Genomic DNA, 576,716 nt, shown 5'->3' on the forward strand with positions numbered 1-576,716 from the left:
TATGGATCTCTCATTTGCTAAGCGCTGTGGTTTTACTCTTGAACCATTAGAAAATCCTATTCCTCTTAGGGGTATTGATGCTACGCCATTGGCAGAAAATAAACCGCAGTATTGGACACAGGTTACCATGTGCATGACTCCTGAACACCGCGAGGTGATACGTTTTCTCGTTCTACATAAAATGCATGATTTGGTTGTTTTGGGGCTGCCATGGTTACAGACCCATAATCCAGTCCTGGACTGGAAGGCTATGTCAGTCTCAAGTTGGGGCTGTCGTGGTATTCATGAGGATTCCCTGCCTGTGTCTATTGCTTCTTCTACGCCTTCGGAAGTTCCGGAGTATTTGTCTGATTATCAGGATGTCTTCAGTGAGTCTGAGTCCAGTGCACTGCCTCCTCATAGGGACTGTGACTGTGCTATAGATTTGATCCCAGGCAGTAAGTTTCCTAAGGGAAGACTGTTTAATCTGTCGGTACCTGAACATACCGCTATGCGTTCATATATCAAGGAGTCTCTGGAGAAAGGACACATCCGTCCGTCTTCTTCCCCTCTTGGTGCGGGATTCTTTTTTGTGGCTAAAAAGGACGGATCTTTGAGGCCTTGTATTGACTATCGGCTTTTAAATAAGATCACTGTCAAATTTCAGTATCCTTTGCCGCTGTTGTCTGACTTGTTTGCTCGGATTAAAGGTGCCAAGTGGTTTACCAAGATAGACCTTCGTGGTGCGTACAACCTTGTGCGCATTAAGCAAGGGGATGAATGGAAAACCGCATTCAATACGCCCGAAGGTCATTTTGAGTACTTGGTGATGCCTTTTGGGCTCTCTAATGCCCCTTCAGTTTTTCAGTCCTTTATGCATGACATTTTCCGGAACTATCTGGATAAATTTTTGATCGTTTATCTGGATGATATTCTGGTTTTTTCTGATAATTGGGACTCGCATGTGGAGCAGGTCAGGATGGTCTTTAAAATTTTGCGTGAAAATTCTTTGTTTGTCAAGGGCTCAAAGTGTCTTTTTGGTGTACAGAAGGTTCCCTTTTTGGGGTTCATTTTTTCCCCTTCTGCTGTGGAGATGGACCCAGTCAAGGTCCGAGCTATTCTTGATTGGACTCAGCCCTCGTCAGTTAAGAGTCTTCAGAAGTTCTTGGGTTTCGCTAACTTCTACCGTCGTTTTATCGCTAACTTTTCTAGCATTGTGAAACCTTTGACGGATATGACCAAGAAGGGCTCCGATGTGGTTAATTGGGCTCCTGCTGCCGTGGAGGCTTTCCAGGAGTTGAAACGTCGGTTTACTTCGGCGCCTGTTTTGTGCCAGCCTGATGTCTCGCTTCCCTTTCAGGTTGAGGTGGATGCTTCAGAGATTGGAGCAGGGGCCGTTTTGTCGCAGAGAGGCCCTGGTTGCTCTGTTATGAGACCTTGCGCCTTTTTCTCTAGGAAGTTTTCGCCTGCGGAGCGAAATTATGATGTGGGCAATCGGGAGTTGTTGGCCATGAAATGGGCATTTGAGGAGTGGCGTCATTGGCTCGAGGGTGCTAAGCATCGTGTGGTGGTCTTGACTGATCACAAAAATCTGATGTATCTCGAGTCTGCTAAACGCCTGAATCCTAGACAGGCCCGCTGGTCATTGTTTTTCTCCCGTTTTGACTTTGTTGTCTCGTATTTACCAGGTTCAAAAAATGTGAAGGCCGATGCTCTTTCCAGGAGCTTTGTGCCTGATGCTCCTGGAGTCGCTGAACCTGTGGGTATTCTTAAGGATGGTATTATCTTGTCAGCTATTTCTCCAGATCTGCAACGTGTGTTGCAGAGATTTCAGGCTGATAGGCCTGATTCTTGTCCACCTGACAGACTGTTTGTGCCTGATAAGTGGACCAGCAGAGTCATTTCCGAGGTTCATTCCTCGGTGTTGGCAGGTCACCCAGGAATTTTTGGCACCAGAGATCTGGTGGCCAGATCCTTTTGGTGGCCTTCCTTGTCTAGGGATGTGCGGTCATTTGTACAGTCCTGTGGGACTTGTGCTCGAGCTAAGCCTTGCTGTTCTCGTGCCAGCGGGTTGCTCTTGCCCTTGCCTGTCCCTAAGAGACCTTGGACACATATCTCCATGGATTTCATTTCTGATCTTCCGGTGTCTCAAGGCATGTCTGTTATCTGGGTGATATGTGATCGCTTCTCCAAGATGGTCCATTTGGTTCCTTTGCCTAAGCTGCCTTCCTCTTCCGATCTGGTTCCTGTGTTTTTCCAGAACGTGGTTCGTTTGCACGGCATCCCTGAGAATATTGTGTCAGACAGAGGATCCCAGTTCGTTTCCAGATTCTGGCGATCCTTTTGTAGTAGGATGGGCATTGACTTGTCGTTTTCGTCTGCTTTCCATCCTCAGACTAATGGACAGACGGAGCGAACTAATCAGACTTTGGAGGCTTATTTGAGGTGTTTTGTCTCTGCTGATCAGGACGATTGGGTGACCTTCTTGCCGTTAGCTGAGTTTGCCCTTAATAATCGGGCTAGTTCCGCCACCTTGGTTTCGCCGTTTTTCTGCAACTCTGGTTTCCACCCTCGTTTTTCTTCGGGTCATGTGGAACCTTCTGACTGCCCTGGGGTGGATTCTGTGGTGGATAGGTTGCAGCGGATCTGGAATCTTGTGGTGGACAACTTGAAGTTGTCACAGGAGAGGGCTCAGCGCTTTGCCAACCGCCGCCGCGGTGTGGGTCCCCGACTACGTGTTGGGGATTTGGTGTGGCTTTCTTCCCGCTTTGTTCCTATGAAGGTTTCCTCTCCCAAATTTAAACCTCGTTTTATTGGTCCTTACAAGATATTGGAAATCCTTAATCCTGTATCCTTTCGCCTGGATCTTCCTGTGTCGTTTGCTATCCACAACGTGTTTCATAGGTCCTTGTTGCAGCGGTACGTTGTGCCTGTGGTTCCTTCTGCTGAGCCTCCTGCTCCGGTGTTGGTTGAGGGCGAGTTGGAGTACGTGGTGGAGAAGATCTTGGATTCTCGTCTCTCCAGGCGGAGGCTTCAGTACCTGGTCAAGTGGAAGGGCTATGGTCAGGAAGATAATTCCTGGGTGGTCGCCTCTGATGTTCATGCGGCCGATTTAGTTCGTGCCTTTCACGCCGCTCGTCCTGATGATCCTGGTTCCTGTATTTCAAGCTAAGTCTGCTTCCTTGCTTTTTGCTTTTGTTTTGTTTGGTATTTTTGTCCAGCTTGTTCCAATCTGTATCCTGACCTTTGCTGGAAGCTCTAGGGGGCTGGTGTTCTCCCCCCGGACCGTTAGACGGTTCGGGGGTTCTTGAATCTCCAGCGTGGATTTTTATAGGGTTTTTGTTGACCAGATAAGTTATCTTGCTATATTCTGCTATTAGTAAGCTGGCCTCTCTTTGCTGAACCTGGTTCATTTCTGTGTTTGTCATTTCCTCTTACCTCACCGTTATTATTTGTGGGGGGCTTGTATCTTGCTTTGGGGTCCCTTTCTCTGGAGGCAAGAGAGGTCTTTGTTTTCTTCTCCTAGGGGTAGTTAGATTCTCCGGCTGGCGCGAGTCATCTAGCGATCACCGTAGGCATGATCCCCGGCTACTTCTAGTGTTGGCGTTAGGAGTAGCTATTTGGTCAACCCAGTTACCACAGCCCTATGAGCTGGATTTTTGAATCTCGCAGACTTACACGTTCCTCTGAGACCCTGTCCACTGGGGTCATAACACAGCACTATGGAATCAATGGTGCTATATAAATAAATAATAATAACTAGGGCAGATAAGGTGGCGAATGCACTGTTGGCCATCTTTTCATGGGTAGGATTTCCCAGGGAGATGCTTACCGATCAAGGGACCCAATTCATGTCTCGCCTAATGGAGGCTCTCTGTAAGAGAATGCAGTGAAGCGTCTGGTATCGAGTGCGTATCATCCACAGACCAATGGCTTGTGTGAGCACTTCAACGATACCCTCAAACAGATGCTACGCATGCTGGTTGAGACACAAGGACGCGACTGGGAGCGGTACCTCCTACACCTGTTATTCGCTTACCGAGAGGTTCCGCAGGCCTCAACGGGGTTCTCCCCCTTTGGGCTCCTGTACAGCAGGCGAGTCCAGGGACCCCTTGGGCTGGTAAGGGAATCCTGGGAAGAGGAGTCGAACCCTTCTGAAGTGTCCATAGTGGAGTATGTCGCATAGTGGCGCTTAAGTAACAAAATGCAGTTGGTGCATGACAACATGACGCAGGCTCAGGCTGATCAGAAGCACTGGTACAACCAGAACGCCCGGGAGCGGACCTACCAGGTGGGTCAAAAGGTGTGGGTGCTGGTCTCCGTACGAAAGGATAAGCTTCAGGCAGCCTGGGAAGACCCGTACGTCATCCACCAACAGCTCAAACCAGTCATCTATGTGGTCACATTTGACCACGCTCGGGGTACGCAAAAGGCCTTTCACGTCAATATGATGAAGGCTCATCATGAACGTGAAACCTACGTCCTACTGGTCTGCAGCATGCCCGAAGGTGGTGAGGAAGACCCCCTTCTGGACATGCTGGCCCAAGCCAAGGCCGGTGGGTCCATAGAGGAGATGGAGGTAAGCGCCTTGTTAACCGAACCCCAGCGGTCACAGTTGTGGACCATGCTGGAACCCTTCCGGGCCATGTTCTCCAACCGACCTGGAAGGACTGAGTTAGCGGTCCATGAGGTGGACACCGGGAATCATGCCACACTACGGCGAACACCCTATCGGATCTCCAACAAGGTGCAGCAGGTTATGCGCCAGTAGATCGATGAGATGTTACAGCTGGGGGTGATTTAATGGTCAAAGAGTGCATGGGCCTCACCTGTAGTTCTCGTGCCAAAGAAGGATCGGACCACCTGGTTCTGTGTGGACTACAGGGGGTTCAATGCCATCACAGCCTCTGACGTGCACCCAATGCCGCACATCGAGGAGCTGCTTGAGCGGTTAGCTGGCACAAAATATGTGATCATAATGGATCTGAGTGGAGGATACTGGCAGATTCCCCTGAGCCCCGAGGTGCAGGAGAAGTCCGCCTTTATCACACCCTTTGGACTGTACGAGTCCACGGTCATGCCCTTCGGCATGAAGAATGCCCCTGCCACTTTCCAGCAGATGGTCAACCACCTGCGTCAGGGACTGGAGAGTACACGGTGGCGTACTAGGATGACATTACCACTTTCAGTTCTTCCTGGGACGAACACCTGCAGCATCATGAGGAGGTGCTCAGGCGAATTTACCAAGCTGGTCTGACCATCAAGCCGGGAAAGTGCCAGATGGGCATGAGACGTCCACTCCCTGGGGCACCGGGTAGGTGGGAACTCCTTGAAGCCAGAGCATGGCAATACTGATGGGTTGTCCCATCGGTGCGAACCTGCCGAGGTGCACATTGAGGAGTACCGAGAGGTCCTGCCTCCATAGAGCAGTCCAAAAGGGGGAGGTGTCAGGAACATGAGGTATTTGCTTGTCTATGATCACACACACTGAGCTCTGCTACGTCCCTTAAAGTTGAGCACAAACACGCTGTGGGCTCTTCCGACACCCCTTCTTCTCTCTGCAGAAAGCACTCCTTCACTGTTTTGGCTTGCAGGCAACTCCCTCCCCCTGAATACAGCTGTAACTTGAACCTCCAGTGTGGGACTCTGTCCCCCTCCTCCCTCTGGAAGGCAGGAGTGTGTACAAATTATTTTGTCTGAAAACCATGTGCTGTCTTGTTCATGTACAACCTTAATAGTAAGGTATAACTGGACCCCACTTAGTGACAGAGATATGGAACATACATTTTTGGCCCCTGCGTCGGCCAGGCCATCACCCAGTGCGTTTCCCAATTTCCTGTTCCCTTGGTATTCGAGAAACGAATTACTGTTTACTCGCTGTGCCTAGCAAGGGCATGTTTGGTCTCAACAGAATGCTAGTCGCAAAACAAGATCAATAATAATTCCGTCCTCGCTATAAGAGGTTGCATCCTGAAGTTACGGTGGATATGAATGTTACATAACTCTGAGTCCCTCTGAGAAAGTAGGAGTACATTTCACAGTTCTGCCCACTCAGTGATGTCATGACCTAATGGTATAAGACCCTGAGAGCTCAGTTTTCACTATAGCCTTTGACCAGAAAGCTAGCTGAGAGTCTGTTATGCACTGGGATGTTTGCCCTTCCCCCGAGCCACATGGTCTGCCCTGAGCTGAAATGATATAAGGAACTGTGTTTTTTTCTTCTGTTAATCCCTTTTTATTTGTAATTGTTTGTACATGCGATATTTGTTTTCTTTTATAATACCTTTTCATACTTCTATAAACACTGCCTACCTTTTTGGGAGTAAAATATATAAAAAACTACTAGCTTGTCTCTCCTTGCTCTATAACGAACTCAAAAGAAAAAATCCAGCTCACCATAGTTGTAGTCCCTGGAGGCTCGGAGCACGGAAACACTGTGTCAAGGCGTGAGGAATGCAGGAAATAGAAAAAAATCCAGCTCGACGAGGTGGTGAAAAAGCAAAGTCTTGGTACTTTATTCACTTCATATCAAAAAATAGAGGATAAAACAACAGCACAATATAATTAAAAACACTATCTACGCGTTTCTGGTGACATAGCACCCTTAGTCATGATAACTTTAGTGCAGCCTGTTCTATGCTTTTATGCTATCAACCAGTAGGCACACCGGTGCTATAACTAATTACAAAAGGTAATCTAGTCAAAATGAAAAACACATGATAGTGTGTGCAAGCTGCAATTAGTTGCACAAGACAGATGGAAAAAAAGCACAGAAGAAAAAAAAAAACACAACAAACAGACTACATGTATACTTAGGCTATATAAAAGGAAATACAGAATACATATATGTCATTCCATAATAATTCGTTGTTTACAAATGAAGCATGTGGAGTTATGTGACATATAATAATAAATATCCAAAAAGTTTTTGATATATCAAATTCTTTATGAAGTAGCTGGAAGAAAATGATTGGAGCAATGTCATAATGAAAGACCTGTTGGGTGTTTCATTTATATGTTCCAAGATAATCATTCGAAGAGAATTTTTATTCAAAGAAGATTTTTACAGGATCTTGAGCGATCTCTAAATCGGAGACCTATAAAGATATATAAATAAATAAAGAATTCTAATTATTGGCATGATGATGGTTATAAGGATACAAAAAATGATTGAGGAGGCGGAAATTAATTTACTGGATAAGAAACCTATGGACTGCATTGGAGACATTCAGGGGCAAAAGTAAATGTGAAACAGTGGAGCAGCGGTCAGCTACACAGAGAGGAGGAGAACATCGCAAATCTGTAGATCTGACAGGTGAGTTCGAGCACCATAAAGGTGCTGAAGCCTGTCAATAAAAAAAAAAAAAAAATTATATATATTTTTTGTTAGTATACATACAGAATGAAACACCTCGATTATGTCTAAAGAATTCTAATTATTAGCATGGTGATGGTTATGAGGATACAAAAAATGATTAAAGAGGCAGGTATTAATTTACTGAATAAGAAACCTATGGACTGCATTGGAGACATTCGGGGGCAAAAGTAAACGTGAAACAATGGAGCAGCGGTCAGCCACACAGAGAGGAGGAGAACATCGCAAATCTGTAGATCTGACAGGTGAGTTCGAGCACCATAAAGGTGCTGATACCTGTCATTAAGAAAAAATATATATATTTTGTTAGTATACATACTTAATGAAACACCTCGATTGTATATGAAAACCTGTATCCGACAAAAGCTGCAGAAGAGAAAAATTTCATAAATAATAATATTACACACCAATAGGGAGTGATGTCGATACGAGCATTAGCTCGAACGCCCAAACCATGTCTGGAAACCGATGTCCGGCGAAAGCAGAAAAATGGAGATGGCACTACATGTTGCAATTTTCCCGAACTGAATCCATTATGGATGTTTGTTATATTTGCTTTACTGTTATTATGATAGGATATAAATCCCAAAGGGGAAAAAAAAAAAAAAAAAAAAAAAAAAAAATTATTAAAATTTAGTTATATACGTTTTAAGGAAAATGACACTAATAGAAAAGCATGATGTCCTTTCTCTTGTTGAGACCATGAGGTATTCTGGTCCCCAGTTTAAAGATCCACCAAGTCTCCCTGTTTCTAAGGGTAATCTCAGTATCTCCTCCTCTAAAGGGTCTATGTGTCCTCTCAATTGCGTAAACTTTTAATGAGTTGAGGTTCGATTGATGTTGGTTAATAAAATGTTGTGACACTTGTGACATATTTCTATGGGTGTTACCATTTTCCACATCATAAATATGCTCACGGATTCTTGTTTTAAGTGGACGTATCGTGCTCCCCACATACTTAAGATGGCAAATTGTACATTCCATAATGTAAACCACGTTGGTGGTGTTACAATTAAGGAATGTTTTAATTTGGTACGTTTTTTGGTTGTTTGCATCCGTGAAGTCGGAGCATTTCTGTGTAAATTTACAGATTTTACAGATTGAGGCACCACATTTGTGGAAGCCCTTAATGTTAAGCCAGTTGGAAGGCTGAGCATGGGATGTGTTTAAAGAGCTGGGTGATAAACTAAAGCCCAATGATGGTGCTTTTCTTGACACAATTCTGCATCCGTGTTTTAGAATGGACGCAATATCAGGATCTTCCCGTAAGATGGTTAGGTTGTTTCTCATCAGTTTGCTGATAGAAGCAAATTGGTTGCTATATTGAAAGACAACGGTAATAGGGTTAGTGGAACCTGTTTTTTTATTCTGTTTTGATTTAAACCGTGGTTTTTTCTCCACTATTTTTTCCGCCCTTTGTAAATACCCTTTGCTGTAACCTCTCTGTGTGAGTCTTGCTTTGATTTCCTCAACCTCTCTAGAATAATCTTCCTGTGTGCTGCAATTTCGTTTTGCCCTAACCATTTCCCCCACAGGTATGCTTTTGATTGTGTGCTTAGGATGATGGCTGTTTGCCCTCAATATTGTATTCCCCGCTGTATTTTTTCTAAAAGTTGATGTCACTACAGGAATGTTGTTTACACCTTTGAGTTTTAGGTCCAGGAACTCTATGCTTGTGTGTTCCTGGCGAGCGGTGAAACTTAAATTAAACAGATTACTATTGAAGTAGTCAATTAAGTTATGTACGGTAGATACATCGGAATTCCACACCATAATGATGTCATCGATGTATCTACCGTACCAAAATATGCAGTCCTTGAATGGATTCTCTACGTTGTAAATATATGACTCCTCCCACCAGCTCATCACCAAATTGGCGAGAGATGGTGAGTACTTGGCCCCCATTGAGACACCGCTGATTTGCATATAATAAATTTGATTAAAGCAGAAAAAATTGGTGGTCATGAGAAAATGGGTAACCTCTATTATGTAAAATTGAAGATCCGGGGGGAAATCACTATATTTTTCCATATGAAATTTTAATGCATACAATGCTATCTCGTGTGGTATGGACGTGTACAATGAAACGACGTCCGAAGTGATCCATGAATAGTTAGGTTGCCATGTCAAGTCTTTCATGATATTAAGGACATCTGTACTGTCCCTAAGATAACCAGGTGTCCTCTGGACGAGAGGCTGGAGGAGCAGATCTAACCACTCCCCCAGTCTCTCACCCAGGGACCCAATGCCTGAGACAATTGGTCTCATAGGTGGTGGATATAGATTTTTATGAGTTTTAGGCAAGGCATACATCACAGGGGTGACAGGATTCAAGACTTTGAGATGGTCGCTTTCTTTTTTGTTAAAGAAGCCCAAGCTAAGACCCTCTTCAATGAGCCCAAAAATCTGATCTTTTATCACTGAGGTGGGATTAGTGGGTAAACGTTTGTACACAGCAGAGTCTGATAGCATTTTATCAACCCAGGCAATATAATCATTTCTACTCATCACTACGACAGAGCCACCTTTGTCAGAATTTTTAATGACAAGGTCATCATTATCTCGTAGTTCTCGTAGTGCCTGTTGTAATTTGGGTTTGAGATTATTGTTATACAGGCGTGCATCATGGACACCTTCAGAAAGGAGTCTTAGCTGCGTTTCCATGACATTTTGAAACCTATCCATCACAGGTTTACGTGCTTGTACAGGGTAAAAATGAGGATTAGGTACCTTAATGTGGCTCATGGAAGAATTTGAATTCATATCTGAACTAGATCCCTCTTCCTGCAATTCCAATAAGCATATGAGTGACAGTTGGTCAGCAAAATTAAACGATTTAAAGACATTATTATGCTCATGTATGTTACCTTCAACCTCAGTCAGATCGTCCTTAAAGTGCAATTTTAGCGCAATATTTCTGATAAACCTGTTTACATCACATATAGTAGAAAAAAGATCGAAGTTACAACTGGGTACAAAATTAAGGCCATGAGATAGAAGTTCTTTTTGATCATTAGTAAGGAGAGAGGAGGAAAAATTAATTACATCAAAATGCCCTAACGTTGATGTCTGAGATGATATCTGGGAGGATTTCTGTTGGCATCGGTGTTTCCTTCCCTTTCTACGGTAAACCTTTTTTTGTTGTTGAATGGAGGCTTGCTTTTCTTGAAGTAGGAGTTTTTTGATGCCTGTAAGGGTTCTGAGTCTGAGTCTTCAGTAACTCCAGTGGACGTGTCCAATTCTGATGAACTAAAAGTAACCTGTCTTTGCATGCGATTTTTAGAAATGCGGCGTTTCTGGGGTTTAAGGATTGACTTTTGGGATTGAGTCATTTTATCCCACCTTCCCCATTCATAAACTTGTTCATGTGCATAGTCATATAAATCGCGGTCCAATTTGCGTTTTTTCATATCCATAATGTTTTCTTCTATTTTAACAATTTTGGAGTTGCTGGTATTCATGAACTCATCAAATTGAGCAGATGTCATCCTGTCTTTAGCGTCCTTGGTTGCAGTTTCAATGTCCTTTTGCAAATCTATTAACATCTCTTCCTCATGTTGAATAATCAGTGCAATAAGTTTCAAGGAACAATCAGATAGAATTGTATTCCATTCTTTGACAAACGTATCTGAGTAAACAGTGCTGGGGATTTTCTTTATTCTCAGCCCTCTTGGAATCACATTTTTATCTTTATAGTTTTTAAGTGAGCTGAGATCCCACCATACACGATTTTCTTTTAGCATTAATGATAATAAATTGTCCAGCAATGCATCTTTATTACCAGACATTGAAGTATCCTCTGTTGCCGTTTGTGCAAACAGTTTTTCAGCTTTGTTTTGTCTTCCAGACACATTCATAATGATAAGCCAAAGTCTATTGTGCTAGTTGTAAATATAATGTTAAATCCTCTTGACATAAATAGTAATGATAGAAGGGAAACTATGTGAGCACGGAGACACTGGTAAATGTGAAGACAAAAGAAAAAATCCAGCTCACCATAGTTGTAGTCCCTGGAGGCTCGGAGCACGGAAACACTGTGTCAAGGCGTGAGGAATGCAGGAAATAGAAAAAAATCCAGCTCGACGAGGTGGTGAAAAAGCAAAGTCTTGGTACTTTATTCACTTCATATCAAAAAATAGAGGATAAAACAACAGCACAATATAATTAAAAACACTATCTACGCGTTTCTGGTGACATAGCACCCTTAGTCATGATAACTTTAGTGCAGCCTGTTCTATGCTTTTATGCTATCAACCAGTAGGCACACCGATGCTATAACTAATTACAAAAGGTAATCTAGTCAAAATGAAAAACACATGATAGTGTGTGCAAGCTGCAATTAGTTGCACAAGACAGATGGAAAAAAAGCACAGAAGAAAAAAAAAAACACAACAAACAGACTACATGTTTGCTCCACTGTTTCACATTTACTTTTGCCCCTGAATGTCTCCAATGCAGTCCATAGGTTTCTTATCCAGTAAATTAATTTCCGCCTCCTCAATCATTTTTTGTATCCTTATAACCATCATCATGCCAATAATTAGAATTCTTTATTTATTTATATATCTTTATAGGTCTCCGATTTAGAGATCGCTCAAGATCCTGTAAAAATCTTCTTTGAATAAAAATTCTCTTCGAATGATTATCTTGGAACATATAAATGAAACACCCAACAGGTCTTTCATTATGACATTGCTCCAATCATTTTCTTCCAGCTACTTCATAAAGAATTTGATATATCAAAAACTTTTTGGATATTTATTATTATATGTCACATAACTCCACATGCTTCATTTGTAAACAATGAATTATTATGGAATGACATATATGTATTCTGTATTTCCTTTTATATAGCCAAAGTATACATGTAGTCTGTTTGTTGTGTTTTTTTTTTTCTTCTGCTTTTTTTCCATCTGTCTTGTGCAACTAATTGCAGCTTGCACACACTATCATGTGTTTTTCATTTTGACTAGATTACCTTTTGTAATTAGTTATAGCACCGGTGTGCCTACCGGTTGCTAGCATAAAAGCATAGAACAGGCTGCACTAAAGTTATCATGACTAAGGGTGCTATGTCACCAGAAACGCGTAGATAGTGTTTTTAATTATATTGTGCTGTTGTTTTATCCTCTATTTTTTGATATGAAGTGAATAAAGTACCAAGACTTTGCTTTTTCACCACCTCGTCGAGCTGGATTTTTTTCTATTTCCTCTATAACGAACTGCCACATCCTCTGAGGTGAATTACGCTAATAATTTGGGTTGGTTCCAGACCAGTTACTACATAGGAAATCGGAGTTGGTGGCAGCGGATTTGTTTGGGAGGCTTTGTAGCGATGGGCAGCGTTGATATTTATTGTTCCCGCCTGAGTGGGAGTAGTTATATCGCCCTTGCTGCTGTGTTCCCATTAGCCAGTACAAAGTATAAGGCAGCCTTCCTGGCGACTAATTTCTCAAGGTGCAGTACCCTGACTGACCTGAGGGTAAGGGGGCTGGTTCATGACAAATTGGTGTGAGTGGTGGGGATGATAAGGGTATCCTCCCCGTGACAGGGCCATCATTCTGTGTGGGGACATTATACTGTGTTTGCAGCAGTTAAGATACAAGGTCTGGATAATAGCAGCCTATGATTTATAAATGTGATAAATTGCAGTAATGACAGGTTATATAAGCTGTTACCCATTATTACATCCTGTGGTCACATGTATCAGTGGCACCGAGTCACCAGACTTACTCTGCTCAATATTAAGTGCTAAATATTAATATAAAAATCATAATAATGAGAATAAACTTATATTCCTCCTTGATGCCAGACAATAGATAACATAATTCCCTTGACTCTAGGTGGCGCTGTGTGTATGACCGCTCCAGGCTTGGAGGGCCCGGGGCCCCTGCTTGGCTTCGTAGTGCTGACGTATTTACATATCAATCAGGAATAATGATAGCAGACATCAATCTGGTGAAAAAGAATTTCATGTCTTTATTTCGGTCTCAGCACTGGCACCATCTCTGCTACATGACAATGAATGGATGCAGTCAGTGAATTCTGACACTTTCCGTCCGTGGAAGAAAAAAAAAACAAGAAAAACAAAATCAGGAAAATGATCCAGGAGGATTCCTTGCTCCACTCGTGGTTACATCCACAAAGACGGTTGAAGTGTGCAAGGTGCCACTCACAGGGGCCCGGGGAGCCACATTGTACCAATACTGAGGTTATGCTATTGCTTACATGGTTATCTGCTGTAGACGGTGGGCTTCTCCTGAAGCCGAGTGCTGGAGGAGCGCAGTCATGGTCGCCTTCATGTACAAAATAACCTGAGTTTAGGCATCTACATTTCTACATTGTGCAACATAAGTACAAGGACGAAGCTCTGTGACGGTTATTACAGTGATATTGCTCAGACCCCTCTATAGATTCCTTACATTATCTGTCCCCCCAAAACAGCCCTCCAGTCCGGCTGATAGTGGCTTCACTTCTACTATGACACAAGGCTGTGAGGCAACGGTGAGGACTGCTACACAGAGGTGAGGACTGCGAGGCAGAGGCGAGGCCTGCAAGGTAGAGGTAAGGACCACGAGGCAGAGGCGAGGACCGCGAGGCAGAGGCGATGACCGCGAGGCAGAGGAGAGGACCGCAAGGCAGAGGTGAGTACCACGAGGCAGAGGAGAGGACCGTGAGGCAGGGGCGAGTACCGCGAGGCAGAGGAGAGGACCGCAAGGCAGAGGTGAGTACCGCGAGGCAGAGGCGAGGACCACGAGGCAGAGGAGGGGACCGCAAGGCAAAGGTCAGTACCACGAGGCAGAGGGGAGTACCGCGAGGCAGAGGGAAGTACCGCGAGGCAGAGGAGAGGACCGCGAGGCAGGGGTGAGTACCGCGAGGCAGAGGTGAGGACCGCGAGGCAGAGGCGAGGACCACGAGACAGAGAGGACTGCAAGGCAGAGGTGAGGACCGGGAGACAAAGCTGAGTACCGTGTGGCAGAGGTGAGGACCGCGAGGCAGAGGCGAGGACCGCGAGGCAGAGGCGAGGACCACGCGGCAGAAGTGACTACCGCGAGGCAGAGGCGAGTACCGCGAGGCAGAGAAAAGGACCGCGAGGCAGGGGCGAGTACCACGAGGCAGAGGAGAGGACCGCGAGGCAGGGACGAGTACCGCGAGGCAGAGGAGAGGACCTCAGGGCAGAGGTGAGGACCGCGAGGCAGAGGCGAGGACCGCGAGGCAGAGGAGGGGACCGCGAGGCAGAGGTGAGTACCGCGAGGCAGAGGCGAGGACCGCGAGGCAGAGGCGAGGACCACGAGGCAGAGAGGACTGCGCGGCAGAGGTGAGGACCGAGAGACAAAGCTGAGTACCGTGTGGCAGAGGTGAGGACCGCGAGGCAGAGGCGAGGACCGCGAGGCAGAGGCGAGGACCGCGCGGCAGAAGTGACTACCGCGAGGCAGAGGCGAGTACCGCGAGGCAGAGAAAAGGACCGCGAGGCAGGGGCGAGTACCACGAGGCAGAGGAGAGGACTGCGAGGCAGGGACGAGTACCGCGAGGCAGAGGAGAGGACCGCAGGGCAGAGGTGAGGACCGCGAGGCAGAGGCGAGGACCGAGAGGCAGAGGAGGGGACCGCAAGGCAGAGGTGAGTACCGCGAGGCAGAGGCGAGGACCGCGAGGCAGGCCGAGGGCCACGAGGCAGAGGAGAGGACCGCAAGGCAGAGATGAGTACCGCGAGGCAGAGGAGAGGACCGCGAGGCAGAGGTGAGGACTGCAGGCAGAGGCGAGGACTGCACGGCAGAGGTGAGGACCGAGACAGAGCTGAGTACCGGGTGGCAGAGGTGAGGACTGCAAGGCAGAGGCAAGGACTGCGAGGCAGAGGAGAGGACAGTGATGCAGAGGCGAGCACCGCGAGGCAGAAGCGAGTACTGCGAAGCAGAGGCGAGTACTGCAAGGCAGAGGTGAGTACCGCTAGGCAGAGGTAAGGACCGCGAGGCAGAGGCGAGGACTGCAGGCAGAGGCGAGGACTGTGCGGCAGAGGTGAGGGCCGAGAGACAGAGCTGAGTATCATGTGGCGGAGGTGAGGACTGCGAGGACTGCACGGCAGAGGTGAGGACTGAGAGACAGAGCTGAGTACCGTGTGGTGGAGGTGAGGACTGCAAGGCAGAGGCGAGGACTGCGAGGCAGAAGTGAGGACTGCGAGGCAGAGGTGAGGATCACGAGGCAGAGGCGAGAAGGACTGTAAAGCAGCAGCGAGAAGGACTGCAAGGCAGAGGCGAGGTAGAGGCGAGAAGTATTGCGAAGCAGAAGCGAGAAGGACTGCAAGGCAGAGGTTAGAACCGTGAGGCAGAGGCAAGAACTGCAAAGCAGCAGTGAAAAAGACTGTGAGGCAGAAGCAAGAAGGACTACGGGGCAGCGGCGAGAAGGGCTGTGAGGCAGTGGTGAGGACTGCAAGAAGGACTACGAGGCAGAGGCGACAAGAACCTGCGAGGCAGCAGTGAGGACCGCGAGGCAGCAGCGAAACGGACTGCTAGAAGGCAGTGAAAAGACTGCGAGGCAGAGGCAAGAAGGACTGCGAACAGCAGCAATAAGGACTACAGGGCAGTGGTGAGAAGGGCTGTAAGGTAGTGGTAAGGACTGCGAGAAGGACTATGAGAAGTACTGGGAGGCAACGGCGAGGACTGTGAGTCAGCAGCAAGAAAGACTGCTTTGCAGGGGCGAGAAGGACTGCGAGGCGGAGGTGAGAAGGACTGGGAGGCAGAGGCAAGAAGCACTGCGAAGCAGCAACAAGAAGCACTGCGAGGCAGTGGCGAGGACTACGAAGCAGAGGCAAGAAAGACTGGGAGGCAGCGGCGAGGACTGCAGAGCAGCGGCGAGAAAGACTACGAAGCGCCGGTGAGTACTGCGAGACAGAGGCGAGAAGGAACTATGAGGCAGAGGCGAGAATTACATGGGGAATCAGTGCAAGAGCGCAGAAACACTAGTGCATAACTTGCATTAAAGATTTTGAACACCAGGTACCAAGCAGTGAGCTTCTGTGTGACACTAGGGGGCAGCAGTGAACTTCTATGTGACACCAGGGGGCAGCACTGAGCTTCTGTGTGACACCAGGGGGCAGCAGTGAGCTTCTGTGTGACACCAGGGGGCAAGAGTGAGCTTCTACATGACACCAGAGGGCAGTACTGAGCTTTTGTCTATGTGACACCAGGGGCAGCACTGAGCTTCTATGTGATACCAAGGGGCAGCAGTGAGCGTTTACGTGACACCAGAGGGCAGCACTGAGCCGCATCATGTGACAGTCTGCATGTACCATGATTCTCTGCAGCGCCAGCATTAAATCTGGTGCACTGGCCCTTTAACACTTCCTGTTCTCATGAAGCTGATTGGTTCCGTTCTCGCTGTGATACATTGTGTCGATCTCTGCAGATTATGGAAGGATCAGAATTTAATAATCTCAGCGGCGGACTCAGGAGAGAGACAAGATGGCGACATTCTCATCCATGTGATCAGACCACCGCCCTGATATTAGCCTCCCGGATGAAATTGATATGGCATTCCCCTGAGTAATCCGGAGGCCGCACAGGAGAACCGCATCACCCACCGCCTCCTGTGCGAGGACGAAATAAGGGTTAATAGTAAAAACGAATAAAAATCTTTACCAAAAAATCTCGTATAAAAGGCGGCGAAAAAGAAACGTAAAAGTATCAAACACTGAGAAACCTCCAGAAATAATCACAGACTGCGAAGGGGGGCTACACCGCCATCATTAGGGTCCGGCCTCAGCACCACAGGATCACAGCCCCAACTCCAGAGCTGCACTCACTATTCTGCTGTTACATCGTGTCTTAACCTCCAGTCACCTCCAGAGCTGCACTCACTATTCTGCTGTTACACCATGTCGTATCCTCCAGTCACCCCCAGAGCTGCACTCACTATTCTGCTGTTACATCAGGTCTTATCCTCCAGAGCTGCACTCACTATTCTGCTGTTACACCATGTCTTATCCTCCGATCACCTCCAGAGCTGCACTCACTATATTAAGACACGATGAAATAGCAGGATAGTGAATGCAGCTCTGCAGGTGACTGGAGTAGAGGGGCAGCACGGTGGCTCAGTGGTTAGCACTGCAGCCTTGCAGCGCTGGCGTCCTGGGTTCAAATCCCACCAAGGACGACATCTGCAAGGAGTTTGTATGTTCTCCCCGTGTGGTGTGGGTTTCCTCCGGGGTCTCCGGTTTCCTCCCACATTCCAGAGACTGATAGGGAATTTAGATTGTGAGCCCCATTGGGGACAGCGATAATGTGTGCAAACTGTAAAGCGCTGCGGAATATGTTAGCGCTATATAAAAATAAAGATTATGTCTGGAGGTGACTGGAGTAGAGGACTTGATGTCTGCAGCATTACTTGCAGTTATGTGTGATGATAATTCTATGGCTCATTAGAAGGTTGGCCCCACCCCTAACACAGGTCACCATGGAGACTTAATTTGAAAATAATTCCTTCTGGAGCCCCCTGTCCTCATCTCTATTGGAGCCCCGCCCCCATCTCCTCTGGTATCCCCGTCCATTCTAGAGCCCCCCAGTCCCATCTGGAGCCCTGTCTCCTTTGGAGCCCCCAGTCCCATCTGGAGCTCCATCTCCTCTGGAACCCCCCAGTCCCATCTGGAGCCCCGTCTCCTCTGGAATCCCCCATCCGCTCTGGAGCCCCCCAGTCCCATCTGGAGCCTCGTCTCCGCTGGAGCCCCCAGTCCCATCTGGAGCTCCATCTCCTCTGGAACCCCCCAGTCCCATCTGGAGCCCCATCTCCTCGTTAATCCCCCATCCGCTCTGGAGCCCCCCAGTTCCATCTGGAGCCCCGTCTCCTCTGGAGCCCCCCGTCCACTCTAGAGCCCCCCCCAGTCCCATCTGGAGCTCCGTCCGCTCTGGAGTCCCCCAGTCCCATCTGAAGCCCCGTCTCCTCTGGACTCCCCCATCCGCTCTGGAGCCCCCCAGTCTCATCTGGAGCCTCGTCTCCTCTGGAACCACCCCAGTTCCATCTGGAGCCCCGTCTTCTCTGGAGCCCCCTGTCCCATCTGGAGCTTCGTCTCTTCTGGAGCCCCCCATCCGCTCTGGAGCCCACCTATCCCATCTGGAGCGCCCTCAGTCCCATCTGGAGCGCCATCTACTCTGGAACCCCCCAGTCCCATCTGGAGCCCCGTGTTCTCTGGAATCCCCATCCGCTCTGGAGCCCCCAGTCCTATTTGGAGCCTCGTCTCCTCTGGAGCACCCCAGTCCCATCTGGAGCCCCATCTCCTCTGGAGCCCCAGTCCCATCTGGAGCCCCGTCTCCTCTGGAATCCCCCAGTCCCATCTGGAGCCCCCCAGTCCCATCTGGAGCCCCCAAGTCCCATCTGGAGCCCCCCAGTCCCATCTGGAGCCCCATCACCTCTGGAGCTCTGTCACCTCTGGAGCCCCCCAGTCTCATCTGGAGCCCCTTCTCCTCTGGAATCCCCCATCTGCTCTGGAGCCTCATCTCCTCTTGAGCCCCAGTCCCATCTGGAGCCCCATCTTTTTTGGAATCCCCCATCCACTCTGGAGCCCCCCAGTCCCATCTGGAGCCCTGTCTCCTCTGGAGCCCTCACATCCACTCTGGAGCCCTCCAGTCCCATCTGGAACCCCGTCTCCTCTGGAGCCTCCCCAGTTCCATCTGGAGCTCTGTCTCCTTTGGAGACCCCCAGTCCCATCTGGAGCCCCGTCTCCTCTGGAGCCCCCCATCCGCTCTGGAGCCCCCCAGTTCAATCTGGATCCTTGTCTTCTCTGGAGCTCCCATCCAATCTGGAGCCCCCAGTCCGATCTGGAGCCCCATCTCCTTTGGAGCCCCCCAGTCCCATCTGGAGCCCCCCATCCGCTCTGGAGCCCCCCAGTTCAATCTGGATCCTTGTCTCCTCTGGAGCTCCCATCCAATCTGGAGCCCCGTCTCCTCTGGAATCCCCTGTCCACTCTGGAGCCCCCCAGTCCCATCTGGAGCCCTGTCTCCTCTGGAATCCCGTCTGCTCTGGAGCCCCCCAGTCCCATCTGGAGCCCCGTCTCCTCTTGAGCACCCTGTCCCTAGATGATGCGTATGCCCCCAATCACTGCACACAGAAATGATGGGGGTCGGTACCATGTGGGTGACCACTAATGAGGCCGCCTTGACATTAACTAATGATCAGCAGCTCCTCCTGAATAGTGGGGAGTCGGGGGGGAGGCGCTGTCCTGGAGTCGGGGGGCACTTGGGTTTATGGAATAGACAGATCTGGACCTGGAGAGACAATAACCCCATCTTCCTCAGGCAGGGGGATAAAGCCAGCAGTGAGCGCCTCCTGGGCAATGTGCGCGGCGCGGTGCTGCGCGGACGTGTCCTTCACAGTGATCATTACATGTATATATATACGTGCCCCCGCACATACAGGCCTATAGCTATAAATATAGATTGTGCCGTTGCCCCCAGAGTCTCTCGTGGGGGAGGTGGCGCAGCAGTGTCCTTGAGCACCGGGGGGCCCCCAGGGGCTCGGCGGTATATAAGGGGTGAAGGCACGGCGTCGTCTACAGTGTTGTGTATAAGCTTTGTGCTGGCGGCGCAGTCTTCACTCCTCGCCTTCCGAGTCCTCCGCCTTCTGGGCGCTTTTCTCCTCTTCCTCCTCCCTGATGGCAGCGATTTGTTCGGACGCGGGGTGCAGCGGCGCCACCTCCTTCTCTGGCGCCTCCGATCTCTGCTCCTCCTCGATCACTTTCTTCCACATCTTGTGATTCTCCATCAGGTGCTGCGTGATCTGACAGAAAACCTTCTGCCGGCGCGACGTCTGCTCTGGAGGGAAAGACAGAGAAAGGTCATAGCGAGAGACCCCCGAAAGGACAGAATCCCTGTCACAGAAAAGCAGACGACAGGGAGACGTCTGCAGCACGTTACCCCCCAACCTCTCTGCAGCACGTTACCCCCAACCTCTCTGCCACACATTACCCCTCGTCCTCTCTTCAGCACGTGACACTGACCGCTCTGCAGCATGTTACCCCGACCTCTCTGCAGCACGATACCCCCGACCTCTCTGCAGCACGTTACCCCCCCACCTCTGTAGAACGATACCCCCGACCTCTCTGCAGCACGTTACCCCCGACCTCTCTGCAGGACGTTACCCCCTGACCTCTCTGCAGCACGATACCCCGACCTCTCTGCAGCACAGTCACGATAATGTATAAAATGGGAGTAGGATTTTTCATTTTCCCTGTTATCACGCATGCTGTGGTCTCTGACCCCCCTTCTTTATTTGCTTCTGCTGCTGTATGTGTGTGTTAATCCTAAACTTCTCATTCCCTCCCACAATAATTTTTACGACCTCTGTAGCTGCAATAGACAATTCTCCCATCTAGTACCAGCTGAAACTGGTCTAGTATCTCAAAAGACATGAGGGTCTTTGTTCTATTATAGTAAGGGATTGGACCACCAATTTGGGCTAGAAAACTACAGAGTACATATTGCGAATTCCAATCGGTAGATCTGTCAATCACTGTAAGCGCTCGTGGCTAAACACGAGCACAAAGTGCAGATTTCTACTGAACCGTTTGGACCAACTAGTCCTAGTGCGGTATGATTAGAAAGCAAATTTTAATATAAGATGAATGATGGGTGTGCTGTGACTCTGCCATGTTCCGAAGCCAAGATATGAGAATTATATGTATTGCTGGTACAATCTGTAACTTTGAGGAGAGGGGGGTGAAGGTAAACCAGCCCCATTAGTGATGTCACAAGCTTGCAGGTATAAGTGACTGCACTCCACCCAGCCTTCATTCTTGCCTGGGATGTCACTACAGAAAGACCTCCTGATGCACTGGGATATTTGGGCTCCACCTACCAGCATGGTTAGCTGACATGATCTAAGCAAATGTGAGTTATATCTTTCTTTAATCCCTGTTTTGTTTATAATTGCTGTACATTTGATGTACTGTAAATTGTCTCATAAAATTTTTATATACATTTTATAAACACTGCCTCTCTTTTCGGAGTAAAATATAAAACTACTATTTTCTTCTTCTCCATGCCCTGTGCAAATTTTCACGTGCCTGAAGTAATTACTCTACTAATTTGGGTTGGCTCGAACCCCTCTCTGTGAGAAATCTGAGCTGGTGGCAGCGAAGTTGTTCTGGGCTAGGTGGGTGCCGCTGGCAGCGACGGAACGGGGTTTTATAAGCTATTGTCTGGCTGCGGCCTGAGCATTTATAATTCCCTCGCTGCAGTGTGCCTGCTAGCCAGTCCACAGTGAAGCGGCCCATCCGGCGACTAATTATCCCAGGTGTAGTCCCCTGACTGACCTGAGGGTAAGGGGGGCGCCGAAGAGCTGCAAGATCCAAAGCGGAACTGGAAAGCGGGATATACATAAATGCCTGCAGTTCGTGATATTGTAGCAGCAGTGGGATAACTAAAATAAGCCCCTGCGGTAAATTGATAGGTCAGTAGCCTTGTTTGTGCTTTCATCACATTGTAGCAGTGGAGGGATAACTAAGATAAGCCCCCTGCACATGTGATAGCCGTGTGCTGGCCAAAGGTCACCCACGATCCGTGACCCATTGGTGTCGGCACGGTGGGAATCGTTACAATCACATTACCCCCCGACTTCTCTGAAGCACGACACCCCCGACCTCTGCAGTATGTTACCCCCGACCTCTCCAGTATGTTACCCCCGACCTCTCTGCAGCACGTTACCCTCTACCTCTCCGCAGAACATTACCCGGTGATCTCTGCAGCATGTTACCCCCGACTTCTCTGCAGCAAGTTACCCCCCGACCTCTCTGCAGCACGTTACCCCCCCGACCTCTCTGTAACACGTTACCCCCGACCTCTCTGCAGCACGTTACCCCCGACTTCTCTGCAGCACATTACCCCCCGACGTCTCTGCAGTACTTTACCCCGACCTCTCTGCAGCACGTTACTCCCCCCCCCCAACGCCTCTGCAGCACAACTCTTGTCAGCAGGGACTGTCACCTCCTTTGGCACTCATTAGCAGTGACGCAGGTCATGTGATCCACAGTATCCACTCCATTATTCTCTGTCCTGCGACATTTACTGGCAGACACGATGAGGTCAGCGCCTTCCCTGCACACAAAGCCCGGTCTCCCGCCAAGCGTCCTCATTAGCACACAGATGCCCGGATCCCAGCACTGCGGCCAGCACGGAACCAAAACACTCAGCGGATCACAAGGATCTGACGAATTTGTCAGCTATGATGAAAAATAATGAAGAAGAGTCTACAGCATGGAAATGCCACCAGAATCCACCTCTCTCCAGCGGCCCTGAATCAGCGGAAGGAGCAGATCCTCTCCTTTACTTCCCTGGAAATTTACAAGGACTGGAGAAAAAACTGGGGAAGGGGAGCAGCACGTACTGGGGAGGGGGCGCTGCACGTACTGGGGAGGGGGCGCTGCACATACTGGGGAGGGGGCGCTGCACATACTGGGGAGGGGGCGCTGCACGTACTGGGGAAGGGGGAGCTGCACATACTGGGGAGGGGGCGCTGCACATACTGGGGAGGGGGCGCTGCACATACTGGGGAGGGGGCGCTGCACATACTGGGGAGGGGGCGCTGCACCTACTGGGGAAGGGGAGCAGCACGTACTGGGGAGGGGGCGCTGCACCTACTGGGGAAGGGGAGCAGCACGTACTGGGGAAGGGGAGCAGCACGTACTGGGGAAGGGGAGCAGCACGTACTGGGGAAGGGGAGCTGCACTTACTGGGGAAGGGGAGCAGCACGTACTGGGGAGGTGGCGCTTCACGTACTGGGGAGGGGGCGCTGCACCTACTGGGGAAGGGGAGCAGCACGTACTGGGGAGGGGGCGCTGCACCTACTGGGGAGGGGGCGCTGCACATACTGGGGAAGGGGGAGCTGCACATACTGGGGAAGGGGGAGCTGCACATACTGGGGAAGGGGGAGCTGCACATACTGGGGAAGGGGCGCTGCACCTACTGGGGAGGGGGCGCTGCACCTACTGGGGAGGGGGCGCTGCACATACTGGGGAAGGGGGAGCTGCACATACTGGGGAAGGGGGAGCTGCACATACTGGGGAGGGGGCGCTGCACATACTGGGGAGGGGGCGCTGCACCTACTGGGGAAGGGGAGCAGCACGTACTGGGGAGGGGGCGCTGCACATACTGGGGAAGGGGAGCAGCACGTACTGGGGAGGGGGCGCTGCACCTACTGGGGAAGGGGAGCAGCACGTACTGGGGAGGTGGCGCTTCACATACTGGGGAAGGGGGAGCTGCACATACTGGGAAGGGGGCGGTGCACATACTGGGGAGGGGGCGGTGCACATACTGGGGAGGGGGCGGTGCACATACTGGGGAAGGGGGAGCTGCACATACTGGGGAGGGGGCGCTGCACATACTGGGGAAGGGGGAGCTGCACATACTGGGGAGGGGGCGCTGCACATACTGGGAAGGGGGCGGTGCACATACTGGGGAGGGGGCGGTGCACATACTGGGGAGGGGGCGGTGCACATACTGGGGAAGGGGGAGCTGCACATACTGGGGAGGGGGCGCTGCACATACTGGGGAAGGGGGAGCTACACATACTGGGGAGGGGGCGCTGCACATACTGGGGAGGGGGCGCTGCACATACTGGGGAGGGGGCGGTGCACGTACTGGGGAGGGGGCGCTGCACCTACTGGGGAAGGGGAGTTGCACGTACTGGGGAGGGGGCGCTGCACGTACTGGGGAGGGGGCGCTGCACGTACTGGGGAGGGGGCGCTGCACGTACTGGGGAGGGGGCGCTGCACGTACTGGGGAGGGGGCGCTGCACATACTGGGGAGGGGGCGCTGCACATACTGGGGAGGGGGCGCTGCACGTACTGGGGAAGGGGGCGCTGCACATACTGGGGAGGGGGCGCTGCACATACTGGGGAGGGGGCGCTGCACATACTGGGGAGGGGGCGCTGCACATACTGGGGAGGGGGCGCTGCACCTACTGGGGAAGGGGAGCAGCACACAGTAGGGAAAGGGAGCTGCATTCAATGGGGAAGGGGAGCTGCACACAATGGGGAAGGGGAACTACAAGTACTGGGGAAGGGGAACTACAAGTACTGGGTAGGGGGAGCTGAATGTACTTGGAGGAGGGGAGCTACAAGTACTGGGGAAGGGGAGCTGAGTCAGCGGAAGGAGCAGATCCTCTCCTTTACTTCCCTGGAAATTTACAAGGACTGGAGAAAAAACTAAGGAAGGGGAGCAGCACGTACTGAGGAAGAGGAATTGCACGTACAAGGGAGGTGGCGCTGCACACACTGGGGTGAGGGCCCTGCACATACTGGGGAAGGGGAGCTGCACTTACTAGGGAAGAGGAGCTGCACTTACTGGGAACGGGGAGCTGCACTTACTGGGAAAAGGGGAGCTGCACTCACTGGGGAAGGCGAGCTGCACTTACTGGGGAAGGCGAGCTGCACTTACTGGGGAAGGGGAGCTGCACTTACTGGGGAAGGGGAGCTGCACTTACTGGGGAAGGCGAGCTGCACTTACTGGGGAAGGCGAGCTGCACTTACTGGGGAAGGCGAGCTGCACTTACTGGGGAAGGGGAGCTGCACTTACTGGGGAAGGGGAGCTGCACTTACTGGGGAAGGGGAGCTGCACTTACTGGGGAAGGGGAGCTGCACTTACTGGGGAAGGGGAGCTGCACTTACTGGGGAAGGGGAGCTGCACTTACTGGGGAAGGGGAGCTGCACTTACTGGGGAAGGAGAGCTGCACTTACTGGGGAAGGGGAGCTGCACTTACTGGGGAAGGAGAGCTGCACTTACTGGGGAAGAGGATCTGCACACACTGGAGAAGGGGATCTGCACACAGTGGGGAAGGGGAGCTACAAGTACTGGGGAAGATGAGCTACATGTAATGGGGAGGGGGCTCTGCACGTACCGGGGGAGGGGCGCTGCACGTACTGGAGAAGAGGCACTGCACGTACTGGGGAAGGGGATCTGCACTTACTGGGGAATTGGAGCTGCACTTACTGGGGAAGGGGAGCTGCACTTACTGGGGAAGGGGATCTGCACTTACTGGGAACAGGGAGCTGCACACACTGGAGAAGGGGAGCTGCACTTACTGGGAACGGGGATCTGCACTTACTGGGGAAGGGGATCTGCACTTACTGGGGAAGGGGAGCTGCACACAATGGAGAAGGGGATCTGCACACAGTGGGGAAGGGGAGCTGCACTTACTAGGAAAGGGGAGCTGCACTTACTAGGAAAGGGGATCTGCACTTACTAGGAAAGGGGAGCTGCACTTACTAGGAAAGGGGAGCTGCACTTACTAGGAAAGGGGAGCTGCACTTACTAGGAAAGGGGAGCTGCACTTACTGGGAACGGGGAGCTGCACTTACTGGGAAAAGGGGAGCTGCACTCACTGGGAACGGGGAGCTGCACTTACTGGGGAAGGGGAGCTGCACTTACTGGGCAAGGGGAGCTGCACTTACTGGGGAAGGGGAGCTGCACTTACTAGGAAAGGGGAGCTGCACTTACTGGGGAAGGGGAGCTGCACTTACTGGGGAAGGGGAGCTGCACACAGTGGAGAAGGGGATCTACACACAGTGGGGAAGGGGAGCTGCACTTACTAGGAAAGGGGAGCTGCACTTACCAGGAAAGGGGATCTGCACTTACTGGGGAAGGGGATCTGCACTTACTGGGAACGGGGAGCTGCACTTACTGGGAACGGGGAGCTGCACTTACTGGGAAAAGGGGAGCTGCACTTACTGGGAAAAGGGGAGCTGCACTTACTGGGGAAGGGGAGCTGCACTTACTGGGGAAGGGGAGCTGCACACAGTGGAGAAGGGGATCTACACACAGTGGGGAAGGGGAGCTGCACTTACTGGGGAAGGGGAGCTGCACTTACTGGGGAAGGAGAGCTGCTCTTACTGGGGAAGGGGAGCTGCACTTACTGGGGAAGGAGAGCTGCACTTACTGGGGAAGGGGATCTGCACACACTGGAGAAGGGGATCTGCACACACTGGAGAAGGGGATCTGCACACAGTGGGGAAGGGGAGCTACAAGTACTGGGGAAGATGAGCTACATGTAATGGGGAGGGGGCTCTGCACGTACCGGGGGAGGGGCGCTGCACGTACTGGAGAAGAGGCACTGCACGTACTGGGGAAGGGGATCTGCACTTACTGGGGAATTGGAGCTGCACTTACTGGGGAAGGGGAGCTGCACTTACTGGGGAAGGGGATCTGCACTTACTGGGAACAGGGAGCTGCACACACTGGAGAAGGGGAGCTGCACTTACTGGGAACGGGGATCTGCACTTACTGGGGAAGGGGATCTGCACTTACTGGGGAAGGGGAGCTGCACACAATGGAGAAGGGGATCTGCACACAGTGGGGAAGGGGAGCTGCACTTACTAGGAAAGGGGATCTGCACTTACTAGGAAAGGGGAGCTGCACTTACTAGGAAAGGGGAGCTGCACTTACTAGGAAAGGGGAGCTGCACTTACTGGGAACGGGGAGCTGCACTTACTGGGAAAAGGGGAGCTGCACTCACTGGGAACGGGGAGCTGCACTTACTGGGGAAGGGGAGCTGCACTTACTGGGGAAGGGGAGCTGCACTTACTGGGGAAGGGGAGCTGCACTTACTAGGAAAGGGGAGCTGCACTTACTGGGGAAGGGGAGCTGCACTTACTGGGGAAGGGGAGCTGCACACAGTGGAGAAGGGGATCTACACACAGTGGGGAAGGGGAGCTGCACTTACTAGGAAAGGGGAGCTGCACTTACTAGGAAAGGGGATCTGCACTTACTGGGGAAGGGGATCTGCACTTACTGGGAACGGGGAGCTGCACTTACTGGGAACGGGGAGCTGCACTTACTGGGAAAAGGGGAGCTGCACTTACTGGGAAAAGGGGAGCTGCACTTACTGGGGAAGGGGAGCTGCACTTACTGGGGAAGGGGAGCTGCACTTACTGGGGAAGGGGAGCTGCACTTACTGGGGAAGGGGATCTACAAGTACTGGGGAAGGGGAGCTGCACGTACTGGGGAAGGGGAGCTGCACGTACTGGGGAAGGGGAGCTGCACACACTGGAGAAGGGGATCTGCACACAGTGGGGAAGGGGAGCTGCACTTACTAGGAAAGGGGAGCTGCACTTACTGGGAAAGGGGATCTACAAGTACTGGGGAAGGGGAGCTGCACGTACTGGGGAAGGGGAGCTGCACACACTGGAGAAGGGGATCTGCACACAGTGGGGAAGGGGAGCTGCACTTACTAGGAAAGGGGATCTGCACTTACTGGGGAAGGGGAGCTGCACTTACTGGGAAAGGGGATCTGCACTTACTGGGAAAGGGGATCTGCACTCACTGGGAAAAGGGGAGCTGCACTCACTGGGAAAAGGGGAGCTGCACTTACTGGGGAAGGGGAGCTGCACACACTGGAGAAGGGGATCTGCACACAGTGGGGGAAGGGGAGCTGCACTTACTAGGAAAGGGGAGCTTCACTTACTGGGGAAGGTGAGCTGCACATACTGGGGAAGGGGAGCTGCACTTACTGGGGAAGGGGAGCTGCACTTACTGGGGAAGGGGAGCTGCACTTACTGGGGAAGGGGAGCTGCACTTACTGGGGAAGGGGAGCTGCACTTACTGGGGAAGGGGAGCTGCACTTACTGGGGAAGGGGAGCTGCACTTACTGGGGAAGGGGAGCTGCACTTACTGGGGAAGGGGAGCTGCACTTACTGGGGAAGGGGAGCTGCACTTACTGGGGAAGGAGAGCTGCACTTACTGGGGAAGGGGAGCTGCACTTACTGGGGAAGGGGATCTGCACACACTGGAGAAGGGGATCTGCACACACTGGAGAAGGGGATCTGCACACAGTGGGGAAGGGGAGCTACAAGTACTGGGGAAGATGAGCTACATGTAATGGGGAGGGGGCTCTGCACGTACCGGGGGAGGGGCGCTGCACGTACTGGAGAAGAGGCACTGCACGTACTGGGGAAGGGGATCTGCACTTACTGGGGAATTGGAGCTGCACTTACTGGGGAAGGGGAGCTGCACTTACTGGGGAAGGGGATCTGCACTTACTGGGAACAGGGAGCTGCACACACTGGAGAAGGGGAGCTGCACTTACTGGGAACGGGGATCTGCACTTACTGGGGAAGGGGAGCTGCACACAATGGAGAAGGGGATCTGCACACAGTGGGGAAGGGGAGCTGCACTTACTAGGAAAGGGGAGCTGCACTTACTAGGAAAGGGGATCTGCACTTACTGGGGAAGGGGAGCTGCACTTACTGGGAACGGGGAGCTGCACTTACTGGGAAAAGGGGAGCTGCACTCACTGGGAACGGGGAGCTGCACTTACTGGGGAAGGGGAGCTGCACTTACTGGGGAAGGGGAGCTGCACTTACTGGGGAAGGGGAGCTGCACTTACTAGGAAAGGGGAGCTGCACTTACTGGGGAAGGGGAGCTGCACTTACTGGGGAAGGGGAGCTGCACTTACTGGGGAAGGGGAGCTGCACTTACTGGGAACGGGGAGCTGCACTTACTGGGAAAAGGGGAGCTGCACTCACTGGGAACGGGGAGCTGCACTTACTGGGGAAGGGGAGCTGCACTTACTGGGGAAGGGGAGCTGCACTTACTGGGGAAGGGGAGCTGCACTTACTAGGAAAGGGGAGCTGCACTTACTGGGGAAGGGGAGCTGCACTTACTGGGGAAGGGGAGCTGCACACAGTGGAGAAGGGGATCTACACACAGTGGGGAAGGGGAGCTGCACTTACTAGGAAAGGGGAGCTGCACTTACCAGGAAAGGGGATCTGCACTTACTGGGGAAGGGGATCTGCACTTACTGGGAACGGGGAGCTGCACTTACTGGGAACGGGGAGCTGCACTTACTGGGAAAAGGGGAGCTGCACTTACTGGGAAAAGGGGAGCTGCACTTACTGGGGAAGGGGAGCTGCACTTACTGGGGAAGGGGAGCTGCACACAGTGGAGAAGGGGATCTACACACAGTGGGGAAGGGGAGCTGCACTTACTGGGGAAGGGGAGCTGCACTTACTGGGGAAGGAGAGCTGCTCTTACTGGGGAAGGGGAGCTGCACTTACTGGGGAAGGAGAGCTGCACTTACTGGGGAAGGGGATCTGCACACACTGGAGAAGGGGATCTGCACACACTGGAGAAGGGGATCTGCACACAGTGGGGAAGGGGAGCTACAAGTACTGGGGAAGATGAGCTACATGTAATGGGGAGGGGGCTCTGCACGTACCGGGGGAGGGGCGCTGCACGTACTGGAGAAGAGGCACTGCACGTACTGGGGAAGGGGATCTTACTGGGGAATTGGAGCTGCACTTACTGGGGAAGGGGAGCTGCACTTACTGGGGAAGGGGATCTGCACTTACTGGGAACAGGGAGCTGCACACACTGGAGAAGGGGAGCTGCACTTACTGGGAACGGGGATCTGCACTTACTGGGGAAGGGGATCTGCACGTACTGGGGAAGGGGAGCTGCACACAATGGAGAAGGGGATCTGCACACAGTGGGGAAGGGGAGCTGCACTTACTAGGAAAGGGGATCTGCACTTACTAGGAAAGGGGAGCTGCACTTACTAGGAAAGGGGAGCTGCACTTACTAGGAAAGGGGAGCTGCACTTACTAGGAAAGGGGAGCTGCACTTACTGGGAACGGGGAGCTGCACTTACTGGGAAAAGGGGAGCTGCACTCACTGGGAACGGGGAGCTGCACTTACTGGGGAAGGGGAGCTGCACTTACTGGGGAAGGGGAGCTGCACTTACTGGGGAAGGGGAGCTGCACTTACTAGGAAAGGGGAGCTGCACTTACTGGGGAAGGGGAGCTGCACTTACTGGGGAAGGGGAGCTGCACACAGTGGAGAAGGGGATCTACACACAGTGGGGAAGGGGAGCTGCACTTACTAGGAAAGGGGAGCTGCACTTACTAGGAAAGGGGATCTGCACTTACTGGGGAAGGGGATCTGCACTTACTGGGAACGGGGAGCTGCACTTACTGGGAACGGGGAGCTGCACTTACTGGGAAAAGGGGAGCTGCACTTACTGGGAAAAGGGGAGCTGCACTTACTGGGGAAGGGGAGCTGCACTTACTGGGGAAGGGGAGCTGCACTTACTGGGGAAGGGGAGCTGCACTTACTGGGGAAGGGGATCTACAAGTACTGGGGAAGGGGAGCTGCACGTACTGGGGAAGGGGAGCTGCACGTACTGGGGAAGGGGAGCTGCACACACTGGAGAAGGGGATCTGCACACAGTGGGGAAGGGGAGCTGCACTTACTATGAAAGGGGAGCTGCACTTACTGGGAAAGGGGATCTACAAGTACTGGGGAAGGGGAGCTGCACGTACTGGGGAAGGGGAGCTGCACGTACTGGGGAAGGGGAGCTGCACACACTGGAGAAGGGGATCTGCACACAGTGGGGAAGGGGAGCTGCACTTACTAGGAAAGGGGATCTGCACTTACTGGGGAAGGGGAGCTGCACTTACTGGGAAAGGGGATCTGCACTTACTGGGAAAGGGGATCTGCACTCACTGGGAAAAGGGGAGCTGCACTCACTGGGAAAAGGGGAGCTGCACTTACTGGGGAAGGGGAGCTGCACACACTGGAGAAGGGGATCTGCACACAGTGGGGGAAGGGGAGCTGCACTTACTAGGAAAGGGGAGCTTCACTTACTGGGGAAGGTGAGCTGCACTTACTGGGGAAGGGGAGCTGCACTTACTGGGGAAGGGGAGCTGCACTTACTGGGGAAGGGGAGCTGCACTTACTGGGGAAGGGGAGCTGCACTTACTGGGGAAGGGGAGCTGCACTTACTGGGGAAGGGGAGCTGCACTTACTGGGGAAGGGGAGCTGCACTTACTGGGGAAGGGGAGCTGCACTTACTGGGGAAGGGGAGCTGCACTTACTGGGGAAGGGGATCTGCACTTACTGGGAACAGGGAGCTGCACACACTGGAGAAGGGGAGCTGCACTTACTGGGAACGGGGATCTGCACTTACTGGGGAAGGGGAGCTGCACACAATGGAGAAGGGGATCTGCACACAGTGGGGAAGGGGAGCTGCACTTACTAGGAAAGGGGAGCTGCACTTACTAGGAAAGGGGATCTGCACTTACTGGGGAAGGGGAGCTGCACTTACTGGGAACGGGGAGCTGCACTTACTGGGAAAAGGGGAGCTGCACTCACTGGGAACGGGGAGCTGCACTTACTGGGGAAGGGGAGCTGCACTTACTGGGGAAGGGGAGCTGCACTTACTGGGGAAGGGGAGCTGCACTTACTAGGAAAGGGGAGCTGCACTTACTGGGGAAGGGTAGCTGCACTTACTGGGGAAGGGGAGCTGCACACAGTGGAGAAGGGGATCTACACACAGTGGGGAAGGGGAGCTGCACTTACTAGGAAAGGGGAGCTGCACTTACTAGGAAAGGGGATCTGCACTTACTGGGGAAGGGGATCTGCACTTACTGGGAACGGGGAGCTGCACTTACTGGGAACGGGGAGCTGCACTTACTGGGAACGGGGAGCTGCACTTACTGGGAAAAGGGGAGCTGCACTCACTGGGGAAGGGGAGCTGCACTCACTGGGGAAGGGGAGCTGCACTTACTGGGGAAGGGGAGCTGCACTTACTGGGGAAGGGGAGCTGCACTTACTAGGAAAGGGGAGCTGCACTTACTGGGGAAGGGGAGCTGCACTTACTGGGGAAGGGGAGCTGCACACACTGGAGAAGGGGATCTGCACACAGTGGGGGAAGGGGAGCTGCACTTACTAGGAAAGGGGAGCTTCACTTACTGGGGAAGGGGAGCTGCACTTACTGGGGAAGGGGAGCTGCACTTACTGGGGAAGGCGAGCTGCACTTACTGGGGAAGGGGAGCTGCACTTACTGGGGAAGGGGAGCTGCACTTACTGGGGAAGGGGAGCTGCACTTACTGGGGAAGGGGAGCTGCACTTACTGGGGAAGGGGAGCTGCACTTACTGGGGAAGGGGAGCTGCACTTACTGGGGAAGGAGAGCTGCACTTACTGGGGAAGGAGAGCTGCACTTACTGGGGAAGGGGAGCTGCACTTACTGGGGAAGGCGAGCTGCACTTACTGGGGAAGGGGAGCTGCACTTACTGGGGAAGGGGAGCTGCACTTACTGGGGAAGGGGAGCTGCACTTACTGGGGAAGGGGAGCTGCACTTACTGGGGAAGGGGAGCTGCACTTACTGGGGAAGTTGAGCTGCACTTACTGGGGAAGGGGAGCTGCACTTACTGGGGAAGGGGAGCTGCACTTACTGGGGAAGGGGAGCTGCACTTACTGGGGAAGGGGATCTGCACACACTGGAGAAGGGGATCTGCACACACTGGAGAAGGGGATCTGCACACAGTGGGGAAGGGGAGCTACAAGTACTGGGGAAGATGAGCTACATGTAATGGGGAGGGGGCTCTGCACGTACCGGGGGAGGGGCGCTGCACGTACTGGAGAAGAGGCACTGCACGTACTGGGGAAGGGGATCTGCACTTACTGGGGAATTGGAGCTGCACTTACTGGGGAAGGGGAGCTGCACTTACTGGGGAAGGGGATCTGCACTTACTGGGAACAGGGAGCTGCACACACTGGAGAAGGGGAGCTGCACTTACTGGGAACGGGGATCTGCACTTACTGGGGAAGGGGATCTGCACTTACTGGGGAAGGGGAGCTGCACACAATGGAGAAGGGGATCTGCACACAGTGGGGAAGGGGAGCTGCACTTACTAGGAAAGGGGAGCTGCACTTACTAGGAAAGGGGATCTGCACTTACTAGGAAAGGGGAGCTGCACTTACTAGGAAAAGGGAGCTGCACTTACTGGGAACGGGGAGCTGCACTTACTGGGAAAAGGGGAGCTGCACTCACTGGGAACGGGGAGCTGCACTTACTGGGGAAGGGGAGCTGCACTTACTGGGGAAGGGGAGCTGCACTTACTGGGGAAGGGGAGCTGCACTTACTGGGGAAGGGGAGCTGCACTTACTGGGGAAGGGGAGCTGCACGCAGTGGGGAAGGGGATCTGCACACAGTGGGGAAGGGGAGCTGCACTTACTAGGAAAGGGGAGCTGCACTTACTAGGAAAGGGGATCTGCACTTACTGGGGAAGGGGATCTGCACTTACTGGGAACGGGGAGCTGCACTTACTGGGAACGGGGAGCTGCACTTACTGGGGAAGGGGAGCTGCACACAGTGGAGAAGGGGATCTACACACAGTGGGAAAGGGGAGCTGCACTTACTAGGAAAGGGGAGCTGCACTTACTAGGAAAGGGGAGCTGCACTTACTGGGGAAGGGGAGCTGCACTTACTGGGGAAGGGGAGCTGCACACAGTGGAGAAGGGGATCTACACACAGTGGGAAAGGGGAGCTGCACTTACTAGGAAAGGGGAGCTGCACTTACTAGGAAAGGGGATCTGCACTTACTGGGGAAGGGGATCTGCACTTACTGGGAACGGGGAGCTGCACTTACTGGGAACGGGGAGCTGCACTTACTGGGAACGGGGAGCTGCACTTACTGGGAAAAGGGGAGCTGCACTTACTGGGAAAAGGGGAGCTGCACTCACTGGGAACGGGGAGCTGCACTTACTGGGGAAGGGGAGCTGCACTTACTGGGGAAGGGGAGCTGCACTTACTGGGGAAGGGGAGCTGCACACAGTGGAGAAGGGGATCTACACACACAGTGGGGAAGGGGAGCTGCACTTACTAGGAAAGGGGAGCTGCACTTACTGGGAAAGGGGATCTACAAGTACTGGGGAAGGGGAGCTGCACGTACTGGGGAAGGGGAGCTGCACTTACTGGGGAAGGGGAGCTGCACACACTGGAGAAGGGGATCTGCACACAGTGGGGAAGGGGAGCTGCACTTACTAGGAAAGGGGATCTGCACTTACTGGGGAAGGGGAGCTGCACTTACTGGGAAAGGGGATCTGCACTTACTGGGAAAGGGGATCTGCACTCACTGGGAAAAGGGGAGCTGCACTCACTGGGAAAAGGGGAGCTGCACTCACTGGGAAAAGGGGAGCTGCACTTACTGGGGAAGGGGAGCTGCACACACTGGAGAAGGGGATCTGCACACAGTGGGGGAAGGGGAGCTGCACTTACTAGGAAAGGGGAGCTTCACTTACTGGGGAAGGTGAGCTGCACTTACTGGGGAAGGGGAGCTGCACTTACTGGGGAAGGCGAGCTGCACTTACTGGGGAAGGGGAGCTGCACTTACTGGGGAAGGGGAGCTGCACTTACTGGGGAAGGGGAGCTGCACTTACTGGGGAAGGGGAGCTGCACTTACTGGGGAAGGAGAGCTGCACTTACTGGGGAAGGGGAGCTGCACTTACTGGGGAAGGAGAGCTGCACTTACTGGGGAAGGGGAGCTGCACTTACTGGGGAAGGGGATCTGCACACACTGGAGAAGGGGATCTGCACACACTGGAGAAGGGGATCTGCACACAGTGGGGAAGGGGAGCTACAAGTACTGGGGAAGATGAGCTACATGTAATGGGGAGGGGGCTCTGCACGTACCGGGGGAGGGGCGCTGCACGTACTGGAGAAGAGGCACTGCACGTACTGGGGAAGGGGATCTGCACTTACTGGGGAATTGGAGCTGCACTTACTGGGGAAGGGGAGCTGCACTTACTGGGGAAGGGGATCTGCACTTACTGGGAACAGGGAGCTGCACACACTGGAGAAGGGGAGCTGCACTTACTGGGAACGGGGATCTGCACTTACTGGGGAAGGGGATCTGCACTTACTGGGGAAGGGGAGCTGCACACAATGGAGAAGGGGATCTGCACACAGTGGGGAAGGGGAGCTGCACTTACTAGGAAAGGGGAGCTGCACTTACTAGGAAAGGGGATCTGCACTTACTAGGAAAGGGGAGCTGCACTTACTAGGAAAGGGGAGCTGCACTTACTAGGAAAGGGGAGCTGCACTTACTAGGAAAGGGGAGCTGCACTTACTGGGAACGGGGAGCTGCACTTACTGGGAAAAGGGGAGCTGCACTCACTGGGAACGGGGAGCTGCACTTACTGGGGAAGGGGAGCTGCACTTACTGGGGAAGGGGAGCTGCACTTACTGGGGAAGGGGAGCTGCACTTACTAGGAAAGGGGAGCTGCACTTACTGGGGAAGGGGAGCTGCACTTACTGGGGAAGGGGAGCTGCACACAGTGGAGAAGGGGATCTACACACAGTGGGGAAGGGGAGCTGCACTTACTAGGAAAGGGGAGCTGCACTTACTAGGAAAGGGGATCTGCACTTACTGGGGAAGGGGATCTGCACTTACTGGGAACGGGGAGCTGCACTTACTGGGAACGGGGAGCTGCACTTACTGGGAAAAGGGGAGCTGCACTTACTGGGAAAAGGGGAGCTGCACTTACTGGGGAAGGGGAGCTGCACTTACTGGGGAAGGGGAGCTGCACTTACTGGGGAAGGGGAGCTGCACTTACTGGGGAAGGGGATCTACAAGTACTGGGGAAGGGGAGCTGCACGTACTGGGGAAGGGGAGCTGCACGTACTGGGGAAGGGGAGCTGCACACACTGGAGAAGGGGATCTGCACACAGTGGGGAAGGGGAGCTGCACTTACTAGGAAAGGGGAGCTGCACTTACTGGGAAAGGGGATCTACAAGTACTGGGGAAGGGGAGCTGCACGTACTGGGGAAGGGGAGCTGCACGTACTGGGGAAGGGGAGCTGCACACACTGGAGAAGGGGATCTGCACACAGTGGGGAAGGGGAGCTGCACTTACTAGGAAAGGGGATCTGCACTTACTGGGGAAGGGGAGCTGCACTTACTGGGAAAGGGGATCTGCACTTACTGGGAAAGGGGATCTGCACTCACTGGGAAAAGGGGAGCTGCACTCACTGGGAAAAGGGGAGCTGCACTTACTGGGGAAGGGGAGCTGCACACACTGGAGAAGGGGATCTGCACACAGTGGGGGAAGGGGAGCTGCACTTACTAGGAAAGGGGAGCTTCACTTACTGGGGAAGGTGAGCTGCACTTACTGGGGAAGGGGAGCTGCACTTACTGGGGAAGGGGAGCTGCACTTACTGGGGAAGGGGAGCTGCACTTACTGGGGAAGGGGAGCTGCACTTACTGGGGAAGGGGAGCTGCACTTACTGGGGAAGGGGAGCTGCACTTACTGGGGAAGGGGAGCTGCACTTACTGGGGAAGGGGAGCTGCACTTACTGGGGAAGGGGAGCTGCACTTACTGGGGAAGGGGAGCTGCACTTACTGGGGAAGGGGAGCTGCACTTACTGGGGAAGGAGAGCTGCACTTACTGGGGAAGGGGAGCTGCACTTACTGGGGAAGGGGATCTGCACACACTGGAGAAGGGGATCTGCACACACTGGAGAAGGGGATCTGCACACAGTGGGGAAGGGGAGCTACAAGTACTGGGGAAGATGAGCTACATGTAATGGGGAGGGGGCTCTGCACGTACCGGGGGAGGGGCGCTGCACGTACTGGAGAAGAGGCACTGCACGTACTGGGGAAGGGGATCTGCACTTACTGGGGAATTGGAGCTGCACTTACTGGGGAAGGGGAGCTGCACTTACTGGGGAAGGGGATCTGCACTTACTGGGAACAGGGAGCTGCACACACTGGAGAAGGGGAGCTGCACTTACTGGGAACGGGGATCTGCACTTACTGGGGAAGGGGAGCTGCACACAATGGAGAAGGGGATCTGCACACAGTGGGGAAGGGGAGCTGCACTTACTAGGAAAGGGGAGCTGCACTTACTAGGAAAGGGGATCTGCACTTACTGGGGAAGGGGAGCTGCACTTACTGGGAACGGGGAGCTGCACTTACTGGGAAAAGGGGAGCTGCACTCACTGGGAACGGGGAGCTGCACTTACTGGGGAAGGGGAGCTGCACTTACTGGGGAAGGGGAGCTGCACTTACTAGGAAAGGGGAGCTGCACTTACTGGGGAAGGGTAGCTGCACTTACTGGGGAAGGGGAGCTGCACACAGTGGAGAAGGGGATCTACACACAGTGGGGAAGGGGAGCTGCACTTACTAGGAAAGGGGAGCTGCACTTACTAGGAAAGGGGATCTGCACTTACTGGGGAAGGGGATCTGCACTTACTGGGAACGGGGAGCTGCACTTACTGGGAACGGGGAGCTGCACTTACTGGGAAAGGGGAGCTGCACTTACTGGGAAAAGGGGAGCTGCACTTACTGGGAAAAGGGGAGCTGCACTCACTGGGGAAGGGGAGCTGCACTCACTGGGGAAGGGGAGCTGCACTTACTGGGGAAGGGGAGCTGCACTTACTGGGGAAGGGGAGCTGCACTTACTAGGAAAGGGGAGCTGCACTTACTGGGGAAGGGGAGCTGCACTTACTGGGGAAGGGGAGCTGCACACACTGGAGAAGGGGATCTGCACACAGTGGGGGAAGGGGAGCTGCACTTACTAGGAAAGGGGAGCTTCACTTACTGGGGAAGGGGAGCTGCACTTACTGGGGAAGGGGAGCTGCACTTACTGGGGAAGGCGAGCTGCACTTACTGGGGAAGGGGAGCTGCACTTACTGGGGAAGGGGAGCTGCACTTACTGGGGAAGGGGAGCTGCACTTACTGGGGAAGGGGAGCTGCACTTACTGGGGAAGGGGAGCTGCACTTACTGGGGAAGGGGAGCTGCACTTACTGGGGAAGGAGAGCTGCACTTACTGGGGAAGGAGAGCTGCACTTACTGGGGAAGGGGAGCTGCACTTACTGGGGAAGGCGAGCTGCACTTACTGGGGAAGGGGAGCTGCACTTACTGGGGAAGGGGAGCTGCACTTACTGGGGAAGGGGAGCTGCACTTACTGGGGAAGGGGAGCTGCACTTACTGGGGAAGGGGAGCTGCACTTACTGGGGAAGTTGAGCTGCACTTACTGGGGAAGGGGAGCTGCACTTACTGGGGAAGGGGAGCTGCACTTACGGGGGAAGGGGAGCTGCACTTACTGGGGAAGGGGATCTGCACACACTGGAGAAGGGGATCTGCACACACTGGAGAAGGGGATCTGCACACAGTGGGGAAGGGGAGCTACAAGTACTGGGGAAGATGAGCTACATGTAATGGGGAGGGGGCTCTGCACGTACCGGGGGAGGGGCGCTGCACGTACTGGAGAAGAGGCACTGCACGTACTGGGGAAGGGGATCTGCACTTACTGGGGAATTGGAGCTGCACTTACTGGGGAAGGGGAGCTGCACTTACTGGGGAAGGGGATCTGCACTTACTGGGAACAGGGAGCTGCACACACTGGAGAAGGGGAGCTGCACTTACTGGGAACGGGTATCTGCACTTACTGGGGAAGGGGATCTGCACTTACTGGGGAAGGGGAGCTGCACACAATGGAGAAGGGGATCTGCACACAGTGGGGAAGGGGAGCTGCACTTACTAGGAAAGGGGAGCTGCACTTACTAGGAAAGGGGATCTGCACTTACTAGGAAAGGGGAGCTGCACTTACTAGGAAAGGGGAGCTGCACTTACTGGGAACGGGGAGCTGCACTTACTGGGAAAAGGGGAGCTGCACTCACTGGGAACGGGGAGCTGCACTTACTGGGGAAGGGGAGCTGCACTTACTGGGGAAGGGGAGCTGCACTTACTGGGGAAGGGGAGCTGCACTTACTGGGGAAGGGGAGCTGCACGCAGTGGGGAAGGGGATCTGCACACAGTGGGGAAGGGGAGCTGCACTTACTAGGAAAGGGGAGCTGCACTTACTAGGAAAGGGGATCTGCACTTACTGGGGAAGGGGATCTGCACTTACTGGGAACGGGGAGCTGCACTTACTGGGAACGGGGAGCTGCACTTACTGGGGAAGGGGAGCTGCACACAGTGGAGAAGGGGATCTACACACAGTGGGGAAGGGGAGCTGCACTTACTAGGAAAGGGGAGCTGCACTTACTGGGGAAGGGGAGCTGCACTTACTGGGGAAGGGGAGCTGCACACAGTGGAGAAGGGGATCTACACACAGTGGGAAAGGGGAGCTGCACTTACTAGGAAAGGGGAGCTGCACTTACTAGGAAAGGGGATCTGCACTTACTGGGGAAGGGGATCTGCACTTACTGGGAACGGGGAGCTGCACTTACTGGGAACGGGGAGCTGCACTTACTGGGAACGGGGAGCTGCACTTACTGGGAAAAGGGGAGCTGCACTTACTGGGAAAAGGGGAGCTGCACTCACTGGGAACGGGGAGCTGCACTTACTGGGGAAGGGGAGCTGCACTTACTGGGGAAGGGGAGCTGCACTTACTGGGGAAGGGGAGCTGCACACAGTGGAGAAGGGGATCTACACACACAGTGGGGAAGGGGAGCTGCACTTACTAGGAAAGGGGAGCTGCACTTACTGGGAAAGGGGATCTACAAGTACTGGGGAAGGGGAGCTGCACGTACTGGGGAAGGGGAGCTGCACTTACTGGGGAAGGGGAGCTGCACACACTGGAGAAGGGGATCTGCACACAGTGGGGAAGGGGAGCTGCACTTACTAGGAAAGGGGATCTGCACTTACTGGGGAAGGGGAGCTGCACTTACTGGGAAAGGGGATCTGCACTTACTGGGAAAGGGGATCTGCACTCACTGGGAAAAGGGGAGCTGCACTCACTGGGAAAAGGGGAGCTGCACTCACTGGGAAAAGGGGAGCTGCACTTACTGGGGAAGGGGAGCTGCACACACTGGAGAAGGGGATCTGCACACAGTGGGGGAAGGGGAGCTGCACTTACTAGGAAAGGGGAGCTTCACTTACTGGGGAAGGTGAGCTGCACTTACTGGGGAAGGGGAGCTGCACTTACTGGGGAAGGCGAGCTGCACTTACTGGGGAAGGGGAGCTGCACTTACTGGGGAAGGGGAGCTGCACTTACTGGGGAAGGGGAGCTGCACTTACTGGGGAAGGAGAGCTGCACTTACTGGGGAAGGGGAGCTGCACTTACTGGGGAAGGAGAGCTGCACTTACTGGGGAAGGGGAGCTGCACTTACTGGGGAAGGGGATCTGCACACACTGGAGAAGGGGATCTGCACACACTGGAGAAGGGGATCTGCACACAGTGGGGAAGGGGAGCTACAAGTACTGGGGAAGATGAGCTACATGTAATGGGGAGGGGGCTCTGCACGTACCGGGGGAGGGGCGCTGCACGTACTGGAGAAGAGGCACTGCACGTACTGGGGAAGGGGATCTGCACTTACTGGGGAATTGGAGCTGCACTTACTGGGGAAGGGGAGCTGCACTTACTGGGGAAGGGGATCTGCACTTACTGGGAACAGGGAGCTGCACACACTGGAGAAGGGGAGCTGCACTTACTGGGAACGGGGATCTGCACTTACTGGGGAAGGGGAGCTGCACACAATGGAGAAGGGGATCTGCACACAGTGGGGAAGGGGAGCTGCACTTACTAGGAAAGGGGAGCTGCACTTACTAGGAAAGGGGATCTGCACTTACTGGGGAAGGGGAGCTGCACTTACTGGGAACGGGGAGCTGCACTTACTGGGAAAAGGGGAGCTGCACTCACTGGGAACGGGGAGCTGCACTTACTGTGGAAGGGGAGCTGCACTTACTGGGGAAGGGGAGCTGCACTTACTGGGGAAGGGGAGCTGCACTTACTGGGGAAGGGGAGCTGCACTTACTAGGAAAGGGGAGCTGCACTTACTGGGGAAGGGGAGCTGCACTTACTGGGGAAGGGGAGCTGCACACAGTGGAGAAGGGGATCTACACACACAGTGGGGAAGGGGAGCTGCACTTACTAGGAAAGGGGAGCTGCACTTACTGGGGAAGGGGATCTGCACACACTGGAGAAGGGGATCTGCACACACTGGAGAAGGGGATCTGCACACACTGGAGAAGGGGATCTGCACACAGTGGGGAAGGGGAGCTACAAGTACTGGGGAAGATGAGCTACATGTAATGGGGAGGGGGCTCTGCACGTACCGGGGGAGGGGCGCTGCACGTACTGGAGAAGAGGCACTGCACGTACTGGGGAAGGGGATCTGCACTTACTGGGGAAGGGGAGCTGCACTTACTGGGGAAGGGGATCTGCACTTACTGGGGAAGGGGATCTGCACTTACTGGGAACAGGGAGCTGCACACACTGGAGAAGGGGAGCTGCACTTACTGGGGAAGGGGAGCTGCACACACTGGGGAAGGGGATCTGCACTTACTGGGGAAGGGGAGCTGCACTTACTGGGGAAGGGGAGCTGCACTTACTGGGGAAGGGGAGCTGCACTTACTGGGGAAGGGGAGCTGCACTTACTGGGGAAGGGGAGCTGCACTTACTGGGGAAGGAGAGCTGCACTTACTGGGGAAGGAGAGCTGCACTTACTGGGGAAGGAGAGCTGCACTTACTGGGGAAGGGGAGCTGCACACAATGGAGAAGGGGATCTGCACACAGTGGGGAAGGGGAGCTGCACTTACTAGGAAAGGGGAGCTGCACTTACTAGGAAAGGGGATCTGCACTTACTAGGAAAGGGGAGCTGCACTTACTAGGAAAGGGGAGCTGCACTTACTGGGAACGGGGAGCTGCACTTACTGGGAACGGGGAGCTGCACTTACTGGGAACGGGGAGCTGCACTCACTGGGAACGGGGAGCTGCACTTACTGGGGAAGGGGAGCTGCACTTACTGGGGAAGGGGAGCTGCACTTACTGGGGAAGGGGAGCTGCACTCACTGGGGAAGGGGAGCTGCACACAGTGGAGAAGGGGATCTACACACAGTGGGGAAGGGGAGCTGCACTTACTAGGAAAGGGGAGCTGCACTTACTAGGAAAGGGGATCTGCACTTACTGGGAACGGGGAGCTGCACTTACTGGGAACGGGGAGCTGCACTTACTGGGAACGGGGAGCTGCACTTACTGGGAAAAGGGGAGCTGCACTTACTGGGGAAGGGGAGCTGCACTTACTGGGGAAGGGGAGCTGCACTTACTGGGGAAGGGGAGCTGCACTTACTGGGGAAGGGGAGCTGCACTTACTAGGAAAGGGGAGCTGCACTTACTGGGGAAGGGGAGCTGCACTTACTGGGGAAGGGGAGCTGCACACAGTGGAGAAGGGGATCTACACACACAGTGGGGAAGGGGAGCTGCACTTACTAGGAAAGGGGAGCTGCACTTACTGGGGAAGGGGATCTGCACACACTGGAGAAGGGGATCTGCACACACTGGAGAAGGGGATCTGCACACACTGGAGAAGGGGATCTGCACACAGTGGGGAAGGGGAGCTACAAGTACTGGGGAAGATGAGCTACATGTAATGGGGAGGGGGCTCTGCACGTACCGGGGGAGGGGCGCTGCAGGTACTGGAGAAGAGGCACTGCACGTACTGGGGAAGGGGATCTGCACTTACTGGGGAATTGGAGCTGCACTTACTGGGGAAGGGGAGCTGCACTTACTGGGGAAGGGGATCTGCACTTACTGGGGAAGGGGATCTGCACTTACTGGGAACAGGGAGCTGCACACACTGGAGAAGGGGAGCTGCACTTACTGGGAACGGGGATCTGCACTTACTGGGGAAGGGGATCTGCACTTACTGGGGAAGGGGAGCTGCACTTACTGGGGAAGGGGAGCTGCACTTACTGGGGAAGGGGAGCTGCACTTACTGGGGAAGGGGAGCTGCACTTACTGGGGAAGGGGAGCTGCACTTACTGGGGAAGGAGAGCTGCACTTACTGGGGAAGGAGAGCTGCACTTACTGGGGAAGGAGAGCTGCACTTACTGGGGAAGGGGAGCTGCACACAATGGAGAAGGGGATCTGCACACAGTGGGGAAGGGGAGCTGCACTTACTAGGAAAGGGGAGCTGCACTTACTAGGAAAGGGGATCTGCACTTACTAGGAAAGGGGAGCTGCACTTACTAGGAAAGGGGAGCTGCACTTACTGGGAACGGGGAGCTGCACTTACTGGGAACGGGGAGCTGCACTTACTGGGAACGGGGAGCTGCACTCACTGGGAACGGGGAGCTGCACTTACTGGGGAAGGGGAGCTGCACTTACTGGGGAAGGGGAGCTGCACTTACTGGGGAAGGGGAGCTGCACTTACTAGGAAAGGGGAGCTGCACTTACTGGGGAAGGGGAGCTGCACTTACTGGGGAAGGGGAGCTGCACACAGTGGAGAAGGGGATCTACACACAGTGGGGAAGGGGAGCTGCACTTACTAGGAAAGGGGAGCTGCACTTACTAGGAAAGGGGAGCTGCACTTACTAGGAAAGGAGAGCTGCACTTACTGGGGAAGGGGAGCTGCACTTACTGGGGAAGGGGATCTGCACACACTGGAGAAGGGGATCTGCACACACTGGAGAAGGGGATCTGCACACACTGGAGAAGGGGATCTGCACACAGTGGGGAAGGGGAGCTACAAGTACTGGGGAAGATGAGCTACATGTAATGGGGAGGGGGCTCTGCACGTACCGGGGGAGGGGCGCTGCACGTACTGGAGAAGAGGCACTGCACGTACTGGGGAAGGGGATCTGCACTTACTGGGGAATTGGAGCTGCACTTACTGGGGAAGGGGAGCTGCACTTACTGGGGAAGGGGATCTGCACTTACTGGGAACAGGGAGCTGCACACACTGGAGAAGGGGAGCTGCACTTACTGGGAACGGGGATCTGCACTTACTGGGGAAGGGGATCTGCACTTACTGGGGAAGGGGAGCTGCACACAATGGAGAAGGGGATCTGCACACAGTGGGGAAGGGGAGCTGCACTTACTAGGAAAGGGGAGCTGCACTTACTAGGAAAGGGGAGCTGCACTTACTAGGAAAGGGGAGCTGCACTTACTAGGAAAGGGGAGCTGCACTTACTGGGAAAAGGGGAGCTGCACTCACTGGGAACGGGGAGCTGCACTTACTGGGGAAGGGGAGCTGCACTTACTGGGGAAGGGGAGCTGCACTTACTGGGGAAGGGGAGCTGCACTTACTGGGGAAGGGGAGCTGCACTTACTGGGGAAGGGGAGCTGCACTTACTAGGAAAGGGGAGCTGCACTTACTGGGGAAGGGGAGCTGCACACAGTGGAGACGGGGATCTACACACACAGTGGGGAAGGGGAGCTGCACTTACTAGGAAAGGGGAGCTGCACTTACTGGGAAAGGGGATCTACAAGTACTGGGGAAGGGGAGCTGCACGTACTGGGGAAGGGGATCTGCACTTACTGGGGAAGGGGAGCTGCACACACTGGAGAAGGGGATCTGCACACAGTGGGGAAGGGGAGCTGCACTTACTAGGAAAGGGGATCTGCACTTACTGGGGAAGGGGAGCTGCACTTACTGGGAAAGGGGATCTGCACTTACTGGGAAAGGGGATCTGCACTCACTGGGAAAGGGGATCTGCACTCACTGGGAAAGGGGATCTGCACTCACTGGGAAAAGGGGAGCTGCACTTACTGGGGAAGGGGAGCTGCACACACTGGAGGAAGGGGATCTGCACACAGTGGGGGAAGGGGAGCTGCACTTACTAGGAAAGGGGAGCTTCACTTACTGGGGAAGGTGAGCTGCACTTACTGGGGAAGGGGAGATGCACTTACTGGGGAAGGGGAGCTGCACTTACTGGGGAAGGGGAGCTGCACTTACTGGGGAAGGGGAGCTGCACTTACTGGGGAAGGGGAGCTGCACTTACTGGGGAAGGGGAGCTGCACTTACTGGGGAAGGGGAGCTGCACTTACTGGGGAAGGGGAGCTGCACTTACTGGGGAAGGGGAGCTGCACTTACTGGGGAAGGAGAGCTGCACTTACTGGGGAAGGAGAGCTGCACTTACTGGGGAAGGAGAGCTGCACTTACTGGGGAAGGAGAGCTGCACTTACTGGGGAAGGGGAGCTGCACTTACTGGGGAAGGGGATCTGCACACACTGGAGAAGGGGATCTGCACACACTGGAGAAGGGGATCTGCACACACTGGAGAAGGGGATCTGCACACAGTGGGGAAGGGGAGCTACAAGTACTGGGGAAGATGAGCTACATGTAATGGGGAGGGGGCTCTGCACGTACCGGGGGAGGGGCGCTGCACGTACTGGAGAAGAGGCACTGCACGTACTGGGGAAGGGGATCTGCACTTACTGGGGAATTGGAGCTGCACTTACTGGGGAAGGGGAGCTGCACTTACTGGGGAAGGGGATCTGCACTTACTGGGAACAGGGACCTGCACTTACTGGGAACGGGGATCTGCACTTACTGGGGAAGGGGAGCTGCACACAATGGAGAAGGGGAGCTGCACTTACTAGGAAAGGGGAGCTGCACATACTAGGAAAGGGGATCTGCACTTACTGGGGAAGGGGAGCTGCACTTACTGGGGAAGGGGAGCTGCACTTACTGGGAAAAGGGGAGCTGCACTCACTGGGAACGGGGAGCTGCACTTACTGGGGAAGGGGAGCTGCACTTACTGGGGAAGGGGAGCTGCACTTACTGGGGAAGGGGAGCTGCACTTACTGGGGAAGGGGAGCTGCACTTACTAGGAAAGGGGAGCTGCACTTACTGGGGAAGGGGAGCTGCACACAGTGGAGAAGGGGATCTACACACAGTGGGGAAGGGGAGCTGCACTTACTAGGAAAGGGGAGCTGCACTTACTAGGAAAGGGGATCTGCACTTACTGGGGAAGGGGATCTGCACTTACTGGGAACGGGGAGCTGCACTTACTGGGAACGGGGAGCTGCACTTACTGGGAAAAGGGGAGCTGCACTCACTGGGAACGGGGAGCTGCACTTACTGGGGAAGGGGAGCTGCACTTACTGGGGAAGGGGAGCTGCACTTACTGGGGAAGGGGAGCTGCACTTACTAGGAAAGGGGAGCTGCACTTACTGGGGAAGGGGAGCTTCACTTACTGGGGAAGGGGAGCTGCACTTACTGGGGAAGGGGAGCTGCACACAGTGGAGAAGGGGATCTGCACTTACTAGGAAAGGGGAGCTGCACTTACTGGGAAAGGGGATCTACAAGTACTGAGGAAGGGGAGCTGCACGTACTGGGGAAGGGGATCTGCACTTACTGGGGAAGGGGAGCTGCACACACTGGAGAAGGGGATCTGCACACAGTGGGGAAGGGGAGCTGCACTTACTAGGAAAGGGGATCTGCACTTACTGGGGAAGGGGAGCTGCACTTACTGGGAAAGGGGATCTGCACTTACTGGGAAAGGGGATCTGCACTCACTGGGAAAAGGGGAGCTGCACTCACTGGGAAAAGGGGAGCTGCACTTACTGGGGAAGGGGAGCTGCACACACTGGAGAAGGGGATCTGCACACAGTGGGGGAAGGGGAGCTGCACTTACTAGGAAAGGGGAGCTTCACTTACTGGGGAAGGTGAGCTGCACTTACTGGGGAAGGTGAGCTGCACTTACTGGGGAAGGCGAGCTGCACTTACTGGGGAAGGCGAGCTGCACTTACTGGGGAAGGCGAGCTGCACTTACTGGGGAAGGCGAGCTGCACTTACTGGGGAAGGCGAGCTGCACTTACTGGGGAAGGCGAGCTGCACTTACTGGGGAAGGGGAGCTGCACTTACTGGGGAAGGGGAGCTGCACTTACTGGGGAAGGGGAGCTGCACTTACTGGGGAAGGGGAGCTGCACTTACTGGGGAAGGGGAGCTGCACTTACTGGGGAAGGGGAGCTGCACTTACTGGGGAAGGGGAGCTGCACTTACTGGGGAAGGGGAGCTGCACTTACTGGGGAATTGGAGCTGCACTTACTGGGGAAGGGGAGCTGCACTTACTGGGGAAGGGGATCTGCACTTACTGGGAACAGGGAGCTGCACACACTGGAGAAGGGGAGCTGCACTTACTGGGAACGGGGATCTGCACTTACTGGGGAAGGGGATCTGCACTTACTGGGGAAGGGGAGCTGCACACAATGGAGAAGGGGATCTGCACACAGTGGGGAAGGGGAGCTGCACTTACTAGGAAAGGGGAGCTGCACTTACTAGGAAAGGGGATCTGCACTTACTGGGGAAGGGGAGCTGCACTTACTGGGAACGGGGAGCTGCACTTACTGGGAAAAGGGGAGCTGCACTCACTGGGAACGGGGAGCTGCACTTACTGGGGAAGGGGAGCTGCACTTACTGGGGAAGGGGAGCTGCACTTACTAGGAAAGGGGAGCTGCACTTACTGGGGAAGGGGAGCTGCACTTACTGGGGAAGGGGAGCTGCACACAGTGGAGAAGGGGATCTACACACAGTGGGGAAGGGGAGCTGCACTTACTGGGGAAGGGGAGCTGCACTTACTGGGAAAGGGGATCTACAAGTACTGGGGAAGGGGAGCTGCACGTACTGGGGAAGGGGATCTGCACTTACTGGGGAAGGGGAGCTGCACACACTGGAGAAGGGGATCTGCACATAGTGGGGAAGGGGAGCTGCACTTACTAGGAAAGGGGATCTGCACTTACTGGGGAAGGGGAGCTGCACTTACTGGGAAAGGGGATCTGCACTTACTGGGAAAGGGGATCTGCACTCACTGGGAAAAGGGGAGCTGCACTCACTGGGAAAAGGGGAGCTGCACTTACTGGGGAAGGGGAGCTGCACACACTGGAGAAGCGGATCTGCACACAGTGGGGGAAGGGGAGCTGCACTTACTAGGAAAGGGGAGCTTCACTAACTGGGGAAGGTGAGCTGCACTTACTGGGGAAGGGGAGCTGCACGCAGTGGGGAAAGGGAGCTGCACTTACTGGGGAAGGGGAGCTGCACACAGTGGGGAAGGGGAACTGCACTTACTGGTGAAGGGGAGCTGCACACAGTGGGGAAGGGGACCTGCACACAGTGGGGAAAGGGAGCTGCACATAGTGTGGAAGGGGAGCTGCACACAATGGGGAAGTGGAGCTGCACACAATGGGGAAGGCGAGCTGCACACAATGGGGAAGGGAAGCTGCATGCACTGGGTAAGGGGAACTACAAGTACTGGGGAAGGGGAGCTGAGCGCACTGGGGAAGGGGAGCTACAAGTACTGGGGAGAGTGCCCTGCACGTACTGGGGAGGGGGTGCTGCACGTACTGGGAAAGGGGAGCAGCACTTACTGGGAAAGGGGAGCTACAAGTACTGGGGAAGGGGAGCTGCACTTACTGGGAAAGGGGAGCTGCACTTACTGGGAAAGGGGAGCTGCACTTACTGGGAAAGGGGAGCTGCACTTACTGGGAAAGGGGAGCTGCACATACTGGGGAGGGGGAGCTGCACTTACTGGGGAAGGGGAGCTGCACTTACTGGGGAAGGGGAGCAGCACTTACTGGGGAAGGGGAGCAGCACTTACTGGGGAAGGGGAGTAGCACTTACTGGGGAAGGGGAGTAGCACTTACTGGGGAAGGGGAGCTACAAGTACTGGGAAAGGGGAGCAGCACTTACTGAGGAAGGGAAGTTGCACTTACTGGGGAAGGGGAGCTGCACTTTCTGGGGAAAAGGAGCTGCATTTACTGGGGAGGGGGCGCTGCACATACTGGGGAGGGGGGCTGCATGCACTGGGGAGGAGGAGCTGCATGAACTTATTAGCATCCTGCTATTTCTGACTTCTATCATCCTGGCCAGGGAGTAGAGTGGCTCCTGCTTGTATGGCACTGTACATAGGAGCCCTCAGACAGTTCCTCCTCTAAATAGATCCAGTAGATAAGTTGTGTAACGGTGGGTGCAGACATTCAGCCCCTACACCTCGATGCAAATGGTGCAGTCCTTGAGAGCTGATAGTTATTGATTAATGGGAAAACTAATTTTGTGGATTTTGGGGGGGGGTTTAGATGCAGGGTCGGGAGTGAGAGACGAGGAGTTATTGAGCCTCTCTCTCACTTCCCAGGCTGATCCCCATAACAGCAGATGTGGGAGGACATACTTGTCAGTGTCTCGGTGGGCTCGGCCGTCTCCTCCTCTGTGGTGTCTGTGTCGTCATCCTGCTCATCGGTGTCCCCGGACTCGTCGCTGTCCTCTATCCAAGTCCCCGGCATCAGTCCGGCCGAGTCGTACGAGTTGCATAGTGGTCCCACAATGTGAGTGATGAAGGATTCTTGAAGTTTGGCCAGTTGAGGCGCTGATCGGTCCATGAAGGGGCTGATCGGGAGGCCAAGACCCACTTCCTCATCACCCTGCAAACAGACAGGTGACCTGTGACAACGGCTTCAGCCTCCGGGTCTGTGGCCCTCGCATGACTCGGGAGTGCCGTCTCAGGACTGGACGGAGCTGAGTGCTCAAAACTCCTCCCTCTCCTGCTTCAGAGGGGGCAGGGCTTAGTGTTCAAAACTCCTCCCTCTCCAGTCTCACAGGGGGCGGAGCTGAGTGCTCAAAACTCCTCCCTATCTCTGCCTCGCAGGGGGTGGAGCTGAGTGCTCAAAACTCCTCCCTCTCCTGCTTCACAGGGGGCAGGGCTTAGTGCTCAAAACTCCTCCCTCTCCTGCCTCACAGAGGGTGGAGCTGAGTGCTCAAAACACCTCCCTTTCCTGCTTCACAGGGGGCAGGGCTTAGTGCTCAAAACTCCTCCCTCTCCAGTCTCACAGGGGGCAGAACTTAGCGCTCAAAACTTCTCCCTCTCCTGCCTCACAGGGGGTGGAGCTGAGTGCTCAAAACACCTCCTTCTCCTGCCTCACAGGGGGCGGAGCTGAGTGCTCAAAACTCCTCCTTCTCCTGCCTCACAGGGGCGGAGCTAAGTGCTCAAAACTCCTCCCTTTCCTGCTTCACAGGGGGCAGGGCTTAGTGCTCAAAACTCCTCCCTCTCCTGCCTCACAGGGGGCAGAACTTAGCGCTCAAAACTTCTCCCTCTCCTGCCTCACAGGGGGTGGAGCTGAGTGCTCAAAACTCCTCCCTCTCCTGCCTCAAAGGGGGTGGAGCTGAGTGCTGAAAACTCCTCCTTCTCCTGCCTGACAGGGGGCAGAGCTGAGTGCTCAAAACTCCTCCCTCTCCTGCCTCAAAGGGGGTGGAGCTGAGTGCTGAAAACTTCTCCCTCTCCTGCCTCACAGGGGGTGGAGCTGAGTGCTGAAAACTTCTCCCTCTCCTGCCTCACAGGGGGTGGAGCTGAGTGCTCAAAACTCCTCCTTCTCCTGCCTGACAGGGGGCAGAGCTGAGTGCTCAAAACTCCTCCCTCTCCTGCCTCACAGGGGCGGAGCTGAGTGCTCAAAACTCCTCCCTCTCCTGTCTCACGGGGATGGAGCTGAGCGCTCAAAACTCCTCCTTCTCCTGCCTCTCAGGGGCGGAGCTGACCTCGTCCTGCTCACACAGCTGTAGGCCCGTTACCATGTATCAGTGCAGATATCACAGAGGTTGGTCCAGACCGGATACAACGCGTCCTCTGATGTGTAATCCCCAGTCACCTGCTCATAGAACTCATTGACGATGCCCTCCGTCCACTTCAGGTGCAGATCCTTGCACTTCGCGGGGCCATTGATATCCGCCAACTTTATGCACATCTGACAAACCAATAGTCGGTCGTTTTCATTTGACCAATCAATTCCTGGGCCGACATCTTCATTCACCTGAGAGGGAGAGAAGGAGAAAGTAATTGAGATGGAGGAATGCAAGGAAAAGGGAGGAAGAAAGAAAGTTGGAAGGAAAATAGAAAGATGCAAGGAATAAGGAAGGATGGAAGGAAGATGGAAGGGACAAGGAAGATAGAAGGAAAAAAGAAGGGAGGAAGACGGAAGGAAAGGAGGAAGTACAGAAAATGGAAGGAATAAAGAAGGATAGATGGAACAAGGAAGATGAAAGAGAGAAAGATGGATGGAGAAAAGAAGGAAGAATGGAAAGATGCAAGGAATAAGGAAGGATGGAAGGGAGAAGGAAGGAAGGAAAAAAGAAGGAAAGAGAAAGGAAGATGGAAGGAAAAAGGAAAGCTGGAAGATGGAAGGAAGAAGTAACAATGGAAGGAATATGTAAAGGTGACGGACGGATGGAAAGGAGAATTAAGAAAGAAGAGAGGAAAAGGAACTTGGAAGGAAGAAAGAAGCATAGAAAGATGGAAGAATGGACAGAGTATGGAAGGAAGAAGGAAGGAACAATGGAAGGAACTTTGTAAGGAAGATGGAAAGATAGAATCAATCAACAGGCAGCCCTGGCTGACCAGCCTGACCAAAGAACTGAGACGGGCTTCCAGGGTCTCAGCAGTCCCTCACCAGCTTCAAGTCCACGCTCACTGCCGCAAAACAAAGTTATTTCTTATCTGTCTTATCTGTCTCACAACCCTAAACAGCTTTTCAACACTTTCAATTCTCTACTCCATCCCCCACCATCTCCTCCCTCTCCTCTCATTTCTGCCGAAGACTTTGCCTCCTTCTTTAAGCAGGAGATCGATAACATCAGAGAAAACTTTGGCCCGCAGCCCCAAAGCCCCTCTTCGCTTCGCAGCCCTGTTCCTCCAAAACCAGCTTCTCCACCTTGACAGAAGATCAGCTCCCCACCCTCCTGTCAAGATCACATCTCACCACTTGCACGCTTGATCCGCTCCCGTCCCACCTCATCCCTAACCTTTCCACGGTCTTCATCCCAACCCTAACACAACTATTCAACCTCTCACTCACAACTGGTGTCTTCCCCTCATCCTTCAAGCATGCCAAGATCACACCCATCCTCAAAAAGCCCTGCCTCGAATCATCCTCTGTGTCCAGCTATCGCCCGATATCCTCTTCCTTATGCCTCAAAATCTACTGGAACAGCATGTCCATCTTGAACTGTCCTCTCACCTCTCCTCCTGCTCCTTCTTTGACAGGTTACAATCTGTCTTCCGACTGCATAACTCAACTGATACTGCCCTAACTAAAGTGAACAATGACATACAAACCGCCAAGTGCAAGCGACACTACTCTGTCCTCCTTCTCCTGGACTTGTCTTCTGCCTTCGACACTGTCGACCACTCCCTTCAGCTACAGATCCTCTCATCTCTCGGCATCACAGACTTGGCCCTATCCTGGATCTTGTCATATCTAACAGACCGAACATCCAGTGTCTCCCTCCCCCACACCACCTCCTCACCTCGCCCTTTGTCTGTCAGTGTTCCTCAAGGCTCAGTTCTAGGACCCCTACTCTTCTCCATCTACACCTTCAGCCTAGGACAGCTCATAGAATCCCACGGTTTGCAGTATCATCATCCATCTATGCGGACCTGACCTCACCTCTTACTCAACTCACCAAAATCCCACAATGTGTGTCTCTCTGCTATTTCAGCTTTCTTTTCTGCTCGCTTTCTAAAACTGAACATGGGCAAAACAGAATTCATCATATTTTCCCCATCTCACGCTACCCCTCCACCCGACCTATCCATCAATGTCAATGGCTGCTCACTTTCCCCAGTCCAACACTCCCGATGCCTCGGGGTGATCCTTGACTCTACCCTCTCTTTCAAGCCATATATCCAAGCCCTTACCTCCTCCTGCCGTCTCAAACTCAAAAATATTTCCCGGATCCATGCATTGCTTGACCATGAAAACACAAAAACACTAGTGCATGCCCTTATCTCCCACCTCGACTACTGCAATCTCCTACTCTCTGGCCTCCCCTCTAGCACTCTGGCACCCCTCCAATCCATTCTACACTCTGCTGCCCGATTAATCCACCAGTCTCCCCGCTATTCCCAAACCTCTCCCCTATGCCAAGCCCTTCACTGGCTTCCTATCGTCCAGAGGCTCCAGTTCAAAACCTCCATACATCTGTGACCTCGTCTCCTAGTACTTACCCACACGCAACCTTGGATCCTCTCAAGATCTACTTCTCTACTCCCCTCTTATCTCTTCTTCCCACAACCGCATACAAGACTTCTATTGTGCTTTCCCCTATACTCTGGAACTCTCTACCACAACACATCAGACTCTAGCCTACCTTGGAAACATTCAAAAAGAACCTGAAGACTCACCTCTTCCTACAAGCCTACAACCTGCAGTGACCCTCAACCTACTGAACCGCCGCACAACCAGCTCTACCCTCTCCTACTGTATCCTCACCCATCCCCTGAAGACTGTGAGGTCTTGCAGGCAGGGTCCTCTTTCCTAGTGTATCCCCACCCATTCCCTGTAGACTGTGAGGCCTTGCGGGCAGGGTCCTCTCTCCTACTGTATCCCCACCCATCCCCTGTAGACTGTGAGGCCTTGCGGGCAGGGTCCTCTCTCCTACTGTATCCTCACCCATCCCCTGTAGACTGTGAGGCCTCGCGGGCAGGGTCCTCTCTCCTACTGTATCCCCACCCATCCCCTGTAGACTGTGAGGCCTTGCGGGCAGGGTCCTCTCTCCTACTGTATCCTCACCCATTCCCTGTAGACTGTGAGGCCTTGCGGGCAGGATCCTCTCTCCTACTGTATCCTCACCCATCCCCTGTAGACTGTGAGGCCTCGCGGGCAGGGTCCTCTCTCCTACTGTATCCCCACCCATCCCCTGTAGACTGTGAGGCCTCGCGGGCAGGGTCCTCTCTCCTACTGTATCCCCACCCATCCCCTGTAGACTGTGAGGCCTTGCGGGCAGGGTCCTCTCTCCTACTGTATCCTCACCCATTCCCTGTAGACTGTGAGCCCTCGCGGGCAGGGTCCTCTCTCCTACTGTATCCTCACCCATTCCCTGTAGACTGTGAGGCCTTGCGGGCAGGGTCCTCTCTCCTACTGTATCCTCACCCATCCCCTGTAGACTGTGAGGCCTCGCGTGCAGGGTCCTCTCTCCTACTGTATCCCCACCCATCCCCTGTAGACTGTGAGGCCTTGCGGGCAGGGTCCTCTCTCCTACTGTATCCTCACCCATTCCCTGTAGACTGTGAGCCCTCGCGGGCAGGGTCCTCTCTCCTACTGTATCCTCACCCATTCCCTGTAGACTGTGAGCTCTCGCGGGCAGGGTCTTCTCTCCTATATCCTCACCCAGCCCTTGTAGATTGTGAGCTATCGTGGGCAGGGTCCTCTTTCCTACTGTATCCTCACCCATCCCCTGTAGACTGTGAGGCCTCGCGGGCAGGGTCCTCTCTCCTACTGTATCCTCACCCATCCCCTGTAGACTGTGAGGTCTTGCGGGCAGGATCCTCTCTCCTACTGTATCCTCACCCATCCCCTGTAGACTGTGAGCCCTCGCGGGCAGGGTCCTCTCTCCTAGTGTATCCCCACCCATCCCCTGTAGACTGTGAGGCCTCGCGGGCAGGGCCCTCTCTCCTACTGTATCCTCACCCATCCCCTGTAGACTGTGAGGCCTCGCGGGCAGGGTCCTCTCTCCTACTGTATCCTCACCCATCCCCTGTAGACTGTGAGCCCTCGCGGGCAGGGTCCTCTCTCTTACTGTATCCTCACCCATCCCCTGTAGACTGTGAGGCCTTGCGGGCAGGGTCCTCTCTCCTACTGTATCCTCACCCATCCCCTGTAGACTGTGAGCCCTCGCGGGCAGGGTCCTCTCTCCTACTGTATCCTCACCCATCCCCTGTAGACTGTGAGCCCTCGCGGGCAGGGTCCTCTCTCTTACTGTATCCTCACCCATCCCCTGTAGACTGTGAGGCCTTGCGGGCAGGGTCCTCTCTCCTACTGTATCCTCACCCATCCCCTGTAGACTGTGAGCCCTCGCGGGCAGGGCCCTCTCTCCTACTGTATCCTCACCCATCCCCTGTAGACTGTGAGGCCTCGCGGGCAGGGCCCTCTCTCCTACTGTATCCTCACCCATCCCCTGTAGACTGTGAGGCCTCGCGGGCAGGGTCCTCTCTCCTACTGTATCCTCACCCATCCCCTGTAGACTGTGAGCCCTCGCGGGCAGGGTCCTCTCTCTTACTGTATCCTCACCCATCCCCTGTAGACTGTGAGGCCTTGCGGGCAGGGTCCTCTCTCCTACTGTATCCTCACCCATCCCCTGTAGACTGTGAGCCCTCGCGGGCAGGGTCCTCTCTCTTACTTGTGTGTGCCTTGTTTTGCTCATGGGTATTGTACTTCTCTATATTTACCCCTTCCACGTGTAAAGCGCCATGGAATAAATGGCGCTATAAAAATGTATAATAATAATAATAATAGAAGAAATGAACAAAGAAGCATGGAAGGGAGACCAAGGGATGGAAGAAAGACAAAAAAAAAAAAGGAAGGATGGAATGAAGAAATAAGGAAGAAAGGAATACTGAAGGAAGATGAGGGATGGAAGGAAGACAGAATAAAGCTGGGAGCTGCGGCTGCTCCGGGGACGGCGGATCTCCTTACTGACCTTAGCATTGAACTCTGCCAGGAAATCAAAGTGTTTCTTGAGGTCTGTGGCCAGAATCGCCTCGATCACCAGGAAGCGAAACCTCTTAAACTCCATGTGGTCCAGGTTGACTAAGAAGTTATACTCCGGCCTGGAGAGAAAGAGGTTCCAGGCAGAGGCGGCGTGGTGATTCTCCAAGACGGACCGGTCATTATAGAGCACAGCCTAGAAAAGGAGGCCTCCGCTCATTTACTGCCCACACAGGGGGTAGAACACGCGCCACGCTATATACAGCCCTCCCAGATTACAGCACGTGTATAATATAAACCACATGTGTAACATTGCCCCGTCCGCATGATTTATAATGAAGCCGCTCTAATATTATAATTCATAGTTTAGCTAATCCCACATCATTTACTGTATACGTAAAGGGGTTCTGCCAACAACAAAAGTTCATTTTAATCAATAGATCTTGGAAGAATAATAATAATTTCCACAATTGGATGTGATAAATAAAATGTTCCAATGCGGAGATAATCTTATAAATGTGCCCCTGCTGTGCTGTGTAATGGTTGTGTCTGACCGTGCAGGGACATGGGCTGATCATACCACATCTCCTCGGCAGGGGAGAACGCAGGAGAGGATACAGACATTACAGCCGGGATCAGAAGTGATTCTTTCTGTGAGGTAAACCATTGTTTAAAAACATACAGGGAAATGTATTACCTCACAGAAAGAATCATTTCTGATCCCAGCTGTAATGTCTGTATCCTCTCCTGCGTAGCTTCACCCACATTATGCATAACGAGGCCCTTCCCACATTATTAATAATGAAACCCTCCCACATTATCATTTATAGTGCAGCTCCGCCCACATTACTTATAACGAGGCCTGTGATGGTGTGATATGTTATGTGGTATAATTTTGTGTATATTAATATTTTACTGATTTTCATAGTGTTCTCTTGTTGCCCTGTATCATTCCGTGTATTCCCCATATTGTCTAGAGTCTCAATTACCTTCCAAAAGGCTGATAATTGAATTAGCTCACTTACTGTCTGCAGCCTGACTGTATCTATGCCTCTTGATGACCCCCTGTAGTGCCTGAATCCCCGAGGCACCTTTGTCAGGTCTGGAAAACCACCCCAACCTATCTGACTACCCCTGGACATAAGGAGGGGGCTGGGGAGGACAGGAGCAGGGAAGTCAGTTCCTGTGTGGTGAGGATGGTGTGAACACAGCACGTCAGAGAGAAAGGGAAGCATATGGATTTTTTATCTTCTTTCTGCTGGATTATTGGACTCTCATCTCCTTGGACATTTTATCCTGTTACTGAACCGCATTCGTGTTCTGGACTATTGTATCCTCAGTGTGGTGGATTGTTTGTGGACCTTTTAGTTTTGCCTATAATAAAGGTCTTGGGATTGTTTGCACTTCCCTCGCTCTGTTGATTGTGTGGTATCGAAGAAGGACCCGTGACAAGGCCCCTCCCACATTATTAATAATGAAACCCTCCCATATTATCATAGTGTAGCTCCGCCCACATTACTTATAATGAGCCCCTCCCACATGATTAGTAATGAAACCCTCCCATATTATGATTTATAGTGTAGCTCCACCCATATTACTTATAATTAGGACACTCCCTCATTATTAATAATAAAACCCTCCCATATTATCATTTATAGTGTAGCTCCGCCCAAGTCACGTATAACAAGGCCCCTCCTACATTATTAATAATGAAACCTCCCATATAATTTTTAGTGTAGCTCTGCCCACATTACGCATAACAGGGCCCCCGCCTACAGTATTAGTAATGAAACCCTCCCATATTATAATTTATTGTGTAGCTCCGCCCACATTACTAATAATGAAACCTCCCATAATATAATTTATCGTGTAGCTCCGCCCACATGCCATATCACATAGCCCCACCCCCATTTCAGCAGCATGAGGCGCTGGCAGTACTTGGCGGCGTCCGTTACCTGGGGGGCATTAGTAGCCACGAGGAAGGCGTTGGTTCTGCCCGGATGGTCGTAGTCGTGCATGGCGGCCGCTACGTACAAGGCCATCAGCTCTAAGGACGGGATGTTCCCGGACAAGCAGCCGTACGTCTCCTCACAGGGGCTGTACGTCTTGGAGAACACATAGCCCATGTGTCCGTGTGTGATCCCGCTGTCAGAATCTGTGGGAACATGACAGGTGACACATGACATACAGCCCGTGTAATGTGGCGGAGTGGCCAGGAGGGGGCAGTACCGGAGTCGCTGGCGGAGCTGTGATCGGTCACCGTGGTCTGCAGTCCCGGGATCGCCTGCGTGCTCAGATACCAGACGGCGTGGAGGACGTCGGTGGCGTGGATCCGGTTATGATCTGCAGAATAGAAAGCAGCAGATCTTTGTGCCACCTACGGACGACCACAATGGAAATCGCAACTCATGGGAAATTGGCGACATTTCATCCTGTTTCCCAATCTCACAACCAAGGTGTAAAGTTCATTCTGCCACCCAGTGGTCACCCGCTGCAGTGCCCAGAATGTCACCTCCAATCATCCATCACCTGGATTATTATTCTCAAGCCATGTGTAAGGACACAGAAAGAGCGCAGCATAGAGAGTAAGGGCACAGTATAGAGAGTAAGGGCCCAGATCAGAGAGTAAGAGCACAGAATAGAGAGAAAGGGCCCAGAACAGAGGGAAAGTGCACAGTATAGAGAGTAAGGGCCCAGTATAGAGAGAAAGTGCCCAGCACAGAGAGAGTAAGGGCCCAGAACAGAGAGTAAGAGCACAGTATAGAGAGTAAGAGCCCAGTATAGAGAGAAACAGCCCAGCATAGAGAGTAAGGGCCCAGTATAGAGAGTAAGGGCCCAGAACAGAGAGTAAGGGCCCAGTATACAGAGAGTAAGGGCCCAGTATACAGAGAGTAAGGGCCCAGTATACAGAGAGTAAGGGCCCAGTATAGAGAGTAAGGGCCCAGATCAGAGAGTAAGAGCACAGAATAGAGAGAAAGGGCCCAGAACAGAGGGAAAGTGCACAGTATAGAGAGTAAGGGCCCAGTATAGAGAGAAAGTGCCCAGCACAGAGAGTAAGGGCCCAGAACAGAGAGTAAGAGCACAGTATAGAGAGTAAGAGCCCAGTATAGAGAGAAACAGCCCAGCATAGAGAGTAAGGGCCCAGTATAGAGAGAAAGGGCCCAGTATAGAGAGTAAGGGCCCAGAACAGAGAGTAAGGGCCCAGTATACAGAGAGTAAGGGCCCAGTATACAGAGAGTAAGGGCCCAGTATAGAGAGTAAGGGCCCAGATCAGAGAGTAAGAGCACAGAATAGAGAGAAACAGCCCAGCATAGAGTAAGCGCCCAGTATAGAGAGTAAGGGCCCAGAACAGAGAGTAAGAGCCCAGTATAGAGAGTAAGGGCCCAGTAAAGAGAGTAAGGGCCCAGTATAGAGAGTAAGGGCCCAGTATAGAGGGAAAGTGCACAGTATAGAGAGTAAGGGCCCAGAACAGAGAGTAAGAGCACAGAATAGAGAGAAACAGCCCAGCATAGAGAGTAAGGGCCCAGTATAGAGAGTAAGGGCCCAGTATAGAGAGTAAGGGCCCAGAACAGAGAGTAAGGGCCCAGTATACAGAGAGTAAGGGCCCAGTATACAGAGAGTAAGGGCCCAGTATAGAGAGTAAGGGCCCAGTATAGAGTAAGGGCCCAGAACAGAGAGTAAGAGCACAGAATAGAGAGAAACAGCCCAGCATAGAGAGTAAGGGCCCAGTATAGAGAGTAAGGGCCCAGTATAGAGAGTAAGGGCCCAGAACAGAGAGTAAGAGCACAGAATAGAGAGAAACAGCCCAGCATAGAGAGTAAGGGCCCAGTATAGAGAGTAAGGGCCCAGAACAGAGAGTAAGAGCCCAGTATAGAGAGTAAGGGCCCAGTAAAGAGAGTAAGGGCCCAGTATAGAGGGAAAGTGCACAGTATAGAGAGTAAGGGCCCAGAACGGAGAGTATGAGCGCAGCACAGAGAGAAAGAGCTCAGAACAGAGAGAAAGTGCACAGTATAGAGAGAAAGAGCCCAGCACAGAGAGAAAGTGCACAGTATAGAGAGAAAGAGAACAGCACAGAGAGAAAGTGCACAGTATAGAGAGTAAGAGCCCAGCACAGAGAGTAAGAGCACATTATAGAAAGAGCCCAGCACAGAGAGTAAGAGCGCAGCACAGAGAGTAAGTGCCCAGCACAGAGAGTAAGAGCCCAGCACAGAGAGTAAGAGCCCAGCACAGAGAGTAAGAGCCCAGCACAGAGAGTAAGAGCCCAGGACAGAGAGTAAGAGCCCAGCACAGAGAGTAAGAGCGCAGCACAGAGAGTAAGAGCCCAGAACAGAGAGTAAGAGCCCAGCACAGAGAGTAAGAGCCCAGCACAGAGAGTAAGAGCCCAGCGCAGAGAGTAAGAGCTCAGAACAGAGAGAAAGTGCACATTATAGAAAGAGTCCAGCACAGAGAGTAAGAGAGCAGCACAGAGAGTAAGTGCTCAGAACAGAGACAGAACAGCAGAGCACATAAAGAAAGCAAATAGAGAAAAAGAGCACAGCAGAAAGAAAACAGCACAGAGAGAGAGAAGAGCCCAGAACAGAGAGTAAGAGCCCAGAACAGAGAGTAAGAGCTCAGAACAGAGAGAAAGTGCACAGTATAGAGAGAAAGAGCCCAGCACAGAGAGTATGAGCGCAGCACAGAGAGTAAGAGCTCAGAACAGAGAGTAAGAGCCCAGAACAGAGAGTAAGAGCCCAGCACAGAGAGAAAGAGCAAAGAAGAGAGAGAAAAAACACTGAACAGAGAGAAAGACCCCAGAACAGAGAGAAAGTGCACAGTATAGAGAGAAAGAGCCCAGCACAGAGAGTAAGAGCGCAGCACAGAGAGTAAGAGCTCAGAACAGAGAGAAAGTGCACATTATAGAAAGAGTCCAGCACAGAGAGTAAGAGAGCAGCACAGAGAGTAAGTGCTCAGAACAGAAAGTGCCCAGCACAGAAAGAGAGCAAAAAAGTGTTCAATACGTTTATTACAGAAAAAGATTGCCATGCAGTGAACAGAAATACAATGATTTCAGATTCGACCAAACCCAACGTTTCGACCCACAAGGGTCTTATTCATGGGATTTACTATGGAGATAAAAAGACAGTATGAGTAACTGATCATAGCAAAATTTCAATGAGAACAAATACATAGTGGAAGACCTGAAGAAAATATATAATCACCAAAATCTAAGTCTAAATAATATACAAATAACAGACATAATCAAAGCTAAAATGTACAAGAAATAAAAAACGCTAAGGTTACTTAACTTGGTATTGCTAGATAGTAGGGAAAATAAATAGTATAAGGGAGACTGTGGGGAGCGAAGGATTACCTTGGTTTCCGAAGGTGCGCAAATAGATAAGAAAAGCAGGTAGGCAATTTTTTCAGTGTAAGTCCTGTCGCTGTGATAAACAGAGTCATGTTAGGATAAGACATATAGACAGTTAAGGGTCCTAGATGCTAGCTACTGTATAAAGAATGTATATTGGGTCCAGAGAATTGTATGGAAAATACTGTTATACTTGTACCTATTGTATCCAGGGGAGGCACATCCATGTGGATAAAGAACGAATCACTAGGGAGCCAGAGATAGCCTTTTAGCCCATATATTCTGCCTGGTAGTAAAATGATAACACCATAAGATGGCATAGGTGTGGTTTAAACTAATTTGAGTAAATGAGTGAAATACCTGTTAAGGCTCGGGGCAGTGGTGCTCCTGTATAGAGTTCAATGTGGTATATAGAGGAAATGGGAGAGCCCAGAATGGATGTGTTGTACCTAGGAACAACGGTTCAGGGGAAGGTCAGAGTGGTAACAGAGAAATAGTATGTGGTCCAAATAGTCACAGAATACCTGAGTAGTCCTGGAACCATATAGTAGGTATGATAGATGGTGTAGACTGACAAGGCTCCCGGTAAGCTGTGGAAGACATGCAGCTTCATGAGTGAGAATATGGAAAGCTATAGCTGCGCAGCGTCTAGTGGTGGGGACATACCTGAATGATCCGGTGCACTAGAATGTAGGAGCGGCACTCCCGTGCCTTGCCCGAGGTGATGTGCAGTGTGGGAACTCATAGCCGGAGTTAAATAATGTCCGCGGTATCGCCAGACCGGAAATGTGGCCGCGAAACCGGAAGTGATGTTATGCACCTGCGCAATGGCTGCTAGGGTAGCGCTGATGTATGGGCAGAGTCTGCCAGGAGGACGTTCAGTAGGGAGGGGGCCTGGAGTGTGACAGAGGCAGCTAGATCAGGGATAGAGCATCCCTGTGGTAGCGTGTATATAGCAGTAGCGGCGCTTGCTGGTTCCTCCTCCTCTCACCTTCCCCTTACTGTTGGGGTTCCTCAAGGATCAGTCCTAGGCCCCCTCCTCTTCTCTTTGTATACTGCCCCTATTGGACAAACAATCAGTAGATTTGGTTTCCAGTACCATCTCTATGCTGACGACACCCAATTATACACTTCTTCTCCTGATATCACGCCGACCTTTTTAGAAAACACCAGTGATTGTCTTACCGCTGTCTCTAACATCATGTCCTCCCTCTATCTGAAACTGAACCTGTCAAAAACTGAACTCCTCGTGTTCTCTCCCTCTACTAACCTACCTTTGCCTGACATTGCCATCTCCGTGTGCGGTTCCACCATTACTCCAAAGCAACATGCCCGCTGCCTTGGAGTCATCCTTGATTCCGAGCTTTCATTCACCCCCCACATCCGATCACTGGCTCGCTCTTCTTATTTGCATCTCAAAAACATTTCCAGAATTCGCCCTTTTCTTACTTTCGACTCTGCAAAAACTCTTACTGTCTCACTTATTCATTCTCGTCTGGACTATTGTAACTCTCTACTAATTGGCCTACCTTTTACCAGACTCTCCCCGCTCCAATCTGTCCTGAATGCTGCTGCCAGGATCATATTCCTCGTCAACCGTTACACCGATGCCTCTACCTTGTGCCAGTCATTACACTGGCTACCCATCCAATCCAGAATCCAGTACAAAACTACTACCCTCATCCACAAAGCACTCCATGGCTCAGCACCACCCTACATCTCCTCTCTGGTCTCAGTCTACCAACCTACCCGTGCCCTCCGCTCCGCTAATGACCTCAGGTTAGCATCCTCAATAATCAGAACCTCCCACTCCCGTCTCCAAGACTTTACACGTGCGGCGCCGATTCTTTGGAATGCACTACCTAGGTTAATACAATTAATCCCAAATCCCCACAGTTTTAAGCGTGCCCTAAAAACGCATTTGTTCAGACTGGCCTACCGCCTCAACGCATTGACCTAACTATCCCTGTGTGGCCTATTAATAAAAAACAACAACATAATCACGTTCCTCCATCATGTTCTCATACACTTCATGTAGTTAATAGCACTCTGTGTCTGTACTGCTACATACTTAGGCTGATAACTGGTTCATGCAGCTTTACATGAACACCCGAGCCTTACACTATGGCTGGTCCGAACAACGAAAGCAATTGTTACCATCCACCTCTCGTGTCTCCCCTTTTCCTCATAGATTGTAAGCTTGCGAGCAGCAGGGCCCTCATTCCTCCTGGTATCTGTTTTGAACTGTGATTTCTGTTATGCTGTAATGTCTATTGTCTGTATAAGTCCCCTCTATAAGTTGTAAAGCGCTGCGGAATATGTTGGCGCTATAGAAATAAAATTATTATTATTATTATTATTATTATTATTGGTAGAAATATAACCAAACAAGGGAAAGGGGCATAGTAATGTAGTAGAATGGATCGGTGGAGTAAATGTACGTATGGCTTACATAGACAGAGGGATGAGTAACCGGATATATGGGCAGAGTGGGTAATGAGCTCAGGAGTAATTAAACGAATGGGACATACTAAAGAGAACGGATGGTAATACTGAGTGGTATTGACATGTTGCTGTTGTATTGGTCGGTGATGTGGATGGAAACTCACCTAGAGGGAGGTGGGCTCAACGGGTCTGTAAGAGAAAGATAAGTTAATAGGGTATTTATAATAGGTTAACAAGGTATTATAGCAGCCAGTCAATTTCTCTGTTTAATCCCTTTGGAGTCAGTGTTTCCAGTTTATGGATCCAGAAAGCTTCTCTAAGTTTAAGAGATCTAATGTGGTCACCACCTCTTCTCGGTCTGGGTACCTGTTCAATGATCTGGTATTTTAATTGAGCTACCGTGTGTCTGGCTCTGGAAAAATGGTCAGGGATAGGGAGCCAAGTTTTCCCACAACGGATGGTGGACTTATGGCTAGCTATTCTATCCTTGATGTGCTGGGTGGTCTCTCCAACGTAAAGCAAACCGCAGGGGCATTTTATGACGTATACCACGAAATTAGAGTCACAAGTATAATAACCCTGTATGGGGTAGGATTTTCCTGTTCTTGGGTGTGTAACATTGTCGGATTTGATGATGTTGGAGCATGAAGCACAGTTAAGACAGGGGAATGTCCCGTGGCGGCGTGTGGAGAGTACCATTTGGCTGATAGTAGGGCGTGTACTGCCAATGTCGGCCCGAACAAGTCGGTCTCTAACGTTGGGTGCCCGTCTGTTGCACATGAGAGCCGGACGGGAGAAGCTGTCTATGTTGGGATAGGCTCTTGCTAGAAGAGGCCAGTGTTTTTTGATGACTGCTTCAACCTTTGGCATGAAAGGGTGAAAAGTATGGACGAAGGGTACCCTATCCGTGTTAGATTCTCTCAGAGGTGGAGGTTGAGGATTTAATGCCCTTCTTTTCTCCTGATCCAGTAAATGTTGGGGATAGTTCCGTTCGCGAAATTTGTTTGACATGGTTTCGAGGAGCATGGGAAGAATATCCGGGTCAGAAACGATTTTGGACACCCTGGTAAATTGGGAACGGGGGAGACTGTTGCGTGTCGACTTGGGGTGGCTGCTAGAGTAGTGGAGGAGGCTATTGCAGTCCATACTTTTCACCCTTTCATGCCAAAGGTTGAAGCAGTCATCAAAAAACACTGGCCTCTTCTAGCAAGAGCCTATCCCAACATAGACAGCTTCTCCCGTCCGGCTCTCATGTGCAACAGACGGGCACCCAACGTTAGAGACCGACTTGTTCGGGCCGACATTGGCAGTACACGCCCTACTATCAGCCAAATGGTACTCTCCACACGCCGCCACGGGACATTCCCCTGTCTTAACTGTGCTTCATGCTCCAACATCATCAAATCCGACAATGTTACACACCCAAGAACAGGAAAATCCTACCCCATACAGGGTTATTATACTTGTGACTCTAATTTCGTGGTATACGTCATAAAATGCCCCTGCGGTTTGCTTTACGTTGGAGAGACCACCCAGCACATCAAGGATAGAATAGCTAGCCATAAGTCCACTATCCGTTGTGGGAAAACTTGGCTCCCTATCCCTGACCATTTTTCCAGAGCCAGACACACGGTAGCTCAATTAAAATACCAGATCATTGAACAGGTACCCAGACCGAGAAGAGGTGGTGACCACATTAGATCTCTTAAACTTAGAGAAGCTTTCTGGATCCATAAACTGGAAACACTGACTCCAAAGGGATTAAACAGAGAAATTGACTGGCTGCTATAATACCTTGTTAACCTATTATAAATACCCTATTAACTTATCTTTCTCTTACAGACCCGTTGAGCCCACCTCCCTCTAGGTGAGTTTCCATCCACATCACCGACCAATACAACAGCAACATGTCAATACCACTCAGTATTACCATCCGTTCTCTTTAGTATGTCCCATTCGTTTAATTACTCCTGAGCTCATTACCCACTCTGCCCATATATCCGGTTACTCATCCCTCTGTCTATGTAAGCCATACGTACATTTACTCCACCGATCCATTCTACTACATTACTATGCCCCTTTCCCTTGTTTGGTTATATTTCTACCAAGCGCCGCTACTGCTATATACACGCTACCACAGGGATGCTCTATCCCTGATCTAGCTGCCTCTGTCACACTCCAGGCCCCCTCCCTACTGAACGTCCTCCTGGCAGACTCTGCCCATACATCAGCGCTACCCTAGCAGCCATTGCGCAGGTGCATAACATCACTTCCGGTTTCGCGGCCACATTTCCGGTCTGGCGATACCGCGGACATTATTTAACTCCAGCTATGAGTCCCCACACTGCACATCACCTCGGGCAAGGCACGGGAGTGCCGCTCCTACATTCTAGTGCACCGGATCATTCAGGTATGTCCCCACCACTAGACGCTGCGCAGCTATAGCTTTCCATATTCTCACTCATGAAGCTGCATGTCTTCCACAGCTTACCGGGAGCCTTGTCAGTCTACACCATCTATCATACCTACTATATGGTTCCAGGACTACTCAGGTATTCTGTGACTATTTGGACCACATACTATTTCTCTGTTACCACTCTGACCTTCCCCTGAACCGTTGTTCCTAGGTACAACACATCCATTCTGGGCTCTCCCATTTCCTCTATATACCACATTGAACTCTATACAGGAGCACCACTGCCCCGAGCCTTAACAGGTATTTCACTCATTTACTCAAATTAGTTTAAACCACACCTATGCCATCTTATGGTGTTATCATTTTACTACCAGGCAGAATATATGGGCTAAAAGGCTATCTCTGGCTCCCTAGTGATTCGTTCTTTATCCACATGGATGTGCCTCCCCTGGATACAATAGGTACAAGTATAACAGTATTTTCCATACAATTCTCTGGACCCAATATACATTCTTTATACAGTAGCTAGCATCTAGGACCCTTAACTGTCTATATGTCTTATCCTAACATGACTCTGTTTATCACAGCGACAGGACTTACACTGAAAAAATTGCCTACCTGCTTTTCTTATCTATTTGCGCACCTTCGGAAACCAAGGTAATCCTTCGCTCCCCACAGTCTCCCTTATACTATTTATTTTCCCTACTATCTAGCAATACCAAGTTAAGTAACCTTAGCGTTTTTTATTTCTTGTACATTTTAGCTTTGATTATGTCTGTTATTTGTATATTATTTAAGGTACCGTCACACTAAACGATATCGCTAGCGATCCGTGACGTTGCAGCGTCCTCGCTAGCGATATCGTTTAGTTTGACACGCAGCAGCGATCAGGATCCTGCTGTGATGTCGCTGGTCGCTGAATAAAGTCCAGAACTTTATTTGGTCGTCCGATCGCCGTGTATCGTTGTGTTTGACACCAAAAGCAACGATACCAGCGATGTTTTACACTGGTAACCAGGGTAAACATCGGGTTACCAAGCGCAGGGCCGCGCTTAGTAACCCGATGTTTACCCTGGTTACCAGCGTAAAAGTAAAAAAAACAAACAGTACATACTCACCCAGCGTCATACCTCCCCCAGCGTCTGCTTCCTGCTCTGACTGAGCGCCGGCCCTAAAGTGAAAGTGAAAGCCGCTGTGCTGTTAGGGCCGGAGCTCAGTCAGTGTCAGGAAGCAGAAGCTGGGGGAGGTATGACGCTGGGTGAGTATGTACTGTTTGTTTTTTTTACTTTTACGCTGGTAACCAGGGTAAACATCGGGTTACTAAGCGCGGCCCTGCGCTTAGCAACCCGATGTTTACCCTGGTTACCCGGGGACCTCGGCATCGTTGGTCGCTGGAGAGCGGTCTGTGTGACAGCTCTCCAGCGACCAAACAGCGACGCTGCAGCGATCGGCATCGTTGTCGCTATCGCTGCAGCGTCGCTTAATGTGACGGTACCTTTAGACTTAGATTTTGGTGATTATATATTTTCTTCAGGTCTTCCACTATGTATTTGTTCTCATTGAAATTTTGCTATGATCAGTTACTCATACTGTCTTTTTATCTCCATAGTAAATCCCATGAATAAGACCCTTGTGGGTCGAAATGTTGGGTTTGGTCGAATCTGAAATCATTGTATTTCTGTTCACTGCATGGCAATCTTTTTCTGTAATAAACGTATTGAACACTTTTTTGCATCATACCCAATCAGAGTGTGCGGTAATTTCCTGGCTACATGACCCTTTGGACCCTCGGGTCTGTCTTACCAGCACCTCGCACTACTTTTGATCAGAGTGCATACCATTATTTTCTCTACAGCACAGAAAGAGAACAGCAGAGAGTAAGAGCCCAGAACAGAGAGAAAGAGCAAAGAACAGAGAGAAAAAACACTGAACAGAGAGAAAGACCCCAGAACAGAGAGAAAGTGCACAGTATAGAGAGAAAGAGCCCAGCACAGAGAGTAAGAGCGCAGCACAGAGAGTAAGAGCTCAGAACAGAGAGAAAGTGCACATTATAGAAAGAGTCCAGCACAGAGAGTAAGAGAGCAGCACAGAGAGTAAGTGCTCAGAACAGAGACAGAACAGCAGAGCACATAAAGAAAGCAAATAGAGAAAAAGAGCACAGCAGAAAGAAAACAGAACAGAGAGAGAGAAAAGAAGAGCCCAGAACAGAGAGTAAGAGCCCAGCACAGAGATTAAGAGCCCAGCACAGAGAGTAAGAGCTCAGAACAGAGAGAAAGTGCACATTATAGAAAGAGCCCAGCACAGAGAGCAAGAGCGCAGCACAGAGAGTAAGTGCTCAGAACAGAGACAGAACAGCAGAGCACATAAAGAAAGCAAATAGAGAAAAAGAGCACAGCAGAAAGAAAACAGCACAGAGAGAGAGAAGAGCCCAGAACAGAGAGTAAGAGCCCAGAACAGAGAGTAAGCTCAGAACAGAGAGAAATTGCACAGTATAGAGAGAAAGAGCCCAGCACAGAGAGTAAGAGCTCAGAACAGAAAGTGCCCAGCACAGAAAGAGAACAGCAGAGAGAGTAAGAGCCCAGAACAGAGAGAAAGAGCAAAGAACAGAGAGAAAAAACACTGAACAGAGAGAAAGACCCCAGAACAGAGAGAAAGTGCACAGTATAGAGAGAAAGAGCCCAGCACAGAGAGTAAGAGCGCAGCACAGAGAGTAAGAGCTCAGAACAGAGAGAAAGTGCACATTATAGAAAGAGTCCAGCACAGAGAGTAAGAGAGCAGCACAGAGAGTAAGTGCTCAGAACAGAGACAGAACAGCAGAGCACATAAAGAAAGCAAATAGAGAAAAAGAGCACAGCAGAAAGAAAACAGCACAGAGAGAGAGAAGAGCCCAGAACAGAGAGTAAGAGCCCAGAACAGCACATCACAGCACAGAACATCACAGCACAGCACATCTCATCCATGGAGGGGATCACTGAAAATGAGTGGGGTCTTCTCATGCGATCAGTCACAATGTGTGGGGGCTTCTCATCCACGGAGGGGGATCACTTGCAGCACGGTGGCTCAGTGGTTAGCACTGTACCATATAAAGGGCAGAATGGTGGCACAGTGGTTAGCACTGTACTATATATGGGGCAGCACAGTGACTCAGTAGTTAGCACTGTACTATATATAAGAAAGCATGGTGGCTCAGTGGTTAGAACAGTACAATATATAGGGCAGTACGGTGGCTCAGTGGTTAGAACAGGACAATATATAGGGCAGTACGGTGGCTCAGTGGTTAGAACAGGACAATATATAGGGCAGTACGGTGGCTCAGTGGTTAGAACAGTACAATATATAGGGCAGTACGGTGGCTCAGTGGTTAGAACTGTACTAAATATAGGGCAGCATGGTGGCTCAGTGGTTAGCACTGCACTATATAAGGCAGAATGGTGAATCAGTGGTTAGCACTGTTGCTTTTCAGCACTGTGGTCACAGGTTCGAATCCCACCAAGGACAACATCTGCAAGGAGTTTGTATGTTCACCCCACGGGTTTCCTCTGGGTTACAGACATCCAAAAAGCATTAAGGAACTTCAAATCCAAAACTACAAGAACTGCGGCTCCTACAGAGAAAACTGACACTGACCTGAAACAATGGCCGACAGTGTGGGACAGCGATCAGATAGAGCCGAGGCAGATACAGTGATCAGATAGAGCCGAGGCAGATACAGCGATCAGATAGAGCCGAGGGAGATACAGCGATCAGATAGAGCCGAGGGAGATAGAGCGATCAGATAGAGCCGAGGCAGATACAGCGATCAGATAGAGCCGAGGGAGATACAGCAATCAGATAGAGCGGAGGCAGATACAGCGATCAGATAGAGCCGAGGGAGATACAGCGATCAGATAGAGCCGAGGGAGATAGAGCGATCAGATAGAGCCGAGGGAGATACAGCGATCAGATAGAGCCGAGGGAGATACAGCGATCAGACAGAGCCGAGGCAGATACAGCGATCAGATAGAGCCGAGGCAGATACAGCGATCAGATAGAGCCGAGGGAGATACAGCGATCAGATAGAGCCGAGGGAGATAGAGCGATCAGATAGAGCCGAGGCAGATACAGCGATCAGATAGAGCCGAGGGAGATACAGCGATCAGATAGAGCCGAGGGAGATAGAGCGATCAGATAGAGCCGAGGGAGATACAGCGATCAGATAGAGCCGAGGCAGATACAGCGATCAGATAGAGCCGAGGCAGATACAGCGATCAGATAGAGCCGAGGCAGATACAGCGATCAGATAGAGCCGAGGGAGATAGAGCGATCAGATAGAGCCGAGGGAGATACAGCGATCAGATAGAGCCGAGGGAGATACAGCGATCAGACAGAGCCGAGGCAGATACAGCGATCAGATAGAGCCGAGGCAGATACAGCAATCAGATAGAACCGAGGCAGATACAGCGATCAGATAGAACCGAGGCAGATACAGAGATCAGATAGAGCCGAGGCAGATACAGCGATCAGATAGAGCCGAGGCAGATACAGCGATCAGATAGAGCCGAGGCAGATACAGCGATCAGATAGAGCCGAGGCAGATACAGCGATCAGACAGAACCGAGGGAGATACAGCGATCAGATAGAGCTGAGGGAGATACAGCGATCAGATAGAGCCGAGGGAGATACAGCGATCAGATAGAGCCGAGGCAGATACAGCGATCAGATAGAGCCGAGGGAGATACAGCGATCAGATAGAGCCGAGGCAGATACAGCGATCAGATAGAGCCGAGGCAGATACAGTGATCAGATAGAGCCGAGGCAGATACAGCGATCAGATAGAGCCGAGGGAGATAGAGCGATCAGATAGAGCCGAGGGAGATACAGCGATCAGATAGAGCCGAGGCAGATACAGCGATCAGATAGAGCCGAGGCAGATACAGCGATCAGATAGAGCCGAGGCAGATACAGCAATCAGATAGAGCTGAGGCAGGTACAGCGATCAGATAGAGCCGAGGCAGATACAGCGATCAGATAGAGCCGAGGGAGATACAGCGATCAGATAGAGCCGAGGCAGATACAGCGGTCAGATAGAGCCGAGGCAGATACAGCGATCAGATAGAGCCGAGGCAGATACAGCGATCAGATAGAGCCGAGGCAGATACAGCGATCAGATAGAGCCGAGGCAGATACAGAGATCAGATAGAGCCGAGGGAGATACAGCGATCAGATAGAGCTGAGGCAGGTACAGCGATCAGATAGAGCCGAGGCAGATACAGAAATCAGATAGAGCCGAGGCAGATACAGAGATCAGATAGAGCCGAGGGAGATACAGCGATCAGATATAGCCGAGGCAGATACAGAGATCAGATATAGCTGAGGGAGATACAGAGATCAGATAGAGCCGAGGCAGATACAGCGATCAGATAGAGCCGAGGCAGATACAGCGATCAGATATAGCCGAGGGAGATACAGCGATCAGATATAGCCAAGGGAGATACAGCGATCAGATAGAGCCGAGGCAGACACAGCGATCAGATAGAGCCGAGGCAGATACAGCGATCAGATAGAGCCGAGGGAGATACAGCGATCAGATAGAGCCGAGGCAGATACAGCGATCAGATAGAGCCGAGGCAGATACAGCGATCAGATAGAGCCGAGGGAGATACAGCGATCAGATAGAGCCAAGGCAGATACAGCGATCAGATAGAGCCGAGGCAGATACAGCGATCAGATAGAGCCGAGGCAGATACAGCGATCAGATAGAGCCGAGGGAGATACAGCGATCAGATAGAGCCGAGGGAGATACAGCGATCAGATAGAGCCGAGGCAGATGCAGTGATCAGATAGAGCCGAGGCAGATACAGCAGGTGGACACTACAAAACAAATGTGAACCTCAGTGAGATGACCGGAGGTCTCAGTTCTGGTTTCTGGAGATCCAAGAATTTACAACTGACAGAGGGTTCAGGAGACCTACTAGGAGCCTCGTTGCGACTCCATAGTGGTAAGGAAACTGACTGGAGAGAGACTCTAGTTATGGCTTCCAGAGGGGGGAAAAGACTGACTGGAGAGAGACTCTAGTTATGGCTGCCAGAGGGGGGAAAAGACTGACTGGAGAGAGACTCTAGTTATGGCTGCCAGAGGTGGAGGAGACTGACTGGGGCCTCTAGTCATGGCTGCCAGAAGGGAGATGGAGACTAACAGCGAACGTAGTAGGGGCTGGTAGATTCTGTGTCCAGGAGTCCCATGGAGAAGCGGGCAGCTTGGTGCACGGTAACGGACAGTAGACGGACGGCGGACTCACAGGGGATGTCTCTGTATCCGTTCTCCAGCACGTGGAAGTAGTTCATGAATTCCTTCACTGGGATCTTAAACGTCTCCAGCAGATTCATGTCATCGAACAGCCGATACGACATCTAGGGCACAAAAAAGAGACAATCACACCCATCATCTCCCCTCCACCCCCGCGTCCGTACCGCGCTCACCTGGCTGAGGATTCTCCCGCTCTTCTGTCCCGTTATTTCCATCAGATCAAATATAGGAAAGTTCCAATTGTTCACCCCTCCCATCAGATCCTCGATGTTATCCATGATGAGGGGCTCCGGGGCCACGAGGGGCTTCTCCTAGAAAGAAGAAGGGCAGTCACATAGAGACCCACAGAGTCCAGGCTCAACCATCTCCCATGCTTTATACTGCATCACTGCTCCATCAGGACGCAGCTCGGCTGCACTGTCCACGTGAGCGGTGGGAGCACTGACCTCGGCGGGCAGCACGTGGCGGTCGGTGCTGTGGGATCGGTACTCCCGGGAGTGTGCGCGCTCTGCCTCCTCGTCGTTCTGTGCGATGTCGCTGCTGTCGCTGTTGTTGGTCTCGTGCGTGCTGTCGTAATCTGACGTGGCAGGAGCCGGATCGTCTGCAATAACCAGATCTATAATAACCACAATTCAGCACCACGATTATGACAGCGCCACGGCTATGACAGCGCCAGGGCTATGAGAGAGCCACGGTTATGAGAGCGCCATGGCTATGAGAGCACCATGGCTATGAGAGCACCACGGCTATGAGAGCACCACGGCTATGACAGCACCATGGCTATGAGAGAGCCACGGCTATGAGAGCACCATGGCTATGAGAGCACCACGGCTATGACAGCACCATGGCTATGAGAGAACCACGGTTATGAGAGCGCCATGGCTATGAGAGTGCCATGGCTATGAGATTGACACGTCTAGGACAACACCACGGCTATGACAGCACCATGGCTATGAGAGCGCCACGGCTCTGAGAGCGACAGGGCTATGAGAGCACTATGGCTATGATAGCGCCACGGCTATGAGAGCACCATGACTATGACAGCACCATGGCTATGAGAGCACCATGACTATGACAGCACCATGGCTATGAGAGCACCATGACTATGACAGCACCATGGCTATGACAGCACCACGGCTATGAGAGCACCATGACTATGACAGCACCATGGCTATGAGAGCACCATGACTATGACAGCGCCACGGCTATGAGAGCGCCACGGCTATGAGAGCACCACGGCTATGAGAGCACCATGGCTATGACAGCACCACGGCTATAAGAGCACCACGGCTATGAGAGCACCACGGCTATGAGAGCACCACGGCTATGACAGCACCATGGCTATGAGAGAGCCACGGCTATGAGAGCACCACGGCTATGAGAGCACCACGGCTATAAGAGCACCATGGCTATGAGAGCACCACGGCTATGACAGCACCATGGCTATGAGAGAACCACGGTTATGAGAGCGCCATGGCTATGAGAGCGCCATGGCTATGAGATTGACACGTCTAGGACAACACCACGGCTATGACAGCACCATGGCTATGAGAGCGCCACGGCTATGAGAGCACCATGACTATGACAGCACCATGGCTATGAGAGCACCATGACTATGACAGCACCATGGCTATGAGAGCGCCATGGCTATGACAGCGCCACGGCTATGAGAGCGCCACGGCTATGAGAGCGCCACGGCTATGAGAGCACCATGACTATGACAGCACCATAACTATGAGAGCACCACGGCTATGACTGCACCACGGCTATGAGAGTGACATCGCTATGAGAGCGCCACGGCTATGAGAGCACTACGGCTATGAGAGCGCCACGGCAATGAGAGTGACACGGCTGTGAGAGTGATATGGCTATGAGAGCGCCACGGCTATGAGAGCACCACGGCTATGAGAGCGTCACAGTTATGAGAGTACCACGGCTTTGAGACCACCACAGCTACGACATCGCCAAAGCTATGAAATTGAGAAAGCTACGACATCTCCACAACTATGAGAGCATCATGGCTATAACGCGTTTCAAGGTCACACAGGACCAAACCTGGGGAGAATGTATGGTACCGCTGTCTCATGGAAAAAAAACGCCAAACCGGGCACATGGCGTGTCAAAGTTCAATTGTGACACGAGGATGAGTGCGGATAACAGTCACTTCACCATTTCAATTATACTTGCAAGAGAAATTAATAAAAGAAACATGAAATAAAAATAATTGATGAGAAAACACCGATGAAATAAAAAATGTCTATAAGATTGGAGCTGATGAGCAAACTGAGCGTGCAGCCGGTGACATGTGAAGGATCACGCTGTGTGCACTGCTGCACGTCCAGACACAACGAGTAAAGCAGCTTGTGACGCGAGTCATAGCCCTGTACAGATTCAATTATAAAACTTCACTCTATAAATATAAAATATAGAGAGCGGCTGTGTGTGCGGGCTCAGGGCATGAGAGCTGCTGTGTGTGCGGGCTCAGTGTATGAGAGCGGCTGTGTGTGTGCGGGCTCAGTGCATGAGAGCTGCTGTGTGTGCGGGCTCAGGGCATGAGAGCGGCTGTGTGTGCGGGCTCAGTATATGAGAGCGGCTGTGTGTGTGCGGGCTCAGTGCATGAGAGCTGCTGTGTGTGCGGGCTCAGGGCATGAGAGCGGCTGTGTGTGCCGGCTCAGTGTATGAGAGCGGCTGTGTGTGCGGGCTCAGTGCATGAGAGCGGCTGTGTGTGCGGGCTCAGGGCATGAGAGCGGCTGTGTGTGCGGGCTCAGTATATGAGAGCGGCTGTGTGTGTGCGGGCTCAGTGCATGAGAGCTGCTGTGTGTGCGGGCTCAGGGCATGAGAGCGGCTGTGTGTGCGGGCTCAGTATATGAGAGCGGCTGTGTGTGTGCGGGCTCAGTGCATGAGAGCTGCTGTGTGTGCGGGCTCAGGGCATGAGAGCGGCTGTGTGTGCCGGCTCAGTGTATGAGAGCGGCTGTGTGTGCGGGCTCAGTGCATGAGAGCGGCTGTGTGTGCGGGCTCAGGGCATGAGAGCGGCTGTGTGTGCGGGCTCAGTATATGAGAGCGGCTGTGTGTGCGGGCTCAGTGCATGAGAGCGGCTGTGTGTGCGGGCTCAGGGCATGAGAGCGGCTGTGTGTGCCGGCTCAGTATATGAGAGCGGCTGTGTGTGCAGGCTCAGTGTATGAGAGCTGCTGTGTGTGCAGGCTCAGTATATGAGAGCGGCTGTGTGTGTGCGGGCTCAGTGCATGAGAGCTGCTGTGTGTGCGGGCTCAGGGCATGAGAGCGGCTGTGTGTGCGGGCTCAGTATATGAGAGCGGCTGTGTGTGCGGGCTCAGTGCATGAGAGCTGCTGTGTGTGCGGGCTCAGGGCATGAGAGCGGCTGTGTGTGCCGGCTCAGTATATGAGAGCGGCTGTGTGTGCAGGCTCAGTGTATGAGAGCTGCTGTGTGTGCAGGCTCAGTATATGAGAGCGGCTGTGTGTGTGCGGGCTCAGTGCATGAGAGCTGCTGTGTGTGCGGGCTCAGGGCATGAGAGCGGCTGTGTGTGCGGGCTCAGTATATGAGAGCGGCTGTGTGTGCGGGCTCAGTGCATGAGAGCGGCTGTGTGTGCAGGCTCAGGGCATGAGAGCGGCTGTGTGTGCAGGCTCAGTGCATGAGAGCGGCTGTGTGTGCAGGCTCAGTATATGAGAGCGGCTGTGTGTGTGCGGGCTCAGTGCATGAGAGCTGCTGTGTGTGCGGGCTCAGGGCATGAGAGCGGCTGTGTGTGCGGGCTCAGGGCATGAGAGCGGCTGTGTGTGCGGGCTCAGTGCATGAGAGCGGCTGTGTGTGCGGGCTCAGGGCATGAGAGCGGCTGTGTGTGCAGGCTCAGTATATGAGAGCGGCTGTGTGTGTGCGGGCTCAGTGCATGAGAGCTGCTGTGTGTGCGGGCTCAGGGCATGAGAGCGGCTGTGTGTGCGGGCTCAGTATATGAGAGCGGCTGTGTGTGCGGGCTCAGTGCATGAGAGCGGCTGTGTGTGCGGGCTCAGGGCATGAGAGCGGCTGTGTGTGCGGGCTCAGTATATGAGAGCGGCTGTGTGTGCGGGCTCAGTGCATGAGAGCGGCTGTGTGTGCGGGCTCAGGGCATGAGAGCGGCTGTGTGTGCAGGCTCAGTATATGAGAGCGGCTGTGTGTGTGCGGGCTCAGTGCATGAGAGCTGCTGTGTGTGCGGGCTCAGGGCATGAGAGCGGCTGTGTGTGCGGGCTCAGTATATGAGAGCGGCTGTGTGTGTGCGGGCTCAGTGCATGAGAGCGGCTGTGTGTGCGGGCTCAGGGCATGAGAGCGGCTGTGTGTGCGGGCTCAGTATATGAGAGCGGCTGTGTGTGCAGGCTCAGTGTATGAGAGCTGCTGTGTGTGCAGGCTCAGTGTATGAGAGCTGCTGTGTGTGCGGGATCAGTATATGAGAGCTGCTGTGTGTGCGGGCTCAGTGTATGAGAGCGGCTGTGTGTGCGGGCTCAGTATATGAGAGCGGCTGTGTGGGTGAGCTTAGTGTATGAGAGCGGCTGTGTGTGCGGGCTCAGTGTATGAGAGCGGCTGTGTGTGCGGGCTCAGTGCATGAGAACGGCTGTGTGTGCGGGCTCAGTATATGAGAGCGGCTGTGTGTGCGGGCTCAGTGTATGAGAGCGGCTGTGTGTGCGGGCTCAGTGTATGAGAGCGGCTGTGTGTGCGGGCTCAGTATATGAGAGCGGCTGTGTGTGCGGGCTCAGGGCATGAGAGCGGCTGTGTGTGCGGGCTCAGTGTATGAGAGCGGCTGTGTGTGCGGGCTCAGGGCATGAGAGCGGCTGTGTGTGCGGGCTCAGTATATGAGAGCGGCTGTGTGTGCGGGCTCAGTATATGAGAGCGGCTGTGTGTGCGGGCTCAGGGCATGAGAGCGGCTGTGTGTGCAGGCTCAGTATATGAGAGCGGCTGTGTGTGCGGGATCAGTATATGAGAGTGGCTGTGTGTGCGGACTCAGGGCATGAGAGCGGCTGTGTGTGCGGGCTCAGTATATGAGAGCGGCTGTGTGTGCGGGATCAGTATATGAGAGCGGCTGTGTGTGCGGGCTCAGGGCATGAGAGCAGCTGTGTGTGCGGGCTCAGTATATGAGAGCTGCTGTGTGTGCGGGCTCAGTATATGAGAGCTGCTGTGTGTGCGGGCTCAGTGTATGAGAGCGGCTGTGTGTGCGGGCTCAGGGCATGAGAGCGGCTGTGTGTGCGGGCTCAGGGCATGAGAGCGGCTGTGTGGGTGAGCTTAGGGCATGAGAGCGGCTGAGTGTGTGGGCTCAGGGCATGAGAGCGGCTGTGTGGGTGAGCTTAGGGCATGAGAGCTGCAGTGTGTGCGGGCTCAGGGCATGAGAGCGGCTGTGTGTGCGGGCTCAGTGTATGAGAGCGGCTGTGTGTGCGGGCTCAGGGCATGAGAGCGGCTGTGTGGGTGAGCTTAGGGCATGAGAGCGGCTGTGTGTGCGGGCTCAGTATATGAGAGCGGCTGTGTGTGCGGGCTCAGTATATGAGAGCGGCTGTGTGTGCGGGCTCAGTATATGGGAGCGGCTGTGTGTGCGGGCTCAGTATATGAGAGCGGCTGTGTGTGCGGGCTCAGTGTATGAGAGCGGCTGTGTGTGCGGGCTCAGTGTATGAGAGCTGCTGTGTGTGCGGGCTCAGGGCATGAGAGCGGCTGTGTGTGCGGGCTCAGTGTATGAGAGCGGCTGTGTGTGCGGGCTCAGTATATGAGAGCGGCTGTGTGTGCGGGCTCAGTGTATGAGAGCGGCTGTGTGTGCGGGCTCAGGGCATGAGAGCGGCTGTGTGTGCGGGCTCAGTGTATGAGAGCGGCTGTGTGTGCGGGCTCAGGGCATGAGAGCGGCTGTGTGTGCGGGCTCAGTGTATGAGAGCGGCTGTGTGTGCGGGCTCAGTATATGAGAGCTGCTGTGTGTGAGGGCTCAGTGTATGAGAGCAGCTGTGTGTGCGGGCTCAGTGTATGAGAGCGGCTGTGTGTGCGGGCTCAGGGCATGAGAGCGGCTGTGTGTGCGGGCTCAGTGTATGAGAGCTGCTGTGTGTGCGGGCTCAGGGCACGAGAGCGGCTGTGTGTGCGGGTTCAGTATATGAGAGCGGCTGTGTGTGCGGGCTCAGTATATGAGAGCGTCTGTGTGTGCGGGCTCAGGGCATGAGAGCTGCTGTGTGTGCGGGCTCAGTGTATGAGAGCGGCTGTGTGTGGGCTCAGGGCATGAGAGCGGCTGTGTGTGCGGGCTCAGTGTATGAGAGCGGCTGTGTGTGCGGGCTCAGTGTATGAGAGCGGCTGTGTGTGCGGGCTCAGTGTATGAGAGCGGCTGTGTGTGAGGGCTCAGTGTATGAGAGCGGCTGTGTGTGCGGGCTTAGTGTATGAGAGCGGCTGTGTGTGCGGGCTCAGGGCATGAGAGCTGCTGTGTGTGCGGGCTCAGGGCATGAGAGCGGCTGTGTGTGCGGGCTCAGTGTATGAGAGCTGCTGTGTGTGCGGGCTCAGTGTATGAGAGCGGCTGTGTATGCGGGCTCAGTGTATGAGAGCGGCTGTGTGTGCGGGCTCAGTGCATGAGAGCTGCTGTGTGTGCGGGCTCAGTGTATGAGAGCTCCTGTATGTGCGGGCTCAGGGCATGAGAGCGGCTGTGTGTGCGGGCTCAGTGTATGAGAGCTGCTGTGTGTGCGGGCTCAGTGTATGAGAGCGGCTGTGTGTGCGGGCTCAGTGTATGAGAGCGGCTGTGTGTGCGGGCTCAGTGTATGAGAGCTGCTGTGTGTGCGGGCTCAGTGTATGAGTGCTCCTGTGTGTGCGGGCTCAGTGTATGAGAGCGGCTGTGTGTGCGGGCTCAGTGTATGAGAGCTCCTGTGTGTGCGGGCTCAGGGCATGAGAGCGGCTGTGTGTGCGGGCTCAGTGTATGAGAGCGGCTGTGTGTGCGGGCTCAGTGTATGAGAGCTGCTGTGTGTGCGGGCTCAGTGTATGAGTGTTCCTGTGTGTGTGGGCTCAGTGTATGAGAGCGGCTGTGTGTGCGGGCTCAGTGTATGAGAGCGGCTGTGTGTGCGGGCTCAGTGTATGAGAGCGGCTGTGTGTGCGGGCTCAGTGTATGAGAGCTGCTGTGTGTGCGGGCTCAGTGTATGAGTGCTCCTGTGTGTGAGGGCTCAGTGTATGAGAGCTCCTGTGTGTGCGGGCTCAGGGCATGAGAGCGGCTGTGTGTGCGGGCTCAGTGTATGAGAGCTGCTGTGTGTGCGGGCTCAGTGTATGAGTGCTCCTGTGTGTACGGGCGCAGTGTATGAGAGCTGCTGTGTGTGCGGGCTCAGGGCATGAGAGTGGCTGTGTGTGCGGGCTCAGGGCATGAGAGCGGCTGTGTGTGCGGGCTCAGTGTATGAGTGCTCCTGTGTGTGCGGGCTCAGTGTATGAGTGCTCCTGTGTGTGCGGGCTCAGTGTATGAGTGCTCCTGTGTGTGCGGGCTCAGGGCATGAGAGCGGCTGTGTGAGCGGGCTCAGTGTATGAGATCTGCTGTGTGTGCGGGCTCAGGGCATGAGAGCGGCTGTGTGTGCGGGCTCAGTGTATGAGAGCGGCTGTGTGTGCGGGCTCAGTGTATGAGAGCTGCTGTGTGTGCGGGCTCAGTGTATGAGTGCTCCTGTGTGTGCGGGCTCAGTGTATGAGAGCTGCTGTGTGTGCGGGCTCAGTGTATGAGAGCGGCTGTCTGTGCGGGCTCAGTGCATGAGGGCGGCTGTGTGTGCGGGCTCAGTGTATGAGTGCTCCTGTGTGTGCGGCTCAGTGTATGAGTGCTCCTGTGTGTGCGGGCTCAGTGTATGAGAGCTGCTGTGTGTGCGGGCTCAGTATATGAGAGCTGCTTTTTGTGCGGGCTCAGTATATGAGAGCTGCTGTGTGTGCGGGCTCAGTGCATGAGGGCGGCTGTGTGTGCGGGCTCAGTGTATGAGTGCTCCTTTGTGTACGGGCTCAGTGTATGAGAGCTGCTGTGTGTGCGGGCTCAGGGCATGAGAGCGGCTGTGTGTGCGGGATCAGGGCATGAGAGCGGCTGTGTGTGCGGGCTCAGTGTATGAGTGCTCCTGTGTGTGCGGGCTCAGTGTATGAGTGCTCCTGTGTGTGCGGGCTCAGTGTATGAGTGCTCCTGTGTGTGCGGGCTCAGGGCATGAGAGCGGCTGTGTGTGCAGGCTCAGTGTATGAGAGCTGCTGTGTGTGCGGGCTCAGGGCATGAGAGCGGCTGTGTGTGCGGGCTCAGTGTATGAGAGCGGCTGTGTGTGCGGGCTCAGTGTATGAAAGCGGCTGTGTGTGCGGGCTCAGTGTATGAGAGCTGCTGTGTGTGCGGGCTCAGTGTATGAGAGCGGCTGTGTGTGCGGGCTCAGTGTATGAGGGCGGCTGTGTGTGCGGGCTCAGTGTATGAGAGCGGCTGTGTGTGCGGGCTCAGTGTATGAGAGCTGCTGTGTGTGCGGGCTCAGTGTATGAGTGCTCCTGTGTGTGTGGGCTCAGTGTATGAGTGCTCCTGTGTGTGCGGGCTCAGTGTATGAGAGCTGCTGTGTGTGCGGGCTCAGTGTATGAGAGCGGCTGTCTGTGCGGGCTCAGTGCATGAGGGCGGCTGTGTGTGCGGGCTCAGTGTATGAGTGCTCCTGTGTGTGCGGCTCAGTGTATGAGTGCTCCTGTGTGTGCGGGCTCAGTGTATGAGAGCTGCTGTGTGTGCGGGCTCAGTATATGAGAGCTGCTTTTTGTGCGGGCTCAGTATATGAGAGCTGCTGTGTGTGCGGGCTCAGTGCATGAGGGCGGCTGTGTGTGCGGGCTCAGTGTATGAGTGCTCCTGTGTGTGCGGGCTCAGTGTATGAGAGCTGCTGTGTGTGCGGGCTCAGTGTATGAGAGCGGCTGTGTGTACGGGCTCAGTGTATGAGAGCGGCTGTCTGTGCGGGCTCAGTGTATGAGAGCGGCTGTCTGTGCGGGCTCAGTATATGAGAGCGGCTGTGTGTGCGGGCTCAGTATATGAGAGCTGCTGTGTGTGCGGGCTCAGGGCATGAGAGCGGCTGTGGTGTGTGCGGGCTCAGTGTATGAGAGCGGCTGTGTGTGCGGACTCAGTGTATGAGAGCGGCTGTGTGTGCGGGCTCAGTGTATGAGTGCTCCTGTGTGTGCGGGCTCAGTGTATGAGTGCTCCTGTGTGTGCGGGCTCAGTGTATGAGTGCTCCTGTGTGTGCGGGCTCAGTGTATGAGTGCTCCTGTGTGTGCGGGCTCAGGGCATGAGAGCGGCTGTGTGTGCGGGCTCAGTATATGAGAGCTGCTTTTTGTGCGGGCTCAGTATATGAGAGCTGCTTTTTGTGCGGGCTCAGTATATGAGAGCGGCTGTGTGTGCGGGCTCAGTGCATGAGGGCGGCTGTGTGTGCGGGCTCAGTGCATGAGGGCGGCTGTGTGTGCGGGCTCAGTGTATGAGTGCTCCTGTGTGTGCGGGCTCAGTGTATGAGTGCTCCTGTGTGTGCGGGCTCAGTGTATGAGTGCTCCTGTGTGTGCGGGCTCAGTGTATGAGTGCTCCTGTGTGTGCGGGCTCAGGGCATGAGAGCGGCTGTGTGTGCGGGCTCAGTATATGAGAGCTGCTTTTTGTGCGGGCTCAGTATATGAGAGCTGCTTTTTGTGCGGGCTCAGTATATGAGAGCGGCTGTGTGTGCGGGCTCAGTGTATGAGAGCGGCTGTGTGTGCGGGCTCAGTGTATGAGAGCGGCTGTGTGTGCGGGCTCAGTGTATGAGAGCGGCTGTGTGTTCGGGCTCAGTATATGAGTGCTCCTGTGTGTGCGGGCTCAGTGTATGAGAGCGGCTGTGTGTGCGGGCTCAGTGTATGAGAGCGGCTGTGTGTACGGGCTCAGTGTATGAGAGCGGCTGTCTGTGCGGGCTCAGTGCATGAGGGCGGCTGTGTGTGCGGGCTCAGTGTATGAGAGCGGCTGTGTGTGCGGGCTCAGTGTATGAGAGCGGCTGTCTGTGCGGGCTCAGTGTATGAGAGCTGCTGTGTGTGCGGGTTCAGTGTATGAGAGCGGCTGTGTGTGCGGGCTCAGTGTATGAGAGCGGCTGTGTGTGCGGGCTCAGTGTATGAGTGCTCCTGTGTGTGCGGGCTCAGTGTATGAGTGCTCCTGTGTGTGCGGGCTCAGGGTATGAGAGCCGCTGTGTGTGTGGGCTCAGTATATGAGAGCTGCTTTTTGTGCGGGCTCAGGGCATGAGAGCGGCTGTGTGTGCGGGCTCAGTGTATGAGTGCTCCTGTGTGTGCGGGCTCAGTGCATGAGTGCGGCTGTGTGTGCGGGCTCAGTGTATGAGTGCTCCTGTGTGTGCGGGCTCAGTGCATGAGTGCGGCTGTGTGTGCGGGCTCAGTGTATGAGTGCTCCTGTGTGTGCGGGCTCAGTGTATGAGTGCTCCTGTGTGTGCGGGCTCAGTGTATGAGTGCTCCTGTGTGTGCGGGCTCAGTGCATGAGTGCGGCTGTGTGTGCGGGCTCAGTGTATGAGTGCTCCTGTGTGTGCGGGCTCAGTGTATGAGAGCCGCTGTGTGTGTGGGCTCAGTATATGAGAGCTGCTTTTTGTGCGGGCTTAGTGCATGAGGGCTGCATTATCCTTCATGTGTCGCCGGCTGCACGCTCAGTTTGCTCATCAGCTCCAATCTTATAGACATTTTTTATTTCATTGGTGTTTTCTCATCAGTTATTATTGGGGTAGCACGGTGGCTCAGTGGTTAGATCTGTACGGTGGCTCAGTGGTTAGCTCTGTACGGTGGCTCAGTGGTTAGCTCTGTACGGTGGCTCAGTGGTTAGCTCTGTACGGTGGCTCAGTGGTTAGCTCTGTACAGTGGCTCAGTGGTTAGCTCTGTACGGTGGCTCAGTAATTAGCTCTGTACGGTGGCTCAGTGGTTAGCTCTGTACGGTGGCTCAGTGGTTAGCTCTGTATGGTGGCTCAGTAATTAGCTCTGTACGGTGGCTCAGTGGTTAGCTCTGTACGGTGGCTCAGTAATTAGCTCTGTACGGTGGCTCAGTGGTTAGCTCTGTACGGTGGCTCAGTGGTTAGCTCTGTACGGTGGCTCAGTGGTTAGCTCTGTACGGTGGCTCAGTGGTTAGCTCTGTACAGTGGCTCAGTGGTTAGCTCTGTACGGTGGCTCAGTAATTAGCTCTGTACGGTGGCTCAGTGGTTAGCTCTGTACGGTGGCTCAGTGGTTAGCTCTGTATGGTGGCTCAGTAATTAGCTCTGTACGGTGGCTCAGTGGTTAGCTCTGTACGGTGGCTCAGTAATTAGCTCTGTACGGTGGCTCAGTGGTTAGCTCTGTACGGTGGCTCAGTGGTTAGCTCTGTACGGTGGCTCAGTGGTTAGCTCTGTACGGTGGCTCAGTAATTAGCTCTGTACGGTGGCTCAGTGGTTAGCTCTGTATAGTGGCTCAGTGGTTAGCTCTGTACGGTGGCTCAGTGGTTAGCTCTGTACGGTGGCTCAGTGGTTAGCCTTGCAGCGCTGGAGTCTTGGGTTCATATCTCACCAAGAAACAACATCTGCAAGGAGTCTGTATGTTCTCCCCGTGTTTCGTGGGTTTCCTCCGGGGTCTCCGGTTTCCTCCCACATTCCAGAGACTGATAGGGATTCTAGACTGTGAGCCCCATCAGGGACAGTGAAGATAATGTGCAAACTGTAAAGCGCTGCGGAATATGTTAGCGCTATATAAAAATAAAGTTTATTATATTATTATTATTTCATGTTGTTTTCATTAATTTCTCTTGCAAGTATAACTGGAATGTATAGGAGAACGCTGCTGTTCATTGATTTTTGCATTTGGAATGGTGAAGTGACTGTTATCCGCGCTCATCCTCGTGAACTTTGAGACGCCATGTGCCCGGTTTGGCGTTCTTTTCCATGAGACAGCGGTACCATACAGTCTCCCCCGGTCTGGACCTGCGAGACTTTTCTACTTGTCTACATAAATGTTTTCATTCCAGCGCTATTTGGATATGAGCAGCGCAGGAGTGACGCCTCCGCCTCCTCTCTGTATCTTTGGTCGGGCTCTTGACCGGTGTCTGTGCAGCAGTCGTTACATGCTCGTTATGTGCTGCCATTCGGCTATGACATCACCGCGGCTATGATAGTGACGTACCCGCTCTGTGCCCGGAGGGCGGTGCGTCCCCCTCTGCGTCCGGCATCCTCCTCGTTGTCCCGTACGGCCTCCCGCAGCTGTAACACAACATCTCTACACATCACACGGCGCCTCCATCCAGACCCTCCAGAAAACATGTGGACCCCAACATGAGGAGCCCCCCACACAGCAGGAGGTGAGACCACTGTACACCGTGTTCCAAGTTATTATGCAAATTGGATTTCAGTGTGATAAAGATTTAATTGTTTGGTTTTTCAAATAAACTCGTGGATGGTATTGTGTCTCAGGGCTCAATGGATCACTGAAATCAATCTTAAACACATGTGATAATTGGTTTTCCAGGTGATTATAATTAAAGGAAAACTACTTAAAAATGATGTTCCACATTATTAAGCAGGTCACAGTTTTCAAGTAACATGGGAAAGAAAAAGGATCTCTCTGCTGCTGAAAAGCATCAAATAGTGCAATGCCTTGGTGAAGGGATGAAAACATTCGAAATTTCCCGAAAACTTAAGAGTGATCATCGTACTGTTAGGAGAGTTGTGGCTGAATCTGAGCACAGATGTGTTTGTGCTGATAAAGGCAGAATGAGGAAGATTTCTGCCAGGCAAGTTCATCGGATTAAGAGAGCGGCTGCTAAAAAGCCATTACAAAGCAGCAAACAGATATTTGAAGCTGCTGGTGCCTCTGGAGTCCCTCGAACCTCAAGGTGTAGGATCCTTCAAAGGCTTGCTGTGGTGCATAAACCTACTATTCGGCCACCCTTAAACAGTGTTCACAAGCAGAAATGGTTGTATTGGGCCCAGACATACATGAAGACTAATTTCCAAACAGTCTTGTTTACTGATAAGTGTTGAGCAACCCTGGGTGGTCCAGATGGATGGAGTAGTGGATGATTGGTGGATGGCCACCATGTCCTAACAAGGCTGCGACGTCAGCAAGGAGGTGGAGGAGCCATGTTTTGGGCCGGAATCATGGAGAAACAGCTGGTAGGGCCCTTTAAGGTTCATGAAGGTGTGAAAATGACCTCTGCAAAGAATATAGAGTTTCTGACTGACAACTTTCTTCCATGGTCTAAAAAGCAGAAACGTGCCTTCAGGAGCAAAATCATCTTCATGCTGACAATGCCCCATCTCATGCTGCAAAGAAACCTCTGAGTCATTGGCTGCTATGGGCAGAAAAGGAGATAAACTCATGGTGTGGCCACCATCTTCCCCTGACCTCAACCCTATAGAGAACCTCTGGAGTGTCATCAAGCAAAAGATCTATAAGGGTGGGAGGCAGTTCACATCAAAACAGCAGCTCTGGGAGGCAAAGAGATACGAGCAGAAACTGTCCAGAATCTCACAAGTTCAATGGATGCAATCCGAGAGAAATATAATTTGCATAATAATTTGGAACATGGTGTACGTGGATGTGGTGAAGCACACGGCGTGATGTCACACCCGGGCCACACCGCCGGCACAGGACTGAGCGCTCACCTGCAGCACACGGACACAGCCTCCAGCAGCGGCTCCGGGAGGTCGGGGGCGCTCTGGCTACATGTGAGGGTCTTGTGCAGGTTCAGTCCCAGCCGTCCGCCATCACCGGTGTCTGTGAACTGTGGGGGGAAGGACTTTAGTGTCGGACTGGGGGCCGGCGACCCGGGAATGGGAGAGTGACACGGGGAGGAGAGCGGAGAGATGCTGGGAGGACCTGCGGAGAGAAGGCAGAGGGTCAGCAGAGACCACGCAGCAGAGAGACCACGGAGCAGAGACCACAGAGCAGAGACCACGGAGCAGCGACCACACAGACACCGCGGAGCAGCGACCACACAGACACCGCGGAGCAGCGACCATACAGACACTGCGGAGCAGCGACCACACAGACACCGCGGAGCAGCGACCACACAGACACCGCGGAGCAGCGACCATACAGACACCGCGGAGTCCAGTTGCTGTTGTTATCTGCGGCGTGGAGCTTAGCAGCGGTGTTCATAAGCTAAGTGAGGTGTTTTTGTTACCTTGTCCCTTTGGTGTTTGTCACTTCCCCCTGTGTGTATTTACTGCAGAGGTGAGGCTAGTTCTCCTTGCCGGCCAGTGCACTAGCCAGGGCAGTAATAGGTGACTACTAGGGACGAGGTATGCTGACAGCGGTGGGGGGGAAGGACCCACATAGGGCGTTAGGGGAGTGCAGGCTCAGGTGGTGACCACCCCCCATTCCCTATGGGTAGGGCCTTCCTCTCGCCTATACCATGCCCGTTGTATGTGTATTGTGCCATTAGCTGACCGACCATCCGTTGGGTCGAGTCACACTGTGACACCAAGTGTGTGACTGTACTGAAGAATGGTGGCAGCGGTCACTGTACCAGAGTATATATATATATACCTGTGTGCTGGGATCGGGGATGTATACACTATACGGTCACTGGGCAGCGCTCAATAACCTGAGAGCAGCCGCAGCCCCGTCCATCGATCGTCAGCCAAGTGTGTGACTGTACTGATGATTGGTGGCAGCGGTGGAAATCTTCCTGATCTCCCTGACGATTATCAGGACTGATACACTGACACACAGGACATGCAGAGGGGGATATGGCGCCTCACATGGAGGCAGTCGCCGGCGCTCAGGGTGGCTGACAACCTCTGTCGGTGTGATGGTGGCTGTCAGTTTTGTCACCCATGAGCAGTGTGATGGGAGCAGAGCTGCGCTGTCGTCACTTAGCCTCACCTTGTCTCCTCTTTGAGTTCAGGTGATTGATGGAGGACACGATGGAGAAGGACCGGCTCTTACCGATGCCCCCTGGGGGGCCGCTGGACCACGTCTCTGTGTTGGCGCTGCAGCAAATCACAAGACAATCACATGGGTCAGAAACTGTCACCTGCAGTAACAAACCCTCAGCTGTGAGCACGACATCAGCACAAGAGCCACAGTCAGGACAGACGGACACACGGTAACAAACCCTCAGCTGTGAGGACCCTCTGTGGGGGGTTGGGGTCAGACATACCTTGTGTCGGTGGGTTTGATGCTGCCGCTGCGTTCTCTCCGGCACGGCGCCGGCTCCAGGGTGGGCAAGCCGGTGGCAGAGGTGGTCGTGGTCCACGTGGAGGAGACTCTGCGCAAAAATCCTGAAGGAAGACTTCTCCGTAATCGCTGAAAGGCAACAAGAAGCACAATGACACCTGCGCCAAGCACTGTCTACTCTAGTCACACCCAGAGCTGCAGGCACTGTCCCGTCAGCAAGTACAGCTGAAAACGTAAGACGTAACAGCAGAATAGTGAGTGCAGCTCTGGAGGTGACTGCAGGGTAAGACACGGTGTAACAGCAGAACAGTGAGTGCAGCTCTGGGGGTGACTGCAGGATAAGACACGGTGTAACAGCAGAACAGTGAGTGCAGCTCTGGAGGTGACTGCAGGGTAAGACACGGTGTAACAGCAGAACAGTGAGTGCAGCTCTGGAGGTGACTGCAGGATAAGACACGGTGTAACAGCAGAACAGTGAGTGCAGCTCTGAAGGTGATGCTGGCTGGCTCCGCGCTCGCCGGTACCTTGGGGATGGTCATCTTGTCTCCCTTCTCGGACCCTTCTTCTGAATCGGAGCAGGCGTACGTATCGCAGACGTTCACTCTGGCCTTGTGGATTGGCTGGAAGTTCAGCTGCGTACTCAGGAGATTACTGACCGCCCGTAATGAAGTGCAGACATGGGGGGGCAACGAGGGGTCAGCGAGGAGGTCAGAAATGAGGCCATGGGCCTCTCCCATAACAGCGATATCTACATTGATGGTTGTACCTGAAGACTGGAAGAAGAAGAGACAGTGAGACCCAAAAAGGACAAAGCAGATCTGTGTGTGACACATCAGGTCATCAGTGCCGCAGAATACATCCCCAGACCTCCCAACTTTTAGGCCACGCCTCTGACCACACCCATTCATAATTAGTCACACCCATATCCACGTCCCAACCACACCCATTTAGCACTGCTGATCACACTGTTTCATATACAATAATTATAAACAAAAAAATATGGCCACACAGTGCTCCATACTGTATAATGACCACACATGATGCTTCATACTGTATAATGACCCCACATGATGCTCCATACTGTATAATGACCACACATGATGCTCCATACTGTATAATGACCACACATGATGCTCCATACTGTATAATGGCCACACATGATGCTCCATACTGTATAATGACCACACATGATGTTCCATACTGTATAATGGCCACACATGATGCTCCATACTGTATAATGACCACACATGATGTTCCATACTGTATAATGGCCACACATGATGCTCCATACTGTATAATGACCACACATGATGTTCCATACTGTATAATGGCCACACATGATGTTCCATACTGTATAATGGCCACACATGATGCTCCATACTGTATAATGGCCACAAATGATGTTCCATACTGTATAATGGCCACACATGATGCTCCATACTGTATAATGGCCACACATGATGTTCCATACTGTATAATGGCCACACATGATGCTCCATACTGTATAATGGCCACACATGATGCTCCATACTGTATAATGGCCTCACATGATGCTCCATACTGTATAATGGCCACACATGATGCTCCATACTGTATAATGGCCACACATGATGCTCCATACTGTATAATGGCCACACATGATGCTCCATACTGTATAATGGCCACACATGATGCTCCATACTGTATAATGACCACACAGTGCTCCATACTGTATAATGGCCACACATGATGCTCCATACTGTATAATGACCGCACATGATGCTCCATACTGTATAATGACCACACATGATGCTCCATACTGTATAATGACCACACAGTGCTCCATACTGTATAATGGCCACACATGATGCTCCATACTGTATAATGGCCACACATGATGCTCCATACTGTATATTGGCTGCACATGATGCTCCATACCGTATAATGGCACCACATGATGCTCCATACTGTATAATGGCCACACATGATGCTCCATACTGTATATTGGCTGCACATGATGCTCCATACTGTATAATGACTGCACATGATGCTCCATACTGTATAATGACCGCACATGATGCTCCATACTGTATATTGGCTGCACATGATGCTCCATACTGTAATATGGCCACACATGATTCTCCATACTGTATAATGACCGCACATGATGCTCCATACTGTATGACTGCACATGATGCTCCATACTGTATAATGGCCACACATGATGCTCCATACTGTATATTGGCTGCACATGATGCTCCATACTGTATAATGACTGCACATGATGCTCCATACTGTATAATGGCACCACATGAAGCTCCATTCTGTATAATGACCACACATGATGCTCCATACTGTATAATGACCCCACATGATGCTCCATACTGTATATTGGCCACACATGATGCTCCATACTGTAATGACCGCACATGATGCTCCATACTGTATAATGACCACACATGATGCTCCATACTGTATAATTACCGCACATGATGCTCCATACTGTATAATGGCCACACAGAGCTCCATACTGTATATTGGCCGCACATGATACTTCCTACCATATAATGGCCACACATAGCTACTCCTACACACGCGGCTGCGCTCCTTACACTTTGCACACACGGCTCCGCTCTACACACCTCATACACACACGGCTCTGCTCCATACACCTCGTACACATTTAGCTCCGCTCCATACACCTCGTACACACACGGCTCCACTCCATACACCTCATACACACACGGCTCCGCTCCATACACCTCGTACACACACGGCTCCGCTCCATACACCTCGTACACACACGGCTCCGCTCCATACACCTCGTACACACACGGCTCCGCTCCATACACCTCGTACACACACGGCTCCGCTCCATACACCTCATACACATTTAGCTCCGCTCCATACACCTCGTACACACACGGCTTCGCTCCGTACACCTCATACACACGGCTCCACTCCATACACCTCATGCACACACGGCTCCGCTCCATACACCTCATACACACACGGCTCTGCTCCATACACCTCGTACACATTTAGCTCCGCTCCATACACCTCGTACACACACGGCTTCGCTCCGTACACCTCATACACACGGCTCCACTCCATACACCTCATACACACACGCCTCTGCTCCATACACCTCGTACACACACGGCTCCACTCCATACACCTCATACACACACGGCTCTGCTCCATACACCTCGTACACACACGGCTTCGCTCCGTACACCTCATACACACGGCTCTGCTCCATACACCTCGTACACATTTAGCTCCGCTCCATACACCTCTTACACATACGGCTTCGCTCCGTACACCTCATACACACGGCTCCACTCCATACACCTCATGCACACACGGCTCCGCTCCATACACCTCATACACACACGGCTCTGCTCCATACACCTCGCACACACACAGCTCCGCTCCATACACCTCGTACACACACGGCTTCGCTCCGTACACCTCATACACACGGCTCCACTCCATACACCTCATACACACACGCCTCTGCTCCATACACCTCGTACACACACGGCTCCACTCCATACACCTCATACACACACGGCTCTGCTCCATACACCTCGTACACACACGGCTTCGCTCCGTACACCTCAAACACACGGCTCCACTCCATACACCTCATACACACATGGCTCCGCTCCATACACCTCGTACACACACGGCTCCGCTCCATACACCACGTACACACACGGCTCCGCTCCATACACCTCGTACACACACGGCTCTGCTCCATACACCTCATACACACACGGCTCTGCTCCATACACCTCGTACACATTTAGCTCCGCTCCATACACCTCGTACACACACGGCTTCGCTCCGTACACCTCATACACACGGCTCCACTCCATACACCTCATACACACACGGCTCCGCTCCATACACCTCGTACAGACATGGCTCCGCTCCATACCTCGTACACACACGGCTCCGCTCCATACACCTCGTACACACACGGCTCCGTTCCATGCACCTCGTACACACACGGCTCTGCTACATCCACACTGTACACCTCCTGACCCCACACAAGGCATTACTTACCTTATCCTGCGGCCGCAGCACCATCCATGTGGCAAGTTGGCAACCAGCACAGCCGAGTCCTGCAAGCCATGGAGGTCCCGATCATGTGACCCCTGACTCCTCCCCTCCTGTGACCTCATCACAGGTCCTGTGCACAGAAAGCAGGCAGCCATACAGAAGGGTAAGGGCCCGGAGGCATGGCTTAACACAAGGGGGCGTGTCGGTTGAATCTCCTGATGTCTGCGGGATCAGAGTGTCCCGTGCTGGACAGCAGGGCAAAGGCTCAAAACCGGGACAGTCCCGCACAATGAGGGACGGTTGGGAGCTATGCATCCCTGCAAACAGACATGCAACATGACATTCTACCTACAGCCACCACTGGGGGTAGCTCACAGCATAGTGTATACAGCTCCCATAGAGAAACATTATACATTCTACCTGCAGTCATCACTAGGGGGAGCTCACAGCACACAGTGTATACAGCTCCCATAGAGATACATTATACATTCTGCCTGCAGTCACCACTAGGGGGAGCTCACAGCACACAATGTATACAGCTTCCATAGAGATACATTATACATTCTACCTGCAGTAACCACTAGGAGGAGCTCACAGCACACAGAGTATACAGCTTCCATAGAGATACATTCTACATTCTACCTGCAGTCATCACTAGGGGGAGCTCACAGCACACAGTGTATACAGCTCCCATAGAGATATATTATACATTCCACCTGTAGTCACCACTAGGGGGACCTCACAGCACACAGTGTATACAGCTCCCACAGAGATACATTATACATTCTACCTGCAGTCACCACTAGGGGGAGCTCACAGCACACAGTGTATACAGCTCCCATAGAGATACATTATAAATTCTAACTGCAGACACCATTAGGAAAAGTTCACAGCTCACAGTGTATACAGCTCCCATAGAGATACATTATACATTCTACCTGCAGTCAACACTAGGAGGAGCTCACAGCTCACAGTGTATACAGCTCCCATAGAGATATATTATACATTCTACCTGCAGACACCACTAGGGGGAGCTCACAGCACACAGTGTATACAGCTTCCATAGAGATACATTATACATTCTACCTGCAGTCACCACTAGGGGGAGCTCACAGCACACAGTGTATACAGCTCCCATAGAGATACATTCTACCTGTAGTAACCACTAGGGGGAGCTCACAGCACACAGTGTATACAGCTCCCATAGAGATACATTCTACCTGCAGACACCACTAGGGGGAGCTCACAGCACACAGTGTATACAGCTTCCATAGAGATACATTATACATTCTACCTGCAGTCACCACTAGGGGGAGCTCACAGCACACAGTGTATACAGCTCCCATAGAGATACATTCTACCTGTAGTAACCACTAGGGGGAGCTCACAGCACACAGTGTATACAGCTCCCATAGAGATACATTCTACCTGCAGACACCACTAGGGGGAGCTCACAGCACACAGTGTATACAGCTTCCATAGAGATACATTATACATTCTACCTGCAGTCACCACTAGGGGGAGCTCACAGCACACAGTGTATACAGCTCCCATAGAGATACATTCTACCTGTAGTAACCACTAGGGGGAGCTCACAGCACACAGTGTGTACAGCTCCCAAAAAGATGCATGGGAGATACATGACAAAAAGAGACCACTGTAAAATGTTCAGTTTCTCTGATTTTCCTCTTTATATTTTTGAGTAAAATGTAAATTTTTTTTTTATTCTATAAACTACTGACAACATGTCTCCGAAGTTCTAAGCAATACATTTTGTATTATTTTTTGTGACAATGAGAAATGGTCAAAATAACAAAAAAATGCAGACCTCAAATAATGCAAAAAAAAAAAACACCACAATTTCCTAATCATTTAGAAACAACAATACTAATGTTTTACCTGAGGAAGAGTTCAGAAATCAGTATTGTGTGGAATAACCATGATTGTTAATCCCAGCTTTCCTGCGTCTCAGCAGCTTTCCCCCAGTCTCTCACATGGCTCCTGGTACAGTAATGTCAGCCGTTCTTCTGTGTGTGATGGCTTGTGACTCTCCATCTTCCTCCTGATTACATTCCAGAGGTTTTCAGTGGGGTTCAGGTCTGGAGATTGGGCGGCCATGACAGGAATCTGATGTGGTGGCCCTTCATCCACACCATGATTGACCTAGCTGTGTGGCATGGCGCATTGTCCTGCTGGAGAAACCAGTCCTCAGAGTTGGAGAACATTGCCTGAGCAGAAGGAATCCGTTGTTTCTCCAGGATCACCTTGTATGCGGCTTGATTCATACGTCCTTCACAAAGAACAACCTGCCCAATTCCAGCCTTGCTGAAGCTTCCCCAGATCATCACCGATCCTCCACCAGATCTCACACTGTGGCTTGTACGCCTCTCCAGGTCTCCGTCTAACCATTAGACGACCCGGTGATGATCTGTGGAGGCTTCAGCAAGGCTGGAATTGGGCAGGTTATACTGGGAGAAGGACGGATGACTCAGCGGCATACAACCCGATAAAAATGATGGAATCACCGGCCTTCGAGGATCTTCATTCAGTTGTTTTTTTTTATATAAAAGCGGATCACAGACATGGCACAAAACTAAAGTCAACTCAAATGGCAACTCTCTGGCCTTAAGAAACACTAAAAGAAATCAAGAACAAACAATGTGGCAGTCAGTAATGGTTACTTTTTAGAACAATTAGAGGGGAAAAATTATGGAATCCTGAAAAACAAACAACAAAAAACCCTCCAGCACATCCCTAGTATTTTGTTGCACACCTCTGGCTTTTCTAACAGCTTGCCGTCTCTGAGGCCTGGACTTAATGAGGGTCACACAGGACTCTTCATCAATCTGGCTCCATCATTCTCTGATTGCTGTGGCCAGATCAGCTTTGCAGGTTGGAGCCTTGTCATGGACCATTTTCTCCAACTTCCACCAAAGATTCTCATTTGGATTGAGATCTGGACTATTTGCGGCCAGGACATTGACCTTCTGTGTCTTTTTACAAGGAATGTTTGCACAGTTTTTGCTCTATGGCAGGATGCATTATCATATTGAAAAATGATTTCATCATCCCCAAACATCCTTTCAATTGATGGGATAAGAAAAATGTCCAAAATATCAACATAAACTTGTGCATTTATTGAAGATGTAATGACAGCCATCTCCCCAGTGCCTTTACCTGACATGCAGCCCCATATCATCAATGACTGTGGAAATTTGCATGTTCTCTTCAGGCAGTCATCTTTATAAATCTCAATGGAACGGCACCAAACAAGATTTCCAGCATCATCACCTTGCCCAATGCAGATTCGCGATTCATCACTGAATATGACTTTCATCCAGTCATCCACAGTCCACGATTGCTTTTCCTTAGCCCACTGTAACCTTGTTTTTTTCTGTTTAGGTGTTAATGATGGCTTTTGTTTAGCTTTAAGTTTCCGATCTTGACGCTTTGATGTCCTCCTTGGTCTACCAGTATGTTTGCCTTTAACAACCTTCCCATGTTGTTTGTATTTGGTCCAGATTTTAGACACAGCTGACTGTGAACAACCAACATCTTTTGTAACATTGCGTGCTGATTTACCCTCTTAAGAGTTTGATAATCCTCTCCTTTGTTTCAGTTGACATCTCTTGTGTTGGAGCCATGATTCATGTCCCTCCACTTGGTGCAGCAGCTCTCCAAGGTGTGATCACTCCTTTTTAGATGCAGACTAACAAGCAGATCTAATCTGATGCAGGTGTTAGTTTTGGGTAGGAAAATTTACAGGGTGATTCCATAATTTTTGCCAGGGGCTGTACAAGGTGATCCTGGAAAATCAGCGGATTCCTTCTGCTCAGGCAATGTTCTCCAACTCTGAGGACTGGTTTCTCCAGCAGGACAATGCGCCATGCCACACAGCTAGGTCAATCAAGGTGTGGATGAAGGACCACATCAGATTCCTGTCATGGCCGCCCAATCTCCAGACCTGAACCCCACTGAAAACCTCTGGAGTGTAATCAGGAGGATGATGGATAGTCACAAGCCATCAAACAGAGAAGAACGGCTGACATTACTGTACCAGGAGCCGTGTGAGAGACTGGAGGGAAGCTGCCGAGACGCAGGAAAGCTGGGATTAACAGTCATGGTTATTCCACACAATATTGATTTCTGAACTCTTCCTCAGGTAAAACATTAGTATTGTTGTTTCTAAATGATTAGGAACTTGTTTTCTGTGCATTATTTGAGGTCTGAAAGCACTGGGGTTTTTTATTTTGACCATTTTTCCTTGTCAGAAAAAAAAATAAAAAATGTATTGCTGGGAACTTCGGAGACATGTTGTCAGTAGTTTACAGAATAAAAGAACAATTAAACCTCCGGCCTCGTCCACACGGTGGCGCTGCAGCCATCAGGTCTCAGGAGGTAATGTAACATTCCACAAATACAGATGGGCGGAGCCTTGGGCAGAGACACGCCCCTCTGTACAAGTGGTATAGAGACCGGAGGAAACCCCGTAAGTATGAAAACTGCAAGGACCGCAGCTCTGGAGGTGACTGGAGGATAAGACACGATGTAACAGCAGAATAGTGACTGCAGCTCTGGAGGTGACTGGAGGATAAGACCTGATGTAACAGCAGAATAGTGAGTGCAGCTCTGGAGGTGACTGGAGGACAGGTGCCCAGAATCAGTCACACCCTGCTAGGAGCAGCACCTGCCTTGTGAGCTCCAGCACTTCCAGCAGGAGGCCCAGAGTCTGCCTCTCTTCTCCCCAGGGAGAGGCAGGCTTCCTGGGAGGCCGGCATGGCTTCCCAGGCTTCTGTTCCCCGGTCTGTGCCGGCGGGGGACAGAGAGCAGCAGCAGCAACCGGCCCAAGAAGGACTGAGGAGGTCGGGACGGGTGAGAAAAACCTTACCCACCAACTCCAACCCTGAGACGGCTCATCGTCCGCCCAGAGAGGGAGACAGGGGCACCCCAGGCCCCAGGAAGGAGAGCCCAGGAACATCCTGGGGGGAGAGGAGCTCCGGCGAGTCCACGAGTACCTTCTCCTCCCGAGTGGTCGCCATGCTACGTGAGTACGAGGACGCCGGCAAAGCACTGACCGGGCTGAAGGAGGAGATGCGGGTAGCTCGGATCCTGAACACCCGAGCCTCTAGCAAGGAGAAACCCGTGACCTCCCAGAGGTTCAGAGCCCTCAGAGATGAGGTGGCCCGGTTAGTGCTCCTCCGGGAGGGGATTGAGAAAAGCGCAGGTCCCTTCCTGGAGAGGTTTAAGAACCAGCGGCGGTTCTCAGAAATGTAGGGGTTAAATACCTCAGGAGAGCCGCCAGCCGGCGTCCTAAGCGACGAGGAGGAGGAGGACGACGATGTGGCTGTAACTGGAGTCCTACAAGCTGGAACCAGCCGGGAGAGGGAGTCGCAGAGCCGACAACAGGGAAGCGGCCTCCTGGCACGGCAGAGGACTCCGACAGCACAGGCTGCAGTGTCAGCGGAGGAAGAGGAGGAGGGCGGTCTGCTAGAGGAGATCCGACAGCTGGAGTCTCCAGTGAACCTGGACCGCTTCTCCTTTGGTGAGGACGAGCCAGCAGAGGAAACCCAGAAGAGGAAGAAGAAAACGAAGGAGACCGCACGGGAGGTGGTGAGTTACAGATATGTACTGATGGATGATGTTACACCTACCACCTCCTGTGTAAACCCCACCAAACCTAAAGGCACAGGCTCTGCAGTGGGTCCGGGGCACAGGCAAGGTGGGGAGAGGAGGAGGACGTCCGGCGGTGCTGCCGTCTGTGCGGGGAACAGTGCAGGGGGCGAGGCTGTGGAGGTACTCACGGCGCCGGACATAGGGGACCCCGAGGAGTTTCCCTCCCTGCCCTCTGCGGCTAAGCCGGTTATCACCGGGGCTGAGGGGGGCGAGGGGGATGTCCACGCCGTTGCGAAAGGGGGACGGTGTGGGCAGACTCCATCCCTGCTCACTACGGCTGAGCCGGCCGACGCCGGGGCTGTGGGGGGCAGGTCCGAGGAGCATGGTGCGGCGAAAGGGGGGCGCACTGTTGTGACAGGGGCGCAGTGCGCCTCAACAGAGAAGAGGCACGCGGCTGCGATAGGGGAGCAGCGAGTCCAAAAAGGAAAAAAAAAGCAGGAAACATCATCTGCAGGGAACACTGGGCGCCCTGCTGCGACGGGGGGACAAAGTGCTCCAGCACCCAAATGTGACACCGGGACCCCGAAGTCTGTGGGTACGGGGCAGGCGGCGCCCCCCAGCAAGCAGCGGGCCCAGAATAATAAAATACAAACTGCTGCAGTAGGGGGGCAAGGAGCTCCAGAGACACAACAAAGAGCCAGCACCAATCAAGGGAAAACAGGTGTGGTGCTGCACCCCTCCCCCGGTCCAGCAGGTGTGAGTGCAAAGAAGCCAGACACAAGTGAGGAGAAAATGGATGTTACTGTGGAAGGTGCAGAGAACAGTGGGACAAATGGTGGTGAGAATACTGGAAAAAAAGTGACGGGAAGTGGTGGCAATGGTAAGAAGAATGAAAGCAGCTGTGCAGGAAATGATGGGAGTAGTAGTGGAGTGAATGATGGGAGTAGTGGTGGAGTGAATGGTGGGAATAGTGGTGGAATGAATGATGGGAGCAGTGGTGGAGTAAATGGTGGGAGTAGTGATGTTGCAAATGATGGGAATAGTGGTGGTGGTGGAGTGAATGAGGAGAACATTACTGGTGTTGGTGGAGGGGAAGCAGGTAGTGGTCCCGCTGCCTCCCCAGCGGTGGCGGGGTCTTCAGCCCCAAGCTATTCAGGAGCTGTCACTGCTGGGGGTAGTAGTGCGCCCTTGTCTGGTGACCCTGAGGATGGTGACTTGCAGCAGCGCTTCCTGGACGCCCTGAGGAGAGGGGAGAGTTCCATCAATGTAGAGGGGAGGGAGGTTGATCTGTCTTTCTGGATAGAGAGACACGGTCTTTCCGCCTTCCGAGATAGAGGGGCAGAGACTGTCTGGTCTCTGCCGACACCGGGGCAGAGGAGTAACCGTAGGAATGTGGCCCGTCTCCAGTGGGTAAGCAAGGATGCCTGTCCTGATCGGTCAAAGGTTGCTGAGCTCCTGCTGGGGATGGGCTTCGTGGCATATGACATCTTTGCCTTGATCCATCCCTATGGGACCTCCTACTTCGATGTCAGCTTCGTGAGGCCGGAGGGCCTTGAGCTTTTCTGGTCTCGCCATGAGCTGGCTCGGGGTCGCCCCGAATGGCAGGGTTTCCTCGCTGAAGCAATATCCCGCCAGAACTCGGTCAGGAAGGTGACCGTTTTGACCAGTAACGAGTCACTTTCCTGTGTCGACATCTCCACCTGGGTTGGACGATATGGCGACATCATCGGTATTCCCGAGAAAACCCTCGATGAGCATGGTATCTGGTCAGGAGCCTGGACCTTCATGGTGAAATTGAAGGTTTCAGGAAACACCGTTACCCATATCCCTTCCTCAACATTTTTGGGGAGGGACAGGATCTTGATTTTCTACTGGGGGCAGCCTAAGGTCTGTCACAGGTGCGGCAGCCCCACACACTTCAGTGCGCAGTGTACCACCCAGAAATGCGCACTGTGTGGGGACCTCGGCCATCTCGCTGCTACCTGTGGCAGGATTAGGTGTAACCTGTGTGGTGACCTCGGTCACCCGTTCAGTCGCTGTCCGCGTTCCTTTGCCAATGCGGTCTTGAAAGCGGCGAGTGCGGGACAGGCGAAAGCCGGGACTAATCTCGCCGGTGAAGGGACAAGCAGAGGCGGAGGAGGCAGGGAACCGGTGAGGAGCAGGCTGCCGCCATCCAATATCAGGCGGCAGCAGCAGCGCCGTGAGAACAGGGGGCAGGGAGTAATGACCCTAAACTCTGACCCGGGTGCTTCACTTGCAGCTGAGGATCCTAAAGACGGCGAATTGAGCGAGGAAGTCAAGAGACTTGAAAGGGAGGAGCAAAAGGACGCCATGTCTGCCCAGGAACCTTCATCCGGTGACAGTCTGGATGAGGGAGATGGGGAGTGGTCACAGCAAAAGAAAAAGGGTAACAGGAAAACAACTAAGGAAAAGAGGGGGTCCGGGCCTCGAGCCTCCTCCTTGGAGTGCGACCCCTCTGACTCCGTAGCCCTGATCCAGGTGCCATTGGAAGGTCCAGCCGCCCCCCCTCTGGTGGATCTCTCTAACCGGTTCCGGGCCCTCCAGGACTCCCCTCCAGAGGGGGGCGATGGGGACCCGGGGCCGGAGGTTGCGGACAAGGTTGTTGGGGCTCAGGAGGTCGCTGGGTCTTCTTCTCAGGGGGCAAATACAAAGCCTTCTGGGGGGGGGGACTACCTCAGGACCACCAGACAAGGGCCAGAGTGTATGTAAGGAGAGAATGGATGAGTCTGTTTGTCTTAAGCGCACTAAAAACTCATCATTGTCAGAGGAAGAGGGTGAAACTGTTGGGGGTGGGAAGAAAAAGGCTATCTAATTCAATCAATCATGATGGCGGCACCCACCCCATTGACGCTGGCAACCATTAATGTTGCCAGCATAAAGTCAGATGTGGCAAGGTACACGGCCTTTCATTTTCTCGGCCAACTTGACGCCGACATTTTGTTTTTGCAGGAGACCAGGTTGACCGACCTATCAACCATGCATAAAGCAAGGCGGGAGTGGAGGCACGGGCCCTCCTACTGGTCTCTTGCGGCCGAGCCGTATAGTGGGGTGGCGGTCCTTTTTAAGACCGCAGCGGTTGAATGCAGACGATTGATCGAGTTAGAAATGGGGAGATGCTTGATCCTAGATGTCTCCATTGGGGGACAGGAGCTTCGGCTCATTAACATCTACGGTCCCCAGTCCAAGTGGGACCGCAAGTGTCTCTTCATGAAGATCAAACCTTTCTTATTTTCGAGTCGGCAGGTGGTCTTTGAAGGGGATTTCAACAACGTCACAAGACCCTGTGATAGAGGAGGTTCCGGAGACCGGCTGGCTTACGATTGCGTCGCGCTAAATAGGATAGTAAGTGAGGCACGCCTGGTGGATGTCCACATCCGGCACAACACAGGCCACGCGGGGTTCACTTTTTTTAGAGGTAGTCAGTGCAGGTCTAGGTTAGACAGGTTTTATTTGAAGGAGGAGGCCGTCTCCTCTCCGTTGTCGGTTGTGGAGGTGGAATTCTCCGATCACTGTTTGATTATGTTTTCTCTGAGCGTAACAGAGACTCCTCGGATGGGAAGAGGTTATTGGAAGCTGAATTCGTCACTCCTTGAGGAAGAAGCTGTAAGACGGTCCTTTGAGGAATTTCTTCAGAGCCAGGTACCGCTGCTGGGCCTAAGTAACACTAAGTCTGAGTGGTGGGAGATGTTCAAACATCGGGTGGCGAGATTCTTCCGGCAACTCTCGAACCTCAGAAGCCTGAACAGGGATCGCCTGTATCAGAGCCTGAGGAGGAAACTCGAGCAACTTGTCTCGACTGGGGGTAGCCGCGAGGCGATCTCCAGTGTGAAATCCTTGCTAAAGAGGTGTCAGTACGATAGGCACGCATCTTTGGTTTTTGAGAGGGATTACGGGAAGTACTACTCGCCCGACCCCTACAGAAGCTGCAAGATGTCAGTGAATAGTAAGATAGTGACTGGGCTGATGGACAGTACGGGATCCCTGAGAAGGTCCAGATCAGGGATCTTGGAGGTCGTCAGTTCATACTACTCGCACCTCTTGGGAAGGAAGGAACTGGATCGTGACAGGATGTCGGCTTTCCTGGCTGAAGCTGTTCCTGAGCCAGGGGCTGACCTCTCGCTGGGCGGTTTGGCAGAAGCGATCAAAGAAGAGGAAGTGAGACTGGCGATCGATGGGCTCCGGCCCAAAAAATCGCCAGGTCCGGATGGCTTAACATCCGAGTTCTTTAAGACCTTTAGGGACTCCTTGGTCCCCCTCTTGACTCAGGTGTTTAATGAGTGTCTCTCCTCGGGCACTCTGCCGAGATCATTAAGGAGGTCGGCTCTGATCATTTTGTCAAAGGGTAAGGACCCGTCACGCATTGAGAATTGGCGTCCCATATCACTTCTCAATGTGGACAGGAAGGTTTTGGCTAAGATACTCTTCAATAGGCTGGTGAAGTTTGCACCGCGGCTCCTTTCGGAGGCCCAGCACTGTTGCGTTCCTGGCCGTAGCACTTTCAGTGCTGTTCTGGGTGTCCGAGAGGCCGTGGAGCAGGGCAGGGCAGGCCTTTGGAAGGGGTTCTTGCTGACCCTGGATCAGGCAAAAGCCTTTGATCGGGTCGACCACGAGTACCTCTGGTCCACTCTTTTGAGGTATGGTCTGCCTGGAGGGTTTGTGGACTGGCTTAAGACCTTGTACGCAGGGGCTGAGACTTTCCCTCTGGTAAACGGGTGGATTGGACAACCTTTCGGGGTGGGATCTGGTGTCCGCCAGGGCTGCCCTCTTAGTCCTTTGCTTTACGCGTTTGCGATCGATCCCTTCCTCAGAAGGGTTGATTGTGGACCGTTGGCGGGGGTGAGGATGGGCGGGTTGGCGCCAGAGGCTATCCTGAGGGTAGTGGCCTACGCGGACGACGTTACTGTCTTTGTTTCTTCGCAAGAGGAGGCGATGGTGGTGATGTCAGAAGTGGAGAGCTACTCGGAGGCATCCGGGTCCAAGGTCAACCAAGACAAGTGTGAGAGTCTCTGGCTGGGAGGCGGGGATCCCACGTTTGATCTTCCGGACACCCGCCCCGAACCCCAAGAACATGCCAAAGTCCTAGGCATCGAATTTGGCCAGGGTGATTACCCCACGAAAAACTGGGAAGGCAGAATCAAGGGTGTCGCCCAAAAAGTGGACCAATGGAAGGGTTGGTCTTTGACCCTGAGGGAAAGGGTTGACCTGTGCAAAGCTTTCCTGCTCCCCTTGTTAATCTACCTGGGCAGCGTCTGTGTCTTACCAGAGCCTCTCTGGACACGGGTCTACAGTCTGTTCTTCCAGATGTTATGGGGGAATAGACTGAACCTAGTCAAACGGGAGGTCACTTACCGCACGAGGAGACTAGGGGGGTTGAATATGGTGAACCCCGTGGTGTTCCTAGTGAACACTTTTTTGAAAGTTAACGTGGCAAACCTCTGGAAAGAGAGGGCTCCTCCGTGGGTATTCTCCTGCAAGGGATGGTTTCAGCCTTTCTTCCAGGAATGGGAGACAGGGGGAAGATTGAAGGATCTCCGCACACCGCACGGGCATCTCCCGGCTTATGTTACCCCGGTTCTGAAAATGATGCGCCGGTGGGGTCTGGGAATGTGGGAAGTGAGGTCCCTCCCGAGGAAACTCCTCGACATGCGGGTCTTGCTTTCGCATTTTCAGAGACCATTGGTCCTCAAGGACTGCCCGAGTCGGGATCTAGAGGTTGGGTTAAGTTTGCTAAATTCTAGCAGGATCCCCAAGAAGTATTGGGACTTGACTTGGCGCTGCTTCCAAGGTAAGTTGTATGTGAAGGACAATTTGAAGTACAGGAGCTCCGAGGACAGGAATTGTCCCCGTGAGGCTTGTGCTACCATGCTGGAAAGCATGGAGCACTTCCTGCTTCATTGTCCTTTTAATACAGAGGTGTACAGCAGGGTGGGCGCTTCCATTGGTTGGCCGCGGCTGGCCACTCTGTCCTATGCCGAGTGGGCCTATGGAGCGTTCAGAGACCTCGGGAGAAGGGACCGAGCCACTTTATTCTTAGTCAGCGCAGTGGTTAGGTACTTCACGTGGAACGCACGAGTTTTAGTTACGACGCAGAGTAAAATCCTCCGTGTAGATGAAGTTTGTAGCAGCATCCTAGGTGCCCTGGTGAAGGTGCGTTCTCTGGAGTGCGAAAGACTGGGTGCCCGGAGGGCGGCCCATCTCTGGAGGGGTTTCTCCTTCGGGGTGCCTTAGTCCGTTAGCGCTCCTATATCCTGGTGGTGGGCTGATATCTTTACACCCTAGATTTTTGTTTTGTATTTCTGTTCCCTGAATAGAAGGTTTGCAGGCATCGAACTTGAGCCTTGGGTGGTGACTGAGTATGTAGGTTGTGAAGTTGGTTTATGTATATATTGTATATAGTGTATTGTATATATTGTATATAGTGTGTATAATAGAGGGTCTTAGTTAGGTTGGGTGGGGGGATTGGGGGGTTCAACGGCGGTGATAAGAGACTGATCTGGCCTGGCCCAGGCCCCGCCTGGGGAAAAACTTTGGGGCCTGATCCTAGCTCGGATAATTCCTGAACTTTGTGGCCAGAGCTGGATCAGGGGTGGCGGGATAGTTAGGGTAGGTGTGTGTATATATATTAAAAAAGGAAAAAAAAAAAAATAATAATAATAAAAAAAAAATTTTTGTACAGTGTATTGTATTTAGGTTTGTTGTGGGGTGAATGTGGTGGTGTAAGGGGGGGGGGCTGTAAGGTAAGGCAGTGGGACCAGTAGGGTTTTGTTGTGTTTGCGGTGTTGTATAATGTTCGGTTTAGTATAATGTGTTTATAGTGTATATATTGTATATAATATTGTATATAGGACGGTGTGAATGTAGTTGGGGTTGTATATAGTAGTATGAATGAAGCTGGGCCGGGGGTCTTATATGATTTTATACTATTTATTATGTAAAATTTTTTACAGGGGTATTCATGTAATTATGAGTATTTTGTTGTCTTTTAGCTTTGCTTTATTTTTATTGGAATTTTTGTTTCTCGGTCCTGATTTGTAGGTCATGAACTTTCTCCATTTTGGTTCCATTTCTGGTTTATTTCTTTGTGATTTTTGTCGTTTGTTGTCGTCTGATTGGAGCTTTGTTCTTATGTTTTGTTCTGTTGTGTTTTATTTGTAATGTATCTTGGTTATTGTCATGTAAAGTATTTTTATTTTATTTAATAAAAGACCTGGAGGATAAGAGAAGATGTAACAGCAGAATATTGAGTGCAGCTCTGGAGGTGACTGGAGGATAAGACACGATGTAACAGCAGAATATTGAGTGCAGCTCTGGGGGTGACTTCTGGTGCTCCAGTGGTTTATTATGTCTCTTTGTAGAGCTGACAACCAGTGAGCGTCACTTTCGGTTGTAGTCAGGCTGGCTGAACAATGGCCGCCCCTCAGGTCAGGCAGTGGGGGTCCGCATTCTCCTGATATTTGGGGTCTGTGAATATTCGGGTGATGTCCTGCTGTAACGTAATCTCTGATTTCCGGGCCTCAGACTGACTTCAGTACAACTATCTCCCCACTAGATGGCGACCTCCTGCCAGGAAAGCTCAGACCTCCCTCCTCCATGTTCTCCAGAAGTGAAGACGTAGCAAATCCGCAAAGCCAGAACGGGGTCACAGGAGACAAAACACAGAGAAGTCTGATCCTGTGGAGGTCTCAAGTCTGCGCCAAATGTCCGAATACCTGCCCCAACAGAGGCCCGAAGTCTGGTCCAAATGTCCGAATACCTGCCCCAACAGAGGCACCGAAGTCTGCGCCAAATGTCCGAATACCTGCCCCAACAGAGGCACCGAAGTCTGCGCCAAATGTCCGAATACCTGCCCCAACAGAGGCCCGAAGTCTGGTCCAAATGTCCGAATACCTGCCCCAACAGAGGCCCGAAGTCTGGTCCAAATGTCCGAATACCTGCCCCAACAGATGCACCAAAGTCTGCGCCAAATGTCCGAATACCTGCCCCAACAGAGGCACTGAAGTCTGCCCCAAATGTCCGAATACCTGCCCCAACAGATGCACCAAAGTCTGGGCCAAATGTCCGAATACCTGCCCCAACAGAGGCCCGAAGTCTGCCCCAAATATCCGAATACCTGCCCCAACAGAGGCCCGAAGTCTGGTCCAAATGTCCGAATACCTGCCCCAACAGAGGCCCGAAGTCTGGTCCAAATGTCCGAATACCTGCCCCAACAGAGGCCCCGAAGTCTGCCCCAAATGTCCGAATACCTGCCCCAACAGATGCACCAAAGTCTGCGCCAAATGTCCGAATACCTGCCCCAACAGAGGCACCGAAGTCTGCCCCAAATGTCCGAATACCTGCCCCAACGGAGGCACCGAAGTCTGCGCCAAATGTCCGAATACCTGCCCCAACAGAGGCACCGAAGTCTGCCCCAAATGTCCGAATACCTGCCCCAACAGAGGCCCGAAGTCTGGTCCAAATGTCCGAATACCTGCCCCAACAGAGGCCCCGAAGTCTGCACCAAATGTCCGAATACCTGCCCCAACAGAGGCACCGAAGTCTACCCCAAATGTCCGAATACCTGCCCCAACAGAGGCCCCGAAGTCTGCACCAAATGTCCGAATACCTGCCCCAACAGAGGCCCCGAAGTCTGCCCCAAATGTCCGAATACCTGCCCCAACAGATGCACCAAAGTCTGCCCCAAATGTCCGAATACCTGCCCCAACAGATACATCGAAGTCTGCCCCAAATGTCCGAATACCTGCCCCAACAGAGGCACCGAAGTCTGCCCCAAATGTCCGAATACCTGCCCCAACAGATACATCGAAGTCTGCCCCAAATGTCCGAATACCTGCCCCAACAGAGGCCTGAAGTCTGCGCCAAATGTCCGAATACCTGCCCCAACAGAGGCACCGAAGTCTGCCCCAAATATCCGAATACCTGCCCCAACAGAGGCCCGAAGTCTGGTCCAAATGTCCGAATACCTGCCCCAACAGAGGCACCGAAGTCTGCGCCAAATGTCCGAATACCTGCCCCAACAGAGGCCCGAAGTCTGGTCCAAATGTCCGAATACCTGCCCCAACAGAGGCCCCGAAGTCTGCCCCAAATGTCCGAATACCTGCCCCAACAGATGCACCAAAGTCTGCGCCAAATGTCCGAATACCTGCCCCAACAGAGGCACCGAAGTCTGCCCCAAATGTCCGAATACCTGCCCCAACGGAGGCACCGAAGTCTGCGCCAAATGTCCGAATACCTGCCCCAACAGAGGCACCGAAGTCTGCCCCAAATGTCCGAATACCTGCCCCAACAGAGGCTCGAAGTCTGGTCCAAATGTCCGAATACCTGCCCCAACAGAGGCTCGAAGTCTGGTCCAAATGTCCGAATACCTGCCCCAACAGAGGCCCCGAAGTCTGCCCCAAATGTCCGAATACCTGCCCCAACAGATGCACCAAAGTCTGCCCCAAATGTCCGAATACCTGCCCCAACAGATACATCGAAGTCTGCCCCAAATGTCCGAATACCTGCCCCAACAGAGGCACCGAAGTCTGCCCCAAATGTCCGAATACCTGCCCCAACAGATACATCGAAGTCTGCCCCAAATGTCCGAATACCTGCCCCAACAGAGGCCTGAAGTCTGCGCCAAATGTCCGAATACCTGCCCCAACAGAGGCACCGAAGTCTGGTCCAAATGTCCAAATACCTGCCCCAACAAAGGCCCCGAAGTCTGCCCCAAATGTCCGAATACCTGCCCCAACAAAGGCCCCGAAGTCTGCCCCAAATGTCCGAATACCTGCCCCAACAGAGGCCCGAAGTCTGCCCCAAATGTCCGAATACCTGCCCCAACAAAGGCCCCGAAGTCTGCCCCAAATGTCCGAATATCTGCCCCAACAGAGGCCCCGAAGTCTGCACCAAATGTCCGAATACCTGCACCAACAGAGGCACCGAAGTCTGCCCCAAATGTCCGAATACCTGCCCCAACAGACGCACCGAAGTCTGCCCCAAATGTCCGAATACCTGCCCCAACAGAGGCCCCGAAGTCTGCCCCAAATGTCCGAATACCTGCCCCAACAGAGGCACCGAAGTCTGCCCCAAATGTCCGAATACCTGCCCCAACAGACGCACCGAAGTCTGCGCCAAATGTCCGAATACCTGCCCCAACAGAGGCCCGAAGTCTGCCCCAAATGTCCGAATACCTGCCCCAACAGAGGCACCGAAGTCTGCCCCAAATGTCCGAATACCTGCCCCAACAGAGGCACCGAAGTCTGCCCCAAATGTCCGAATACCTGCCCTAACAGAGGCCCCGAAGTCTGCCCCAAATGTCCGAATACCTGCCCCAACAGAGGCACCGAAGTCTGCGCCAAATGTCCGAATACCTGCCCCAACAGAGGCACCGAAGTCTGCCCCAAATGTCCGAATACCTGCCCCAACAGAGGCCCCGAAGTCTGCCCCAAATGTCCGAATACCTGCCCCAACAGGTACATCGAAGTCTGCCCCAAATGTCCGAATACCTGCCCCAACAAAGGCCCCGAAGTCTGCCCCAAATGTCCGAATACCTGCCCCAACAGAGGCCCGAAGTCTGCCCCAAATGTCCGAATACCTGCCCCAACAGAGGCCCCGAAGTCTGCGCCAAATGTCCGAATACCTGCACCAACAGAGGCACCGAAGTCTGCCCCAAATGTCCGAATACCTGCCCCAACAGAGGCCCGAAGTCTGCGCCAAATGTCCGAATACCTGCCCCAACAGAGGCACTGAAGTCACCCCAAATGTCCGAATACCTGCCCCAACAGATGTATCGAAGTCTGCCCCAAATGTCCGAATACCTGCCCCAACAGGTACATCGAAGTCTGCCCCAAATGTCCGAATACCTGCCCCAACAAAGGCCCCGAAGTCTGCCCCAAATGTCCGAATACCTGCCCCAACAGAGGCCCGAAGTCTGCCCCAAATGTCCGAATACCTGCCCCAACAGAGGCCCCGAAGTCTGCGCCAAATGTCCGAATACCTGCACCAACAGAGGCACCGAAGTCTGCCCCAAATGTCCGAATACCTGCCCCAACAGAGGCCCGAAGTCTGCGCCAAATGTCCGAATACCTGCCCCAACAGAGGCACTGAAGTCACCCCAAATGTCCGAATACCTGCCCCAACAGATGTATCGAAGTCTGCCCCAAATGTCCGAATACCTGCCCCAACAGAGGCACCGAAGTCTGCCCCAAATGTCCGAATACCTGCCCCAACAGAGGCACGAAGTCTACCCCAAATGTCCAAATACCTGCCTCAACAGAGGCCCGAAGTCTGCGCCAAATATCCGAATACCTGCCCCAACAGAGGCACCGAAGTCTGCCCCAAATGTCCGAATACCTGCCCCAACAGAGGCACCGAAGTCTGCCCCAAATGTCCGAATACCTGCCCCAACAGATACATCGAAGTCTGCCCCAAATGTCCGAATACCTGCCCCAACAGAGGCCCGAAGTCTGGTCCAAATGTCCGAATACCTGCCCCAACAGAGGCCCCGAAGTCTGGTCCAAATGTCCGAATACCTGCTCCAACAGAGGCCCGAAGTCTGCCCCAAATGTCCGAATACCTGCCCCAACAAAGGCCCCGGAGTCTGCCCCAAATGTCCGAATATCTGCCCCAACAGAGGCCCCGAAGTCTGCACCAAATGTCCGAATACCTGCACCAACAGAGGCACCGAAGTCTGCCCCAAATGTCCGAATACCTGCCCCAACAGAGGCACCGAAGTCTGCGCCAAATGTCCGAATACCTGCCCCAACAGAGGCCCGAAGTCTGCCCCAAATGTCCGAATACCTGCCCCAACAGAGGCACCGAAGTCTGCCCCAAATGTCCGAATACCTGCCCCAACAGAGGCACCGAAGTCTGCCCCAAATGTCCGAATACCTGCCCTAACAGAGGCCCCGAAGTCTGCCCCAAATGTCCGAATACCTGCCCCAACAGAGGCACCGAAGTCTGCCCCAAATGTCCGAATACCTGCCCCAACAGGTACATCGAAGTCTGCCCCAAATGTCCGAATACCTGCCCCAACAAAGGCCCCGAAGTCTGCCCCAAATGTCCGAATACCTGCCCCAACAGAGGCCCGAAGTCTGCCCCAAATGTCCGAATACCTGCCCCAACAGAGGCCCCGAAGTCTGCGCCAAATGTCCGAATACCTGCACCAACAGAGGCACCGAAGTCTGCCCCAAATGTCCGAATACCTGCCCCAACAGAGGCCCGAAGTCTGCGCCAAATGTCCGAATACCTGCCCCAACAGAGGCACCGAAGTCTGCCCCAAATGTCCGAATACCTGCCCCAACAGAGGCACGAAGTCTACCCCAAATGTCCGAATACCTGCCTCAACAGAGGCCCGAAGTCTGCGCCAAATATCCGAATACCTGCCCCAACAGAGGCACCGAAGTCTGCCCCAAATGTCCGAATACCTGCCCCAACAGAGGCACCGAAGTCTGCCCCAAATGTCCGAATACCTGCCCCAACAGAGGCACCGAAGTCTGCGCCAAATGTCCGAATATCTGCCCCAACAGAGGCATCGAAGTCTGCGCCAAATGTCCGAATACCTGCCCCAACAGAGGCACCAAAGTCTGCGCCAAATGTCCGAATACCTGCCCCAACAGAGGCACTGAAGTCTGCCCCAAATGTCCGAATACCTGCCCCAACAGAGGCAACGAAGTCTGCCCCAAATGTCCGAATACCTGCCCCAACAGAGGCACCGAAGTCTGCCCAAAATGTCCGAATACCTGCCCCAACAGAGGCACCGAAGTCTGCCCCAATGTCCGAATACCTGCCTCAACAGAGGCACCGAAGTCTGCGCCAAACATCCGAATACCTGCCCCAACAGAGGCACCGAAGTCTGCCCCAAATGTCCGAATACCTGCCCCAACAGAGGCACTGAAGTCTGCCCCAAATATCTGAATACCTGCCCCAACAGAGGCCCGAAGCCTGCCCCAAATGTCCAAATACCTGCCCCAAAAGAGGCATCCAAATCTGCCCCAAATATCCGAATACCTGCCCCAACATAGGCCAGAAGTCTGCCCCAAATATCCGAATACCTGCCCCAACAGAGGCAACGAAGTCTGCCCCAAATATCCGAATACCTGCACCAACAGAGGCACCGAAGTCTGCCCCAAATATCCGAATACCTGCCCAACAGAGGCCCGAAGTCTGCGCCAAATGTCCGAATACCTGCCCCAACAGAGGCCCGAAGTCTGCGCCAAATGCCTGAATACCTGCCCCAACAGAGGCATCGAAGTCTGCGCCAAATGTCCGAATACCTGCCCCAACAGAGGCATCGAAATCTGCCCCAAATATCCGAATACCTGCACCAACAGAGGCCCGAAGTCTGCGCCAAATGTCCGAATACCTGCCCCAACAGAGGCATCGAAGTCTGCCCCAAATATCCGAATACCTGCCCCAACAGAGGCAACGAAGTCTGCGCCAAATGTCCGAATACCTGCCCCAACAGAGGCAACGAAGTCTGCCCCAAATGTCCGAATACCTGCCCCAACAGAGGCACTGAAGTCAGCCCCAAATGTCTGAATACCTGCCCCAACAGAGGCACCGAAGTCTGCCCCAAATGTCCGAATACCTGCCTCAACAGAGGCACCGAAGTCTGCACCAAATATCCGAATACCTGCCCCAACAGAGGCCCGAAGTCTGCCCCAAATGTCCGAATACCTGCCCCAACAGAGGCCCGAAGTCTGCCCCAAATGTCCGAATACCTGCCCCAACAGAGGCCCCGAAGTCTGCGCCAAATGTCCGAATACCTGCCCCAACAGAGGCCCGAAGTCTGCCCCAAATGTCCGAATACCTGCCCCAACAGAGGCCCCGAAGTCTGCGCCAAATGTCCGAATACCTGCACCAACAGAGGCACCGAAGTCTGCCCCAAATGTCCGAATACCTGCCCCAACAGAGGCCCGAAGTCTGCGCCAAATGTCCGAATACCTGCCCCAACAGAGGCACCGAAGTCTGCCCCAAATGTCCGAATACCTGCCCCAACAGAGGCACGAAGTCTACCCCAAATGTCCGAATACCTGCCTCAACAGAGGCCCGAAGTCTGCGCCAAATATCCGAATACCTGCCCCAACAGAGGCACCGAAGTCTGCCCCAAATGTCCGAATACCTGCCCCAACAGAGGCACCGAAGTCTGCCCCAAATGTCCGAATACCTGCCCCAACAGAGGCACCGAAGTCTGCGCCAAATGTCCGAATATCTGCCCCAACAGAGGCATCGAAGTCTGCGCCAAATGTCCGAATACCTGCCCCAACAGAGGCACCAAAGTCTGCGCCAAATGTCCGAATACCTGCCCCAACAGAGGCACTGAAGTCTGCCCCAAATGTCCGAATACCTGCCCCAACAGAGGCAACGAAGTCTGCCCCAAATGTCCGAATACCTGCCCCAACAGAGGCACCGAAGTCTGCCCAAAATGTCCGAATACCTGCCCCAACAGAGGCACCGAAGTCTGCCCCAATGTCCGAATACCTGCCTCAACAGAGGCACCGAAGTCTGCGCCAAACATCCGAATACCTGCCCCAACAGAGGCACCGAAGTCTGCCCCAAATGTCCGAATACCTGCCCCAACAGAGGCACTGAAGTCTGCCCCAAATATCTGAATACCTGCCCCAACAGAGGCCCGAAGCCTGCCCCAAATGTCCAAATACCTGCCCCAAAAGAGGCATCCAAATCTGCCCCAAATATCCGAATACCTGCCCCAACATAGGCCCGAAGTCTGCCCCAAATATCCGAATACCTGCCCCAACAGAGGCAACGAAGTCTGCCCCAAATATCCGAATACCTGCACCAACAGAGGCACCGAAGTCTGCCCCAAATATCCGAATACCTGCCCAACAGAGGCCCGAAGTCTGCGCCAAATGTCCGAATACCTGCCCCAACAGAGGCCCGAAGTCTGCGCCAAATGCCTGAATACCTGCCCCAACAGAGGCATCGAAGTCTGCGCCAAATGTCCGAATACCTGCCCCAACAGAGGCATCGAAATCTGCCCCAAATATCCGAATACCTGCACCAACAGAGGCCCGAAGTCTGCGCCAAATGTCCGAATACCTGCCCCAACAGAGGCATCGAAGTCTGCCCCAAATATCCGAATACCTGCCCCAACAGAGGCAACGAAGTCTGCGCCAAATGTCCGAATACCTGCCCCAACAGAGGCAACGAAGTCTGCCCCAAATGTCCGAATACCTGCCCCAACAGAGGCACTGAAGTCAGCCCCAAATGTCTGAATACCTGCCCCAACAGAGGCACCGAAGTCTGCCCCAAATGTCCGAATACCTGCCTCAACAGAGGCACCGAAGTCTGCACCAAATATCCGAATACCTGCCCCAACAGAGGCCCGAAGTCTGCGCCAAATGTCCGAATACCTGCCCCAACAGAGGCAACAAAGTCTGCCCCAAATATCTGAACACCTGCCCCAACAGAGGCACCGAAGTCTGCCCCAAATATCCGAATACCTGCCCCAACAGAGGCCCGAAGCCTGCCCCAAATGTCCGAATACCTGCCCCAAAAGAGGCATCGAAATCTGCCCCAAATATCCGAATACCTGCCCCAACAGAGGCCCGAAGTCTGCCCCAAATATCCGAATACCTGCCCCAACAGAGGCAACGAAGTCTGCCCCAAATATCCGAATACCTGCACCAACAGAGGCACCGAAGTCTGCCCCAAATATCCGAATACCTGCCCCAACAGAGGCCCGAAGTCTGCGCCAAATGTCTGAATACCTGCCCCAACAGAGGCATCGAAGTCTGCGCCAAATGTCCGAATACCTGCCCCAACAGAGGCATCGAAATCTGCCCCAAATATCCGAATACCTGCCCCAACAGAGGCCCGAAGTCTGCGCCAAATGTCCGAATACCTGCCCCAACAGAGGCATCGAAGTCTGCCCCAAATATCCGAATACCTGCCCCAACAGAGGCAACGAAGTCTGCGCCAAATGTCCGAATACCTGCCCCAACAGAGGCACCGAAGTCTGCCCCAAATGTCCGAATACCTGCCCCAACAGAGGCAACGAAGTCTGCCCCAAATGTCCGAATACCTGCCCCAACAGAGGCATTGAAGTCAGCCCCAAATGTCTGAATACCTGCCCCAACAGAGGCACCGAAGTCTTCCCCAAATGTCCGAATACCTGCCTCAACAGAGGCACCGAAGTCTGCGCCAAATATCCGAATACCTGCCCCAACAGAGGCCCGAAGTCTGCGCCAAATGTCCGAATACCTGCCCCAACAGAGGCACCGAAGTCGGCCCCAAATGTCTGAATACCTGCCCCAACAGATGTATCGAAGTCTGCCCCAAATGTCCGAATACCTGCCCCAACAGATGCACCAAAGTCTGCCCCAAATGTCCTAATACCTGTTCCAACAGATGTATCGAAGTCTGCCCCAAATGTCCAAATACCTGCTCCAACAGATATATCGAAGTCTGCCCCAAATGTTCGAATACCTGCCCTAACAGAGGCAACGAAGTCTGCCCCAAATGTCCGAATACCTGCCCCAACAGAGGCACCGAAGTCTGCCCCAAATGTCCGAATACCTGCCCCAACAGAGGCACCGAAGTCTGCCCCAAATGTTCGAATACCTGCCCTAACAGAGGCAACGAAGTCTGCCCCAAATGTCCGAATACCTGCCCCAACAGAGGCCCGAAGTCTGCCCCAAATGTCCGAATACCTGCCCCAACAGATGTATCGAAGTCTGCCCCAAATGTCCGAATACCTGCCCCAACAGGGGCACTGAAGTCTGCCCCAAATGTCCGAATACCTGCCCCAACAGATGCAACAAAGTCTGCCCCAAATATCTGAACACCTGCCCCAACAGAGGCACCGAAGTGTGCCCCAAATATCCGAATACCTGCCCCAACAGAGGCCCGAAGTCTGCCCCAAATGTCCGAATACCTGCCCCAAAAGAGGCACCGAAGTCGGCCCCAAATGTCTGAATACCTGCCCCAACAGATGTATCGAAGTCTGCCCCAAATGTCCTAATACCTGCTCCAACAGATGTATCGAAGTCTGCCCCAAATGTCCAAATACCTGCTCCAACAGATATATCGAAGTCTGCCCCAAATGTTCGAATACCTGCCCTAACAGAGGCAACGAAGTCTGCCCCAAATGTCCGAATACCTGCCCCAACAGATGTATCGAAGTCTGCCCCAAATGTCCGAATACCTGCCCCAACAGAGGCCCCGAAGTCTGTGCCAAATGTCCGAATACCTGCCCCAACAGAGGCCCCGAAGTCTGCCCCAAATGTCCGAATACCTGCCCCAACAGATGCACCAAAGTCTGCGCCAAATGTCCGAATACCTGCCCCAACAGAGGCCCCGAAGTCTGCCCCAAATGTCCGAATACCTGCCCCAACAGAGGCCCCGAAGTCTGCCCCAAATGTCCGAATACCTGCCCCAACAGAGGCCCGAAGTCTGCGCCAAATGTCCGAATACCTGCCCCAACAGAGGCACCGAAGTCTGCGCCAAATGTCCGAATACCTGCCCCAACAGAGGCATCGAAGTCTGCCCCAAATATCCGAATACCTGCCCCAACAGAGGCAATGAAGTCTGCGCCAAATGTCCGAATACCTGCCCCAACAGAGGCCTGAAGTCTGCGCCAAATGTCCGAATACCTGCCCCAACAGAGGCACCGAAGTCTGCCCCAAATGTCCGAATACCTGCCCCAACAGAGGCATCGAAGTCTGCGCCAAATGTCCGAATACCTGCCCTAACAGAGGCACCGAAGTCTGCCCCAAATGTCTGAATACCTGCCCCAACAGAGGCACTGAAGTCTGCCCCAAATGTCCGAATACCTGCCCCAACAGAGGCCCAAAGTCTGCGCCAAATGTCCGAATACCTGCCCCAACAGAGGCATCGAAGTCTGCCCCAAATATCCGAATACCTGCCCCAACAGAGGCAACGAAGTCTGTGCCAAATGTCCGAATACCTGCCCCAACAGAGGCACCGAAGTCTGCCCCAAATGTCTGAATACCTGCCCCAACAGAGGCAACGAAGTCTGCGCCAAATGTCCGAATACCTGCCCCAACAGAGGCCCGAAGTCTGCGCCAAATGTCCGAATACCTGCCCCAACAGAGGCACCGAAGTCTGCGCCAAATATCCGAATACCTGCCACAACAGAGGCAACGAAGTCTGCCCCAAATGTCCGAATACCTGCCCCAACAGAGGCACTGAAGTCGGCCCCAAATGTCTGAATACCTGCCCCAACAGAGGCACCAAAGTCTGCCCCAAATGTCCGAATACCTGCCCCAACAGATATATCGAAGTCTGCCCCAAATGTCCGAATACCTGCCTCAACAGAGGCACCAAAGTCTGCCCCAAATGTCCGAATACCTGCCCCAACAGATGTATCGAAGTCTGCCCAAATGTCCAAATACCTGCCCTAACAGAGGCAACGAAGTCTGCCCCAAATGTCCGAATACCTGCCCCAACAGAGGCCCCGAAGTCTGCCCCAAATGTCCAAATACCTGCCCCAACAGAGGCCCGAAGTCTGCCCCAAATGTCCGAATATCTGCCCCAACAGATGCACCAAAGTCTGCCCCAAATGTCCGAATACCTGCTCCAACAGATGCACCAAAGTCTGCCCCAAATGTCCGAATACCTGCCCCAACAGATGCACCAAAGTCTGCCCCAAATGTCCGAATACCTGCTCCAACAGATGTATCGAAGTCTGCCCCAAATGTCCAAATACCTGCCCCAACAGATATATCGAAGTCTGCCCCAAATGTCCGAATACCTGCCCCAACAGAGGCACCAAAGTCTGCCCCAAATGTCCGAATACCTGCCCCAACAGATGTATCGAAGTCTGCCCAAATGTCCAAATACCTGCCCTAACAGAGGCAACGAAGTCTGCCCCAAATGTCCGAATACCTGCCCCAACAGAGGCCCCGAAGTCTGCCCCAAATGTCCGAATACCTGCCCCAACAGAGGCACCGAAGTCGGCCCCAAATGTCCGAATACCTGCCCCAACAGATATATCGAAGTCTGCCCCAAATGTCCGAATACCTGCCCCAACAGAGGCTCCGAAGTCTGCCCCAAATGTCCGAATACCTGCCCCAACAGAGGCACCGAAGTCTGCCCCAAATGTCCGAATACCTGCCCCAACAGATATATCGAAGTCTGCCCCAAATGTCCGAATACCTGCCCCAACAGAGGCCCGAAGTCTGCCCCAAATGTCCGAATACCTGCCCCAACAGAGGCACCGAAGTCTGCCCCCAAATGTCCGAATACCTGCCCCAACAGAGGCCTGAAGTCTGCCCCAAATATCCGAATACCTGCCCCAACAGAGGCACCGAAGTCTGCCCCAAATGTCCGAATACCTGCTCCAACAGATATATCGAAGTCTGCCCCAAATGTCCGAATACCTTCCCCAACAGAGGCACCGAAGTCTGCCCCCAAATGTCCGAATACTTGCCCCAACAGAGGCACCGAAGTCTGCCCCAAATGTCCGAATACCTGCCCCAACAGATATATCGAAGTCTGCCCCAAATATCCGAATACCTGCCCCAACAGAGGCCCGAAGTCTGCCCCAAATGTCCGAATACCTGCCCCAACAGAGGCACCGAAGTCTGCCCCAAATGTCCGAATACCTGCTCCAACAGATATATCGAAGTCTGCCCCAAATGTCCGAATACCTGCCCCAACAGAGGCACCGAAGTCTGCCCCAAATGTCCGAATACCTGCCCCAACAGAGGACCCGAAGTCTGCCCCAAATGTCCGAATACCTGCTCTAACAGAGGCAACGAAGTCTGCCCCAAATATCCGAATACCTGCCCCAACAGAGGCACTGAAGTCTGCGCCAAATGTCTGAATACCTGCCCCAACAGAGGCACCAAAGTCTGCCCCAAATGTCTGAATACCTGCCCCAACAGATATATCGAAGTCTGCCCCAAATGTCCGAATACCTGCCCCAACAGAGGCCCCGAAGTCTGCCCCAAATGTCCGAATACCTGCCCCAACAGAGGCCCCGAAGTCTGCCCCAAATGTCCGAATACCTGCCCCAACAGAGGCACCGAAGTCTGCCCCCAAATGTCCGAATACCTGCCCCAACAGAGGCACCGAAGTCTGCCCCAAATGTCCGAATACCTGCCCCAACAGATGTATCGAAGTCTGCTCCAAATGTCCGAATACCTGCCCCAACAGAGGCCCGAAGTCTGGTCCAAATGTCCGAATACCTGCCCCAACAGAGGCACCGAAGTCTGCCCCAAATGTCCGAATACCTGCCCCAACAGATGTATCGAAGTCTGCTCCAAATGTCCGAATACCTGCCCCAACAGAGGCCCGAAGTCTGGTCCAAATGTCCGAATACCTGCCCCAACAGAGGCCCGAAGTCTGGTCCAAATGTCCGAATACCTGCCCCAACAGAGGCCCGAAGTCTGCCCCAAATGTCCGAATACCTGCCCCAACAGATGTATCGAAGTCTGCCCCAAATGTCCGAATACCTGCCCCAACAGAGGCACCGAAGTCTGCCCCAAATGTCCGAATACCTGCCCCAACAGATGTATCGAAGTCTGCCCCAAATGTCCGAATACCTGCCCCAACAGATGTATCGAAGTCTGCCCCCCAAAATATAAGCAGGCGCCATCTCCTGCTCAGTGAAAGCCCCCATCATTGTGCATATCTTGGTAGTGCAGATTACGGCAATGTTACAGGAGGATTTACCCTTTCACTTCCAACCTCATAACCTTCCTGGTCAAGAAGGGGTTAATATCCCAGTCTTTTTTCCTTGGGGCCCCCACATGACAACATGCTGGCTCTCCAGGGGCCCCACGCTGATGTATCGGGGTATCTGGACATAATGAATGAGGTCTCACCCTAATTCCGGGCCCCGGGGTCCCCGCAGCCTGGGCAGCGCAGGTCAGAGTGCCCATTGCCCGTCCATGTCCCAGGTGACGACTGTGGGAACCGGGCGCTGCAGTGTCGGGGCTGCCGCCGTCACACCCGCTTCCTCTTTTCTGCTTCGTCCTGACACTTTTATCGTCCTCCGTAGTTTATAAGGAGTCAAGGAAGGGAAGTAAATCAGGACACAGCAGAGGCCGGGGCCCCATAGGGGCTACTATAAGGTGTACACAGGGGTCCGGGGGGCCACCATGAGATATACACAGGGGTCCGGGGGGCCACCATGAGATGTACACAGGGGTCCGGGGGGCCACTATAAGATGTACACAGGGGTCCGGGGGCCACTATAAGATGTACACAGGGGTCCGGGGGACTACTATAAGATGTACACAGGGGTCCGGGGGGCCACTATAAGATGTACACAGGGGTCCGGGGGGCCACTATAAGATGTACACAGGGGTCCGGGGGCCACTATAAGATGTACACAGGGGTCCGGGGGCCACTATAAGATGTACACAGGGGTCCGGGGGGCCACTATCAGATGTACACAGGGGTCCGGGGGGTCACTATAAGGTGTACACAGGGGTCCGGGGGGCCACTATAAGATGTACACAGGGGTCCGGGGGGCCACTATAAGATGTACACAGGGGTCCGGGGGCCACTATAAGATGTACACAGGGGTCCGGGGGGCCACTATAAGATGTACACAGGGGTCCGGGGGGCCACTATAAGATGTACACAGGGGTCCGGGGGCCACTATAAGATGTACACAGGGGTCCGGGGGGCCACTATCAGATGTACACAGGGGTCCGGGGGGTCACTATAAGGTGTACACAGGGGTCCGGGGGGTCACTATAAGGTGTACACAGGGGTCCGGGGGGCCACTATAAGATGTACACAGGGGTCCGGGGGGCCACTATAAGATGTACACAGGGGTCCGGGGGGCCACTATCAGATGTACACAGGGGTCCGGGGGGTCACTATAAGGTGTACACAGGGGTCCGGGGGGTCACTATAAGATGTACACAGGGGTCCGGGGGGCTACTATAAGGTGTACACAGGGGTCCGGGGGGCCACTTTAAGATGTACATAGGGGTCCGGGGGCCACTATAAGATGTACACAGGGGTCCGGGGGGCTACTATAAGGTGTACACAGGGGTCCGGGGGGCCACTATAAGGTGTACACAGGGGTCCGGGGGGCTACTATAAGGTGTACACAGGGGTCCGGGGGGCTACTATAAGATGTACACAGGGGTCTGGGGGGCCACTATAAGATGTACACAGGGGTCCGGGGGCCACTATAAGATGTACACAGGGGTCCGGGGGCCACTATCAGACATACACAGGGGTCCGGGGGCCACTATAAGATGTACACAGGGGTCCGGGGGGCTACTATAAGATGTACACAGGGGTCCAGGGGGCTACTATAAGATGTACACAGGGGTCCGGGGGGCTACTATAAGATGTACACAGGGGTCCGGGGGCCACTATCAGACATACACAGGGGTCCGGGGGGCTACTATAAGATGTACACAGGAGTCCGGGGGGCTACTATAAGATGTACACAGGGGTCCGGGGGGTCACTATAAGATGTACACAGGGGTCCGGGGGGCTACTATAAGATGTACACAGGGGTCCGGGGGGCTACTATAAGATGTACACAGGGGTCCGGGGGGCTACTATAAGATGTACACAGGAGTCCGGGGGGCTACTATAAGATGTACACAGGGGTCCGGGGGGTCACTATAAGATGTACACAGGGGTCCGGGGGGCTACTATAAGATGTACACAGGGGTCCGGGGGGCTACTATAAGATGTACACAGGAGTCCGGGGGGCTACTATAAGATGTACACAGGGGTCCGGGGGCCACTATAAGATGTACACAGGGGTCCGGGGGGCTACTATAAGATGTACACAGGGGTCCGGGGGCCACTATAAGATGTACACAGGGGTCCGGGGGGCCACTATAAGATGTACACAGGGGTCCGGGGGGCTACTATAAGATGTACACAGGGGTCCGGGGGGCTACTATAAGATGTACACAGGGGTCCGTGGGCCACTATAAGATGTACACAGGGGTCCGGGGGGCCACTATAAGATGTACACAGGGGTCCGGGGGGCTACTATAAGTTGTACACAGGGGTCCGGGGGCCACTATAAGATGTACACAGGGGTCCGGGGGGCCACTATAAGATGTACACAGGGGTCCGGGGGTCTACTATAAGGTGTACACAGGGGTCCGGGGGGCCACTATAAGATGTACACAGGGGTCCGGGGGGCTACTATAAGATGTACACAGGGGTCCGGGGGGTCACTATCAGATGTACACAGGGGTCCGGGGGGCCACTATAAGATGTACACAGGGGTCCGGGGGGCCACTATAAGATGTACACAGGGGTCCGGGGGGCCACTATAAGATGTACACAGGGGTCCGGGGGGCCACTATAAGATGTACATAGGGGTCCGGGGGCTACTATAAGATGTACACAGGGGTCCGGGGGGCCACTATAAGATGTACACAGGGGTCCGGGGGGCCACTATAAGATGTACACAGGGGTCCGGGGGCTACTATAAGATGTACACAGGGGTCCGGGGGGCCACTATAAGATGTACACAGGGGTCCAGGGGGCCACTATAAGATGTACACAGGGGTCCGGGGGGCCACTATAAGATGTACACAGGGGTCCGGGGGCTACTATAAGATGTATACAGGGGTCCGGGGGGCCACTATAAGATGTACACAGGGGTCCAGGGGGCCACTATAAGATGTACACAGGGGTCCGGGGGGCCACTATAAGATGTACACAGGGGTCCGGGGGGCCACTATAAGATGTACACAGGGGTCCGGGGGGCCACTATAAGATGTACACAGGGGTCCGGGGGGTCACTATAAGATGTACACAGGGGTCCGGGGGGTCACTATAAGGTGTACACAGGGGTCCGGGGGGTCACTATAAGGTGTACACAGGGGTCCGGGGGGCCACTATCAGATGTACACAGGGGTCCGGGGGGCCACTATAAGATGTACACAGGGGTCCGGGGGCCACTATAAGATGTACACAGGGGTCCGGGGGGCCACTATAAGATGTACACAGGGGTCCGGGGGGCTACTATAAGATGTACACAGGGGTCCGGGGGGCCACTATAAGATGTACACAGGGGTCCGGGGGGCTACTATAAGATGTACACAGGGGTCCGGGGGCTACTATAAGATGTACACAGGGGTCCGGGAGGCCACTATCAGATGTACACAGGGGTCCGGGGGGCTACTATAAGATGTACACAGGGGTCCGGGGGGTCACTATAAGATGTACACAGGGGTCCGGGGGGCCACTATAAGATGTACACAGGGGTCCGGGGGGCTACTATAAGATGTACACAGGGGTCCGGGGGGTCACTATAAGATGTACATAGGGGTCCGGGGGGCTACTATAAGATGTACACAGGGGTCCGGGGGGTCACTATAAGATGTACACAGGGGTCTGGGGGGCCACTATAAGATGTACACAGGGGTCCGGGGGGCCACTATCAGATGTACACAGGGGTCCGGGGGGCCACTATAAGATGTACACAGGGGTCCGGGGGGTCACTATAAGATGTACACAGGGGTCCGGGGGGTCACTATAAGATGTACACAGGGGTCCGGGGGGCTACTATAAGATGTACACAGGGGTCCGGGGGGTCACTATAAGATGTACACAGGGGTCCGGGGGGCTACTATAAGATGTACACAGGGGTCCGGGGGCCACTATCAGACATACACAGGGGTCCGGGGGGCTACTATAAGATGTACACAGGGGTCCGGGGGGCTACTATAAGATGTACACAGGGGTCCGGGGGCTACTATAAGATGTACACAGGGGTCCGGGGGGCTACTATAAGATGTACACAGGGGTCCGGGGGGGGCACTATCAGACACACACAGGGGTCCGGGGGGCTACTATAAGATGTACACAGGGGTCCGGGGGGCTACTATAAGATGTACACAGGGGTCCGGGGGGCTACTATAAGATGTACACAGGGGTCCGGGGGGCCACTATAAGATGTACACAGGGCTCCGGGGGGCTACTATAAGGTGTACACAGGGGTCCGGGGGGCCACTATAAGGTGTACACAGGGGTCCGGGGGGCCACTATCAGACGTACACAGGGGTCCGGGGGGCCACTATCAGACATACACAGGGGTCCGAGGGGCCACTATCAGACATACACAGGGGTCCGAGGTGCCACTATCAGACATCCACAGGGGTCCGGGGGGGCCACTATCAGACATACACAGGGGTCCGAGGGGCCACTATCAGACACACACAGGGGTCCGGGGGGGCCACTATCAGACATACACAGGGGTCTGATGAGGCCACTATCAGACACACACAGGGGTCCGGGGGGCCACTATCAGACACACACAGGGGTCCGGGGGGCCACTATCAGACACACACAGGGGTCCGGGGGGCCACTATCAGACATACACAGGGGTCTGGGGGGCCACTATCAGACACACACAGGGGTCCAGGGGGCCACTATCAGACATACACAGGGGTCCGGGGGGCCACTATCAGACACACACAGGGGTCCGGGGGGGCCACTATCAGGCATACACAGGGGTCCGGGGGGCCACTATCACACTATCAGACACACACAGCGGTCCAGGGGGCCACTATCAGACATACACAGGGGTCCGGGGGGCCACTATCAGACATACACAGGGGTCTGGGGGGCCACTATCAGACATACACAGGGGTCCGGGGGGCCACTATCAGACATACACAGGGGTCCGGGGGGCCACTATCAGACACACACAGGGGTCCAGGGGGCCACTATCAGACATACACAGGGGTCCGGGGGGGCCACTATCAGACATACACAGGGGTCCGGGGGGGCCACTATCAGACATACACAGGGGTCCGGGGGGCCACTATCAGACATACACAGGGGTCTGGGGGGCCACTATCAGACATACACAGGGGTCCGGGGGCCACTATCAGACATACACAGGGGTCCGGGGGGCCACTATCAGACACACACAGGGGTCCAGGGGGCCACTATCAGACATACACAGGGGTCCGGGGGGGCCACTATCAGACATACACAGGGGTCCGGGGGGGCCACTATCAGACATACACAGGGGTCCGGGGGGCCACTATCAGACACACACAGGGGTCCAGGGGGCCACTATCAGACATACACAGGGGTCCGGGGGGGCCACTATCAGACATACACAGGGGTCCGGGGGGCCACTATCAGACATACACAGGGGTCCGGGGGGGCCACTATCAGACATACACAGGGGTCCGGGGGGCCACTATCAGACACACACAGGGGTCCAGGGGGCCACTATCAGACATACACAGGGGTCCGGGGGGGCCACTATCAGACATACACAGGGGTCCGGGGGGGCACTGTCAGACATACACAGGGGTCCGGGGGGCCACTATCAGACATACACAGGGGTCTGGGGGGGCCACTATCAGACATACACAGGGGTCCGGGGGGGCCCCTATCAGACATACACAGGGGTCCGGGGGGCCACTATCAGACATACACAGGGGTCCGGGGGGCCACTATCAGACATACACAGGGGTCCGGGGGGCCACTATCAGACATCCACAGGGGTCCGGGGGGCCACTATCAGGCATACATAGGGGTCCGGGGGGCCACTATCAGACATACACAGGGGTCCGGGGGGGCCACTATCAGACATGTACAGGGGTCCGGGGGGGCACTATCAGATATACATAGGGGTCCGGGGGGCCACTATCAGACATACATAGGGGTCCGGGGGACCACTATCAGATATACACAGGGGTCCGGGGGGCCACTATCAGACACACACAGGGGTCCGGGGGGCCACTATCAGATATACACAGGGGTCCGGGGGGCCACTATCAGACACACACAGGGGTCCGGGGGGCCACTATCAGATATACACAGGGGTCCGGGGGGCCACTATCAGACACACACAGGGGTCCGGGGGGCCACTATCAGACATACACAGGGGTCCGGGGGGCCACTATCAGACATACACAGGGGTCCGGGGGGCCACTATCAGACATACACAGGGGTCCGGGGGGCCACTATCAGACATACACAGGGGTCCAGGGGGGCCACTATCAGACATACACAGGGGTCCGGGGGGGCCACTATCAGACATACACAGGGGTCCGGGGGGCCACTATCAGACATACACAGGGGTCCGGGGGGCCACTATCAGACATACACAGGGGTCCGGGGGGCCACTATCAGACATACAAAGGGGTCCGGGGGGCCACTATCAGACATACACAGGGGTCCGGGGGGCCACTATCAGACATACACAGGGGTCCGGGGGACCACTATCAGACATACACAGGGGTCCGGGGGGCCACTATCAGACATACACAGGGGTCCGGGGGACCACTATCAGACATACACAGGGGTCCGGGGGGGCCACTATCAGACATACACAGGGGTCCGGGGGGACAACTATCAGACACACACAGGGGTCCGGGGGGCCACTATCAGACATACACAGGGGTCCGGGGGGACAACTATCAGACACACACAGGGGTCCGGGGGGCCACTATCAGACATACACAGGGGTCCGGGGGGCCACTATCAGACATACACAGGGGTCCGGGGGGCCACTATCAGACATACACAGGGGTCCGGGGGGCCACTATCAGACATACACAGGGGTCCGGGGGACCACTATCAGACATACACAGGGGTCCGGGGGGGCCACTATCAGACATACACAGGGGTCCGGGGGGCCACTATCAGACATACACAGGGGTCCGGGGGGCCACTATCAGACATACACAGGGGTCCGGGGGGCCACTATCAGACATACACAGGGGTCCGGGGGGCCACTATCAGACATATACAGGGGTACAGGGGGGCCACTATCAGACATACACAGGGGTCCGGGGGGCCACTATCAGACATACACAGGGGTCCGGGGGGGGGCACTATGAGACATATACAGGGGTACAGGGGGGCCACTATCAGACATACACAGGGGTCCGGGGGGCCACTATCAGACATACACAGGGGTTCGGGGGGCCACTATCAGACATACACAGGGGTCCGGGGGGCCACTATCAGACATACACAGGGGTCCGGGGGGCCACTATCAGACATACACAGGGGTCCGGGGGGGCCACTATCAGATATACACAGGGGTCCGGGGGGCCACTATCAGACATACACAGGGGTCCGGGGGACCACTATCAGACATACACAGGGGTCCGGGGGGCCACTATCAGACATACACAGGGGTCCGGGGGGCCACTATCAGATATACACAGGGGTCCGGAGGGGCCACTATCAGACATACACAGGGGTCCGGGGGGCCACTATCAGACATACACAGGGGTCCGGGGGGCCACTATCAGACATACACAGGGGTACAGGGGGGCCACTATCAGACATACACAGGGGTCCGGGGGGGCCCCTATCAGACATACACAGGGGTCCGGGGGGCCACTATCAGACATACACAGGGGTCCGGGGGGCCACTATCAGACATACACAGGGGTCCGGGGGGCCACTATCAGACATACACAGGGGTCCGGGGGGCCACTATCAGACATACACAGGGGTCCGGGGGGGCCACTATCAGACATACACAGGGGTCCGGGTGGCCACTATCAGATATACACAGGGGTCCGGAGGGGCCACTATCAGACATACACAGGGGTCCGGGGGGCCACTATCAGACATACACAGGGGTCCGGGGGGCCACTATCAGACATACACAGGGGTACAGGGGGACCACTATCAGACATACACAGGGGTCCGGGGGGCCACTATCAGACACACACAGGGGTCCGGGGGGCCACTATCAGACATACACAGGGGTCCGGGGGGCCACTATCAGACATACACAGGGGTCCGGGGGGGCCACTATCAGACATACACAGGGGTCCGGGGGGCCACTATCAGACATACACAGGGGTCCGGGGGGCCACTATCAGACATACACAGGGGTCCGGGGGGCCACTATCAGACATACACAGGGGTCCGGGGAGGCCACTATAAGACATACACAGGGGTCCGGGGGGACAACTATCAGACACACACAGGGGTCCGGGGGGCCACTATCAGACATACACAGGGGTCCGGGGGGCCACTATCAGACATACACAGGGGTCCGGGGGGCCACTATCAGACATACACAGGGGTCCGGGGGGCCACTATCAGACATACACAGGGGTCCGGGGGGCCACTATCAGACATACACAGGGGTCCGGGGGGCCACTATCAGACATATACAGGGGTACAGGGGGGCCACTATCAGACATACACAGGGGTCCGGGGGCCACTATCAGACATACACAGGGGTCCGGGGGGCCACTATCAGACACACACAGGGGTCCGGGGGGGCCACTATCAGACATACACAGGGGTCCGGGGGGGCCACTATCAGACATACACAGGGGTCCGGGGGGCCACTATCAGACACACACAGGGGTCCAGGGGGCCACTATCAGACATACACAGGGGTCCGGGGGGGCCACTATCAGACATACACAGGGGTCCGGGGGGCCACTATCAGACATACACAGGGGTCTGGGGGGCCACTATCAGACATACACAGGGGTCCGGGGGGCCACTATCAGATATACACAGGGGTCCGGGGGGCCACTATCAGACACACACAGGGGTCCAGGGGGCCACTATCAGACATACACAGGGGTCCGGGGGGGCCACTATCAGACATACACAGGGGTCCGGGGGGGCCACTATCAGACACACACAGGGGTCCGGGGGGCCACTATCAGACATACACAGGGGTCCGGGGGGCACTATCAGACATACACAGGGGTCCGGGGGGCCACTATCAGACATACACAGGGGTCCGGGGGGGCACTGTCAGACATACACAGGGGTCCGGGGGGCCACTATCAGACATACACAGGGGTCTGGGGGGGCCACTATCAGACATACACAGGGGTCCGGGGGGGCCCCTATCAGACATACACAGGGGTCCGGGGGGCCACTATCAGACATACACAGGGGTCCGGGGGGCCACTATCAGACATACACAGGGGTCCGGGGGGCCACTATCAGACATCCACAGGGGTCCGGGGGGCCACTATCAGGCATACATAGGGGTCCGGGGGGCCACTATCAGACATACACAGGGGTCCGGGGGGGCCACTATCAGACATGTACAGGGGTCCGGGGGGGCACTATCAGATATACATAGGGGTCCGGGGGGCCACTATCAGACATACATAGGGGTCCGGGGGACCACTATCAGATATACACAGGGGTCCGGGGGGCCACTATCAGACACACACAGGGGTCCGGGGGGCCACTATCAGATATACACAGGGGTCCGGGGGGCCACTATCAGACACACACAGGGGTCCGGGGGGCCACTATCAGATATACACAGGGGTCCGGGGGGCCACTATCAGACACACACAGGGGTCCGGGGGGCCACTATCAGACATACACAGGGGTCCGGGGGGCCACTATCAGACATACACAGGGGTCCGGGGGGCCACTATCAGACATACACAGGGGTCCGGGGGGCCACTATCAGACATACACAGGGGTCCAGGGGGGCCACTATCAGACATACACAGGGGTCCGGGGGGGCCACTATCAGACATACACAGGGGTCTGGGGGGCCACTATCAGACATACACAGGGGTCCGGGGGGCCACTATCAGACATACACAGGGGTCCGGGGGGCCACTATCAGACATACAAAGGGGTCCGGGGGGCCACTATCAGACATACACAGGGGTCCGGGGGGCCACTATCAGACATACACAGGGGTCCGGGGGACCACTATCAGACATACACAGGGGTCCGGGGGGCCACTATCAGACATACACAGGGGTCCGGGGGACCACTATCAGACATACACAGGGGTCCGGGGGGGCCACTATCAGACATACACAGGGGTCCGGGGGGACAACTATCAGACACACACAGGGGTCCGGGGGGCCACTATCAGACATACACAGGGGTCCGGGGGGACAACTATCAGACACACACAGGGGTCCGGGGGGCCACTATCAGACATACACAGGGGTCCGGGGGGCCACTATCAGACATACACAGGGGTCCGGGGGGCCACTATCAGACATACACAGGGGTCCGGGGGGCCACTATCAGACATACACAGGGGTCCGGGGGACCACTATCAGACATACACAGGGGTCCGGGGGGGCCACTATCAGACATACACAGGGGTCCGGGGGGCCACTATCAGACATACACAGGGGTCCGGGGGGCCACTATCAGACATACACAGGGGTCCGGGGGGCCACTATCAGACATACACAGGGGTCCGGGGGGCCACTATCAGACATATACAGGGGTACAGGGGGGCCACTATCAGACATACACAGGGGTCCGGGGGGCCACTATCAGACATACACAGGGGTCCGGGGGGGGGCACTATGAGACATATACAGGGGTACAGGGGGGCCACTATCAGACATACACAGGGGTCCGGGGGGCCACTATCAGACATACACAGGGGTTCGGGGGGCCACTATCAGACATACACAGGGGTCCGGGGGGCCACTATCAGACATACACAGGGGTCCGGGGGGCCACTATCAGACATACACAGGGGTCCGGGGGGGCCACTATCAGATATACACAGGGGTCCGGGGGGCCACTATCAGACATACACAGGGGTCCGGGGGACCACTATCAGACATACACAGGGGTCCGGGGGGCCACTATCAGACATACACAGGGGTCCGGGGGGCCACTATCAGATATACACAGGGGTCCGGAGGGGCCACTATCAGACATACACAGGGGTCCGGGGGGCCACTATCAGACATACACAGGGGTCCGGGGGGCCACTATCAGACATACACAGGGGTACAGGGGGGCCACTATCAGACATACACAGGGGTCCGGGGGGGCCCCTATCAGACATACACAGGGGTCCGGGGGGCCACTATCAGACATACACAGGGGTCCGGGGGGCCACTATCAGACATACACAGGGGTCCGGGGGGCCACTATCAGACATACACAGGGGTCCGGGGGGCCACTATCAGACATACACAGGGGTCCGGGGGGGCCACTATCAGACATACACAGGGGTCCGGGTGGCCACTATCAGATATACACAGGGGTCCGGAGGGGCCACTATCAGACATACACAGGGGTCCGGGGGGCCACTATCAGACATACACAGGGGTCCGGGGGGCCACTATCAGACATACACAGGGGTACAGGGGGACCACTATCAGACATACACAGGGGTCCGGGGGGCCACTATCAGACACACACAGGGGTCCGGGGGGCCACTATCAGACATACACAGGGGTCCGGGGGGCCACTATCAGACATACACAGGGGTCCGGGGGGGCCACTATCAGACATACACAGGGGTCCGGGGGGCCACTATCAGACATACACAGGGGTCCGGGGGGCCACTATCAGACATACACAGGGGTCCGGGGGGCCACTATCAGACATACACAGGGGTCCGGGGAGGCCACTATAAGACATACACAGGGGTCCGGGGGGACAACTATCAGACACACACAGGGGTCCGGGGGGCCACTATCAGACATACACAGGGGTCCGGGGGGCCACTATCAGACATACACAGGGGTCCGGGGGGCCACTATCAGACATACACAGGGGTCCGGGGGGCCACTATCAGACATACACAGGGGTCCGGGGGGCCACTATCAGACATACACAGGGGTCCGGGGGGCCACTATCAGACATATACAGGGGTACAGGGGGGCCACTATCAGACATACACAGGGGTCCGGGGGGCCACTATCAGACATACACAGGGGTCCGGGGGGGGGCCACTATCAGACATATACAGGGGTACAGGGGGGCCACTATCAGACATACACAGGGGTCCGGGGGGCCACTATCAGACATACACAGGGGTCCGGGGGGCCACTATCAGACATACACAGGGGTCCGGGGGGCCACTATCAGACATACACAGGGGTCCGGGTGGCCACTATCAGATATACACAGGGGTCCGGAGGGGCCACTATCAGACATACACAGGGGTCCGGGGGGCCACTATCAGACATACACAGGGGTCCGGGGGGCCACTATCAGACATACACAGGGGTACAGGGGGACCACTATCAGACATACACAGGGGTCCGGGGGGCCACTATCAGACATACACAGGGGTCCGGGGGGGCCACTATCAGATATACACAGGGGTCCGGGGGGCCACTATCAGACATACACAGGGGTCCGGGGGGCCACTATCAGACACACACAGGGGTCCGGGGGGCCACTATCAGACACACACAGGGGTCCGGGGGGCCACTATCAGACATACACAGGGGTCCGCGGGGCCACTATCAGACACACACAGGGGTACAGGGGGGCCACTATCAGACATACACAGGGGTCCGTACATATGCGGACCCCGCTCACCCTGGATACTACCACCCACCTTCTTTGGCAAATTATTCTTCATACGCCTATCTCTGCTCTGGAGGCGGAGTTGTCTCTCAGGCAGCGTCCCGCCCATAGCCTGGAAGAGGACATATCGCCGTCCTGGGCAGTCCGTCCCCCCCAGGCACACGCTCATACTTTACACAGGTCACATGTGGGGACACATTTCCATTGAATGTTTGTTATTGGAGTTTTCAGTGACACAAAGTAACAAGTATTAGTGACGAGTAAAGGAAATGATACGGGGTGTACTAATTATTGTACAGATGTAAATCTGAATATTGTGCATTAGTATTCAGCCCCCTGTAATCTGATGCCCCTAAATAACATCCTGAGTGACCGATTGCCCCCAGAAGTCACATCATTAGTACACTGCCTCCCCCTGGGCGTGATTCCTCCTCAGTATAATGACAGCTGTTCTGTGAAGGCCTCAGAGGTTTGTGTGAGAACATCAGGGATCAACCAGCATCATGAAAACTGAGCTTGTGTGTCCTCCAGCACTTTGCTCATTAGGTGGAGGTGGTTGAGCGTGTGTGTCTTGCAGCACTCAGCTGATTAGGTGGAGGCCACTGAGCGTGTGTCCTCCACTCAGCTCATTAGGTGGGGTTGGCTGAGCTTGTGTGTCCTTCATCACTCAGTTCATTAGGTGGAGGTGGCTGAGCGTGTGTGTCCTCCATCACTCAGTTCATTAGGTGGAGGTGGCTGAGCGTGTGTGTCCTCCATCACTCAGTTCATTAGGTGGAGGTGGCTGAGCGTGTGTGTCCTCCATCACTCAGTTCATTAGGTGGAGGTGGCTGAGCGTGTGTGTCCTCCATCACTCAGTTCATTAGGTGGAGGTGGCTGAGCGTGTGTCCTCCAGCACTCAGTCCATTAGGTGGAGGTGGTTGAGCGTGTGTCCTCCATCACTCAGCTCATTAGGTGGAGGTGGCTGAGCGTGTGTGTCCTCCATCACTCAGTTCATTAGGTGGAGGTGACTGACCGTGTGTCCTTCATCACTCAGTTCATTAGGTGGAGGTGGCTGAGCGCGTGTGTCCTCCATCACTCAGTTCATTAGGTGGAGGTGGCTGAGCGTGTGTGTCCTCCATCACTCAGTTCATTAGGTGGAGGTGGCTGAGCGTGTGTCCTCCATCACTCAGTTCATTAGGTGGAGGTGGCTGAGCGCGTGTGTCCTCCATCACTCAGTTCATTAGGTGGAGGTGACTGACCGTGTGTCCTTCATCACTCAGTTCATTAGGTGGAGGTGGCTGAGCGTGTGTGTCCTCCATCACTCAGTTCATTAGGTGGAGGTGGCTGAGCGTGTGTCCTCCATCACTCAGTTCATTAGGTGGAGGTGGCTGAGCGTGTGTCCTCCATCACTCAGTTCATTAGGTGGAGGTGGCTGAGCGTGTGTCCTTCATCACTCAGTTCATTAGGTGGAGGTGGCTGAGCGTGTGTGTCCTCCATCACTCAGTTCATTAGGTGGAGGTGGCTGAGCGTGTGTGTCCTCCATCACTCAGTCCATTAGGTGGAGGTGGTTGAGCGTGTGTCCTCCATCACTCAGCTCATTAGGTGGAGGTGGCTGAGCGTGTGTGTCCTCCATCACTCAGTTCATTAGGTGGAGGTGGTTGAGCGTGTGTCTTCCATCACTCAGTTCATTAGGTGGAGGTGGTTGAGCGTGTGTCCTCCATCACTCAGTTCATTAAGTGGAGGTGGTTGAGCGCGTGTGTCCTCCATCACTCAGTTCATTAGGTGGAGGTGGCTGAGCGTGTGTGTCCTCCAGCACTCAGTTCATTAGGTGGAGGTGGCTGAGCGTGTGTGTCCTCCAGCACTCAGTTCATTAGGTGGAGGTGGCTGAGCGTGTGTCCTTCATCACTCAGTTCATTAGGTGGAGGTGGCTGAGCGTGTGTGTCCTCCATCACTCAGTTCATTAGGTGGAGGTGGCTGAGCGTGTGTGTCCTCCATCACTCAGTTCATTAGGTGGAGGTGGCTGAGCGTGTGTCCTCCAGCACTCAGTCCATTAGGTGGAGGTGGTTGAGCGTGTGTCCTCCATCACTCAGCTCATTAGGTGGAGGTGGCTGAGCGTGTGTGTCCTCCATCACTCAGTTCATTAGGTGGAGGTGACTGACCGTGTGTCCTTCATCACTCAGTTTATTAGGTGGAGGTGGCTGAGCGCGTGTGTCCTCCATCACTCAGTTCATTAGGTGGAGGTGGCTGAGCGTGTGTGTCCTCCATCACTCAGTTCATTAGGTGGAGGTGGTTGAGCGTGTGTCTTCCATCACTCAGTTCATTAGGTGGAGGTGGTTGAGCGTGTGTCCTCCATCACTCAGTTCATTAGGTGGAGGTGGTTGAGCGCGTGTGTCCTCCATCACTCAGTTTATTAGGTGGAGGTGGCTGAGCGTGTGTGTCCTCCATCACTCAGTTCATTAGGTGGAGGTGGCTGAGCGTGTGTCCTTCATCACTCAGTTCATTAGGTGGAGGTGGCTGAGCGTGTGTGTCCTCCATCACTCAGTTCATTAGGTGGAGGTGGCTGAGCGTATGTCCCCCATCACTCAGTTCATTAGGTGGAGGTGGCTGAGCGTGTGTCCTCCATCACTCAGTTCATTAGGTGGAGGTGGCTGAGCGTGTGTCCTTCATCACTCAGTTCATTAGGTGGAGGTGGCTGAGCGTGTGTGTCCAACATCACTCAGTTCATTAGGTGGAGGTGGCTGAGCGTGTGTGTCCTCCATCACTCAGTTCATTAGGTGGAGGTGGCTGAGCGTGTGTCCTCCATCACTCAGTTCATTAGGTGGAGGTGGCTGAGCGTGTGTCCTCCATCACTCAGTTCATTAGGTGGAGGTGGCTGAGCGTGTGTCCTCCATCACTCAGTTCATTAGGTGGAGGTGGCTGAGCGTGTGTCCTTCATCACTCAGTTCATTAGGTGGAGGTGGCTGAGCGTGTGTGTCCTCCATCACTCAGTTCATTAGGTGGAGGTGGCTGAGCGTGTGTGTCCTCCATCACTCAGTTCATTAGGTGGAGGTGGCTGAGCGTGTGTGTCCTCCATTACTCAGTTCATTAGGTGGAGGTGGCTGAGCGTGTGTGTCCTCCATCACTCAGTTCATTAGGTGGAGGTGGCTGAGCGTGTGTGTCCTCCATCACTCAGTTCATTAGGTGGAGGTGGCTGAGCGTGTGTCCTCCAGCACTCAGTCCATTAGGTGGAGGTGGTTGAGCGTGTGTCCTCCATCACTCAGCTCATTAGGTGGAGGTGGCTGAGCGTGTGTGTCCTCCATCACTCAGTTCATTAGGTGGAGGTGGTTGAGCGTGTGTCTTCCATCACTCAGTTCATTAGGTGGAGGTGGTTGAGCGTGTGTCCTCCATCACTCAGTTCATTAAGTGGAGGTGGTTGAGCGCGTGTGTCCTCCATCACTCAGTTCATTAGGTGGAGGTGGCTGAGCGTGTGTGTCCTCCAGCACTCAGTTCATTAGGTGGAGGTGGCTGAGCGTGTGTGTCCTCCAGCACTCAGTTCATTAGGTGGAGGTGGCTGAGCGTGTGTCCTTCATCACTCAGTTCATTAGGTGGAGGTGGCTGAGCGTGTGTGTCCTCCATCACTCAGTTCATTAGGTGGAGGTGGCTGAGCGTATGTCCTCCATCACTCAGTTCATTAGGTGGAGGTGGCTGAGCGTGTGTCCTCCATCACTCAGTTCATTAGGTGGAGGTGGCTGAGCGTGTGTCCTTCATCACTCAGTTCATTAGGTGGAGGTGGCTGAGCGTGTGTGTCCTCCATCACTCAGTTCATTAGGTGGAGGTGGCTGAGCGTGTGTGTCCTCCATCACTCAGTTCATTAGGTGGAGGTGGCTGAGCGTGTGTCCTCCATCACTCAGTTCATTAGGTGGAGGTGGCTGAGCGCGTGTGTCCTCCATCACTCAGTTCATTAGGTGGAGGTGACTGACCGTGTGTCCTTCATCACTCAGTTCATTAGGTGGAGGTGGCTGAGCGTGTGTGTCCTCCATCACTCAGTTCATTAGGTGGAGGTGGCTGAGCGTGTGTCCTCCATCACTCAGTTCATTAGGTGGAGGTGGCTGAGCGTGTGTCCTCCATCACTCAGTTCATTAGGTGGAGGTGGCTGAGCGTGTGTCCTTCATCACTCAGTTCATTAGGTGGAGGTGGCTGAGCGTGTGTGTCCTCCATCACTCAGTTCATTAGGTGGAGGTGGCTGAGCGTGTGTGTCCTCCATCACTCAGTTCATTAGGTGGAGGTGGCTGAGCGTGTGTGTCCTCCATCACTCAGTTCATTAGGTGGAGGTGGCTGAGCGTGTGTCCTCCAGCACTCAGTTCATTAGGTGGAGGTGGTTGAGCGTGTGTCCTCCATCACTCAGTTCATTAGGTGGAGGTGGCTGAGCGTGTGTGTCCTCCATCACTCAGTTCATTAGGTGGAGGTGACTAACCGTGTGTCCTTCATCACTCAGTTCATTAGGTGGAGGTGGCTGAGCGCGTGTGTCCTCCATCACTCAGTTCATTAGGTGGAGGTGGCTGAGCGTGTGTCCTCCATCACTCAGTTCATTAGGTGGAGGTGGCTGAGCGTGTGTGTCCTCCATCACTCAGTTCATTAGGTGGAGGTGGTTGAGCGTGTGTCTTCCATCACTCAGTTCATTAGGTGGAGGTGGTTGAGCATGTGTCCTCCATCACTCAGTTCATTAGGTGGAGGTGGTTGAGCGCGTGTGTCCTCCATCACTCAGTTCATTAGGTGGAGGTGGCTGAGCGTGTGTGTCCTCCATTACTCAGTTCATTAGGTGGAGGTGGCTGAGCGTATGTCCTCCAGCACTCAGTTCATTAGGTGAAGGTGGCTGAGCGTGTGTCCTCCATCACTCAGTTCATTAGGTGGAGGTGGCTGAGCGTGTGTGTCCTCCATCACTCAGTTCATTAGGTGGAGGTGGCTGAGCGTGTGTCCTCCATCACTCAGTTCATTAGGTGGAGGTGGCTGAGCGTGTGTCCTCCATCACTCAGTTCATTAGGTGGAGGTGGCTGAGCGTGTGTCCTCCATCACTCAGTTCATAAGGTGGAGGTGGCTGAGCGTGTGTCCTTCATCACTCAGTTCATTAGGTGGAGGTGGCTGAGCGTGTGTGTCCTCCATCACTCAGTTCATTAGGTGGAGGTGGTTGAGCGTGTGTCTTCCATCACTCAGTTCATTAGGTGGAGGTGGTTGAGCATGTGTCCTCCATCACTCAGTTCATTAGGTGGAGGTGGTTGAGCGCGTGTGTCCTCCATCACTCAGTTCATTAGGTGGAGGTGGCTGAGCGTGTGTGTCCTCCATCACTCAGTTCATTAGGTGGAGGTGGTTGAGCGTGTGTCTTCCATCACTCAGTTCATTAGGTGGAGGTGGTTGAGCATGTGTCCTCCATCACTCAGTTCATTAGGTGGAGGTGGTTGAGCGCGTGTGTCCTCCATCACTCAGTTCATTAGGTGGAGGTGGCTGAGCGTGTGTCCTCCATCACTCAGTTCATTAGGTGGAGGTGGCTGAGCGTGTGTCCTTCATCACTCAGTTCATTAGGTGGAGGTGGCTGAGCGTGTGTGTCCTCCATCACTCAGTTCATTAGGTGGAGGTGGCTGAGCGTGTGTGTCCTCCATCACTCAGTTCATTAGGTGGAGGTGGCTGAGCGTGTGTGTCCTCCATCACTCAGTTCATTAGGTGGAGGTGGCTGAGCGTGTGTCCTCCAGCACTCAGTTCATTAGGTGGAGGTGGTTGAGCGTGTGTCCTCCATCACTCAGTTCATTAGGTGGAGGTGGCTGAGCGTGTGTGTCCTCCATCACTCAGTTCATTAGGTGGAGGTGACTAACCGTGTGTCCTTCATCACTCAGTTCATTAGGTGGAGGTGGCTGAGCGCGTGTGTCCTCCATCACTCAGTTCATTAGGTGGAGGTGGCTGAGCGTGTGTCCTCCATCACTCAGTTCATTAGGTGGAGGTGGCTGAGCGTGTGTGTCCTCCATCACTCAGTTCATTAGGTGGAGGTGGTTGAGCGTGTGTCTTCCATCACTCAGTTCATTAGGTGGAGGTGGTTGAGCATGTGTCCTCCATCACTCAGTTCATTAGGTGGAGGTGGTTGAGCGCGTGTGTCCTCCATCACTCAGTTCATTAGGTGGAGGTGGCTGAGCGTGTGTGTCCTCCATTACTCAGTTCATTAGGTGGATGTCATGATCTCCATGGCCAGAGAACTAGCATAAGCCTCAATAGGAACAAGCTCTTGGAAGATGTAACTATACTGACCATGAACTAAACCTACCGCATCATCTAGAAGTAGCCAGGTAGCATGTCCTACTTTTTATCCCTATATGCCCAGCGCCGGCCGGAGAACTAAATAATGCTAGCAGAGGGAAATATAAGACCTGACTCACCTCTAGAGAAATGCCCAAAAAGGAGACAGAGGCCCCCCACATATATTGGCGGTGATATGAGATGAAACAACAAACGCAGCAGGAAAATAGTTTTAGCAAATTTGAGGTCCGCTTTCTAGATAGCAGAAGACAGAAAGCATACTTTCATGGTCAGTAGAAAACCCTAACAAAACACATCCAGAAATTACTTTAGGACTCTGGCATTAACTCATAATACCAGAGTGGCAATTCCTGATCAACAAGAGCTTTCCAGACACAGTAACGAAACTGCAGCTGTGAACTGGAACCAAAATACAAAAACAAAACATGGACGAATGTCCAACTTATCTAGTAGATGTCTGGGAGCAGGAACAAGCACAGAGAGGCTTCTGATAACATTGTTGACCGGCAAGCATCTAACAAAGAAGCCAGGTTATATAGCGACACCCAGATCTAATCAGAACAGGTGAACAGGGAAGATGATGTCACAAGTTCAATTCCACCAGTAGCCACCGGGGGAGCCCAGAATCCAAATTCACAACAGTACCCCCCCCTCAAGGAGGGGGCACCGAACCCTCACCAGAACCACCAGGGCGATCAGGATGGGCTCTATGAAAGGCACGAACCAGATCAGAGGCATGAACATCAGATGCAGTGACCCAAGAATTATCCTCCTGGCCGTATCCCTTCCACTTGACCAGATACTGGAGTCTCCGTCTGGAAACACGGGAGTCTAGGATTTTTTCCACAACGTACTCCAACTCACCCTCAACCAACACCGGAGCAGGAGGCTCAACGGAAGGCACAACCGGTGCCTCATACCTGCGCAATAACGACCGATGAAAAACGTTATGAATAGAAAAGGATGCAGGGAGGTCCAAACGGAAGGAAACAGGGTTAAGAATCTCCAATATTTTATACGGACCGATGAACCGAGGCTTAAACTTAGGAGATGAGACCCTCATAGGGACAAAACGAGAAGACAACCACACCAAATCTCCAACACAAAGCCGAGGACCAACACGACGGTGACGGTTGGCAAAAAGCTGAGTCTTCTCCTGGGACAACTTTAAATTGTCCATCACCTGCCCCCAGATATGATGCAATCTCTCCACCACCGCATCCACTCCAGGACAATCCGAGGATTCCATCTGACCGGAGGAAAATCGAGGGTGGAACCCCGAATTACAGAAAAACGGGGACACCAAAGTGGCAGAGCTGGCCCGATTATTGAGGGCGAACTCCGCCAATGGCAAAAAAGCAACCCAATCATCCTGGTCAGCAGACACAAAACACCTCAGATATGTCTCCAGGGTCTGATTAGTCCGCTCGGTCTGGCCATTAGTCTGAGGGTGAAAAGCAGACGAAAAAGACAAATCTATGCCCATCCTAGCACAGAATGCCCGCCAAAATCTAGACACAAATTGGGTTCCTCTGTCAGAAACGATATTCTCAGGAATACCATGCAAACGAACAACATTTTGAAAAAACAGGGGCACCAACTCGGAAGAAGAAGGCAATTTGGGCAGGGGAACCAAATGGACCATCTTAGAAAAACGGTCACACACCACCCAGATGACAGACATCTTCTGAGAAACAGGCAGATCTGAAATAAAATCCATCGAGATGTGTGTCCAAGGCCTCTTAGGAATAGGCAAGGGCAACAATAATCCACTAGCCCGAGAACAACAAGGCTTGGCCCGAGCACAAACGTCACAAGACTGCACAAAGCCTCGCACATCTCGTGACAGGGAAGGCCACCAGAAGGATCTTGCCACCAAATCCCTGGTACCAAAAATTCCAGGATGACCTGCCAATGCAGAAGAATGTACCTCAGAGATGACTCTACTGGTCCAATCATCAGGAACAAACAACCTATCAGGCGGACAACGATCCGGTCTATCCGCCTGAAACTCCTGCAAGGCCCGCCGCAGGTCTGGAGAAACGGCTGACAAGATAACTCCCTCCTTAAGAATACCTGTGGGGTCAGAGTTGCCGGGTGAATCAGGCTCAAAACTCCTAGAAAGGGCATCCGCCTTAACATTCTTAGAACCCGGTAGGTACGATACCACAAAATTAAACCGAGAGAAAAATAATGACCAGCGCGCCTGTCTAGGATTCAGGCGCCTGGCGGTCTCAAGATAGATCAAATTTTTGTGGTCAGTCAATACCACCACCTGATGTCTGGCCCCCTCGAGCCAATGGCGCCACTCCTCAAACGCCCACTTCATGGCCAAAAGCTCCCGATTCCCAACATCATAATTCCGCTCAGCGGGCGAAAATTTACGGGAAAAGAAGGCACAAGGCCTCATCACGGAGCAGTCAGAACTTTTCTGCGACAACACTGCCCCAGCTCCGATCTCAGAAGCGTCGACCTCAACCTGAAAAGGAAGAGTCACATCAGGCTGACGCAACACAGGGGCAGAAGAAAAACGGCGCTTAAGCTCCTGAAAGGCCTCCACAGCATCAGGGGACCAATCAGCAACATCAGCACCCTGTCTAGTCAAATCGGTCAATGGCTTAACGACATCCGAAAAACCAGAAATAAATCGACGATAAAAGTTGGCAAAGCCCAAAAATTTCTGAAGACTTTTAAGAGAAGAGGGCTGCGTCCAATCACAAATAGCTTGAACCTTGACAGGATCCATCTCAATGGAAGAGGGAGAAAAAATATATCCCAAAAAGGAAATTCTCTGAACCCCAAAAACGCACTTAGAACCCTTGACACACAGAGAATTAGACCGCAAAACCTGAAAAACCCTCTTAACTTGCCGGACATGAGAGTCCCAATCATCCGAAAAAATCAGAATATCATCCAGATACACTATCATAAATTTATCCAAAAAATCGCGGAAAATATCATGCATAAAGGACTGGAAGACTGAAGGGGCATTAGAAAGACCAAAAGGCATCACCAAATACTCAAAGTGGCCCTCGGGCGTATTAAATGCGGTTTTCCACTCATCCCCCTGCCTGATCCGCACCAAATTATACGCCCCACGGAGATCAATCTTAGAGAACCACTTGGCCCCCTTTATACGAGCAAACAAATCAGTCAGCAACGGCAATGGGTATTGATATTTAACCGTGATTTTATTCAAAAGCCGATAATCAATACATGGTCTCAAAGAGCCGTCTTTTTTTGACACAAAGAAAAAACCGGCTCCTAAGGGAGATGACGATGGACGAATATGTCCCTTTTCCAAGGACTCCTTTATATATTCTCGCATAGCAGTATGTTCAGGCACAGACAGATTAAATAAACGACCCTTTGGGTATTTACTACCCGGAATTAAATCTATAGCACAATCGCACTCACGGTGCGGAGGTAGTGAACCCAGCTTGGGTTCTTCAAAGACGTCACGATAATCAGACAGGAACTCAGGGATTTCAGAGGGAATAGATGATGAAATGGACACCAAAGGTACGTCCCCATGAGTCCCCTTACATCCCCAGCTCAACACAGACATAGCTCTCCAGTCAAGGACTGGGTTGTGAGATTGCAGCCATGGCAATCCCAGCACCAAATCATCATGTAGATTATACAGCACCAGAAAACGAATAGTCTCCTGGTGATCCGGATTAATACACATAGTCACTTGTGTCCAGTATTGTGGTTTATTATTAGCCAATGGGGTGGAGTCAATCCCCTTCAGAGGAATAAGAGTCTCCAAAGGCTCTAAATCATACCCACAACGATTGGCAAAGGACCAATCCATAAGACTCAAAGCGGCGCCAGAGTCGATATAGGCGTCCGTAGTAATAGATGACAAAGAGCAAATCAGGGTCACAGACAAAATAAATTTAGACTGTAAAGTGCCAATGGAAACGGATTTATCAAGCTTTTTAGTACGCTTAGAGCACGCTGATATAACATGAGTAGAATCCCCACAATAGAAACACAACCCATTTTTCCGTCTAAAATTCTGCCGCTCGCTTCTGGACAGAATTCTATCACACTGCATGTTTTCTGGCGTCTTCTCAGTGGACACCGCCAGATGGTGCACTGGTTTGCGCTCCCGCAGACGCCTATCGATCTGAATGGCCATTGTCATGGACTCATTCAGACTTGCAGGCACAGGGAACCCCACCATAACATCCTTAATGGCATCAGAAAGACCCTCTCTGAAAGTAGCCGCCAAGGCGCACTCATTCCACTGAGTAAGCACAGACCATTTACGGAATTTTTGGCAGTAAATTTCAGCTTCATCTTGCCCCTGCGATAGGGACATCAAAGTTTTTTCTGCCTGAAGTTCCAAATGAGGTTCCTCATACAGCAAGCCCAAGGCCAGAAAAAACGCATCCACATTGCGCAACGCAGGATCCCCTGGTGCCAATGCAAAAGCCCAATCTTGAGGGTCGCCGCGGAGCAAGGAAATCACAATCCCAACCTGCTGTGCAGGGTCTCCAGCAGAACGAGATTTCAGGGACAAAAATAACTTACAATTATTTCTAAAATTCTGAAAGCTAGATCTATTCCCTGAGAAGAATTCCGGCAAAGGAATTCTCGGCTCTGATACCGGAGCATGAACAACAAAATCCTGCAAACTTTGCACTTTCGTGGCGAGATTATTCAAACCTGCAGTTACACTCTGTAGATCCATTATAGACAGGTGAACATAGAGCCATTCAAAGATTAGAAGGAGAGAGAAAAAAAAGAAAGACTGCAGCATAGACAGACTGGCAAGTGATCCAATTAAGAGCACACTAACTACTAGAGAAAAAAAAAAAAAAAAAAAAAAAATTTTCAGCAGACTTCTTATTTCTCTCCTTTCTCAGCCAAGGATTTTAACCCTTTAGTGGGCCGGTCAAACTGTCATGATCTCCATGGCCAGAGAACTAGCATAAGCCTCAATAGGAACAAGCTCTTGGAAGATGTAACTATACTGACCATGAACTAAACCTACCGCATCATCTAGAAGTAGCCAGGTAGCATGTCCTACTTTTTATCCCTATATGCCCAGCGCCGGCCGGAGAACTAAATAATGCTAGCAGAGGGAAATATAAGACCTGACTCACCTCTAGAGAAATGCCCAAAAGGAGACAGAAGCCCCCCACATATATTGGCGGTGATATGAGATGAAACAACAAACGCAGCAGGAAAATAGTTTTAGCAAATTTGAGGTCCGCTTTCTAGATAGCAGAAGACAGAAAGCATACTTTCATGGTCAGTAGAAAACCCTAACAAAACACATCCAGAAATTACTTTAGGACTCTGGCATTAACTCATAATACCAGAGTGGCAATTCCTGATCAACAAGAGCTTTCCAGACACAGTAACGAAACTGCAGCTGTGAACTGGAACCAAAATACAAAAACAAAACATGGACGAATGTCCAACTTATCTAGTAGATGTCTGGGAGCAGGAACAAGCACAGAGAGGCTTCTGATAACATTGTTGACCGGCAAGCATCTAACAAAGAAGCCAGGTTATATAGCGACACCCAGATCTAATCAGAACAGGTGAACAGGGAAGATGATGTCACAAGTTCAATTCCACCAGTAGCCACCGGGGGAGCCCAGAATCCAAATTCACAACAGGTGGAGGTGGCTGAGCGTATGTCCTCCATCACTCAGTTCATTAGGTGGAGGTGGCTGAGCGTGTGTGTCCTCCATCACTCAGTTCATTAGGTGGAGGTGGCTGAGCGTGTGTCCTCCATCACTCAGTTCATTAGGTGGAGGTGGCTGAGCGTGTGTCCTCCATCACTCAGTTCATTAGGTGGAGGTGGCTGAGCGTGTGTGTCCTCCATCACTCAGTTCATTAGGTGGAGGTGGCTGAGCGTGTGTCCTCCATCACTCAGTTCATTAGGTGGAGGTGGCTGAGCGTGTGTCCTCCATCACTCAGTTCATTAGGTGGAGGTGGCTGAGCGTGTGTCCTCCATCACTCAGTTCATTAGGTGGAGGTGGCTGAGCGTGTGTCCTTCATCACTCAGTTCATTAGGTGGAGGTGGCTGAGCGTGTGTGTCCTCCATCACTCAGTTCATTAGGTGGAGGTGGCTGAGCGTGTGTGTCCTCCATCACTCAGTTCATTAGGTGGAGGTGGCTGAGCGTGTATGTCCTCCATCACTCAGTTCATTAGGTGGAGGTGGCTGAGCGTGTGTCCTCCAGCACTCAGTTCATTAGGTGGAGGTGGTTGAGCGTGTGTCCTCCATCACTCAGTTCATTAGGTGGAGGTGGCTGAGCGTGTGTGTCCTCCATCACTCAGTTCATTAGGTGGAGGTGACTAACCGTGTGTCCTTCATCACTCAGTTCATTAGGTGGAGGTGGCTGAGCGCGTGTGTCCTCCATCACTCAGTTCATTAGGTGGAGGTGGCTGAGCGTGTGTCCTCCATCACTCAGTTCATTAGGTGGATGTGGCTGAGCGTGTGTGTCCTCCATCACTCAGTTCATTAGGTGGAGGTGGCTGAGCGTGTGTCCTCCATCACTCAGTTCATTAGGTGGAGGTGGCTGAGCGTGTGTGTCCTCCATCACTCAGTTCATTAGGTGGAGGTGGCTGAGCGTGTGTCCTCCATCACTCAGTTCATTAGGTGGAGGTGGCTGAGCGTGTGTCCTCCATCACTCAGTTCATTAGGTGGAGGTGGCTGAGCGTGTGTCCTCCATCACTCAGTTCATTAGGTGGAGGTGGCTGAGCGTGTGTCCTTCATCACTCAGTTCATTAGGTGGAGGTGGCTGAGCGTGTGTGTCCTCCATCACTCAGTTCATTAGGTGGAGGTGGCTGAGCGTGTATGTCCTCCATCACTCAGTTCATTAGGTGGAGGTGGCTGAGCGTGTGTCCTCCAGCACTCAGTTCATTAGGTGGAGGTGGTTGAGCGTGTGTCCTCCATCACTCAGTTCATTAGGTGGAGGTGGCTGAGCGTGTGTGTCCTCCATCACTCAGTTCATTAGGTGGAGGTGACTAACCGTGTGTCCTTCATCACTCAGTTCATTAGGTGGAGGTGGCTGAGCGTGTGTGTCCTCCATCACTCAGTTCATTAGGTGGAGGTGGCTGAGCGTGTGTCCTCCATCACTCAGTTCATTAGGTGGAGGTGGCTGAGCGTGTGTGTCCTCCATCACTCAGTTCATTAGGTGGAGGTGGCTGAGCGTGTGTCCTCCATCACTCAGTTCATTAGGTGGAGGTGGCTGAGCGTGTGTCCTCCATCACTCAGTTCATTAGGTGGAGGTGGCTGAGCGTGTGTCCTCCATCACTCAGTTCATTAGGTGGAGGTGGCTGAGCGTGTGTCCTTCATCACTCAGTTCATTAGGTGGAGGTGGCTGAGCGTGTGTGTCCTCCATCACTCAGTTCATTAGGTGGAGGTGGCTGAGCGTGTGTGTCCTCCATCACTCAGTTCATTAGGTGGAGGTGGCTGAGCGTGTATGTCCTCCATCACTCAGTTCATTAGGTGGAGGTGGCTGAGCGTGTGTCCTCCAGCACTCAGTTCATTAGGTGGAGGTGGTTGAGCGTGTGTCCTCCATCACTCAGTTCATTAGGTGGAGGTGGCTGAGCGTGTGTGTCCTCCATCACTCAGTTCATTAGGTGGAGGTGACTAACCGTGTGTCCTTCATCACTCAGTTCATTAGGTGGAGGTGGCTGAGCGCGTGTGTCCTCCATCACTCAGTTCATTAGGTGGAGGTGGCTGAGCGTGTGTCCTCCATCACTCAGTTCATTAGGTGGATGTGGCTGAGCGTGTGTGTCCTCCATCACTCAGTTCATTAGGTGGAGGTGGTTGAGCGTGTGTCTTCCATCACTCAGTTCATTAGGTGGAGGTGGTTGAGCGTGTGTGTCCTCCATCACTCAGTTCATTAGGTGGAGGTGGCTGAGCGTGTGTCCTCCATCACTCAGTTCATTAGGTGGAGGTGGCTGAGCGTGTGTCCTTCATCACTCAGTTCATTAGGTGGAGGTGGCTGAGCGTGTGTCCTCCATCACTCAGTTCATTAGGTGGAGGTGGTTGAGCGCGTGTGTCCTCCATCACTCAGTTCATTAGGTGGAGGTGGCTGAGCGTGTGTGTCCTCCAGCACTCAGTTCATTAGGTGGAGGTGGCTGAGCGTGTGTGTCCTCCAGCACTCAGTTCATTAGGTGAAGGTGGCTGAGCGTGTGTCCTTCATCACTCAGTTCATTAGGTGGAGGTGGCTGAGCGTGTTTCCTCCATCACTCAGTTCATTAGGTGGAGGTGGCTGAGCGTGTGTCCTTCATCACTCAGTTCATTAGGTGGAGGTGGCTGAGCGTGTGTGTCCTCCATCACTCAGTTCATTAGGTGGAGGTGGCTGAGCGTGTGTCCTCCATCACTCAGTTCATTAGGTGGAGGTGGCTGAGCGTGTGTCCTCCATCACTCAGTTCATTAGGTGGAGGTGGCTGAGCGTGTGTCCTCCATCACTCAGTTCATTAGGTGGAGGTGGCTGAGCGTTTGTGTCCTCCATCACTCAGTTCATTAGGTGGAGGTGGCTGAGCGTGTGTCCTCCATCACTCAGTTCATTAGGTGGAGGTGGCTGAGCGTGTGTCCTTCATCACTCAGTTCATTAGGTGGAGGTGGCTGAGCGTTTGTGTCCTCCATCACTCAGTTCATTAGGTGGAGGTAGCTGAGCGTGTGTCCTCCATCACTCAGTTTATTAGGTGGAGGTGGCTGAGCGTGTGTCCTTCATCACTCAGTTCATTAGGTGGAGGTGGCTGAGCGTGTGTCCTTCATCACTCAGTTCATTAGGTGGAGGTGGCTGAGCGTTTGTGTCCTCCACTCAGTTCATTAGGTGGAGGTGGCTGAGCGTGTGTCCTCCATCACTCAGTTCATTAGGTGGAGGTGGCTGAGCGTGTGTCCTCCATCACTCAGTTCATTAGGTGGAGGTGGCTGAGCGTGTGTGTCCTCCAGCACTCAGTTCATTAGGTGGAGGTGGCTGAGCGTGTGTGTCCTCCAGCACTCGGCTCAGTAGGTGGAGTTGCACATTGGTGGCACTGTACAATGTATGGGAATGTCATACATCTACATTGTACACTAATAGTGAAATTATGATAATCATATGGAGGGAGGAGCCATTGAATTCTCATTTGCATGAATCCGGAGATCTCTTTTAAAGTTTTTATTAAAATAATGTTACTTTTGTGTCTGCTGATGGTACGACCTGACCTCAATCTCCCATAATCCGTGGCTTTCCAAGGATGCGGCTGCTGAGCAGGGCGGCGGGGGTTAATCTCACATCAGTCTCTGCTGCTGATTTATCTACAAGAGGCTTAGCGTCCATTGATCACCTACGATGTCCCTCTCCCCCGTCCATTGATCACCCACGGTGTCCTCCTCCGTCCATTGATCACTCACGGTGTCCTTCTCCGTCCATTGATCACCCACGGTGTCCTTCTCCCCACCCATTGATCACCCACGGTGTCCTTCTCCCCACCCATTGATCACCCACGGTGTCCTTCTCCTCCGTCCATTGAACACCTACGATGTCCCTCTCCCCATCCATTGATCACCCACGGTGTCCTCCGTCCATTGATCACCCACGGTGTCCTTCTCCACCGTCCATTGATCACCCACGGTGTACTTGTCCTTTGTCCTATGATCACCCATGGTGTCCTTCTCCCCTGTCCATTGATCACCCACGGTGTCCTTCTCCCCCGTCCATTGATCACCCACGGTGTCCTTCTCCCCCATCCATTGATCACCCACGGTTTCGCCATGTCTATGATGCATCTGAAGCTATGGACATAACGTGGCACCAATAATATGCCTGTGTGTGCTCATAAGTGGCGTCCTCTGCTGGCCTTACGTGTCCTGCTGCACTGCATTATAGGAGAAGCAGAGCACTGCTCCATGTCTGTACAAATGAGGATGGCACCATCTGAGGCACGTAAGGCCAATTTGCCCTCCAGCCTTAATTGGCGCTGCAAGTGCAATGCGAGAGGTTCAGGACCCTACAGAGCTTGAGGCCCCCGAGCGAGCCTCCAGTGACCCCGATCAGGGTGATGCCACGGAGGGTACCACAACTCTCATCACCAGGAAAAGCTTCACTACCACCGTTATCTAGATCTTTGCTTCCTGTCAGTGGTACTCCTCACTATCTGGGGCCGGTACTCCTCACAGCTGACTATCTGGGGCCGGTACCCCTCACAGCCGACTATCTGGGGCTGGTACTCCTCCCAGCTGACTATCCGAGGCCGGTAATCCTCACAGCCAACTATCCTGGGCCAGTACTCCTCAAAGCCGACTATCTGGGGCCGTTACCCCTCAAAGCCGACTATCTGGGGCCGTTACCCCTCAAAGCCGACTATCCTGGGCCAGTACTCCTCACAGCCGACTATCTGGGGCCGTTACCCCTCAAAGCCGACTATCTGGGGCCGTTACCCCTCAAAGCCGACTATCCTGGGCCAGTACTCCTCACAGCCGACTATCTGGGGCCGTTACCCCTCAAAGCCGACTATCTGGGGCCGTTACCCCTCAAAGCCGACTATCCTGGGCCAGTACTCCTCACAGCCGACTATCTGGGGCCGTTACCCCTCAAAGCCGACTATCTGGGGCCGTTACCCCTCAAAGCCGACTATCCTGGGCCAGTACTCCTCACAGCCGACTATCTGGGGCCGTTACCCCTCAAAGCCGACTATCTGGGGCCGTTACCCCTCAAAGCCGACTATCCTGGGCCAGTACTCCTCACAGCCGACTATCTGGGGCCGTTACCCCTCAAAGCCGACTATCCTGGGCCAGTACTCCTCACAGCCGACTATCTGGGGCCGTTACCCCTCAAAGCCGACTATCTGGGGCCGGTACTCCTCACAGACGACTATCTGGGGCCGTTACCCCTCAAAGCCGACTATCTGGGGCCGTTACCACTCAAAGCCAACTATCCGGGGTCGGTACTCCTCACAGCCGACTATCCAGGGCCGTTACCCCTCACAGCCGACTATCTGGGGCCGGTACTCCTCTCAGCCGACTATCTGGGGCTGGTACTCCTCCCAGCTGACTAGCCGAGGCCGGTAATCCTCACAGCCAACTATCCTGGGCCAGTACTCCTCACAGCCGACTATCTGGGGCCGTTACCCCTCAAAGCCGACTATCTGGGGCCGCTACTCCTCACAGCCGACTATCTAGGGCCGTTACCCCTCACAGCCAACTATCTGGGGCCGTTAATCCTCACAGCCAACTATCCGGGGCCGTTACCCCTCACAGCCGACTATCCGGGGCCGTTACCCCTCACAGTCGACTATCTGGGGCCGGTACTCCTCTCAGCCGACTATCTGGGGCCGGTACTCCTCACAGCCAACTATCCGGGGCCGTTACCCCTCACAGCCAACTATCTGGGGCCGGTAATCCTCACAGCCAACTATCTGGGGCCGTTACCCCTCACAGCCGACTATCCAGGGCCGTTACCCCTCACAGCCGACTATCTGGGGCTGGTACTCCTCTCAGCCGACTATCTGGGGCCGGTACTCCTCACAGCCGACTATCTGGGGCCGTTACCCCTCACAGCCGACTATCCAGGGCCGTTACCCCTCACAGCCGACTATCTGGGGCCGGTACTCCTCTCAGCCGACTATCTGGGGCCGGTACTCCTCACAGCCGACTATCTGGGGCCGGTACTCCTCACAGCCGACTATCCGGGGCCGGTACCCCTCACAGCCGACTATCCGGGCCGGTAACCCTCACAGCCGACTATCTGGGGCCGTTACCCCTCACAGCCGACTATCCAGGGCCGTTACCCCTCACAGCCGACTATCTGGGCCCGGTACTCCTCACAGCCGACTATCTGGGGCCGGTACTCCTCACAGCCGACTATCTGGGGCCGGTACTCCTCTCAGCCGACTATCTGGGGCCGTTACCCCTCACAGCCGACTATCCGGGCCGGTAACCCTCACAGCCGACTATCTGGGGCCGTTACCCCTCACAGCCGACTATCCAGGGCCGTTACCCCTCACAGCCGACTATCTGGGCCCGGTACTCCTCACAGCCGACTATCTGGGGCCGGTACTCCTCACAGCCGACTATCTGGGGCCGGTACTCCTCACAGCCGACTATCCGGGGCCGGTACCCCTCACAGCCGACTATCCGGGCCGGTAACCCTCACAGCCGACTATCTGGAACCAGTACTCCTCACAGCTGACTACCCGGGCCCGGTACCCCTCACAGCCGACTATCCAGGGCCGTTACCCCTCACAGCCGACTATCTGGGCCCGGTACTCCTCACAGCCGACTATCTGGGGCCGGTACTCCTCACAGCCGACTATCTGGGGCCGGTACTCCTCACAGCCGACTATCCGGGGCCGGTACCCCTCACAGCCGACTATCTGGGCCGGTACCCCTCACAGCCGACTATCTGGGACCAGTACTCCTCACAGCCGACTATCCGGGGCCGGTACCCCTCACAGCCGACTATCCGGGCCGGTACCCCTCACAGCCGACTATCTGGGCCCGGTACTCCTCACAGCCGACTATCTGGGCCCGGTACTCCTCACAGCCGACTATCTGGGGCCGGTACTCCTCACAGCCGACTATCTGGGGCCGGTACTCCTCACAGCCGACTATCCGGGGCCGGTACCCCTCACAGCCGACTATCTGGGCCGGTACCCCTCACAGCCGACTATCTGGGACCAGTACTCCTCACAGCCGACTATCCGGGGCCGGTACCCCTCATAGCCGACTATCCGGGCCGGTACCCCTCACAGCCGACTATCTGGGACCAGTACTCCTCACAGCCGACTATCCGGGCCGGTACTCCTCACAGATGACTATCCTGCTCTTTGCCAAGATCTCTGCCTGCTGTTAATAAATGGGAAGTTTAGGAACAATGATAAAAGGAGACGCTGCATCATGAACCCCGGGCCCCCGCTGCACCGCTCCCAGCATGCACTGCACCCCCTCCGCGTACCTGAGCCCTGGACGGGACGACCTCCCTCCTCCGCTTCAGGCGGCGGAGGCTTCTCCAGCTCATGGCGGAGGTAGAGTCTGGCTGTGGGAGACCATGGACGCCGGTACGATCGCCGGCAAGTGTCCAGTGAACCTGTGCCGGAGGCGGATGGCTCAGGAAGTCTTTAATCTTAGAAGAAGGGTTGCTTAGGAACCAGAGGGTAAAGTGCGAAGCCGCGGTCCTGACGAGGAGCAGACGCCGCCGCGAGGAGCAGACGCCGCCGCGCTCCACATTCAATTATAGGGAATAGATTGATAAAGACAATGAGCAATTGTTCCCAATGCTGCTCGCTCATTATCCCGCTCGCTCATTATCCCGCTCGCTCATTATCCCGCTCGCACCAAGTGGTTTTATTCAGAATTCACTTCATTCAATGGAGATGCTTTATCATTAGACAATCACTGCAGAGGACACCAGGGTCTCTCATCCAGGACATAATCAATATAGATAAGGTACTGCTCAGGGTCAGAACTCCTCATAGACCAATGTCTCCTCCCACAGGACCCCCCATAGATCACACCCCCTTACACAAAGATTCCAAATAGATCACAGCCCCCTACACAAAGACCCCATAGATCAATGTCTCCTTCACAGATCACAGCCCCTCCCTGATGACACTTCATACATGACGGCCCCCTCCCTGAGGACTCTTCATAAATCACAGCCCCTCTCTGAGGACACTTCATAGATCACAGCCCCTCCCTGAGGGCTCTTCATAAATCACAGCCCCTCCCTGAGGACTCTTCATAAATCACAGCCCCTCCCTGATGACTCTTCATAGATTACAGCCTATCTCTAATGACTCTTTACAGATCTCAGTCCCCTCCCTGAGGAGTCTTCATAGATCACAGCCCCTCCCTGATGACACTTTATAAATCACAGCCCCTCCCTGAGGACTCTTCATAGATCACAGCCCCTCCCTGAGGACTCTTCATAGATCACAGCCCCTCCCTGAGGACTCTTCATAGATCAGAGACCCTCCCTGAGGACTCTTCAGAGATCACAGCCCCTCCCTAAGGACTCTTCAGAGATCACAGCCCCTCCCTGAGGACTCTTCATAGATCACAGCCCCTTCCTGAGGACTTTTCACAGATCACAGCCCCTCCCTGAGGACTCTTCACAAATCACAGCCCCTCCCTGAGGACTCTTCATAAATCACAGCCCCTCCCTGAGGACTCTTCATAGATCACAGCCCTCCCTGAGGACTCTTCATAGATCACAGCCCCTCCCTGAGGACTCTTCATAGATCAGAGACCCTCCCTGAGGACTCTTCAGGAGATCACAGCCCCTCTCTAATGACTCTTCATAGATCACAGCCCCTCCCTGAGGACTTTTCACAGATCAAAGACCCCTCCCTGAGGATGCCTCATAGATCACAGCCCCTCCCTGAGGACTCTTCATAGATCACAGCCCCTCCCTGAGGACTCTTCATAGATCACAGCCTCTCTCTAATGACTCTTTACAGATCTCAGTCCTCTCCCTGAGGACGCCTCATAGATCACAGCCCCTCCCTGAGGACTCTTCATAGATCACAGCCCCTCCCTGAGGACTCTTCATAGATCACAGCCTCTCTCTAATGACTCTTTACAGATCTCAGTCCTCTCCCTGAGGAGTTTTCATAGATCACAGCCCCTCCCTGATGACACTTTATAGATCACAGCCCCTCCCTAAGGACTCTTCATAAATCACAGCCCCTCCCTGAGGACTCTTCATAGATCACAGCCCCTTCCTGAGGACTTTTCACAGATCACAGCCCCTCCCTGAGGACTCTTCACAGATCACAGCCCCTCCCTGAGGACTCTTCACAGACCACAGACCCTCCCTGAGGACTCTTCACAGATCACAGTCTCCTCCCTGAGGACTCTTCACAGATCACAGCCCCTCCCTGAGGACTCTTCACACACCACAGCCCGTCACTGAGGACTCTTTACCGATCACACTCTCCTCCCTGAGGACTCTTCACAGATCACAGCCCCTCCCTGAGGACTCTTTACAGATCACAGTCTCCTCCCTGAGGACTCTTCATAGATCACAGTCTCCTCCCTGAGGACTCTTCACAGATCACAGCCCCTCCCTGAGGACTCTTCACACACCACAGCCCGTCACTGAGGACTCTTTACCGATCACACTCTCCTCCCTGAGGACTCTTCACAGATCACAGCCCCTCCCTGAGGACTCTTTACAGATCACAGTCTCCTCCCTGAGGACTCTTCATAGATCACAGTCTCCTCCCTGAGGACTCTTCACAGACCACAGACCCTCCCTGAGGACTCTTCACAGACCACAGCCCCTCCCTGAGGACTCTTCACAGATCACAGTCTCCTCCCTGAGGACTCTTCACAGATCACAGCCCCTCCCTGAGGACTCTTCACACACCACAGCCCGTCACTGAGGACTCTTTACCGATCACACTCTCCTCCCTGAGGACTCTTTACAGATCACAGTCTCCTCCCTGAGGACTCTTCATAGATCACAGTCTCCTCCCTGAGGACTCTTCACAGATCACAGCCCCTCCCTGAGGACTCTTCACACACCACAGCCCCTCCCTGAGGACACAGCGCGCTGCCTCTCCTGGGAGGAATGACCTATATAATAATGATTTCTGCAAACATCAGAAATCCACTGGTTGGAGGATCAGAACCACCATCTTTATGTAGCAGGTGGGCTTGGATTCTGATGGACCTGTAATTCCCAGAAGCCATCAGCGCCTCGCTCTGCACCTTTCATGGCCAGGCTGACTGTGGTAAACATCAGAGTGTCCGGGGGGATTCTGTCACACGGGGGTCCGGCACAATCTGGCCGCTGCGCTAATTGTCTGCCATCTGCGCAGTAACTTCATTACCTGACGTCACAGGAGACATTAACGAGCCGCTCCCGGGCCTGTAATCACATTCACGGATGACATTAGTGCGGTCATTACCTCCTGCAGACAAATGACCCCACACCAGGGACTGACAGGATGAGCCCCCCGGGCGACCTGTGCCCTCATGGGTCTGGGCCGCCATAGACGGTAATGGGAGACACATGACGTCACTGACTGCAATACACCGTCCCACAGGTTACACTGCATCCATGCTTCGCCTCAGGGTGACCCCATGACCTCGCCCCTGACACATCGTCCTGTGATGTCACCCCAGAGCGGAGGAGACCCCCAAATAACACAAGTACACATAAATATGTAGTGTATACCAGAGCGGAGGAGACCCCCAAATAACACATCTTCTATATATATATAATTGTCTTAGGGGTACTTCCGTCTGCTTGTCTGTAACTTCCGTAACGGAAATGCCGGCTCGCTGATTGGTCATGCCCGGCTGGCGTGGGCAGTGTTATATACTGCGTGGGCTGTGCTATATACTATTTGGGCTGTGTTATATACTACATGGCTGTGTTATATACCGCGTGGGCTGTGTTATATACTGCGTGGCCTGTGTTATATACTACGTGGCTATACTATATACTATGTGGGCTGTGTTATATACTACGTGGCTATGCTATATACTACGTGGGCTGTGTTATATACTACGTGGCTATGCTATATACTACGTGGGCTGTGTTATATACTACATGGGCTGTGTTATATACTACGTGGGCTGTGTTATATACTACGTGGCTATGCTATATACTACATGGGCTGTGTTATATACTGCGTGCCTGTGTTACATACTGTGTGGGCTGTGTTATATACTGCATGGGCTGTGTTATATACTACGTCACTGTGCTATATACTATGTGGGCTGTTGTATATACTGCGTGGGCTGTGTTATATACTACGTCGCTGTGCTATATTCTATGTGGGCTGTGTTATATACTACGTGGGCTGTGCTATATACTACATAGCTGTGCAATATACTATGTGGCTGTGTTATATACTATGTGGGCTGTGTTATATACTCCGTTGCTGTGCTATATACTACGTACGCTGTGCTATAAGCTACGTGGCTGTGCAATATACTACGTGGCTGTGCTATATACTATGTGGCTGTGCTGTGGGCTGTGTTATATACTGCATTGGCTGCGTTATATACTGCGTGGGCTGTGCAATATACTACATGGCTGTGCTATATACTGTGTGGGCTGTGCAATATACTATGTGGCTGTGTTATATACTGCGTGGCCTGTGTTATATACTATGTGGGCTGTGTTATAGACTATGTTGCTGTGCTATATACTACATACGCTGTGCTATATACTATGTGGCTGTGCTATAGACTACGTGGCTGTGCTGTGGGCTGTGTTATATACTGCGTGGGCTGCATTATATACTACGTGGCTGTGTTATATACTATGTGGGCTGTGCTATATACTGCGTGGCCTGTGTTATATACTGCATGGCCTGTGTTATATACTATGTGGCTATGCTATATACTACGTGGGCTGTGTTATATACTACGTGCCTGAGTTACATACTGTGTGGGCTGTGTTATATACTGCATGGACTGTGTTATATACTGTGTGGGCTGTTATATACTATGTTGCTATGCTATATACTACATGGGCTGTGTTATATACAACGTGGCTGTGCAATATACTACGTGGTAGTGTTATATACTGCATGGACTGTGTTATATACTGCGTGGGCTGTTATATACTATGTCGCTGTGCTATATACTACATGGGCTGTGTTATATACTACGTGGGCTGTGCTATATACTATGTGGCTGTGCAATATACTATGTGGCTGTGTTATATACTGCGTGGCCTGTGTTATATACATGGGCTGTGTTATATACTCTATTGCTAAGCTATATACTACGTATGCTGTGCTATATACTACGTGGCTGTGCTATAGACTACGAGGCTGTGCAATATACTATGTGGCTGTGTTATATACTGTGTGGCCTGTTATGATCCGGTGACCCTGGAGCCGCATGAGACTATCTCTGGAGTAGGTGGTACCTGTACTGACCGCAATCCTAATACTGACACCGCAACTAGAAGTAGCCGTGGGATGTACCTAACCAGGCCTAGACACCTCGACACAGCCGGAGGACTAAATACCCCTAAAGATGGAAATGGGAAATCCTATCTTGCCTCAGAGCAGAGCCCCAAAAGATAGGCAGCCCCCCACAAATATTGACTGTGAGTTTAAGAGGAAATACGTACACAGGCAGAAAAAACAGAGTTTAGCAAAAGAGGCCCTTCTAGCTAGATAGAAAGGATAGGACAGAGTTCTAAGCGGTCAGTATTAAAACACTAGAAAATTCCACAGCAGAAAATACTATATACTACATCTAACTAAAGACATAGGATGTATATCTGCATCTCCAGAGAAACCAGCATGACAGAAAAATCCAAACAAGTCAAGCTGGACAAAACACAATAGATTGCACTGCACATAAAAGCACACTGCATGCGTGCTACAGAGAACCAAAACAAGGCACTTATCTTAGCTGAAATGAAAGCAGGGCAGTGGAGCCAGACAGAGATGCAATCCCTCCAAGATACTATGGGCAACTGGCAGGGATCGATGGATCCTACACACCTAAATACCTAATAGAGCTGCAATAAGCAGAAACACCTGCCCTGGCCTATAATCCAGAGACCACTGCACTACCACTAACAACCACCGGAGGGAGCCCAAGAGCAGAATTCACAACAGTGGCCTGTGTTATATACTACGTGGGCTGTGTTATATACTATGTTGCTGTGCTATATACTACGTACGCTGTGCTATAAACTATGTGGCTGTGCTGTGGGCTGTGTTATACACTGCGTGGGCTGCGTTATATACCACATGGCTGTGTTATATACTACGTGGCTGTGCTATATTCTACGTGGCTGTGTTATATACTATGTGGGCTGCATTATATACTACGTGGGCTGTGTTATATACTGCCTGGGCTGTGCTATACACTATTATACATATTCTAGAATACCCGATGCGTTAGAATCGGGCCACCATCTAGTGTATACATAAATATGTAGTGCACACCAGAACGGAGGAGACCTCCAAATAACACATGTTTATATTCTGGATGTATAGTCTTGGCACCCTTTAGATAGTTCCAGAACATGAAGTGTTTCTTGCAGAATTTTTTCGCGGTTCCTCAGGTTTTGTTACACACAGGTTTATTTCCTTTCTGTCTATTTGGATAACACAAAACATAGAGAAAAAACACAAATTGCACATAACTTCACTGGGAAAGGTGCCAATAATGTTGTCCGGACCATTTTTATGGTTTTGTATAAAATCAAGTTCAATTTGGCCTTTTTTTAATTTGTTTTTGTTGTTCCAGAACACAAAAAGGAAATAGACCTGAGTATAAGAAACCATGTGACAGAAGACATTTATACTGGTGAAGTGATGGAGGGGAGATGTGTGTCTCTGCGCATGATGGCGTCATTAATGTGAAACCAGAGTAGTTTCCTCCAGCACTGCGTGTTGAGAGTTATGTTATGGGCTGGTTTTAGTGGACCTCCATAGAGCGGGTGGGAGGAGGTCCACAGTATCTCCACATGCAGAGTCCATACAGGACCTGTGTGATGTCGAGATCATGTGATCAGTCACATGGAGGAATCTCATGGTCTGGGCTTAAATGGCTGACTGGCAGAGCTTCCAGTGTTCAGTGGTTCCTGGAGAGGGAGCATTCCAGGTAAGTGTGTGCTAAACCTGAACCGTGGACATTGCTGTCTGTGAGCGGGCTGATTTCCGCTAGGAAAAGGACTGTGTTTCTTTTTGCTTCTTTGTTTTGCTGTTTTTCCCAGAGGGCCATGTTTTCTTTCATAGATTGGTTTATGCTGTCTTCAATAAAGCGTAGATGCCAGGCAAGATGGAAGACCTCCTCAAACATCTGCTACAAGCACAGCAGTAGCAGCAGCTACAACATCAGCAGCAATCACAGCAGCAACAGATGGCGCAGCAGGAGACCAGTAAGTTGCTTAAACAAAAAATGCAGCAGAAGCATCAGCAGCAGACTGACTTGCTTACTGAGGCGGTTCGTGGAAGGCCGGCAGCACCTCCCACAAGTTGAGGTGACGACACGTATGTCCGTAAGACGGTAAGACAAGACATGCAAAAAAATGACCCTGGGTGATGATGTGGAGGCATTTTTGACTGTGTTTGAGTGGGTAGCGGAGTGTGAGAAGCTACCTCCAGAGCAGTGGGCGGAGGTTCTGGCCCCCTATTTGACTGGTGAGCCCTAGAAGGCCTATTATGATCTAGCATTACAGGATGCACAGGAGTATGGCAAGTTAAAGACTGACATTTTGGAATGTGCAGGAGTGACTGTCAGAGAACAACGGGTTCACCACTGTGCCTATTGTGGAGACAACTGCCTCAATCCCAAATGTTTGACCTACTGCATCTGGTGCAAAAATGGCTGCAGCCAGAATCCTCCACTCCAGCCTAGATGGTTGAGCACGTTGTCATGGACAGGTTCGTGCACTCCCTTCATAAGTCGCTGCAGCCCTGGGTTGCCATGGAGATCCCCGAAATGCGGACGAACTGGTGGGCCTAGTGGAACGGTTCCAGGTGGTCGAGAAGTTCTTAAGAAAGCCAGAGGGTGGTACCTCCCCATAATGGGGTACCGAGAGAGAACCAGAGCCCCAAAAGAGGCGTAGTAATGCCATCACTGGGAGGAGTCCTAGATTCCAAGGGGTCACTGAGGGGTTCTCAAAGGCCACGGGTAAAGACTTGCTTTGCTGGAGATGTAGCGGTCCTGGACATTTAGCTGCCTGTTGTCCCTTGTTCTCCGAAGAAATGGACTGTAGCCTAGGGAGGCGCTGCTCCTACTATGTATATCCTGCCTTCAATGTGGGCTATCAGCCCGGTGAGGGGCCGCAGGCTTGTCCTGTGTCAATAAATGGGGTGCTGGTGACAGGACTCTAAGGCTACTTTCACATGCAATGCGTCGGGCCGACGTACCAACGGACGCTGTGAAATAACTGCAAGACGTGGGCAGCGGATGCAGTTTTACAACGCATCCGCTGCCCCATTCTGCAGTCTGGGGAGGAGGGGGCGGAGTTTCGGCCGCGCATGCACGGTCGAAAATGGTGGACGCGACACACAAAAAAAAGTTACATGGAACTTTTTTTGTGCCGACAGTCCGCCAAAACACGACGCATCCGTCGCACGACGGATGCGACGTGTGGCAATCCGCCGCAATGCATCGCTTATGCAAGTCTATGGAGAAAAAACGCATCCTGCGGGCAACTTTTCAGGAAGAGTTCTTTCTCCAAAACGACACATTGCGACGTACGTCACACGACGCAAATGTGAAAGAGGCCTTAGACTCAGGGAGTTTGGTGACCCTGATAAGGGCCTCACTTCCCTATCAGTTGATCCCAGGGAAACACGTGAGTGTACGTTGTAACCACGAGGACGCCAAAGACTATCCTGTCACCAGAGTGTTGGTTAAAACAAGCCAGGTTACAGAGTCTCAAGAGGTCGGGGTGGTCAAAGGTTTGCAGCATCCTGTGATAATCAGGAGAGACTTGTGGGGGAAGGCGGAGATATCAAAGGACGCAGACAGGAGCCAGCTCAACCCTGTAGAAAACCCATCACAGTCGCAGATAGATGAGTTCCCCTTGTGTGTCCTGGCTGGTGACCAGGACGAGATGGTGACCAGTGAGACTGAAACTCCAGAACCGCGGGTTTCTGGGGGGAATTTGGGGACTGCTCAAATGCAGGACTTGACCTTGAAAAATGTACGGGGAAAATATGACTGTGATATACCCGCATGCCGTTCGGACTATAAGGAGCCCCAGCTACCTTCCAGAGGGCTATGGACTGGACACTAGTCCCAGACAAGAAGTGCGCCGCCGCTTACTTGGACGACATCGAGATCTTTAGCCCAGATTGGGGAAGTCTCCTGCAGAAGGTCCAGGTGTTACTCGATGCATTAAGGGAAGAAGGGGTTGACCATAAACCCAAAGAAGTGTGCCGTCGGGAAAGAGGAGGCGAAGTACTTGGGCTATATTGTTGGAAGAGACAAGATAAAGCCGCCAGTAGACAAAGTGGAGGCAATCCAGAAGTGGCCAAAGCCGATCTCCAAAAAGCAGGTCAGGGCGCTCCTCAGAATTGTGGAATATTATCGGCGATTTATCCTGAACTTCTCCATGACTGATCTTTTCAAGGGCACAAAGTCGATGATGGCCAAATGGTTCTCTTAAGTGGAGATGGCATTCCAGGAGTTGAAGCTAGTCCTGTGCACACAGTTTTGGTCGCACCAGACTTCGCGAAGGAGTTTGTGCTCCAGACAGATGCCTCAGAAGTCAGTTTTGGAGCTGTGCTGTCCCAGGTTATAGATGGTGACGAACACCCAGTCCTATACCTATGTAGGAAACTCTCCTCTTGTGAGAAGAAGACTTATGTTATCAGCTGGTTTTAGTGGACTTCCATAGAGCGTGTGGGAGGGGGTCCACCTTATCACCACCATATCTCCACCCGCAGTGTCCTGACAGGACCCATGTGATGTCGAGATGATGTGATCAATCACATGATGGAGGAATCTAATGGTCTGGGCTTAAATGGCTGAAGATCTGAGTGTTCAGGAGGAGCCTGGAAAGGGAGCACTCCAGGAAGGTGTGTGCTCAATCTGAACCGTGGACATTGCTGCCTGTGAGCGGTCTGATCCCCGATAGGAAAAGCACTGTTTCTTTTTGTTACTTAGTTTTGCCCGGAGGGCCCTGTTTACTTTCATAGCTTAGTTCACAAAAATCACTGCACACGTACGAGTTGAAAATTATGCTTCAAGTGAGGATTTATTTATTGTGATTGTTGAAGCGACAGGCAAAATAACGTTTCGGCCAGTTAATAGCCCTGATCACATAGTTGCTTACTGGTAAAGACTGGACTTGTGGTAAGGTGACGTACACTGAGTAATGGGTTCTAAATTGGACAGGGATCTTTTCACAGGTGCTGACTAAAGAAGGTTCCACACAGTAGGTTCTGGTGTGGAGCAGTCGCTATCCGTTGGTGGCACAGTGGTAGAAGCTGACACTTCCATGTCTTTAGAAGCCATTACTCGGGGTACCTCACCTTAACACAAGTCCAGTCTTTACCAGTGAGCGACTGTGATCAGGGCTATTAACTGGCCGAAACGTCATTTGGCCTGTCGCTTCAGCAATCACTATTAATAAATCCTCACTTGAAGCATAATTTTCGTACATGTGCAGTGATTTTTTGGATCTATTCTTTATGGGACCACTGGCCCCTTTCACTAGCACCGTCATTCTAATCTTTGAGTGCTAGCCATCGTATCCTTTGAGTCTACTTTCATAGCTTGGTTTATGCTGCTACAATAATCCAAGCATTTTCTTAAAGAGACAGTGTTCCATTTATACCTCCTGTGTCCAGCCGAATGAGCCGCTCTACCACAATACATACAGTGGGGGAAATAAGTATTTGATCCCTTGCTGATTCTGTAAGTTTGCCCACTGACAAAGGCATGAACAGTCTATAATTTTAAGGGTCGGTTAATTTTAACATTGAGAGATAGAAAACCAAAAATAAAATCCAGAAAATCACATTGTATAAATGATATACATTTATTTGCATTTTACAGTGGGGGAAATAAGTATGTGATCCCCTACCGACCATTAAGTTCTGGCTCCTACAGACCAGTTAGACTCCTAATCAACTCGTTACCTGCTTTATAGACAGCTGTCTTACATAGTCACCTTTATAAAAGACTCCGGTCCACAGACTCCATTATCAGTCAGACTCTGACCTCTACAACATGGGCGAGACCAAAGAGCTGTATTAGGATGTCAGGGACAAGATCATAGACCTGCACAAAGCTGGAATGGGCTACAGAACCAGAAGTAAGAGAAAACACAGTAGTTTGACAATAAATGGCTTCTCCCAACCACGAGTGGAGACAAAGTTCTGGTGTTATCATTCATATTGTCTGAAAAAAGGCCAAGAAAGCAAAAATTCTGCCGGGGTGTGTAAACTTTTGAGCACAACTGTATATACGGTATACCGAAGTGGAGAAGACCCTGACAAGACACATCTGTATTTATATATGTGGGGAATACCGGAGCGGCACTGACCTGTGAACCCCGGGAGCTTCTCTTGTAATCCCATTCTGGGTGACCCATTATCTGCGAAGAAAAGAGAGGAGTATTAATGGAGAACATGTGTTACATGTACTAGAAACACGACACACAAGGAATACACGGACTGCACACGTGATACAGAGACCACAGACGTGATATGCACGGACTGTGAGGGGAGAGGGGGATGGAGCTGCAGCTTCTCTTTCTGGGTGCCTGAGACTGCAGGCTGTGAGGGGAGAGGAGGATGGAGCTGCAGCTTCTCTTTCTGGGTGCCTGAGACTGCAGGCTGTGAGGGGAGAGGAGGATGGAGCTGCAGCTTCTCTTTCTGGGTGCCTGAGACTGCAGGCTGTGAGGGGAGAGGGGGATGGAGCTGCAGCTTCTCTTTCTGGGTGCCTGAGACTGCAGGTTGTGAGAGGAGAGGGGGATGGAGCTGCAGCTTCTCTTTCTCAGTGGTTGAGAGACTGCAGGCTGTGAGGGGAGAGGGGGACGGAGCTGCAGCTTCTCTTTCTGGGTGCCTGAGACTGCAAGCTGTGAGGGGAGAAGGGGACGGAGATGCAGCTTCTCTTTCTGGGTGCCAGAGACTGCAGGCTGTGAGGGGAGAGGGGGATGGAGCTGCAGCTTCTCTTTCTGGGTGCCTGAGACTGCAGGCTGTGAGGGGAGAGGGGGATGGAGCTGCACTTCTATTTCTCAGTGGTTGAGAGACTGCAATTTGTGAGGGGAGAGGGGGATGGAGCTGCACTTCTATTTCTCAGTGATTGAGAGACTGCAGGCTGTGAGGGGAGAGGGGATGGAGCTGCAGCTTCTCTTTCTGGGTGCCTGAGACTGCAGGCTGTGAGGGGAGAGGAGGATGGAGCTGCAGCTTCTCTTTCTGGGTGCCTGAGACTGCAGGCTGTGAGGGGAGAGGGGGATGGAGCTGCAGCTTCTCTTTCTGGGTGCCTGAGACTGCAGGCTGTGAGGGGAGAGGGGGATGGAGCTGCAGCTTCTCTTTCTGGGTGCCTGAGACTGCAGGCTGTGAGGGGAGAGGGGGATGGAGCTGCAGCTTCTCTTTCTGGGTGCCTGAGACTGCAGGCTGTGAGGGGAGAGGGGGATGGAGCTGCAGCTTCTCTTTCTGGGTGCCTGAGACTGCAGGCTGTGAGGGGAGAGGGGGATGGAGCTGCAGCTTCTCTTTCTGGGTGCCTGAGACTGCAGGCTGTGAGGGGAGAGGGGGATGGAGCTGCAGCTTCTCTTTCTGGGTGCCTGAGACTGCAGGCTGTGAGGGGAGAGGGGGATGGAGCTGCAGCTTCTCTTTCTGGGTGCCTGAGACTGCAGGCTGTGAGGGGAGAGGGGGATGGAGCTGCAGCTTCTCTTTCTGGTTGCCTGAGACTGCAGGCTGTGAGGGGAGAGGGGGATGGAGCTGCAGCTTCTCTTTCTGGTTGCCTGAGACTGCAGGCTGTGAGGGGAGAGGGGGATGGAGCTGCAGCTTCTCTTTCTGGGTGCCTGAGACTGCAGGCTGTGAGGGGAGAGGGGGATGGAGCTGCAGCTTCTCTTTCTGGGTGCCTGAGACTGCAGGCTGTGAGGGGAGAGGGGGATGGAGCTGCAGCTTCTCTTTCTGGTTGCCTGAGACTGCAGGCTGTGAGGGGAGAGGGGGATGGAGCTGCAGCTTCTCTTTCTGGGTGCCTGAGACTGCAGGCTGTGAGGGGAGAGGGGGATGGAGCTGCAGTTTCTCTTTCTGGTTGCCTGAGACTGCAGGCTGTGAGGGGAGAGGGGGATGGAGCTGCAGCTTCTCTTTCTGGTTGCCTGAGACTGCAGGCTGTGAGGGGAGAGGGGGATGGAGCTGCAGCTTCTCTTTCTGGGTGCCTGAGACTGCAGGCTGTGAGGGGAGAGGGGGATGGAGCTGCAGCTTCTCTTTCTGGGTGCCTGAGACTGCAGGCTGTGAGGGGAGAGGGGGATGGAGCTGCAGCTTCTCTTTCTGGGTGCCTGAGACTGCAGACTGTGAGGGGAGAGGGGGATGGAGCTGCAGCTTCTCTTTCTGGGTGCCTGAGACTGCAGGCTGTGAGGGGAGAGGGGGATGGAGCTGCAGCTTCTCTTTCTGGGTGCCTGAGACTGCAGGCTGTGAGGGGAGAGGGGGATGGAGCTGCAGCTTCTCTTTCTGGTTGCCTGAGACTGCAGGCTGTGAGGGGAGAGGGGGATGGAGCTGCAGCTTCTCTTTCTGGGTGCCTGAGACTGCAGGCTGCGAGGGGAGAGGGGGATGGAGCTGCAGCTTCTCTTTCTGGTTGCCTGAGACTGCAGTCTGTGAGGGGAGAGGGGGATGGAGCTGCAGCTTCTCTTTCTGGTTGCCTGAGACTGCAGGCTGTGAGGGGAGAGGGGGATGGAGCTGCAGCTTCTCTTTCTGGGTGCCTGAGACTGCAGGCTGTGAGGGGAGAGGGGGATGGAGCTGCAGCTTCTCTTTCTGGTTGCCTGAGACTGCAGGCTGTGAGGGGAGAGGGGGATGGAGCTGCAGCTTCTCTTTCTGGGTGCCTGAGACTGCAGGCTGTGAGGGGAGAGGGGGATGGAGCTGCAGCTTCTCTTTCTGGTTGCCTGAGACTGCAGGCTGTGAGGGGAGAGGGGGATGGAGCTGCAGCTTCTCTTTCTGGTTGCCTGAGACTGCAGGCTGTGAGGGGAGAGGGGGATGGAGCTGCAGCTTCTCTTTCTGGGTGCCTGAGACTGCAGGCTGTGAGGGGAGAGGGGGATGGAGCTGCAGCTTCTCTTTCTGGATGCATGTGAGACTTGCAGGCTTTGGATGGTGAAGAGACCCCGAGGGACATGAGGATAGGTGACAGTGCTGCTCTGACATCACACCTGGAAGAACCCGTGTATGCAGAAGAAGCAGTGACCCATTGACCCACCACCATAGTAACGCTGGGGCATTTGCAGCACTCCTGGGACTGCCGCAACATTAACCCATGAATGACTATCAGGAACTGGGGGGATGTAGTCCATTGTGTTCAGGGCCCAAACAAGAGCTCCACAAGTTCTGCACAATCCTACAAACCACCGAGCTGCAGACATTCAGCCGGAGCAGTGATCATGGCGGCTCATGTGTGCAAAGTACAGAACATTCTGCGGATGAATGTCCCCCGAGAGCAGCAGCTGAAAATGATGGGGATGATGGGAGTGGTATTAGCGGAGCAGACATCTGGAGGGGGCACATGCTTTCCCACAACATTCCTGGTAGCTGAAGAGTTAATGAGCAGCAGTTCACATTTAATCAATTGCCATGTAATTAACTTCCTAGAGAGATGAGCCGCGATTTAATATCCGAAGGAAATCATTAACTAGATGACATCAAAGTGAACCGGAGATGAACTCCCAAGAGGAAGGAGTGATGGGAAAACAGGGTGGGGGTACAAGACTGCCCCCTAGAGCCCAGTGCGCTCCCTACAGGACAGTGCGCTCCCTACAGGACAGTGCCCCCTACAGGACAGTGCGCTCCCTACAGGACAGTGCCCCCTAGAGCCCAGTGCGCTCCCTACAGGACAGTGCCCCCTAGAGCACAGTGCGCTCCCTACAGGACAGTGCCCCCTAGAGCACAGTGCGCTCCCTACAGGACAGTGCCCCCTAGAGCACAGTGAACTCCCCACAGGACGGTGCGCTCCCTACAGGACAGTGCGCTCCCTACAGGACAGTGCCCCCTAGAGCACAGTGTGCTCCCTACAGGACAGTGCCCCCTAGAGCACAGTGCGCTCCCTACAGGACGGTGAGCTCCCTACAGGACAGTGCCCCCTAGAGCACAGTGCGCTCCCTACAGGACAGTGCCCCCTAGAGCACAGTGCGCTCCCTACAGGACGGTGCGCTCCCTACAGGACAGTGCCCCCTAGAGCACAGTGAACTCCCCACAGGACAGTGCCCCCTAGAGCACAGTGCGCTCCCTACAGGACAGTGCCCCCTAGAGCACAGTGTGCTCCCTACAGGACAGCGCACCCCGTACAGTACAGTGTGCAGGACAGTGAGCTCCTTACAGGACAGTGCGCGCCCTACAGGACAGTGCCCCCTAAAGCACAGTGCGCTCCCTACAGGACAGTACACCCCGTACAGTACAGTGTGCCACTACAGGGCAGTGCACTCCCTACAGGACAGTGCGCTCCCTACAGGACAGTGCACCCCGTACAGTACAGTGTGCCACTACAGTACAGTGCACTCTCTACAGGACAGTGCGCTCCCTACAGGACAGTGCACCCTGTACAGTACAGTGTGCCACTACAGGACAGTGCGCTCCATACAGGACAGTGTGCTCCTTACAGGACAGTGCCCCTCCTACAGTACAGTGAAGCCACTACAGGACCGTGCGCCCCACAGTACAGTGCGCTCGCTATAGGACAGTGCGCTCCCTACAGGACAGTGCACCCCATAGAGTTCAGTGCAGCCAATACAGGACAGAGCGCCCTACAGGACAGTGCACTCCTTACAGGACAGTGCCCCCTACAGGACAGTGCGCTCCCTACAGGACAGTGCACCCCCTACAGGACAGTGCAACCCATACAGTACAGTGTGCCACTACAGGACAGTGCGCTCCCTACAGGACAGTGCGCTCCCTACAGGACAGTGCCCCTCCTACAGGACAGTGCATCCACTACAGGACCGTGCGCTCCCTATAGGACAGTGCGCTCCCTACAGGACAGTGCGCTCCCTACAGGACAGTGCACCCCCTACAGTACAGTGCAGCCACTACAGGACAGTGCGCTCCCTATAGGACAGTGCCCCCTACAGGACAGTGCGCTCCCTATAGGACAGTGCGCTCCCTACAGGACAGTGCGCTCCCTACAGGACAGTGCACCCCCTACAGTACAGTGCAGCCACTACAGGACAGTGCGCTCCCTACAGGACAGTGCCCCCTACAGGACAGTGCGCTCCCTACAGGACAATGCACCCCCTACAGGACAGTGCGCTCCCTACAGGACAGTGCAATATGTACAGGACAGTGCGCCCCCTAGAGCACAGTGCCCCCTAGAGCAGAGAACCCCATAGAGTAGAGTGCACCCTACAGGACAGTTATCCCCTAGAGCACAGTGCCCTCTATAGGACAGTGCGCTCTCTACAGGACAGTGGGCCCCCTAGAGCACAGTGCCCCTTACAGGACAGAACCCCCAAAGGACAGCATCGTCTACAGGACAGCACCCTCTACAGGACAGCACCCACTACAGGACAGCACCCACTACAGGACAGCACTCCCTACAGGACAGCACCCTCTACAGGACAGCACTCTCTACAGGACAGCACCCTCTACAGGACAGCACCCTCTACAGGACAGCACCTTCTACAGGACAGCACCCTCTACAGGACAGCACTCTCTACAGGACAGCACTCTCTACAGGACAGAACTCTCTCTACAGGACAGCACCCTCTACAGGACAGCACCTTCTACAGGACAGCACCCTCTACAGGACAGCACTCTCTACAGGACAGCACCCTCTACAGGACAGCACCTTCTACAGGACAGCACCCTCTACAGGACAGCACTCTCTACAGGACAGCACTCTCTACAGGACAGCACTCTCTACAGGACAGAACTCTCTCTACAGGACAGCACCCTCTACAGGACAGCACCCTCTACAGGACAGCACCCTCTACAGGACAGCACTCCCTACAGGACAGCACCCTCTACAGGACAGCACTCTCTACAGGACAGAACTCTCTCTACAGGACAGCACCCTCTACAGGACAGCACCCTCTACAGGACAGCACACCCTCTACAGGCAGCACACCCTCTACAGGACAGCACCCTCTACAGGACAGCACCCTCTACAGGACAGCACTCTCTACAGGACAGCACCCTCTACAGGAAAGCACCCTCTACAGGAGAGCACCTCGCTACAGGACAGCACCTCGCTACAGGACAGCACCCTCTACAGGACAGCACTCTCTACAGGAAAGCACCCTCTACAGGACAGCAGCACCCTCTACAGGACAGCACTCTCTCTACAGGACAGCACTCTCTACAGGACAGCACCCTCTACAGGACAGCACTCTACAGGACAGCACTCTACAGGACAGCACTCTACAGGACAGCACTCCCTACAGGACAGCACTCTCTACAGGACAGCACCCTCTACAGGACAGCACTCTCTCTACGGGACAGCACTCTCTACAGGACAGCACTCTCTACAGGACAGCACTCTCTACAGGACAGCACCCTCATAATATTACAAAGTGATGAAATATAAGAAGGATACATAATAGAAGAATCATATAACCGTTGGCACATACAATAGCTGCAGGCTCATACTGAGCAGTGTGCTAGGCAGACAGCAGGTGGTGCTGTGCTCCCTGCTGCAGTGTGTGCAGCTCCTCTCCAGACTGTACTGTATGTCTGCTCTTCCTTATGTCACTTCTTTCCTGTCTAATCCATATTGTGTTGATGCAGATAACGATTACTGGACATCCAGAGGAAACATCTCATTCTCCCACAATGTCTGAGCTCTGCAAAATTCTACTGAGAATTGCAACAGCTCATGTGCCCAGTCACCGAGAGAAAGCACCCAGCACAGAGAGAGAGAGAGCAAAGAACAGAAAGAAAGAGCAAAGAACAGAAAGAAAGAGAACAGCGCAGAGAGAAAGAGCCCAGAACAGAGAGAAAGAGCAAACAACAGAGAGAAAGCACCCAGCGCAGAGAGAGAGCAAAGAACAGAGAGAAAGAGCAAAGAACAGAGAGAAAGAGCCCAGCGCAGAGAGAAAGAGCCCAGCGCAGAGAGAGAGAGAGAGCAAAGGACAGAGAGAAAGAGCAAAGAACAGAGAGAAAGAGCAAAGAACAGAGAGAAAGAGCCCAGCGCAGAGAGAAAGCACCCAGCACAGAGAGAGAGAGAGCAAAGAACAGAAAGAAAGAGCAAAGGACAGAGAGAAAGAGCAAAGAACAGAAAGAAAGAGAACAGCACAGAGAGTAAGAGCCCAGAACAGAGAGAAAGAGCAAACAACAGAGAGAAAGCACCCAGCGCAGAGAGAGAGAGCAAAGAACAGAGAGAAAGAGCAAAGAACAGAGAGAAAGAGCCCAGCGCAGAGAGAAAGAGCCCAGCGCAGAGAGAGAGAGAGAGCAAAGGACAGAGAGAAAGAGCAAAGAACAGAGAGAAAGAGCAAAGAACAGAGAGAAAGAGCCCAGCGCAGAGAGAAAGAGCCCAGCGCAGAGAGAAAGAGGACAGCGCAGAGAGAAAGAGCAAACAGAGAGAGAGAGCCCAGAGCAGAGAGAAAGAGGACAGCGCAGAGAGAAAGAGGACAGCACAGAGAGAAAGAGGACAGCGCAGAGAGATAGAGCAAAGAACAGAGAGAAAGAGGACAGCACAGAGAGATAGAGCAAAGAACAGAGAGAAAGAGCTCAGAGAGAGAGCACGGCGCAGAGAGAAAGAGAACAGCGCAGCGCAGAGAGAGCACAGAACAGAGAGCACAGAGAGAGAGCAGAGCAGAAAGAGAGCACGGCGCAGAAAAAGAGAACAGGGCAGAGAGAAATAGCCCAGCGCAGAGAGAAAGAGCAAAGATAAGAGAGCACGGCGCAGAGAGAGAGCACGGCGCAGAGAGAGAGTACGGCGCAGAGAGAAAGAGAACAGCACAAAGAGAAATAGCCCAGTTCAGAGAGATAGAGCAGAGCACAGAGAGAGAGCAGAGCGGAGGGAGAAAGAGCCCGGTGCAGAGAGAAAGAGCCCGGTGCAGAGAGAAAGAACAAAGAGTACAGAACAGAGAGAGCACAGCACAGAGAGAAAGAGCCCAGAACAAAGATAAGGAGCATAGCACAGACAGACCACAGCACAGAGAAAAGGCCAAGAATAAAGAGAAAGAGCCCAGCACATTACATCACAGCATAGCACATCACAGCAGAGTGCAGCATCATACCACATCAGAGCACATCACAGAAGAGTGCAGCATCACACCACATCAGAGTGCAGCATAACACATCAGAGCACATCGCAGCAGAGTGCAGCATCACACCACATCAGAGCACATCACAGCAGAGTGCAGCATCATACCACATCAGAGCACATCACAGCAGAGTGCAGCATCACACCACATCAGAGCACATCACAGCAGAGTGCAGCATAACCCCACATCAGAGCACATCACAGCAAAGTGCAGCATAACACCACATCAGAGCACATCACAGCAGAGTGCAGCATCACACCACATCAGAGCACATCACAGCAAAGTGCAGCATAACACCACATCAGAGCACATCACAGCAGAGTGCAGCATCACACCACATCAGAGCACATCACAGCAGAGTGCAGCATCATACCACATCAGAGCACATCACAGCAGAGTGCATCATCACACCACATCAGAGCACATCACAGCAGAGTGCAGCATAACCCCACATCAGAGCACATCACAGCAAAGTGCAGCATAACACCACATCAGAGCACATCACAGCAGAGTGCAACATCACACCACATCAGAGCACATCACAGCAGAGTGCAGCATAACACATCAGAGCACATCACAGCAGAGTGCAGCATCACACCACATCAGAGCACATCACAGCAGAGTGCAGCATCACACCACATCAGAGCACATCACAGCAGAGTGCAGCATCACACCACATCAGAGCACCACAGCAGAGTGCAGCATCACACCACATTAGAGCACATCACAGTAGAGTGCAGCATCACACCACATCAGAGCACATCACAGCAGAGTGCAGCATAACCCCACATCAGAGCACATCACAGCAAAGTGCAGCATAACACCACATCAGAGCACATCACAGCAGAGTGCAGCATCACACCACATCAGAGCACATCACAGCAAAGTGCAGCATAACACCACATCAGAGCACATCACAGCAGAGTGCAGCATCACACCACATCAGAGCACATCACAGCAGAGTGCAGCATCATACCACATCAGAGCACATCACAGCAGAGTGCAGCATCACACCACATCAGAGCACATCACAGCAGAGTGCAGCATAACCCCACATCAGAGCACATCACAGCAGAGTGCAGCATCACACCACATCAGAGCACATCACAGCAAAGTGCAGCATCACACCACATCAGAGCACATCACAGCAGAGTGCAGCATCACACCACATCAGAGCACATCACAGCAGAGTGCAGCATCATACCACATCAGAGCACATCACAGCAGAGTGCAGCATCACACCACATCAGAGCACATCACAGCAGAGTGCAGCATAACCCCACATCAGAGCACATCACAGCAAAGTGCAGCATAACCCCACATCAGAGCACATCACAGCAGAGTGCAGCATAACCCCACATCAGAGCACATCACAGCAGAGTGCAGCATAACCCCACATCAGAGCACATCACAGCAAAGTGCAGCATAACACCACATCAGAGCACATCACAGCAGAGTGCAGCATCACACCACATCAGAGCACATCACAGCAGAGTGCAGCATCACACCACATCAGAGCACATCACAGCAGAGTGCAGCATCACACCACATCAGAGCACATCACAGCAGAGTGCAGCATCACACCACATTAGAGCACATCACAGCAGAGTGCAGCATCACACCACATCAGAGCACATCACAGCAGAGTGCAGCATCACACCACATCAGAGCACATCACAGCAGAGTGCAGCATCACACATCAGAGCACATCACAGCAGAGTGCAGCATCACACCACATCAGAGCACATCACAGCACAGTGCAGCATCACACCACATCAGAGCACATCACAGCAGAGTGCAGCATAACCCCACATCAGAGCACATCATAGCAGAGTGCAGCATAACACATCAGAGCACATCACAGCAGAGTGCAGCATAACACATCAGAGCACATCACAGCAGAGTGCAGCATCATACCACATCAGAGCACATCACAGCAGAGTGCAGCATCACACCACATCAGAGCACATCACAGCAGAGTGCAGCATAACCCCACATCAGAGCACATCACAGCAAAGTGCAGCATAACACCACATCAGAGCACATCACAGCAGAGTGCAGCATCACACCACATCAGAGCACATCACAGCAGAGTGCAGCATAACCCCACATCAGAGCACATCACAGCAGAGTGCAGCATAACCCCACATCAGAGCACATCACATCAGAGTGCAGCATAACACCACATCAGAGCACATCACAGCAGAGTGCAGCATAACACATCAGAGCACATCACAGCAGAGTGCAGCATAACACATCAGATCAGAGGTGTCAAACTGCATTCCTCGAGGGCCGCCAACAGGTCATGTTTTCAGGATTTCCTTAGCATTCCACAAGGTGCTGGAATCATTCTGTGCAGGTGATTAAATTATCACCTGCCCAATACTAGGAAATCCTGAAAACATGACCTGTTGGCGGCCCTCGAGGAATGCAGTTTGACACCTCTGCATCAGAGCACATCACAGCAGAGTGCAGCATCACACCACATCAGAGCACATCGGTAATAATTATAGGGGATAACTCGGGAGACTCTTTGCGTGGAACAAGACAGCTACAGGACACAGTTTTATAAGTGGTAAAGTCTATATTATCACACGGTGATTCAAACAGGTGCAGAGAGAAACTTAAGTCCACAACACTTGGTGCAAATATCAAATGCAGCTCAGCAGTCTATAGGAAACTTCAGAGGAAAATGCAATCACGCAGAAAGTCTATGAAGCACAGTTATTCTTGAGGATACTTGACACAAATAAATCCTTGTCTTAGTCCAGACACAGATAGATATGCTTATAAGGCAGTTCAAATAATATCTTAGCTCAACCAGGGAGGCCTGGGTAATAGTCTCAGGTTATAGCAAAGCAGCAGCAGCTTACATGTCCAGCAAATGCAGATGAAGTAAACACGAGCAGCAGATGAAGGAGGATTACTGGAAACCGATGTATGCAGCAGGAACTCAGAGCAGAGTAGCAGGATCACCACACAGGTTCACAGGAGCAGGTGTATAGCCAGGGAGTAATCAGAGGTCAGGAGCTGGATGCAAGGCAGAATACTCTAGCACAGACTGAAGGCTGGGGTGGAGTTTCATAGCAGGAAGACACAGTGCACATGAGACCAAAGACGCCATCTTGGAAGAGGGCAGTAATGCACAAAAGGTAAAAAATGTTCAGAGTCCTGACAGCATCACATCAGAGTGCAGCATAACACCACATCAGAGCACATCACAGCAGAGTGCAGTATCACACCACATCAGAGCACATCACAGCAGAGTGCAGCATCACACCACATCAGAGCACATCACAGCAGAGTGCAGCATAACACCACAGCATAGTATAGCACATCACAGCAGAGTGCAGCATCACACCACATCAGAGCACATCACAGCAGAGTGCAGCATCACACCACATCAGAGCACATCACAGCAGAGTGCAGCATCACACCACATCACAGCACATCACAGCAGAGTGCAGCATAACACCACATCAGAGCACATCACAGCAGAGTGCAGCATAAAACCACATCAGAGCACATCACAGCAGAGTGCAGCATAAAACCACATTAGAGCACATCACAGCAGAGTGCAGCATCACACCACATCAGAGCACATCACAGCAGAGTGCAGCATAACCCCACATCAGAGCACATCACAGCAGAGTGCAGCATAACCCCACATCAGAGCACATCACATCAGAGTGCAGCATAACACCACATCAGAGCACATCACAGCAAAGTGCAGCATAACACATCAGAGCACATCACAGCAGAGTGCAGCCTAACACATCAGAGCACATCACAGCAGAGTGAAGCATAACACATCAGAGCACATCACAGCAGAGTGCAGCATCACACCACATCAGAGCACATCACAGCAGAGTGAAGCATCACACCACATCAGAGCACATCACAGCAGAGTGCAGCATCACACCACATCAGAGCACATCACAGCAGAGAGCAGCATAACACCACATCAGAGCACATCACAGCAGAGTGCAGCATAACCCCACATCAGAGCACATCATAGCAGAGTGCAGCATAACACATCAGAGCACATCACAGCAGAGTGCAGCATAACACATCAGAGCACATCACAGCAGAGTGCAGCATAACACCACATCAGAGCACATCACAGCAGAGTGCAGCATCATACCACATCAGAGCACATCACAGCAGAGTGCAGCATCACACCACATCAGAGCACATCACAGCAGAGTGCAGCATCACCCCACATCAGAGCACATCACAGCAAAGTGCAGCATAACACCACATCAGAGCACATCACAGCAGAGTGCAGCATCACACCACATCAGAGCACATCACAGCAGAGTGCAGCATAACCCCACATCAGAGCACATCACATCAGAGTGCAGCATAACACCACATCAGAGCACATCACAGCAGAGTGCAGCATAACACATCAGAGCACATCACAGCAGAGTGCAGTATAACACATCAGATCAGAGGTGTCAAACTGCATTCCTCGAGGGCCGCCAACAGGTCATGTTTTCAGGATTTCCTTAGCATTCCACAAGGTGCTGGAATCATTCTGTGCAGGTGATTAAATTATCACCTGCCCAATAGTAGGAAATCCTGAAAACATGACCTGTTGGCGGCCCTCGAGGAATGCAGTTTGACACCTCTGCATCAGAGCACATCACAGCAGAGTGCAGCATCACACCACATCAGAGCACATCGGTAATAATTATAGGGGATAACTCGGGAGACTCTTTGCGTGGAACAAGACAACAGGACACAGTTTTATAAGTGGTAAAGTCTATATTATCACACGGTGATTCAAACAGGTGCAGAGAGAAACTTAAGTCCACAACACTTGGTGCAAATATCAAATGCAGCTCAGCAGTCTATAGGAAACTTCAGAGGAAAATGCAATCACGCAGAAAGTCTATGAAGCACAGTTATTCTTGAGGATACTTGACACGAATAAATCCTTGTCTTAGTCCAGACACAGATAGATATGCTTATTAGGCAGTTCAAATCATATCTTAGCTCAACCAGGGAGGCCTGGGTAATAGTCTCAGGTTATTGCAGAGCAGCAACAGCTTACATGTCCAGCAAATGCAGATGAAGTAAACACGAGCAGCAGATGAAGGAGGATTACTGGAAACCGATGTATGCAGCAGGAACTCAGAGCAGAGTAGCAGGATCACCACACAGGTTCACAGGAGCAGGTGTATAGCCAGGGAGTAATCAGAGGTCAGGAGCTGGATGCAAGGCAGAATACTCTAGCACAGACTGAAGGCTGGGGTGGAGTTTTATAGCAGGAAGACACAGTGCACATGAGACCAAAGACGCCATCTTGGAAGAGGGCAGTAATGCACAAAAGGTAAAAAATGTTCAGAGTCCTGACAACATCACATCAGAGTGCAGTATCACACCACATCAGAGCACATCACAGCAGAGTGCAGCATCACACCACATCAGAGGACATCACAGCAGAGTGCAGCATAACACCACAGCATAGTATAGCACATCACAGCAGAGTGCAGCATCACACCACATCAGAGCACATCACAGCAGAGTGCAGCATCACACCACATCAGAGCACATCACAGCAGAGTGCAGCATCACACCACATCAGAGCACATCACAGCAGAGTGCAGCATAACACCACATCAGAGCACATCACAGCAGAGTGCAGCATAAAACCACATCAGAGCACATCACAGCAGAGTGCAGCATAAAACCACATCAGAGCACATCACAGCAGAGTGCAGCATCACACCACATCAGAGCACATCACAGCAGAGTGCAGCATCACACCACATCAGAGCACATCACAGCAGAGTGCAGCATCACACCACATCAGAGCACATCACAGCAGAGTGCAGCCTAACACATCAGAGCACATCACAGCAGAGTGAAGCATAACACATCAGAGCACATCACAGCAGAGTGCAGCATCACACCACATCAGAGCACATCACAGCAGAGTGAAGCATCACACCACATCAGAGCACATCACAGCAGAGTGAAGCATCACACCACATCAGAGCACATCACAGCAGAGTGCAGCATCACACCACATCAGAGCACATCACAGCAGAGTGCAGCATCACACATCAGAGCACCACAGCAGAGTGCAGCATCACACCACATTAGAGCACATCACAGCAGAGTGCAGCATCACACCACATCAGAGCACCACAGCAGAGTGCAGCATCACACCACATCAGAGCACATTACAGCAGAGTGCAGCATCACACCACATCAGAGCATATCACAGCAGAGTGCAGCATCACACCACATCAGAGCACATCACAGCAGAATGCAGCATCACACCACATCAGAGCACATCACAGGAGAGTGCAGCATCACACCACATCAGAGCACATCACAGCAGAGTGCAGCATAAAACCACAACATCAGAGCACATCACAGCAGAGTGCAGCATCACACCACATCAGAGCACATCACAGCAGAGTGCAGCATCACACCACATCAGAGCACATCACAGCAGAGTGCAGCATAACACCACAGCATAGTATAGCACATCACAGTAGAGTGCAGCATAACACCACATCAGAGCACATCACATCAGAGTGCAGCATAACACCACATCAGAGCACATCACAGCAGAGTGCAGCATCACACCACATCAGAGCACATCACAGCAGAGTGCAGCATAACACATCAGAGCACATCACAGCAGAGTGAAGCATAACACATCAGAGCACATCTAAGCCACGCTTTTTCCCCCTCTCTCAGGAATGTCTTTGTTTGCAACTGTGAAACCGAACGTAAAGAGTAGCAACGCATGGCAATCCCTTTGTGTAGCTACAGTGGTCCTTTAAGACCAAATATATCAAAACAGGATATTCATAGAAATAGGCTGTTCATATTTCCTTAAACCGCAGACACAGGGTTCCTAACTGGTGGGTTTAGGGAGCCCAGCGCTAAGTCCAAAGTGAGAAACGCATTACTGCTTAACTGGAGCTCCTAGCCACAACGTGTTTCCACTTAAATTAACCATCAGGACTTTCTAAGCATAGTGATAACGTTGTCTTTCTGCTACGAGGTTCATACGTGAAGATATGTGTAAAAATGGCTTTTCATAATGTTAAGAAAGGGGAGCATTCAGCCTCTGAGTGAGGTCACCACAGCAGGAGTGCCTTGGTTTTGGGGGAGATAAGTGAGGGAGACATCAGTCTTCACTAGTCTTTTGTTCCGAGTCTAGCTGAGAGTCGCATCTGTCATGCACTGGGATATATGCCCTTCCCCAGAGCCGCATGGTTAGCCATGATGTGAAAGAACCGTATGTCGATTTTTCTTCTGTTAATCCCTTTTTTAGTTGTAATTGTTTGTACATATAATACATGTCTACTTTTATAATATCTTTTTATACGTCTGTAAACACTGCCTACCTTTTTGGAGTAAAATATATAAAATTACTAGCTTCGCTTCTCCTTGCTCTATAACGTACTGTCACGTCCTCTGAAGGGAATTACGGTACTAATCTGGGTTGGCTCGGGACCCGTTATTAAGAAATCGGAGCTGGAGGCAGCTGATTTGTCCTGCGCATCTAGGAAACCTGGTAGCGACGGACGGCGTTGATAATTATTGTTCCCGCCTGAGTGGGAGTAGTTATATCACCCTCGCTGCAGCGTGCCCATTAGCCAGTACAAAGTAAGACAGCCGTTTTATCGACTAATTATCCTAGCTGCAGTACCCTGTCTGACCCGAGGGTAATGGGGGCACCAGAGAGCTGCAAGTTCCAAACCGGAAGTGGGATATAGATAAATCCCCTTCAGAAAAGAACTGGGCAACCAAACAACTCCAGTTCATGACATATTAGTGTGAGCGGTGGGGATGATAAAAATATCCTCCCGGTGATTCCTGACACCACTCCAGAACCTTCACTTTGTTCTGCTGTAGCCAATGACTGGTCGACTTTGCCTTGTGTTTTGGATCGTTGTCATGTTGGAACATCCAAGTTTGTCCTATGCGCAGCTTCCGGGCTGATGATTGCAAACTTGCCTCCAGTATTTGCTGATAACGTGCTGCATTCATCTTTCCTTCAACTTTGACCAAGTTTCCTGTGCCTTTGTAGCTCACACCTCCCCAATACATCAGCGATCCACCTCTATGCTTTACAGTAGGAATGGTGTTCCTTTCATCATAGGCAGTACCGGCATCAGCACCCGGGCAAGTGCCGGGGTCCTGAGCAGGCAGAGGGCCCACTCGCCATTGGGGACACTGGCGCGCTATAGTGCCGGCCCCCGCGAGTGGACCCCCCGCCTGCTCAGGGCCCGGCACTTGCGATACTTACCTCTCCCGGTTCCAGCGCTGCAGTGTCTTCCATCCTCTGGCTGTGACGTTCAGGTCAGAGGGCGCGACGTCACCAGTGCACACCCTCTGCCTGAGCAGTCGCAGCACAGAAAGCAGGAAGATGTCGACGGTGAGGAGTCCAGAGCAGCGTCAAGCAATGAGAGGTGAGTATTTCATTTTTTTTTAATATTTGGAGCAATATATGGGGACCATCAGAAGGGGCTCATATATGGAGCATTATATGGGGCTAATTCTATATGGAGTATCTTATGGGGCCAATAATATAGGGAGCATCTTATGAAGCCAATTCTATAGGGAGCATTATATGGGGCCAATTTAATATGGAGCAAATTTAATATGGAGCATCTTATGGGGCCAATTCAATATGGAGCAGTATATGGGGACTATTACATATGGAGCAGTATATGGGGCCAATAATATATGAAGCATCTTATGGGGCCAATTATTTTTGGAGCATTATATGGGACCCATTCTGTATGGAGCATTATATGGGGCACATTCTGTATGGAGCAATATATGGGACTCAGTATACTGTATGGGGCCAATCATATACTGTATGGAGCATTATATGGGGCCCATTCTGTAAGGAGCATTATATGGGGCCCATTCTGTATGGAGCATTATATGGGGCCCATTCTGTATGGAGCATTATATGGGACTCAGTATACTGTATGGGGCCGATCATATACTGTATGGAGCATTATATGAGGCTCATTATATATGGAGCAATAGATGGGGCCCATCATATACTATATGGAGCATTTTATGGGGTCAATTCCGTATGGAGCAATATATGCGGCTCACTCTGTATGGAGCACTCTGTGGTGCCCATTATACTGTATGGAGCATTATATGAGGCTCATTATTCTGTATGGAGCAATATATGGGGCTCATTGTTCTGTATAGAGGACTATACTGTCTGGTTTCTGAGCTAATGTAGAATGTACAATAGATATCACTCATGTGATGTAAGAAGTAAGTGAAATCTTTGGCATTGTACTATACCTATATTTCTCTGCCGTATCCGTGCATTATGAATTGTGGTATGTGTTAAAGGGGCCCACCGAGACTCTTTCGCCCAGGGCCCATGAACACCTGGAGCCGGCCCTGATCGTAGGCTTTGTTGACCTCTCTCCAAATGTAACGTTTATGGTTGTGGCCAAAAAGTTACATTTAGGTCTCATCACTCCAAATAACCCTGTTCTAGAAGTGTTGAGGCTTGTCTCTGTGCTGTTTTACGTATTGTAGGTGAGATACTTTGTGGCATTTGTGCAGTAATGGCTTTCTTCTGTCCCATTTTTCTTCTAGTGCCTCCTTATTGTGCATCTTGAAACAGCTACACAGCTAGTTTTCAGAGAGTCCTGTATTTCAGCTGATGTTATTTGTGGGTTTTTCTTTCCATCCCGAACAATTTTCCTGGCAGTTGTGGATGACATTCTTGTCGGTCTACCTGACCGTGGTTTTGTTGTTACAGAGCCCCTGATTTTCTATTTGTTAATCACAGTGTGAACGCTGCTGACTGACATTATCAATTCCTTGGATATCTTTTTGTATCCCTTTCCTGTTTTATACAGTTCAACTACCTTTTCCCGTAGATCCGTTGACAATTCTTTTGCTTTCCCCATGACTCACAATCCAGAATCGTCAGTGGCTGGATGAAAGATGCAAGAGTCTGTCTGGATCCCAGAAACTCACTCAGCTTTTATGCACACACACTGATTACAAGCAAACAGGTCACAGGTGAGGATGTTACCTTTAGTAGCCATTCACACCCATTGTGTCAACTTCTGTGCATGTTACCAGGCCACAATCACCAAGGAATGTGAACTTTTCATCAGGGTCATCTGGATGTTTTGTCTTTTCATTATGATTTAAAAAGAGAAAACACAGTAGTCTGACAATAAATGGCTTCATCCAACCACTGACCATGAGTGGAGAAAAAGTTTTAGCGTTATCATTCATATTGTCTGAAAAAAGGCCAAGAAATAAAAAATTGTCCTGCGGTGTGTAAACTTTTGAGCACAACTGTATTTTCGACATTGTAGCTAGCAGTCAAACATAATGCATTAACTCACATCACCGTAAGGCCAGCCGAGCACCTCCAATTTAATATCGGTCCAATAGTTGATGCTACTAAGTGATGAGCGAGTGTACTCGTGGCTCGGCTTTTCCCGACCACGCTCGGGTGATCGCCGATTATTTGTTATTTTTCAGAGATTTAGTTTTTGTTGACTCAGCTGCATGATTTACGGCTTCGAGCCTGGCTGAGTTCATGTGGTGGTTGCCTGGTTGCTAGGGAATCCCCACATGTATTCAGACTGTCTAGCAGCCATAAATCATGCAGCTGAGTCAATGAAAACTAAATCTCCGAGCACTAACAAATACACGGAGACCACCTGAGTGTGCTCAGGAAAACCCGAGCAACAAGTGTACTCGCTCATCACTAGATGCTACCCTTGCCATGTTTCATCTCTATGGAAAGGTCAAACCATGATAGTAAATAATATCTACCACCTGGGACCTCCAGGGGCGAAGATATCCTGAAAGATGGGGATCTCATAAACTTCCAAAAGACCTAGCCCATCATAGAACTAGCACCCCACATGCGCTCACCAAGGGGAGGTGTGTAGGTGTAACAATTATCTAATAAAAAGCAGAATTTGGGTTTGGTCATCTGTCAGTCTGGGAGGGTGCAGCTTGCTTTGGGTTCTGTCCATTTTCCTAAGAACTACATCTCTCTGCTAAGATCTGAGCCATTTGCATGACATCAGGTTTAGTACATTTCTTCTGCTTACCCTTTTTATTTCAAGTAATTGCATATATCACATTATTTGACCCATTTTGTATAACCTTATATATTTCTTATACACACTGCCTACCTTCTGGATTAAATATATAACATTTAATATCTCTGCTCCTCTTGCTCTGTAAACCGCACCCTGAAGCCATACGCCGCCTGTAACGGCGGTCCAATCAGCCTGTTCAAGCGATTTGTGGTGGTACCAAGTAGTTGTTCCTTTTTCTTGTTTATGTGAGGCTGGCAGTGATCGTACTGGTCTATATATATGTGTGTGTGTATATGTATGTATTCCTTGTGTTGGAATCGGAGGTGTATATACCATACACTCACTGTTTTGTCCCCCAGTACCTGGCCTATTAGTAGGAGCAGCCGCAGCCTCGTCCATCACCCGTCAGTCAGTTGCGTAATTGCCCTGGCAATTGGAGGCAGCGGAGTTGTATTCCTCTGACAAATTAGTGGCAGCGGTGGGATCTGCGTGATCTATACGGTGTTCTCCCTGACAAATTGGTGGCAGCGGTGGGATCTGCGTGATCTCTCCAGTCTTCTCTCTGACAATTGGTGGCAGCGGTGGGATCTGCGTGATCTCTCCATTGTCCTACCTAACAAACTGGTGTAAACACTTATGGGCCTCCCACACAAAAAATTAGGCCACATGAATGTGAAATTCAAAACAATTTTTATTGATATCAAAGATAAAACATCTCAAACTATTATACACAAACCAATCATATGGTAAAAAGTACCTCTGATCTAATAAAACAGGTCACATGTGAATATTCCGGTCACCTAAAACGTCTGTTGTGGACAAGCCACTAATAGTTACTAACAACGTAATGGTAGTGGTAAAAAATGATTCCAAGGATTGCGAGTGGAGACAACCTCTATCTAAAGTGCTTATGTGCATGCCAGCAAAATAACCACGCCTTTAAGGTTCCTGGGCTAAAAAGGCTAAACATAATGATACCTAAGAAAAACTCCTCATCATGGTACCATGTGCCCTACTAGAAATGCCTCAAACATCACCTAAAACTGGCGGGTGTCGAACAGTTATGAAAGAAACTTCAGAACATATTTACCACAAAAGGAATAGCACAGAACCTGCTAAATCCCCGACGCGCGTTTCGATAGAATTCTCCTTCCGGGGGCGTGTACACGTGTATCATTATGTTTAGCCTTTTTTAGCTAATGGAGGCCCATAGTGTTTATGATATTTTGAATGTGTTCTCTTCATTGTTCTATTGACTAATATGTATACTCACTAACAAACTGGTGGCAGTGGTGGGATTGGCACGTTTTTTCCGCTATGCTCCCTGACAAATTGGTGGCAGTGGTGGGATATGCATGATCCTGTAGAATGTAAGCCCGCAAGGGCAGGGTCCTCGCCCCTCTGTATCACTCCGCATTTGTTAGTTTTATGTAAATTATATCTATAACCCTGTATGTAACCCCTCCTCATGTACAGCACCATGGAATCAATGGTGCCATATAAATAAATAAAAATAATCTCTCCATTATTCTACCTGATACATTGGTGGCAGTGGTGGGATCTGTGTGATCTCTCCAGTGTTCTGACAAATTGGTAGCAGTGGTGGGATCTGTGTGATCTCTCCGGTGTTCTCTCTGACAAATTGGTGGCAGTGGTGGGATCTGCGAGATCCCTCCGGTGTTCTCTCTGACAAATTGGTTGCAGCAGTGGGATCTGCGTGATCTCTCCGGTGTTCTGCCAAATTGGTGGCAGCGGTGGGATTTGTGTGATCTCTCCGGTTTTCTCCCTGACAAATTGGTGGCAGTGGTGGGATCTGTGTGATCTCTCCGGTGTTCTCCCTGACAAATTGGTGGCAGTGGTGTGATCTGTGTGATCTCTCCAGTGTTCTGACAAATTGGTGGCAGTGGTGGGATCTGTGTGATCTCTCCAGTGTTCTGACAAATTGGTGGCAGTGGTGGGATCTGCGTGATTTCTCCGATAATTTGGTGGCGGCTGCATGATTTCCCCTGCTGCTTTCCCTGGCGGCCATGCTGATCTGCAGGGCAGCTGATACTTACAGTGCACCGATTACTGCACCGAGCCTGAGACAAACTGGACACGAGAATTAGCATAGATCAGGTTCACAGATGAGCAACAGAGAAGAAAGGATCTTGTGCTGGAATCCACAGGAAGTGACAGTGGAATCACTCGTAAGGCGACAGGTACAAGGTGGCAGATGCCACAAACAGGGACACAAAGAGAAACTCCCCACCATTGAAAGGGCAATAGCAAGAAGTCCAGGCGCGGTGGAATCACGGGACGGCGGCGACATGTTCCAGAGAACCTGTGATCATCTGATCCACACTGCGTACAGCATGAAGCGGATCCCGGCCGCCGCACGGCTCAGTCAGGCTTATACTTCTGTCATGTGCACTGACTTTTCAGAGAAAATATACTTTAAAGTTTCAGCCAGGGACCAAAGCTAGAGACCAGATGACTCCGTCTGCTCCCAGGTCGCTCCATCATGTGTGTGCCCAGTGAGGGACCTGTCAATCACCACAGGGGGCAGAGCCAGACTACAGGGGCTCCGCAGCGGGACCGCACCGGGCTTGTAGCCCAATGTTGAGGAAACACCCCCTTCTGGCTTGTGTAGAAGCTGCCGCCATCAGCTTTCTATGTGACATCCTGGACCAGCGGTGCCGCCATTACTCCAAGTGTCCAGGAGCCGTTTTTCCACATGACATCACCAGGCCACAAGTTCCTCACAATATTGTGACCCGCCTGCGTTCCCTAAACCATCGACCACATCGGGCACATCATTGGTCGGTGATTACACAGGAGCTGCCGGCAGAGTCTCCGGACTTGTCTCCACTGAGCATATCAGGGACGTCAATGGCCAACCACCCATGGCACAGACGCCCGGCTCAGACACACCAGTTACTGCCACCACCCTGGGCACCACAGGGAACCCATGCAAATGACCACTGTCAGGGACGCAGAGGCGTGATAACATGATTAGTGCGCTGACCTGCCTGGGAAAAAAACGTCCTCATGACTAGTCACCCACTACTTAGTATATCGCCGGAAAGTTCCTGCAATAAAAGAAATCAATTACTCAATAATACAGGGCTTGTTAGGGAGGAGATGAGCTCGGAGCAAACACACGGTGGGGCTGGAGGTCCTGATCGAGCCGTCAGTCTCACTGTAAGAAACGTAATAAATGGAGACTGGCAAGGATATTATAGGGGCCACTCATCCAGGTACGGTAGGGTGTGACTGCTGCATTACCTGCAAGACTACAAGAGCTGCGCTCCTACAGAGAAACTGACAGGGACCTGAAACAATGGCCGACAGTGTGGGACAGCGATCAGATAGAGCCGAGGCAGATACAGCGATCAGATAGAGCCGAGGCAGATACAGCGATCAGATAGAGCCGAGGCAGGTACAGCAATCAGATAGAGCCGAGGGAGATACAGCGATCAGATAGAGCCGAGGCAGGTACAGCAATCAGATAGAGCCGAGGGAGATACAGCAATCAGATAGAGCGGAGGGAGATACAGAGATCAGATAGAGCCGAGGCAGATACAGCGATCAGATAGAGCCGAGGGAGATACAGCGATCAGACAGAACCGAGGCAGATACAGCGATCAGATAGAGCCGAGGCAGATACAGCGATCAGATAGAGCCGAGGGAGATACAGCGATCAGATAGAGCCGAGGCAGATACAGCGATCAGATAGAGCCGAGGCAGATACAGCGATCAGATAGAGCCGAGGCAGATACAGCGATCAGATAGAGCCGAGGGAGATACAGCGATCAGACAGAACCGAGGCAGATACAGCGATCAGATAGAGCCGAGGCAGGTACAGCGATCAGATAGAGCCGAGGGAGATACAGCGATCAGACAGAACCGAGGCAGATACAGCGATCAGATAGAGCCGAGGCAGGTACAGCGATCAGACAGAGCCGAGGCAGGTACAGCAATCAGATAGAGCCGAGGGAGATACAGCGATCAGACAGAACCGAGGCAGATACAGCGATCAGATAGAGCCGAGGCAGGTACAGCGATCAGACAGAGCCGAGGCAGGTACAGCGATCAGATAGAGCCGAGGGAGATACAGCGATCAGATAGAGCCGAGGCAGATACAGCGATCAGATAGAGCCGAGGCAGATACAGCGATCAGATAGAGCCGAGGCAGATACAGCGATCAGATAGAGCCGAGGCAGATACAGCCATCAGATAGAGCCGAGGCAGATACAGCGATCAGATAGAGCCGAGGCAGATACAGCGATCAGATAGTGTCACGGGGAGACTAGGTGGGCGAGAGCTAATAACCCGGGCCCCTGCAATTTCCACTCAGACTAGGGAAATGCTGACTGACCCTCTACCTGAAGTTTACACTGATGGTGTGCATGTCCAGGCCTCGAACCTCACCCTGCCTCCTGTTACAACCCTAAGCTGAAAACCTCCGCCCTCCACCCAGTGAATGCAATACACCAATACCCACAGTTAGCACAGACAAGGATGAAGGAAAATATACACCACGCCGCAGTCACTCAGGAATACACTATAAATGTGCAGGGCAAAATAAACACAAATATAGGAAGGAGTAAATAAGACAAAGGAAAATACACCACCAGCAAAGAATCTCCAACAACCAGCTCTCCTCACCAGACCGAGATAACAACGCAAGACAGAAGCTATAATCGGCGACGCCCAATGATCAGGAAAGCTATTTAAAGGCAATGGGCATGGCCCAGCTTCCAATCCGAGGATCAGGTAAATTAACCCTGGAACAGCTGGACAAAACCTAGCAGACGCCAATGAGCAGAGAGTGGTCAAAAGCGGAACTACCGCTGTCTGTTGGACGACCTGGTCTGAACGGCGTCCGACATGACAGTACCCCGCCTTCTACGAGGGACCCCAGGGCCCTCACGGCTTATAGGACCCGGCTTGTCCGGATGGCGACGATGAAAAAACCTGACCAGCCGATCCGCATGAATGGTATGCAGATAAGGAAGTCAGCGACCCGCACCACAGATCCTGTATGTATGCGAGCCTGTGAGTTAATGGAATGTTGCTGTCCTGCTGGGTGTCGGGTGCCGTAGCCAAGGAAACCAAGTGAATATATACGATGAGAAGAAAAACGGCTGCACTCACCAACCTTCTTATGCAGGTCACTTTATTCAGTCCATTATAACACGGCACGGGGGTGTACACATAGGGTTATGCGGCAGCTGAACGACGATCGTTTCGCACCTGTCTGGTGCTTCAACGGATTCCCGTTGAAGCACCAGACAGGTGCGAAACGATCGTCGTTCAGCTGCCGCATAACCCTATGTGTACACCCCCGTGCCGTGTTATAATGGACTGAATAAAGTGACCTGCATAAGAAGGTTGGTGAGTGCAGCCGTTTTTCTTCTCATCGTATACGATCCGCATGAATGTCCAAGGCTGGTACCCAGGACTGTTATGTTGGGCTGGTGGTTAGGAACACTAGAAATGACCAGATGAGCAAACTAGCGATACAGGACGAGCTCTGGGAAGTGGGAGCTCTGCTGACCGCAACCCCTAATCCTATCACAACTAGAAATAGCCGTGGAGCGTTCCTGACTCTGCCTAAACGCCTCTTCACAGCCTAAGAGCTAACTACCCCTAAAGATAGAAAATACAGCCTACCTTGCCTCAGAGAAATTCCCCAAAGAAATAGGCAGCCCCCACATATATTGACTGTGAGTTAAGATGGAAGTTACAAACACAGGAATGAAATAGGTTACAGCATAGGAGGCCAGACTTGACTAAACAGACTGAGGATAGAAAAGGTATCTTTGCGGTCAGCATAAAAAACTAACAAAAAACCACGCAGAGTGTGCAAAAGAAACCACCGCACCGACTCACGGTGCAGTGGTGCCACTCTGCATCCCAGAGCTTCCAGCTAACAAGATAAATTCATTATAGCAAGCTGGACAAAAACACAGTGGTAACAAATAAGCTAGCAAGGACTTAGCTTTTGCAGAAGTAGACAGGTCATCTGAAAGATCCAAGTGAACTGAACCAGTACTAGGACATTGACAGCTGGCATCAAGTAATGATCTGAGTGGAGTTAAATAGAGCAGCCAGCCAAGACCTGAACGAGATCAGCTGGAGAAGGAATCTCAGAACCAGCAGCTCCACTCACAGCCACCAGAGGGAGTCCATGAACAGAACTCGCCGAAGTACCATTCATAACCACAGGAGGGAGCTCGAGAACAGAATTCACAATAGTACCCCCCCCTTGAGGAGGGGTCACCGAACCCTCACCAGAGCCCCCAGGCTGCCCCGGGCGAGCCAAATGAAAGGCACGAACAAGATCGGCAGCATGAACATCAGAGGCAACCACCCAGGAATTATCCTCCTGACCATAACCTTTCCACTTGACTAGATACTGAAGTTTCCGTCTTGAAATACGAGAATCCAAAATCTTCTCCACCACATACTCCAACTCCCCCTCAACCAACACCGGGGCAGGAGGATCAACGGAGGGAACCATAGGAGCCACATATCTCCGCAACAACGACCTATGGAACACATTATGGATGGCGAAAGAAGCTGGAAGGTCCAAACGTAATGACACAGGATTAATAATTTCAGAAATCTTATCATGACCAATGAAACGAGGCTTAAACTTAGGAGACGAAACCTTCATAGGAACAAAACGAGACAACAACCAAACCAAATCCCCAACACGAAGTCGGGGACCAACACAGCGACGGCGGTTAGCGAAACGTTGAGCCTTCTCCTGGGACAATGTCAAATTGTCCACTACGTGAGTCCAAATTTGCTGCAACCTGTCCACCACAGAATCCACACCAGGACAGTCCAAAGGCTCAACCTGCCCTGAAGAAAAACGAGGGTGGAAACCAGAATTACAGAAAAAAGGCGAAACCAAAGTAGCCGAGCTGGCCCGATTATTAAGGGCGAACTCAGCCAAAGGCAAGAAGGACACCCAATCATCCTGATCAGCAGAAACAAAACATCTCCGATATGTTTCCAAAGTCTGATTGGTTCGTTCGGTTTGGCCATTTGTCTGAGGATGGAAAGCTGAAGAAAAAGACAAATCAATGCCCATCTTAGCACAAAAGGACCGCCAAAATCTTGAAACAAACTGGGAACCTCTGTCCGACACGATGTTCTCCGGAATGCCATGTAAATGAACCACATGCTGGAAAAACAATGGAACCAAATCAGAGGAGGAAGGCAATTTAGGCAAAGGTACCAAATGGACCATCTTAGAGAAGCGATCACAAACCACCCAGATAACTGACATCCTCTGAGAGACAGGGAGATCTGAAATAAAATCCATGGAAATATGCGTCCAGGGCCTTTTCGGGACCAGCAAGGGCAAAAGCAACCCACTGGCATGAGAACAGCAGGGCTTAGCCCGAGCACAAGTCCCACAGGACTGCACAAAAGAACGCACATCTCATGACAAGGAAGGCCACCAAAAGGATCTAGCCACCAAATCTCTGGTACCAAAGATTCCAGAATGACCAGCCAACACCGAACAATGAACCTCAGAGATAACTCTACTAGTCCATCTATCAGGGACAAACAGCTTCTCCGCTGGGCAACGGTCAGGTCTATCAGCCTGAAACTCCTGCAGCACCCGCCGCAAATCAGGGGAGATGGCAGACAAAATTACCCCCTCTTTGAGAATACCAGCCGGCTCAGGAACTCCCGGAGAATCAGGCACAAAACTCCTAGAAAGGGCATCAGCCTTCACATTCTTAGAACCCGGAAGGTACGAAACCACAAAATTTAAGCGGGAGAAAAACAGCGACCATCGAGCCTGTCTAGGATTCAGTCTTGGCAGACTCGAGATAAGTCAGATTCTTGTGATCCGTCAAGACCACCACGCGATGTTTGGCTCCTTCAAGCCAATGTCGCCACTCCTCAAACGCCCACTTCATAGCCAACAACTCTCGATTACCCACATCATAATTGCGCTCAGCAGGCGAAAACTTTCTAGAAAAGAAAGCACATGGTTTCATTACAGAGCCATCAGAACCTCTTTGAGACAAAACAGCCCCTGCTCCAATCTCAGAAGCATCAACCTCGAGCTGAAACGGGAGCGAAACATCTGGCTGACACAACACAGGGGCAGAAGAAAAACGATGCTTCAGCTCCTGAAAAGCCTCAACTGCCGCAGAGGACCAATTGACCACATCAGCACCTTTCTTGGTTAAATCAGTCAATGGTTTAACAACACTAGAAAAATTAGCGATGAAGCGACGGTAAAAATTAGCAAAGCCCAGAAATTTCTGAAGGCTCTTCACAGAAGTAGGCTGAGTCCAATCATAAATGGCCTGAACTTTAACAGGGTCCATCTCGATAGTAGAAGGGGAAAAAATGAAGCCCAAAAATGAAACCTTCTGAACTCCAAAGAGACATTTAGACCCCTTCACAAACAAGGAATGAGCACGAAGGACTTGGAACACCATTCTGACCTGCTTCACATGAGACTCCCAATCGTCCGAAAAGACCAAAATATCATCCAAATATACAATCATGAATCTATCCAGGTACTTTCGGAAGATGTCATGCATAAAGGACTGAAACACAGATGGAGCATTAGAAAGCCCGAATGGCATCACCAGGTACTCAAAATGGCCCTCGGGCGTATTAAATGCTGTTTTCCATTCGTCGCCCCGTTTAATACGCACAAGATTATACGCCCCTCGAAGATCTATCTTGGTGAACCAGCTAGCTCCCTTAATCCGAGCAAACAAATCAGACAGTAGCGGCAATGGGTACTGAAATTTGACGGTGATTTTATTAAGAAGGCGGTAATCTATACAAGGTCTCAGAGAACCATCCTTCTTGGCCACAAAAAAGAACCCTGCTCCCAACGGTGACGACGACGGGCGAATATGCCCTTTCTCCAAGGACTCCTTTATATAACTCCGCATTGCAGCGTGTTCTGGCACAGATAAATTGAACAGTCGGCCCTTCGGAAACTTACTACCAGGAATCAAATTAATAGCACAATCGCAAACCCTATGAGGAGGTAGGGCAATGGATTTGGGCTCATCAAATACATCCCGGTAATCTGACAAGAACTCAGGGACTTCAGAAGGATGGGAAGACGAAATAGACAACAATGGGACATCCCCATGTACCCCTTGACAACCCCAACTGGATACAGACATTGATTTCCAATCCAATACAGGATTATGGACCTGTAGCCATGGCAAACCCAAAACGACCACATCATGCAGATTATGCAACACCAAAAAGCGAATATCCTCCTGATGTGCAGGAGCCATGCACATGGTCAATTGAGTCCAGTACTGAGGCTTATTCTTGGCCAAAGGTGTAGCATCAATTCCTCTCAATGGAATAGGATACTGCAAGGGCTCCAAGAAAAAACCACAGCGCCTGGCTAACTCCAAGTCCATCAAATTCAGGGCAGCGCCTGAATCCACAAATGCCATAACAGAATAGGACGACAAAGAGCAAATCAGAGTAACGGACAAAAGAAATTTTGGCTGTACCGTACCAATGGTGACAGACCTAGCGAACCGTTTAGTGCGCTTAGGACAATCAGAGATAGCATGAGTGGAGTCACCACAGTAAAAACACAGCCCATTCTGACGTCTGTATTCTTGCCGTTCAGCTCTGGTCAAGGTCCTATCACATTGCATAGGCTCAGGCTTCTGCTCAGGAAACACTGCCAAATGGTGCACATTTTTGTGCTCACGTAAGCGTCGATCGATCTGAATGGCCAAGGACATAGACTCATTCAGACCAGCAGGCGTGGGGAATCCCACCATAACATCCTTAAGGGCTTCAGAAAGACCCTTTCTGAAAATTGCCGTCAGGGCACACTCATTCCACTGAGTAAGCACAGACCACTTTCTGAACTTCTGACAATATACCTCCGCTTCATCCTGACCCTGACACAAAGCCAGCAAAATTTTCTCTGCCTGATCCACTGAATCTGGTTCATCATAAAGCAATCCAAGCGCCAGAAAAAACGCATCTACATTGCGCAATGCAGGATCTTCTGGCGCAAGGGAAAGTGCCTAGTCTTGAGGGTCGCCACGTAGCAGAGAAATAATGATTTTTACTTGCTGAATGGGGTCACCAGAGGAGCGGGGTTTCAAAGCAAAAAACAGTCTACAATTATTTTTGAAATTCAGGAACTTAGATCTATCCCCAGAAAACAAATCAGGAATTGGAATTCTGGGTTCTAACATCGGGTTCTGAACTACATAATCTTGAATGCTTTGTACCCTTGCAGTGAGTTGATCCACACAAGAGGACAGACCTTGAATGTCCATATCTACACCTGTGTCCTGAACCACCCAGAGGTTAAGGGGAAAAGAAATACAAAATACACTGCAGAGAAAAAAAAATGGTCTCAGAACTTCTCTTATCCCTCTATTGAGATGCATTAACACTTTGTGGGCCAGCTGTACTGTTATGTTGGGCTGGTGGTTAGGAACACTAGAAATGACCAGATGAGCAAACTAGCGATACAGGACGAGCTCTGGGAAGTGGGAGCTCTGCTGACCGCAACCCCTAATCCTATCACAACAACTAGAAATAGCCGTGGAGCGTTCCTGACTCTGCCTAGACGCCTCTTCACAGCCTAAGAGCTAACTACCCCTAAAGATAGAAAATACAGCCTACCTTGCCTCAGAGAAATTCCCCAAAGAAATAGGCAGCCTCCACATATATTGACTGTGAGTTAAGATGGAAGTTACAAACACAGGAATGAAATAGGTTACAGCATAGGAGGCCAGACTTGACTAAACAGACTGAGGATAGAAAAGGTATCTTTGCGGTAAGCATAAAAAACTAACAAAAAACCATGCAGAGTGTGCAAAAGAAACCACCGCACCGACTCACGGCGCGGTGGTGCCACTCTGCATCCCAGAGCTTCCAGCTAACAAGATAAATTCATTATAGCAAGCTGGACAAAAACACAGTGGTAACAAATAAGCTAGCAAGGACTTAGCTTTTGCTGAAGTAGACAGGTCATCTGAAAGATCCAAGTGAACTGAACCAGTACTAGGACATTGACAGCTGGCATCAAGTAACGATCTGAGTGGAGTTAAATAGAGCAGCCAGCCAAGACCTGAACGAGATCAGCTGGAGAAGGAATCTCAGAACCAGCAGCTCCACTCACATCCACCAGAGGGAGTCCATGAACAGAACTCGCCGAAGTACCATTCATAACCACAGGAGGGAGCTCGAGAACAGAATTCACAACACAGGACCTCTCCTCAGGCCCATAACCACGCCAGTGTACCAAGTACTGTAAAGTGCGATGCACTACACGAGAGTCAACCACCTTAGAGACTTCAAATTCCAGGTTACCATCCACCAAAACTGAAGGTGGCATAGGCGCCGCGTCCACAGAACCCACCACCTTCTTCAGAAGAGACCTGTGGAACACTGTTATGAACTATACTTTTGGGCTCCCTCTTGTGGTCACTTGCGGTATGGCTCTTGTATACTCTTTCCCCAGGTTGGTAGTCACCTGGTTCGTTAACACTCTGGGTGTTTCTATTTAAACTTCCTGGAGTCTTAGTCCATTGCCTGGCATCCATGTAATCAGTCCTGGTCTGGTTGCTCTTGTCTACTGGTCCTGATTTTTGCAACATAAGCTAAGTCCTGCTTTCTTGTTTTTTTTTTTTTTGTATTATTCTGTTTTTTGTCCAGTATGCCAGGCCACTGAATAGTTAATGCATTGCAGAAGTGGGATTAAAAGAAAAGAAGTTCTGAGTTTTTTTTTTTTCTTTCTCTTCCTTCCCCTTTATCTCTGAATGGCTTGAGACTCTGCTGCAGACATGAATGTGCAAACTCTGATTACTAGTGTGGATCAGCTTGCTGCTCGTGTGCAGGGCATTCAGGATTTTGTTACTAGCAGTCCTATGTCAGAACCTAAGATTCCTATTCCTGAGCTGTTCTCTGGAGATCGATTTAAATTTAGGAATATTAGGAATAATTGTAAATTGTTTCTGTCTTTGAGACCTCGTTCGTCTGGAGACTCAGCTCAGCAAGTTAAAATTGTTATCTCCTTCTTGCGGGGCGACCCTCAGGATTGGGCTTTCTCATTGGCGCCAGGAGATCCGGCATTGGCAAATATTGATGCGTTTTTTCTGGCGCTCGGATTGCTTTATGAGGAGCCCAATCTTGAAATTCAGGCAGAGAAGGCTTTGCTGGCTATTTCTCAGGGCCAGGATGAAGCCGAAGTGTATTGCCAAAAATTTCGGAAATGGTCCGTGCTTACTCAGTGGAATGAGTGTGCTCTGGCTGCAAATTTCAGAAATGGCCTTTCTGAAACCATTAAGAATGTGATGGTGGGCTTCCCCATTCCTACAAGTCTGAATGATTCTATGACGCTGGCCATTCAGATTGATCGGCGGTTGCGGGAGCGCAAATCCGCTAATCCTCTGGTGGTGTTGGCTGAACAGACGCCTGATTTAATGCAATGTGATAGAAGTCAGACTAGAACTGAACGGCAAAATCATAGACGTCAGAATGGGTTGTGTTTTTACTGTGGTGATTCTACACATGTTATATCAGCATGCTCTAAACGCCTAACAAAGGTTGTTAGTCCTGTCGCCGTTGGTAACTTGCAGCCTAAATTTATTTTGTCTGTGACTTTAATTTGCTCATTGTCTTCCTACCCTGTTATGGCGTTTGTGGATTCAGGCGCTGCCCTGAGTCTTATGGACTTGTCGTTTGCCAGGCGCTGTGGTTTTGTCCTGGAGCCTTTAGAAAATCCTATTCCTCTTAGAGGAATTGATGCTACGCCATTGGCGGAGAATAAACCGCAGTATTGGACACAAGTGACCATGTGCATGTCTCCTGAACATCGGGAGGTGATTCGTTTTCTTGTTCTGCATAAGATGCATGATTTGGTCGTTTTGGGTCTGCCATGGTTACAGACCCATAATCCAGTTCTGGATTGGAGGGCAATGTCTGTGTCAAGTTGGGGTTGTCAGGGAATTCATTGCGATTCCCCGTCGGTGTCTATTGCTTCCTCTACTCCTTCGGAAGTTCCTGAGTATTTGTCTGACTATCAGGATGTATTCAGTGAGTCCAGGTCCAGTGCTCTTCCTCCTCATAGGGACTGTGACTGCGCTATAGATTTGATTCCTGGTAGTAAGTTTCCTAAGGGACGATTATTTAATCTGTCTGTACCTGAGCATACCGCAATGCGTTCTTATATAAAGGAGTCTTTGGAGAAGGGGCATATCCTCTTCCCCTCTTGGTGCGGGATTCTTTTTTGTGGCCAAGAAGGACGGATCTTTGAGACCTTGTATAGACTATCGGCTTCTGAATAAAATCACGGTTAAATTTCAATACCCTCTGCCACTATTGTCGGACTTGTTTGCTCGGATTAAGGGTGCCTGTTGGTTCACCAAGATAGATCTTCGTGGTGCGTATAACCTTGTGCGCATTAGGCAGGGAGATGAATGGAAAACTGCATTTAATACGCCCGAAGGTCATTTTGAGTACTTGGTGATGCCTTTTGGGCTCTCTAATGCTCCTTCAGTGTTTCAATCCTTTATGCATGACATCTTCCGGAAGTATCTAGATAAATTTGTGATTGTTTATCTGGATGACATTTTAGTTTTTTCTGATGATTGGGATTCTCATGTAAAGCAGGTCAGGATGGTGTTTCAGGTTTTGCGTGATAATGCTTTGTTTGTGAAGGGCTCAAAGTGTCTCTTTGGAGTGCAGAAGGTTTCCTTTTTGGGTTTTATTTTTTCCCCTTCTGCTGTGGAGATGGACCCAGTCAAGGTCCGAGCTATTCATGATTGGACTCAACCCACGTCTGTTAAGAGTCTTCAGAAGTTTTTGGGTTTTGCTAATTTCTACCGTCGTTTTATTGCTAACTTTTCTAGCGTTGTTAAACCTCTGACGGATATGACCAAGAAAGGTTCTGATGTCGCTAATTGGGCTCCTGCGGCCATTGAGGCCTTCCGGGAGCTGAAGCGCCGGTTTACTTCGGCGCCTGTTTTGTGCCAGCCTGATGTCTCACTTCCCTTTCAGGTTGAAGTGGATGCTTCTGAGATCGGTGCAGGAGCTGTTTTGTCGCAGAGAGGCTCTGGTTGTTCTGTGATGAAACCATGTGCTTTCTTTTCCAGGAAGATTTCGCCGGCTGAGCGGAACTATGATGTTGGTAATCGGGAGTTGTTGGCCATGAAGTGGGCGTTTGAGGAGTGGCGTCATTGGCTCGAGGGAGCTAAGCATCGTGTGGTGGTCTTGACTGATCACAAAAATCTGATGTATCTCGAGTCTGCTAAACGCCTGAATCCTAGACAGGCTCGTTGGTCATTGTTTTTCTCCCGTTTTGACTTTGTGGTCTCATACCTGCCTGGTTCGAAAAATGTGAAGGCTGATGCTCTCTCTAGGAGCTTTGTGCCTGACTCTCCTGGAGTCTCGGAGCCAGCTGGTATTCTTAAAGAGGGAGTGATTTTGTCGGCCATTTCTCCTGATTTGCGACGTGTGTTGCAGAGATTTCAGGCTGGTAGACCTGACTCTTGTCCACCTGATAGACTGTTTGTTCCTGATAAATGGACCAGCAGAGTTATTTCCGAGGTTCATTCCTCGGTGTTGGCAGGGCATCCTGGGATTTTTGGTACCCCAGAGATTTGGTGGCTAGGTCCTTTTGGTGGCCTTCCTTGTCACGAGATGTGCGTTCTTTTGTGCAGTCCTGTGGGACTTGTGCTCGGGCTAAGCCTTGCTGTTCTCGTGCCAGCGGGTTGCTTTTGCCCTTGCCCGTCCCGAAGAGGCCTTGGACACACATTTCCATGGATTTCATTTCAGATCTTCCGGTGTCTCAGGGAATGTCTGTCATCTGGGTGGTGTGTGATCGTTTTTCCAAGATGGTCCATTTGGTGCCCTTGCCTAAGTTGCCTTCCTCTTCCGATCTGGTTCCTTTGTTTTTTCAGAATGTGGTTCGTTTACACGGCATTCCTGAGAATATCGTGTCTGACAGAGGATCCCAGTTTGTGTCCAGGTTCTGGCGATCTTTTTGTGCTAAGATGGGCATTGATCTGTCGTTCTCGTCTGCCTTTCATCCTCAGACTAATGGCAAAACGGTGCGAACTAATCAGACACTGGAGGCTTATTTGAGATGTTTTGTTTCTGCGGATCAGGATGATTGGGTGACCTTCTTGCCATTGGCTGAGTTTGCCCTCAATAATCGGGCTAGTTCCGCTACTTTGGTTTCGCCATTTTTCTGCAACTCTGGTTTTCATCCTCGTTTCTCCTCGGGTCATGTTGAGCCTTCTGACTGTCCTGGGGTGGATTCCGTGGTTGATAGGTTGCAGCGGACTTGGAATCATGTGGTGGACAACTTGAAGTTGTCACAGGAGAAGGCTCAGCGTTTTGCCAACCGCCGCCGCGGTGTGGGTCCCCGACTTCGTGTTGGGGATTTGGTTTGGTTGTCTTCTCGGTTTGTCCCTCTGAAGGTTTCCTCTCCTAAGTTTAAGCCTCGCTTTATTGGTCCTTATAGAATTTTGGAGGTCCTTAATCCGGTGTCTTTTCGTTTGGATCTTCCTGTGTCGTTTGCCATTCACAATGTGTTCCATAGGTCTTTGTTGCGGGGGTACATTGTGCCTGTGGTTCCTGCTGTTGACCCTCCTGCTCCGGTCTTGGTTGAGGGCGAGTTGGAGTATGTGGTGGAGAAGATCTTAGATTCTCGTCTCTCTAGACGGAGGCTTCAGTATCTGGTCAAATGGAAGGGCTATGGTCAGGAGGATAATTCCTGGGTGGTCGCCTCTGATGTTCATGTGGCCGATTTGGTTCGTGTCTTTCACGCTGCCCATCCTGATCGCCCTGGTGGTCGTAGTGAGGGTTCGGTGACCCCTCCTTAAAGGGGGGGTACTGTTATGAACTATACTTTTGGGCTCCCTCTTGTGGTCACTCACGGTATGGCTCTTGTATACTCTTTCCCCAGGTTGGTAGTCACCTGGTTCGTTAACACTCTGGGTGTTTCTATTTAAACTTCCTGGAGTCTTAGTCCATTGCCTGGCATCCATGTAATCAGTCCTGGTCTGTTTGCTCTTGTCTACTGGTCCTGATTTTTGCAACATAAGCTAAGTCCTGCTTTCTTGTTTTTTGTTTATTTGTATTATTCAGTTTTTTGTCCAGCTTGTCCTTAATGTGATTCCTGATTTTGCTGGAAGCTCTAAGGGGGCTGATATTCTCCCCCCATACCGTTAGTCGGTACGGGGGTTCTTGGATATTCAGCGTGGATATTTTTGTAGGGTTTTTCGCTGACCACATAAGTCCGCTTTCTATATTTCTGCTATTATTTAGTAGGCCTCTCTTTGCTGAATCTAGTTCATACTTACGTTTGTCCTTTCCTCTTACCTCACCGTTATTATTTGTTGGGGGCCTGTATCTACTTTGGGGTACCTTTCTCTGTAGGCAAGTGAGGTCTGTATTTTCTCTGAAAGGGTTAGTTAGATCTCCGGCTGGCGCGAGACGTCTAGAACCAACGTAGGTACGTTCCCCGGCTGCTATTAGTTGTGGGCTAGGATCAGGTATGTGGTCAGCTCAGTTACCACCTCCCTAAGAGCTAGTTTTTATGTTTGCAGACTTTGCTAAAGACCCTGAGATCCTCTGCCATTAGGATCACAACAGAACACGTTGTGTATCTTATACACTGTAGGGAGCTCCAATCGGTACGCTACTGGGTTAATGACGGCGGTGACCCTAAATGGACCAATAAACCGTGGACCCAATTTAAGGGATGGTATTTTGAGTCTTATGTTTTTTGTGGATAACCACACCCAGTCATCCACACTCAGGTCCGGACCTGGCACACGCCTACTGTCAGACACACGTTTGTACCTAGCACCCACACACAACAGGCGCTGTTTAACTCTCCTCCAGACTGATGACAATTGTGCTCCTAACTGATCCTCCTCCGGAACGCCGGAAGAGCCCCTCTGACTCAAGGTACAAAATTGAGGATGTAGCCCGTAAACACAAAAAAACGGAGACTCCCCAGATGACTCCTGGCGGTGATTATTGATTGTAAACTCAGCCAAAGGAAGAAAGGTAGACCACTCCTCCTGGTTATCAGAGACAAAGCAGCGTAGGTACTGGTCCAAATTTTGGTTCATACGCTCAGTCTGACCATTTGACTGAGGATGAAACGCCGAAGAATGGGACAACTTGATCCCCAGCCGTGAGCAAAATGCTTTCCAAAATTTTGCCACAAACTGAGACCCCCTATCAGACACGATGTCAGACGGAACCCCATGAAGTCTGACCACCTCCTGCACAAATACCTGAACCAGAGTCTTAGCGTTAGGCAACGAAGGCAAAGACACAAAGTGCGACATTTTTGAAAACCGATCAACAATCACCAAGATGACCGTGTACCCAGCTGATGAGGGCAAATCAGTGATGAAATCCATGGAGATTTCCGTCCATGGCTTACTAGGTACCTCAAGAGCAAGAGGAAGAAGTGTGCCAACAGGACGGGAGCGGGGCGTCTTAGCCCTAGCGCACGTGGTACAAGCTGACACGTATGAGACCACGTCCTGTCGGATCTTGGGCCACCAAAACCGACGAGACACCAACTCCAAGGTACCTCTAACCCCTGGGTGGCCAGCCAGGACAGCATCATGATGCTCCGCCAAAACCTTTAAGCGGAGATGAAGCGGTACAAAAGATTTGTTGATGGGAAGCTCAGATGGTACCTCCTCCTGAGCCTCGGCAATCTCAGCCTCAACCTCGGTAGTGAGAGCCGAAACCACAACACCCTTTTGGAGGATAGGTACTGGATCCTCCCGAGGTTCTCCCCCCGGAAAACACCTGGACAGAGCATCCGCCTTAGTGTTTTTAGACCCCGGTCTGTAAGTGACCACAAAATTGAACCGCGTGAAAAACAATGCCCAGCGAGCCTGCCTGGGGGACAGACGCTTGGCTGACTCCAAATACAGCAGATTCTTATGATCGGTAATAACAGTTACCTGATGTACCGACCCCTCCAAGAAGTGTCGCCATTCCTCAAAGGCCAACTTAATAGCCAACAACTCCCTGTTGCTGATATCGTAGTTAAGTTCGGCGGATGACAGTTTCTTGGAAAAATAGGCGCATGGACGCAAACCGCTCAAGGATGAGCCTTGTGACAGCACCGCCCCCACACCAACCTCAGACGCATCGACTTCTACAACAAAAGGTTTCGATACATCTGGCTGCACAAGAATGGGAGCCGAAACAAACCTGTTCTTAAGAGATTCAAATGCGCACACAGCAGCCTCAGGCCAAAGGGAGAAATTGGTACCCTTTTTAGTCATGTCAGTTAGCGGTTTAGCAATGATGGAAAAATCCTTGATAAATTTCCTATAGTAGTTAGAAAACCCAAGGAACCGCTGAAGTGCTTTCAGGTTATCAGGACGTTCCCAATGCAGCACCGCTTGCACCTTAGCGGCGTCCATTTTAAAACCAGAAGCAGACACAATATAACCCAAGAACGGCAACTCTTGAACAAAAAATACACATTTCTCAAGTTTAGCATACAGCTTATTCTCTCTGAGGAGCTTTAACACCTGCCTGACATGATCTAAATGAGCATCACGGTCGCAAGAATATATGAGGATGTCATCTAGGTACACGATAACGAACTTCCCCAAAACATGCGAGAACACATCATTGATGAAATGTTGGAACACTGCAGGTGCGTTAGTCAACCCAAAAGGCATCACCAAATTTTCAAAATGACCCTCAGGGGTATTAAAAGCCGTCTTCCACTCATCACCTTGACGGACTCTTATGAGGTTGTACGCCCCCCTGAGGTCAAGCTTGGTGAACCACTTAGCACCTGCCACCTGGTTGAACAAATCTGGTATCAGAGGCATAGGGTATGGATCACGAACCGTAATCTGGTTCAACTCCCTGAAATCCAGACACGGGCGTAATCCGCCATCTTTCTTCTTCACGAAGAAGAACCCTGCTGCCACCGGCGAGGATGACGGCCTGATGTGCCCTTTGCTCAAGCTTTCAGCAATATAATCTTTTAACGCTTGTCTCTCCGGACCGGAGATGTTAAACATCCTAGCTTTAGGCAATTTGGCCCCTGGTTTAAACCTGATAGAACAGTCATAAGGACGATGTGGCGGCAACTCTGAGCAACCCTTTTCAGACAACACATCCACAAAATCCTGAAGTGACTCCGGAACGCTTGAAGTCACTGCAGCCACACATGTGGCCAGGCAATTCTCCTGGCAGAACTCGCTCCACCGAATTATGTCCTGAGTTTTCCAGTCAATTACCGGGTTGTGCATAGACAACCAAGGAAAACCCAAAACCACCTGAGCAGGAAGATTCCTGAGCACCTTACATGTAACCCGCTCGGAATGTGGAACTCCAATGTGGAGTTTCACCTCAGCCACAAATTCAGTAATCTCCCCCTGAGAGAGAGGAGCAGCATTGATGGTGACCACGCGGATAGGATGAGACAGTTTTTCAATCCTAAAACCTGCTGTGCGCGCAAACCCCTCATCAATGAGATTTGTGGCTGAACCACTATCCACAAACACAGTAATTGGCAGCTCACTGCCAGCGATAAAAACCTTAGCAGGAAGCATGCATTGAGAAACCACCATGGAGGATATACATAAGCTCAGATTGGTCTCCTCCACACCCTCTGAGCTTAGAAGTGTTCCGCCGTTGCGTTTTTCTTAGACAGCAGAGGACAGATGTTAATAAAATGACCAGTTTTACCACAGTAAAAACTGGCGCCCTGCTTCCTGAGCTCAGGGACTCGACGTTTCACATGTGACACCCCTGCGATTTGCATAGACTCCGTGGGCTCACCTGCAGCAACCTCACGTGAACCTAAACCTTCACCCACAGGCGGTGTCTCATGCTCCCCCCTGACGCAGACGTCGATCAATGCGGACAACCAGACTCATAGCGGAATCTAGAGAAGCAGGAGTCTCGTACATCAGAAGGGCTTTTTTAACCCTTCCAGAAACCCCATGAATAAACTGACTCCGCAATGCTGGATCATTCCATTGGGTATCGATCGCCCAGCGGCGGAATTCAGAACAGTAATCCTCTGCTACTCGCTCCCCCTGGCGAATAGAGAGTATCTTAGATTCTGCCTGAGCCATTCTGTCAGGTTCATCGTAGATTTTCCCAAGAGAAGAAAAAAAACTCTCCACAGAGTCAAATGCAGCAGAACCAGATGGCAAAGAAAACGCCCATGCTTGGGGATCCCCGCTTAACAATGACAACACCAGGCCCACACGCTGAGCCTCATTACCCGAGGAGATCGGGCGCATACGGAAATATAGTTTGCAAGCTTCACGAAAAGAAACAAATTTACTGCGTTCCCCAGCAAATTTTTTAGGCAAAGGAAATTTAGGCTCAGCAACTCTTTCTGTCGCTCTAGCTTGCACATTAGATACTGCTAGTCCCTGTTGCTGTACTCCCCCCTCAACTCCGTGACCTGTAGGGACAGCGCCTCCAACTGGCGGGTTATGGAAGTCATGGGATCCATGACAAAACACAAAAAAAAAAGAAACCCCCTTTTTTTTTTTGTTGTTGTTGGGCCGATTATAATGTCACGGGGAGACTAGGTGGGCGAGAGCTAATAACCCGGGCCCCTGCAATTTCCCTCAGACTAGGGAAATGCTGACTGACCCTCTACCTGAAGTTTACACTGATGGTGTGCATGTCTAGGCCTCGAACCTCACCCTAACTCCTGTTACAACCCTAAGCTGAAAACCTACGCCCTCTACCCAGTGAATGCAATACACCAATTCCCACAGTTAGCACAGACAAGGATAATGGAAAATATACACCACGCCGCAGTCACTCAGGAATACACTATAAATGTGCAGGGAAAAATAACACAAATATAGGAAGGAGTAAATAAGACAAAGGAAAATACACCACCAGCAACGAATCTCCAACAACCAGCTCTCCACTCCAGACCGAGATAACAACGCAAGACAGAAGCTATAATCGGCGACGCCCAATGATCAGGAGAACTATTTAAAGGCAATGGGCATGGCCCAGCTTCCAATCCGAGGATCAGGTAAATTAACCCTGGAACAGCTGGACAAAACCTAGCCGACGTCAATGAGCAAATAGTGGTCAAAAGCGGAATTACCGCTGTCTGTCAGACGACCTGGTCTGAACGGCGTCCGACATGACAGATAGAGCCGAGGGAGATACAGCGATCAGATAGAGCCGAGGGAGATACAGCGATCAGATAGAGCCGAGGGAGATACAGCGATCAGATAGAGCCGAGGCAGATACAGCGATCAGATAGAGCCGAGGCAGATACAGTGATCAGATAGAGCCGAGGCAGATACAGCGATCAGATAGAGCCGAGAGAGATACAGCGATCAGATAGAGCCGAGGGAGATACAGTGATCAGATAGAGCCAAGGGAGATACAGCGATCAGATAGAGCCGAGGCAGATACAGCAATCAGATAGAGCCGAGGGAGATACAGCGATCAGATAGAGCCGAGACAGATACAGCGATCAGATAGAGCTGAGGCACATACAGCGATCAGATAGAGCTGAAGCAAATACAGCGATCAGATAGAGCCGAGGCAGATACAGCGATCAGACAGAACCGAGGCAGGTAGAGCGATCAGATAGAGCCGAGGGAGATTGTTGTGAAATTGGATTCTGGGCTCCCCCGGTGGCCACTTGTGGAATTTAACTTGTGTGCATCATCCCCTCTGTTCACCTGCTCCTATCAGGATGTGGGAGTCGCTATATAACCTTGCTCCTCTGTCAGTTTCATGCCGGTCAACAATGTAATCAGTAGCCTTTCTGTGCATGTTCCTGCTACTAGACAACTCCCAGCTAAGTTGGACTTTTGTCCTTGTGTGTTTTTGCATTTTGTTCCTGTTCACAGCTGCTGTTTCGTTACTGTGTCTGGAAAGCTCTTGTGAGCGGAAATTGCCACTCTGGTGTTATGAGTTAATGCTAGAGTCTTAAAGTAATTTCTGGATGGTGTTTTGATAGTGTTTTCTGCTGACCATGAAAGTGCCCTTTCTGTCTTCATGCTATCTAGTAAGCGGACCTCGATTTTGCTAAACCTATTTTCATACTACGTTTGTCATTTCATCTTAAATCACCGCCAATATATGTGGGGGCCTCTGTCTGCCTTTTGGGAAAATTTCTCTAGAGGTGAGCCAGGACTGTCTTTTCCTCTGCTAGGATTAGGTAGTTCTCCGGCTGGCGCTGGGCATCTAGGGATAAAAAAACGTAGGCATGCTACCCGGCCACTTCTAGTTGTGCGGCAGGTTTAGTTCATGGTCAGTATAGTTTCCATCTTCCAAGAGCTAGTTCTCATATATGCTGGGCTGTGTTCTCTCGCCATTGAGAATCATGACAGTTTGACCGGCCCAAAAAAAAGGGTTAAATTACTGGCTGAGAAAGGAGAGAAAAAAGAAGTCTGCTACAATTTTTTTTTTTTTTTTTTTTCCCTCTAGTTCTGAGTGTGCTCTTAATTGGATCACTTGCTAGTCTGTCTGTGCTGCAGCCTTCCTCTCTTCCTCTCCTTCTAATCCTTGAATGGCTCTGTGTTCACCTGTTTCAAATGGATCTTCAGAGTGTAGCTACAGGTTTGAATAATCTCGCCACAAAGGTACAAAATTTGCAAGATTTTGTTGTTCATGCACCTATGTCTGAGCCTAGAATTCCTTTGCCTGAATTCTTCTCGGGGAATAGATCTCACTTTCAAAATTTTAAAAATAATTGCAAATTGTTTTTGTCCCTGAAGTCTCGCTCTGCCGGAGACCCTGCACAGCAGGTCAGGATTGTAATTTCCTTGCTCCGGGGCGACCCTCAAGACTGGGCTTTTGCATTGGCACCAGGGGATCCTGCGTTGCTCAATGTGGATGCGTTTTTTCTGGCCTTGGGGTTGCTTTATGAGGAACCTCATTTAGAGCTTCAGGCGGAAAAGGCCTTGATGTCCTTGTCTCAGGGGCAAGATGAAGCTGAAATATACTGCCAAAAATTCCGCAAATGGTCTGTGCTTACTCAGTGGAATGAGTGCGCCCTGGCGGCGATTTTCAGAGAAGGTCTCTCTGATGCCATTAAGGATGTTATGGTGGGGTTCCCTGTGCCTGCGAGTCTGAATGAGTCCATGACGATGGCTATTCAGATCGATAGGCGTCTGCGGGAGCGCAAACCTGTGCACCATTTGGCGGTGTCTACTGAGAAAACGCCAGAAAATATGCAATGTGATAGAATTCTGTCCAGAAGCGAGCGGCAGAATTTTAGACGAAAAAATGGGTTGTGCTTCTATTGTGGTGATTCAACTCATGTTATATCAGCATGCTTTAAGCGTACTAAGAAGCCTGACAAGTCTGTTTCAATTAGCACTTTACAGTCTAAGTTTATTCTATCAGTGACCCTGATTTGTTCTTTGTCATCTATTACCGCGGACGCCTATGTCGACTCTGGCGCTGCTTTGAGTCTTATGGATTGGTCCTTTGCCAAACGCTGTGGGTATGATTTGGAGCCATTGGAGGCTCCGATACCTCTGAAAGGGATTGACTCCACCCCATTGGCTAGTAATAAACCACAATACTGGACACAAGTGACTATGCGTGTTAATCCGGATCACCAGGAGGTTATTCGCTTTCTGGTGCTGTATAATCTACATGATGTTTTGGTGCTGGGATTGCCATGGCTGCAATCTCATAACCCAGTCCTCGACTGGAGAGCTATGTCTGTGTTAAGCTGGGGATGTAAAGGAACTCATGGGGACGTACCTTTGGTTTCCATTTCATCATCTATTCCCTCTGAGATTCCTGAATTCTTGTCTGACTTTCGTGACGTTTTTGAAGAACCCAAGGTTGGTTCACTACCTCCGCACCGGGAGTGCGATTGTGCCATAGACTTGATCCCGGGTAGTAAATACCCTAAGGGTCGTTTATTTAATCTGTCTGTGCCTGAACACGCTGCTATGCGAGAATATATAAAGGAGTCCTTGGAAAAGGGACATATTCGTCCTTCGTCATCTCCCTTAGGAGCCGGTTTTTTCTTTGTGTCTAAGAAAGACGGCTCTTTGAGGCCGTGTATTGATTATCGACTTTTGAATAAAATCACGGTTAAATATCAATATCCGTTACCACTGCTTACTGATTTGTTTGCTCGTATAAAGGGGGCCAAGTGGTTCTCTAAGATTGATCTCCGTGGGGCGTATAATTTGGTGCGAATCAAGCAGGGGGATGAGTGGAAAACCGCATTTAATACGCCCGAGGGCCATTTTGAGTATTTGGTGATGCCCTTTCTAGGAGTTTTGAGCCTGACTCCCCTGGTAATTCTGAGCCCACAGGTATCCTTAAAGATGGAGTGATATTGTCTGCCGTTTCTCCAGACCTGCGGCGGGCCTTGCAGGAGTTTCAGGTGGATAGACCTGATCGTTGCCCACCTGGTAGACTGTTTGTTCCTGATGATTGGACCAGTAGAGTCATCTCTGAGGTCCATTCTTCTGCGTTGGCAGGTCATCCTGGAATCTTTGGTACCAGGGATTTGGTGGCAAGGTCCTTCTGGTGGCCTTCCCTGTCACGAGATGTGCGAGGCTTTGTGCAGTCTTGTGACGTTTGTGCTCGGGCCAAGCCTTGTTGTTCTCGGGCTAGTGGATTGTTGTTACCCTTGCCTATCCCGAAGAGGCCTTGGACGCACATCTCGATGGATTTTATTTCGGATCTGCCTGTTTCTCAGAAGATGTCTGTCATCTGGGTGGTGTGTGACCGTTTCTCTAAGATGGTCCATCTGGTTCCCTTGCCTAAGTTGCCTTCTTCTTCCGAGTTGGTTCCTCTGTTTTTTCAAAATGTTGTTCGTTTGCATGGTATTCCGGAGAATATCGTTTCTGACAGAGGGACCCAATTCGTGTCTAGATTTTGGCGGGCATTCTGTGCTAGGATGGGCATAGATTTGTCTTTTTCGTCTGCTTTCCATCCTCAGACTAATGGCCAGACCGAGCGGACTAATCAGACCTTGGAGACATATTTGAGGTGCTTTGTGTCTGCGGATCAGGATGATTGGGTTGCTTTTTTGCCTTTGGCGGAGTTCGCCCTCAATAATCGGGCCAGCTCTGCCACCTTGGTGTCCCCGTTTTTCTGTAATTCGGGGTTTCATCCTCGCTTTTCCTCCGGTCAAGTGGAATCTTCGGATTGTCCTGGAGTGGATGCTGTGGTGGAGAGGTTGCATCAGATTTGGGGGCAGGTGGTGGACAATTTGAAGTTGTCCCAGGAGAAGACTCAGCTTTTTGCCAACCGCCGTCGTCGTGTTGGTCCTCGGCTTTGTGTTGGGGACTTGGTGTGGTTGTCTTCTCGTTTTGTCCCTATGAGGGTTTCTTCTCCTAAGTTTAAGCCTCGGTTCATCGGCCCGTACAAGATATTGGAGATTCTTAACCCTGTGTCCTTCCGTTTGGACCTCCCTGCATCCTTTTCGATTCATAATGTTTTTCATCGGTCATTGTTGCGCAGGTATGAGGTACCAGCTGTGCCTTCCGTTGAGCCTCCTGCTCCGGTGTTGGTTGAGGGTGAGTTGGAGTACGTTGTGGAAAAGATCTTGGACTCTCGTGTTTCCAGACGGAAACTCCAGTATCTGGTCAAATGGAAGGGATACGGTCAGGAGGATAATTCTTGGGTCACTGCCTCTGATGTTCATGCCTCCGATCTTGTCCGTGCCTTTCATAGGGCTCATCCTGATCGCCCTGGTGGTTCTGGTGAGGGTTCGGTGCCCCCTCCTTGAGGGGGGGGTACTGTTGTGAAATTGGATTCTGGGCTCCCCCGGTGGCCACTTGTGGAATTTAACTTGTGTGCATCATCCCCTCTGTTCACCTGCTCCTATCAGGATGTGGGAGTCGCTATATAACCTTGCTCCTCTGTCAGTTTCATGCCGGTCAACAATGTAATCAGTAGCCTTTCTGTGCATGTTCCTGCTACTAGACAACTCCCAGCTAAGTTGGACTTTTGTCCTTGTGTGTTTTTGCATTTTGTTCCTGTTCACAGCTGCTGTTTCGTTACTGTGTCTGGAAAGCTCTTGTGAGCGGAAATTGCCACTCTGGTGTTATGAGTTAATGCTAGAGTCTTAAAGTAATTTCTGGATGGTGTTTTGATAGGGTTTTCTGCTGACCATGAAAGTGCCCTTTCTGTCTTCATGCTATCTAGTAAGCGGACCTCGATTTTGCTAAACCTATTTTCATACTACGTTTGTCATTTCATCTTAAATCACCGCCAATATATGTGGGGGCCTCTGTCTGCCTTTTGGGAAAATTTCTCTAGAGGTGAGCCAGGACTGTCTTTTCCTCTGCTAGGATTAGGTAGTTCTCCGGCTGGCGCTGGGCATCTAGGGATAAAAAAACGTAGGCATGCTACCCGGCCACTTCTAGTTGTGCGGCAGGTTTAGTTCATGGTCAGTATAGTTTCCATCTTCCAAGAGCTAGTTCTCATATATGCTGGGCTGTGTTCTCTCGCCATTGAGAATCATGACAGGAGATACAGCGATCAGACATAGCTGAGGCAGATACAGCGATCAGATAGAGCCGAGGCAGGTACAGCGATCAGATAGAGCCGAGGCAGATACAGCGATCACATAGAGCCAAGGCAGATACAGAGATCAGACAGAGCCGAGGCAGATACAGAGATCACATAGAGCCGAGGAAGATACAGCGATCACATAGAGCCGAGGCAGATACAGAGATCAGACAGAGCCGAGGCAGATACAGAGATCAGATAGAGCCGAGGCAGATACAGCGATCAGATAGAGCCGAGGGAGATACAGCGATCAGATAGAGCCGAGGCAGATACAGCGATCAGATAGAGCCGAGGCAGGTACAGCGATCAGATAGAGCCGAGGCAGATACAGCGAACAGATAGAGCCGAGGCAGATACAGCGATCAGATAGAGCCGAGGCAGGTACAGCGATCAGATAGAGCCGAGGCAGGTACAGCGATCAGATAGAGCCGAGGCAGGTACAGCGATCAGATAGAGCCGAGGGAGATACAGCGATCAGATAGAGCCGAGGCAGATACAGCGATCAGATAGAGCCGAGGCAGGTACAGCGATCAGATAGAGCCGAGGCAGATACAGCGATCAGATAGAGCCGAGGCAGATACAGCGATCAGATAGAGCCGAGGCAGGTACAGCGATCAGATAGAGCCGAGGCAGGTACAGCTATCAGATAGAGCCGAGGGAGATACAGCGATCAGATAGAGCCGAGGCAGATACAGTGATCAGATAGAGCCGAGGCAGATACAGCGATCAGATAGAGCCGAGGTAGGTACAGCGATCAGATAGAGCCGAGGCAGGTACAGCGATCAGATAGAACCGAGGCAGATACAGCGATCAGATAGAGCCGAGGGAGATACAGCGATCAGATAGAGCCGAGGCAGATACAGCGATCAGATAGAGCCGAGGGAGATACAGCGATCAGATAGAGCCGAGGTAAATACAGCGATCAGACAGAGCCGAGGCAGGTACAGCGATCAGATAGAGCCGAGGCAGATACAGCGATCAGATAGAGCCGAGGCAGATACAGCGATCAGATAGAGCTGAGGCAGATACAGCGATCAGATAGAGCCGAGGCAGATACAGCGATCAGATAGAGCCGAGGCAGGTACAGCGATCAGATAGAGTCGAGGCAGGTACAGCGATCAGATAGAGCCGAGGGAGATACAGCGATCAGATAGAGCCGAGGCAGATACAGCGATCAGATAGAGCCGAGGCAGGTACAGCGATCAGATAGAGCCGAGGCAGATACAGCGATCAGATAGAGCCAAGGCAGATACAGCGATCAGATAGAGCCGAGGCAGGTACAGCGATCAGATAGAGCCGAGGCAGGTACAGCTATCAGATAGAGCCGAGGGAGATACAGCGATCAGATAGAGCCGAGGCAGATACAGTGATCAGATAGAGCCGAGGCAGATACAGCGATCAGATAGAGCCGAGGTAGGTACAGCGATCAGATAGAGCCGAGGCAGGTACAGCGATCAGATAGAGCCGAGGCAGATACAGCGATCAGATAGAGCCGAGGGAGATACAGCGATCAGATAGAGCCGAGGCAGATACAGCGATCAGATAGAGCCGAGGGAGATACAGCGATCAGATAGAGCCGAGGTAAATACAGCGATCAGACAGAGCCGAGGCAGGTACAGCGATCAGATAGAGCCGAGGCAGATACAGCGATCAGATAGAGCCGAGGCAGATACAGCGATCAGATAGAGCCGAGGCAGATACAGCGATCAGATAGAGCCGAGGCAGATACAGCGATCAGATAGAGCCGAGGCAGATACAGCGATCAGATAGAGCCGAGGCAGATACAGCGATCAGATAGAGCCGAGCCAGATACAGCGATCAGATAGAGCCGAGGCAGATACCGCAGGCGGACACCACAAAACAAAGGTGAACCTCCTGCGCATCTCATACAAGGCCGAGTCAGAGCATGTGACGCCACATCTGGTAGAGACAGATCTCAGAGGCGGATAATGGCGGCAGAGGAAGGAATGAACTCCAAGGATGTCACCACTCGCACAAGAACCGACCTCATTCATGGGACGGTCCGGACTTCTGGACTTACATTACTGCCCAAGTAGAGAATGACTGCAGACAGAGACGTTCTGGGCTGATGAAGATGCCCGGCCCAATGGCCTGAGCTGCGGAGAAGTGCAGGAAATCACAACAGCTGCAGGCTCATACCCTGCTCCTTCCTCTCTGGTCTGCACTGTGTGACCTCTCTGTCCTGTTCCTCCACCATGTGAGGGTGCGATAATGATGGCCGGACGTCCCCAGCGAGAACTTCATTCACCTGCAATGTCTGAGCTCTACTGAGATCTGCAGAACTGAGGTGACGCAATGTAATATACTGATATAACATAAGGCACCTCGTTATATCACGTCACCTCGTTATATCACGTCACCTCGTTATATCACGTCACCTCGTTATATCACATCACCTCATTATATCACGTCACCTCATTATATCACGTCACCTCATTATATCACATCACCTCATTATATCACGTCACCTCATTATATCACGTCACCTCATTATATCAAGTTACCTCATTATATCACGTCACCTCGTTATATCACGTCACCTCGTTATATCACGTCACCTCGTTATATCACATCACCTCGTTATATCACGTCACCTCATTATATCACGTCACCTCATTATATCACATCACCTCATTATATCACGTCACCTCATTATATCACGTCACCTCGTTATATCACGTCACCTCATTATATCACGTCACCTCGTTATATCTCGTCACCTCATTATATCACGTCACCTCATTGTATCACGTCACCTCATTGTATCACGTCACCTCATTGTATCACGTCACCTCATTATATCACATCACCTTGTTATATCACGTCACCTCATTATATCACTGTGAGGAAAATGTATGTCACGATAATGTAAAAACCATAGCCGACGGATTTTTGCACTTCTGACCATGGTCCCAAAAACACATGGCAGACACTGGGTAATTTGAAGCTAGTGTGTGAGCAGGGTGCGGCTTTAAACTGCAGGCGACCAATCCTGCAATGCCACCTGTGGTCCCTCCCTCTCAGTCAGGAATGTCTTTGTCTCCAGGGTCTGAAAACGTAAAGATCTCTGACCTCAGTGCATATAATTAACCAGCCCTTAGTGATGCCCCAAGGCTAGAGTATATAAGTCTCTACTCTTAATCCAGCCGGCAGTAGTCAGCAGAGTTTTACTTGAGGAGCTGTTTCTATCCAGACCTCCTGATGCACTGGGACTTTTGGGAGTTCTGCTCTGCCAGCATGGGTTTGCCTGCAATGTCCTGAGAACATTGAGTGTTACCTTTTCTCATTTAATCCCTTTATTTTATAATTACGTTGTACATTTTCAGTGGTCTCATATTGTAACATCTTTTATACCTTTTTATAAACACTTCCTTAATCTTTAATGGAGTAAAATATTTAAAATACTAGATTCGTTCACCTGTTCTAAAACGTACCTTAAGCCTTCTGAAGGGAATTACGCTACTGTTTTGGGTTAGCTTCGGACCCGTTTAATCGAAGCTGGTGGCAGCATACCTTTGTACTGGGTAGTTGGGAGTCGTTGTAGCGACTGCGGCATTGATAATTATTGTTCCTGCCTGAGTGGGAGTAGTTTATGGCGTCGCTGCAGCGTGCCCAATAGCCAGTGCATAGCAGGCAGCCTTTCTGGCGACTAATTACCCTGGGTGCAGTACCTAATCTGACCTGAGGGTAAGGTGGCGCCAGAGAGCTGCAAATTCAAGCGGAACTGTAAAGCGGGATATACATAAATCACTGCAGTTCATGGTATATCGAAGAGCAGTGGGATACCTAAAATAAGCCCCTGCTGTAACTAAGAGGTCAATAGCCTTGTGGTTTTTTTTTCATCACAGTGTAGCAGTAGAGGGATACCTAAGATAAGCCCCCCCTGCACATGTGATAGCCGTCTGTTGGCCTAAGGTCACCCCGACCCGTGATGTAGGGGTGACAGTCACGGTGTGAATCGTGACAAATTGGTGGCAGCGGTGTGGATTCATGACAAATTGGTGGCAGTGCGGTGGGATCTTAGAGCATTAGTGATTTGGTTTGAGCAATCATTCCTCTAACGAAAAACTTGCAAAGTTCTTGCGAGGACTCTGAGCAAATAAGTTTGGAGAACGAACTCAGTGTTTATTAGTCCTGAGACAATTGTGTACTGGTAATTATCCCGTTCCCTTCTCTTTGTTTTTCTGTCCTATGTTTTATTTGGCAACCATGGCTACAATGGGAGAAGAGTGGTATAAGCAGCTTAAGAAAGACACTCTTATTGCCCTGTGCGGGGTGTGGCAGATCGACACCACGAACAAAAACAAAGGCCAACTGGTCACGGCTCTGGTGCAACGGGAAACCGGCCAGAGCCCAGTGGGTGCAGAACCCGGCCCAAGCAGATGGGTTGCGGCAGTAGAGGTCCAACCACTGAATGCCGGCCCTACTAGCAATCAGGGCGAATTGGACCCCCACCTGCTGGCGACCATGGACGAATTCCACACTGACGACCATGAGGGACGTCGGCAGCTGATTCAGCAATACCGGCAGGAGGCCCAGGCCCAGCGAGCTGAGCGAGAGGCCCGAGCAGAGCGGGAGGCCCAGGCCCAATGAGCTGAGCGCCAAGCCCAGCGAGAATATGTACTGGAGATGCTCTGGCAGGGGGTGATGCCCTCCACCGCCCGGAGCCGTGAGCCCCACAGTGCTCCGATACTGAAGCCCTGGCCCGATCATTTTCCTGTTATGGAAAAGGACGGGGACTTGGACATTTTTCTGCGGGCCTTTGAGAAAGCCTGCAGACAGTACCAGCTGCCTACAGACAAATGGGTAAGATACCTGACCCCAGGGCTGAGAGGCAAAGCTCTGGAGGCGTTGGCTGCCCTCCCTCAAGAACAAGATGGTGACTATGAGGCCATCAAGCAGGCCCTCATAGCCAAGTACTAGCTTACACACGACGTGTACTGTAGAAAGTTCCGGAACCTCCAACGTGGTCCACATGACAGCTACGGCGATGTGGGACATGGACTGGGGACCCACTTTGACCAGTGGACCCAAAGACTGTCAGTGACCACCTTTGCACAGCTGCGAGACCTGATGATCAAAGACCAGTTCTTACATCTTTGTCCAGCTGAGGTGCGACAGTTTGTGATGGACAGAGAACCCAAAGACGTGACGAAAGCTGCGCAGATTGCCGATGCCTATGAGGCCAACCGTAGATCGGAAGTGCGGAAGCCAGTCGCCACCAGCTGGAGAGGGGGTAAGCCTGCAACCAACACCAGTACCCCTGCCAGCCAACACACCAGAGGTCCTGTCCCCGTAGCCAACAGCATCAGACCTACCACCGAACCTCGCCAGTGTTACATCTGCAAGCAGACTGGTCATATCAGTCCCCACTGTCCAGACAAGCCGAAGAACCCCCCATCCAAGGCCCCAGGCCCTAATGCAGCAGTTCTTTTGGTGAGTGGTGTGGCTGGGAGGGTGTGTGACAACGTACAGTACGTCACCGTGGGAGGCCAAGTTGCTACAGGCCTCAAGGACACCGGGGCTGAACGAACCCTCATCCGACCCGAACTGGCGGCCCCTGAAGAAATCATTCCAGGGAAAACCCTAACTGTCACTGGGATTGGGGGCATCAGCTGTCCCTTGCCAATGGCCCGGGTTTATATTGATTGGGGTGCCGTGAGCGGGGTGAAGGAAGTGGGGCTGTCTGATAATTTGCCCACTGATGTTTTGTTGGGGACTGATTTGGGGAGGTTGTTTGCATACTACGTCCCTGACACCCCTCCCCAATCTGCTAATAAGGGTAACGTTAACCCTGATGATGATGATGGGAAATCGCATGTGTTACCTGACCATGCTTTATCCAGTAATGATGCCTCTGATAACCATTTTTTCCCTAGGATGGATGGTGAAAATGTTGTACCTGTGCCAACTGAACCTGATAATGATTTTTCTGTGAAAGTTGATGTGTCCTTAGGTACAGGAGTGCTCAGCCATGTCGCTCTGCGGAGTGAGACAGCTGAGGAACCTCTAGCAGGGGCAAGTGTCGGTGCTACAGGAAATGGGGAGATACATGGGAACCGTGAGGAAGGTGATGCCATGCAATTGACCAGTGCCACGGAGGAAGGTAACTGGCCCATAAGTAGCAATGCTCCTGAGGCAATGGGGGTGGATGGGGAGGTAGAGCCCATAGCAGCGCCAGCTGATGGGTCTGTAGAAATCCCCAAAAAGACAGCCTACGTAGCTGCTGTCACCCGCAGTCAGAGTGCCCGGAACGCAGATAACTGTCTGCCTTCCGGACCCTCCTCAGTCATCATTGTGACTGAACCAGAGGTGGACCCAGAGCAGGTCCCAGAGGGTTCCCGTGGGGAAGGGACCCTGACGTCGCTTCTGGCTTCCCCTAGCCAGGAGTTTCAGGCCGCTCTGCACACAGATGCGAGACTAGATAGAGAGTTTGAGACAACTCGCCGAGACGCCCACCTCCGTGACTGATAAGGAAAGGGTGTTCTGGGAACTAGGAAGGTTCTACCGGGAGACAGTACCCGGAAAATCGCAAATGGAGTGGTTGAGGGAAAGACAGCTGGTTGTCCCGCAGCAATTCCGGGGTGAGTTGTTACGGATTGCCCATGAGATCCCGCTAGCTGGACACTTGGGGATCAGCAAAACTAAGGCCCGGCTGTCTCAACACTTCTATTGCCCTAAGATGGGGACAGATGTGTCCAACTACTGCCGCTCCTGTGTCACCTGTCAGAGTGGGGAAGGCAGGGCCTGCTCTTAAGGCTCCCCTGATCCCTTTGCCAGTGATAGAAGAGCCTTTCTAGAGGATCGCGGTGGACACTTGTGTGTGCGCTTCAATGGTACCCTCAAACAGATGCTACGCATGCTGGTTGAGACCCAGGGACGCGACTGGGAGAGGTACCTCCCACACCTGCTATTTGCTTACCGAGAGGTTCTGAAGCCCTCGATGGTGTTCTCCCCATTCGAGCTCCTGTACGACAGACGAGTCCGGGGACCCCTTGGGTTGGTAAGGTAATCCTGGGAAGAGGAACCGAACCCCTCTGAAGTGTCCATAGTGGAGTATGTCATGCACTTCTGTAGCAAAATGCAGACCTTGACGCAGTTGATGTATGACAACATTACACAGGCTCAGGCTGATCAGAAGTACTGGTTCGACCAGAACACCTGGGAGTGGACCTACCAGGTGGGTCAAAACGTGTAAGGGTTCTGGTCTCCGTACCAAAGGATAAGCTCCAGGCAGCCTGGGAAGGCCCGTACGTTGTCCACCAACAGCTCAACCCAGTCACCTACATGGTCACGCTTGACCACACTCGGGGTAGGCGAAAGGCCTTTCACATCAATATGATGAAGGCTCATCATGAACGTGAAGCCTACATCCTATCGATCTGCAGCCTGCCCGATGACGGGGAGGAAGGCCCCCTCCTGGACATGCTGGCCCAAGCCAAGGCCGGTGGGTCTATCGAGGATGTGGAGGTAAGCGCCTTGTTAACCGAATCCCAGCGGTCGTAGTTGTGGACCACGCCGGAACCCTTCCGGGCTGTGTTCTCCAACCGACCTGGAAGGACTGAGTTAGCGGTCCATGAGGTGGACACCAGGAATCATGCCCCACTACGGCGAACACCCTATCGGTTCTCCAACGAGGTGCAACAGGTTATGCACCAGGAGATCGATGAGATGTTACAGCTGGCGGTGATTCATCAGACAAAGAGCACGTGGGCCTCACCTGTAGTTCTCGTGCCAAAGAAGGATCGGACCACCCGATTCTGCATGGACTACAGGAGGCTCAACGACATCACAGCCTCTGACGCGCACCCAATATCTCACATTGAGGAGCTGCTTGAGCGGTTAGCTGGCGCAGAATATCAGACCATAATGCATCTGAGTAGAGGTTACTGGCAGATTCCCTTGAGCCCTGAGGCGCAGATGCCCGCCTTTATCACAACCTTCGGACTGTACCAATCCACGGTCATGCCCTTCGGCATGAAGAATGCCCCTGCCACTTTCCAGCGGATGGTCAACCACCTGCTTCAGGGACTGGAGAAGTACACGGTGGCCCGGCTGTCTCAATACCTCTATTGGCCTAAGATGGGGACAGATGTGTCCAACTACTGCCACTCCTGTGTCACCTGTCAAAGAGTGGGGAAGGCGGGGCCTGCTCTTAAAGCTCCCCTGATCCCTTTGCCAGTGATAGAGGAGCCTTTCCAGAGGATCGCGGTGGACATTGTGGCCTGCTGGTCGTCCCCAGCAGCTCTGGAAAGCAATACATCCTTACTGTGGTAGACTACGCTACCCGGTACCCAGAGGCAGTAGCTCTGTCGTCAACTAGGGCAGATGAGGTGGCAGATGCCCTGTTGGCTATCTTTTCACGTGTAGGATTTCCCAGGGAGATGCTTACTGATCAAGGGACCCAATTCATGTCTCGCCTAATGGAGGCTCTCTGTAAGAGAATGCAGGTGAAGCACCTGGTATCGAGTGCGTATCACCCACAGACCAATGGCTTGTGTGAACGCTTCAATGGTACCCTCAAACAGATGCTACGCATACTGGTTGAGACCCAAGGGCGCGACTGGGAGCGGTACCTCCCACACCTGCTATTCGTTTACCGAGAAGTTCCGCAGGCCTCGACGGGGTTCTCCCCCTTCGAGCTCCTGTACGGCAGGCGAGTCCGGGGACCCCTTGGGCTGGTAAGAGAATCCTGGGAAGAGGAGCCGAACCCTTCTGAAGTGTCCATAGTGGAGTATGTCATGCGCTTCCGTGACAAGATGCAGACCTTGACGCAGTTGGTGCATGACAAAATGACGCAGGCTCAGGCTGATCAGAAGCGCTGGTACGACCAGAACGCCCGGGAGCGGACCTACCACGTGGGTCAGAAGGTGTGGGTGCTGGTCCCCGTGCCAACGGATAAGCTTCAGGCAGCCTGGGAGGGCCCATACTTCTCCACCAACAGCTCAACCCGGTCACCTATGTGGTCACACTTGACCACGCTCGGGGTAGGCGAAAGGCCTTTCACGTCAACATGATGAAGGCTCATCACGAACGTGAACTTTTCGTCCTACTGGTCTGCAGCTTGCCCGAAGACGGGGAGGAAGACACCCTCCTGGACATGCTGGCCCAAGCCAAGGCCGGTGGGTCCATTGAGGACGTGGAGGTAAGCGCCTCTTTAACCAAACCCCAGCGGTTGCAATTGCAAACCATGCTGGAACCCTTCCGGGCCGTGTTTTCCAACCGACCTGGAAGGACTGAGTTAGCCATCCACAAGGTGGACACCGGGAATCATGCCCCACTACGGTGAACACCCTATCGAGTCTCCGACCAGGTGCAGCAGGTTATGCGCCAGGTGATCGATGAGATGTTACAGCTGGGGGTGATTCGACGGTCAAAGAGTGCGTGGGCCTCACCTGTAGTTCTCGTGCCCAAGAAGGACCGGACCACCCGGTTCTGCGTGGACTACAGGGGGCTCAACGCCATCACAGCCTCTGAAGTGCACCCAATGCCGCGCATTGAATAGCTGCTTGAGAGGTTAGCTGGCGCAAAATACCTGACCATAATGGCTCTCAGTCGAGGATACTGGCAGATTCCCCTGAGCCCCGAGGCGCAGGAGAAGTCCGCCTTTATCACACCATTCGGACTGTACGAGTCCACGGTCATGCCCTTCGGCATGAAGAATGCCCTTGCCACTTTCCAGCGGATGGTCAACCTCCTGCTTCAGGGACTGGAGGAGTATGCCGTGGCGTACTTGGAAGACATTGCCATCTTCAGTTCTTCCTGGAAGGAACACCTGCAGCATCTCGAGGAGGTGCTCAGGCGAATTCACCAAGCAGGACTGACTATCAAGCCGGGAAAGTGCCAGATGGGCATGAGGGAGGTCCACTACCTGGGACACCGGGTAGGCGGAGGCACCCTAAAGCCAGAGCCTGAGAAAGTGGGAGCGATCGTGGACTGGCCCACTCCCAGGACCAAGAAACAGGTGATGTCCTTCCTGGGCACTGCAGGGTACTATAGGCACTTCGTTCAGCACTATAGTAGCCTGGCAAAACCTTTGACAGACCTCACCAGGAAGAAGCTACCCCACATCGTCAACTGGACCGATAGCCTTCCAGGCGTTGAAAACAGCACTGTGCAACGCCCCTTTGTTGAAAGCAGTCGACAGCAGTCGAACGTTCTTGGTACAGACTGATGCCAGCGAGTTTGGCCTATGTGCTGTGCTCAGCCAGGTTGACTCGGAGGACCAAGAGCACCCCTGACCCGGAAACTTTTGCCGAGGGAAGTGGCCTACTCCACCATCGAGAAGGAGTGCCTGGCCATAGTCTGGGCCCTGCAGCGCTTGCAGCCCTACTTGTACGGTCGTACCTTCACTGTGTTAACCGACCACAACCCTCTGCTCTGGCTAAACGCCATGTGTGGAACCAACGGCAGGTTGCTACGCTGGAGCCTTGCCCTTCAGCAGTTTGACTTCACCATTGAACACAAAATGGGCAGGGAGCATGGAAATGCAGATGGACTGTCCCGCCGGGGTGAACCTGCTGAGGTGCGCATGGAGGAGCAACGAGCGGTCCTGCCTCCGTAGCGCACACCAGAAGGGGGAGGTGTGAGGAAATAGGATGTCACGCTAATGTAAAAACCATAGCTGACGGATTTTTGCACTTCTAAACATGGTCCCAAAACACACATGGCAGACACTGGGTAATTTAAAGCTAGTGTGTGAGCAGGGTGTGGCTTTAAACTACAGGTGACCAATCCTACAAAGCCACCTGTGGTCCCTCCCTTCTCAGTCAGGAATGTCTTTGTCTCCAGAGTCTCAGAACGTAAAGATCTCTGACCTCAGTGAATATAATTAACCAGCCCTTTAGTGATGCCTCGAGGCTAGAGTATATAAGTCTCTACTCTTAACCCAGCCTGCAGTAGTCAGCAGAGTTTTACTTGAGGAGCTGTTTCTATCCAGACCTCCTGATGCACTGGGACTTTTGGGAGTTCTGTTCTGCCAGCATGGGTTTGCCTGCAATGTCCTGAGAACATGAGAGTGTTACCTTTTCTCATTTAATACCTTTATTTTATAATTACCTTGTACATTTTCAATGGTCTCATATTGTAACATCTTTTATATCTTTTTATAAACACTGCCTTAATCTTTAATGGAGTAAAATATTTAAAATACTAGATTTGTTCTCCTGTTCTAAAACGTACCTTAAGCCTTCTGAAGGGAATTACGCTACTGTTTTGGGTTAGCTTCGGACCCGTTTAATCGAAGCTGGTGGCAGCATACCTTTGTACTGGGTAGTTGGGAGTCGTTGTAGCGACTGCGGCATTGATAATTATTGTTCCTGCCTGAGTGGGAGTAGTTTATCGCCTCGCTGCAGCGTGCCCAATAGCCAGTGCATAGCAGGCAGCCTTTCTGGCGACTAATTACCCTAGGTGCAGTACCTAATCTGACCTGAGGGTAAGGTGGCGCCAGAGAGCTGCAAGTTCAAGCGGAACTGTAAAGCGGGATATACATAAATCCCTGAAGTTCGTGGTATATTGAATAGCAGTGGGATACCTAAAATAAGCCCCTGCTGTAAACTAAGAGGTCAAGAGCCTTGTGTGTTTTTTTTCATCACAGTGTAGCAGTGGAGGAATACCTAAGATAAGCCCCCTGCACATGTGATAGCCGTCTGTTGGTCTAAAGTCACCCCGATCCGTGACGTAGGGGTGACGGTCACGGTGTGAATCGTGACAAATAGGTGGCAGCGGTGTGGATTCATGACAATCACGTCACCTCGTTATATCACGTCACCTCATTATATCATGTCACCTCGTTATATCACGTCACCTCGTTATATCACGTCACCTCGTTATATCACCTCACCTCGTTATATCACGTCACCTCATTGTATCACGTCACCTCATTATATCACGTCACCTCGTTGTATCACGTCACCTCATTATATCACGTCACCTCATTGTATCACGTCACCTCATTGTATCACGTCACCTCATTATATCACGTCACCTCATTATATCATATCACCTCATTATATCACGTCATCTTGTTATATCACGTCACCTCGTTATATCACCTCACCTCATTATATCATATCACCTCCTTATATCACGTCACCTTGTTATATCACGTCACCTCTTTATATCACGTCACCTCGTTATATCACATCACCTCGTTATATCACGTCACCTCGTTATATCACGTCACCTCGTTATATCACGTCACCTCGTTATATCACGTCACCTCATTATATCATGTCACCTCGTTATATCACGTCACCTCGTTATATCACCTCACCTTGTTATATCACGTCACCTTGTTATATCACGTCACCTCATTATATCACGTCACCTCATTATATCACGTCACCTCATTATATCATGTCACCTCGTTATATCACGTCACCTCGTTATATCACCTCACCTCGTTATATCACGTCACCTCATTGTATCACGTCACCTCATTATATCACGTCACCTCGTTATATCACGTCACCTCATTATATCACGTCACCTCATTGTATCACGTCACCTCATTATATCACGTCACCTCATTATATCACCTCACCTCATTATATCATATCACCTCATTATATCACGTCACCTCGTTATATCACGTCACCTCTTTATATCACGTCACCTCGTTATATCACATCACCTCGTTATATCACGTCACCTCGTTATATCACGTCACCTCGTTATATCACCTCACCTCATTATATCATATCACCTCATTATATCACGTCACCTCGTTATATCACGTCACCTCTTTATATCACGTCACCTCGTTATATCACATCACCTCGTTATATCACGTCACCTCGTTATATCACGTCACCTCGTTATATCACGTCACCTCGTTATATCATGTCACCTCGTTATATCATGTCACCTCATTATATCACGTCACCTCATTATATCATGTCACCTCGTTATATCACGTCACCTCATTATATCACGTCACCTCATTATATCATGTCACCTCGTTATATCACGTCACCTCATTATATCACGTCACCTCGTTGTATAACGTCACCTCATTATATCACGTCACCTCATTATATCACGTCACCTCGTTATATCACATCACCTCGTTATATCACGTCACCTCATTATATCACGTCACCTCATTGTATCACGTCACCTCGTTATATCACGTCACCTCGTTGTATAACGTCACCTCATTATATCACGTCACCTCATTATATCACGTCACCTCGTTATATCACGTCACCTTGTTATATCACGTCACCTCGTTATATCACGTCACCTTGTTATATCACGTCACCTCATTATATCACGTCACCTCGTTGTATAACGTCACCTCATTATATCACGTCACCTCATTATATCACGTCACCTCATTGTATCACGTCACCTCATTATATCACGTCACCTCGTTATATCACATCACCTCGTTATATCACGTCACCTCGTTATATCACGTCACCTCGTTGTATAACGTCACCTCATTATATCACGTCACCTCGTTATATCACGTCACCTTGTTATATCACGTCACCTCATTATATCACGTCACCTCATTATATCACGTCACCTCGTTATATCACGTCACCTCATTATATGACACAAACTTTCTATATCCCAGAACCTCGTTATATCACACGACCTCGTTATATCACCATCAAATGTGTCCTTACAGGTCGGCGCCATATTGCATTGTTTCTTCTCTGACGCTGTGCGGTGATGCGTGACCTCACTCTGATGGTGATGACATCACAGAGGGCGATGAGGTCATGCGCAGGGGTGTGGCCGGACAGCTGCCATGAACCATTTTCCGGCTCCACTGCTCAGCGCGACCTCTGACCCCGCCATGGTTAATGTTCACTGCTGAACAGCTGCACAATTGCTGTGCAAACATGGAGGAGTCAGCGCTGCATTACCTGAGCCCGGCCAATCACACGGCTCACTGCTCTGGGATTAACCACCAGAGGACTGCACACAGCTGGGGGTTTGTCACTATTGTCAGCTGTGTGAGCAGTTCACTCCGGGGGTCTCAATGCCATCAGCGCAATTTACAGCTTTTAATGAATCCACTGAAAACCGCTAATTGCCGACAATGACAAGAACTAGAGAGGCGGAAACACTGGAGAGAAGGGCAGGAAAGAAGTGTCAGAAGTGGTCGGGGGAGGCGGGACCCCATTATATCACTGCCATCTATTACCACCCTCACTACGGTCACTGCAGCCTCGTCTCCTGAGCACCATAGCGAGTAATGGCTGATAACAGAGAGCAATAGATTGTCGGTGTGATTTATTATATGTAGATACATCACATGACACAACTACGATCCATTACAGGATCAGACACAACAGAACAAGAACAAAACTCCAATCAGACGACAGAATCCGACACAAATCACAAAGGAAGAAACCAGAAATGGAGGAAAGTTCTCGACCTACTAATCAGGGAAAAAAATAATAGAAGGGAAGAAACAAAATCCCCATAACTACATGATACCAACTAAAATAATAAATAGTATAAAATCATGTAAGACCCCCGGCCCAGCGTCATTCATACTACTATATACAACCCCAACTACATTCACACCGTCCTATATACAGTATTATATACAATATATACACTATAAACACATTATATACAGATTTATACAACGCCGCAAACACAACAAAACCCTACTGGTCCCACTGCCTTACCTAAAGGTACCGTCACACTAAGCGACGCTGCAGCGATACAGACAACGATGCCGAGGTCCCTGCGTAACCAGGGTAAACATCGGGTTGCTAAGCGCAGGGCCGCGCTTAGTAACCCGATGTTTACCCTGGTTACCAGCGTAAATGTAAAAAAACAAACACTACATACTCACCTTCGCGTCCCCCAGCGTCCGCTTCCTGCACTGACTGAGCGCCAGCCCTAACAGCAGAGCGGTGACATCACCGCTGTGCTGTGCTTTCACTTTAGGGCCGGCGCTCACTCAGGATTTTACTCTGCGTCGTAACTAAAACTCGTGCGTTCCACGTGAAGTACCTGACCACTGCACTAACTAAGAATAAAGTGGCTCGGTCCCTTCTCCCGAGGTCTCTGAACGCTCCATAGGCCCACTCGGCATAGGACAGAGTGGCCAGCCGCGGCCAACCAATGGAAGCACCCACCCTGTTGTACACCTCTGTATTAAAAGGACAATGAAGCAGGAAGTGCTCCATGCTTTCCAGCATGATAGCACAAGCCTCACGGGGACAATTCCTGTCCTCGGAGCTCCTGTGCTTCAAATTGTCCCTCACATACAACTTACCTTGGAAGCAGCGCCAAGTCAAGTCCCAATACTTCTTGGGGATCCTGCTAGAATTTAACAAACTTAACCCAACCTCTAGATCCCGACTCGGGCAGTCCTTGGGGAACCAGTGGTCTCTGAAAATGCGAAAGACCCGCACTTCAAGGAGTTTCCTTGGGAGGGACCTCACCTCCCACATTCCCAGACCCCACCGGCGCATCATTTTCAGAACCGGGGTAACATAAGCCGGGAGGTGCGGTGTGCAAAAATCCTTCAATCTTCCACCTGTCTCCCATTCCTGGAAGAAAGGCTGAAACCATCCCCTGCAGGAGAATACCCACGGAGGAGCCCTCTCTATCCAGAGGTTTGCCACGTTAACCTTCAAAAAAATGTTCACTAAGAACACCACGGGGATCACAATATTCAACCCCCCTACTCTCCTCATGCGGTAAGTGACCTCCGCTTGACTAGGTTCAGTCTATTCCCCCATAACATCTGGAAGAACAGACTGTAGAACCTAGTCGATAGAGGCTCTGGCAGGACACAGACACTGCCCAGGTAGATTAGCAAGGGGAGCGGGAAAGCTGTGCACAGGCCAACCCTTTCACTCAGGGTCAAAGACCAACCCTTCCATTAGTCCACTCTTTGGGAGACACGTTTGATTCTGCTTTTCAAGTTTTTCTTGGGGTAATCACCCTGGCCAAATTTGATGCCTAGGACTTTGGCATGTTCTTTGGGTTTGTGGAGGGTGTCCGGAAGATCAAACGCGGGATCCCCGCCTCCCAGCCAGACTCTCACACTTATCCTGATTGACCTTGGACCCAGATGCCTCCGAGCAGCTCTCCACTTCTGACATCACCACCATCGCCTTCTCTTGCAAAGAAACAAAGATGGTGGTGACATCATCTGCGTTGGCCACTACCCTTGGAATAGCCTCTGGCGCCACCCTGTCCATCCTCACCCCCACCAACGGTCCACAATCAACTCTTCTGTAAAGGAAAGGGCTATGGGGATAGTCCTGGCGGACACCAGGTCCTACCCAGAGAGGTTGTCCAATCCACCAGTTTACCAGAGGAAAAGTCTCAGCCCCAGCATACAAGGTTTTAAGCCAGTCCACCAACCATCCAGGCAGACCATGCCTCAAAAGAATGGACCAGAGGTACTAGTGGTCGACCCGATCAAAGGCTTTTGCCTGATCCAGGGTTAGAAAGAACTGCTTCCAAAGGCCCGCCCTGCCCCGCTCCATGGCCTTTTGGACACCTAGAACAGCACTGAAATTGCTACGGCCAGGAACGCAACAGTGCTGAGCCTTTGAAAGGAGCCACGGTGCAAACTTCACCAGCCTGTTGAAAAGTATCTTAGCCAAAACCTTCCTGTCCACATTGAGAAGTGCTATGGGACGCCAATTCTCAGTGCGTGACGGATCCTTACCCTTTGACAAAATGATCAAAGCCGACCTCCTTAATGATCTCGGCAGAGTGCCCGAGGAGAGACACTCATTGAACACCTGAGTCAAGAGGGGGACCAAGGAGTCCCTAAAGGTCTTAAAGAACTCGGATGTTAAGCCATCCGGACCTGGCGATTTTTTGGGCCGGAGCCCATCGATCGCCAGTCTCACTTCCTCTTCTTTGATCACTTCTGCCAAACCGCCCAGCGAGAGGTCAGCTCTTGGCTCAGGAACATCTTTAGCCAGGTGTCACGATAATGTGATTATGCCATGTTTGAGTATCTACCTAACAGTTTCATGGCTTTTCAGACACACGCTGCGGGCCTTTCCGACCCCCCTCTTCTCCCTCTGCCAGTGTGTAATCCAAAACCTCTCATTACCCTCCTCCCCCAAGAATTTTTATGGCTTCAATGTGAAAGTACAAGTAGAAGCACATGGGGAAAAAAAACAGGTTTCTTTTTAATAATAATAATTTATTTCTATAGTGCCAACATATTCCGCAGCGCTTTACATTATAGAGGGGACTTGTACAGACAATAGACATTACAGCATAACAATAAACACAGTTCAAAACAGATACCAGGAGGAATGAGGGCCCTGCTGCTCGCAAGCTTACAATCTATGAGGAAAAGGAGAGACACGAGAGGTGGATGGTAACAATTGCTTTCGTTATTCGGACCAGCCATAGTGTAAGGCTCGGGTGTTCATGTAAAGCTGCATGGACCAGTTATCAGCCTAAGTATGTAACAGTACAGACACAGAGGCTATTAACTGCATGAAGTGTATGAGAACATGATGTGAGGAACCTGGTTATGGTTTAAGTGTTTTGAATGGGCCACACAGGTATAGTTAGGTTAATGCGTTGAGGCGGTTGACCTTTTTCCCTGCAAATGTAAATATCATAGCACCGATTAATGATAGAAGTGGGACAAATACATTTTTGACATGGGCTTCGGTAGAACTATCAGCCAATTAATTTTCTAGGTTCCAGAACCAGCACAATTGGAAATGGATTACTATGGATCTGGGTCACCCAGCTACCTCATGTCTATACTTAAACGAATCCCTATGGCACACTGAGCATAAGGACACAGGTTTCACCTTTCTATGAGGTTCCTACGCCAAGATATGTGGGATGATGGGCTTTCATAATGCTAAGTAAAGGGGAGGTTTCAGCTTCTAAGTGAGGTCACCACAGGGGGAGTGCCTTGGGTTTAGGTTAGGAAATAAGTGAGGGAAGCAAGCAGTCTTCAGTGTCTTTGTCTGGGGTCTAGCTGCTATACAGATGTGCTATGCATCTAGATGTGTGTCCATCCTCCACAGCACACGGTCAGCCATGAGATAAGATGACCTAACAAATGTAAGTGTTTATTTTCAAACTTAATCCCATTTTATTTGTAATTGAATTGTACATATGATATGTCTTCTTTATAATATCTTTTTATACCTCTGTAAACACTGCCTACCTTTTTTGGAGTAAAATAAAAAAATGTACTAGCTTGTCACTTCTTGCTCTATACTGAACTGTCACGTCCTCTGAAGTGATTTACTCTGCTAATCTGGGTTGGCTCCGGACCCGTTAATAATTAAGAAATCTGAGCTGGTGGCAGCAGAATTTGTCCTGTGCAATTGGGAGGCTTTGTAGCGACCGGTGGTGTTGATAATTATTGTTCCCGCCTGAGTGGGAGTACTTATATCGCCCTCGCTGCAGTGTGCCCATTAGCCAGTACATAGAAGGCAGCCTTTCTGGCGACTAATTATCCTAGGTGCAGTACCTGGTCTGACCTGAGGGTAAGGGAGACGCCAGAGAGCAGCAAGTTCCAAACTGGAACTGAGAAGTGGGATATAGATAAATCCCCTTCAGAAAGAACCAGTGGCAACCAAACAACCTTGATTCATGACAAATTGGTGTGAGTGGTGGGGAAGGTAAAGGTATCCTCCCCATGAACCGTGACATATTGGTGGCAGCATGGTGGGATTCCTGACACCAGGAAAGCCGACATCCTGTCACGATCCAGTTCCCTTCTTTCCAAGAGGTGCGAGTAGTATGAACTGATGACCTCCAAGATCCCTGATCTGGACCTTCTCAGGGATCCCGTACTGTCCATCAGCCCCGTCACTATCTTACTATTCACTGACATCTTGCAGCTTCTGTAAGGGTCAGGCGAGTAGTACTTCACGAAGTCCCTCTCAAAAACCAAAGATGCGTGTCTACCGTAATGACACCTCTTTAGCAAGGATTTCACACTCGAGATATACCCGTGGCTACCTCCAGTCGAGACAAGATGATGAAGTTTCCTCCTTAGGCTCTGATACAGGCGATCTCCGTTAGGCTTCTGAGGTTTGAGAGTTGCCGGAAGAATCTCGCCAACCGATGTCTGAACATCTCCCACCACTCTGACTTAGGGTTACTTAGGCCCAGCAACATTACCTGGCTCTGAAGAAATTACTCAAAAGACCGTCTTACAGCGTCTTCCTCAAGGAGTGACGAATTCAGCTTCCAATAACCTCTTCCCATCTGAGGAGTCTCTGTAATGTTCAGGGAAAACAATCAAATAGTGATTGGAGAACTCCACCTCCACAACCGACAATGGCGAGGAGACGGCCTCCTCCTTCAAATAAAACCTGTCTAACCTAGACCTGCACTGACTACCTCTAAGAAAGGTGAACCCTGCGTGGCCTGTGTTGTGCCGGATGTGGACATCCACCAGGCGTGCCTCACTTACTATCCTATTTAGCGCGATGCAATAGTAAGCCAGCCGGTCTCCAGAACCTCCTCTATCACAGGGTCTCGTGATGTTGTTGAAAGCCCCTCCAAAGACCACCTGCCGACTCAAAAATAAGTAAGGTTTGATCTTCATGAAGAGACACTTGTGGTCCCACTTGGATTGGGGACCATAGATGTTAATGATCCGAAGCTCCTGTCCCACCATGAAGACATCTAAGATCAAGCGTCTCGCCATTTCTAATTTGATTAATCATCTGCATTCAACCGCTGTGGTCTTAAAAGGATCGTCACCCCGCTATACGGCTCGGCCGCAAGAGACCAATAGGAGGGCCCGTGCCTCCACTCCCGCCTTGCCTTATGCATGGTTGAGAGGTCGGTCAAACTGGTCTCCTGCAAAAACAAAATGTCGGCGTCAAGTTGGCCGAGAAAATGAAAGGCCGTGTACCTTGCCGCTTCTGACTTTATGCTGGCAACATTAATGGTTGCCAGCGTCAATGGGGTGGGTGCCGCCATCATGATTGATTGAATTGGATAGCCTTTTTCTTCCCACCCCCAACAGTTTCACCCTCTTCCTCTGACAATGATGAGTTTTTAGTGCGCTTAAGACAAACTGACTCATCCATTCTCTCCTTACATACACTCTGGCCCTTGTCTGGTGGTCCTCAGGTAGTCCCCCCCAGAAGGCTTTGTATTTGCCCCCTGAGAAGACCCAGCGACCTCCTGAGCCCCAACAACCTTGTCCGCAACCTCCGGCCCCGGGTCCCCATCGCCCCCCTCTGGAGGGGAGTCCTGGAGGGTCCAGAACCAGTTAGAGAGATCCACCAGAGGGGGGGAGGCTGGACCTTCCAATGGCACCCGGATCAGGGCTACGGAGTCAGAGGGGTCGCACTCCAAGGAGGAGGCTCGAGGCCCGGACCCCCTCTTATCCTTAGTTGTTTTCCTGTTACCCTTTTTCTTTTGCTGTGACCACTTCCCATCTCCCTCATCCAGACTGTCACCGGATGAAGGTTCCTGGGCAGACATGGCGTCCTTTTGCTCCTCCCTTTCAAGTCTCTTGACTTCCTCGCTCAATTCGCCGTCTTTAGGATCCTCAGCCGCAAGTGAAGCACCCGGGTCAGAGTTTAGGGTCATTACTCCCTGCCCCCTGTTCCCATGGCGCTGCTGCTGCCGCCTGATATTGGATGGCAGCAGCCTGCTCCTCACCGGTTCCCTGCCTCCTCCGCCTCTGCTGGTCCCTTCACTGGCGAGACTAGTCCCGGCTTTCGCCTGTCCCGCACTCGCCGCTTTCAGGACCGCATTGGCAAAGGAACGCGGACAGCGACTGAACGGGTGACCGAGGTCACCACACAGGTTACACCTAATTCTGCCACAGGTAGCAGCGAGATGGCCGAGGTCCCCACACAGTGCGCATTTCTGGGTGGTACACTGCGCACTGAAGTGTGTGGGGCTGCCGCACCTGTGACAGACCTTAGGCTGCCCCCGGTAGAAAATCAAGATCCTGTCCCTCCCCAAAAATGTTGAGGAAGCAAGACTCTAGCAGACCGCCCTCCTCCTCTTCCTCCGCTGATACTCCAGCCTGTGCTGTCGGAGTCCTCTGCCGTGCCGGGAGGCCGCTTCCCTGTTGTCGGCTCTGCGACTCACTCTCCCGGCTGGTTCCAGCTTGTAGGACTCCAGTCACAGCCACGTCTTCGTCCTCCTCCTCCTCGTCGCTTAGGACGCCGGCTGGCGGCTCTCCTGAGGTATTTAACCCCTTAATTTCTGAGAACCGCCGCTGGTTCTTAAACCTCTCCAGGAAGGGACCTGCGCTTTTCTCAATCCCCTCCCGGAGGAGCACTAACCGGACCACCTCATCTCTGAGGGCTCTGAACCTCTGGGAGGTCGCAGGTCTCTCCTTGTTAGATTGTAGTCTCCTCCCTTAGTAATGGCTGATAATAGGGAGTAATAGATTGTAGTCTCCTGTCTTACAGTCACCTCCCCCAGTAATGGCTGATAACAGGGAGTAATAGTACAGAAGAGTAGACTCAGCCATTACATGTCTCACACTGGTAGCTCCTCCTCTCACTGACAATAATCTCTGGAGGCGGAGTCTATGGGAATCTAAGCCACTCCCACAGGCCCTAAAAGCTCATTTCTGTGTTCTCCTGTGACCTGCAGTCCACACTGAAGACTCAGTAGAACGATCACTGACAGATTAACTCTAATATTCAGTTTTACAATGTTGATTTAAAATTTAGGCTCAAACCGTCCCTGAGGCTGTGCCTGGTAATGTGGACTACAAAAACCATCACCATGACAACATACCATAGGATAGATCAGGGTGGTGCCTAACCCTGCACTGCACTATAAACACCCTACCTAGCAGCGGAGGCTGGCACCCTTATACCTGCGCACTTGGCGCTCACCGTCGGCTGTCCCTCCTACCCCTAACAGGCCCTATTAGGATGGGATGAAATGTTCTCAGTCATGCGTAGCAAATCATTTGCTTCATCTGCATTGACAAGGTGGCAGATCTCTAGTTGCATCTGACCTGCCCCTGCCTACCAGCGGAGGTTGGCCCCCTACTTCAGTACGCCAATGGCGCCCCCGCTCCTCCACGGCTATCCTCTACCCTGTCCATTTCAGGTGGTTAAGGGCAAAGAGGGTGTATTAGGCCATGTTCACACTTTGCGGTTTTTACCGCGGATCCGCGGTGATTTTGATGCTGCGGGTCCGCAGCAGTTTCCATAGCGTTTACATTTACATGTAAACCCTATGGAAACCGCAAACCGCAGTGCACATGCTGCGGGAAAAACCGCGCAGAAACGCAGCGGTTTACAACCCGCAGTATGTCACTTCTTTGTGCAGAATCGCAGCGATTCTGCACCCATAGGAAAGCATTGTTCCGCTTACTTCCCGCATGGGGCTGTGCCCACGTTGCGGGAAGTAAGCGGATCATGTGCAGATGCTACCCGGGGTGGAGGAGAGGAGACTCTCCTCCAGGCCCTGGGAACCATATTTGGGGTAAAAAAATGAATAAAAATAAAAAATAATGCTATACTCACCTCTCAGCGCTGCCCGCGGCCGTCCGGTCAGAGTTGCTGTGCGAGCAGGACCTGCGGTGACGTCGCGGTCACATGGCCGTGATGACGCCGCGGTCACATGGCCGTGATGACGCCGCGGTCACATGACCGTGACGTCACGAAGGTCCTTCTCGCTCAGCATCTTTGGAACCGGAGCGCCGGGTGCAGCGCCCAGGAGATCGCGACGTCAGAGGGTGAGTATAACCAATTTTTATTATTTTTATCATTACTATTGATGCTGCATATTGCTGCATATGCAGCATCAATAGTACAGGAGTAATCCCGCAGCGGAAACCGCGGAACAAACCGCGATAAATCTGCAGGGATAACCGCAGCAGGTTTGCCCTGCAGATTTATCAATTCCGCTGCGGGAGAATCCGCAGAGGAACCCGCAGCGTGTGAACATGGCCTTAAGGTGCTATAGTGCTTGGAGATGCAAAGAAGTGTTCCTCAGGATTTACATACCTGACATGAGATCCATTCACAGTACACATACACAGGACACAATGTGATTTGGTAATACTTGACTTTAGATATCACATCCAGCCTTACAGCTATCACCAGACCCCCTTAATAGACTGTTCAGTCACAGTGCATGTACATACGATACAAGTTGATACTCTGATTGATATATAACCTGGGATCAGCCCACATATTACCCACTGAGATCCCGGACAGATCCCTTGGATGCATCATATCTAGAGGGAACCTGCCCTGAGATGCTGAGGATTGTATCAATCAGATCTATACTGCACAGGTATAAGGGTGCCAGCCTCCGCTGCTAGGTAGGGTGTTGATAGTGCAGTGCAGGGTTACGCACCACCCTGATCTATCCTATGGTATGTTGTTGTCATGGTGATGGTTTTTGTAGTGCACCAGTTTTTGAATTTTTAATAAATTGAAAAATAAAGGTAAATTTTATCTATTGAGCACAGGGGAGTTTTTCTGTGAGCGCTTTACAAAGTAGGTCCCCATAGATATTTTATTGTTCTGTGAATAATTCAAATAGCCTGGTAATGTGGACCGCCATCAGTCCCTTCCCGCTGGGCTCCACTAACTATGATGGCGGCCTGGAGAGGACTTCTGCTCTGCTTCTATCTTTGGATCAGTCGGCCTTGCACGTAGCGACTGGCTAATTGAGACTGTGACGTCACCGGGTGATTTATGAGCTGCGCTGCTGATGTTTAGATTAGAGAGAATTCACGAAGAGCGGCCAAAGTAAACTCCACGAACTCTGCTTAAAATTCACTTGTTTATAAAGATGCCATTTAGTGCAGAGATTAGATATAAACACAGTCAGAGATCATCACTGCCCCAATGTACCTAGAGAGACCGACTTATGGATACAACGCGACCAATGGGCAGGGATACAACATAACGGATGTGCGAGAGAAACAACGTAACCAATGTGTGATAGATACAGCACAACCAATGGGCCAGGGATACAACATAACGGATGTGCGAGAGAAACAACGTAACCAATGTGTGATAGATACAGCACAACCAATGGGCCAGGGATACAACATAACGGATGTGTGAGAGAAACAACGTAACCAATGTGTGATAGATACAGCGCGACCAATGGGCCAGGGATACAGCATAAAGGATGTGCGAGAGATACAACGTAACCAATGTGTGATAGATACAGTACAACCAATGGGCCAGGGATACAACATAACGGATGTGCCAGAGATACAACGTAACCAATGTGTGATAGATACAGCGCGACCAATGGGCCAGGGATACAACATAACGGATGTGCGAGAGATACAACGTAACCAATATGTGATAGATACAGCACAACCAATGGGCCAGGGATACAGCATAACGGATGAGCGAGAGATACAACGTAACCAATGTGTGATAGATACAGCACAACCAATGGGCCAGGGATACAACATAACGGATGTGCGAGAGATACAACGTAACCAATGTGTGATAGATACAGCACAACCAATGGGCCAGGGATACAGCATAACGGATGTGCCAGAGATACAACGTAACCAATGTGTGATAGATACAGCACAACCAATGGGCCAGGGATACAGCATAACGGATGTGCCAGAGATACAACGTAACCAATGTGTGATAGATACAGCACAACCAATGGGCCAGGGATACAACATAACGGATGTGCGAGAGAAACAACGTAACCAATGTGTGATAGATACAGCACAACCAATGGGCCAGGGATACAACATAATGGATGTGCCAGAGATACAACGTAACCAATGTGTGATAGATACAGCGCGACCAATGGGCCAGGGATACAACATAACGGATGTGCCAGAGATACAACGTAACCAATGTGTGATAGATACAGCGCGACCAATGGGCCAGGGATACAACATAACGGATGTGCGAGAGAAACAACGTAACCAATGTGTGATAGATACAGCGCGACCAATGGGCCAGGGATACAACATAACAGATATGCCAGAGATACAACGTAACCAATGTGTGATAGATACAGCGCGACCAATGGGCCAGGGATACAACATAACGGATGTGCCAGAGATACAACGTAACCAATGTGTGATAGATACAGCACAACCAATGGGCCAGGGATACAACATAACGGATGTGCCAGAGATACAACGTAACCAATGTGTGATAGATACAGCACAACCAATGGGCCAGGGATACAACATAACGGATGTGCCAGAGATACAACGTAACCAATGTGTGATAGATACAGCACAACCAATGGGCCAGGGATACAGCATAACGGATGTGCCAGAGATACAACGTAACCAATGTGTGATAGATACAGCGCGACCAATGGGCCAGGGATACAACATAACGGATGTGCGAGAGATACAACGTAACCAATGTGTGATAGATACAGCGCGACCAATGGGCCAGGGATACAGCATAACGGGTGTGCGAGAGATACAACGTAACCAATGTGTGATAGATACAGCACAACCAATGGGGCAGGGATACAACATAACGGATGTGCCAGAGATACAACGTAACCAATGTGTGATAGATACAGCGCGACCAATGGGCCAGGGATACAGCATAACGGATGTGCGAGAGAAACAACATAACCAATGTGTGATAGATACAGTACAACCAATGGGCCAGGGATACAACATAACGGATGTGCCAGAGATACAACGTAACCAATGTGTGATAGATACAGTACAACCAATGGGCCAGGGATACAACATAACGGATGTGCCAGAGATACAACGTAACCAATGTGTGATAGATACAGCGCGACCAATGGGGCAGGGATACAACATAACGGATGTGCCAGAGATACAACGTAACCAATGTGTGATAGATACAGCACAACCAATGGGCCAGGGATACAACATAACGGATGTGCGAGAGAAACAACGTAACCAATGTGTGATAGATACAGTACAACCAATGGGCCAGGGATACAACATAACGGATGTGCGAGAGAAACAACGTAACCAATGTGTGATAGATACAGCACAACCAATGGGGCAGGGATACAACATAACGGATGTGCCAGAGATACAACGTAACCAATGTGTGATAGATACAGCGCGACCAATGGGCCAGGGATACAACATAACAGATGTGCCAGAGATACAACGTAACCAATGTGTGATAGATACAGCACAACCAATGGGCCAGGGATACAACATAACGGATGTGCCAGAGATACAACGTAACCAATGTGTGATAGATACAGCACAACCAATGGGCCAGGGATACAACATAACGGATGTGCCAGAGATACAATGTAACCAATGTGTGATAGATACAGCGCGACCAATGGGCCAGGGATACAGCATAACGGATGTGCGAGAGAAACAACGTAACCAATGTGTGATAGATACAGCGCGACCAATGGGCCAGGGATACAACATAACAGATGTGCCAGAGATACAACGTAACCAATGTGTGATAGATACAGCGCGACCAATGGGCCAGGGATACAACATAACGGATGTGCCAGAGATACAACGTAACCAATGTGTGATAGATACAGCACAACCAATGGGCCAGGGATACAACATAACGGATGTGCCAGAGATACAACGTAACCAATGTGTGATAGATACAGCACAACCAATGGGCCAGGGATACAGCATAACGGGTGTGCGAGAGATACAACGTAACCAATGTGTGATAGATACAGCACAACCAAATGGGCCAGGGATACAACATAACGGATGTGCCAGAGATACAACGTAACCAATGTGTGATAGATACAGCACAACCAATGGGCCAGGGATACAACATAACGGATGTGCCAGAGATACAACGTAACCAATGTGTGATAGATACAGCACAACCAATGGGCCAGGGATACAGCATAACGGATGTGCCAGAGATACAACGTAACCAATGTGTGATAGATACAGCGCGACCAATGGGCCAGGGATACAACATAACGGATGTGCGAGAGATACAACGTAACCAATGTGTGATAGATACAGCGCGACCAATGGGCCAGGGATACAGCATAACGGGTGTGCGAGAGATACAACGTAACCAATGTGTGATAGATACAGCACAACCAATGGGGCAGGGATACAACATAACGGATGTGCCAGAGATACAACGTAACCAATGTGTGATAGATACAGCGCGACCAATGGGCCAGGGATACAGCATAACGGATGTGCGAGAGAAACAACATAACCAATGTGTGATAGATACAGTACAACCAATGGGCCAGGGATACAACATAACGGATGTGCCAGAGATACAACGTAACCAATGTGTGATAGATACAGCGCGACCAATGGGCCAGGGATACAGCATAACGGATGTGCGAGAGAAACAACATAACCAATGTGTGATAGATACAGTACAACCAATGGGCCAGGGATACAACATAACGGATGTGCCAGAGATACAACGTAACCAATGTGTGATAGATACAGCGCGACCAATGGGCCAGGGATACAACATAACGGATGTGCCAGAGATACAACGTAACCAATGTGTGATAGATACAGCACAACCAATGGGCCAGGGATACAACATAAAGGATGTGCGAGAGAAACAACGAAACCAATGTGTGATAGATATAGCACAACCAAGGGGCCAGGGATACAGCATAACGGATGTGCCAGAGATACAACGAAACCAATGTGTGATAGATACAGCACAACCAATGGGCCAGGGATACAACATAACGGATGTGCGAGAGATACAAGGTAACCAATGTGTGATAGATACAGCGCGACCAATGGGCCAGAGATACAGCATAACGGATGTGCGAGAGATACAACGTAACCAATGTGTGATAGATACAGCACAACCAATGGGCCAGGGATACAGCATAAAGGATGTGCGAGAGAAACAATGTAACCAATGTGTGATAGATACAGCACAACCAATGGGCCAGGGATACAACATAACGGATGTGCGAGAGATACAACGAAACCAATGTGTGATAGATACAGCGCGACCAATGGGCCAGGGATACAACATAACGGATGTGCGAGAGAAACAATGTAACCAATGTGTGATAGATACAGCACAACCAATGGGCCAGGGATACAACATAACGGATGTGCGAGAGAAACAATGTAACCAATGTGTGATAGATACAGCACAACCAATGGGCCAGGGATACAACATAACGGATGTGCGAGAGAAACAATGTAACCAATGTGTGATAGATACAGCACAACCAATAGGCCAGGGATACAGCATAACGGATGTGCGAGAGATACAACGAAACCAATGTGTGATAGATACAGTACAACCAATGGGCCAGGGATACAACATAACGGATGTGCCAGAGATACAACGTAACCAATGTGTGATAGATACAGCACAACCAATGGGCCAGGGATACAGCATAACGGATGTGCCAGAGATACAACGAAACCAATGTGTGATAGATACAGCACAACCAATGTGTGATAGATACAGTACAACCAATGGGCCAGGGATACAGCATAACGGATGTGCGAGAGATACAAGGTAACCAATGTGTGATAGATACAGCACAACCAATGGGCCAGGGATACAACATAACGGATGTGCCAGAGATACAACGTAACCAATGTGTGATAGATACAGCACAACCAATGGGCCAGGGATACAACATAACGGATGTGCCAGAGATACAAGGTAACCAATGTGTGATAGATACAGCACAACCAATGGGCCAGGGATACAGCATAACGGATGTGCCAGAGATACAACGTAACCAATGTGTGATAGATACAGCGCGACCAATGGGCCAGGGATACAACATAACGGATGTGCGAGAGATACAACGTAACCAATGTGTGATAGATACAGCGCGACCAATGGGCCAGGGATACAGCATAACGGGTGTGCGAGAGATACAACGTAACCAATGTGTGATAGATACAGCACAACCAATGGGGCAGGGATACAACATAACGGATGTGCCAGAGATACAACGTAACCAATGTGTGATAGATACAGCGCGACCAATGGGCCAGGGATACAGCATAACGGATGTGCGAGAGAAACAACATAACCAATGTGTGATAGATACAGTACAACCAATGGGCCAGGGATACAACATAACGGATGTGCCAGAGATACAACGTAACCAATGTGTGATAGATACAGTACAACCAATGGGCCAGGGATACAACATAACGGATGTGCCAGAGATACAACGTAACCAATGTGTGATAGATACAGCGCGACCAATGGGGCAGGGATACAACATAACGGATGTGCCAGAGATACAACGTAACCAATGTGTGATAGATACAGCACAACCAATGGGCCAGGGATACAACATAACGGATGTGCGAGAGAAACAACGTAACCAATGTGTGATAGATACAGTACAACCAATGGGCCAGGGATACAACATAACGGATGTGCGAGAGAAACAACGTAACCAATGTGTGATAGATACAGCACAACCAATGGGGCAGGGATACAACATAACGGATGTGCCAGAGATACAACGTAACCAATGTGTGATAGATACAGCGCGACCAATGGGCCAGGGATACAACATAACAGATGTGCCAGAGATACAACGTAACCAATGTGTGATAGATACAGCACAACCAATGGGCCAGGGATACAACATAACGGATGTGCCAGAGATACAACGTAACCAATGTGTGATAGATACAGCACAACCAATGGGCCAGGGATACAACATAACGGATGTGCCAGAGATACAACGTAACCAATGTGTGATAGATACAGCGCGACCAATGGGCCAGGGATACAGCATAACGGATGTGCGAGAGAAACAACGTAACCAATGTGTGATAGATACAGCGCGACCAATGGGCCAGGGATACAACATAACAGATGTGCCAGAGATACAACGTAACCAATGTGTGATAGATACAGCGCGACCAATGGGCCAGGGATACAACATAACGGATGTGCCAGAGATACAACGTAACCAATGTGTGATAGATACAGCACAACCAATGGGCCAGGGATACAACATAACGGATGTGCCAGAGATACAACGTAACCAATGTGTGATAGATACAGCGCGACCAATGGGCAGGGATACAACATAACGGATGTGCCAGAGATACAACGGAACCAATGTGTGATAGATACAGCACAACCAATGGGCCAGGGATACAGCATAACGGGTGTGCGAGAGATACAACGTAACCAATGTGTGATAGATACAGCACAACCAAATGGGCCAGGGATACAACATAACGGATGTGCCAGAGATACAACGTAACCAATGTGTGATAGATACAGCACAACCAATGGGCCAGGGATACAACATAACGGATGTGCCAGAGATACAACGTAACCAATGTGTGATAGATACAGCACAACCAATGGGCCAGGGATACAGCATAACGGATGTGCCAGAGATACAACGTAACCAATGTGTGATAGATACAGCGCGACCAATGGGCCAGGGATACAACATAACGGATGTGCGAGAGATACAACGTAACCAATGTGTGATAGATACAGCGCGACCAATGGGCCAGGGATACAGCATAACGGGTGTGCGAGAGATACAACGTAACCAATGTGTGATAGATACAGCACAACCAATGGGGCAGGGATACAACATAACGGATGTGCCAGAGATACAACGTAACCAATGTGTGATAGATACAGCGCGACCAATGGGCCAGGGATACAGCATAACGGATGTGCGAGAGAAACAACATAACCAATGTGTGATAGATACAGTACAACCAATGGGCCAGGGATACAACATAACGGATGTGCCAGAGATACAACGTAACCAATGTGTGATAGATACAGCGCGACCAATGGGCCAGGGATACAGCATAACGGATGTGCGAGAGAAACAACGAAACCAATGTGTGATAGATATAGCACAACCAAGGGGCCAGGGATACAGCATAACGGATGTGCCAGAGATACAACGAAACCAATGTGTGATAGATACAGCACAACCAATGGGCCAGGGATACAACATAACGGATGTGCGAGAGATACAAGGTAACCAATGTGTGATAGATACAGCGCGACCAATGGGCCAGAGATACAGCATAACGGATGTGCGAGAGATACAACGTAACCAATGTGTGATAGATACAGCACAACCAATGGGCCAGGGATACAGCATAAAGGATGTGCGAGAGAAACAATGTAACCAATGTGTGATAGATACAGCACAACCAATGGGCCAGGGATACAACATAACGGATGTGCGAGAGATACAACGAAACCAATGTGTGATAGATACAGCGCGACCAATGGGCCAGGGATACAACATAACGGATGTGCGAGAGAAACAATGTAACCAATGTGTGATAGATACAGCACAACCAATGGGCCAGGGATACAACATAACGGATGTGCGAGAGAAACAATGTAACCAATGTGTGATAGATACAGCACAACCAATGGGCCAGGGATACAACATAACGGATGTGCGAGAGAAACAATGTAACCAATGTGTGATAGATACAGCACAACCAATAGGCCAGGGATACAGCATAACGGATGTGCGAGAGATACAACGAAACCAATGTGTGATAGATACAGTACAACCAATGGGCCAGGGATACAACATAACGGATGTGCCAGAGATACAACGTAACCAATGTGTGATAGATACAGCACAACCAATGGGCCAGGGATACAGCATAACGGATGTGCCAGAGATACAACGAAACCAATGTGTGATAGATACAGCACAACCAATGTGTGATAGATACAGTACAACCAATGGGCCAGGGATACAGCATAACGGATGTGCGAGAGATACAAGGTAACCAATGTGTGATAGATACAGCACAACCAATGGGCCAGGGATACAACATAACGGATGTGCCAGAGATACAACGTAACCAATGTGTGATAGATACAGCACAACCAATGGGCCAGGGATACAACATAACGGATGTGCCAGAGATACAAGGTAACCAATGTGTGATAGATACAGCACAACCAATGGGCCAGGGATACAGCATAACGGATGTGCCAGAGATACAACGAAACCAATGTGTGATAGATACAGTACAACCAATGGGCCAGGGATACAACATAACGGATGTGCCAGAGATACAACGTAACCAATGTGTGATAGATACAGCACAACCAATGGGCCAGGGATACAACATAACGGATGTGCGAGAGATACAGCACAACCAATGTGTGATAGATACAGTACAACCAATGGGCCAGGGATACAGCATAACGGATGAGCGAGAGAAACAACGTAACCAATGTGTGATAGATACAGCACAACCAATGGGCCAGGGATACAACATAACGGATGTGCCAGAGATACAACGTAACCAATGTGTGATAGATACAGCACAACCAATGGGCCAGGGATACAGCATAACAGATGTGCCAGAGATACAACGTAACCAATGTGTGATAGATACAGCACAACCAATGGGCCAGGGATACAGCATAACGGATGTGCGAGAGAAACAAGGTAACCAATGTGTGATAGATACAGCGCGACCAATGGGCCAGGGATACAGCATAACGGATGTGCGAGAGAAACAACGTAACCAATGTGTGATAGATACAGCACAACCAATGGGCCAGGGATACAGCATAACGGGTGTGCGAGAGAAACAACGTAACCAATGTGTGATAGATACAGCACAACCAATGGGGCAGGGATACAGCATAACGGATGTGCGAGAGAAACAAGGTAACCAATGTGTGATAGATACAGCGCGACCAATGGGCCAGGGATACAGCATAACGGATGTGCGAGAGAAACAACGTAACCAATGTGTGATAGATACAGCACAACCAATGGGCCAGGGATACAGCATAACGGGTGTGCGAGAGATACAACGTAACCAATGTGTGATAGATACAGCACAACCAATGGGCCAGGGATACAACATAACGGATGTGCGAGAGATACAACGTAACCAATGTGTGATAGATACAGTACAACCAATGGGCCAGGGATACAGCATAACGGATGTGCGAGAGAAACAACGTAACCAATGTGTGATAGATACAGCACAACCAATGGGCCAGGGATACAGCATAACGGATGTGCGAGAGAAACAACGTAACCAATGTGTGATAGATACAGCACAACCAATGGGCCAGGGATACAGCATAACGGATGAGCGAGAGAAACAACGTAACCAATGTGTGATAGATACAGCACAACCAATGGGCCAGGGATACAACATAACGGATGTGCGAGAGAAACAACGTAACCAATGTGTGATAGATACAGCACAACCAATGGGCCAGGGATACAGCATAACGGATGTGCGAGAGAAACAACGTAACCAATGTGTGATAGATACAGCACAACCAATGGGCCAGGGATACAGCATAACGGGTGTGCGAGAGAAACAACGTAACCAATGTGTGATAGATACAGCACAACCAATGGGCCAGGGATACAACATAACGGATGTGCGAGAGATACAACGAAACCAATGTGTGATAGATACAGCGTGACCAATGGGCCAGGGATACAACATAAAGGATGTGCGAGAGAAACAACGTAACCAATGTGTGATAGATACAGCACAACCAATGGGCCAGGGATACAACATAACAGATGTGCGAGAGAAACAACGTAACCAATGTGTGATAGATACAGTACAACCAATGGGCCAGGGATACAGCATAACGGATGTGCGAGAGATACAACGTAACCAATGTGTGATAGATACAGTACAACCAATGGGCCAGGGATACAGCATAACGGATGTGCCAGAGATACAAGGTAACCAATGTGTGATAGATACAGTACAACCAATGGGCCAGGGATACAGCATAACGGATGTGCGAGAGAAACAACGTAACCAATGTGTGATAGATACAGTACAACCAATGGGCCAGGGATACAACATAAAGGATGTGCCAGAGATACAAGGTAACCAATGTGTGATAGATACAGCACAACCAATGGGCCAGGGATACAGCATAATGGATGTGCCAGAGATACAACGTAACCAATGTGTGATAGATACAGCGCGACCAATGGGCCAGGGATACAACATAACGGATGTGCCAGAGATACAACGTAACCAATGTGTGATAGATACAGCACAACCAATGGGCCAGGGATACAGCATAACGGATGTGCGAGAGATACAACGTAACCAATGTGTGATAGATACAGCACAACCAATGGGCCAGGGATACAACATAACGGATGTGCCAGAGATACAACGTAACCAATGTGTGATAGATACAGCACAACCAATGGGCCAGGGATACAGCATAACGGATGAGCGAGAGAAACAACGTAACCAATCTGTGATAGATACAGCACAACCAATGGGCCAGGGATACAACATAATGGATGTGCCAGAGATACAACGTAACCAATGTGTGATAGATACAGCACAACCAATAGGCCACGGATACAGCATAACGGATGTGCGAGAGAAACAACGTAACCAATGTGTGATAGATACAGCACAACCAATGGGCCAGGGATACAGCATAACGGATGTGCGAGAGAAACAACGTAACCAATGTGTGATAGATACAGCACAACCAATGGGCCAGGGATACAGCATAACGGATGTGCCAGAGATACAACGTAACCAATGTGTGATAGATACAGTACAACCAATGGGCCAGGGATACAACATAAAGGATGTGCGAGAGATACAACGTAACCAATGTGTGATAGATACAGCACAACCAATGGGCCAGGGATACAGCATAACGGATGTGCGAGAGAAACAACGTAACCAATGTGTGATAGATACAGCACAACCAATGGGCCAGGGATACAGCATAACGGATGTGCCAGAGATACAACGTAACCAATGTGTGATAGATACAGTACAACCAATGGGCCAGGGATACAACATAAACGATGTGCGAGAGATACAACGTAACCAATGTGTGATAGATACAGCACAACCAATGGGCCAGGGATACAGCATAACGGATGTGCGAGAGATACAACGAAACCAATGTGTGATAGATACAGCACAACCAATGGGCCAGGGATACAGCATAACGGATGTGCCAGAGATACAACGTAACCAATGTGTGATAGATACAGTACAACCAATGGGCCAGGGATACAGCATAACGGATGTGCGAGAGATACAACGTAACCAATGTATGATAGATACAGCACAACCAATGGGCCAGGGATACAGCATAACGGATGTGCGAGAGATACAAGGTAACCAATGTGTGATAGATACAGCACAACCAATGGGCCAGGGACACAACATAAAGGATGTGCGAGAGAAACAACGTAACCAATGTGTGATAGATACAGCACAACCAATGGGCCAGGGATACAGCATAACGGATGTGCCAGAGATACAACGTAACCAATGTATGATAGATACAGCACAACCAATGGGCCAGGGACACAACATAAAGGATGTGCGAGAGAAACAACGTAACCAATGTGTGATAGATACAGCACAACCAATGGGCCAGGGATACAGCATAACGGATGTGCGAGAGATACAACGTAACCAATGTGTGATAGATACAGCGCGAACAATGGGCCAGGGATACAGCATAACGGATGTGCGAGAGATACAACGTAACCAATGTGTGATAGACACAGCGTGACAATGTACGAGAGATACATTATAACTGAGAGGTGGTAGATACAATGTTACCGATGTGTAATAGATACAGTGTCACCAATGTGTGGTAGATTCAGTGTCACCAATGTGTGGTAGATTCAGTGTCACCAATGTGTGGTAGATACGGTGTCACCAATGTGTGGTAGATACGGTGGAACCAATATGTGGTAGATACGGTGTCACCAATGTGTGGTAGATACTGTGGAAACAATGTGTGGTAGATATGGTGGAACCAATGTGTGGTAGATACAGTGGAACCAAGGTGTGGTAGATACAGTGTCACCAATGTGTGGTAGATGCAGTGGAACCAATGTGTTGTAGATACAGTGTCACCAATGTGTGGTAAATACAGTGGAACCAATGTGTGGTAGATACGGTGTCACCAATGTGTGGTAGATACGGTGTCACCAATGTGTGGTACATACGGTGTCACCAATGTGTGGTAGATACAGTGTCACAAATGTGTGGTAGATACGGTGGAACCAATGTGTGGTAGATACGGTGTCACCAATGTGTGGTAGATACAGTGTCACAAATGTGTGGTAGATACGGTGTCACCAATGTCTGGTAGATATGGTGGAACCAATGTGTGGTAGATACAGTGGAACCAATGTGTGGTAGATACAGTGGAACCAATGTGTGGTAGATACAGTGGAACCAATGTGTGGTAGATACAGTGGAACCAATGTGTGGTAGATACAGTGGAACCAATGTGTGGTAGATACAGTGGAACCAATGTGTGGTAGATACGGTGGAACCAATGTGTCTTAGATACGGTGGAACCAATGTGTGGTAGATACAGTGGAACCAATGTGTGGTAGATACAGTGGAACCAATGTGTGGTAGATACAGTGGAACCAATGTGTGGTAGATACAGTGGAACCAATGTGTGGTAGATACAGTGGAACCAATGTGTGGTAGATACAGTGGAACCAATGTGTGGTAGATACAGTGGAACCAATGTGTGGTAGATACAGTGTCACAAATATGTGGTAGATACAGTGGAACCAATGTGTGGTAGATACAGTGGAACCAATGTGTGGTAGATACGGTGGAACCAATGTGTGGCAGATACGGTGGAACCAATGTGTGGTAGATACGGTGGAACCAATATGTGGTAGATACGGTGTCACCAATGTGTGGTAGATACAGTGTCACCAATGTGTGGTAGATACAGTGGAACCAATGTGTGGTAGATACTGTGGAAACAATGTGTGGTAGATACGGTGGAACCAATGTGTGGTAGATACAGTGGAACCAAGGTGTGGTAGATGCAGTGGAACCAATGTGTGGTAGATACAGTGTCACCAATGTGTGGTAGATACGGTGTCACCAATGTGTGGTAGATACGGTGGAACCAATGTGTGGTAGATGCAGTGGAACCAATGTGTGGTAGATACAGTGTCACCAATGTGTGGTAGATACGGTGTCACAAATGTGTGGTAGATACGGTGGAACCAATGTGTGGTAGATACGGTGGAACCAATGTGTGGTAGATACGGTGTCACCAATGTGTGGTAGATACAGTGGAACCAATGTGTGGTAGATACAGTGTCACAAATGTGTGGTAGATACGGTGTCACCAATGTCTGGTAGATATGGTGGAACCAATGTGTGGTAGATACAGTGGAACCAATGTGTGGTAGATACAGTGGAACCAATGTGTGGTAGATACAGTGGAACCAATGTGTGGTAGATACAGTGGAACCAATGTGTGGTAGATACAGTGGAACCAATGTATGGTAGATACAGTGGAACCAATGTGTGGTAGATACGGTGGAACCAATGTGTGGTAGATACGGTGGAACCAATGTGTGGCAGATACGGTGGAACCAATGTGTGGTAGATACGGTGGAACCAATGTGTGGTAGATATGGTGGAACCAATGTGTGGTAGATACGGTGGAAACAATGTGTGGTAGATACGGTGGAACCAATGTGTGGTAGCCTTAGCTGCAGTTAGGGGAGGGAGAGCTGTGGGGGTTCATCTTTTTGGTGGACATGGAAACAAAATGTAAAGAATACAGCAGATGTGGCCACCATTATTATGTGGCCAGTCCGTCTGGTGGGATTGGAGGCGGTGACCCCAGGGGGCTGCAGGATGGATTTGTGGCCTTCTTGCCTTTTCTACATCCTTCTGACTTCAGCACCTCCTGAAGTTTTTCATTTACTTTCTTCATATGAAGAAGAAATCTCAGCCAAAAAAAGTTTCCAGTGCAGAAGCTCCCTCCCCCAGTAGCCGGGTAATGGAGTGGGGGAGTACCGGAAGCCTGCAGGATCCCACCACCTGCATTAACAGTCACCTATGGATCTGGTGAAGACACCTGGAAACGTTTAGGAGGGAGCAGCAGCTGATGGGTAGAGGGATGACAAAGGGGTTCAGTCTGCTCCATGACCCTACCTGTGACCCCACAGCCCAGGAACAGTCCTATCATCACATGGGGAGAAGAGCCCCCAAACTCCACCAGCCCTCACTGCCCCTGAATGTACCCCTGCCCTCATACATCTCCACGTCCTCAGGCAGCTCCCCTTCCTCACCTGTCCCCCCTGTCTCCCTTGTCCTCACCCATCCGTCTCCCCCTGTCCTCACCCATACCTCCCCCGCCTTCGTCTTCCTCCTGCTGTTAGTTTACACCACTGCCGAGTGACCGGTGACTACTGCTGGGTCCCATCCCTCCTCCATGGTGTCGGAGGTATGAATAGGGGAAAATGGGAAACGAAAGAAGACAAATGGAACAAAATGACCAAATAGAGAGCGCGACCGATTCACAGCCGTACTCAGAGCGCCCGGGACGCACAGCCGTACTCAGAGCGCCCCGGACGCACAGCCGTACTCAGAGCGCCCGGATGCACAGCCGTACTCAGAGCGCCCCAGATGCACAGCTGTACTCAGAGCGCCCCAGATGCACAGCCGTACTCAGAGCGCCCCAGATGCACAGCCGTACTCAGAGCGCCCCAGATGCACAGCCGTACTCAGAGCGCCCCAGACGCACAGCCGTACTCAGAGCGCCCCGGATGCACAGCCGTACTCAGAGCGCCCCAGATGCACAGCCGTACTCAGAGCGCCCCAGACGCACAGCCGTACTCAGAGCGCCCGGATGCACAGCCGTACTCAGAGCGCCCCAGATGCACAGCCGTACTCAGAGCGCCCCGGATGCACAGCCGTACTCAGAGCGACCGATTCACAGCCGTACTCAGAGCGCCCCAGATGCACAGCCGTACTCAGAGCGCCCCGGATGCACAGCCGTACTCAGAGCGCCCCAGATGCACAGCCGTACTCAGAGCGCCCCGGATGCACAGCCGTACTCAGAGCGACCGATTCACAGCCGTACTCAGAGCGCCCCAGATGCACAGCCGTACTCAGAGCGCCCCAGACGCACAGCCGTACTCAGAGCGCCCCAGACGCACAGCCGTACTCAGAGCGCCCCGGATGCACAGCCGTACTCAGAGCGCCCCGGACGCACAGCCGTACTCAGAGCGCCCCGGATGCACAGCCGTACTCAGAGCGCCCCAGATGCACAGCCGTACTCAGAGCGCCCGGATGCACAGCCGTACTCAGAGCGCCCCGGATGCACAGCCGTACTCAGAGCGCCCCGGATGCACAGCCGTACTCAGAGCGCCCCGGATGCACAGCCGTACTCAGAGCGACCGATTCACAGCCGTACTCAGAGCGCCCCAGACGCACAGCCGTACTCAGAGCGCCCCGGATGCACAGCCGTACTCAGAGCGCCCCGGATGCACAGCCGTACTCAGAGCGCCCCGGATGCACAGCCGTACTCAGAGCGCCCCAGATGCACAGCCGTACTCAGAGCGCCCCGGATGCACAGCCGTACTCAGAGCGCCCCGGATGCACAGCCGTACTCAGAGCGCCCCGGATGCACAGCCGTACTCAGAGCGCCCCGGATGTCGGCTCTGTCTCGGCTCTCATCATGATGTGGAAATTTGGATGAGAACAATCTAAACAAAAAGATCAACCGCTCACAGAAAGAAGTGCAATATCCGGCCTCCAGCGTGGGAGCACAGTGACCACCGGGGGCGCTGTCCAAAAGTCACTACCAAGCTGCAAAATCTCTGAAGAAATGGAAGATTTCACAAATTGTGAAGCGTCCAAAAATCCCAGGAAGGAACCAAGGAAAACAGAAATCTGGAAGTCGTCTTGTTCTGTGGAGAGTTTTTGGGAAGGAGCCGACATTTCCACTGGTGTCCACTAACAGCACTTCACTGTCACAGACAGGCGCAGCTGGGGTGTTCTGTAGTGCAGCAAATAAATGACCCATTATATTGTTTTCATGTTTATTCTCCATCACCTCCAGAGCTGCACTCACTATTCTGCTGTTACATCGTGTCTTATCCTCCAGTCACCTCCAGAGCTGCAGTTACTATTCTGCTGTTACATCGTCTCTTATCCTGCAGTCACCTCCAGAGCTGCACTCACTATTCTGCTGTTACATCATGTCTTAACATCGTCTCTTATCCTGCAGTCACCTCCAGAGCTGCACTCACTATTCTGCTGTTACATCATGTCTTATCCTCCAGTCACCCCCAGAGCTGCAGTCACTCTTCTGCTGTTACATGGTGTCACACATTGCTCTGCCTCCAGTCGGTGCCGCTCACAGAGCTGGAGATTCGTTACACTGTAGCAGACATTCTGGCATTAGTGTCTGCTGTTGATGCTTTGCTACAATGTATCAGTGCAGGCTCTTCTCAGGTGGAGATGACAATGTTCCCATTGAGGTGTGAGGGAGCCGAGCTGACAACTGGCCTGTGCAGCCCGTGTGAGAGGTTGTCGGCCTCCCCCCTGGATGGACCCTGCATTCCGTCCCGGGCCCTGGAGGGTTAAAGGGACGAGATTTAACCCCTGCGGGCAGCGCCGCCGCCATTGTCCCCACTGCAGCTGGAAGACATTATGTGCTGACGCACAAGCGAGGAGCAGCTCCCAGGGGTCTCCCTGTACTGCAGAGTAATGGGAAAGGGCAGAGGCTGGGGACCGGGCCAGGGTGAGGAGAGCATACCGGGACAGAGGGAGGAGAGCGGACCGGGCCAGGGTGAGGAGAGGGGACCGGGCCAGGGTGAGGAGAGGGGACCGGGCCAGGGTGAGGAGAGGGGACCAGGCCAGAGGGAATAGACGGGACCGGGCCACAGGGAGGAGAGGGGACCAGGCCAGAGAGAGGAGAGGGGACCGGGCCAGGGTGAGGAGAGGGGACCGGGCCAGAGTGAGGAGAGGGGACCGGGCAAAAGGGAGGAGAGGGGACCGGGCCAAAGGGAGGAGAGGGGACCGGGCCAGGGTGAGAAGAGGGGACCGGGCCAGAGGGAGGAGAGGGAACCGGGCCAAAGGGAGGAGAGGGGACCGGGCCAAAGGGAGGAGAGGGGACCGGGCCAGGGTGAGGAGAGGGGACCGGGCCAGAGGGAGGAGAGGGAACCGGGCCAAAGGGAGGAGAGGGGACCGGGCCAAAGGGAGGAGAGGGGACCGGGCCAGGGTGAGGAGAGGGTACTGGAGCAGAGTGAGGAGAGGGGACAGGGCCAGAGGGAGGAGAAGGGACCTGGCCAGGGTGAGGAGAGGGGACCGGGCCAGAGGGAGAAGGGACTGGGCCAGGGTGAGGAGAGCACACCGGGCCAGATGGAGGAGAGGGGACTGGGCCAAAGGGAGGAGAGGGGACCGGGCCAGGGTGAGGAGAGGGGACCGGGCCAGAGTGAGGAGAGGGGACTGGGCCAGAGGGAGGAGAGGGGACCGGGCCAGGGAGAGGGGACCGGGTCAGAGGGAGGAGAGGGGACCGGGTCAGAGGGAGGAGAAGGGACCGGGCCAGAGGGAGGAGAAGGGACCGGGCCAGAGGGAGGAGAAGGGACCGGACCAGAGGGAGCAGAGGGGACCGGGCCATAGGAAGGAGAGGGGACCGGGCCAGGGTGAGGAGAGGGGACCGGGCCAGAGGTAGGAGAGGGAACCGGGCCAGAGGGAGGAGAGGGGACCGGGCCACATGAAGGAGAGGGGACCGGGCTAGAGGGAGGAGAAGGGACCGGGCCAGAGTGAGAAGGCGCCAGGCACAGTGAGGAGAGGGGACCGGGCCAGGGTGAGGAGAGGGGACCGGGCCAGAGGGAGGAGAGGGAACCGGGCCAAAGGGAGGAGAGGGGACCGGGCCAAAGGGAGGAGAGGGGACCGGGCCAGGGTGAGGAGAGGGGACCGGGCCAGAGGGAGGAGAGGGAACCGGGCCAAAGGGAGGAGAGGGGACCGGGCCAAAGGGAGGAGAGGGGACCGGGCCAGGGTGAGGAGAGGGTACTGGAGCAGAGTGAGGAGAGGGGACAGGGCCAGAGGGAGGAGAAGGGACCTGGCCAGGGTGAGGAGAGGGGACCGGGCCAGAGGGAGAAGGGACTGGGCCAGGGTGAGGAGAGCACACCGGGCCAGAGGGAGGAGAGGGGACTGGGCCAAAGGGAGGAGAGGGGACCGGGCCAGGGTGAGGAGAGGGGACCGGGCCAGAGGGAGGAGAGGGGACCGGGCCAGGGAGAGGAGAGGGGACCGGGTCAGAGGGAGGAGAGGGGACCGGGCCAGGGTGAGGTGAAGGGACCGGGTCAGAGGGAGGAGAAGGGACCGGGCCAGAGGGAGGAGAAGGGACCGGACCAGAGGGAGCAGAGGGGACCGGGCCAGAGGGAGGAGAGGGAACCGGGCCAAAGGGAGGAGAGGGGACCGGGCCAAAGGGAGGAGAGGGGACCAGGCCAGGGAGAGGAGAGGGGACCGGGTCAGAGGGAGGAGAGGGGACCGGGCCAGGGTGAGGTGAAGGGACCGGGTCAGAGGGAGGAGAAGGGACCGGGCCAGAGGGAGGAGAAGGGACCGGACCAGAGGGGACCGGGCCATAGGAAGGAGAGGGGACCGGGCCAGGGTGAGGAGAGGGGACCGGGCCAGAGGTAGGAGAGGGGACCGGGCCAGAGGGAGGAGAGGGGATCGGGCCAGAGGAAGGAGAAGGGACCGGGCCAGAGGGAGGAGAGGGGACCGGGCCACATGAAGGAGAGGGGACCGGGCTAGAGGGAGGAGAAGGGACCGGGCCAGAGTGAGAAGGCGCCAGGCACAGTGAGGAGAGGGGACCGGGCCAGAGGGAGGAGAGAGGACCGGGCCAGAGGGAGGAGAAGAGACCGGGCCAGAGTGAGGAGAGGGGACTGGACCAGAGTGTAGAGAGAGGACCGGGCCAGAGTGAAGAGAAGGGACCAGGCCAGAGTGAGGAGATGGGACCGGGCCAGAGTGAGGCGAGGAGAGGGGAACGGGCCAGAGTGAGAAGAGGGGACCGGGCCAGACTGAGGAGAGGGGACCGGGCCAGAGTGAGGAGAGGGGACCGGGCCAGACTGAGGAGAGGGGACCGGGCCAGACTGAGGAGAGGGGACCGGGCCAGAGTGAAGAGAGCAAACCAGGCCAGAGCGAGGAGATGGGACCGGGCCAGAGTGAGAGCAAACCAGGCCAGAGTGAGGAGAGCGGACCGGGCCAGAGTGAGGAGAGCGAACCAGTCCAGAGCGAGGAGAGGGGATTGGGCAAAAGTGAGGAGAGCAAACCGGGACAGAGTGAGGAGGGTGGATCGGGCCACAGCGAGGAGAGCACCCTGGGCCAGACTGAGGAGAGGGGACCGGGCCAGGGTGAGGAGAGGGGACCGGGTCAGGGTGAGGAGAGGGGACCGGGCCAGAGGGAGGAGACGGGACCGGGCCAGAGGGAGGAGAGGGGACCAGGCCAGAGAGAGGAGAGGGGAGCGGGCCAGACTGAGGAGAGGGGAGCGGGCCAGACTGAGGAGAGGGGACCGGGCCAGACTGAGGAGAGGGGACCGGGCCAGACTGAGGAGAGGGGATCGGGCCAGACTGAGGAGAGGGGACCGGGCCAGACTGAGGAGAGGGGACCGGGCCAGACTGAGGAGAGGGGACCGGGCCAGAGCGAGGAGAGGGGACCGGGCCAGAGCGAGGAGAGGGGACCGGGCCAGACTGAGGAGAGGGGACCGGGCCAGACTGAGGAGAGGGGACCGGGCCAGAGTGAGGAGAGTGAACCAGGCCAGAGCGAGGAGAGGGGACCGGGCCAGAGTGAGGAGAGCAAACCAGACCAGAGCGAGGAGAGGGGACCGGGCCAGAGTGAGAGCGAACCAGGTCAGAGTGAGGAGAGGGGACCGGGCCAGAGTGAGGAGAGTGAACCAGTCCAGAGCGAGGAGAGGGGATCGGGCAAAAGTGAGGAGAGCAAACCGGGACAGAGTGAGGAGGGCGGATCGGGCCACAGCGAGGAGAGCACCCTGGGCCAGACTGAGGAGAGGGGACCGGGCCATAGTGAGGAGAGCAAACCGGGACAGAGTGAGGAGGGCGGATCGGGTCACAGCGAGGAGAGCACCCTGGGCCAGACTGAGGAGAGGGGACCGGGCCAGAGTGAGGAGAGCAAACCAGGCCAGAGCGAGGAGAGGGGACCGGGCCAGAGTGAGAGCGAACCAGGCCAGAGTGAGGAGAGGGGACCGGGCCAGAGTGAGGAGAGCGAACCAGTCCAGAGCGAGGAGAGGGGATCGAGCAAAAGTGAGGAGAGCAAACCGGGACAGAGTGAGGAGGGCGGATCGGGCCACAGCGAGGAGAGCACCCTGGGCCAGACTGAGGAGAGGGGACCGGGCCATAGTGAGGAGAGCAAACCGGGACAGAGTGAGGAGGGCGGATCGGGTCACAGCGAGGAGAGCACCCTGGGCCAGACTGAGGAGAGGGGACCGGGCCAGAGTGAGGAGAGCAAACCAGGCCAGAGCGAGGAGAGGGGACCGGGCCAGAGTGAGAGCGAACCAGGCCAGAGTGAGGAGAGGGGACCGGGCCAGAGTGAGGAGAGCGAACCAGTCCAGAGCGAGGAGAGGGGATCGAGCAAAAGTGAGGAGAGCAAACCGGGACAGAGTGAGGAGGGCGGATCGGGCCACAGCGAGAAGAGCCCCCTGGGCCAGACTGAGGAGAGGGGACCGGGCCATAGTGAGGAGAGCAAACCGGGACAGAGTGAGGAGGGCGGATCAGGCCACAGCGAGGAGAGCCCCCTGGGCCAGACTGAGGAGAGGGCACCGGGCCATAGTGAGGAGAGCAAACCGGGACAGAGTGAGGAGAGTGAACCTGGCAAGGGTGAAGAGAGGGGACTGGGCCAGAGTAAGGAGGGCCCACCGGGCCAGAGTCAGTAGAGAAGAACGGACCAGAGTGAGGACCTGGCCACAGTGAAGACCGGACCAGAACATATAACAGACCAAGAGCACTGGCCGGGCAACAGCATAGATGGACAAAGGCAAAGAACGTGGCCAGGGCCAGAGAACAGATACAGGAGCAGAGCCACAGACTGGAAATTAGCAGAGATGAGAGCACAAAATCAGATCAGAGAACAAAGCACAGACACAGGACAAAATCACAGAGATCGGGGCAAGAGCAGAAGCCGGAGTAGAGATCGGGGCAGGGGCTGGAGCAGAGATCGGGGCAGTAGCAGAGGCCGGGTGTCACGGTTTACGGGGAGGATACCCTTATCATCCCCACCACTCACACCAATTTGTCATGAACCGGGTTTGTTTGGTTGCCCAGGTTCTTTCTGAAGGGCCTTACTTTGTACTGGCTATTGGGCACGCTGCAGAGAGGGTGATATAACTACTCCCACTCAGGCGGGAACAATAATTATCAATGCCGTCCGTCGCTACCCAGCCTCTCAAATGCACACGACAAATGCAATGCCACCAGCTCCGATTTCGTAATTATTAACTAGTCCGGAGCCAACACAGATTAGTAGCTTATTTCACTTCAGAGGATGTGACAGTTCGTTATAGAGCAAAGAGACAAAGCTAGTAATTTTATATATTTTACTCCAAAAAAGGTTGGATGTTTACAGAAGTATAAAAAGATATTATAAAGACGACAAGTATCGTATGTACAGTACAATTACAAATAAAATGGGATTAAAGATGAAAAAACACTTACAATTCATGCAGATCATTTCATCTCCTGGCTGTCCATGTGCTCAGGGAGACAAGATGCATATCACACATCTGTATAGCAACTAAACCCCGGACAAAAAAACCCGGGAAGACTGATGTCCCACTCATTTATCTCCCAGCTCAAAACCAAGGCACACCCCCTGTGGTGACCTCACTCAGGGGCTGAATCCTCCCCTTTCTTAGAGCTGTGACAAACCATTTTTATACCTAGCTCACTGTATGAGCCTCGTATACGAACGACACAATGATCAGGATGTGCACCACGTCGGGGGGAATCTTTCAAGCGTAAACATGGCGTAGTTACATGACCTGCTTACAGAGAAACCAGCTCCTTGAACTCGTTGGGTTTAGCTCCTAGCGATTTATGTGAGCTATAGATCTCTGGATGGACATCCGGAATACATAATCCCCAAATCTCTAGCCCAGATTGGTGCCTATATACATAACCTTAAAAGAACAATATAGTCCCATGCTGTTTGGATACAAGTTTTAGCCAGTATCAGGTGGGAGGGGGATGAGGGGTTTTACACAGAGTCTGGCTTTCCCACCACCAGGCCATAAAAATTCCTGAAGGAGGGGGATATGAGGGGTTTAGGATTGCACATGCCGGCAGAGGCAGAAGGAGAAAAGCTGTTTTTTCCTCAAGGCAAAGGGGGCTGTCATCACCCACAGGCATGTGTCCGAAAAGCAATGGACCTTTTTGTATATATTCAAAACATGGCATATTCACATTATCCTGACACCTCCCTCTTTTGGACCGCACTACGGAGGCAGAACCTCTCGGTACTCCTCCATGCGCACCACAGCAGGTTCGCACAGGGGGGACAACTCATCTGCGTTGCCATGCTCCCTGCCCATTTTGTCTTTGACTGTAAAGTTGTAGTGCTGGAGGGCAAGGCTGCAGCGTAGCAACCTTCCGTTGGTTCCACATATGGCTTGTAGCCAGTGCAGAGGGTTGTGGTCTGTCACCACAGTGAAGGTGTGACCGTACAGGTAGGGCTGCAAACATTGCAGGGCCCAGACTATGGCCAGGCACTCCATCTCGATGGTGGAATAGGCCACTTCCCTCGGCAGAAGCTTCCAGCTCAGGTACAACACGGGGTGCTCTTGGTTCCCCAAGTCGACCTGGCTGAGCACAGCACCGAGGCCAAACTCGCTGGTGTCGGTCTGCACCAGGAACAGTCGACTGCTTGGAACACAGGAGAGTTGCACAGAGCTATTTTCAACGCCTGGAAGGCCCGCTCAAAGCCATCAGTCCAGTTGACTATTTGGGGTAGCTTCTTCCTGGTGAGGTCCATCAAGGGTTTTGCCAGGCTACTATAGATCTGTAAGAAGCGCCTATAGTACCCTGCAGTGCCCAGAAAGGACATCACCTATTTCTTGGTCCTGGGGGTGGGCCAGGACGCGATCACGTCCACATTCACAGGCTCTGGCTTTATGGACTTCCCACCTTCCCAATGCCCCATGTAGTGGACCTCTCTGGCACTTTCCCGGCTTGATGGTCAGACTGGCTTGGTGCATTCGCACCTCCTCAAGATGCTGCAGGTGTTCGTCCCAGGAGGAACTGAAGATGGCAATGTCATCCAAGTATGCCACCGTGTACTTCTCCAGTCCCTGAAGCAGGTGGTTGACCATCCGCTGGAAAGTGGCAGGGGCATTCTTCATGACAAAGGGCATGACCGTGGATTCGTACAGTCCGAAGGTTGTGATAAAGGCGGGCTTTTGTGCCTCAGGGCTCAAGGGAATCTGCCAGTAACCTCTACACAGATGCATTATGGCCTGATATTCTGCGCCAGCTAACCGCTCAAGCAGCTCCTCAATGTGAGACATTGGGTGCGCGTCAGAGGCTGTGATGTCGTTGAGCCTCCTGTAGTCCATGCAGAATCGGGTGGTCCAATCCTTCTTTGGCACGAGAACTACAGGTGAGGCCCACGTGCTCTTTGACCGATGAATCACCGCCAGCTGTAACATCTCATCGATCTCCTGGTGCATAACCTGTTGCACCTCGTTGGAGAACCGATAGGGTGTTCGCCATAGTGGGGCATGATTCCTGGTGTCCACCTCATGGACCACTAACTCAGTCCTTCCAGGTCGGTTGGAGAACACGGCCCGGAAGGGTTCCAGCGTGGTCCGCAACTACGACCGCTGGGATTCGGTTAACAAGGCGCTTACCTCCACATCCTCGATAGACCCACCGGCCTTGGCTTGGGCCAGCATGTCCAGGAGGGGGCCTTCCTCCCCGTCATCGGGCAGGCTGCAGATCGATAGGATGTAGGCTTCACGTTCATGATGAGCCTTCATCATATTGATGTGAAAGGCCTTTCGCCTACCCTGAGTGTGGTCAAGCGTGACCATGTAGGTGACTGGGTGGAGCTGTTGGTGGACAACGTACGAGCCTTCCCAGGCTGCCTGAAGTTTATCCTTTGGTATGGAGACCAGAACCCCTACACGTTTTGACCCACCTGGTAGGTCCACTCCCGGGTGTTCTGGTCGAACCAGTACTTCTGATCAGCCTGAGCCTGCGTCATGTTGTCATGCACCAACTGCGTCAAGGTCTGCATCTTGTCATGGAAGCGCATGACATACTCCACTATGGACACTTCAGAGGGGTTCGGTTCCTCTTCCCAGGATTACCTTACCAACCCAAGGGGTCCCCGGACTCGCCTGTCGTACAGGAGCTTGAATGGGAAGAACACCATCGAGGGCTGCGGAACCTCTCGGTAAGCGAATAGCAGGTGTGGGAGGTACCTCTCCCAGTCACGTCCCTGGGTCTCAACCAGCATGCGTAGCATCTGTTTGAGGGTACCGTTGAAGTGCACACACAAGTCTGTGGGTGATACGCACTCGATACCAGACCCTTCAACTACATTCTCTTACAGAGAGCCTTCATTAGGCGAGATATGAATTGGGTACCTTGATCGGTAAGCATCTCCCTGGGAAATCCTACCCGTGAAAAGATAGCCAACAGTGCATTGGCCACCTTATCTGCCCTAGTTGAGGACAGAGCCACTGCCTCTGGGTACCGGGTAGCGTGAGGACATATTGCTTTCCAGAGCTGCTGGGGACGGTTAGCGGGCCCACAGTGTCCACCGTGATCCTCTAGAAAGGCTCCTCTATCACTGGCAAAGGGATCAGGGGAGCCTTAAGAGCAGGCCCCGGCTTCCACACTCTTTGACAGGTGACACAGGAGCGGCAGTAGTTGGACACATCTGTCCCCATCTTAGGCCAATAGAAGTGTTGAGACAGCCGGGCCTTAGTTTTCCTGATCCCCAAGTGTCCAGTGAGCGGGATCTCATGGGCAATCCGCAACAACTCACCCCTGAATCGGTACAGGACGACCAGCTGTCTTTTCCTCAACCATTCCTTTTGCGATTTTCTGGGTACTGTCTCCCGGTACAACCTCCCTCGTACCCAGAACACCCTCTCCTTATCAGTCACGGAGGTGGGCGTCCCAGCGAGGTGTCTCAAATTCTCCAGGTACACATCTGAGTGCCGAGCAGCCTGCAACTCCTTTCTAGGGGCAGCCAGAAGCGACGTCAGGGTCCCTTCCCCACGGGAACCCTCTGGGACCTGCTCTGGGTCCACCTCTGGTTCTGTCACAATGGTGACTGAGGAGGGTCCAGAAGGCAGAACGTTATCTGCTTACCCAGCCTGCACTGCTATGGGTACTACCTCCCCATCCACCCCAACATCTCAGGAGCAGTGCTACTTATGGGGCAGTTACCATCCTCTGTGGCACTGGTCAGTTGCACGGTATCACCTTCCTCATGGTTCCCATGCATCTCCCCACTTCCCTTAGCACCATCGCTTGCTCTTGTTAGGGGTTCCTCAGGCATCCCACTCCACAAAGTGACATGGCTGAGCCCTCCTGCACCTGTGAACACATCATTCTCAGGACATAAATCATCCGCATTATCAGTACTACCCTTGGCAATTTCAGAGAAACGGTTACCAGGTTCATCATTAATCGGTAAAGCATTGTCAGGTAACACATGAAATTTCCCATCGCTATCATCAGCATTCGATCGGGGAGGGAAGTCAGGGACATAATATGCAACCATCCGCCCCAAATCAGTCCCCAAAAAGACATCAGTGGGCAAGTTATCGGACAGCCCCACTTCCTTCACCCCACTCCCGGCACCCCAATCTATATACACCTGGGCCATTGGCAGTGGACAGCGGATGCCCCCAATCCTGGTGACAGTTAGGGTTTTCCCCGGATTGATCTATTCAGGGGCCGCCAGTTTGGGTCAGATGAGGGTTCGTTCAGCCCCGGTATCCTTGAGTGACATGGCCCCCCACGGTGACTGCTGCACACTGTCATACACCCTCCCTGGGGCCTTGGCTGGGAGTTCTTCTGTTTCTCTGGACAGCGGGCGGTGAAATGACCAGTCCGTTTGCAGAGAGAACATTGGTGAAGGTCGGTGGTAGGTCTGATGCTGTCGGCAACGTGGACAGAGCCTCTGGTGTGTTGGCTGGCAGGGGTACTGGGGTTGGTTGCAGGTTTACCCCCTCTCCAGCTGGTGGTGACTGGCTTCCGCACTTCCAATTTACGGTTGGCCTCATAGACATCGACAATCTGCGATGCTTTCATCACATCTTTGGGCTCATTGTCCATCACGAACTGTTGCACCTCAGCTGGGGAAAGATGTAAGAACTGGTCTTTGATCATCAGGTCTACCAGCTGTGCAAAGGTGGTCACTGACAGTCATTGGGTCCACTGGTCAGAGTGGGTCCTGAGTCCATGCACCACATGACTGTAACTGTCGTGTGGGCCACGTTGGAGGGTCCGGAACTTTTTACGGTAAAACTCAGGAGTCAGTTGGTACATCTTTATCAGGGCCTGCTGGACGGCCTCATAGTCTTCATCTTGGTCTGGCGGGAGAGAGCTTTGCCTTTTAGCCCTGGGGTCAGGTATCGGGCCCATTCATCATCCGTCAGCCGATACTGTTGGCAGGCTTTCTCAAAGGCCCTCAAAAAAGTGTCTAAGTCCCCATCCTTTTCCATCACAGGAAAGTGCTCTGGCCGGGGTTTAGGGGCCTGAGCGCTGTTGGGCTCACCACTGGACTGGGACGTCCTCAGCCCGACTCCAGGTGCCAACTTCAGTTGGTACTTCCACTCCGCTCGGCGCTCAGTTCTCTCGTGGTATTGCTGGATCAGCTGCTGACGTCCACCACGGTTGTCGGCTGGGAGTTGTTCCAAGGTCGCCAGCAGGTGGGGGTCCAATCCGCCCTGGTTGCTAGTAGGGGCAGCTAGATCAGGGCAGGGGCCGGAGCAGAGAATGGGGCAGGGGCTGGAGCAGAGATCGGGACAGGAGCAGGAGCTGGTGCAGGAGCAGAGGCCGGGGCATAGGCCAGAACAGAGATCGGAGTAGGGACCGGAGCAGAGATCGGGGCATTGACCGGAGCAGAGATCAGGGTAGGGACCGGAGCAGAGATCGGGGCAGGGGTCAGAGCAGAGATGGGGCAGGGGACAGGGCAGAGATCAGGGCAGGGGCTGGAGCAGAGATCGGGGCAGGGGTCAGAGGAGAGATGGGGCAGGGGACGGGGCAGAGATCGGGGCAGGGGTCAGAGGAGAGATGGGGCAGGGGACGGGGCAGAGATCGGGGCAGCGGCCGGGGCAGAGATCGGGGCAGCGGCCGGGGCAGAGATCGGGGCAGGGGTCAGAGCAGAGATGGGGCAGGGGATGGGGCAGAGATCGGGGCAGGGGCTGGAGCAGAGATCGGGACAGGGGATGGAGCAGAGATCGGGGTAGGGACTGGAGCAGAGATCGGGGCAGGGGTCAGAGCAGAGATCGGGGCAGCGGCCGGGGCAGAGATCGGGGCAGCGGCCGGGGCAGAGATCGGGGCAGCGGCCGGGGCAGAGATCGGGGCAGGGGCTGGAGCAGAGATCGGGGCAGCGGCCGGGGCAGAGATCGGGGCAGTGGCCGGGGCAGAGATTGGGGCAGCGGCCGGGGCAGAGATCGGGGCAGGGGTCAGAGCAGAGATGGGGCAGGGGACGGGGCAGAGATCGGGGCAGGGGCGCTGCAGTCCTTCAGTGCCTCTGTTCTTTCTCTGCACCGTTTTATATAAATCCAGTGACACCAATAATAAACTGAGAGCAGCAGACGCTGAACAATAACAAGCCGTGCACCGGATGCTGCGCTGCACAAATGTACACAAACACTCAACGTATGATGGACACCAGGCAACAAGTGGTGAAAATATGTCCTACTCCAGTCTGCTGCCATTCACTGACAGCAAGCGGAGAAAAAGTCACAAAATCCTCAGCATTAGGACGTGAGATGACAGACGCACGGCTCGCTCAGCCATAGTAACTTATGGAGATGTCAGACTGGACCCTGAGATTCAAAAAAGTGATGAAGGGCAGCATCCAATCCAGGTGAGAAACGCTTCATTTATTGTGCAACGTTTCAACCATCCAAGGTCTTTTTCAAGCATACACAATGATTACAATGGCGGCTTTAAATAGGGAATGGTTGTAAATCCCACCAATCTCTTTACAAGAAACCGCCCATATAATTTACATACAAATATATAATAAAGTGAACAATATATAAAAACACACATTAAAGGGAACCTGTCACCACGTTTTTGGAAGATGGGATAAAAATAGCGTTAAATAGGGGCAGAGGTGGGCGTTACATTAGTGTGTGTGTTATGCGTTTATTACCCACCTAAGTTGCCGAAATAACTTTGCAAAGTCTCCGTTTTCGCCTGTCAATCAGGCTGGTCAGGTCACATGGGCGTGGTGTCTTCACCCAGATTTGGCGTAGTTTTCCGTTGGTGGCGTAGTGGTGTGCGCATGCCCAAAGTCCGGAATCCTCTTCCAGGGGATTTAAAATAGCGCGGTGTTCGTTATTGCATTGGTGATCGGTGGGCGCGGCCATCTTCCTTTGGCCGCGCGTGCGCAGAAGCGGCGCTCTGCTGGCCGCGGCTTCAGGAAAATGGCCGCGGGATGCCGCGCGTGCGCAGATGGATATCGCGGCGGCCATTTTCCTGAAGCCGCGGCCAGCAGAGCGCCGCTTCTGCGCACGCGCGGCCAAAGGAAGATGGCCGCGCCCACCGATCACCAATGCAATAACGAACACCGCGCTATTTTAAATCCCCTGGAAGAGGATTCCGGACTTTGGGCATGCGCACACCACTACGCCACCAACGGAAAACTACGCCAAATCTGGGGGAAGACAACGCCCATGCGACCTGACCAGCCTGATTGACAGGCGAAAACGGAGACTTTGCAAAGTTATTTCGGCAACTTAGGTGGGTAATAAACGCATAACACACACACTAATGTAACGCCCACCTCTGCCCCTATTTAACGCTATTTTTATCCCATCTTCCAAAAACGTGGTGACAGGTTCCCTTTAATACATCACATCTTCCTAAATAAATGTCCATTCTTATTTATATGGAGAGATTTGTAATAAAAACGCCATAGATGTCACTACTGGCACATGGAGGACATGGGACGTAAATACACAGAACCTGCTGTTGTATCTAGACCAATCGTTACATCCAACCAATCGTTACATCCAACCAATCGTTACATCCAACCAATCGTTACATCCAACCAATCGTTACATCCAACCAATCGTTACATCCAACCAATCGTTACATCAAACCAATCGTTACATCACACCAATCGTTACATCAAACCAATCGTTACATCCAACCAATCGTTACATGCAACCAATCGTTACATCCAACCAATCGTTACATCAAACCAATCGTTACATCAAACCAATCGTTACATCACACCAATCATTACATCAAACCAATTGTTACATCAAACCAATCGTTACATCAAACCAATCGTTACATCCAACCAATCGTTACATCCAACCAATCGTTACATCAAACCAATCGTTACATCAAACCAATCGTTACATCACACCAATCGTTACATCAAACCAATCGTTACATCAAACCAATCGTTACATCACACGGTGCTCTGGTCACTAATTCACTACCAATCAGATGTAACCTAACAAGAGTGGTCACATGTCCAGTGTAAACCAATCACAGCTCTAAAAGAGTCAGCAAATCACAGTGCTATCTCTAGCATGGTCTAATACCAGGACTGCCATTGGCTACCAAAAGAATGGTCACATGTCCAGTTTAACCCAATCTGAGCTCCAGATATATCAATAAATCACAGCGCTATACCCTGCATGGTCTGATACAGGGGCTGCCATTGGCTATCGCGCCAGAATCTCAGGCCGACGCAGTAGAACCAATCCCAAGAAGACTCCACATCACCTGGTCGGGGCCTCGCTCACCCGTCACATCCAGCAGAGACCCGGCCTCTCTCCAACGTGCGGCGCCAACTCCGGTATGCGCATGACACCCCGCTCCACATGAGCTGCGCCCATTGGACACGCCCAGGAGAGCCGTAAGACATGCCCACACACAAACACTGTAGGACAACGTTACATAATCATGGCATGTGATTTATATAAACTCTCACATCCAGGATCGTAATTCCACTCCACCTCGGAAAATAAAATATCACAATGATATTACCCTCCACAATGACCACAGGAGAACCATTACTCTAACTGGGCGCATGGTTCTCCTGTGGTCATTGTGGAAGTTAATATTGTGGTAGTCCAGTGGGCGCTGCTCGTGTGGAGCTGGGTGTCATGCGCACTCACATACCGGAGTCGGCGCTGCACGTTGGAGAGAGGCCGGTTCTCTGCTGGATGTGACGGGTGAGCGAGGCCCCGACCAGGTGATGTGGCGTTTACTTGGGATTGGTTCTACTGCGTCGGCCTGAGATTCTGGTGCGATAGCCAATGGCAGCCCCTGTATCAGACTGTGCTGGTGATAGCATAGCTCCCAACCATCCCTCATTGTGCGGGACTGTCCCGAATTTCATGCTGTGCCCCGCTGTCCAGCGCAGGACGCTCTCATCCCGGACACAGCAGGAGAAACTCCGTCACACCCCCTTTTGTTAGGCCACGCCCCTTCCCCTTCATATGTTCCTGAGTCTCCCAGCGTCACTGTTCAGAGAGGAGAGAGGGGACACTTCTAGTTTGAGCATAGCTCCTTTGAGGTACGTGGAATGAGTGGGGCTGAGCAGGGAGGGATGGACACACTCACAGCCTCCCTGTTTGCCTCGGCTGCTCAGTGCTCAGTTACTGCAGAGCGACAGATGCAGATCAGTGAGTAGTCGATGATGCCTTGTGTGGGGTCAGGTGTACAGTGTGGATGTAGCAGAGCCGTGTGTGTGTGCGAGGTGTATGGAGCGGAGCTGTGTGTGTGCGAGGTGTATGGAGCGTAGCCGTGTGTGTACGAGGTGTATGGAGCGGAGCCGTGTGTGTGCGAGGTGTATGGAGCAGAGCCGTGTGTGTATGAGGTGTATGGAGCGGAGCCGTGTGTGTGTACGAGGTGGATGCAGCAGAGCCGTGTGTGTACGAGGTGTATGGAGCGGAGCCGTGTGTGTACGAGGTGTATGGAGCGGAGCCATGTGTGTGCGAGGTGTATGGAGCGGAGCAATGTGTGTACGAGATGTATGGAGAGGAGCCGTGTGTGTACGAGGTGTATGGAGCGGAGCCATATGTGTGCGAGGTGTATGGAGCGGAACAATGTGTGTACGAGGTGGATGTAGTAGAGCCGTGTGTGTACGAGGTGTATGGAGCAGAGCCGTGTGTGTACGAGGTGTATGGAGCGGAGCCGTGTGTGTGCGAGCTGTATGGAGCGGAGCAATGTGTGTACAAGGTGGATGTAGCAGAGCCGTCTGTGTGCGAGGTGTATGGAGCGGAGCCGTGTGTGTGTGCGAGGTGTATGGAGCGGAGCCGTGTGTGTACGAGGTGTATGGAGCGGAGCCGTGTGTGTACGAGGTGTATGGAGCGGAGCTGTGTGTGTGCGAGGTGTATGGAGCGTAGCCGTGTGTGTACAAGGTGTATGGAGCGGAGCCGTGTGTGTGCGAGGTGTATGGAGCAGAGCCGTGTGTGTATGAGGTGTATGGAGCGGAGCCGTGTGTGTGTACGAGGTGGATGCAGCAGAGCCGTGTGTGTACGAGGTGTATGGAGCGGAGCCGTGTGTGTACGAGGTGTATGGAGCGGAGCCATGTGTGTGCGAGGTGTATGGAGCGGAGCAATGTGTGTACAAGGTGGATGTAGTAGAGCCGTGTGTGTACGAGGTGTATGGAGCAGAGCCATGTGTGTACGAGGTGTATGGAGCGGAGCTGTGTGTGTGCGAGCTGTATGGAGCGGAGCAATGTGTGTACAAGGTGGATGTAGCAGAGCCGTGTGTGTACGAGGTGTATGGAGCGGAGCTGTGTGTATGGAGCGGAGCCATGTGTGCAAAGTGTACGGAGAGGAGCTGAATGTGTACGAGGTGTATGGAGCGGAGCCGTGAGTGCAAAGTGTACGGAGCGCAGCCGCGTGTGTAGGAGTAGCTATGTGTGGCCATTATATGGTACAAAGTATCATGTGCGACCATTATACAGTATGGAGCATCATGTGTGGCCATTATACAGTATGGAGAATCATGTGTGGCCATTATACAGTATGGAGCATCATGTGGGGTCATTATACACTATGGAGCATCATGTGGGGTCATTATACAGTATGGAGCATCATGTGCAGTCATTATACAATATGGAGCATCATGTGCGGTCATTATACAGTATGGAGCATCATGTGCGGTCATTATACAGTATGGAGCAACATGTGTGGCCATTATACAGTATGGAGCATCATGTGCAGTCATTATACAATATGGAGCATCATGTGCTGTCATTATACAGTATGGAGCATCATGTATGGCCATTATACAGTATGGAGCATCATGTGCGGTCATTATACAGTATGGAGCATCATGTGTGGCCATTATACAGAATGGAGCATCATGTGTGGCCATTATACAGTATGGAGCATCATGTGCGGTCATTATACAATATCAAGCATCATGTGCTGTCATTATACAGTATGGAGCATCATGTGCGGTCATTATACAGTATGGAGCATCATGTGTGGCCATTATACAGTATGGAGAATCATGTGTGGCCATTATACAGTATGGAGCACTGTGGGGCCATTATACAGTATGAAGAATCATGTGTGGCCATTATACAGTATGGAGCATCATGTGCGGTCATTATACAATATGGAGCATCATGTGCTGTCATTATACAGTATGGAGCATCATGTGCGGTCATTATACAGTATGGAGCATCATGTGTGGCCATTATACAGTATGGAGAATCATGTGTGGCCATTATACAGTATGGAGCATCATGTGTGGCCATTATACATTATTGAGCATCATGTGTGGTCATTATACAGTATGGAGCATCATGTGTGGCCATTATACAGTATGGAGCACTGTATGGCTATTATACAGTATGGAGCATCATGTGGGGCCATTATACAGCATGGAGCATCATGTGGGGCCATTACACAGTATGGAGCATCATGTGGGGCCATTATACAGTATGCAGCATCGTGTGGCCATTATACAGTATGGAGCATTGTGTGGTTATTATAGAGTATGGAGCACTGTGTGGTCATTATACACTATGGAGCACTGTGGGGCCATTATACCTTATGGAGCATCATGTGTGGCCATTATACAGTATGGAACATTGTTATGACCCCAGTGGACAGGGTCTCAGAGGAACGTGTAAGTCTGCAAGATACAAAAATCCAGCTCATAGGGCTGTGGTAACTGGGTTGACCAAATAGCTACTCCTAACGCCAATACTAGAAGTACCCGGGGATCATGCCTACGGTGATCGCTAGATGACTCGCGCCAGCCGGAGAATCTAACTACCCCTAGGAGAAGAAAACAAAGACCTATCTTGCCTCCAGAGAAAGGGACCCCAAAGCAAGATACAAGCCCCCCACAAATAATAACGGTGAGGTAAGAGGAAATGACAAACACAGAAATGAACCAGGTTTCAGCAAAGAGAGGCCAGCTTACTAATAGCAGAATATAGCAAGATAACTTATCTGGTCAACAAAAACCCTATAAAAATCCACGCTGGAGATTCAAGAACCCCCGAACCGTCTAACGGTCCGGGGGGAGAACACCAGCCCCCTAGAGCTTCCAGCAAAGGTCAGGATACAGATAGGAACAAGCTGGACAAAAATACCAAACAAAACAAAAGCAAAAAGCAAAGAAGCAGACTTAGCTTGAAAAACTGGAACCAGGATCAGAGGACAAGAGCACAACAGATTAGCTCTGATTTCAACGATGCCAGGCATTGAACTGAAAGTCCAGGGAGCTTATATAGCAACGCCCCTGAACTAACGGCCCAGGTGAGGATATAGGAAAAGACAGACGCTCCAGAGTCAAATCACTAATGACCACTAGAGGGAGCAAAAAGCAAAATCACAACAGTACCCCCCCCCTTAGTGAGGGGTCACCGAACCCTCACCACGACCACCAGGGCGATCAGGATGAGCGGCGTGAAAGGCACGAACTAAATCGGCCGCATGAACATCAGAGGCGACCACCCAGGAATTATCTTCCTGACCATAGCCCTTCCACTTGACCAGGTACTGAAGCCTCCGCCTGGAGAGACGAGAATCCAAGATCTTCTCCACCACGTACTCCAACTCGCCCTCAACCAACACCGGAGCAGGAGGCTCAGCAGAAGGAACCACAGGCACAACGTACCGCCGCAACAAGGACCTATGAAACACGTTGTGGATAGCAAACGACACAGGAAGATCCAGGCGAAAGGATACAGGATTAAGAATTTCCAATATCTTGTAAGGACCAATAAAACGAGGTTTAAACTTGGGAGAGGAAACCTTCATAGGAACAAAGCGGGAAGAAAGCCACACCAAATCCCCAACACGTAGTCGGGGACCCACACCGCGGCGGCGGTTGGCAAAGCGCTGAGCCCTCTCCTGTGACAACTTCAAGTTGTCCACCACAAGATTCCAGATCCGCTGCAACCTATCCACCACAGAATCCACCCCAGGGCAGTCAGAAGGTTCCACATGACCCGAAGAAAAACGAGGGTGGAAACCAGAGTTGCAGAAAAACGGCGAAACCAAGGTGGCGGAACTAGCCCGATTATTAAGGGCAAACTCAGCTAACGGCAAGAAGGTCACCCAATCGTCCTGATCAGCAGAGACAAAACACCTCAAATAAGCCTCCAAAGTCTGATTAGTTCGCTCCGTCTGTCCATTAGTCTGAGGATGGAAAGCAGACGAAAACGACAAGTCAATGCCCATCCTACTACAAAAGGATCGCCAGAATCTGGAAACGAACTGGGATCCTCTGTCTGACACAATATTCTCAGGGATGCCGTGCAAACGAACCACGTTCTGGAAAAACACAGGAACCAGATCGGAAGAGGAAGGCAGCTTAGGCAAAGGAACCAAATGGACCATCTTGGAGAAGCGATCACATATCACCCAGATAACAGACATGCCCTGAGACACCGGAAGATCAGAAATGAAATCCATGGAGATATGTGTCCAAGGTCTCTTAGGGACAGGCAAGGGCAAGAGCAACCCGCTGGCACGAGAACAGCAAGGCTTAGCTCGAGCACAAGTCCCACAGGACTGTACAAATGACCGTACATCCCTAGACAAGGAAGGCCACCAAAAGGATCTGGCCACCAGATCTCTGGTGCCAAAAATTCCTGGGTGACCTGCCAACACCGAGGAATGAACCTCGGAAATGACTCTGCTGGTCCACTTATCAGGCACAAACAGTCTGTCAGGTGGACAAGAATCAGGCCTATCAGCCTGAAATCTCTGCAACACACGTCGCAGATCTGGAGAAATAGCTGACAAGATAATACCATCCTTAAGAATACCAACAGGTTCAGCGACTCCAGGAGCATCAGGCACAAAGCTCCTGGAAAGAGCATCGGCCTTCACATTCTTTGAACCTGGTAAATACGAGACAACAAAGTCAAAACGGGAGAAAAACAATGACCAGCGGGCCTGTCTAGGATTCAGGCGTTTAGCAGACTCGAGATACATCAGATTTTTGTGATCAGTCAAGACCACCACACGATGCTTAGCACCCTCGAGCCAATGACGCCACTCCTCAAATGCCCATTTCATGGCCAACAACTCCCGATTGCCCACATCATAATTTCGCTCCGCAGGCGAAAACTTCCTAGAGAAAAAGGCGCAAGGTCTCATAACAGAGCAACCAGGGCCTCTCTGCGACAAAACGGCCCCTGCTCCAATCTCTGAAGCATCCACCTCAACTTGAAAGGGAAGCGAGACATCAGGCTGGCACAAAACAGGCGCCGAAGTAAACCGACGTTTCAACTCCTGGAAAGCCTCCACGGCAGCAGGAGCCCAATTAACCACATCGGAGCCCTTCTTGGTCATATCCGTCAAAGGTTTCACAATGCTAGAAAAGTTAGCGATAAAACGACGGTAGAAGTTAGCGAAACCCAAGAACTTCTGAAGACTCTTAACTGACGAGGGCTGAGTCCAATCAAGAATAGCTCGGACCTTGACTGGGTCCATCTCCACAGCAGAAGGGGAAAAAATGAACCCCAAAAAGGGAACCTTCTGTACACCAAAAAGACACTTTGAGCCCTTGACAAACAAAGAATTTTCACGCAAAATTTTAAAGACCATCCTGACCTGCTCCACATGCGAGTCCCAATTATCAGAAAAAACCAGAATATCATCCAGATAAACGATCAGAAATTTATCCAGATAGTTCCGGAAAATGTCATGCATAAAGGACTGAAAAACTGAAGGGGCATTAGAGAGCCCAAAAGGCATCACCAAGTACTCAAAATGACCTTCGGGCGTATTGAATGTGGTTTTCCATTCATCCCCTTGCTTAATGCGCACAAGGTTGTACGCACCACGAAGGTCTATCTTGGTAAACCACTTGGCACCTTTAATCCGGGCAAACAAGTCAGACAACAGCGGCAAAGGATACTGAAATTTGACAGTGATCTTATTTAAAAGCCGATAGTCAATACAAGGCCTCAAAGATCCGTCCTTTTTAGCCACAAAAAAGAATCCCGCACCAAGAGGGGAAGAAGATGGACGGATGTGTCCTTTCTCCAGAGACTCCTTGATATATGAACGCATAGCGGTATGTTCAGGTATCGACAGATTAAACAGTCTTCCCTTAGGAAATTTACTGCCTGGAATCAAATCTATTGCACAGTCACATTCCCTATGAGGAGGCAATGCACTGGACCTGGACTCGCTAAAGACATCCTGATAATCAGACAAGTACTCCGGAACTTCCGAAGGCGTAGAAGAAGCAATAGACACAGGCAGGGAATCCTCATGAATACCACGACAGCCCCAACTTGAGACTGACATAGCCTTCCAGTCCAGGACTGGATTATGGGTCTGTAACCATGGCAGCCCTAAAACAACCAAATCATGCATTTTATGTAAAACCAGGAAACGTATCACCTCGCGGTGTTCAGGAGTCATGCACATGGTAACCTGTGTCCAATACTGCGGTTTATTTTCTGCCAATGGCGTAGCATCAATACCCCTAAGAGGAATAGGATTTTCTAATGGTTCAAGAATAAAACCACAGCGCTTAGCAAATGAGAGATCCATAAGGCTCAGGGCAGCACCTGAATCTACAAACGCCATGACAGGATAAGATGACAGTGAGCAAATCAAAGTTACAGACAGAATAAACTTAGGATGCAAATTACCAACGGTGACAGGACTAACAACCTTAGATATACGTTTAGAGCATGCTGAGATAACATGTGTAGAATCACCACAGTAGTAGCACAAGCCATTCCGGCGTCTATGAATTTTCCGCTCATTTCTAGTCAGGATTCTATCACATTGCATTAAATCAGGTGTCTGTTCAGACAACACCATGAGGGAATTTGCGGTTTTTCTATCACATTGCATCACATCAGGTGTCTGTTCAGACAACAACATGAGGGAATTTGCGGTTTTGCGCTCCCGCAACCGCCGGTCAATTTGAATAGCCAGGGACATGGTATCATTCAGACCTGTGGGAATGGGAAAACCCACCATAACATTCTTAATGGCCTCAGAAAGGCCATTTCTAAAATTAGCGGCCAGTGCACACTCGTTCCAATGTGTCAGCACGGACCATTTCCGAAATTTTTGGCAATACACCTCAGCCTCGTCCTGGCCCTGAGACATAGCCAGCAAGGCTTTCTCTGCCTGAATCTCAAGATTGGGTTCCTCATAAAGTAAACCGAGCGCCAGAAAAAACGCATCAATATCAGCCAATGCCGGATCTCCTGGCGCCAACGAAAAAGCCCAATCCTGAGGGTCACCCCGTAAGAATGAAATAACAATTTTTACTTGTTGAGCAGAGTCTCCAGACGAACAAGGTTTCAGGGACAAAAACAATTTACAATTATTCCTGAAATTCCTAAACTTAAATCGGTCTCCTGAAAACAGTTCAGGAATCGGAATCTTGGGTTCAGACCTAGGATTTCTGGTAACATAATCTTGTATACCCTGCACACGAGCGGCAAGCTGGTCCACACTTGTAATCAAGGTCTGGACATTCATGTCTGCAGCAAGCTTAAGCCACTCTGAGGTAAAGGGGAAAAGAAAAAAAAAAAATGAGAGAGGGAAAAAAAAAAAACTCAAAATTTTCTTTCTTATAATCCCACTTCTGCAATGCATTAAACATTTAATACCGGCCTGGCATACTGTTATGACCCCAGTGGACAGGGTCTCAGAGGAACGTGTAAGTCTGCGAGATACAAAAATCCAGCTCATAGGGCTGTGGTAACTGGGTTGACCAAATAGCTACTCCTAACGCCAACACTAGAAGTAGCCGGGGATCATGCCTACGGTGAACGCTAGATGACTCGCGCCAGCCGGAGAATCTAACTACCCCTAGGAGAAGAAAACAAAGACCTCTCTTGCCTCCAGAGAAAGGGACCCCAAAGCAAGATACAAGCCCCCCACAAATAATAACGGTGAGGTAAGAGGAAATGACAAACACAGAAATGAACCAGGTTTCAGCAAAGAGAGGCCAGCTTACTAATAGCAGAATATAGCAAGATAACTTATCTGGTCAACAAAAACCCTATAAAAATCCACGCTGGAGATTCAAGAACCCCCGAACCGTCTAACGGTCCGGGGGGAGAACACCAGCCCCCTAGAGCTTCCAGCAAAGGTCAGGATACAGATAGGAACAAGCTGGACAAAAATACCAAACAAAACAAAAGCAAAAAGCAAAGAAGCAGACTTAGCTTGAAAAACTGGAACCAGGATCAGAGGACAAGAGCACAACAGATTAGCTCTGATTTCAACGATGCCAGGCATTGAACTGAAGGTCCAGGGAGCTTATATAGCAACGCCCCTGAACTAACGGCCCAGGTGAGGATATAGGAAAAGACAGACGCTCCAGAGTCAAATCACTAATGACCACTAGAGGGAGCAAAAAGCAAAATCACAACAGAACATGATGTGTGGCCATTATACAGTATGGAGCATCATGTGGGGTCATTATACAGTATGGAGCATCATGTGGGGTCATTATACAGTATGGAGCATCATGTGTGGTCATTATACAGTATGGAGCATCATGTGTGGTCATTATACAGTATGGAGCATCATGTGTGGTCATTATACAGTATGGAGCATCATGTGTGGTCATTATACAGTATGGAGTATCATGTGTGGTCATTATACAGTATGGAGCACTGTGTGGCCATATTTTTTTGTTTAGAATTATTGTATATGAAACAGTGTGATCAACAGTGCTAAATGGGTGTTGGGGTGTGGATATGGGTGTGACTAATTATGAATGGGTGTGGTCAGAGGCGTGGCCTAAAATTTGCCGCGCCGCAAACTTTCTCCCTCTTTGCCATCTTCAAAAGTTGGGAGGTATGGTGATAGTGCTGTGGTTTGTTGATATATTTAGTGCTCTGATTGGGTTAAACTGGACATGTGACCACTCTTTGTTGGTAACCAATGGCAGCCATTCTATCAGACCATGCAGGGTATAGCGCTGTGATTTACTGATATATCTGGAGCTCTGATTGGGTTAAACTGGACATGTGACCATTCTTTGTTGGTAGCCAATGGCAGTCCTGGTATTAGACCATGCTAGAGATAGCACTGTGATTTGCTGACTCTTTTAGAGCTGTGATTGGTTTACACTGGACATGTGACCACTCTTGTTAGGTTACATCTTATTGGTAGTGAATTAGTGACCAGAGCACCGTGTGATGTAACGATTGGTTGGATGTAACGATTGGTTTGATGTAACGATTGGTGTGATGTAACGATTGGTTGGATGTAACGATTGGTTGGATGTAACGATTGGTTGGATGTAACGATTGGTTGGATGTAACGATTGGTTTGATGTAACGATTGGTGTGATGTAACGATTGGTTGGATGTAACGATTGGTTGGATGTAACGATTGGTGTGATGTAACGATTGGTTGGATGTAACGATTGGTTTGATGTAACGATTGGTTGGATGTAACGATTGGTTTGATGTAACGATTGGTTGGATGTAACGATTGGGTTGATGTAACGATTGGTTGCATGTAACGATTGGTCTAGATACAACAGCAGGTTCTGTGTATTTACGTCCCATGTCCTCCATGTGCCAGTAGTGACATCTATGGCGTTTTTATTAGGAATCTCCATATAAATAAGAATGGACATTTATTTAGGAAGATGTGATGTATTAATGTGTGTTTTTATATATTGTTCACTTTATTATATATTTGTATGTAAATTATATGGGCGGTTTCTTGTAAAGAGATTGGTGGGATTTACAACCATTCCCTATTTAAAGCCGCCATTGTAATCATTGTGTATGCTTGAAAAAGACCTTGGATGGTTGAAACGTTGCACAATAAAGAGATACGTTCTTCACCTGGATTGGATGCTGCCCGTCATCACTTTTTGGTATGTACTCCTCCACTTTGGTCCGTGGCTCTAGGACGGGCCTCCCATTGCCGGTTGTGCTGTCAGCTACTCTCTGAACTTCCCATGGATCCTGAGGTTCAGTCCTTGCGTCTCCGGCCTCTTTCACAGTAGCGTCGTGCACTGCAGGATGTGTTTTTTCTCCATACACTTACATTAGCGACGCATTGCCACACGTTACATGTAACTTTTTTGTGCGTCGTGACCGTCTTTTCCGACCGCGCATGCGCTGCCGGAACTCTGCCCCCGCCTCCCCGCACCTCACAATGGGGCAGCGGATGCGATGAAGAACACCATCCGCTGCCCCCGTTGTGCGGAGCTTTCACAGTTTGTGTCGGTGCGACATGCGGTGCACGACGCTAGTGTGAAAGAGGCCTAAACTGAACTCCTAACACAATGGTGCAAAACTGAATACTTGTACTGAATTTATTGTGTGTACATGTCCCCGCTTAATTGTAAAGCGCTGCGGAACATGCTGGCGCTAAATAAATAAAAATTATTATTATTATTAATACCAAACATGACCACAAACAAAGAGGCACTGTATCAGAAGAATAACTGCAGACATTCCTGTAGGACAAGCACCGCAGCATGCTGAGATCGCACCGCTCCTATGTGAAGTGACAGCAGCTTTTCCTGCGACTACTATATCATCACAACGAGTCCTCAGCGTCACATAACTGGGGTACAACAAGCGCCTCCCACACCGGGTCAGCTGAGAAGAGATCCTACGGCTGCGAGAAGAACACGGCATATAGATGCCTCAGCTCCATCCAGAATGTATATACCATCTTGGATCAGATCATACAGGGTGGAGCGCGGTAAGTTGCTTTTTTGCACTGCTTGCTGTGGCGGCACTGTCGGGTGGGTGTGGCTTACAGATTTGTATTCCTCCGCCTTTCAGTTGCCATCATGCAGTGGACACGTGAGGAGAGGTCATTTTGTGTTGAAGCGTATTTTTCTAATGCCCACTCGATCATTGCAGTGCAGCGTGCTTGTCGTTTACAATTCGCTGTTCCTCCACGCGGACCTGTTCCTGGACGGCAATCAATTGTAAATTGGGTGAATGCATTCAGAACAGCAGGGAATGTGTCATGTGTACGAAGGGGACCTGAGAGAAGGATTACAACACCACAAAACATCGAGAGAGTTAGAGCAGCAGTACTGCAATCTCCGAAACGCTCTGCTCGGAAGCAATCATTTGCTCTTGGCATTTCAAGACGTTCTCTCCACCGGATTCTTCATGATGAACTGAATTTTCACCCGTATAAAATGTGCGTGGTCCAACAATTGTCAGCACGGGACTATTTGACACGGCGGACCTCTTGTGAAGACATGTTAGCAACGATACCCCGTGACGCAATTGTGCTTTTTTCTGATGAGGCACATTTTCACCTCAGTGGGTGTGTAAACAAACAAAATATGCGTTACTGGAGTGAAACAAACCCCAGAGAAGTTCACGAGAGACCTCTGCATTCGGACCGCGTCACTGTGTGGTGCGCCATATCACGAGTAGGCATCATTGGTCTTTACTTTTTTCAGGATAACGGTCGTGCCATAACTGTGAACTCCGAACGGTACTTGTCTATGATACAGGATTATTTTCAGCCGGCTCTTGAGGCAATGGAACTAGAGGATACATGGTTCCTACAGGATGGTGCCACTGCACACACAGCGAGGGTTACCATGAATTGTTTGAGGCAAATGTTTCCTGGACGGCTTATCTCTTTGTGGGGAGATGTGAACTGGCCAGCACGCTCACCACATTTAGCCCCATGCGATTTTTTCCTTTGGGGTTACCTGAAGTCTAAGGTGTATATCAACCGTCCCAACACCTTGGAAGACCTAAGGAACAATATTGAAGCTGAAATTGGCAGAATACCAGTGGACATGCTTGTTAGAGTTCATGAAAACTTCAGAAAACGTATGCAGCAGTGTGTGGATAGCGAAGGTCGACATTTGCCAGATACACTATTTAAAACCATGTAATTTAAAAATTCCATTACTGTTCAGTATAATTAAAAGATAAAATAAATTTTTCTAATGATCATAATTTTTTTATTTCATTCCCAAATCAGCAAATTACCGAGCTCCACACTGTATTTACTTCTATAGCTGCTGAGCTGCAGTACTGAGAACGGCCACTACATGGTGTACGGAGCTGTGAGGAGCTGCAGTACTGAGAACGGCCACTACACGGTGTATGGAGCTGTGAGGAGCTGCAGTACTGAGAACGGCCACTACACATTGTACGGAGCTGTGAGGAGCTGCAGTACTGAGAACGGCCACTACATGGTGTACGGAGCTGTGAGGAGCTGCAGTACTGAGAACGACCACTACATGGTGTACGGAGCTGTGAGGAGCTGCAGTACTGAGAACGGCCACTACACGGTGTACAGAGCTGTGAGGAGCTGCAGTACTGAGAACGACCACTACACGGTGTACAGAGCTGTGAGGAGCTGCAGTACTGAGAACGGCCACTACATGGTGTATGGAGCTGTGAGGAGCTGCAGTACTGAGAACGGCCACTACACGGTGTACAGAGCTGTGAGGAGCTGCAGTACTGAGAACGGCCACTACATGGTGTACAGAGCTGTGAGGAGCTGCAGTACTGAGAACGGCCACTACATGGTGTATGGAGCTGTGAGGAGCTGCAGTACTGAGAACGGCCACTACATGGTGTACAGAGCTGTGAGGAGCTGTAGTACTGAGAACGGCCACTACACGGTGTACAGAGCTGTGAGGAGCTGCAGTACTGAGAACGGCCACTACACGGTGTACAGAGCTGTGAGGAGCTGCAGTACTGAGAACGGCCACTACACGGTGTACAGAGCTGTGAGGAGCTGCAGTACTGAGAACGGCCACTACATGGTGTACGGAGCTGTGAGGAGCTGCAGTACTGAGAACGGCCACTACACGGTGTACAGAGCTGTGAGGAGCTGCAGTACTGAGAACGGCCACTACACGGTGTACAGAGCTGTGAGGAGCTGCAGTACTGAGAACGGCCACTACATGGTGTACAGAGCTGTGAGGAGCTGTAGTACTGAGAACGGCCACTACATGGTGTATGGAGCTGTGAGGAGCTGCAGTACTGAGAACGGCCACTACATGGTGTATGGAGCTGTGAGGAGCTGCAGTACTGAGAACGGCCACTACACGGTGTATGGAGCTGTGAGGAGCTGCAGTACTGAGAACGGCCACTACACGGTGTACAGAGCTGTGAGGAGCTGCAGTACTGAGAACGGCCACTACACGGTGTACGGAGCAGTGAGGAGCTGCAGTACTGAGAACGGCCACTACACGGTGTACAGAGCTGTGAGGAGCTGCAGTACTGAGAACGGCCACTACACGGTGTACAGAGCTGTGAGGAGCTGCAGTACTGAGAACGGCCACTACACGGTGTACAGAGCTGTGAGGAGCTGCAGTACTGAGAACGGCCACTACATGGTGTACGGAGCTGTGAGGAGCTGCAGTACTGAGAACGGCCACTACACGGTGTATGGAGCTGTGAGGAGCTGCAGTACTGAGAACGACCACTACACGGTGTACAGAGCTGTGAGGAGCTGCAGTACTGAGAATGGCCACTACATGGTGTATGGAGCTGTGCGGAGCTGCAGTACTGAGAACGGCCACTACACGGTGTACAGAGCTGTGAGGAGCTGCAGTACTGAGAACGGCCACTACACGGTGTACGGAGCTGTGAGGAGCTGCAGTACTGAGAACGGCCACTACATGGTGTACAGAGCTGTGAGGAGCTGCAGTACTGAGAACGGCCACTACATGGTGTACGGAGCCGTGAGGAGCTGCAGTACTGAGAACGGCCACTACACGGTGTATGGAGCTGTGAGGAGCTGCAGTACTGAGAACGGCCACTACATGGTGTACGGAGCTGTGAGGAGCTGCAGTACTGAGAACGGCCACTACACGGTGTATGGAGCTGTGAGGAGCTGCAGTACTGAGAACAGCCACTACATGGTGTACAGAGCTGTGAGGAGCTGCAGTACTGAGAACGGCCACTACACGGTGTACAGAGCTGTGAGGAGCTGCAGTACTGAGAACGGCCACTACACGGTGTATGGAGCTGTGAGGAGCTGCAGTGCTGAGAACGGCCACTACACGGTGTACAGAGCTGTGAGGAGCTGCAGTACTGAGAACGGCCACTACACGGTGTATGGAGCTGTGAGGAGCTGCAGTACTGAGAACGGCCACTACACGGTGTACAGAGCTGTGAGGAGCTGCAGTACTGAGAACGGCCACTACACGGTGTATGGAGCTGTGAGGAGCTGCAGTACTGAGAACGGCCACTACATGGTGTACAGAGCTGTGAGGAGCTGCAGTACTGAGAACGGCCACTACACGGTGTATGGAGCTGTGAGGAGCTGCAGTACTGAGAACGGCCACTACATGGTGTATGGAGCTGTGAGGAGCTGCAGTACTGAGAACGGCCACTACATGGTGTACGGAGCTGTGAGGAGCTGCAGTACTGAGAACGGCCACTACATGGTGTACAGAGCTGTGAGGAGCTGCAGTACTGAGAACGGCCACTACATGGTGTACGGAGCTGTGAGGAGCTGCAGTACTGAGAACGGCCACTACATGGTGTACGGAGCTGTGAGGAGCTGCAGTACTGAGAACGGCCACTACACGGTGTACAGAGCTGTGAGGAGCTGCAGTACTGAGAACGGCCACTACATGGTGTACGGAGCTGTGAGGAGCTGCAGTACTGAGAACGGCCACTACATGGTGTACGGAGCTGTGAGGAGCTGCAGTACTGAGAACGGCCACTACACGGTGTACAGAGCTGTGAGGAGCTGCAGTACTGAGAACGGCCACTACACGGTGTACGGAGCTGTGAGGAGCTGCAGTACTGAGAACGGCCACTACATGGTGTACGGAGCTGTGAGGAGCTGCAGTACTGAGAACGGCCACTACACGGTGTATGGAGCAGTGAGGAGCTGCAGTACTGAGAACGGCCACTACATGGTGTACAGAGCTGTGAGGAGCTGCAGTACTGAGAACGGCCACTACACGGTGTACGGAGCTGTGAGGAGCTGCAGTACTGAGAACGGCCACTACATGGTGTACGGAGCTGTGAGGAGCTGCAGTACTGAGAACGGCCACTACATGGTGTATGGAGCTGTGAGGAGCTGCAGTACTGAGAACGGCCACTACATGGTGTACGGAGCCGTGAGGAGCTGCAGTACTGAGAACGGCCACTACACGGTGTATGGAGCTGTGAGGAGCTGCAGTACTGAGAACGGCCACTACATGGTGTATGGAGCTGTGAGGAGCTGCAGTACTGAGAACGGCCACTACACGGTGTATGGAGCAGTGAGGAGCTGCAGTACTGAGAACGGCCACTACATGGTGTATGGAGCTGTGAGGAGCTGCAGTACTGAGAACGGCCACTACATGGTGTACAGAGCTGTGAGGAGCTGCAGTACTGAGAACGACCACTACATGGTGTACAGAGCTGTGAGGAGCTGCAGTACTGAGAACGGCCACTACACGGTGTATGGAGCTGTGAGGAGCTGCAGTACTGAGAACGGCCACTACATGGTGTACAGAGCTGTGAGGAGCTGCAGTACTGAGAACGGCCACTACATGGTGTATGGAGCTGTGAGGAGCTGCAGTACTGAGAACGGCCACTACATGGTGTATGGAGCTGTGAGGAGCTGCAGTACTGAGAACGGCCACTACACGGTGTACGGAGCTGTGAGGAGCTGCAGTACTGAGAACGGCCACTACATGGTGTACGGAGCTGTGAGGAGCTGCAGTACTGAGAACGGCCACTACATGGTGTACAGAGCTGTGAGGAGCTGCAGTACTGAGAACGGCCACTACATGGTGTATGGAGCTGTGAGGAGCTGCAGTACTGAGAACGACCACTACACGGTGTATGGAGCTGTGAGGAGCTGCAGTACTGAGAACGGCCACTACATGGTGTATGGAGCTGTGAGGAGCTGCAGTACTGAGAACGGCCACTACATGGTGTACAGAGCCGTGAGGAGCTGCAGTACTGAGAACGGCCACTACATGGTGTACGGAGCTGTGAGGAGCTGCAGTACTGAGAACGGCCACTACATGGTGTACAGAGCTGTGAGGAGCTGCAGTACTGAGAACGGCCACTACACGGTGTATGGAGCTGTGAGGAGCTGCAGTACTGAGAACGGCCACTACACGGTGTATGGAGCTGTGAGGAGCTGCAGTACTGAGAACGGCCACTACACGGTGTACAGAGCTGTGAGGAGCTGCAGTACTGAGAACGGCCACTACACGGTGTATGGAGCTGTGAGGAGCTGCAGTACTGAGAACGGCCACTACATGGTGTATGGAGCTGTGAGGAGCTGCAGTACTGAGAACGGCCACTACACGGTGTATGGAGCTGTGAGGAGCTGCAGTACTGAGAACGGCCACTACATGGTGTACAGAGCTGTGAGGAGCTGCAGTACTGAGAACGGCCACTACACGGTGTACGGAGCTGTGAGAAACTGCAGTACTGAGAATGGCCACTACACGGTGTATGGAGCTGTGAGGAGCTGCAGTACTGAGAACGGCCACTACAAGGTGTATGGAGCTGTGAGGAGCTGCAGTACTGAGAACGGCCACTACATGGTGTACGGAGCTGTGAGGAGCTGCAGTACTGAGAACGGCCACTACACGGTGTACGGAGCTGTGAGGAGCTGCAGTACTGAGAACGGCCACTACACGGTGTACGGAGCTGTGAGGAGCTGCAGTACTGAGAACGGCCACTACACGGTGTATGGAGCTGTGAGGAGCTGCAGTACTGAGAACGGCCACTACATGGTGTACAGAGCTGTGAGGAGCTGTAGTACTGAGAACGGCCACTACATGGTGTACGGAGCTGTGAGGAGCTGCAGTACTGAGAACGGCCACTACACGGTGTATGGAGCTGTGAGGAGCTGCAGTACTGAGAACGGCCACTACACGGTGTACAGAGCTGTGAGGAGCTGCAGTACTGAGAACGGCCACTACACGGTGTATGGAGCTGTGAGGAGCTGCAGTACTGAGAACGGCCACTACACGGTGTACAGAGCTGTGAGGAGCTGCAGTACTGAGAACGGCCACTACACGGTGTATGGAGCTGTGAGGAGCTGCAGTACTGAGAACGGCCACTACATGGTGTACAGAGCTGTGAGGAGCTGCAGTACTGAGAACGGCCACTACATGGTGTATGGAGCTGTGAGGAGCTGCAGTACTGAGAACGGCCACTACATGGTGTACAGAGCTGTGAGGAGCTGCAGTACTGAGAACGGCCACTACATGGTGTACGGAGCTGTGAGGAGCTGCAGTACTGAGAACGGCCACTACATGGTGTACAGAGCTGTGAGGAGCTGCAGTACTGAGAACGGCCACTACACGGTGTACGGAGCTGTGAGGAGCTGCAGTACTGAGAACGGCCACTACACGGTGTACAGAGCTGTGAGGAGCTGCAGTACTGAGAACGGCCACTACATGGTGTACAGAGCTGTGAGGAGCTGCAGTACTGAGAACGGCCACTACATGGTGTATGGAGCTGTGAGGAGCTGCAGTACTGAGAACGGCCACTACATGGTGTACAGAGCTGTGAGGAGCTGCAGTACTGAGAACGGCCACTACATGGTGTACGGAGCTGTGAGGAGCTGCAGTACTGAGAACGGCCACTACATGGTGTACAGAGCTGTGAGGAGCTGCAGTACTGAGAACGGCCACTACACGGTGTACGGAGCTGTGAGGAGCTGCAGTACTGAGAACGGCCACTACACGGTGTACAGAGCTGTGAGGAGCTGCAGTACTGAGAACGGCCACTACATGGTGTATGGAGCTGTGAGGAGCTGCAGTACTGAGAACGGCCACTACACGGTGTATGGAGCTGTGAGGAGCTGCAGTACTGAGAACGGCCACTACATGGTGTACAGAGCTGTGAGGAGCTGCAGTACTGAGAACGGCCACTACACGGTGTACGGAGCTGTGAGGAGCTGCAGTACTGAGAACGGCCACTACACGGTGTACAGAGCTGTGAGGAGCTGCAGTACTGAGAACGGCCACTACATGGTGTATGGAGCTGTGAGGAGCTGCAGTACTGAGAACGGCCACTACACGGTGTACAGAGCTGTGAGGAGCTGCAGTACTGAGAACGGCCACTACATGGTGTACAGAGCTGTGAGGAGCTGCAGTACTGAGAACGGCCACTACACGGTGTACGGAGCTGTGAGGAGCTGCAGTACTGAGAACGGCCACTACATGGTGTACAGAGCTGTGAGGAGCTGCAGTACTGAGAACGGCCACTACACGGTGTACGGAGCTGTGAGGAGCTGCAGTACTGAGAACGGCCACTACACGGTGTACAGAGCTGTGAGGAGCTGCAGTACTGAGAACGGCCACTACATGGTGTATGGAGCTGTGAGGAGCTGTAGTACTGAGAACGGCCACTACATGGTGTATGGAGCTGTGAGGAGCTGCAGTACTGAGAACGGCCACTACATGGTGTATGGAGCAGTGAGGAGCTGCAGTACTGAGAACGGCCACTACACGGTGTATGGAGCTGTGAGGAGCTGCAGTACTGAGAACGGCCACTACATGGTGTACAGAGCTGTGAGGAGCTGCAGTACTGAGAACGGCCACTACACGGTGTATGGAGCTGTGAGGAGCTGCAGTACTGAGAACGGCCACTACACGGTGTATGGAGCTGTGAGGAGCTGCAGTACTGAGAACAGCCACTACATGGTGTACAGAGCTGTGAGGAGCTGCAGTACTGAGAACGGCCACTACATGGTGTATGGAGCTGTGAGGAGCTGCAGTACTGAGAACGGCCACTACATGGTGTATGGAGCTGTGAGGAGCTGCAGTACTGAGAACGGCCACTACACGGTGTACAGAGCTGTGAGGAGCTGCAGTACTGAGAACGGCCACTACATGGTGTACAGAGCTGTGAGGAGCTGCAGTACTGAGAACGGCCACTACATGGTGTACAGAGCTGTGAGGAGCTGCAGTACTGAGAACGGCCACTACATGGTGTACAGAGCTGTGAGGAGCTGCAGTACTGAGAACGGCCACTACATGGTGTACAGAGCTGTGAGGAGCTGCAGTACTGAGAACGGCCACTACATGGTGTATGGAGCTGTGAGGAGCTGCAGTACTGAGAACGGCCACTACATGGTGTACGGAGCTGTGAGGAGCTGTAGTACTGAGAACGGCCACTACATGGTGTATGGAGCTGTGAGGAGCTGCAGTACTGAGAACGGACACTACACGGTGTACAGAGCTGTGAGGAGCTGCAGTACTGAGAACGGCCACTACATGGTGTATGGAGCTGTGAGGAGCTGCAGTACTGAGAACGGCCACTACATGGTGTACGGAGCTGTGAGGAGCTGCAGTACTGAGAACGGCCACTACATGGTGTATGGAGCTGTGAGGAGCTGCAGTACTGAGAACGGCCACTACATGGTGTACAGAGCTGTGAGGAGCTGCAGTACTGAGAACGGCCACTACACGGTGTATGGAGCTGTGAGGAGCTGCAGTACTGAGAACGGCCACTACATGGTGTACGGAGCTGTGAGGAGCTGCAGTACTGAGAACGGCCACTACATGGTGTATAGAGCTGTGAGGAGCTGCAGTACTGAGAACGGCCACTACATGGTGTACAGAGCTGTGAGGAGCTGCAGTACTGAGAACGGCCACTACACGGTGTACAGAGCTGTGAGGAGCTGCAGTACTGAGAACGACCACTACATGGTGTACAGAGCTGTGAGGAGCTGCAGTACTGAGAACGGCCACTACATGGTGTACAGAGCTGTGAGGAGCTGCAGTACTGAGAACGGCCACTACATGGTGTACAGAGCTGTGAGGAGCTGCAGTACTGAGAACGGCCACTACACGGTGTATGGAGCTGTGAGGAGCTGCAGTACTGAGAACGGCCACTACATGGTGTACAGAGCTGTGAGGAGCTGCAGTACTGAGAACGGCCACTACATGGTGTACAGAGCTGTGAGGAGCTGCAGTACTGAGAACGGCCACTACATGGTGTATGGAGCTGTGAGGAGCTGCAGTACTGAGAACGACCACTACATGGTGTACAGAGCTGTGAGGAGCTGCAGTACTGAGAACGGCCACTACATGGTGTACAGAGCTGTGAGGAGCTGCAGTACTGAGAACGGCCACTACACGGTGTACAGAGCTGTGAGGAGCTGCAGTACTGAGAACGGCCACTACATGGTGTATGGAGCTGTGAGGAGCTGCAGTACTGAGAACGGCCACTACACGGTGTATGGAGCTGTGAGGAGCTGCAGTACTGAGAACGGCCACTACACGGTGTATGGAGCAGTGAGGAGCTGCAGTACTGAGAACGACCACTACATGGTGTACAGAGCTGTGAGAAGCTGCAGTACTGAGAACGGCCACTACATGGTGTATGGAGCTGTGAGGAGCTGCAGTACTGAGAACGGCCACTACACGGTGTACAGAGCTGTGAGGAGCTGCAGTACTGAGAACGGCCACTACATGGTGTATGGAGCTGTGAGGAGCTGCAGTACTGAGAACGGCCACTACATGGTGTATGGAGCTGTGAGGAGCTGCAGTACTGAGAACGGCCACTACATGGTGTACAGAGCTGTGAGGAGCTGCAGTACTGAGAACGGCCACTACATGGTGTACAGAGCTGTGAGGAGCTGCAGTACTGAGAACGGCCACTACATGGTGTACAGAGCTGTGAGGAGCTGCTGTACTGAGAACGGCCACTACATGGTGTATGGAGCTGTGAGGAGCTGCAGTACTGAGAACGGTCACTACATGGTGTACAGAGCTGTGAGGAGCTGCAGTACTGAGAACGGCCACTACATGGTGTACGGAGCTGTGAGGAGCTGCATTACTGAGAACGGCCACTACATGGTGTACGGAGCTGTGAGGAGCTGCAGTACTGAGAACGGCCACTACATGGTGTATGGAGCTGTGAGGAGCTGCAGTACTGAGAACGGCCACTACATGGTGTATGGAGCTGTGAGGAGCTGCAGTACTGAGAATGGCCACTACATGGTGTACAGAGCTGTGAGGAGCTGCAGTACTGAGAACGGCCACTACACGGTGTATGGAGCTGTGAGGAGCTGCAGTACTGAGAACGGCCACTACACGGTGTACAGAGCTGTGAGGAGCTGCAGTACTGAGAACGGCCACTACATGGTGTATGGAGCTGTGAGGAGCTGCAGTACTGAGAACGGCCACTACATGGTGTACGGAGCTGTGAGGAGCTGCAGTACTGAGAACGGCCACTACATGGTGTACGGAGCTGTGAGGAGCTGCAGTACTGAGAACGGCCACTACATGGTGTACGGAGCTGTGAGGAGCTGCAGTACTGAGAACGGCCACTACATGGTGTATGGAGCTGTGAGGAGCTGCAGTACTGAGAACGGCCACTACATGGTGTACGGAGCTGTGAGGAGCTGCAGTACTGAGAACGGCCACTACACGGTGTATGGAGCTGTGAGGAGCTGCAGTACTGAGAACGGCCACTACACGGTGTACAGAGCTGTGAGGAGCTGCAGTACTGAGAACGGCCACTACACGGTGTATGGAGATGTGAGGAGCTGCAGTACTGAGAACGGCCACTACATGGTGTACGGAGCTGTGAGGAGCTGCAGTACTGAGAACGGCCACTACACGGTGTATGGAGCTGTGAGGAGCTGCAGTACTGAGAACGGCCACTACACGGTGTACAGAGCTGTGAGGAGCTGCAGTACTGAGAACGGCCACTACACGGTGTATGGAGCTGTGAGGAGCTGCAGTACTGAGAACGGCCACTACATGGTGTACGGAGCTGTGAGGAGCTGCAGTACTGAGAACGGCCACTACACGGTGTATGGAGCTGTGAGGAGCTGCAGTACTGAGAACGGCCACTACATGGTGTACAGAGCTGTGAGGAGCTGCAGTACTGAGAACGGCCACTACATGGTGTACGGAGCTGTGAGGAGCTGCAGTACTGAGAACGGCCACTACACGGTGTACAGAGCTGTGAGGAGCTGCAGTACTGAGAACGGCCACTACATGGTGTACGGAGCTGTGAGGAGCTGCAGTACTGAGAACGGCCACTACACGGTGTACGGAGATGTGAGGAGCTGCAGTACTGAGAACGGCCACTACATGGTGTACGGAGCTGTGAGGAGCTGCAGTACTGAGAACGGCCACTACACGGTGTACGGAGATGTGAGGAGCTGCAGTACTGAGAACGACCACTACACGGTGTACAGAGCTGTGAGGAGCTGCAGTACTGAGAACGGCCACTACACGGTGTATGGAGCTGTGAGAAGCTGCAGTACTGAGAACGGCCACTACATGGTGTACAGAGCTGTGAGGAGCTGCAGTACTGAGAACGGCCACTACATGGTGTATGGAGCTGTGAGAAGCTGCAGTACTGAGAACGGCCACTACATGGTGTACGGAGCTGTGAGGAGCTGCAGTACTGAGAACGGCCACTACATGGTGTACAGAGCTGTGAGGAGCTGCAGTACTGAGAACGGCCACTACACGGTGTATGGAGCTGTGAGGAGCTGCAGTACTGAGAACGGCCACTACATGGTGTACAGAGCTGTGAGGAGCTGCAGTACTGAGAACGGCCACTACATGGTGTACGGAGCTGTGAGGAGCTGCAGTACTGAGAACGGCCACTACACGGTGTACAGAGCTGTGAGGAGCTGCAGTACTGAGAACGGCCACTACATGGTGTACGGAGCTGTGAGGAGCTGCAGTACTGAGAACGGCCACTACACGGTGTACAGAGCTGTGAGGAGCTGCAGTACTGAGAACGGCCACTACACGGTGTATGGAGCTGTGAGGAGCTGCAGTACTGAGAACGGCCACTACATGGTGTACGGAGCTGTGAGGAGCTGCAGTACTGAGAACGGCCACTACACGGTGTACAGAGCTGTGAGGAGCTGCAGTACTGAGAACGGCCACTACATGGTGTACAGAGCTGTGAGGAGCTGCAGTACTGAGAACGGCCACTACATGGTGTACGGAGCTGTGAGGAGCTGCAGTACTGAGAACGGCCACTACATGGTGTACAGAGCTGTGAGGAGCTGCAGTACTGAGAACGGCCACTACATGGTGTATGGAGCTGTGAGGAGCTGCAGTACTGAGAACGGCCACTACACGGTGTACAGAGCTGTGAGGAGCTGCAGTACTGAGAACGGCCACTACATGGTGTATGGAGCTGTGAGGAGCTGCAGTACTGAGAACGGCCACTACATGGTGTACGGAGCTGTGAGGAGCTGCAGTACTGAGAACGGCCACTACATGGTGTACAGAGCTGTGAGGAGCTGCAGTACTGAGAACGGCCACTACACGGTGTATGGAGCTGTGAGGAGCTGCAGTACTGAGAACGGCCACTACATGGTGTATGGAGCTGTGAGGAGCTGCAGTACTGAGAACGGCCACTACACGGTGTACAGAGCTGTGAGGAGCTGCAGTACTGAGAACGGCCACTACACGGTGTATGGAGCTGTGAGGAGCTGCAGTACTGAGAACGGCCACTACACGGTGTATGGAGCTGTGAGGAGCTGCAGTACTGAGAACGGCCACTACATGGTGTATGGAGCTGTGAGGAGCTGCAGTACTGAGAACGGCCACTACACGGTGTACAGAGCTGTGAGGAGCTGCAGTACTGAGAACGGCCACTACACGGTGTACAGAGCTGTGAGGAGCTGCAGTACTGAGAACGGCCACTACACGGTGTACAGAGCTGTGAGGTGCTGCAGTACTGAGAACGGCCACTACATGGTGTATGGAGCTGTGAGGAGCTGCAGTACTGAGAACGGCCACTACATGGTGTATGGAGCTGTGAGGAGCTGCAGTACTGAGAACGGCCACTACATGGTGTATGGAGCTACGATGTTTAGCACCGCACTGTGTGAACACTCGCTCTGCAGATTCTGGCGTCAGTAGGATTCTGAGAACACTTGTGGGATGAGAACCCGCGGGGCGCAGAGGTCTCTTATCAGCTGTGCAAACATCTCCTCTGGTAATTAAATGTTTCCGGTGCGGAGCAATGAAGCGGAGAATGCTCATGACGTGCTTCACACTGGGGCCGAGGAGGCTGCAGCAGCGCCATCGCCGAGCGCACAGAGACTTCACCGCGGCCCCGATAATCAAATAGTGCAGGCGGGAAAACACCGTCAGGAGGAGGAGAGATGGAAATCAGGCGATCGTCTCTGATCACACAAAGGACCAGAAAGGCAGCAAAATGTGTAGAACTGAGAGTCCTCAGTGGTTGATACCTTTAATGGCGAACTAAGAAGATGGTAACAAATCGCAGCTTTCCAGATTACACAGGTCTCTTCATCAGGCACACACTAATAGGAGATCTGAAGAATCCCATATTTATACACAGCACAGAATAATGCCATAGATAAGACAGGTGACGTGAAGCAGAACCACCATTATGTGAGGGATAGACAGTTATGACCATAAATATTGGAGCAGTTCCTAGATAAGGAGTGAATGTTTTATTGTCCTCTGATTGGGGTCTGGTTCTGTTGTGATGCCCCCACAAGGTCTGAGGAGTAAATTCCTTAGTTGATGTAAAAAGACATAAATCCATGCGACACATTCATTCCTGCACTGAGACTGTCACAGGTCGTCATCAGTTTATATTCCCAGACTCTCCTGTCTCTCTGAGATTAGAAGTTACCTTGTAATACAAGTAATCTCATGTCCATGGTGCTATGATCAGACATACAGAAATGTTTGGCCACAGGTAGATCCATTCTTTTTTCTCTTATTGTGTGGCGGTGAGAATTCATCCTTGTTCTCAGTTTCTGCCCTGTCTCCCCCACATACAGACCCCCAGTTGGACATTTACTACAAATAATCATGTACACCTCATTAGAAGTGACGCAGCTAAAAGTCAGAGAGTCAGCAACACTGACATGTACAGCAGCAGCCTCTCTGGGTGATGACCTGACAGCAGCAGAATAAACAGCAGAACCATAGAAGAAACAAAGAATAAACCATACACCATATATGTAATGTTATCCAGAGGATTGTAGCGACTGAGAATACAATTACCCATACTGTACACTATATACTGCTATACTATGTGCCCATACTGTACACTATATACTGCTATACTATGTGCCCATACTGTACGCTATATACTGCTATACTATGTGCCCATACTGTACGCTATATACTGCTATACTATGTGCCCATACTGTACGCTATATACTGCTATACTATGTGCCCATACTGTACGCTATATACTGCTATACTATGTGCCCATACTGTACACTATATACTGCTATACTATGTGCCCATACTGTACACTATATACTGCTATACTATGTGCCCATACTGTATGCTATATACTGCTATACTATGTGCCCATACTGTACACTATATACTGCTATACTATGTGCCCATACTGTACACTATATACTGCTATACTATGTGCCCATACTGTACACTATATACTGCTATACTATGTGCCCATACTGTACACTATATACTGCTATACTATGTGCCCATACTGTACACTATATACTGCTATACTATGTGCCCATACTGTACACTATATACTGCTATACTATGTGCCCATACTGTACACTATATACTGCTATACTATGTGCCCATACTGTACACTATATACTGCTATACTATGTGCCCATACTGTACACTATATACTGCTATACTATGTGCCCATACTGTACGCTATATACTGCTATACTATGTGCCCATACTGTACGCTATATACTGCTATACTATGTGCCCATACTGTACGCTATATACTGCTATACTATGTGCCCATACTGTACGCTATATACTGCTATACTATGTGCCCATACTGTACGCTATATACTGCTATACTATGTGCCCATACTGTACGCTATATACTGCTATACTATGTGCCCATACTGTACGCTATATACTGCTATACTATGTGCCCATACTGTACGCTATATACTGCTATACTATGTGCCCATACTGTACGCTATATACTGCTATACTATGTGCCCATACTGTACGCTATATACTGCTATACTATGTGCCCATACTGTACGCTATATACTGCTATACTATGTGCCCATACTGTACGCTATATACTGCTATACTATGTGCCCATACTGTACGCTATATACTGCTATACTATGTGCCCATACTGTACGCTATATACTGCTATACTATGTGCCCATACTGTACGCTATATACTGCTATACTATGTGCCCATACTGTACGCTATATACTGCTATACTATGTGCCCATACTGTACGCTATATACTGCTATACTATGTGCCCATACTGTACGCTATATACTGCTATACTATGTGCCCATACTGTACGCTATATACTGCTATACTATGTGCCCATACTGTACGCTATATACTGCTATACTATGTGCCCATACTGTACGCTATATACTGCTATACTATGTGCCCATACTGTACGCTATATACTGCTATACTATGTGCCCATACTGTACGCTATATACTGCTATACTATGTGCCCATACTGTACGCTATATACTGCTATACTATGTGCCCATACTGTACGCTATATACTGCTATACTATGTGCCCATACTGTACGCTATATACTGCTATACTATGTGCCCATACTGTACGCTATATACTGCTATACTATGTGCCCATACTGTACGCTATATACTGCTATACTATGTGCCCATACTGTACGCTATATACTGCTATACTATGTGCCCATACTGTACGCTATATACTGCTATACTATGTGCCCATACTGTACGCTATATACTGCTATACTATGTGCCCATACTGTACGCTATATACTGCTATACTATGTGCCCATACTGTACGCTATATACTGCTATACTATGTGCCCATACTGTACGCTATATACTGCTATACTATGTGCCCATACTGTACGCTATATACTGCTATACTATGTGCCCATACTGTACGCTATATACTGCTATACTATGTGCCCATACTGTACGCTATATACTGCTATACTATGTGCCCATACTGTACGCTATATACTGCTATACTATGTGCCCATACTGTACGCTATATACTGCTATACTATGTGCCCATACTGTACGCAATATACTGCTATACTATGTGCCCATACTGTACGCTATATACTGCTATACTATGTGCCCATACTGTACGCAATATACTGCTATACTATGTGCCCATACTGTACGCTATATACTGCTATACTATGTGCCCATACTGTACGCTATATACTGCTATACTATGTGCCCATACTGTACGCTATATACTGCTATACTATGTGCCCATACTGTACGCCATATACTGCTATACTATGTGCCCATACTGTACGCCATATACTGCTATACTATGTGCCCATACTGTACACCATATACTGCTATACTATGTGCCCATACTGTACACTATATACTGCTATACTATGTGCCCATACTGTACGCTATATACTGCTATACTATGTGCCCATACTGTACGCTATATACTGCTATACTATGTGCCCATACTGTACGCTATATACTGCTATACTATGTGCCCATACTGTACACTATATACTGCTATACTATGTGCCCATACTGTACGCTATATACTGCTATACTATGTGCCCATACTGTACGCTATATACTGCTATACTATGTGCCCATACTGTACGCTATATACTGCTATACTATGTGCCCATACTGTACACTATATACTGCTATACTATGTGCCCATACTGTACACTATATACTGCTATACTATGTGCCCATACTGTACGCTATATACTGCTATACTATGTGCCCATACTGTACGCTATATACTGCTATACTATGTGCCCATACTGTACGCTATATACTGCTATACTATGTGCCCATACTGTACGCTATATACTGCTATACTATGTGCCCATACTGTACGCTATATACTGCTATACTATGTGCCCATACTGTACGCTATATACTGCTATACTATGTGCCCATACTTTACGCTATATACTGCTATACTATGTGCCCATACTGTACGCTATATACTGCTATACTATGTGCCCATACTGTACGCTATATACTGCTATACTATGTGCCCATACTGTACGCTATATACTGCTATACTATGTGCCCATACTATATAATGCTATACTATGTGCCTATACTGTACACTATATACTGCTCTACTATGTGCCCATACTGTACGCTATATACTGCTATACTATGTGCCCATACTGTACGCTATATACTGCTATACTATGTGCCCATACTGTACGCTATATACTGCTATACTATGTGCCCATACTGTACGCTATATACTGCTATACTATGTGCCCATACTGTACGCTATATAATGCTATACTATGTGCCCATACTGTACGCTATATACTGCTATAGTATGTGTCCATACTGTACACTATATACTGCTATACTATGTGCCCATACTGTACACTATATACTGCTATCCTATGTGCCCATACTGTACGCTATATACTGCTATACTATGTGCCCATACTGTACGCTATATACTGCTATACTATGTGCCCATACTGTACACTATATACTGCTATACTATGTGCCCATACTGTACGCTATATATTGCTATACTATGTGCCCATACTGTACACTATATACTGCTATACTATGTGCCCATACTGTACATTATATACTGCTATACTATGTGCCCATACTGTACGCTATATACTGCTATACTATGTACCCATACTGTATGCTATATACTGCTATACTATGTGCCCATACTGTACGCTACATACTGCTATACTATGTGCCCATACTGTACACTATATACTGCTATACTATGTGCCCATACTGTATGCTATATACTGCTATACTATGTGCCCATACTGTACACTATATACTGCTATACTATGTGCCCATACTGTACACTATATACTGCTATATTATGTGCCCATACTGTACACTATACTGCTATACTATGTGCCCATACTGTACACTATATACTGCTATACTATGTGCCTATACTGTACGCTATATACTGCTATACTGTGTCCATACTGTACACTATATACTGCTATACTATGTGCCCATACTGTACGCTATATACTGCTATACTATGTGCCCATACTGTACGCTATATACTGCTATACTATGTGCCCATACTGTACACTATATACTGCTATACTATGTGCCCATACTGTACGCTATATACTGCTATAATATGTGCCCATACTGTACGCTATATACTGCTATACTATGTGCCCATACTGTACACTATATACTGCTAAACTATGTGCCCATACTGTACACTATATACTGCTATACTATGTTCCCATACTGTACGCTATATACTGCTATAGTATGTGTCCATACTGTACACTATATACTGCTATACTATGTGCCCATACTGTACACTATATACTGCTATACTATGTGCCCATACTGTACACTATATACTGCTATACTATGTGCCCATACTGTACAGTATATACTGCTATACTATGTGCCCATACTGTACGCTATATACTGCTATAGTATGTGTCCATACTGTACACTATATACTGCTATACTATGTGCCTATACTGTACAATATATACTGCTATACTATGTGCCCATACTGTACGCTATATACTGCTATACTATGTGCCCATACTATATACTGCTATACTATGTGCCCAATCTGTACGCTATATATTGCTATACTATGTGCCCATACTATATAATGCTATACTATGTGCCCATACTGTATGCTATATACTGCTATACTATGTGCCCATACTGTACGCTATATACTGCTATACTATGTGCCCATACTGTACACTATATACTGCTATACTATGTGCCTATACTGTACGCTATATACTGCTATACTGTGTCCATACTGTACACTATATACTGCTATACTATGTGCCCATACTGTACACTATATACTGCTATACTATGTGCCCATACTGTACGCTATATACTGCTATACTATGTGCCCATACTGTACACTATATACTGCTATACTATGTGCCCATACTGTACGCTATATACTGCTATAATATGTGCCCATACTGTACGCTATATACTGCTATACTATGTGCCCATACTGTACACTATATACTGCTAAACTATGTGCCCATACTGTACACTATATACTGCTATACTATGTTCCCATACTGTACGCTATATACTGCTATAGTATGTGTCCATACTGTACACTATATACTGCTATACTATGTGCCCATACTGTACACTATATACTGCTATACTATGTGCCCATACTGTACACTATATACTGCTATACTATGTGCCCATACTGTACAGTATATACTGCTATACTATGTGCCCATACTGTACGCTATATACTGCTATAGTATGTGTCCATACTGTACGCTATATACTGCTATACTATGTGCCCATACTGTACGCTATATACTGCTATAGTATGTGTCCATACTGTACGCTATATACTGCTATACTATGTGCCTATACTGTACACTATATACTGCTATACTATGTGCCCATACTGTACGCTATATACTGCTATACTATGTGCCCATACTATATACTGCTATACTATGTGCCCAATCTGTACGCTATATACTGCTATACTATGTGCCCATACTATATAATGCTATACTATGTGCCCATACTGTACACTATATACTGCTATACTATGTGCCCATACTGTATGCTATATACTGCTATACTATGTGTTCATACTGTACACTATATACTGCTATACTATGTGCCTATACTGTACACTATATACACTGCTATACTATGTGCCCATACTGTACACTATATACTGCTATAGTATGTGCCCATACTGTACACTATATACTGTGTGGTGATACGTTACCTGAGTGTGTTGGGGGACACTCGCTTGGCATAGGATTCAAGCACTCAGGCACGGTACCTCACACAAATCTGGTCAAATCTGGTTTATTAAACTTCATAAACCACATGACATACAGTCTATTTCATTATGTCCATGAACTTATCACGACCACCAGTCTGTTCATGCAGCAGATAAACTTCTCTGCCATATATTACAATCCCCTTGTCCGGGGTTACCTTTCAGGAGTTCCACGCCTCATGCTGACTTCACGTCAGTCCCAGGTCCTCAACACAGTCCGACCAGGTCTACGGTCTCTAGGTGCTTCCAGGACGACTCCACTCCCAGGAGCCTCCAACACTGACCGTCCAGGACTACGGTCTCTAGGTGCTTCCAGGACGACTCCACTCCCAGGAGCCTCCAACACTGACCGTCCAGGTCTACGGGCTCTAGGTGCTTCCAGGATGACTCCACTCCCAGGAGCCTCCAACACTGACCGTCCAGGACCTACAGCACACAGGCCACTCAGCAGTGTCCAGCCAGGACACATGGAAGTCTGTCCACCCTGACAGACTCCCCAAAACACTCACACCATGTGCTACACACACCTCCTTTACATAGGTGTAACCACACCCAGGTACCTGTCACATGGCCAGTCATGTGAGCGTGACATCACCACAGGTCCTTAAACACAAAACCATCTTAGGTGTTCAGACACGCCTCTTTGGGTGGGTTTGTAGTGACTGGACCCACCCATCTCTCCAATCACCTGGAAGCATTCCCAATGTAAACAAATCCCTCAGCAGTAGATCTGCTTGAACAAAACATACCCAGGCTTCCATCACAGGGCCACCCACCTCTGCGATACATATCGGCCATTCACAACACTGCCAGTCACTGTTTCATCACAACTATGCCTCCAAGTGCATCTTGAAGTGCACACACAGCGCCCCCTGGCTGTAACATTGGTCACTGCACCACAACTGCTATACTATGTGCCCATACTGTACACTATATACTGCTATAGTATGTGTCCATACTGTACACTATATACTGCTATACTGTAAGCTCATACTGTATACTATATACTGCTATACTATGTGCCTATACTATATACTGCCATACAATGTGCCCATACTGTACACTGTATACTGCTATACTATGTGCTCATATTGTACACTATATACTTCTATACTATGTGCCTATACTATATACTGCTGTACTATGTGCCCATACTATACACTATTTACTGCTATACTATGTGCCCATACTGTACACTATATACTGCTATACTATGTACCCATTATCACGATGTGAATATGCCATGTTTGAGTATCTACCTAAAACTACCATGGCTTTTCAGACACACGCTGTGGGCCTTTCCGACCCCTCTCTTCCCACTCTGCCTGAGTGTGTAATCCAAAACCCCTCATTTCTCCCCCTCCCTCAAGAATTTATATGGCTTCAAAGTGAAAGTACAAATAGAAACACATGGAAAAAAAACCAGGTTTCTTTGTCTTTGCAAATGGAAATATCATAGCACCGAATAATGATAGAAGTGGGACAAATACATTTTTGACATGGGCTTCGGTAGAACTATCAGCCAGTGAGTTTTCCAGCTTCCAGAACCAGCACAACTGAGAAACGAATTACTACGGAACTGGGTCCCCCAGTTTCACGTTAATGTATAATATGATTTTTAGTTTTCCTTGTTAGCACACATGCTGTAGGCTCTGACCCCCCTTCTCTCGGTGCTTCTGCCTGCTGATATGTGTTTGTGTGTGTGACTCCCAAACCTCTCATTTCCCCCACCAAAAGAATGTTTATTGCTCCTGTAGCTGCGGTAGACAATCCTCCCATCTAGTACCAGCTAAAACTGGTCTAAGTCACTCTCAAAGGCATGGATTTCTATTGTTCTTGTAAAGTGATATATCGCAGCACCGAGTTGGGCTAGAAATACACCTGTTTCATATTTTAGATGTCCATCGGTAGACCTATCTTCCACTGAAAGCGCGAGCCGCTAGACACAGAGCGTGCAAAGTGCGGATTTCTCCTTAAGCAGTTAATGTAATTACTCCGTATTTACACTTAAAAGAATCGTCCCGACATGGCACACTTAGAGATCCAGGTGTATTCCAGATACAAAGTTCAGACAGCGAGATTTTGTTAAGTGTAAGTAAAAAGGAGGTTTCAGCTTCTAAGTGATGTCACTACAAGGGGAGTGCCTGGGATTGGGGCTAGAATAATTTAGTAAGACAGGATGCTTGGGGTGTCTTTTGCCAGGGGATTCAGCTATGACAGGCTGTGCCACCTGACCTGAGAATAAGTAGGGGAAAGTCCCCTCCCCCAGCCAGAACACTGCATACCATGGAATGATATGAAAGAATCATAAGTCAATTTTCACTGTTAATCCCTGTTTATTTTAATCGTAAAATACACATGACTCGTCTCCTTTGTAATACCTTTTTAATATTTTTGTAAATACTGCCTACTTTTTCGGAGTAAAATATATAATTCTACTAGCTTGACTCTTCTGCTCTATAAACGAACTGTGCCCTCTGAAGTGAATTCCACTACTGATTTGGTTTGGCTTCGGACCCATTTAATCGGAGCTGGTGGCAGCATAGCTTGTTCTGTGCAATTAGGAATCGTAGCAACAGACGGTGTTGATAATTATTGTTCGTGCCTGAGTGGGAGCAGTTATATCAACCTCGCTGCAGTGTGCCCAATAGCCAGTACATAGCAGGCAGCCTTTCTGGCGATGAATTACCCTAGGTGCAGTACCTAATCTGACCTGAGGGTAAGGGGGGTGCCAGAGAGCTGCAAGTTCCAAACCGGAACTGGGAAGTGGAATATAGATAAATCCCCTTCAGAAGGAACCAGGGGAAACCCAAACAACCCCTGTTGGTGACAAATTGGTGTGAGTAGTGAGGACGATAAAGGTATCCTTCCTGGGATCCCTGACATACTGCTGGGATCCGTGATCTAGTGTTGGCAGCACGGTATGAATCGTGACACCCAGCTACCCCATGTCTATACTTAAACGAATCCCTATGGCATGCTGAGCATAACGACATGGGTGTCGTCTTTCTAAGAGGTTCCTACACCAAGATATGTATGTGGGATGAAGGGTTTTCATAATGCTAAGACAGAGGAGTATCCAGCCTTTAAGAGAGGTCACCACAGGGGGAGGGTTTTGGTTTTAGGCTAGGAGATAAGTGAGTGAAGCCGCAGTCTTCTCCTGTCTTTGTCTGGGGACTAGCTGCTATACAGGGGTGATGCATCTGGAGTTATGCTCGGCCTTCCCCACACAGCACATGGTCAGCCATCAGATGATATGACATAACGAAATATAAGTGTTTTTCAACCTTAATGCCATTTTATTTGCAATTGTATTGTACATATATTTGTCTTCTTTATATCTTTTTATATCTCTGTAAACACTGACTACCTTTTTTGGAGTAAAATATAAAACTACTAACTTGTCTCTCCTTGCTCTATAATGCACGGTCATGTCCTCTGAAGTGAATTAAGCTACTAATCTGGGTTGGCTCCTGACCCGTTATTAAGAAATCGGAGTTGGTGGCAGGAGAATTTGTCCTGTGCAATTGGGAGGCTTTGTAGCGACTGGCGGCCCAATAGCCAGTACATAGCAGACAGCCTCTCTGGTGACTAATTACCTTAGGTGCAGTACCCGGTCTGACCTGAGGGTAAGGGGGGCGTCAGAGATCTGCAAGTTCCAAATTGGAACTGGGAAGTGGGATATAGATTGTCACGATATTGTTTGAAATATAATATAAATTTTAGTCTCTCATTGCCAGCACCTATAGGGTGGGCGTTGACCCCCCCCCCCCCTTCACTTCAGGGTTTAGCTTTTCTTTTCAATAGGTGTAGAAGAGCTTTTTATTGCTCTGGCCATAAATTCCAAGCTCTAAGCAACCTACTCGCCCCCTCCCATCAGTACTAGCGAGGACTGGTATAGGAGTTCTTTAAAACATGAGGTCCTTTGTCCTAATATTGTAAGATTCTGGGCCAAGGACTTGGGCTAGGAAAATAATAAATACATATTGCTAACGTCCATCGGCGGGTCTGTCAGCCCCTGTAAGCATGAGCTTCTAATTCCACCAGGTAAATAAGTACAGATTTCTCCCTACTAGCCTGAATTTAGTATCTATAGAGAGCAAATCTTAATACAAGATGAATGCTGGGTGTGTTATGATTCTGACATGTTCTGTAGCAGAGATACAGGCAGTAGACAAACTTGTGTTAAATTTACTAAGACTGAAGAGATAGGAGGGTCTGAAGAAGCCAGCCCTGTGCGTGATGTCACAAGGCTGTGGTTATTTAAGTGACTCCACTTTACCCAGCCTCCAGAGTCTTAGAGAGTCTTACTTGAGGAGCTGTTCCTATCCAGACCTCCTGCTGCACTGGGACATTTGGGGTCCCGCCCACCAGCATGGTTTTGCCTGAAATGGACTGAGAACATGTGAGTTTTACCTTTCTCACTTAATCCCTTTATTTTATAATTACCTTGTACATTTTCAATTGTCTCATATTGTAACATCTTTATATGTCTTTTGTAAACACTGCCTTTTTCGGAGTAAAATATATAAATTACTAGTTTTCGTTCTCCTGTTCTAAAACGTACCCTAAGTCTTCTGAAGGGAATTATGCTACTGTTTTGGGTTAGCTTCGGACCCGTTTAATCGAAGCTGGTGGCAGCATACCGTGTGCTGGGCCTTTGGGAGTCATTGTAGCGACTGCGACGTTGATAATTATTGTTCCTGCCTGAGTGGGAGTAGTTATATCGCCTCGCTGCAGTGTGCCCAATAGCCAGTACATAGCAGGCAGCCTTTCTGGCGACTAGTTACTCTAGGTGCAGTACCTAATCTGACCTGAGGGTAAGGGGGGCGCCAGAGAGCGGCAAGTTTCAAGTGGAACTGTAAGCGGGATATACATAAATCCCTGCAGTTCGTGGTATATTGAAGAGCAGTGGGATACCTAGAATAAGCCCCTGCTGTAAACTAAGAGGTCAATAGCCTTGTGTGTGTTTTTTCATCACATTGTAGCAGTGGAGGGATAACTAAGATAAGCCCCACTGCACATGTGATAGCCGTCTGTTGGCCTAAAGTCACCCCAATCCGTGACGTAGGGGTGACGGTCACGGTGTGAATCGTGACAAATTGGTGGCAGCGGTGTGGATTCATGACAAATTGGTGGCAGCGGTGTGGATTCATGACAGATAAATCCCCTTCAGAAAGAACCAGGGGCAACCAAACAACCCCGGTTCATGACAAATTGGTGTGAGTGGTGGGGATGATAAAGGTATCCTCCCCGTGAACAGTGACATATTGGTGGCAGAGCGGTGGAATAATAGAGCATTAGTTACCTGGTTTGAGCAATCATCCCTCTCACTAAAAACTTGGACAGGTCTTGGGAGGACTTGGCGCAAAAAAAAAAGTTTTGGAGAACAAGCTCAGTGTTTACTAGTCCTGAGACAATTGTGTGTACTTGCGATTACCCCTTCCCTTCTCTTCACTTTTCTATCTATTTTTTATCTTTTATTTGGCAATGATGGCCATAAAAGGAGAAGCCTGGTACACCCAGCAGAAGAGGGACACTCTTGTTGGAGTTATACACATACCACGGCCTGGACCCCTATGGCAAAACCAAGGCTCAATTGGTCACGGAAATGGTGCAATTTGAAGTGGAATGTCACGGGGGTACTGGGTAGACTACAGCTGGTTACCCGGGCCCCTGCGATATCCCTCAGACTAGGGAAAACCCTGTCTGTCCCTCTCCCAGAATTTACACTAATGGTGTGCTTGTCTGGGCCGTCAGGCCTGACCCTGACTCCTGTTTCAGCCCTATGCTGAAACCTCCACCCGCCACCCAGTGATTAGACCACACACCAACCTCCACAGAAAGCACAGACAGGGAAAACTAAAAAACGCACCACGCCGCAGACACACAGAAAAACACTATAATGTGCACAGGGCAAAACAAACACAAATATAGGAAGGAGCAATATAACGAAGGATAATACACCACCAGATATGATATTTCTTCTCCTAGACTACCACTCCAGACCGAGATCACCAGGCACAAGACACAAGCTATAATCGGCGATGCCCAAAGTCCAGAATGACTATTTAAAGGCCACGGGCGTGACCCAGCCTCCAACCCGATTACCAGCTAGATTAATCCCGGACAACCTGGATAAAATGTAGCCGACGCCACTGAGCGTATAGTGGACGAATGTGGAATTACCGCTGTCTGTCGGACGCCCTAGTGTGAATAGCGTCCGACATGACATGGACTACGCCCGGTCTCAAAAGCCCAGCGGACGCAGAAGCCAGCACCAGCGGAGGTGTTGCTGCAGCAGAGGTCCAACCACTGAATGCTGGCCCTACTTCCAACCAGGTAGGATTGGACCCCCACCTGCTGGCAGCCTTGGAACAACTCCCTGACGACGGCCGTGATGGACGTCTGAGGCTGATCCATAAATACCAAGTGAAAGCGGAGGCCCAGTGGGAGGCGTAGAGAGCCGAGTGGGAGGCGGAGAGAGCCGAGCGACAAGGGGCTGAGGTCGTCACAGTCCAGCGGTGAGCCCAACAGCACTCAGACCCCTAAACCCCGGCCAGAGCACTTTCCTGTGATGGAAAAGGATGGAGACTTGGACACTTTTTTGAGGGCATGTGAGAAAGCCTGCAGACTACCGGCTCCCTGGGAACGAATGGGCCTGATACCTGACCCCAAGGCTGAGAGGCAGAATAAGATAAAGACTATGAGGCCATCAAAAGGCCCTGATAACAAAGTACCAGCTTAAACCTGAGGTTTACCGTTGAAAGCTCCGGAACCTCTAACGTGGCCTACACGACAGCTACGGTGATGTGGCACATGGACTCGGGACCCATTTTGACCAGTGAACCCAAGGACTGTCAGTGACCACCTTTGCACAGACCTGATGATCAAAGACCAGATCTTACATCTTTGCCCAGCTGAGGTGCAACAGTTCGTGATGGACAGAGAGCCCAAAGACGTGACTAAAGCAGCGCAGATTGCCGATGCCTATGAGGCCAAACGCAAATCAGAAGTGCGAAAGCCAGTCACCACCAGCTGGAGAGGGGGTAAGCCTGCAACCAACATCAGTACCCCTGCTAGCCAACTCACCAGAGGCCCTGTCCCCGTTGCCAACAGCATCAGACCTACCACCGACCTTCGCCAGTGTTTTTTCTGCAAACGGACTGGTCATATCAGCGCCAACTGTCCGGAGAAGCAGAAGAACCCCCAGCCAAGACCCCAGGGCCTAATGCAGCAGTTCTATTGGTGTAGGAGGGTGTATGACAACGTGCAGCACGTCACCGTGGGGGGCCATGTCGCTACAGGCCTCAAGGACACCGGGGCTGAACGAACCCTCATCCAACCCGAACTGGGGGCCCCTGAAGAGATTATTCTGGGTAAAACCCTGACTGTCACCGGGGTTGGGGGCATCAGCTGTCCTCTGCCAATGGCCAGGGTGTATATAGATTGGAGTGCCGGGAGTGGGTATGAAGGAAGAGGGCTGTCCGATAACTTGCCCACTGATGTTTTATTGGGGACTGAATTGGAGACAAAGGTTGCATATTATGTCCCTGACTCCCGTCCCCAAGCTAATACGTATGATAGAAATAGGAAATTGCATGTGTTACCTGACAATGCTTTACCATTAAATGATGTACTTGATAATCATTTTTCTGAACCTGCCAAGGGTAATACTGATGATGAAAATATGCATGTTTTACCTGCTAACCATTTATTTCCTAATGATGATGTGTTCACAGGTGCAGGAGCGCTCAGCCACGTCACTCTGCGGGATGGGATGGCTGAGGAACCCCTAACAGGAGCAAGCGATGGTGCTATGGGAAATGGGGAGTTGCATGGGAACCGTGAGGAAGGTGATGCCGTGCAACTGACCAGTGCCACAGAGGACGGTAACTGCCCTATAAGTAGCACTGCTCCTGAGATGTTGGTGGTGGATGGGGAGGTAGCACCCATAGCAGCGCCGGCTGAAGGGTCTGTGGAAATCCCCGGGGAGACAACCTACGTAGCTGCTGTCACCCGCAGTCAGAGTGCCCGGAACGCAGAAAACGTTCTGCCTTCTGGACCCTCCTCAGTCAGAGGCGTGACTGAACCAGAGATGGACCCACAGCAGTTCCCAGAGGGTTCCTGTGGGGAACGGACCTTGACGTCGCTTTCGGCTGCCCCTAGCCAGGAGTTGCATGCTGCTCTGCACTCAGATGCGAGCCTGGAGAATTTGAAACACCTCGCCGAGACGCCCACCTCCGGGACGGATAAGGAGAGGGTGTTTTGGGAACGAAGGAGGTTGTCCTGGGAGACAGTACCCGGAAAATCCCAAAAGGAGTGGTTGACGGAAAGACAGCTGGTTGTCCCGCACCAATTCAGGAGTGAGTTGTTGCGGATTGCCCATGAGATCCCGCTAGCTGGACACTTGGGGATCAGCAAAACTAAGGCCCGGCTGTCTCAACACTTCTATTGGCACAAGATGGGGACAGATGTGTCAAACTACTGCTGCTCCTGTATCACCTGTCAAAGAGTGGGGCAGGCGGGGCCTGCTCTTAAGGCTCCCCTGATCCCTTTGCCAGTGATAGAGGAGCCTTACTAGAGGATCGCAGTGGACATTGTGGGCCCGCTGGCCATCCCCAGCAGCTCTGGAAAGCAATACGCCCTCACTGTGGTAGACTACGCTACCCGGTACCCAGAGGCAGTGGCTCTGTACTCAACTAGGGCAGATAAGGTGGCGAATGCACTGTTGGCCATCTTTTCACGGGTAGGATTTCCCAGGGAGATGCTTACTGATCAAGGGACCCAATTCATGTCTCGCCTAGTGGAGGCTCTCTGTAAGAAAATGCAGGTGAAGCGTCTGGTATCGAGTGTGTATCACCCACAGACCAATGTGTGAGCGCTTTAATGGTACCCTCAAACAGATGCTAAGCATGCTGGTTGAGACCCTCCACACCTGCTGTCCGCTTACCGAGAGGTTCCGCAGGCCTCAAAGGGGTTCTCCCCCTTCGAGCTCCTGTACAGCAAGCGAGTCCGGGGACCCCTTGGGTTGATAACGGAATCCTGGGAAGAGGAGCCGAAACCTTCTGAAGTGTCCATAGTGGAGTATGTCATGCGCTTCTGTGACAAAATGCAGACCTTGACGCAGTTGGAGCATGACAACATGATGCAGGCTCAGGCTGATCAGAAGCACTGGTACAACCAGAACTTCCCGGGATCGGACCTACCAGGTGGGTCAAAAGGTGTGGGTGCTGGTCCCCATACCAAAGGATAAGCTTCAGGCAGCCTGGGAAGGCCCGTACGTTGTCCACCAACAGCTCAACCCGGTCACCTACGTGGTCACGCTTGACCACGCTCGGGATAGGCAAAAGGCCTTTCGAGTCAACATGATGAAGGCTCATCGCGAACGTGAAGCTTACGTCTTACCGGTCTGCAGCCTGCCCGAAGACAGGGAGGAAGACCCTCTCCTGGACATGCTGGCCCAATCCAAGGCCGGTGGGTCCATTGAGGACGTGGAGGTAAGCACCTTGTTAACCGAACCCCAGCGGTCGCAGTTCCGCACCACACTGGAACCCTTCCGGGTCGTGTTCTCCAACCGACCTGGAAGGACTGAGTTAGCGGTTGACGAGGTGGACCCCGGGAATCATGCCCCACTATGGCAAACACCCTATCGGATCTCCGATGAGGTGCAGCAGGTTATGCGCCAGGAGATCGATGATATGTTACAGCTGGGGGTGATTCAACGGTCTAAGAGCGCGTGGGCCTCACCTGTAGTTCTCGTGCCAAAGAAGGTTCTGCGTGGACTACAGGGGGCTCAACGCCATCACAGCCTCTGACACGCACCCAAAGCCACGCATCGAGGAGCTGCTTGAGCGGTTAGCAGAGCAAAATATCTGACCATAATGGATCTGAGTCGAGGAGACTGGCAGATGCCACTGAGTCCCGAGGCGCAGGAGAACTCCGCCTTTATCACCCCCTTCGGACTGTACGAGTCCACGGTCATGTCCTCGGCATGAAGAGTGCCCCTGCCACTTTCCAGCGGATGGTCAGTACAAGCAGTCGACCTTTCCTGGTGCAGACCGATGCCAGCGAGTTTGGCCTTGGTGCTGTGCTCAGCCAGGTCAACTTGCGGAACCAGGAGCACCCCGTGTTGTACCTAAGCCGGAAGCTTCTGCCGAGGGAAGTGGCCTACTCTACCATCGAGGAGTGCCTGGCCATAGTCTGAGCCCTGCAACGTTTGCAGCCCTACCTGGACGGTCGCACCTTCACTGTGGTGGCTACAAGCCATGTGTGGAACCAACGGAAGGTTGCTATGCTGAAGCCTTGCCCTCCAGCAGTACGACTTTACAGTCAAACACAAAACAGGCATTGAGCATGGCAATGCAGATGGGTTGTCCCACTGAGGCGAACCTGCTGAGGTACGCATGGAGGAGTACCGTGAGGTTCTGCCTCCATAGCGCCCTCCAAAAGGGGAAGGTGTCACGATAATGTAAAAATGCCATAATGTGAGTTTAGTTCTACAAGGTACCATGGCACAGACACCAGCTGCAGATTAAACCACACCCCCTTTTCTCTGCCAGTTATCAAGGCTGGAATTCTAAGCCACCCCTCCCCCGATGCTATATAGTGTAATGTGAGCCCAGTGTGCTAGCAACCCTCACTAGAATCACTGAAGAAGTTTAATGGCTTTTAAGCTGCAGCAGACAAGTCCTCCTACATTACTCATTCCCTCTCCCAACTGGTACTGGTTGAAATTGGTATATAGAAACCATGAGCTTCTATTGTTCTATGAAAGTGATATATAGGGGCACTGATCCGGGCTAGAGATATAAGAATTATATATTCCGGATGTCCCTCGATAGATCCATCACTCACTGAAACCGCTAGTAGCTAAACGCAACGAGTGCAAAGTGCGGGTTCCTCTGTAAGCGGTTCAGGTAATTACTGTGTTTACACTTAAAGAATCCTCATGAAGTGGGGCACATTCTGATATTGGTGTATTTCGTATACGAGACTCACAGCGAGCTAGGCATAAAAATAGTTTTCGTAAGGCTAAGTAAGGGGGAGGTTTCATCCTCTAAGTGAGGTCATCACAGGGGGAGGGCTTTCATTTTAGGCTAGGAATAACTGTGTGAAGCAGGATTTTTCAGTGTCTTTGTGTCCGGGGTCTAGCTGCTGTACAGATGTGCTATGCATCTAGATGTGTGTATCCTCCTCAGCATATGGCCGGTCATGATGGTGCAATGACATACCAACCTGTAAGTGTTCTTTTCAATTTTAATCCCTTTTTTATTTGTAATTGTATTGTACACTTGATTTGGCTTCTTAATAAAATCTTTTTATAAATTGTAAACACTGCCTACCTTTTTTGGAGTAAAATATACAATTTATTAGCTTGTCTCTCCTTGTTATACAACGAACTGTCGCGTCTTCTGAGGTGAATTACGATACTGATTTGGGTTGGCTCCGGACCCGTTAACAATTAAGAGCATCGGAGCTGGTGGCAGCGGCGTTGATAATTATTGTTCCAGCCTGTGTGGGAGTAGTTATATCACCCTTGCTGCAGCGTGCCCAATAGCCAGTACATAGCAGGCAGCCTTTCTGGTGACTAATTACCCTAGGTGCAGTACCCTGACTGACCTGAAAGTAAGGGGGCACCAGAGAGCTGCAAGTTCCAAACCGGAACTGGGAAGTGGGATATAGATAAATCCTCTTCAGAAGGAACCAGGAGCAACCAAACAACCCCGGTTCATGACAAATTGGTGTGATTGGTGGGGATGATAAAGGTATCTTCCCCGTGAACCATGACAGATTGGTGGGATCCCTGACATATATGGGGGGATCCGTGACAGTGACATCCAATATAGGACAGGTGGCTGCCAGCAGTCACCCGGAGAGCAAATAAAACGTGACATCCAGTATAGGACAGGTAGCTGCTGGCAGTCACCTGGGTGAGCACACAGAAAGTGACATCCAGTATAGGACAGGTAGCTACTGGCAGTCACCCGGGGGAGCACACAAAATGTAACATCCAGTATAGGACAGGCGGCTGTTGGCAGTCACCCGGGTAGCACCAGAATGTCACATCCAGTATAGGACAGGCAGCTGCTGACAGTCGCCTGGGGGAGCACACAGAACATGACATCAGTATAGGACAGGCGGCTGCTAGCTGTCACACAGGGGAGTACACAGAACACTGATATCCAGTTTAGCACAAGCATCTGCTGGCAGTCACCCAGGGGAGCACACAGAACGTGACATCGGGAATAGGACAGGCGGCTGCCAGTGGTCACCCGGGGGAGCACACAGAACGTGATATCCAACATAGGACAGGTGGCTGCCGGCGGTCACCCGGGGTGAGCACACAGAACAGTGACATCCAGTATAGGACAGGCAGCTGCCAGCAGTCACTAGGGGGAGCACTGTTGTGAAATTGGATTCTGGGCTCCCCCGGTGTCCACTTGTGGAATTGAACTTGTGTGCATCATCCCCTCTGTTCACCTGCTCCTATCAGGATGTGGGAGTCGCTATATAACCTTGCTCCTCTGTCAGTTTCTTGCCGGTCAACAATGTAATCAGAAGCCTTCTGTGCTTGTTCCTGCTACTAGACAACTCCCAGCTAAGTTGGACTTTTGTCCTTGTGTGTTTTTGCATTTTGTTCCTGTTCACAGCTGCTGTTTCGTTACTGTGTCTGGAAAGCTCTTGTGATCGGAAATTGCCACTCTGGTGTTATGAGTTAATGCTAGAGTCTTAAAGGAATTTCTGGATGGTGTTTTGATAGGGTTTTCTGCTGACCATGAAAGTGTCCTTTCTGTCTTCCTGCTATCTAGAAAGCGGACCTCGATTTTGCTAAACCTATTTTCATACTACGTTTGTCATTTCATCTAAAATCACCGCCAATATATGTGGGGGCCTCTGTCTGCCTTTTGGGAAAATTTCTCTAGAGGTGAGCCAGGACTGTCTTTTCCTCTGCTAGGATTAGGTAGTTCTCCGGCTGGCGCTGGGCATCTAGGGTTAAAAAACGTAGGCATGCTACCCGGCCACTTCTAGTTGTGCGGCAGGTTTAGTTCATGGTCAGTATAGTTTCCATCTTCCAAGAGCTAGTTCTCATATATGCTGGGCTATGTTCTCTCGCCATTGAGAATCATGACAGTTTGACCGGCCCAAAAAAGGGTTAAATTCTGGCTGAGAAAGGAGAGAAAAAAGAAGTCTGCTACAATTTTTTTTTTTTTTTTTCCTCTAGTTCTGAGTGTGCTCTTAATTGAATCACTTGCTAGACTGCCTATACTGCAGCCTTCCTCTCTTTCTCTCCTTCTAATCCTTGAATGGCTCTGTGTTCACCTGTTTCAAATGGATCTTCAGAGTGTAGCTACAGGTTTGAATAATCTCGCCACAAAGGTACAAAATTTGCAAGATTTTGTTGTTCATGCACCTATGTCTGAGCCTAGAATTCCTTTGCCTGAATTCTTCTCGGGGAATAGATCTCACTTTCAAAATTTTAAAAATAATTGCAAATTGTTTTTGTCCCTGAAGTCTCGCTCTGCCGGAGACCCTGCACAGCAGGTCAGGATTGTAATTTCCTTGCTCCGGGGCGACCCTCAAGACTGGGCTTTTGCATTGGCACCAGGGGATCCTGCGTTGCTCAATGTGGATGCGTTTTTTCTGGCCTTGGGGTTGCTTTATGAGGAACCTCATTTAGAGCTTCAGGCGGAAAAGGCCTTGATGTCCTTGTCTCAGGGGCAAGATGAAGCTGAAATATACTGCCAAAAATTCCGCAAATGGTCTGTGCTTACTCAGTGGAATGAGTGCGCCCTGGCGGCGATTTTCAGAGAAGGTCTCTCTGATGCCATTAAGGATGTTATGGTGGGGTTCCCTGTGCCTGCGAGTCTGAATGAGTCCATGACGATGGCTATTCAGATCGATAGGCGTCTGCGGGAGCGCAAACCTGTGCACCATTTGGCGGTGTCTACTGAGAAAACGCCAGAAAATATGCAATGTGATAGAATTCTGTCCAGAAGCGAGCGGCAGAATTTTAGACGAAAAAATGGGTTGTGCTTCTATTGTGGTGATTCAACTCATGTTATATCAGCATGCTCTAAGCGTACTGTCACGATTCACACCGTGACTGTCAAGATCCCTCAGCCGCTGCCTACAATATGTCACGGATTGGGGTGACTTTAGACCAGCAGACGGCTATCACATGTGCAGGGGGGCTTATCCTAGTTATCCCTCCACTGCCACAATGTGATGAAAAAAGAACACACACGAGGCTATTGACCTCTTGTTTACAGCAGGGGCTTATTTTAGGTATCCCACTGCTCTTTAATATACCATGAACTGCAGGGATTTGTGTCTATCCCGCTTACAGTTCCACTTAACACTTGCAGCTCTCTGGCGCCCCCCTTACTCTCAGGTCAGATTAGGTACTGCACCTGGGGTAATTAGTCGCCAGAAAGGCTGCCTGCTATGTACTGGCTATTGGGCGCACTACAGCAACGCGATAACTACTCCCACTCAGGCAGGAACAATAATTATCAAGCCGCAGTCGCTACAGTGACCCCCCCAAAAGCCGGCACACGGTAAGCTGCCACCAGCTCCGATCAAACGGGCCCGGAGCCAGCCCCTAAAATAGTAGCGTAATTCCCTTCAGAGACAGGGTACGTATTTAGAGCAGGAAGAACGAACTAGTATTAAATATTATACCCCATAAACGATTTTTAGGCAGTGTTTATAAAAGATATTTTACAAAGATGTTACAAATGAGACAATTGCAAATATGTACAAGGTAATTATGAAAATAAAAGGATTAAATGAAGAAAAGATAACACTCACATTTCTCAGATCATTGCATGGCAGTCAGCCAGACATCCCAGCTCATTGGATGTGCTGCTCAGGGCTCACAGGAAAAGAGAAGAAGAAGCCTGAGCCGGGAGATCTGGCCACAACTTTATAATCTACAGTCTGTGACCTCACAGAAAGGGCTGGCTTTTCCAGATCCTCCTACCTTTCAGTCTGAGTAACTTGGATACAAATTGGTCTAATGCTTATAACTCCGTCCCAGTACATATCAGAGTCATATCACACCCAGCATAGAGCTTGTATTAACATGAGCTTTCTAAGGAGATCAAATATGTCCTATTATTTACAGAGCAATCCCTACTTCTTCCCCCGATGGAGTTAGGCGACTGTGTTTAGAGTGATGGGTAGATGCTTCGACGGAGATAAAGAATATGTATTTATCATTCCACTATCCTAAATAGTTTGTCTAATATCTCACAATAACCGAACAAAGGACCGCATGGTTCTAGAAGTTTCTCTAACTGTTAAAGCTGAGCACTTACTACTACAGGAACTGGGGGTCGTAAATGCCTTTCGTCAATAAAACTCACTTCCCCCATCTACATTGGCCAGCAAGCTCAACTCTGAAGCAAAAGTCAAGGGGGGCCTCCTAGCCCACATCCTGGGCTGACAAGAGCACTAAACTTATGATATTTCATACCATATCGTGACACCTCCCCCTTTTGGCGTGCGCTACGGCGGCAGGACCTCTCGGTATGCCTCCATGCGCACATCCGTGGGTTCACCCTGGCGGGACAGTCCATCTGCATTCCCATGCTCCCTGCCCGCTTTGTGTTCAATGGTGAAGTCAAATTGCTGAAGGGCAAGGCTCCAGCGTAGCAACCTGCCATTGGTTCCACACATGGTGCTTAGCCAGCGCAGAGGGTTGTGGTCGGTCACCACAGTGAAGGTGCGACCGTACAAGTAGGGCTGCAAGCGCTGCAGGGCCCAGACTATGGCCAGGCACTCCTTCTCAATGGTGGAGTAGGCCACTTCCCTCAGCAAAAGTTTCCGGCTCAGGTACAACACGGGGTGCTCTTGGTCCTCCGAGTCAACCTGGCTGAGCACAGCACCGAGGCCAAACTCGCTGGCGTCGGTCTGTACCAAGAACGGTCGACTGCTGTCGACTGCTTTCAACACAGGGGCGTTGCACAGTGCTGTTTTCAACGCCTGGAAGGCCCCCTCACAGCCATCTGTCCAGTTGACGATGTGGGGTAGCTTCTTCCTGGTGAGGTCCGTCAAAGGTTTTGCCAGGCTACTATAGTGCTGCACGAAGCGTCTATAGTACCCTGCAGTGCCCAGGAAGGACATCACATGTTTCTTGGTCCTGGGAGTGGGCCAGTTCACGATCACGCCCACTTTGTCAGGCTCCGGTTTCAGGGTGCCTCCGCCTACCCGGTGTCCCAGGTAGTGAACCTCCCTCATGCCCATCTGGCACTTTCCCGGCTTGATAGTCAGTCCTGCTCGGTGAATTCGCCCGAGCACCTCCTCGAGATGCTGCAGGTGTTCATCCCAGGAGGGACTGAAGATGGCAATGTCATCTAAGTACGCCACAGCGTACTTCTCCAGTCCCTGAAGCAGGAGATTGACCATCCGCTGGAAAGTGGCAGGGGCATTCTTCATGCCGAAGGGCATGACCGTGGACTCGTACAGTCCAAAAGGTGTGATAAAGGCAGACTTCTCCTGCGCCTCGGGGCTCAGGGGAATCTGCCAGTATCCGCGACTCAGATCCATTATTGTCAGGTATTCTGCGCCAGCTAACTTCTCAAGCAGCTCCTCGATGCGCGGCATTGGGTGCGCGTCAGAGGCTGTAATGGCGTTGAGCCCCCTGTAGTCCACGCAGAACCGGGTGGTCCGGTCCTTCTTTGGCACGAGAACTACAGGTGAGGCCCACGCGCTCTTTGACCGTCGAATCACCCCCAGCTGTAACATCTCATCGATCTCCTGGCGCATAATCTGCTGCACCTGGTCAGAGATTCGATAGGGTGTTCGCCGTAGTGGGGCGTGATTCCCGGTGTCCACCTCGTGGACGGCTAACTCAGTCCGTCCAGGCCGGTTGGAGAACACGACCCGGAAGGGTTCCAGCATGGTTTGCAACTGCAACCGCTGTGGTTCATCTAGCGAGGCGCTTACCTCCACGTCCTCAATGGACCCACGGGCCTTGGCTTGGGCCAGCATGTCCAGGAGGGCGTCTTCCTCCCCGTCTTCGGGTGCGCTGCAGACCGGTAGGACGAAAGGTTCACGTTCGTGATGAGCCTTCATCATGTTGACGTGAAAGGCCTTTCGCCTACCCCGAGTGTGGTCAAGCGTGACCACATAGGTGACCGGGTTGAGCTGTTGGTGGACGACGTACGGGCCCTCCCAGGCTGCCTGAAGCTTATCCGTTGGTACAGGAACCAGCACCCACACCTTTTGACCCACGTGGTAGGTCCGCTCCCGGGCGTTCTGGTCGTACCAGTGCTTCTGATCAGCCTGAGCCTGCGTCATGTTGTCATGCACCAACTGCGTCAAGGTCTGCATCTTGTCACGGAAGCGCATGACATACTCCACTATGGACACTTCAGAAGGGGTCGGCTCCTCTTCCCAGGATTCTCTTATCAACCCAAGGGGTCCCCGGACTCGCCTGCCGTACAGGAGCTCGAAGGGGGAGAACCCCGTCGAGGCCTGCGGAACCTCTCGGTAAGCGAATAGCAGGTGGGGGAGGTACCGCTCCCAGTCGCGCCCTTGTGTCTCAACCAGCATGCGTAGCATCTGTTTGAGCGTACCATTGAAGCGTTCACACAAGCCATTGGTCTGTGGGTGATATGCACTCGATACCAGGTGCTTCACCTGCATTTTCTTACAGAGAGCCTCCATTAGGTGAGACATAAATTGGGTCCCTCGATCAGTAAGCATTTCCCTGGGAAATCTTACACGTGAAAAGATGGCCAACAGGGCATCCGCCACCTTATCTGCCCTAGTTGACGACAGAGCTACTGCCTCTGGGTACCGGGTAGCGTAGTCTACCACAGTAAGAATAAATCGCTTTCCAGAGCTGCTGGAGACGGCCAGCGGGCCCACAATGTCCACCGCAATCCTCTGGAAAGGCTCCTCTATCACTGGCAAAGGGATCAGGGGAGCCTTAAGAGCAGGCCCCGCCTTCCCCACTCTTTGACAGGTGACACAGGAGCGGCAGTAGTTTGACACATCTGTCCCCATCTTAGGCCAATAGAAGTGTTGAGACAGCCGGGCCTTAGTTTTGCTGATCCCCAAGTGTCCAGCTAGTGGGATCTCATGGGCAATCCGCAACAACTCACCCCGGAATTGCTGCGGGACGACCAGCTGTCTTTCCCTCAACCACTCCTTTTGTGATTCTCCGGGTACTGTCTCCCGGTACAACCTTCCTCCTTCCCAGAACACCTTCTCCTTATCAGTCTCGGAGAATGACGTCCCGGCGAGTTGTCTCAAACTCTCTAGGCTCGCATCTGTGTGCAGAGCGGCCTGAAACTCCTGGCTAGGGGAAGCCAGAAGCGACGTCAGGGTCCCTTCCCCACGGGAGCCCTCTGGGACCTGCACTGGGTCCACCTCTGGTTCAGTCACACTGATGACTGAGGAGGGTCCGGAAGGCAAACAGTTATCTGCGTTCCGGGCACTCTGACTGCGGGTGACAGCAGCTATGTAGGCTGTCTCCCCGGGGATTTCTACAGACCCAACAGCCGACGCTGCTATGGGCTCTACCTCCCCATCCACCCCCATTACCTCAGGAGCATTGCTACTTATGGGCCAGTTACCTTCCTCGGTGGCACTGGTAAATTGCATGGCATCCACTTCCTCACGGTTCCCATGTATTTCCCCATTTCCGGTAGCACCGACACTTGCCCCTGCTAGGGGTTCCTCAGCCGTCTCACTCCGCAGAGCGACGTGGCTGAGCACTCCTGTACCTATGGACACATCAACTTTCACAGAAACATCATTATCAGATACAGTTGGCACAGGTACAGCATTTTCACCATCAATCCTAGGGAAAAAATGGTTAGCAGATGCATCACTACAAGATAAAGCATGGTCAGGTAACACATGCGATTTCCCATCATCATCATCATCATCCCCAGGGTTAACTTTACCCTCATTAGTAGATTGGAGAGGAGGGTCATCCACGAAGTATGCAACCAACCTCCCCAAATCAGTCCCCAACAAAACATCAGTGGGCAAATTATCAGACAGCCCCACTTCCTTCACCCCGCTCCCGGCACCCCAATCAATAAAAACCCGGGCCATCGGTAAGGGACAGCTGATGCCCCCAATCCCAGTGACAGTTAGGGTTTTCCCCGGAATGATTTCTTCAGGGGCCGCCAGTTCGGGTCGGATGAGGGTTCGTTCAGCCCCGGTGTCCTTGAGGCCTGTAGCAACACGACCTCCCACAGTGACGGGCTGTACGTTGTCACACACCCTCCCAACCACACCACCCACCAAAAGAACTGCTGCATTAGGCCCTGGGGCCTGGGATGAGGGGTTCTTCTGCTTGGCTAGACATTGGTGACTGAGGTGTCCAGTCTGCCTGCAGTGGTAACACTGGCGAAGTTCGGTGGTAGGTCTGGTGCTGTTGGCCACGGGGACAGGACCTCTGGTGTGTTGGCTGACAGGGGTACTGGCGTTGGCTGCAGGCTTACCCCCTCTCCAGCTGGTGGTGACTGGCTTCCGCACTTCCGATCTACGGTTGGCCTCATAGGCATCGGCAATCTGCGCTGCTTTTGTCACATCGTTGGGTTCTCTGTCCATCACGAACTGTCGCACTTCAGTTGGGCAAAGACGGAAGAACTGGTCTTTGATCATCAGGTCTCGCAGCTGTGTAAAGGTGGTCACTGACAGTCCTTGGGTCCACTGGTCAAAGTGGGTCCCCAGTCTATGCACCACATCACTGTAACTGTCGTGTGGGCCACGTAGGAGGGTCCGAAACTTTTTACGGTACACCTCGGGTGTAAGCTGGTACTTAGCTATGAGAGCCTGCTTGATGGCCTCATAGTCACCATCTTGTTCTTGAGGGAGGGCAGCAAACGCCTCCAGAGCTTTTCCTCTCAGTCCTGGTGTCAGGTATCGTGCCCATTCTTGTGTAGGCAGCTGGTACTGTCTGCAGGCTTTCTCAAAGGCCCGCAGAAAAGTGTCCAAGTCCCCATCCTTTTCCATAACAGGAAAGTGGTCGGGCCGGGGCTTTGGTATCTGAGCGCTGCTGGGCTCACGGCTCTGGGCAGTGGAAGGCGTCCCCCCCCGCCGGAGCATCTCCAGTTCATGTTCTCGCTGGGCTTGGCGCTCGGCTCGCTGGGCCTGGGCCTCTCGCTCGGCTCTCTCAGCCTCTCGCTCGGCTCGCTCCTGGTATTGCTGGATCAGCTGCAGACGTCTCTCTAGGTCATCTGCGGAGCATTGTTGCAGAGCCAACTGCAGGCGGAAGTCTGCGCCCCCCTGGTTGCCAGTAGGGCCCGTATTCAGCGGTTGGACCTCTGCTGCAGCACCACGTTCGCTGGTGCTGGCATCTGCGGCCTCTGGGCTCTGCGAGTGGTCTAGAGCGGCTTCCCATTGCACCAGTTCAGCGACCATTTGAGTCTTGGTCTTGTTCTGGGGGTTCAGGCCATGGTACATGCATATCCCAGCAAGAGTGTCTTTCTTCTGCTGGGTGTACCAGGCTTCTCCTTTCGCAGCCATGGTTGCCAAATAAAAGATAGAATAGAAAAACGAAGAGAAAGGGAAGGGATAATTACCAGTACACAATTGTCTCACAACTAATAAACACTGAGTTCGTTCTCCAAACTTATTTGCGCAGAGTTCTCGCAAGAACTTTCTGCAAGTTTTTAGTGAGAGGAATGATTGCTCAAACCAAATCACTAATGCTCTAATATCCCACCGCCTTGCCACCAATTTGTCACGATTCACACCGTGACTGTCAAGATCCCTCAGCCGCTGCCTACAATATGTCACGGATTGGGGTGACTTTAGACCAGCAGACGGCTATCACATGTGCAGGGGGGCTTATCCTAGTTATCCCTCCACTGCCACAATGTGATGAAAAAAGAACACACACGAGGCTATTGACCTCTTGTTTACAGCAGGGGCTTATTTTAGGTATCCCACTGCTCTTTAATATACCATGAACTGCAGGGATTTGTGTCTATCCCGCTTACAGTTCCACTTAACACTTGCAGCTCTCTGGCGCCCCCCTTACTCTCAGGTCAGATTAGGTACTGCACCTGGGGTAATTAGTCGCCAGAAAGGCTGCCTGCTATGTACTGGCTATTGGGCGCACTACAGCAACGCGATAACTACTCCCACTCAGGCAGGAACAATAATTATCAAGCCGCAGTCGCTACAGTGACCCCCCAAAAGCCGGCACACGGTAAGCTGCCACCAGCTCCGATCAAACGGGCCCGGAGCCAGCCCCTAAAATAGTAGCGTAATTCCCTTCAGAGACAGGGTACGTATTTAGAGCAGGAAGAACGAACTAGTATTAAATATTATACCCCATAAACGATTTTTAGGCAGTGTTTATAAAAGATATTTTACAAAGATGTTACAAATGAGACAATTGCAAATATGTACAAGGTAATTATGAAAATAAAAGGATTAAATGAAGAAAAGATAACACTCACATTTCTCAGATCATTGCATGGCAGTCAGCCAGACATCCCAGCTCATTGGATGTGCTGCTCAGGGCTCACAGGAAAAGAGAAGAAGAAGCCTGAGCCGGGAGATCTGGCCACAACTTTATAATCTACAGTCTGTGACCTCACAGAAAGGGCTGGCTTTTCCAGATCCTCCTACCTTTCAGTCTGAGTAACTTGGATACAAATTGGTCTAATGCTTATAACTCCGTCCCAGTACATATCAGAGTCATATCACACCCAGCATAGAGCTTGTATTAACATGAGCTTTCTAAGGAGATCAAATATGTCCTATTATTTACAGAGCAATCCCTACTTCTTCCCCCGATGGAGTTAGGCGACTGTGTTTAGAGTGATGGGTAGATGCTTCGACGGAGATAAAGAATATGTATTTATCATTCCACTATCCTAAATAGTTTGTCTAATATCTCACAATAACCGAACAAAGGACCGCATGGTTCTAGAAGTTTATCTAACTGTTAAAGCTGAGCACTTACTACTACAGGAACTGGGGGTCGTAAATGCCTTTCGTCAATAAAACTCACTTCCCCCATCTACATTGGCCAGCAAGCTCAACTCTGAAGCAAAAGTCAAGGGGGGCCTCCTAGCCCACATCCTGGGCTGACAAGAGCACTAAACTTATGATATTTCATACCATATCGTGACACGTACTAAGAAGCTTGACAAGTCTGTGTCAATTAGCACTTTACAGTCTAAGTTTATTCTATCTGTGACCCTGATTTGCTCTTTGTCATCTATTACCGCGGACGCCTATGTCGACTCTGGCGCTGCTTTGAGTCTTATGGATTGGTCCTTTGCCAAATGCTGTGGGTATGATTTGGAGCCACTGGAGGCTCCGATACCTCTGAAAGGGATTGACTCCACCCCATTGGCTAGTAATAAACCACAATACTGGACACAAGTGACTATGCGTGTTAATCCGGATCACCAGGAGGTTATTCGCTTTCTGGTGCTGTATAATCTACATGATGTTTTGGTGCTGGGATTGCCATGGCTGCAATCTCATAACCCAGTCCTCGACTGGAGAGCTATGTCTGTGTTAAGCTGGGGATGTAAAGGAACTCATGGGGACGTACCTTTGGTTTCCATTTCATCATCTATTCCCTCTGAGATTCCTGAATTCTTGTCTGACTTTCGTGACGTTTTTGAAGAACCCAAGGTTGGTTCACTACCTCCGCACCGGGAGTGCGATTGTGCCATAGACTTGATTCCGGGTAGTAAATACCCTAAGGGTCGTTTATTTAATCTGTCTGTGCCTGAACACGCTGCTATGCGAGAATATATAAAGGAGTCCTTGGAAAAGGGACATATTCGTCCTTCGTCATCTCCCTTAGGAGCCGGTTTTTTCTTTGTGTCTAAGAAAGACGGCTCTTTGAGGCCGTGTATTGATTATCGACTTTTGAATAAAATCACGGTTAAATATCAATATCCGTTACCACTGCTTACTGATTTGTTTGCTCGTATAAAGGGGGCCAAGTGGTTCTCTAAGATTGATCTCCGTGGGGCGTATAATTTGGTGCGAATCAAGCAGGGGGATGAGTGGAAAACCGCATTTAATACGCCCGAGGGCCATTTTGAGTATTTGGTGATGCCTTTTGGTCTTTCAAATGCCCCTTCAGTCTTCCAGTCCTTTATGCATGACATTTTCCGCGATTATTTGGATAAATTTATGATTGTGTATCTGGATGATATTCTGATTTTTTCGGATGACTGGGACTCTCATGTCCAGCAGGTCAGGAGGGTTTTTCAGGTTTTGCGGTCTAATTCCTTGTGTGTGAAGGGTTCTAAGTGTGTTTTTGGGGTTCAAAAGATTTCTTTCTTGGGATACATTTTTTCCCCCTCTTCCATCGAGATGGATCCTGTCAAGGTTCAGGCTATTGGTGATTGGACGCAACCCTCTTCTCTTAAGAGTCTTCAGAAATTTTTGGGCTTTGCTAACTTTTATCGTCGATTTATTGCTGGTTTTTCTGATGTTGTAAAACCATTGACTGATTTGACTAAGAAGGGTGCTGATGTTGCTGATTGGTCCCCTGATGCTGTGGAGGCCTTTCGGGAGCTCAAGCGCCGCTTTTCTTCCGCCCCAGTGTTGCGTCAGCCTGATGTTGCTCTTCCTTTTCAGGTTGAGGTCGACGCTTCTGAAATCGGAGCTGGGGCGGTGTTGTCGCAGAGAAGTTCCGACTGCTCCGTGATGAGACCTTGTGCTTTTTTTTCCCGTAAATTTTCGCCCGCCGAGCGGAATTATGATATTGGGAATCGGGAGCTTTTGGCCATGAAGTGGGCTTTTGAGGAGTGGCGTCACTGGCTTGAGGGGGCCAGACATCAGGTGGTGGTATTGACTGACCACAAAAATTTAATTTACCTTGAGTCTGCCAGGCGCCTGAATCCTAGACAGGCGCGCTGGTCGTTGTTTTTCTCTCGGTTTAATTTTGTGGTGTCGTACCTACCGGGTTCTAAGAATGTTAAGGCGGATGCCCTTTCTAGGAGTTTTGAGCCTGACTCCCCTGGTAATTCTGAGCCCACAGGTATCCTTAAAGATGGAGTGATATTGTCTGCCGTTTCTCCAGACCTGCGGCGGGCCTTGCAGGAGTTTCAGGCGGATAGACCTGATCGTTGCCCACCTGGTAGACTGTTTGTTCCTGATGATTGGACCAGTAGAGTCATCTCTGAGGTTCATTCTTCTGCGTTGGCAGGTCATCCTGGAATCTTTGGTACCAGGGATTTGGTGGCAAGGTCCTTCTGGTGGCCTTCCCTGTCACGAGATGTGCGAGGCTTTGTGCAGTCTTGTGACGTTTGTGCTCGGGCCAAGCCTTGTTGTTCTCGGGCTAGTGGATTGTTGTTGCCCTTGCCTATCCCGAAGAGGCCTTGGACGCACATCTCGATGGATTTTATTTCGGATCTGCCTGTTTCTCAGAAGACGTCTGTCATCTGGGTGGTGTGTGACCGTTTCTCTAAGATGGTCCATCTGGTTCCCTTGCCTAAGTTGCCTTCTTCTTCCGAGTTGGTTCCTCTGTTTTTTCAAAATGTTGTTCGTTTGCATGGTATTCCTGAGAATATCGTTTCTGACAGAGGGACCCAATTCGTGTCTAGATTTTGGCGGGCATTCTGTGCTAGGATGGGCATAGATTTGTCTTTTTCGTCTGCTTTCCATCCTCAGACTAATGGCCAGACCGAGCGGACTAATCAGACCTTGGAGACATATTTGAGGTGTTTTGTGTCTGCGGATCAGGATGATTGGGTTGCTTTTTTGCCTTTGGCGGAGTTCGCCCTCAATAATCGGGCCAGCTCTGCCACCTTGGTGTCCCCGTTTTTCTGTAATTTGGGGTTTCATCCTCGATTTTCCTCCGGTCAAGTGGAATCTTCGGATTGTCCTGGAGTGGATGCTGTGGTGGAGAGGTTGCATCAGATTTGGGGGCAGGTGGTGGACAATTTGAAGTTGTCCCAGGAGAAGACTCAGCTTTTTGCCAACCACCGTCGTCGTGTTGGTCCTCGGCTTTGTGTTGGGGACTTGGTGTGGTTGTCTTCTCGTTTTGTCCCTATGAGGGTTTCTTCTCCTAAGTTTAAGCCTCGGTTCATCGGCCCGTACAAGATATTGGAGATTCTTAACCCTGTGTCCTTCCGTTTGGACCTCCCTGCATCCTTTTCGATTCATAATGTTTTTCATCGGTCATTGTTGCGCAGGTATGAGGTACCGGTTGTGCCTTCCGTTGAGCCTCCTGCTCCGGTGTTGGTTGAGGGTGAGTTGGAGTACGTTGTGGAAAAGATCTTAGACTCTCGTGTTTCCAGACGGAGACTCCAGTATCTGGTCAAATGGAAGGGATACGGTCAGGAGGATAATTCTTGGGTCACTGCCTCTGATGTTCATGCCTCCGATCTTGTCCGTGCCTTTCATAGGGCTCATCCTGATCGCCCTGGTGGTTCTGGTGAGGGTTCGGTGCCCCCTCCTTGAGGGGGGGGTACTGTTGTGAAATTGGATTCTGGGCTCCCCCGGTGTCCACTTGTGGAATTGAACTTGTGTGCATCATCCCCTCTGTTCACCTGCTCCTATCAGGATGTGGGAGTCGCTATATAACCTTGCTCCTCTGTCAGTTTCTTGCCGGTCAACAATGTAATCAGAAGCCTTCTGTGCTTGTTCCTGCTACTAGACAACTCCCAGCTAAGTTGGACTTTTGTCCTTGTGTGTTTTTGCATTTTGTTCCTGTTCACAGCTGCTGTTTCGTTACTGTGTCTGGAAAGCTCTTGTGATCGGAAATTGCCACTCTGGTGTTATGAGTTAATGCTAGAGTCTTAAAGGAATTTCTGGATGGTGTTTTGATAGGGTTTTCTGCTGACCATGAAAGTGTCCTTTCTGTCTTCCTGCTATCTAGAAAGCGGACCTCGATTTTGCTAAACCTATTTTCATACTACGTTTGTCATTTCATCTAAAATCACCGCCAATATATGTGGGGGCCTCTGTCTGCCTTTTGGGAAAATTTCTCTAGAGGTGAGCCAGGACTGTCTTTTCCTCTGCTAGGATTAGGTAGTTCTCCGGCTGGCGCTGGGCATCTAGGGTTAAAAAACGTAGGCATGCTACCCGGCCACTTCTAGTTGTGCGGCAGGTTTAGTTCATGGTCAGTATAGTTTCCATCTTCCAAGAGCTAGTTCTCATATATGCTGGGCTATGTTCTCTCGCCATTGAGAATCATGACAGAGCACACAGGACGTGACATCCAATATAGGACAGGCGGCTGCCGGCGGTCACCCAGGGGAGCACACAGAACACTGATATCCAGTATATGACAGGCGGCTGACAGCGGTCACCCGTGGGAGCAGACAGAACGAAACATCCAATATACAACAGGCGGCTGCCGGCGGTCACCTGGGAGAGCACACAGAACGTGACATCGGGAATAGGACAGGCGGCTGCCAGTGGTCACCAGGGGGAGCACACAGAACGTGATATCCAACATAGGACAGGTGGCTGCCGGCGGTCACCCGGGGTGAGCACACAGAACAGTGACATCCAGTATAGGACAGGCAGCTGCCAGCAGTCACTAGGGGGAGCACACAGGACGTGACATCCAATATAGGACAGGCGGCTGCTGGCGGTCACCTTGGAGAGCACACAGAAGAGTAACATCCAGTATAGGACAGGTGGCTGCTGGCGGTCACCCGGGGAGCACACAGAACGTGACATCCAATATAGCACAGGCAGCAGCTGGCGGTCACCCAGGGGAGCACACAGAACGTGACATCCAGTATAGGACAGTCGGCTGCCGGCAGTCACCTGGGGAAGCACACAGAACAGTGATATCCAGTATAGGACAGGCTGCTGCCGGCAGTCACCCAGGGGAGCACACAGAACACTGATATCCAGTATATGACAGGCGGCTGACAGCGGTCACCCGTGGGAGCAGACAGAACGAAACATCCAATATACAACAGGCGGCTGCCGGCGGTCACCTGGGAGAGCACACAGAACGTGACATCCAGTATAGGACAGTCGGCTGCCGGCAGTCACACGGGGGAGCAAACAGAACGTGACATCCAGTATAGGACAGGCAGCTGCCAGCAGTCCCCCGAGGAAGCACACAGAACGTGACATCCAGTATAGGACAGGCAGCAGCTGGCAGTCACCCGGGGAGCACACAGAACAGTGATATCCAGTATAGGACAGGCAGCTGCCAGCAGTCCCCCGAGGAAGCACACAGAACAGTGACATCCAGTATAGGACAGGCGGCTGCCAGCAGTCCCCCGAGGAAGCACACAGAACGTGACATCCAGTATAGGACAGGCAGCAGCTGGCAGTCACCCGGGGAGCACACAGAACAGTGATATCCAGTATATGACAGGCGGCTGCTGGCAGTCACACGGGGGAGCACACAGAACACTGATATCCAGTATAGGACAGTCGGCTGCTGGCAGTCACACGGGGGAGCACACAGAACACTGATATCCAGTATAGGACAGTCGGCTGCCGGCAGTCACACGGGGGAGCACACAGAACACTGATATCCAGTATAGGACAGGCGGCTGCTGGCAGTCACACGGGGGAGCACACAGAACACTGATATCCAGTATAGGACAGTCGGCTGCCGGCAGTCACACGGGGGAGCACACAGAACACTGATATCCAGTATAGGACAGGCAGCTGCCAGCAGTCCCCCGAGGAAGCACACAGAACGTGACATCCAGTATAGGACAGGCAGCAGCTGGCAGTCACCCGGGGAGCACACAGAACGTGACATCCAGTATAGGACAGGCTGCTGCCAGCAGTCCCCCGAGGAAGCACACAGAACAGTGACATCCAGTATAGGACAGGCGGCTGCCGGCGGTCACCCAGGGGAGCACACAGAACACTGATATCCAGTATAGGACAGGCGGCTGACAGCGATCACCTGGGGGAGCACACAGAACGTGACATCCAGTATAGGACAGGCAGCAGCTGGCAGTCACCCGGGGAGCACACAGAACAGTGATATCCAGTATAGGACAGGCAGCTGCCGGCAGTCACCTGGGGAAGCACACAGAACAGTGATATCCAGTATAGGACAGGCTGCTGCCGGCAGTCACCCAGGGGAGCACACAGAACAGTGATATCCAGTATAGGACAGGCGGCTGCCGGCGGTCACCCACGGGAGCACACAGAACGTGACATCCAGTATAGGACAGGCAGCAGCTGGCAGTCACCCGGGGAGCACACAGAACAGTGATATCCAGTATAGGACAGGCAGCTGCCAGCAGTCCCCTGAGGAAGCACACAGAACAGTGACATCCAGTATAGGACAGGCGGCTGCCGGCGGTCACCCAGGGGAGCACACAGAACACTGATATCCAGTATATGACAGGCGGCTGACAGCGGTCACCTGGGGGAGCACACAGAATGTGACATCCAGTATGGGATTGGCGGCTATCACTTAAGAGAACACATAGAATGGTAACATCCAGTACAGGTGGCTGCTAACAGTCACCTGGGGATACACAATGAGTAGTGTCCTCTGTTCAATTTTGTAGTTGGAAATTTCCAAGCACAGCAAGAGAAGGACGCAGTGGCTGACGCTGAGATCGGGCCTGGGTCACGTGCTACTGACACAGAACAGGAATGCCCTCAGGGTGAGACATGTGCACAAGTGAAGCCAGCAGTCATGATCACACTGACACGACAACCTCAACAATGTATCTCTGTGCTCTGGACCGCTGAGACACGGGTCCAGACCACCCCCTGTAAGACAGGACCACCAACAGCCTCCTGTCACGGATCCCACCGGATAAGTCAGGGTCCCACCATTATGTCACTGTTCACGGGGAAGATACCTTTATCATCCCCACCACTCACACCAATTTGTCACGAACCGGGGTTGTTTGGTTGCCCCTGGTTCCTTCTGAAGGGGATTTATCTATATCCCACTTCTCAGTTCTGGTTTGGAACTTGCAGCTCTCTGGCGCCCCCCTAACCCTCAGGTCAGGGGTACTGCACCTAGGGTAATTAGTCGCCAGAAAAGCTGTCTGCTATGTACTGGTTATTGGGCACGCTGCAGAGAAAGGCGATATAACTACTCCCACACAGGCGGGAACAATAATTATCAACGCCGCCGGTCGTTGCAAGGATGCCCAATTGCACAGGACAAAGTATGCTGCCACCAGCTCCGATTTGGTAATTATTAACGGGTCCGGAGCCCACTCAAATCAGTAGCGTAATTCACCTCAGAGGACGCGACAGCTCATTATAGAACAATGAGAGACAAGCTAACAAATTGTATATTTTACTCCAAAAAAGGTAGGCAGTGTTTACAAAGTATCAAAAGATATTATAAAGGAGACAATTATCATATGTACAATACAATTGCAAGTAAAAAAAAATGGATTCAAATTGAAAAGAACACTGACATGTCGTTCAGATCATTTCCCATCCTGGTAGCCCATGTGCTCAGGAGACACATCAAGATGCATGTCACATCTGTAGAGCAGCTAGACCCTGGACAAAAGACACTGAAGACTCCTGCTTCACACAGATATTTCCTAGCCTAAAACCAAGGCACTCCCCCTGTAGTGATGTAGCTTAGGGGCTGAAACCTCCCCTTTACTTAGACATAGGAAAACTATTTTTATGCCTAGCTAACTGTAGGAATCTCGTAAACGAAAGATACAATGATCAGAATGTGCCCCACATCCTGTGCATTCTTTTAAGTGTACACACGGAGTAATTACCTGAACCGCTTACTGAGAAATCCACACTTTGCCCTCATTGCATTCAGCTGCTAGCGCTTTCAGTGAGTGATAGATCTATCGATGGACGGAATATATAATTCTTATATCTCTAGCCCGGATCGGTGCCAATATATAACCCTTTAATAGATCAAAGGATCTCATGCAGTTTGGAAGGGGCTATACCAGTGTTGGCTGGTATTATGTGGCAGGAGGGAATGAGTAGTTTTTACAGAGTCTGGTATTCACAGCGTAAAGCTATAAAACTTCTTCAGTGATTCTAGTGAGGGATTTGAATTACACACATAGGCAGCAGGCAGAGTGAGAAGGAGGGGTCAGAATGGCCCACAGCGTGTCTGTGCTCAGCCTTAAGGGATGTAGCAGAGCTCAGTGTGCGTAATCATAGACAGTCAAATACCTCATGTTCCTGACATCTACCATCGCTGGGAGTCTCCCTTTCGCTCTCTAGATGCTTCACCTACACTAGATAATGGCGGCCATATTGCACCCAGCTCACCCTCCCACAGGAGCAGTATTGGCAGCCACACTGGTTGTCACCCAGCTCGCACTTCCATAGGAACAGTAATGGCGGCCAAACGGGTTGTCACCCTGCTCGCACTCCCATAGGGGCAGTAATGGCGACCATACTGGTTGTCACCCTGCCCGCACTCCCATAGAAGCAGTAATGGTGGCCATACTGGTAGTCACCCTGCTCGCACTCCCATAGGAGCAGTAATGGCGGCCATACTGGTTGTCACCCAGCTCACCCTCCCATATCAGCAGTAATGGCGCCATACTGGTTGTCACCCTGCTCGCACTCCTATAGGAGCAGTTATGGCGCCATACTGGTTGTCACCCTGCTCGCACTCCTATAGGAGCAGTTATGGCGCCATACTGGTTGTCACCCTGCTCGCACTCCTATAGGAGCAGTAATGGCAGCCATACTGGTTGTCACCCAGCTCACCCTCCCATAGGAGCAGTAATGGCGGCCATACTGGTTGTCACCCAGCTCGCCCTCCCATTGGAGCAGTAATGGCGGCCATACTGGTTGTCACCCAGCTCGCCCTCCCATTGGAGCAGTAATGGCGGCCATACTGGTTGTCACCCAGCTCACCCTCCCATAGGAGCAGTAATGGCGGCCATACTGGTTGTCACCCAGCTCGCCCTCCCATTGGAGCAGTAATGGCGGCCATAATGGTTGTCACGCAGCTCCCCCTCCCATTGGAGCAGTAATGGCGGCCATACTGGTTGTCACCCAGCTTGCCCTCCCATTGGAGCAGTAATGGCGGCCATACTGGTTGTCACCCAGCTCACCCTCCCATAGGAGCAGTAATGGCGGCCATACTGGTTCTCACCCAGCTCGCCCTCCCATAGGAGCAGTAATGGCGGCCATACTGGTTGTCACTCAGCTCGCCCTCCCATAGGAGCAGTAATGGCGGCCATACTGGTTGTCACCCAGCTCACCCTACCATTGGAGCAGTAATGGCGGCCATACTGGTTGTCACCCAGCTCACCCTCCCATAGGAGCAGTAATGGCGGCCATACTGGTTGTCACCCAGCTCGCCCTCCCATAGAAGCAGTAATGGCGGCCATACTGGTTGTCACCCAGCTCGCCCTCCCATAGGAGCAGTAATGGCGGCCATACTGGTTGTCACCCAGCTCGCCCTCCCATAGGAGCAGTAATGGCGGCCATACTAGTTGTCACCCAGCTCGCCCTCCCATTGGAGCAGTAATGGCGGCCATACTGGTTGTCACCCAGCTCACCCTCCCATAGGAGCAGTAATGGCGGCCATACTGGTTGTCACCCAGCTCACCCTCCCATAGGAGCAGTAAGGGCGGCCATACTGGTTGTCACCCAGCTCACCCTCCCATAGGAGCAGTAATGGCGGCCATACTGGTTGTCACCCAGCTCACCCTCCCATAGGAGCAGTAAGGGCGGCCATACTGGTTGTCACCCAGCTCGCACTCCCATAGGAGCAGTAATGGCGGCCATACTGGTTGTCACTCAGCTCGCCCTCCCATTGGAGCAGTAATGGCGGCCATACTGGTTGTCACCCAGCTCACCCTCCCATAGGAGCAGTAATGGCGGCCGGCCATACTGGTTGTCACCCAGCTCACCCTCCCATAGGAGCAGTAATGGCGGCCATACTGGTTGTCACCCAGCTCACCCTCCCATAGGAGCAGTAATGGTGGCCATACTGGTTGTCACCCAGCTCGCCCTCCCATAGGAGCAGTAATGGCAGCCATACTGGTTGTCACCCAGCTCACACTCCCATTGGAGCAGTAATCGCGGCCATACTGGTTGTCACACAGCTCACCCTCCCATAGGAGCAGTAATGGCGGCCATACTGGTTGTCACCCAGCTCACCCTCCCATAGGAGCAGTAATGGCGGCCATACTGGTTGTCACCCAGCTCACCCTCCCATAGGAGCAGTAATGGTGGCCATACTGGTTGTCACCCAGCTCGCCCTCCCATAGGAGCAGTAATGGCAGCCATACTGGTTGTCACTCAGCTCGCCCTCCCATTGGAGCAGTAATGGCGGCCATACTGGTTGTCACCCAGCTCACCCTCCCATAGGAGCAGTAATGGCGGCCATACTGGTTGTCACCCAGCTCACCCTCCCATAGGAGCAGTAATGGCGCCATACTGGTTGTCACCCAGCTCACCCTCCCATAGGAGCAGTAATGGCAGCCATACTGGTTGTCACCCAGCTCACCCTCCCATAGGAGCAGTATTGGCGGCCATACTGGTTGTCACCCAGCTCGCCCTCCCATAGGAGCAGTAATGGCGGCCATACTGGTTGTCACCCAGCTCACCCTCCCATTGGAGCAGTAATCGCGGCCATACTGATTGTCACCCAGCTCACCCTCCCATAGGAGCAGTATTGGCGGCCATACTGGTTGTCACCCAGCTCACCCTCCCATAGGAGCAGTAATGGCGGCCATACTGGTTGTCACCCAGCTCGCCCTCCCATAGGAGCAGTAATGGCGGCCATACTGGTTGTCACCCAGCTCACCCTCCCATAGAAGCAGTAATGTCGGCCATACTGGTTGTCACCCAGCTCGCACTCCCATAGGAGCAGTAATGGCGGCCATACTGGTTGTCACCCAGATCACACTCCCATAGAAGCAGTAATGGCGGCCATACTGGTTGTCACCCAGCTCACCCTCCCATAGGAGCAGTATTGGCGGCCATACTGGTTGTCACCCAGCTCACCCTCCCATAGGAGCAGTAATGGCGGCCATACTGGTTGTCACCCAGCTCACCCTCCCATAGGAGCAGTATTGGCGGCCATACTGGTTGTCACCCAGCTCACCCTCCCATAGGAGCAGTAATGGCGGTCATACTGGTTTTCACCCAGCTCACCCTCCCATAGGAGCAGTAATCGCGGCCATACTGGTTGTCACCCAGCTCACCCTTCCATTGGAGCAGTAATGGCGGCCATACTGGTTGTCACCCAGCTCACCCTCCCATAGAAGCAGTAATCGCGGCCATACTGGTTGTCACCCAGCTCACCCTCCCATAGGAGCAGTAATGGCGGCCATACTGGTTGTCACCCAGCTCGCACTCCCATAGGAGCAGTAATGGCGGCCATACTGGTTGTCACCCAGCTCACCCTCCCATAGAAGCAGTAATGGCGGCCATACTGGTTGTCACCCAGCTCGCCCTCCCATAGGAGCAGTAATGGCGGCCATACTGGTTGTCACCCAGCTCACCCTCCTATAGGAGCAGTAATGGCGGCCATACTGGTTGTCACCCAGCTCACCCTCCCATAGGAGCAGTAATGGCGGCCATACTGGTTGTCACCCAGCTCGCACTCCCATAGGAGCAGTAATGGCGGCCATACTGGTTGTCACCCAGCTCACCCTCCCATAGAAGCAGTAATGGCGGCCATACTGGTTGTCACCCAGCTCACCCTCCCATAGGAGCAGTAATGGCGGCCATACTGGTTGTCACCCAGCTCACCCTCCTATAGGAGCAGTAATGGCAGCCATACTGGTTGTCACCCAGCTCACCCTCCCATAGGAGCAGTAATGGCGGCCATACTGGTTGTCACCCAGCTCACCCTCCCATAGGAGCAGTAATGGCGGCCATACTGGTTGTCACCCAGCTCACCCTCCCATAGGAGCAGTAATGGCAGCCATACTGGTTGTCACCCAGCTCACCCTCCTATAGGAGCAGTAATGGTGGCCATACTGGTTGTCACCCAGCTCGCACTCCCATAGAAGCAGTAATGGTGGCCATACTGGTTGTCACCCAGCTCACCCTCCCATAGGAGCAGTAATGGCGGCCATACTGGTTGTCACCCAGCTCACCCTCCCATAGGAGCAGTAATGGCGGCCATACTGGTTGTCACCCAGCTCGCACTCCCATAGAAGCAGTAATGGTGGCCATACTGGTTGTCACCCAGCTCACCCTCCCATAGGAGCAGTAATGGCGGCCATATTGGTTGTCACCCAGCTCTCTCAGGATTAGATACAAGCTGAGGAGGGGGTGCAGTGTGTATGTGGCCCTTGGGGGACCTGTGCAGATTTATGGGGTCCTGCACTCAGCGGTGTCACATTCAGCTGCTGCCGCTTATCCTATTAACGATGATAACATAAGAGATGGCTGGACCCCGCTGTGGGGGGGGGGGGTGATGGCTGGACCCCGCTGTGGGGGGGGGGGTGATGGCTGGACCCCGCTGTGGGGGGGGGGGTGATGGCTGGACCCCGCTGTGTTGGTGGTGGGGGGGTGATGGCTGGACCCCGCTGTGGTGGGGGGCGGTGATGGCTGGACCCCGCTGTGGGGGGGGTGTGATGGCTGAACCCCGCTGTGGGGGGGGGGGTGATGGCTGGACCCTGCTGTGGGGGGGGTGTGATGGCTGGACCCTGCTGTGGGGGGGGGTGTGATGGCTGGACCTCGCTGTGGGGGAGGGGGGTGATGGCTGGACCCCGCTGTGGTGGGGGGGGGTGATGGCTGGACCCCGCTGTGGGGGGGGGGGGTGATGGCTGGACCCTGCTGTGGGGGGGGGGGTGATGGCTGGACCCCGCTGTGGGGGGGGGGTGTGATGGCTGGACCCCGCTGTGGGGGGGGGTGTGATGGCTGGACCCCGCTGTGGTGGGGGGGGGTGATGGCTGGACCCCGCTGTGGGGGGGGGGGTGATGGCTGGACCCTGCTGTGGTGGGGGGGTGTGATGGCTGGACCCCGCTGTAGGGGGGGGGAGATGTGACGGCCGGACCCCGCTGTGGGGGGATGGGAGGATGAGGGAGGACAAGGGAGGTAGCCCCAAAAATGATGGACACATAAGCGGCTGTCACTCCAAAAGTAATAAAAATGGAAGCCGGTGTCAGTGTGGAAGGAAGCTGCGGCCGGATCTCAGCATAGGATAAGAGCACAAAAGAAGCAGCAGCTTTCATGTGGCAGCTCTGTGGGGGGGACAGTGCCGTAGGATGGCTGCTCTGGTGGGGGCAGCTCTGGGATGGCTGCTCTGGAGGGGGCAGCTCTGGGATGGCAGCTCTGGAGGGGGCAGCTGTAGGATGGCAGCACTGGAGGGGGCAGCTGTAGGATGGCTGCTCTGGAGGGGAAGCTGTAGGATGGCTGCTCTGGAGGGGGCAGCAGTAGGACGGCTGCTCTGGAGGGGGCAACAGTAGGATGGATGCTCTGGAGGGGCAGCTGTAGGATGGTTGCTCTGGAGGGGGCAGCAGTAGGACGGCTGCTCTGGAGGGGGCAACAGTAGGATGGATGCTCTGGAGGGGGCAGCTGTAGGATGGTTGCTCTGGAGGGGACAGCAGTAGGATGGTTGCTCTGGAGGGGGCAGCTGTAGCATGGCTGCTCTGGAGGGGGCTGCTGTAGGATGGCTGCTCTGGAGGGGGCAGCTGTAGGATGGCTGCTCTGGAGGGGGCAGCTCTGGGATGGCTGCTCTGGAGGGGGCAGCTGTAGGATGGCTGCTCTGGAGGGGGCAGCTCTGGGATGGCTGCTCTGGAGGGGGCTGCTGTAGGATGGCTGCTCTGGAGGGGGCAGCTCTGGGATGGCTGCTCTGGAGGGGGCAGCTGTAGGATGGCTGCTCTGGAGGGGGCAGCTGTAGGATGGCTGCTCTAGGATCTAGAGGGGGCAGCTGTAGGATGGCTGCTCTGGAGGGGGCAGCAGTAGGATGGCTGCTCTAGAGGGGGCAGCTGTAGGATGGCTGCTCTAGGATATAGAGGGGGCAGCTGTAAGATGGCTGCTATGGAGGGGGCAGCTCTAGGATGGCTGCTCTGGAGAGGGCAGCTGTAGGATGGTTGCTCTGGAGGGGGCAGCTATAGGATGGTTGCTCTGGAGGGGGCAGCTGTAGGATGGCTGCTCTGGAGGGGGCAGTTCTGGGAAGGCTGCTCTGGAGAGGGCAGCGGTAGGATGGCTGCTCTGGAGGGGGCAGCTCTAGGATGGCTGCTCTGGAGGGGGCAGCTCTAGGATGGCTGTTCTGGAGAGGGCAGCTGTAGGATGGCTGCTCTGGAGAGGGCAGCTGTAGGATGGCTGCTCTGGAGAGGGCAGCTGTAGGATGGCTGCTCTGGAGGGGGCAGCTGTAGGATGGCTGCTCTGGAGGGGGCAGCTGTAGGATGGCTGCTCTGGAGGGGGCAGCTGAAGGATGTCTGCTCTGGGATCTAGAGGGGGCAGCTGTAGGATGGTTGCTCTGGAGGGGGCAACTGAAGGATGGCTGCTCTGCAGGGGGTAGCTGTAGGATGGCTGCTCTGTGGGGGGGGCAGTGCTGTAGGATGGCTGCTCTGGAGGGGGCAGCTGTAGGATGGCTGCTCTGTGGGGGGGCAGTGCTGTAGGATGGCTGCTCTGGAGGGGGCAGCTGTAGGATGGCTGCTCTGTGGGGGGGGCAGTGCTGTAGGATGGCTGCTCTGGAGGGGGCAGCTGTAGCATGGCTGCTCTGGAGGGGCTGCTGTAGGATGGCTGCTCTGGAGGGGGCAGCTCTGGGATGGCTGCTCTGGAGGGGGCAGCTGTAGGATGGCTGCTCTGGAGGGGGCAGCTCTGGGATGGCTGCTCTGGAGGGGGCTGCTGTAGGATGGCTGCTCTGGAGGGGGCAGCTCTGGGATGGCTGCTCTGGAGGGGGCAGCTGTAGGATGGCTGCTCTGGAGGGGGCAGCTGTAGGATGGCTGCTCTAGGATCTAGAGGGGGCAGCTGTAGGATGGCTGCTCTGGAGGGGGCAGCAGTAGGATGGCTGCTCTAGAGGGGGCAGCTGTAGGATGGCTGCTCTAGGATATAGAGGGGGCAGCTGTAAGATGGCTGCTCTGGAGGGGGCAGCTCTAGGATGGCTGCTCTGGAGGGGGCAGCTCTAGGATGGCTGCTCTGGAGAGGGCAGCTGTAGGATGGTTGCTCTGGAGGGGGCAGCTATAGGATGGTTGCTCTGGAGGGGGCAGCTGTAGGATGGCTGCTCTGGAGGGGGCAATTCTGGGAAGGCTGCTCTGGAGAGGGCAGCTGTAGGATGGCTGCTCTGGAGGGGGCAGCTCTAGGATGGCTGCTCTGGAGGGGGCAGCTCTAGGATGGCTGCTCTGGAGAGGGCAGCTGTAGGATGGCTGCTCTGGAGAGGGCAGCTGTAGGATGGCTGCTCTGGAGGGGGCAGCTCTAGGATGACTGCTCTGGAGGGGGCAGCTCTAGGATGGCTGCTCTGGAGAGGGCAGCTGTAGGATGGCTGCTCTGGAGGGGGCAGCTGTAGGATGGCTGCTCTGGAGGGGGCAGCTGTAGGATGGCTGCTCTGGAGGGGGCAGCTGAAGGATGTCTGCTCTGGGATCTAGAGGGGGCAGCTGTAGGATGGTTGCTCTGGAGGGGGCAGCTGAAGGATGGCTGCTCTGCAGGGGGTAGCTGTAGGATGGCTGCTCTGTGGGGGGGGCAGTGCTGTAGGATGGCTGCTCTGGAGGGGGCAGCTGTAGGATGGCTGCTCTGTGGGGGGGGGCAGTGCTGTAGGATGGCTGCTCTGGAGGGGGCAGCTGTAGGATGGCTGCTCTGTGGGGGGGGGCAGTGCTGTAGGATGGCTGCTCTGGAGGGGGCAGCTGTAGCATGGCTGCTCTGGAGGGGGCTGCTGTAGGATGGCTGCTCTGGAGGGGGCAGCTGTAGGATGGCTGCTCTGGAGGGGGCAGCTCTGGGATGGCTGCTCTGGAGGGGGCAGCTGTAGGATGGCTGCTCTGGAGGGGGAAGCTCTGGGATGGCTGCTCTGGAGGGGGCTGCTGTAGGATGGCTGCTCTGGAGGGGGCAGCTCTGGGATGGCTGCTCTGGAGGGGGCAGCTGTAGGATGGCTGCTCTGGAGGGGGCAGCTGTAGGATGGCTGCTCTAGGATCTAGAGGGGGCAGCTGTAGCATGGCTGCTCTGGAGGGGGCAGCAGTAGGATGGCTGCTCTAGAGGGGGCAGCTGTAGGATGGCTGCTCTAGGATATAGATGGGGCAGCTGTAAGATGGCTGCTCTGGAGGGGGCAGCTCTAGGATGGCTGCTCTGGAGGGGGCAGCTCTAGGATGGCTGCTCTGGAGAGGGCAGCTGTAGGATGGTTGCTCTGGAGGGGGCAGCTATAGGATGGTTGCTCTGGAGGGGGCAGCTGTAGGATGGCTGCTCTGGAGGGGGCAGTTCTGGGATGGCTGCTCTGGAGAGGGCAGCTGTAGGATGGCTGCTCTGGAGGGGGCAGCTCTAGGATGGCTGCTCTGGAGGGGGCAGCTCTAGGATGGCTGCTCTGGAGGGGGCAGCTGTAGGATGGCTGCTCTGGAGAGGGCAGCTGTAGGATGGCTGCTCTGGAGGGGGCAGCTCTAGGATGGCTGCTCTGGAGGGGGCAGCTCTAGGATGGCTGATCTGGAGAGGGCAGCTGTAGGATGGCTGCTCTGGAGGGGGCAGCTGTAGGATGGCTGCTCTGGAGGGGGCAGCTGTAGGATGGCTGCTCTGGAGGGGGCAGCTGAAGGATGTCTGCTCTGGGATCTAGAGGGGGCAGCTGTAGGATGGTTGCTCTGGAGGGGGCAGCTGAAGGATGGCTGCTCTGCAGGGGGTAGCTGTAGGATGGCTGCTCTGTGGGGGGGGCAGTGCTGTAGGATGGCTGCTCTGGAGGGGGCAGCTGTAGGATGGCTGCTCTGGAGGGGGCAGCGGTAGGATGGCTGCTCAGCAGGTGGCAGCTGTAGGATGGCTGCTCTGGAGGGGGCAGCTGTAGGATGGCAGCTCTGGAGGGGGCAGCTCTGGGATGGCTGCTCTGGAGGGGGCAGCTGTAGGATGGCTGCTCTGGAGGGGGCAGCTGTAGGATGGCTGCTCTGGGGGGGCAGCTGTAGGATGGCTGCTCTAGGATCTAGAGGGGGCAGCTGTAGGATGGCTGCTCTGGAGGGGGCAGCAGTAGGATGGCTGCTCTAGAGGGGGCAGATGTAGGATGGCTGCTCTAGGATATAGAGGGGGCAGCTGTAAGATGGCTGCTCTGGAGGGGGCAGCTCTAGGATGGCTGCTCTGGAGGGGGCAGCTGTAGGATGTCTGCTCTGGAGAGGGCAGCTGTAGGATGGTTGCTCTGTAGGGCGCAGCTGTAGGATGGCTGCTCTGGAGGGGGCAGCTCTGGGATGGCTGCTCTGGAGAGGGCAGCTGTAGGATGGCTGCTCTGGAGGGGGCAGCTCTAGGATGGCTGCTCTGGAGGGGGCAGCTCTAGGATGGCTGCTCTGGAGAGGGCAGCTGTAGGATGGCTGCTCTGGAGAGGGCAGCTGTAGGATGGCTGCTCTGGAGAGGGCAGCTGTAGGATGGCTGCTCTGGAGGGGGCAGCTCTAGGATGGCTGCTCTGGAGAGGGCAGCTGTAGGATGGCTGCTCTGGAGGGGGCAGCTGTAGGATGGCTGCTCTGGAGGGGGCAGCTGTAGGATGGCTGCTCTGGAGGGGGCAGCTGTAGGATGGCTGCTCTGGGATCTAGAGGGGGCAGCTGTAGGATGGTTGCTCTGGAGGGGGCAGCTGAAGGATGGCTGCTCTGTGGGGGGGGGGCAGTGCTGTAGGATGGCTGCTCTGGAGGGGGCAGCGGTAGGATGGCTGCTCTGCAGGTGGCAGCTGTAGGATGGCTGCTCTGGAGGGGGCAGCTGTAGGATGGCAGCTCTGGAGGGGGCAGCTCTAGGATGGCAGCTCTGGAGGGGGCAGCTGTAGGATGGCTGCTCTGGAGGGGGCAGCAGTAGGATGGCTGCTCTGGAGGTGGCAGCTGTAGGATGGCTGCTCTGGAGGGGCAGCTGTAAAATGGCTGCTCTGGAGGGGCAGCTGTAAAATGGCTGCTCTGGAGGGGGCAGCTGTAGGATGGCTGCTCTGGAGGGGGCAGGTGTAGGATGGCTGCTCTGGAGGGGGCAGCTGTAGGATGGCAGCTCTAGGATGGCAGCTCTGGAGGGGGCAGCTGTAGGATGGCTGCTCTGGCGGGGGCAGCGGTAGGATGGCTGCTCTGCAGGTGGCAGCTGCAGGATGGCTGCTCTGGAGGGGCAGCTGTAGGATGGCTGCTCTGGAGGGGGCAGCAGTAGGATGGTTGCTCTGGAGGGGGCAGCAGTAGGATGGCTGCTCTGGAGGGGGCAGCGGTAGGATGGCTGCTCTGGAGGGGGCAGCGGTAGGATGGCTGCTCTGGAGGGGGCAGCGGTAGGATGGCTGCTCTGGAGGGGCAGCGGTAGGATGGCTGCTCTGCAGGTGGCAGCTGAAGGATGGCTGCTCTGGAGAGGGCAGCTGTAGGATGGCTGCTCTGGAGGGGGCAGCTCTAGGATGGCTGCTCTGGAGGGGGCAGCAGTAGGACGGCTGCTCTGGAGAGGGCAGCAGTAGGACGGCTGCTCTGGAGGGGGCAACAGTAGGATGGATGCTCTGGAGGGGGCAGCTGTAGGATGGCTGCTCTGGAGGGGGCAGCTGTAGGATGGTTGCTCTGGAGGGGGCAACAGTAGGATGGATGCTCTGGAGGGGGCAGCTGTAGCATGGCTGCTCTGGAGGGGGCAGCTGTAGCATGGCTGCTCTGGAGGGGGCAGCTGTAGGATGGCAGCTGTGAGAAGGCTGTTATAAGGGGTAGCTGTTGTAGTGGTCTCAGTTGGTGGAGTTACCATGAGGCTGGTGCAGCGTTTCCATAACTTCTAGTTACACGCAGTTAACCATGATGAGAAGAATAATCACCTCACAGGAGGAGCGGGCAAAGCGATCACAAGCTCAGCAGAGCAGAAAACAAGAATGTGAGAGCCCACACAGGACACCATGTGCATAGCCCCCTGAAAACACACATACCCCAATGTACACACATCCCCCCACCCCATGTACACACATCCCTCCCCCATGTACACACATCCCTCCCCCATGTACACACATCCCCCACCCCATGTACACACATCCCTCCCCCATGTACACACATCCCCCCTCCCATGTACACACATCCCTCCCCCCATGTACACACATCCCCCACCCCATGTACACACATCCCTCCCCCATGTACACACATCCCCCCTCCCATGTACACACATCCCTCCCCCCATGTACACACATCCCTCCCCCCATGTACACACATCCTCCCCCCATGTACACACATCCCTCCACCATGTACACACCCCTCCCATGTACACACATCCCTCCCCCCATGTACACACATCCCTACCCCATGTACACACATCCCTCCCCCCATGTACACACATCCCCCCTCCCATGTACACACATCCCTCCCCCCATGTACACACATCCCTCCCCCCATGTACACACATCCCTCCTCCATGTACACACCCCTCCCATGTACACACATCCCTCCCCCCATGTACACACATCCCTCCCCCCATGTACACACATCCCTCCGCCATGTACACACATCCCTCCCCCCATGTACACACATCCCTCCCCTTATGTACACACATCCCTCCCCCCATGTACACACACCCCTCCCATGTACACACATCCCCCCTCCATGTACACACATCCCTCCCCCCATGTATAAACATCCCTCCCCCCATGTACACACATCCCTCCCCCCATGTACACACACCCCTCCCATGTACACACATCCCCCCCTCCATGTACACACATCCCTCCCCCCATGTACACACATCCCTCCCCCATGTACACACATCCCTCCCCCCATGTACACACATCCCTCCCCCCATGTACACACATCCCTCCCCCCATGTACACACATCCCTCCCCCATGTACACACCCCTCCCATGTACACACATCCCTCCCCCCATGTACACACATCCCTCCCCCCATGTACACACATCCCTCCCCCATGTACACACATCCCTCCCCCCATGTACACACATCCCTCCCCCCATGTACACACATCCCTCCCCCATGTACACACCCCTCCCATGTACACACATCCCTCCCCCCATGTACACACATCCCTCCCCCCATGTACACACATCCCTCCCCCATGTACACACATCCCTCCCCCCATGTACACACATCCCTCCCCCCATGTACACACATCCCTCCCCCCATGTACACACACCCCTCCCATGTACACACATCCCTCCCTCCATGTACACACATCCCTCCCCCCATGTATACACATCCCTCCCCCATGTACACACATCCCTCCCTCCCATGTACACACATCCCTCCCTCCATGTACACACATCCCTCCTCCATGTACACACATCCTCCCCCCATGTACACACATCCTCCCCCCATGTACACACATCCCTCCCCCCATGTACACACATCCTCCTCCCATGTACACACATCCCTACACCATGTACACACATCCCTCCACCATGTACACACATCCCTCCTCCATGTACACACATCCCTCCCCCATGTACACACATCCCTCCCCCCATGTACACACATCCCTCCCTCCATGTACACACATCCCTCCCGCCATGTATACACATCCCTCCCCCATGTACACACATCCCTCCCTCCATGTACACACATCCCTCCACCATGTACACACATCCCTCCTCCATGTACACACATCCCTCCCCCATGTACACACCCCTCCCATGTACACACATCCCTCCCCCCATGTACACACATCCCTCCCCCCATGTACACACATCCCCCCAACCCATGTACACACATCCCTACCCCATGTACACACCCCTCCCTCCATGTACACACATCCCTCCCTCCATGTACACACATCCCCCACCCCATGTACACACATCCCTCCCGCCATGTATACACATCCCTCCCTCCATGTACACACCCCTCCCTCCATGTACACACATCCCTCCCTCCATGTACACACATCCCTCCCCCCATGTACACACATCCCCCACCCCATGTACACACATCCCTCCCGCCATGTATACACATCCCTCCCCCATGTACACACATCCCTCCCTCCATGTACACACATCCTCCCCCCATGTACACACATCCCTCCCCCCATGTACACACATCCCTCCCATGTACACACATCCCTCCCCCCATGTACACACATCCCTCCCCCATGTACACACATCCCTCCCTCCATGTACACACATCCTCCCCCCCATGTACACACATCCCTCCGGCCATGTACACATATCCCTCCCCCATGTACACATCCCTCCCCCATGTACACACATCCCTCCCCCATGTACACACATCCCTCCCCCATGTACACACCCCTCCCATGTACACACATCCCTCCCCCCATGTACACACATCCCTCCCCCATGTACACACATCCCTCCCCCATGTACACACATCCCTCCCCCCATGTACACACATCCCTCCTCCATGTACACACATCCCCCACCCCATGTACACACATCCCCCCTCCATGTACACACATCCCTCCCCCATGTACACACATCCCTCCCTCCATGTACACACATCCCTCCCCCATGTACACACCCCTCCCATGTACACACATCCCTCCTCCATGTACACACATCCCTCCCCCATGTACACACATCCCCCACCCCATGTACACACATCCCTCCCCCATGTACACACATCCCTCCCATGTACACACATCCCTCCCCCATGTACACACATCCCTCCCCCATGTACACACCCCTCCCATGTACACACATCCCTCCTCCATGTACACACATCCCTCCCTCCATGTACACACATCCCTCCCCCATGTACACACATCCCTCCCCCATGTACACACATCCCTCCCCCATGTACACACCCCTCCCATGTACACACATCCCTCCCCCCATGTACACACATCACTCCCCCATGTACACACATCCCTCCCCCATGTACACACATCCCTCCCCCCATGTACACACATCCCTCCTCCATGTACACACATCCCCCACCCCATGTACTCACATCCCTCCTCCATGTACACACATCCCTCCCCCATGTACACACATCCCTCCCTCCATGTACACACATCCCTCCCCCATGTACACACCCCTCCCATGTACACACATCCCTCCTCCATGTACACACATCCCTCCCCCATGTACACACATCCCTCCCCCATGTACACACATCCCTCCCCCATGTACACACCCCTCCCATGTACACACATCCCTCCCCCCATGTACACACATCCCTCCCCCATGTACACACATCCCTCCCCCATGTACACACATCCCTCCCCCATGTACACACATCCCTCCCCCCATGTACACACATCCCTCCCTCCATGTACACACATCCCTCCCCCATGTACACACCCCTCCCATGTACACACATCCCTCCTCCATGTACACACATCCCTCCTCCATGTACACACATCCCTCCCTCCATGTACACACATCCCTCCCCCATGTACACACCCCTCCCATGTACACACATCCCTCCCCCATGTACACACATCCCTCCCCCATGTACACACATCCCTCCCCCCATGTACACACATCCCTCCTCCATGTACACACATCCCTCCCCCATGTACACACATCCCTCCCCCATGTACACACATCCCTCCTCCATGTACACACATCCCTCCCCCATGTACACACATCCCTCCCTCCATGTACACACATCCCTCCCCCATGTACACACCCCTCCCATGTACACACATCCCTCCTCCATGTACACACATCCCTCCCCCATGTACACACATCCCTCCCCCCATGTACACACATCCCTCCTCCATGTACACACATCCCTCCCCCATGTACACACATCCCTCCCTCCATGTACACACATCCCTCCCCCATGTACACACCCCTCCCATGTACACACATCCCTCCTCCATGTACACACATCCCTCCCCCCATGTACACACATCCCTCCCCCCATGTACACACATCCCTCCCCCATGTACACACATCCCTCCCCCATGTACACACATCCCTCCCCCATGTACACACATCCCTCCCCCCATGTACACACATCCCTCCCTCCATGTACACACATCCCTCCCCCATGTACACACCCCTCCCATGTACACACATCCCTCCTCCATGTACACACATCCCTCCTCCATGTACACACATCCCTCCTCCATGTACACACATCCCCCACCCCATGTACACACATCCCTCCTCCATGTACACACATCCCTCCCCCATGTACACACATCCCTCCCTCCATGTACACACATCCCTCCCCCATGTACACACCCCTCCCATGTACACACATCCCTCCTCCATGTACACACATCCCCCACCCCATGTACACACATCCCTCCTCCATGTACACACATCCCTCCCCCATGTACACACATCCCTCCCTCCATGTACACACATCCCTCCCCCATGTACACACCCCTCCCATGTACACACATCCCTCCTCCATGTACACACATCCCTCCCCCATGTACACACATCCCTCCCCCCATGTACACACATCCCTCCCCCATGTACACACATCCCTCCCCCATGTACACACATCCCTCCCCCCATGTACACACATCCCTCCCCCATGTACACACATCCCTCCCCCATGTACACACATCCCTCCCCCATGTACACACATCCCTCCCCCCATGTACACACATCCCTCCCCCATGTACACACATCCCTCCTCCATGTACACACATCCCTCCTCCATGTACACACATCCCTCCCCCATGTACACACATCCCTCCCCCCATGTACACACATCCCTCCCCCCATGTACACACATCCCTCCCCCATGTACACACATCCCTCCCCCATGTACACACATCCCTCCCCCATGTACACACATCCCTCCCCCCATGTACACACATCCCTCCCCCCATGTACACACATCCCTCCCCCCATGTACACACATCCCTCCCCCATGTACACACATCCCTCCCCGCATGTACACACATCCCTCCCCCATGTACACACATCCCTCCCCCATGTACACACATCCCTCCCCCATGTACACACATCCCTCCCCCCATGTACACACATCCCTCCCCCATGTACACACATCCCTCCCCCATGTACACACATCCCTCCCCCCATGTACACACATCCCTCCCCCATGTACACACATCCCTCCCCCATGTACACACATCCCTCCCCCCATGTACACACATCCCTCCCCCATGTACACACATCCCTCCCCCATGTACACACATCCCTCCCCCCATGTACACACATCCCTCCCCCATGTACACACATCCCTCCCCCATGTACACACATCCCTCCCCCATGTACACACATCCCTCCCCGCATGTACACACATCCCTCCCCCATGTACACACATCCCTCCCCCATGTACACACATCCCTCCCCCATGTACACACATCCCTCCTCCATGTACACACATCCCTCCCCCATGTACACACCCCTCCCATGTACACACATCCCTCCTCCATGTACACACATCCCTCCCCCCATGTACACACATCCCTCCCCCATGTACACACATCCCTCCCCCATGTACACACATCCCTCCCATGTACACACATCCCTCCCCCATGTACACACATCCCTCCCCCCATGTACACACATCCCTCCCCCCATGTACACACCCCTCCCATGTACACACATCCCTCCCCCATGTACACACATCCCTCCCCCATGTACACACATCCCTCCCCCATGTACACACATCCCTCCCCCATGTACACACATCCCTCCCCCCATGTACACACATCCCTCCCCCCATGTACACACATCCCTCCCCCCATGTACACACCCCTCCCATGTACACACATCCCTCCCCCCATGTACACACATCCCTCCCCCCATGTACACACATCCCTCCCCCATGTACACACATCCCTCCCCCATGTACACACATCCCTCCCCCCATGTACACACATCCCTCCCCCCATGTATAAACATCCCTCCCCCCATGTACACACATCCCTCCCCCCATGTACACACCCCTCCCATGTACACACATCCCTCCCCCATGTACACACATCCCTCCCCCATGTACACACATCCCTCCCCCATGTACACACATCCCTCCCCCATGTACACACATCCCTCCCCCATGTACACACATCCCTCCCCCCATGTACAAACATCCCTCCCCCCATGTACACACATCCCTCCCCCATGTACACACATCCCTCCCCCATGTACACACATCCCTCCCCCATGTACACACATCCCTCCCCCATGTACACACATCCCTCCCCCATGTACACACATCCCTCCCCCATGTACACACATCCCTCCCCCCATGTACACACATCCCTCCCCCCATGTACACACCCCTCCCATGTACACACATCCCTCCCCCCATGTACACACATCCCTCCCCCATGTACACACATCCCTCCCCCATGTACACACATCCCTCCCCCCATGTACACACATCCCTCCCCCATGTACACACATCCCTCCCCCCATGTACACACATCCCTCCCCCCATGTATAAACATCCCTCCCCCCATGTACACACATCCCTCCCCCCATGTACACACCCCTCCCATGTACACACATCCCTCCCCCATGTACACACATCCCTCCCCCATGTACACACATCCCTCCCCCATGTACACACATCCCTCCCCCATGTACACACATCCCTCCCCCCATGTACACACATCCCTCCCCCCATGTACACACATCCCTCCCCCCATGTACACACCCCTCCCATGTACACACATCCCTCCCCCCATGTACACACATCCCTCCCCCCATGTACACACATCCCTCCCCCATGTACACACATCCCTCCCCCATGTACACACATCCCTCCCCCCATGTACACACATCCCTCCCCCCATGTATAAACATCCCTCCCCCCATGTACACACATCCCTCCCCCCATGTACACACCCCTCCCATGTACACACATCCCTCCCCCATGTACACACATCCCTCCCCCATGTACACACATCCCTCCCCCATGTACACACATCCCTCCCCCATGTACACACATCCCTCCCCCATGTACACACATCCCTCCCCCCATGTACAAACATCCCTCCCCCCATGTACACACATCCCTCCCCCATGTACACACATCCCTCCCCCATGTACACACATCTCTCCCCCATGTACACACATCCCTCCCCCATGTACACACATCCCTCCCCCCATGTACACACCCCTCCCATGTACACACATCCCTCCCCCCATGTACACACCCCTCCCATGTACACACATCCCTCCCCCATGTACACACATCCCTCCCCCATGTACACACATCCCTCCCCCATGTACACACATCCCTCCCCCCATGTACACACATCCCTCCCCCCATGTACACACATCCCTCCCCCATGTACACACATCCCTCCCCCATGTACACACATCCCTCCCCCCATGTATAAACATCCCTCCCCCCATGTACACACATCCCTCCCCCCATGTACACACATCCCTCCCCCATGTACACACATCCCTCCCCCATGTACACACATCCCTCCCCCCATGTATAAACATCCCTCCCCCCATGTACACACATCCCTCCCCCCATGTACACACATCCCTCCCCCATGTACACACATCCCTCCCCCATGTACACACATCCCTCCCCCCATGTACAAACATCCCTCCCCCCATGTACACACATCCCTCCCCCATGTACACACATCCCTCCCCCATGTACACACATCCCTCCCCCATGTACACACATCCCTCCCCCATGTACACACATCCTCCCCCCATGTACACACCCCCCCCATGTACACACATCCCTCCCCCCATGTACACACATCCCTCCCCCCATGTACACACATCCCTCCCCCATGTACACACATCCCTCCCCCCATGTACACACATCCCTCCCCCCATGTACACACATCCCTCCCCCATGTACACACATCCCTCCCCCATGTACACACATCCCTCCCATGTACACACATCCCTCCCCCATGTACACACATCCCTCCCCCCATGTACACACATCCCTCCCCCCATGTACACACATCCCCCACCCCATGTACACACATCCCTCCCCCATGTACACACATCCCTCCCATGTACACACATCCCTCCCCCATGTACACACATCCCTCCCCCCATGTATACACATCCCTCCCCCATGTACACACATCCCTCCCCCATGTACACACATCCCTCCCCCATGTACACACATCCCTCCCCCCATGTACACACATCCCTCCCCCCATGTACACACATCCCTCCCCCATGTACACACATCCCTCCCCCATGTACACACATCCCTCCCATGTACACACATCCCTCCCCCATGTACACACATCCCTCCCCCCATGTACACACATCCCTCCCCCCATGTACACACATCCCCCACCCCATGTACACACATCCCTCCCCCATGTACACACATCCCTCCCATGTACACACATCCCTCCCCCATGTACACACATCCCTCCCCCATGTACACACATCCCTCCCCCATGTACACACATCCCTCCCCCCATGTACACACATCCCTCCCCCACCCCCCTCCAGGAGACCAGAGAGCGGCACATGGGGAGACCAAAGACAAAAACGGCACACGGGAGATGAGAGAGCGGCACGCGGGAGACAGGAAAGCGGCACATAGGGAAACCAGAGAGCGGCACATGGGAGACAGGCATGTGGGGAGACCGGAGAGCGGCATTCGGAGAGACCGGCATTCGGAGAGACCGGAGAGCGGCATTCGGAGAGACTGGAGAGCGGCATTTGGAGAGACCGGAGATTGGCACGTGGACAGACCGGAGACTGGCAAGCAGGGAGACCCGACAGCGACACTCGGGAGAGACCGCAGAGTGGCACGTGGGGAGACTGGAGAGCGGCACATGGGGAGACCGGACCGGAGAGCGGCACACGCCACCACATGGTGCCACAGGAGAACACGTGACGGAGCGCTTGTAGGCAGTGTACCGTTCTGAACCTCAAGTTATTCATATGTCATTAATGAGCCATGAAATGAGGAAACCTGAGTGAAGTCAGCGGCCGATCACCAGCACACGGTGATGTCAGCAGCTCAGGTTATAGCAGCACATTACTCACCCCCACAACCGCCAGGATTGTAGCAACAGTCCAAAATGAGAAGAGAACGAGGATCAGAGATCAGTGGTGTCCGCCATGAATGCAGGGGTCTGTTATCCTAAGCTGTCCAGTGAGGGGCCCCGAGGTGTGGGGGCCACGGGTCACTGCACCTAACACAATCCACGTCTGTACAACAATATGGTAGACACCTGGAGATGTCGGCTGAGTCAACACCAGTCCAGAAAAATTCATTAACCCAGCACACAAGACCACCGCAGAAAGAATATCACTTTACGAGACCCCCATCACACAGAAAGGGCGGCCGGATTACCAGAATCCCCCACCCCAGATTATCAGATTTACCTGGAGCTAGCGGTGATCTATCAGGCTCCATATCTCTCCATCCACCACTGCCTCTCACGTGAGACCCCCATCACACAGAAAGGGCGGCCGGATTACCAGAATCCCCCACCCCAGATTATCAGATTTACCTGGATGTAGAGTGAGGATCCGGAGGCTAGCGGTGATCTATCAGGCTCCATATCTCTCCATCCACCACTGCCTCTCACGTGAGACTGCCATCATCTTACAGACAATCATCTTTTCTATCTGACACATAAATGTGACTTGCAGCTAATTAGCATATGATTAGTTATGCAGATTCTCCTCATTTCGCTGCATTGTTTCTGTTTTGCTCCTGGTGGTGGAATAATCTTTCTCTGCCGGAATACTACAACATAAACCTGTCCGCACATTCCCTAACAGCTCCGTGTGTTATTAGGATGATTCCCAAGTGAAAGATCACTGGTTGGAATCGAGGAGCCGCCATGAAGATTTCCCAAGAAAAGAGAAACCACATCATCCAGATCATCGATAGCCGTCTCTCGGCCACGAAAATTACCAAACGGCATCATGTGAGTGCCATGACAGCTGGAAGAATATGAAATGAAGTCCGTCCGTCCATTCAGAAGCCAAGAGGTGGCCGTCCAGGACAAATATCGGAGTCACCAAGTCGGAGCATCTGAAGGTCTATTGGTTCTGGGGCAACAAACACGACAGTGGAGGAGGCTCGTATAATAGTGAGATCACAGACGTCCATGTCAGCACCCTGCGAAGAGCGTTACACAAGACTGGAATGGTGACCCGGAAAAAGGTGAAGACGCCTCGACTTCAATATTGTCCTAAGAAGTGTCGGCTCAAGTTTACAAAAAAGTCAGAAAAGTGGACGGAGAAGATTGAAAACGGGTGATCTGGAGCGATGAGATGAAAGTCAATAGACGGCTCTGATGGCTGCAAATGGGTCTGGAGGAAACAAGGGAATAAGGAGCTAATGGATCGAGAGATTGAAGGAAATGACAAGTTCGGTGGAGGAAGCCTGATGAGCCGGGATGGTTATACAGCCAGAAGCGTTGGACACTTGGAGAGGAACGATGGTGCTCTCGATATATGTGAGAATCCTACAAGACGAGCTGCTCCGTACACTCCAGTACTATGGGTATGACAAGGACGACACAGTGCTCCAGCAGGAGAACAACACCAAGCAAACGGCGAGAATGGGGAAGAAGTGGGTCAGTGACAATGAGGTAGAGGAGCTGGTTGTCCCCACAGTCCCCAGACCTCAACCCAATCTAACACTTGTGGGGAGAGGAGAAGAAACAGCCATATACAGACCCCAGTGAGGCGACCGGTGGGCACCAACAGGGGGAACGTGAAGAATAGACCTGGGGTCAGATATCGGTGGGGACCTGCTAGAATCTGATGGAGAAGGATCCAGACAGTGGTGAAAGCCAAAGAGGGATTAACAAAAACTAACAAAATAATTACAATGTACAGTAAATACGGAAAGTATTCAGACCCCTGTCTATTTTTCACTCTGTTTAATTGCAGCCATTTGGTAAATTCTATAAAGTTCATTTTTTTCTCATTAATGTACACTCTGCACATCGTCTTGAATGAAAAAACAGAAATGTAGAAATTTTTGCAAATTAATTAAAAAAGAAAAACTGAAATATCCCATGGTCATAAGTCTTCAGCCCATTTGCTCAGACACTCATATGTAAGGCTACGTTCACATTTGCGTTGTGCGCCGCAGCGTCGGCGCCGCAGCGCACAACGCAAACAAAAACACGGCAAAACGCACGCTAAAACGCTGCGTTTTGCGCCGCATGCGTCCTTTTTGGCCGAAAGTTGGACGCAAAAAAAATGCAACTTGATGCGTTTCTTGCGTCCAACGCTTGCGGCCATGCGGCGCAAAACGCAGCACAACGCATGTCCATGCGCCCCCATGTTAAATATAGGGGAGCATGACGCATACGGCGACGCTGCGGCGCCCGACGCTGCGGCGCTGACCGCAAATGTGAACGTAGCCTAAGTCCCATGCTGTCCATTTCCTTGTGATCCTCCTTGAGATGGTTCTACTCCTTCATTGGAGGCCAGCTGTGTGTAATTAAACTGATAGGACTTGATTTGGAAAGGCGCACACCTGTCTATATAAGACCTCACAGCTCACAGTGCATGTCAGACCAAATGAGAATCAAGAGGTCAAAGGAACTGGCCAAGGAGCTCAGAGACAGAATTGTGGCAAGGCACAGATCTGGCCAAGGCTACAACAGAATTTCTGCAGTACTCAAGGTTCCTAAGAGCACAGTGGCCTCCATAATCCTTAAATGGAAGAAGTTTGCGACCTCCAGAAGTCTTCCTAGACCTGGCCGTCCATCCAAACTGAGCAATCGTGGGAGAAGAGCCTTGGTGAGAGAAGAACCCCAAGATCACTGTGGCTGAGCTCCAGAGATGCAGTATAGAGATGGGAGAAAGTTCCACAAAGCCAACTATCACTGCAGCCTCCACCAGTCGGACCTTTATGGCAGAGAGGCCTGATGGGAGCCTCTCCTCAGTGCAAGACATATGAAAGCCGCATAGAGTTTGCTAAAAAACACATGAATGACTCCCAGACTATGGGAAATAAGATTCTCTGGTCTGATGAGATGAAGATAGACCGTACTGGTGATAATTCTAAGAGGTATGTGTGGAGAAAACCAGGCACTGCTCATCACCTGCCCAATACAATCCCCACAGTGAAGCATGGTGGTGGCAGCATCATACTATGGGGTGTTCTTCAGCTGCAGGGACAGGACGACTGGTTGTCATTGAAGGAAACATGAATGTGGCCAAGTACAGAGATATCCTGGATGAAAACCTCTTCCAGAGGCTCTGGACCTCAGACTTGGCCGAAGGTTCACCTTCCAACAAGACAATTACCCTAAGCACACAGCTAAAATAACAAAGGAGCGGCTTCAGAACAACTCTGTGACCATTCCTGACCGGCCCAGCCAGAGCCCTGACCTAAACCCAATGGAGCATCTCTGGAGAGACCTGAAAATGGCGTCCACCAACATTCACCATCCAACCTGACGGAACTGGAGAGGATCTGCAAGGAAGAATGGCCGAGGATCCCCAAATCCTGCACCAGCAGAATAGTGAGTGCAGCTCTGGAGTATAATACAGGAGGTAACTCAGGATCAGTAATGTAATGTATGTACACAGTGACTGCACCAGCAGAATAGTGAGTGCAGCTCTGAGGTATAATGCAGGAGGTAACTCAGGATCAGTAATGTAATGTATGTACACAGTGACTGCACCAGCAGAATAGTGAGTGCAGCTCTGGGGTATAATACAGGATGTAACTCAGGATCAGTAATGTAATGTATGTACACAGTGACTGCACCAGCAGAATAGTGAGTGCAGCTCTGGAGTATAATACAGGATGTAACTCAGGATCAGTAATGTATGTACACAGTGACTGCACCAGCAGAATAGTGAGTGCAGCTCTGGGGTATAATACAGGATGTAACTCAGGATCAGTAATGTAATGTATGTACACAGTGACTGCACCAGCAGAATAGTGAGTGCAGCTCTGGAGTATAATACAGGATGTAACTCAGGATCAGTAATGTAATGTGTGTACACAGTGACTGCACCAGCAGAATAGTGAGTGCAGCTCTGGGGTATAATACAGAAGGTAACTCAGGATCAGTAATGTAATGCATGTACACAGTGACTGCACCAGCAAAATAGTGAGTGCTGCTCTGGAGTATAATACAGGAGGTAACTCAGGATCAGTAATGTAATGTATGTACACAGTGACTGCACCAGCAGAATAGTGAGTGCAGCTCTGGAGTATAATACAGGATGTAACTCAGGATCAGTAATGTATGTACACAGTGACTGCACCAGCAGAATAGTGAGTGCAGCTCTGGGGTATAATACAGGATGTAACTCAGGATCAGTAATGTAATGTATGTACACAGTGACTGCACCAGCAGAATAGTGAGTGCAGCTCTGGAGTATAATACAGGATGTAACTCAGGATCAGTAATGTAATGTATGTACACAGTGACTGCACCAGCAGAATAGTGAGTGCAGCTCTGGGGTATAATACATTACATTACTGATCCTGAGTTACATCCTGTATTATACCCCAGAGCTGCACTCACTATTCTGCTGGTGCAGTCACTGTGTACATACATTACATTACTGATCCTGAGTTACATCCTGTATGTACACAGTGACTGCACCAGCAGAATAGTGAGTGCAGCTCTGGAGTATTATACAGGATGTAACTCGGGATCAGTAATGTAATGTATGTACACACTGACTGCACCAGCAGAATAGTGAGTGCAGCTCTGGAGTATAATACAGGATGTAACTCAGGATCAGTAATGTAATGTATGTACACAGTGACTGCACCAGCAGAATACAGGATGTAACTCAGGATCAGTAATGTATGTACACAGTGACTGCACCAGCAGAATTGTGAGTACAGCTCTGGGGTATAATACAGGATGTAACTTAGGATCAGTAATGTAATGTATGTACACAGTGACTGCACCAGCAGAATAGTGAGTGCAGCTCTGGGGTATAATACAGGAAGTAACTCAGGATCAGTAATGTAATGTATGTACACAGTGACTGCACCAGCAGAATAGTGAGTGCAGCTCTGGAGCTCTGGGGTATAATACAGGATGTAACTCAGGATCAGTAATGTAATGTATGTACACAGTGACTGCACCAGCAGAATAGTGAGTGCAGCTCTGGGGTATAATACAGGATGTAACTCAGGATCAGTAATGTAATGTATGTACACAGTGACTGCACCAGCAGAATAGTGAGTGCAGCTCTGGGGTATAATACAGGATGTAACTCTGGATCAGTAATGTAATGTATGTACACAGTGACTGCACCAGCAGAATAGTGAGTGCAGCTCTGAGGTATAATACAGGATGTAACTCGGGATCAGTAATGTAATGTATGTACACAGTGACTGCACCAGCAGAATAGTGAGTGCAGCTCTGGAGTATAATACAGGATGTAACTCGGGATCAGTAATGTAATGTATGTACACAGTGACTGCACCAAGAGAATAGTGAGTGCAGCTCTGGAGTATAATGCAGGAGGTAACTCAGAATCAGTAATGTAATGTATGTACACAGTGACTGCACCAGCAGAATAGTGAGTGCAGCTCTGGGGTATAATACAGGAGGTAACTCAGGATCAGTAATGTAATGTATGTACACAGTGACTGCACCAGCAGAATAGTGAGTGCAGCTCTGGGGTGTAATACAGGATGTAACTCAGGATCAGTAATGTAATGTATGTACAATGTGACTGCACCAGCAGAATAGTGAGTGCAGCTCTGGGGTATAATACAGGAGGTAACTCAGGATCAGTAATGTAATGTATGTACACAGTGACTGCACCAGCAGAATAGTGAGTGCAGCTCTGGGGTATAATACAGGATGTAACTCAGGATCAGTAATGTAATGTATGTACACAGTGACTGCACCAGCAGAATTCTGAGTGCAGCTCTGGAGTATAATACAGGATGTAACTCAGGATCAGTAATGTATGTACACAGTGACTGCACCAGCAGAATAGTGAGTGCAGCTCTGGGGTATAATACAGGATGTAACTCAGTATCAGTAATGTAATGTATGTACACAGCAACTGCACCAGCAGAATAGTGAGTGCAGCTCTGGGGTATAATACAGGAGGTAACTCAGGATCAGTAATGTAATGTATGTACACAGTGACTGCACCAGCAGAATAGTGAGTGCAGCTCTGGAGTATAATACAGGAGGTAACTCAGGATCAGTAATGTAATGTATGTACACAGTGACTGCACCAGCAGAATAGTGAGTGCAGCTCTGGGGTGTAATACAGGATGTAACTCAGGATCAGTAATGTAATGTATGTACAATGTGACTGCACCAGCAGAATAGTGAGTGCAGCTCTGGGGTATAATACAGGAGGTAACTCAGGATCAGTAATGTAATGTATGTACACAGTGACTGCACCAGCAGAATAGTGAGTGCAGCTCTGGAGTATAATACAGGAGGTAACTCAGGATCAGTAATGTATGTACACAGTGACTGCACCAGCAGAATAGTGAGTGCAGCTCTGGGGTATAATACAGGATGTAACTCAGTATCAGTAGTGTAATGTATGTACACAGCAACTGCACCAGCAGAATAGTGAGTGCAGCTCTGGGGTATAATACAGGAGGTAACTCAGGATCAGTAATGTAATGTATGTACACAGTGACTGCACCAGCAGAATAGTGAGTGCAGCTCTGGAGTATAATACAGGAGGTAACTCAGGATCAGTAATGTAATGTATGTACACAGTGACTGCACCAGCAGAATAGTGAGTGCAGCTCTGGGGTGTAATACAGGATGTAACTCAGGATCAGTAATGTAATGTATGTACAATGTGACTGCACCAGCAGAATAGTGAGTGCAGCTCTGGGGTATAATACAGGAGGTAACTCAGGATCAGTAATGTAATGTATGTACACAGTGACTGCACCAGCAGAATAGTGAGTGCAGCTCTGGAGTATAATACAGGAGGTAACTCAGGATCAGTAATGTAATGTATGTACACAGTGACTGCACCAGCAGAATAGTGAGTGCAGCTCTGGAGTATAATACAGGATGTAACTCAGGATCAGTAATGTAATGTATGTACACAGGGACTGCACCAGCAGAATAGTGAGTGCAGCTCTGGGGTATAATACAGGATGTAACTCAGGATCAGTAATGTAATGTATGTACACAGTGACTGCACCAGCAGAATAGTGAGCGCAGCTCTGGGTTATAATACAGAATGTAACTTAGGATCAGTAATGTAATGTATGTACACAGTGACTGCACCAGCAGAATAGTGAGTGCAGCTCTGGGGTATAATACAGGATGTAACTCGGGATCAGTAATGTAATGTATGTACACAGTGTCTGCACCAGCAGAATAGTGAGCGCAGCTCTGGGTTATAATACAGGATGTAACTTAGGATCAGTAATGTAATGTATGTACACAGTGACTGCACCAGCAGAATAGTGAGTGCAGCTCTGGAGTATAATACAGGATGTAACTCAGGATCAGTAATGTAATGTATGTACTGTCATGATTCTCAATGGCGAGAGAACATAGCCCAGCATATATGAGAACTAGCTCTTGGAAGATGGAAACTATACTGACCATGAACTAAACCTGCCGCACAACTAGAAGTGGCCGGGTAGCATGCCTACGTTTTTTATCCCTAGATGCCCAGCGCCAGCCGGAGAACTACCTAATCCTAGCAGAGGAAAAGACAGTCCTGGCTCACCTCTAGAGAAATTTTCCCAAAAGGCAGACAGAGGCCCCCACATATATTGGCGGTGATTTTAGATGAAATGACAAACGTAGTATGAAAATAGTTTAGCAAAAATCGAGGTCCGCTTACTAGATAGCAAGAAGACAGAAAGGGCACTTTCATGGTCAGCAGAAAACCCTATCAAAACACCATCCAGAAATTACTTTAAGACTCTAGCATTAACTCATAACACCAGAGTGGCAATTTCCGCTCACAAGAGCTTTCCAGACACAGTAACGAAACAGCAGCTGTGAACAGGAACAAAATGCAAAAACACACAAGGACAAAAGTCCAACTTAGCTGGGAGTTGTCTAGTAGCAGGAACATGCACAGAAAGGCTTCTGATTACATTGTTGACCGGCATGAAACTGACAGAGGAGCAAGGTTATATAGCGACTCCCACATCCTGATAGGAGCAGGTGAACAGAGGGGATGATGCACACAAGTACAATTCCACAAGTGGCCACCGGGGGAGCCCAGAATCCAATTTCACAACAGTACCCCCCCCTCAAGGAGGGGGCACCGAACCCTCACCAGAACCACCAGGGCGATCAGGATGAGCCCTATGAAAGGCACGGACAAGATCGGAGGCATGAACATCAGAGGCAGTGACCCAAGAATTATCCTCCTGACCGTATCCCTTCCATTTGACCAGATACTGGAGTTTCCGTCTGGAAACACGAGAGTCCAAGATCTTTTCCACAACGTACTCCAACTCACCCTCAACCAACACCGGAGCAGGAGGCTCAACGGAAGGCACAGCCGGTACCTCATACCTGCGCAACAATGACCGATGAAAAACATTATGAATCGAAAAGGATGCAGGGAGGTCCAAACGGAAGGACACAGGGTTAAGAATCTCCAATATCTTGTACGGGCCGATGAACCGAGGCTTAAACTTAGGAGAAGAAACCCTCATAGGGACAAAACGAGAAGACAACCACACCAAGTCCCCAACACAAAGCCGAGGACCAACACGACGACGGCGGTTGGCAAAAAGCTGAGTCTTCTCCTGGGACAACTTCAAATTGTCCACCACCTGCCCCCAAATCTGATGCAACCTCTCCACCACAGCATCCACTCCAGGACAATCCGAAGATTCCACTTGACCGGAGGAAAATCGAGGATGAAACCCCGAATTACAGAAAAACGGGGACACCAAGGTGGCAGAGCTGGCCCGATTATTGAGGGCGAACTCCGCCAAAGGCAAAAAAGCAACCCAATCATCCTGATCCGCAGACACAAAACACCTCAAATATGTCTCCAAGGTCTGATTAGTCCGCTCGGTCTGGCCATTAGTCTGAGGATGGAAAGCAGACGAAAAAGACAAATCTATGCCCATCCTAGCACAGAATGCCCGCCAAAATCTAGACACGAATTGGGTCCCTCTGTCAGAAACGATATTCTCCGGAATACCATGCAAACGAACAACATTTTGAAAAAACAGAGGAACCAACTCGGAAGAAGAAGGCAACTTAGGCAAGGGAACCAGATGGACCATCTTAGAGAAACGGTCACACACCACCCAGATGACAGACATCTTATGAGAAACAGGCAGATCCGAAATAAAATCCATCGAGATGTGCGTCCAAGGCCTCTTCGGGATAGGCAAGGGTAACAACAATCCACTAGCCCGAGAACAACAAGGCTTGGCCCGAGCACAAACGTCACAAGACTGCACAAAGCCTCGCACATCTCGTGACAGGGAAGGCCACCAGAAGGACCTTGCCACCAAATCCCTGGTACCAAAGATTCCAGGATGACCTGCCAACGCAGAAGAATGAACCTCAGAGATGACTCTACTGGTCCAATCATCAGGAACAAACAGTCTACCAGGTGGGCAACGATCAGGTCTATCCGCCTGAAACTCCTGCAAGGCCAGCCGCAGGTCTGGAGAAACGGCAGACAATATCACTCCATCTTTAAGGATACCTGTGGGCTCAGAATTACCAGGGGAGTCAGGCTCAAAACTCCTAGAAAGGGCATCCGCCTTAACATTCTTAGAACCCGGTAGGTAAGACACCACAAAATTAAACCGAGAGAAAAACAACGACCAGCGCGTATGTCTAGGATTCAGGCGCCTGGCAGACTCAAGGTAAATTAAATTTTTGTGGTCAGTCAATACCACCACCTGATGTCTGGCCCCCTCAAGCCAGTGACGCCACTCCTCAAAAGCCCACTTCATGGCCAAAAGCTCCCGATTCCCAATATCATAATTCCGCTCGGCGGGCGAAAATTTACGGGAAAAAAAAGCACAAGGTCTCATCACGGAGCAGTCGGAACTTCTCTGCGACAACACCGCCCCAGCTCCGATTTCAGAAGCGTCGACCTCAACCTGAAAAGGAAGAGCAACATCAGGCTGACGCAACACTGGGGCGGAAGAAAAGCGGCGCTTGAGCTCCCGAAAGGCCTCCACAGCATCAGGGGACCAATCAGCAACATCAGCACCCTTCTTAGTCAAATCAGTCAATGGTTTTACAACATCAGAAAAACCAGCAATAAATCGACGATAAAAGTTAGCAAAGCCCAAAAATTTCTGAAGACTCTTAAGAGAAGAGGGTTGCGTCCAATCACCAATAGCCCGAACCTTGACAGGATCCATCTCGATGGAAGAGGGGGAAAAAATGTATCCCAAGAAGGAAATCTTTTGAACCCCAAAAACACACTTAGAACCCTTCACACACAAGGAATTAGACCGCAAAACCTGAAAAACCCTCCTGACCTGCTGGACATGAGAGTCCCAGTCATCCGAAAAAATCAGAATATCATCCAGATACACAATCATAAATTTGTCCAAATAATCGCGGAAAATATCATGCATAAAGGACTGGAAGACTGAAGGGGCATTTGAAAGACCAAAAGGCATCACCAAATACTCAAAATGGCCCTCGGGCGTATTAAATGCGGTTTTCCACTCATCCCCCTGCTTGATTCGCACCAAATTATACGCCCCACGGAGATCAATCTTAGAGAACCACTTGGCCCCCTTTATACGAGCAAACAAATCAGTAAGCAGTGGTAACGGATATTGATATTTAACCGTGATTTTATTCAAAAGTCGATAATCAATACACGACCTCAAAGAGCCGTCTTTCTTAGACACAAAGAAAAAACCGGCTCCTAAGGGAGATGACGAAGGACGAATATGTCCCTTTTCCAAGGACTCCTTTATATATTCTCGCATAGCCGCGTGTTCAGGCACAGACAGATTAAATAAACGACCCTTAGGGTATTTACTACCCGGGATCAAGTCTATGGCACAATCGCACTCCCGGTGCGGAGGTAGTGAACCAACCTTGGGTTCTTCAAAAACGTCACGAAAGTCAGACAAGAATTCAGGAATCTCAGAGGGAATAGATGATGAAATGGAAACCAAAGGTACGTCCCCATGAGTTCCTTTACATCCCCAGCTTAACACAGACATAGCTCTCCAGTCGAGGACTGGGTTATGAGATTGCAGCCATGGTAATCCCAGCACCAAAACATCATGTAGATTATACAGCACCAGAAAGCGAATAACCTCCTGGTGATCCGGATTAACACGCATAGTCACTTGTGTCCAGTATTGTGGTTTATTACTAGCCAATGGGGTGGAGTCAATCCCTTTCAGAGGTATCGGAGCCTCCAATGGCTCCAAATCATACCCACAGCGTTTGGCAAAGGACCAATCCATAAGACTCAAAGCAGCGCCAGAGTCGACATAGGCGTCCGCGGTAATAGATGACAAAGAACAAATCAGGGTCACAGATAGAATAAACTTAGACTGTAAAGTGCTAATTGAAACAGACTTATCAAGCTTCTTAGTACGCTTAGAGCATGCTGATATAACATGAGTTGAATCACCACAATAGAAGCACAACCCATTTTTTCGTCTAAAATTCTGCCGCTCGCTTCTGGACAGAATTCTATCACATTGCATATTTTCTGGCGTTTTCTCAGTAGACACCGCCAAATGGTGCACAGGTTTGCGCTCCCGCAGACGCCTATCGATCTGAATAGCCATCGTCATGGACTCATTCAGACTCGCAGGCACAGGGAACCCCACCATAACATCCTTAATGGCATCAGAGAGACCTTCTCTGAAAATCGCCGCCAGGGCGCACTCATTCCACTGAGTAAGCACAGACCATTTGCGGAATTTTTGGCAGTATATTTCAGCTTCATCTTGCCCCTGAGACAAGGACATCAAGGCCTTTTCCGCCTGAAGCTCTAAATGAGGTTCCTCATAAAGCAACCCCAAGGCCAGAAAAAACGCATCCACATTGAGCAACGCAGGATCCCCTGGTGCCAATGCAAAAGCCCAGTCTTGAGGGTCGCCCCGGAGCAAGGAAATTACAATCCTGACCTGCTGTGCAGGGTCTCCGGCAGAGCGAGACTTCAGGGACAAAAACAATTTGCAATTATTTTTAAAATTTTGAAAGTGAGATCTATTCCCCGAGAAGAATTCAGGCAAAGGAATTCTAGGCTCAGACATAGGTGCATGAACAACAAAATCTTGCAAATTTTGTACCTTTGTGGCGAGATTATTCAAACCTGTAGCTACACTCTGAAGATCCATTTGAAACAGGTGAACACAGAGCCATTCAAGGATTAGAAGGAGAGGAAGAGAGGAAGGCTGCAGTATAGGCAGACTAGCAAGTGATTCAATTAAGAGCACACTCAGAACTAGAGGAAAAAAAAAAAAAAAAAAAATTGTAGCAGACTTCTTTTTTCTCTCCTTTCTCAGCCAGTAATTTAACCCTTTTTTTTGGCCGGTCAAACTGTCATGATTCTCAATGGCGAGAGAACATAGCCCAGCATATATGAGAACTAGCTCTTGGAAGATGGAAACTATACTGACCATGAACTAAACCTGCCGCACAACTAGAAGTGGCCGGGTAGCATGCCTACGTTTTTTATCCCTAGATGCCCAGCGCCAGCCGGAGAACTACCTAATCCTAGCAGAGGAAAAGACAGTCCTGGCTCACCTCTAGAGAAATTTTCCCAAAAGGCAGACAGAGGCCCCCACATATATTGGCGGTGATTTTAGATGAAATGACAAACGTAGTATGAAAATAGTTTAGCAAAAATCGAGGTCCGCTTACTAGATAGCAAGAAGACAGAAAGGGCACTTTCATGGTCAGCAGAAAACCCTATCAAAACACCATCCAGAAATTACTTTAAGACTCTAGCATTAACTCATAACACCAGAGTGGCAATTTCCGCTCACAAGAGCTTTCCAGACACAGTAACGAAACAGCAGCTGTGAACAGGAACAAAATGCAAAAACACACAAGGACAAAAGTCCAACTTAGCTGGGAGTTGTCTAGTAGCAGGAACATGCACAGAAAGGCTTCTGATTACATTGTTGACCGGCATGAAACTGACAGAGGAGCAAGGTTATATAGCGACTCCCACATCCTGATAGGAGCAGGTGAACAGAGGGGATGATGCACACAAGTACAATTCCACAAGTGGCCACCGGGGGAGCCCAGAATCCAATTTCACAACAATGTACACAGTGACTGCACCAGCAGAATAGTGAGTGCAGCTCTGGAGTATAATACAGGATGTAACTCAGGATCAGTAATGTAATGTATGTACACAGTGACTGCACCAGCAGAATAGTGAGTGCAGCTCTGGAGTATAATACAGGATGTAACTCAGGATCAGTAATGTAATGTATGTACACAGTGACTGCACCAGCAGAATAGTGAGTGCAGCTCTGGAGTATAATACAGGAGGTAACTCAGGATCAGTAATGTAATGTATGTACACAATGACTGCACCAGCAGAATAGTGAGTGCAGCTCTGGGGTATAATACAGGATGTAACTCAGGATCAGTAATGTAATGTATGTACACAGTGACTGCACCAGCAGAATAGTGAGTGCAGCTCTGGGGTATAATACAGGATGTAACTCAGGATCAGTAATGTAATGTATGTACACAGTGACTGCACCAGCAGAATAGTGAGTGCAGCTCTGGGGTATAATACAGGAGGTAACTCAGGATCAGTAATGTAATGTATGTACACAGTGACTGCACCAGCAGAATAGTGATTGCAGCTCTGGAGTATAATACAGGATGTAACTCAGGATCAGTAATGTAATGTATGTACACAGTGACTGCACCAGCAGAATAGTGAGTGCAGCTCTGGGGTATAATACAGGATGTAACTCAGGATCAGTAATGTAATGTATGTACACAGTGACTGCACCAGCAGAATTCTGAGTGCAGCTCTGGAGTATAATACAGGATGTAACTCAGGATCAGTAATGTATGTACACAGTGACTGCACCAGCAGAATAGTGAGTGCAGCTCTGGGGTATAATACAGGATGTAACTCAGTATCAGTAATGTAATGTATGTACACAGCAACTGCACCAGCAGAATAGTGAGTGCAGCTCTGGGGTATAATACAGGAGGTAACTCAGGATCAGTAATGTAATGTATGTACACAGTGACTGCACCAGCAGAATAGTGAGTGCAGCTCTGGAGTATAATACAGGAGGTAACTCAGGATCAGTAATGTAATGTATGTACACAGTGACTGCACCAGCAGAATAGTGAGTGCAGCTCTGGGGTGTAATACAGGATGTAACTCAGGATCAGTAATGTAATGTATGTACAATGTGACTGCACCAGCAGAATAGTGAGTGCAGCTCTGGGGTATAATACAGGAGGTAACTCAGGATCAGTAATGTAATGTATGTACACAGTGACTGCACCAGCAGAATAGTGAGTGCAGCTCTGGAGTATAATACAGGAGGTAACTCAGGATCAGTAATGTAATGTATGTACACAGTGACTGCACCAGCAGAATAGTGAGTGCAGCTCTGGAGTATAATACAGGATGTAACTCAGGATCAGTAATGTAATGTATGTACACAGGGACTGCACCAGCAGAATAGTGAGTGCAGCTCTGGGGTATAATACAGGATGTAACTCAGGATCAGTAATGTAATGTATGTACACAGTGACTGCACCAGCAGAATAGTGAGCGCAGCTCTGGTTTATAATACAGGATGTAACTTAGGATCAGTAATGTAATGTATGTACACAGTGACTGCACCAGCAGAATAGTGAGTGCAGCTCTGGGGTATAATACAGGATGTAACTCGGGATCAGTAATGTAATGTATGTACACAGTGTCTGCACCAGCAGAATAGTGAGCACAGCTCTGGGTTATAATACAGGATGTAACTTAGGATCAGTAATGTAATGTATGTACACAGTGACTGCACCAGCAGAATAGTGAGCGCAGCTCTGGGGTATAATACAGGATGTAACTCAGGATCAGTAATGTAATGTATGTACACAGTGACTGCACCAGCAGAATAGTGAGTGCAGCTCTGGAGTATAATACAGGATGTAACTCAGGATCAGTAATGTGATGTATGTACACAGTGACTGCACCAGCAGAATAGTGAGTGCAGCTCTGGAGTATAATACAAGATGTAACTCAGGATCAGTAATGTAATGTATGTACACAGTGACTGCACCAGCAGAATAGTGAGTGCAGCTCTGGAGTATAATACAGGAGGTAACTCAGGATCAGTAATGTAATGTATGTACACAATGACTGCACCAGCAGAATAGTGAGTGCAGCTCTGGGGTATAATACAGGATGTAACTCAGGATCAGTAATGTAATGTATGTACACAGTGACTGCACCAGCAGAATAGTGAGTGCAGCTCTGGGGTATAATACAGGATGTAACTCAGGATCAGTAATGTAATGTATGTACACAGTGACTGCACCAGCAGAATAGTGAGTGCAGCTCTGTGGTATAATACAGGAGGTAACTCAGGATCAGTAATGTAATGTATGTACACAGTGACTGCACCAGCAGAATAGTGAGTGCAGCTCTGGGGTATAATACAGGATGTAACTCAGGATCAGTAATGTAATGTATGTACACAGTGACTGCACCAGCAGAATTCTGAGTGCAGCTCTGGAGTATAATACAGGATGTAACTCAGGATCAGTAATGTAATGTATGTACACAGTGACTGCACCAGCAGAATAGTGAGTGCAGCTCTGGGGTATAATACAGGATGTAAGTCAGGATCAGTAATGTAATGTATGTACACAGTGACTGCTCCAGCAGAATAGTGAGTGCAGCTCTGGAGTATAATACAGGATGTAACTCAGGATCAGTAATGTAATGTATGTACACAGTGACTGCACTCAGCAGAATAGTGAGTGCAGCTCTGGGGTATAATGCAGGATGTAACTCAGGATCAGTAATGTAATGTATGTATACAGTGACTGCACCAGCAGAATAGTGAGTGCAGCTCTGGAGTATAATACAGGATGTAACTCAGGATCAGTAATGTAATGTATGTACACAGTGACTGCACCAGCAGAATAGTGAGTGCAGCTCTGGGGTATAATACAGGATGTAAGTCAGGATCAGTAATGTAATGTATGTACACAGTGACTGCACCAGCAGAATAGTGAGTGCAGCTCTGGAGTATAATACAGGATGTAACTCAGAATCAGTAATGTAATGTATGTACACAGTGACTGCACCAGCAGAATAGTGAGTGCAGCTCTGGGGTATAATACAGGATGTAACTCAGGATCAGTAATGTAATGTATGTACACAGTGACTGCACCAGCAGAATAGTGAGTGCAGCTCTGGAGTATAATACAGGATGTAACTCAGGATCAGTAATGTAATGTATGTACACAGTGACTGCACCAGCAGAATAGTGAGTGCAGCTCTGGAGTATAATACAGGATGTAACTCAGGATCAGTAATGTATGTACACAGTGACTGCACCAGCAGAATAGTGAGTGCAGCTCTGGGGTATAATACAGGAGGTAACTCAGGATCAGTAATGTATGTACACAATGGTGGACTCCCCCTTAGTTGTGACCCTGTAGGGGGCTCGCAGTGCTCCTCTGCTTCCTTTCTCACTCTTCCCTCCATGTAAGGGGCTTTCTATGACACCTCATTGAGGGTCTGCCCTCTCACCCTTTCCTTCCTCCCATCATGCAGTGGGGCAGCCGATTGCGTCACCGGACCTCCGTCTCGCCTCATTCAGGTCCTGGTGGGCGCCTGGCGCACGTTACTACTAATCTCCTCACATAAACTTCCTTGTAACTGACAAAATTCCAGAAACTTCTTGTGAAATTTCATTTTGGTGAAAATGTTTCCATCTGTTTCTAGAATCCGGAGCGTCTGACGGCGGCTGCACTGAGCGCGGGGCAGGAACGGTGATCAGTGCCGCACGGAGATCCTGGGCAGCAGAGCTGACGCTCCGCTCTCCTCCCTGAGGGCCGTGCACAGATGTGGGACCTGCAGCTTGTCCACGACCACGCGCTCATCACTTTCATCCACAAAGGATTTTTTTTAAGTCACCTCTTTGCAACATCCCGAGAGAGCGATGACAGAAGCCCCCAGGAGATAGAGAGAGAGAGAGAAAGAGGACAGAAGCCCCCAGGAGAGATGGCAGAAGCCCCCGGGAGAGAGAGAGAAAGAGGACACAAGCCCCCGGGAGAGAGAGATGGCAGAAGCCCCCAGGAGATAGAGAGAGAGAGAGAGAAATAGGACAGAAGCCCCCGGGAGAGATGGCAGAAGCCCCCGGGAGAGAGAGAGAAAGAGGACACAAGCCCCCGGGAGAGAGAGATGGCAGAAGCCCCCGGGAGATAGAGAGAGAGAGAGAGAGAGAGAGAGAGAGAGAGGACAGAAGCCCCCGGGAGAGAGTGTGAGAGAGAGAGAGGACAGAAACCGCTGGGAGAGAGAGAGGACAGAAGCCCCCGGGAGAGAGAGGGCAGAATCCCCCGGGAGAGAGAGAGGACACAAGCCCCCCGGGAGAGAGAGATGGCAGAAGCCCCCAGGAGATAGAGAGAGAGAGAGAAGCCCCCGGGAGAGAGAGAGAGGACAGGAGCCCCCGGGAGAGAGAGGAGAGAAGCCCACGGGAGAGAGCAAGAGAGATGGCAGAAGCCCCCGGGAGTGATGGCAGAAGCCCCCGGGAGAGAGAGAGAAAGAGGACACAAGCCCCCGGGAGAGAGCGAGAGAGAGGACAGAATCCCCCGGGAGAGAGAGAGGACACAAGCCCCCGGGAGAGAGAGATGGCAGAAGCCCCCAGGAGATAGAGAGAGAGAGAGGACAGAAGCCCCCGGGAGATAGAGAGAGAGAGAGAGAAGCCCCCGGGAGAGAGAGAGAGAGAGGACAGAATCCCCCGGGAGAGATGGCAGAAGCCCCCGGGAGAGAGAGAGAGAGAAAGAGGACACCAGCCCCCGGGAGAGAGAGGGCAGAATCCCCCGGGAGAGAGGACACAAGCCCCCGGGAGAGAGAGAGAGGGCAGAAGCCCCCAGGAGAAAGAGAGGGCAGAAGCCCCCAGGAGAAAGAGAGAGGGCAGAAGCCCCCGGGAGAAAGAGAGAGGGCAGAAGCCCCCGGGAGAGAGCGAGAGAAAGAGCAGAAGCCCCAGGGAGAGAGAGAGGGCAGAAGCCCCAAGGAGAGAGAGGGCAGTAGCCCCCAGGAGAAAGAGAGGGGGCAGAAGCCCCCGGGAGAGAGCGAGAGAGAGCAGAAGCCCCCGGGAGAGAGAGAGAGAGAGGGCAGAAGCCCCCAGGAGAAAGAGAGAGGGCAGAAGCCCCCAGAAGAAAGAGAGAGGGCAGAAGCCCCCGGAAGAGAGAGAGCAGAAGCCCCCGGGAGAGAGGACAGAAGCCCCCGGGAGAGAGAGGGCAGAAGCCCCCAGGAGAAAGAGAGAGGGTAGAAGCCCCCTGGAGAGGGCAGAAGCCCCCAGCAGAGAGAGAGAGGACAGAAGTCCCCAGGAGAGAGAGAGGGGGCAGAAGCCCCGGGAGAGAGAGAGGACAGAAGCCCCCGGGAGAGAGAGAGGACAGAAGCCCCCGGGAGAGAGAGAGGACAAAAGCCCCCGGGAGAGAGAGAGGACAAAAGCCCCCAGGAGAGAGAGAGGTACAAAAGCCCCCGGGAGGGAGAGAAGACAGAAGCCCCCGGGAGAAAGCGAGAGGGTAGAAGCCCCCGAGAGAGAGAGAGCAGAAGCCCCGGGAGAGAGGGCAGAAGCCCCCAGGAGAGCGTGTGCTGGCCAAGAAGGAAGTGCAGCATGGTGGCTCAGTAATTAGCTCTGTACGGTGGCTCAGTAATTAGCTCTGTACGGTGGCTCAGTGGTTAGCACTGCAGCGCTGGAGTCTTGGGTTCATATCTCACCAAGAAACAAGATCTGCAAGGAGTCTGTATGTTCTCCCCTGTTTGCGTGGGTTTCCTCCGGGTTCTCCGGTTTCCTCCCACATTCCAGAGACTGATAGGGATTCTAGACTGTGAGCCCCATCAGGGACAGTGAAGATAATGTGTGCAAACTGTAAAGCGCTGCGCAATATGTTAGCGCTATATAAAAAGAAAGATTATCTATATATATAATCGTCTAAGGGGCACTTCAGTCTGTATGTCTGTCGGTCATGGAAAGCCAGCGGCCGCGACCAATCAGCGACGGGCACAGTCCGGCCGCAAACTGGCCGCTCCCTACTCCCCTGCAGTCAGCGCCCGCCGCCCACATAGCGTTTTAGCCGTACGTTAAACCGACTGCGTTACATCGTGGCATAACGCGGTGTAACACAGTCTGTTAATGCTGCTATTAACACTGTGTGACCAACTTTTTACTATTGATGCTGCCTATGCAGCTTCAATAGTAAAAAGATATAATGTTAAAAATAATTTAAAAAAATAAAAAATGGTGCTATTCTCACCTTCCACAGTCCACCGATGCGCGCGAGTGGCGAGGCTGCCGCCAGCTTCTGTTCCCAGAGATGCATTACGAAAATTACCCAGATTACCCGCTAAGTCATCTGGGTAATTTCGCAATGCATCACTGGGAACGGAACCTGGCAGCAGCCTCGCACGCATCGGGACAACTTCGGTGGACGCCGGAGGGTGAGTATATAACTATTTTTTATTTTAATTCTTTTTTTAACAGAGATATGGTGCCCACACTGCTGTATACTACATGGGCTGCAATATATTATGTGGGCTGTGTTATAAACTGCGTGGGCTGTGTTATATACTGCGTGGGCTGTGCGATATACTATGTGGGCTGGGCTATATACTACGTGGGCTGTTATATACTGCATGGGCTGTTATATACTACGTGGGCTGATATATACTACGTGGGCTGTGTTATATACTACGTGGGCTGTGTTATATACTACGTGGGCTGTGTTATATACTACGTGGGCTGTGTTATATACTGCGTGGGCTGTGCTATATACTACGTGGGCTGTGTTATATACTGCGTGGGCTGTGTTATATACTGCGTGGGCTGTGCTATATACTACGTGGGCTGTGTTATATACTATGTGGGCTGTTATATACTACGTGGGCTGTGCTATATACTATGTGGCTGTGCTATATACTACGTGGCTGTGCTATATATTACGTGGCTGTGCTATATACTATGTGGCTGTGCTATATACTACATACTACATGGCTGTGCTATATACTATCTGGCTGTGCTATATACTACGTGGCTGCTATATACTACGTGGCTGTGTTATACACTACGTGGCTGTGCTATATACTACGAGGCTGTGCTATATCCTACGTGGCTGTGCAATATACTATGTGGCTGTGCTATATCCTACGTGGCTGTGCAATATACTATGTGGCTGTGCTATATACTACGTGGCTGCTATATACTACGTGGCTGTGTTATACACTACGTGGCTGTGCTATATACTACATGGCTGTGCTATATACTACGAGGCTGTGCTATATACTACGTGGCTGTGCTATATACTACGTGGCTGTGCTATATACTACGAGGCTGTGCTATATACTATGTGGCTGTGTTATACACTACGTGGCTGTGCTATATACTACGAGGCTGTGCTATATCCTACGTGGCTGTGCAATATACTATGTGGCTGTGCTATATCCTACGTGGCTGTGCAATATACTATGTGGCTGTGCTATATACTACGTGGCTGTGCTATATACTACATGGCTGTGCTATATACTACAAGGCTGTGCTATATACTACGTGGCTGTGCTATATACTACATGGCTGTACTATATCCTGCACCCCGAACCCCCGACATCAGCGACAGGAGCAGTCCGGCCGCGAACTGATGCCAGATTTCAACCACGCTTCGCTGATCGGCCAGCCGGGCGCGACCAATCAGCGATATTGGTGCGGAATTTAACCCCCACTCACAGCGCGACGTACATACATGCATATTCTAGAACACCCGATGCGTTAGAATTGGGCCACCATCTCGTTACTAATAAGTGTGTAATAGAAGCACAGCCTGCACAGGGCCACATTCACACTGCAATGCTGAGGTTCAGTGTTTCAGAACACATTTTACACTTTTTTTAACCCCTTAGTGACAGCGCAAAAGTTTTGAAATCTGTGCAGTGTCACTTTATGTGTTAATAACACTGGAGCTTCAACAAATCCCAGTGATGCTGAGATTGTTTTTGGTGACACATTGCACTTTATGATAATGGTAAATTGATGTTGATATTTTGCAAGTTTATTTATACAAATATCAGAAATTGTACAAACATTTCAACAAATGATCAATTCTCCAACTTTGAATGATTGATGATCCCTTTAATCCAGAGAATCCCACAATCATTACTAAACAGCGTCTCCCTCCTTCACATCTGTAAAATGTTCTTCTATTTTGTTGGCGTTTTTAGAAATAATGGATAAGTCATTTTTCATTTTTTCAAGGAAATGTACAAAACTTATTTTTTAAGTGAGCTATTCAGTTCTGAATTGACTATGGGGGTCCTATATATTGGAAACTCCCCAAAAGTGACACCATTTACTGCTTTCAGGTAGTTTATTAACCCTTCAGGGGTTTTCCAGGAATTAACGCAAAGCAGGAATGAAGAAATTGATTGTTACCACATAAATGTCGCTGACTTCTGAACAGGCGGCTACCTACAAACACCAGGACCACCCAATGCTGATCGCAGGGACCCCACACTCTGCTAACCATCTAGATGCTGGACTCATTATTCACAGCAGCACTGAAGGGGTTAAACAACTATATTCAGTACCAGCACAAACCATAGCAGATGCAGCAAGGGGTCAGCGACAGTGGACAGACGTATCGGGGGTCACTACAGTGTCAAGAGGGGTCACAGTCACCTCCAGAGCTGCGCTCACTATTCTGCTGTTACATCATGTCTTATCCTCCAGTCACCTCCAGAGCTGCACTCACTATTCTGCTGTTACATCGTGTCTTATCCTCCAGTCACCTCCAGAGCTGCACTCACTATTCTGCTGTTACATCGTGTCTTATCCTCCAGTCACCTCCAGAGCTGCACTCACTATTCTGCTGTTACATCGTGTCTTATCCTCCAGTCACCTCCAGAGCTGCACTCACTATTCTGCTGTTACATCGTGTCTTATCCTCCAGGTCTTTTATTAAATAAAATAAAATACTTTACATGACAATAACCAAGATACATTACAAATAAAACACAACAGAACAAAACATAAGAACAAAGCTCCAATCAGACGACAACAAACGACAAAAATCACAAAGAAATAAACCGGAAATGGAACCAAAATGGAGAAAGTTCATGACCTACAAATCAGGGACGAGAAAGAAAAATTCCAATAAAAATAAAGAAAGCAAAAACTAAAAGACAACAAACAAAATACTCATAACAACATGAATACCCCTGTAAAAATTTTACATAATAAATAATAATAATAATAATAATAATTTTATTTATATAGCGCCAACATATTCCGCAGCGCTTTACAACTTATAGAGGGGACTTATACAGACAATAGACATTACAGCATAACAGAAATCACAGTTCAAAACAGATACCAGTAGGAATGAGGGCCCTGCTGCTCGCAAGCTACAAACTATGAGGAAAAGGGAGACACGAGAGGTGGATGGTAACAATTGCTTTAGTTATTTGGACCAGCCATAGTGTAAGGCTCGGGTGTTCATGTAAAGCTGCATGAACCAGTTAACAGCCTAAGTATGTAGCAGTACAGACACACAGGGCTATTAACTGTATAAAGTGTATGAGAACATGATGGAGGAACGTGATTATGTTGTTGTTTTTTTATTAATAGGCCACACAGGGATAATTAGGTTAATGCGTTGAGGCGGTAGGCCAATCTGAACAAATGAGTTTTTAGGGCACGCTTAAAACTGTGGGGATTGGGGATTAATTGTATTAACCTAGGTAGTGCATTCCAAAGAATCGGCGCCGCACGTGTAAAGTCTTGGAGACGGGAGTGGGAGGTTCTGATTATTGAGGATGCTATCATATCATATAAGACCCCCGGCCCAGCTTCATTCATACTACTATATACAACCCCAACTACATTCACACCATCCTATATACAATATTATATACAATATATACACTATAAACACATTATACTAAACCAAACACTATACAACACCGCAAACACAACAAAACCCTACTGGTCCCACTGCCTTACCTTACAGCCCCCCCTTACACCACCACATTCACCCCACAACAAACCTAAATACAATACAGTGTACAAAATTAACTTTTTTTTTTAATTTTTTTTTTTTTATTTATTTTTTTCCTTTTTTAATATATATACACACACCTACTTTAACTATCCCGCCACCCCTGATCCAGCTCTGGCCACAAAGTTCAGGAATTCTCCGAGCTAGGATCAGGCCCCAAAGTTTCTCCCCAGGCGGGGCCTGGGCCAGGCCAGATCAGTCTTTTATCACCGCCGTTGAACCCCCCAATCCCCCCACCCAACCTAACTAAGACCCTCTATTATACACACTATATACAATATATACAATATATACATAAACCAACTTCACAGAACACAACCTACATACTCACCACCCAAGGCTCAAGTTCGATGCCTGCAAACCTTCTATTCAGGGAACAGAGATACAAAACAAAAACCTAGGGTGTAAAGATATCAGCCCACCACCAGGATATAGGAGCACTAACGGACTAAGGCACCCCGAAGGAGAAACCCCTCCAGAGATGGGCCGCCCTCCGGGCACCCAGTGCTCCACACTCCAGAGATCGCACCTTCACCAGGGCACCTAGGATGCTGCTACAAACTTCATCTACACGGAGGATTTTACTCTGCGTCGTAACTAAAACTCGTGCGTTCCACGTGAAGTACCTGACCACTGCGCTGACTAAGAATAAAGTGGCTCGGTCCCTTCTCCCGAGGTCTCTGAACGCTCCATAGGTCCACTCGGCATAGGACAGAGTGGCCAGCCGCGGCCAACCAATGGAAGCGCCCACCCTGTTGTACACCTCTGTATTAAAGGGACAATGAAGCAGAAAGTGCTCCATGCTTTCCAGCATGGTAGCGCAAGCCTCACGGGGACAATTCCTGTCCACGGAGCTCCTGTGCTTCAAATTGTCCCTCACATACAACTTACCTTGGAAGCAGCGCCAAGTCAAGTCCCAATACTTCTTGGGGATCCTGCTAGAATTTAACAAACTTAACCCAACCTCTAGATCCCGACTCGGGCAGTCCTTGAGGACCAATGGTCTCTGAAAATGCGAAAGCAAGACCCGCATGTCGAGGAGTTTCCTCGGGAGGGACCTTACTTCCCGCATTCCCAGACCCCACCGGCGCATCATCTTCAGAACTGGGGTAACATAAGCCAGGAGATGCCCGTGCGGTGTGCGAAGAGCCTTCAATCTTCCCCGTCTCCCATTCCTGGAAGAAAGGCTGAAACCATCCCTTGCAGGAGAATACCCACGGAGGAGCCCTCTCTTTCCAGAGGTTTGCCACGTTAACTTTCAAAAAGGTGTTCACTAGGAACACCACGGGGTTTACCATATTCAACCCCCCTAGTCTCCTCGTGCGATAAGTGAGCTCCCGTTTGACTAGGTTTAGTCTATTCCCCCATAACATCTGGAAGAACAGACTGTAGACCCGTGTCCAGAGAGGCTCCGGCAAGACACAGACGCTGCCCAGGTAGATTAGCAAGGGGAGCAGGAAAGCTTTGCACAGGTCAATCCTTTCCCTCCGGGTCAAAGACCAACCCTTCCATTGGTTCACTCTTTGGGCGACACCTTTGATTATGCCTTCCCAGTTTTTCGTGGGGTAATCACCCTGGCCAAATTCGATGCCTAGGACTTTGGCATGTTCTTGAGGTTCGGGGAGGGTGTCCGAAAGATCAAACGTGGGATCCTCGCCTCCCAGCCAGAGACTCTCACACTTGTCCTGGTTGACCTTGGACCCAGATGCCTCCGAGTAGCTCTCCACTTCTGACATCACCACCATCGCCTCCTCTTGCAAAGAAACAAAAACGGTAACGTCGTCCGCGTAGGCCACTACCCTCAGGATAGCCTCTGGCGCCACAATTCCCATCGCCACCCCCGCCAACGGTCCACAATCAACCTTTCTGAGGAAGGGATCGATCGCAAACGCGTAAAGCAAAGGGCTAAGAGGGCAGCCCTGGCGGACACCAGATCCCACCCCGAAAGGTTGTCCAATCCACCCGTTTACCAGAGGGAAAGTCTCAGCCCCTGCGTACAAGGTCTTAAGCCAGTCCACAAACCCTCCAGGCAGACCATACCTCAAAAGAGTGAACCAGAGGTACTCGTGGTCGACCCGATCAAAGGCTTTTGCCTGATCCAGGGTCAGCAAGAACCCCTTCCAAAGGCCCGCCCTGCCTTGCTCCACGGCCTCTCGGACACCCAGAACAGCACTGAAAGTGCTACGGCCAGGAACGCAACAGTGCTGGGCCTCCGAAAGGAGCCGCGGTGCAAACTTCACCAGCCTGTTGAAGAGTATCTTAGCCAAAACCTTCCTGTCCACATTGAGAAGTGATATGGGACGCCAATTCTCAATGCGTGACGGGTCCTTACCCTTTGACAAAATGATCAAAGCCGACCTCCTTAATGATCTCGGCAGAGTGCCCGAGGAGAGACACTCATTAAACACCTGAGTCAAGAGGGGGACCAAGGAGTCCCTAAAGGTCTTAAAGAACTCGGATGTTAAGCCATCCGGCCCTGGCGATTTTTTGGTCCGGAGCCCATCGATCGCCAGTCTCACTTCCTCTTCTTTGATCGCTTCTGCCAAACCGCCCAGCGAGAGGTCAGCCCCTGGCTCAGGAACAGCTTCAGCCAGGAAAGCCGACATCCTGTCACGATCCAGTTCCTTCCTTCCCAAGAGGTGCGAGTAGTATGAACTGACGACCTCCAAGATCCCTGATCTGGACCTTCTCAGGGATCCCGTACTGTCCATCAGCCCTGTCACTATCTTACTATTCACTGACATCTTGCAGCTTCTGTAAGGGTCGGGCGAGTAGTACTTCCCATAGTCCCTCTCAAAAACCAAAGATGCGAGCCTATCGTACTGACACCTCTTTAGCAAGGATTTCACACTGGAGATCGCCTCGCGGCTACCCCCAGTCGAGACAAGATGCTCGAGTCTCCTCCTCAGGCTCTGATACAGGCGATCCCGGTTCAGGCTTCTGAGGTTCGAGAGTTGCCGGAAGAATCTCGCCACCCAATGTTTGAACATCTCCCACCACTCAGACTTAGTGTTACTTAGGCCCAGCAGCGGTACCTGGCTCTGAAGAAATTCCTCAAAGGACCGTCTTACAGCTTCTTCCTCAAGGAGTGACGAATTCAGCTTCCAATAACCTCTTCCCATCCGAGGAGTCTCTGTAACGCTCAGAGAAAACTGTTGTGTATCCGCTTTTTGGGCTCCCCTGGTGGTTGCTGGTGGTACTGGTGACTTGTTTGCACTTTGCTTCTTCTGTTCACCTGCTTCCATCAGTGTTTGGGAGTTTCCTATTTAGCCTTGCTCTCCAGTCATTTCCTTGCCGGTCATCATTGTAACCAGAGCCTTCGGTTGCATGTTCCTGCTACTAGTCTGCTGATCAGCTAAGTGGACTTTGTCCTTTTGTTTTGTACCTTTTGTCCAGTTTGCAGTTTTTGTAATTCTCTGTAGCTGGAAGCTCTTGCGGGCTGAAATTGCCACTCCTGTGTCATGAGTTGACACAGGAGTCTTAAAGTAATTTCAGGATGGTTTTTGAAAGGGTTTTCAGTTGACCGTGAAGTCCTCTTTTGTATCCTTCTGCTATCTAGTAAGTGGACCTCCCTTTGCTAAATCTACTTTCATACTGTGTATGTCTTTTCCTCTTAATTCACCGTTATTACATGTGGGGGGCTGCTATCATCTTTTGGGGTATTTCCCTAGAGGTAAGCCAGGTCTGTTTCTTCCTCTACCAGGCGTAGTTAGTCCTCCGGCTGGCGCGTGGCATTTAGGAAGCCGTAGGTATGCTCCCTGGCTACTGTTAGTTGTGTGGTAGATTTAGCTCACGGTCAACTCGAGTTTCCATCACCCAAGAGCTCGTTCGTTATTTATGTTTCTTACGTTCCCTTGCCATTGGGAACCATGACAGTATGACCGGCCAGTGTTAAACTTATTGGCAGAAGAAAGGAGAGAAAAAAGAAGTCTGTAAATTTTTTTTTTTTTTTTTTTTCGTTTCCCCTATGCTTGCTCCATAGTTGGATCAGTTGTATTTCAGCTCTAATTACTGCCTTTGCCTTTCTCTCCTTATAATCCTTGAATGGCTCTGAGCTCACCTGTTTAAAGATGGATCCTCAGAGTTTGGCTGCAGGTTTAAATAATCTTGCTACGAAGGTTCAAAATTTACAAGATTTTGTTATGCATACTCCTATTTCTGAACCTAAATTCCCTACACCAGAGGTGTTTTCCGGAGATAGATCTCGGTTTCTGAATTTCAAATATAATTGTAAATTATTCCTTTCTCTCAGACCTCACTCCTCAGGAGATCCTGTCCAGCAGGTTAAGATTGTAATTTCTTTGCTGCGAGGTGACCCTCAAAATTGGGCATTTTCATTGGCACCAGGGGATCCTGCGTTGCTCAATGTGGATGCCTTTTTCCTGGCTTTAGGGTTGCTTTATGAGGAACCTAATTTGGAGATTCAAGCTGAAAAAGCTTTGATAGCCCTATCTCAAGGGCAAGATGAAGCTGAGATATACTGCCAAAAATTTCGTAAATGGTCTGTGATTACTCAGTGGAATGAGTGCGCCTTAGCGGCAAATTTCAGAGAGGGCCTTTCTGATGCCGTTAAAGATGTTATGGTCGGGTTCCCTGCGCCTACAGGTCTGAATGAGTCCATGACAATGGCAATTCAGATTGATCGGCGTTTGCGGGAGCGCAAACCCGTGCACCATTTGGCGGTATCTTCTGAAGAGACGCCAGAGAAAATGCAATGTGACAGAGTTATGTCCAGAAGTGAGCGGCAGAATTATAGGCGTAAAAATGGGTTATGCTTCTATTGTGGTGATTCTGCTCATGTTATATCGGCATGCTCTAAACGTACTAGGAAGGTTGACAAGTCTATTTCAATTGGCACTTTACAGTCCAAATTTATTTTGTCTGTAACCTTGATTTGTTCATTATCAGTTATTACCGTGGATGCCTATGTGGACTCTGGCGCCGCTCTGAGTCTTATGGACTGGTCCTTTGCCAGGCGCTGTGGGTTTGATTTAGAGCCTCTGGAAGTCCCTATACCTCTGAAGGGTATTGATTCTACACCTTTGGCTTGTAATAAACCACAGTTCTGGACGCAAGTGACTATGCGTATGACTCCAGACCATCAGGAGGTGATTCGCTTCCTTGTGTTGTACAATTTACATGATGTTTTGGTGCTTGGATTACCATGGTTACAGTCTCATAACCCAGTCCTTGACTGGAAAGCTATGTCTGTGGTAAGCTGGGGATGTCGGGGGGCTCATGGGGACACTCCTTTGGTGTCCATTTCGTCATCTATTCCATCTGAGATTCCGGCATTTTTGTCTGATTATCGTGATATTTTTGAAGAGCCTAAAATTGGTTCACTCCCTCCGCACAGGGATTGTGATTGCGCCATAGATCTGATTCCTGGCAGTAAATTTCCAAAGGGTCGTTTGTTTAACCTATCTGTACCTGAACATGCTGCTATGCGCGAGTATATTAAGGAGTCCCTGGAAAAGGGACATATTCGTCCTTCTTCATCACCTTTAGGAGCCGGTTTTTTCTTTGTCTCTAAAAAGGATGGCTCTCTGAGGCCTTGTATTGATTATCGACTCCTGAATAAAATTACAGTCAAATATCAGTATCCGTTGCCTTTGCTGACTGATTTGTTTGCTCGCATAAGGGGGGCTAAGTGGTTCTCTAAGATTGATCTTCGTGGGGCGTATAATTTGGTGCGAATTAAGCAGGGGGATGAGTGGAAAACCGCATTTAATACGCCTGAGGGCCATTTTGAGTATTTGGTAATGCCTTTCGGCCTTTCTAATGCACCTTCTGTCTTTCAGTCCTTAATGCATGATATTTTCCGTGAATATTTGGATAAATTTATGATTGTGTACTTGGATGATATTTTGATTTTTTTCTGATGACTGGGAGTCTCATGTTCAGCAGGTCAGGAGGGTTTTTCAGGTTTTGCGGGAGAATTCTTTGTGTGTAAAGGGTTCAAAGTGTGTTTTTGGGGTTCAAAAAATTTCCTTTTTGGGGTACATTTTTTCCCCTTCTTCTATTGAGATGGACCCTGTCAAGGTTCGGGCTATTTACGACTGGACGCAGCCTACTTATCTGAAGAGTCTTCAGAAATTCTTGGGCTTTGCTAATTTTTATCGTCGATTTATAGCTGGTTTTTCTGGCGTTGCTAAACCTCTGACGGATTTGACTAAAAAGGGTGCTGATGTTGCCAATTGGTCCCCTGCTGCTGTGGAGGCCTTTCGGGAGCTTAAGCGCCGCTTTTTGTCTGCCCCTGTGTTGCGCCAGCCTGATGTTTCTCTTCCCTTTCAGGTTGAGGTCGATGCTTCCGAGATCGGAGCGGGGGCGGTTTTGTCGCAGAGAAGTTCCGACTGCTCAGTGATGAGACCTTGTGCGTTCTTTTCGCGAAAATTTTCGGCCGCCGAGCGAAACTATGATGTTGGTAATCGGGAGCTTTTGGCCATGAAGTGGGCATTTGAGGAGTGGCGTCATTGGCTTGAGGGTGCCAGACATCAGGTGGTAGTTTTGACTGATCACAAGAATTTAATTTATTTGGAGTCTGCCAGGCGCCTGAATCCTAGACAGGCACGTTGGTCGTTGTTCTTTTCCCGGTTTAATTTTGTGGTCTCGTACTTACCGGGTTCTAGGAATGTGAAGGCAGATGCTCTTTCTAGGAGTTTTGAGCCTGACTCTCCTGGGAATTCTGAACCTGCTGGTGTCCTTAAGGATGGGGTGGTTTTGTCTGCTGTCTCTCCAGATCTGCGACGTGCTTTGCAAGAATTTCAGGCGGAGAGACCTGATCGTTGTCCGTCTGGTAGACTGTTTGTTCCTGACGATTGGACCACTAGAGTCATCTCGGAAGTTCATTCTTCTACTCTGGCAGGTCATTGTTATGACCCCAGTGGACAGGGTCTCAGAGGAACGTGTAAGTCTGCAAGATACAAAAATCCAGCTCATAGGGCTGTGGTAACTGGGTTGACCAAATAGCTACTCCTAACGCCAACACTAGAAGTAGCCGGGGATCATGCCTACGGTGATCGCTAGATGACTCGCGCCAGCCGGAGAATCTAACTACCCCTAGGAGAAGAAAACAAAGACCTCTCTTGCCTCCAGAGAAAGGGACCCCAAAGCAAGATACAAGCCCCCCACAAATAATAACGGTGAGGTAAGAGGAAATGACAAACACAGAAATGAACCAGGTTCAGCAAAGAGAGGCCAGCTTACTAATAGCAGAATATAGCAAGATAACTTATCTGGTCAACAAAAACCCTATAAAAATCCACGCTGGAGATTCAAGAACCCCCGAACCGTCTAACGGTCCGGGGGGAGAACACCAGCCCCCTAGAGCTTCCAGCAAAGGTCAGGATACAGATAGGAACAAGCTGGACAAAAATACCAAACAAAACAAAAGCAAAAAGCAAAGAAGCAGACTTAGCTTGAAAAACAGGAACCAGGATCAGAGGACAAGAGCACAACAGATTAGCTCTGATTTCAACGATGCCAGGCATTGAACTGAAGGTCCAGGGAGCTTATATAGCAACGCCCCTGAACTAACGGCCCAGGTGAGGATATAGAAAAAGACAGACGCTCCAGAGTCAAATCACTAATGACCACTAGAGGGAGCAAAAAGCAAAATCACAACAGTACCCCCCCCTTAGTGAGGGGTCACCGAACCCTCACCACGACCACCAGGGCGATCAGGATGAGCGGCGTGAAAGGCACGAACTAAATCGGCCGCATGAACATCAGAGGCGACCACCCAGGAATTATCTTCCTGACCATAGCCCTTCCACTTGACCAGGTACTGAAGCCTCCGCCTGGAGAGACGAGAATCCAAGATCTTCTCCACCACGTACTCCAACTCGCCCTCAACCAACACCGGAGCAGGAGGCTCAGCAGAAGGAACCACAGGCACAACGTACCGCCGCAACAAGGACCTATGAAACACGTTGTGGATAGCAAACGACACAGGAAGATCCAGGCGAAAGGATACAGGATTAAGGATTTCCAATATCTTGTAAGGACCAATAAAACGAGGTTTAAATTTGGGAGAGGAAACCTTCATAGGAACAAAGCGGGAAGAAAGCCACACCAAATCCCCAACACGTAGTCGGGGACCCACACCGCGGCGGCGGTTGGCAAAGCGCTGAGCCCTCTCCTATGACAACTTCAAGTTGTCCACCACAAGATTCCAGATCCGCTGCAACCTATCCACCACAGAATCCACCCCAGGGCAGTCAGAAGGTTCCACATGACCCGAAGAAAAACGAGGGTGGAAACCAGAGTTGCAGAAAAACGGCGAAACCAAGGTGGCGGAACTAGCCCGATTATTAAGGGCAAACTCAGCTAACGGCAAGAAGGTCACCCAATCGTCCTGATCAGCAGAGACAAAACACCTCAAATAAGCCTCCAAAGTCTGATTAGTTCGCTCCGTCTGTCCATTAGTCTGAGGATGGAAAGCAGACGAAAACGACAAGTCAATGCCCATCCTACTACAAAAGGATCGCCAGAATCTGGAAACGAACTGGGATCCTCTGTCTGACACAATATTCTCAGGGATGCCGTGCAAACGAACCACGTTCTGGAAAAACACAGGAACCAGATCGGAAGAGGAAGGCAGCTTAGGCAAAGGAACCAAATGGACCATCTTGGAGAAGCGATCACATATCACCCAGATAACAGACATGCCCTGAGACACCGGAAGATCAGAAATGAAATCCATGGAGATATGTGTCCAAGGTCTCTTAGGGACAGGCAAGGGCAAGAGCAACCCGCTGGCACGAGAACAGCAAGGCTTAGCTCGAGCACAAGTCCCACAGGACTGTACAAATGACCGCACATCCCTAGACAAGGAAGGCCACCAAAAGGATCTGGCCACCAGATCTCTGGTGCCAAAAATTCCTGGGTGACCTGCCAACACCGAGGAATGAACCTCGGAAATGACTCTGCTGGTCCACTTATCAGGCACAAACAGTCTGTCAGGTGGACAAGAATCAGGCCTATCAGCCTGAAATCTCTGCAACACACGTCGCAGATCTGGAGAAATAGCTGACAAGATAATACCATCCTTAAGAATACCAACAGGTTCAGCGACTCCAGGAGCATCAGGCACAAAGCTCCTGGAAAGAGCATCGGCCTTCACATTCTTTGAACCTGGTAAATACGAGACAACAAAGTCAAAACGGGAGAAAAACAATGACCAGCGGGCCTGTCTAGGATTCAGGCGTTTAGCAGACTCGAGATACATCAGATTTTTGTGATCAGTCAAGACCACCACACGATGCTTAGCACCCTCGAGCCAATGACGCCACTCCTCAAATGCCCATTTCATGGCCAACAACTCCCGATTGCCCACATCATAATTTCGCTCCGCAGGCGAAAACTTCCTAGAGAAAAAGGCGCAAGGTCTCATAACAGAGCAACCAGGGCCTCTCTGCGACAAAACGGCCCCTGCTCCAATCTCTGAAGCATACACCTCAACTTGAAAGGGAAGCGAGACATCAGGCTGGCACAAAACAGGCGCCGAAGTAAACCGACGTTTCAACTCCTGGAAAGCCTCCACGGCAGCAGGAGCCCAATTAACCACATCGGAGCCTTTCTTGGTCATATCCGTCAAAGGTTTCACAATGCTAGAAAAGTTAGCGATAAAACGACGGTAGAAGTTAGCGAAACCCAAGAACTTCTGAAGACTCTTAACTGACGAGGGCTGAGTCCAATCAAGAATAGCTCGGACCTTGACTGGGTCCATCTCCACAGCAGAAGGGGAAAAAATGAACCCCAAAAAGGGAACCTTCTGTACACCAAAAAGACACTTTGAGCCCTTGACAAACAAAGAATTTTCACGCAAAATTTTAAAGACCATCCTGACCTGCTCCACATGCGAGTCCCAATTATCAGAAAAAACCAGAATATCATCCAGATAAACGATCAGAAATTTATCCAGATAGTTCCGGAAAATGTCATGCATAAAGGACTGAAAAACTGAAGGGGCATTAGAGAGCCCAAAAGGCATCACCAAGTACTCAAAATGACCTTCGGGCGTATTGAATGCGGTTTTCCATTCATCCCCTTGCTTAATGCGCACAAGGTTGTACGCACCACGAAGGTCTATCTTGGTAAACCACTTGGCACCTTTAATCCGGGCAAACAAGTCAGACAACAGCGGCAAAGGATACTGAAATTTGACAGTGATCTTGTTTAAAAGCCGATAGTCAATACAAGGCCTCAAAGATCCGTCCTTTTTAGCCACAAAAAAGAATCCCGCACCAAGAGGGGAAGAAGACGGACGAATATGTCCTTCTCCAGAGACTCCTTGATATATGAACGCATCGCGGTATGTTCAGGTATCGACAGATTAAACAGTCTTCCCTTAGGAAACTTACTGCCTGGAATCAAATCTATAGCACAGTCACAGTCCCTATGAGGAGGCAATGCACTGGACCTGGACTCGCTAAAGACATCCTGATAATCAGACAAGTACTCCGGAACTTCCGAAGGCGTAGAAGAAGCAATAGACACAGGCAGGGAATCCTCATGAATACCACGACAGCCCCAACTAGACACTGACATAGCCTTCCAGTCCCGGACTGGATTATGGGTCTGTAACCATGGCAGCCCCAAAACAACCAAATCATGCATTTTATGTAGAACGAGAAAACGTATCACCTCGCGGTGTTCAGGAGTCATGCACATGGTAACCTGTGTCCAATACTGCGGCTTATTTTCTGCCAGTGGCGTAGCATCAATACCCCTAAGAGGAATAGGATTTTCTAATGGTTCAAGAGTAAAACCACAGCGCTTAGCAAATGAGAGATCCATAAGACTCAGGGCAGCACCTGAATCTACAAACGCCATGACAGGATAAGACGACAGTGAGCAAATCAAAGTTACAGACAGAATAAACTTAGGATGCAAATTACCAACGGTGACAGGACTAACAACCTTAGATATACGTTTAGAGCATGCTGAGATAACATGTGTAGAATCACCACAGTAGTAGCACAAGCCATTCCGGCGTCTATGAATTTTCCTCTCATTTCTAGTCAGGATTCTATCACATTGCATCAAATCAGGTGTCCGTTCAGACAACACCATGAGGAAATTTGCGGTTTTTCTATCACATTGCATCACATCAGGTGTCTGTTCAGACAACAACATGAGGGAATTTGCGGTTTTGCGCTCCCGCAACCGCCGGTCAATTTGAATAGCCAGGGACATGGTATCATTCAGACCTGTGGGAATGGGAAAACCCACCATAACATTCTTAATGGCCTCAGAAAGGCCATTTCTAAAATTAGCGGCCAGTGCACACTCGTTCCAATGTGTCAGCACGGACCATTTCCGAAATTTTTGGCAATACACCTCAGCCTCGTCCTGGCCCTGAGACATAGCCAGCAAGGCTTTCTCTGCCTGAATCTCAAGATTGGGTTCCTCATAAAGTAAACCGAGCGCCAGAAAAAACGCATCAATATCAGCCAATGCCGGATCTCCTGGCGCCAACGAAAAAGCCCAATCCTGAGGGTCACCCCGTAAGAATGAAATAACAATTTTTACTTGTTGAGCAGAGTCTCCAGACGAACAAGGTTTCAGGGACAAAAATAATTTACAATTATTCCTGAAATTCCTAAACTTAAATCGGTCTCCTGAAAACAGTTCAGGAATCGGAATCTTGGGTTCAGACCTAGGATTTCTGGTAACATAATCTTGTATACCCTGCACACGAGCGGCAAGCTGGTCCACACTTGTAATCAAGGTCTGGACATTCATGTCTGCAGCAAGCTTAAGCCACTCTGAGGTAAAGGGGAAAAGAAAAAAAAAAAAAATGAGAGAGGGAAAAAAAACCTCAAAATTTTCTTTCTTATAATCCCACTTCTGCAATGCATTAAACATTTAATACAGGCCTGGCATACTGTTATGACCCCAGTGGACAGGGTCTCAGAGGAACGTGTAAGTCTGCAAGATACAAAAATCCAGCTCATAGGGCTGTGGTAACTGGGTTGACCAAATAGCTACTCCTAACGCCAACACTAGAAGTAGCCGGGGATCATGCCTACGGTGATCGCTAGATGACTCGCGCCAGCCGGAGAATCTAACTACCCCTAGGAGAAGAAAACAAAGACCTCTCTTGCCTCCAGAGAAAGGGACCCCAAAGCAAGATACAAGCCCCCCACAAATAATAACGGTGAGGTAAGAGGAAATGACAAACACAGAAATGAACCAGGTTCAGCAAAGAGAGGCCAGCTTACTAATAGCAGAATATAGCAAGATAACTTATCTGGTCAACAAAAACCCTATAAAAATCCACGCTGGAGATTCAAGAACCCCCGAACCGTTTAACGGTCCGGGGGGAGAACACCAGCCCCCTAGAGCTTCCAGCAAAGGTCAGGATACAGATAGGAACAAGCTGGACAAAAATACCAAACAAAACAAAAGCAAAAAGCAAAGAAGCAGACTTAGCTTGAAAAACAGGAACCAGGATCAGAGGACAAGAGCACAACAGATTAGCTCTGATTTCAACGATGCCAGGCATTGAACTGAAGGTCCAGGGAGCTTATATAGCAACGCCCCTGAACTAACGGCCCAGGTGAGGATATAGAAAAAGACAGACGCTCCAGAGTCAAATCACTAATGACCACTAGAGGGAGCAAAAAGCAAAATCACAACAGGTCATCCGGGAATTTTTGGCACCAGAGATTTGGTGGCTAGATCCTTCTGGTGGCCGTCCCTGTCTCGAGATGTGCGTGTTTTTGTGCAGACTTGCGATGTGTGTGCTCGGGCCAAGCCTTGTTGTTCTAGGGCTAGTGGGTTGTTGTTGCCCTTGCCTATTCCTAAGAGGCCTTGGACGCACATCTCTATGGACTTTATCTCGGATCTCCCTGTTTCTCAGAAGATGTCTGTCATCTGGGTGGTGTGTGACCGTTTTTCTAAAATGGTTCATTTGGTGCCATTGCCTAAGTTGCCTTCCTCATCTGAGTTGGTCCCTCTGTTTTTTCAAAATGTGGTTCGCTTGCATGGTATTCCGGAAAACATCGTTTCTGACAGGGGTACCCAGTTCGTGTCTAGATTTTGGCGGGCAGTCTGTGCCAGGTTGGGCATTGATTTGTCTTTTTCGTCTGCATTCCATCCTCAGACCAATGGCCAGACGGAGCGAACTAATCAAACTTTGGAGACTTATTTGAGGTGTTTTGTGTCTGCGGATCAGGATGATTGGGTTGCCTTTCTGCCGTTGGCGGAGTTTGCTCTTAATAATCGGGCTAGTTCTGCCACTTTGGTTTCTCCTTTCTTTTGCAATTCAGGGTTTCATCCGCGGTTTTCATCTGGTCAGGTTGAATCTTCGGATTGTCCTGGAGTGGATGCGGTGGTGGATCGGTTGCATCGGATTTGGGGACAAGTGGTGGATAATTTGGAATTGTCCCAGGAGAGGACTCAGCAGTTTGCTAACCGTCGTCATCGTGTTGGTCCCCACCTTCGTGTTGGGGACTTGGTGTGGTTGTCTTCCCGTTTTGTCCCTATGAGGGTTTCTTCTCCCAAATTTAAGCCTCGGTTCATCGGTCCTTATAGGATTTTGGAGATTCTTAACCCTGTTTCCTTTCGTTTGGACCTCCCGGCATCTTTCGCTATCCATAATGTGTTCCATCGGTCGTTGTTGCGGAGATATGAGGTACCGGTGGTTCCTTCTAATGAACCTCCTGCTCCTGTGCTGGTGGAGGGTGAATTGGAGTACGTCGTAGAGAAGATCTTGGACTCCCGTATTTCCAGACGGAGACTTCAATATCTGGTTAAATGGAAAGGCTATGGTCAGGAAGATAATTCTTGGGTAACTGCCTCTGATGTTCATGCCTCGGATTTGGTTCGTGCCTTTCATAGGGCTCATCCAGATCGCCCTGGCGGTTCTTGTGAGGGTTCGGTGCCCTTTCCTTAAGGGGAGGGTACTGTTGTGTATCCGCTTTTTGGGCTCCCCTGGTGGTTGCTGGTGGTACTGGTGACTTGTTTGCACTTTGCTGCTTCTGTTCACCTGCTTCCATCAGTGTTTGGGAGTTTCCTATTTAGCCTTGCTCTCCAGTCATTTCCTTGCCGGTCATCATTGTAACCAGAGCCTTCGGTTGCATGTTCCTGCTACTAGTCTGCTGATCAGCTAAGTGGACTTTGTCCTTTTGTTTTGTACCTTTTGTCCAGTTTGCAGTTTTTGTAATTCTCTGTAGCTGGAAACTCTTGCGGGCTGAAATTGCCACTCCTGTGTCATGAGTTGACACAGGAGTCTTAAAGTAACTTCAGGATGGTTTTTGAAAGGGTTTTCAGTTGACCGTGAAGTCCTCTTTTGTATCCTTCTGCTATCTAGTAAGTGGACCTCCCTTTGCTAAATCTACTTTCATACTGTGTATGTCTTTTCCTCTTAATTCACCGTTATTACATGTGGGGGGCTGCTATCATCTTTTGGGGTATTTCCCTAGAGGTAAGCCAGGTCTGTTTCTTCCTCTACCAGGCGTAGTTAGTCCTCCGGCTGGCGCGTGGCATTTAGGAAGCCGTAGGTATGCTCCCTGGCTACTGTTAGTTGTGTGGTAGATTTAGCTCACGGTCAACTCGAGTTTCCATCACCCGAGAGCTCGTTCGTTATTTATATGTTTCTTACGTTCCCTTGCCATTGGGAACCATGACAGAAAACATAATCAAACATTGATCGGAGAATTCCACCTCCACAACCGACAACGGCGAGAAGACGGCCTCCTCCTTCAAATAAAACCTGTCTAACCTAGACCTGCACTGACTACCTGTAAAAAAGGTGAACCCCGCGTGGCCTTTGTTGTGCCGGATGTGGACATCCACCAGGCGTGCCTCACTTACTATCCTATTTAGCGTGACGCAATCGTAAGCCAGCCGGTCTCCGGAACCTCCTCTATCACAGGGTCTCGTGACGTTGTTGAAATCCCCTCCAAAGACCACCTGCCGACTCGAAAATAAGTAAGGTTTGATCTTCATGAAGAGACACTTGCGGTCCCACTTGGACTGGGGACCGTAGATGTTAATGAGCCGAAGCTCCTGTCCCCCAATGGAGACATCTAGGATCAAGCATCTCCCCATTTCTAACTCGATCAATCGTCTGCATTCAACCGCTGCGGTCTTAAAAAGGACCGCCACCCCACTATACGGCTCGGCCGCAAGAGACCAGTAGGAGGGCCCGTGCCTCCACTCCCGCCTTGCTTTATGCATGGTTGATAGGTCGGTCAACCTGGTCTCCTGCAAAAACAAAATGTCGGCGTCAAGTTGGCCGAGAAAATGAAAGGCCGTGTATCTTGCCGCTTCTGACTTTATGCTGGCAACATTAATGGTTGCCAGCGTCAATGGGGTGGGTGCCGCCATCATGATTGATTGAATTAGATAGCCGTTTTCTTCCCACCCCCAACAGTTTCACCCTCTTCCTCTGACAATGATGAGTTTTTAGTGCGCTTAAGACAAACAGACTCATCCATTCTCTCCTTAAGGCCCCGTCTCACTTAGCGACGCTAAAGCGATCCCGACAACGATACGGCCTGTCAGGGATCGTTGCTGCGTCGCTATGTGGTCGCTGGTGAGATGTCAAACAGTGAGATCTTCCCAACGATCGCTGCTGCGATCTCACTGTTTGACATCTCACCAGCGACCTGTAGCGACCTGTACAACGATGTCACATGGGAGCTATTATGACGATTCAGTGTGAGTCGTCAACGAGGTCGTTGGTAAGGTGTCAAACACAGCGATGTGTGCTACCCAGCGGGACCTCAACGATCAAAAAAAGGTCCAGGCCATTCCGACACGACCAGCGATCTCACAGCAGGGGCCTGGTCGCTGCTACGTGTCACACATAGCGAGATCGCTAGCGATCTCGCTTAGTGAGACGGGGGCTTTACATACACTCTGGCCCTTGTCTGGTGGTCCTGAGGTAGTCCCCCCCCCAGAAGGCTTTGTATTTGCCCCCTGAGAAGAAGACCCAGTGACCTCCTGAGCCCCAACAACCTTGTCCGCAACCTCCGGCCCCGGGTCCCCATGGGGTCCCCATCGCCCCCCTCTGGAGGGGAGTCCTGGAGGTCCCGGAACCGGTTAGAGAGATCCACCAGAGGGGGGGCGGCTGGACCTTCCAATGGCACCAGGATCAGGGCTACGGAGTCAGAGGGGTCGCACTCCAAGGAGGAGGCTCGAGGCCCGGACCCCATCTTATCCTTAGTTGTTTTCCTGTTACCCTTTTTCTTTTGCTGTGACCACTCCCCCTCTCCCTCATCCAGACTGTCACCCGATGAAGGTTCCTGGGCAGACATGGCGTCCTTTTGCTCCTCCCTTTCAAGTCTCTTTACTTCCTCGCTCAATTCGCTGTCTTTAGGCTACAAGTGAAGCACCCGGGTCAGAGTTAAGGGTCATTACTCCCTGCCCCCTGTTCCCACGGTGCTGCTGCTGCCGCCTGATATTGGATGGCGGCAGCCTGCTCCTCACCGGTTCCCTGCCTCCTCCGCCTCTGCTGGTCCCTTCACCGGCGAGATTAGTCCCGGCTTTCGCCTGTCCCACACTCGCCGCTTTCAGGACCGCATTGGCAAAGGAACGCGGACAGCGACTGTACGGGTGACCAAGGTCACCACACAAGTTACACCTAATCCTGCCACAGGTAGCAGCAAGATGGCCGAGGTCCCCACACAGTGCGCATTTCTGGGTGGTACACTGCGCACTGAAGTGTGTGGGGCTGCCGCACCTGTGACAGACCTTAGGCTGCCCCCGGTAGAAAATCAAGATCCTGTCCCTCCCCAAAAATGTTGAGGAAGGGATATGGGTAACGGTGTTTCCTGAAACCTTCAATTTCACCATGAAGGTCCAGGCTCCTGACCAGATACCATGCTCATCGAGGGTCTTCTCGGGAATACCGACGATGTCGCTGTATCGTCCAACCCAGGTAGAGATGTCGAAACAGGAAAGTGACTCGTTACTGGTCAAAACGGTCACCTTCCTGACCGAGTTCTGGCGGGATATTGCTTCAGCGAGGAAACCCTGCCATTCGGGGCGACCCCGAGCCAGCTCATGGCGAGACCAGAAAAGCTCAAGGCCCTCCAGCCTCACGAAGCTGACATCGAAGTAGGAGGTCCCATAGGGATGGATCAAGGCAAAGATGTCATATGCCACGAAGCCCATCCCCAGCAGGAGCTCAGCAACCTTTGACCGATCAGGACAGGCATCCTTGCTTACCCACTGGAGACGGGCCACGTTCCTACGTTTACTCCTCTGCCCCGGTGTCGGCAGAGACCAGACAGTCTCTGCCCCTCTATCTCGGAAGGCGGAAAGACCGTGTCTCTCTATCCAGAAAGACAGATCAACCTCCCTCCCCTCTACATTGATGGAACTCTCCCCTCTCCTCAGGGCGTCCAGGAAGCGCTGCTGCAAGTCACCATCCTCAGGGTCACCAGACAAGGGTGCACTACTACCCCCAGCAGTGACAGCTCCTGAATAGCTTGGGGCTGAAGCCCCCGCCACCGCTGGGGGGACAGCGGGACCACTACCTGCTTCCCCTCCACCAACACCAGTAATGCTCTCCTCATTCACTCCACCACCACCACTATTCCCATCATTGGCAGCGTCACTACTCCCATCATTCACTCCACCACTACTCCCATCATTCATTCCACCACTATTCCCACCATTCACTCCACCACTACTCCCACCATTCACTCCACCACTACTCCCACCATTCACTCCACCACTACTCCCATCATTCCCCTCACCACTTCCCATCACTTTATTACCAGTATTCTCACCACCATTTGTCCCAGTGTTCTCTGCACCTTCCACAGTAACATCCATTCCTTCCTCACTTGTGTCTGGCTTCTCTGCACTCACACCTGCTGGACCGGGGGAGGGGTGCAGCACCACACCTGTTTTCCCTTGATTGGTGCTCTGTTGTGTCTCTGGAGCGCCTTGCCCCCCTACTGCAGCAGTTTGTATTTTATTATTCTGGGCCCGCTGCTTGTTGGGGGGCGCCGCCTGCCCTGCACCCACAGCCTTCGGGGTCCCGGTGTCACATTTGGGTGCTGGAGCACTCTGTCCCCCTGTCGCAGCAGGGCGCCCAGTGTTCCCTGCAGATGATTTATCTTTTTTCTGTCCTTTTTGGACTCGCTGCTCCCCTATTGCAGCCGCATGCCTCTTCTCCTTTAAGGCGCACTGCGCCCCTGTCACAACAGTGCGCCCTCCTTTCGCCGCACCATGTTCCTCGGACCTGCCCCCCACAGCCCCGGCGTCGGCCGGCTCAGCCGTAGTGAGCAGGGATGGAGTCTGCCCACACCGTCCCCCTTTCGCAACGGCGTGGACATCCCCCTCACCCTCCTTGGCCCCGGTGATAACCGGCTTAGCCGCAGAGGGCAGAGAGGGAAACTCCTCGGGGTCCCCTATGTCCGGCGCCGTGAGTACCACCACAGCCTCCAGAAAACCGCAGGAGTAAAAAACGCAGCAAATCCGCAAGAAAACCGCAGCAAAAATGCACAAAAAAACGCTGCGGAACCGCACAAAAACCCGCAGGTATGTTTTCTTCCAGGAGAGACAGAATCCGCACCAGAAATTCCTAAGCCTGATCCGCAACGTGTGCACATAGCCTCAGGGTATGTGCACACGTTGCAGATTTCCTGCAGATCTGCAGCTTTTTTTTCCGCGCAGAAACGCTGCAGATCTGCAAGTGATTTACAGTACAATGTAAATCAATGGCAAAAAAAAAATGCTGTGCTAATGGTGCAGAAAAATCTGCACAGAAAATGCAGCAGATTCAAAAAAGGACCATGTGAATTCTTTGTGCAGACGTGCTGCGTTTCTGCACGCATTCCATAATAGAAATCTGCAGGGGTAAGAATAGGAAGGAATCCGCACAAAAATCTGCAACGTGTGCACATACCAAAGGGGCAGATTCTGACCTGCGTTTTCTGCCAAGAAATTCAGAATCTGCACAGAAAAGTCCACAGTCAAATCTGCAACGTGTGCACATAGCCACCGTCCGCAGACACTGGGCAGCCAGTACAGAGGGCACACTTAGGGTATGTGCCCACGTTGCAGATTCTGCTGCGGATTTTTCCGCAGCGGATTTCGAAAATCCGCTGTGCAAAACCACTGCGGTTTTCACTGCGGATTTCATCACGGTTTCTTCTGCAGATTCCTCTGCGGGTTTTCAACTGCACTTTCCTATTGGTGCTTGTTGAAAACCGCTGCGGAATCCGCAGAAAGAATTGACATGCTGTGGAAAATAATCCGCTGCGTTTCCACGCGGATTTTTCCGCAGCATGTGCACAGCACTTTTTTTCCCATAGGTTTACATGGTACTGTAAACTTTGGGAAAACTGCTGTGGATCCGCAGCGTCAAATCCGCAGCGTGTGCACATACCCTTAATCCACAGACACTGGGGAGTCAGAATAGAGCGCACTCTTAGTCCGCAGACACTGGGCAGCCAGTACAGAGCGCACACTTAGTCCACAGACATCGGGCAGCCAGAATACAGCGCATACTTAGTCCACAGACACTGGGCAGCAAGAACAGAGCTCACTCTTAGTCCGCAGTCACTGGGCAGCCAGTATTGAGCGCACACTTAGTCCACAGACACTGGCAGCCAGTACAGAGCGCACCCTTAATCCGCAGACACTGGCAGCCAGTACAGAGCACACACTTAGTCCGCAGTCACTGGGCAGCCAGAACAGAGTGCACACTTAGTCCGCAGTCACTGGGCAGCCAGAACAGAGCGCACACTTAGCCCACAGACACTGGGCAGTCAGAACAGAGCGAACACTTAGCCCACAGACACTGGCAGCCAGTACAGAGCGCACTCTTAGTCCGCAGACACTGGGCAGCCAGAACAGAGCACACTCTTAGTCCACAGACACTGGGCAGCCAGAACAGAGCGCACACTTAGCCCACAGACACTGGGCAGCCAGAACAGAGCACACTCTTAGTCCACAGACACTGGGCGGCCAGAACAGAGCGCACACTTAGTCCACAGACACTAGGCAGCCAGAATAGAGCGCACTCTTAGTCCACAGACACTGGCAGCCAGTACAGAGCACACTCTTAGTCCACAGACACTGGCAGCCAGAACAGAGCACACTCTTAGTCCACAGACACTGGGCGGCCAGAACAGAGCGCACACTTAGTCCACAGACACTAGGCAGCCAGAATAGAGCGCACTCTTAGTCCACAGACACTGGCAGCCAGTACAGAGTGCACTCTTAGTCCGCAGACACTGGGCAGCCAGAACAGAGCTCAATCTTAGTCCGCAGACACTGGGCAGCCAGAACAGAGTGCACACTTAGTCCACAGACACTAGGCAGCCAGAACAGAGCTCAATCTTAGTCCGCAGACACTGGGCAGTCAGTACAGAGCGCAAACTTAGTCACAGACACTGGCAGCCAGTACAGAGCGCACCCTTAGTCCACAGACACTGGGCAGTCAGAATAGAGCGCACACTTAGTGCGCAGACACTGGGCAGTCAGAATAGAACACACACTTAGTGCGCAGACACTGGGCAGTCAGAATAGAGTGCACACTTAGTCCACAGACACTGGGCAGTCGAAATAGAGCGCACCCTTAGTCCACAGACACTGGGCAGTCAGAATAGAGCACACACTTAGTCCACAGACACTGGGCAGTCAGACTAGAGCGCACACTTGGTCCACAGACACTGGGCAGACAGAATAGAGCGCACCCTTAGTCCACAGACACTGGGCAGTCAGAATAGAGCACACACTTAGTCCGCAGACACTGGGCAGTCAGAATAGAGCACACACTTAGTCCACAGATACTGGGCAGCCAGAACAGAGCGCACACTTAGTCCACAGACACTGGGCAGTCAGAATAGAGCGCACCCTTAGTTCACAGACACTGGACAGCAAGTATTGAGCGCACACTTAGTCCACAGACACTGGCAGCCAGTACAGAGCGCACCCTTAGTCCACAGACACTGGCAGCCAGAACAGAGCGCACACTTAGTCCACAGACACTGGGCAGTCAGAATAGAGGGCACCCTTAGTCAACAGACACTGGGCAGCCAGTACAGAGCACACCCTTAGTCCACAGACACTGGGCAGTCAGAATAGAGCGCACCCTTAGTCCACAGACACTGGGCACCCAGAACAGAGCGCAAACTTAGTCCGCAGACACTGGGCAGTCAGAATAGAGCACACACTTAGTCCACAGACACTGGCAGCCAGTACAGAGCGCACCCTTAGTCCGCAGACACTGGGCAGTGAGAATAGCGCACACACTTAGTCCACAGACACTGGCAGCCAGTACAGAGCGCACCCTTAGTCCACAGACACTGGCAGCCAGTACAGAGCGCACCCTTAGTCCACAGACACTGGGCAGCCAGTACAGAGCGCACCCTTAGTCCACAGACACTGGCAGCCAGTACAGAGCGCACCCTTAGTCCACAGACACTGGGCAGCCAGTACAGAGCGCACACTTAGTCCGCAGACACTGGGCACTCAGAAAAGAGCACACACTTAGTCCACAGACACTGGGCAGCCAGTACAGAGCGCACACTTAGTCCGCAGACACTGGGCAGCCAGTACAGAGCGCACACTTAGTCCACAGACACTGGGCAGCCAGAACAGAGCGCAAACTTAGTCCTCAGACACTGGGCAGTCAGAATAGAGCGCACACTTAGTCCGCAGACACTGGGCAGTCAGAATAGAGCACACACTTAGTCCACAGACACTGGCAGCCAGTACAGAGCGCACCCTTAGTCCACAGACACTGGCAGCCAGTACAGAGCGCACCCTTAGTCCACAGACACTGGGCAGCCAGTACAGAGCGCACACTTAGTCCGCAGACACTGGCAGCCAGTACAGAGCGCACACTTAGTCCACAGACACTGGGCAGCCAGTACAGAGCGCAAACTTAGTCCTCAGACACTGGGCAGTCAGAATAGAGCGCACACTTAGTCCGCAGACACTGGGCAGTCAGAATAGAGCACACACTTAGTCCACAGACACTGTCAGCCAGTACAGAGCGCACCCTTAGTCCACAGACACTGGCAGCCAGTACAGAGCGCACCCTTAGTCCACAGACACTGGGCAGCCAGTACAGAGCGCACACTTAGTCCGCAGACACTGGGCACTCAGAAAAGAGCACACACTTAGTCCACAGACACTGGGCAGCCAGTACAGAGCGCACACTTAGTCCGCAGACACTGGGCAGCCAGTACAGAGCGCACCCTTAGTCCACAGACACTGGCAGCCAGTACAGAGCGCAAACTTAGTCCTCAGACACTGGGCAGTCAGAATAGAGCGCACACTTAGTCCACAGACACTGGGCAGTCAGAATAGAGCACACACTTAGTCCACAAACACTGGGCAGCCAGTACAGAGCGCACACTTAGTCCGCAGACACTGGGCAGTCAGAATAGAGCACACACTTAGTCCGCAGACACTGGGCAGTCAGAATAGAGCACACACTTAGTCCGCAGACACTGGCAGCCAGTACAGAGCGCACCCTTAGTCCACAGACACTGGGCAGCCAGTACAGAGCGCACACGTAGTCCACAGACACTGGCAGCCAGTACAGAGCACACACTTAGTCCACAGACACTGGCAGCCAGTACAGAGCGCACACTTAGTCCGCAGACACTGGCATCCAGTACAGAGCGCACACTTAGTCCACAGACACTGGCAGCCAGTACAGAGCGCACCCTTAGTCCGCAGACACTGGCAGCCAGTACAGAGCGCACACTTAGTCCACAGACACTGGGCAGCCAGTACAGAGCGCACACTTAGTCCACAGACACTGGGCAGCCAGTACAGAGCGCACCCTTAGTCCACAGACACTGGGCAGCCAGTACAGAGCGCACACTTAGTCCGCAGACACTGGCAGCCAGTACAGATCGCACACTTAGTCCACAGACACTGGGCAGCCAGTACAGTGCGCACACTTAGTCCACAGACACTGGCAGCCAGTACAGATCGCACACTTAGTCCACAGACACTGGCAGCCAGAACAGAGCACACTCTTAGTCCGCAGACACTGGGCAGTCAGAATAGAGCACACACTTAGTCCACAGACACTGGGCAGCCACTCCAGAGCGCACACTTAGTCCGCAGACACTGGCAGCCAGTACAGAGCGCACACTTAGTCCGCAGACACTGGCAGCAGGACAGAGCGCACACTTAGTCCACAGACACTGGGCAGTCAGAATAGAGCACACACTTAGTCCACAGACACTGGGCAGCCAGTACAGAGCGCACACTTAGTCCACAGACACTGGGCAGCCAGTACAGAGCGCACCCTTAGCCCACAGACACTGGGCAGCCAGTACAGAGCGCACACTTAGTCCACAGACACTGGCAGCCAGTACAGAGCGCACACTTAGTCCACAGACACTGGGCAGCCAGTACAGAGCGCACCCTTAGTCCACAGACACTGGGCAGCCAGTACAGAGCGCACACTTAGTCCACAGACACTGGGCAGCCAGTACAGAGCGCACACTTAGTCCACAGACACTGGGCAGCCAGTACAGAGCGCACACTTAGTCCACAGACACTGGGCAGCCAGTACAGAGTGCACCCTTAGTCCGCAGACACTGGCAGCCAGTACAGAGCGCACCCTTAATCCGCAGACACTGGCAGCCAGTACAGAGCGCACCCTTAATCCGCAGACACTGGGCAGCCAGTACAGAGCGCACACTTAGTCCACAGACACTGGCAGCCAGTACAGAGCGCACACTTAGTCCACAGACACTGGGCAGCCAGTACAGAGCGCAGCCTTAGTCCGCAGACACTGGCAGCCAGTACAGAGCGCACACTTAATCCGCAGACACTGGCAGCCAGTACAGAGCGCACCCTTAATCCGCAGACACTGGGCAGCCAGTACAGAGCGCACACTTAGTCCACAGACACTGGCAGCCAGTACAGAGCGCACACTTAGTCCACAGACACTGGGCAGCCAGTACAGAGCGCAGCCTTAGTCCGCAGACACTGGCAGCCAGTACAGAGCGCACACTTAGTCCACAGACACTGGGCAGCCAGTACAGAGCGCACACTTAGTCCACAGACACTGGGCAGCCAGTACAGAGCGCACACTTAGTCCACAGACACTGGGCAGCCAGTACAGAGCGCACACTTAGTCCACAGACACTGGGCAGCCAGTACAGAGTGCACCCTTAATCCGCAGACACTGGCAGCCAGTACAGAGCGCACACTTAGTCCACAGACACTGGGCAGCCAGTACAGAGCGCACCCTTAATCCGCAGACACTGGCAGCCAGTACAGAGCACACATTCAACCTATTTTTCTTTAATAATCAGCGGTGTTGCAGCAAATAAAAGTAATAATGCAATAACTAAGCCAAAACCTAAATTTGCACATGAAGCAGAGGTCTCTTCAACTTTTTGAAGTTTAATTATTCCCTCTGTGAAGGTGAATTTCACTGTCAAGATTCCGAAGATCTTTTAGAAATTGCATAAAGATTAACAAAGCTAAAATCACAACATAGCTTCAGACAACTTTGGGAAGGACGTTCTTAGAATGGGGTCTGTGCCTGACTAACACGTGTTCTGCAAAAAATAGAAAACGGACGATGATCTGGATTTATTTAATTTGTGTATTAAAATCATATGAAGCCAAAAACACAAAAATGTCATAAAACTGAAAATAACAGTACAGGAAAAAAATCTGCAAATTCTAAGAGTAAAAATAAATAATACATTCTAAAAGAATTATACCACAGATTTCAACCGCTCACATATTATTCATAGTACCGATGTCATATGGTATGATGACCCTACTGTACCCTCCCACCCTCAATCCCCCCCAAGAAAGAATGGATACCCCATCACAGTATGATTCTCTAACTGTAATCCCCACATAGCTCTCAGTACAGTATAATGGCCACAAACCATACTCTACACAGTATAATGGGCTCCATAAAGTATAACGGACCAACATAGTCCTTTATATATTATACTGGCCCCAGAAGGTGCTCCATATAGTATAATGGCCATACACCTTGCTCTACACAGTATAATGCACCCCACATAGTGCTTCATACAGAATAATGGCCCCACATAGTGCCATAAAGTATATTGCGCCCCACATAGTACTCTACACAGTATAATGGCCCCACATAGCACTCCATAAAGTATAATGGTCCCATATAGTCGTCCATACAGTATAATATGCCCAAACAGTTCTCTTCATAGTATAATGGCCCCACATAGTGCTTCAAACAGTATAATGGCCCCACATAGTACTCCATACAGTATAAAGGACCCATATAGTGCTCTATACACTATAATGGCCCCACATAACCCTCCATAAAGTATAATGGTCCCACATAGTCCTCCATACAGTATAATATGCCCACACAGTTCTCTTCATAGTATAATGGCCCCACATAGTGCTTCAAACAGTATAATGGCCCCACATAGTACTCCATACAGTATAAAGGCCCCATATAGTGCTCTATACAGTATAATGGCCCCACATAACCCTCCATAAAGTATAATGGTCCCACATAGTCCTCCATACAGTATAATATGCCCACACAGTTCTCTTCATAGTATAATGGCCCCACATAGTGCTTCATACAGTATAATGGGCCTCACATAGTGCTTCATAGAGTATAATGGCCACATAAAGTGCTCCATACAGTATAATGAGCCCCATATATTGCTCCATACAGTATAATGGTTTCAGATAATGCTCCATAAGTAGAGTTGAGCAAATTTATTCAGATTTGGTTCCAAATACAATCGGCATTGAATATTATTTTGCAATATTAATATTGTTTTTGCAATACCTGCCTCCACTGGGTGATGACTGATATAACCGCCATATCTTCCTCCACTGGGTGATGACTGATATAACCGCCATATCTGCCTCCACTGGGTGATGACTGATATAACCGCCATACCTGCCTCCACTGGGTGATGACTGATATAACCGTTATATCTGCCTCCACTGGGTGATGACTGATATAACCGCCATACCTGCCTCCACTGGGTGATGACTGATATAACCGCCATATCTGCCTCCACTGGGTGATGACTGATATAACCGCCATACCTGCCTCCACTGGTGATGACTGATATAACCGCCATATCTGCCTCCACTGGTGATGACTGATATAACCGCCATACCTGCCTCCACTGGGTGATGACTGATATAACCGCCATACCTGCCTCCACTGGGTGATGACTGATATAACCGCCATATCTGCCTCCACTGGGTGATGACTGATATAACCGCCATACCTGCCTCCACTGGGTGATGACTGATATAACCGCCATATCTGCCTCCACTGGGTGATGACTGATATAACCGCCATATCTGCCTCTACTGGGTGATGACTGATATAACCGCCATACCTGCCTCCACTGGGTGATGACTGATATAACAGCCATACCTGCCTCCACTGGGTGATGACTGATATAACAGCCATACCTGCCTCCACTGGGTGATGACTGATATAACCGCCATACCTGCCTCCACTGGGTGATGACTGATATAACCGCCATACCTGCCTCCACTGGGTGATGACTGATATAACCGTTATATCTGCCTCCACTGGGTGATGACTGATATAACCGCCATACCTGCCTCCACTGGGTGATGACTGATATAACCGCCATACCTGCCTCCACTGGGTGATGACTGATATAACCGCCATACCTGCCTCCACTGGGTGATGACTGATATAACCGTTATATCTGCCTCCACTGGGTGATGACTGATATAACCGCCATACCTGGCTCCACTGGGTGATAAATCATTGCTTATCTGCCAGGGGCGAGGATTCACCGCCCTTGTCAAAGGAAACGCACAGAGAAAGACATAATTAGCTCAGAGACAGATAATCAATAATCTACATTAATCAGCCTTATCACAAGGTCAGGAACCAATCAGAAAGGAGGCGATGACCCCAAAATGTGAACAAGTAAAAGAAAAAGTAAAAGTAACTAATATCAAAGACTTGTATCATAAGCTGCAGCTGGGACTATATCTACCTGTGTACTGACCACATATATAATATATACTGACCCCCTGTGTACTGATCACATATATAATATATACTGACCCCACCTATATACTGGTCACATTTATAATATATACTGATCCCACCTATATACTGACCACATATATAATATATACTGACCCCCTGTATACTGTTTACTTAGGCTTGATTGTATGCATCTGGTCCACCCTTAATTCTCTGACCAAGATGAGCAGAGACCACTCCTCTCTGCTCCACACCTGAACGCACTTAGTTTTCCATATATTGCATAGCACAAGTCTGCATGACTTCAGTCTGCAGTGTGATTTCTAGAAGTGTGTTCTAAAAGTGTGGATTACATTAGAATTAAAACCTGAATTGAACCTGAAGGGAACTGAAGGTAACTGGCCTGTCACTGCAAACAATGTTTCTGTTTGTTGTCACTTTTACCCCTATAATCTTTCATTTTCTGCTACCTCCCCCAATCCCCACACCAAGTAAGGAACTGTTCATCTCCTCTTCAATCCTCCCCATCCATCTCACCTCCTCCTCAGAACTGTTCCTTAACATACAATCCTCTGTCTCAAAACACAGGCAGCCCCCTCATGCCCTCTCCTGCTCCCACCTGCTAACACTATCTCTGCTCCTTCTCACTGCTGATGATATCTCTCCAAATCCTGGTCCTCCTCACCATATTCCCACAGTCATTTCTACCTCCCATCCACGCTCCATCACAAACTTCCGTAACCTCTCTAACCTTATACCCATTCGCCCAGCCCCCGCTTCCCCAGTCCCACTAACAGGAGCTCTGTGGAACGCTCGCTCTGTCTGTCACAAGCTTTCCTACATCCATGATCTTTTTGTTACTACCAAACTTTCCTTCCTCGCCATCACCGAAACCTGGCTCACCCCTTCTGACACAGCCTCTCCTGCTGCACTCTCTTATGGTGGCTTCCACCTTTCTCACACACCCCGCCCCAGCAGCAAGCATGGTGGAGGAGTTGGTTTTCTCCTGTCAGATAACTGCTCCTTCACCCCAATCCCACTGCCACCCTCTGTTACCCTCCCTTCCTTTGAGGTGCACTCTGTGCACATCTACTCCCCCTCCAACCTCCAACTGGCTGTCATTTACCGCCCCCCAGGGCCAGCCACCACCTTCTTTGACCACTTCACCACCTGGCTACTTCATTTCCTTTCTGCAGACATCCCCACTATCATCATGGGCGATTTCAACATCCCCATTGACACTTCCCTCTCAGCTGCCACTAAACTTCTATCTCTCTCTTCCTCCTTCGGCCTCACTCAATGGTCTTCTGCAGCCACTCACAAAGATGGTCACACACTGGACCTCATCTTCACCCGCCTCTTCTCCCTATCTAACCTCTCTAACTCACCTCTTCCTCTCTCTGACCACAACCTTCTCACATTCTCATGTCTCTCCACTCCATGTCTAGAGTCCCCACCCCACAAACTTTCACACCCTCGCAGAAATCTTAAACACCTTGACCTACATTCATTCTCTGAATCCCTCCTCCCTCTCACAGACATAAGTTCCCTACACAATGCGGATGACGCTGCCGCTCTATATAACACCACAATAGCTGTAGCTTTGGAATCTGCTGCCCCACTTACACATACCAAAGCTCGCAAAATCAACAGACAGCCCTGGCACACCAGCCTGACCAAAGAACCGAGGCGAGCTTCCAGGGCTGCTGAGCGCAGATGGAAAAGATCCCACTCCAACGACCACTTAATCGCACTCAAACAGTCCCTCACTACTTTCAAGACCACACTCGCCATAGCAAAACAAACCTACTTCTCATCTCTCATATCCTCCCTGTCTCACAACCCTAAACAGTTATTCAACACCTTCAATTCTCTCCTCTGTCCCCCAGCACCTCCTCCCTCCCCACTTATCTCTGCTGAAGACTTTGCCTCATTCTTCAAGCAGAAGATTGATAACATGAGAGACAGTTTTGGTCAACAAGCCCCAGAGCCCTTCCTCCCAACTTCCCTACCCTCCACCTCCAAAACCAACTACTCCACCATTACAGAAGATCAACTCGCCACTCTACTCTCAAGATCGCATCTCACCACCTGTGCACTTGACCCGCTCCCATCCCACCTCATCCCAAACCTCACCACAATCTTCATCCCAACCCTAACCCATCTCTTCAACCTATCACTAACAACTGGTGTTTTCCCCTCAAGCTTTAAACATGCCTCCATCACACCTATCCTCAAAAAGCCCTCTCTTGACCCATCCTCTGTATCTAGCTATCGCCCTATATCACTTCTCCCCTATGCCTCAAAACTACTGGAACAACACGTCTACCTTGAACTGTCCTCCCATCTCTCTTCTTGCTCCCTCTTTGACCGCTTACAATCTGGCTTCCGGTCACACCATTCCACTGAAACTGCCCTAACTAAGGTCACCAATGACCTCTTAACCGCCAAGAGCAAGCGACACTACTCTGTCCTCCTCCTCCTCGACCTGTCGGCTGCCTTTGACACAGTGGACCATTCCTTATTATTACAGACCCTTTCATCCCTTGGCATCACAGACTTGGCCCTATCCTGGATCTCATCATACCTAACAGACCGGACATTCAGCGTCTCCCACTCACACACCACCTCCTCACCTCGCCCCCTATCTGTCGGAGTCCCACAAGGTTCAGTCCTAGGGCCCCTGCTCTTCTCCATTTACACCTTTGGCCTGGGACAGCTCATAGAATCTCATGGCTTTCAGTATCACCTCTATGCTGATGACATACAGATCTACATCTCTGGACCAGATATCACCTCCCTACTAACCAGAATCCCTCAATGTCTGTCCACTATTTCATCCTTCTTCTCCGCTAGATTTCTGAAACTTAACATGGACAAAACAGAATTCATCATCTTTCCCCCATCTCACGTGACCCCCCCAACGAACCTATCCATTACAGTAAATGGCTGCCCAATCTCCCCAGTCCCACAAGCTCGCTGCCTCGGGGTTATCCTTGACGCTGATCTCTCCTTCAAACCGCATATCCAAGCCCTTTCCACTTCCTGCCGACTTCAACTCAAAAATATTGCACGAATCCGTTCATTCCTCAACCACAAATCTGCAAAAACCCTAGTCCATGCCCTCATCCTCTCTCGCCTTGACTACTGCAACCTCCTGCTCTGTGGCCTCCCCTCAAACACTCTCGCACCCCTCCAATCTATTCTAAACTCTGCTGCCCGACTAATCCACCTGTCCCCGCGCTATTCTCCGGCCTCTCCCCTCTGTCAATCCCTTCACTGGCTCCCCATTGCCCAGAGACTCCAGTACAAAACCCTAACCATGACGTACAAAGCCACCCACAGCCTGTCTCCTTCTTACATCTGTGACCTCATCTCCCGGTACTTTCCTACACGCAACCTCCGATCCTCACAAGATCTCCTTCTCTACTCCCCTCTTATCTCCTCTTCCCACAATCGTATACAAGATTTCTCTCGCGCATCACCCCTACTCTGGAACCCTCTACCACAACACATCAGACTCTCGCCCACCATCGAAACCTTCAAAAAGAACCTGAAGACCCACCTCTTCCGACAAGCCTACAACCTGCAGTAACCACCGATCGACCAAACCGCTGCATGACCAGCTCTACCCTCACCTACTGTATTCTCACCCATCCCTTGTAGATTGTGAGCCCTCGTGGGCAGGGTCCTCTCTCCTACTGTACCAGTTATGACTTGTATTGTTCAAGATTATTGTACTTGTTTTTATTATGTATACCCCTCCTCACTTGTAAAGCGCCATGGAATAAATGGCGCTATAACAATAAATAATAATAATAATAATAATCCCACCTATATACTGACCACATATATAATATATACTGACCCCCTGTATACTGACCACATATATAATATATACTGACCCCCTGTGTACTGATCACATATATAATATATACTGACCCCCTGTATACTGACCACATATATAATATATACTGACCCCCTGTGTACTGACCACATATATTATACTGACCCCCTGTGTACTGATCACATATATAATATATACTGACCCCCTGTGTACTGACCACATATATAATATATACTGACCCCCTGTATACTGACCACATATATAATATATACTGACCCCCTGTGTACTGACCACATATATTATACTGACCCTCTGTGTACTGATCACATATATAATATATACTGACCCCACCTATATACTGGTCACATTTATAATATATACTGACCCCCTGTGTACTGACCACATATATAATATATACTGACCCCCTGTGTACTGACCACATATATAATATATACTGACCCCCTGTGTACTGATCACATATATAATATATACTGACCCCACCTATATACTGATCACATTTATAATATATACTGATCCCACCTGTGTACTGATCACATATATAATATATACTGACCCCACCTGTATACTGACCACATATATAATATATACTGACCCCACCTATATACTGATCACATATATAATATATACTGACCCCACCTATATACTGGTCACATTTATAATATATACTGATCCCACCTATATACTGACCACATATATAATATATACTGACCCCCTGTGTACTGACCACATATATAATATATACTGACCCCCTGTGTACTGACCACATATATAATATATACTGACCCCCTGTGTACTGATCACATATATAATATATACTGACCCCACCTATATACTGATCACATTTATAATATATACTGATCCCACCTGTGTACTGATCACATATATAATATATACTGACCCCACCTGTATACTGACCACATATATAATATATACTGACCCCACCTATATACTGACCACATATATAATATATACTGACCCCCTGTGTACTGATCACATATATAATGTATACTGACCCCCACCTATATACTGACCACATTTATAATATATACTGACCCCACCTATATACTGACCACATTTATAATATATACTGACCCCACCTATATACTGACCACATATATAATATATACTGACCCCCTGTGTACTGACCACATATATAATATATACTGACCCCACCTATATACTGATCACATTTATAATATATACTGACCCCACCTATATACTGATCACACTTATAATATATACTGACCCCACCTATATACTGATCACATATATAATATATACTGACCCCACCTGTCTACTGATCACATATATAATATATACTGACCCCACCTGTCTACTGATCACATATATAATATATACTGACCCCACCTGTCTACTGATCACATATATAATATATACTGACCCCACCTGTCTACTGATCACATATATAATATATACTGACCCCACCTGTCTACTGATCACATATATAATATATACTGACCCCACCTGTATACTGATCACATTTATAATGTATACTAACCCCACCTGTATATTGATCACATATATAATATATACTGACCCCACCTGTCTACTGATCACATATATAATATATACTGACCCCACCTGTCTACTGATCACATATATAATGTATACTGACCCCACCTGTCTACTGATCACATATATAATGTATACTGACCCCACCTGTCTACTGATCACATATATAATGTATACTGACCCCACCTGTATACTGATCACATATATAATGTATACTAACCCCACCTGTATATTGATCACATATATAATATATACTGACCCCACCTGTCTACTGATCACATATATAATATATACTGACCCCACCTGTCTACTGATCACATATATAATGTATACTGACCCCACCTGTATACTGATCACATATATAATATATACTGACCCCACCTGTCTACTGATCACATATATAATGTATACTGACCCCACCTGTATACTGATCACATATATAATGTATACTAACCCCACCTGTATATTGATCACATATATAATATATACTGACCCCACCTGTCTACTGATCACATATATAATATATACTGACCCCACCTGTATACTGATCACATATATAATATATACTGACCCCACCTGTCTACTGATCACATATATAATATATACTGACCCCACCTGTCTACTGATCACATATTTAATATATACTGACCCCACCTGTCTACTGATCACATATATAATATATACTGACCCCCACCTGTCTACTGATCACATATATAATGTATACTGACCCCACCTGTCTACTGATCACATATATAATGTATACTGACCCCACCTGTATACTGATCACATATATAATGTATACTAACCCCACCTGTATATTGATCGCATATATAATATATACTGACCCCACCTGTATACTGATCACATATATAATATATACTGACCCCACCTGTATACTGATCACATATATAATATATACTGACCCCACCTGTCTACTGATCACATATATAATATATACTGACCCCCACCTGTCTACTGATCACATATATAATATATACTGACCCCCACCTGTCTACTGATCACATATATAATGTATACTGACCCCACCTGTCTACTGATCACATATATAATGTATACTGACCCCACCTGTATACTGATCACATATATAATGTATACTAACCCCACCTGTATATTGATCACATATATAATGTATACTAACCCCACCTGTATACTGATCACATATATAATATATACTGACCCCACCTATATACTGATCACATATTTAATATATACTGACCCCACCTGTCTACTGATCACATATATAATATATACTGACCCCACCTGTATACTGATCACATATATAATGTATACTGACCCCACCTGTCTACTGATCACATATATAATGTATACTGACCCCACCTGTATACTGATCACATATATAATGTATACTAACCCCACCTGTATACTGATCACATATATAATGTATACTAACCCCACCTGTATATTGATCACATATACAGCTCTGGCAAAAATTGAGAGCCCACTGCACAGTTGTATAAAAATCCGCTTCTCTCCATGTCTGAGCCATTCCATCCAGTGTCAGTTGAATTCCCACCAGAGGATGCCTCATTCTTCTTAATGTGCTTCAGATTAGGTGAACCAAATCTTATTTAATGAAGAAAAGTATAAAAAACCCTGCTGTGGTGTTCACAATGCTCCTGCAATAGGACAAGCTGGATGGCAAAACAAGTGCTAGGAATATCCCAACAGTAACAGGAATGAAAATATAACATTTAGCCATGCCAAAGGAGAGGAAAAGTATTGAGTGAGGAAAAGAAGGGCTCAATTCTGGCTTTACTAGCAGAGGGACACAGTGAGCGTCATGTTGCCTCCATCTTTAACATTTCTAAGACGGCAGTCCATTACAACAAGGTCAAGCAGCAGAAATTGGGGACAACGAAGCTACAGAACGGCAGAGGGCGAAAGCGACTCTCCACTGACAGGGATGACCGTCATCTTACTCGAATGTCACGCAGCAACTGCAGGATGACATCAAGTGATCTACAAAAGGAATGGCGAATGGCAGCTGGGGTGAAGAGCACAGCAAGAACAGTTCATAACAGGCTCCTAGAGGCAGGACTCAAGTCATGTAATGCTAGAAAAATGCCTTTCATCAATGAGAAGCAAAGGAGAGCCAGGCTGAAGACTGCCAAAGACCATAAGGATGGGACCATATAGGACTGGAGTAAGGTCATCTTCTCTGATGAGTGTAATCTTCAGCTTTGCCCAACACCGGGTCGTCTAATGGTTAGACGGAGACCTGGAGAGGCGGACAAGCCACAGTGTGAGATCTGGTGGAGGATCGGTGATGATCTGGGGAGGCTTCAGCAAGGCTGGAATTGGGCAGGTTGTTGTGAAGGACGTATGAATCAAGCTGCATACAAGGTGATCCTGGAGAAACAACGGATTCCTTCTGCTCAGGCAATGTTCTCCAACTCTGAGGACTGGTTTCTCCAGCAGGACAATGCGCCATGCCACACAGCTAGGTCAATCAAGGTGTGGATGAAGAGACCACCACATCAAATCCCTGTCATGGCCGCCCAATCTCCAGACCTGAACCCCACTGAAAACCTCTGGAATGTAATCAGGAGGAAGATGGAGAGTCACAAGCCATCAAAGAAGAACTGCTGACGTTATTGTACCAGGAGCCGTGTGAGAGACTGGAGGAAAGCTGCCAAGACACAGGAAAGCTGGGATTAACAATCATGGTTATTCCACACAATATTGATTTCTGAACTCTTCCGGAGGTAAAACATTAGTATTGTTGTTTCTAAATGATTAGGAACTTGGGTTTTTGCATTATTTGAGGTCTGCATTTTTTTTTGTTATTTTGACCATTTCTCATTTTCAGAAAATAAATACAAAATGTATTGCTGGGAACTTCGGGGACATGTTGTCAGTAGTTTATAGAATAAAGGAGCAATTTACATTTTACCCAAAAATATAAAGAGAAAAATTAGACAAACTGAACATTCTGCAGTGGTCTCTTCATTTTTGCCAGAGCTGTATGTCAGCACGGTGGCTCAGTGGTTAACACTACTATATAGGGCAGCACAATAGCTCAGTAGTTAGAACTGTACAATGGCTCAGTGGTTAGCACTGTACTATACATAGGGCAGCACAATGGCTCAGTAGTTCAAACTGTACAGTGGCTCAGTGGTTAGCACTGTAATATACATAGGGCAGCACAATGGCTCAGTAGTAAGAACTGTACAGTGGCTCAGTGGTTAGCCCTGTACTATGCATAGGGCAGCACAATGGCTCAGTAGTTAGAACTATATGGTGGCTCAGTGGTTAGCACTGTACTATATATAGGGCAGCACAATGGCTCAGTGGTTAGAACTATATGGTGGCTCAGTGGTTAGCACTGTACTATATATAGGGCAGCACAATGGCTCAGTAGTTAGAACTATATGGTGGCTCAGTGGTTAGCACTGTACTATATATAGGGCAGCACAATGTCTCAGTAGTTAGAACTGTATAGTGTCTCAGTGGTTAGCACTGTACTATATATAGGGCAGCACAATGTCTCAGTAGTTAGAACTGTATAGTGTCTCAGTGGTTAGCACTGTACTATATATAGGGCAGCACAATGGCTCAGTAGTTAGAACTATATGGTGGCTCAGTGGTTAGCACTGTACTATATATAGGGCAGCACAATGTCTCAGTAGTTAGAACTGTATAGTGTCTCAGTGGTTAGCACTGTACTATATATAGGGCAGCACAATGTCTCAGTAGTTAGAACCGTACAGTGGCTCAGTGGTTAGCACTGTACTATATATAGGGCAGCACAATGGCTCAGTAGTTAGAACTATATGGTGGCTCAGTGGCTAGCACTGTACTATATATAGGGCAGCACAATGGCTCAGTAGTTAGAGCCGTACAGTGGCTCAGTGGTTAGCACTGCAGACTTGTAGCACTTGAGTCCTGGGTACAAATCTCGCCAAGGACATCTGTGAGGAGTGGGTATGTTCTCGCCATGTTTCGTGGGTTTCCTCTCACACTCCACAGGCTGATGGGGACAGTGCTGGTCACGATGCCTGTACAGCGCTGAGGAATATGACGGCGCTATACAAGTGACACTATAAATCTTCTGCTGTTCTGCACAGTGACTCTGTACCCGTGTCAGTGACGGGGCGAGCTGCGGGCGGCCCCCCGGCTGACGTCAGCGCTGCCGAGCATGGAGTGAAGGATAATATCTGCACAGGACGGGGGATGTTGATCCTGGCACCGAACCTCACGTCACCATCCAACGCGTCCCGTGACCACAACACCTGAAGAAATGCACTGGTGGGACGCCACGCTCCGCACATTAATCCCTCCGAGAAGCCCCTCCGATATCTGGCAGTATGAGGGGCCTGGACACGGGAGCTGACAATCCACCACTCAGCAGGGGGCGCCACGCCAGCTTTGCCCACCCAACCTCACTGCTCATAGGATGTGTCACCAAGAAGAGCCAGCCCTGGAACCACCACCATCCCCTGCAGTATCAGTGCAGCCGCGCTACAATGTCAACACAAAATCAGCCCCGGAACCACCACCATCCCCTGCGGTATCAGTGCAGCCGCACTACAATGTCAACACAAAATCAGCCCCGGAACCACCACCATCCCCTGCAGTATCAGTGCAGCCGCGCTACAATGTCAACACAAAATCAGCCCCGGAACCACCACCATCCCCTGCGGTATCAGTGCAGCCGCACTACAATGTCAACACAAAATCAGCCCCGGAACCACCACCATCCCCTGCGGTATCAGTGCAGCCGCACTACAATGTCAACACAAAATCAGCCCCGGAACCACCACCATCCCCTGCAGTATCAGTGCAGCCGCACTACAATGTCAACACAAAATCAGCCCCGGAACCACCACCATCCCCTGCGGTATCAGTGCAGCCGCGCTACAATGTCACAGCACAAAATCAGCCCCGGAACCAACACCATCCCCTGCGGTATCAGTGCAGCCGCACTACAATGTCAACACAAAATCAGCCCCGGAACCACCACCATCCCCTGCGGTATCAGTGCAGCCGCACTACAATGTCAACACAAAATCAGCCCCGGAACCACCACCATCCCCTGCGGTATCAGTGCAGCCGCGCTACAATGTCAACACAAAATCAGCCCTGGAACCACCACCATCCCCTGCGGTATCAGTGCAGCCGCGCTACAATGTCAACACAAAATCAGCCCTGGAACCACCACCATCCCCTGCGGTATCAGTGCAGCCGCGCTACAATGTCACAGCACAAAATCAGCCCCGGAACCAACACCATCCCCTGCGGTATCAGTGCAGCCGCGCTACAATGTCAACACAAAATCAGCCCTGGAACCACCACCATCCCCTGCGGTATCAGTGCAGCCGCGCTACAATGTCACAGCACAAAATCAGCCCCGGAACCACCACCATCCCCTGCGGTATCAGTGCAGCCGAGTTACAATGTCAAAGCACAAAATCAGCCCCAGAACCACCACCATCCCCTGCGGTATCAGTGCAGCCGCGCTACAATGTCAACACAAAATCAGCCCTGGAACCACCACCATCCCCTGCGGTATCAGTGCAGCCGCGCTACAATGTCAACACAAAATCAGCCCCGGAACCACCACCATCCCCTGCGGTATCAGTGCAGCCGCGCTACAATGTCAACACAAAATCAGCCCCGGAACCACCACCATCCCCTGCGGTATCAGTGCAGCCGCACTACAATGTCAACACAAAATCAGCCCTGGAACCACCACCATCCCCTGCAGTATCAGTGCAGCCGCACTACAAAGTCACAGCACAAAATCAGCCCTGGAACCACCACCATCCCCTGCGGTATCAGTGCAGCCGTGCTACAATGTCACAGCACAAAATCAGCCCCGGAACCACCACCATCCCCTGCGGTATCAGTGCAGCCGCGCTACAATGTCACAGCACAAAATCAGCCCCGGAACCACCACCATCCCCTGCGGTATCAGTGCAGCCGCGCTACAATGTCAACACAAAATCAGCCCTGGAACCACCACCATCCCCTGCGGTATCAGTGCAGCCGCGCTACAATGTCAACACAAAATCAGCCCCGGAACCACCACCATCCCCTGCAGTATCAGTGCAGCCGCGCTACAATGTCAACACAAAATCAGCCCTGGAACCACCACCATCCCCTGCGGTATCAGTGCAGCCGCGCTACAATGTCAACACAAAATCAGCCCTGGAACCACCACCATCCCCTGCGGTATCAGTGCAGCCGCGCTACAATGTCAACACAAAATCAGCCCCGGAACCACCACCATCCCCTGCGGTATCAGTGCAGCCGCGCTACAATGTCACAGCACAAAATCACCCCCGGAAACAACAACAACCCCTGCGGTGTCAGTGCAGCCACGCTACAATGTCAACACAAAATCAGCCCTGGAACCACCACCATCCCCTGCGGTGTCAGTGCAGCCGCACTACAATGTCAACACAAAATCAGCCCTGGAACCACCACCATCCCCTGCGGTATCAGTGCAGCCGCGCAACAATGTCAACACAAAATCAGCCCTGGAACCACCACCATCCCCTGCGGTATCAGTGCAGCCGCGCTACAATGTCAACACAAAATCAGCCCCGGAACCAACACCATCCCCTGCGGTATCAGTGCAGCCGCGCTACAATGTCAACACAAAATCAGCCCCGGAACCACCACCATCCCCTGCGGTATCAGTGCAGCCGCGCTACAATGTCACAGCACAAAATCAGCCCCGGAAACAACAACAACCCCCTGCGGTGTCAGTGCAGCCACGCTACAATGTCACAGCACAAAATCAGCCCTGGAACCACCACCATCCCCTGCGGTATCAGTGCAGCCGCACTACAATGTCAACACAAAATCAGCCCTGGAACCACCACCATCCCCTGCGGTATCAGTGCAGCCACGCTACAATGTCAACACAAAATCAGCCCTGGAACCACCACCATCCCCTGCGGTATCAGTGCAGCCGCGCTACAATGTCAACACAAAATCAGCCCCGGAACCACCACCATCCCCTGCGGTATCAGTGCAGCCGCGCTACAATGTCACAGCACAAAATCAGCCCCGGAACCACCACCATCCCCCTACGGTATCAGTGCAGCCGCACTACAATGTCAACACAAAATCAGCCCTGGAACCACCACCAACCCCTGCAGTATCAGTGCAGCCGCGCTACAATGGCACAGCACAAAATCAGCCCCGGAACCACCACCATCCCCTGCGGTATCAGAGCAGCCACGCTACAATGTCACAGCACAAAATCAGCCCTGGAACCACCACCATCCCCTGCGGTATCAGTGCAGCCGAACTACAATGTCAACACAAAATCAGCCCTGGAACCACCACCATCCCCTGCGGTATCAGAGCAGCCACGCTACAATGTCACAGCACAAAATCAGCCCTGGAACCACCACCATCCCCTGCGGTATCAGTGCAGCCGAACTACAATGTCAACACAAAATCAGCCCCGGAACCACCACCATCCCCTGCGGTATCAGTGCAGCCGCGCTACAATGTCAACACAAAATCAGCCCCGGAACCACCACCATCCCCTGCGGTATCAGTGCAGCCGCGCTACAATGTCAACACAAAATCAGCCCTGGAACCACCACCATCCCCTGCGGTATCAGTGCAGCCGCGCTACAATGTCAACACAAAATCAGCCCCGGAACCACCACCATCCCCTGCGGTATCAGTGCAGCCGCGCTACAATGTCAACACAAAATCAGCCCCGGAACCACCACCATCCCCTGCGGTATCAGTGCAGCCGCGCTACAATGTCAACACAAAATCAGCCCCGGAACCACCACCATCCCCTGCGGTATCAGTGCAGCCGCGCTACAATGTCAACACAAAATCAGCCCTGGAACCACCACCATCCCCTGCGGTATCAGTGCAGCCGCGCTACAATGTCAACACAAAATCAGCCCCGGAACCACCACCATCCCCTGCGGTATCAGTGCAGCCGCGCTACAATGTCACAGCACAAAATCAGCCCCGGAACCACCACCATCCCCCTACGGTATCAGTGCAGCCGCACTACAATGTCAACACAAAATCAGCCCTGGAACCACCACCATCCCCTGCAGTATCAGTGCAGCCGCGCTACAATGGCACAGCACAAAATCAGCCCCGGAACCACCACCATCCCCTGCGGTATCAGTGCAGCCGCACTACAATGTCAACACAAAATCAGCCCTGGAACCACCACCATCCCCTGCGGTATCAGTGCAGCCGCGCTACAAAGGCACAGCACAAAATCAGCCCCGGAACCACCACCATCCCCTGCGGTATCAGTGCAGCCGCACTACAATGTCAACACAAAATCAGCCCTGGAACCACCACCATCCCCTGCGGTATCAGTGCAGCCGCGCTACAATGGCACAGCACAAAATCAGCCCCGGAACCACCACCATCCCCTGCGGTATCAGTGCAGCCGCGCTACAATGTCACAGCACAAAATCAGCCCCGGAACCACCACCATCCCCTGCGGTATCAGTGCAGCCGCGCTACAATGTCAACACAAAATCAGCCCCGGAACCACCACCATCCCCTGCGGTATCAGTGCAGCCGCACTACAATGTCAACACAAAATCAGCCCTGGAACCACCACCATCCCCTGCGGTATCAGTGCAGCCGCGCTACAATGTCAACACAAAATCAGCCCTGGAACCACCACCATCCCCTGCGGTATCAGTGCAGCCGCACTACAATGTCAACACAAAATCAGCCCTGGAACCACCACCATCCCCTGCGGTATCAGTGCAGCCGCGCTACAATGTCACAGCACAAAATCAGCCCCGGAACCACCACCATCCCCTGCGGTATCAGTGCAGCCGCACTACAATGTCACAGCACAAAATCAGCCCCGGAACCACCACCATCCCCTGCGGTATCAGTGCAGCCGCGCTACAATGTCACAGCACAAAATCAGCCCCGGAACCACCACCATCCCCTGCGGTATCAGTGCAGCCGCACTACAATGTCACAGCACAAAATCAGCCCTGGAACCACCACCATCCCCTGCAGTATCAGTGCAACCACGCTACAATGTCACAGCACAAAATCAGCCCTGGAACCACCACCATCCCCTGCGGTATCAGTGCAGCCGCACTACAATGTCAACACAAAATCAGCCCCGGAACCACCACCATCCCCTGTGGTATTAGTGCAGCCGCGCTACAATGTCACAGCACAAAATCAGCCCCGGAACCACCACCATCCCCTGCGGTATCAGAGCAGCCACGCTACAATGTCACAGCACAAAATCAGCCCCGGAACCACCACCATCCCCCTACGGTATCAGTGCAGCCGCACTACAATGTCAACACAAAATCAGCCCCGGAACCACCACCATCCCCTGTGGTATCAGTGCAGCCGCGCTACAATATCACAGCACAAAATCAGCCCCGGAACCACCACCATCCCCTGCGGTATCAGAGCAGCCACGCTACAATGTCACAGCACAAAATCAGCCCCAGAACCACCACCATCTCCTGCGGTATCAGAGCAGCCACGCTACAATGTCACAGCACAAAATCAGCCCTGGAACCACCACCATCCCCTGCGGTATCAGTGCAGCCGCGCTACAATGTCACAGCACAAAATCAGCCCTGGAACCACCACCATCCCCTGCAGTATCAGTGCAGCCGCGCTACAATGTCACAGCACAAAATCAGCCCTGGAACCACCACCATCCCCTGCGGTATCAGTGCAGCCGCACTACAATGTCACAGCACAAAATCAGCCCCGGAACCACCACCATCCCCTGCGGTATCAGTGCAGCCATGGTACAATGTCACAGCACAAAATCAGCCCCGGAACCACCACCATCCCCTGCGGTATCAGTGCAGCCACGCTACAATGTCAACACAAAATCAGCCCCGGAACCACCACCATCCCCTGCGGTATCAGTGCAGCCGCACTACAATGTCAACACAAAATCAGCCCCGGAACCACCACCATCCCCCTGCGGTGTCAGTGCAGCCACGCTACAATGTCACAGCACAAAATCAGCCCTGGAACCACCACCATCCCCCTGCGGTATCAGTGCAGCCGCGCTACAATGTCACAGCACAAAATCAGCCCTGGAACCACCACCATCCCCTGCGGTATCAGTGCAGCCGCACTACAATGTCAACACAAAATCAGCCCCGGAACCACCACCATCCCCTGCGGTATCAGTGCAGCCGCGCTACAATGTCACAGCACAAAATCAGCCCTGGAACCACCACCATCCCCTGCAGTATCAGTGCAGCCGCGCTACAATGTCAAAGCACAAAATCAGCCCTGGAACCACCACCATCCCCTGCGGTATCAGTGCAGCCGCGCTACAATGTCACAGCACAAAATCAGCCCCGGAACCACCACCATCCCCTGCGGTATCAGTGCAGCCGCGCTACAATGTCACAGCACAAAATCAGCCCTGGAACCACCACCATCCCCTGCAGTATCAGAGCAGCCGCGCTACAAAGTCACAGCACAAAATCAGCCCCGGAACCACCACCATCCCCTGCAGTATCAGTGTAGCCGCGCTACAATGTCAAAGCACAAAATCAGCCCCGGAACCACCACCATCCCCTGCTGTATCAGTGCAGCCGCGCTACAATGTCAAAGCACAAAATCAGCCCTGGAACCACCACCATCCCCTGCGGTATCAGTGCAGCCGCGCTACAATGTCACAGCACAAAATCAGCCCTGGAACCACCACCATCCCCTGCAGTATCAGTGCAGCCGCGCTACAATGTCAAAGCACAAAATCAGCCCTGGAACCACCACCATCCCCTGCGGTATCAGTGCAGCCGCGCTACAATGTCACAGCACAAAATCAGCCCGGAACCACCACCATCCCCTGCGGTATCAGTGCAGCCGCGCTACAATGTCACAGCACAAAATCAGCCCTGGAACCACCACCATCCCCTGCAGTATCAGTGCAGCCGCACTACAATGTCACAGCACAAAATCAGCCCTGGAACCACCACCATCCCCTGCGGTATCAGTGCAGCCGCGCTACAATGTCACAGCACAAAATCAGCCCTGGAACCACCACCATCCCCTGCAGTATCAGAGCAGCCGCGCTACAAAGTCACAGCACAAAATCAGCCCCGGAACCACCACCATCCCCTGCAGTATCAGTGCAGCCGCGCTACAATGTCAAAGCACAAAATCAGCCCCGGAACCACCACCATCCCCTGCAGTATCAGTGCAGCCGCGCTACAATGTCAAAGCACAAAATCAGCCCTGGAACCACCACCATCCCCTGCGGTATCAGTGCAGCCGCGCTACAATGTCACAGCACAAAATCAGCCCTGGAACCACCACCATCCCCTGCGGTATCAGTGCAGCCGCGCTACAATGTCAACACAAAATCAGCCCTGGAACCACCACCATCCCCTGCGGTGTCAGTGCAGCTACAATCCCTATGTCACAGCACAAAATCACCCGGTAATCAGCCCCGACTGTCAGTACCGTGCATGGACCCCACCCGGACTGATCTCCCCCATAGCGTCATAAGGGGAATGTGTGCTGTCAGTCATGTTAGACTGCTGTCAGTCACGCCAGGCTGCTGTCAGTCACGCCAGGCTGCTGTCAGTCACATCAGGCTGCTGCAAGTCACGTAAGGCTGTGTCAATCACGCAAGGCTGCTGTTAGTCATGTCATGCTGCTGTCAGTCACTCAAGGCTGCTGTCAGTCACGTTAGGCTGTGTCAATCACGCAAGGCTGCAGTCAGTCATGTCAGGCTGCTGTCAGTCACATCAGGCTGTGTCCCTCACGCAAGGCTGCTGTCAGTCATGTCCTAAACGATGAGTTATTGCCCTGGGGAATAGCATCCAGTCCCAATATCGTCCATGGCATCCCTCCCTCCTGGATCTTCCCTTCACCTGTCAAGGATATTATTGAGAAGGAGCCACAGGAAGTAGAGACCCCGTAACGTTACAGAGTGGGGGGGCTGAGTGCCGAGAAGCAGAAAAGCCACCACTGCTTTGCTGACCCCATAACTTCGGGAGCTGCTGCAGCCGTAAAGAGAGTCTGTCAGTAGGTTTTTACCATTTAATCTGTGAGCAGCCTGATAAAGAGGAATAGAGCCTGAATCCAGCCATGGGTCACTTACTGGGCCGTGTTCTCTAGTTTCAATACAATCAGTGCTTTATCAGCAGGAGATTATCACTCCCGGACTAGAACTCACATGCACAGCAGTCCAGCTCATGTGTGTAGCTCCACCCCCACAACTGATTGGCAGATTACTGCCAATGTACAGTGAACACAAAGCTGTCAATCAGGGGTGTGGGTGGGATTATACACAAGAAGCAGCCAATCAGTGGTTTGGTGGGCTTATACACAGCTCAGCATTTGAGCACTGCTACATCTACAGCAGAGAAAACAGGGATTGTATCAAAGCTGCAGCAAGTGACCCAGTAAGTGATACATTACTGGAATCGAAGTCTCTGCCCCGACATCATGCTGATCTCAGAATATATATCCTTGTATTTCGCACCATCCATCTTCCCCTCAATTCACACCATTTTATCTGTCCCTACTGCGAAAAACATCTTGACAGCATGATGCTGCCACCACCATGTTTCACTATGGGGATGGTGTTCTTGGGATGATGAACTGTGTTGGTTTGGCGCCAGACATAGCATTTACATTGGGGGCCAAAAGTTCAATGTTGGTCTCCTCTGACCGCTACCTCTATGGAGTGTACGACTTATTGTGGTCGTATGGACAGATGCTCCAGTCTCTGCTTGGGAACTCTGCAGCTCCTTCAGGGTTACCTTTTGGTCTCTGTGCTGCCTCTCTGATTAAATCACCTCCTTGCCCCGGGCAGAGAGTTTTGGTGGGCGCCCTCTGTTGGCATTTTTGTGGAGGTACTAAGTTCTTCCATTCAAGGATAATGGATTTGATGGAGTTCAGGGGGATCAGAGATTGGGACATTTTTTTTTTTTATAACCCCACCCTGACTAGTACCTCTCAACAACTTTGTCCCTAACTTGTTTGAAGATCTCCTTGGTATTCATGGTGTTGTTTGGAGATCTTTGTGGTGTTGTTTGGAGATCTCCATAGTCTTCGTGGTGTTGTTTGGAGATTTCCGTGGTCTTCATGGTGTTGCTTGGCGATCTCCTTGGTCTCCATGGTGGCGTTTAGAGAGCTCCTTGGTTTGCATGGTTTTGGAGATATTCTTGGTTTTCATGGTGTTGTTTGGACATCTCCTTGGTCTTCATGATGTTGTTTGGAGATCTTCTTGGTCTACATGGTGTTGTTTGGAGATCTCCTTGGTACTCATCGTGTTGTTTTGAGATCTACATCATCTTTGTTGTGTTGTTTCAAGATCTCCTTGTTCTTCAAAGTGTTGTTTGGAGATCTCTTTGGTCTTTGTGGTATTGTTTGGAGATCTTCTTGTTCTTCATAGTGTTGTTTGGAGATCTCTTCGGTCTTCGTGATGTTGTTTGGAGATCTCCTTTGTCTTTATGGTGTTGTTTGGAGATCTCTTTGGTCTTTGTGGTATTGTTTGGAGATCTCCTTCATCTTTGTGGTGTACGGTAGTTCGGAGATCTCCTTGGTCTTCAAAATGTTGTTTGGAGATCTCTTTGGTCTTCGTGGTATTGTTTGGAGATCTCCTTGTTCTTCATAGTGTTGTTTGGAGATCTCTTCGGTCTTCGTGATGTTGTTTGGAGATCTCCTTTGTCTTTATGGTGTTGTTTGGAGATCTCTTTGGTCTTTGTGGTATTGTTTGGAGATCTCCTTCATCTTTGTGGTGTATGGTAGTTTGGAGATCTCCTTGGTCTTCATGATGTTGTTTGGAGATCTCCTTGGTCTCCATGGTGTTGTTTGGAGATCTCCTATGTCTTCACGGTGGTGTTTGGCTAGTAGCTCCTCTTGTTAATGGTGTTGCAGCCTCTGTGGCCTTTCAGAAAAGGCAAAGTGTCAGACTGACAGACATTTGACACTAAGGTTACTTTCACACTAGTGTTTTTGGCTGCACGTCGCAATGCGTCGTTTAGGAGAAAAAACGCATCCTGCAGACAACTTTTTTCCCCATAGACTAACATTACGCATTGCAACGCAGTGCCACACGTCGCAACCATCTTGCGACAGTTGCGTCGTGTTTTGGCGTATCGCTGCCACAAAAAAATGTTACATGTAACTTTTTTTGTGCGTCGGGACCGCCATTTTCGACCGCGCATGCGCGGCCGAAACTCCGCCCCCTCCTCCCCGGACCTTACAATGAAGCAGCGGAAGCGTCGTAAGACTGCTTCCGCTGCCAACGTCGGGCATTTTCTTCACAGCTGAGAGACAGGGGTGATGCATCTGGATATATGCTTGTCCTTCCCCCCACAGCACATGTTCAGCAATGAATTGATATGACATAACGAAATGTAAGTGTTTTTCAACTTTAATCCCATTTTAGTTGTAATTGTATTATACATATGATATTTGTCTTCTTTATAATATCTTTTTATACCTCTGTAAACACTGCCTACCTTTTTTTGGAGTAAAGTATAAAATTACTAGCTTGTCTCTCCTTGCTCTATAACGTAGTCACGTCCTCTGAAGTGAATTAAGCAACTAACCTGGGTTGGCTTCGGACCCGTTAATAATTAAGAAATGGGAGCTGGTGGCAGCAGAATTTGTCCTGTGCGATTGGGAGGCTTTGTAGCGACTGGCAGCGTTGATAATTATTGTTCCTGTCTGAGTGGGAGTAGTTATATCACCCTCGCTGCAGTGTGCCCATTAGCCAGTACATAGCAAGGCAGCCTTTCTGGCGACAAATTATCCTAGGTGCAGTACCCTGACTGACCTGAGGGTAAAGGAGGCGCCAGAGAGCTGCAAATTCCAAACCGGAACTGGGAAGTGGGATATATATAAATCCCCTTCAGAAAGAACCAGGGGCAACCAAACAGCCCCGGTTCATGACAAATTGGTGTGAGTGGTGGGGATGATAAAGGTGTCCTCCCAGTGAACCGAGACATATTGGTGGCAGCGGTGGGATAATAGAGCATTAGTGATCTGGTTTGAGCAATCACTCCTCTCACTAAAAACTTGCACAGTTCTTGCGAGGAGATGGCGCAAAAAAGTTATGGAGAACAAGCTCAGTGTTTTCTAGTCCTGAGACAATAGTGTGTACTTGCGATTACCCCCTACCTGTTGTGAACTATACTTTTTGGCTCCCTCTTGTGGTCACTAGTGGTTTGGCACTTGGATTGTCCTTTCCCAGGTTGGTCCTCACCTGCTTCGTTAGGCCTGGGGTGTTGCTATTTAAACTTCCTGGATTCTCAGTCCAGTGCCTGGCATCGTTGTAATCAGTTCACTTCTGTTTGCTCCTGTCTTCAGGTCCTGGTTCTTTGCAAGATAAGCTAAGTTCTGCTTTCGTATTTTTGATCATTTGCATTGTTCATATTTTTTGTCCAGCTTGTACAAAATGTGATTCCTGTTATCGCTGGAAGCTCTAGGGGGCTGATATTCTCCCCCCACACCGTCAGTCGGTTTGGGGGTTCTTGGATATTCAGCGTGGATATTTTGCAGGGTTTTTTGCTGACCATATAATTCTTCTTACTATATTCTGCTATTAGTCAGTGGGCCTCTCTTTGCTAAATCTAGTTCATTCTTACGTTTGTCTTTTCTTCTTACCTCACCGTTATTATTTGTTGGGGGCTTGTATTACTTTGGGGTCTTTTCTCTGGAGGCAAGAGAGGTCTTATTTTCCCTGATAGGGATAGTTAGTTCTCCGGCTGGCGCGAGACGTCTAGAATCAACGTAGGCACGTTCCCCGGCTGCTGTTAGTGTTTGCGCTAGGATCAGGTATATGGTCAGCCTAGTTACCACTTCCCTATGAGCTGGTATTTATGTTTTGCAGACTTTGCTATTATCTTTGAGGTCCCCTGCCATTGGGATCATAACAGTATGCCAGGCCTATAAATAGTTAATGCATTGCTGAAGTGGGATTAAAAGAAAAGAAGTTCTGAGTTTTTTTTTTTTGTTTTTCTTCCTCCCCTTTATCTCTGAGTGGCTTGAAGCTTTGCTGCAGACATGAATGTTCAGACCTTGATTACTAGTGTGGACCAGCTTGCTGCACGTGTGCAGGGCATTCAGGATTTTGTTGTTAGCAGTCCTATGTCAGAGCCTAAGATACCTATTCCTGAGCTGTTCTCTGGAGATCGATTTAAATTTAGGAATTTTAGGAATAATTGTAAATTGTTTCTATCTTTGAAACCTCGTTCGTCTGGAGATTCAGCTCAGCAAGTTAAAATTATTATCTCCTTCTTGCGTGGCGACCCTCAGGATTGGGCTTTCTCGTTGGCGCCAGGAGATCCTGCATTGGCGGATGTTGATGCGTTTTTTCTGGCGCTCGGATTGCTTTATGAGGAGCCTAATCTTGAAATTCAGGCAGAAAAAGCTCTACTGGCTATCTCTCAGGGCCAGGATGAAGCTGAGGTGTACTGCCAAAAATTTCGGAAATGGTCCGTGCTTACTCGATGGAATGAATGTGCTCTGGACGCAAATTTCAGAAATGGCCTTTGAGAAGCCATTAAGAATGTGATGGTGGGTTTTACAATTCCTACAAGTCTGAATGATTCCATGGCGCTGGCTATTCAGATTGATCGGCGTTTGCGGGAGCGCAAATCCGCTAAACCTCTGGCAGTGCTGTCTGAACAAACACCTGTCTCAATGCAATGCGATAGAATCCTGACTAGAACCGAACGACAAAATCATAGACGTCAGAATGGGCTGTGTTTTTACTGTGGTGATTCTACACATGTTATATCAGCATGCTCTAAACGCCTAACCAAGGTTGTCAGTCCTGTCACCATTGGTAATTTGCAGCCTAAATTTATTTTGTCTGTGACTTTAATTTGTTCATTGTCTTCCTACCCTGTTATGGCATTTGTGGATTCAGGTGCTGCCCTGAGTCTTATGGACTTGTCGTTTGCCAGGCGCTGTGGTTTTGTCCTGGAGCCTTTAAAGGTTCCGATTCCTCTTAGAGGAATTGATGCTACGCCACTGGCGGAAAATAAACCGCAGTATTGGACACAAGTGACCATGTGCATGACTCCTGAACATCGGGAGGTGATTCGTTTTCTTGTTCTGCATAAAATGAATGATTTGGTCGTTTTAGGTCTGCCATGGTTACAGACCCATAATCCTGTTTTGGATTGGAAGGCTATGTCTGTGTCGAGTTGGGGTTGTCAGGGAATTCATTGCGATTCTCCGCCGGTGTCTATTGCTACTTCTACTCCTTCAGAAGTTCCTGAGTATTTGTGTGACTATCAGGATGTATTCAGTGAGTCCAGGTCCAGTGTTCTGCCTCCTCATAGGGACTGTGACTGCGCTATAGATTTGATTCCTGGCAGTAAATTTCCTAAGGGAAGATTATTTAATCTGTCTGTACCTGAGCATACCGCAATGCGTTCGTATATCAAGGAGTCTCTGGAGAAGGGGCATATCCGTCCATCCTCTTCCCCTCTCGGTGCGGGATTCTTTTTTGTGGCCAAGAAGGACGGATCTTTGAGACCTTGTATTGACTATCGGCTTCTGAATAAAATCACTGTTAAGTTTCAGTATCCTTTGCCTCTGTTGTCAGACTTGTTTGCTCGGATTAAGGGCGCCAAGTGGTTCACCAAGATAGATCTTCGTGGTGCGTACAACCTTGTGCGCATTAGGCAGGGAGATGAATGGAAAACTGCATTTAATACGCCCGAAGGTCATTTTGAATACTTGGTGATGCCCTTTGGGCTCTCTGATGCCCCTTCAGTGTTTCAGTCCTTTATGCATGATATCTTCCGGAAGTATCTGGATAAATTTTTGATTGTGTATCTTGATGATATTCTAGTTTTCTCGGATGATTGGGATTCTCATGTAAAGTAGGTCAGGATGGTGTTTCAGGTTTTGCGTGATAACACTTTGTTTGTGAAGGGCTCAAAGTGTCTCTTTGGAGTGCAGAAGGTTTCCTTTTTGGGTTTTATTTTCTCCCCTTCTGCTGTGGAGATGGACCCAGTCAAGGTCCGAGCTATTCATGATTGGACTCAGCCCACGTCTGTTAAGAGTCTTCAGAAGTTCTTGGGGTTCGCTAATTTCTACCGTCGCTTTATCGCTAATTTTTCTAGCGTTGTTAAACCTTTGACGGATATGACCAAGAAAGGTTCTGATGTGGCTAATTGGGCTCCTGCAGCCGTGGAGGCCTTCCAGGAGCTAAAGCGCCGGTTTACTTCGGCGCCTGTTTTGTGCCAGCCTGATGTCTCACTTCCCTTTCAGGTTGAAGTGGACGCTTCTGAGATCGGTGCTGGGGCTGTTTTGTCGCAGAGAGGCTCTGGTTGTTCTGTGATGAGACCATGTGCCTTTTTCTCTAGGAAGTTTTCGCCTGCTGAGCGGAACTATGATGTTGGTAATCGGGAGTTGTTGGCCATGAAGTGGGCATTTGAGGAGTGGCGTCATTGGCTCGAGGGTGCTAAGCATCGTGTGGTGGATAGGTTGCAGCGGATTTGGAATCATGTGGTGGACAACTTGAAGTTGTCACAGGAGAAGGCTCAGCGTTTTGCCAACCGCCGCCGCGGTGTGGGCCCCGACTTCGTGTTGGTGATTTGGTTTGGTTGTCTTCTCGGTATGTCCCTCTGAAGGTTTCCTCTCCTAAGTTTAAGCCTCGCTTTATTGGTCCTTATAAAATTTTTGAAATTCTTAACCCGGTTTCTTTTCGTTTGGATCTTCCGGTGTCGTTTGCCATTCACGTGTTCCATAGGTCTTTGTTGCGGCGGTACGTTGTGCCTGTGGTTCCTGCTGCTGAGCCTCCTTCTCCGGTGTTGGTTGAGGGCGAGTTGGAGTACGTGGTGGAGAAGATCTTGGATTCTCGTCTCTCTAGACGGAGGCTCCAGTATTTGGTCAAATGGAAGGGCTATGGTCAGGAGGATAATTCCTGGGTGGCCGCCTCTGATGTTCATGCGGCCGATTTGGTTCGTGCCTTCCACGCTGCTCATCCTGGTCGCCCTGGTGGTCTTGGTGAGGGTTCGGTGACCTCTCCTTAAAGGGGGGGAACTGTTGTGAACTATACTTTTTGGCTCCCTCTTGTGGTCACTAGTGGTTTGGCACTTGGATTGTCCTTTCCCAGGTTGGTCCTCACCTGCTTCGTTAGGCCTGGGGTGTTGCTATTTAAACTTCCTGGATTCTCAGTCCAGTGCCTGGCATCGTTGTAATCAGTTCACTTCTGTTTGCTCCTGTCTTCAGGTCCTGGTTCTTTGCAAGATAAGCTAAGTCCTGCTTTCGTATTTTTGATCATTTGCATTGTTCATATTTTTTTGTCCAGCTTGTACAAAATGTGATTCCTGTTATCGCTGGAAGCTCTAGGGGGCTGATATTCTCCCCCCACACCGTCAGTCGGTTTGGGGGTTCTTGGATATTCAGCGTGGATATTTTGCAGGGTTTTTTGCTGACCATATAATTCTTCTTACTATATTCTGCTATTAGTCAGTGGGCCTCTCTTTGCTAAATCTAGTTCATTCTTACGTTTGTCTTTTCTTCTTACCTCACCGTTATTATTTGTTGGGGGCTTGTATTACTTTGGGGTCTTTTCTCTGGAGGCAAGAGAGGTCTTATTTTCCCTGATAGGGTTAGTTAGTTCTCCGGCTGGCGCGAGACGTCTAGAATCAACGTAGGCACGTTCCCCGGCTGCTGTTAGTGTTTGCGCTAGGATCAGGTATATGGTCAGCTTAGTTACCACTTCCCTATGAGCTGGTATTTATGTTTTGCAGACTTTGCTATTATCTTTGAGGTCCCCTGCCATTGGGATCATAACACCTACCTTTCTCTTATGTCTTTTATTTGGCAATGATGGCCGCAAAAGTAGACCCCCAGGGCAAAAACATGGCTCAATTGGTCACGGAACTGGTGCAATTTGAAGCAGACCAAGCTCGGCCTCAGAGTCCAGTGAACGCAAAAGCCAGCCCAAGCGAAAATGGTGCTACAGCAGAGGTCCAACCACTGAATGCCGGCCCTACTAGCAACCAGGGCGCATTGGACCCCAACCTGCTGGCGGCCTTGGAACAACTCCCCGCCGACGACCGTGATGGATGTCCGAGGCTGATACCAGCAGGAGGCCAGATCCGAGATGGAGGCGGAGAGAGCTGAGTGGCAAGCGGAGTGGGAGTACCAGCTGCCGAGTTAGCCCGACTCCAGGGGACGAGGTCATCCCAGTCCAGCCGTGAGCCCAACAGCGCTCAGACCCCTAAACCCCGGCCAGAGCACTTTTCTGTGATGGAAAAGGATGGGGACTTGGACACCTTTTTGAGGGCATTTAAGAAAGCTGACAATACCGGCTGCCTGGGAACAAATGGGCCTGATTCCTGACCCCAGGACTTAGAGGCAAAACTGTAGAGGCGTTTGCTGCGCTCTCTCCAGACCAAGATGGTGACTATGAGGCCATCAAGCAGGCCCTGATAACAAAGTACCAACTGACTCCTGAGGTTTACCGTAGAAAGTTCCGGACCCTCCAACGTGGCCCACACAACAACTATGGTGATGTGGCGCATGGACTCAGGACCCACTTTGACCAGTGGACCCAAGGACTGTCAGTGACCACCTTTGCACAACTGTGGGACCTGATGATCAAAGACCAGTTCTTATATCTTTGCCCAGCTGAGGTGCAACAGTTCGTGATGGACAGAGAACCCAAAGACGTGACGAAAGCAGCGCAGATTGCCGATGCCTATGAGGCCAACCGTAGATCGGAAGTGCAGAAGCCAGTCACCGCCAGCTGGAGAGTGGGTAAGCCTGCAACCAACGCCAGTACCGCTGCCAGCCAACACACCAGAGGTCCTGCCCCCGTGGCCAACAGCACCAGACCCACCACCGAACCTCGCCAGTGTTCTTTCTGCAAATGGACTGGTCAAATCTGAGCCCACTGTCCGGAGAAGCAGTTTAACCCCCCAGCCAAGACCCCAGGACCTAATGCAGCAGTTCTTTTGGTGGGTTGGGGCGGTTGGGATGGTGTATGACAACGTACAGCACGTCACCGTGGGGGGCCATGTCGCTACAGGCCTCAAGGACACCGGGGCTGAATGAACCCTCATCCGACCCGAACTGGCGGCCCCTGAAGAAATCATTCCGGGGAAAACCCTAACTGTCACTGGGATTGGGGGCATCCGCTGTCCCCAGCCAATGGCCCGGGTTTATATAGATTGGGGTGCCGGGAGCGGGGTGAAGGAAGTGGGGCTGTCCGATAATTTGCCCACTGATATTTTATTGGGGACTGATTTGGGCAGGATGGTTGCATACTACGTCCCTGAGTCCCCTCCCCAATCTAATGCTGATGATAGCGATGGGAAATTGCATGTGTTACCTGACAATGCTTTGCTGGGTAATGATGAACCTGATAATCATTTTTCTGAAAATGCTAAGAGTGATGCTAAAGCAGATGATAATGACGGGGAATTGCGTGCGTTCCCTGACTGTGATATACCGGGTAATGCTTTATCTCATACTGATGATGATGAGGAGGAGGAAAATGTGCATGTTTTACCTGCTAACCATTTATTTCCTAAGGATGATGTGTCTACAGGTGCAGGAGTGCTCAGCCACGTCACTCTACGGGGTGGGATGGCTGAGGAACCCTTAGCAGGGGCAAGTGTCGGTGCTAAGGGAAATGGGGAGATACATGGGAACCGTGAGGAAGGTGATACCATGCAACTGACCAGTGCCACAGAGGACGGTAACTGCCCCATAAATAGCACTGCTCCTGAGATGTTGGGGTGGATGGGGAGGTAGAACCATAGCGGTGCCGGCAGCCTTTCTGGCGACTAATTATCCTAGGTGCAGTACCCTGCCTGACCTGAGGGTAAGGGGGCGCCAGAGAGCTGCAAGTTCCAAACCGGAACTGGGAAGTGGGATATAGATAAATCCCCTTTAGAAAGAACCAGGGCAACCAAACAACCCCGGTTCATGACAAATTGGTGTGAGTGGTGGGGGATGATAAAGGTATCCTCCCTGTGAACAGTGACAGAGTGTATAAACAGAGGATATATAGGGGACGGTATATACAGTGCCTTGCGAAAGTATTCGGCCCCCTGGAACTTCTCAACCTTTTCCCATATCATGCTTCAAACATAAAGATACCAAATGTAAATTTTGGTGAAGAATCAACAAGTGGAACACAATTGTGAAGTTGAGCGAAATTTATTGGTTATTTTACATTTTTGTGGAAATTTAAAAACTGAAAAGTGGGGCGTGCAATATTATTCGGCCCCTGTAACTTAATACTTTGTTGCGCCTCCTTTTGCTGCGATTACAAGTCTCTTGGGGTCTGTCTCTATCAGTTTTGTACATGGAGAGACTGAAATTCTCGCCCATTCTTCCTTGGCAAACAGCTCGAGCTCAGTGAGGTTGGATGGAGATCGTTTGTGATCAGCAGTTTTCAGCTCTTTCCACAGATTCTTGATGGGATTGAGATCTGGACGTTGACTTGGCCATTCTAACACCTGGATACGTTTATTTGTGAACCATTCCATTGTAGATTGGGATCATTGTCTTGTTGGAAGACAAATCTCCGTCCCAGTCTCAGGTCTTTTGCAGACTTCAACAGGTTTTCTTCTAGAATGGTCCTGTATTTGGCTCCATCCATCTTCCCATCAATTTTAACCATCTTCCCTGTCCCTGTTGAAGAAAAGCAGGTCCAAACCATGATGCTGCCACCACCATGTTTGACAGTGGGGATGGTGTGTTCAGGGTGATGAGCTGTGTTGCCTTTACGCCAAACATATCGTTTGGCGTTGTTGCCAAAATGTTTGATTTTTGGTTTCATCTGACCAGAGCACCTTCTTCCACATGTTTGGTGTCTCCCAGGTGGCTTGTTGTTTATGGATATCTTTGAGAAATGGCTTTCTTCTTGCCACTCTTCCATAAAGGCCAGATTTGTGCAGTGTACGACTGATTGTTGTCCTATGGACAGACTGTCCCACCTCAGCTGTAGATCTCTGCAGTTCCTCCAGAGTGATCATGGGCCTCTTGGCTGCATCTCTGATCAGTCTTCTCCTTGTTTGAGATGATAGTTTAGAGGGACGGCCGGGTCTTGGTAGATTTGCAGTGGTATGATACTCCTTCCATTTCAATATGATCCTTGCACAGTGCTCCTTGGGATGTTTAGAGTTTTGGAAATCATTTTGTATCCAAATCCGGCTTTAAGCTTCTCCACAACAGTATCACGGACCTGCCTGTTGTGTTCCTTGGTCTTCATGATGCTCTCTGTTCTTCAAACAGAACCCTGAGACTATCACAGAGCAGGTGCATTTATACGGAGACTTGATTACACACAGGTGGATCATATTTATCATCATTAGGCATTTAGGACAACATTGGATCATTCAGAGATCCACAATGAACTTCTGCACTGAAAGTAAAGGGGCCGAATAATATTGCACGCCCCAGTTTTCAGTTTGAATTTCGACAAAAATTAAAAATAACCAATAAATTTTGTTCAACTTCACAATTGTGTTCCACTTGTTGTTGATTCTTCACCAAAAATTTACATTTGGTATCTTTGTGATTGAAGCCTGATATGTGGGAAAAGGTTGAAAAGTTCCGGGGAGCCGAATACTTTCGCAAGGCAGTGTACAGAGCATATATAGGTGAGGTTATATATAGGGGAGAGTATATACAGAGTTTATATAGGGGAGGGTATATATACGTAGGAGGGTATATACAGAGTACATATAGAGGGAATATACAGAGTATATATAGGTGAGGGTATATATAGGAGGGTATATACAGAGTATATATAGGGGAGGGCATATACAGAGAATATATAGGGGATGGTATACAGAGTATATAGGGGAGGGTATATAGAGTATATATAGGTGAGGGTACATATAGGAGGGTATACACAGTATATATAGGGGAGTTACACAAAGAGTATATATAGGGGAGGGTATATACAGAGTGTATATAGGGAAGGGTATATGTAGGAAGGTATATACAGAGTATATATAGGGGAGGGTATACACAGATTATATATAGGGGAGGGTATATACAGAGTGTATATAAGGGAGGGTATATATATAGGAGGGCATATACAGAGTATATATAGGGGAGGTTAAACAGAGTATATATAGGGGAGGGTATATACAGAGGAGGGTATACAGTATATACAGGGGAGGGTTTATACAGGGGAGGGTATATAGCATATATAGGGGAGGCTTTATACAGGGGAGGTTAAATGGTATATACAGGGGAGGGTATATACAGGGGAGGATATATAGTATATACAGGGGAGAGTTTATACAGGGGAGGGTAAATAGTATATACAGGGGAGGGTATATAGTATATACAGGGGAGGGTTTATACAGGGGAGGGTATATAGTATATATAGGGGAGGGTTTATACAGGGGAGGGTAAATAGTATATACAGGGAGGGTAGATAGTATATATAGGGGAGGGTTTATACAGGGGAGGGTACATAGTATATATAGGGGAGGGTATATAGCATATACATGGGAGGGTATATACAGTGTAGGGTATATACAGACGAGGGTATATAGTATACACAGGGGAGGGTATATAGTATATATAGGGGAGGGTTTATACAGGGGAGGGTAAATAGTATATACAGGGGAGGGTATATACAGGGGAGGGTATATAGTGTATATATAGGGGAGAGTATATACAGGGGAGGGTATATAGTATATACATGGGAGGGTATATAGTATATACAGGGGAGGGTTTATACAGGGGAGGCTATATAGTATATACATGGGAGGGTATATAGTATATACATGGGAGGGTATATACAGTGTAGGGTATACACAGACGAGGGTATATAGTATACACAGGGGAGGGTATATAGTATACACAGGGGAGGGTATATAGTATATACAGGGGAGGGTATATACAGAAGAGGGTATATAGTATACACAGGGGAGGGTATATAGCATATGCATGGGAGGGTATATACAGTGTAGGGTATATACAGACGAGGGTATATAGTATATACAGGGGAGGGTATATAGTATATATAGGGGAGGGTATATAGTGTATATATAGGGGAGGGTATATAGTGTATATATAGGGGAGGGTATATAGTGTATATAGGGGAGGGTATATACAGGGGAGGGTATATAGTATATACATGGGAGGGTATATAGTATATACAGGGGAGGGTATATAGTATATACAGGGGAGGGTTTATACAGGGGAGGGTATATAGTATATACATGGGAGGGTATATACATTGTAGGGTATACACAGACGAGGGTATATAGTATACACAGGGGAGGGTATATAGTATACACAGACGAGGGTATATAGTATACACAGGGGAGAGTATATAGTATATATAGAGGTGGGTTTATACAGGGGAGGGTACATAGTATATATATAGGAGGGTATATACAGAAGATGGTATATAGTATATACAGGGGAGGGTATATAGTATATACAGGGGAGGGTACATAGTATATATATAGGAGGGTATATACAGGAGAGGGTATATACAGAAGAGGGTATATAGTATATACAGGGGAGGGTATATACAGGGGAGGGTATACACAGACGAGGGTATATAGTATACACAGGGGAGGGTATATAGTATACACAGAGGAGGGTATATAGTATATACAGGGGAGGGTATATACAGAAGAGGGTATATAGTATACACAGGGGAGGGTATATAGCATATGCATGGGAGGGTATATACAGTGTAGGGTATATACAGACGAGGGTATATAGTATACACAGGGGAGGGTATATAGTATATATAGGGGAGGGTATATAGTGTATATATAGGGGAGGGTATATACAGGGGAGGGTATAGTATATACATGGGAGGGTATATAGTATATACAGGGGAGGGTATATAGTATATACAGGGGAGGGTTTATACAGGGAAGGGTATATAGTATATACATGGGAGGGTATATACAGTGTAGGGTATACACAGACGAGGGTATATAGTATACACAGGGGAGGGTATATAGTATACACAGGGGAGGGTATATAGTATACACAGGGGAGGGTATATAGTATACACAGGGGAGGGTATATAGTATACACAGGGGAGGGTATATAGTATACACAGGGGAGGGTATATAGTATATATAGGGGTGGGTTTATACAGGGGAGGGTATATAGTATATACAGGGGAGGGTATATACAGGGGAGGGTATATAGTATATACAGGGGAGGGTATATAGTATATATAGGGGAGGGTTTATACAGGGGAGGGTAAATAGTATATACAGGGAGGGTAGATAGTATATATAGGGGAGGGTAAATAGTATACAAAGGGGAGGGTATATAGTATATATAGGGGAGGGTTTATACAGGGGAGGGTACATAGTATATATAGGGGAGGGTATATAGCATATACATGGGAGGGTATATACAGTGTAGGGTATACACAGGGGAGGGTATATAGTATACACAGGGGAGGGTATATAGTATACACAGGGGAGGGTATATAGTATATACAGGGGAGGGTTTATACAGGGGAGGGTAAATAGTATATACAGGGGAGGGTATATACAGGGGAGGGTATATAGTGTATATATAGGGGAGGGTATATACAGGGGAGGGTATATAGTATATACATGGGAGGGTATATAGTATATACAGGGGAGGGTTTATACAGGGGAGGCTATATAGTATATACATGGGAGGGTATATAGTATATACATGGGAGGGTATATACAGTGTAGGGTATATAGTATATACAGGGGAGGGTTTATACAGGGGAGGCTATATAGTATATACATGGGAGGGTATATAGTATATACATGGGAGGGTATATACAGTGTAGGGTATATACAGACGAGGGTATATAGTATACACAGGGGAGGGTATATAGTATACACAGGGGAGGGTATATAGTATACACAGGGGAGGGTATATACAGAAGAGGGTATATAGTATACACAGGGGAGGGTATATAGCATATGCATGGGAGGGTATATAGTATATACATGGGAGGGTATATACAGTGTAGGGTATACACAGACGAGGGTATATAGTATACACAGGGGAGGGTATATAGTATATATAGGGGTGGGTTTATACAGGGGAGGGTACATAGTATATATATAGGAGGGTATATACAGGGGAGGGTATATACAGAAGAGGGTATATAGTATACACAGGGGAGGGTATATAGTATATATAGGGGAGGGTATATAGTATACACAGGGGAGGGTATATAGTATACACAGGGGAGGGTATATAGTATACACAGGGGAGGGTATATAGTATACACAGGGGAGGGTATATAGTATATATAGGGGAGGGTATATACAGGGGAGGGTATATAGTATATACATGGGAGGGTATATAGTATATACAGGGGAGGGTATATAGTATATACATGGGAGGGTATATAGTATATACAGGGGAGGGTATATAGTATATACAGGGGAGGGTTTATACAGGGGAGGGTATATAGTATATACATGGGAGGGTATATACAGTGTAGGGTATACACAGACGAGGGTATATAGTATACACAGGGGAGGGTATATAGTATACACAGACGAGGGTATATAGTATACACAGGGGAGGGTATATAGTATATATAGGGGTGGGTTTATACAGGGGAGGGTACATAGTATATATATAGGAGGGTATATACAGGGGAGGGTATATACAGAAGAGGGTATATAGTATATACAGGGGAGGGTTTATAGTATATACAGGGGAGGGTTTATACAGGGGAGGGTATATAGTATATATATAGGAGGGTATATACATGGGAGGGTATATAGTATATATATAGGAGGGTATATACAGGGGAGGGTACATAGTATATATATAGGAGGGTATATACAGAAGAGGGTATATGGTATATACAGGGGAGGGTTTATAGTATATACATGGGAGGGTATATAGTATACACAGACGAGGGTATATAGTATACACAGGGGAGGGTATATAGTATATATAGGGGTGGGTTTATACAGGGGAGGGTACATAGTATATATATAAGAGGGTATATACAGGGGAGGGTATATACAGAAGAGGGTATATAGTATATACAGGGGAGGGTTTATACAGGGGAGGGTATATAGTATATATATAGGAGGGTATATACATGGGAGGGTATATAGTATATATATAGGAGGGTATATACAGGGGAGGGTACATAGTATATATATAGGAGGGTATATACAGAAGAGGGTATATGGTATATACAGGGGAGGGTTTCTAGTGCAGACAGTTCCCAGCATACAATGTAACCATTAGTGGGGGGGGGGCAGGAAGTGCGGGGTTAACCCCTTGAGCCCCGGCGTTGGCTTTTATTTACTTTCCCCTTCTCTCCGCCGTCCTGATCTCCACATGTTCAGACTGAAAGAGCAACATTTACTCGTGGCCTCTGCGCCGTCCGCGGGGAGCGGGAACCTCACAGCACACAGGGCTCGTTCTTCTCTCAGCCAAGGAGGGGAATGTTCCAGCTCTGTCCAGCTAAAAATACAGTGGGGGCGGCCGAGGGGACGGAGACCCCACAACTGCCAGCACTGCCATTGTAATCTGTGTCAGGGGTGGCACTGCCACCATGCCACCACAAGTCACTGCGAGCCCCCACCATGACCCCACAAGTCAGTGCGCCCTCACCATGACCCCACAGGTCACTGCGCCCCCCACCATGACCCCAAAAGTCACTGCGAGCCCCCACCATGACCCCACAAGTCAGTGCGCCCTCACCATGACCCCACAGGTCACTGCGCCCCCCACCATGACCCCAAAAGTCACTGCGAGCCCCCACCATGACCCCACAAGTCAGTGCGCCCCGCCATGACCCCACAAGCCACTGCGCCCCCCACCATGCCCCAAGTCACTGCACCCCCTACCACGACTCCACAAGTCACTGCACCACCCACAAGTCACAGCACCCCCACTATGCCCCAAGTCACTGCACCCCCACAAGTCACTGCACCCCCCACTATGCCCCCACAAGTCACTGCACCCCCCACTATGCCCCCACAAGTCACTGCATCCCCTACTATGCCCCCACAAGTCACTGCATCCTCAAGTCACTGCATCCCCACCATACCCCAAGTCACTGCACACCCCACCATGCCCCAACAAGTCACTGCATTCCCCACCACGACCCCACAAGTCACTACGAGCCCCCACCATGTCACTGCACCCCCACCAGTCACTGCACACCCAACCATGCTTCCACAAGTCACTGCATCCCCTACTATGCCCCCACAAGTCACTGCATCCTCAAGTCACTGCATCCCCACCATACCCCAAGTCACTGCACACCCCACCATGCCCCAACAAGTCACTGCATTCCCCACCACGACCCCACAAGTCACTACGAGCCCCCACCATGTCACTGCACCCCCACCAGTCACTGCACACCCAACCATGCTTCCACAAGTCACTGCACCCCCACCAAGACCCCACAAGTCACTGCACCCGCACCATGCCCCCAAGTCACTGCAGCCCCCACCATGCCCCATAAGTCACTGCACCCCCACAAGTCACTGCACCCCGCACCATGCCCCCACAAGTCACTGCAGCCCCACCACACCCCCACAAGTCACTGCACCCCCTACCATGACTCCAGAAGTCACTGCACCACCCACAAGTCACTGCACCACAAAGTCACTGCACCCCCCACTATGCCCCAAGTCACTGCACCCCCCACTATGCCCCCACAAGTCACTGCATCTCCTACCATGCACCCACAAGTCACTGCACCACCACGTGGGGTCATGGTGGGGCTCGCAGTGACTTGTGTGGGCATGGTGGGGGTGCAGTGATTTGTGGGATCATGGAGGTGGGCGCACTGATTTGGTGGGTCACGGGGGTGCAGTGACTTGTGGGGGCATGGTGGGGGGTGCAGTGACTTATGGGGGCATGGTGGGGGCGCAGTGACTTGTGGGGGCATGGTGGGGGGTGCACTGACTTGTGGGTTCATGGTGGGGCTCGAAGTGACTTGTGGGGGCATGTGGAGGGAGCACTCACTTGTGTGGGCTTGGTGGGTGTGCAGTGACTTGGGTCATGGTGGGGGGCGCACTGACTTGTAGAGGCATGGTGGGGGTGCAGTGACTTGAGGGGGCATGGTGGGGGTGCAGTGACTTGTGGGGGCATGGTGGCCATCACATGTGCAGGAGGCTTATCTTAGTTATCCCACCACTGCTACAATGTGATGAAAACACAAACAAGGCTACTGACCTATCAATTTACCGCAGGGGCTGATTTTAGCTATTCCAATGCTGCTACAATATCACGAACTTCAGGGATGTATGTATATCCCGCTTTACAGTTCCGCTTTGGAACTTGCAGCTCTCCGGCGCCCCCCTTACCCTCAGGTCAGTCAAGGTACTACACATTGGATAATTAGTCGCCGGATGGGCCGCTTCACTGTGGACTGGCTAGCAGGCACGCTGCAGCGAGGGAATTATAAATGCTCAGGCCGCAGTCAGACAATAGCTTATAAAACCCCGTTCTGTCGCTGCCAGCAGTCCTCACCTAGCCCAGAACACACTTCGCTGCCAGAGGCTCAGATTTCTCACAGAGGGGGGTTCGAGCCAACCCAAATTAGTAGAGTAATTACTTCAGAAGACTTAGTGTACGTTTTAGAGCAAGGCAACGAAACTAGTAAATATTATAACTTTACTCCATAAAAAGATTAGGCAGTGTTTATAAAAGGTATATCAAGATTTTACAATATGAGACAATTTAAATTATGTACAGCAATAATAAAAAAAAAACATGGACTAAAGAAAGATAAAACTCACATTTGCTTAGATTATGTCAGCTAACCATGCTGGTAGGTGGAGCCCAAATATCCCAGTGCATCAGGAGGTCTTTCTGTAGAGAAATCCCAGGTAAGAATGAAGGCTGGGTTGATTGCAGTAATTCAAACCTTCAGGCTTGTGACATCACTAAAGGGGCTGGTTTGCCCTCACCCTCCCCTCTCCTCAAAGTTACAGATTGTACCAGCAATACTTATAATTCTCATATCTTGGCTTCAGAACGTGGCAGAGTCACAGCACACCCATCATTCATCTTATATTAAAATTTGCTTTCTAATGATACCGCACTCGGACTAGTTGGTCCACACGATTCAGGAGAAATCCACACTTTGTACTCGTTGTGTTTAGCAACTCCATTTTATACATTATCGTGACACTGACATACAGGTATAATACTGTACAGAGCAGTAATAATACTGTACACAATGCTGTAATTACACTATACAGTGCTGTGATAGAACTGTTATCTTACACATTACTGTCACAAAGCGCTATAATACTGACATACAGGTATAACACTGTACAGAGCAGCAATAATACTGGACACAATGCTGTAATACTTCTATACAGTGACATGATAGAAGTGTTATCTCACACATTACCACCACAGTGCTTTAATACTGACTGTCACGATTCCAACCATGCTGACACCAATAGGTCACGGATCGTGGGTGACCTTTGGCCAGCACACGGTTATCACATGTGCAGGGGGCTTATCTTAGTTATCCCATCACTGCTAAAATGTGATGAAAACACAATATCACGAACTTCAGGGATGTATGTATATCCCGCTTTCCATTTCCGCTTCGGAACTTGCAGCTCTCCGGCGCCCCCTTACCCTCAGCTCAGACAGGGAACTACACCTAGGATAATTGGTCGCCGGATGGGCCGCTTCACTGTGGACTGGCTAGCAGGCAAGCTGCAGCGAGGGAATTATAAATGCTCAGGCCGCAGCCAGACAGTAGCTTATAAAACCCCGTTCTGTCGCTGCTAGCAGTCCTCACCTAGCCCAGAACAACTTCGCTGCCACCAGCTCAGATTTCTCACAAAGGGGTTCGAGCCAACCCAAATTAGTAATGACTTCAGAAGACTTAGAGTACGTTTTAGAGTAAGGGAACGAAACTAGTAAATATTATAACTTTACTTCATAAAAAGATTAGGCAGTGTTTAAAAAAGGTATATCAAGATTTTACAATATGAGACAATTTAAATTATATACAGCAATAATATAAAAAAATGGACTAAAGAAAGATAAAACTCACATTTGCTTAGATCATGTCAGCTAACTATGCTGGTAGGCAAAGGCAAATTTCCCAATGCATCACGAGGTCTTTCTGTAGTGAAATCCCAGGCAAGAATGAAGGCTGGGTTGATTGCAGTAACTTATACCTTCAGGCTTGTGACATCACTAAAGGGGCTGGTTTGCCTTCACCCTCCCCTCTCCTCAAAGTTACAGATTGTACCAGCAATACTTATAATTCTCATATCTTGGCTTCAGAACGTGGCAGAGGCACAGCACACCCATCATTCATCTTATATTAAAATTTGCTTTCTAATGATACCGCACTCGGACTAGTTGGTCCACACGATTCAGGAGAAATCCACACTTTGTACTGATTGTATTTAGCTGCCAGCGCTTACAGTGGTTGACAGATCTACCGATAAAAATTCACAATATGTATTCCTTATTTTTCTAGCCCAAATCGGTGGCCCAATATCTTTCTGTAATAGAACAAAGAACCTCATGTCTTTCGAAAGAGACTAGACCAGTTTCAGCTGGTACTAGATGGGAGAATTGTCTATTGCAGCTACAGAGGTCGTAAACATTCTTGTTTTGGGAGGACATGAGAGGTTTAGGATACACACACAACAGCAGAAGTAAAGAGAGAAGGAGGGTCAGAGCCCACAGCGTGCGGGGTAACAGGGAAAATGAAAAATCCTACTCCATTTTATACATTATTGTGACACTGACATACAGGAATAATACTGTACAGAGCAGTAATAATACTGTACACAATGCTGTAATAATACCGCTATACAGTGCTGTGATAGAACTGTTAACTCACACATTACTGTCACACAGCGCTAAAATACTGACATACAGGTATAATACTGTACAGAGCAGCAATAATACTGGACACAATGCTGTAATAATACCGCTATACAGTGACGTGATAGAAGTGTTATCTCACACATTACCATCACACAGTGCTATAATACTGTCACAATTCCCACCGTGCTGACACCAATAGGTCACGGATCGCGGGTGACCTTTGGCCAGCACACGGCTATCACATGTGCAGGGGGCTTATCTTAGTTATCCCATCACTGCTACAATGTGATGAAAACACAATATCATGAACTGCAGGAATTTATGTATATCCCGCTTTCCAGTTCCGCTTCGGAACTTGCAGCTCTCCGGCGCCCCCTTACCCTCAGGTCAGTCAGGGAACTACACCTAGGATAATTAGTCGCTAGATGGGCCGATTCACTGTGAACTTGCTACCAGGCACGCTGCAGCGAGGGAATTATAAATGCTCAGGCCGCAGCCAGACAATAGCTTATAAAACTCCGTTCTGTCGCTGTCAGCAGTCCTCACCTAGCCCAGAACACACTTCGGTGCCACCAGCTCAGATTTCTCACAGAGGGGTTCGAGCCAACCCAAATTAGTAATTACTTTAGAAGACTTAGGGTACGTTTTAGAGTAAGGGAACAAAACTAGTAAATATTATAACTTTACTCCATAAAAAGATTAGGCAGTGTTTATAAAAGGTATATCAAGATTTTATAATATGAGACAATTTAAGGAATGTACAACAATAATATAAAAAAATGGACTAAAGAAAGATAAAACTCACATTTGCTTAGATCACGTCAGCTAACCATGCTGGTAGGCGGAGCCAAATATCCCAGTGCATCAGGAGGTCTTTCTGTAGAGAAATCCCAGGTAAGAATGAAGGCTGGGTTGATTGCAGTAATTTATACCTTCAGGCTTGTGACATCACTAAAGAGGCTGGTTTGCCTTCACCCTCCCCTCTCCTCAAAGTTACAGATTGTACCAGCAATACTTATAATTCTCATATCTTGGCTTCAGAAAGTGGCAGAGTCACAGCACACCCATCATTCATCTTATATTAAAATTTGCTTTCTAATAATACCGCACTCGGACTAGTTGGTCCACACGATTCAGGAGAAATCCACACTTTGTATTGGTTGTGTTTAGCTGCTAGCGCTTACAGTGGTTGACAGATCTACCGATGGAAATTCGCAATATGTATTCCTTATTTTTCTAGCCCAAATCGGTGGCCCAATATCTTACTATAATAGAACAAAGAACCTCATGTGTTTTGAGAGAGATTAGACCAGTTTCAGCTGGTACTAGATGGAAGAATTGTCTATTGCAGCTACAGAGGTTGTAAACATTCTTGTGGTAGGAGGACATGAGAGGTTTAGGATTCACACACACACAGCAGCAGAACCAAAGAGAGAAGGGGGATCAGAGCCCACAGCGTGTGGGATAACGGAAAATGAAAAATCCTACTCCATTTTATACATTATCGTGACACTGACATACAGGTATAATACTGTACAGAGCAGTAATAATACTGTACACAATGCTGTAATTACACTATACAGTGCTGTGATAGAACTGTTATCTTACACATTACTGTCACAAAGCGCTATAATACTGACATACAGGTATAACACTGTACAAAGCAGCAATAATACTGGACACAATGCTGTAATACTTCTATACAGTGACATGATAGAAGTGTTATCTCACACATTACCACCACAGTGCTTTAATACTGACTGTCACGATTCCAACCATGCTGACACCAATAGGTCACGGATCGTGGGTGACCTTTGGCCAGCACACGGTTATCACATGTGCAGGGGGCTTATCTTAGTTATCCCATCACTGCTAAAATGTGATGAAAACACAATATCACGAACTTCAGGGATGTATGTATATCCCGCTTTCCATTTCCGCTTCGGAACTTGCAGCTCTCCGGCGCCCCCTTACCCTCAGCTCAGACAGGGAACTACACCTAGGATAATTGGTCGCCGGATGGGCCGCTTCACTGTGGACTGGCTAGCAGGCAAGCTGCAGCGAGGGAATTATAAATGCTCAGGCCGCAGCCAGACAGTAGCTTATAAAACCCAGTTCTGTCGCTGCTAGCAGTCCTCACCTAGCCCAGAACAACTTCGCTGCCACCAGCTCAGATTTCTCACAAAGGGGTTCGAGCCAACCCAAATTAGTAATGACTTCAGAAGACTTAGAGTACGTTTTAGAGTAAGGGAACGAAACTAGTAAATATTATAACTTTACTTCATAAAAAGATTAGGCAGTGTTTAAAAAAGGTATATCAAGATTTTACAATATGAGACAATTTAAATTATATACAGCAATAATATAAAAAAATGGACTAAAGAAAGATAAAACTCACATTTGCTTAGATCATGTCAGCTAACTATGCTGGTAGGCGAAGGCAAATTTCCCAATGCATCACGAGGTCTTTCTGTAGTGAAATCCCAGGCAAGAATGAAGGCTGGGTTGATTGCAGTAATTTATACTTTCAGGCTTGTGACATCACTAAAGGGGCTGGCTTGCCTTCACCTTCCCCTCTCCTCAAAGTTACAGACTGTACCAGCAATACTTATAATTCTCATATCTTGGCTTCAGAAAGTGGCAGAGGCACAGCACACTAATCATTCATCTTATATTAAAATTTGCTTTCTAATGATACCGCACTCGGACTAGTTGGTCCACACGATTCAGGAGAAATCCACACTTTGTACTGATTGTATTTAGCTGCCAGCGCTTACAGTGGTTGACAGATCTACCGATGGAAATTCACAATATGTATTCCATATTTTTCTAGCCCAAATTGGTGGCCCAATATCTTACTATAATAGAACAAAGAAACTCATGTCTTTTGAGAGAGACTAGACCAGTTTCAGCTGGTACTAGATGGGAGAATTGTCTATTGCAGCTACAGAGGTCGTAAACATTCTTGCGGGAGGACATGATAGGTTTAGGATTCACAAACACACACAGCAGCAGAAGCAAAGAGAGAAGGGGGGTCAGAGCCCACAGCGTGCGTGATAGCAGGGTAAGTGAAAAATCCTACTCCATTTTATACATTATTGTGACACTGATATACAGGTATAATATTGTACAGAGCAGTAATAATATTGTACACAATGATGTAATAATACCGCTATACAGTGCTGTGATACAACTGTTATCTCACACATTACTGTCACACAGCACTATAATACTGACATACAGGTATAATACTGTACAGAGCAGCAATAATACTGGACACAATGCTGCAATAATACTGCTATACAGTGACGTGATAGAAGAATTATCTCACACATTACCATCACAGTGCTATAATACTGTCACAATTCCCATCGTGCTGACACCAATAGGTCACGGATCGTGGGTGACCTTTGGACAGCACACGGCTAACACATGTGCAGGGGGCTTATCTTAGTTATCCCATCACTGCTACAATGTGATGAAAACATAATATCTCGAACTGCAGGGATTTCTGTATATCCCGCTTTCCAGTTCCGCTTCGGAACTTGCAGCTCTCCGGCGCCCCCCTTACCATCAGGTCAGTCAGGGAACTACACCTAGGATAATTGGTCGCCGGATGGGCCGCTTCACTGTGGACTGGCTAGCAGGCACGCTGCAGCGAGGGAATTATAAATGCTCAGGCCGCAGCCAGACAATAGCTTATAAAACCCCGTTCTGTCGCTGACAGCTGTCCTCACCTAGCCCAGAACACACTTCGCTGCCACCAGCTCAGATTTCTCACAGAGGGGTTCGAGCCAACCCAAATTAGTAGAGTAATTACTTCAGAAGACTTAGGCTACTTTCACACTTGCATTTTTAGAAATCTGTCGCAATTCGTCGTTTTGGGAAAAAAACAGATCCTGCAAATGTGCCCGCAGGATGCGTTTTTTCCCATAGACTTGGATTAACGACAGATCGCGACGGATGGCCACACGTCGCGTCCGTCGTGCAACGGATCCGTCTTGCTTGGCGGAAAGTCGGCACGAAAAAACAGTCAAGTGAACTTTTGTCCGTCTCGTCTGCCATTTTTTACCGAGCATGCGCGGCCGAAACTCCGCCCCCTTCATCCCCAAACCTTTTGACTGGGCAGCGGAAGCATTCAAAAACTGCATACGCTGCCCACGTCGTGCATAAATTTCACAACGTGCGTCGGTACATCAGCCCGAAGCGTAGCAACAGACCCGTACCGACGCTAATGTGAAAGTAGCCTTAGGGTACGTTTTAGAGCAAGGCAACGAAACTAGTAAATATAACTTTTACTCCATAAAAAGATTAGGCAGTGTTTATAAAAGGTATATCAAAATTTTACAATGTGAGACAATTTAAAGTATGTACAGTAATAATAAAAAAAATGGACTAAAGAAAGATAAAACTCACATTTGCTTAGATCATGTCAGCTAACCATGTTGGTAGGTGGAATCAAATATCCCAGTGCATCAGGAGGTCTTTCTGTAGTGAAATCCCAGGCAAGAATGAAGGCTGGGTTAATTGCAGTAACGTATACCTTCAGGCTTGTGACATCACTAAAGGGGCTGGTTTGCCTTCACCCTCCCCTCTCCTCAAAGTTGCAGATCGAACCAGCAATACTTATAATTCTCATATCTTGGCTTCAGAACGTGGCAGAGTCACAGCACGCCCATCATTCATCTTATATTAAAATTTGCTTTTTAAAGATACCGCACTAAGACTAGTTGGTCCACACGATTCAGGAGAAAGCCACACTTTGTACTGATTGTATTTAGCTGCCAGCGCTTACAGTGGTTGACAGATCTAGCGATGGGAATTCGCAATATGTATTCCTCATTTTCTAGCCCAAATCAGTGGCCCAATATCTTACTATAATAGAACAAAGAACCTCATGTCTTTTGAGAGAGACTAGACCAGTTTCAGTTGGTACTAGATGGGAGAATTGTCTATTGCAGCTACAGAGGTCGTAAACATACTTGTGGTGGCAGGACATGAGAAGTTTAGGATTCACAAACACACAGCAGCAGAAGCAAAGAGAGAACGGGGGTCAGAGCCCACAGCGTGCGGGATAACAGGGGAAATGAAAAATCCTTCTTCATTTTATACATTATCGTGACACTGACATACAGGTATAATACTGTACAGAGCAGAAATAATACTGTACACAATGTTGTAACAATACCGCTATACAGTGCTGTGATAGAACTGTTATCTCACACATTACTGTCACACAGCGCTATAATACTGACATACAGGTATAATACTGTACAGAGCAGCAATAATACTGGACACAATGCTGTAATAATACCGCTATACAGTGACGTCATATAAGTGTTAAATCACACATTATCATCACACAGTGCTATAATACTGACTGTCACGATTCCCACCGTGCTGACACCAATAGGTCAAGGATCGTGGGTGACCTTTGGCCAGCACACGGCTATCACATGTGCAGGGGGCTTATCTTAGTTATCCCATCACTGTTTCAATGTGATGAAAACACAAACAAGGCTATTGACCTATCAATTTACTGCAGGGCCTTATTTTAGTTATCCCACTGCTGCTACAATATCACGAACTGCAGGGATTTATGTATATCCCGCTTTCCAGTTCCGCTTTGGAACTTGCAGCTCTCTGGCACCCCCCTTACCCTCAGGTCAGTCAGGGAACTACACCTAGGATAATTAGTTGCCCGATGGGCCGCTTCACTGTGGACTGGCTAGCAGGCACGCCGCAGCCAGGGAATTATAAATGCTCAGGCCGCAGCCGGACGATAGCTTATAAAACCCCGTTCTGTCGCTGCCAGCAGTCCTCACCTGGCCCAGAACACACTTCGCTGCCACCAGCTCAGACTTCTCACAAAGAGGTTCGAGCCAACCCAAATTAGTAGAGTACCGTATTTTCCGGCGTATAAGACGACTGGGCGTATAAGACGACCCCCCAACTTTACCAGTTAAAATATAAAATCTTCTTAAAAGTCGGGGGTCTTCTTATACACCCTATGTCGTCTTATAGGGCCGGTGAATATGTGCCTTTTGGGAGGGGGGGGGAGTGATCCTGATGACGAGGGGGCGTCTCACAGGAAAGTGAGTATCCCCCATTACCTTATCGTAGCGGTGCAGCGTGGGGGTCTCAGTGCTGGGAGTGGCGGCGGCGGCTGCTGTGCTCTGGTGCGGCGGCTGCTGTGCTCTGGTGCGGCGGCTGCTGTGCTCTGGTGCGGCGGCTCCTCTTCTGTGTGGGGCCTCTGTGCTGTGCGGTGGCGGTGGCGGTGGCGGCGGCATATCTTTATCCAGTTGGGGCTCCTCCGGCATCTCCTTAGCCCTGGAGGCCCCGCCGCAACTCCATGAGTGCAATGCAGCGGCCATTTTCCCGGAGGCAGCTCAATAGGTGCGATGCGGTGGCCTCCGGGAAAATGGCCGCTGCTCAGATTCAGATCTCGTCCCGAAATCTCGGGACACGAGATCTGAATCTGAGCAGCGGCCATTTTCCCGGAGGCCACCACATTGCACCGATGGAGTTGCGGCGGGGCCTCCAGGGCTAAGGAGATGCCGGAGGAGCCCCAACTGGATAAAGATACGCCGCTGCCGCCGCCACCTCACAGCACAGAGGCCCCACACAGAAGAGGAGCCGCCGCACCAGAGCACAGCAGCCGCCGCCGCCGCTCCCAGCACTGACACCCCCACGCTGCACCGCTAGGATAAGGTAATGGGGATTACTCACTTTCCTGTGAGACGCCCCCTCGTCATCAGGATCACTCCCCCTCCCCACCCACCATATACACCGGCGTACAAGTCGATTCCCGGCGTATAAGACGACCCCCGACTTTTAAGAAGATTTTCGGGGGTTAAAAAGTCGTCTTATACGCCGGAAAATACGGTAATTACCTCAGAAGACTTAGGGTACGTTTTAGAGCAAGGGAACGAAACTAGTAAATATTATAACTTTTACTCCATAAAAAGAATAGGCAGCGTTTATAAAAGGTATAACAAGATTTTACAATATGAGACAATTTAAAGTATGTACAGCAATAATAAAAAAAAATGGACTAAAGAATGATAAAACTCACATTTGCTTAGATCATGTCAGCTAACCATGCTGGTAGGCGGAGCCAAATATCCCAGTGCATCAGGAGGTCTTTCTGTAGTGAAATCCCAGGCAAGAATGAAGGCTGGGTTGATTGCAGTAACTTATACCTTCAGGCTTGTGACATCACTAAAGGGGCTGGTTTGCCTTCACCCTCCCCTCTCCTCAAAGTTACAGATTGTACCAGCAATACTTATAATTCTCATATCTTGGCTTCAGAACGTGGCAGAGTCACAGCACACCCATCATTCATCTTATATTAAAATTTGCTTTCTAATGATACCGCACTCGGTCTAGTTGGTCCACAAGATTCAGGAGAAATCTGTACTTTGTACTTGCTGTGTTTAGCTGCTAGCGCTTACAGTGGTTGACAGATCTACAGATGGAAATTCGCAATATGTACTCCATAGTATTCTAGCCCAAATCAGTGTCCCAATATCTTACTATAATAGAACAAAGAACCTCATGTCTTTTGAGAGAGACTAGACCAGTTTCAGCTGGTACTAGATGGGAGAATTGTCTATTGCATGCAGCTACAGAGGTCACAAACATTCTTGTGGTCGGAGGACATGAGAGGTTTAGGATACACAAACACACACAGAAGCAGAAGCAAAGAGAGAAGGGGGGTCAGAGCCCACAGCGTGCGGGATAACAGGGGAAATGAACTGTACAGAGCAGTAATAATACTGTACACAATGCTGTAATAATACCGCTATACAGTGCTGTGATAGAACTGTTAACTCACACATTACTGTCACACAGCGCTATAATACTGACATACAGGTATAATACTGTACAGAGCAGCAATAATACTGGACACAATGCTGTAATAATACCGCTATACAGTGACGTGATAGAAGTGTTATCTCACACATTACAGTCACACAGCACTATAATACTGACATACAGGTATAATACAGTACAGAGCAGTAATAATACTATACAAAATGCAGTAACACTACCGCTATACAGAGCTGTGATAGAAGTGTTATCTCACACATTACAGTCAGACAGCGCTATAATACTGACATACAGGTATAATACTGTACAGAGCAGTAATAATACTATACAAAATGCTGTAATAATACCGCTATACAGAGCTGTGATAGAAGTGTTATCTCACACATTACAGTCACACAGCACTATAATACTGACATTCAGGTATAATACAGTACAGAGCAGTAATAATACTGTACACAATGCTGTAATAATACCGCTATGCACAGCTGTGATAGAAGTGTCATCTCACACATTACCGTCACACAGCGCTATAATACTGACATACAGGTATAATACTGTACAGAGCAGTAATAATACTGTATACAATGCTGTAATAATACCACTATACAGTGCTGTGATAGAAGTGTTATCTCACACATTACCATCACACAGCGCTATAATACTGACATACAGGTATAATACTGTACAGAGCAGCAATAATACTGTACACAATGCTGTAATAATACCGCTATGCACAGCTGTGATAGAAGTGTTATCTCACACATTACCATCACACAGCGCTATAATACTGACATACAGGTATAATACTGTACAGAGCAGTAATAATACTGTATACAATGCTGTAATAATACCGCTATACAGTGCTGTGATAGAACTGTTATCTCACACATTACCGTCATACACTGCTATAATACTGACATACAGGTATAATACTGTACAGCGCAGTAATAATACTGTATACAATGATGTAATAATACCGCTATACAGTGCTGTGATAGAAGTGTTATCTCACACATTACCGTCACACAGTGCTATAATACTGACATACAGGTATAATACTGTACAGAGCAGTAATAATACTGTACACAATGCTGTAATAATACCGCTATACAGAGCTGTGATAGAAGTGTTATCTCACACATTACCGTCACACAGCGCTATAATACTGACATACAGGTATAATACTGTACAGAGCAGTAATAATACTGTATACAATGCTGTAATAATACCGCTATACAGTGCTGTGATAGAAGTGTTATCTCACACATTACCGTCACACAGCGCTATAATACTGACATACAGGTATAATACTGTACAGAGCAATAATAATACTGTACACAATGCTGTAATAATACCGCTATACAGTGCTGTGATAGAAGTGTTATCTCACACATTACCGTCACACAGCGATATAATACTGACATACAGGTATAATACTGTACAGAGCAGTAATAATACTGTACACAATGCTGTAATAATACCGCTATACAGTGCTGTGATAGAAGTGTTATCTCACACATTACCGTCACACAGCGCTATAATACTGACATACAGGTATAATACTGTACAGAGCAATAATAATACTGTACACAATGATGTAATAATACCGCTATACAGTGCTGTGATAGAAGTGTTATCTCACACATTACCGTCACACAGCGCTATAATACTGACATACAGGTATAATACTGTACAGAGCAGTAATAATACTGTACACAATGCTGTAATAATACCGCTATACAGTGACGTGATAGAAGTGTTATCTCACACATTACCGTCACACAGTGCTATAATACTGACATACAGGTAGAATAATACTGTACAGAGCAGTAATAATACTGTATACAATGCTGTAATAATACCGCTATACAGTGCTGTGATAGAAGTGTTATCTCACACATTACCGTCACACAGCGCTATAATACTGACATACAGGTAGAATAATACTGTACAGAGCAGTAATAATACTGTATACAATGCTGTAATAATACCGCTATACAGTGCTGTGATAGAAGTGTTATCTCACACATTACCGTCACACAGCGCTATAATACTGACATACAGGTATAATACTGTACAGAGCAATAATAATACTGTACACAATGCTGTAATAATACCGCTATGCACAGCTGTGATAGAAGTGTTATCTCACACATTACCGTCACACAGTGCTATAATACTGACATACAGGTATAATACTGTACAGAGCAGTAATAATACTGTACACAATGCTGTAATAATACCGCTATACAGTGACGTGATAGAAGTGTTATCTCACACATTACCGTCACACAGCGCTATAATACTGACATACAGGTATAATACTGTACAGCGCAGTAATAATACTGTACACAATGCTGTAATAATACCGCTATACAGAGCTGTGATAGAAGTGTTATCTCACACATTACCGTCACACAGCGCTATAATACTGACATACAGGTATAATACTGTACAGAGCAGTAATAATACTGTATACAATGCTGTAATAATACCGCTATACAGTGCTGTGATAGAAGTGTTATCTCACACATTACCGTCACACAGCGCTATAATACTGACATACAGGTATAATACTGTACAGAGCAATAATAATACTGTACACAATGCTGTAATAATACCGCTATACAGTGCTGTGATAGAAGTGTTATCTCACACATTACCGTCACACAGCGATATAATACTGACATACAGGTATAATACTGTACAGAGCAGTAATAATACTGTACACAATGCTGTAATAATACCGCTATACAGTGCTGTGATAGAAGTGTTATCTCACACATTACCGTCACACAGCGCTATAATACTGACATACAGGTATAATACTGTACAGAGCAATAATAATACTGTACACAATGATGTAATAATACCGCTATACAGTGCTGTGATAGAAGTGTTATCTCACACATTACCGTCACACAGCGCTATAATACTGACATACAGGTATAATACTGTACAGAGCAGTAATAATACTGTACACAATGCTGTAATAATACCGCTATACAGTGACGTGATAGAAGTGTTATCTCACACATTACCGTCACACAGTGCTATAATACTGACATACAGGTAGAATAATACTGTACAGAGCAGTAATAATACTGTATACAATGCTGTAATAATACCGCTATACAGTGCTGTGATAGAAGTGTTATCTCACACATTACCGTCACACAGCGCTATAATACTGACATACAGGTAGAATAATACTGTACAGAGCAGTAATAATACTGTATACAATGCTGTAATAATACCGCTATACAGTGCTGTGATAGAAGTGTTATCTCACACATTACCGTCACACAGCGCTATAATACTGACATACAGGTATAATACTGTACAGAGCAGTAATAATACTGTACACAATGCTGTAATAATACCGCTATACAGTGACGTGATAGAAGTGTTATCTCACACATTACCGTCACACAGTGCTATAATACTGACATACAGGTAGAATAATACTGTACAGAGCAGTAATAATACTGTATACAATGCTGTAATAATACCGCTATACAGTGCTGTGATAGAAGTGTTATCTCACACATTACCGTCACACAGCGCTATAATACTGACATACAGGTAGAATAATACTGTACAGAGCAGTAATAATACTGTATACAATGCTGTAATAATACCGCTATACAGTGCTGTGATAGAAGTGTTATCTCACACATTACCGTCACACAGCGCTATAATACTGACATACAGGTATAATACTGTACAGAGCAGTAATAATACTGTACACAATGCTGTAATAATACCGCTATACAGTGACGTGATAGAAGTGTTATCTCACACATTACCGTCACACAGTGCTATAATACTGACATACAGGTAGAATAATACTGTACAGAGCAGTAATAATACTGTATACAATGCTGTAATAATACCGCTATACAGTGCTGTGATAGAAGTGTTATCTCACACATTACCGTCACACAGCGCTATAATACTGACATACAGGTAGAATAATACTGTACAGAGCAGTAATAATACTGTATACAATGCTGTAATAATACCGCTATACAGTGCTGTGATAGAAGTGTTATCTCACACATTACCGTCACACAGCGCTATAATACTGACATACAGGTATAATACTGTACAGAGCAATAATAATACTGTACACAATGCTGTAATAATACCGCTATGCACAGCTGTGATAGAAGTGTTATCTCACACATTACCGTCACACAGTGCTATAATACTGACATACAGGTATAATACTGTACAGAGCAGTAATAATACTGTACACAATGCTGTAATAATACCGCTATACAGTGACGTGATAGAAGTGTTATCTCACACATTACCGTCACACAGCGCTATAATACTGACATACAGGTATAATACTGTACAGCGCAGTAATAATACTGTACACAATGCTGTAATAATACCGCTATACAGAGCTGTGATAGAAGTGTTATCTCACACATTACCGTCACACAGCGCTATAATACTGACATACAGGTATAATACTGTACAGAGCAGTAATAATACTGTATACAATGCTGTAATAATACCGCTATACAGTGCTGTGATAGAAGTGTTATCTCACACATTACCGTCACACAGCGCTATAATACTGACATACAGGTATAATACTGTACAGAGCAATAATAATACTGTACACAATGCTGTAATAATACCGCTATACAGTGCTGTGATAGAAGTGTTATCTCACACATTACCGTCACACAGCGATATAATACTGACATACAGGTATAATACTGTACAGAGCAGTAATAATACTGTACACAATGCTGTAATAATACCGCTATACAGTGCTGTGATAGAAGTGTTATCTCACACATTACCGTCACACAGCGCTATAATACTGACATACAGGTATAATACTGTACAGAGCAATAATAATACTGTACACAATGATGTAATAATACCGCTATACAGTGCTGTGATAGAAGTGTTATCTCACACATTACCGTCACACAGCGCTATAATACTGACATACAGGTATAATACTGTACAGAGCAGTAATAATACTGTACACAATGCTGTAATAATACCGCTATACAGTGACGTGATAGAAGTGTTATCTCACACATTACCGTCACACAGTGCTATAATACTGACATACAGGTAGAATAATACTGTACAGAGCAGTAATAATACTGTATACAATGCTGTAATAATACCGCTATACAGTGCTGTGATAGAAGTGTTATCTCACACATTACCGTCACACAGCGCTATAATACTGACATACAGGTAGAATAATACTGTACAGAGCAGTAATAATACTGTATACAATGCTGTAATAATACCGCTATACAGTGCTGTGATAGAAGTGTTATCTCACACATTACCGTCACACAGCGCTATAATACTGACATACAGGTATAATACTGTACAGAGCAATAATAATACTGTACACAATGCTGTAATAATACCGCTATGCACAGCTGTGATAGAAGTGTTATCTCACACATTACCGTCACACAGTGCTATAATACTGACATACAGGTAGAATAATACTGTACAGAGCAGTAATAATACTGTATACAATGCTGTAATAATACCGCTATACAGTGCTGTGATAGAAGTGTTATCTCACACATTACCGTCACACAGTGCTATAATACTGACATACAGGTAGAATAATACTGTACAGAGCAGTAATAATACTGCACACAATGCTGTAATAATACCGCTATACAGTGCTGTGATAGAAGTGTTATCTCACACATTACCGTCACACAGCGATATAATACTGACATACAGGTATAATACTGTACAGAGCAGTAATAATACTGTATACAATGCTGTAATAATACCGCTATACAGAGCAGTAATATCAATAACCAGATCCATCAATGTGAAGAACCGTCAGTAACCAGATGTATCAAGGTCCAAAACCGTAAATATTTAGATCCATCAATGTTGAGAACTAACAATTCCCAGAAGCTTCAATGTCTGAGCAGTCAATATTTACACACGAGGTCAGAATTGTTGGTTCCCCTCGTTTATTGACAGAAAACCCCACAATGGTCCCAGAAATAACCTGAAACTGGCAAAAGTAATAATAAAGATCTATAAAAATGACCAGATGAAAGTCAGACATTGCTTTTCCACCAAGATTCCACAGAATTCTAAAAGAAACTAAACCTGGACAGAAATGATGGGACCCCTGAAAATAATGTGACAATGTTAGATCGCGGTGTGTCCACTGATTGGCATCACAGGGGTCTACAATCCTGGACTCAGTGCGTGGCCGGTATACACCATGGTCCAAATTATTATGCAAATGACATTTTTCTCGGATTTTCCTAAATGGTCGGTGCAAATGACAGTCAATCTAATAAGTCGTCACCGTTAGATTATACATCGAATTTTATTGAAGAAACCTCCCAATGATAACAGTATAATCTCCACAATGAACAAAACCCCACAATGCACTGCTCAAAATTATTAGGCCCAGTAGAATTTCTAAACATTTGATATAAAGACCTGAAAAGTCTCATTTGTGGAATTTGCAGCATTAGGAGGTCACATTCACTTACCAGAAAAGCTATTTCCCTCCAGAACCTCCTAACAGGCCAAGTTACATGTAACATAGGAGCCTTCTTTGTTGTCACCTTCACAATTCTTGCATCCATTGAACTTGAGTTTTCGGAGAGTTTCTGCTTGTATTTCTTTGCCCCCAGAGCTGCTGTTTTGATGTGAACGGCCTCCCACCCTCATAGATCTTTTGCTTGATGATCCTCTAAAGGTTCTCTATAGGGTTGAGGTCATGGGAAGATGGTGGCCACACCATGAGTTTATCTCCTTTTATGCCCACAGCAGCCCAAAACATGACTCCTCCACCTCCTCGCTGACGTTGCAGCCTTGTTAGGACATGGTGGCCATCCACCAACCATCCACTACTCCATCCATCTGGACCATCCAGGGTTGCTCAACGCTTATCAGTAAACAAGACTGTTTGGAAATTAGTCTTCATGTATGTCTGGGCCCACTGCAACCATTTCTGCTTGTGATCACTGTTTAGGGGTGGCCGAATAGTAGGTTTATGCACCACAGCAAGTCTTTGAAGGAGCCTACACCTTGAGGTTCGAGGGACTCCAGAGGCACCAGCAGCTTCAGATATCTGTTTGCTGCTTTGTAATGGCTTTTTAGCAGCTGCTCTCTTAATCCGATGAACTTGCCTGGCAGAAATCTTCCTCATTATGCCTTTATCAGCACAAACACATTTGTGCTCAGATACAGCCACAACTCTCCTAACAGTACGATGATCACGCTTAAGTTTTCGGGAAATATCTAATGTTTTCATCCCTTCACCAAGGCATTGCACTATTTGATGCTTTTCAGCAGCAGGGAGATCCTTTTTATTTCCCATGTTACTTGAAACCTGTGACCTGCTTAATAATGTGGAACATCATTTTTGAGTAGTTTTCCTTTAATTAGAATCACCTAGAATTTAATTATCACATGTGTTTAAGATTGATTTCAGTGATCCATTGAGCCCTGAGACACAATACCATCCACGAGTTTATTTGAAAAACAAAACAATTAAATCTTTATCACACTTAAATCCAATTTGCATAATAATTTGGAACACGGTCTATAGGGCTACACTGTGCTGTGTGGTGACATGGTGTGTAGTATCACACCCAACATGGACCAGAGGAAGCGAAGGAAAGAGTCATCTCAGGACATTAGGAGGAACATTACAGACAAACATGTTACAGGTAACAGTTATAAGACATCTCCAGGCAGCCTGATGTTCCTGTGACTACAGCTGCACATATTACTCAGTAATGTAAGATCCATGGACTGGAGCCGACCTCCCTGGACTCGGCCCCAGGAGGAACATTGGTGACAAATCAAAGAGACGGATAATACGAATGGTAACAAAAGAGCCAGAAAAACTTCTAAACAGATTAAAGGTGAAATTCAAGCTCCAGGAACATCAGTGTCAGATCGCAGCATCCGTCGTTGTATGAGCCAACGTGGACTTCATGGAGACGACCAAGGAGGACACCATTGTTGGAAAGAAATCATAAAAAAGCCAGAGTGGAATTTGCCAAACTACATGATGACAAGTCACAAAGCTTCTGGGAGAATGTCCTATGGACAGATGAGACAAAAGTGGAACTTTTTGGCAAGGCACATCAGCTCTATGTTCACAGACGGAAAAATGAAGCCTATCAAGAAAAGAACACTGTCCCTACTGTGAAACATGGAGGAGGCTCTGTTATGTTCTGGCTTTGCTGCATCTTGCACAGGGTGTCTAGAATCTGTGCAGGGTACAATGAAATCTCAAGACTATCGAGGGATTCTAGAGAGAAATGTGCTGTCCAGTGTCCGAGAGCTTGGTCTCAGTTGCAGGTCATGGGTAACAGGATAATGACCCAAAACACAGGGCTAAAAACACCCAAGAATGGCTAAGAGGAAACATTGGACTATTCTGGAGTGGCTTCTATGAGCCCTGACATAAATCCTATTGAGCATCTTTGGAAAGAGCAGAAACCAAAGGCGACCTTCATCCACGAGACAATGGAGCAGTGTGCTCCTGAGGAGCGGCCAGAATACCTGTCGAGAGGAGCAGAAGTCTCACTGACAGTTACAGGAGTCGTCTGAGTGCAGCGATTGCCTCGAAACGTTGTGCAGCAAAATATTAAGTTACGGGTCCCATCATTTCTGTCCAGGCCGATTTCATGAGGTTTATTCTTTATATTCTGTGGATCATGGCTGACAAGCAATGTCTGACTTTCATCTGGTCACTTTCATAGATCTTTTATTTATTATTACTTTTGTCAGATTCAGGTTATTTCTGGGACCTGTTGTGAATTTGGATTCTGGGCTCCCCCGGTGGCTACTGGTGGAATTGAACTGGTGTCTTCATCTTCTCTGTTCACCTGTTCCCATCAAGATGTGGGAGTCGCTATATAACCTTGCTGCTCTGTTAGTTGCTTGCCGGTCAACAATGTTATCAGAAGCCTCTCTGTGCTTGTTCCTGCTCCTAGACAACTACTAGATAAGTTGGACTCTTGTCCATGTTTGTTTTTGCATTTTTGTTCCAGTTCACAGCTGTAGTTTCGTTACTGTGTCTGGAAAGCTCTTGTGAACAGGAATTGCCACTCTGGTGTTATGAGTTAATGCCAGAGTTTTAAAGTAATTTCTGGATGGTGTTTTGATAGGGTTTTCAGCTGACCATGAAAGTGTCCTTTCTGTCTTCTGCTATGTAGTAAGTGGACCTCAAATTTGCTAAACCTATTTTCATACTACGTTTGTTATTTCATCTTAATTCACCGCCAATACATGTGGGGGGCCTCTGTCTCCTTTCGGGGTATTTCTCTAGAGGTGAGCTAGGACTAATATTTTCCTCTGCTAGCTTTATTTAGTCCTCCGGCTGGTGCTGGGCATCTAGAATCAACGTAGGCATGCTACCCGGCCACTGCTAGTTGTGCGTTAGGTTTAGTTCATGGTCAGCTCAGTTCCCATCTTCCAAGAGCTAGTTCCTAGATATGCTGAAGCTATGTTCTCTTGCCATTGAGAACATGACAGTTTGACCGGCCACTAAAGGGTTAAAATCCTTGGCTGAGAAAGGAGAGAAATAAGAAGTCTGCTGAGATTTTTTTTTTTTTTTTTTTTTTTTTTCCTCCTTCTAATCTTTGAATGGCTCTGTGTCCACCTGTTTGTAATGGATCTTCAGAGTGTAACTGCAGGTTTGAATAATCTCGCCACGAAGGTACAAAATTTGCAAGACTTTGTTTGTCATGCACCTGTATCTGAGCCGAGAATTCCTTTGCCGGAATTTTTCTCAGGGAATAGATCTGGGTTTCAGAATTTTCGAAATAATTGCAAATTATTTTTGTCCCTGAAATTTCGCTCTGCCGGAGACCCTGCACAGCAGGTCAGGATTGTGATTTCCTTGCTCCGGGGCGACCCTCAAGACTGGGCTTTCTCATTGACACCAGGGGATCCTGCGTTGCTCAATGTGGATGCGCTTTTTCTGGCCTTGGGGTTGCTTTATGACGAACCTCATTTGGAGCTTCAGGCAGAAAAAACTTTGATGTCCCTATCTCAGGGGCAAGATGAAGCGGAAATTTACTGCCAAAGATTCCGTAAATGGTCTGTGCTTACTCAGTGGAATGAGTGCGCCCTGGCGGCGACTTTCAGAGAGGGTCTCTCTGATGCCATTAAGGATGTTATGGTGGGGTTCCCTGTGCCTGCGGGTCTGAATGAGTCCATGACAATGGCTATTCAGATCGATAGGCGTTTGCGGGAGCGCAAACCAGTGCACCATCTGGCGGTGTCCACTGAGAAGTCGCCAGAGAGTATGCAGTGTGATAGAATTCTGTCCCGAAGCGAGCGGCAGAATTTTAGACGGAAAAATGGGTTGTGTTTCTATTGTGGTGATTCTACTCATGTTATATCAGCATGCTCTAAGCGCACTAAAAAGCTTGATAAATCTGTTTCCATTTGCACTTTACAGTCTAAATTTATTTTGTCTGTGACCCTGATTTGCTCTTTGTCATCTATTACTACTGACGCCTATATCGACTCTGGCGCCGCTTTGAGTCTTATGGATTGGTCCTTTGCCAAACGCTGTGGGTATGATTTAGAGCCTTTGGAGACTCCTATTCCTCTGAAGGGGATTGACTCCACCCCATTGGCTAATAATAAACCACAATACTGGACACAAGTAACTATGCGGATTAATCCGGATCACCAGGAGATTATTCGCTTTCTGGTGCTGTATAATCTACATGATGATTTGGTGCTAGGATTGCCTTGGCTGCAATCTCACAACCCAGTCCTCGACTGGAGAGCTATGTCTGTGTTGAGCTGGGGATGTAAGGGGACTCATGGGGATGTACCTGTGGTTTCCATTTCATCATCTATTCCCTCTGAAATTCCTGAGTTCCTGTCTGACTATCGTGACGTCTTTGAAGAATCCAAGCTTGGTTCGTTACCTCCGCACCGAGAGTGCGATTGTGCCATAGATTTAATCCCGGGTAGTAAATACCCAAAGGGTCGTTTATTTAATCTGTCTGTGCCTGAACATGCTGCTATGCGAGAATATATAAAGGAGTCCTTGGAAAAGGGACATATTCGTCCATCGTCATCTCCCTTAGGAGCCGGTTTTTTCTTTGTGTCAAAAAAAGACGGCTCTTTGAGACCATGTATTGATTATCGGCTTTTGAATAAAATCACTGTTAAATATCAATACCCATTGCCGTTGCTGACTGATTTGTTTGCTCGCATAAAGGGGGCCAAGTGGTTCTCTAAGATTGACCTTCGTGGGGCGTATAATTTGGTGCGAATCAGGCAGGGGGATGAGTGGAAAACCGCATTTAATACGCCCGAGGGCCACTTTGAGTATTTAGTGATGCCTTTTGGTCTTTCTAATGCTCCGTCAGTTTTCCAGTCCTTTATGCATGATATTTTTCGCGATTATTTGGATAAATTTATGATTGTGTATCTGGATGATATTCTGATTTTTTCGGATGACTGGGACTCTCATGTCCAGCAAGTCAGGAGGGTTTTCCAGGTTTTGCGGTCTAATTCTTTGTGTGTGAAGGGTTCTAAGTGTGTTTTTGGGGTACAGAGGATTTCCTTTTTGGGATATATTTTTTCTCCCTCTTCCATTGAAATGGATCCTGTCAAGGTTCAAGCTATTTGTGATTGGACGCAGCCCTCTTCTCTTAAGAGTCTTCAGAAATTTTTGGGCTTTGCTAACTTTTATCGTCGATTTATTGCTGGTTTTTCGGATATTGCTAAGCCATTGACCGATTTGACTAAGAAGGGTGCTGATGTTGCTGATTGGTCCCCTGACGCTGTGGAGGCCTTTCGGGAGCTTAAGCGCCGTTTTTCCTCTGCCCCTGTGTTGCGTCAGCCTGATGTTGCTCTACCTTTTCAGGTTGAGGTCGACGCTTCTGAGATCGGAGCTGGGGCAGTGTTGTCGCAGAAAAGTTCTGACTGCTCCGTGATGAGGCCTTGTGCCTTCTTTTCCCGTAAATTTTCGCCCGCTGAGCGGAATTATGATGTTGGGAATCGGGAGCTTTTGGCCATGAAGTGGGCTTTTGAGGAGTGGCGCCATTGGCTTGAGGGGGCCAGACATCAGGTGGTGGTATTGACTGACCACAAAAACTTGATTTATCTTGAGACCGCCAGGCGCCTGAATCCTAGACAGGCGCGCTGGTCATTATTTTTCTCTCGGTTTAATTTTGTGGTGTCATACCTACCGGGTTCTAAGAATGTTAAGGCGGATGCCCTTTCTAGGAGTTTTGAGCCTGACTCGCCTGGTAACTCTGAGCCCACAGGTATCCTTAAGGATGGAGTGGTATTGTCAGCCGTTTCTCCAGACCTGCGGCGGGCCTTGCAGGAGTTTCAGGCGGATAGACCGGATCGTTGCCCACCTGATAAACTGTTTGTTCCTGATGATTGGACCAGTAGAGTCATCTCTGAGGTTCATTCTTCTGCGTTGGCAGGTCATCCTGGCATTTTTGGTACCAGGGATTTGGTGGCAAGGTCCTTCTGGTGGCCTTCCCTGTCACGAGATGTGCGAGGCTTTGTGCAGTCTTGTGACGTTTGTGCTCGGGCCAAGCCTTGTTGTTCTCGGGCTAGTGGATTATTGTTGCCCTTGTCTATTCCTAAGAGGCCTTGGACGCACATCTCGATGGATTTTATTTCAGATCTGCCTGTTTCTCAGAAGATGTCTGTCATCTGGGTGGTGTGTGACCGTTTCTCTAAGATGGTCCATTTGGTTCCTCTGCCCAAGTTGCCTTCTTCTTCCGAGTTGGTTCCTCTGTTTTTTCAAAATGTTGTTCGTTTGCATGGTATTCCTGAGAATATAATTTCTGACAGAGGGACCCAATTCGTGTCTAGATTTTGGCGGGCATTCTGTGCTAGGATGGGCATAGATTTATCTTTTTCGTCCGCTTTCCATCCTCAGACGAATGGCCAGACCGAGCGGACTAATCAGACCCTGGAGACATATCTGAGGTGTTTTGTGTCTGCTGACCAGGATGATTGGGTTGCTTTTTTGCCATTGGCAGAGTTCGCTCTCAATAATCGGGCCAGCTCTGCCACTTTGGTGTCCCCGTTTTTCTGTAATTCGGGGTTTCATCCTCGATTTTCCTCTGGTCAGGTGGAATCTTCGGATTGTCCTGGAGTGGATGCTGTGGTGGAGAGATTGCATCAGATCTGGGGGCAGGTGGTGGACAATTTGAGGTTGTCCCAGGAGAAGACTCAGCTTTTTGCCAACCGCCACCGTCGTGTTGGTCCTCGGCTTTGTGTTGGGGATTTGGTGTGGTTGTCTTCTCGTTTTGTCCCTATGAGGGTCTCTTCTCCTAAGTTTAAGCCTCGGTTCATCGGCCCGTATAAGATATTGGAGATTCTTAACCCTGTTTCCTTCCGTTTGGACCTCCCTGCATCCTTTTCTATTCATAACGTTTTTCATCGGTCATTATTGCGCAGGTATGAGGTACCGGTTGTGCCTTCCGTTGAGCCTCCTGCTCCGGTGTTGGTTGAGGGTGAGTTGGAGTACGTTGTGGAGAAAATCTTAGACTCTCGTGTTTCCAGACGGAGACTCCAGTATCTGGTCAAGTGGAAGGGATACGGCCAGGAGGATAATTCTTGGGTGAATGCATCTGATGTTCATGCCTCTGATTTGGTTCGTGCCTTTCATAGGGCCCATCCTGATCGCCCTGGTGGTTCTGGTGAGGGTTCGGTGCCCCCTCCTTGAGGGGGGGGGTACTGTTGTGAATTTGGATTCTGGGCTCCCCCGGTGGCTACTGGTGGAATTGAACTGGTGTCTTCATCTTCTCTGTTCACCTGTTCCCATCAAGATGTGGGAGTCGCTATATAACCTTGCTGCTCTGTTAGTTGCTTGCCGGTCAACAATGTTATCAGAAGCCTCTCTGTGCTTGTTCCTGCTCCTAGACAACTACTAGATAAGTTGGACTCTTGTCCATGTTTGTTTTTGCATTTTTGTTCCAGTTCACAGCTGTAGTTTCGTTACTGTGTCTGGAAAGCTCTTGTGAACAGGAATTGCCACTCTGGTGTTATGAGTTAATGCCAGAGTTTTAAAGTAATTTCTGGATGGTGTTTTGATAGGGTTTTCAGCTGACCATGAAAGTGTCCTTTCTGTCTTCTGCTATGTAGTAAGTGGACCTCAAATTTGCTAAACCTATTTTCATACTACGTTTGTTATTTCATCTTAATTCACCGCCAATACATGTGGGGGGCCTCTGTCTCCTTTCGGGGTATTTCTCTAGAGGTGAGCTAGGACTAATATTTTCCTCTGCTAGCTTTATTTAGTCCTCCGGCTGGTGCTGGGCATCTAGAATCAACGTAGGCATGCTACCCGGCCACTGCTAGTTGTGCGTTAGGTTTAGTTCATGGTCAGCTCAGTTCCCATCTTCCAAGAGCTAGTTCCTAGATATGCTGAAGCTATGTTCTCTTGCCATTGAGAACATGACAGGGACCATTGTGGATTTTTCGGTCAGTAAACGAGGGGAACCAACAATTGTGACCACATGTGTACAACCATCAATGTCCAGAACCGTAAACATTAAAAGTCATCATTGTCCAGAACCCTCAAAATCAAAAACAATTAATGTCTAGAACCATCAATATCCAGATGTATCAATGTCCAGAAACATCAGTGTTGGGAACCGCCAATGTCCAGAACCGTCAATCTACAGAACCGTCAATGTCCAGAACCATCAATGTCCAGAACCGTCAGTGTCCAGAACCGTCAATGTTCAGAACTGTCAATGTCCAGAACTGTCAATGTCCAGAACCGTCAGTGTCCAGAACCGTAAGTGTCCAGAACCGTCAATGTTCAGAACCGTCAATGTCCAGAACCGTCAATGTCCAGAACCGTCAATGTCCAGAACCATCAATGTCCAGAACCGTCAGTGTCCAGAACCGTCAATGTTCAGAACCGTCAATGTCCAGAACCGTCAGTGTCCAGAACCGTCAGTGTCCAGAACCGTCAATGTCCAGAACCGTCAGTGTCCAGAACTGTCAAAGTCCCAATGTCCAGAACCGTCAATATCCAGAATGGTCAGTGTCCAGAACCGTCAATGTCCAGAACCGTCAACGTCCAGAATCATAAGTGTCCAGAACCGTCAATGTCCAGAACCATCAATGTCCAGAGCCGTCAGTGTCCAGAACCGTCAGTGTCCAGAGCCATCAGTGACCGGAACCGTCAGTGCCCAGAAGCGTCAGTGTCCAGAATTGTCAAAGTCCCAATGTCCAGAACCGTCAGTGTCCAAAGCCGTCAGTGTCCAGAACCATCAGTGTCCAGAACCGTCAATGTCCAGAATCGTCATTGTCCAGAACCTTCAATGTCCAGAGCCGTCAGTGTCCAGAACCGTCAGTGTCCAGAACCGTCAATGTCCAGAACCGTCATTGTCCACAACTGTCAATGTCCAGAACCGTCAGTTTCCAGAACTGTCAAAGTCCCAATGTCCAGAACCGTCAATATCCAGAATTGTCAGTGTCCAGAACCGTCAATGTCCAGAACCGTCAATGTCCAGAACCGTCAACGTCCAGAATCATAAGTGTCCAGAACCGTCAATGTCCAGAACCATCAATGTCCAGAACCGTCAATGTCCAGAACCGTCAATGTCCAGAACCGTCAACGTCCAGAATCATAAGTGTCCAGAACCGTCAATGTTCAGAACCGTCAGAATCCAGAATCGTCAATGTTCAGAACCGTCAATGTCCAGAATCGACAATATTCAGAGCCGTCAGTGACCAGAGCTGTCAGTGTCCAGAACCGTCAGTGTCCAGAACCGTCAGTGTCCAGAAGCTTCAGTGTCCAGAACCGTCAGTGTCCAGAACCGTCAACGTCGAGAATCATAAGTGTCCAGAACCGTCAATGTCCAGAACCATCAATGTCCAGAACCGTCAATGTCCAGAACCGTCAGAATCCAGAATCGTCAATGTTCAGAACCGTCAATGTCCAGAATCGACAATATTCAGAGCCGTCAGTGTCCAGAACCGTCAGTGACCGGAGTCGTCAGTGTCCGGAGCCGTCAGTGTCCAGAACCGTCAGTGTCCAGAACCGTCAGTGTCCGGAGCCGTCAGTGTCCGGAGCCGTCAGTGTCCAGAACCGTCAGTGTCCGGAGCCGTCACTGTCCAGAGCCGTCACTGTCCAGAGCCGTCACTGTCCAGAACCGTCAGTGTCCAGAGCCGTCAGTGTCCGGAGCCGTCAGTGTCCGGAGCCGTCAGTGTCCAGAACCGTCAGTGTCCAGAACCGTCAGTGTCCGGAGCCGTCAGTGTCCGGAGCCGTCAGTGTCCAGAACCGTCAGTGTCCGGAGCCGTCACTGTCCAGAGCCGTCAGTGTCCAGAACCGTCAGTGTCCAGAACCGTCAGTGTCCAGAGCCGTCAGTGTCCGGAACCGTCAGTGCCCAGAAGCGTCAGTATCCAAAGCCGTCAGTGTCCAGAACCGTCAGTGTCCAGAACCGTCAATGTCCAGAACCGTCAATGTACAGAGCCGTCAGTGTCCAGAACAGTCAGTGTCCAGAACCGTCAATGTCCAGAGCCGTCAGTGTCCAGAACCGTCAGTGTCCAGAACCGTCAATGTCCAGAACCGTCATTGTCCACAACCGTCAATGTCCAGAACCGTCATTGTCCACAACCGTCAGTGTCCAGAATTGTCAAAGTCCCAATGTCCAGAACCGTCAATATCCAGAATTGTCAGTGTCCACAACCGTAAAAGTCCCAATGTCCAGAACCGTCAATGTCCAGAACCATCAATGTCCAGAACCGTCAATGTCCAGAACCGTCAATGTCCAGAATAGTCAGTGTCCAGAACAGTCAATGTCCAGAATCGACAATGTCCAGAAACGTCAGTGTCCGGAGCCGTCAGTGACCAGAACTGTCAGTGACCAGAGCCGTCAGTGTCCAGAACCGTCAGTGTCCAGAGCCAACAATGTCCAGATCGTGAGTGTCCAGAACCGTCAGTGTCCAGAACCGTCAGTGTCCAGAACCATCAATGTCCAGAACCGTGAATGTCAAGAACCGTCATTGTCCACAACCGTCAATGTCCAGAACCGTCAATGTCCAGAACCGTCAGTGTCTAGAACCGTCAATGTCCAGAATCGTCAAAGTTCCAATGTCCAGAACTGTCAATGTCCAGAACTATCAAAGTCCAGAACCGTCAATGTCAAGAACCGTCAGTGTCCCGAGCCGTCAGTGTCCAGAACCGTCAGTGACCAGAGCCGTCAGTGTCCAGAGCCATCAGTGTCAAGAACTGTTAGTGACCAGAACCGTCAGTGTCCAGAACCGTCACTGTCCAGAGCCGTCACTGCCCAGAGCCGTCAGTGTCCAGAGCCGTCACTGTCCAGAACCGTCAGTGTCCAGAACCGTCAGTGTCCAGAAGAGTCAGTGTCCAGAGCCGTCAGTGACCAGAACCGTCAGTGACCAGAGCCGTCAGTGTCCAGAGCCATCAGTGTCAAGAACTGTTAGTGACCAGAACCGTCAGTGTCCAGAACCGTCACTGTCCAGAGCCGTCACTGCCCAGAGCCGTCAGTGTCCAGAGCCGTCACTGTCCAGAACCGTCAGTGTCCAGAACCGTCAGTGTCCAGAACCGTCACTGTCCAGAGCCGTCACTGTCCAGAGCCGTCAGTGTCCAGAACTGTCAGTGTCCAGAACCGTCAGTGTCCAGAACCGTCAGTGTCCAGAGCCGTCAGTGACCGGAGCCGTCAGTGTCCAGAACCATCAGTGACCAGAACCGTCAGTGTCCAGAACCGTCAATGTCCAGAGCCGTCAGTGTCCAGAACCGTCAGTGTCCAGAACCGTCAATGTCCAGAGCCGTCAGTGTCCAGAACCGTCAGTGTCCAGAACCGTCATTGTCCACAACCGTCAATGTCCAGAACCGTCAGTGTCCAGAATTGTCCAAGTTCCAATGTCCAGAACCGTCAATATCCAGAATTGTCAGTGTCCACAACAGTCAAAGTCCCAATGTCTAGAACCGTCAATGTCCAGAATCGTCAATGTCCAGAACCGTCAGTGTCCAGAACCGTCAGTGTCCAGAAGAGTCAGTGTCCAGAGCCGTCAGTGACCAGAACCGTCAGTGTCCAGAACCGTCAATGTCCAGAGCCGTCAGTGTCCAGAACCGTCAGTGTCCAGAACCGTCAATGTCCAGAGCCGTCAGTGTCCAGAACCGTCGGTGTCCAGAACCGTCATTGTCCACAACCGTCAATGTCCAGAACCGTCAGTGTCCAGAATTGTCAAAGTTCCAATGTCCAGAACCGTCAATATCCAGAATTGTCAGTGTCCACAACCGTCAAAGTCCCAATGTCTAGAACCGTCAATGTCCAGAATCGTCAAAGTTCCAATGTCCAGAACTGTCAATGTCCAGAACTATCGAAGTCCAGAACCGTCAATGTCCAGAATAGTCAATGTCAAGAACCGTCAGTGTCCAGAACCATCAATGTCCAGAACCGTGAATGTCAAGAACCGTCATTGTCCACAACCGTCAATGTCCAGAACCGTCAATGTCCAGAACCGTCAGTGTCTAGAACCGTCAATGTCCAGAATCGTCAAAGTTCCAATGTCCAGAACTGTCAATGTCCAGAACTATCAAAGTCCAGAACCGTCAATGTCAAGAACCGTCAGTGTCCCGAGCCGTCAGTGTCCAGAACCGTCAGTGACCAGAGCCGTCAGTGTCCAGAGCGATCAGTGTCAAGAACTGTTAGTGACCAGAACCGTCAGTGTCCAGAACCGTCACTGTCCAGAGCCGTCACTGTCCAGAGCCGTCACTGCCCAGAGCCGTCAGTGTCCAGAGCCGTCACTGTCCAGAACCGTCAGTGTCCAGAACCGTCAGTGTCCAGAAGAGTCAGTGTCCAGAGCCGTCAGTGACCAGAACCGTCAGTGACCAGAGCCGTCAGTGTCCAGAGCCATCAGTGTCAAGAACTGTTAGTGACCAGAACCGTCAGTGTCCAGAACCGTCACTGTCCAGAGCCGTCACTGCCCAGAGCCGTCAGTGTCCAGAGCCGTCACTGTCCAGAACCGTCAGTGTCCAGAACCGTCAGTGTCCAGAACCGTCACTGTCCAGAGCCGTCACTGTCCAGAGCCGTCAGTGTCCAGAACTGTCAGTGTCCAGAACCGTCAGTGTCCAGAACCGTCAGTGTCCAGAGCCGTCAGTGACCGGAGCCATCAGTGTCCAGAACCATCAGTGACCAGAACCGTCAGTGTCCAGAACCGTCAATGTCCAGAGCCGTCAGTGTCCAGAACCGTCAGTGTCCAGAACCGTCAATGTCCAGAGCCGTCAGTGTCCAGAACCGTCAGTGTCCAGAACCGTCATTGTCCACAACCGTCAATGTCCAGAACTGTCAGTGTCCAGAATTGTCAAAGTTCCAATGTCCAGAACCGTCAATATCCAGAATTGTCAGTGTCCACAACCGTCAAAGTCCCAATGTCCAGAACCGTCAATGTCCAGAACCATCAATGTCCAGAACCATCAATGTCCAGAACCGTCAATGTCCAGAATCGACAATGTCCAGAACCGTCAGTGTCCGGAGCCGTCAGTAACCAGAACCGTCAGTGACCAGAGCCGTCAGTGTCCAGAACCATCAGTGTCCAGATCGTCAGTGTCCAGAACCGTCAGTGTCCAGAACCGTCAGTGTCCAGAACCATCAATGTCCAGAACCGTGAATGTCCAGAACCGTCATTGTACAGAACCGTCAATGTCCAGAACCGTCAATGTCCAGAACCTTCAGTGTCTAGAACCGTCAATGTCCAGAATCGTCAAAGTTCCAATGTCCAGAACTGTCAATGTCCAGAACTATCAATGTCCAGAACCGTCAATGTCCAGAACAGTCAATGTCCAGAACAGTCAATGTCCAGAACCGTCAGTGTCCCGAGCCGTCAGTGTCCAGAACCGTCAATGTCCAGAACCGACAGTGTCCAGAAGAGTCAGTGTCCAGAGCCGTCAGTGACCAGAACCGTCAGTGACCAGAGCCGTCAGTGTCCAGAGCCATCAGTGTCCAGAACCGTTAGTGACCAGAACGGTCAGTGTCCAGAACCGTCACTGTCCAGAGCCGTCACTGCCCAGAGCCATCAGTGTCCAAAGCCGTCACTGTCCAGAACCGTCAGTGTCCAGAGCCGTCAGTGTCCAGAGCCGTCAGTATCCAGAACCGTCAGTGTCCAGTACCGTCACTGTCCAGAGCCGTCACTGTCCAGAGCCGTCACTGTCCAGAGCCGTCAGTGACCAGAACCATCAGTGACCAGAACCGTCAGTGTCCAGGGCCGTCAGTGTCCAGAGCCGTCAGTGTCCAGAATTGTCAAAGTCCCAATGTCCAGAACCATCAGTGACCAGAACCGTCAGTGTCCAGAACCGTCAATGTCCAGAGCCGTCAGTGTCCAGAATCGTCAGTGTCCAGAACCGTCAATGTCCAGAGCCGTCAGTGTCCAGAACCGTCAGTGTCCAGAGACGTCAGTGTCCAGAACCGTCAGTGTCCAGAACCATCAATGTCCAGAACCGTCATTGTCCACAACCGTCAATGTCCAGAATCATAAGTGTCCAGAACCGTCAATGTCCAGAACCGTCAGTGTCCAGAATCGTCAATGTTCAGAACCGTCAATATCCAGAATTGTCAAAGTCCCAATGTCCAGAACCGTCAATGTCCACAACCATCAATGTCCAGAACCGTCAATGTCCAGAACCGTCAACGTCCAGAATCATAAGTGTCCAGAACCGTCAATGTCCAGAACCGTCAATGTCCAGAACCGTCAGTGTCCAGAACCGTCAGTGTCCAGAATCGACAATATTCAGAGCCGTCAGTGACCAGAGCTGTCAGTGTTCAGAATCGTCAGTGTCCAGAACCGTCAGTGTCCAGGACCGTCAGTGTCCAGGACCGTCAGTGTCCAGAGCCGTCAGCGTCCAGAACTGTCAGTGTCCAGAGCCGTCAGTGTCCGGAGACGTCAGTGTCCAGAATCGTCAGTGTCCAGAGCCGTCAGTGTCCAGAACCGTCAAGTGTCCAGAGACGTCAGTGTCCAGAGCCGTCAGTGACCAGAGCTGTCAGTGTCCAGAACCGTCAGTGACCAAAACCGTCAGTGTCCAAAGCCGTCAGTGTCCAGAACCATCAGTGTCCAGAACCGTCAATGTCCAGAACCGTCATTGTCCAGAACCGTCAATGTCCAGAACCGTCAGTGTCAAGAACCGTCAATGTCCAGAACCGTCAGTGTCCACAACCGTCAGTGTCCAGCACTGTCAAAGTCCCAATGTCCAGAACCGTCAATGTCCAGAACCATAAATGTCCAGAACCATCAATGTCCAGAACCGTCACTGTCCAGAATCGTCAATGTTCAGAACCGTCAATGTCCAGAATCGACAATATTCAGAGCCGTCAGTGACCAGAGCTGTCAGTGTCCAGAACCGTCAGTGTCCAGAACCGTCAGTGTCCAGAGCCGTCAGTGTCCAGATCCGTCAGTGACCAGAACCGTCAAGTGTCCAGAGCCGTCAGTGTCCAGAATTGTCAGTGTCCAGAACCGTCAGTGTCCAGAACCGTCAGTGTCCAGAACCGTCAGTGTCCAGAACCGTCAAATGTCCAGAGCCGTCAGTGTCCAGAGCAGTCAGTGTCCAGAACCGTCAGTGTCCAGAAACATCAGTGTCCGGAGCCGTCAGTATCCAGGACCGTCAGTGTCCAGAACCGTCAGTGTCCAGAACCGTCAGTGTCCGGAGTTGTCAGTGTCCAGAGCCATCAGTGTCCAGAACCGTAAGTGTCCAGAGCCGTCAGTGTCCAGAACCGTAAGTGTCCAGAGCCGTCAGTGTCCGGAGCCGTCAGTGTCCAGAACCGTCAAGTGTCCAGAGCCGTCACTGCCCAGAGCTTTCAGTGTCCAGAACCGTCAGTGTCCAGAACCGTCACTGTTCAGAGATGTCACTGTCCAGAGCCGTCACTGTCCAGAACCGTCAGTGTCCAGAGCCGTCAGTGTCCAGAAACCGTCAGTGTCCAGAACTGTCAGTGTCCAGAACCGTCAGTGTCCAGAGCCGTCAGTGTCCAGAACCATCAGTGTCCAGAACCGTCAGTGTCCAGAGCCGTCAGTGTCCAGAGCCGTCAGTGTCCAGAGCCGTCAGTGTCCACAACAGTCAGTGTCCAGAACCGTCAGTGTCCAGAGCCGTCAGTGTCCAGAACCGTCAATGTCCAGAAGCGTCAGTGTCCAGAACCGTCAGTGTCCAGAGCCGTCAATGTTCAGAACTGTCAATGTCCAGAATCGACAATATTCAGAGCCGTCAGTGACCAGAGCTGTCAGTGTCCAGAGCCGTCAGTGTCCAGAACCGTCAATGTCCAGAAGCGTCAGTGTCCAGAACCGTCAGTGTCCAGAATCGTCAATGTTCAGAACTGTCAATGTCCAGAATCGACAATATTCAGAGCCGTCAGTGACCAGAGCTGTCAGTGTCCAGAACCGTCAGTGTCCAGAGCCGTCAGTGTCCAGGGCCATCAGTGACCAGAACCGTCACTGACCAGAACCGTCAGTGACCAGAACCGTCAGTGTCCAGAACCATCAGTGTCCAGAGCCGTCAGTGTCCAGAGCCGTCAGTGTCCAGAGCCGTCACTGTCCAGAACCGTCAGTGTCCAGAGCCGTCAGTGTCCAGAGCCGTCAGTGTCCAGAACCGTCAAGTGTCCAGAGCTGTCAGTGTCCAGAGCCGTCAGTGTCCAGAACCGTCAGTGTCCAGGACCGTCAATGTCCAGAACCGTCAGTGTCCAGAATTGTCAAAGTCCCAATGTCCAGAACCGTCAATGTCCAGAACCATCAATGTCCAGAACCGTCAGTGTCCAGAACCGTCAGTGTCCAGAAGAGTCAGTGTCCAGAACCGTCAGTGTCCGGAGCCGTCAGTGTCCAGAACCGTCAGTGTCCAGAACCGTCAGTGTCCGGAGCCGTCAGTGTCCAGAAGAGTCAGTGACCAGAACCGTCAGTGTCCAGAACCGTCAGTGTCCAGAAGAGTCAGTGTCCAGAGCCGTCAGTGTCCAGAACCGTCAGTGTCCAGAGCCGTCAGTGTCCAGAGCCGTCACTGTCCAGAGCCGTCAGTGTCCAGAACCGTCAGTGTCCAGACCGTTAGTGTCCAGAACCGTCAGTGACCAGAGCCGTCAGTGTCCAGAACCGTCAGTGTCCAGAAGAGTCAGTGACCAGAACCGTCAGTGTCCAGAACCGTCAGTGTCCGGAGCCGTCAGTGTCCAGAGCCGTCAGTGTCCAGAACCGTCAGTGTCCAGACCGTCAGTGTCCAGAACCGTCAGTGACCAGAGCCGTCAGTGTCCAGAGCCGTCAGTGTCCAGAAGAGTCAGTGACCAGAACCGTCAGTGTCCAGAGCCGTCAGTGTCCAGAGCCGTCAGTGTCCAGAGCCGTCAGTGTCCAGAGCCGTCAGTGTCCGGAGCCGTCAGTGTCCACAACAGTCAGTGTCCAGAGCCGCCAGTGACCAGAGCCGTCAGTGACCAGAACCGTCAGTGACCAGAACCGTCAGTGTCCAGAAGAGTCAGTGACCAGAACCGTCAGTGTCCAGAAGAGTCAGTTACCAGAACAGTCAGTGACCAGAACCGTCAGTGTCTGGAGCCGTCAGTGTCCAGAACCGTCAGTGTCCGGAGCCGTCAGTGACCGGAGCCGTCAGTGTCCAGAAGAGTCAGTGACCAGAACCGTCAGTGACCAGAACCGTCAGTGTCTGGAGCCGTCAGTGTCCAGAACCGTCAGTGTCCAGAGCCGTCAGTGTCCAGAGCCGTCAGTGTCCAGAACCGTCAGTGTCCAGAACCGTCAGTGTCCAGAGCCGTCAGTGTCCAGAAGAGTCAGTGACCAGAACCGTCAGTGTCCAGAACCGTCAGTGTCCAGAAGAGTCACTGTCCAGAGCCGTCAGTGTCCAGAACCGTCAGTGTCCAGACCGTCAGTGTCCGGAGCCGTCAGTGTCCAGAGCCGTCAGTGTCCAGAACCGTCAGTGTCCAGAACCGTCAGTGTCCAGAACCGTCAAGTGTCCAGAGCTGTCAGTGTCCAGAGCCGTCAGTGTCCAGAACCGTCAGTGTCCAGAACCGTCAGTGTCCAGGACCGTCAATGTCCAGAACCGTCATTGTCCACAACCGTCAATGTCCAGAACCGTCAGTGTCCAGAATTGTCAAAGTCCCAATGTCCAGAACCGTCAATGTCCAGAACCATCAATGTCCAGAACCGTCAGTGTCCAGAACCGTCAGTGTCCAGAAGAGTCAGTGTCCAGAACCGTCAGTGTCCAGAACCGTCAGTGTCCGGAGCCGTCAGTGTCCGGAGCCGTCAGTGTCCAGAACCGTCAGTGTCCAGAACCGTCAGTGTCCGGAGCCGTCAGTGTCCAGAAGAGTCAGTGACCAGAACCGTCAGTGTCCAGAACCGTCAGTGTCCAGAAGAGTCAGTGTCCAGAGCCGTCAGTGTCCAGAACCGTCAGTGTCCAGAGCCGTCAGTGTCCAGAGCCGTCAGTGTCCAGAGCCGTCACTGTCCAGAGCCGTCAGTGTCCAGAACCGTCAGTGTCCAGACCGTTAGTGTCCAGAACCGTCAGTGACCAGAGCCGTCAGTGTCCAGAACCGTCAGTGTCCAGAAGAGTCAGTGACCAGAACCGTCAGTGTCCAGAACCGTCAGTGTCCGGAGCCGTCAGTGTCCAGAGCCGTCAGTGTCCAGAACCGTCAGTGTCCAGACCGTCAGTGTCCAGAACCGTCAGTGACCAGAGCCGTCAGTGTCCAGAAGAGTCAGTGACCAGAACCGTCAGTGTCCAGAAGAGTCAGTGTCCAGAGCCGTCAGTGTCCAGAGCCGTCAGTGTCCAGAGCCGTCAGTGTCCGGAGCCGTCAGTGTCCACAACAGTCAGTGTCCAGAGCCGCCAGTGTCCAGAGCCGTCAGTGACCAGAACCGTCAGTGTCCAGAAGAGTCAGTGTCCAGAACCGTCAGTGTCCAGAATTGTCAAAGTCCCAATGTCCAGAACCGTCAATGTCCAGAACCATCAATGTCCAGAACCGTCAGTGTCCAGAACCGTCAGTGTCCAGAAGAGTCAGTGTCCAGAACCGTCAGTGTCCGGAGCCGTCAGTGTCCAGAACCGTCAGTGTCCAGAACCGTCAGTGTCCGGAGCCGTCAGTGTCCAGAAGAGTCAGTGACCAGAACCGTCAGTGTCCAGAACCGTCAGTGTCCAGAAGAGTCAGTGTCCAGAGCCGTCAGTGTCCAGAACCGTCAGTGTCCAGAGCCGTCAGTGTCCAGAGCCGTCACTGTCCAGAGCCGTCAGTGTCCAGAACCGTCAGTGTCCAGACCGTTAGTGTCCAGAACCGTCAGTGACCAGAGCCGTCAGTGTCCAGAACCGTCAGTGTCCAGAAGAGTCAGTGACCAGAACCGTCAGTGTCCAGAACCGTCAGTGTCCGGAGCCGTCAGTGTCCAGAGCCGTCAGTGTCCAGAACCGTCAGTGTCCAGACCGTCAGTGTCCAGAACCGTCAGTGACCAGAGCCGTCAGTGTCCAGAGCCGTCAGTGTCCAGAAGAGTCAGTGACCAGAACCGTCAGTGTCCAGAGCCGTCAGTGTCCAGAGCCGTCAGTGTCCAGAGCCGTCAGTGTCCAGAGCCGTCAGTGTCCGGAGCCGTCAGTGTCCACAACAGTCAGTGTCCAGAGCCGCCAGTGACCAGAGCCGTCAGTGACCAGAACCGTCAGTGACCAGAACCGTCAGTGTCCAGAAGAGTCAGTGACCAGAACCGTCAGTGTCCAGAAGAGTCAGTTACCAGAACAGTCAGTGACCAGAACCGTCAGTGTCTGGAGCCGTCAGTGTCCAGAACCGTCAGTGTCCGGAGCCGTCAGTGACCGGAGCCGTCAGTGTCCAGAAGAGTCAGTGACCAGAACCGTCAGTGACCAGAACCGTCAGTGTCTGGAGCCGTCAGTGTCCAGAACCGTCAGTGTCCAGAGCCGTCAGTGTCCAGAGCCGTCAGTGTCCAGAACCGTCAGTGTCCAGAACCGTCAGTGTCCAGAGCCGTCAGTGTCCAGAAGAGTCAGTGACCAGAACCGTCAGTGTCCAGAACCGTCAGTGTCCAGAAGAGTCACTGTCCAGAGCCGTCAGTGTCCAGAACCGTCAGTGTCCAGACCGTCAGTGTCCGGAGCCGTCAGTGTCCAGAGCCGTCAGTGTCCAGAACCGTCAGTGTCCAGAACCGTCAGTGTCCAGAACCGTCAAGTGTCCAGAGCTGTCAGTGTCCAGAGCCGTCAGTGTCCAGAACCGTCAGTGTCCAGAACCGTCAGTGTCCAGGACCGTCAATGTCCAGAACCGTCATTGTCCACAACCGTCAATGTCCAGAACCGTCAGTGTCCAGAATTGTCAAAGTCCCAATGTCCAGAACCGTCAATGTCCAGAACCATCAATGTCCAGAACCGTCAGTGTCCAGAACCGTCAGTGTCCAGAAGAGTCAGTGTCCAGAACCGTCAGTGTCCAGAACCGTCAGTGTCCGGAGCCGTCAGTGTCCGGAGCCGTCAGTGTCCAGAACCGTCAGTGTCCAGAACCGTCAGTGTCCGGAGCCGTCAGTGTCCAGAAGAGTCAGTGACCAGAACCGTCAGTGTCCAGAACCGTCAGTGTCCAGAAGAGTCAGTGTCCAGAGCCGTCAGTGTCCAGAACCGTCAGTGTCCAGAGCCGTCAGTGTCCAGAGCCGTCAGTGTCCAGAGCCGTCACTGTCCAGAGCCGTCAGTGTCCAGAACCGTCAGTGTCCAGACCGTTAGTGTCCAGAACCGTCAGTGACCAGAGCCGTCAGTGTCCAGAACCGTCAGTGTCCAGAAGAGTCAGTGACCAGAACCGTCAGTGTCCAGAACCGTCAGTGTCCGGAGCCGTCAGTGTCCAGAGCCGTCAGTGTCCAGAACCGTCAGTGTCCAGACCGTCAGTGTCCAGAACCGTCAGTGACCAGAGCCGTCAGTGTCCAGAAGAGTCAGTGACCAGAACCGTCAGTGTCCAGAAGAGTCAGTGTCCAGAGCCGTCAGTGTCCAGAGCCGTCAGTGTCCAGAGCCGTCAGTGTCCGGAGCCGTCAGTGTCCACAACAGTCAGTGTCCAGAGCCGCCAGTGTCCAGAGCCGTCAGTGACCAGAACCGTCAGTGTCCAGAAGAGTCAGTGTCCAGAGCCGTCAGTGTCCAGAGCCGTCAGTGTCCGGAGCCGTCAGTGTCCACAACAGTCAGTGTCCAGAGCCGCCAGTGACCAGAGCCGTCAGTGACCAGAACCGTCAGTGACCAGAACCGTCAGTGTCCAGAAGAGTCAGTGACCAGAACCGTCAGTGTCCAGAAGAGTCAGTGACCAGAACCGTCAGTGACCAGAACCGTCAGTGTCTGGAGCCGTCAGTGTCCAGAACCGTCAGTGACCGGAGCCGTCAGTGTCCAGAAGAGTCAGTGACCAGAACCGTCAGTGACCAGAACCGTCAGTGTCTGGAGCCGTCAGTGTCCAGAACCGTCAGTGTCCGGAACCGTCAGTGTCCAGAGCCGTCAGTGTCCAGAACCGTCAGTGTCCAGAACCGTCAGTGTCCGGAGCCGTCAGTGTCCAGAAGAGTCAGTGACCAGAACCGTCAGTGTCCAGAACCGTCAGTGTCCAGAAGAGTCACTGTCCAGAGCCGTCAGTGTCCAGAACCGTCAGTGTCCAGACCGTCAGTGTCCGGAGCCGTCAGTGTCCACAACAGTCAGTGTCCAGAGCCGCCAGTGACCAGAGCCGTCAGTGACCAGAACCGTCAGTGACCAGAACCGTCAGTGTCCAGAAGAGTCAGTGACCAGAACCGTCAGTGTCCAGAAGAGTCAGTTACCAGAACAGTCAGTGACCAGAACCGTCAGTGTCTGGAGCCGTCAGTGTCCAGAACCGTCAGTGTCCGGAGCCGTCAGTGACCGGAGCCGTCAGTGTCCAGAAGAGTCAGTGACCAGAACCGTCAGTGACCAGAACCGTCAGTGTCTGGAGCCGTCAGTGTCCAGAACCGTCAGTGTCCGGAACCGTCAGTGTCCAGAGCCGTCAGTGTCCAGAACCGTCAGTGTCCAGAACCGTCAGTGTCCGGAGCCGTCAGTGTCCAGAAGAGTCAGTGACCAGAACCGTCAGTGTCCAGAACCGTCAGTGTCCAGAAGAGTCACTGTCCAGAGCCGTCAGTGTCCAGAACCGTCAGTGTCCAGACCGTCAGTGTCCGGAGCCGTCAGTGTCCAGAGCCGTCAGTGTCCAGAACCGTCAGTGTCCAGAACCGTCAGTGTCCAGAACCGTCAAGTGTCCAGAGCTGTCAGTGTCCAGAGCCGTCAGTGCCCAGAACCGTCAGTGTCCAGAACCGTCAGTGTCCAGGACCGTCAATGTCCAGAACCGTCATTGTCCACAACCGTCAATGTCCAGAACCGTCAGTGTCCAGAATTGTCAAAGTCCCAATGTCCAGAACCGTCAATGTCCAGAACCATCAATGTCCAGAACCGTCAGTGTCCAGAACCGTCAGTGTCCGGAGCCGTCAGTGTCCGGAGCCGTCAGTGTCCAGAACCGTCAGTGTCCAGAACCGTCAGTGTCCGGAGCCGTCAGTGTCCAGAAGAGTCAGTGACCAGAACCGTCAGTGTCCAGAACCGTCAGTGTCCAGAAGAGTCAGTGTCCAGAGCCGTCAGTGTCCAGAACCGTCAGTGTCCAGAGCCGTCAGTGTCCAGAGCCGTCACTGTCCAGAGCCGTCAGTGTCCAGAGCCGTCAGTGTCCAGAACCGTCAGTGTCCAGAAGAGTCAGTGACCAGAACCGTCAGTGTCCAGAACCGTCAGTGTCCAGAGCCGTCAGTGTCCAGAATCGTCAGTGTCCAGACCGTCAGTGTCCAGAACCGTCAGTGACCAGAGCCGTCAGTGTCCAGAACCGTCAGTGTCCAGAAGAGTCAGTGTCCAGAGCCGTCAGTGTCCAGAGCCGTCAGTGTCCGGAGCCGTCAGTGTCCACAACAGTCAGTGTCCAGAGCCGCCAGTGACCAGAGCCGTCAGTGACCAGAACCGTCAGTGACCAGAACCGTCAGTGTCCAGAAGAGTCAGTGACCAGAACCGTCAGTGTCCAGAAGAGTCAGTGACCAGAACCGTCAGTGTCCAGAACCGTCAGTGTCCGGAGCCGTCAGTGTCCAGAGCCGTCAGTGTCCAGAACCGTCAGTGTCCAGACCGTCAGTGTCCAGAACCGTCAGTGTCCAGAGCCGTCAGTGTCCAGAAGAGTCAGTTACCAGAACCGTCAGTGACCAGAACCGTCAGTGTCTGGAGCCGTCAGTGTCCAGAACCGTCAGTGTCCGGAGCCGTCAGTGTCCAGAGCCGTCAGTGTCCAGAAGAGTCAGTGACCAGAACCGTCAGTGTCCAGAAGAGTCAGTGTCCAGAACCGTCAGTGACCAGAACCGTCAGTGTCCAGAAGAGTCAGTTACCAGAACCGTCAGTGACCAGAACCGTCAGTGTCTGGAGCCGTCAGTGTCCAGAACCGTCAGTGTCCGGAGCCGTCAGTGTCCAGAACCGTCAGTGTCCGGAGCCGTCAGTGTCCGGAGCCGTCAGTGTCCAGAGCTGTCAGTGTCCAGAGCCGTCAGTGTCCGAAGCCGTCAGTGTCCAGAACCGTCAGTGTCCGGAACCGTCAGTGTCCAGAGCCGTCAGTGTCCAGAGCCGTCAGTGTCCAGAACCGTCAGTGTCCGAAGCCGTCAGTGTCCAGAGCCGTCAGTGTCCAGAACCGTCAGTGTCCAGAACCGTCAGTGTCCAGAACCGTCAGTGTCCGAAGCCGTCAGTGTCCAGAACCGTCAGTGTCCAGAACCGTCAGTGTCCGAAGCCGTCAGTGTCCAGAACCGTCAGTGTCCGGAGCCGTCAGTGTCCAGAACCGTCAGTGTCCAGAACCGTCAGTGTCCAGAAGAGTCAGTGTCCAGAACCGTCAGTGACCAGAACCGTCAGTGTCCAGAAGAGTCAGTTACCAGAACCGTCAGTGACCAGAACCGTCAGTGTCTGGAGCCGTCAGTGTCCAGAACCGTCAGTGTCCGGAGCCGTCAGTGTCCAGAACCGTCAGTGTCCGGAGCCGTCAGTGTCCGGAGCCGTCAGTGTCCAGAACCGTCAGTGTCCGGAACCGTCAGTGTCCAGAGCCGTCAGTGTCCAGAGCCGTCAGTGTCCAGAACCGTCAGTGTCCGAAGCCGTCAGTGTCCAGAGCCGTCAGTGTCCAGAACCGTCAGTGTCCAGAACCGTCAGTGTCCAGAACCGTCAGTGTCCGAAGCCGTCAGTGTCCAGAACCGTCAGTGTCCAGAACCGTCAGTGTCCGAAGCCGTCAGTGTCCAGAACCGTCAGTGTCCGGAGCCGTCAGTGTCCAGAACCGTCAGTGTCCAGAACCGTCAGTGTCCACAACAGTCAGTGTCCAGAACCGTCAGTGACCGGAGCCCGGCTGGTCCCGGTTTTCTCTCCTCCGTCCTCTCCTCCGTCACTGCGGTCGGGACGATGTCGGAGCGTCGCCCAGTGTCTCCCGCGGTCGCCCAGTGTCCCCCGCAGTCGGCGGTCGGAGGAGCCGCGGGCACCTACCTGCTCTCGGGGGATGCAGGGCAGAGACGTCCGCCGCTGGGACTTGCCGCCGCCGCTCGGGGGGTTCCGGGACATATCGCTACTTGTGCGCCCGGCGCAGCGGAGGGGTCCGGGCAGAGGTCGGGGCAGGACGGGGGCGGCTCCAGCTCAGATCCCGCCGCTCCCGGTACATTCCTCGTCCCAACAGCAGCCGCAGAGCCGCCGCCTCCGCCCGGTGCCCGGAGCCCGAAACATCAGCAGCGCAGGAAGCAGCGGAGAGAGCGGGGACACAGCGCGGACAGCGCCCCCCGGTGTGCGGAGCGGGGAGTGCGGAGCGGACACGGAGGGAGCGGATTCCACAGCATTTTGGCCTCACGCGTTTCAGGCCCGTGTTTTGTGCTCCTCCTGGGGCTTCTTCTCCTCACACCTCCGTTCACTACATTGAGTTGTGCATCAGTGTCTTAGGATAAGTTCACACACTGCGTTTTTGCTACAGAAAATGCCCTATTTCCCTGTCTCAGCAGAGGGGATGCGATTCCTGCAGTGTGGGGCACACGCCACGTGCTTTTTCCTTTTCTTTCTGCAGCTCTAAGGGCCCCTTCACACTGGTCGATTCTGCTACGATTACGACGCATTTGCGTCATATTCGACATCGCAGTACGAGCTCGTAGCCAGCGGTCACACTCTACGATGTTAACGCTTTTTCTGACGTAGTTGCGATGTGAACGTCACGCGTCGCAATCGTACGCTACCCTTCACACCGCCATAGTCCTACGACTCCGAGCGTGACGTATTACCAGCATGGGCGTGCTAAAACGTCACGCCCAATCAGGAGACAGGTATGCGGAAGCCCAACCCACGTAGTCGCATTACGAGCTCGTATGACCGCCGTCACATACTACGATTTCGACCGCCACAGCGGGACATTTACGACGAAAGAAAGTTCTGCTCTTTCTTTCACATCGTACGATGCTGGGCTGCGTCGCAAATCGTAACGCCATGTCACACTTTGCAACCTCGGAACGAGGACGGATAAACGTCACAAATCGAACGCTCGTTCAGACTTTGATTGCACAGTGTGAAGGGGCCCTAAGTCTTTCAGCGTTTTTCACCCATTGTAATGAAAGGGAAAAAAGAAAACCACGTTTTTTCTGCAGCATTTTTCCTGCCAGGATTTTGCTGTAGTGTCTGCAGCTGGACTGAACGTGGGAACAAACCCACAGGAGAGACATTTGCCACAAAGCCTTTTTGGTATCTCTTCTGTCCTCGCCTTTTAGTTCTGGTCCTCTTCTGCTTTGCTTGTGCGCTCTCTCCTACAGTGGTAGCCTCCTCTTCTGGTCCTCTTCTGCTTGTGTGCCCTCTCCTATAGTGGTAGCCTCCTCTTCTGGTCCTCTTCTGCTTTGCTTGTGCTCCCTCTCCTACAGTGGTAGCCTCCTCTTCTGGTCCTCTTCTGCTTTGCTTGTGCGCCCTCTCCTACAGTGGTAGCCTCCTCTTCTGGTCCTCTTCTGCTTTGCTTATGCGCCCTCTCCTATTGTGGTATCCTCCTCTTTTGGTCCTCTTCTGCTTTGCTTGTGCACCCTCTCCTATAGTGGTAGCCTCCTCTTCTGGTCCTCTTCTGCTTTGCTTGTGTGCCCTCTCCTACAGTGGTAGCCTGCTTTTCTGGTCCTGTTCTACTTTGCTTGTGTGTCCTCTCCTACAGTGCTAGCCTCCTCTTCTGGTCCTCTTCTGCTTTGCTTATGCGCCCTCTCCTATTGTGGTATCCTCCTCTTTTGGTCCTCTTCTGCTTTGCTTGTGTGCCCTCTCCAACAGTGGTAGCCTCCTCTTTTGGTCCTGTTCTACTTTGCTTGTGCGCCCACTATTATGGCAGTAGCCACTTCTTGTCCTACTCTGCTTTGCTTGTGCTCCCTCTCCTACAGTGGTAGCCTCCTCTTCTGGTTCTGTTCTGCTTGTGCGCCCTCTCCTACAGTGGTAGCCTCCTCTTTTGGTCCTGTTCTACTTTGCTTGTGCGCTCTCTCCTACAGTGGTAGCCTCCTCTTTTGGTCCTGTTCTACTTTGCTTGTGTGCCCTCTCCTACAGTGGTAGACTCCTCTTTTGGTCCTATTTTGCTTTGCTTTTGTGCACTCTCCTTTGGCAGTAGCCTCTTCTGCTTTCCTTGTGCGCCCTCTCTTAGGATGATTGCTTCCTCTTCTTGCTCATTTTCTGTTTTGGTTATGTGCCCTCTCCCTCAGCGTTTATCTACTTTTTTGCTTTGCTTGTGCGCCCTCTCTTACTGTGATAGCCTCCTCTTCTGGTCCTCTTCTGCTTTGCTTGTTCGCCGTCTCCTATAGCTATTGCCTCATCTTCTGGTCCTCTTCTGCTTTGCTTGTGCACACTCTCCTATAGCAGTAGCCTCCTCTTCTGGTCCTCTTCTGCTTTGCTTGTTCGCTCTCTCCTATAGTAGTAGCCTCCACTCCTGGTCCTCTTCTCCTTTGCTTGTGGGCCCTCTCCTACTGCAGTAGCCTCCTCTTGTCTTCTTTTGCTTTTCTTGTGCACCCACTTCTGTGGTAGTATGCTCCTCTTCTGATCCTCTTTCACTTTGCTTGTGTGCCTTCTGCCACGGCAGTAGCCTCTTCTTCTGGTCCTTTCCTGCTTTGTTTGTGCACCCTCTCTTACAGCGGTAGTGTCCTCTTCTGCTTTGCTTGTGCGCCCGCTCCTAGACTCCTCTTGTAATCTTTGTTGTCGGCGGTGTTCACACCGTGCGGTAATGAGGCATTGACCCAGAAAAGTTCAACATAAATGTATTGACCAAAAACTCACAACATAAAGGCAAAACATTATCCTCTGGATCACAGCCGGGGCATCAAGACAGTCATTTTCCAAAACCGGTTGCCATGGGTGACTGCACCAACGTGTCACGCTGAGGTGCGCCATGTGTTTTACTTTAGCATGGTGTTGACTTCACTCAAGCCAGATGTTGCAGAGCCACCTGCTCTGCAACTTGCAAACCAACATGGACACACCCAACCCTTTGCTGCAGGGTTTTTAAATGAGATCTGTGGCCATGAACCACTTGTAAGACCCGGTCTGGAGGGGTGAACCTTCCCACTACCATCCTGTAGTTCGCTCCAAAAATAAAAGCCCTATAAAGGGTTTTCTTAAATCTGCTTGGTAAAATAGCTTGTCCAAGACCAATTTACTTTTATTCTGCACTGCAACCACAACTAAATCTGTTACTGCAATGCACTCCCGCGGCCTCAATACACTTCTATGCGCATCATGGGGAACACATAGTGACCCTCTCATACAGTATAGCACCCCTCACTGCCTCACATATTCCCCCCTCCGTTCAAACGTGTGGGGTTGAACACATGCCACCATACAGGAGGTCAGTGACTGGGCATGCGCATTTCTCTGTGACTTCCCTGGCCGATGTTCCACCAAAATACTAATATTTTGTAGGAACAGGAATCATTTGGTGACACGAACATTCCTTTCCTATAACAGAAGAAAAAAAAAAAAAGTGAAAAACCAGCTCACCTATTAGGCATTTGTAGTGGGGAAGCCCGGATAACGTGCAGTCTTCACGTGAGACAATAGAACAAAGTGGAAAAATCCAGCTTCCAAAAATATCAAAATTTATTGAAGATAAAATCCAAAGTCCACAAACATGGTTCACAGGGAAGAGAATAGCAGCATGCTACGCGTTTCGAACAATAAGTTCTTTTTCAAAGCTTTGAAAAAGAACTTATTGTTCGAAACGCGTAGCATGCTGCTATTCTCTTCCCTGTGAACCATGTTTGTGGACTTTGGATTTTATCTTCAATAAATTTTGATATTTTTGGAAGCTGGATTTTTCCACGTTGTTCTATTCCTTTCCTATGCATTTCTCATCCAGACGAGGGATGAATGGTCCGTTACTAAACGAAACTGACGCCTGAGCAAATAGTAGCGTAGGCACTCCAAGGCCCACTTAATCGCCAAGCACTCCTTCTCCACTACACTATAATTTTTCTTTGCTGGGGTCAGATTTCTGCTCAAGTAGGTGACTGAATGCTCATCCCCGTTCACCTCCTGCGACAGCACCACTCCCAGACCTACCTCTGAGGTATCTGCTTGCATGACAAAGGTTTTTCTGAAGTTTGGACTGATGAAGACCGGCTGTCCACACAACGCCAACTTCAGGGACTGAAGGACTGCTTCCTCCGCTTGATGGTTCCACCGGACCATAACCGATTTTTTACCCTTTAACAGATTGTTTAGGGGTGCTGATCTCCCAGCAAAATTGGGTATAAGCCGGCTGTGAAGAAACCACATCATAACCCAGATGACTATGTTTGTGCAAACCAAGAAGAATTGACTTTTTATCTGCATATTGGCTTGTGGATTTAAGTGCTTATGTCTGGTGGGTCAAGAAGACAGACTTGCAAACTGACATGCTATTTAACATACTGTGTAAGTCTGTAATAGTGACTTGTATGTGGTGTGTGTTTATCTTTGTTTACTGTGTGCTGATATGCTAATTGTGTATTCTATTCTATAACCAGTTTGTTAACTTTGAAGGTAAATAGGGAAAGGCTGTGAGGGGGACTGAAGGACACTGGGTAATTCCAAAAATAGCTTACATGAATCGGGTATAAAAAGACTTAGAGAGCAGATGTCAACACACAAAGCTACGAGTTGGACATTCTGCAAACCACTCAATGGACGAGAGACCGGACTGCAGGACAGGACAGGACTGCAGCCAATTGATCATGGCACCATCATAATGGACACGGATCTATGATTCTATAGCAAACAACCTAGGGTTTTTCGGCTCCGGCTGGAAGATCACAGATCTGATCCAGTGACCATCTCTGAACCATAGATATGTTTGGAAAAAGCCAGGTTTTGGACCCGCTTGTCGCCTGGTTCCATGGAGATGGTCGGATAAGCCAGGTGGTGCCTCTCATGTCAACTGGCTTTGGACCTTGTATGGACTCTATTGACTGTTTTCCGTCATCTCCCTACGCTTGTAGTTACCTCCTCTCTGTGTGTGTATCACACTTGGAATAGCGACCCTGGGACCTCTGATGTTGTGTCGACTGGGTTTGGACCTTGTACGGATATCATGGACTGTTCTCCATAATTTCCCTACTTTTGTCGATATCTCTTCTCTGTGTGTGAATCACAGGTGGAATAGCGACTATGGGAGCTCTGACGTAACATCTACCATTATCCCAGCAAGTCAGCGGAAGGGAGGGACCCTGTCATGTGCACAATCTAAGGGTAATTGTTGGGACTGTTCTGTTAGCTATTGTGTGTTGTGGTTCAATAAAGCATTGCCACACTGTTTTACCCTAACACTGTGTTGTTTGAGTAGCGTTATGTCCACTTATAACGGAAGAGCGGGCATTAGGCGGGACGATCCTGGGTCTACACGGTTTCAGCTAGCAGACATGGGCACCCGTCGACACCCCGTTTCCCCACACTTGTGCACCCTCTCTTACGCTGGTAGCCTCCTCTTGTTGACTTCTTCTGCTTTGCTTGTATGCCCCTTCTTACGGCTGTAGCCTCCTTTTCTAGGTCTCTTCTGCTTTGTTTGTTCGCCCTTTCCTAGACTCCTCTTTTAGTCTTCTTCTGTTTTGCTTTTGTGCCAACTCCTTTTCTTCTGGTTCTTTCCTACTTTGCTTGTGCGACCTCTCCTAAGACGGTAGCCTTCTCTTCTGGTCTTCTGCTTTGCTTGTGCGCCCTCTCTTATGACTATAGCTTCCTCTTCTGGTCCTTTTCTGCTTTGCTTGTGCTCTTTCTCCTGAGGTGATAGCCTCCTCTTCTGGTCCTCTTCTACTGTCCAGAACTGTCAGTGTCCAGAACCGTCAGTGTCCAGAACCGTCAGTGTCCAGAACCGTCAGTGTCCAGAGCCGTCAGTGACCAGAACCGTCAGTGTCCAGAAGAGTCAGTGACCAGAGCCGTCAGTGTCCAGAACCGTCAGTGTCCAGAGCTGTCAGTGTCCAGAGCCGTCAGTGTCCAGAGCCGTCAGTGTCCAGAATCGTTAGTGTCCAGAACCGTCAGTGCCCAGAAGCGTCAGTGTCCAGAATTGTCAAAGTCCCAATGTCCAGAACCGTCAGTGACCAGAACCGTCAGTGTCCAAAGCCGCCAGTGTCCAGAACCATCAGTGTCCAGAACCGTCAATGTCCAGAACCGTCATTGTCCACAACCGTCAATGTCCAGAACCGTCAGTGTCCAGAATTGTCAAAGTCCCAATGTCCAGAACCGTCAATATCCAGAATTGTCAGTGTCCAGAACCGTCAATGTCCAGAACCGTCAACGTCCAGAACCATCAATGTCCAGAACCGTCAATGTCCAGAACCGTCAATGTCCAGAACCGTCAACGTCCAGAATCATAAGTGTCCAGAACCATCAATGTCCAGAACCGTCAGTGTCCAGAATCATCAATGTCCAGAACCGTCAACGTCCAGAATCATAAGTGTCCAGAACCGTCAATGTCCAGATCCGTCAGTGTCCAGAACCGTCAGTGTCCAGAACCATCAGTGACCAGAACCGTCAGTGTCCAGAAGAGTCAGTGACCAGAACCGTCAGTGTCCAGAAGAGTCAGTGTCCAGAGCCGTCAGTGTCCAGAACCGTCAGGGTCCAGAAGAGTCAGTGACCAGAGCCGTCAGTGTCCAGAAGAGTCAGTGTCCAGATCCGTCAGTGTCCAGAACCGTCAGTGTCCAGAACCGTCAGTGTCCAGAAGAGTCAGTGTCCAGAGCCGTCAGTGTCCAGAACCGTCAGTGTCCGGAGCCGTCAGTGTCCAGAAGAGTCAGTGTCCGGAGCCGTCAGTGTCCAGAGCCGTCAGTGTCCAGAACCGTCAGGGTCCAGAAGAGTCAGTGACCAGAGCCGTCAGTGTCCAGAAGAGTCAGTGTCCAGAGCCGTCAGTGACCAGAACCGTCAGTGTCCAGAACCGTCAGTGTCCAGAACCGTCAGTGTCCAGAAGAGTCAGTGTCCAGAGCCGTCAGTGTCCAGAACCGTCAGTGTCCGGAGCCGTCAGTGTCCAGAAGAGTCAGTGTCCGGAGCCGTCAGTGTCCAGAGCCGTCAGTGACCGGAGCCCGGCTGGTCCCGGTGTTCTCTCCTCCGTCCTCCCCTCCGTCCTCTCCTCCGTCACTGTGGTCGAGACGATGTCGGAGCGTCGCCCAGTGTCTCCTGCAGTCGGCGGTCGGAGAAGCCGCAGGCACCTACATGCTCTCGGGGGATGCAGGGCAGAGACGTCCGCCGCTGGGATTTGCCGCCGCAGCTCGGGGGGTTCCGGGACATATCGCTATCTCTTCTACTTTGCTTGTGCACCCTCTCCTACAGTGATAGCCTCCTCTTCTGGTCCATTTCTGTTTTGGTTGTGCGCCCTCTCCTAGAGCAGTTGCCTCCTCTTTTGCTTTGCTTGTTCGCCCTCTCCTACGGTGGTAGACTCCTCTTCTAGTTCTATTCTGCTTTGCTTGTGCCCCCTCTCCTATGGCATTAGCCTCCTCTTCTGGTCCTTTTCTATTTTGGTTGTGCACCCTCTCTTACTGCTTTAGACTCCTCTTTTGGTCCTGTTCTGCTTTGCTTCTGCGCCGTCTCTTACAGTGGTAGCCTCCACTTCTGGTAATCTTCTTTGCTTGTATACCCCTTCCTACAGCTGTAGCCTCCTCTTCTGGTTCTCTTTTGCTTTGCTTGTGCACTCACTTCTATAGCGGTAACCTCCTCTTCTTGTCCTCTTTTGCTTTGCTTGTACGCCCTCATCTACGGCTGTAGTCTCTTCTGTTCCTTTCCTGCTTTGCTTGTGCGTTTTCTCCTAAGGTGGTAGCCTCCTCTTCTGTTGCTCTTCTGCGTTGCTCCCTCTTCTAACCTCCTCTTCAGTTTTCTTTGTGCGCCCTCTCATATGGCGGTAGCTTTCTCTCCTGGTCCTTTTCTGCCCTTTCCTATAGTGGTAGACTTTTCTCTTCAGGTCTTCTATTGATTTGCTTGTGCGCTTTCTCCTACAGCGGTAGCCTCCTCTTCTGCTGTCTGCTTTGGTTGTGCGCTCACTCCTACACTGGTAGACTCCACTTCTGGTTCTCTTCTGCTTTGCTTGTGCGCCCTCTCCTATTGCGGTAGCCTTGTTTTTTGGTCCTCATCTGCTTTGCTTGTTCGTCCTCTCCTATGTCTGTAGACCCCTCTTCTGGTCCTCTTCTGCTTTGATTCTGCGCGCTCTCCTATGGCGGTAGGCTTCTTTTCTGCTTTCCTTTTGCACCCTTTTTTACGGTGGTAAACTCATCTTCTGGTTGTCACAACCCAACTGACATTAAACCTTGCTGGCCTAAAAAGAAAAAACTACATTTAAATTATAGCGGAACCAGAGCTGCCACGAATCCAAACCTGAATCATGACACCTTTTCTATTTTGCTATCATGCCCTGTTCTATGACGGTAGCTTCCTCTTCTGTTCATCTTCTGCTTTAGTCATGCACCCTCTCCTATGCTTGTAGCCTCCTCGTCTGGTCATTTTCTGCTTTGCTTGTGTGCCCTCTTCTATGGTGGTAACATCCTCTTCTGGTCCTCTGTTCCTTTGCTCGTGTGTCCTCTTCTTTGGTGGTAGACTCCTCTTCTCATCCTCTTCTGTCTTACTTGTGCACCTTGTACGATGGCTGTAGCCTCGTCCTCTGGTTTTCTTCTTTGCTTGAGAGCCTACTCCTATGGCAGTAGACTCCTCTTCTGGCACTCTGCTGCTTTGCTTGTGCGCCTTCTATGGCTGGAGCCTCCTCATCTGGTCCTCTTCTGGTTTGCTTATGTGCCCTCTCCTAGAGTGGTTGCCTCCTCTTTTGCATTGCATTTGCACCCTCTCTTATGGTGGTAACCTCCCCTTCTAGTCCTCCTCTTATTTGCTTGTGTGCCCTCTCCTATGGCGGTGGCCTCTGTCATAAACCGGGGTTGTTTGGTTGGCCCCGATTCTTTTCTGAAGGGGATTTATTTGCCTATGTGTGTGTAATTCAAAACCCCTCAGTTTCCATCCTCCCACAAGAATTTATATAGCTACGCTGCAAATACCAGACTCTGTGAACGCTACTCATTCCCCCCTCCCACCTGGTACTGGTTGAAACTGGTGTACAAACAATGAGCTTCTATTGTTCTGTTAAAGTGATATATAGGGGCACTGATTCAGTCTAGAGATATAAGAATTATATATTCCGGATGTCCATCGATAGATCTATCACCCACTGAAAGCGCTAGCAGCTAAACACAATGAGTGCAAAGTGTGGATTTCTAAGTAAGCGGTTCAGGTAATTACTCCGTGTTTACACTTAAAAGAATCCCCATGATGTGGGGCAGATTCTGATCATCATGTCTTTTTTATACGAGGTGCATACAGCGAGATATGCGTAAAAATGGCATTTCATACCTCTAAGAGAAGGGGAGGGTTCAGCCTCTAAGTGATGTCACCACAGGGGCAGTGCCTGGGTTTTAGGCTAGGAAACAAGTAGTGAAGCGAGCAGTCTTCACAGTTCGTCTTGTCCGGGGTCTATCTGCTATACAGATGTGACATGCATCTTGATATGTCTCCCTGAGCACATGGGCAAACTGGAGATGAAATGATCTGAAAGTTATGTAAGTGTTTTTTCAACTTTAATCCCATTTTATTTGTAATTGTATTGTAGAAGCATATGATAATTGTGTCCTTTATAATATCTTTTTATACTTTGTAAACACTACCTACCTTTTTTTGAGTAAAATATACAATTTATTAGCTTGTCTCTCCCTGCTCTATAACAAACTGTCGCATTCTATGAAGTGAATTACACTAATGATTTGGGTTGGCTCTGGACCCGTTAATACTTGGAAAATCTGAGCTGAAGGCAGCATACTTTGTCCTGTGCAATTGGGCGTCTTTGCAGCGACCGGCGGTGTTGATAATTATTGTTCTCGCCTGTGTGGGAGTAGTTATATCGCCCTCGCTGCTGCGGGCCCAGTAGCCAGTACATAGCAGGAAGCCCTTCTGGTGATTAATTACTCTAAGTGCAGTACCCTGACTGACCTGAGAGTAAGGGGGCGCCAGAGAGCTGCAAGATCCAAACCGGAACTGGAAAGTGGGATACAGATAAATCCCCTTTAGAAAGAACCAGGGGCAACCAAACAACCCCGGTTCGTGACAAATTGGTGTGAGTGGTGGGGATGATAAAGGTATCCTCCCCATGAACCGTGACATATTGGTAGGATCCCTGACATATCCGGTAGGATTCGTGACACCTCTCCTATGGCAGTAGTCTCCTCTTCTCCTTTGCTTGTGAGCCCTCTCCTATATCGGCAGTGTGGAGACGTTGTCAGTGGGTGCTCTCGTCCACTGGCCCGGCTGTCTTTAGAAAGACTGCAAAGACCAGGGTTCATACCACTGAACATCTGCTCTCTCTCCCCATGGGCAGAACACTACTCAAACAACATAGAGTGAGGGTAAAACATTGTGGCAATAATTTATTGAACCATCAACACACAATAGCATATAGAACAGTCCCAGCAAATACCCAAGATGGTGCAAATTACAGAGTCTCACCCTTCAGCTGACTCGCTGAGACTGGAGCTGCTTTGAGTGCCGAATACCCCCATCAGTGGCTCCCCACTTTTGGCAGGCCCCCACAGAGAGGAGGTAACAACAAGCTTAGGAAGCTAACCGAGAGCAGTGAGGTATGTGACAGGTGACCCGATTGTCCCAACCCGGATTCTTTAAGATGTCTCAGGCTTTTCAGTGATGGTTAATGAAAATGTTCTGTATTCTTCCAGCTGGGGTTGTAGTCCCAGTAAGCTAATTTCCTGTAACGTCACACGGACCAAAAGAAAAAGTCTCTTTCTACAGTTCATAACTGGCCTTCAACCAGCATCTAGAGGTCGGAAAGAGATATGAATGAGGCCAACCTGCATTGTTTGATTATGTACTCTTATTTGCATAATTTTTCCTTCTCTGTTCGGCTGTAGCCGCATCTTATTTACCTCTTCTGCTTTGCTTGTGTGCCCTCTCCTATAGTGAGTGTCTCCTCTTCTGGTCCTCTACTGCTTTGCTTGTGCACCCTCCCTCACAGTGCTAGCCTCCTCTTCTTTTCCTCTTCTGCTTTGCTTGTGTGCTCTCTCCTATGGTGGTAACCTCTTCTTCTGGTCTTCTTCTGCTTTGCTTGTGTGCCCTCTCCATCTATGGTAGCTTCCTCCTTTGGTTCTCTTCTGCTTTGCTTTTTCACCCTCTCCCTATGGCTGTAGCCTCCTCTTTTGGTCCTCTTCTGTTTTGCTTGTGCGCCCTCCCCTATGGTGCTAGTCTCCTCTTCTGGTCCTCTTTTTCTTTGCTTCTGCACACTGTCCTATAACAGTAGCCATCACTTCTGGTCCTTTTCTTTGCTTGTGTGCCCACTTCTATGGCGCTAGCATCTAGTTCTAGTCCTCTTCTGCTTTGCTTGTGCACCCTCTCCTATGGTGGTAGCCTTCTCTCCTGCTCCTTTTCTGCATTTCTTGTGCTCCATCTTCTATGGTGGCAGCCTTCTCTTCTGGTCCTCTTCTGCTTTGCTTTTGTGCCTTTTTCTATGGCGGCAGACTTTTCTTTTGGTCCTCTTCTGCTTTGCTTCTGTGGACTCTGATAAGGCCGTAGCTTCCTCTTCTGGTCCTCTTCTAATTATTTTGTGCGTTCTCTTATATGGCGGTGCCCTCCTATTCTAGTTTTTTTCCTGCTTTGCTTGTGCGCCCTTTCCTACGGCGGTACCTTTCTCTTCTGCTTTCCTTGTGAGTCCTCTCCTACGGCTGTAGCCTCCTCTTATGGTCCTCTTCTGCTTTGCTTTTTCACCCTCTCCTATGGCGGTAACCTTCTCTTCTGGTCCTCTTCTGCTTTGCTTGTGCTCCCACTTCTTTGGCGGTAGCGTCTACTTCTGGTCCTCTTCTGCTTTGCTTGTGTGCCCTCTCCTATGGTGGCAGCCTTCTCTCCTGGTCCTTTTCTGATTATCTTGTGCTCCATCTTCTATGGCGGTAGCCTTATTTTCTGGTCCTCTTCTGTTTGCTTGTGTGCCTTTTCCTATGGCGGCAGACTTTTCTTGTGGTCCTCTTCTGCTTTGCTTATGTGGACTCTGATAAAGCCATATCAGGGGTGGATTAAGGGTAGCCAGGGCCCCGGGCTATTCAGCCTCTGTGGGCCCCCCCACAGAGGCAACATTTTCGGGGCCCCCTTGATACTGCGCCCAGGCTCCACCCCAGCCCAGCCTCCACCCCTCGAACTGTCCACAGTCCCAGCGCTCTCTCTTGGAAAAACTCCACTTCTCACCTATCACACATTAACAGTTCCCATAACCAGATCACACATATAGCCGGCAGCTTTTGTTTTGGGCAAAAGATTTTTTAAGCCGCCACCATAACACGGTAGACACTTTTGGCCGGGCCCCACTCTACTGTAACCTACTAAATATTTGTTAAAATATACAATACAATTTAGGTATATTTTTATTTATTTTTCAATTTTTAAAATGACCAATAATATAATATATATATATAATATAATATAATATATAATATATATAATATATAATATAATAATATAACATACAGGGAACAAATACCACTACACCATGACCAGACCACATATTACCAACAGTGACTGAATAATATCACATACAAGGGACAAATACCACCACACCATGTCAAGACCACATATTACCACCACAGTGATCGAATAATAGCACATACAAGGGACAAATACCACCACACCATGACCAGACCACATATTACCACCACAAAGTGACCAAATAGCACATACAAGGGAAAAATACCACAACACCATGTCCGGATCACATACAGGTCCTTCTCAAAAAATTAGCATATAGTGTTAAATTTCATTATTTACCATAATATAATGATTACAATTAAACTTTCATATATTATAGATTCATTATCCACCAACTGAAATTTGTCAGGTCTTTTATTGTTTTAATACTGATGATTTTGGCATACAACTCCTGATAACCCAAAAAACCGGTCTCAATAAATTAGCATATCAAGAAAAGGTTCTCTAAATGACCTATTACCCTAATCTTCTGAATCAACTAATTAACTCTAAACACATGCAAAAGATACCTGAGGCTTTTAAAAACTCCCTGCCTGGTTCATTACTCAAAACCCCCATCATGGGTAAGACTAGCGACCTGACAGATGTCAAGAAGGCCATCATTGACACCCTCAAGCAAGAGGGTAAGACCCAGAAAGAAATTTCTCAACAAATCGGCTGTTCCCAGAGTGCTGTATCAAGGCACCTCAATGGTAAGTCTGTTGGAAGGAAACAATGTGGCAGAAAACGCTGTACAACGAGAAGAGGTGACCGGACCCTGAGGAAGATTGTGGAGAAGGAGCGATTCCAGACCTTGGGGAACCTGAGGAAGCAGTGGACTGAGTCTGGTGTGGAAACATCCAGAGCCACCGTGCACAGGCGTGTGCAGGAAATGGGCTACAGGTGCCGCATTCCCCAGGTAAACAGCGGCAGAAGCGCCTGACCTGGGCTACAGAGAAGCAGCACTGGACTGTTGCTAAGTGGTCCCAAGTACTTTTTTCTGATGAAAGCAAATTTTGCATGTCATTCGGAAATCAAGGTGCCAGAGTCTGGAGGAAGACTGGGGAGAAGGAAATGCCAAAATGCCTGAAGTCCAGTGTCAAGTACCCACAGTCAGTGATGGTGTGGGGTGCCATGTCAGCTGCTGGTGTTGGTCCACTGTGTTTCATCAAGGGCAGGGTCAATGCAGCTAGCTATCAGGAGATTTTGGAGCACTTCATGCTTCCATCGGCTGAAATGCTTTATGGAGATGAAGATTTCATTTTTCAGCACGACCTGGCACCTGCTCACAGTGCCAAAACCACTGGTAAATGGTTTACTGACCATGGTATTACTGTGCTCAATTGGCCTGCCAACTCTCCTGACCTGAACCCCATAGAGAATCTGTGGGATATTGTGAAGAGAAAGTTGAGAGACGCAAGACCCAACACTCTGGATGAGCTTAAGGCCGCTATTGAAGCATCCTGGGCCTCCATAACATCTCAGCAGTGTCACAGGCTGATTGCCTCCATGCCACGCCGCATTGAAGCAGTCATTTCTGCCAAAGGATTCCCGACCAAGTATTGAGTGCATAACTGAACATTATTATTTGATGGGTTTTTTGTTTGGTATTAAAAAACACTTTTATTTGATTGGTCGGGTGAAATATGCTAATTTATTGAGACAGGTTTTTTGGGTTATCAGGAGTTGTATGCCAAAATCATCAGTATTAAAACAATAAAAGACCTGACAAAATTTCAGTTGGTGGATAATGAATCTATAGTATATGAAAGTTTAATTGTAATCATTACATTATGGTAAATAATGAAATTTAACACTATATGCTAATTTTTTGAGAAGGACCTGTATTACCACCACACAGTGACTGAATACTACAATACTGATCAGTAATAAAAAACAAAACAAAATACTATCACCATAAGTGCCATTATACACAGGAGATCTGTACTTAGTATGTAGTGTCTGTGTACAGGTAATACAGTGATCACCAGTGACATTGTACACAGGAGCTCTGTATATAGTATACAGTGTATGGTGTCAGTGTATAGGTAACACTGACTTACCAGTGACGTCTCTAGGTGAAGTCCTCCATCTTTCATCCAGCACAGACCGCCATCACTTCATCCAGCCAGGGCTCGTCTCTGCAGGAAATAACAGTTATCTCGAGCTCCGCTTGCAGAACACATTACTTAATTTTCCCCAACTTCTACATTACACCACATGAAGAAAAAAAGGCGATATAGTGTCACTCTACACAGTAACAGGACTGCCCCCCCATTTAAAACAGTGTCCTCAAAAAATAAAATAAATACGTCATTGCAGTAATAATATCCCTTAATTAGCCCCTATGGTAATAATATTCCCCACCCTGGCCCCGTGTGTCTCATTCCTGGCTCCAGCCATATGTTCTCCCATCCTGCCCTCATGAGTATCCATTCTACCCCATGTGATCTCCCCATCCTGCCCCATCTGTCTCCATCGTATCCATCTTGCCCCATGATCCTGCATGATCTGTCTCCAACCCTGCCCCATCTGTCCCCAATCCTGCCCCAGTGTCTCCAATCCTGCCCCCAGTTTCTCCAATCATGCCCCCAAGTCTTTCATCCTTCCCCGTGTCTCCAATCATGCCCCCTGTGCCTCCATTCTGCCCCATCTGTCTCCAATCCTGCCCTTAGTGTCTCCAGTCCCGGTGTCAACTGGGAAGAAATAGGAAGACAGAAGATGAGGAATCTGGGCCCCTGAACTGCCCCTCAGGCTAGGGGAAGCCCTGTCTTTCCTTACCTTGGGGGTACCCTTGAAGGTAGGGAGGCCCAAGTCACCGACCTGTCGCTGTCTCCTGTTAAACCCTGAACTAAACCCCCAACCCCCACCCCAGGAGGTGAACAGTGTAAACAGCACCACAAAGCAAATAATATGAGAGTGAGGGGAACACGATACCAAAAGGTTAATGCACAAACTACAAAGTAACAAAACTCAGAACCTAGCTTGTGCACGCCGCTGCAGACTCCACAACACGGATAGTACAGCAGCAGAGCTCCAAACACCAGACTTGGCTGACACCAGGGAGCTGCTACTGCGAGGTTGGTCTCCAGAAGGACCTGTATCACCAACAGTCAGCTGATGCACCAGGTGACCTTATAAAGGATGGTGGGAGTGGCCACAAACATCACCTGACCCAGCGGCAATGCAATAACACCAGCGGCCACCGGGGGGAGAAAACTGCATTAACCCCCAATGACCAGAAAGGAAAAAAGGTTTAAATCAGAGGGAAACCAGATCTGCCACAGATCCAAACATGGATCGTGACACCCGGGGCCCGGTGAGCAAATGAGCCTGATGCGGGCCCCCTCTGCCCACTGGGCCCAATACGCCAGTCAGGGCAGTAATGCCCTGATGGCAGCTCTGTGGTGGGCCCCCCCACACCACTGGGCCGTGGACTATCGCCCAGATTGCCCTCATTATAATCCACCACTGGGCCGTAGCCTCCTCTTCTGGTCCTCTTCTAATTTGTTTGTGAGTTCTCTTATATGGTGTGTGATGCAGTGACCCCTGCAGCAGCTGGGGGGCGCTGTATGTGCTGCTCAGGATGCGCATGGAGGCGTATCTGATTATGATTGTGAAACAGTGACTGGCAGGATTGTAAATGGCCGGTATGTGTCGCAGAGGGAGTCTGCGCTGTAAGCCTGAAGTAATGTTGTTGCTCTGGGACATGTAGTCCCACGAGTATTTGTATAAGTGTAAAAGGAGGCTTGCAGGGTTAGCTGGAGAGCTGGGCGGGTCTGGCTAACCACAAACACCTCCCACCTATGGGAGTGGTTACAGGTACATAATGTGACCATGGTGTGGTCACATGGTCTCTGTAGTGGAGAGTGTTTGGACCTGTATGGTCCGTGTGCAAGGTCCTGGAAGCCTATGTGTTGGGAGTGATATCTCCCTGAATAGCACATGGTGGGGCTTTGGCACTGAGTAGACTTGTGTGTTGGGAGATCCTGGGAGTAGGATCGGATCCCTGAAGGAGGCCTGTGTGTTGGATAGTCCCAAGTGGGGACGGATGCCCTGAAGAGCGCACGGAAAGGCCCAATGTATGCAGAGTCTGTGATGGCACTGCATTGGGGGAGCTACAGCCCATCTGGGGATCTGGACTGTCAGGTGGCCTGGTGAGCAAGGAACTGTAACATGGCCCCAAGTGGTTTATGAGATGTAAATAAATCAAATAGACTGTTTTGATGGGAAAAACCGTGCCTGTCTACGTTTATCCCGTTGCCAAGCGATTGTCCCCAACACATGCAGTTAGCGCTATCTTACATATGGTGCTAGACTGCGGGCAACAGTCCAGAAAACACGTGTGGATGTAATTGCTGTAACTCGGCGGGGTTACGAAGTTTGCTGTGGAACGGCGGGTCCATGAAGCCTGTGGTACGGAGCTGTGCAGAGCCTTGTGGAGAGGAGCTGCAGTTGCAGCAAGAGGTTCTGCAGCAGCAGGAGCTGCAGTTGCAGCAGAAGCAGCTTGTGATTGGCAGCTGGAGGAGCCAGTGGTTTGTGACTGCAGCAGGAGCTGGTGAGGTATCATTGTGTGGTCCAGGTCGCACAAACTCATGCCCCCAGTGTCTCCAGTCATGTCCCCATGTTTTTCATCCTGCCCCGTGTCTCCAATCATGCCACGTATCTCCATTCTGCCCCGTGTCTCGCATTCTGCCCCGTGTCTCACATTCTGCCCCCGTGTCCAACATTCTGCCCCCATGTCCAGCATTCTGTCCCCATGTACAGCATTCTGCCCCCCGTGTCCAGCATTCTGCCCCCATGTCCAGCATTCTGCCCCCATGTCCAGCATTCTGTCCCCGTGTCCAGCATTCTGTCCCCCGTGTACAGCATTCTGCCCCCTTGTCCAGCATTTTGTCCCCGTGTCCAGCATTCTGTCCCCCGTGTCCAGCATTCTGCCCCCCGTGTCCAGCATTCTGCCCCCCGTGACCAGCATTCTGTCTCCGTGTCCAGCATTCTGCCCCGCGTGTCCAGCATTCTGTCTCCGTGTCCAGCACTCTGCCCCCCGTGTCCAGCATTCTTCCCCCGTGTCCAGCATTCTGTCTCCCGTGTCCAGCATTCTGCCCCCCGTGTCCAGCATTCTGCCCCCGTCTCCACCATTCTGCCCCCGTGTCCAGCATTCTGTCCCCGTGTCCAGCATTCTGCCCCCGTGTCCAGCATTCTGCCCCCGTGTCCAGCATTTGGCCCCCCCGTGTCTAGCATTCTGCCCCCCATGTCCAGCATTTGGCCCGAGTCCAGCATTCTGCCCCCCGTGTCCAGCATTTGGCCCGTGTCCAGCATTCTGTCCCCATGTCCAGCATTCTGCCCCTGTGTCTCACAGTCTGCCCCAGGCTCCCCTGGATCACCGCTGTCAATAAAAAACCAAGTTCTTCTTACCTGGCCGCGCTCCTGGGGCGAAGCTCCCTCCATGCAGCTGAAGCAAGCACTCAACGGCGACTGCCAATGACATCAGACGCCGGCGACGTGCGCTTCGGCTGACGTCAGCTGCCAGCCTCCGATTGGCTAGCGGCTGTTAACTGTTGACGTGCGCACCTGCATGTCAATAGCGTTAAACTGCCGCAGCGCCGCTAAGGGCCCGGTTTAGCCTGCCGGAAGTGGCCTGGTGAGCAGATGAGACAGGGCCTGATGCGGGCCCCCTCTGCCCACCGGGCCCAATATGCCAGTCAGGGTAGTAATGCCCTGATGGCAGCTCTGTGGTGGGCCCCCCACACCACTGGGCCATGGACTACCGCCCAGATTGCCCTCATTATAATCCGCCACTGGGCCGTAGCCTCCTCTTCTGGTCCTCTTGTAATTTGCTTGTGAGTTCTCTTATATGGTGTGTGATGAAGTGACCCCTGCGGCAGCTAGAGGGCGCTGTATGTGCTGCTCAGGACTCTAAACATTTTTTACCTTTTGTGCATTACTGCCCTTTTCCAAGATGGCGTCTTTGGTCTCATGTGCACTGTGTCTTCCTGCTATAAAACTCCACCCCAGCCTTCAGTCTGTGCTAGAGTATTCTGCCTTGCATCCAGCTCCTGACCTCTGATTACTCCCTGGCCTTGTACCTACACCTGCTCCTGTGAACCTGTGTGGTGATCCTGCTACTCTGCTCTGAGTTCCTACTGTATACACAAGTTTCCAGTAATCCTCCTTCATCTGCTGCTCGTGTTTACTTATCTGCATCTGCTGGACATGTAAGCTGTTTCTGCTCCGCAAAAACCTGAGACTATTAACCAGGCCTCCCTGGTTGAGCTAAGATATGATTTGAACTGCCTTATAAGCATATCTATCTGTGTTTGGACTAAGACAAGGATTTATTCGTGTCAAGTATCCTCAAGAATAACTGTGCTTCATAGACTTTCTGCGTGATTGCATTTTCCTCTGAAGTTCCCTATAGACTGCTGAGCTGCATTTGATATTGGCACCAAGTGTTGTGGACTTGAGTTTCTCTCTGCCCCTGTTTGAATCACCGTGTGATAATATAGACTTTACCACTTATAAAACTGTGTCCTGTAGTTGTCTTGTTCCACGCAAAGAGTCTCCTTAGTTATCCCCTATAATTATTACAGTGCTGCTCAGGATGCGCATGGAGGCGTATCTGATTATGATTGTGAAACAGTGACCGGCAGGATTGTAAATGGCCGGTATGTGTCGCAGAGGGAGTCTGCGCTGTAAGCCTGAAGTAATGTTGTTGTTCTGGGACATGTAGTCCCACGAGTATTTGTATAAGTGTAAAAGGAGGCTTGCAGGGTTAGCTGGAGAGCTGGGCGGGTCTGGTTAACCAAAAACACCTCCCACCTATGGGAGTGGTTACAGGTACATAATGTGACCATGGTGTGGTCACATGGTCTCTGTAGTGGAGAGTGTTTGTGCAGCGCCCCAGAGTCCTGGTCGTTGCAGTACTGTTGCTCCGCCACTAAGGGGGGCTATGGTACATCTGATGGCACTGAAGGAGTTCACCTGACCAGGTATCACAGACTCCAATACATTTCACAGTCTGGCCTCCAGGGGGAGCTAAGGGCACTATGCATTAGGCCACTCCTCACAGTCTGGTAAAACTGGGGGTCAGGCAGGAAGTTAGATCAGAAAGCTGACTGGGAATCGAACAGGCAACACCTTGTGGCAGAGGGTGTTGTAGGGGAAGATTCAGAGGGGTCCCTGTCAGGGGTGGGATCCTGACAGAGGCCTAGCAACCAGAGAGAACGTTACGGGACCGCGCCTGCACGATATAGCGGCGGTACCCCAAGAAAGGACAAGAAGCGAGGTTTATTGTGCTGAGTGAGAAACGAGATCAACGCAACAAGGAGAATTCCAGTAGGAGTCGTGCTGTAAGACAAGGCAACATCCTACTGAAGCGCGTAACCGGTGGCCGGAAAGCCGAGGAAGTATAGAGCTCCAAGCCAAACTTCAAACCTACGGCAGGACAGTCAGTTATAGGCGGGCTGTCTCACCCAATTGACCTAGGAAGACACAGGGGGGTAACAACAGGAGTGGGGCGACGCTAGAGTCCCGGAAGAGCTCCGAGCCTCCCCGTCATACGGGTGCGTCCTAACCATAAGATCTGGGGGACGTGGAAGAACATCAGAATCGAGTTGTGAGGGAACACGAGAAACAGACACAACAGTTGTGGGGACTATCCCGTAAGCACAGCAGGGGAGGACTACAACACACAAGCGCTAGAAGGTAGGCACAGATTTCCACCTGCAAAGGGAACTCTGGAGGTGCCATCGGACCGGTCAGGCTTGCGCAGCCTGGTTAACCGTATTCCGGACTGAGGACCCTGAAGCCTTCAGTAAAGAGGTAAAGAGACTGCAACCTGGTGTCCTCGTTATTGACCGCGACCGGCACTTCACAGCATCATCACCACCCACACCCTCCATTGGGCGCCCCTCAGCAGGGTCACGGACCGGGTCTAGCCACCGTGACAACCCCAGAGCAGAGACTCAGAGGCCCGGTACCGGGTACCCCTCGGCCCTGCGGCAGTGGGGGCGCTACATTTGGACCTGTATGGTCCGTGTACAAGGTCCTGGAAGCCTATGTGTTGGGAGTGATATCTCCCTGAATAGCACATGGTGGGGCTTTGGCACTGAGTAGACTTGTGTGTTGGGAGATCCTGGGAGTAGGAACGGATCCCTGAAAAGCGCACTGAAAGGTCTATATGTTGGGAGATCCTGAGAGTAGGATCGGATCCCTGAAGGAGGCCTGTGTGTTGGATAGTCCCAAGAGGGGATGGATGCCCTGAAGAGCGCATGGAAAGGCCCAATGTATGCAGAGTCTGTGATGGCACTGCATTGAGGGAGCTACAGCCCATCTGAGGATCTGGACTGTCAGGTGGCCTGGTGAGCAAGGGACTGTAACATGGCCCCAAGTGGTTTATGAGATGTAAATAAATCAAATAGACTGTTTTGATGTGAAAAACCGTGCCTGTCTACGTTTATCCCGTTGCCAAGCGAGTGTCCCCCAACACATGCAGTTAGCGCTATCTTACATATGGTGCTAGACTGCGGGCAACGGTCCAGAAAACACGTGTGGATGTAATTGCTGTAACTCGGCGGGGTTACAAAGTTTGCTGTGAAATGGCGGGTCCATGAAGCCTGCGGTGCGGAGCTGTGCAGAGCCTTGTGGAGAGGAGCTGCAGTTGCAGCAAGAGGTTCTGCAGCAGCAGGAGCTGCAGTTGCAGCAGAAGTGGCTTGTGATCAGCAGCCGGAGGTGCCAGCGGTTTGTGACTGCAGCAGGAGCTGGTGAGGTATCATTGTGTGGTCCAGGTCGTACAAACTCTTAAAGGGCCAGTGTGCAAGCCCAGAGACATATTGGTGTACTGTGTGAGCTGGCACCTGAGTGTACTGTGAGGAGACCACAGAGTGTACCGCAGGGAAGGGATGGTGACCTAAAAGGGGTGGTGTCCCTAAAAGTGGGCGGTAACCCAAACGGGGATGGTTGCCCAAAAAGGGGTGGAATCCCAAAAGGGGGCAGTAACCTGAATAGGGATAGTTGCCCAAAAGGGTGTGGAGTCCCGGGGAATGGTAGTTTTGCAAAAGGGGTGAAGCATCCCAAAGGGGTGCTGCAGACGAACTGTTGCCAGGGGCAAGTGCATTATGTGTGTCCAGTCTGCTCTATGAACTATCCACCCGGCGAGAGTTTACGGGGGGTGCTCTGCAGATGCACGAGAGAGAAATGTGCAGACTGGTTGATTCTGGGAGCCCGGTGACTCTAGTGAGGGTTGCACCGGAGGGATTTGAAATACCCAATAGGAGGGTCAGGGTCACCTTCATCCATGGGCGCACTAAGGACTATCCAGTGGCCATGGTGGTCCTCGAGACGGCCAGTGACAGTGCAATCCATCATGTCGCTATAGTTTCAAACTTAACCTGTCTGTTTGCAGACTTATGGGAGAGGGGAGCTTCTCTACAGCAGGAGAATGGAGGGCTCTCGGCTGATGGGGTTGCGTACTTAAAAGCTTTAATACCTTCCAAAATTGACAGGTCATACGTCGGGTTGACCAGCGGGAATGGTGCGTCTGCCCAACTTACAGACATGATGTCACCTGACTTGTACCACAAGATGACAGTGGTGGCCATACCAGAACGTATGACTGGACAGAAGTGTGGGTCTGACCAATTCTGGGACTTGGCAGAGGTAACCAAAGGTGTGACCTTTGAAGACAGGGAAGCTCCAGGAATGGGGTCCGACACCGATAGAAAGGCGGACTGCTGGTACCAGGATGACCGATTGTGGGTGGTGGCGACTCCCATTCAGATGCTGATGTGGTAGTTAAACAGAGTGGAGCTGACACTCGATTAGAGAGTGATTTGAGGGTTCACCGTACTGTGGGGTATGACATAGACTGCGGGGGTGATTGTGACTCTGAGAAAGTAAGGGAGTACAGTAAAGAAGAGCCCCACAAGAAGGGCAAGCCCTCCCGGAGCAATGACCACAAAGAAGTTGTTCAAGTGACTCTGGCTGATAATAGAAGGTCGTGTACTTCTACCTCCCATGTGAGTTCTCTTTCAGACACTGAAGAGATCGGGAAGGAAGGTGACGTTTTTTTGCCCGTAGCAACCGCTAGGGCCGAGTCTGGTGAAGGCTCCAGAAAACCTGAGGCTGAGGAGCTGGAGTGTGTTAAGTGTACTCTGAAGTCCCCGAGAATCGGGACGAGGCTAAGGTTGTCACTACTGAAATCCAAGAGAGGGCAGAAGCTGACACTGTTGAGACCCAATGGAGGGCTGAAGATGACTACAGTGCGGAGTCCGAGGGTGCAGAAGTGGAGGAGGCCACCAATTAGTGGGGCTTGAAGCAGATCCCTCCTCGAGTGATGGAAGCTCAACCAATCCAGAGGTTGGAAGAAGCGAGTTAAAAAGGATCCAGGAAACAGTAGACGCCCATATGAAGCAAGAGGATCTTCAGAGGCAGGCTGCTGAGTGCCGAGTGGGTGCCTTGGAGAAAGAGGTGTCTGAGCTCAGAGGTCACCTGTCAATGTGGAAAACCATGACCAAGGCCCTAAGGGAAGATGTGTATGTGCTCAGAGAAGCATTAAGAGGTCCTCTACAAGAGAAAGAGGTGGTGGTCGTAGACTTACCGGGGCAGTGCCAGAGTGGTAATGAGGTGGAGCTGCCGATTCCCATCTTGGCGAAGGCTCGTGCAGAAGATAAAGTAGAGGAAGAGTTGGCATTAAAAGCAGAACAAGACAGTCACCCGGTCGTGGCAGATGTCTTGATGGAAATGTCCGAGGCAAAACAGGAGCCGTCCGTCCGTGAAACAAGAGAGACCTCGCTCTTCAAGTGCGTGATAGATGTACCTGAGGACATGCGGGATGGGTGTACCAGTGAAGGTGTGTATGAGGCCTTTAAAAAGGCAGTAGAGGCATATACGTAGTGTGAACGGGGCACCAGAGATGAAACGGTGATACTGTCAACTAGGGAAGTCACAGAGAAGCTGGTGGATATCCTGAAGGATATGCACCAACACTGCCTACGCACAAAACAGATGATCCTGTTAGAGAAATAAGGAAGCCACTCGACGTTTGGAGTAAGCCAGGAATAATAATCTTTATTTTTATATAGTGCTAACTAGTGTTGAGCATTCCGATACCGCAAGTATCGGGTATCGGCCGATATTTGCTGTATCGGAATTCCGATACCGAGTTCCGATATTTTTGTGATATCGGAAATCGGAATCGGAAGTTCCCAGTGTATGGTTCCCAGGGTCTGGAGGAGAGGAGACTCTCCTTCAGGCCCTGGGATCCATATTCTTGCAAAAAACAAAGAATTAAAATAAAAAATATGGATATACTCACCCCTCCGGCGGACCCTGGACCTTAGCGATGTAACCGGCAGCCTCCGTTCCTAAGAATGCAGTGAGTTTAGGACCTGCGATGATGTCGCGGCTTGTGATTGGTCGCGTGAGCGGTCACATGAGCGGTCACGCGACCAATCACAAGCCGCGACGTCATCGAAGGTCCTTCACTCTGCATTCTTAGGAACGGAGGCTGCCGGTTACATCGCTAAGGTCCAGGGGCCGCCGGAGGGGTGAGTATATCCATATTTTTTATTTTAATTCTTTATTTTTTACATGAATATGGATCCCAGGGCCTGAAGGAGAGTTTCCTCTCCTTCAGACCCTGGGAACCATCCAGGATACCTTCCGATATTTGTGTCCCATTGACTTGTATTGGTATCGGGTATCGGTATCGGCGAGATCCGATATTTTGCCGGTATCGGCCAATCCAATCCGATACCGATACTTTCGAATATCGGAAGGTATCGCTCAACACTGGCGCTAACATATTCTGCAGCGCTTTACAGTTTGCACACATTATCATCGCTGTCCCCGACGGGGCTCACAATCTACATTCCCTATCAGTATGTCTTTGGAATGTGGGAGGAAACTGGAGAACCCAGAGGAAACCCACTCAAACACGGAGAGAACATACAAACTCTTTGCAGATGTTGTCCTTGGTGGGGTTTGAATCCAGGACTCCAGCGCTGCAAGCTGCAGTGGTAACCACTGTGCCACCGTGCTGCCTGAATGCTCAAAGTCGGCTGGGATTTATGGAAGACATCGTTCTTGTACCTAGAAATTTGGTGAGGAAGGTCATCAGAAGATTTGGGAAAGTGATGCAGGAGATTGTGAATAGATCCGGTGTGAAGGGACTGAGGATTCTGGCTGATTACGAGGCCTAGGTCATGGGTAAAGATGGAATGGCTCCATTCCTTGTTGTCGGGTCTATGGAGAGTCTTGGGAATATCCGGATGCTCCTGGGGTATCGTGTGGCATACCTGAAAGAAATAGAGCAGCTTAGACTGGATCGACTGCAGCTTAATAAACAGCTGCAGAACATAAGGTGGCAGCCGCCTTCAACCCAAGGAAAAGGGAACAAAAGGGACCCTCCAAATAATGGAATGGCTTACCGCCAAAGACGTTCAGAGAGACAAGGAGATCGAGTATCTGAAAGTGGCAGTTCTACTCTCAGTACAAAACTAAGGGACATGAACAGTAGCGGATGAAGTAACGAAGGGTCAGACTCAGATCAGTCACTAGGCTCGACTGGACAGTGGACGCATGACCGCAACAACCACGGGTGGCGGCCATTTAAAGAAAGGTCACGTGAAGGGGTGCACTCGGAAAGTGTGGTGACTAAAGGTCTGGTGACACAGACAGACTGTGACTTAAGGGCCAAAGCTCAAGGCCTACATGTTGACCGCTGGGGGCGGGGAAAACCTAACAAGGGTGTGATGATGTAGGATGAGCAAAACCGTCTGAGACGGTTCTCTAGACTGGTAGGGCAAGGTAACATGCGTGACCTGTCTCGAGACCCCGGGTGTTATGATCCCAATGGCAGAGGATCTCTGATATTCCGGCAAGATAGCAAAAATATAAATACTGCTCTAGGGAGGTGGAAACTGGACTAACCGCATACCTGATCCTGACACAAACAACTAAAAGTAGCCGGTGAACGTGCCTACGTTGGTTCTAGACGTCTCGAGCCAGCCGGAGAACTGACTACCCCTAGAGGGAAAAAATAAGACCTCGCTTGCCTCCAGAGAAATTGAACCCCAAAGATATAGAAAGCCCCCAACAAATAATAACGGTGAGGCAAGAGGAAAACACAAACGTAGAGATGAACTAGATTCAGCAAAGTGAGGCCCAATAGTCTAGATAGCAGAAAATAGATAGTGGACTATGCGGTTAGCAGAAAACCCTACAAAACATCCACGCTGAACATTCAAGAACCCCCACACCGACTGACGGTGTGGAGGGAGAATATCAGCCCCCTAGAGCTTCCAGCGAGTCAAAAATCAAATGTAAAGCAAGCTGGACAAAAACACTGAATAATGCAAACGATCCAAATTGTACAAAACAGACTTAGCTTTTCTTGCATGAGGCAGACTGAAAGGAATCCGGAGGAGACCAAATAGGTCTGGATACAATGATGCCAGGCAAGAGACTGAGTCCAGAGGAGACTCAAATAGGAAACACCCGCTGCTTAACGACACAGCTGGAGCTCAGGCCTGCAACAAGACATACCTAACACAATACCGTTAGTGACCACCAGAGGTAGCCCAGAAACACAGTTCACAACACCCGGGTGTATGACAGGAGTTCAACCCCACAAGTTTGAACAGAGGGGGGTATGTGATGCAGTGACCCCTGCTGCAGCTGGGGGGCGCTGTATGTGCTCCTCAGGATGCGCATGGAGGCGTATCTGTGATTATGATGGTGAAACAGTGACTGGCAGGATTGTAAATGGCCGGTAAGTGTCGCAGAGGGAGTCCCCGCTGTAAGCCTGAAGTAATGTTGTTCTGGGACCTGTAGTCCCACAAGTATTTGTATAAGTGTAAAGGGAGGCTTGCAGGGTTAGCTAGAGAGCTGGGCGGGTCTTGCTAACCACACACCTCCCACCTATGGGAGTGGTTACAGGTACATAATTTGACCATGTTGTGGTCACATGGTGTCAGGAACATGAGGTATTTGATTGTGTATTGTCGCGCACACTGAGCTCTGCTACATCCGAGAGCAAGAACAGACGCTGTGGGCCATTCTGACCCCCCTCATCTCACTCTGCCTGCTGCTATGTGTGTAATTCAAAACCCTCTCTAGAATCACTGAAGTTTTATTGCTCTAAGCTGCAAGCAGATCCCCCTACACTCCTCATTCCCCTCTCCCATCTAATACTAGTTGGAACTGGTGTAAAGCCCTAAGATTCTTTGTTCGATTAAAGTTATATATAGTGGCACCGATCTGGGCTAGAGAGATAAGAATTATATATTCCGGATGTCTATCGGTAGATCTATCACTCACTGAAAGCACTAGCAGCTAAACACAACGAGTGCAAAGTGCGGATTTCTCAGTAAGCGGTTCAGGTAATTACTCTGTGTGTACACTTAAAAGAATCTCCATGATGTGGGGCACGGTTATGACCTGGTGGTAACGGAGCAGCACTGATATGACCTGGTGGGAATGAAGCAGCACTGATATGACCTGGTGGGTACGGAGCAGCACTCAAATGACCTGGTGGGTACGGAGCAGCACTGATATGACCTGGTGGGTAAAATAGATCATGAACTAGCTCTGAGGAGGTGGTAGCTTTACTGACCGCAATCCCTAATCCTAACACAAACACTAGAAATAGCCATGGGACGTTCCTGTCACTCCCTAGACGCCTCTTCACAGCCTAAGAACTAACTACCCCTAAAGATGGAAATAGAAAACTATCTCGCCTCAGAGAAATTCCCCAAAGGAAAGATAGCCCCCCACATATATTGACTGTGAGTGGAGAGGGAAATGACAAACGCAGGGATGAAAACAGATTTTAGCAAAGGAGGCCAACTCTGAATAGATAGACAAAAATAGGAAAGGGCACTGTGCGGTCAGTATATAGAACCTAAAAATCCACGCAGAGATTACAAAAATAACCTCCACACCGACTCACGGTGTGGAGGGGCAACTCTGCTTCCCCAGAGCTTCCAGCTAGCCTGAATGTTTCAGAATGACAAGCTGGACAAAAAGAGACATAACTTTAAACTGAACAGTAAGTACAAGAACTAGCAAGAACTTATCTTATGCTGGCATGGACAGGCCATCAGAGAAATCCAAGGAGAAGACTGAGTCTAACCCAGAAGAACATTGACAGCTGGCATGAATTACAGACCAGAGCCCTGTTAAATACCAAGGCCAAGGGAGCCGATTAGTGAAGTCAGCTGCCAGGCCAAACTCCAGGAGCAGCAGTTCCACTCAAACCCACCAGAGGGAGCCCAAGGGAAGAACTCCCAAAAGTACCATTCACAACCACAGGAGGGAGCCCAAGAACGGAATTCACAACAGGGCACATTCTGATCATCGTGTATTCCTTATACAAGGTTCATACAGCGAAATATGAGTAAAAAATAGTTTTCATATTCTAAGTAAAGGGGAGGTGTCAACTTCTAAGTGATGTCACCACAGGGGGAGTGCCTGGGTTTGGGGCTAGTAATGACTTAGTGAGACAGCATTTTTGCAGCGTCTTTTGTTCGGGGTCCTGCTGCTGTACAGAGGGGTTCGATGCATCTTGATATATGCTCACCCTTCCCCCCCAGCACATGGCCAGCCAAGATGATACCATGACATAACGACCTGTAAGTGTTCTTTTCAATTTTAATCCCATTTTATTTGTAATTTGTATTGTACACATGATTTTGTCTTGTTTATAATATCTTTTATACTTGTAAACACTGCCTACCTTTTTTTGGAGTAAAATATAAATTACTAGCTTGTTTCCCCCTGCTCTACAACAAACTGTGCATCCTCTGAGGTGAATTATGCTACTGATTTGGGTTGGATCTGGACCCATTCATACTCGGAGCTGGCGGCAGCGTCTTTGTCCTGTGCATTTGGGAAGCATTGTAGCGATGGCAGCGTTGATAATGATTGTTCCTGCCTGCGTGGGAGCAGTTACATCGCCCTCGCTGAAGCGCGCCCAATAGCAAGTACATAGCTGGCAGCCTTTCTCACGACTAATTACCCTAGGTGCAGTACCCCGACTGACCTGAGGGTAAGGAGGCGCCAGATAGCTGCAAGTTCCAAACCAGAACTGGGAAGTGGGATATAGATAAATCCCCTTCAGAAGGAACCAGGGGTAACCAAACAACCCCGGTTCATGACAAATTGGTGTGAGTGGTGGGGATGTTAAAGGTATCTTCCCCAGGATCCGTGACATATTGTTGGCAGCACGGTGTGATCCATGGTCTCTTTAGTGGAGAGTGTTTGGATCTGTATGGTCCGTGTCCAAGATCCTGGAAGCCTATGTGTTCGGAGTGATATCTCCCTGAATAGCTCATGGTGGGGCTTTGACACTGAGTAGTCTTGTGTGTTGGGAGATCCTGGGAGTAGGAACGGATCCCTGAATAGCGCACTGAAAGGTCTATATGTTGGGAGATTCTGGGAGCAGGATTGGATCCCTGTAGGAGGCCTGTGTGTTGGATGGCCCCAAGTGGGGACGGACGTCCTGAAGAGCGCACGGAAAGGCCGAATGTATGCAGAGTCTGTGATGGCACTGCATTGGGGGAGCTACAGCCCGTCTGAGGATCTGGATTGTCAGGTGGCCTGGTAAGCAAGGCATTGTCCGGGACGGTGATCCCAGTTTGGCAGCTTCCCTGGGAGAGAGAGAACTGACAAGGAGTCAGCGGGTGGAGCAGGAGCTCCAAAAGGTACTTCTACAGACTGTTGGTGCTTATTGTGTTCCATGAACTAATGAACTGTGCTGCATGCGGTCACCCATGGCAACTGGACGAAGTAAGGTCCAGCATGTTTAGTGTTTGCAAGTTAAAGCCGTTCACTATGAAGTGCTGTGGAGTATGTGTTAAGCCTGTGATATATAACATGGCCTCAAGTGGTTTATGAGGTGTAATTAAACCAAAAAGACTGTTTTGATGTGAAAAACTGTGCCTATCTACGTTTATCCTGTTGCCAAGCGAGTGTCCCCAACATATGAAGTAAACGCTATCTTACAGGTGGTAGCCTCCTACTCAAGTCCTTTTCTGCTTGCTTGTGTGCCACCTCCTTTGGCAGTACATTTCTCTTCTTCTTTTCTTGTGAGTCCTCTCCTATGGCTGTAGCATCCTCCTATGGTCCTCTTCTGTTTTACTTGTTGTCACTGTTCAAGGGGAAACACTCACACCAATTTGTCATGAACCAGGGTTGTTTGGTTGCCCCTGGTTCTTTCTGAAGGGGATTTATCTATATCCCACTTCCCAGTTCCGGTTTGGAACTTACAGCTCTCTTTCACCCCCTTACCCTCAGGTCAGACCGGGTACTGCACCTAGGATAATTAGTCACCAGAAAGGCTGCCTTACTTTGTACTGGCTAAGGGGCACACTACAGTGAGGGCGATATAATTACTCTCACTCAGGTGGGAACAATAATTATCAACACCGCCAGTCACTGCAAAGACTCCCAAACGCCCAGGACAAATCCGCTGCCACCAGCTCCGATTTCTTAATTCGGTGCCAACCCAGTTTAGTAGCGTAATTCAACTTCAGAGGACCTGACCGTACGTTATAGAGCATGGAGAGACAAGCTAGTAATTTTCTATTTTACTCCAAAAAAAGGTAGGCAGTGTTTGCAGAAGTATAAAAAGATATTATAAAGAAGACAAGTATCATATGTACTGTACAATTACAAATAAAATGGGATTAAAGATGAAAAGAACACTTATATTTCGTTATGTCATGTTTTCTCTTGGCTGACAGTGTGCTGTGGAGGAGGGGACACATCTAGATGTATACCTCACATCTGTATAGCAGCTAGACCCAGGACAAAGACATGTGAAGGCTGCTGCTTGACTCACATATTTTCCAGCCTAAAGCCAAGGTACCCCCTCTTTTTATGATTTAATAATAAAGGTTTAACTTTTTATTTGTCTTTAATGAGGTTTTTTTATGATAGCACATTCAATATAGCCTCATGTATAATAGGATTTTTGCAGTGATTCTTTTAAGTGTAAACACAGCATAGTTACATGACCCACTTACGGCGAAACCCACTCCTTGCACTCAATGGGTTTAGCTTCTAGTGGTTTCAGGGAGTTCTAGATCTCTCGATGGACATCCGGAATATATAATCCTTATATCTCTAGCCCTGATCGGTGCCAATAGACATACCCTTAAAAGAACAATAGAATCTCATGCTTTCTGTACCAGTTCTAGCCAGTACCAGGTGGGAGGGGAAAATGAGGAGGGTAGGGAGACTTGTCTGTCGTAACATAGAGCCATATAAATTCTTGAGGTAGGGGGGAAAATAGAATTAGACTTACCGGTAATTCGGTTTCTAGGAACCTTCCACGACAGCATAGGGGGATGTCTCCATTCCCTAATGGGGGACAGGAAGCACAAAGAGGTTAAAAAGCCCCTCCTTCCTCCAAATCGCCAGTGACTTATAACGGATACCATAGCACTAGCTACCTTAATAAACCAAGGATAAATCCAAAGGAAGGGAGGGAATTAGTGCTGTCGAGGAAGGTTCCTAGAAACCGAATTACCGGTAAGTCTAATTCTATTTTCTCTAGTCACCTTCCACGACAGCATAGGAGGAGTACCAACCAATTCTGCACTGGGGGGGACAACAGCCTGGAAAACTTTCCGGCCAAAGACTAGATCCCGGATGGATAGTACGTCCAATCTATAGTGTTAGGTAAATGTATGTGGTGAAGACCAAGTTGCGGCCCTGCAGATCTGCTCGATGGAGGCGCCCGCTCATTCAGCCCATGAAGTTGATGTAGATCTTGAAGAGTGAGCTCTGACTCCAGATGGCGGTGTTAATTTTTGGGCCTGATAAGATTCTTGAATAGCCCTCTTAATCCAGCGAGAGATGGTGCTTTTTGCCACCTTCTTCCCCTTTTTCTGACCTGACATATGGATAAACAGGTTTTGCTCAATTCTGAAAGAGTTCGTCTGCTCAAGGTAGTGTATGATGATACGTCTAATGTCAAGAGTATGGAATTCTTCTTCCTTAGAGTTTGCCGGATTCTGACAGAAGGAGGGAAGGATGATGTTTTGAGAACGGTGAAAATCAGACACCACTTTAGGTAGAAAAAAGGGATCCAGACGGAGGTTTATAGAATCGTCTGTTATTGTCAAGTAGGGTTCTCTTACTGATAGGGATTGAAGCTCTCCTACTCGTCTTGCAGTGGTTATTGCCACTAGAAAGGCAACTTTGTACGACAGAAGCTGAGGAGAGCAAGAAGACAGGGGCTCAAACGGTGCTTGAGTGAGACCCCTAAGGACCAGGTTTAGACCCCAAGAAGGAACAACAGGTTGTTTCCCAGGTTGCAACCTGAGAGCTGATACCATAAATCTTTTGATCCAACGATGGTTGGCCAGCTCCTGATCGAAAACAGTGCTGAGGGCAGAGACTTGAACTTTCAGTGTGCTAGGCTTAAGCCCCAACTCTAGTCCGCGCTGAAGAAAATCCAAAATTTTAGATATATTTGGACGGAGAGGATCAGGAGTACCAGGAAGACAAAAGGTGGAGGTTTTCCACACCTTACTGTAGATTGCATTTCTAACGGGTTTCCTGGATCTTTGTAAAGTAGAAATCACTGCATCCGATAGTCCCCCCGCCTTTAGGACCTGGGTTTCAGCAACCAGGCTGCTAGGTTCCATTTCCGGGGGTTGCAATGTTGAAAAGATCCTTGGAGAAGAAGATCGGCATCCACTGGTAAGAGGACTGGCCCGTCTATACTTAGCTCGACAATGAGGTTGTACCAACTCCTCTTCGGCCACACTGGGGCTACCAGTATGGTAGGCACCTGTTCCTCTCGTATCTTTTGCAGGACTTTCGCCAACAGAGGAATTGGTGGAAAAGCGTATGCCAGTCGGAAGTTCCAAGTCTGGACCAGGGCATCTACCCCTCCGGGATTATCCCTGGGGTTTAGGGAAAAAAAGGTTTTTACCTGGGCATTCTGACCTGAGGCAAACAGATCTACCTCCGGAAGAACCCATTTGTCCACCAGCATCCTGAAAATTCTTTTGTTCAGGCTCCACTCCCCAGGCTGAATGTCCCGACGACTCAGGAAATCCGCCTGGAAGTTTGATGACCCCTTCAGGTGGACTGCTGTGAGGGAGAGAAGGTTCTTTTCTGCCCAGCAAAAAATTTGACTCAAGACGCCTGCCAGGCTGTTGAATTTTGAGCTCCCCTGATGTTTGAGATGGGTGACAGTAGTTGTGTTGTCTGAGTAAATCTGGACATGTCTTCCTGAAATTAAGCTGCTTGCTGCTTTGAGGGCTTCCTCCACTGCTTTCAGTTCCCTGAAATTGGAGGATCTGACACTTATTGTCTGGCTCCAGAGGCCCTGAAACGGAGTATGCAGGATTACTGCTCCCCAACCACGCTTGCTGGCGTCGGTCGTGATTGTCACGTGGGGAGATTGTGACCAGCTTACCCCCCTGTGAATATTTCTGGGGTTCAACCACCATGCAAGTGATGCCTTTGAAGTGGCCGAGGGTAAGGTCGCCCATGTATATCCATGATCTGGCCCAGCAAAACTTCCACACCCAGATTCCATTTTAACAAACGTATCTTTACTGTTATACATTTTCATTAACACAGCGGAACACAATAATAGACAGTACAAAATATGCTTATTCACAGGAATAACGTGTAACAACAAACTTTCTCTCACTGTCCCTATCCACACGTTACCAGTTCCTTTGCTCCAGGAGGTTATCTTCCCACGTCGCAGGTCTGTCTGTCACTGCAGGGAGACGCTCCAGCCGAGGAGAAAACAACAGGGAGTAAACAAAACTCTGTCTCTCAGGTCCAGACTGTAATCCTTGTGGTTCAGCAGGTAAAGGTGGGGTGTTCGGCCTCTCAACAGAGGACCCGCTTACAGTTCATGGGCTCCAGGATCTGTGAAGATGTCACCGCTGAGTGCTCCGCAGTGTGGGACCTGGGAACAATCTGGATGTCAGCTTCCAAGAGAGAGGGGTTATCCAGGCAATCCTCTATATCGCCTCAGCAGGAGGACGCCAGCATACACAGACCTCTCTCTGTACCGACTGGTTTCCCGGGCTCTTCTTCTCTCCCTCCTTCCTGGTCACATGACATAACAGGGGGGAGTCTAGCCAATACAGTTTGTTTCTCTGTAATCACATTCGGCATAGGTATAACTTCTGGCCACACGGGGGCAGTGTCTGTCACAGATTCTATGTCAATGATAACAGAACAGTCACAGCCGGCCAGCTCATTACACGCCCCCCCACTTGAAGGTTGGCAGTCCCTGTCAACGACTGTCTCCAGGGCGGCGATGGCTGTGGAGGTTGTAGGACCCGGCTGTGAAAAGGGCCACACATATTGGTCTCTGTAGGACTGTCCCGGGGCACTCCTGCGGTGGTCCTCGCTGTCCGCCTAACGGGTGCTAGTCTCTCTCCCCGATCAGTCACTCCACTCTCCGCCCCAGTCAGTAAGTCAGTCGAGGAGGTAAGGGGTTCAGACGCGTCAGTCAGGCGAGCAGGGGTATGGATGTCTTCCACCTCTACATCCCCGGTATCGGTGTCTCCCACAGTATTAGTGACATCCGTCTCTCTAGGCATTATAGGAGGGGAGTCAGGCTGAGGACGACAGGGGCGCAACATGTTACGGTGCAGGGTGCGGAGGCTGCCGCTGTCTTCGCCTTGTACTTGGTAGACGGGGCCACCAGGGTACGGGTGCCCAATTATTCGACAGACTTCGGTCTCCCACTTGGGCCGGAGTTTTCCTTGTGGTTTCTTTATACGAACTAGGACCAGTTGACCCACACTCAGTAGGTCTTCTTGTACTGGAAGTGGATCAGCGTGGACCTGGTCCTGGATCTGCTGTTCCACCAGCCGGTAGACAGTTTCCATCCTTTGACGGTGTGCTTGTAGCCAGGAAGGATAGGTACCACAGGTGTCTTCATCAGGGTTAGACAGGTGTAGCTCATGGATGCCTTTGCCTGGGCGGCCAAAAAGGAGGGTGTAAGGCGTGTATCCGGTGACAGAATGGATTTGATTGTTATAGGCCCACAGCAGTTCTGGGAGGAATCGAGGCCAGTCGGGCTTTTTGTCTTCTGCTAAGGTTCGGATCAGTTGTAAGAGGGTCCGGTTGAAACGTTCACAGGCGCCATTCCCTTGTGGATGGTACGGGGTGGTCCTGGACTTCTTGATTCCATACATCTGCTGAAGTTCTTCAATGACTCGCCCTTCGAAACACGCCCCCTGATCCGAGTGCAGCCGCTCCGGACACCCGTAGACCCGAACGAAGTGTTGACAGATGGCCTGTGCAGCTGATTCGGCAGTCTGATCTTTGGTAGCAACAGCGACGGCGAATTTCGTGAAGTGGTCCACCATCACCAGACAGTACTGGTAGCCACTATTCGCCGTTCCGATCAACAGATAGTCCACCATCAACAACTCGAGGGGCCTGGATGTGCTAATGGTCTGGACGGGTGCACGCTGCTCAGTAGACTTGTGGAGTTCACATGTACGACAGCTTAGGCAGACGTTTTCAACCAGCTTACGGAGTGCTGGGCAAAAAATGAATTGCTGGGTCCACCGGAGGGTCTTGTCTATGCCGAAGTGGCCGTTCCTTCTGTGGGCTTCAGCCACCATCTCATGGGCTAGCTGCACCGGGACGACAATCTGCAAACATTCTTCCTGCATATGGGATAAAAGGGCCCTTTTCTTGTCAACAGCATAAGATCTAGGTCTTTCAAGATATTCATTCCAATTATTACTGGGGTCTCGGAGCCGAAGCCTTCCTTGACAATGACGATTCCTCGTTTCCCTAGGTCTTGTCCACAGGCCTTCGTATCCATCCAGGCGACTCCGGTTACTGGAATGGGTAGGTTATTAGCCGCAATTATCTTAATGGTGGTATCTGGATCACAAGCAGTTCTTGGTTTGAGGTACTTTTCATAAAACTGTTCAGAGATCGTGGTCACTTGCGACCCAGTGTCCATCAATCCTTGCACCGCAACTCCCTCCAGAATAACTTCAAGTATAGGACTACTCGAGGCAAGAGTACTCCGTTGCTGGTTCTGTTTTTCTACACCCCGTTCTCTGTCCCCCCCTGCTGCTCGAACCTCAGCTGCAGGGGTGTCTAGTTTAACGGCGGCCATTGTGGTGAGACCTGGCGTGGTGGCTCTGCTTGTGGATGTAGCCGATATTCTGTTCGTCGTGGTAACTGATGGTTTGTTCGTTGAGGACAAGGATTCGCCCTGTGGCGAGGGTCACCACATGACCAACACGGTCCCGCGGGACGGCTAGGTCGTATCCGCTGGTCTCTCTGTCGTTCTAGTGTTAACTGTGACACCTGTTGCTGTAAATCTGCTACCATCTGTTTCAGCTCCTCGGTGTCACTGTTGGGCTGTTTACTGTTTAATATGGATCTGCACGCAGCGCTCTGAGTCCCCACATCCATGACGGGTCCCCTAGAACGTTCTATGGCTTCCTGCTTGACTTCAGCGAAGGTGAGAGTCGGCGTCATCCGAATCAAGTCTTGTGTAGCGTACGGTTAAGATACTGGTCTCTCAGCCCTATAAAGAATTGGTCTCTCAGTACCAGGTCACGAGGAGCTATAGTAGCCAGTTGTTCCCCTTTTGCACAGACTTGTTCAAGGAGTACCTGAAGGGCATTTGCATATTGGGGAATGTCCTCCCATTCAAGCTGTGTCCGTCTGAAGAACAGGTATCGCAGTGTTCCCTGGTACGTAGTAGGTCCATAGGTCTTTTCCAGCACCCGCACCAAATCCTCCAACACACGCTGCCCCCTGACCGTCTCCAGTCTGACTGTTGTCCATGCCTCCCCCTCTAGCGTCAGTACCGCCATTTCTGCCAAGGTCTTAGGGTCAATATTATACATTTCTCCCAGTATCCGCACTTGTTCCGCCCACTCTGGTATGGGGTAGTTTCGCCCGCCAAATTTCCTGACCTGGTTTACAATGGACATCGGCGGCGGTTTCTGACTGTACACTGGGCCTGGGTGGGAATCTTGCTGAGCACAGATCCTGCCGACTACGCCAGATGAAGTGGCCGAGGGTAAGGTCGCCCATGTATATCCATGATCTGGCCCAGCAAAACTTCCACACCCAGATTCCACTTTAACAAACGTATCTTTACTGTTATACATTTTCATTAACACAGCGGAACACAATAATAGACAGTACAAAATATGCTTATTCACAAAGATAACGTGTAATAACAAACTATCCCTCACTGTCCATATCCACACGTTACCAGTTCCTTTGCTCCAGGAGGTTATCTTCCCACGTCGCAGGCCTGTCTGTCACTGCAGGGAGACGCTCCAGCCGAGGAGAAAACAACAGGGATTAAACAAAACTCTGTCTCTCAGGTCCAGACTGTAATCCTTACATATAGTTACATAGTTACATAGTTATTAAGGTTGAAGGAAGACTGTAAGTCCATCTAGTTCAACCCATAGCCTAACCTAACATGCCCTAACATGTTGATCCAGGGGAAGGCAAAAAAAACCCATGTGGCAAAGAGTAACTCCACCATGGGGAAAAAAATTCCTTCCCGACTCCACATACGGCAATCAGACTAGTTCCCTGGATCAACGCCTTATCAAGGAATCTAGTGTATATACCCTGTAACATTATACTTTTCCAGAAAGGTATCCAGTCCCCTCTTAAATTTAATTAATGAATCACTCATTACAACATCATACGGCAGAGAGTTCCATAGTCTCACTGCTCTTACAGTAAAGAATCCGCGTCTGTTATTATGCTTAAACCTTCTTTCCTCCAGACGTAGAGGATGCCCCCTTGTCCCTGTCACCGGTCTATGATTAAAAAGATCATCAGAAAGGTCTTTGTACTGTCCCCTCATATATTTATACATTAAAATAAGATCACCCCTTAGTCTTCGTTTTTCCAAACTAAATAGCCCCAAGTGTAATAACCTATCTTGGTATTGCAGACCCCCCAGTCCTCTAATAACCTTGGTCGCTCTTCTCTGCACCCGCTCCAGTTCAGCTATGTCTTTCTTATACACCGGAGACCAGAACTGTGCACAGTATTCTAAGTGTGGTCGCACTAGTGACTTGTATAGAGGTAAAATTATGTTCTCCTCATGAGCATCTATGCCTCTTTTACTGCATCCCATTATTTTATTTGCCTTTGTAGCAGCTGCCTGACACTGGCCACTGAATATGAGTTTGTCATCCACCCATACACCCAGGTCTTTTTCATTGACGGTTTTGCCCAGAGTTTTAGAATTAAGCACATAGTTATACATCTTATTCCTTCTACCCAAGTGCATGACCTTACATTTATCCCCATTAAAGCTCATTTGCCATTTATCAGCCCAAGCTTCTAGTTTACATAAATCATCCTGTAATATAAAATTGTCCTCCCCTGTATTGATTACCCTGCAGACTTTAGTGTCATCTGCAAATATTGAAATTCTACTCTGAATGCCCCCTACAAGGTCATTAATAAATATGTTAAAAAGAAGAGGGCCCAATACTGACCCCTGTGGTACCCCACTGCTAACCGTGACCCAGTCCGAGTGTGCTCCATTAATAACCACCCTTTGTTTCCGATCCCTGAGCCAGCTCTCAACCCACTTACACATATTTTCCCCTATCCCCATTACTCTCATTTTATGTAACAATCTTTTGTGTGGCACCGTATCAAAAGCTTTGGAAAAGTCCATATATACTACGTCCACTGGGTTCCCTTGGTCCAGTCCGGAACTTACCTCTTCATAGAAGCTGATCAGATTAGTCTGACATGAACGGTCCCTAGTAAACCCGTGCTGATACTGGGTCATGAGGTTATTCCTCTTCAGATACTCCAGTATAGCATCCCTTAGAATGCCCTCCAGGATTTTACCCACAGTAGAGGTGAAGCTTACTGGCCTATAATTACCGAGTTCAGTTTTTGCCCCTTTTTTGAATATTGGCACCACATTTGCTATACGCCAGTCCTGTGGTACAGACCCTGTTATTATGGACTCTTTAAAGATTAATAATAATGGTCTATCAATGACTGTACTTAGTTCCTGCAGTACTCGGGGGTGTATCCCATCCGGGCCCGGAGATTTATCAATTTTAGTTATTTTTAGACGCCGCCGTACTTCCTGCTGGGTTAAGCAGGTGACATTTAATGGGGAATTTTTATCACTAGTCATTTTGTCGCCATGGGATTTTCTTTTGTAAATACTGATGAAGAAAAGTCATTTAGCATATTGGCTTTTTCCTCATCCTCATCCACCATTTCACCCAGACTATTTTTAAGGGGGCCAACACTGTCATTTTTTAGTTTCTTACTATTTATATAGTTAAAGAATATTTTGGGATTATTTTTCCTCTCTCTGGCAATGAGTCTCTCTGTCTCAATCTTTGCTGCCTTGATTTGCTTTTTACAGAATTTATGTAATTTTCTGTATTTATTTAATGCCTCCTCACTACCTACTTCCTTTAATTCTCTAAATGCTTTCTTTTTGTCACTTATTGTGCCCCTTACAGCTCTATTTAGCCATATTGGTTTCCTCCTATTTCTAGTATGTTTATTCCCATACGGTATATACTGTGCACAGGTCCTATCCAGGATGCTAATAAACGTCTCCCATTTTCTTTGTGTATTTTTGTGTCTCAGGATATCGTCCCAGTTAATTGCACCAAGATCCTCTCTCATCCGTTGGAAATTTGCCCTCCTGAAGTTTAGTGTCCTTGTCACCCCCCTACTACACATCTTATTAAAGGTTACATGAAAACTTATTATTTTGTGACCACTATTCCCCAAGTGACCCCCAACCCTTATATTTGCTATGCGGTCTGGCCTGTTGGTTAATATTAGGTCTAGCAGTGCTCCCCTCCTTGTTGGGTCCTGAACCAGTTGTCAGAGGTAATTGTCTCCCATAGTTGTCAGACCCCGATCACCTTTGCTGGAACTGCAGGTTTCTGTTCCCCAATCTATTTCAGGGTAGTTGAAGTCCCCCATAATAATGACTTCTCCTTGAGTCGCAGCTTCATCTATTTGCTTTACGAGGATATTCTCCATTGCTTCCATTAGTTTTGGAGATTTATAACAAACCCCTATCAGTAATTTATTATTTTTTCCCCCTCCCCTTATCTCCACCCACAGGGACTCTACATTTTCATTAGATTCACCTATATTATCACGCAGGATGGGTTTTAAGGAAGATTTTACATACAGACACACCCCACCCCCTCGCTTATCTGTACGGTCATTTCTGAACAGGCTATAGCCCTGCAAGTTAACAGCCCAGTCATGGCTCTCATCCAGCCACGTCTCAGATATCCCCACCATGTCATCATTATGCTCCAACAACATTAGTTCTAATTCCTCCATGTTGTTGGCGAGGCTTCTGGCATTAGTATACATGCACTTGATGTTCCTCTCTGTACCTCTATTCTTTCTTAAATTACTAACTGTTCTAACCCCACCCCCCATGCCACCGCCTCCCCCAACTTCCTTATTTGTGCCCAGGTCTCTATCTGCACTATCTTCCCCTCCTATAAAATGAATACCCTCCCCCCCATTCCCTAGTTTAAACACTCCTCCAACCTTCTAACCATTTTCTCCCCCAGCACAGAGGCACCTTCACCATTGAGGTGCAGCCCGTCCCTAGCGTAGAGCCTGTAGCCCACTGAGAAGTCGGCCCAGTTCTGCAGGAACCCAAACCCCTCCTTCCTTGTGGTTCAGCAGGTAAAGGTGGGGTGTTCGGCCTCTCAACAGAGGACCCGCTTACAGTTCATGGGCTCCAGGATCTGTGAAGATGTCACCGCTGAGTGCTCCGCAGTGTGGGACCTGGGAACAATCTGGATGTCAGTTTCCAAGAGAGAGGGGTTATCCAGGCAATCCTCTATATCGCCTCAGCAGGAGGACGCCAGCATACACAGACCTCTCTCTGTACCGACTGGTTTCCCGGGCTCTTCTTCTCTCCCTCCTTCCTGGTCACATGACATAACAGGGGGGAGTCTAGCCAATACAGTTTGTTTCTCTGTAATCACATTCGGCATAGGTATAACTTCTGGCCACACGGGGGCAGTGTCTGTCACAGATTCTATGTCAATGATAACGGAACAGCCACAGCCGGCCAGCTCATTACACCTTCACGCGACCTGGAGTAAAAACTCTTCTGTTTAGGGAACCCGGGTTCCCATTCCAGTTTGCGAGAATGTGGGCCTGGAGGACTCTGGAATGGGCGTGAGCCCATGACACTGACTGGATACATTAAAAATAGTAAACTGACTAAACAATATATATAATAATTTATGCTAGTGCATAGCCAAAAAAGACACATATAAAATAGATTATGGCCGCACTCATCTGTGCTAAAGTAAGGAAATGTGAAATATAAGGAATATGAATAGCATAATGGCTTATGAACTTTATGAAAAAACACATGAGATATTTAGCACAAGATTTGGCCTCACAACGTTTGGCCAAATCTTGTGCTAAATATCTCATGTGTTTTTTCATAAAGTTCATAAGCCATTATGCTATTCATATTCCTTATATTTCACATTTCCTTACTTTAGCACAGATGAGTGCGGCCATAATCTATTTTATAACTGACTGGATACATGCCATCATGGAGCCCAAGACTGACATGCTTTCCCATATGGTCGGAGATCTGCTTTCTCTGAAATCTATCACCTTTTTTGTTAAGGCCCGAAGATGGTCTTCCGGGAGAAAGGACTTCTGTTTTACCGAGTCCAGCAGAACTCCCAGGAACCTTCTTGTCTTGGAAGGTTGTAATTGGGATTTTTTTAAATTCGGGAGCCACCCTAATGTTTTGAGAATGTCCAGGGTTCTCTCAACATGATTGGTGAGAACCTGAGCTGAGGGGGCTATCAGATCGTCCAGGTTAGGGTACCGTCACACAGTGCCATTTTCATCGCTACGACGGCACGATTCGTGACGTTCTAGCGATATCGTTATGATATCGTTGTGTCTGACACGCTACTGCGATCCGGATCCCCGCTGAGAATCGTATGTCGTAGCAGATCGTTTGAAACTTTCTTTCGTCGTCTAGTGTCCCGCTGTGGCGGCATGATTGCATCGTGTGACACAGGTTGTATACGATGTGCGCACAGTAACCAATGGCTTCTACATCGCAAATACGTCATGAAATTATCGCTCCAGCGCCGTGTATTGCAACGTGTGACCGCAGTATACGACGCTGGAGCGATAATCATACGACGCTGCAACGTCACGAATCGTGCCGTCGTAGCGATGAAAATGGCACTGTGTGACGGTACCCTAAGGGATGATACAGATTCCCTGTTTGCAGATATGAGTCACTGTCTCTGACATTATCCTTGAGAAAACTCTTGGGGCTGAAGAGATTCCAAAAGGGAGCACATTGAACTGAAAGTGTGTCACTTGCTGATTGAATTGAATCGCAAACCTGAGAAATTTTCTGTGACGGGGGTGAATGGGCACGTGAAAGTAAGCGTCTTTTAGGTCTATTGTTACTATAAAGAACCCTGGACCTATTAGGGGAATGGCTGATTTCACGGATTCCATCTTGAATCTGCGGTACACAATATGATGATTCAGCTCTTTCAGGTTTATTATGACTCTCGGTTCCCCTGTTGGTTTTTTTTACCAGGAATAATCAAGAATAATGTCCTACACCCCATTCTTCTGGGGATATCTGGGAAATTGCGTCTGATTTTAGCAGGTCCCTCAGGCCTGTCATCATCATTGAGAAGTCTCTCTGAGATGACGGGGAGGTAACCCTCAGATTCCAAGAGGTGGGGGGATAAGAATTCTATCAGAAGGCCCTCTTGTATTATATTGAGGACCCACTGAAATTTGGAGATGGTCCGCCAGTGATGGATGAATTTTGCGAGCCTCCCCCCCACCGGGACGGAGTCATTTCTCCTGCTGCTGCTGTTGGGGAATGAGGATATTTGTTCCCCTCCCTTTGGCATACCTCCATCTCCCCGTTTTACCTTTACCTCTTGTTTGAGGGGTACTTGACTGGGGGGCACGAAAAAAATGCTTCCTGATAGGCTTTTGCTCTGGAAGGGCCTTTTTCCTATCTGTGGCCTTTTCTAGAATTTCATCTAGAGAGGGGCCAAATAGGTAGTCACCTTTAAAGGGTATTGAGCACAGCTTAATTTTGGAGGTTACATCACCACTCCACATCTTAAGCCAGAGGGCCCTTTGTGCTGAATTGGACTGGACTAGGGATCTAGCCGCAATCCTAATAGACTCCATGGAGGTGTCTGAGAGAAAGGCCGAAGCCTTTTGAAGCATGGGCAGAGAATCCAGCAGTTCTCCCCTTGATGTGCCCTGAGAAATGTGCTTCTCTAGCTCATCTATTCAACGAGAAAGGGCTCTAGCGACACAGGTAGCCGCAATGTTAGACCTTAATCCAGAGGTGGACGTTTCCCAGGATTTTTTTAATAGACTCTCCATTTTCCTATCTAATGGATCCCTCAGCTGGGAGGAGTCTTCAAAGGGGAGTGAGGTTTTCTTAGCCACTCTCGCCACCTGTATGTCGACCCTTGGCACATCCCAGGAAGGAGAACCTGCCTCTAAGGGAAACCTGTGTCTCATTTCAGATGGTGTGACTAGACGCTTCTCTGGGCATTCCCACTCCTGAGATATCATGTCTATGATGTTTTGGTGCACTGGGAAACCCATTCGCTTTTCTGACATCAATCCTCCAAACATTTCATCTTGAATAGTTTGAGATATAGGTTCCTCCTGCAGCCCCATAGTACTGCGCACTGCCATCACTAGTTCATCAATGTAGTCCGAGGAGAAAAAATATTTCCTTGCTTTGGAAATTTTATAACTTGAAGTTTCTCCCCATTTTTCCGAGGAGAAAGAATAGGAAGAGTTAGAATCAGAGTCAGAATCCTCAGTTTGAATCCTCCTTTTTTTAGAAGGAGAACGATTCTGTAGAGGAGGAGGCATAGGAGGCATAGGAGGATTGAAGGCAGCTAAGGAAGATTGTATTTCACTTCTGACAAGCGTACGGATTTCTTCTAGCAGGGAAGGCTGCTCGGCTCTAACGATTTTGTCCGTGCAGGCTTGACATAGTTTCTTCTCCCATAAGGAGGGAAGCTTTATACTGCAGATCGCACATTTTGCTGTTTTCTTGGCCGGGTTTTTCTGGGCAGACTTGTCTCCCTAAAATAGAGGGAGAGTGGAGTCAGGGTGGAACGCAGAAACCGGAAGTGACGCGCGTGCGACCGCCGACGTCACTTCCGGGATGCCAAGCCGCAGGAGGATGAGGAAAATGGTGGTGAGCTCAGGAGGACACTGCTGAGGATCACTGGTCCGCTTTACCTCAATAAGGCGCGGGTGGGCCAGGACAGATCCCGAATCCGGAGGAGACGGGAGCAGCGTAACATGTGGAGGAAGGTAGAGCCCATGACCACCACTGCCTGGTTAAAACGCAGGTATGCCACGGTCACCGGCCACGCAGCATAGAACAATCCCTCCATGCCCCATGGGGGACAGGAAAGACACTGGCGATTTGGAGGTAGCAGGGGCCTTTTAACCTCTTTGTGCTTCCTGTCCCCCATTAGGGAATGGAGACATCCTCCTATGCTATCGTGGAAGGTGACTAGAGAAATGAGGGGTTTAGGATTACACACGCAGGCAGAGTGGGGAGAGGGGGGTCAGAAAGTCCCACAGCGTGTGTCTGAAAAGCCATGGAACTTTTAGGTAGATAATCAAACATGGTATATTCATATTATTGTGACACCTCCCCCTTTTGGACTGCGCTACGGAGGCAGAACCTCACGGTACTCCTCCATGCGCACCTCGGCAGGTTTGCCCCGGTGGGAAAACCCATCTTCATTGCCATACTCTGGCTTCATGGAGCCCCACCTACCCAGTGCCCCAGGTAGTGGACCTCTCACATGCCCATCTGGCACTTTCCCGGCTTGATGGTCAGACCAGCTTGGTGAATTTGCCTGAGCACCTCCTGAAGATGCTGCAGGTGTTCGTCCCAGGAGAAAATAAAGATGGCAATGTCATCCAAGTATGCCACCACGTACTTCTCCAGTCCCTGAAGCAGGTGGTTGACTGTTGTGAATTTGGTTTCTGGGCTCCCCCGGTGGTCACTGGTGGTACTGAACGTGGGTTTGTCATCTCCTCTGTTCACCTGTTTCCATCAGGAAGTGGGAGTATTTAGCCTTGCTCCTCAGTCATTTCTATGCCGGCCAACAATGTTACCAGAAGCATTTCTGTTGCATGTTCCTGCTCCTAGACTACTTTCAGCTAAGTTGGATTTTTGTCCTAAGTTTGTTTGCATTTTTGTTCCAGTTCTCTGTGTTTGAATATTTCTGAGACTGGAAGCTCTTGTGAACTGAAATTGCCACTCTGGTGTCATGAGTTGATATTAGAGTTCTAAAGTAATTTCAGAATGGAATTTTGAATAGGGTTTTCAGCTGGCCGTGAAGTCCCCTTTTCTGTCTTCCTTCTATCTAGTAAGCGGACCTCAATTTTGCTTAACCTATTTTCATACTTCGTATGTCAATTTCCTCTAATATCACCGACAATATTTGTGGGGGCTACTGTCCACCTTTTGGGGAAAATTTCTCTAGAGGTGAGCCAGGTCTGTATTTTCCTCTGCTAGGGTCAGTCAGTTCTCCGGCTGGCGCTGGGCGTCTAGGGATAAAACATAGGCACGCTACCCGGCCACTTTCAGTTGTTGTGATAGGTTTAGCTCACGGTCAGCTCGAGTTCCCATCTTCCAAGAGCTAGTCCTTTTTGTATGCTCACTATGTTCTCTGTGTGTTGAGAACCATGACAGTTTGGCCGGCCAAGGGTTAAAATAATTGGCTGAAGAAAGGAGAGAATTAGAAGTCTGCAGAGAATTTTTTTTTTTTTTTTTTCCCTGAGTTTGCTTCTCTGCTTATACTGCAGCCTTCGTCTCTCTCTCCTTCTAATCCTTGAATGGCTCTGATCTCACCTGATTAAAATGGATCCTCAGAGTTTAGCTACAGGTTTGAGTAATCTCGCTAATAAGGTTCAAAGTTTACAGGATTTTGTTATTCATGCTCCAATATCTGAACCTAGAATCCCTTTACCTGAATTTTTCTCCGGGGATAGATCTCGCTTTCAGAATTTCAAACATAATTGTAAATTGTTTTTGTCTCTGAGATCTCGCTCCGCTGGAGATCCTGCACAGCAGGTCAGGATTGTAATTTCCTTACTCCGGGGCGACCCTCAGGATTGGGCATTTGCTTTGGCACCAGGGGATCCTGCGTTGCTCAATGTGGATGCGTTTTTTCTAGCTTTGGGGTTGCTTTATGAGGAACCCCATTTAGAGATTCAGGCTGAAAAAGCCTTGATGGCCCTGTCCCAGGGTACAGATGAGGCGGAAATATACTGCCAAAAATTTCGTAAGTGGTCTGTGCTTACTCAGTGGAATGAGTGCGCCCTGGCGGCGATTTTCAGAGAGGGTCTCTCTGATGCCATTAAGGATGTTATGGTGGGGTTCCCTGTGCCTGCAGGTCTGAATGAGTCCATGACAATGGCTATTCAGATTGATCGGCGTTTGCGGGAGCGCAAACCTGTGCACCAGTTGGCGGTGTCTACTGAGAAGGCGCCAGAGATTATGCAATGTGATAGAATTCTGTCTAGAAGCGAACGGCAGAACTTTAGGCGAAAAAATGGGTTATGCTTCTATTGTGGTGATGCAACTCATGTTATATCAGCATGCTCTAAACGTACTAAGAAGGTTGATAAGTCTGTTTCAATCAGCACTTTACAGTCTAAGTTTATTCTATCTGTGACCCTGATTTGCTCTTTATCGTCAATTACCGCGGACGCTTATGTCGACTCTGGCGCCACTTTGAGTCTTATGGATTGGTCCTTTGCCAAATGCTGTGGTTATGATTTAGAGCCTTTGGAAGTTCCTATACCTCTGAAGGGTATTGACTCCACGCCATTGGCTAGTAATAAACCACAATACTGGACACAAGTGACTATGCGTATTAATCCGGATCACCAGGAGATTATTCGCTTCCTTGTGTTGTATAATCTACATGAAGTTTTGGTGCTTGGATTGCCATGGCTGCAATCTCATAACCCAGTCCTCGACTGGAAAGCAATGTCTGTGTTAAGCTGGGGATGTCAGGGGGCTCATGGGGACGTACCTTTGGTTTCCATTTCGTCATCTGTTCCCTCTGAGATTCCGGAATTCTTATCTGATTATCGTGACGTTTTTGAGGAACCTAAACTTGGTTCACTGCCTCTGCACAGAGATTGCGATTGTTCAATAGATCTGATTCCGGGCAGTAAGTTTCCAAAAGGTCGTTTATTTAATCTGTCTGTGCCTGAACATGCTGCTATGCGTGAATATATTAAGGAGTCCTTGGAAAAGGGACATATTCGTCCTTCGTCATCTCCTTTAGGAGCCGGTTTTTCTTTGTATCTAAAAAGGATGGCTCTTTGAGGCCGTGTATTGATTATCGGCTTTTGAATAAAATCACGGTTAAATATCAGTACCCTTTGCCATTGCTTACTGATTTGTTTGCTCGCATAAAGGGGGCCAAGTGGTTCTCTAAGATTGATCTTCGTGGGGCGTATAATTTAGTGCGAATTAAGCAGGGGGACGAGTGGAAAACCGCATTTATAAACGCCTGAGGGTCATTTTGAGTATTTAGTAATGCCTTTTGGTCTTTCAAATGCCCCTTCAGTCTTTCAGTCCTTTATGCATGACATTTTCCGTGAATATTTGGATAAATTTATGATTGTGTATTTGGATGATATTTTGATTTTTTCGGATGACTGGGACTCTCATGTCCAGCAGGTCAGGAAGGTTTTTCAGGTTTTGCGCTCTAATTCCTTGTGTGTAAAGGGTTCTAAGTGCATTTTTGGGGTTCAAAAGATTTCTTTTTTGGGGTATATTTTTTCCCCCTCTTCCATTGAGATGGATCCTGTCAAGGTTCAGGCTATTTGCGATTGGACGCAACCCTCTTCTCTTAAGAGCCTTCAGAAATTCTTGGGCTTTGCTAATTTCTACCGTCGATTTATAACTGGGTTTTCTGATGTTGCTAAACCACTGACTGATTTGACTAAGAAGGGTGCTGATGTTGCTGATTGGTCCCCTGCTGCTGTGGAGGCCTTTCGGGAGCTTAAGCGCCGCTTTTCTTCCGCCCCTGTATTGCGTCAGCCTGATGTTACTCTTCCTTTTCAGGTTGAGGTCGACGCTTCCGAGATCGGAGCTGGGGCGGTTTTGTCGCAGAAAAGTTCCGACTGCTCCGTGATGAGACCTTGCGCGTTCTTTTCTCGTAAATTTTCGCCCGCGGAGCGAAATTATGATATTGGTAATCGTGAACTCTTAGCTATGAAGTGGGCTTTTGAGGAATGGCGTCATTGGCTTGAGGGGGCTAGACATCAGGTGGTGGTATTGACCGACCACAAGAATTTGATTTATCTTGAGTCCGCCAGGCGCCTGAATCCTAGACAGGCGCGCTGGTCGTTATTTTTCTCTCGGTTTAATTTTGTGGTTTCATACCTACCAGGTTCTAAAAATGTGAAGGCGGATGCCCTTTCTAGGAGTTTTGAGCCTGACTCGCCTGGTAACTCTGAGCCCACAGGTATCCTTAAGGAGGGAGTGATTTTATCTGCTGTTTCCCCAGACCTGCGACGGGCCTTGCAGGAGTTTCAGGCGGATAGACCTGATCGTTGCCCGCCTGGTAGAATGTTTGTTCCTGATGATTGGACCAGTAGAGTCATCTCGGAGGTCCATTCTTCTGCGTTGGCAGGGCATCCTGGAATCTTTGGTACCAGGGAGTTGGTGGCTAGGTCCTTCTGGTGGCCTTCCCTGTCACGAGATGTGCGAGGTTTTGTGCAGTCTTGTGATGTTTGTGCTCGGGCCAAGCCTTGTTGTTCTCGGGCTAGTGGATTGTTGTTGCCCTTGCCTATTCCGAAGAGGCCTTGGACTCACATCTCGATAGATTTTATTTCTGATCTCCCTGTTTCTCAGAAGATGTCTGTCATCTGGGTGGTGTGTGACCGTTTCTCTAAGATGGTCCATTTGGTTCCCTTGCCTAAGTTGCCTTCCTCATCCGAGTTGGTTCCTCTGTTTTTTCAAAATGTGGTTCGCTTGCATGGTATTCCGGAGAATATCGTTTCTGACAGGGGGACCCAATTCGTGTCTAGATTTTGGCGAGCGTTCTGCGCTAGGATGGGCATTGATTTGTCTTTTTCGTCTGCTTTCCATCCTCAGACTAATGGCCAGACCGAGCGAACTAATCAGACCTTGGAGACTTATTTGAGGTGTTTTGTCTCTGCGGATCAGGATGATTGGGTTGCCTTCTTGCCCTTGGCGGAGTTTGCCCTCAATAATCGGGCTAGTTCTGCCACTTTGGATGCTGTGGTGGAGAGGTTGCATCAGATTTGGGGGCAGGTGGTGGACAATTTGAAGTTGTCCCAGGAGAAGACTCAGCATTTTGCCAACCGCCGTCGTCGTGTTGGTCCTCGTCTTTGTGTTGGGGATTTGGTGTGGTTATCTTCTCGGTTTGTCCCTATGAAGGTTTCTTCTCCTAAGTTTAAGCCTCGGTTCATCGGCCCGTACAAGATATTGGAGATTCTTAACCCTGTGTCCTTTCGTTTGGACCTCCCTGCATCTTTTTCTATTCATAATGTCTTCCATCGGTCATTGTTGCGCAGGTATGAGGTACCTGTTGTGCCTTCCGTTGAGCCTCCTGCTCCGGTGTTGGTTGAGGGTGAGTTGGAGTACGTTGTTGAGAAGATCTTGGACTCCCGTGTTTCCAGACGGAGACTTCAGTATTTGGTCAAGTGGAAGGGCAACGGTCAGGAGGATAATTCTTGGGTGACAGCCTCTGATGTTCATGCCTCCGATTTGGTCCGTGCCTTTCATAGGGCTCATCCTGATCGCCCTGGTGGTTCTGGTGAGGGTTCGGTGCCCCCTCCTTGAGGGGGGGGTACTGTTGTGAATTTGGTTTCTGGGCTCCCCCGGTGGTCACTGGTGGTACTGAACGTGGGTTTGTCATCTCCTCTGTTCACCTGTTTCCATCAGGATGTGGGAGTTTCTATTTAGCCTTGCTCCTCAGTCATTTCTATGCCGGCCAACAATGTTACCAGAAGCATTTCTGTTGCATGTTCCTGCTCCTAGACTACTTTCAGCTAAGTTGGATTTTTGTCCTAAGTTTGTTTGCATTTTTGTTCCAGTTCTCTGTGTTTGAATATTTCTGAGACTGGAAGCTCTTGTGAACTGAAATTGCCACTCTGGTGTCATGAGTTGATATTAGAGTTCTAAAGTAATTTCAGGATGGAATTTTGAATAGGGTTTTCAGCTGGCCGTGAAGTCCCCTTTTCTGTCTTCCTTCTATCTAGTAAGCGGACCTCAATTTTGCTTAACCTATTTTCATACTTCGTATGTCAATTTCCTCTAATATCACCGACAATATATGTGGGGGCTACTGTCCGCCTTTTGGGGAAAATTTCTCTAGAGGTGAGCCAGGTCTGTATTTTCCTCTGCTAGGGTCAGTCAGTTCTCCGGCTGGCGCTGGGCGTCTAGGGATAAAACGTAGGCACGCTACCCGGCCACTTTCAGTTGTTGTGATAGGTTTAGCTCACGGTCAGCTCGAGTTCCCATCTTCCAAGAGCTAGTCCTTTTTGTATGCTCACTATGTTCTCTGTGTGTTGAGAACCATGACAGTTGACCATCTGCTGGAAGGTAACAGGGGCATTCTTCATGCTGAAGGGCACGACCGTGTACTCGTACAGTCCGAAGGGTGTGATAGAGGCAGACTTTTCCTGCACCTCAGGGCTCAGGGGAATCTGCCAGTATCCTCGACTCAGATCCATTATGGTCAGATATTCTGCACCAGCTAACCGCTCAAGCAGCTCATCCCAGCGCACGGCACTGAGTGCGCGTCAGAGGCTGTGATTGCGTTGAGCCCCCTGTAGTCCATGCAGAACTGGGTGGTCCGATCCTTCTTAGGCACGAGAACTACAGGTGAGGCCCGCGCACTCTTTGACCGTTGAATCACCCCCAGCTGTAACATCTCATCGATCTCCTGGCGCATTACCTGCTGCACCTCATCGGAGATCCGATAGGGTGTTCGCCGTAGTGGGGCATGATTCCCGGTGTCCACCTCGTGGACCGCTAACTCAGTCCTTCAGGGTCAGTTGGAGAACACAGCCCGGAAGGGTTCAAGCGTGGTCCACAACTGTGACCACTGGGGTTCGGTTAACAAGGCACTTACCTCCACGTCCTCGATGGACCCACTGGCCTTGTCTTGGGCCAGCATGTCCAGGAGGGGGTTTTCTTCCCCTTCTTCGGCCAGGCTGCAGACCGGTAGGATGTATGCTTCACGTTCGTGATGAGCCTTCATCATATTGATGTGAAAGGCCTTTCGCCTACCCCGAGTGTGGTCAAGCGTGACCACGTAGGTGACTGGGTTTAGCTGTTGGTGGACGACGTAGGGGCTTTCCCAGGATGCCTGAAGCTTATCTTTTGGTATGGGGACCAGCACCCACACCTTTTGACCCACCTTGTAGGTCCGCTCCCAGGCGTTCTGGTCGTACCAGTGCTTCTGATCAGCCTGAGCCTGCGTTATGTTGTCATGCATTATGTTTAAGGCCCCGCCTTCCCCACTCTTTGACACGTGATACAAGTGCGGCAGTAGTTTGTCACATCTGTCCCCATCTTGGGCCAAGAGAAGTCTTGAGACAGCCGGGCCTTAGTTTTGCTGATTCTCAAGTGTCCAAGAGTGGGATCTCATAGGAAATCTGCAACAACTCACCCATGAATTGGTACGGGACGACCAGCTGTCTTTCCCTCAACCACTCCTTTTGTGATTTTCCGGGTTCCACTTACAGAGAAACCAGCTCCTTGCACTCCTTGGATTTAGCTTCTAGTGGTTTCGGTGAGTTATAGATCTCTCGATGGACATCCGGAATATATACAGTAATCCTTATATCTCTAGCCCTGATCGATGCCAATAGACATACCCTTAAAAGAACAATAGACTCTCATGCTTTCTGTACCAGTTCCAGCCAGTACAAGGTGGGAGGGGGGAATGAGGAGGGTAGGGAGACTTGTCTGTCGCAGCATAGAGCCATACAAATTCTTGAGGTAAGGGGGAAATTAGGGGTTTAGGATTACAAATGCAGGCAGAATGGGGAGATCGGGGTCGGAAAGGCCCACAGCGTGTGTCTGAAAAGATATGGAACCTTTAAGTAGATAATCAAACATGGCATATTCACATTATCGTGACACTTGTATGCACTATCTGTTGTGAATTTGGTTTTTGGGCTCCCCCGGTGGTCACTGGTGGTACTGGACTTGTGTGCTTCACTTTCTCTGTTCACCTGTTTCCATCAGGATATGGGTGTATCCTATTTAGCCTGGCTGCTCAGTTATTCTAGTGCCGGCCATCAATGTAACCAGAGCCTTTCTGTTGCATGTTCCTGCTTCTAGACTACTATCAGCTAAGTTGGACTCTTAGTCCTAAGTTTGTTTTGCATTTTTGTTCCAGTTCACAGTTATGTTATTTTTCTGTAGCTGGAAGCTCTTGTGGGCCGAAATTGCCACTCCGGTGTCATGAGTTGACACATGAGTCTTAAAGTAATTTCGGGATGGTATTTTAATAGGGTTTTCAGCTGACCGTGAAGTTCCCTATTGTATCTTCTTGCTATCTAGTAAGCGGACCTCGCTTTGCTGAACCTACCTTCATACTGCGTATGTCTTTTCCTCTGAACTCACCGTCAATATATGTGGGGGGCTTCTGTCTCCTTTTTGGGGGAATTTCCCTAGAGGTAAGCCAGGTCTGTCTTTTCCTCTATTAGGGTTAGTTAGTCCTCCGGCTGGCGCTAGGCGTCTAGGGATAAAACGTAGGTACGCCACCCGGCCACTGTTAGTTGTGTGGTAGGTTTAGCTCACGGTCAGCTCGAGATTCCATCACCCAAGAGCTGTTCTGTTATTTATGTTCTCTGACGTTCCCTTGCCATTGGGAACCATGACAGTATGGCCGGCAAAGGGTTAAAACCGTTGGCAGAAGAAAGGAGAGAAAAAGAAGTCTGCAGATTTTTTTTTTTTTTTTTTTTCTTCTGAGCTTGCTTTTTAGTTGACTCAGTTGCATTTCTGCTCTAATTGCAGCCTTTGTCTCTCTCTCTCCTTCTAATCCTTGAATGGCTCTGATCTCACCTGATTAAAATGGATCCTCAGAGTTTGGCTACAGGTTTGAATAATCTTGCTACGAAGGTTCAAAATTTACAGGATTTTGTTATTCATACTCCTATATCTGAACCTAGAATTCCTATACCAGAATTTTTCTCCGGGGATAGATCTCGTTTCCTGAATTTCAAAAATAATTGTAAATTATTTCTTTCCCTGAGATCTTGCTCCGCTGGAGATCCCGCACAGCAGGTTAAGATAGTAATTTCCTTGCTGCGGGGTGACCCTCAAAACTGGGCATTTGCATTGGCACCCGGGGATCCTGCGTTGCTCAATGTGGATGCGTTTTTTCTGGCTTTGGGGTTGCTTTATGAGGAACCTAATTTAGAGATTCAGGCTGAAAAAGCCTTGATGGCCCTATCTCAAGGGCAAGATGAAGCTGAAATATACTGCCAAAAATTTCGTAAATGGTCTGTGCTTACTCAGTGGAATGAGTGCGCCCTGGCGGCGAATTTCAGAGAGGGTCTCTCTGATGCCATTAAAGATGTTATGGTGGGGTTCCCTGCACCTACAGGTCTGAATGAGTCCATGACAATGGCTATTCAGATTGATCGGCGTTTGCGGGAGCGCAAACCTGTGCACCATTTGGCGGTGTCTTCTGAGAAGGCTCCAGAAAATATGCAATGTGATAGAATTCTGTCCAGAAGCGAACGGCAGAATTTTAGGCGTAAAAATGGGTTGTGCTTCTATTGTGGTGATTCAACTCATGTTATATCAGTATGCTCTAAACGTACAAAAAAGGTTGATAAGTCTGTTTCAATTGGTACTTTACAGTCTAAGTTTATTCTGTCTGTGACCTTGATTTGTTCATTATCGTCAATTACCGCGGATGCCTATGTCGACTCGGGCGCCGCTTTGAGTCTGATGGATTGGTCCTTTGCCAGGCGCTGTGGGTTTGATCTAGAGCCTCTGGAAGTTCCTATACCTCTGAAGGGTATTGACTCTACACCATTGGCTAGTAATAAAGCACAATACTGGACACAAGTGACTATGCGTATGAATCCAGACCATCAGGAGATGATTCGCTTCCTTGTGTTGTACAATCTACATGACGTTTGGTGCTCGGATTACCATGGTTACAATCTCATAACCCAGTCCTTGACTGGAAAGCAATGTCTGTGTTAAGCTGGGGATGTCAGGGGGCTCATGGGGACGTACCTTTGGTTTCCATTTCGTCATCTATTCCCTCTGAGATTCCGGAATTTTTGTCTGATTATCGTGATGTTTTTGAGGAGCCTAAGCTTGGTTCACTACCTCCTCACAGAGATTGCGATTGTACCATAGATCTGATTCCGGGCAGTAAATTTCCAAAGGGTCGTTTATTTAATCTATCTGTACCTGAACATGCTGCTATGCGAGAATATATTAAGGAGTCCCTGGAAAAGGGACATATTCGTCCTTCTTCATCTTCCTTAGGAGCCGGTTTTTTCTTTGTATCTAAAAAAGATGGCTCTTTGAGGCCGTGTATTGATTATCGACTCTTGAATAAAATTACAGTCAGATATCAGTATCCTCTGCCACTGCTGACTGATTTGTTTGCTCGAATAAAAGGGGCTAAGTGGTTCTCTAAGATTGATCTTCGTGGGGCGTATAATTTGGTGCGAATTATGCAGGGGGATGAGTGGAAAACCGCATTTAATACGCCTGAGGGCCATTTTGAGTATTTGGTAATGCCTTTTGGTCTTTCAAATGCCCCTTCAGTCTTTCAGTCCTTTATGCATGACATTTTCCGTGAATATTTGGATAAATTTATGATCGTGTATCTGGATGATATTTTGATTTTTTCGGATGACTGGGATTCTCATGTCCAACAGGTCAGGAGGGTTTTTCAGGTTTTGCGGGCTAATTCCTTGTGTGTGAAGGGTTCTAAGTGTATTTTTGGGGTTCAAAAGATTTCTTTTTTGGGGTACATTTTTTCCCCCTCTTCCATTGAGATGGATCCTGTCAAGGTTCGGGCTATTTGTGATTGGACGCAACCTTCTTCTCTTAAGAGATTTCAGAAATTTTTGGGATTTGCTAATTTTTATCGTCGATTTATAACTGGTTTTTCTGATGTTGCTAAACCTTTGACTGATTTGACCAAAAAGGGTGCTGATGTTGCTGATTGGTCCCCTGCTGCTGTGGAGGCCTTTCAGGAGCTTAAGCACCGCTTTTCTTCTGCCCCTGTGTTGCGTCAGCCTGATGTTACTCTTCCTTTTCAGGTTGAGGTCGATGCTTCCGAAATCGGAGCTGGGGCGGTCTTGTCGCAGAAAAGTTCCGACTGCTCCGTGATGAGACCTTGTGCGTTCTTTTCTCGAAAATTTTCGCCCGCCGAGCGAAATTATGATATTGGTAATCGGGAGCTTTTGGCTATGAAGTGGGCTTTTGAGGAGTGGCGTCATTGGCTTGAGGGGGCTAGACATCAGGTGGTGGTATTGACCGATCACAAGAATTTGATTTATCTTGAGTCTGCCACGCGCCTGAATCCTAGACAGGCACGCTGGTCGTTGTTTTTCTCTCGGTTTAATTTTGTGGTCTCATACTTACCAGGTTCTAAAAATGTGAAGGCGGATGCCCTTTCTAGGAGTTTTGAGCCTGATTCCCCTGGTGATTCTGAACCTACAGGTATCTTTAAGGATGGAGTGATATTGTCTGCCGTTTCCCCAGACCTGCGACGGGCTTTGCAGGAGTTTCAGGCGGATAGACCTGATCGTTGCCCGCCTGGTAGACTGTTTGTTCCTGATGATTGGACCAGTAGAGTCATCTCGGAGGTTCATTCTTCTGTGTTGGCAGGTCATCCCGGGATCTTTGGTACCAGGGATTTGGTGGCTAGGTCCTTCTGGTGGCCTTCCCTGTCTCGAGATGTACGAGTTTTTGTGCAGTCTTGTGATGTTTGTGCTCGGGCCAAACCTTGTTGTTCTCAGGCCAGCGGATTGTTGTTATCTTTGCCTATTCCGAAGAGGCCTTGGACTCACATCTCTATGGATTTTATTTCTGATCTTCCTGTTTCTCAGAAAATGTCTGTCATCTGGGTGGTGTGTGACCGTTTTTCAAAGATGGTTCATTTGGTGCCCTTGCCTAAGTTGCCTTCCTCATCCGAGTTGGTTCCTCTGTTTTTTCAAAATGTGGTTCGCTTGCATGGTATTCCAGAGAATATCGTTTCTGACAGGGGGACCCAGTTCGTGTCTAGATTTTGGCGGGCGTTCTGTGCTAGGATGGGCATTGATTTGTCTTTTTCGTCTGCGTTCCATCCTCAGACTAATGGCCAGACTGAGCGAGCTAATCAGACCTTGGAGACTTATTTGAGGTGTTTTGTGTCTGCGGATCAGGATGACTGGGTTGCCTTTTTGCCGTTGGCGGAGTTTGCCCTCAATAATCGGGCTAGTTCTGCCACTTTGGTTTCTCCTTTCTTTTGCAATTCGGGGTTTCATCCTCGTTTTTCTTCCGGTCAGGTGGAGTCTTCGGATTGTCCTGGAGTGGATACTGTGGTGGATAGGTTGCATCGGATTTGGGGACAGGTGGTGGACAATTTGGAGTTGTCCCAGGAGAAGACTCGGCATTTTGCTAACCGCCGTCGTCGTGTTGGTCCTCGTCTTCGTGTTGGGGACTTGGTGTGGTTGTCTTCTCGTTTTGTCCCTATGAGGGTTTCTTCTCCTAAGTTTAAGCCTCGGTTCATCGGCCCGTATAAGATTTTGGAGATTCTTAACCCCGTGTCCTTTCGATTGGACCTCCCAGCATCTTTTTCTATCCATAATGTCTTCCATCGGTCATTATTGCGCAGGTATGAGGTACCGGTTGTGCCTTCCGTTGAGCCTCCCGCTCCGGTGTTGGTTGAGGGTGAATTGGAGTACATTGTGGAGAAGATCTTGGACTCCCGTGTTTCCAGACGGAAACTTCAGTATCTGGTCAAGTGGAAGGGCTACGGTCAAGAGGATAATTCTTGGGTGACAGCCTCTGATGTTCATGCCTCTGATTTGGTCCGTGCCTTTCATAGGGCTCATCCTGATCGCCCTGGTGGTTCTTGTGAGGGTTCGGTGCCCCCTCCTTGAGGGGGGGGTACTGTTGTGAATTTGGTTTTTGGGCTCCCCCGGTGGTCACTGGTGGTACTGGACTTGTGTGCTTCACTTTCTCTGTTCACCTGTTTCCATCAGGATATGGGTGTATCCTATTTAGCCTTGCTGCTCAGTTATTCTAGTGCCGGCCATCAATGTAACCAGAGCCTTTCTGTTGCATGTTCCTGCTTCTAGACTACTATCAGCTAAGTTGGACTCTTAGTCCTAAGTTTGTTTTGCATTTTTGTTCCAGTTCACAGTTATGTTATTTTTCTGTAGCTGGAAGCTCTTGTGGGCCGAAATTGCCACTCCGGTGTCATGAGTTGACACATGAGTCTTAAAGTAATTTCGGGATGGTATTTTAATAGGGTTTTCAGCTGACCGTGAAGTTCCCTATTGTATCTTCTTGCTATCTAGTAAGCGGACCTCGCTTTGCTGAACCTACCTTCATACTGCGTATGTCTTTTCCTCTGAACTCACCGTCAATATATGTGGGGGGCTTCTGTCTCCTTTTTGGGGGAATTTCCCTAGAGGTAAGCCAGGTCTGTCTTTTCCTCTATTAGGGTTAGTTAGTCCTCCGGCTGGCGCTAGGCGTCTAGGGATAAAACGTAGGTACGCCACCCTGCCACTGTTAGTTGTGTGGTAGGTTTAGCTCACGGTCAGCTCGAGGTTCCATCACCCAAGAGCTGTTCTGTTATTTATGTTCTCTGACGTTCCCTTGCCATTGGGAACCATGACAACTATCCTATGGTGGTACCCTCCTCTTCTGGTCCTCTTCTATTTTGGTTCTGCGCCCTCTCCTTTGGAGGTAGCCTCCACTTCTGGTCCTCTTCTGCTTTGCGTGTTCGCCTTTTCCTATTGTGACAGTCTTCTCATCTGATTTCCTTGTGCGACCTCTGCTATGTCTGTAGCTTCCGCTCCTGGTCCCCTTCTGCCTTGCTTGTGCGACCTCGCCTATGGTGGTATACTCCTCTTCTGGTCATCTTCTGCTTTGCTTGTGCACCCTATCCTATGGTGTAGCTGCCATATCTGCTTTTGCTTGTGCGCCCCCTCAAATGGCGGTAGCCTCCTCTTCTAGTCCTGTTATACTTTGCTTGTGTGCCTTTTTTAATGGCGGTAGCATCCTTTTCTGGTCCTCTCCTGCCTTGCTTGTGTGACCTCTCCTATGGCAGTTGCCTCCTCTTCTGGTCTTATTCTGCTTTCTTTGTGTGCCTTCTTCTACAGCGGTAGCCTCTTCTGCTTTGCTTGTGCCCTTTCTCCTATGGTGATAGCCTCCTCTTCTGGTCCTGTTCTGCTTTGCTTGTGTGCCCTCTCCTATGGTTGTAACCTCCTCTTCTGGACCTCTTCTGCTTTGCTTGTGCACCCTGTGCTATGGCATTATCCTCCTGTTTTGATCCTCTTCTGCTTTACTTGTGTGCCCTATCCTATGGCGGTAGAATTCTTTTCTTTGTTTGTGCGCCCTCTATAATGGAGGTAGCATATTCTTCACGTCCTTTTCTGCTTTTCTTGTCCGCACTCTTCTTTGGCAGTAGCCTCCTCTTCTGATCCTCTTCTGCTTTAATTCTGTGCCCTCTGTTATGGTGGTAGCTTTCCATTTTTGTGTTGGAGGCAGTTGGGTGAGGAGCGAATAAGTGTAGAGGAGAGAAGGAGGTCTTGGGAGGACTGGAGATTACGTGATGGAAGATATCGGGAGATTAGTTCAGAGATATATGGAGGAGACAGGTTATGGATGGCTTTGTAGGTCAATATTAGTAATTTGAACTGGATACGCTGAAGGAATGGGAGCCAGTGAAGGGATTTGCAGAGGGGGGAAGCGGAGGAGTAGCGAGGAGTGAAATGAATTAGTCGGGCAGCAGAGATAAGGATGGACTGGAGAGGTGCAAGGGTGTTAGCAGGGAGGCCACAGAAAAGGATGTTGCAGTAGTCAAGGCGGGAGATGATGAGGGCATGCACAAGCATTTTAGTAGATTGACGGTTGAGGAAAGGATGGATTCTGGAGATATTTTTCAGCTGGAGGTGACAGGAGGTGGAAAGAGCTTGAATGTGCGGTTTGAAGGACAGGGCAGAGTCAACGGATACTCCGGTACAGGGAAAAGCGTGATGTCGTTACTTGCGATAGATAGGTCAGGTAAGGAAGATATATGAGATGTAAGAAAGATGCTGAGTTCAGATTTGCCCACATTGAGTTTGAGGAAGCGGGAGGAGAACAAGGAGGATATGGCTGATAGACACTCCGAGATTCTGGACAGCAGGGAGGTGACGTCTGAGCCAGAAAGGTAGATCTGAGTGTCATCAGCATAAAGGTGGTACTGGAATCCATGAGACTTTATGAGTTGTCACAGTCAGTTCTACCTCCCATCCACGCTCTATCACAAATTTCCGTAACCTCTCTAGGTCCAGCCCCCACTTCCCCAGTCCCACTAATAGGAGCTCTGTGGAACGCTCGCTCTGTCTGCAACAAACTTTCCTACATCCACGATCTTTTTGTTACTACCGAAATTTCCTTCCTCGCCATCACCGAAACCTGGCTCACCCCTTCTGACACAGCCTCTCCTGCTGCACTTTCATATGGTGGCTTCCACCTTTCTCATACACCCCACCCCAGCAGCAAGCAAGGCGGAGGAGTTGGTTTTCTCCTGTCAGATAACTGCTCCTTCACCCCAATCCCACTGCCAACCTCTGTTACTCTCCCTTCCTTTGAGGTGCACTCTGTGGGCATCTATAGACGCACCAACCTCCATTTGGTTGTCATTTACCGCCCCCCGGGGCCAGCCACCACCTTCTTTGACCACTTCACCACCTGGCTACTTCATTTCCTTTCTGCGGACATCCCCACTATCATCAAGGGCGACTTCAAAATACCCATTGACACTTCCCTCTCAGCTGCCACTAAACTTCTATCTCTCACTTCCTCCTTCGGCCTCACTCAATGGTCTTCTGCAGCCACCCACAAAGATGGCCACACATTGGACCTCATCTTCACCCACCTCTGCTCCCTATCTAACCTCTCTAACTCACCTCTTCCTCTTTCTGACCACAATCTACTCACATTCTCTTCCCTCTCCACTCCTTGACTACAACCCCCACCCCACAAACTTGCACACCCTCACAGAAATCTTAAACACCTTGATCTACATTCGCTCTCTGAATCCCTCCTCCCTCTCACAGACATAAGTTCCCTACACAATGTGGATGACACTGCCACTCTAAATAACACCACAATAGCTGCAGCTTTGGAATCTCTTGCCCCTCTCACACATACCAAAGCTCGCAAAATCAACAGACAGCCCTGGAACACCAGCCTGACTAAAGAACTGAGGCGAGCTTCCAGGGCTGCAGAGCAGAGATGGAAAAGATCCCACTCCAACGAGCACTTTATCACATTCAAACAGTCCCTCACTACTTTCAAGACCACACTCGCCACAGCAAAACAAACCTACTTCTCATCTCTCATATCCTCCCTGTCTCACAACCCTAAACAGTTATTCAACACCTTCAACTCTCTCCTCCGTCCCCCAGCACCTCCTCCCTCCCCACTCATCTCAGCTGAAGACTTTGCCTCATTTTTCAAGCAGAAGATTGAGAACATCAGAGACAGTTTTAGTCGACCACCCCCAGAGCCCTTCTTTCCAACTACCCTGGCCTACACCTCCAAAACCAACTCCTCCACCATTGCAGAAGATCGACTCTCCACTATACTCTCAAGATCGCATCTCACCACCTGTGCAATTGACCCAATCCCTTCCCACCTCATCCCAAACCTCGCCACAGTCTTCATCCCAACCCTAACCCATCTCTTCAATCTATCACTAACAACTGGTGTCTTCCCCTCAAGCTTTAAACATGCCTCAATCACACCTATCCTCAAAAAGCCCTCTCTTGACCCATCCTCTGTATCTAGCTATCGCCCTATATCACTTCTCCCTTATGCCTCCAAACTATTGGAACAACACGTCCATCTTGAACTGTCCTCCCATCTATCTTCCTGCTCCCTCTTCGACCGCTTACAATCAGGCTTCCGGTCACACCACTCCACTGAAACTGCCCTAACTAAGGTCACCAATGACCTATTAACCTCCAAGAGCAAGCGACACTACTCTGTCCTCCTCCTCCTGGACCTGTCCTCTGAATTTAACAGTGGACCATTCCCTATTACTACAGACCCTTTCATCCCTTGGCATCACAGACTTGGCCCTATCCTGGATCTCGTCATACCTAACAGACCGGACATTCAGCGTCTCCCACTCACACACCACCTCCTCACCTCGCCCCCTATCTGTCGGAGTCCCACAAGGTTCAGTCCTTGGGCCCCTGCTCTTCCCCATTTACACTTTTGGCCTGGGACAGCTGATAGAATCTGACGGCTTTCAGTATCACCTCTATGCTGATGATACACAGATCTACATCTCTGGACCAGATATCACCTCCCTACTAACCAGAATTCCTCAATGTCTGTCCACTATTTCATCCTTCTTCTCCACTAGATTTCTGAAACTTAACATGGACAAAACAGAATTCATCATCTTTCCCCCATCTCACACGACCCCCCCAACGAACCTATCCATTACAGTAAACGGCTGCCCACTCTCCCCAGTCCCACAAGCCCGCTGTCTTAGGGTAATCATTGACACTGATCTCTCCTTCAAACCACATATCCAAACCCTTTCCACTTCCTGCCGCCTCCAACTCAAAAATATTTCACGGATCCGTACATTCCTAAACCAAGAGTCTGCAAAAACTCTAGTCCATGCTCTCATCATCTCCCGCCTCGACTACTGCAACCTCCTGCTCTGTGGCCTCCCCTCTAACACTCTCGCACCCCTCCAATCTATTCTAAACTCTGCTGCCCGACTAATCCACCTGTCCCCCTGCTATTCCCCGGCCTCTCCCCTCTGTCAATCCCTTCACTGGCTCCCCATTACCCAGAGACTCCAGTACAAAAGCCTAACCATGACATACAAAGCCATCCACAACCTGTCTCCTCCTTACATCTGTGACCTCGTCTCCCTGTACTTTCCTGCATGCAACCTCCGATCCTCACAAGATCTCCTTCTCTACTCCCCTCTTATCTCCTCTTCCCACAATCGCATACAAGATTTCTCTCGCGCATCACCCCTACTCTGGAACCCTCTGCCACAACATATTAGACTCTCACCTACCATCGAAACCTTCAAAAAGAACCTGAAGACCCTCCTCTTTGACAAGCCTACAACCTGCAGTAACCACCGATCAACCAAACCACTGCACGACCAGCTCTATCCTCACCTACTGTATCCTCACCCATCCCTTGTAGATTGTGAGCCCTCGCGGGCAGGGTCCTCTCTCCTCCTGTACTAGTTGCAACTTGTATTGTTCAAGATTATTGTACCTGTTTTTATTATGTATACCCCTCCTCACATGTAAAGAAATAAATGAGTGCTATAATAATAAATAATAATAATAATAATAATAATGAGGAGGTAGTGTGGGAGTGGGAGACGCTGAATGTGCGGTTGGAAAAGTATGAGGAGATCCAGGATAGGGCGAGGTCTTTGATGCCAAAGGAGGAGAAGATCTGTAGTAGGCAGTGGTTAACTGTGTCGAAAGCAGAGGACAGGTCTAGAAGGAGTACAGAATATGGTCCGTTAGCTTTGACTGTAAGTAGGTCGTTAGTGATTTTGGTCAGGGCTGTCTTAGTTGAGTGATGGGGCGTAAACCAGATTGTAGATTGTCAAAGAGCAAGTTAGATGAGAGGTGGGAGGAAAGTTCAGCATGGACATGCTGGTCCAGGAGTTTGGAAGCGAATGGGAGCAGCGATATTGGATCGAGGGTTGTTTTTTTAAGGATAGGCGTGATTGTGGCATGTTTGAAAGCAGAAGGGAAGGTGCCAGAAGTTAGTGATAGGTTGAAAAGGTGGGTTAGGGATGCGATAAGTGTGGTGGGGAGGTTGGGGAGGAGATGGGATGGGGTCGAGCGCACAGGTGGTGAGGTGCGATTTGGAAAGGAGACAATTAAGCCCCCCTTCAGTGATGTTGGATAGGGAGGTTATGGGGTTTGGGCATTGGTCTGGTATACAAAGGGGTTGTGGTGGTTGAACAATGAAGACTTGCCTTGTTTGGTCGATCTTATTTTTAAAGTGTGTGGCAAAGTCCTCAGCAGAGACGAGGGAGGTTGGAGGGGGCAGTGGGGGGCGGAGGAGGGAGTTAAAGGTTTTGAATAACTGTTTGGGGTTGAAGGATAGGGAAGATACGAGGATTGTGAAGTAGGCCTGTTTAGCAGAGGTGAGAGCAGATTTAAAAGTGAGTGTTGCCTGTTTTAATGCAGTGAAGACGTCTTGCGAATGTGTTTTCTTCCAATGCTGCTCTGCAACCCTGGACACTTGCCGGATCTTTTTAGTGGTGTTATCGTACCAGGGTTGTCTATTGATACATTGCACTCTGCCATGAACGAGAGGGGCAACTGTGTCAATAGCTGATGCCAGAGTGGCATTGTAGAAAGCAGTGTCTGTGTCGTGGAGTGAGGATATGGATGCCAGTGGTAGAATAGAGTCAGACAGTGTGTGGGTGTCTAGGTGTGCGAGGTTTCTGCGGGAGTGTGCATGTTGCTGGACATGGGTGACAGGTGAGGAGTACAGGGATGAGAAGGTGAGCAGATGGTGGTCGGATAGAGGGAGAGGGCAGGTGGTGAAGTTAGTTAGAGAGCAGAGACGGGTGAAGACCAGGTCTATTGTATGTCCGTCTGTGTGGGTGGCTGCGGAGGACCACTGAGTAAGTCCAAAAGATGAAGTATGGGACAGAAGTTTGGAGGCTGTTGACTAAAGGGTATCAGTGGGGATGTTGAAGTCACTCATGATGGTGGGAATGTCAACAAAGAGAAAGTGAAGAAGCCAGGTGGAGAATTGGTCAATAAAGGCAGTGGTCAGGCCCGGAGGTTGGTATATGATGGCCATTTGGAGGTTGGAGGGAGAGTAGATGCGGACAGAGTGGACTTCAAAAGAGGGGAGGATAAGGGAGGGTAGATGTGGGATTGGGTTAAATGTGCAGTTTGAAGAAAGGAGATAGTATCCTTCTCTTCTTGTCTTCTGCTCTGCTTGAGCGCCCTCTCTTATGGCAGTAGCCTCCTCTTCTGCTTTGCTCGTGAGCCCTCTCCTATGGCGGTAGCCTCCTTTTCTGGTCCTCTTCTGCTTTTCTTGTGTGTCCTCTCCTGTGGCAGTAACCTCCTCTTCTGGTCTTCTACTTTGCATGTGCTCCCTCTCCAATGGCTGTAGCCTCTTCTTCTGATCCTGTTTTGCTTTGCTTGGGTGCCCTCTCCTATGGCGGTAACCTCCTCTTCTGCTTTGCTTGTGCGGCCTCTCCTACGATGGTAGTCTTCTCTTCTGGTTCTCCTCTGCTTTGCTTGTGTGCCCTCTCTTATGGCATTAGCATCTCTTCTTGTTCTCTTCTGCTTTGCTTGTGCGCCCTCTCCTATGGCGGTAGCCTTCTCTTCTGGCCCTCTTCTGCTTTGCTTGTGCTTCCTCTTCTATGGTGTTAGCCTCCTCTCCTGGTCCTCTTCTGCATTGCTCGTGTGCCCTGTTCTATGGTGTTAGCCTCCTCTCCTTGTCCTCTTCTGGTTTTCTTGTGCAACATCTCCTACGGCAGTACAGTAGACTCTTGTTTTGATCCTCTTCTGCTTTGCTTTTCCACCCTCTCCTAGGGCGGTAGCCTCCTCTTCTGGTGCTCTTCTACTTTGATTGTGTGCTTTTTCCTATGTCGGTAGCATTCTCTTCTGGTCTTCTTCTGCTTTGCTTGTGCGCACTCTCCTATGGCAATAGCCTTCTCTTCTGGTCAACTTTTGCTTTGCCTGTGCTCCCTCTTCTATGGTGGTATCCTCATCTCCCGGTCCTCTTCTGATTTGCTTGTGCTCCCTTTACTATGGGGTCAGCCTTCTCTTCTGGTCCTCTTCTGCGGCCTCAGATATTGCGGTAGCCTCCCTTCTGGTGCTCTTCTTTTTTTTGGGGTGCCCCCTCCTATGGCAACAGCCTCTTATTCTGGTCTGTTTCTGCTTTGCTTGTGCACCCTCTCCTATGGCGGTAGCCTTTACTTCTTTGCTTGTTTGACCTCTCTTATGGTTGTAGCTCTCTGCTTTCCTTGTGCTCCTTATGCTATGGTGGTAGCTTCCTCTTCTGTCCCTCTGCTGCTTTGCTTCTGCACCATCTCCTGTGGTGGTATCCTCTGCTTCTGGTACTCTTCTGCTTTGCTTGTGCATCCTCTCCTATGGCAGTAGCCTCCTCTTCCATGCCTCTTCTGCATTGCTTGTGCACCCTTTTTTATGGCGGCAGCCTCATCTTCTGGTCCTCTTCTGCTTTGCTTGTGTTTCCTCTCCTATGATGGTAGCCTCCTCTTTTGGTCCTCTTTTGCTTTGCTTGTGCGTCCTCCCTTATGGTGTTAGCCTTCTCCTCTAGGTTTTTTCTGCCAACCTTTTCAGTCAGTAATAAAATAGCCGTTATTACTAGTCGTGATTGTTGCCTGTGGACACTCACCATTTAGGACGCTCATGTTGCAGTCTTGCACAATACAATAGCAAAATTAGGATTATTTAGTCTAGAAAAAAGACGACTGAGGGGTGATCTAATAACCATGTATAAGTTTATAAGGGGACGATACAAATATCTTCTTAGGGGTGCACGCATGTGTGAGGTCGCACGCATTCAGCAAAGCATCGCATTAACTAAGCATCAAGTTATAGCAGTTATTCCATGGCAAAGAACTAATATCCATCTCCTCTCCTCTCTTCACACAGGTATGCAGAGAATATACCCAGCTCTCCCTGGATCCTGAATGTCTTTGTATTTTGCAATGATTTTCTGTGTGTCAGCAAGCACCCTGAATGGTAATTTCATGTCATTCAACTCCTTTGCTAGAATTCATCATCAGTTACATGGTTCTCAGTACTCACTGTTGTAGCTCCAGGGGGGTCTCTGTAGATGCTTATCATAGAAGAGGTGTTAGTATAGAGATGTTATCAGGACTGCATCTTTGATCATCTATCCACACCAGGATGTGTTAAGCAGCTGTCCCTAATTTATAACTAATCAGCTCCCATAATCCCGCTCTCCTCTCCCTGCACTGGGGACCTATAAATTTAGATTCATTCTTAGGGGTGCATCCATGTGTGGGGTCGCACGCATTCAGCAAAGCATCGCATTAGCCAAGCATCAAGCTAAAGGGTAGTTACTCCATGGCAGTTAGCCAGGGCAGGAGTCAGGTAGCCCACACTCTGCTCTCCCTTTTATCCATGTGCTTTATTCCTATCCTCAGCAATACACATTCACCGCCCAATCCCCCCTCCATCACGACTCATATACATCAGATCCTCTCTCCTTCCCTCTCCCATGTACAGCTCCCATGCACTTCTCACCTTCCTGAAAAACCTCAGTCCGTCTTGCCAAAACACACTGCACAAAAAAACTTCTTACAATTCCAAAAACTTCTTGCTTTTTATCTTCCTACTCCTACTGATTTCGGGGGACATCTCCCCCAACCCCGGTCCCCCATCCCACAACTTCAACCGCTACCCTACCTCACATCAAAACCATTCTAACCTTATTAATATTACTTGCACTCCCTCATCTCCTTCTTTTAACCCCTTTCTGACATCTGACGTACTATCCCGTCGAGGTGGGGTGGGCCCGTATGACCACCGACGGGATAGTACGTCATCACCGATCAGCGGCGCTCACGGGGGGAGCGCGGCCGATCGCGGCCGGGTGTCAGCTGCATATCGCAGCTGACATCCGGCACTATGTGCCAGGAGCGGTCACGGACTGCCCCCGGCACATTAACCCCCGGCGGTATAGGGAAGCATCGCGCAGGGAGGGGGCTCCCTGCGGGCTTCCCTGAGACCCCCGGAGCAACGCGATGGGATCGCCTTGCTCCGAGGGTCTCCTACCTCCCTCCTCGCCGCAGGTCCCGGATCCAAGATGGCCGCGGCATCCGGGTCCTGCAGGGAGGGAGGTGGCTTACCGAGTGCCTGCTCAGAGCAGACACTTGGTAAGCCTGCAGCCCTGCACAGCAGATCGCAGATCTGGCAGAGTGCTGTGCACACTGCCAGATCAATGATCTGTGATGTCCCCCCCTGGGACAAAGTAAAAAAATAAATAAATAAATTCCCCACATGTGTGTAAAAAAATAAAATAAAAAAAATATCCTAAATAAAGAAAAAAAAATAAAATATTATTCCCATAAATACATTTCTTTAGCTAAATAAAATTAAAAAAACAATAAAAGTACACATATTTAGTATCGCCACGTCCGTAACGACCCAACCTATAAAACTGCCCCACTAGTTAACCCCTTCAGTAAACACCGTAAGAAAAAAAAAAAAAACGAGGCAAAAAACAACACTTTATTATCAAACCGCCGAACAAAAAGTGGAATAACACGCGATCAAAAAGACTGATATAAATAACCATAGTACCGCTGAAAACGTCATCTTGTCCCGCAAAAAACGAGCCGCCATATAGCATCATCAGCAAAAAAATAAAAAAGTTATAGTCCTGAGAATAAAGCGATACCAAAATAATTATTTTTTCTATAAAATAGTTTTTATCGTATAAAAGCGCCAAAACATAAAAAAATGATATGAATGAGATATCGCTGTAATCGTACTGACCCGACGAATAAAACTGCTTTATCAATTTTACCAAATGCGGAACGGTATAAACGCCTCCCCCAAAAGAAATTCATGAATAGCTGGTTTTTGATCACTCTGCCTCACAAAAATCGGAATAAAAAGCGATCAAAAAATGTCACGTGTCCGAAAATATTACCAATAAAAATGTCAACTCGTCCCGCAAAAAAAAACAAGATCTCACATGACTCTGTGGACTCAAATATGGAAAAATTACAGCTCTCAAAATGTGGTAATGCAAAAAATATTTTTTGCAATGAAAAGCGTCTTTCAGTGTGTGACAGCTGCCAATCATAAAAATCCGCTAAAAAACCCGCTATAAAAGTAAATCAAACCCCCCTTCATCACCCCCTTAGTTAGGGAAAAATAAAAAAATTAAAAAATGTATTTATTTCCATTTTCCCATTAGGGTTAGGGTTAGGGTTAGGGTTAGGGCTAGAGTTAGGACTAGAGTTTGGGCTAGGGTTAGGGCAAGGGTTAGGGCTAGAGTTAGGGTTAGGGCTAGGGTTGGGGCTAGGGTTAGGGCTAGGGCTAGGGCTAGGGTGGGGGCTAGGGTTAGGGTTAGGGCTAGGGTTAGGGCTAGGGTTGGGGCTAGGGTTAGGGTTAGGGTTAGGGCTAGGGTTGGGGCTAGGGTTAGGGCTAGGGTTAGGGCTAGGGTTAGGGCTAGTGTTACGGCTAGTGTTAGGGCTAGTGATAGGGCTAGGGTTATTGCTAGGGTTAGGGCTAGGGTTAGGGCTAGGGTTGGGGCTAGGGTTGGGGCTACAGTTAGGGTTGGGGCTAAAGATAGGGTTAGGGTTTGGATTACATTTACGGTTGGGAATAGGGTTGGGTGTGTCTGGGTTAGAGGAGTGGTTAGGGTTACTGTTGGGATTAGGGTAAGGGGTGTGTTTGGATTAGGGTTTCAGTTATAATTGGGGGGTTTCCACTGTTTCGGCACATCAGGGGCTCTCCAAACGGGACATGGCATCCGATCTGAATTCCAGCCAATTCTGAGTTGAAAAAGGAAAACAGTGCTCCTTCCCTTCAGAGCTCTCCCGTGTGCCCAAACAGGGGTTTACCCCAACATATGGGGTATCAGCGTACTCAGGACAAATTGGACATCATCTTTTGGGGTCCAAGTTCTCCTGCTACCCTTGGGAAAATACAAAACTGGGGGCCAAAAAATAAGTTTTGTGGGAAAAAAAAGATTTTTTATTTTCACGGCTCTGCGTTGTAAACTGTAGTGAAACACTTGGGGGTTCAAAGTTCTCACAACACATCTAGATAAGTTCCTTGGGGGGTCTAGTTTCCGATATGGGGTCACTTGTGGGGGGTTTGTACTGTTTGGGTACATCAGGGGCTCTGCAAATGCAACGTGACGCCTGCAGACCAATCCATTTAAGTCTGCATTCCAAATGGCGCTCCTTCCCTTCCGAGCTCTGTCATGCGCCCAAACAGTAGTCCCCCCCCACATATGGGGTATCAGCGTACTCAGGACAAATTGAACAACAACTTTTGGGGTCCAATTTATCCTGATACCCTTGTAAAAATACAAAACTGGGGGCTAAAAAATCATTTTTGTGAAAAAAAAAAGAATTTTTATTTTCACGGCTCTGCGTTATAAACTGTAGTGAAACACTTGGGGGTTCAAAGTTCTCACAACACATCTAGATAAGTTCCTTGGGGGGTCTAGTTTCCAACATGGGGTCACTTGTGGGGGTTTGTACTGTTTGGGTACATCAGGGGCTCTGCAAATGCAACGTGACGCCTGCAGACCAATCCATTTAAGTCTGCATTCCAAATGGCGCTCCTTCCCTTCCGAGCTCTGTCATGCACCCAAACAGTGGTTCCCCCCCACATATGGGGTATCAGCGTACTCAGGACAAATTGAACAACAACTTTTGGGGTCCAATTTATCCTGATACCCTTGTGAAAATACAAAACTGGGGGCTAAAAATCATTTTTGTGAAAAAAAAAAAGAATTTTTATTTTCACGGCTCTGCGTTATAAACTGTAGTGAAACACTTGGGGGTTCAAAGCTATCAAAACACATCTAGATAAGTTCCTTAGGGGGTCTACTTTCCATAATGGTGTCACTTGTGGGGGTTTTTAATGTTTAGGCACATCAGGGGCTCTCCAAACGCAACATGGCATCCCATCTTAATTCCAGTCAATTTTGCATTGAAAAGTAAAATAGCGCTCCTTCCCTTCCGAGCTCTGCTATGCGCCCAAACAGTGCTTTACCCCCACATATGGGGTATCGTCGTACTCAGGACAAATTGCACAACAACTTTTGTGGTCTAATTTCTTCTCTTACCCTTGGGGAAATAAAAAAATGGGGGCGAAAAGATCATTTTTGTGAAAAAATATGATTTTTTATTTTTACGGCTCTGCATTATAAACTTCTGTGAAGCACTTGTTGGGTCAAAGTGCTCACCACACATCTAGATAAGATCCTTAGGGGGTCTACTTTCCAAAATGGTGTCACTTGTGGGGGGTTTCAATGTTTAGGCACATCAGGGGCTCTCCAAATGCAACATGGCGTCCCATCTCAATTCCAGTCAATTTTGCATTGAAAAGTCAAATGGCGCTCCTTTCCTTCCGAGCTCTGCGGTGCGCCCAAACAGTGGTTTACCCCCACATATGGGGTATCAGCGTACTCAGGACAAATTGTACAACAAATTTTGGGGTCTATTTTCTCCTGTTACCCTTGGTAAAATAAAACAAATTGGAGCTGAAATAAATTTTGTGTGAAAAAAAGTTAAATGTTTATTTTTATTTAAACATTCCAAAAATTCCTGTGAAACACCTGAAGGGTTAATAAACTTCTTGAATGTGGTTTTGAGTACCTTGAGGGGTGCAGTTTTTAGAATGGTGTCACACTTGGGTATTTTCTATCATATAGACCCCTCAAAATGACTTCAAATGAGATGTGGTCCCTAAAAAAAAATGGTGTTGTAAAAATGAAAAATGAGAAATTGCTGGTCAACTTTTAACCCTTATAACTCCGTCACAAAAAAAAATTTTGGTTCCAAAATTGTGCTGATGTAAAGTAGACATGTGGGAAATGTTACTTATTAAGTATTTTGCGTGACATATGTCTGTGATTTAAGGGCATAAAATTTCAAAGTTGGAAAATTGCGAAATTTTCAAAATTTTCGCCAAATATTCGTTTTTTTCACAAATAAATGCAAGTTATATCGAAGAAATTTTACCACTATCATGAAGTACAATATATCATGAGAAAACAATGTCAGAGTCGCCAAGATCCGTTGAAGCGTTCCAGAGTTATAGCCTCATAAAGGGACAGTGGTCAGAATTGTAAAAATTGGCCCGGTCATTAACGTGCAAACCACCCTTGGGGGTGAAGGGGTTAATTGTGCCCTTTGGAATCCACGGTCTGTATGTAACAAGCTCCCTTTCCTGCACAACTACTTTCTGAACAACTCTCTAAATCTATTGGCCCTCACTGAAACCTGGACCCAGGACTCTGACACTGTCTCCCCTGCTGTCATTTCCCATGGTCGCCTACAATTCTCCCATTCCTCGAGACCCACAAACAGACCTGGTGGTGGAGTTGGCATACTCCTCTCCCCACAATGCACCTTCCAGGTCATCCCACCAACTCCATCACTCTCATTCCCTTCTTTTGAGGTCCACACCATGAGGCTCTTCTGTCCCCTCTCCCTCAGAGTAGCGGTCATATACCGGCCCCCAGGCTCACCCACACACTTCCTGGACCACTTCTCAGCCTGGTTGCCGCACTTCATGTCCTCAGAACTCTCAACCCTTATCCTGGGAGACTTCAACATCCAAATAAACAGCCCCACTTCTACATCTGCATCCCAGCTTCTTTCACTAACCACTTCTCTCGGCCTCTCACAGCTCTCAACCTCTGAGACACACAAGGACGGTAACACCCTGGACCTGGTCTTTGTCCGGCTGTGTTCAATCTCCTACCTAAATAACTCACTCCTTGCCCTCTCTGACCACAACATTCTCTCCTTCATGCTCACAAATCCTCGCCCACCCCAGCACCCTCCTACCTACCATTCAGTCAGAAATCTACAAACCATTAACCCTCATACACTTTCAGACTCCTTACACTCATCATTGTCCCCAATCTCTTCTTTTTCCTGTCCTGATCTGGCTGTACATCACTACAATGACACTCTTAGAAACACGCTGGACCACGTAGCTCCCCTCACCCTCAGAACCTCCAAACACAGAGTGAAACAGCCCTGGCTCACATCGCAAACCCGATTTCTCCAGCGATGCTCTAGGAGTGCTGAACGCTTATGGAGGAAAACTCACACACCAGAAGACTTCATACACTTCAAATTTATATTAAGGACCTATAACTCTGCCCTTCACCTCGCCAAACAGACCTACTTCACCACTCTGATCTCCTCACTATCCAACAAGCCCAAGAAACTTTTTGACACCTTTCACTCCCTCCTCAGGCCAAAAGCTTAAGCCCCTATCACAGACATTTGTGCTGATGACCTGGCCTCCCACTTTATAGAGAAAATAGACAATATCCGTCAGGAAATCCACTCCCAATCACCAAGTGCAGTGACTCCCATCCCTCCTTGCATCTCCCCTGGCTCACTCTCTGCATTTGATCCCATCACAGAAAAAGAAGTCTCCAGGCTCCTCTCTTCTTCTCGTCCGACTACATGCACTACCGACCCCATTCCCTCTCATCTCCTCCAGACTCTCTCTCCAGTCGTCACTACTCACCTTACTACAATCTTTAATCTCTCACTCTCCTCAGGCATTTTCCCGTCCTCCTTCAAACACTCTATCATTACTCCGTTACTAAAGAAACCCGCCCTCGACCCATCATGCGCAAACAACTACAGACCGGTCTCCAATCTCCCCTTCATCTCAAAACTCTTGGAGCGCCTGATCTACTCCCGCCTTACCCATTACCGCTCCATTCACTCCCTCCTAGACCCTTCACAGTCCGGCTTCCGCCCCCTACACTCAACAGTAACTGCACTCATCAAAGTGACCAATGACCTTCTGACAGCAAAATGTAACGGTGACCACTCTCTGCTCATTCTCCTCGATCTTTCTGCAGCTTTCGACACTGTTGACCACCCTCTCCTACTCTCTAGGCTCCAGTCACTAGGGATTAAGGACACTGCTCTCTCCTGGTTCTCCTCCTAACTTTCTGACCGCTCCTTCAGTGTTCTGTTCTCTGGCTCCACTTCATCTCCTCTTCCTCTCACTGTTGGGGTACCTCAGGGCTCAGTCCTTGGCCCCTTCTCTTCTCCCTCTACACAGCCCCAATTGGACAGACCATCAGCAGATTTGGCTTTTAGTACCATCTTTATGCTGATGACACACAACTATACACATCATGACTGTCTGTCCGCAGTCTCCAATATCATGTCCGCTCTCTATTGAAACTCAACCTCTCCAAAACTGAACTTCTGCTCCCACCATCTACTAACCTCCCTAAATCTGACATTTCCCTCTCCGTGGGTGGCACCATAATAACACTCAGCAGGCGCGCTGTCTGGGTGTTATGTTTGACTCTGATCTCTCCTTCACATCCCATATACAATCTCTTGCCCACTCGTGCCGCTTACACCTAAAGAACATCTCTAGAATCCGCCCTTTGATCACCATGGAGACAACAAAAACTCTCACTGTCGCCCTGATCCATTCCCGCCTGGACTACTGCAACTCTCTATTAATTGGCCTCCCCCTCACTCGACTTTCCCCTCTCCAGTCCATTCTTAATGCAGCAGCCAGGGTCGTCCATCTGGCTAATCGTTACTCGGACGTGTCCGCTCTTCGCCAGTCGTTACACTGGCTGCCCATTCATTACAGGATACAATTCAAAGTACTTGTTCTCACCCACAAAGCTCTGCACAGTGCGGCACCCCCTTACATCTCCTCCCTCATTTCTGTCTATCGGCCTAGCCGACCACTGCGCTCTGCAAATTACTTTCGACTAATCTCTGCACTAATCCGTACCTCCCACTCCCGACTCCAAGACTTCTCCCGTGCTGCGCCAATCCTCTGGAATGCTCTACCCCAAGAAATTAGGACCATCCATAATTTGCATAGTTTTAGGCGCTCCCTCAAAAAATGTGTTCAGAGCGGCCTATCATGTTCCCTAATCAAAGCCATTTTATGTTTGTGTGTGTGTAGCCCATTCACTATCTCCTTCTACCCCCCACCCCCTGAAGATGGCCGGACCCTCATTGTAGATACATCATTGTAAATACACACCTGTACTTTGTATCTCCCCACCTCATTGTAGACTGTAAGCTCTCACGAGCAGGGGCGGCTTATTGTGCTCTAATTATTGTATTGTTAACGTTGTTACTTATGACTTGTGTTTGAAACTGTTAAACTGTAAAGCGCTGCGGAATATGTTGGCGCTATATAAATAAAGATTATTATTATTATTAGTATTGTTATTATTATTATCTCTCTGAGGATCTGTTTATACCAAGGAAGGTGACGGTCACAATGGGACCTTCTTTGCGTCTGGAGGAGAGATGGTTTTTCCACCAACATAAAAGAGCATTCTTTAGGCTATGTGCCCACGTTGCATTTTTTATGCGTTTCTGCCGCGTTTTTTGCCACAGCGGAAACGCTTAAAACCACTTAAAAAACGCTTAAAAACCGCATTCCCATGCAATCCTATGGGATTCCGCAGTTGCTGTGCCCATGCTGCGGATGTTCCCGCTGCGGAATTGCATAGCAGTAAAATCCGCAGCACGTTCATTATTTCTGCGGAATCGCGGTGATTCCGCCTCCATAGGATTGCATTGAAACGCTCACTTTACGCACGTGGCTATACCCACCATGCATAAAGGGAGCGCTTCATGTGCGGATGGTACCTGGGTCTGCAGGAGCGGAGACTCTCTCTAGGCCCTGGGATCCATATTCTTGTAAATAAAAAGAATTAAAATAAAAAATAGGGATATACTGTATATATCCGAGTATAAGCCGACCCCCCTAATTTTGCCACAAAAAACTGGGAAAACTTAATGACTCGAGTATAAGCCCAGGGTGGGAAATGCAGCAGCTACCTGTAAATGTCAAAAATAAAAATAGATACCAATAAAAGTAAAATTAATTGAGACATCAGTAGTAGTGTTGAGCGATACCGTCCGATACTTGAAAGTATCGGTATCGGAAAGTATCGGCCGATACCGGCAAAGTATCGGATCTAATCCGATACCGATACCCGATACCAATACAAGTCAATGGGACTCAAGTATCGGACGGTATCCCTGATGGTTCCCAGGGTCTGAAGGAGAGGAAACTCTCCTTCAGGCCCTGGGATCCATATTAATGTGTAAAATAAAGAATTAAAATAAAAAATATTGATATACTCACCTCTCCAACGCAGCCTGGACCTCACCGAGGGAACCGGCAGCGTTCTTTGCTTAAAATGCGCGCGTTTACTGCCTTCCGTGACGTCACGGCTTGTGATTGGTTGCGTGCCGCCCATGTGACCGCGACGCGACCAATCACAGCAAGCCGTGACGTAATTTTCAGGTTCTGAATGCAGAATTAGGCATACAGGACCTGAAATTACGTCACGGCTTGCTGTGATTGGTCGCGTCGCGGCCACATGGGCGGCACGCAACCAATCACAAGCCGTGACGTCACGGAAGGCAGTAAACGCGCGCATTTTAAGCAAAGAACGCTGCCGGTTCCCTCGGTGAGGTCCAGGCTGCGTCGGAGAGGTGAGTATAGCAATATTTTTTATTTTAATTCTTTCTTTTACACATTAATATTGTTTCGATACCGATACCCGATACCACAAAAGTATCGGATCTCGGTATCGGAATTCCGATACCCGCAAGTATTGGCCGATACCCGATACTTGCGGTATCGGAATGCTCAACACTAATCAGTAGGTTAAGTGTTTTTGAATATCCATATTGAATCAGGAGCCCCATATAATGCTCCATGCAGTTAATGATGGGCCCCATAAGATGCCCCATATATTGCTCCATACAAAATAAACCCCATATAATGATCCATACAGTTTATGATGGGCTCCATAAGATGCTCCATATTAAAATATGCCCCATATAGTGCTGCACAAATGTTGATTATGACCCCATAAGATGCTCCATACAGACATTTGCCCCGTATAATGCTCCACAAATGTGGATTATGGCCCCATAAGATGCTCCATACAGATATTTGCCCCATATAATGCTGCACATGGCCCCATACAGATATTTGTCCCATATAATACCTGCACATGGTCACAAAAGATGCTCCATACAGATAATTGCCCCATATAATGCTGCACATGGCCCCATAAGATGCTCCATACAGATATTTGCCCCACATGCTGTTGCTGCGAATAAAAAAAAATAAAAAATCACTACTCACCTCTCAGGCCCTCGGCACTTGCTATATTCACCTGCTCCACATTCTATCGCCGACCGCCGCTGTGTCTTCCCGTCCTCTACACCGATGTTCAGGCAGAGGGGGGCGTGCACTAATCGCGTCATCGCACCCTCTGACCGGAGCGTCACTGCAGAGGATGCGGAAGCCGCAGCGGCACCGACGGTGGAATGAGGAGTAGGTGAATATCGCTCACTGCCCCGTCATACTCATCTGCTCCTGGCGCCGTCGCTGCACGTCTGTTCCCCGACGTCGGCAGCTTCTTCCTGTAGTGAGCGGTCACGTGGTAACGCTCATTACAGTAATGAATATGCGGCTCCACCCCTATGGGAGTGGAGTGGGGTCCATATTCATTACTGTAATGAGCGGTACCATGTGACTGCTCACTACAGGAAGAAGCTGCCAGCACCGGAGAACCAGGGACCGCGCCAGGGGCAGGTGAGTATTATTACACAGCTCCGCTCCCCCTCCCCTGCCGACCCCTGGGTATGACTCGAGTATAAGCCAAGAGGGTTACTTTCAGCCCAAAAAAGTGGGCTGAAAATCTCGGCTTATACTCGAGTATATATGGTACTTACCATCTGATGGCCCCCGGAGTCCTCCCGCCTCTCAGCGGTGCACGCGGCGGCTTCCGTTCCCAGGGATGCATTGCGCAAATCACCTGAGATGACGTCGTGGTCACGTGACATCACAAAGGTCCTTCTCGCAAAGCATCTCTGGGAACGGAACGTACCTGGAGCGCCGCTGAAGAGTTCGGGGGCCGTCGGAAGGTGAGAATAGCCATATTTTTTATTTTTTTAATTATTTTTAACATTCTGTCTTTTACTGGTGAGGCTGCATAGGCCGCATCAATAGTAAAACATTGGTCACACTTGTCAAGCACTATGCACTATGACCAACCTGTCAATCACTTTTCCAAGCGATGTTTCAAATCGCTTGTAAAACGCAAGCATTCTGCAAGCTAAAAACGCTTGTGTTTTGCAGGAAAACTCATGCGAATTCCGCATGCGTTTTACCCGTGGCAGGGAGTTTCCGCAGCATTTGTGCAATGTGGGCACATAGCCTTACTGTTAGGGCAGTGAGGATCTGGAATTCCTTGCCTGAGGTGGTGATGGCGAACTCAGTCGAGGGGTTCAAGAGAGGCCTGGATGTCTTCCTGGAGAGTAACAATATTGTATCTTACAGTTATTAGGTTCTGTAGAAGGACGGAGATCTGGGGATTTATTCTGATGGAATATAGGCTCAACTGGATGGACAAATGTCTTTTCTCGGCCTTACTAACTATGTTACCATGTTACAATCGGACTCTTTTTATTGCCAGGCGTAAACTCTGCCACTCACATTCCGTCATGCCCCGGTTACCTTGTTCCTGCTACCTCAGATCGAAATTGGACATGTGTACAGCCCCATAGCATATCCTATGTATGAGTGCGATCAACGAAAACCTTGAGAAAATTGCTTATGTGCACAAGCCCTAAGAAACAGACAGCAGCTCTCCGCAGCTTGGCAGTTAAGGTGAAGGGTTCATGCCATGCCCAAGGTGTACAGACTGGAGCCACAGTGGCCTGGTGTACGGGAGGACATCATAGACACAGAATTATTTGGGTTTCATACTGTGTTTGGCTATGCAGTGAGCATCATACAGTGATGGGGCTATAGTGGTATGATACAGTGAGGGGCTACAATGGCGGCATCGTACAGTGAGGGGGCTACAGTGGTGGTATGATACAGTGAGGTGGTTACAGTGGTGGTATGCAGTGAGTGGGCTACAGTGGTGGCAGCATAAAGTGTGGGGGCTACACTGGTGGTATAATACAGTGTGGGGACTAAAGTGGTGGTATTATACAATGTGGGGGCTACAGTGGTGGCATCATACAGTGAGGTGTCAGTGGTGGTATAGTACAGTGAAGGGGCTACAGTGGTGGCATCATACAGTGTGGGAGCTACAGTGCTGGAAAGATACAGTGAGGGGATTACAGTGGTGGTATGATACAGTGAGGGGGCTACAGTGGTGGTATCATACAGTGAGGGGTTACAGTGGTGGCATCATACAGTGTGGAGGCTACACTGCTGGTATTATATAGTGTGGGGACTACACTGGTGGTATCATACAGTGTCAGGAAGATATTAATTATTTTCCATTATTAGGTGGACACCACTTGAGCTGGCCTACTGCCCCTCCCACCATTGTTTTCTGTAGGTCCAAGTCTTGCATACAGCCCCCTCTCTCTCTCTCTCTCTCTGAATTTCCACCCCTCCTCCCTTCCAGCAAATGGTCAGAGTTTCTATTGCCTGCTAGCACTGGCAGAGCTGAATGTGTTTCCCTCCAAAAATCCCTTTGTCTTCTAGGCATAACGCTTAAAGTCAAATTCAATAACACACATTAATCCCAGAAACATAAAAATTAGATTTCCAATATCTGGGAGTTTGGAGTTACACATGGCAGCATTTTGCAGCATTTAGGGCCAACAGAAACCTGGGAAATGAATTTCTGCCCACCAGCAAAATCTCAGACATACCGTGTTTGGACTCTAAAGAACGGTAAAATCGCAAAGGAAAAATAATGCCAATATTGTTGACCAAAAGCTTCCTGGACAAAGATAGCAGGAAAAGGAGTTATCAATAACATTCCAAGCTATGTGAACCTCCCAGAAAACAGCCCATATGTGAGGTCCGCAAAGTGGGAGTTCTTAGTTTTATGACCGAAGCATAAAACAAGAACGTCCATCATCGGCATGCATTTAGGGCCAGGAGAGACATCTAAACACCATGCTGTGGTACTGGATCATTTCTTTGGGATCTCTCCTCCCCTTTAATTGACACATCATACCTGTGCCCAAGATTTAGTAAGTTTTGTATTTTCATCCCTTTTATTTTATATTATCCCTTGTATTTTGTCTCTTTTGTAATATCATTTGTATCTTTTGTAAACACTGACGATTTTTTGGGGAGTAAACTTATAAATTTGCTAACTTCGTTCTTCTTGGTATATAAGCGATCCGCCATGTACTTTGTGCAAATTCACGTTACCAAACATGTGTCCCCTATAAGGAGGTCAGTGGTGGCAGCATAGTTTTCGTTTTTATGTGGTGTTGGGGACTTGGTGGTGACTGATCGGGGTATATTTATGTTCTTATCAGGAACCGGTGGTATATATACCTCCCAGCACATCACGTGCTGCAATATTAGACATATATTAGCGCAGCTGTGCCCTTTTTCTCATCCTCTGTCAATACCCTTATTGGCCACCAGGGTAGGGGGGCAACAGAGCGCTGCAAATTCATGACTGAAAGTGAAGTTTTTCTGACAAATAGGTGGCAGCAGTGGGATAGTCCTAGTACGCCCAGCAGAAAATGGAGACTCTTGCTGTAATATGCATGATCAAAGGCATTGTCCCTTTTGGCAAAAACAAAGAACAAATGATCGCTGAAATGGTGCAACATGACGCAGAGCAAGCCCGCCTCCAGAGCATAGCAGAAACAGGGGTCAGCCAAAGTATGGACAATACTGCTCCAGGGGTCCCACCTGTAGATGCAAGCCACAACAGCGACTAAGGCAGCATGGACCCCTATCTGCAAATTGCTCTACAACAATGCCCCGCAGAGGATTACCACAGACTGCTGAGACTAATTCAGCAACACCAAGAGGCCGAGAGGGCCGAGTGGCAGGCCCAAGCCCAGCGAGAGCCTGAGAGAGCTGAACGGGAGGCTGCTGAGCGATGTGCAGAGGCCCAGGCTCGTAGAGACCATGAGCTGCAGATGGCCCTACTCGAAATAGCACCATCTACCCCACGAACTGTGAGTCCAATAATTCAACAACCTTTAAACCACGGCCAGAGCACTTTCCAGTGATGGAAAAGGACAGGGACTTGGACATATTTCTGCGGGGTTTGAAAAATCTAGCAGCCTGAGGACCAATGGGACCGATATTTAACTCCAGGGCTCAGAGGAAAAGCTCTGGAGGCGTTTGTTTCTCTCCCTCGAGACTAAGATGGAGTCTATGAGGCCATGTAGCAGGCCCTGATAAAAAAGTACCAGCTGACTCCTGAGGTCTACCGTAAACAGTTCAGGAACCTCCAACGTGGACCACACTACAGCTACTTCGACGTTGTGAATAGGCTCTTTGAGCAGTGGGTCCAAGGACTGTCAGTGAGAACCTTTGAGCAGCTAAAGGACTTGATGGTGAAAGACCAGTTCCTACATCTTTGTCTGGCTGAGGTACGACAGTTCGTGATGGACCAGGAGCCAAAAGAGGTGGATAAAGCAGCGCATATTGATGACACCTACAAGGCCAATCGTAAACCTGAGGTGTGGAAGCTGGTCACCACCAGCTGGAAAGGGGGTAAGCCATCAACCACCATCCTTGCCTCTGCCGGCTGATCCTCCGGAGGCCTTGTCCCCTATGGCAACGCCAAGCATACATCTGATCGCTGCAAGTGTTATTTGCAGCCGGACTGGACACCTCAGCGTCACTTGTCCGGAGAAGCAGAAGAAGAGCCCCCCATCCAAGGCCCCAGGGCCTAATGCAGCAGTTCTTTTTGTGGGTGGGCCGGTTTGGAGGACCTGTGAAAATCTGCAGTCTGTCACTGGGGGACACTGTCACTGTGGACCTCAAAGACATTGTGACCCAATGAACCCTCATCCGACCCAAACTGGTGTCCCCTGAAGAGATCCCAGGGAAAACCCTGACTGTCACCGGATTGGAGGCATCTGCTGTAACCTTGCCAATGGCCCAGGTTTTTATAGATTGGGGTGCCAGGAGTGGGGTGAAGGAAGTAGGGGTGTCCAAAAACTTACCCACAAAAGTTTTGTTGGGAACTGATTTGGGGAGGATGTTTGCTTATTCTGTCCCGGACACCCCTCCCCGATCTGATACTGATGGTAATGTTAATGCTAATGATGTGAATGTCAATGCTTTACCTGATAATGATGTATCTGGAGGTACAGGAGTGCTCTGCCATGTCACGCTGTAGGGTGATATTGCTGAGGACCCCCTAACAGGAGCAAGTATCAGTGCCAACGGGGATTGGGAGAGGCACGGGAACAATGAAGCAGGTGATGCCGTACAACTGACCAGTGTCACAAAGGAAGGTGACCTGACTGCTAGTAGCTGCCCCATAATTAGCACTGCTCCTGAGGTAATAGGGGAGGATGGGGAGGTAGTACCCATGGCCGAGCAGGCTGATGGGACTGTGTTATTTCCTGGGGAGACAGCGTATATAACCGCTGTCACCTGCAGTCAGAGTGCCCAGAACATAAGTAATGCCCTGCTTTCTGGACAGCCAGAGGAATAACTGAACCAGTTACGGACCCAGAGCAGGTCCCAGAGGGTCCCAGCGAGGACAGGACCCTAATGTCTCTTCTGGCTGCCTCCAGACAGGAGTTCCAGGCAGCTCTGCACTCAGTTGCGAACCTGGAGATGTTGAGGAACCTCGCTAAGAAGCCCACCTCCAAGACCGGTAAGGAGAGGGTATTCTGGGAGCAAGGGAGGTTGTACCAGGAGATGGTTCCCTGTAAACCCCAACAGGAGTGGTTGAGGGAGCGACAACTGGTCATACCCTACCAATTTAGGGATGAGTTGTTACAGATTGCCCATGAGATTCCTCTCGCTGGACACTTGGGGATCAGCAAAACTAAGGCCCGGCTGTCTCAAAACTTCTATCTACTGGCCCAAGATGGGGACAGATTTGACAAACTACTGCTGCTCCTGTTGTGAATTTGGATTCTGGGCTCCCCCGGTGGCCGCTTGTGGAATTGGACTTGTCATCCTCCTTCCTGTTTCACCTGGTTCCATCAGTAGTGGGTGTCGCTATTTAAGCTCATTTCTCTGGTGGTTTCTTGCCGGTCAACAATGTTATCTGATGCCTCTCAGTGCTTGTTCCTGCTTCTAGACAACTACTAGATAAGTTGGACTTTTGTCCATGTTTTGTTTTGCCTATTTGTTCCAGTTCACAGCTGAAGTTTTGTTACTGTGTCTGGAAAGCTCTCGTTGATCAGGGATTGCTACTCTGGCGTTATGAGTTAATGCCAGAGTTTAAGGTAATCTCTGGATGGTGTTTTGTTAGTGTTTTTCTGCTGACCATGAAAGTATACTATCTGTCTTCTGCTATCTAGTAAGCGGACCTCAAATTTGCTAAGACTATTTTCCTGCTGCGTTTGTTGTTTCATCTGAACTCACCGTCATTATATGTGGGGGGCTACTGTCTTCTTTGGAATATTTCTCTAGAGGTGAGCCAGGTCTTATATTTCCCTCTGCTAGCTATTTAGGTCTTAGGCCAGAGCTGGGCATCTAGCTATAAATAGGAAATGCTACCTGGCTATTTCTAGTTGCGCGGCAGGCTTAGTTCATGGTCAGTATAGTTCCATCTTCCGAGAGCTTGTCCCTCTATAGGCTTGCTATGATCTCTGCCTGCAGAGATCATGACAGTTTGACCGGCCTATAAAGTGTTAAAGACCCAGGTTGAGAAAGGAGAGTTATAAGAAGTCTGCTGGAATTTTTTTTTTTTTTTTTTTTTTTTTTCCTCCAGTTTGCCTTGCTGCAGTCTTTTTTCTCTCTCTCCTCCTAATCTCTGTATGGCTCTGTGTGCACCTGACAATAATGGATCTCCAGAGTGTAACTGTGGGTTTGAATAATCTCATCACGAAAGTACAAAATTTACAAGATTTTGTGGTACATGCTCCGGTATCTGAGCCGAGAATTCCTTTGCCGGAGTTCTTTACAGGGAATAGAGCTAGCTTCCAGAATTTCCGAAATAATTGTAAGCTTTATTTGTCCCTGAAGTCTCGTTCAGCTGGAGACCCTGCTCAGCAGGTTAGGATTGTGATTTCCTTGCTCAGGGGTGACCCTCAAGATTGGGCCTTCTCATTGCCAGCAGGGGATCCTGCGTTACGCGATGTGGATGCGTTTTTTCTGGCCTTGGGCTTGCTTTATGAGGAACCTCATTTGGAACTTCAGGCAGAAAAAACTTTGATGGCACTATCTCAGGGGCAAGACGAAGCTGAAGTTTTCTGCCAAAAATTCCGTAAATGGTCTGTGCTTACTCAGTGGAATGAGTGCGCCTTGGCGGCAACTTTCAGAGAAGGTCTCTCTGATGCCGTTAAGGATGTTATGGTGGGGTTCCCTTTGCCTGCAGGTCTGAATGAGTCCATGACAATGGCTATTCAGATTGATAGGCGTCTGCGGGAGCGCAAACCGGTGCACCATCTGGCGGTGTCTATGGAAAAGACGCCAGAAAGTATGCAGTGTGATAGAATTCTGTCCAGGAGCGAGCGACAGAATTTTAGACGGAAGAATGGATTGTGTTTCTATTGTGGGGATTCTACTCATGTTATATCAGCATGCTCTAGGCGTACAAAGAAGCTTGATAAGTCTGTTTCCATTGGCACCATTCAGTCTAAGTTTATTTTGTCTGTAACCCTGATTTGCTCTTTGTCATCCATTGCCACGGACGCCTATGTTGACTCTGGCGCCGCTCTGAGTCTTATGGATTGGTCCTTTGCCAATCGTTGTGGTTTTGATTTAGAGCCTTTGGAGACTCTTATTCCTCTGAAGGGGATTGACTCCACCCCATTGGCTAATAATAAACCACAATACTGGACACAAGTAACCATGCGTATCAATCCGGATCACCAGGAGATTATTCGTTTCCTGGTGCTGTATAATTTACATGACGATTTGGTACTGGGATTGCCATGGTTGCAGTCTCACAACCCAGTCTTGGACTGGAGAGCAATGTCTGTGTTGAGCTGGGGATGTAAGGGTATTCATGGGGACGTACCTTTGGTTTCTATTTCGTCGTCCATTCCCTCTGAAGTCCCTGAGTTCCTCTCTGATTATCAAGACGTCTTTGACGAACCCAAGCTTGGGTCGTTACCTCCGCACCGTGAGTGCGATTGTGCCATAGATTTGATACCGGGTTGTAAATATCCAAAGGGTCGTTTGTTTAATTTGTCTGTGCCGGAACATGCTGCTATGCGGGAATATATAAAGGAGTCTTTGGAAAAGGGACATATTCGTCCATCTTCTTCTCCCTTGGGAGCTGGGTTTTTCTTTGTCTCAAAAAAAGACGGCTCTTTGAGACCATGTATTGATTATCGGCTTCTGAATAAGATCACTGTTAAGTATCAATACCCATTGCCATTGCTTACTGATTTGTTTGCTCGTATAGAGGGTGCTAAGTGGTTCTCTAAAATTGATCTTCGTGGGGCGTATAATTTGGTGCGGATCAGGCAGGGGGATGAGTGGAAGACCGCATTTAATACGCCCGAGGGCCACTTTGAGTATTTGGTCATGCCTTTTGGTCTTTCTAATGCCCCTTCAGTTTTCCAGTCTTTTATGCATGATATTTTCCGCGATTTTCTGGATAAATTTATGATAATATATCTGGATGATATTCTGATTTTTTCTGATGACTGGGACTCTCATGTCCAGCAGGTCAGGAGAGTTTTTCAGGTTCTGCGGTCTAATTCTTTATGTGTGAAGGGGTCTAAGTGCGTTTTTGGGGTCCAGAAAATTTCCTTTTTGGGGTATATTTTTTCTCCCTCTTCCATTGAGATGGATCCCGTCAAGGTGCAAGCTATTTGTGACTGGACTCAGCCCTCCTCTCTTAAGGGTCTTCAGAGATTTTTGGGCTTTGCCAACTTTTACCGCCGATTTATTGCTGGTTTTTCGGATGTCGTTAAACCACTGACTGATTTGACCAGACAAGGCGCTGATGTTGCTAATTGGTCCCCTCATGCTGTAGAGGCCTTTCAGGAGCTTAAGCGCCGTTTTGCCTCTGCCCCTGTGTTGCGTCAGCCTGATGTGAATCTGCCTTTTCAGGTTGAGGTTGACGCTTCGGAGATCGGAGCTGGGGCAGTGTTGTCGCAGAAAGGTTCCGACTGCTCCGTCATTAGGCCTTGTGCCTTCTTTTCTCGCAAATTTTCGCCCGCAGAGCGGAATTATGATGTTGGGAATCGGGAGCTTTTGGCCATGAAGTGGGCGTTTGAGGAGTGGCGCCATTGGCTCGAGGGGGCTAGGCATCAGGTGGTGGTATTGACTGACCACAAAAATTTGATTTATCTTGAGACTGCCAGACGCCTGAATCCTAGACAGGCGCGCTGGTCTTTATTTTTTTCTCGCTTTAATTTTGTGGTGTCATACCTACCGGGTTCTAAGAATGTTAAGGCAGATGCCCTTTCTAGGAGTTTTGACCCGGACTCTCCTGGTAATTCTGAACCCACAGGTATCCTTAGGGAGGGAGTAATTTTGTCGGCCGTTTCTCCTGATCTGCGGCGGTCCTTGCAAGAGTTTCAGGCGGATAGACCGGATCGTTGTCCGCCTGATAGACTGTTTGTTCCGGATGATTGGACCAGCAGAGTCATCTCTGAGGTACATTCTTCTGCATTGGCAGGTCATCCCGGAATTTTTGGTACCAGGGATTTGGTGGCAAGATCCTTCTGGTGGCCTTCCCTGTCACGAGATGTGCGAGTCTTTGTGCAGTCATGTGACGTTTGTGCTCGGGCCAAGTCTTGTAGTTCTCGGGCTAGCGGACTGCTGTTGCCCTTGCCTATTCCTAAGAGGCCTTGGACACACATCTCGATGGATTTTATTTCAGATCTGCCTGTTTCCCAGAAGATGTCTGTCATCTGGGTGGTCTGTGACCGTTTCTCTAAAATGGTCCATTTGGTTCCTCTGCCCAAGTTGCCTTCTTCTTCTGAGTTGGTTCCTCTGTTTTTTCAGAATGTTGTCCGATTGCACGGTATTCCTGAGAATATTGTTTCTGACAGAGGTACCCAATTTGTGTCTAGATTTTGGCGGGCATTCTGTGCTAGGATGGGCATAGATTTGTCTTTTTCATCTGCTTTTCACCCTCAGACTAATGGCCAGACCGAGCGGACTAATCAGACCCTTGAGACATATCTGAGGTGTTTTGTCTCTGCTGACCAGGATGATTGGGTTGCTTTTTTGCCATTGGCAGAGTTCGCCCTCAATAATCGGGCCAGTTCTTCCACCTTGGTGTCCCCGTTTTTCTGTAATTCGGGGTTTCACCCTCGATTTTCCTCCGGTCAGGTGGAATCCTCGGATTGTCCTGGAGTGGATGCGGTGGTGGAGAGATTGCATCACATCTGGGGGCAGGTTATGGACAATTTGAAGTTGTCCCAGGAGAAGACTCAGCGTTTTGCCAACCGTCATCGTCGTGTTGGTTCTCGGCTTTGTGTTGGAGATTTAGTGTGGTTGTCTTCTCGTTTTGTCCCTATGAGGGTCTCTTCTCCTAAGTTTAAACCTCGGTTCATCGGCCCTTATAGAATATTGGAGATTCTTAATCCTGTTTCTTTCCGTTTGGACCTCCCTGCGTCCTTTTCCATTCATAACGTTTTTCATCGGTCGTTATTGCGCAGGTATGAGGTACCTGTTGTACCTTCAGTTGAGCCTCCTGCTCCGGTGTTGGTTGAGGGTGAGTTGGAGTACGTTGTGGAGAAAATTTTGGACTCTCGTGTTTCCAGACGGAAACTCCAGTATCTGGTCAACTGGAAGGGTTACGGCCAGGAGGATAATTCTTGGGTCAATGCATCTGATGTTCATGCTTCTGATCTTGTTCGTGCCTTCCATAGGGCTCATCCTGGTCGCCCTGGTGGATCTGGTGAGGGTTCGGTGCCCCCTCCTTGAGGGGGGGGTACTGTTGTGAATTTGGATTCTGGGCTCCCCCGGTGGCCGCTTGTGGAATTGGACTTGTCATCCTCTTTCCTGTTTCACCTGGTTCCATCAGTAGTGGGTGTCGCTATTTAAGCTCATTTCTCTGGTGGTTTCTTGCCGGTCAACAATGTTATCTGATGCCTCTCAGTGCTTGTTCCTGCTTCTAGACAACTACTAGATAAGTTGGACTTTTGTCCATGTTTTGTTTTGCCTATTTGTTCCAGTTCACAGCTGAAGTTTTGTTACTGTGTCTGGAAAGCTCTCGTTGATCAGGGATTGCTACTCTGGCGTTATGAGTTAATGCCAGAGTTTAAGGTAATCTCTGGATGGTGTTTTGTTAGTGTTTTTCTGCTGACCATGAAAGTATACTATCTGTCTTCTGCTATCTAGTAAGCGGACCTCAAATTTGCTAAGACTATTTTCCTGCTGCGTTTGTTGTTTCATCTGAACTCACCGTCATTATATGTGGGGGGCTACTGTCTTCTTTGGAATATTTCTCTAGAGGTGAGCCAGGTCTTATATTTCCCTCTGCTAGCTATTTAGGTCTTAGGCCAGAGCTGGGCATCTAGCTATAAATAGGAAATGCTACCTGGCTATTTCTAGTTGCGCGGCAGGCTTAGTTCATGGTCAGTATAGTTCCATCTTCCGAGAGCTTGTCCCTCTATAGGCTTGCTATGATCTCTGCCTGCAGAGATCATGACATGCTCCTGTATCACGTGTCAGAGAGTGTGAAAGTCAAGTACTGCTCCGAAAGCTCCTCTGATCTCTTCGCCAGTGGTAGAGGAGCCTTTCCAGAGGATTGCGGTGGACATTGTGGGACCACTGGCCATACCCAGCAGCTCTGGAAAGCATTTCATCCTTACTGTGGTAGACTATGCTATCCGGTATCCAGAGTCAGTGGCTCTGTCCTCAATTAGGGTGGATAAGGTGGTGGATGCACTGTTGACCATCTTTTCTCTAGTAGGATTTCCCAGGGAGATGCTTACCGACCAGGGGACTCAATTCATGTCTCTCCTAATGGAGGCTCTCTGTAACAAAATGCAGGTTCGGCGTTTGGTATGATCCCCAAACCAATGGCTTGTGTGAGCACCTCACAGTACCCTCAAGCAGATGTTAAAATTGCTGGTTGAGACCCAAGGACGCGACTGGGAGCGGTACCTCCCATACCTGCTATTCGCTTACAGAGAGGTTCGGCAGGCCTCGACCGGGTTCTCCCCTTTTGAGTTCCTGTGCGGCAGGCGAGTCCGTGGACCCCTTGGGCTGGTAAAGGAATCCTGGGAAGAGGAGCCGAGCCCTTCAGAAGTGTCCATTGTGGAGTATGTCATGCGCTGTTGGTGCATGACAACATGACGTAGGCTCAGGCTGACCAAAAGCACTGGTACAACCAGAATGCCAGAGAGTGGACCTACCAGGTTGGTCAGAAGGTGTGGGTGCTGGTCCCAGTACCAAAGGATAAGCTTCAGGCAGCCTGGGAAGGCCTGTACGTCGTCCACCAACAGCTCAACCCAGTCACCTACGTGGTCACTCTCGACCATGTCCGGGGTAGGCGCAAAGCTTTCCACATCAATATGATGAAGGCTCATCAAGAACATGGAGCCTGCGTCCTACTGGTCCGCAACCTGCTCGAGGATGGGGAGGAAGACCCCCTCCTGGACATGCTGGCCCAAGTGTAGGCTGGCGGGTCCATAGAGGATGTGGAGATAGGCGCCTTGCTATCCCAATGCCAGGGGTCTCAGCTGTAAGCAACGCTAAAATCCTTCCACGTCATGTTTACCTGTTTGCCTGGAAGGACTGAGGTAGTGGTCCGCGAAGAGGACACTGGGAATCATACCTCAATCCGGCAGACATCGTATCTAATCTCGGACGAGGTGCAGCACGTCATGTGCCAGGAGATCGATGAGATGCAGAATTGGGGGTGATTATATGGTCTAGCTGGGGGTGACAGCCCTTTCTCCAGCCGTTATGGAGATCGCTGCTCAACCTTGGTGATCATGCCGCACCGTGGAGCAGCTCTGGTGTGGTGCATAGGTGCGCTCCCTACAGCAGTAGTCGGGCGAGTCCAAAAAGGGGTCTCTGGGATCCCTGTGGGGTCTCACGACATGGCACAGTGTATACGTTACATGACAAGCGTCAGCCGCTGCCCCCGGGCCATGTCACCTGCTGAACACAGGCCTCTTTCACTATTGTGACACCTCGCAGCCGCCACCCGCACAATGACGCCCTGTGCTGCAGCCGCTCACACCCGGTGATGCAAGTGTGACCTGGGGGGACGATAACGTAACCCCTCACTTTGGATCCGGAGATTGTGACACACCTGTAGAATAATGTCCCCACTGACAGGGTGGAAGAAGCTGAGCGCAGCATGGAAACTTACAGAGCACATTCCCTGCACCGCTACTGAGTAACAAACAGGCAGCTGTGAGAAGTGTTCAGTCCATGCCTCTGGCAGCTACTACAAGTTCATTGCCTTGGATGGTGAGCTGTGATATGAGGGACGGTGAGGGCACAAACCTGGAGTCTCCGCAAGGGCGAACTGCTCAGCTTTATTTACAGGACACAAGTGTGGTCCAGCTGAAGACTCCAGGACATCACGCTCCCAGGGAAGGTTTCATGGCGTATTCTGTCTTTCTGCAGGATCCTCAGAGCTCAGACATTGCAGGTGAATGAAGTGCTCACTGGGGACGTCCGGCCGTCATTATCGCTCCCTCACATGGTGGAGGAACAGGACAGAGAGGTCACACAGTGCAGACCAGAGACGACGGAGCAGGGTATGAGCCTGCAGCTGTTGTGTCCTCCTGCACTTCTCCGCAGCTCAGGCCATTGGGCCGGGCGTCTTCATTAGCCCAGAACGTCTCTGTTAGCAGTCAGTGGCACGGACTTGTCCAACATCTTCACCTTCACAGCTCCCTCCTTATCTTCTGCAGTCTGAAGTGCGAACACTCTCTGTGTCAGGTCGAGTGCCCACGATTCGGAAGTAGTAGCGCCCTGGACGCAGGGTGTGACCACTGCACCGTCACCTCGTCCAACACCTTCTAGGAGTGACATTTCTGTTGGAGACTGGCGTGCTTTCCTTAGTCTGGAGAGATGCGCCCCATGTCCGTCTCCGCGGGTGTCTACTAGCATTGAGCGAGTATACTCGTTGCTCGGGGGATCTCAGAGAACTTGTGACAGCTCAGGGATTTCGTTTATCTCGCCGCAGCTGCATTATTTATGGCTGCTAGTCAGCCTGAGTACATGTGGGGGTTGCCTGTTTGTTAGGAAATCCCCACATGTATTCAAGCTGTCCAGAAGCCTCAAATCATGCAGCTGCGGCGACATAAACTAAATCCCTGAGCACGCCAAAATACTCGGAGATCACCCGAGCAAAGAGTATACTCGCTCATCACTAGTGTCTACAGATAATGGACGTGCTGCAGTCTGGAGAGACGCCACTGGAGGAGAAGACACCATGCAACAGCAGAATAGTGAGTGCAGCTCTGGAGGTGAGCGGAGGATAAGATACCATGCAACAGCAGAATAGTGAGTGCAGCTCTGGAGGTGAGCGGAGGATAAGATACCATGCAACAGCAGAATAGTGAGTGCAGCTCTGGAGGTGAGCGGAGGATAAGACACCATGCAACAGCAGAATAGTGAGTGCAGCTCTGGAGGTGAGCGGAGGATAAGACACCATGCAACAGCAGAATAGTGAGTGCAGCTCTGGAGGTGATTGGAGGACAGGTGCCCACAATCAGTCACACCCTGCTAGGAGCAGCACCTGTCTCGTGAGCTCCAGCACTTCCAGCAGGAGGCCCAGAGTCTGCCTCTCTTCTCCCCAGGGAGAGGCAGGCTTCCTGGGAGGCCAGCATGGCTTCCCAGGCTTCTGTTCCCCGGTCTGTGCCGGCGGGGGACAGAGAGCAGCAGCAGCAACCGGCCCAAGAGGGACTGAGGAGGTCAGGAAGGGTGAAGAAAACCTTACCCACCTACTCCAACCCTGAGACGGCTCATCGTCCGCCCAGAGAGGGAGACAGGGGCACCCCAGGCCCCAGGAAGGAGAGCCCAGGAACATCCTGGGGGGAGAGGAGCTCCGGCGAGTCCACGAGTACCTTCTCCTCCCGAGTGGTCGCCATGCTACGTGAGTATGAGGACGCCGGCAAAGCACTGACCGGGCTGAAGGAGAAGCTGCAGGAGGCACGGATCCTGAACACCCGAGCCTCTAGCAAGGAGAAACCCGTGACCTCCCAGAGGTTCAGAGCCCTCAGAGATGAGGTGGCCCGGTTAGTGCTCCTCCGGGAGGGGATTGAGAAAAGCGCAGGTCCCTTCCTGGAGAGGTTTAAGAACCAGCGGCGGTTCTCAGAAATGAAGGGGTTAAATACCTCAGGAGAGCCGCCAGCCGGCGTCCTAAGCGACGAGGAGGAGGAGGACGACGATGGGGCTGTAACTGGAGTCCTACAAGCTGGAACCAGCCGGGAGAGTGAGTCGCAGAGCCGACAACAGGGAAGCGGCCTCCCGGCACGGCAGAGGACTCCGACAGCACAGGCTGGAGTGTCAGCGGAGGAAGAGGAGGAGGGCGGTCTGCTACAGGAGATCCGACAGCTGGAGTCTCCAGTGAACCTGGACCGCTTCTCCTTTGGTGAGGACGAGCCAGCAGAGGAAACTAAGAAGAGGAAGAAGACAACGAAGGAGACCGCACGGGAGGTGGTGAGTTACAGATATGTACTGATGGATGATGTTACACCTACCACCTCCTGTGTAAACCCCACCAAACCTAAAGGCACGGGCTCTGCAGTGGGTCCGGGGCATAGGCAAGGTGGGGAGAGGAGGAGGACATCCGGCGGTGCTGCCGTCTGTGCGGGGAACAGTGCAGGGGGCGAGGCTGTGGAGGTACTCACGGCGCCGGACATAGGGGACCCCGAGGAGTTTCCCTCCCTGCCCTCTGCGGCTAAGCCGGTTATCACCGGGGCTGAGGGGGGCGAGGGGGATGTCCACGCCGTTGCGAAAGGGGGACGGTGTGGGCAGACTCCATCCCTGCTCGCTACGGCTGAGCCGGCCGACGCCGGGGCTGTGGGGGGCAGGTCCGAGAAACTTGGTGCGGCAAAAGGGGGGCGCACTGTTGTGACAGGGGCGCAGTGCGCCTCAACAGAGAAGAGGCATGCGGCTGTGACAGGGGAGCAGCGAGTCCAAAAAGGAAAAAAAAAGCAGGAAACATCATCTGCAGGGAACACTGGGCGCCCTGCTGCGACGGGAGGACAGATTGCTCCAGCACCCAAATGTGACACCGGGACCCCGAAGTCTGTGGGTGCGGGGCAGGTGGTGCCCCCCAACAGGCAGCGGGCCCAGAATAATAAAATACAAACTGCTGCAGTAGGGGGGCAAGGCGCTCCAGAGAAACAACAAAACACCAATGAAGGGAAAACGGGTGTGGTGCTGCACCCCTCCCCCGGTCCAGCAGGTGTGAGTGCAGAGAAGCCAGACACAAGTGAGGAAGGAATGGATGTTACTGTGGAAGGTGCAGAGAACATTGGGACAAATGGTGGTGACAATACTGGTAATAAAGTGACGGGAAGTGGTGGCAGTGGTAAGGGGAATGATGGGAATAGTAGTGGAGTGAATGGTGGGAGTAGTGGTGGAGTGAATGATGGGAGTAGTGGTGGAGTGAATGGTGGGAGTAGTGGTGGAGTGAATGATGGGAGTAGTGGAGTTACAAATGATGGGAGTAGTGGTGGAGTGAATGAGGAGAGCTTTACTGGTGTTGGTGGAGGGGAAGCAGGTAGTGGTCCCGCTGCCCCCCCAGCGGTGGTGGGGGCTTCAGCCCCAAGCTATTCAGGAGCTGTCACTGCTGGGGGTAGTAGTGCGCCCTTGTCTGGTGACCCCGAGGATGGTGACTTGCAACAGCGCTTCCTGGACGCCCTGAGGAGAGGGGAGAGTTCTATCAATGTAGAGGGGAGGGAGGTTGATCTGTCTTTCTGGATAGAGAGACACAGTCTTTCCGCCTTCCGAGATAGAGGGGCAGAGACTGTCTGGTCTCTGCCAACACCGGGGCAGAGGAGTAACCGTAGGAACGTGGCCCGTCTCCAGTGGGTAAGCAAGGATGCCTGTCCTGATTGGTCAAAGGTTGCTGAGCTCCTGCTGGGGATGGGCTTCGTGGCATATGACATCTTTGCCTTGATCCATCCCTATGGGACCTCCTACTTCGATGTCAGCTTCGTGAGACCGGAGGGCCTTGAGCTTTTCTGGTCTCGCCATGAGCTGGCTCGGGGTCGCCCCGAATGGCAGGGTTTCCACACTGTAGCAATATCCCGCCAGAACTCGGTCAGGAAGGTGACCGTTTTGACCAGTAACGAGTCACTTTCCTGTGTCGACATCTCCACCTGGGTTGGACGATATGGCGACATCGTCGTTATTCCTGAAAAGACCCTCGACGAGCATGGTGTCTGGTCAGGAGCCTGGACCTTCATGGTGAAATTGAAGGTTTCAGGAAACACCGTTACCCATATCCCTTCCTCAACATTTTTGGGGAGGGACAGGATCTTGATTTTCTACCGGGGGCAGCCTAAGGTCTGTCACAGGTGCGGCAGCCCCACACACTTCAGTGCGCAGTGTACCACCCAGAAATGCGCACTGTGTGGGGACCTCGGCCATCTTGCTGCTACCTGTGGCAGGATTAGGTGTAACCTGTGTGGTGACCTCGGTCACCCGTTCAGTCGCTGTCCCCGTTCCTTTGCCAATGCGGTCCACAAAGCGGCGAGTGTGGGACAGGCGAAAGCCGGGACTAATCTCGCCGGTGAAGGGACCAGTAGAGGCGGAGGAGGCAGGGAACCGGTGAGGAGCAGGCTGCCGCCATCCAATATCAGGCGGCAGGAGCAGCACCATGGGAACAGGGGGCAGGGAGTAATGACCCTAAACTCTGACCCGCGTGCTTCACTTGCAGCTGAGGATCCTAAAGACGGCGAATTGAACGAGGAAGTCAAGAGACTTGAAAGGGAGGAGCAAAAGGACGCCATGTCTGCCCAGGAACCTTCATCCGGTGACAGTCTGGATGAGGGAGATGGGGAGTGGTCACAGCAAAAGAAAAAGGGTAACAGGAAAACAACTAAGGATAAGAGGGGGTCCGGGCCTCGAGCCTCCTCCTTGGAGTGCGACCCCTCTGACTCCGTAGCCCTGATCCAGGTGCCATTGGAAGGTCCAGCCGCCCCCCCTCTGGTGGATCTCTCTAACCGGTTCCGGGCCCTCCAGGACTCCCCTCCAGAGGGGGGCGATGGGGACCCGGGGCCGGAGGTAGCGGACAAGGTTGTTGGGGCTCAGGAGGTCGCTGGGTCTTCTTCTCAGGGGGCAAATACAAAGCCTTCTGGGGGGGGGACTACCTCAGGACCACCAGACAAGGGCCAGAGTGTATGTAAGGAGAGAATGGATGAGTCTGTTTGTCTTAAGCGCACTAAAAACTCATCATTGTCAGAGGAAGATGGTGAATCTGTTGGGGGTGGGAAGAAAAAGGCTATCTAATTCAATCAATCATGATGGCGGCACTCACCCCGTTGACACTGGCAACCATTAATGTTGCCAGCATAAAGTCAGAAGCGGCAAGGTACACGGCCTTTCATTTTCTCGGCCAACTTGACGCCGACATTTTATTTTTGCAGGAGACCAGGTTGACCGACCTATCAACCATGCATAAAGAAAGGCGGGAGTGGAGGCACGGGCCCTCCTACTGGTCTCTTGCGGCCGAGCCGTATAGCGGGGTGGCGGTCCTGTTTAAGACCGCAGCAGTTGAATGCAGACGATTGATCGAGTTAGAAATGGGGAGATGCTTGATCCTAGATGTCTCCATGGGGGGACAGGAGCTTCAGCTCATTAACATCTACGGTCCCCAGTCCAAGTGGGACCGCAAGTGTCTCTTCATGAAGATCAAACCTTTCTTATTTTCGAGTCGGCAGGTGGTCTTTGGAGGGGATTTGAACAATGTCACGAGACCCTGTGATAGAGGAGGTTCCGGAGACCGGCTGGCTTACGATTGCGTCGCGCTAAATAGGATAGTAAGTGAGGCACGCCTGGTGGATGTCCACATCCGGCACAACACAGGCCACGCGGGGTTCACCTTTTTTAGAGGTAGTCAGTGCAGGTCTAGGTTAGACAGGTTTTATTTGAAGGAGGAGGCCGTCTTCTCGCCGTTGTCGGTTGTGGAGGTGGAATTCTCCGATCATTGTTTGATTATGTTTTCTCTGAGTGTTACAGAGACTCCTCGGATGGGAAGAGGTTATTGGAAGCTGAATTCGTCACTCCTTGAAGAAGAAGCTGTAAGACGGTCCTTTGAGGAATTTCTTCAGAGCCAGGTACCGCTGCTGGGCCTAAGTAACACTAAGTCTGAGTGGTGGGATATGTTCAAACATCAGGTGGCGAGATTCTTCCGGCAACTCTCGAACCTCAGAAGCCTGAACAGGGATCGCCTGTATCAGAGCCTGAGGAGGAAACTCGAGCAACTTGTCTCGACTGGGGGTAGCCGCGAGGCTATCTCCAGTGTGAAATCCTTGCTAAAGAGGAAGTAGTTATATTCTTTTACTTAGGGGCAGTATTATAGTAGTTATATTCTTGTACATAGGGGCAGTATTATAGTAGTTATATTCTTGTACATAGGGGCAGTATTATAGTAGTTATATTCTAGTACATAGGGGCAGTATTATAGTAGTTATATTCTTGTACTTAGGAGCAGTATTATAGTAGTTATATTCTTGTACATAGGAGCAGTATTATAGTAGTTATATTCTTGTACATAGGAGCAGTATTATAGTAGTTATATTCCTGTATATAGGAGCAGTATTATAGTAGTTATATTCTTGTACATAGGAGCAGTATTATAGCAGTTATATTCTTGTACATAGGGGCAGTATTATAGTAGTTATATTCATGTACATAGGAGCAGTATTATAGTAGTTATATTCTGTACATAGGGGGCAGTATTATAGTAGTTATATTCTTGTACATGGGGGCAGTATTATAGTAGTTATATTCTTGTACATAGGAGCAGTATTATAGTAGTTATATTCTTGTACATAGGGGCAGTATTATAGTAGTTATATTCTTGTACATGGGGGCAGTATTATAGTAGTTATATTCTTGTACATAGGAGCAGTATTATAGTAGTTATATTCTTGTACATAGGGGCAGTATTATAGTAGTTATATTCTTGTACATGGGGGCAGTATTATAGTAGTTATATTCTTGTACATAGGAGCAGTATTATAGTAGTTATATTCTTGTACATAGGGAGCAGTATTGTAGTCATTATATTCTTGTACATAGGAGCAGTATTATATTAGTTATATTCTTGTACATAGGAGCAGTATTATAGTAGTTGTATTCTTGTACATAGGAGCAGTATTATAGTAGTTATATTCTTGTACATAGGGGCAGTATTATAGTAGTTATATTCTTGAACATATGAGCAGTATTATAGTAGTTATATTCTTGTACATAGGGGCAGTATTATAGTAGTTATATTCTTGTATATTGGAGCAGTAATATAGTAGTTATATTCTTGTACATAGGAGCAGTATTATAGTAGTTATATTCTTGTACATAGGGGCAGTATTATAGTAGTTATATTCTTGTACATAGGAGCAGTATTATAGTAGTTATATTCTTGTACATAGGAGCAGTATTATAGTAGTTATATTCTTGTACATAGGGGCAGTATTATAGTAGTTATATTCTTGTACATAGGAGCAGTATTATAGTAGTTATATTCTTGTACATAGGGAGCAGTATTATAGTAGTTATATTCTTGAACATATGAGCAGTATTATAGTCGTTATATTCCTGTACATAGGGAGCAGTATTATAGTAGTTATATTCTTGAACATAGGAGCAGTATTATAGTAGTTATATTCTTGTACATAGGGGCAGTATTATAGTAGTAATATTCTTGTACATAGGAGCAGTATTATAGTAGTTATATTCTTGTACATAGGGGCAGTATTATAGTAGTTATATTCTTGTACATGGGGGCAGTATTATAGTAGTTATATTCTTGTACATAGGAGCAGTATTATAGTAGTTATATTCTTGTACATAGGGAGCAGTATTGTAGTCATTATATTCTTGTACATAGGAGCAGTATTATAGTAGTTGTATTCTTGTACATAGGAGCAGTATTATAGTAGTTATATTCTTGTACATAGGAGCAGTATTATAGTAGTTATATTCTTGAACATATGAGCAGTATTATAGTAGTTATATTCTTGTACATAGGGGCAGTATTATAGTAGTTATATTCTTGTATATAGGAGCAGTAATATAGTAGTTATATTCTTGTACATAGGAGCAGTATTATAGTAGTTATATTCTTGTACATAGGGGCAGTATTATAGTAGTTATATTCTTGTACATAGGAGCAGTATTATAGTAGTTATATTCTTGTACATAGGAGCAGTATTATAGTAGTTATATTCTTGTACATAGGGGCAGTATTATAGTAGTTATATTCTTGAACATAGGGGCAGTATTATAATAGTTATATTCTTGTGCATAGGGGCAGTATTATAGTAGTTATATTCTTGTACATAGGGGCAGTATTATAGTAGTTATAGTCTTGTACATAGGAGCAGTATTATAGTAGTTATATTCTTGTACATAGGGGCAGTGTTATAGGAGTTATATTCTTGTACATAGGAGCAGTATTATAGTAGTTATATTCTTGTACATAGGAGCAGTATTATAGTAGTTATATTATTGTACATAGGAGCAGTATTATAGTAGTTATATTCTTGTACATAGGAGCAGTATTATAGTAGTTATATTCTTGAACATATGAGCAGTATTATAGTCGTTATATTCTTGTACATAGGGAGCAGTATTATAGTAGTTATATTCTTGTACATAGGAGCAGTATTATAGTAGTTATATTCTTGTATATAGGTGCAGTATTATAGTAGTTATATTATTGTACATAGGAGCAGTATTATAGTAGTTATATTCTGTACATAGGAGCAGTATTATAGTAGTTATATTCTTGTATATAGGTGCAGTAGTATAGTAGTTATATTCTTGTACATAGGAGCAGTATTATAGTAGTTATATTCTTGTACATAGGAGCAGTATTATAGTAGTTATATTCTTGTATATAGGTGCAGTAGTATAGTAGTTATATTCTTGTACATAGGGGCAGTATTATAGTAGTTATATTCTTGTACATAGGAGCAGTATTATAGTAGTTATATTCTTGTATATAGGTGCAGTAGTATAGTAGTTATATTCTTGTACATAGGAGCAGTATTATAGTAGTTATATTCTTGTACATAGGAGCAGTATTATAGTAGTTATATTCTTGTATATAGGTGCAGTAGTATAGTAGTTATATTCTTGTACATAGGGGCAGTATTATAGTAGTTACATTCTTGTACATAGGAGCAGTAGTATAGTAGTTATATTCTTGTACATAGGAGCAGTATTATAGTAGTTATATTCTGTACATAGGGGGCAGTAGTATAGTAGTTATATTCTTGTACATAGGAGCAGTATTATAGTAGTTATATTCTTGTACATAGGAGCAGTATTATAGTAGTTATATTCTTGTACATAGGAGCAGTATTATAGTAGTTATATTCTTGTACATAGTAGCAGTAGTATAGTAGTTATATTCTTGTACATAGGAGCAGTATTATAGTAGTTATATTCTTGTACATAGGGGCAGTATTATAGTAGTTATATTCTTGTACATAGGGGCAGTATTATAGTAGTTATATTCTTGTACATAGGGGCAGTATTATAGTAGTTATATTCTTGTACATAGGAGCAGTATTATAGTAGTTATATTCTTGTACATAGGGGGCAGTATTATAGTAGTTATATTATTGTACATAGGAGCAGTATTATAGTACTTATATTCTTGTACATAGGGGCAGTATTATAGTAGTTATATTCCTGTACATTGTATGATGAAGTAAAGGACTATGTGAGGCCTGTGATACGCAACATGGCCTACAGTGGTTTATGCTGAGATTATAATAAACCACATGGACTGTTTGTGTGTAAAACCGTGCCTGTCTATGATTATTCTGCTGCCAAGCGAGTGTCCCCCAAGACACGTATTGGGTGAAACGCTACAATTGGTGTTCGAATGCGGGCAATGATCCAAGGAGCACACGTTACAGCACTGGCTGGTCTGAGCCAGACGAGTGGACGGTCGGAGAACCGTGTGTTTTTCTGACCGGGGTCAGTGAGAGACAGTTTTTTTTTTTTCTCAAAACAACTTGCTGCGGATCGGCGGGTCCACGAAGTCTGCGGTAGAGCATTGTGGAGTGCAGCAGTTGCAGCAAGACGTTCAGCAGCAGCGGCATGTGATTGCCAGCAGGAGCTGGTGAAGTGTTGGAAAAAAAAAAAAAAATGTGTGCTCCAGGTTGTGCAGACTCTTAAAGGGCCAGTGCAAGACCAGGGACATTCTGGTGTACGGTGCGAACTGGGGCCTGAGAGTACTGTCAGGAGTCCATGGGGTGTATCCCAGAAAAGGGGTGGAGTCCCAAAAGAGGGCGGGATCTGTGCTGTTTCATGTATGTTCTTCAGTTTCTATGTATGGTGTTATATTTTACTCTGCTGCCACCCAGTGGTCCTTTTCCGTATGGCAGCTTGTTATGCATTAATTCTTGTAGCATGTCTTCCACTTCCGGTTCAGGGGTCAAGTCTTCTCTTCCTCTGGCAGCCATTTCAGTTTCAGTTTCATGCTGTTGTGAGAGGACACTCTTGTACCGGGCTTCGGAAGGCATCAGTCTTTCGACCTCTTGCTGCTCACACTTGCAGTCATACTTGGTGCTTCATCTTACTGTACCTTGTCTACACCTGCATTTCTGGAGAAAGTACTGTATTACCAGTTATACGCTGTATGTCCGGATTACAAATAAACAAGTCTGGATTGCACAATCCCTGGTGTGCATCATCTCTTCAGACGCTGAGCAGCATTGGTCCTGTCTGCCTCACGTGGAGGAAAATACGGAAGGTACGATTCTCTCTATCACAACCCTTATTAATCAACAACACCTCCAATCGCCTCATGTGGGGACAGAACAGTCGCTGCCTTGAAGCCCGGCCAGAATCATCCGTATATTCCTATCCATGTGCCCACGCTCTGCCTGCTCACATACTGCAGCCCTGCTCTGCTAAGAAATCTCCTGCAGCATCACCTCAGACCGCATCGTGCATAAAGACTCTCTGTGTATTATACCACATCGCTGCAGATTGTCGGACTGCAGAACCCCACAATTCTCCAAAAACACCTTGGGAATCTTATCAGAGGGTCGCAACAAGGCTGCACCGCGATTTCCAGCCCCCAATTCAAAAGTTCAGTTTCTTAAAGAGACAGCGCACCTTAAATCAAAATGGCCGAAAAGGACCTTACACAGTTACCCAATGTTGAAACAGAGCAAATACAACCCGATACTGTCCATTATGAAGACCGGGAAGCAGAGCCAGCTTCCACAGCAGACCCAGATGCACGACCAGTACGCTTTATCAAGCCAACATTAAAGGTCCTCGAGAATTACTGTTCCACAAGGGATGAGTTCAATGACAACCTGGACGACCTATGGGAACGAGTCGCCTCCCTCATGTAAAGCGTCCAACGCCACAAAGATGATGTAGCGAGTTTAGAGGACACTATAAGACAGCTAGACATGGCCCACGGAAGATACAAGAGACTGTCCGCAAAGTATGCTGCCTTCCTAAAAGACTCTAAAATCGACGAAGCCCTATCAGAGTTAAGCAAGGCAGATTCCACAGACAGAGAAAGGGACGCCGCCGTGCAAGACGCCAAAGATAAAGTGGAGCTTCGTATCGCCCATCTGCAAGAAACTAGATCGCACAGGTCAGCCTCGTCTAAACACTCTGTCCGGTCATACAAATCATCCTGCTCAAGAACTTCAGCCCTCAGCGACAGAATCCTAGAGGCCCGTTTAAACACAGAGCGGTCCAAACTAAGACGTTCATACACAGAAAAGAAAGCAGAAGTAAAGAAAGCAGAAGCAGAGGCTCAAGCAAAGATTCTTCTTCAAACAGAAGTAGAAATGAAGAAAGCAGAAGCAGAGGCTCAAGCAAGGATTCTTCAAGCAGAAGCAGAGGCAAAAGCAAAGATTCTTCAAACAGAAGCAGAGGCTGGTGCAAAGATTCTTCAAACAGAAATGGAAGAAATCGCATTAGCTGAAGTAAAAATACTCGAGCAAGCATTGAATCAAAACCTCGACCCGATTTGCCTGCCACCACAGGAAGAAGACGACCCAGCTGTTCGTACCAGAGGCTATGTGCAGAAACAGATACCTGCAGCGCACACCTTCTCCAGCGACGTTCAACCCAACATTGCGGAATCGTCCAAGTCAGCCCAACCTATGGTGCCAGTATCGCCCATAGCCTCTACAGAGACCCAAGACCAACGCCGTGATGCACCCCCTCAGGAGCAGTCATCACCGCAAGACACACTCCAGCCCGCCTCCACAGTTCAAGCAGCAGTCATCGGAATCTCCAGAGGTTAAACCACAGCTCAACCCTGCAGCAGCATCATTTTACCCGGGAACAATTCTCCCTTCCACGCCACACAGCTTAAACGCCCGAGGGGCACCACAAGCTAATACGGTAACAAGGAGTGAAGGATCGGACATGTCCATGTTTGCCAGGTTCATGGTGAGCAGGGAGCTAATCAGCACTAGCCTCTCAAAATTCGACAACCGTGCAGAGAACTACAGAGCCTTGAAAGCAACCTTCAAGGCCGCCATTGCTGATCTCAACCTATCCGCGGAGCAGGAGCTCGACCTCATGGTAAAATGGTTGGGTCCTGAATCCACAAACCGTATCAAGAGTCTTAGGACTGTCTATATGGGGCAGGCTGAAGCAGGTCTCGCTGCGGCCTGGCAGAGACTCGAAAGAACCTATGGTAGCGCTGAAGCCATAGAAAAGTCCCTATTCAGAATGTTCCAAGGATCAACCTTAAGGAAGCCCACAAACTTCTGAACTTAAGTGATCTGCTTATGGAGCTGGAACTTGCTAAAAGAGACTCTCGTCTGTCTGGACTGTGCTACCTGGACACTGCCCATGGGGTGAACCCAATTGTCTCAAAGCTGCCACATAGTCTGCAAGAGAAGTGGGCAGTGTGCGTCTCCAGGTATAAAAGGTCACATGATGTCACCTTTCCTCCGTTCATTCAGTTCTGCAAGTTCATTGACGAACAAGCCCAGATGAGGAACGACCCTAGCCTCGACTTCCTGGAGTCTAACACTGCAGCTCCAACAACACCTTCATCAAGGTATGAAAGCGTGGCACATAGACACAAGGACTCGAGGAGCAGTGTAAGCATCAGAAAGACTAACCTGCCATCACCTGCAGTACCTGCCGATAAGCAGTACACTATTCCGTCGAGGGATAAGTCTTTCAATCATGAGTGTCCCATTCACAAAAGACCACACTCACTGAACAAATGTAGAGGCTTCAGGTCGAAAACCATGCAGGAGCGCACTCAGCGAACTTGGGGTATGTTTCAAGTGCTGCGCTTCATCAGCACACATGGCCAAGGACTGTAAATCTGCCATTAAGTGTGAAGCGTGTCACAGCGACAGACACCCATCAACCTCGCACCCAGCCTTAGCCACCAGCGATCCAGCAGCCGCAGTTACCTCTAGTCCCTCTACAAGCCATGGCGGGGAGCCACAGAATCACGCCAAGTCCACCACAGCTGTGTCCTGCTCATGCTCAGAGGTATGTGGGGAGAATCAAAGTGCTAAACGCTGTGCCAGGATATGCCTAATCAGAGTTTATCCAGAAGGGCAACCAGAGAAGGCAGTAAAAATGTATGCCATCATGGATGATCAGAGCAATCGATCCCTAGCTGGACCTAAGTTCTTTGAAGCCTTTAGAATCAAGGGACCAGCAATGCCCTACACTCTGAATACTTGCTCGGGGCGCATAGAGACTAGTGGCAGAAGAGCACAAGGTTTCATTGCTTCTCCTGTCAATGGAGATGTAGAAATACCCCTACCTACGCTAATCGAATGCGATCAAATACCCAACCAAAGGGATGAGATCCCTACCCCAGAAGCTGCCTTCCACCAACCACACTTAAGGCACCTAGCCAGCATTATCCCACCTTTGGACACAGATGCTGAAATCCTACTTCTGCTCAGCAGAGATAATTTAAGGATACATGAGGTCCGCCAACAGTGTAATGGTCCTGACTACGCCCCCTACGCCCAGAGACTTGACTTGGGGTGGGTAGTCATAGGAAATGTATGCTTGGACCAAACAGGAGTCCATTCTTTTAAGACCTACGTACGCCGAGACAGGCGCACTACTTTCTGCAAACCATGTCCTCATCACTATGAGGTGAAGGAAAAGCTTCCAGATCCTGTACAGCTGCCTGATGTTATCCCTTCTCCCTATGCAGACGACTTGGGAAGATTGGTGTTTCGTACCACTAAGGATGACAACAAAGTAGCCCCGTCTATGGAAGACAAGGAATTTGTCAGGATAATGGACAATGAGTTCCTTAGGGCGAGACTAATCACTGGGTGTTTCCCCTACCCTTCCAAGCTACCAGAGTAAGGCTCCCAAACAATCGTGAACAAGCCTTGTCCAGATTCAACTCTCTCCAGCGCACACTAAGCAATAAACCAGAGATGAAAGAACACATCGTCACCTTTATGGGCAAAATATTCCATAACAACCATGCTGAGCCAGCGCCTCCCTTAAAGGAAAACGAGGAGTGCTGGTACCTACCCTCATTTGGAGTATATCACCCGAGGAAGCCTAAACAAATTAGAGTTGTCTTCGATTCAAGTGCCAAACATCAAGGCATATCTCTCAATGATGTCCTCCTCACAGGTCCTAATCTGACAAACAACCTAGTAGGAGTGTTGATGAGGTTCAGGAAAGAGCCCATTGCCATCATCGCCGACATTGAACAGATGTTCCACTGTTTCATAGTCAGAGAGGACCACAGGAATTTCCTCAGGTTCCTGTGGTACAAGAACAATGACCCCAGCAAAGAAATGGTGGAGTATCGCAGGCGGGTGCACATATTCGGGAACAGCTCTTCACCCACAGTGGCAACATATGGCCTGCGGAGAACCGCACAAGAAGGAGAGTCCAAGTATGGAACAGATGCCAGAGACTTTGTAGAGAAAGACTTCTATGTAGATGATGGACTAAAATCTCTACCCACAAAAGAAGCGGCAATCGACCTACTTAAAAGGACCCAACATATGCTGTACCGAGCAAAGCTTAGACTGCACAAAATTGCTTCAAACAGCCTGGCTGTCATGAGAGCCTTTGAGTCAAGTGACCACGCACCTGGATTCAAGGACGTAGACCTGGGACCAGACCGTCCGCCCGTGCAGAGAAGCTTAGGCCTGAGGTGGAACCTTTCAGCCGACAACTTCAGTTTCCAAATCAACTGTGCAGACAAACCATTCACTAAACATGGTGTCTTGTCAGTGGTAAATAGCTTACATGACCCACTGGGATTCGTAGCACCAATTACCATACAAGGTAAATCCCTTCTGAGACAGCTTTCCGAAACCGTCATGGACTGGGATGCCCCACTACCTCCTGATAAGAAATCGAAATGGGAAACCTGGAAGCAGTCTTTGTGTGCTTTGGATGAAATCCACATACCGAGATGCTACGCCGGAATCTCACTTGCTGCTAGCACTAGGACGGAACTCCATGTGTTCTCGGATGCATCCACGGAGGCCATTGCAGCTATTGCCTACCTGAAGGTGATGGGATCCGACAATCAAGATCACGTTGGTTTCGTTTTTGGCAAGGCTAAGTTGGCTCCCAAGCCACCAAGTCACTATTTCCAGGCCGGAACTCTGTGGGGCTGTGCTTGCAGTAGAACTTGCAGACTTTATTCAGCATGAGCTGGACACTCACACTGATGACGTACAATACTACAGTGACAGTAAAGTCTTAGGTTACATCTACAACCAAACAAGGTGCTTCTACGTGTACGTCAGTAACCACATTGAGAGAATAAGAAGGTCTTCCAAACCTGAACAGTGGCACTATATCCCATCTGAACTTAATCCAGCTGACCATGCCACTAGACTTATGTCTATAACTTCTTTTGCTAACTCTTCTTGGCTTTCAGGTCCAAAGTTTCTGCTGGAACAGAAGGGAAGTGAATTTGTCCAGGAAGTCTTCAGCATCCAGGATCCAGATGATGATCCAGAAATCCGCTCCGGGGTCAGTGCTCTGGCTATGAACGCTAAACTAACCTCCACCCTCGGTTGCCAGTGCTCGTTAAGACTATTGCAAGGTTAGTCCACATTGCGAGATCTTATCTGTTGTGAATTCTGCTCTTGGGCTCCCTCCGGTGGTTGTAAGTGGTAGCGCTGCTGTCTCTGAATCACAGCATTTATCAGTTGTTTTCATTTTTTGCAATTTGGACAGGGCTATTTAGTCTTGCTTCACCCTTTAGTCAGTGTCAGTTGTCCATTGTTCCTGGAGGATTCACATCCCTGCCTGGTCTCTTCTGCTTTGCAGTTCTTTTCAACAAAGATAAGTTCTGGCCTTGATTTTGCTGTCCACATGCTGTGGTCTTATTGTTGCTATTTTCCATGATTTGTCTTGTCCAGCTTGGTCTGTATAAGGATTTGTTTAGCCAAGCTGGTATCTCTGGAGATGCAGATATGCCCTCCATGTCTTTAGTTAGCTGTGGAGTTTTTGTATTTTCTGTGGTGGATATTTTCTAGTGTTTTTATACTGACCGCATAGTACTCTGTCCTGTCCTTTCTATTTAGCTAGAAGTGGCCTCCTTTGCTAAATTCTCATTTCAGTCTGTGTATGTTTTTTCCCTCTCCTCTCACAGTCAATATTTGTGGGGGGCTGCCTGTTCTTTGGGGATTTTCTCTGAGGCAAGATAGTTTTCCCTTTTCTATCTCTAGGGGTAATTAGTCCTCCGGCTGTGTCGAGATGTCTAGGGAGCGCTAGGTACATTCCACGGCTACTTCTAGTTGCGGTGTTAAGTTCAGGGTCTGCGGTCGGTACAGGTACCACCTTCTCCAGAGTACGTCTCATGCTGCTCTTAGGCCACCAGATCATAACAGTACAACTGGCCAACAATGAGTTAACCGCATCTCAGAAGAAGGGAAGGAAAGTGCTGAGCCATTTTTTTTTCTGTAGTCTGTTGTGTTTTTTCTTCTCTTCCCTCTTTGCCTCTGGGTGGCTCAGGAGTTCGGCGCTGATATGGATGTTCAGGGATTGGCTTCTCGTGTGGATCAACTTGCTGCTAGAGTACAGGGTATTTCCGATTATATCCAGTTTTAGAGCCTAGAATTCCAACTCTTGATTTGTTTTTTTGGGGATAGGTCCAAATTTCTGAGCTTTAAAAATAACTGTAAACTGTTTTTTTCTCTGAAACCCCGTTCCTCTGGTGATCCCATCCAGCAGGTTAAAATTATTATATCTCTGCTGCGTGGTGACCCCCAGGATTGGGCATTTGCCCTGGAACCTGGGAATCCAGCGTTGCTTAATGTAGACACCTTTTTTCAGGCGCTTGGGTTATTGTATGACGAACCTAATTCAGTGGATCATGCTGAGAAGACCTTGTTGGCCCTGTCTCAGGGTCAAGAAGCGGCAGAATCATATTGCCAGAAGTTTAGAAAATGGTCTGTGCTGACTAAATGGAATGAGGATGCCTTGGCGGCAATCTTCAGAAAGGGTCTTTCTGAATCCGTTAAAGATGTTATGGTGGGGTTCCCCACGCCTGCTGGTCTGAGTGATTCTATGTCTCTGGCCATTCAGATTGATCGGCGCTTGCGCGAGCGCAGAGTTGTGCACACTATGGCATTGTCTTCCGAGCGGAGTCCTGAGCCTATGCAGTGTGATAGGATTGTGTCTAGAGCTGAACGACAAGGATTCAGACGTCAGAATAGGTTGTGTTTTTACTGCGGCGATTCTGCTCATGTTATTTCTGATTGCCTTAAGCGTACCAAGAGAATCGCTGGTTCTGTTACCATCAGTACTGTACAACCTAAATTTCTGTTATCTGTGACCCTGATCTGCTCATTATCGTCATTTTCTGTCATGGCATTTGTGGATTCAGGCGCCGCTCTAAATTTAATGGACTTAGAATTTGCCAGACGTTGTGGTTTCACCTTGCAGCCTTTGCAGAGTCCTATTCCTTTGAGGGGCATTGATGCTACACCGATGGCTAAAAATAAACCTCAGTTTTGGACACAGCTGACCATGTGCATGGCGCCAGCCCATCAGGAAGATTGTCGTTTTCTGGTGTTGCATAATTTGCATGATGCTATTGTGCTGGGTTTCCCATGGTTACAGGTGCATAATCCGGTATTAGATTGGAAATCTATGTCTGTGACTAGTTGGGGTTGTCAGGGGGTTCATGGTGATGTTCCTGTGATGTCAATTGCCTCCTCCCCCTCTTCTGAAATTCCTGAGTTTTTGTCAGATTTCCAGGATGTATTCAATGAGCCCAAGTCCAGTTCCCTTCCACCGCATAGGGACTGTGATTGTGCTATTGACTTGATTCCAGGCTGTAAGTTCCCTAAGGGCCGACTTGTCAACCTGTCTGTGCCAGAACATACCGCCATGCGGAGCTATGTGAAGGAGTCCTTGGAGAAGGGGCATATTCGGCCATCTTCTTCACCATTGGGAGCAGGTTTTTTCTTTGTTGTCAAAAAAGATGGCTCCTTGAGACCCTGTATTGATTATCGCCTCTTGAATAAGATCACGGTCAAATTCCAATACCCTTTGCCTTTGCTTTCTGATCTGTTTGCTAGGATTAAGGGGGCTAGTTGGTTTACTAAGATTGACCTTCGAGGGGCATATAATCTGGTTCGTATTAAGCAGGGGGACGAATGGAAAACTGCGTTTAATACGCCCGAAGGCCATTTTGAATACCTTGTGATGCCATTCAGACTCTAATGCTCCATCTGTGTTTCAGTCCTTCATGCATGATATATTTCAGAATTATCTTGATAAATTCATGATTGTATATTTGGATGATATTTTGATTTTTTCAGATGATTGGGAGTCTCATGTGAAACAAGTCAGGATGGTATTTCAGATCCTTCGTGATAATGCCTTGTTTGTGAAGGGGTCTAAGTGCCTCTTTGGAGTACAGAAGATTTCTTTTTTGGGCTTCATTTTTTCTCCCTCATCTATAGAAATGGATCCGGTTAAGGTTCAGGCCATTCATGATTGGATTCAGCCCACATCTGTGAAGAGCCTTCAGAAATTTTTGGGCTTTGCTAATTTTTATCGCCGTTTCATTGCCAACTTCTCCAGTGTGGTTAAACCCCTGACCGATTTGGCGAAGAAAGGCGCTGATGTTACGAATTGGTCTGCGGCTGTTTCTGTCTTTCAGGAGCTTAAACGCCGATTTACTTCTGCCCCTGTGTTGCTTTAGCCGGATGTTTCTCTTCCTTTTTCAGGTTGAGGTTGACGCTTCTGAGATTGGGGCAGGGGCCGTTTTGTCTCAGAGGAATTCTGATGGTTCCTTGTTGAAACCGTGTGCCTTCTTTTCTCAAAAGTTTTCGCCTGCGGAACGCAATTATGATGTCGGCAATCGTGAGTTGTTGGCTATGAAGTGGGCATTTGAGGAGTGGCGACATTGGCTTGAGGGGGCCAAGCACCGTATTGTGGTCTTGACCGATCATAAGAATCTGATTTATCTCGAGTCTGCCAAACGGCTGAATCCTAGACAGGCCCGATGGTCTCTGTTTTTCTCCCATTTTGATTTTGTGGTCTCGTATCTTCCGGGTTCTAAGAATGTTAAGGCTGATGCCCTCTCTAGGAGCTTTTTGCCTGATTCTCCTGGGGTCCTTGAGCCGGTCGGTATTCTGAAGGAAGGGGTGATTCTTTCTGCCATCTCCCCTGATTTACGACTGGTTCTTCAGAAATTTCAGGCTGATAAACCTGACCGCTGTCCAGTGGGGAAATTGTTTGTTCCTAAAAGATGGAGTAGTAAAGTGATTTCGGAGGTTCATTGTTCTGTGTTGGCCGGTCATCCTGGGATTTTTGGTACCAGAGATTTGGTTGGTAGGTCCTTTTGGTGGCCTTCTTTGTCACGGGATGCGCGTTCTTTTGTGCAGTCCTGTGGGACTTGTGCGCGGGCCAAGCCTTGCTGTTCCCGCGCTAGTGGGTTGCTTTTGCCTTTGCCGGTCCCTGAGAGGCCTTGGACGCATATTTATATGGATTTTATTTCGGATCTTCCGGTTTCCCAGAGGATGTCAGTTATCTGGGTGGTTTGTGACCGGTTTTCTAAGATGGTTCATTTGGTACCTTTGCCTAAGTTGCCTTCCTCTTCTGATTTGGTTCCGTTGTTTTTTCAGCATGTGGTTCGTTTGCATGGCATTCCGGAGAACATTGTGTCCGATAGAGGTTCCCAGTTTGTTTCTAGGTTTTGGCGGGCCTTTTGTGCTAGGCTGGGCATTGATTTGTCTTTTTCTTCCGCATTTCATCCTCAGACAAATGGCCAAACCGAGCGAACTAATCAGATCAGACTTTGGAAACTTATTTGAGATGCTTTGTGTCTGCTGATCAGGATGATTGGGTGGCTTTCTTGCCATTGGCCGAGTTTACCCTTAATAATCGGGCTAGTTCTGCTACCTTGGTTTCACCCTTCTTTTGTAACTCTGGTTTTCATCCTCGTTTTTCTTCAGGGCAGGTTGAGCCTTCTGATTGTCCTGGGGTGGACTCTGTGGTTGACAGGTTGCAGCAAATTTGGGCTCATGTTGTTGACAATTTGGTGTTGTCTCAGGAAGGGTCTCAGCGTTTTGCTAACCGTCGTCGCTGTGTTGGTTCCCGGCTTCGGGTTGGGGATTTGGTCTGGTTGTCTTCCCGTCATGTCCCTATGAAGGTTTCTTCCCCTAAGTTTAAGCCTCGGTTTATTGGCCCTTATAGGATTTCTGAGATTATCAATCCAGTGTCTTTTCGTTTGGCCCTTCCAGCCTCTTTTTCCATCCATAATGTTTTTCATAGATCTTTGTTGCGGAAATATGTGGTGCCTGTTGTTCCCTCTGTTGATCCTCCTGCCCCGGTGTTGATTGATGGGGAGTTGGAGTATGTGGTTGAGAAGATTTTGGATTCTCGTTTTTCGAGGCGGAGGCTTCAGTATCTTGTCAAATGTAAGGGTTATGGCCAGGAGGATAATTCTTGGGTTGTTGCCTCCGATGTTCATGCTGATGATTTGGTTCGTGCATTTCATTTGGGTCGTCCGGATCAGCCTGGGGGCTCTGGTGAGGGTTCGGTGACCCCTCCTCAAGGGGGGGTACTGTTGTGAATTCTGCTCTTGGGCTCCCTCCGGTGGTTGTAAGTGGTAGCGCTGCTGTCTCTGAATCACAGCATTTATCAGGTGTTTTCATTTTTTGCAATTTGGACAGGGCTATTTAGTCTTGCTTCACCTTTTAGTCAGTGCCAGTTGTCCATTGTTCCTGGA

General features: G+C 50.3%; 2 protein-coding genes and 1 long non-coding RNA gene across 6 annotated transcripts; all 3 read right to left on the bottom strand.

Moving 5' to 3' along the window:
- Positions 1-13,308: 13,308 nt before the first annotated feature.
- LOC143777155 (uncharacterized) lies at positions 13,309-362,652 on the bottom strand. Its single transcript, XM_077267246.1, has 2 exons — positions 362,110-362,652; positions 13,309-17,332 (listed from the first exon to the last, which is right to left on the bottom strand). Exon 2 carries the CDS (start codon positions 15,396-15,398, stop codon positions 14,400-14,402), a length of 999 nt encoding a protein of 332 aa, XP_077123361.1. The 5' UTR covers positions 15,399-17,332; positions 362,110-362,652; the 3' UTR covers positions 13,309-14,399.
- Positions 18,919-467,151, bottom strand: PDE3A (phosphodiesterase 3A). Of its 2 annotated transcripts, XM_077267239.1 has the most exons (17): positions 466,892-466,933; positions 429,428-429,499; positions 159,989-160,039; positions 87,425-87,673; positions 86,884-87,029; positions 86,607-86,713; positions 85,382-85,595; positions 83,901-83,977; positions 72,247-72,401; positions 71,974-72,111; positions 71,793-71,904; positions 57,536-57,649; positions 57,262-57,461; positions 55,299-55,502; positions 50,474-50,635; positions 49,006-49,255; positions 18,919-20,151 (listed from the first exon to the last, which is right to left on the bottom strand). In XM_077267239.1, the coding sequence occupies exons 3-17, from the start codon at positions 160,034-160,036 to the stop codon at positions 19,931-19,933; spliced, it is 2,397 nt and encodes a 798-aa protein (XP_077123354.1). In that variant the 5' UTR covers positions 160,037-160,039; positions 429,428-429,499; positions 466,892-466,933; the 3' UTR covers positions 18,919-19,930. The 2 variants fall into 2 exon arrangements, with proteins under 2 accessions (XP_077123354.1, XP_077123353.1); XM_077267238.1 differs by lacking the exon at positions 429,428-429,499 and having other exon boundaries at positions 466,892-467,151.
- LOC143774113 (uncharacterized) lies at positions 60,468-61,428 on the bottom strand. Of its 3 annotated transcripts, none has more exons than XR_013215467.1 (4): positions 61,320-61,428; positions 61,178-61,243; positions 61,014-61,102; positions 60,468-60,939 (listed from the first exon to the last, which is right to left on the bottom strand). It is a non-coding gene; the product is annotated as an uncharacterized LOC143774113 (long non-coding RNA). The 3 variants fall into 3 exon arrangements; XR_013215468.1 differs by having other exon boundaries at positions 60,468-60,726; positions 60,853-60,939; positions 61,178-61,416; XR_013215466.1 differs by having other exon boundaries at positions 61,178-61,416.
- Positions 467,152-576,716: the final 109,565 nt, after the last annotated feature.

Source organism: Ranitomeya variabilis, chromosome 5 (genome assembly GCF_051348905.1).
Source record: "Ranitomeya variabilis isolate aRanVar5 chromosome 5, aRanVar5.hap1, whole genome shotgun sequence".
Lineage (NCBI taxonomy): Eukaryota > Metazoa > Chordata > Amphibia > Anura > Dendrobatidae > Ranitomeya > Ranitomeya variabilis.

Excerpts from the sequence above, each read along its gene's own strand:
- LOC143777155 (XM_077267246.1), bottom strand. The coding sequence starts at position 15,398 with ATGATACTCAGCTCTGTCTCTCGGCCCTCACCTCTGCCGCACAGTCCT.
- PDE3A (XM_077267238.1), bottom strand. The coding sequence starts at position 466,966 with ATGTCCCGGAACCCCCCGAGCGGCGGCGGCAAGTCCCAGCGGCGGACG. Across the intron at positions 83,978-85,381 it reads GCTGTGTCCGTGTGCTGCAG|CTGCGGGAGGCCGTACGGGA; the intron begins GTGAGCGCTCAG and ends GTTGTGTTACAG. Across the intron at positions 72,402-83,900 it reads GCCCTCCGGGCACAGAGCGG|ACGATCCGGCTCCTGCCACG; the intron begins GTACGTCACTAT and ends TGGTTATTGCAG.